Raw genomic sequence first — 516,621 nt, 5'->3', positions numbered from 1 at the left:
TCGCATCAGAATTTGTGTTACACAAAATGTCTCAGAAATACTAACTAAAATATCAGTGCGTATAGAATAGAATTCAGTAAGGTTAAGCTGATATATCTGTATCTGGATAACAAATACTATTATTAATAATAGAATGTACTAAATATTAAAAGCGAATAATACAGAAAAAGTAATTTCGGCTTGGCCTCATTGATGCCCTTAATGAGGCTTACTATACCGCACTTGAAAATTTACTGTAGTTGTAGGCACTGTTACTTCCCCTACCTACAACCTACCGTACCATATGTACCTCTAAATATCATTACATAATTCATTTATTCCGTTAAAAGTTATTGATCTTTAAAAAATTATCAATACAGCACTTACTAATCGAAAATGGTGTGGTGTTTATAAGGATTATAGGGTGCTTGAGTGAAAAATCGTTTCCGAAAGGGTTTGCTCGTTTTCATTCCGAAAGCCTCGATGTTGAAAATTACGAACATAGCAAAAATTAGTATTAGAAATTAGCAAAGGATTTATCTACTAGACACACATACAATCTTATCACCCGGAATTTGTCCCTTTTGACTACAATTTGTTCCGATAAATGCAAGATTCTCTTAATGATACAAAATCTGACTTGAAAAGAGGTGATACTTATTAATGTTATAGTTTATTAATAATGGTTAAAATAGGGAAAAGAACAAGATTGGTTTTTGGAATTTATATACATTGAAAAAGGTGATAAAAAACGAAAATCAATTTTTTCCCAATTAATTATTAGTTTTTGTACGTTTTAGATAAAGTTACAAATATATTAAAAACAAAAAATAATTATAATGGTATAAAATATAATTAATTTAAATATAAAAATATCCAATAAACACATGTAAGCTGTATCTGAATAATCATAGCCAACAGCGGACAATAATTTTAATAAAATACATCAACAAGTTTCAAAAAATCTTAAACTCTTCTTTGAATATCTTGTAGATTATATTTAGGCCTGATTTATCCTATATGGCCAGACTCATGGATGTACCATGTTAAGATGTTATACAAATTCTTGTACAAGCCATCTGCCATTATATTGCAAATTACTATTAAAGATACCTTGATATTCCTTAATTTCTTGTTATTGGACTTGATTCAATTCGGAAGATAAACAACGGTATAATAGTTATGTTAGGGTAAAATAATTAATAGAATTACAAAAGTAAAACTGTTTACAAATAAAATAAATCAAACCAAGTTTATCCACTAACCTAAGCTGAATACTATATTGCGAATGAAAAGTTGTGAATAAATTTGATAATATTATCTGACTGGTTTAATAACCCAACCCTGTGAGAATATTGTAGCTTTCCAGAACGTATTCTAACTAACATTTTTTTTTTGGTTTTTCCTTAGAGACATAACTGATAAAAAAAAGTACTCTGTAAAATATACATAAAATACCAAAACGTGTTGAACACTAACCATTAACCCATTCAACGTTATCAACATATAATACTCACATTATTTATTATTAAATCTGCTACATTGTATATTACATGTATACATTCTACAAATTTATTAATAATTTTCCTAAAATATTATAAAATGGAATTAATTTTATTTCTCTATTTACCCCGTAAGCGAGCAACTTTCTATGCAGCACATTTAATCGAAAAACGTGCGCACACGAAGACTGTCCGCATATAAATGCCATGCTTCAAGGCTGCGAAGTCGATTACAGTGGTTATTCCTCATTACATAAAGTGCTTTTTGTTTTTCCTCCATATCCTATAATTTTTAAGTTCCGCATATTAAAATCCGGCGACTATTCGCATGTAGTTAGAGTAATTTTCTATGCAACTTTGTTCAATGCCGCTGTTATTAGACAAATAGTATTAAATTTAGAGCTGACATTTACCCCGAACGGCTATAATTTAATTTTCATAGAAAACATAAAATGAACAAAGTGTACTTTATTAAATTGCTAAGAAGCGATTCTTCGTTTGATATCATAAACTAGTTCGAGATTATATGTCATTACTTGTATTAAGTCACTGAGTGCGTATTTGTTTAATATTGGAAATTGATCAACTAAGATACGCTAGAATGATTAGGATCAACATCGATATTCCAGTGACGTCATTTCCTGATAATAAACTAAAGATCAACGAACCTCAAACATCGAAGTTACAATATCTCAAAGCTGCGGAAGTATAGAATGATCACCGGAGTGACTCAATAGTAAAAACTCTCAAGGATGACGATATGATTAAATACGATATAGTGAAAAACAAGCTGAGGAAAGCCAGCAAGATTTTAATATAATGAGTGAAATCAGTGACATTAGACAAACAACTGATAAGATTTTAATTAAAGTCTGTTATACTAAATCCATGTTTCATCCATCATGAGAAAATAGGATAAGTGAGTCACACATGACACCTTGTTATTTGTTACACGTGAGCAAATGGACACTCACTCAAATAGCACCTAACTCATGCACACTTTTTGGTGTAAAATTGTAATGAATATTATCTCATGAAGATTCAATTTACGGCTTTTAAAAAAATATCGTGAATTTTTGAGTTTAATTCTCCGTTAAAACAACGTTTAATTAACATGCGAATTTTTTATCCACGTGTCCTAGTGTCCTTTAAATTGTTCATTTCTGTAGACCTTCTGAATGAAATATAAAATATTTATACTGAAATTACAAATTAAAAATGTCAACCCGGGTTAAAACTATAGGTATTTTTATAATCAATAAAAATACTAAGATATAGCATATGCGCATAAAGCTCACTGAGTCTTTAAATAAGTGGTTCCAAAAGAGAAAAAAGTCTTTTTATGTAGTATAAAAACTTACATAATATTGATAGCTGTATTTATGTATATGTATTTAGATGGCATCAATAGCACATAACTTGTAGCGACCGCTACAATACTTTAGGCCACCACAAACACACCCATACACCCATGCTGGATTCTAAAGTTGGCAACACTAGAGGATTGGCACCATGGGGTTCCGGGTATAAAAGACTAGCACGACTGCAGCTCTCCCTCTTTCCTCCATATTATTTCAGTTCCCTAGTACTTCTGTAAAAACTTGACACAACCTAACATGGCGGTCAGAGGGTATAACATTCCAGAACGCTTAATTATTTCTCTCCCTCTTCTCCAATTAAGTACTTGCAAAATGCACATAAGATGTTAAACCGATCAGTAGTCCTTTACGGGTTTACGTCTTCTTCAAGTTCGTCAAACCACAGTTTAAACGAATTAAGTATTCCTAAAGAAAACCTCTCGGACCAATACTGAATATTCTCTGGTTCATCAGAAACTCCCTAATAGGACACCGCTGTACCAATAGTCTGGACATTTAGTCCTTAATTATTTAAAAACACACAATTAATCTTTAAACACCCTGAAAATAAATTTATTCAGGAACGGACCGATTTGCTTGGCCTCCACTAGCATCTGTTTTTCAGTTGCTTTCTCTTATAGTTTTTATAAGAATTGATTACTTTTTTTCTATTAAATCCAAGTGCCGCTGTATCGCACTGAGTATATACCTTTAGATCCTGCTAGACCATCGTACTGTTTAAAGATTATACGGTTACGGATGTCATGTTTGACGCGACAAAATGTCAGCAGTGATCAAAGAATCCGTTGAAATTGCTTATAGTAAAAGTAACAGTAACCTAGTCAAGCTGAAGAACGTATCAATCCATATAACACCCGCTATTCCTGGTTTCAGACCAAAATAAAAAAACCAAAACGTCACTCCATCTTCCTTACTTCTGGAATATTAAAATATTCATCCTAACTAATATGCCCGTACATCCATCCATTGGCCATGTGGAAATTAATATAAAATAAAAAACCAGCATTTCTGTTGGAACCATTCCACAGGATTATAATGAAATGTGTACTGCAAGATAATGTTATATAGAATTTATGAAGATCTGCTGGATGAAAATTATACACGTGATCTCATTCCAAGAATAGCTTAGCAAGATAAATCAACATCATAATTATTGATATGGAGCTAGATATTAATAAAAAATATTTGGAATCTTTTAAGTACAGTTGAAGGAAAAATTCAAAGGCGCAGATTTCAATGGTTTGGAGATATCTGTCGAATGAAAAGTGAACAAATTATTCACAGACTTCTGTGGCGAAATCGACGTTTTGGATAACAACCCCGAAAAACATGGACCAAGATAGAAAGCGATCTGAAAATAGAACGATCTCATTATCCGTGATCAGAACAGCTGTGACCTACTACACAACAATGCTCCAATATCACCGTATTGGATAAGAAGTAGACGCTCCCCTAAGCGCCGGTTATGGATTGATGATAATGATGATGAGATAGAAGATGGTAAGCTCTAACAAATATTTCTAGTAATGGCTCGAAAAAGGTCGTAAGTACGCAGTGTGTGTTACGGTCTGGAAGGAAATCCTGGAAGTCTACCATGAGATATTTATTTCCAACTGCGCAGATGATTGATTTTATCATTGAGACATTGCCGAAAGAATCATATTTCGTTTAATTTGAAAAAACGCATTGAGCTTTTTCCCAGGCCCAACATGTCACCCTCTAGAATATAAAACAGTAAGCTGCAGCATTATTAATTAAAGTGGACAACAACGAAAATAAAATTCAATTATCGGCACTCGTCTGTAACGTCGCCGAACACAAAATTAATCCGATAGAAGGGTCTGCAAACCTCTGGAAACACGTCAAATAAACCGCTGCAATCGAAATCTCATCGTGGCGTTTCTCGGGGGCAATCGCCGCAAGCCGGCCAATAAATACCGGACCGGCCGCTTCTGGCCGATTGCACAAGGTGCGGATCGTCGGCGACAGGACTGCCAACCGTCCGACAACCTAATCTTCTCCGGAGTTCTTCCGCCCGTGCGATAAGATGCAGCCGTGGCTCGACGTGTCGCATTGCAGCCAGCCAGCGCAGCGCTTTTGCTAAATTATTGCGGATAATGGAAAGTGACTTTTCCGGCAAATATAAATAATGACCTCTGTTTTTGGCTTTTCCTTACCCGTTGATCGCCGTTTGCCCATCTTGGAACGAGAGCTGAGTTGTTTATTTCGACGATGCGGCGAATCCCCGACGAGACAGATCTAACTTTTTGTGAAAAATGATAAGGGTTCGGTCGCTGCGTTTTATTTCATACATATGCAGTTTTTCTTGGCAATACTGATGACTGCTTTTCTACATCGACAATTGGAACAACTCGTATATATACATCGAAATGTACGGAAGTAGAAGGAACTTCTTTGGCAAAAGTATTAACAAGATTCCAGTACGTAAACTCTTTCCTGTTGGAACTTTGTCGCTATGCATCTATCGATATACTTCCTTCAGATATTTAAAACTCAGAGAGTTCTAATAAAGAAGTTGGCTTTATTGTTTTATTTTTCTTTTCATGTATATATTCTTGTTAGTAAACAAAATATATAGAACATTCTATCCAACCATTAATCTATACTGATACTTAATATTATACACTTTCATTAAAGGTTCACTTAATGTCCACTTAGACAATCAATTTTAGAATTCTTAATTAATATCAATCAAGTCTAATTTACTCTATTGAGAAGACGGGTAGCTCATGTTGATTTAAAGATAGATAAATAAATTTTATTAAGTGTTTCATGTTGCAGATCGTTTTCACGCCTTAATTTAAAAAAACTGATAAAACACATAATAATCAAAATATTTTCTTTATTTTTTAAAATATAATCACATCTTCCTGGTACCATGATGATACCGAGTCGAAAAACCCATGTTGATTTTACAGCAATCCAATCGTCGATCAATTTTCACATTTCATCAACATTTTTAAACCATGTAGCACATGCGGTGTCGATCTGCACAAATGGTCAGAAGGTACCATCACAAATTAATTAAAAAAAAAAAGGGAGGACTAACATTATTGCTGCTAGTATACATCGTTAACATTTTAGTGTAAATGATGTGGCTCGGTGAATGGAGGTAAAACGAAATGAAACAGTGGTGTTTACATTATGTGACCTTTATTTATTGGTTATATAAAAAAATGTGAAAAATACAATTAGATAAAACGGATGGCAGCGGTGTTACCTGGGGACGAGTCTTGGGCAGTCGATGGTGGCACGTCTAAACCAAACGATGGTTGAGCACTGAATGAATGAAAATAACCTTCAATAACATCCCAGATAAACGTCTCGGGGCTGCCGCTAGCTATTCGTTATCGGGTTCTAGTTGGCGCTGCCGGCACCCCGCCCGTGCTCAACATCTGGGATTATATTTCTGGGTATTTTGTAGACCATTATTCCACGATGTAAAATTCGACATGCCTCAAGGTCGCTACAACATATATCATTGAATTTGTTCAATCATCGATAGAAATCTAGAGTAACAGTTTCATTCATAATACGCTATACCTTGCTAATTCCACCACAGACTATACACAGCAAGATTATATGGTTATGAATATTCCGCTTCGGTATTGATTGTTCTTGCACTTGGGAATGTAGTAGTACATCAACTTATCGTTGCCAGTCACAATGTGTCACAGAAATTGTTTAACAGTTTGTACATTGATACCCATGATGTTGATGCATTTTCATCAACGATCAAAATATATGCAAGCAATAACACAATATGAGGGGAGTAGACAATAATGTACACCAATTATAAAATTACGGTACAAAAGAGATATAAAAATAAGATATTAAAAAATATCAAATATACTATATCTAATATGGTTATATGCATTACAATACTGCATACTGAAAGTTGATTTATAATATATCAAGTTCAAATAAAACCAATTGGAAAATTTTTAGTTTAATTTTTTTTCCTTCAAAATTCGGTACTATTAAGATTTAATATTCTAATAAAATTTCTTTTAGATAAACTGAAATATCAGTATTGAACTATATATCTTGAAAGTTATTTTTATAAATCATAATAGAAATATCATGCTGAATATTATCAATATATATGTCGATTAGTTTAGATATCAAATAGTTACAATACTACATGATGTTTTTTTTTATTTTTTAACGCATGATCAGGTAATATATTAGGATAAACACAAAGCATAAAACATCAAAATATTCCTAAAACCTGACCTACTGTTAATAACTTATTTTTATAGTGGTTTACAGATATAGATATCTTAAGATATATGATTCTAATATATAAATTCTAATAGAGCTTGGAAAATATATTTATAAATTTATTTGTAGACAACGTTTAATATTTATGTTTTATATTTACAGGAGATATACGGATGTTATATTTTTATTTTTAGTACAAAAAAATAGTTACCGCAGCTGGGCTAAGAGCAAACTATTTTATCACTCCCAATTTAAGAGCAGATTGAAATAACTAGATAGATGCTTTACTCAACATACGTTATCTGCTTGTAAATTACTAACGTAACAATAAGCATTCACACAAGCCCAAATAAAATAGTTCAATATCGTCAAACCACTGACAAATCGATCGCCTACAAAATGATTCAAATTAATGCCTTAATTTTTGGAAGTATATTTATCTTGTAGACAAGAAAATAAAATAATTACTTCTACAACAGCCATTCTCTTACAAAGTCAAAATTGCATCTATACATACGCAAAAAGTATAGCAGTATTATTAGAACCATTTATACTTAAATTGTTTTACATAAAGTTTCATGTGGAAGTTTAAAATAAAATTATTTGAAATAAATACTGAGAAACGATAAAAGACTGTGTACATCCGCGGCATTTAAAGGTCAGAAAAAATAAATCTTATTAAAGTAAACCGATATTCCATATGAGATACCATAAGCAAGGGATCAATTTCTTAAGCTTTTTCTCTGGAGAACATCACATAAATCCGCTATAGCTGTTCTTGACTCGATAACGATGATCCAACATATGTTTAGTTTAAGTCGCTTACTTTGACGTTGTATGAGTTTCACTATTTAGTAATAATAAACGTTTTAGAAAATGTTAAAGTTCGACAAAAATTTTAATTTTTTTTCATAGATATTTCAAATGACATATTTACATATATATATATATATATATATATATATATATATATATATATATATATATATATATATATATATATATATATACTCCATCTGATTTCATTCTTTTAAAAATATCGAGCTTTAGCCCTCAAGCTTTCGCAAAGAAGAATTCCATAAATTACATAAAAGATATACGTTGAAATAATACCACCAATATTAATAATAATACCAATTAAGAAGCCACCTGTTGACTACTTTGTGATAGCGCTTTATAATACTAATTCAATAATAATATTAAATAATAACTAATTAATTCATTAGAGTAAAACTTAACACTCTACTATTACAATTTTCTTAAGTCAATTACAGTACAATATTGATTATTTGTGACTCTTATTTCACGCATAATTAAAATAAAGTAACATATTATATATAAGTAGACATAATTAAATATCAATTTAATAATATGGTTATGAAGAAATATATTTGCAACCACCAATCTGATTAAAGAAATGGTATTAAGTATATTTATAATGGACTGTTCAGGCAAGCACTCTATATACCTTAATATTTTTCAATTTCCGAGAGAACTGATTAAGTTCAATAAATATAATGAAAAATAAGTAGAAAAAATGGATCTCGATGAACGAACTTCAATTGGAATTGATACGTTGAGAGAAATCCCGAAGCGCAGTAAATGGACTAGTCGGACATTTGGGATATTCTAACGGAGGTTGGTTAATTTTTCCACTTTTTCATAATATTAGATTGTTGAGCCTCAATAAAAATAATCTATTCCATACTAATGAATTTCTTAGGCATTTTCAAATTACTTTTCAATCTCTCTTATTAGTACGTATGTTTGAAAAGTACCATCTATTCGTCAAAAATACAACTAAAAATTCATTATCATTTGATCTTCCTTAAAAATATAACTACAAATTAATGTTATTTTAAAATTTTATAAATTGTGAAAGTAGGTGTCTTATACGCTTCATAAAGAATTTTTAGCAAAATATTCTCAACTTTGCTCATGTACAGTTTTATCCTCTACACGAGCTTAAGAATAATTGATATTGAAGGTTACAGTTGCACAACTTTAAATTAATTTAATGAGAATATATGCATAATTGATTTGGTTATATCTCCGAAAAAATGGAACGAAGTATAGTACTTTAAGATGTATCAAAATCAGATGCTTTAAATGAAAACACATTAAGAAAAATATTTCATACAATAATGAAACAAACAGTCAGTTATTTAAACCATGACAATCAAAAAAATTAGTGCGACATCCTCGTTGAACCTATACTGAGTTTGATCCAAAGTACCATTTTGAAGTATTCTCTGAAAGATGTCAATGAAGTTCTTGGATAAAACTTTTACTACTGTCCGAATTGATTAATAGATATATATGTAAAAATTTTTAGAAAAACAGAGTAGTTCTGCTTAATAAATTTGTAAAGGAGATTACTTACTGAAGTGATACATGTCATTACGCAATGTAAATCATATTATTGTCTATTGTGCAGATTATTGAATGCTAGGAAAGTACAAAAAATTGAGGATTGAGAAGGTGAACTGAAAGAAAAATATAATGGCACAGGATATATAGAAAATGATTTTAAAATTAACCTGATCGAAGACTAACTGATTTACTTAATGTATCAATTGGCTACGTGAAACGAAAGTATGCTAAATATATGTACAAAATATGAACAACAGAAAAAAGGAACTAAAAATATAAGTTCAGGAAAAAGTAATGCCAGTCAAATTAGGTACGAGACAACTCATCCAGCATGACAATTGCATGCGTCAAGAGAGAAAAGCTAATTACTATGCCTATATAATTATGCCTTATTTACTTTGTATGTTTGTGCTAATTTACGTTAAATTTGCTGATTGATACAATATTTAATCATGTTTAGATCCAATAGAAAGAAATCCATTATTTTTTCAATTTCCTTAATAAATTGTATCTCACACTATATAAATATAACATTTCGTACTAAAAACTTATTTCACAGTTTTGTTAGTGAATGATTCAGTTTTGTTTGAATGCATGTCAAACATGGACACAAGAGAAGCAAAGAGAATATAATATATTTTACATTTTTTCTTTGTTACAGGTTAAAATGCAAATCAGAGGCATGAAAATGTGGATAATGTTTACAGTTATGATAATGTAACAGTCAATCAAGCACAGCTTTTGTTTGATCCATTCCGGCCCAATCATTTCGATATCAAAAATGTAACATACTCTGGAGGGACAAAATAAAAACACCTCAAGGACCGAATATCCTCTTGTGAATTGCTGCTCAATCGTAACAAAATCAACCTATTTCTCATGTCCAGTACGATTTTACCATGCTATTGCTGAGATTAGTATTAGCTGTTGCCGTAAAATGAAACTCTTAATTCCAACCTATATTATCAATATTTACAACGTCTGAAGGAAACAATAGCTCAACTTTGGCCACTAGCAAAAGAATTATGTTTCATAAGGCCACGCCATATATATTAACAGTGACTCGCTAAGTTCTAGAAGCTTAGTTGAGAGGTTCATTTGCACCAACCTTATAGTTTAGGCCTCACATTAAATGATAACTTGTTACTGTTAATAGTGAATTATTTTGCCAGCGGAAAATTTGCATCAAATGCTTGTGAAAAGGGAGAGTCCCGGATTTATTGACAACAGAGCTTCTATGAGAGAGCCATAATTGAATTGCCTTTAAAATGACGACATGTTATCGAACAAAACGGTGTATATTTGACCTAAATAAGATCATTCATGTTAAATAAATCCTTCAATATAATGCAAAAATTAATAATTTCCTGTTATTGCACTTAGTATTTAAAACCATAAAAAGGTCTCTTTCATATAGAACAACGAATCATATTGAATAACAACGTAATCTGTAACGTAGTTATTTATTATATTTAAAAAGTTACCATGAACAACCTCTCAGTTTCATCAACTTTTACTTTCGCTAAATCGTTAACGATATAAACTTCCACATAAACTTAAAAAACATAATCACATAAGCTCATTTCAGCGGCATTTCCCCGCCGGAGAACGACTTTTAAAACTGAATCTAAACTCTCCACTTCGTACCTACGCTCTTTGCAATTATCCGACTTGGCCCCGCGGTCCTCTAATATTTAAAATACAAGGGAGAATATTAAAATAGTTGGCCAATTAGGCGAGTCGCTTAAAAGCAGCTTTCATAAAAATCCCTGGGCGACGACTAAAGGCGATTTTAACGACGAACCTGGTATTGGTAAAAACAGCAAAAAGTTTCTGGTTTGAGACCGGATAATTGTAGGCTCTTGATTACTCCCCATACAAAGCTAAATAATATCCTTTTGTGAACAAAAAAATATGAATTCACAGCTAAAAATAACATAAATGTTCTAGTAGTAATTAAATCACTTCAATTAATATATACTAATGAACTTTTTTTAATCACTATGAAATTAGTTCGACTAGACAATGCCTGTTTCTTTTTTTAGTGATATTGGTATATTGGTGTTATTTTTAATGTATTTTGTGGGGGGTGTTATTTTGTGTGTATATCCACTGATTTTTAACATAGTAGTGGATGCAATTATATGAAAACTTTGAAAACAACGAAGCTACAAACTCCTTGACCGGCTGGCGATAGCGCTATAATTGCTGATACAAACGTTGAGACTTCTAGCATTCTTCATGATATAGTTCACACTGCAGAGCGAAATGGTTTGAGAATTAATAAAGAAAAGGTCAAAATTGTATTTTCATTTGTCAATCTGAACGGGATACAGTGAGAGGAAGAGCAGGAGTTCAAGTATTTGGGATCAGTAATACAGGGGAAAAAAGTGGCATCTACCGCCGAAGTAATAACCGAATCGGCCAAGTTACTGGAGCTTTTGCTTTTCTAAATGAGTATGGCAGAGATAACATTACGATTAAGAGATTAGGAGATTAGTCCGAAATAGCGTTAGAAATAAAGTAAATTGTTTAATATGTAGCAAACAATGCACAGTTGAGGGATAAATTAATAGACGCATGTTACAATGGTTAGGGCATGACTTTAGTTGAGGTGATAGAGTTCTGTGGCGAAACCGATTATTGGATAGAAAAATAGCTCCGACAAAGACATGAGCCTGCATCATAGAAAGCGGCCTTGAAAAATCGAAGATTAATATTGTCCGATACCGACTATCAACAATGGCAAGGTTTAGTGTAGTGTAGTTAGAATAAGTCCTGAGACACCAACAGCAGAATATTGGTTGAGAAGTACCCGCCCCCTTAACTCTCTAAATTAGATTCGTCTGTTATAGAAACAGAATACATGAAAAAATAAACTTCCTATCGCAATTAAAGCCATCTTATATGTATTGATTAAATCTACCAGTTCTTGCGGAGCGCATAGGTATATCAACTGTAGTAAATATACACAACTTTGCAATCCAAAATATGCGCGTTATTATGAACACACTTTGGGTTTAACCTTGTAAACCAACCCAAAGGGTTAAACTTTAAAAAAATTTTTTTTCAGATTTCAAAAACTATTTCTATTTTTAAAACAAATGTCTAGGCTAGAATACCTAAGATATCAGGAAGTAGTAAATAATAATAAATGAGAATCAACTAGGGTCCTTGAAATCGACAAATTCGATATCTTAAATCATCACAATATCTATAAGAATCCCTTGGTACCACCCGATCTGCTGGATGTTAGTGGTCATTACAAATTACTTACATGACTTGACTTTGAACTTTTTATTGAACTCAAATAACATTTTAACAATATTTTATTATAATCTCTCACCAGTTTTTACGGCAATAGTAATAATACCATTTAGAGATGCCGAAAATATATCGATATATCGATATTTTTTTCAAAAAATATTGATATTTTGGCCGATGTTTTTTTGATCGATCAATCGATAAAAATTCTTATATATATTCATTCTTAAACATTTTAAAATTGATACTTAATTTTAAAAGTTTAGTGTATTTTTGCACTTAATTTTAAAGGAATTTTTGTTAATAGTATCAATGATCTCATACCCTCTCATCTCATATTAGCCCTATGTTAATTTTCCTGAATTTTTAGTTATTTTAGGAATAACTTGGCTGAACGTAAAATTTAAAGTTTGATATAATACTCAAAATACAAATTTAGAATATACAGAGTATTGGTAGTTAACCTAAATACTTTCCCAGCAGTATGTGTAATCTTATAGTTTAAGGATATTAATTGATAGTGTTAATAATATCGATTTCGTACCACAAAAAGAGAGTTCTAGGAATAATTTTATTCATAGCATGGAAAAACGTACCGCCAATCTTGACCGACAAGTTGGTCCTCTTAGTGTTGCGATAATCGTGGGTTTGGACCATGCTGTGACATGGTTGCAAATTTATGTTTATGATTATTTATAATTGTGATTGTCCTTAGGGCAAGAGTGCAAACTCCGATAAGAAAAATCATTCCTCATGCTAGTAGCCAGGCTGGGTAAGACCGGATGTCATTTGACACGGTTTCTAAGTTGATCACTCTACAGCCGGTACGCTTAATGCCGAGATCCGTGTTTCGGGGAAAACATTAACCAGTAGATCCAGTTCAGATAAACCCTAGTTTGTAAAAAACAGACTCTAACATATATAAAAAAACTGCATAAAATGATTCTGTCGTGTAATTATTTATACACATCCGATATTATGATGCATATTTAAAAAGCATGTTATTGGTGTTATATACAATATACAATATGTTACTTAACATTACGTAAAAAATATCGACAACTAATTCAACCTTTAAAACATATGTTATCTGAAGAAACTTAAATTTTTATATACGTTTTGAGGTAAACGTTTGGTTATGTCATCAATTTCTATTCTCTCTCATTGTCAGCATCAACCCAGACCCCCGCTCTTTTCCTCCTATCAGTCAGCTTATAAATCGCTTCAAAGGAAGTTCAAAACATCTCGACACAAAATTAATACGCCATACAAGAACCGGGCGGCCTCCTAATCTGACGGCTGTGACGTGAAGAAGACAAAAGGCCGGCAACACTCAGAGCCCCCTTCGCCTGAGGGGGGCCACCGCCTGCTCCAGCTGCAGCAGCTTCGCCGCGTCCGCGTTTTCCGCTGGATCATTATGAGGAACAAAAGACTCGGAGATGATTATGGATGAGACGCGCCCTGCCTGTCGAGTGGGCCGTGTAGACATGAAAGCGGTCGGGCGACGATGGGGTTGGGTCGGGAGAATGGTGTGGGGGCTTTGGGGGGTCGCTGGTAAGTAGTTGAGACACCGACTCGCTTAACCTTAAATAGAAAGATATAGCCGAGAAAAATGCTATATGACTTTATTGACCCGCTTTCTATTACGATATATTTTCCGTACAAAACTACGCAACTACATTTTTTTGAAATTAATTACATCCTACATTAGATATGCTTAGTACATTATTAATTTACAAATTAATTTATTATTACCATTCTGTTGTACTTGCGTCGATACACAAACGAGGCGAATACGGTACTATATATTTCCCAAATTAAAATAAAACTAAACTACTTAAGCTAAAGTTAAGAATACACTTATATACTACAAAAACTGATAATGGCACGCGAAGATGTGGGTTTTTACTGTCATGTACATAGCAGTGGAAAGTTCCGCAATTTTGGAAGATGCTACTTGTTGTAAAAGAAAAGAAGAGTAAGGACTGCAAAATACAGAAAGGTACCATATTTTTGTAAAACAAATCTGTGATGGTGGTCAAAAACCCGTATTGATAGCCAACTGGCTACTTGGGATCATGAAGTAAATTGGAGATGACATGAGGTGAACGTTGTGTATCAAAATTACCTCGAATTGGAAGGTGACCGTAAGAATTGCTATGAGGGAGGTCATAAACCTTTTCTGGCCACAAAAATGGCGATAATGTAGGGCTAGCATTCCTGGGGGTATCCGATGGGGCATTCTACCTGGGATAAAGCTTGCGGTAATCTGTCTCACCGTTGCCGCCCTAGCATCCAGCCTGTTGGAAATTTGAATGTGGCGGAATTTGAAGTACGAGAAATTGGTCATGGTTTTTTTAATTATTGTTTTGCTCCGGATTAAATTAACCGATGAGGCAGGATATTTGACTATTAGATTTTTTAGCGAGCGATTTCCTCGATTGCGGCGTTTCTTGTTACTGGTGGGGCTAGCTGGCTGACTGGTACAAGGATTTGTTGAGATTTCGGTCCGTGACGTTTTGGCAGTGGTCGTTTTACGCACCCTATAAAGTTGGCAGGATGCTGCTTTCTGCAGTTGGAAGACTTGGCTGGCATTTTTTTGTATTTTTTACAAGATCTGGACTCATGGTTACTGGCGTATTTCATGCACTTTTGTGGGGCTCGGCAGTTCCTGGAAGAGTGTCCGTACAGCTGACAGTTCAAGCATTGTGCCGGCAGCCAGGTACCTCTTTGGGACTCAACTGTTTGTCTCAGTTCCAGAGTTACAGCAGGTATTGAATTTTAAATATTTGGTGCTTATCTCAGAGCACTATGACCTGGATGAGTGGGATGGCGATTCTGGCTTTTGTCCGCCCTCTCTTTACGAGAGATATAGGGAATACATTTTCCTGGAATTCTTCTTAACTTGGTCGTCTGTTATCGATTTCGATTCGTTTTGGGTAAAATACCACTCATTTGAATCTTGTCCTCGTCTTGCCAAATTCGATTGTACTGTTTTTCAATATACGCATGAGTACCATACATTTGGTTTTGTCCCGGAGTACTATCGGCAAGATACTTCCGTCCTTATGTTGTGGTTTTGGGTTGGCCTTGGTTGGTGTGTTTGTAGTTTCGGTATTTTGTTGTTTTCCCATGTCCTCCTCGCTACATTAGGAAACGGTAGAGTTTACCTTCCTTTTCCTCTTCTGTGGGGCCTGTAGGAAGTTTTGTGTTTATTGGTTCATTTTATCCCATGTTTGTTTTTTATTTTAAATTTACCTGATTTATTCTTTTAATAATTCGTTTTCTCGGTGAGTTCGTAGTTGCTGGCCTGTATTTTCAGTATCAGTGCGCGTAGCTCCGGAGCATCCTTGTTCTTGTCGTGGAGGGCTTTTATCCTTCCATCCTTCCGTATAACATCAGCATTGAGTTATTTCATTTGAAGTTGTAGTGATTGAATGATTGTTCTTATCGTTGAATTTTCCATTTAGAAAAGGGTCATCTATGATTTTAATAATTATCCCGTGTTAAGGTGGTGTTTGGAGTCGATTGTGCTATTGGGGTATCTTTGTTTTCGGTTTCCATATCAGATTGCGTTTTGGCTTTTCATCTGGTGTGGCTTGATTCGTGACTGATATCAAGCACAAATTACTGCTGAATTAAATTTAAAAAATTAAATAAAATGTTGAATTTTATATTTTATTAATATTATATTCAAGTTTGTAACAAATGAGTAAATTACAAAGTTGTTAGTTGTATTTATAAATAAAGTAGGTAGCATAGATGATTCTTTATTTTTAACAATAATTTTTATTATTTTTAATTATATATTTTCAATTTTAATTTAATTCAGCAGTAATCAGTTCACAATATTTTTGATTAACCTGTCTCTAGGTAACACAAGTAGATTCCATGGATTTCCCATACATGAGCGTGCAACATATGGTTACCCAGCTATTCAATCAAATCATCACGAAAACCGTTGCTATGTCCCTGATTTAGTACCATCTATTGAGAAACTTCTCAACTCAGAGATTATATAAAGAACTTCAATAGCAACCATAATGGCCTGTTTTCATATTCGTTTGGAGTTTAATCTTATGGATGGAATAAATGTAATGAAATGTATTTCAAATCTTAAAAGTTTTTGAATCAATAAACTTAATACAATAATTGCAAATGGAACTATTATTCCTGAAGAAACAATTTGCTGCTGAGTAATAAGCACGAAATTATAGAATAAATAGGTAGACTGGTAAACCAAATACACTCAGACCTAAATGTTAAAAAATATTGCTTGACTGCATTCTTGGATATATATCTGGCTTTTAATAAAGTAGGACACACCGAGCTACACTTTCAACTGCTGAAATATTATCTTATGGTATGCAGTTTATTATACAGTAAGATGATGAACACAGTGAAATGAAACTGAAACTTATATATTCAGGGGTTCCACAAGGCAATTTACTTACATCAAGAAGACTTCAAACACACTTGCGAATATACAATTATACCTGAAGACTTTCCATCATTCATATCAATCCAATGAAGCATATTCAATCCAATGAAATAAAATTACTCTTGTAACATTAATATTGCGCAGAAAAGTGTGCCCACCAATGAATATTAATAGTTGCCAACTACCCTAGGCGGAGGATGCAAATATTTTGGTGTATATCAAGGTATCAGCCTTATTAGATATCATCTAACTTGAAGGAAACACATACTATGGAATTCATCTATGATGTCACTTCTATCAAATCTAATATAGACATCATTTAGACATTAGACATCATCAATATTCAAAATCTATAGCCGATGCTCCATACTACGTTTCTAATGAAGTGATCCTTCTAGAATCCCTAACGAGTGTAACTAAAAGTGTTAGTGTAAAGAACTTCAGAATAGTGTCAATGCATCCCCATACACTTGCCAATCAGCTACATGTGAGTAATAAGAGTATTCATAGACTGAAACATTTACAACGATCCGATCTGATTAATGGGCATATATAGACTTTAGACCAAGAGGATCGCTTATGGGGGTGAGTAAATATTCTTTGTAAGTGCAAGAAAAAATGTGTTCCACACCATCAAATCGTGGATGTTCATTGAATAAGTTGATAACAATATTGTTAAAGAAACCAGCTAATACAGTTTCGATAACTAAAATATTATTTCCTTAACGCCTAAGACCTTATCCTTGATATACTCTATTAATACTATATTATAAAAAAGTTGCCAAAAAATAGTTCGGTGTACTACAGTAAAAAACGATATTTATCTCGTGATAAAATCATCGTAAATTGTCATAAACATCGCTGACGCATATCCTAAACCCGATTCTCATCTATTAAAGTCGTCCAATACGTTTTGCGCACAAACATAGTTCACGCCTGCCATTGTTCCAATTCGCGACTGTTTCGTCGACGATGACGTAATCTGACGCCACGTGACAACAGAAAATTCGTCCGATGCTATCTTTGTTCATTCATTATTTCGACGGAAGTTTCTCGAGATTTTACGTAAGTTGCTAAAGCTGGCAGTTCACGCGCTACGCTAAGTAATTAAATTAAATTAAACAAATATATACCAAAATCTAGATTATTATCAATCAGTCAATTATATAGTTCGTTTAAATCGATTGGTATTAAACGTTGATCATTAAAAATGATAGAAGTTTTTTCAACAGGTTGAACAGGCACCGTTAAAACAATATCGACTTGCCCTTATTAAAACAATATCGACTAACAACCCTATACACTATACAATAGACTAAATGACTTGTATTTTTGAAAAACTATTTTATGACAATTCTTCATATTTATTTTACCCGAAATAAAAGTTATTTCTGCAAATAACAAAAGTAAAAGAAAATTTGATGTTTGAAATACTCTATAAATATTGAACATAAATTTTAAATGCACGCTAAACGCTTCGAATCTGTGTGTGACGTAGTAGTTTTCGCCGCACTGGACATGCAAGGGTACAGGTCTTATTGAAACATTATTATAATAATTATGTGTTATAACTAGATATTCTACTTTGTATCGATGGTATAAGTGAGGGTCCTTACTGTAAATATACATCGACAAAAACTCAAAACAAGTTGTGTATTTTGTTCCAAGGCAGAAAAATGTAATTAAAGTTTACAAGGCGGGAACCAGCCAGTATAGTTTGAATATCGGTAAATTATTCACAACAATAAGATCATTTTAATTTTCTAAATATTTATTATTTTAAACAATTTTTTTTCAAATATTTACAAAATTAAAGTACCTTTAATTATGTCTAGAGCATAATTAACGCAATATCCAAGTAAACTGCAAATACTGTTGATGTTATGCAAACTATATGCTGATATAAACACTGTTGATAACATATAAGGTTATTCCTCATTTGTTTTGTTTATTGTATATATAAGTCCCTAATAATTTTATTCCTTTTTCAATTATCAAATAATATAGAAAAATATATATAATATGATATGACTGATTTCGCCGTATAAGTGTGAAGTATATGTTTCTACAATATTCGAATGCCAACTAGACAGAAGAAAATAGGTTCATAATTGAACTCACTGAACATTCACTGTTCAATATCGAACGACCATATAGTCTCAAAATGCAAAGGAAAATATTAATTAAATCTAAGCCTTCTATAAGTGTCAATGAAATCCCATCATGTTTAGATTACGAAAAATTACCATATATCATAATATCAAATATCTGGTTTCCTATAAAACAAATAGTTCGATGGCCTAGACTTCACCAGGTTAAGGATAAGTGATATATTATGATATATTTGATTGAACAACGTGATTTTATCAAGTTTTTACAGCCTGATATATGGTTATGGCAAACTGAAGTTTCAAACATTACTTGAATACAGACAATAATGTCACTCAGAACCAGAAGAGTCAGAACCCTAATATCACTCAAGTCGAGTAAAGTAAAAGAAGCTAAGCAGAGATCTATTTTAAGAATTCATAGGAGAACTGAATATGTTAAAGCATGTCTAAACACGGATTTTGTAAAGTACGTCATAATTTATTTTCAGTAGATTTGCCGTCGATACAATTTTAATTTATCTTAGCTCTCATAGTGGTGAGTTGTGCTATTATCGGGCCCCATTTATTAATTTTATTGCCAAGTGTTATACTGACTTAATATTCCTCAATACTCTACCACATTCGATGGTTTGCTCTCACTCTGGAATACTCACTCAATTAAGTAAGAGTTCTAGTATTCTTTTTAAAATTATTATTTCAGTTACGGTTACACAGTAGAGTCATTATCGACGAATTGATTGTTGGCAAATTTAAGTTATTTGCTTTCATAAATTCCTGATTAACTTTTTAATTTATCTTTTCCTCTCCTTAGTTGCCCAAAACCAATTTTTTAATTATGACATATAGATATAATATTAAAGTTTAAGTTATTTGCTTTCATAAATTCCTGATTAACTTTTTAATTTATCTTTTCCTCTCCTTAGTTGCCCAAAACCAATTTTTTAATTATGACATATCGAATTGATTGTTGGCAAATTTAAGTTATTTGCTTTCATAAATTCCTGATTAACTTTTTAATTTATCTTTTCCTCTCCTTAGTTGGCCAAAACCAATTTTTTAATTATGACATATAGATATTATAGATAATTAATCCAAATAAAATCGAAGCGCACTAAAAAGTTTAAACGTTAGAATACAGATATGATCGTTACGAAACCGTAATCGACGTTAATGTTTCATAGCGTTTCTGATTGGTGTTTTGACTAAACATGGCGAATTTTGAAATGTTGTGTTTTTATTTCTGTTGTGTTTTTATAATGTTGTTTTTATTTTATTCTTATCAATGTTTTTGTGATTCTTTATTATAGTCATCTAGCCTATTTTTATTCACACGAAAATTATTCGAATATTTTAGGATTAACTATTATTTTTTCAATTGGTTATTTAATATGTGATCCTACCAGTCATTTAAATATGTGCAATGAAGTACAAGAACCAAAAGATATTAAATGCTTTCATATATATTGAATCAATTGGTGAAAATGCTAATAAACAACTGTTGGACAATATAACCTAACTATAACTTCAATGGACTTGACAATTATTTACATGTATATACCGACTTAAATCAGGGAAACGCTCAAAATTCATAACTTTTGTTGTAAAAAATTTATCAAACACTTGTAGAAACTTATGGTAATGTTTCAACGATTTAAACTCAGCGACACGTTGTAACAGTTGTAAAAGATACACTGTTAAAGATTGAATTGAGAAGTTCTGCCGCACTCAACGTACTCACTCGAGAGGGAGCCTTCTGATTACCACTTTTTCATATCGATGTAGCATAAGTTGGTTAGTTGCACCCAATATTAATTTCTGAACAACTGAAGAAATTTATTAATGATTATTGGATCGCTACCACGTCCTTCTTTCTACACGGTATCGACATGTTGAAAAGATGGGAAAAAGTTATAAAAGATGATTGAAAATATTTTTATTAATATATATCAAATCAATTTTTCAAGCAAAAAAAGTATTAGAATATATAAAGACACCTAATTTATTAAAATTCGATCGGATTAAACCAAAAAAACTAGAATAACATTGATATTGATTTATATCACAAATTATATAAAATAATACTTTCTGGATTGATTTTGTAGGTAAAATTTACTTAATAGGAACTTCAAGAAATATTTATTGATTGTTCAACCAATATTCATAATAAAGCAAATTTAAGACTCTACTTTAGTTCGATCATAGCTTTCCATTTTGTTTCTACGTAAATTTGTTTAGGCAAACTGAGGATAGGTCGAGATAGGCAGAGAAAATAACTGGGAGCATAATGGTTTAAAACAGTTTTTCGTAAGAAAATAAACTCATTAAAACTTTTCAAGTGCACAGCACTAAAAGCTTATCTAATATTATACTAGTTCGTTAGTTAAATAAATTGAAAAATGCATATTAGATAGAAACATTTATTTAATTAGTGCATGTATAAAAAATTGTATTGATAAATAATAATTAATTATATTCAAAAGCACATTATGAGTAATCTTTAATGTGATGGCGTAACATACGTTAAACTTTCTATGTTATATAGAGACACGACAATTCGGCGAAAGTAGGTCAGGTTTAGTTTAAAGCGATTATGCGTATATCGTTTATCTGACTAAACATTCTATAACATATTTATATTAACATATGTTTATAGGAACTGTAGTGACCGGTACGACCCTTTAGACCACCACACATTCACCTACACCAAGTTCAAAGGTTGGCAACGCCGGTGCATTGGTACCATGCAGTTCCCGGTTATAAAAGACCACCACGACGACGTCTCGCTCTCAGCATTTTACGCAGACGATACCGCTGTCTTCACAACTGATTACCGTCCCGAAGCTATTCGCAATAGACTCCAAGTACAACTGGACCAAGCGATAGCGTGGTACAAAGTCTGACGGCTACATATCGCCTCCAAATCGATAAAGTCCCTATCCCATGGCTCCAGAAAGTTTCATACTTCGGTCTCCAGTTCGACCGCAGATTCCAATGGTCAGCTCAAATTCAACACACCATTTGCAAAGGAAATGGCGTGTGCAGCCTACTATTTCCACTACTCTGCAGAAAAAGCAAACTTCCAATCCCACGGAGAGCGACGCTGTATAAAATGCTAGTCCGTCCAATCTGCCTCTCGGAGAGACAACTTGAACAACTACAAGTGTTCCCATCCAAAAAAGACTGTGCGTTAATCAAAGTCCCATGGTTTATGCGGAACGTCAATACAAATCTCGAATCAGGCATCCTGTTTGTGAAAGATTTCATAAACATGCTCAGTGTGAGATTCTACATAGGAACCTTGGAAGACGACAACATCTTGATAAAATCCCTACCCGTCCACAAACCCCGGTAGTAAACACACTACAACAGTCCCAGTCGTAATCCAAGGTCTCTGTCGCCCGCAAAACAACCATTTCCCGAACCTGAAGCGATATCAGCCGAAGACCATTTGGTTCTAGCTGGTCAACCTAGTAAACGAAAAAAAAGTCTCGCTGTCTTTTCTTTCTCTACCCCCTTGTAATATTACCACTTTCACAGCTCTACTGTACTTTCTCTACCTAACCTAATATCCTGTCAATTCTCCCGTCGACCACATGTATCGTTTAATATCGCAATAAACAAGTATTTCTTCAATCAGTGTTTTTAGTTCTCGTGCAAATTTCTTCCAAAAATAGTAGTGAGTGTTCGGACAAACAATCGCATCGACAGCTACACCTTCCGACCGACTGACCGGCCAAACAAATATTCCTACAATTGGTGACCCCGACGTCATCAAAGTGCGTAACAGGTAAATCAGCTCAACATAAACCACTCGACGGGTGCTTGACATATGCATGGAAGGATAGCACGAAGAATGGAACCCATCAATATCACATGGTCGACGTTATCCCACGAGACTAGCCTGATAGATTAAAACCACAGAAGCCCATCATGCATAACATCAACACATGAACACCCTTGCATCACGAAACGGGACACATAAGGCACCACACTTATTGGTACACTCAAACAAATCGGAACGCCCCAAGACGAACGACATCCTGCTACAACTTCGATGGCAGCTGATTCCGTAAAACTCCTCGGTCAGGTTGGGATCCCCATCTCATAAGCAGTTCCTAGGCGATTCATTGTGTAATTCAGGATGTACTCCGGAACCTGCACCACATAGAGGTACGTTCGACGGCAGCTCCACTAGGAGGGGAGTGATGTAGCGACCGCTGCAACCCTTCAGGACACCACTCATTCACCTACACCAAGTTCAAAGGTTGGCAACGTCGGTGGATTGGTACCATGCAGTTCTAGGCTATAAAAGACCATGACGACGAAGTCTCGCTCTCTTTTTATTTTCTCCACCCCCTTGTAGCAGTACCACTTCCACAGCGCTACCGTACTTCCTTTACCTAAACTAATATCCTGTCAATTCTCCCGTCGATCACATGTATCGTTTAATATCGCAATAAACAGGTATTTCTTCAATCAGTGGTTTTAGTTCTCTTGCAAATTCCTTCCAAAAATAGTACAATTATTGGAAGAAAGAAACGGTTATTATACAAACAGAAAGGGGAAAAGAATGAGATTGTATATAATATATGCAACATAATATAACGCCATACCATGGCCACAATATCCCCGTTTTATGGACAGGGAGATACTAAATGGGAATTCTGTTTACACCCACCGTACAAACAGTGCCTCTTTCAATTATTGCTTGTTCCGATCGTTTTATATGCTCTGACTAACACTTTTAACAACAATTTTTAAAGATACCCTGAAACGAAGCGACTGTTGTATAGACTGGAAACAATGTGTCGTTTATGCGACGTAGATAAATATGGTAGTTATATATAGTAGGTAGATATATATAGTAGTTAAAAAATAATGTATAGGTTTTTTGTAACATAATCAAAATTACAAATAAAAACCTGTAAAAGCACGAAACTGACTTGTACTGATAACAGAAAGCTCATCATTTCTTACTTAATACATTTATTCAATAAAAATGTATTGAATTTCTACAATTATATATCATTGTTTTATTGACGGTAAATGCCGTCATCGACGCCAGACTAATGTCATTATTAGTTTATGGTAGCGATGAATTAACTTTATTTACATTTAACTGACATTTAACAATTTGCCATTTCAAAAAAAACTATTCTTTATCATATATATCATGGAAATTAAACAACGAATTTATTACAAAAAAGTTATAATATTTATTATTATAACATAAAATATCAAATATCCTTTTAATATCAAAGAAATTTATAAAAGCAACATATTACAGGGGGATTATCAAACTCACATAAATCTACATGAAAAGGAAAAGTTGATTTCCATGTATTAGAGGTGAAATAAAACATTTACGTTTCAGCATGAGGAGGTTCGCTGTTCTACTTGCTTATTTATATGAATTATGAAATGTAGGTTTTGCGTCATATGAAAAGTTCAAATAATGGATAAAATTAAATGATTTATACTAAAAGAATTTACATAATAATACACTTAGATTAGTCGATGAGATCAAAGAAAAAATATCTAACCATGTGATATTGCTAATGGGAATAAATCCGAACATCACGACAGTATAATTAATCAGTTTATTTAAAGTAGTAAAAAACGATATTAAACCCGATTTATATAAAAAATGGATCTAGTACATTAAAAATTAATTCTTTATCATATATATTACACAATACAATTTTTGAGACACTAATACAGAGCCGGTAAATTATTTTTTGAGTGGTTTGTTATAAAACATTGCTAATATTATTAATTCTTATAATATTGTATAAATTTAACACTACAGAAGTACATTGCTATAACAACTTCGGAAAGAAAATAAATAATTCAAAAGTTACCAAATCATTTTGCCACGTTTTGCTTGCATAATAATCAGCTTTCTCTTAATGATGCGTTTGAAGTGAAACAATAAAAAATCTACAAGTACTAGACGACAAGATTCACAAGTGGACTAGAGACTGCAAAATCCAATTTAATAGCTGAAATTTTAATTTTGTGTTTCGGGGAAAATATAAAACTTAATTATTTGAGGGATGCTCTATTCCTCAAGCAGAGTCAACAAAATCGACATGCATCTCTGTGGTAGGTTAAATTGGAAAGATCAGGTTAGACAAGAAGCAAAGCAGGTCAGATATAAAATTAAATAACTGTACTAGTTGATCGAAGCGTACTCCCAACTTGACCTAACTTAGACTTATAAGATGGAAAATATGGTTATCATCAGCACAACCCAGCAATTCAACGTTGCCAAAACATATTTCTTCAATTAATTACCAATGCTTATAGCTATGAGCCAAACCAAGAGCTGCACTGAAATAAAATGTATGGGCGAAATTATCCAAGGCCTCGATTTAAGTAGTAATAAAGAAGCTAACTATATCACACTAACACAACTATTGGACAACGTACAGGAAATCAGAAGTTATAAGTTATAACCGAACCAATCATATCATATCATATGATTAAAATTGATAAAAAACTGAATAAAGAAAACAATGATAAATTCGTAAAATTCGAGTAAATACGAAGTAAAAATATTTTGGAAAGAATGAAATGGCCATCACAATCTCCAGGCCTCTCTCCTATTAAATTAGTATGAAATTAATGAATTAATCAATGCACAATTGTGTAAATACTTACAAACTTTAAGTGAAAGTCACTGGACTCCCAATAGTTGTCAATCTAATAATTGTCACTAATGTTGGTCTACGGTTTGATTAAGATTAGTGTAATTAATCACAACTTATAAGTTTATTGTTGTTGTGATGCAACAGTATATTAATAGGTATAAGTTTAGAGTTAAAAAATATAGATTGTAAGTATAGATAAATTACAAAAAAAATATAATGCATCTAGCTAGTTCTAGATAAACTATGAAAATCTCAATAGCATATTGTATCGCTTTAGCATATTGTAGTGTATTTTGGATGGTCATAATGGTACATAAACAATAATAAATAAGTAACAAAGCGCTGCAGGGCCTCCGAACTTCCGAGGCGCGTAAAACTCACGATTTGTATTGAGATGGGACAAACACAGTTGAATGTGCTTTTGTCCATTGAGAGTAAACAGCGAACGTAGTAGCGTACGTAGTGGTGGAACAACCCAAGTATGTGGTGAAACAACTAAGTTCTTGGCGAATAAAACAAGTTCCTGGTGACATAATCAGTCAAGTGTGAAACGACTGATTATCGGTCGGGACTTCCAGGGCCAGGGAGAGACTCCTTTCCTTTAAGAATTGCCAGTAAGTCGTCGAAACCAAGAATCATAAAGCAGACACAAGAAGATTCTAGTCATAAGGCTTACAAGAAGGTATCAGGAGTCGCCTGTAGGACTAGGAAACGTGCAGTTGACTACTCATTACGTTCACATGGGTATCCAATCAGAGTCTAGACCCAAAGTCGCCCAGAATGGAAAAATCCAGTCACGAGGCTACGCTGTACGGTTACTTTATGTAACTGTTATGACGAAGCTGTACGGTCTATACTACGATGAAGTACTACAGTATTAGTACCACTTGCAGCATTAAAAATAGAAAATCAGTTGAGACGGAGCTTGCAAGGAGGTGTAGAGCCTGTACGACAAGGGAGCGTACAGCGTACCGTTTTCAACAACATACTATTTCGGGACACTAGACTCTCCTCTAAAATCACAGAACGTATGCTCATCTCTCTGTCTTAAACTACTTGTGTTCAACAATTTTCCACCACTTTATGTACACATTCTATATCATCAACATCATTAGATTAGAATATTAGTAATAATACCTAACTAACTAACTTTGTCCTTGCGGTTTAATTAGCGCAAAGAATACAGAAATACACTTGCACTTTTGCGATGCAACGTGTGTTCGTGACCCACGGTTCAACAATTGTCATTTTCTTAATTACCTTATCAGGGACGTCGAAAAAATATCGATATTTCTTCAAAAAAGTATTAATAGTTGTAAAAACGTACTTTTGTTTTAGGGTTTCTGCCCTTGCCTGATTTCATCAATTGAATTTTGCGTGGAAAATATTGTTCGTCGATATATCGATTTTTTTTTAAATACCGAAATCGATAACCGATATTTTTCTTCGCGGTCCACATCTTATGCCTTAATAATTCCACACTCCTGAACGGTACTGTATTTGAATAAGATTGAATCGACAACACAGTTTGGAAAGCAGCGAATCTAACAAGCTATTTCTTTATATTAATTTGAAAGTATAATATAAAATATAATAAGAAAAACTATGCTGAAGCTTGAAAAAAAAAAGAAAAACTATTTATAAAGAGGTAGTTTTATTTGAAACAATAATCACGCAAGTTATTTGGATATATCATATATAGAAATGCACATATTGATTTTAGTCGTTTTCCTCCAGCGCAAAGCAATTTTCTCTTAAATTACCATCCCAATTGACTTCTGGCGCCCCGCCCGGCAATTTCAACCGTGCACAGGACGTGTACTCAATTTCCTCATTAATTTTCCCTGTAGATAATTACTTAATTTCTCCCTAATGGAAAGCTGCAAGTGCCATCCCATACGAGAACCGTCATACTAATAACTAATTGCCGTCATCATTTTCTTTTAATCTGCACGGATAATTTCCTTAAAACGATTAAAGTATTTGGCGGTTGGTGTTGAATTTAACCATTCCCCTACCACCACCACCCCCACCCCAACGCCCGTTTCGCACGAAGACGACGAACATGGATTAATTTTCGTCGCGGCAGTGAGAAAAAAATCCTTATCTCCAGCACGATAAGAAATATGCCTCTCGGGGTAATTTATTTTCAATTATACGGTTTTATTAAAAGATGTCTCTTTTTCATAGTCCGTTTTTATAATTTCATTACTTCCTAACATTGTTTTAATAACGTTTTTAACAATGTATAGTATTACTTAATTAATTCCTGAAAGAAGTAATTCCATAAAACTAATTTATCTACTCTAATTATGAACTAATACGAATATGTAATTATAAAAGCAAATCGGTCACACGATAAATTTAATTATACCGTATAAAAATTGTCTTATATAAATCAAATATGCTAAATGAGGCGTGAGATTCTCAGAAAATTATTTGAGTATAGAGTTTAATCTTCCAGTTCAATCAAGAAGGCATTGAATTACTTGTATTTATTCATATCATATCATATTAATGCTGAAGAGGAAAACATTTAACAGAACAGAACAGAAACATCAAGTTTCAACATGGACTTATTCGTTAGTTTTAACACCTTTTCATTTTTAATTTTTCTTATATCTAAAAAAAATTATTTATGGAATGCGGACATCAACCATGAAACCGTAGTTGGTAGTCTTACAAATGTACTCTATAAAGTAGAAGTTTTTCCTTCCCTCTACAATAATTAACGACAATACTTTAAAGTGTTTGTGTTAAATACTTTGAAAGAGTACCCTATCGAAAGATGCCAATCTGTTACATGGCTGTGATAGCAGTGAAATACGTAGGTTAAATCTAAAAAAAAATTATTTTTGGAATGCAGACATCAACCATGAAACCATAGTTCGTAGTCTTACAAATGTACTATATAAAGTAGAAGTTTTTCTCTTCCCTCTACAATAATTAACGACAATACTTTAAAGTGTTTGTGTTTAGTACTTTGAAAGAGTACCCTACCGAGAGTTGCCAATCAGTTACATTGCTATCATAGCAGTGAAATACGTAGGTTAACCGTTTTACTACATAGCTTTACGTTAACTTTAACTTTACGTAGGTTACGGAGTGGAACTCTTGAAAAAAAAAAGATAATTAATAATTGGATATTGTTCTTTTTCTCATCTGATTAAATAAGATTAGATTTTTAATGTTTTCAATCAGTACCGCCCTTTAATGGAGACTATATAATAATTATTTATTACATCTAATATACATTATGTGAGTTTAAGTTGAATTTACATGGAGTTATTGACATTGAATTTACGCTTATATTTTAATTACAATTACATCTATTTTTATTATCCTTATATAATATAAGTTTATAAAAAGTTAAGTAGGCAATGTTGATTACTATATAACACATAAACTTATAAAACACTAAAACATGATATGACAATAAATAAGTCTTGCTATACTTCTTTTATTTTCCTTTTTTTTTTCTTTTTTTTATTCTTTTCCTCCTTTGAATTCCTTAGTGTGCGAATTCATATAATGAGAAATTAATTGTTTAATAGTTTTATATTCATGCTGAAATATTTATTAGCAGTTTTGTTTACTTTTTTTTGCTAGGGTAAGATTTTTAATTAAAGAAAAATTTAACTTATCAGGGAGAATTCCGATAACGATCTAGTTACTATACCTAAGTTGTGATGCATGCCTTTAAAATAGAGAACATCGCATCTTGATGCAATTATAAGTAGGAAAATGTAATTAATTGCTACAACTGCGAAGATTTCAAATGAAAAGTGCGGAAGATATTGCATCTAAAATTGGTAAGATGAGCTATGTGTAAGACGGAAATGGTACTTTATGAATGCTGGCCAAAAGCAAATTAGCAAACTAATATTTGTGCGATTTTGTGTAAAGATTTGTCAGTATTGGTAAGACAAAATTATGGTAAGACACATCTATTCGCCAGAAACGAACAAACGAACAGTAGTCGAAGTGGTGATTCATCTCCAAATAAAGCAAAGTAGATCGAATCTACCGGAAAGGTATGTTAATTGTTTACTTTGGCAAAGACAGAACAATTACATGCCTATATTGCTTCAAGCCTCTTAACTAGCTCAACCAATTGTATGCCAAAGAAAAGAGGTCGCTTGAAGATCAAATCCTTTATTTCATCAGGATAGCACACCTGTATAGAAAGGTTCATTACTAATGGGATTTCCTGAGAAACTCAGGATACCTTACTCCACAAATATATCCGGATTTGGCGCATGAGCATCTCCTGCGTAGAATAAACCATGGAAAAGAATAAACTATATTGTCTTCCTTTTCTAATTGCGGTATATTCTTTTCGAGTTGGTCGGTACAGTCGATCAAGTTAAAACAACAAAAAAATCTAGAATATTTAGATTTTGTGTTACATTAATAATTATATAGTAATAATCATTAAATTGTTGTGTTATTCTTGGTGGTTGAAGATACATTGGTTTTAAAATATGGAAGAACAAGTGTAAGTGCTACATATTGCACTTTAAATAAATTAAAATTAAATTTTTAAAAGTTATAAAATCCAAACATCAAATTTATTTATAGTGGCAATGTTAGCTGTCAAATTTATAACATATCATTTTCAACAACATCGAATAGGTATCAACATATGCCAAAATTTAGTGATAACAACAACAGAGAAGAAAATGATTCTTGTTGTGTTGGAAGTAGTCAAGTCATTAATGAGGTTTGTCCATCAAGAATAATAGAAAAAATTGTAACAACTGGTAATAATTAAACATTTATTTTAAACATAATATATTTTAGTAATGATTTAAATTTTGTAGGTAAGATATAGGTAGAATTAGTTGAGAATGAAAGTCGAAGAATGTAAAATTCAGAAAATCATAGAAGAAGACATTAGACAGCATTATGCTAATATGTAAGAAGAGTGTACAGTGATACTATGAAGTAATTAAATTTGCTAACAAAAGTAGGCTTGGATCAAATAAACAAAGTGTAAAACTATCAACGACACCCTAATGATCTAATGACAAGGAAAATACAATACATTATTATATAAGAGTATAGTAAACAATTTTTTTTAATTAATGATGTATTGACTAATAATTCTTTCGGCTTAAAAGTACGATAATCCATTCATCTGAAATTCATAGTCTTTCAATATCAAACAGAGAATATTTCTTGCTTGATCTTAGAACGGCCTGGTAATTGATTATTGTTAACACTACCTTTGTGAAATGTGCCTTTTATTCCAAGTCGGATTTTACATTCTTGTCTAGATCTAATTACAACCATGCAGGGAGGATGCGCGCTATAGATGTCTTGGCAGTTAGTAAATGGCGCTAGCACTGCAGCAGCCTCTCCATTGCACAAAATTTTGAAGGTTAATTGTGAATATCAACTTAGGGATGATCTTAGTCATGATTAAAACCAAAGACTGATATTGATCAGAGAACAAAACAAATAATATAATGTTTAATATCGAGTATTTAACATAATATTTGTTGAGAAATTGTACGTCCGGTTCAGTTTTCGTATTTGCTAAACGTTTGGCATTTAAATTTATTCCTGATTTAGACAAAGAAGTGGGCGTTTTCATATCCAACCTTTTACCGCTTCACCCACGGCGTAAACTATTTACACGCATGTGTGGAAATAATTCCGAAAAGCGGCGTCTGAACGTTTCAAACTATTTCGCGAATTTAATGCAAATGAATCCGGTCGACATTTCCATAAAGTCCTATGCGGAGAATTAGGATTTGCTTTTTTTATTATTATTATACCGTTGACGCAATGCTACTATTCAATGTAAGGGAGAAAAATTTTATTCTCGCCAACCTTTCAGTATATTACGCAACAAATCACGTGCACTAGCGCCAAAGCGATAGAAATAAAAATCGGCGGAAGAAGATTTATTGAACGAAGACAAACTGGTCCAGTATTTTTAAAAATACAATGCTTGCTATACAATTGGTTACCCATGTACTTCCACCATTATTTGTAACAAAATATAGCTATTTTGAATTTTTACATCCTACGTATGTAACTAAATGTTGATAAAAACTGCGTGTTGATACATCTCAAATTGCTGCTTATTACTACTCTGACTGAAAATGCCGTAGTCATTAGACAGTCACAGTCAGAAACAGATTGCATCTCTAATAAAGTACATATACTGTTAAATATTAAGTCACTGTTGTTTTTATTGGAAATATTTTTAACCTGCTTTCTGGCTAAAATATCTCAAAAAATGAAAAATAGTATAATCTTGGATTGGTCGAAATAATTAAAAATAGTGAGTAGTTTTTTCAATATAAACAGAATTTAATACAGAAGAAACTGTTAATGTGGAAGGTATCCATAGAAAACTTAGAAATATGCAGCTTTACAAGGGATGTAGAAGTCTCCTTAAACAGTTGGCTAAGATGGGATTTATATGATTTAAAGATAAAACCTAAAGAATACAATGATAAAAGCATATAATAAAATCAAGGAAGACTTGTTATATCAATTTATGTGTTTAAATGAGACATCAATATTTTAAAATGGAACACCAAATAAAAATAGCGTAGAAAACAAAAGTTGGTGGAAAGAGGTGAACGTTAGAATAACATTTGATTAGTTTCTGTTAACCATAATATTTATTCATAATTTATTGTAGAAATGTTATTCTTCATGCAGGAAATCGGAACGGAATAAAAATATTCCTGGCTCAGAGTTAGTATTTTCACAACCAAGATCTATCTGGAAACAAGTGTTCAACTGGAAATTAGCAGCTTAGTTACTGACTTGAATAGTGACATTGAAAGTGACATTGAAAGTGACATTGAATGAATGAAACTTTCCGGATGTTAAAATATGATTCAATGTTTACAGAGTAATGAGAGTGGAAACTTCTAAAGGTGCGGAAATAACTCGACAATATATGCATTGATATACTACAATGTTAAAATGCGTTATATTTCATAATATTCATTATATTATTTAGATTAGAATTTTGTTATGTCAAAGTCAAAATGGCGTCAAAAAAAAGTTCACGGACACATCACATTGAACGGACTATAGAAATACCATAATGTTAAAATAAATTAAATTTGATAATAGTATATTTGTTTGATTGTTTTATTCAGATTAGAATTGCATTTTTTTATATCTCAAAGCCAAAATAAACGTAGAGGTAAAGCGGCAACATTGAGTAAGTTCACTGTTTTATTGAACGGACTATAACTATATTATTTCTAGCTGAAACTAATTTGGTGCACTAAACCATTTGGTGTTTTATAATCAATATATTTTACATGAAATACTTTTAAATATATCTTCGATTGAATAATTTTAGTATAATATTAAAACATCAGATATAATCATAAGACGAACTCTATTATACGTGGCGGAGTTCGTCATCGCCCCACTGCCCATTTTGTTTAGTGCCGTTCACGATTCAAGTGCGAAGTGCTGAATAATAGAGCTCTCCTTATCCGTTTAAGTAAATAACACGGAGGAACTGCTTTTGATCAAAGTGTACCGCCTCGCGTCCTGCTTTTTTGCCTTTTATATGGTTTAAAAGAAACATATTGTCGACTATACGGAAATTTCTTTTTTATGTTTGGAAGAACGTTTTCTTAGTTTGCTCGGCACACAACTCGCAACGATACAACAAAGCAAAGCACACTCTGTTTAAATAGATTTTTCTGAGTTTATTTTTATATACCAAGTTGACTACTGTTAAATATATTTTATACAGTTGATAACGATTTTCATCCATTTCAGCTACTTCTTGTCTGTTAGAAATGAAAAACACATATATGGTTAAAAATAAACTACAAATATTAAAATGGATAGTTTTGAAATCAAACCTTTTATTATGTAAGAAATACTGCGAGTGTGGTATCGGGAACGTGCGATGGAAATGCTGAGGTGTACAAAATAATTTCTTATAATCTAAACAAATAGGAACATACATGTGTAATTCAAATAAATATTACAGAAACATTATTTTTACTCAAAATTCGAGGTTGAACTAGATGGTAGGAGCACAATAAATTATATATATAAAAAAGTTGTATTCACAAATTTCAAAAATTGAACGTGAGAGGTACTTCGAGCAACTCCAATCCGCTCTTTAAAGACATTACATAGCGCAGCCCTGAACTGCAATGCCTTTGCCAAGAATCCACAGATTAGGAGTGTTTGTCCAAGCATCAATGTCCTCTAATTCCAGTATTTAATGGCCATCAAGAGTAACATTAATTCAGTTGCAATGATCTTACAGTTTCAACTGCGATGATTTTGTCCCAGCTTCAGTAAACTATGTTAAGCAATGCTTTGAGATTATTCTTATCCAACGCGAACATGTCTTCTTTTCTTGATAAATTGTTACTTTTATTGACTAGTGAATCGGTTCCAAATAATTGAATGAATTCAAAAAAGAAAAGTTTTATTGTCTCTTCTTAGTCACAAGGCATGATGTCACATTTCTCTTTTGAAGAAAACGGCCAAGGAATTGTATTGTTAGTCACTGAACAGCTCCTAATTCCAAAAGAATTCTGCTTCAGCCTATATTTGATGGCCGCACACCCTGAAGTAAAAACTTGGTTATGAAGAACTAATTTAAGGAGCGCTTTGTGTAACTTCGAAGTTGCCTAGGGACTAACAATATTGTCGAATTGCTTCCATTTTTACAGAAAGGAAGACTTATAAACACTTGTCACTATTTGAAAACAAGCAGTCGATAAAGTTTTATTTGTTTATATTATTTCGATACTTTTTTCCCAAATTACAGTTAAAGACATGTAGCATTCAAGTAAATCGTAAATCGTTCCGAATATCGATGGTACTTGGAATTCCATCTGGCAGTTCGACATTTTAGACCTTTTAATTTTAGGTCGTTGGAATTAAAAAAAAAAAGGTTGGAACGATAATGTAAGTAATAATGTGTATGATTTATCGCCGTTGTAACATAGTTAATATTTCTTCGGTGGTTGAATTTGCCAGATGTGATCAAGTCCTAGGGGCCATAGAAGTTCATTTCTAAAGACGCGATGGTCAAAGTCACTACGTTCTTCGTACTCAGTTTATTGTGCTGCACAAGCTGAGTTTCATCAAATGGTGAATTTGTTCACAGAGTATTCTAATTTTCTCCTTTTAATTATCATTTATTATTTCTTAAATCTTCATTTATTATGTTCTAATTATTATTTTACATTAGCGTTCATTACTCATATTCTATTTATTATTTTCCATTTATTATTCTTAATTTGTTATTTTATACTTATTATTCTCTATTCATTATACTCTACTTATTTATTTATTTATCCATCTATCGTTATATATTTTATTCTACTCTAATTTATTATTTCTTTGAATCGTTATATATTCCCCATAATTCTTAAATTATGGCAAATCAAAGATAGTTTTATGGTTGCAGCTGTAAATATAAATTATAACTATTTCCTAATCCACAAAAACCAACGTCAAAGTGGCTAAGGTTACTAATGCGTAGTTGTGATCTATAGATAAATTGAAGCATACATAAACGCCATCGAATGTGGTTTCTGCTGGCTCTTGGTGGCAGCGTATCTAGCGTGTGGCCTTTGGCTTTCTCCCTTGTACACATTGCACAACCATCATAGCTGGAGCTGGAGAAATGAGTGCACGAGCAACAGTACTGTTCATTTTTTTTTTGAGAATCTAGCTTAATCCTAGCGAGGCGTACTAATTTTAGTGACAGCAGATCCCGCACATTTCTTACCTTGATCTCATTGCACGCCATTATTGTTAGTATTAGGACTTAAGCTAGTACGTCGTACGTTACATCGAGTTTATCATTGCTATCACTTATAGCTATTATCGTTATTATCCACTATATGTTGTTTGCTGGCTATATGTTGTAATTAAGGTTTATTGACAATCTGAAGGATATATAAATGCCACCAAATTGGTTCCCGTCGACTCTTGGTGACGACGTATCTAGCGTGTTTGCCTTCGGCTTTTTCCCTTCTACGCATTTAACGTTCATCATAGTCGGAGTTAGGAGAAGCAAGTGCACAATAGCAACAGAGTTGCTTATTTATTGATTTACATATTTACTTATTTATATGTTGAACATTTTAGCTCTACAATAGCGAGTAGTTCCAACCCTAATGGAAGGCTCTCGTGTGTTCGCTTCCTTTGATCTCATTGCACGTCTATTATTGTTGGTGTTAGGATATAAGCTGGTAAGTCGTGCGTTATTTGCCCTTCGTACCGTGTACACAAGTCATATTTCATCCTAGCATAGTTTATAGTTGCTTTCAGTTACCGTTATTGTCTGTTTTATAATGATTGTCCGTCAATTCTTTACTACCATGAACTAAGATTAATGCTAACCATTCTGGTTATTCCATCAATTTATTGACTGCCATTATCATCGTCTTTTTGAGATTATTAGTACCATCTATTACCAATATTTGTCGATATATTAGTAAAAGTTCTCAACACTAGAGGTTTTAGAATGAAAGAGTGTCTTTTTCATAAAAATATAAACGGAAGTTTTTATTCGCGAAGGATAATAAAATTATTAATAAATATAGAATATAACTATTTTTAATGCTGAAATAATAAAATATTATTGTATTTTTTATTATTATTCATTATAACAATCTAGTGAATTAACACTAGTAAGCTATTTGTTTTCACCCTCATTTACTACGGTTTCAAAATTACAAAATACTTTGGCAAACACTTTGGACTTCACATCCATGTCATTGTTTTAACAGGAACTAAGTTTTACTAATATTATATTGAATCACTAATATGAATTACTGATGATTATTTAAATCTATATAACCTAACGAATCAGAAAGGCAACTCAAATAAAAATCTATAGGACGATTAAATAACAGAAAAGAAAAAAATTATGATAGAGTAGACATTTTCCTTGAAAACGTGATCCACTTATTTTACATTAGAATTTTCTTAAAAAAAACTGATTCGTATGATATGACAGTGTTATAAAAGTTACATATTGTCGTGATACATATTTTTTGCCCTGAGGAATCCCTTTGAAGTCATTAATGTACAAAACTTCAGGTTTTTCTAGGAATTTTTTTTGATGAAATAAAAACAAGCAGGTGTGCTACTGGCATGTATACGAAAACAGAAGTAATAAAAAGACCATTTTTTATTCTACAAAAGTAAAAGTGTTATTTCAAGTGATTATGTCTTTTAATTATATTACTGTACAACCAATTCTTTTTGTATATTTTATCGTATGATAAAAATAATTTACAGTATTAAAAAAATGCTTAAAAAAGATCTACCGTCCAATTATTCCAAAACAAAATTATGTTGCCACAACAGTATGAATATCATATGGCAATAATCAGCAATATATCAAAACTTACACACTAAAATGATAATCGAATGAATGATCTACTTACTAGGACAACTTGTTCCATTTTACAGTTCCGAGGGATTGCTTTTAAGGAAAGTGTAACTAATACGAGAGTCACTATTTATATTTCGGGAATTAGCAACACTGTTGTCATGTGAGTCCATCTGCCGGTACCATCATTTGACATTATTGACGATATACGTACTCAGAACATTTTGTCGCACGCTTGTAGTTGAAAGTTTCGCCTGAACAAAAAACGGAACTGAATCGTGAACATTTTCGTGCGATGATTTTTTACGATTTTCGACGTGGATTATCACAACAAGAGTGCATCAAACAACTTAATTTGACTTTTGGCGATGAAGCTCCATCAAAAACCACCCTGTATCGCTGGTTTAGTGCATTCAATCGTGGTCGTAGTTCGCTGTCCGACGAGTTTCGTGGAGGTCGTCCAAAATTAGCTGTTGTTCCAGAAAACATCGATGCTGTGTGCGAAATGATTAAGCAAGATCGTCATGTCACCTATTTTGAGATTGAGGCATCCTTAAGCATTAGCCCCACCAGCATATATGCGATTTTGGATATGTTCGCGTTGGCTTCCACACAATTTGACAATCGCTAAAAAAAGGCTCATGTCGATTGGTGCAAAGAAATGCTTAAGAAATTCAATCGCGGTGCTTCAAAATACCATTATAAAATCGTGACAGGTGACGAATCATGGATATATTCGTATGACCCCGAAAGTAAGCAGCAGTCGACCCTGTGGATGTTCTAGGATGGGCCAAATCCAACAAAAGTTGTTCGCGCACGAAACACTTCAAAAGAAAATGGTGGTCTGTTTCTTCGAAAAAACTGGTCATATTGCAAAAGTGCCTCTAGAGGATCGTAAAACAGTAAATTCTGATTGGTATACAACCATTTGTTTGCCAGAAGTCTTCGGTGAAATAAGGAATACAACCAAGAGACGCCGGCATGTTCTTCATCATGGCAATGCGAGCTCTCACACATCGCCTTAAACAAGAGACTAATTGAGCACTCAGAACATCGAATTGATGGGTCATCCGCCGTACAGCCCTGATTTGGCACCCAATGACTTCTTTTGTACCCATCCGTGAAGAATAAATTGCGTAATCAAAGATTTTCATCGCCCAAAGAAGCTATTGAAGCGTTCAAAAATCATGTTTTGAAGATACCTCATTCGGAATGGAATAAATACTTTGAAAATTGGTTTAAGCGTATGTAAAAGTGTATCGATCATCGTGGTCAGTACTTTGAAAAACAATAAAAATATATTCGCAGCTTGACTATTTGTTTTGTTTTCCTATTCTCGAAATATAAATAGTATTCCGACCCTCATATAATCCTGGTACTTTGATACATTTTGAATTTGTAGAAAACTAATTTTGTTTATTAAAAAATATAGCACAAAGTGCTGAATTTTTACAATATAATATTTTGTTTATTTATTGACCTAATATAATGTATTATAATTGTTGTTACCACTTAACTGTAATGCACCTGAATCGTTAACCAAGTAGTTTTGAGAATATATAGGCATCAACCGAACTTTTAGTCATCCTTTTAGAATTACCTTTAAATAATGTAAGTAGTGCTGCTCTATTTTAATGAACTAAACCTCAATAAACCTGAACTTAATAGTCTCAAAAAGGACATAGATCATAATTATAGAGAGTGGTATAAAATATATATAGGACTAACATTATCCAAGGCCAACTGATAATCACTGATTGTTAATAGTGGCGAGATTTAGAAAAAAAAACATGCAACACCAACAACAGCGTTTTGACTAAAAAGAAGGCTCTTCTCTGAATGCAGACAATGGATGAGGATGAAGGTATAGTTTTCAATAGTACCCTCTACTTCGCGAGGAAAGTTTAGCATCTTAGCAGTTACTTATAAATGCTTAAAAACTTAAAAATGATTATAATAAAAATATACCTCTACAGTCTACGTTCAGTTTAAAATAGTTGCTGGCTATTTAAATGTCAATTCGTTTTAAAGTTGAAATATCTACAATTCCCTTACCATAGAAACGAACATGCAAATTTAAATAATTGTTTTTGTACTGCTAAATATATATCTCAAAGACAAGGAGTATCCTCCATAACGCTAGTTTTTAAAAAACTATATTTGAAGATCTCTTATTCTTAGATGTCGTTGGAATTGACATATTTTCGATTGACATAAATCGAGATATTTTCCAAAGATATTTTTGCGTTGCTTATTTTCTCACTTTCTAATAGATCGAGCCAAAATGTATTACAGTCTCATTAGTCATTATTACTTGAGCCCTACAGTCTCATAGTCTCATTAGTCTTTTAACCAAATTTTTAATTTTAGATGCAGTTTTACTTTATCGAGTTTAGCTCGTAAGACCTATGGATTATTTAAATAATATTCATTGTACAAAAAATTTATATATTTAACATAGAAAAAATATTTGTAAACACACTTTTCTCGCATGTAAATATCATTAAATTCGAACAATGCTTAGAATCAAACTGTTCCATCACGAAGAATATGTTTTCACAGGTCGCAATTACCGTAGGGTGCGTCAAATCTTATTTCCCTCCGACCATTGCACCGTCGCGCCGCAGGTTTGGGTCCTAATAGAATTTCTGGGGGGTTGCGATTTCCCAAATTAACAGCAATTTCCCAGTTTAAACAAGTGTATGTCGGTCCCCGCGTCTGGTTTGAACGTTGCCACTTTTAATTAGACACCTCTCAATTATTTCATGACGCCTAACATTTATTTATTCTAATCGTATTTATATAAAACGATATGAGAAATAATGATATGCAAACAAAAACAAATTTTCTTCAAATCAAACAACAGAAGTAATTACTGTCGAAAATGCAATTTTGTCCAATTTCTCCATGATTAACTTATGTATACCCTAAATAATTAATGATACTAAATTGAAAACAAACGATCAATATATACGCAAGTAACTAAGATATATGATTTTTAACTCAGATTTTAACACTTTCCTCTCACTTATTAACCTGATTGCTTTCTCATTATTTTCAATTCATTTTAAAGAGATTTACAATATATGGCATACATGGTGTTAACTATATTGGATATGTCTGTTTCTATGAAATAAATTATATTATATTTGGATTGACCTTTTGCCATTACAAGGTAGTTTTTATTATATTTTATTTTGCTCAAATCTAAACAGCATGTTTTCATCTCATCGTCACTCAACTCAGATATCCCATTGTTATGGAAACTAATGATACTGTGTTAATAGATGTTATTCCTTCACCAAATTTATAATTCTTGCTGTATTAATTCGAAAAACTAATAATCAATAGTTGCTAAGTTTAATACGAACATTGAGTATGGAGGAATCAAATAAAACATTGATGATTCGGAATAATCAAATAAAAACGACCTATAACATAGTTATGAAACATAATACCTAAAAAATTAACTAACTATTACTGTGTAATTTTCCTATTATTTTGACATTCCCACATCCATACTAAAGAGATCCCATTTCAGAATGGTTCTTAATAAAAACTAGTGTTGGGAACAATCGACTGAAATCGACTATCGACTGTTTAGTAATTGACTACTTTTTACTATCGACTGTTTCAGTCGTTATTTTTGGTTCGACTGTTTTAACTAGTGTGTTTTCAGTTACTATTTTCGGTCCGACTGATTATAAAACTATCTACTATCGACTGTTTCAGTCGTTTACTTCTAGTTTCTATTTTTGGTTCTACTAGTTCATTCCACTAGTTTTTAACAATGAGGTTGTGTCGTCCTAGGCGCGACCTTGAAAGTAATGCGCCGAATTTATGCTTATATAGATTTATATCTAATATATATGGTTTTATGCTTTTTTGTAGTTTGCTTGTGAATAACTTATATACTGTAAATTAATATAGCAGCATTTTGGAATACTAGTTTTCGAGGGCAAAAAAATTAAATTGTAAATGATAAATAGTAAGATACTTTTGACTGGCATAATAGGTAATACTTTGAGCTGGTATAATAGGTAATACTATATTATATAATTTATAATTATATATAATTTTTTAATAAACTTTCACGACTTTTGTCCAAACCTTTTGTTTATCAAAACTCTTTTCCTAAAATCTTGAAAACTAAAATTAGGTTCCAAAGGTTTCACAAATTGCAATCTATTCCAAAAGAGTTGAAGAAGTTTTTGCAGTAGCAGTTGTTAAATTTCTTTTAAAAATATTAACGGTAAGGAGGTAAATAAAATATTTTATATACTTGTATTAGATACATTTTCTGATAGGAAAACTCCATTTTAATATTCAACAATTTATTTTGATGGCTATTAAGAAGTAAACCACAGTTTTTATTTGTTGACGAATGGACTATCTTAACAGAACGAGTTCAACTTTTAAAGCCCATTGAAATAATGACCGTCGAGTTATCTGGTGAAACATATCCCACGATGTATTTAATTATACCGTTAATAAGAGGACTGCAACATTCCATCAAATCCAGGATTTTAACAAGTGAATGGGGAAAAAAATTACAAAATTGTCTATTAGATGTCATCAATAAAAGCCTGGCAATTTTAGAAATGAACAAGATATGCGGGAAATCCACATTTTTAGATCCTAGATTTAAAAAAGCAGGGTTTGGTGTTGCTAGTAATGCTGAGGCGATACAAAAAATTATCACAAAAGAGGTATCTTCCATTCTAACTTTAAAAAATACAAATATCTTTCTACAACTCGATATTCAAGATACAAGTACTGATCAAGAACGCATTGACATCTGGAAATATTTTGATAAAAAAATGGCTAGAATGAAAGAAGTAATTACTCCAAGTGCTTCAGCAAATTTTACAGATTAAGCAGTATTTGGAAATGCCATTTATTGGGCATTTAGAAAACCCATAAAATGACACTACCTGAATTATATCAGTTACAACATCTGTCCCCACGGAATGAGCTTTTTAAATCTGGGGAAATAATTAACGATCGAAGAAATCGCCTCACGGGAGAAAAGTTGAACATGATAATATTTCTGAACAGTAATTTAAAAATATTTCTGTTCAAAAATAAATAAAACTTTTATTTAAAAAGGGTCTGGTAGTTATTGTACGATCATTTTTAATTATGTCATGGATTAGATTTTTCAATGATTAGGTATACGTTTACATTTTATTTAGTATTTATGGTTATTGAACATCTTTAGTTTTTAGGATTTGTTTAAGTTGTATTTTACTATTTATATTTATTATATTATGTTATTTAAAAATAGCAATTAATATATTAAAACACGATAAAACATTTGTGGTGTTATTATTCCATTCCTTTTTACAAATCCACAGAACATTCATTATAAAAGTAATTCTACTTGAAAATTACATTATTTATTACTTGTTAATAGAATTTAGTATTTTTTCTCCTTTTCTTTTTTAAAGTTGGCAAGGGAATGAATATATATACATTTCTGTCTCGCTTATACTACACTTATAAAAATAAACACATTTAAAATTAACTGCTCCAAGCAATTATCTCCGTCCTTTCCTATCTCACAATTTTACAGACAAGAATTCCTACATCTTCGTGTGACATCACGAATGGAAAAAGCAGTCAAACCCTGCAATTGACTGAAAATAGTAATTACTATTTTCAGTCGCTATTTTTTTGACTATCGATTGTTTCGACTGTTTTGCGACTATCGACTGTTTCGACTTTTTTCAGTCGATAGTTCCCAACGCTAATTAAAACCTATTCAGTTTGCAGGACGGTAAATACAACTAGTTTGTAATAGTGTAATATCCAAGATGAAAATAAGTGTTTTCTCATGTCTTTCTTGTATGTTTAGTGCAAACTATAAAACGGCAACAACATTAAATGTAAACATTTTTTTAATACTCTTAGTATTTCCACAATCTGCTCAGAAAGCAATAAGTATTTGTTATGTTTATTTATATATACATGGCATGTATAAAATCACTTCATTAAGTGATCGCCTGTACGAAATACTATTTTAGTTTATAAATTAGTCTTATTTTAAAGCTTATTCTAAAGTCTATATAGGTCCAATAATCAGTTCGGATGGTGTTAGACGTTTTAATTTACGTACTTCACTGTTACTTCGCACATTTCGATGATTAGCGACTATATTGGGATACACTGACAATCTTTCGAGGTAACAGGTTCGACAAAAGTCGCGCTACTATGCCTACTAGGCCATATGCCATACTTTATGAAAGGCCTGAGATGGGTCTAGGAACGCAGCTGAACAAACAAACCTTTTGGCATTTAAGTCCATATTTATTTTGTTAACAAGTCTATGCACTTGTTCAATTGTTCCGTGCTTAATATGAAACCCAAATTGGTGTTCTGGAATCATCTTTCTTTTTTTATATTATACAATTGAGCCTCTTTATGTACAGTTTCCCAAAAACTATTGAGATTATGGTGATTTCCCTGGTTTGAGAATCATTATTATTTGAAGCACTTTCCAGATGCTAGGAAATAAATTAGTTCGTAATATAGCATTAAGTGAATATTAGTAATTTTTTCGTCATATTTTTAATGGAATCGATTTACACTGAAACGAACTACTAAACAGGAATGCACATTAGCTGAATTTAAAAATATATATGCCGAGTGCAACAAGCCTTTAAAAATGTTTAATTTGCTGTTGTTTATATTATTAACTATCAATTTTCAAATTCTAAATGTACTTTTTATTTGATCGAGTACTTTTATTTAAGCGAGTTTTAAGGTATTCATTTCAATGAATATAAAAAATTAAGATATGTATATTAGGCCTCTAATTCAATTTCTATAATATTTGTGGTGAAATAGTATTTTCATGAAACAAGTGAATGAATTAAAATCAATTATCTTAAAAAATTGTGAACTTGAAAAAGAAAGTGAAAATTGTATAGAATATGAAGTAAGCCAACATCAGTAACCAACATGAACAGATAATTAATGTTCTCACAAAGCTACCACCTTAGATTATTTAGCACCAACTGACGTACACCATTAAATATTGGGATATAAATGGATTGAAGGATTTGTAGCTGAAAAATTATTTATTAAGTAGTAAATTATTCCAACGATCTGCCCATTTACGAAATCCATCACTGAAGTAACTGTCCGAAAAACCAGAAAAATACCCTTAAAGTATTATCTAATTATTTGATGAAAATTATTAAGATCGGATTTTTTTTAAAAGATTTGCGAAGCTTGTCGGGTTAAATCTGGTAGATAAGCTGGACAATATCACATAAATCTACTGATGATAGCTGATGGAAGTTGGTGTCGTTGATCTGTTGAAACCTGGAAAAATAGTTGTTGCGAGAAAACCCTCAACAGACTCAAAGACACGGTAAGTTGATTTGGCTCAAGCAAACCCAGCGACAAAAGTGTTAAAATCACCTGTACGAGGAGTTTTATCATACCCGCCGTATTCGTTCTTTTCTGGCTTGGATCTGGCTTACATGCACTTACAGAGCAACACTGTGCTGATTTCGAAGAAGTTAAAGAATGGTTCGATGAATCGTTTAGGTATTCTTAAACGTATTCATAAATTGTCTAATTGGTTGTGAGATGGACAAAGCGTATATTTTGTGTATATGTATGATATTTTGAATAAATAAATTTCGACAATTAATTGTAAATAATGTGCGTTTCGGAGAAAAAAAGGGGAAAAGAACTAGTGACATTTCTTATTGAACAAATTACCGAACAAATAGTGTTCAGTATATTTTCTCGTATTGTTGATGAAGAACAACAGAAAGCGTTGCGTTGACAACATCGCCTTGGTTACAGTCTGATGCGTTCGGAAGTCATCTCGCCGAAAGTGATTCGATTTCGAAGCGAAACGCACGATGCGCCCACCGGAAAATCACGGTCGGAATCGAATCTCGACGTCGATTTTCTCTCAGCCGCGACCCGGACCGCCTCCGGACTTTAATACTTTCCTTCTTATTAGATTTGAAATTGTTTACGGGTAACGGGAAATGGACCGAAACATCCGATGAACGATTTTCGATTTTTAATTACGCGGTCCTTTCGCTTTTATTGCGTTTCCTTCGTTTGTCCCGACCTTAGCCCGGAGAAAAACTGTCTGGAAAACAGGAATTTTGTCAACTTTAGGAAATAGGGTCCTTATTTATTTGTTCCGCCTCATTTTGACCAGTAAGAGCAGGGACAGGACCTTTACTAATTGATTCTTGTTATTCGTCTATCGAGGCACTTTAACCGATCTTCAATTCCGTCTCTTAATCTTTATTTTCTGATTGATTTAACTGGGTATTCAAGTGGCTTTCTAAAAGTTAGATTCAAATGATATTGTAATAAACTATAATTTATAAATACACTTCAATGGTTATGAGTCGAGATAAACAAAAATAAATGTGAAAAGAAGAAATCTGAAGAAAGGATTTTTGTCAACTTTAGGAAATAGGGTCCTTATTTATTTGTTCCGAATCATTTTGACCAGTAACAGCAGGGACACGATCTTTACTAATTGATTCTTGTTATTCGTCTATCGAGGCACTTTAACCGATCTTCAATTCCGTCTCTTAATCTTTATTTTCTGATTGATTTAACTGGGTATTCAAGTGGCTTTCTAAAAGTTAGATTCAAACTAAAATGTATAAATACGCTTCAATGGTTATGAGTCGAGATAAACAAAAATAAATGTGAAAAGAAGAAAGCTGATGCTAGAAATACAGTGGGAAATTATGTATTAATACATTTGGACAAATATATTAGCTAGTAAAACAAAATTCTATATTAATATAAAATAAATCTTCCCTATAACCAGATTTAAAGCATATCTGAATTCCTGATATAAAACTTCTGTGACAATTCAACATTAAAATTCCTTAAATGTACCCAATGCGAATGTAGTAAATAGTCTTATAATGAAATAAATGTATATGATATAGTCGAAGAGCATAACTAATTCAAATTAATATACTAGATGCTTGTATGTATTTGGTCGGCCATAACTATGGATGAAAATGCACAGTATCAATATAAACAGCTATTGAACAACCTAACCTAACAGTTAGATTTGTGGCGACCGCACGACCCTTTAGGCCACCACGCATTCAGCTACAACAAGTTCAAAGGTTGGCAATGCCGGTGGATTGGTACCATGCAGTTCTAGGCTATAAAAGACCATCACGACGAAGTCTCGCTCTCTTTTTCTTTTCCCCACGCCCCAAAACAGTGCCACTTCCACAGCGCTACCGTAGTTCCTTTCCCTAACCTAATATCCTGTCAATACTCCCGTCGACCACATGTATCAATTATAAGTTGAAATAAACCAGTATTCCTTCAACGAGTGTTTTCAGTTCTCGTGCAAATTCCTTCCAAAAATAGTAGTGAGTGTTGGGACAAACAATCGCATCGACAGCCCCACGTTTCAACCGACCGACTACAATTGCTGACCTCGACGTGATCAAAGTGCCTAACAGGTAAACCAGCTCAATATAAGCCACTCGACAGGTGCTTGACACGTGCATGGAAGGATAGCACGAGGGATGGCACTCATCAACAACACATGGTCCACGACATCCTACGAGACTAGCCTGATGAATGAAAACCACAGAAGCCCATCATGTATAACATCAACACATGAACACCCTTGCATCACGAAACCGGACACGTAAGGCACCACACTTATAGGTACCCTCAGACAAATCGAAACGCCCCAAGACGAACGACGTCCTGCTACAACTTCGATAACAGCTGATCCCGTAAAACTCCTCGTTTAGGTTGGGATTCCCATCTCATCAGCAGTCTCTGAGCGTTTGTTGGCATGATTGCAGGTGCACTCTGGAATCTGCACCACATAGAGGTACGTTCCACAGCAGTTCCACTAGGAGGGGAGCTATGTGCCGACCGCCACGACCGTTTACGCCACCATGCATTCAGCTTCAACGAATGTTTTCAGTTCTCGTGCAAATTCCTTCCAAAAATAGTAGTGAGTGTTCGGACAAACAATCGCATCGACAGCCACACGTTTCGACCGACTGACCTGACGAATAACCACTACAATTGGTGACCTCAACGTGATCAAATTGCCTAACTGGTAAACCAGCTCAATATAAGCCACTGGACAGGTGCTTAACACGTGCATGGAAGGATGGCACTCATCAACGACACATGGTCCACGACATCCTACGAGACTAGCCTGATGAATGAAAACCACAGAAGCCCATCATGTATAACATCAACACATGAACACCCTTGCATCACGAAACGGGACAAGTAAGGCATCACACTTATAGGTACCCTCAGACAAACTAAAACGCCCCAAGACGAACGACGTCCTGCTGCAACTTCTGGCAGCTGATACCGTAAAACTCCTCGCTCAGGTTGGGATCTCAATCTCATCAGCAGTCCCTGGGCGTTTGTTTGCATGATTGCAGGTGCAATCTGGAACCTGCACCACATAGAGGTACGTTCAACGGCAGTTCCACTAGGAGGGGAGCTATGTGCTGACCGCCACGACCGTTTAGGCCACCACGCATTCAGCTACAACAAGTTTAAAGGTTAGGACAAACAATCGCATCGACAGCCACACATTACGAACGATCAACCTGCCCGACGAACGTTCCTACAGATTTAATGGTTTTGACATATCTCTATTAGTATTATTGAGTTATTCAGTCACGGAGGTCTAAAAATTAAATTTTAGGGGTTCATTAATTTTGTTATTTGATGTGAAGAAATCTGCAGGTGATGCTGCACTACCATATCTCATATGTCGGTTTTGGTTTCAACGATTTAAAAGTGAAAATTTTAATGTTAATAACAATTAATAGCTTTAAAAGTTCGAAGACAACGAACAGCAAGACATTTTGGATGAACATCCAGTCCAAACTTTCAAACAGCGTTCCAACAGCTTAACAATTGATGATATAATGAATCAACTCTTTTCAGTCATTTTCATTCAATGGAAAAGATTCAAATGGAGGGAAAATATTTACCGTACGAATTGATTGAAAATGGCATTTCGAACCATTTTACCATTGCACTATCATTAGTTGATACGAAAGAAATATTTTTCTATAGCATATTATGTCTAGCGATGAAAATTGGATCTAGTACGACAATCACAAGTGCAAAATGTCATGGGTTACTTCAGGAGAGCCACCTATATCGACAACGAAACGTAACATTTACAGGTATTGTGTATTACCAATACCAGTTGCTACTACATCAAATGAACAAATTGAACGACGTATCGACAAATTGAATGTCTTCTGTCTGGCTCACGGTTTCGAAACGCACGAAACGCGGAAAACTAGTTGGTATGTAAAAATGGATCATTGATTAAATCGCTGCCATATCAACATTGTACTTTCGACACGGTATCATCATGTTGCTAAAAAGATGGAAAAAAATTGATTAATACATGTTGTACCAATTTCTCTCAGTGAAAAAATGATCAGAATACATGGAAATTAGTATCATAATAAAATGAGGTTGAGAAAGTATCTTTGATAAAATACCAATTTGTTAAACTAAATGAATAAAAACTAAACTAACTTAAAAAAAATTTTGACTTAAAAATTATTTTAAGAACTATCAAACTTGCTGATTGATGACTTTCTCATTGACTGTTTTAAACACTTCAAATCTATGATCGAAAAAGAACATTAAATTACCAAGAACAAGCTCTCTCTCTCAATTTAAAAATTTAACTGCCTTAATATTTTAATAACTCAACGCTTCCAACAAAATAGTATTAAGATTGTGAATTAATTTTGATGGCGTTATATCGTTTTTGGGGGTTCTCTAACTATATTCATGCCAAAGATGCCATATTGACAAGTTTTTTTTCAGCTTCAAATATGTAGAATTATAAATCAGCATAATACAACTTGCGAGTAAGTTAGAAAATAACTACAAAACGCAATAAATTCTATGGCACATACTTATCAAATATCAATGATCTGATGAGTTGCCTTTTTGAAACACTAAATGTACTTAAAATATAGGAAAACAGTAATCTAACTACCACCAGTACAGCGTTTCACGTTAAAGTCCTAAATATATAAAAAAAATCTTCTAAATTAATTCACAGTCCTAATAAATATTTTTTATTCGTTGGTCCTAAACCTTAGTCGCTTGAAGATCTGTTAGGCTTTTGTCAACATAACACTATAAAGCGGAGCCCTTATTTGTTTCGTTCCTTTTTTGAACAACAAAAAAGCTGAGACAATTTTTATTAATTGCTTCTTGTTGTTCACCACTCGAAGCACTCCAGTAAATTTTCCGGAAATTTATTTCGAGTTGTTTTTCTTATTTAAAGATGTTTTAAATTTCACATTCAAATTGTAGGACTTTTCCTAAATTATAGCAGATTTATTGAAAAGTATAATAAATTTTACTTATTTTATTGTATTTCTGTTCTGTTTGTTTCCTATTTCATGGCAAAAAAATTCTGAATAAAATTAAAGCATTGATTACAATTTTACTACATCTATTAGCTAAGAATAGAGTACGACTATATACCGGATGTTTAAAATATTTAGCGAAAAATAATTAATGGATATATACTGCAAAAATAATGTATAATGTCTCAAGCAGTTTAGATAGGAGAATACTGAAATTACTGTTATCATTTAATATTAATATAATATTCACCAGGAACAAAAAATAAAGGAGTACAACCTAACTAAAAATATAGCTAGAAAAGGCACTTTTGGAATAAATCCGAAATAAATAAAATATTGAGATGTTATTGACGTTGATTTTGTCAAAAGGTTTTCATGAAATAAGAAGAATGAAAAAGGGATTATGCATATGCAACACCTTAAACTATAAATATTCGCTAATAAAGTCTCGCTAAATAAAAGTAGAATAAAATAATCTCCTTTAACTGAATTATATTAAGCCTCCCAGTAAGTATGAGCAAATAATGTTTGTAATTCCACATCCTTCAAATGTAAGATAATTATTTCCTTAGTAATTATAATTGCGGTTGATGTCACTGAAAAATGCAGCACTTGATTAGTAATTCGTTCATTAGATAATTGTTTGTTCTGTTTGATCCAAGTCCGTCGCAATTAACGTTGAAAATGTTACATTTCCTCAAGTAGTGCGGTTCATATTACATAATTAATATCTATTTCGTTTTGCTTCATTTATTTCTTGGAAGGGGATAAAAATATACAAATACTAATGGCAAACGAACATAATACAATACTATATAATTATATTACACATAAATAACAGTGGAATTATAATAAAAAAGTAGTTTTTTGAAAGTTTCATTAGAGATATGTACAAAAATTAGTGGGAATTTTTGACGATTTTACATGATATAAATTTTACTAATATTAGGATTTAATTCTTATGTTATATTATGCTAAGGTACTTTTTCGTGCTCATCATAGTAGAGAAGTAAAATCCCCTTTAGTTTGAATGATTAAGGTTATTGCTTCACCGGTAGATCCTAATTTCTTTGTGTTACCTTAAGTACTTCAACTCGTAGTATTCAGTATTTATACAAACAGACCATCCGTCAATTACCAATACGTTGGTATTTTCTTCGTTAACTCTCAGGCCATACGGCACTGCAGAGCAGACAACTGTATCACGAAGTACACTAGTCTCAACATCTGTGTCAGAAAATATATCATAGCAAACATCAGGTTGGAGAAGGAGTTTGTAGCATCATATTAAAGAACATGTTTGCTTTTAAAAACGTTTACTATTCAAAATAATATATTATAATACATTGTAACGTGTACACGAATCAGCCTACAAAAGTCATCTGGCGAAATATCTACAAAAGCCAAATGTCTGCAAAATCCTTCAAAACATTAGTGATATTAATTCCGGGTTATCAACTGCAAAACGTTGTTTTGGCAAGTTGTTTGTTTTGTACTCGTACTTTGTTTTGTAAATATTGACCAAAAAAGCATCCTTATATGAAGCGGGTGACGAATCAAGATCACATTGATTTTAGCTTTTTTAGAGATTAAATTTATGAAATATATAAAAAATTGAGTAATTTCAATATAAAAATAATTATTTTACAATTAATTTTAGAGGAAAGTGTTAGTAGAGCTATTTAGAAATTGACTGTTGAGAAATATAGGATTTAAATGTTAAAATGGTAAATAAAAATAACTCACGAAGAGGTTTAATGGATCTTCCAAACATTGCATTTAAAAATATATATTTTTCAAAGGCATATAATAAAGGAAAACTTATTTTTTAAATTTGTTTATTTAGGTGAGACACAGATGCTTCAAAATTGAACAATGGGTCACCAATGACAAGATAAAAATAGCGTAAAGGAAACAAAAGCTGATAGAAAATGGCAAATGTTAAAATAACATTTGATTAGACTACGTTAGTCATAATATTTATTAATAGTTCATTGCAGATATATTGTTCTTCATGCTGGAAATAGAAATGGTTTTACTTCTGGCGTAGAGTTAGTGTTTTCTTCCAAGTCCAAGGTCAACTGCCATGGAGAAATAAACCATAACATGTCTTTGTTCTGGTTTGAAAATCAACACTTAAAGAACTCGAAGACCATCACCGCCATACTATATTATACTGGTGAATAAGATCCAAACAATGATAAAGGCTATATTTAAGAAACGGCTTGCAATACATAAATTAAATTTTGAAGAAATCATGCTAAAGAGTGTGAACTATTTCAAATTGTTACTTGGTAAATATAAATTAAATGTTTAGTTGGGTTCACTTTTTTAGAAATAGGTCTGAAAAAAGGTACATGATAGATCAGATGGCTGAACAATATAGAAGCATTGTCTACAATAACCCCTTCGGTTTGGACAAACTCCATCAGATACACTAAAGAAGGAAATTACAAATTGTGGAATTGTGAACAAGTGTTAGATAGATTGGAAATTGATAGCTTAGTTATTAACTTGAAGAGCAACTCAGAAAGTAACAGTAACTGAATGAAGTTTTTCGAATGTGATGTGACTGACGCTTACCTGAAGGTAAGTATATAATTAATATAATATAATTGTATAAGAACTATGTTTATAGATGTGTGTGTGTAATAGTTCAGAGAATACATGAGCATTTGGTTATAACATATGTGGAGAGAAGAAGGAAACTAACTATTTTCTATTTTGCAGATATGACAAATTCATTAGTGAGAATACAGTGGTTAAATCTAGTTTTATCAAGAATGTATATAGGTAGTAGCAGACGAAACTAACGAGAAATACAGTGACATACAACTGACTTGACAAGGAAACAAAAACTAAACACAAAAGGTAAATAAAATATTCTATAATGAAAGTAAAATACATTACTTGGGTATATATAAAAAACGCGTCTAGAACTCTATATCATAGGTGTTGTGGAAGAGTTCAATGTAAATATAATAAATCACAACCCTAACCTACAAACTACTGTGACTGTGTACTATAAAGTCAAACTATGTTAAATTGTTTTTGATAACATTATTTTTGTCTCATTATTCTATGCAGATTAGAATTTTGTTATATGTCAAAGTTAAAATGAACTAAAACTCAAAGTTGATGCGCATTGCGAGCTTTTGACGTCATAAATTTAGATGCTGACGTCTGTTCACTATTTTAAACGGTCTATGTTGAAAAGCAGCGGAGAGACGGCATCTACTTGGCAAACACCGGCTCCGATCTCAAATGAATTTGATAAATCTTTTCGCACTCGCATACCGCTAGTGGAAGCGTCGTAAAATGGCTGAAGAATTTTAATAATTTTAGTGGAAGATGTTCGGCCTCCAAAGCTGCCCGAAGTGGAAAGTAGAGTGAAAATCATACAAATCGATTCCATCCAAAAATTTCCTGTTCTTCTTGGCTTTTGTCCTCGCCAGATGTTTAAACACTCACTTGTATGATTGTTTATGGGTTAACGGATTATTTTGCCAGCAGGATTCAAATTCTGTAGATTACAAAAGAAGAACATACATAGAAAACTGTTGCTGTGCTAGATACAATATTAAAATATCAAATGTTACTCTAATAAAAAATGATTAAAAACTAACAAATCGAGACGTTTGTGAATAATTTCTGCTAAATTGTTAACAAAACATTCATCTTCACCTCAAGAGCCCAAGCGAGCCTATAAGTCCTGTCTTTTCATCACGACAATGCATCACGGCTTCGAAGACATTGTTTTTGAATTAACTGAGAATATTAAAAAGAAATTGAACAAATTTGAAGATATTTCCAATCGTATACGAATACAACCGTTTCAAAAAATGCAAAAAACGTTGGCATAAACGCATTTTATATAAAACCAACTTTAAAGAGCTCAACCAACAACTCTCAACAAAATATTCTAAAATATTAAATTGAATCGCATATATAAGGACAAGCAACATTGTAAACTGCTCGATTTCAACTGTAAAATACATTGTAGATACTTCAACTCAACTGACTGGATTACAAACCTTTGATAATACCTCGTATACAACCTATTCATTTATTTTACAATCTGAAATGTATAGCAGTGCATGGTATTCGAAATACGCTGTGCATATTTATCGACAACTTTAAAAGCCATTAAGTCTCGACGGCCTTTCAACATCAATCAATCATGTAGCGTAAAATACATACGCCAAACTTTACCACCGCATGTATCGACGGCGGACGTATGGAATTGGAAGAGACCACCCAAGTCGAACAGTACCGGTAGTCGTTGTGATAGGCTCATTGTGTTTGAGTATCGAACAAAGTGAATTGGTACTAATTTGATGGCCCTTATACAACAAATAAAAAAAACAACTACCAGCAAGGTGGTCTAAGATGTCGTGGATTTTATAGTTTCTAAAAAGAAAAAACTACAATAAATCTCATACTTACGAGGTGAAATAGGTTAAGTGTTGTACGTGACAAGAATATGAAATAAAATACATTTCCTTTATACGTAACGCAGTTCTTTGGTCTAAAAAATGGATTCTAATTGAATACAGAGTGAAAAATAAATAATTTGTTATTACAAAGAATATTAAAAATAGGTCTGTCAAATTTTTAAAACGTAATTAATATTATGAAATTTTCATGATTGTATTTATTATATTTTATTTAACTGATCATTATTAATTATTAAAGAGTAAAATAAGCTGATAAATAAATTTCTAATTATAATTCTATATAAATTTGTCAATATTATCAGGAATATATTATTTATTTTCAGAAATATTACATCTGGAAGTATAGATGCTTATGCCTATTTATGAGTGATCGTTATATTCAGCAGTCTGTTATTTCATTTTGTAGTAACAGTTGTACAAGTTTCTATTGTATTTTAAGTTGATCATAATATTACCAGCTGCGTTAACTTTTGTGACGTTTTCGATAGATGCATAGGTATTAGATATTAAACAGTACTAAAGAGAGTTGGATAGTCTAAGAATTATTAACCTTGACTACGATTAATCATAATTTCTAAATATGAATATATTAGGTGTCTGCCTGTACACTACATCTGATCCCAAAATATGGAGACCAAGATTTTATGATGAGTGTATCGGTGTCGATAATGATAGCTCACATGAACTAACCCCTGACATTTTGCGCTTAGTGCCTCGTAGTAGATACACTTTTCATGACCAGTTAGTTATAAAATATTACAGAAAATTTTTCCTTTCTCACAGGAAAAGCAATAAAGCTGCGATGTTCAAATGTTTCTTAACGACAATACAATACATTAAGGAGGTTTAACAATCAAATCTTATGGTAGGCTTTTTGTCTTCTTTCGGATCTTGCCTATATATAAACGTCTAGAAATAACTGATTCATCAATTACTAAGGTACGTGGAAGCTCTTTAAGTTTGAACTGGCTTTTTGTTCAATAAGTCCAATTAATTATATTCCTTTTGATCTTCCAGACCGACATTTATCACTAAATCGTTGAAAACAAAACCTACAAGTAGCATATGGTCAATCAGCATCATCAACTGATTTAATGAGCTTCGGTAGTAGATTTCTTCAAATCAAATATCTAAAGTAATGAATGTTGAAAATATAAATTAAAACGTTCCGCGATTAGCTGAATATCAGAGTGCATATTCGATGGTACAGACATGTCAAAACTATTGAATTTAATAGTCTATCAAATTAATGATTTGCATTTTCACCAATATATTTCGCTGGTTAAAATATATTCAAGCATATCACATCTGGTTTAGAATATGCAGAGTATACAAAACTTTAGTGCCTTGAAAATTTGTAACTTTGTGAAAGACCATGAATGTCATTCAGACCATTCAGCTTGGCTTTCGGTATTCAGTCTTTTATATATATGGTAAGTAATAGCTGACCCTACAAGCATTGTCCTGTCTAAGTTTAGATCTTGAATATATGAATAATCAGTATAAACAAACATTTGAACAAAGTGTTTATTGTAATGCTTTTTGAGTAACATTACTAGTTTTCCTAAATAAATAATGTTGGTGGTTTTCTATTTTTTTGAACGAATAAATTCACAATAAAGCATTAATTGATGACATGCGCTTGATGCTTTCCAACGAAGGACTGAGAGTTGAGATGCGAAACCCAATACGTTTCCGAGGCATTGACAGAACCCGTCCAAAGAAAAATTCCCGTTTAAACACGCCACGTACAATAATATGTCCAGATACTCTCATGGAGGTAGAAAACGATGGAACTGCAGAATTATTTTTCTTAGGTGTTCCTGATGTACCTAATTGGAAAAACGCTTTTAATATCAATGATTTTAACAACAATTCGATCGCAAAATCGAATTGCACTTGATTCACCAGGTCTTGAATTTGCGTTATAGCAGGGTAGTCAAACAGCTTATTTAGCACTAAAACTACCGTTGAACATGCAAACTAATGAAACTGCAACCTTTCAAGACTATTTTTAACATAGAATTCATAAAAAAGCAATTTCCAGAAACCAACGAATGTAGTGGCTCTGGTGGCTGTATCAATGGCGCCAATTTCAGTTGGCAATAGTAACGACTTGCAGCAAAGTGTAATCGATCACCGCATTATAACAGAATTCAACTGGATAGGGATAAATGCAACATTTATTCATTATTTATTCAACACTTAATGCATTTCTACATGGTTCATTTCTATTCCATCGATTTCGTTTAGCTTGATTTCACACTTCGCTTTGCTTTTTGTTCCTTAATTTGTGGCATTTTGAAGAACTAAATTCAAATATAAATTTACTCACTTAATATTTCTGTATAACTATATATAACACGTGTTACTTTATCAAAACTTACTAAAAATCGATATTAAATTAAAATCTTACTACGCTGAAAAAAATTCGTCCAACAAATTCAAAGCTACAATATTAATAAGTATATTGTTTAATCAATATATGCTGATAGATATAGTTGTTTTTGGTTACATTTGTTAAACTATTACTGTCAAACTATCAAACGAAGTTTTCAAATTTAAATACTTATTAAGTTATTCTAAATATCCAATTGTCTGTACAAGTTAATTTAATTCTTAATTTTTCCCCCTTAAATGAAACTTTCAATGTTAAAAAATATTTTGTTGCTTCAATCGATATGAAAAATGAATACAACTGTTCCTTATTTCTTCTCAATTTTTCTTGAAAATTGAATTAATTAAAAACTACATTAACATTAACTATAATTAACTGAAATTGAAACTGTAATCTATACCAAAAAATAGGATATAATTTAAAAATTTTGGTAATCGTAACGCCAGTATATATAATACAATAATATGAACATGAAATAGCAAATATTTTGTAATTAACTCTGATAATGTAAAATTGTAACCGAAAGGAAAAAAGCAACCTAACGGGAAAAAATCGATACCGATGAATTTCACAAGGAAACAATTCCAATTAAGAACCACCTCAGATCGTAAGATTTATTTCGAAACATTCATTGACATAATGAAAAGCTATTATATAAAACGGTATTGTTTTCTCTCTCAATTACGTCGAAACATTACTTGGGCGATTGATATTAATGGTCGCGTTACGGCCAAATTATCTTTCGGGAAACTGTTCGGTCCGATCGATGGGACCGGGCTCTAAGCCGAGAAGACGGTTGCCATAATTGACCTGCAGGAGTTTTAACTGGAAGTGACGCTGGTCCGGAGGATTGCCGACTGAGATGGGGACGGGATCTTTGGGATAAGTTCAAGATTGAAAGAGAGAGATGCACTCCAAATTAATTAAAGGAACGTACGGTTCGGAAGTTCCGGATTCATCTCAAACCTGTAACCATTACTTACTTGTTGTTAGGGCTGTTTCATAAATAGATTATTAGACAGATAAAAGCTATTCGAAGATGTTAAGAAGTTTATCATTATTACTCAAAATTAATTAAATCATTACTTGATTATATAAATAAATTATCTTGGTATAACGTATAACAATTATTTTGAAAATGTTGGTTTATAAATTAATTTTAAAAGATTAATAACAGGTTGTATTACTGAGTATAACACAGGGGTTGAAAAATCCTGTGCTTAACACATAGGTAGCGCTAGTTTTATTGCATTCGCCGGTTTTTCAGTTAGAACTAACCTTCAAAAGAATGCTGTTAAAATTTCATAATATGCTACTTATAAGTTTGTGAGTTATTGTGCTAAGAGTGACACTACTTTTGTTATTTTCAAAACAATGAATCAAAAACAATTTTATGTATTAATTTTACACTGCTTCTTCGCGGGAAAAAATACCGCTCAAGTGAAGCAATGACTTGAAAAGTATCATAAGGATTCCGCTCTATCATAAACAACAATAAAACGTTGGTTTGCTGACTTCCAACATGGTCGTAAAGACACCGATGATGCAGAACGCAGTGGACGTCTAAATGAGGTGGAAAAGTGAAGTTGCGTAAGTTAACATTGTAAAGATATCAAAAGAATGCGTTGGTTTTATACTGCATGAACATTTGACTATGAGAAAGGTATATTCATAATGGATGCCTCGTTAGCTCACTGTTGGCCAAAAACAAGAACGGGTTGATGATTCTGAGCAGTGTTTGGCCATGTTTAAACGCAACAAACCGACATGTATGCGTCAATATGCGACAATGGATGAAACATCACTGGATCCATCACTTCACTCTGGAATCAAAACGATCGTCATCTGAATAGACAGCAATTGGTGACAGGACTATTTTGAGGCAAAAGATAAATCGTTCTACAAAAGCTATAGTGAAATGTTAGAGCGGCGCTGGAATGACTGTATGGCTTTTGATGGAGATTACGTTGATGAATAAAGCCAATTTTGAACAAAAAAAGCGCTTTCTTTGTTACGCCCGGGACTTTTCCGGCCATGTGTTAAGCACATTAGTAACCGACTTCATGTTACAGCCAACAGACTTTACTTTTCAGTATTTGTCATTTTATTTCAATATATGTCAGTAAGTATGAACAAAAATTTTTTTAGGGCGTTCAAAATGTAATTCGTACCGAATAAATCGCTTTTGCGGAAAGTTTTGCTCCATCGAGTTCAACATATGAATCAACGTTTTAAAAGTGATAATTTTGCCACCTAAGTCGAAGGGCCTTCTGGAAGACTAAAAGAAATGAGAACTAAAAGAAAATGAGGATTCGAAAGCATTACTCGATGAAACCATTAATTGCTATCGCGATCGACTATAATTGTTGCGTTTGAGTCGAAGATAGCGCGAATAACGGCTGAAATACGACCAAAGACACAACAGTGTTATTCTTTAGCATCACAATACTCGACCACATATTACAAAAGTGGCGAAAAAGAGTACATGGAAACATTGAAATGGGAAGTGTTATTTGTTCCGACATATAACTCGTGACCTGTCTGAACAGCAAAAGTGCTCAGTAAAGAAGCTCAGTCAAGTAAGAAAACTACAAGAACCAAACTGAATTTTTTGGTTGGCAGGTGTATAGCAATTTTGAAACTTTGTACATGTTGCTCGGTCAACAAACTGGGTTTACCAACTTTCCTTGTTTTGGGCCTATGGAATAGAAGAGACGAAACATTGGACCCAAAAAAGTTTGCCGCCAAGGTAGCTTGAAATTGGTGAAAGGGACACCTTATAAGCAATATTGGTACTTCCACTTAAAGTTCTTTTATCACTGATACACATAAAGTTGTGATTGTCATGAAGCAACTTGCAAATCAGTTTCCAAATATGGCGATTGCTTCAAATACAAAGTTTTCAGGCCACTCAGAGAAGTAAAAGTGAAGGAAGGTGTTTTCGTTGGACCACATATTTAAACGTCCAGTTCCGGAAGAAACCTGTCGTCAAACAAAAACATAAAGATTATGACACAAAATCTAAATAGCTCTTAGAAATTCCTTTTCCATAAACCTGTATTATTAGTACACATTTTCAATGTAGTAATTTCGATCCTTGTAAATACTAAATTAACTTTAATAACTAAATAATTATAAAGGGTTGTTAGAAAATTCGATATTTTCATGTTTTACAAAGCGATTTTGAAATAAAATGTTATCCGCTAAAAGGTAACTTAATTAAGTAAATCATACTAAACGTAAACCATTGTCATTAATTTCTCTACAGTGAAATTTTCAAAAAACTTCTTCACAACCAGTTCCAGCTCAGCCTGTATGTTTATTGAAATTTTCGGCTAGACAGATTAGTTGTTGTATTATCATTCTTGAATTCATCGAATATCATTCTTAAAACTTCCTGAAGTTGGTTTTAGAGTCATCCATATCTGGGTTTGCTTCGATAGTTGCTTCTGATTTAGACTGATTTAAGCTGAAAAGCAATAACAATAGAGGCTATTTCCTTATCGACGACATAACCGATCCCCGCTTATCGCTGATGACTATGGGACTAGAACAAGGTGAAAAGTCCATCAGTGGTCGGTAAATTAATGGGAATTATTTAAGATCCAATCATGTCTAGTTCCAAAAGAGCAGCGATAGCCATTTAATAATGATAATTTTAAAAGACAGACAGCAATTTATCTTTCTATGTTTCTGTTCAACTCATTAGGCCGATTCCCATAAATTATAAGATCAAACGAAGAAACACTTTAATAATTTGCAATCTGAAACATACATTCTTTAATAAATTCAATATTGATGATTATAAGTTGTGCTGTATTTAGAAACTAAATAAAATATACAATAAAAATAAAGTAACGTTTTTGGACTACTTTAATAATACTACGCAACAGAAATCAATATTCAGTTAGTCTGAAGCTGCATTATCCGAACATAACAATAGATCCAACTTTCTTCCCCAATAAATCTAATTTTCTACCTTGAATGAGAGCCTAGCCCCTTCGAACTAAAAATCAGTTCACGTACCCCGATTATTCCGTGTCTTTATTAACGTACAGAATTGTCACAACAAAACCTAATTTATAATATATTAAATGTTATTCTACCAATAAAAAATGTTAAAGCGTTGTAATTATTAGATTAGTTAATGAAAGAAAAATGTTGAAATTATTCTAGATAAATATACAAAGTCTGACGTAAAAAACACCTGTAAAGAGTCTCAAAGCGCATTAAAACATGGAGGTAATAACAGCTAATAAAATACAATCACGCTATATCAACAAAAAAAACTATAAAATAATATGTAAAAGCAGAAATAAACTTAACCGAACGGAAGTGCAATAAACTTCTTTTATTACCTTGATTACAAACGAAAAACTGTTCTCCTATTGCGTGTTTTTAAAATATACGACTTCATAATGTAAACGATTTTACTAAATAGACATGACAGATAATTATCACATTTGTAATTAAGCAAAAAAATATAATAAAAAAAGTACAGGTCAGTATAACATTAAAGTTAATCAATATTAACATTTAAGTGAAAAATATAGATTTATATAGATTTATAATATTTTTTTCAAAAAAGAAGGCAGGGTCATGAATGTGTACTGAAAACAACTTGCTTTGATTTAGACATTTCAACATGAGAATCATACATCTAAAGCAATCTAAAATCACCACCAAGCCTAGATATAAATCTAAATAACGCTAAGGTATTTTAAAATTATTAAGTACTTATTTAATCAAGCAAATATTAAATTCTACTTGAAATTTAAGACTTAGTAATTTTTGGGGGAAATTAATAATATTTGTTTTATTTAAAACTTTTTCTATATATGACTGATACTGTATATAACCTACAACGTAAATAAATACAAAGGTGTACGTAAAATATATAAGTACATGCAAATAATAACAGGTAATAAACTATAATCACGAAATACCCAAAAAGGAAAGAAACTATAAAATAACATGTAAGAGCAGAAATAAACTTGATAAAATGGAACTGTAATAAAACAACTTTTATGGCCTCTATTACAAAGTATAACTATTCTTGTTTTGCGTGTTAGTGAAATATTTGTATGCACAGGTCTTATAGGTAATACTAAATATATCTAGTTCATATGTTAATACATGTAATTATTGTAAACACTGAAATAATATTCTCTTCGAAAACTTGGTTATACTATTTTTTTAAAAACCGTCTAATTTCATATAATTTTACTTCGCTATTTTCTTTCGACATTAAAAAAACTACATACTCATATTATTACTGTCAACTCTATATTCTTTCATTATAATTTACATTTTACACGAACATTCATCTAAATAAATTTAATACTAGACTAATATAAATTAAGATATATAGTTTTTACTATTTATATACTATACTAATTAGTTGGAGCTCTCCCCTCAACTGAGTAATGTTAAATATTTACATATTGTGATTTCTTCATCTAACAAGCCAACATTCCGTGACTTCAAAAAACTACATATTTCAGACTTATTGATCTTCAGCTAAAATATTCTAAGATTAGCTAGAGGTATCGAAAAGTACTACTTCTTAGGAATATTTGTAGTATAAATATTCTTATGTAACTTCCATAATTTACCATCTACAGGTCTTTGCAGAACATTGAGAAACCAGGATGCGATAACTATTTTCTTTGCAAATCCAATCATTAAGAAGTTAATAAATTGGAGATAAATTCATTGATTCAGAAGTTGTTTTACATTTTACAAGTTATAAAAGTATCTAGAATAATAATTAGGACTTCTTCTTTTTGAGTTATTGTATTGTAGTTATTTAATTTAAAGATATTTCGTCGCTGACTATGATCTGATTAACAAAGAATAGCACGGAGGACTATGAAGAAAATTTAACATAGGGGCTTCATTGCTTTCCAGATAAAAAAAAGTGTTTCTGTTGTGTATGGTGATTTTGACTGGACACCGAAGGATACGCTATTGCAGCTTTAATAGGAAATTCTTCAGTACAGAGTACTGGTCAGAGCTTGTCTGGCACTCGGTCTCGAAATGTTACTGAAAAGTTGTGAAAAAGAAATATGATGGAAATTAATATCAGGTCAATTGAAAAGTCCCCGGCCTGACACATAGTTGGCGCTACTAGAATTAAATCCATACGTTTTTAAGTTAGCTCTAACCCACAAAAGATGCGTGTATAAATTTGAGAGCTGTCGGATCATTAGATTGTGAATTATAGCATTTTGAGTGAAGCAACTTTTGTTATTGTAAAAAAATGGATAAAAAGGAATTTCGCGTGTTGATAAAATATTGCTTTTTGAAGGGAAAAAATACAGTTGAAGCCAAAACTTAAACAAAAGCAGACACTCTAAAGATATCAACTGAATGTGAACATCATATCACAAACGAATACTTGGATATGAGAAAGCTCCGTGTTGATGATTCGGAGCAGTGTTTGAAAATAATCAAGCGTAATAAACCTGAGTCACTTTGCGTCGATATGTGACAATGAATCAAAAACGCAACAGTCGACTGGCAAGGTTTTGGCGTCTGTATTTTGGGATGCGCATGGAATAATTTTCATTGACTATCTTGAAAAAGGGAGGACCATTCACAAAAGGAAAGTGCTGCTTCACTAAGACAATGTACCGTGTCACAAATCAGTTAAACCGATGGCAAATATCCATGAACTGGGCTTCGAATTGCTTCCTCATCCACCGTATTTTCCAGATCTGACCCCCCAGCGAATACTTCCTGTTCTCAGATCTCAAAAGAATGCTCGCCGGGAAGAAATATTCGTCGAGTGAAGAGGTGATCGCCCAAAATGTAGCCTACTTTTAAGCAAAGGACAAATCGTATTACAAAAATAGTATCGAAAAGTTGGAGAGTCGCTATAATCAGTGTATCACACCCTTGAAGGGAATTATGTTGAATAAAAAAAACTAGTTTTGCCAAAAAAATGTGTTTTACTATGGTAGGCCGCGGATTTTTCTTCAATTGACCTGTTACATATTCTACCAATAAATTCTTCAATAAATTCCATTTAAAAGAAGTACTTATAACAATAATAACCACTACATACATAGAACCCTTTTTAGTCATTAAGAATCCGATACACTCTGAAGTACTTGCTAGGATGTCGGCAAGATTTTTCTAAAGGACAAAAATATTGTTTGATAGTTAAAAGCATACTCGCCAAACAAAATGTGCGCGATGACAGTATAGTGCATAAGTTCAAACGCAAACTACCATACGAATTGATTAATAGAGACATAGAGAAAGATTTAATAACCTTTAGAATAAGCTAGAATAGTCTTTAGAATAAGTTAGGAGAGACTTTAAAATAAGTTCAGGACAAAGGACAAAATTCAGCTCAATAAGTACAAAAATATTGTTTGATAGTTAAAAGCATACTTGCTAAACACAATGTGCGCGATGACAGTATAGTGCATAAGTTCAAACGCAAACTACCATACGAATTGATTAATAGAGACATAGAGAAAGATTTAATAACCTTTAGAATAAGCTAGAATAGTCTTTAGAATAAGTTAGGAGAGACTTTAAAATAAGTTAGAATATTATCTAGAATAAGATTTAGATTATAAGTTGTACAGCAGACCACTTACTGAAGTGAGGGTCAATATATCAGGATATTTATATTATATGACGGAAATCATCCTACAAACTATTATATATAATAATACTTATTGCCCACAGGTAGATGTTCTAAGAGACTTTCTAAGAGACTAATAAAAAATAATAAAAAAATGTATCAGCCTTATAATAAAATATAACAATTTAGATTTACTGTCCATATTTGATAAAAAACATAATTTACCAAACTTTCATTCAAATATAAATATTATATAGAACCGAATATCCGCAAAACGTATTAATCACAGTGAAACATGCCGATTCTCCATTATATTAGTGTATCAGAAAGTGTAAGGAACTACGCTATATAAAACAAAGTGCATTTGAAACCGAAATTAACATTTCCACGCACCCGATATTACAATGCCAACAATCCAGGTCTGTTCAGTCTACTAGAAAGCGAACAGTTGCAATTTACGATTGCAAGGACATAAATTGCTTTGATGCTTTGAGGTCTGTTGCTCAAGTGGTTGACATCTACGGGTACGACGATGCCATTGGCCGCATGATTTACGGAAATAAATGTCGGTGTCCGTTCTACTGGTCCTGTCGTTTACAGTGGTTTAAAGTAATAAAAATCGCGTAAAGTAAAAGGGTCAGATCGCCAAATATTTCGCACACGTACACACATATATATATATATATATATATATATATATATATATATATATATATATATATATATATATATACACTTGGATTAATTCACAAGCAAGGCGAGTGCGAGATAAATACACCAATATGTATTGCTCAATTATAAAATTAGAATAACTTAAGTTGTAGTTTACACTAAAAGTATACACTTTATATAAGTTCGTATGGTTTTGCTCGCTTCAATCTCCTGACATCCTGCGCGCTGTCCAGCAGTTGTATTGCTTCCACGTTAGTATGATTTAGTAATCTTCTTTCATGTTTCAAGACGAAATCTTGGATAACTTCGCAAATCCATTTAATTTCCAGGTCATCGTGCAGTTCTTTGACAGCGCTGGATGACCAGTTGATTTGAATTTTTAATGCAGCCGTATATTTACGCCTCATAAGTCCAAATTGGCTTTATGATTGTCTGATAAATCAATCTCTTTAATTTTAGATCAAGTAGAGAGTATCTTCCGACTAACCAGTATAGTTGTTTTATTTTGGTTCTAATGTGTTTTGCTTTTTATCTAACATGATGTCTCCAATTTAATCTACCGTCAATATGGATGCCGAGGTATTTAGCTGATTCTGCTTGAGAAATCGGACATCTATTGAGTGACATAATTAAGTTTTCATTATTTCGCCGCAATGCAAAATTAGCATGAACAGATTTGGAGCTATTAAGTTGAATACTCCAATCTTTCGTCCATTTGTATATTTTGTTGACTGCCACTTGTACTTTTTCTACCGCCCTAGGTCCTTTGCCATAATAATAGTGTGGTCAGCAAAGGTTCCAAGTAATGTTTCTATTGTTGTTTGGATGTCAGCAGTGTAGAGCAGATATAGGAGTGGTCCTAAGACGCTACCTTATGAAACTCCCGCCGAAATAGTTTTAAATGTCGTGAAGCCATTTCATGTGAGACTAAATTTTTTTTCCTAAAAGATATAACTCCAGCAATTGACAATAGTTACCCGGTAACAATTTGCTCACCTTACAGATTAATCCCAAATGCCAAACCTGATCAAAAGCTTGTGAAACATCCAGTAACATTGCAGGGCAGTATTTATTTTCCTCAGACGCTTTTTCAATAGCCGCGGTTACTCTGTGCACTTGATCGATTGATGAGTGGTATTTATGAAAAATAACACCTAATTTAATTTTATCTTTTAAAAAAAGAATACAGATTGGCTTTGCATCGGCAATCGTTCCGCAGTTACTGCAAGCATTGCTTGGCATAGTTTAGTGTAAGTTTATATAAAAGCATCACAGATAACCAAAGCTGAATTGTAGGTACTCAATCCCCCAAATTATGAACTGCTATTTACTAGTGTAACCAAACCCAATAGACGTTGTCATGTTCAAATTATCTTTTATACTGATTGATGTCTAATCATAAAGTTATCAACAACAAAATTTTAATTTCATCCCTGTTCGGATTGCACATAAATACGATGAACAGTCCTAGTCATCTGTATGGACGCCCAAAAATTATGGCGTCCTGACTATTCTTGCAAGTGACGTGGACTGCCAGTATATGGGATGTTGTCGATATTAGTTGTTCCGTCTACGTTATTGACGATAATATCAAGCAAATGTGCGTAGATCAAACTTAATGTATCAACAAAGAATTGATGAAATATTGGCAGCATCGGAGAACGTTATTATCTTGATTGGCACGGATCATTAATTGGTATGCGTAGAAGTACATAGCGCTAACTTTGTTCGTAATTTCTGCGACTGGATAATAAAAATATACACGTAAATAAGATAGAAAGAAATTACTGCACAAAAATATATATATTGTACTTGTCACTGGATTTCTTTGTTTAATATATAAATGATATCTATCTTCTCCTTTCCAAAATATCAGTGGATATCGAAATGCATCGTAAGACTTATGACTGTCTTGGATCATCTTGTATGAGGTTATTTTTGCGTTGTATACGTATACCTCGACGTTTAAATGGGTTGACCGCCATACCGGTTGCAACGTCATTAACAGCTGATATATCGTATTTGCCTAAGTGCTCTTCATATGGGACTCTGTCTGGTATAATTATAAGAATGTTGTTGGTTTGTAATCTATTGAAAACGGTGTTGAATAACTGGACCAATTAGATAAGATTTTGCAAAAACGTCACCAAAGTTGCCACAATTTATCTCTCTGCTATCTACTAGATTTAGTTTTATAGACAGTATGTTGCAAATAAATTTGCAAAAATTTTGGATCTTGATTAAAAATCAAGAACCAATTTGATGGTACACTTGGCCCCAAATCTTGATGATTCAAAACCACCTATCGGGAATAATTGTGACTATGAACCACTCTCGAATTTGCTTAAACACACACTCACACAAAATTTAGTCAAAATGGGTCCAACCGTTTAGGAGTAGTTCTATTACATACATATGCTATATACATATTTTGTTCCATGTCACCCATAAAATAAATTTGAAAAAATTTGGATCTTGATTAAAAATCAAGAACCAATTTGATGGTACACTTGACCCCAAATATTGATGATTCAAAACCACCTATCAGGAATAATTGTGACTATGAACCATCTTAATCACACCTCGAATCCACTTAAACACACGCACAAAATGTAATCAAAATCGGTCCAGCCATTTAGGAGTAGTTCTATTACATACATACGCACAGAATAATTATATAGATAAAGATGTGTATATATCGTCTTAGCTTAATACCTGAAGTAATGCATAAATATTTTGTCCCGCTGTCAGATATCTAAAATAAAAATTAAGTTAATATTATATAAAATAAAATATTTATTCAAAGCGTTTCGTACAAAGTTATGCAATGCAAATCATTAGATAAAGTCCAGAATTTGACATTATAAATCTTTCCTAAAGATCATAGCAATTGTTTTTCGTCCAATTTAAGAGACGTCGCGCAACATTGATCACATGGTAATTTTCGACCATAAAACTGCAACGACTGATACTAGGTCGAGCCATAAATAATTTTCTTTAGTCGTAACAAAGCTGCAAATAACCACTTATTATGCTAATGTTTCAGTCAGAGCCTTTTTAGGATAAACAAGAATCCGTCATTTTTATCATGGTAGTCGCAGGCTATACATAAACATAAAGTACGAAATTTCTCATCTATGAAATAGAGGAAAGTATGTGCTCATCGCCATGAAAGTATAAACACAGTGGAAACGTTGTACGCATATTTTGGCATGGGCGCTTTTTACGAGTAAGAAAATTACCGAAATTTATTGTAAATATTTATTTTGGAAATATTCTGGATTAAATCCGAGGTTTATGTATATTTTAAAAAATTGCTATATATTTGCATATTATTATATTTATTTGGTCCCAGTATTTATGATGTTATGCTAATATAAAAAAACATAGGCATATTGAGTGTTTTATTTAATACTCTTTCTTTATATTTAATAAAATGGATGGAAGCTTGAAAATATGTCATTATAATATTATTATATTATTATTATAACTACGTACATGGTTATAATTCAGGTTAATCTTTATATACGTTACCATATACAGGGGATAGACAAAATAATATGAAAAATATGCAATATAGAGCATCTTGTTGCATGTTACCACCATTGCAAGTATATGCTAATCGCCATGAAAGTATAAACACAGTGGAAACGTTGTGTGCATATTTTTACATGGGCGTTTTTTAGGAGTAAGAAAATTATTAATTACTACTAGTATAAGTTTAAAAATTGATGTATAGTTGTATGTTATTATATTTATTCAGTCCCAGTACTTATGATACTATGGCAATATAAAAAAAATAGGTATATTGAGTGATTTATATAATACTCCACTATGTTTAATAAAATGAATGAAAACTTGAAAATATGTCATTATAATATTATTATATTATTGTTATATTATAATTCAGGTTAATCTTTATATACGTATATGGTATACAGAGGATAGGCAAAATAATATGAAAATCATGAAATATAGGGCGTCTTGTTGCTTGCTTTCGTTTAAATAATGCGATGAGTATATATTACTCAGTGTACATGCCAAGTAAAATGTTTGATTTCTCAGGCTTCGAAACAGGAGCGTCTGTGCTGATATAAGCCGAATTATTTAACATTTCAGTGGCAAGAATATCCACAGTAATAACAGCAGACACAAAACATGGTAAAACATCACCGACGAAGAGAAATAGTGGGCGAAACACAAACCGGTAAAAAGCGACAAGCATTAAAAATGATCTTGTCGAGATAAAAGAAGTACCGCGGCAAAAGTGAAAACAGAACTCAACATTCGCTTGAGTAATACTATTACGACAAAAACGATACGACGAATATCTCGATATCCTCAATGATAAAGTTTTTACTATGAGTAGTATATTGCTTGTCAAAAACTATCATAATCCAAGATGATAATGCGCTTATGCACACAGATAAAAAGGTTCAGCCTCAACATAATTCAACCATCATGAGGATTGTAGAGCAGAGTGTGAGAAGTAGATCTCCAATATCGCTGAAGCAATAGGCGGATGTTTCCGTACGAAAATGATACAACATTCTATTCAAACACATGGTGGCTCAACACCCTATTAATAAATAAATATTGTGTATATGACAGGTGTTATTATTTTATTCATCCACTGGATAGTTCTACGCGTGTGTATATCTCCGAACTCCTTTTAAACAACTGGACTGATTTACTTCTGAAAAAGTATTTCTTCATTTAATTTTTCTTTATAACATCTTTATTAGATACCCTTAGTACAATCTTAATTATGAATTAATGTATCATTTTTACTTGGATTCGATTTTAAATAAATAAAATTTTAAGATCGATAAAAAATACGTTATTGTACACTGAATACTATCATACAACATACTACATAAAGATCTTATCATTAGTAATAGATAGAATCATCTTTTTATTGTCACGAAATTGAAACAAAATTCTACGTTGAATTTTGTCCGTATATTCACAACGTTTGACTAATGTGAAGCAGCGCTATTATGTCGTTATGAACGATGAAAGAAACAAATTGTGGATTCTTTTGTGTTAATTGAAATTACCTTACATTCATGTGGGTTCAGATCGAGGCATGCCGTATCATTACAGCTCGACAATCCTGAATTGTGCTTGATTTCCGGAAAAAGGCAGTTTGATTGAAGAACGCCGCCACGGTCACGTTTTTTTAGCTGATGATAATTATGAGTCTCTGTCGTGGGCATCTCGAATAAAAAAGTGCTGAAGCCGACTGTAATTAAATTACACCCTTATTTCGAAATCAAATAATATATTAGAATAAAAATTACAAAAGAAAGAATGTAATTTATTTAATAATTATATTCCTCTACAAAATCTACGAAAGACAACATAAAGCTTTAAGTCTCAGTTTGTTGAACAATACGTTTATTATGACATGTAAACAACTTTTGAATGACTTACGTAGATGGCGTAATCAAAGCGTGGTACAGTTATATTTATGCTTATTTTTATCTTTTACCGTTATGTTATATATTGTGTATGTTTATGTGAATTCATTAAATTTGCTAATGGTTGGATTATTATCATTGAATTATTTAGATTTGCATTAACAATTCTATAGGTATTATTATATAGGTAATAATTAAATTGTTGGTTTATTCTTGGTGCTTAAACAAATATTGGCTTTAAAAAACAGCTATTTTATTTATAGTGGGAATGTTAACTGCCAAATTTATAACAAATCATCTTCAACAACATCAAATAGGAATCAATAGCCAAAATTTCAGCACGAAATAACTATAGATTTCAAAACGATAATAAGAGGGGGGAGAAGAAAATTATTCTTGTCGTTCATATAAAAAAAATTTAAAGGATATGAGAAAAATAATAAAGGCTGGACATATAAGATATTTCAACATTTTTATAATGTTTATTTACCTCCAAACCCTATTTACCAAAAATTATTTTTTAAAGAAATCAATCTAATCTATCTATCAATAAATGTTTTTCTATATATACATTCTAAAGTAAATGAAGATGAATGTACACATGCGCCATATTCGAAATCTTTTTCTAAATAAACTATGCTCACTAATGTATTCTTCAGGCCTCGCAGATATTTACTGACTTACTGCTGTCATAGGCTATAGTGTGTATTACATTATATTGTATATGTTAATTTACAGTAATATATTGAATAATAGAAATAACATTGTTAACCGATGAGAATATTTTGAAATATAGTCACTGTCAGCTTTATTACCAATGTGTTTAGTTATATTAGTGAAATTTCGTCTACATTAATGTTTATTTTAACCTAAAAAGCTACTTATATTGTTGTGTATTTATTAAAACAAAATGCCCACGTCTTCGAGGACGAACAGGACATATTGATCGACGTAGATACATACAGAATAATACTTGACGGATAATGTAAATTTAAGAGACCACATTGCAAACATACGTGTGAATGAAAGTCGAGAGCAAAACAGTAATCGAGTGGGGCACGTCACTTTCGGATATAACACTGAAATAGGCTATTCGTCACATTCACGGTCGTTATCAGCAATATGGAAAAAATTGCAAAGGCAAACATTGTTAGACATTTAAGTACAAAGATGAATTCACCGATCTTTGCTGCATATTAAGACAATAGCATTCTCTCATGCCGCTAGCTATTTTTCATCAATAGATTGTTGATATATATGAAAATTTAAAGTCAGCGACTACAATACATTAACTTTCAATATAATGATAAAATAATCAAGCGAAAAATCGTTCTGAAGGCTACATAAATTTGTCTAATGCCTATCATCAGTATTTTAGATAGAACAACTGATATCAGCAATATCAGTAGCACATATATTCCTCCATATACTGGTAGTCGGCATCATCAAGACGGTCAAATTTCAAATTCATTCAAGTTAAAAATCCATGAATCACCATCATACAACTTCAAGTGTATTCAAACAAAAAATATATTCGACGTTAAACTTGATTATACATCACTCCGTATGTCGGGTGTGTTAGTATTCATATAAAAGTGCTACCATTAAGTTTTACTCTTTATGAGATATGAGTATACAACCTTTATCGATGTAAATATCAGAACTTCGAAATTATAGATTCAGTAAAACTAGTGGTAGTAATCACTACAAAACTACAACTAAAGTTAACATTTCGTATGAAGTATTTATTTATGTTAGAATTCTTAAAAATAATTGGTCTCTGTATCTTAAAAGAAATTTTTAGGGCAACAATTAAAATTAGTCTAAAATGCTATATATTTCAGCATGACATGTATAAATCGTATCAATATAAGTAGTTATGAACTAAAGAATATACTTGAATATTTCAGGATAAGAATTTTATAATGATTGAACAGCAATCCGTAATATTATATTAAGAATCGATAATTTGTTTGCTAATTTCCACCAGAGACTGCTCTTCAACCACTATTATAATGCAAATTCCCAGTTAGTATATTATTCGAAAATGTCTGTTTCTCACTGATAAATTATCTTCGGCGCACTTTATACCCATTGTTCGTCTTGTATTGTTCGAAACATCAGGCGATTTTCTTACATTGATATGCACTTAAGGTATCGTGTGCAATAATACCATATACACAGGGGAATTGATAAGAGTTTATGTATTTTTTCCACCGATACTGTAAGTTTTTTGTAGGATTTTTACGGGTTTTCATTCAGAGCACCATTATGTGGTTGACATCAAGACCCTTAACTATTAGTCAATTGAAAAAGCTGAAGATGGAAGATGAGGTTACGCAAGACGTTGTCCAGCAAATAACAGTCAACTTAAATGTGAATGAAAATCCAAAAAACATGACTACAGAAACAACATGTTAATATCGGCCCCTTAGATTGTGACATGGCAAAGAAAGAACCCTAGTTGATGAAGTGTGGAAGAGGACACACGTTGCATTACGAAATGAAGTATATGTCTTGTCAGAAGCAATGTCTTGTGAAAATTAATTAACAAAGACGTATTAAATATTTATTTGGGTACTTAAGATTTAGAACATTTATTTTGGAAAAAATCTTAAATGTATTGTAATTAAAGAACACAAAGAACACAGCAACAATCAAAGTCATACTAATGCCGGAAGAACATATAGCTACTCACAAAATGTCGAAATAGTGGCGAAACAATAATTTAGAGCCTTTAGAGAGAAACAGCTTACACTAGAGCAATAAATAATACTATGCAAGGAAAGTGTTGAATATAGAAATTAGCACTCAAGTACCTAAATATTTAATAGTGATTTTTGAAATAATAATAACAAAATAATACCGACATTAACACGAACCACACGTAATACAGTTTTTACAAATAAATGCATAAGAATTGCACAAATACTTATAGAAAAAAAAATTATTCAATATCCCGCTAAACAAAAATAAGAGCACAAAAGGCCTAAAAGCGAAGAATATTTCACACTTGAACTAAGATCAAAGACATTGGTTTATCAGTCATTTATAAAGCCTTTTATGACTTGGGATGCAAATATGGCGTAGCGCTAAAACATTAAATCGATTAGTAATCCGAAGCTGCCAAAATAAAGCTATTCAAATAATTGCCCATGCTTATCCTTACGTAATCAATATCCAATGTAGTGAACTGCACGATGACTTTAAAATTAAATAGATTTACGAAGTTATTCAAAATATACCAATAGAACATGATATAAAGTTACAGCAACGTGGGAGCAATTTTTTTTTGGCCTGGAACCGGGTAGGGTAATCCTGTTACGGATACCTGGTCGGGAAGACCTGCAGGAATAAGCGAGTTGGACTGGTTATGTGGAGACTGCCTCTGGGAGCAAACCAGACACTGAACAACGGGCAAGATATTAGAAGATTGATGCGAACCAAACCACAAGAACTTGTATAGCACGCTTGTAATAGCTTTTAAGTGTTACTCATTAAGTTTAATTTACATATTCTAATTTAAATTTAATTTTAGAAATGCATGCTGGTGTATTTATTCCAGCAGCACTATAAAAATAAATTTATTTTTGATATATTTTAAAGTCTCCCTTTTACCAACGAGGGTTTATCTGGACTGGACCAGTAAGTTGGAAATAAATTAAGCTACTGCTTAGCGGGGGCTTCAAATCACGGTCGTCGGTATTAAGCCTACCAACTGGCCAGTGACCAACTTAGAGATCATCCCAGAAGACATCCGGTCTTATCCACCATGGTTACTGGCGTGACTGCGATGACTATTCACTGGCGGACTTTCCACTGTTGCCTATAAACACATTTATAATCACAATCACAAACATAAAGTACATCCATGCTCCAGCTGAAATCGAACCCGCGACTGTCCCAATAGTAACAGCCTTAACCACTGAGCCACTGAGCCACCAAGCCATATCTAATGTTATGAAAAATGTGGGTGATTCAGATATTCTAGAATTATATTATATAGTAATTTAGTTTTATCATTAACACAGCATAATAAATTACTTAAAAAATACATCTAATAATTAACTTTATGAAAAACTACAGTAAAAATATAAAATATATTTATCTTCGAGTATTTACCTGAAGCAAATAGTCGTTTATACAGTGTATCGCAAACATTTCAATAATAAAACCGTGGTAGTTTGAACGAAAATAAAATAAATATCGAGTAAAGAACTCGACAATGACGCTTCTAGAACGTACGTCTGAAAAAGTGGCTTTATGTGTTCGGTGGCATTTCCATTTGTATTTTTCGAACCGAAAGGATGGCTAGATGCGAAATGGAAAATTTAAATACGAAGGAAAATGCAGGATCAGATCCCATTTATCGGAAGAATGCGGAATGGTTTCTCTTAAAGGTTGCGGATTAGATTAAAGATTTTCTCGGATTAGAAATCTTTCATATTGCTATGATTCGACCTGAATATAATGTTGTTGGGTTGATTGATTCCCGAATCCTTGTACTCAGGAAAAAAATCCAAGGAATCCTTTAAGGGCAATGTTCTACCGTCATTAAAGTAACCGATATTTTTTTCAATTTCATTAAAAACCTTTTATATAAATTAACATACACTATTAAAAAAAAAACTATATATATATATATATATATATATATATATATATATATATATATATATATATATATATATATATATATATATATATATATATATATATATCAAGCAAAATCTAATGAGTTGCCTAAGAGTTTGGCAAAAATCTTCATATGGCAGCTGCTCCAATTACGCGACTTCAGACTAATCTGTTAACTATCTGCCTATAACGCGGAAATACCTTATTTTAACATCTGGAACCATCATCAGTACGTTGTTTCATTAATACACTCATGACCACAAGTTTATATAATTATTCCCTTCAGCTGCAGTTTTTTTTTTGGAACTAAAAGCAACGTAACGAATTGACAAATGATGATGAATTGTCAATAACTATTTTACATGGACATATCAAATTCCCATTGGCCATTATGAGCTCCCGTATTACCTCTGGCGGCACCATCATTTGTAAAACGGCGAATTTGTAAGAAGGGGTACCACCTAATATTCGCAGTACTCGACTACAAATTATTGACAATATAGCAAAAGGAAACTTCTATTTCAACTTCATAAACACAAAAAGAATTAAACAAAATTCTTATTATTCAGCTAAATGCTTTTTTATAACAGAAGACAAAAGTGACAACTATTAAGATCAGGCGTGGTACTTTAAACAATAATGCCGACTAAATCTTATTCTAACTATAAACAAACTCTTAAGTTGTAACAACTTTTATAATTTCTGACATTTTAATTTCTTTACCATTATATTATGCGCGTTTAATGTTAATGAATGCATTACATTTCCCTCATTTAACAAGTTCACGTTATCAATCAATCAATCTATATCAAGACCTATTTTCCTTTCAATAAATTTAATTTAATTACCTGCTTTTTAAAAGCTATAAAATCAGACTGCGGATGAAATATTTCACATCTTGCAATATGATATTTTAATATAACAATTTTATTATATATTTTTTTAGTTAACCTTCGCAGGTTTCACATATTTAACAAATAAGAGTATATGCAGGGAGTGTTAATGTACCACTTTAATAGCAAAAAAGTTGTATTTTTGTTATAGTTTGTATTGTTTATTATGCACTATCAAAAATGACCTGCATATGATAATTCTTTTTAAATTATTGATAGTTGTTTAGATTAAAAGACCATAGGTTTAAATTGACCACCAAAAAATAAACTAAAAACGGTAGTTAAGCAATATTGTAAAAAAGCAATTTTGCTTGGCATATTGTAAGACTCTAATGACAATAAATTGATAACAAGAAATAAATAAATATTAATAATTATTTTGATATTAATACCTATTACTAAAAACTAGAATTTATACATTAGCCATCAAATAACGCTATAAGTGTTGGATATTCTGAAATTTAAGAAGTAGATATAACAAACAGAAGATATCATCATCAAGAATCTATAGTTTCGGAAACAACAGATTTTTTATATAATTAAAATATCATGTAATATAATTACTATATAATTACCAATACCATTAAAATAATATGCTATGAGAAAGTATTATAGTGATTAAAAAAGGTTTAATTTTTTTTTATTATTTAGCTGGATTGATAGGAGTTTAGCTGCCACACATATCGAAATGTCAAAACTACCTACAGCGTCTTTAGTAAAATGACTTCCATTTTCGATTTTTGACACAAGGGATAATATTGGGTGGAGAAATTACATTAAATTGTGTTTGAAAAAATGGTCTTAGTTGGATTGATAAAAGCTGAGCTAATAAGTATATAAATAGTATATTTAGTAAATTCACTTGAATTTTCGATATCTGATACAAGAGGAAATATTGGGCGAGATAATTATGTTAAATTTTGTTTTGAAAATAGTTTTCCATCAACATTCATTTGCTGATGATGTTTTATTATGCAAAGTAAATGCTTGTGTTTGTGATTAGTGTAAATTATTTACAGCAACCAGAGGAAATAGGCGTGAAAGTTGATGAAAGTTATCATCACGCTTAGGAAATCAAGGACTTTGTGCTCAAAAATAGTTGAGTGACTATTAAAAATCATGTTGACGTCGCCAACTTATCAGTTAGGTACGACATTTTAGATTAGTAATACAACTCTTTTGACTAAAAGCATCATAATAATGAACCTTATTGGTGATGACTGACTACCAAACCTCAATAACACGAGAAATGGCTTTATAATTGTGATACCAGAATTTCCGCCCAATCAGCGAATATTGAGGTTCCAAACAAAAGAAACCTCGCTAGTGAACAGTTTCCTTCGATTATAGTGATGTTGTTCCGCCATGAAAAATTATACACAAAGAATATTATTTGAGAACTCTTGGCCTTTTCTCCTTCTCCTATAGCAATTACTTTATTGTCATATTATTAAATTAAAAACCCTTTGAGTATGTCGTTTTTAGTCGACTGAAGATATTATAACCAAATGAAAGACAAATAACCAACAACTTAAACAATAAATTTAGCAATTATGTCAAAAAACGAACAAAACATTGGCACAAATGCAGTGGTATGAAAACGGGATTAATTTATGACACGCTAAATTTGAAGAAACTAATAAACGTTTCCATTAATATCAAAAGCCTACTACATCCTATAATAATAGTATTATTTATGAAAAATGATATTTTTATTTCTACCATGAATATCCCCAAATTGTACACACATATTAGCCGACAAGTAATTGTCCATTTATTTATTTTTGTCGATGTATTAAATACAATTAAATCGGTCGCAACAAATTATTGATTTAAATTTGCCGTGGAATTATTTCATTTATATTTTCCCACTTTCCCAATCGTCCATAAATAAACATTGAACGAATCGAAAACCGTGGTCTGACCGATTCTCCAATTTCGGTGTTTTTCAATTTTTCAGCGTTTTCTGCGGCCAACGAAATCAAAATTAAATAGTGCCTATTATTTACTCGGTCATTTATATCTCGATATATTTTTGGTTGTTGACGGACTGCTTATTTAAAATGCTGTTAATAATTTTAGGCAATTGCACTAATATTAATTAACCTTTTCATCAAAAATAGGCAAATTTATAATAGATATTTAATATTATTTGAACCTAAGCATTTACTAAATATGCAAACTATGGGAAACTTGATGGAATATATGTTTTAATTAATCATATGTTGCATGGCATATTATGTTATCGAAATCATATTATCTAGTGTTGGGAATTATCGACTGAAATTGACTATCGACTGTTTAGTAATTGTTTAGTATTTTTGGTTCGACTGATTTTATTACTTTTTACCAGTGAGTGTTTCCAGTCGCTATTTTAGGTCCGACTGATTTTGTTACTACTTACTATCGATTGCTTCAGTCGTACTTTTAGTTACTATTTTTGGTTCTACTTATTTCATTCGACTGATATTTAGCGTTCTGGCTCTGTCGTCCTAGATGCAACCTTCAAATATGTAATATATGTAGTTTTATTATTTTTTTGGTAGTTTGCTTGTAAGTAACAATATATTGTATATTAATATTATAGCAATTTTGATACTTTTCAAGATTGTTAATGTAATAGGATAAAAATATTAAAATTAGGAATGATAAATAGTAAAATAATTTTACTGTTTTAATAACAATAATAGGTAATATTTCGATTACTCTCTCGATTTTTGTTAAAAAATATTTGCGTTCAATAATAAATAAAGCATTTATATCATTTCATTCTGATCATTTTTAATTATGTCATGGATTTTTTTTCTGACTAGGTATATGTTTAATTTCTATATAGTATTTATAGTTATTATACATCTCTAGCTTTTAGGTTTTGTTTAAGTTCTATTGTATTCTCTATATTTATTATAGTAAAGTATTTAAAAATAGCAATTAACACATTAAAATACAATAAAACATTACAACATACATATAACATAACTCTTAATATAACAAAAACTATATTACCAGTCAGTGATAATTGGATCTAGAATTTCATATACTAGCATGGAAAAATATTTGGGAATGATATTGGGATTCAAACTCAAATGGATAGAGCAAGAAGAAACGAGAAGGACTTTGTTTAAAAGAAAAATAACATTCTTAGAAGCATTGACAACATATATGAAAAAAGAGTATATTCAAACAGCGACGATTAATTAATTAAATGGTTTTCAATAAAAACATCCTAGTGAAATTTAGTGGATAGTAGTGGAACCACTCGACAACAATACACTTATACGAAGGATGAAAAGACATAAGCCTTTTTAACAACACTAAGCACAACACTTAACAACATTAAGCTGTTATTAGCGGATTTAGTCAAGAATTATAATAATTTCAATATGAATGTAGAAAAATGTGTTTCTGACCCCTTGAATAGTAGAATAAATGTTAACATATTTTTACAAATTCCTGTCATCGAACGACAAGCTATCAACATATTATTCCCGAACATCATTTGCAAGTCCTAATGGCTGAGTGGGCGAACAATTTTGGCAGCTAAGAACAAATATGTGTGAACAAAAACTTACATGCCAATCAGAATCAAATCGCTGGTATGTTGCATTAATTCAAATATATTGGCTAATAAAACTAACCAACAAGACAAGAACGCAGCGAGAACTATCTGACTGAAGTCCTTGGATGCGCCTAGTTTATCAGCACACAATTTACAATTGAAGGTTGGTTTGAAATCGTCATGCTTCAAAAACTAAACCAATAAAAATTATATGATGAAACGCGTTTGGTGATGATCAACGTGGTTCACGTGACGATATTCAGAGGAAAATTCAAAGGTGAGAAAATTTAAACGAACTCAATTTCCTAGGTTTTGCATTCGCCATTACGGTTAACTAATTGCAATGTCAATCCTTGAGGGTTTGTTTGTAGTTTGAATCTAGAACATGCATGTTTTATTTTCAGAGTCAATTGTTCGTGGCACATTCACGTGTCGGCATTTATTTATTCTTGTATATCACAAAGTGTATTGAATAGAATCAACCCGAGTGCAACCCATACAGCAAAATACATATATTCAATAAAGCTAAAGTATTGTAGACACGCAATTGAAATAATTAATTTTTGTACTTTTTGATATTTATATATCAAAATTATCAATATTTGATATATATATATATATATATATATATATATATATATATATATATATATATATATCACTACATAGTATAAAACAAAGTCGCCTTTTCTGTCTCTATATCCCTATGTGCGCTTAAATCTTTAAAACTACGCAACGGATTTTGATGCGGTTTTTTTCAATAGATAGAGTGATTCAAGAGGAAGGTTTATATGTATAATACATGCATAATGTACTAAGGCAACATTGCTAATTTTAGAGGTTTCTAACGTGATGTCGTAAATTAACCTATTTTTTTAGGCTTATTTAGCAATTAGCAAAACCGCTGCCTAACCCTACGAGTTAGATCAAATTAATGTACTACAGTATTGTACACCATAAAAAGGTCTACAAGATACCGCGATGATATATGTTTATCTTTTAGAGATAACCCACATTAACCATTTTTATTGTTTACTTTTTACGTGAGAAAATGGCTTATTTACGAAGCTATTTTAAGCAATACGGCATTAATCCTTATCGAATTAAGTACCTTAAATACAGTGTGCAATTAATATAGATCAATATGGTTCCTTACAGCATGTAAATTAAACAAATATTTTCGGAGATATTACAAATTTAAAATTTGCGTTTAAAAATGTGTAATGTAATAAAAATTGTATGAATTTAGATATTCCAAAGATAGCAGGAAATCTTCATAGTAAGTATAGGGGAAGAGGAATTGTTTTACTCCAAATTTAATGCGTGCAGGCCAAGGGCAGTAATGAATGAACCAAAAATACTGGATCGATTTTAATCATGTTTTTATTGACTGACATAGGCATATATATTTTATGCCCGTGCAAAGTCGGAGCGGGCCGCTATGTTTTTATATACAACGTTCATATTTTTTCTGTAGTGTATTTAATTTAGTATCAGCATTGCACCCGTGCGAAGCCGGGGCGGGTCGCTAGTATATATATATATATATATATATATACATATATATATATATATATATATATATATATATATATATATATTTCTTTATATATGTTATTATAATAAAATATTGAACTTTTTTATTCATTTACTACGTTAACAAAATACTAATACTTTATTCAATAGATTCATTGATAGAAAATATTTCATGAAACATAACTTAAATTCATATTGACTGATGTATTTAAATGATTTCAATAATGAAACCTAATAATTAATATCAAACTGAGCCTTAGCGAAATGTGGTTGGGTTTGGTGAGCTTGTTATATTCAAAATAATTTTCTTTATCTTATAACTTACATACATATAACAAATATCAATAAATACAAAAGGGATTTCGCAAAATTGGAATACAAATTTCAAATATCGGCATCTATCGAAGCCTTTTTGACTATACCCAAATAAATATCGGAAGGCGACAGATCCAAAATCGAGGCCGATCTCAATATATCTCCCCCAATTTCGACCTTGTTTCAATATTTGGCCGCTCTTTTTTCAGCGATAATCCCATACGAAACAAAAAAAAACAAAACCGCTGTCTATTATTTACCCGGTTATCTAAATTAGGATTTAATCTTCTGCAGTGACACAAAACCGAGGCCATTTTGAATGTGGCGCACGCGGCCTTTATCGCCGTTCTTCCATTGTTTCACAATTTAGTTTAAAGCTAACTGGATGATGTTTACGGCATCCGAGGCACTAGATAGACCTCACTACATGCACTGATAAACATACACAAAAAATTTACGAAACTGTTATTAAAACTAGCTTTTTTTCCTCGCGCCTCAATAGTCGCGTGACTGGATACGTTGGCTTTTGCGACATGACAGTTAAATTGTCATTCGGATTGGTTGTTCGTTTTTGGTGCTTTCAGTTTCGCTATATACGTGTATGAAAATTAAAAATGCATTGACGCAAGTAGAATTACATTCGTTCCGATCAAACAAGTCACTTATTAATATGAAACGGTATATTTTCGATTCAAAATTACCATTGTGAAATACCTCACTATCCTATAAAAAATATTTAATATAAGTTTCGTTGGATTAAAATAATTTATTATTGAATTTAATGATATTGAAACGATTGAAGAAAAAACGAAATTAGTTTCCATTTAGGAATAATCTTGTGACAATATTGAATTATTTTTTTCTATCAGTGATATCCTTAAATGTAAATAACGATACCGCCTAACTATAGAGATAATAATAAATTAAGAACTAAAAAATGAAACTCTATACATATGGATTATGGAATAATGATAAGGACGAATTACTAGATTCACTAGAATAACTAGTTGTAATATGTATAGTGTTTTTTAAATTGAAAAAAATATATAGATTAGAGACATAACTTTTAGTAATTGTTGTTTTTCGTTCATAATGCTTATTCAAAGAAACCACCTAATGGCGCTTTTGAAATTCAAGTCAGTAAAAAGTCATTGTTTCTTGAAAATGGAAATTCAAGAAAATAATTCGTCATGTTTTGAGTATCTCTCTACTGTCACCAACTAATGCAACTGAAGTAGGCGATTAAAGAAAAGTGGCCAAAAGTGATTATTAGCAAAAGACTCTTTAAACATTGATGGGAGCTGCCTGACTGTTTTTTGAAGTTTATAAATCAGCTTTGAAAAACATGAACAGAAATTACTTTCCACCAACTAAATATTCGTCTAGAAGATAAATCTATGTATTTTTATGGAAAATCACAGAGTTATTCCAAATAAAGGAAATACTGTCCCCAAATAATGAAGTTTCAACATGATAATTCATCAACATAAACTACACGAACTAAGTTATGAAGCAGAGAGTTCGCAAATTGACAGATCAAAATATATTTTAGGGATTTCTAAGAATTAAGTATAATCCTATTTATAGAAAAGGCCACAAGAATATCACAAAAATCATTAACAGAATAATTGAGCAAAGTCTATAATAAGAAAGTTGTTTAACATATGTACTTATTGATCCACATTGAAAATGTTAATTTCTATAATAAACTATAGATTATATTCTTGTTACCCATTCCTTGTTTTCTCATCAACTTAAGAACCCTTTTGCGAGCCATACCTGAAACAAGAAAAAAAAGTATTAGATTATTTCACAAATAAATATTTTTATTTATATTTTGAAATTAGAGTATTTTTAAAAGGACATTTGTTCTATTTATGTATACATGCAGTTTTCAGTCTAAATAGTACCAAAATTGATATTAGCATTAAATACATTTATTAATAATGTTCAGAAGAAATTCACTCATATTAATCTAACAAGATAAAAACTAACAAAACAAAAAGCATAGTTACTATTACCATAATAAATTATCTATAAGACGTCATAAATGAGGTTATTATTGAATACTCACCGACAAGACATAGATTAGTACTTCACCCACCGTAACAATCCTATATGTGTACGTGTTAATTTTAGTTTAATACAGCCAATAATAATCGGTGAAGTTTAATTCATGATTCGAATTTGGCATACCTATCGAGACTGTTTCTAAACTTTTTAGCAAATTTTACTTTTACTGGTTAAAATGTAATCATTATATATTGGATACAGTGATAAGACTGTTGATAAAGGATTTGCTGATTAACTAATTAATTAATTATTATTTGTATTGCTATTAGTAATGAAATAATTATTTCTAGCTAAAATCAATCTAAACAATCACGGGATGATTTTAATTTTATCTTTTTAGTTAATTTCTTTGAACCAAGCATCGAAACTAAAAATTATTTTTAACAAAAAAATTGGACCGACTTAAAAACATAAATATGTACATAATAATCGTGGTAATAAGTAAATAAAAGTTTAAAAAAACCTTATTTAACCTATCTACTACACCTATTTTATATATTCCTATGTACTTACAGCTTAATACCTATCTAAATCCACTTATCTATTTACAATATTATTTTAACTACTACCAACTGATTACTTTGAAGTCAGTGCCAAGAAACAAATTATGTTTGCTTTGTTTGCAATTTAATTTCGTGTATATGTCACGAAATTATATTACTATTTTCGTATTGTTTAGGCTTGGCACGTATTGTGTTAAAAATCTAAATTTCATTATTTTTTACTTTTTAGTAAATTCCTTATTTATTTGAAGCGAAGTCGGTTTCATTTTTTTTGTTAAAACTATTTTATTTTTCTCCTTTTAGTATTAGATATTTACTCAATTAATTACGCAGTTATGTTATTAAGTATCACAATGGATAGTAAAGGTACAGCCCGTATGAGGCAAAATAGGAATAAAGAAACAATGATTGAAAATAAGGAATGTCGCAGGCCCTGGGGTCCGCTACCTAACCTAGGTGATTTGACAAATGTGCCAATCAAACTAGATAAAAATGTTGCTGTCCTGTTGGGAAACGAATCACCATAGAAACAGTTGCCTACAACATTTATACAACGTCTCATATGATATGGTTAGTGCTTAAAAAGCAAACTTTTACTTTTACTTACTGCTTCCGATTTTTCATCACATCAGCCCAACAGTAACATTATATACCAATATCTGATTATATTAGATAAAAAATATGTGAAGATATTGTACGTGCCTTTAAAATTTGAGATTTTCCCTCGATTTCTCCCCCTTCCTCCATCAGATCCTAACTGGGTTCCAATGAGACCACCTCGGAAGTGTACTCTTTCGAATAAAAAAAGAATTTTGAAAATCGATCCATAATTGACGACGCAAACGTTGAACATACATTTACAAATATATACAACAGAAACATAGAACCTCCTCCTTTTTGAAGTCTGTTAAAAGTAGACGTAACGCAAGCTGCCCAAATTATTTGGTAACATAACAATTCTCTGAAACCGGTTGCAAAATGCGAAGAGGAAGATGAAAACCTTTAAATTGATTACCATATTTTCACATTTTCGTCCTTTTACTACCATTTCTATGGATCTATTTGAGAGTGAGTAGATTTTTCCATATCCTTCAAAAACTTGTCCTCTTTCTGGTAATAAATCCAACAGGACACTAGAGATGAATCATATATAATTTAAAAAAATACAATCTAGGGTATACAAGAAGGCCCCCCAAAATTTACTTGGAATACTTATAACGTACTATTAGCAAATTTATATTATGAAAAAAAATTGTTTTAATTCCTTTTTTAGTTATAACCTTCAGAAAATCGAAATAATCACTCAAAATTATTATGTTCTTATGTTCTTTAACTATATAGATTCAAAATATAAAACCAATTATCTTAGTTCTAAAATATAATTTCATTTCAAAATCATCATCATACCAGAGCCAACCCAGAATCTCACCAAAGTTGACTGTCGGTCGCAGTTGTTTTGCCCTCAACTGACCAATGTCAGTCTTCACTTTTTCAATGATCTTGATTCAGGTTTTATTTCAAGCTGTTAAATTGTATCTTCCATGCAAAAGGTGGCTTGTTTCGGGCAGTTTGTGAGGAATTCACTTATTTTTCATTGTAGCAACATGAACCATTGTAATCTACGTCCCCAAATTTGTTCCTCATGTGTATAGTGACTGTTTTATCTTAAATAAATGACTTTATCTCTAATACGATAGAGAAACATGTAATATATGCCTTAAGCATTACCTTTAAAAAACCTCAAGCTTACAGATATTAGACTGTGACAGTGTCTAAGAATCGAAGCCATAGAGTAGATAAGAGTTCGAAAGAGGTAGATTTCAGTATAGATTGTATTATTTTCATTTATTACATAGATCAAAGAATTATCAATATTGGAAGGTATATATCTAACCAAGTACCAAAAAACTGATTTAATAATCAATTATAAAGCCTCTTATGGAGTGTACCAAACCAACTACTAATCCAACGCTGCCAAAACAAAGTTCCTCGATTAATTACCAATGATTATCAGTACATAACAAATGAAGAACTACGCGATGACCTCGAAATCAAATGGATCCAAAATTAAACGTTAAATAAAGCAACTAAAATACAGCAGCGCGGAAAGAATACAACTACTGGACAATGTGCAATGGTTATTCTTAACTTTAGTTTAGGTAGTTTCTTTTAATTTAATTTGAAATATATATATATTTATATACATATATATATATATATATATATATATATATATATATATATATATATATATAACGTATTTATCCAGCACTCCTCTTGCTTGTGTATAATAGTAATAAATTAATTTATAAATTAAGATTGTACTAAGTGGATCTAAAATCTAATAAAAAAAAACTAAAAAATAAATACTTGTATATTATATAATTATATAAATATTATATCTAAACAATTTAAATCATTTTAAATTCAATTTTAAAACAATCAATAGTTCCTCGACATTTTATTTCAATTATCAATCACATCGATGTCCAATCCAAAGAGATCTGACGTGTACGTCATTCTTACTGCGAAAAATAACTTTCCTCAATCACTGCCGTCGCTGCCGCAGGCGTTGCCGCCGTTCATGTCTCGTCTCGACGCCCGATCACCCCTGTCCTAACATGCATCGACTTGCTAGTATATCTAAATAAAATCTCCCAGGAAGCGTATTGAAGCTTCCCCGAAGCACATTACCACCGAGGGCATTCATCAATCACCGGAGCGAGGAGCATTCAGGTCTGGTTGAGACGCGTCCGTCGCTTCTTTCAGTCGGGCCCGAACGGGGGGCTTCTCATTGTTCGATGGCGGTTCGAAGGCATTGTGCACTAAATGGTGCGGTTTAAATTTTATATTCGGAAGGAATGGGCTCCTTTTTACACGGAAATCGTATTAATGTGACTCGGTGGAGTTTCAGCCAATTGAGAGTCGATGACTTTTACCACCTATGTGAATTACACGTTTAATGTTAAAAAACTACCTTTCTGGTACCTATAATTGAAGTTGAAATAACAAATATAAACCATTTTTCTATATAATTTTTATATTTCTACAACGGTAAGTTTATTGTTGATATCACTATGTTCATTATACAAATTTCTGTATTTTCAGGTCCATTGTTTATAAATAAATTTATGAATCTGACTCGCTTTTGAGGAAATTTCTGGTGCGAAATAAATAACAAAAAAGAAATATCACAGATTTTGTCTTGACAGGTTTATACTGATTATTTCAGAGTACTTAAAGAAACACTAAATAAGTAATGAGTTCCTCATAAGGTTTGCCAATCTTGTATTGAATCCTTGTATTTGCGGAAGAAAATATAATATCACAAATTCGATTTTGTTCCTATGGATTGGATGGAGCCGAAGAATCACTTCAATGATGCTTTTGCGTAGTAGACGCTAACGGTTTCAATCTAAGTAACCCTACAAGAAGACATGTGTTTAACTAATTTACTATTTTGCGAATTGGCGGCCACAAAAATAATTTATATATTTGGGAATATACATTTTTCTGTCCTGTCTGTCCTTCTGTTTGTTTTGTTCTTTTTAACATGAAAATGAAAATGAAAAAAAGTAACAATAGTTCAAATCCTTTCACAGTTTTATTTATTTATTGATAGTGTATTTTTCTGTAGTAGAATTTGATGTTATTAGATTTCATTTAACCTAATCTATATTCCTTATTACAATTGAAAGAAATTTTTATTCCTGAAGTATTTCGATTTAGGTATTCCAATGACACCATAAATTTAACATGAATAATATTGCAGAAGTCGAACATTAGAATAAATAACGAAAACATAGGGAATAAATAATGAAAAATGTTATTTTATGGCTGTGATATTTGTTAATTTTGTGCTTTATTTCAATATGGACTACAGTTACAATACTTCAGTATTGAGAGTGCAGTCTATGTATGTTTTTATTATCATGTATATATGTTAGTACTTCTTTAGCCTTTATTTCTCTTCTATAATACGTGCCCCTTCCAACGAAGGTTAACAACGGAGGAAAATAATGGTTAACTCTCCGCGTCTTTTTTCCAAATATATGGCTTTAAAATCATATCCGTAATACTGCTTATTCAATGAAATTCCTAATTTGGTGCATTTGAATGACAACAGTTAGATTTTAGATATAATTATAGCGCAATTCCTTTACTCAATCAAATGTTACAAGGTTATTTTTGTCAGATTTTGCCTTTTATTTTCAAAAGCGAAAAATTAAATGTAGCATTATCAAAAACGATGATGTTGTTTATAGTGTTGATTACTTCTCCCAAAATCAATTTCTCCTATTTAAAATACATGGCTCAGCAGTATAATATAGTTACATTATTGCCTGGAAACGATGTAAAATCAAATAAATGAGCTACAACCTTAATAATCTAATACCCAATACATAGATAGCTGTAATATATAGAAATAGCTGCCTAACAAAGTGTAACATAGACTATGGAAAAAGTAAAACATGTCAACTTAGATAACAACAAATTTTGACCAATCAACCAAGTGCAGATTAAACCCGAACAAGCGTGCTCGAAGAAATAATAGTAGCATAGTAGTTAAAAAACACCGAAGAAAGCATTGGAACATGTTGTTGAACAAAATTATTTACTTCTTTTTTTTCAAAATCCTTTTAAAGAGAAATGTTTAACACGGATAAAAATTTTATATATTTAAATTATTGTGTAGAACTATACAATTGGTTATAAAATATACATATAAATATACCATATAGAGAGATTACTAGTGGTAATGCGGCATTGAATGTTATAAGAAATCGATATAATATCTAAAGATATGCTCTGACGAGTAGTATGTTCATATAAGAAGAGTGTTCATTCTTGAATCCTCGAATCAACAAGTCACCTTATTTCCATAATTGGTAAGTAAATTAAAAGATTTGTCTTAAACCCTACACGTTTCATAACTGAAGCAGTCAATATTAATCCAGGCATATCATAAGGTTGCTCTCTTTCGTCATCAATCAAACTAACTGGATAAAACTTATTTATCTGGAAACGAAATTTATTATGCTGTTATATAAATATATAGCTGTTATTTAAAGTATTCCTTGACATGGCTAAGTTCAGTTCAGGTAAAAGCATTGCAGTTGAGGCACTAAGATGTGGTGGTGTATTAAAAATATTCAAAGTTCAGTGGTCACGAACTATTGGAATTAGGAACAAGCATGGCTACAACAAACAATCCTAGTCAGTGGATTCGTAAATTCACTAAAGGTGGACTGACGTTGGTGTGTTTATATTATTAAAGAGCTTCGTTTACATTAGAATCGAAATGAATCGAGAGTATTGTTTATACTGCAGATTAAACCAAATTGAAGTAGTTTTTAAGTAAATTAAAACTTTTTGTTTTAAACCATACATGTTGCATAACTAATATACACAATACAATTTGGAATAGCAATTTAGTAAAAAGTTAACTAACTATATGCTACAGTTGCAGTTTATCAATTCATTTAGATGCATTATAGCTAATTTTATACTTAAGCGAATTCTCTATTACCATGCCATTTAAATTCAATAATCCACGAGTGTCATAGCCTATTATCAAGCGGCTCAATTACCTCTCATGACAAGACGCAACAATTGAACCATTTACGGAATTTCTAATTAATAATAATTAGACATTATTGTGCCCATGTATATTAGTAGTTCGCCCACGGCGTCGTATAATGTAGCATTGCGATTGTATGTCATTAACTAGAATGACATGATCGTAAATGATTATTGTATGCAAAGAAAGGAGATATTATAACACACTTGAAGCAATATTTAATAAATAAATCTCAATAGCGTGGTTTTATTGGCATAAGCCTCAAAAACAGGAAAAGGTTTATAATTATTTGTAAAATTGAATGGTATAATTAAAATAGGAAAAAAGTATATCTAAAAAATGTCCCATCTCTGGAAAAGGGATCTATTTTTTCTAGCCACCTCTCTTGCAGAATTTGAATTACATGCTGAAATAAAAAAATAATTTTCAGGAGATATTTCCCTTAATCATTAAATTGTCCAAATCAAACGATAGTCCAATGATTTTTTAAATAATATTTATACAATAAAATGGTAATTTGTTTGATAAAGAAATAGACTTATTCCTTAAACCTCACTTTTTACTATCAAACCGTATACCTCATTTTCACATCTAAGTTAAACGTAATTTTCTTGTTGATCACTAAGCAATTTAACAAAACAAATCGGGGTTGATTTGACTAATTTTGGTTTTAAAACATTTATCAATAGATTATCGTTTATAAGTCCAGAGACAGATTATATGGCGAGGAAATATGGAATAATTGTGACAGAAACAACAAGGTGCGTTTGGAAATATAGTGCTATTGTGACTAAAAATGTTGAATAATGATTAAAAGTACCGGCTATTACTGTCTAACTGCGATTGGAATATTTATCAAAAATAGATATGAAATATGTAGTAACTGTTTAAAATAAAGCATACTTTGTAAAGAAATTTCACTTTTTTATTATATATCATATTATATTACAAATTTCCTTCGCAAAAATGTTCTTTATTTTTATTATTTACGATGCCAAAGAGAAGACTTCAAAGTGATCAATTGTCAAAGTCAATTATATCGGCGACGTATAGAATAAATAAAGAAGTGAAAGCTATATGGAAAAATCGGGTGCCACGTTTAAGCTTTTCGGAATCCCCGTTACGCGGCCAAATGTAAATGAAAAATGCAACAGCATTATGTGTATTTCTCTCTTTTTCGGCCTCGGTATTAATGGTTCTAACCTAAGCAGTTAACGGCCCTTTTTAAGTGATATAATTTGTATTGTTTATTTACGTCGTTGTTTTTCGGAAAACCTTAAGGGGATCTCTTATGATCTCCTATGTAGGTCCAGGAAAGTTTGTAAGCATTTTAAAGATGAAGGCTATAGACCAAAATGTGGAAAGCCATGGATGAAATAAGATGTAATTCCTACTAGTAATTTACATAGTAAGTATTTTCTTAAATAATAATGATTTATTGCATTGAAATAATTAAGCAATATTTATTGAGATTCTTTACCTTTACTACAAGACAAGGTACATATGCCCCAATGGCAATATTAAATCACATAAGTTTTTTGAGGCTGATAGATATATAGGAGACCCAGAAAGTATATAATAAGAAACTTATGTTTATTATTAGAGAATGGAGGTTCTAACTTGAAATTTATATGTTCATTTAGGTTGGATGAAAAATAATGGCTTTATCCTTATTGAAATGCAGTGGCAGAAGATATAAACTGTTATCGAAGATATTCTGCTTGCCTTCTAGAAGAACATTAATGCAGATACTGAATAAGGTTCCTTTTTGATGCTGGAGTAGTAACTTCTAATTTTGGTCGTTAGTTCAGAAACTTGACTGTATAGACCGAACTGCAGTTGTCATATTTCTAACAGTTTTAAATATTAGAGAGAAGATAATATCAGTGGATTACGTGTTTTGAGTAGTGGAGATATCTCTGTGAATATATCAATAAAATATATTTTAATATGTTTATATTTTTAATTTCCCGCTAAAATTTTTAACTATATATTTTTAAATTTTTAAAATACCCGCTAAATATTTTTAAATTTCCCCCCGTAACTAACTGTCATACGGCGCATGCGTAAGCGCCCTGACACGGGGATTCCCATCGTAACTTAGAACCAATTTTAACATAGGAGATGCACTTCTAAGTTTCTTTATTCTCTGACGAATAATCTCACGTGCTAACCGCGCTGTTGATTAATGATAGACAAAAAATGGTATTAGTTGTTTGGTATATTGCGTTCGAAAGTCTACTAGAAATTAAAGTCTAAGTGAGCAGAAATGAATTGGACAGCCTTAGAATGAACCGAGTTCGTGCACATAAAACATAACAAGAGCCAGTACGACGCAATCAAATTGAACTATTTGGCAGATGCAGTATTCCTGTCATCCAGGAACGAACAGCATTCCGTTAATATCCGGAAATGGATTTTTGTACTAATAAATACCAGCAAGGGACACCAGAAATTTGAAGAAATTACGCTAGCGTGTTTTAATGTATCCTAGGTTCAACATGCCACCGCTTATTATTCTAGAAATAAAATTGTTTTGATAAAATAATAATAAAAGGTGTGTTTTCACCCGTAAACAAATCAAAACTTACGAACGAATGATTACGAAATGTTTTCACATATTTTTGTTTACATCTAAGACATCTTTGGAGAGAAACATTTTGATAATGTCATTTTCTCTATGTTTTTATGAATGCGTACTTCGAACCTCCCGAATTTAGCGACCGAACGAAGGGTGGGTATTTTCCTACATGTTTTTTTCTCGTTGACGCGTTTCTTCTTCAATTGAAAAATCAGCCGTTCCCCGTCTCGAAAAAGGTAAACTTTATCGCAAATTGCGACAAATAACAAAAGGAATCATAAATAAAACAGCATTTGTCAGCCGACGATTTGTGTATATTATGTAAACAGCGAGCGGGGCGCTTTCTCACCATTCTTTTGTGTCGTTCTGTGCGTTTTTATTTTATTTTCGCTCTTATGCGGGATTCTTTATGCAGCCTACGTTTGCTTGATGCAAAAACACTATAGAAATAAGATCCAGTTCTTCGGTTATAATCATCTTGAACAGCCGTGCTGTTCCGTCTGGTAAAATACAGTGAAAATGCTGGGAAGCCATACATTGAACTGATTAAATAATTGTGGTTAGTATAAATCATGTATATACTATACATTTATCTTATTTTATTGTATACATTATTACACCCATAAATTAATTTTAAAGGATTTATAACAGATGATGTTAGTATGTATTAAATCGTAGCGGGTACAATTTAACCAACTTCACGTTGAAGTCTCACTCGCTTGGAAATACCTAACTAATCGTATTTGCCACAAGTTTTATTTTTTTACCTCAATTTGATAAAAAAAAGGCTAAAGATCTTCGAATGTTGTGTGAAGCTTATGACAATTATGATTTCAGTATGTGAATACTGGTTTCCACGTTTTAAAAGTGGTAATTTTGATACCGACGGTAAAGAATACATTTGAACACGAGAACACGATTAATATGAAAGCATTACTCGATGATTATCCGTGTAAAACGCAAAAAACTACGAAGAATTCTTGAGACTAATACAAGAAACCATTTATAATTACTTGAACGTGTACACGTTGAGAGGCATGTTATGGGTATAGAAATATAATACAGTAGTATTATACTATAGTGTAGTCACTACATAGTATAAAACAAAGTCGCCTTTTCTGTCCCTATATCCCTATGTGCGCTTAAATCTTTAAAACTACGCAACGGATTTTGATGCGGTTTTTTTCAATAGATAGAGTGATTCAAGAGGAAGGTTTATATGTATAATACATGCATAATATACTAAGGCAACATTGCTAATTTTAAAGGTTTCTAACGTGATGTCGTAAATTAACCTAATTTTTTAGGCTTATTTAGCAATTAGTAAAAACGCTGCCTAACCCTACGAGTTAGATCAAATTAATGTACTACAGTATTGTACACCATAAAAAGGTCTACAAAAAAGTCCGCGATGGTATATGTTTATCTTTTAGGGATAACCCACATTAACCATTTTTATTGTTTACTTTTTACGTGAGAAAATGGCTTATTTACGAAGCTATTTTAAGCAATACGGCATTAATCCTTATCGAATTAAGTACCTTAAATACAGTGTGCAATTAATATAGATCAATATGGTTCCTTACAACATGTAAATTAAACAAATATTTTCGGAGATATTACAAATTTAAAATTTGCGTTTAAAAATGTGTAATGTAATAAAAATTGTATGAATTTAGATATTCCAAAGATAGAGTTTTTTATAGATTATAGTTTTACTCCAAATTTAATGAGTGCAGGCCAAGGGCAGTAATGAATGAACCAAAAATACTGGATCGATTTTAATCATGTTTTCATTGAGTGACATAGGCATATATATTTTATGCCCGTGCAAAGTCGGAGCGGGCCGCTATGTTTTTATATACAACGTTCATATTTTTTCTGTAGTGTATTTAATTTAGTATCAGCATTGCACCCGTGCGAAGCCGGGGCGGGTCGCTAGTATTATAATATAGTAAATAGCTGAACAAGTAAAATGATTACATATAGAATCCATTAAGACGCTGTGATTTTTTTGATATTCCCATTTTAATATAGACCAGGATATTTAAGAATATCTTAATATGACAGCTTAAGAAAGGTTGGACCAACCAAGTTAACCAAATAAGACTTTTCATATAAATCGAGATTTCTCAGTTTTCCGACACCAATTGAGATCAGTATAAACTATAATCCACACAATGAATAGTTATGTCAATGCAGAGTTTGCTCCAAAGTTATCGGCTGCTGTGTGTATGTTGCATTTGTTGGTATTGAGGTACTGAACCGACAATCAATACTACAAATTAGTCTGTTAAAAAATATAAAGTATTGAATATACCCATACACATGAAAAGGCTTCTGATGGATGGTTTTGTAAAGATATAGCAAGATAGAAAAATATAATTAAAAATGTGATATAAATATTCAGTCTATATAAATTGATGTTGCAATTCGCACAATAGACTAAAAAACTGATTACCCACCTATTTTATATAAAGAAAAATTAACATTGATTCCCAGTTTCAAAGGAGCTAAATAGAACACAGTGTACTTAATAAACATGATTTAAATTCTTATATACTACCGTTCAAAAGTTTGGGAACAATAAGGCAAAAAAACGACAGATTTAATTTATTATACTGATTATGATTTATTATAATTTTAATGAAACCTCAGACATTCGTTTATTTAATGTTAGTTAAATATGTTCAGTACAAATTAAACAAAGTTGAATACAAATGTCGTAAAATGTTGTTAATTTCATTACATCTTTATACATTCTACTTATCATTTTTATTAACTTATTTAATTAATTCCTTGTTAGTATTCCCACAGCTGTTCTGAGCTCAACGGCCTTTGATTCTTCACTTCTTACGAAGTCTATCTCATACTACTTATATAAAAGTAAAGATCTAGTGATTGTAACGGCCATTTCATTATTTGCAAGGTTTATTCGTTTAATTTTTGCTTTAGTAAACCCTGATAATTTTTATGAATGTTTGGGGTTATTATCCTGTTGAAAAATTTCACCTATTAATAAGGAAATGCATTTTCCTGAAGTATTTTCAAATAGCCTTCATCTTTAATTTTAAGTTTACCGTCAATTTCAATTATATTTTTAAAACATTTCAAAACACATACAGGGGACATTTTTGAAGCCCGTTTGTTTCCTAATTGGCGCACAAAAATACATCCAAAAATTTGATATTTGGACTTTATATAGGATATTATTCCCGTTTTTCTTCGTCCTGTATTGTATTTAGTTATTGTAAATTCGTAATTCGTAAACTAGCGGTATTTTGTGGCACAGTTAAACTTTCCTACTTTGTTGTACATTTTATATGAAACTCCGACTTTTTGAAAATTTGGGACAGATCCTTCTGTAAAAATATGCTGAATATATATATATATATATATATATATATATATATATATATATATATATATATATATATATATATATATATAGACACTGATATATACTATATGTACTGATATATGTATATAGATATATAAATATATATATATGTATATACGTATGCATGTATATATGTATATAAGTATATATGTATATAGAAACTCCTCCTTTTTTAGGTCAGTTAAAAATAAATTAGATGATAATTAATTAAAGAATTGTTTTAATGTTCCATAACCTTAACCATTTCTTGGTAATGTCCAAAAATATGAATAGGCATAGACAGAAATTAATACAATTATATTCTATATATCTGTCCATTAAAAACAACACCATAATTTATTAATTATAAATTTATGAAACGATAAACCGGCCGTATTGAAAATTGGTATTATAACAATTTAGTCTGCTTAGTTTAAATCGCGGAAACTCTCCTGTTAAATTGATTCCAGCCATCTCAATGCGTTTTATATTTAAATCTGTTGCTTGATATTAAAATATTAATATTTCAATAAAACATGCAGTTGAACGTAATCTGATTTTACAGTTTTACAGGAAATACGTGCATTTCATTTTGTTATTAAATTCTGGTGGTTTATATTCGGATACGTTTGTAATATTTTACATACGTTGAAATTATCTCAAATAATTTCAAATAGAGTTTTTGATTGAGTTTTTTCTATTGAAATAGAAAAACTAAATGCTTTTATTACTATAGTGACAATTATAGGAAAAGTATTATAGAAACGGTGTATAAATTTTAATGGATTTTTGCAAAAACCATTGTTTCCAGTAAAAATTTGTTACTGGAGACGTTGTGTTCTTGTGTACTTCATATTCGATTAATTGCAAGAAAAAATGTATTGTGTTGTCATATTAAGTTTCAAATCAATTAATTCAGCGCATTATCATCTTGGAATCCATAACGTGTGATCCAAAATGCTATAGTAAACCACTATAAAAAAACTGTCAGTATTTTCAATTGCACTCATCAGACTATTAAACATGTGTGATATCACTGAAATTCATAGTCCAAACCATATTTTTGCAATAGGATAAGAAAAATAATTAAATTAAGTTTCAGTTTATAAATTTATACAGAAGTTTACATACTGAAGCGATCCTCTATGGGTCATTATATAATGTAAATCACAAAAAACTGATTGACACTAACATTAATTATTATTAAATTAATTGTTCAAATTTAATATTGGAAAATAACACTAATAACAATTACAATATGATACCTGAAAGAGGCAATGTACGGGAAGTAGGACGTAGCATTTAAATATTTCCATTTTTCTGTAAAGATTAGATTCAGAGATTAGCCTCTCGAATTGAGTCAGGATCATGATAGTATGTGGAGGTTTGATCCCTAATGCATAAATTAATACCTTTGAAGGTCACATTCGAATGTGATTTTATAACAAATTCTATCCAAAACAGCATCCATTGATTCACATTTACAATGGTTACGGAACTAAAAACAAAAAATTGCCCACATTACCTAATGAGATGCTGATGGCAACATAGAATTAATCGAAAAATAAAATGATGTAAGAAAAAGCTATTATCCTTATTGCTGAAACTTTACAGGAAATACCGATTCGTTACAAGTATTTATTGATAAAAAATGACACATGGTCCCAACAATCTGTAGATGATAATAGAAAGATAATGGAGCGAAATATTGATTCATATGTCGAGAATAACAATAATAAATTGGCTCATAATAAAATGACATTAGGTGTTGAATTATTATTATGTCCTGTCAGTTATAAAGAAGTCGGTAATACACAAACGTAATTATTTTTGCTAAAAAAATGCTGTGCTTCTCTATTTGATCATAAGCATCTTATTTTGAGAACATGAAATAATTTATTCCAAAAGTTTAGTTAAAAAAAAACCTTAAACGTGTCAAACATTTAAAGGGTATGAAATAACTTTGGTAGGAAAGACGGAACAACGGAATTTTAGAGTGGTGAAAATGGTGGAAAACTGTAAAGTAGAGTAGTTAAAAAACTGTCTGCTATAATCATTCGGAGGTCAAACGTCTAAAAGGATTGGGACGAAACAATTTAAAAAATTAGATCATGTATAGATACAGCTCAACTTTACCTCATGACTGATAAAAGATGAATTACAATAACCTAAGCGTAGAAAGTTTCAAGCATTTTATTAATTCTGGATCATTAATAATTTGAAGTACTCAAAGTAATAAGCAGAATAGGCCAAGCTGCGAGGCTTTTTCTAAGCTTATATAAGTTCATATGTGCGGCAGAGAGAAAGTATTATAATTCTTTCGAACGCTTATTTTCTTCTCCTATTCTTCACCAACTTCCAAATTTTCTGTATGGCTCCAAGACTTGGATACTATTACAGCATGACATATGTAAGCTTGAGGCCTTTCAAATGTTATGTTTAAGGCAAATAAGACCGGATAAGAAATGAGGTAACCCGTTTAAGATGCAACAATCAGTGCCCAGTTGAGGAACAAATACAATGACGCAGATTACAATGGTTTGGACATATTTTTGTTATTAAACCCTACATATTTTACATCTCATGTAGGGAGGCTAAAGTTTTTTTCTTAAATTAGCATTTCATAAAACCATACAAGTACTTTTTGTACATCAAAACTGCCAGAGCATGTATTGTACTATATATTTCCATCAACGAGAGATTAACTACAATAAATATACCTTTATCACATTGCAATATTTTAATTCAGATCCATATTTGCGCGAGGATTCCATTACGCAAAATGTGGGCATTGAATAGAACAATCATTTACTCCGAATGAATTATTGGAAAATTAATCCGAATCGCGAAAATGAAAACGACAATTAAATTTAATGAATTAGGCCTATGGAAAATTAACAAATTCAGTAATGACACAAATTTATTATTAGAAATTCGAGGCTGTGTCCGTAGCTCTCGCATCTAGTTATTAATTGTTCTCTATTACAGGGTGAGAAAATGATTACTCACATATTATCACAAAGAATACTATATATTGTTAGACATTTTCAGTGTGCGCTGTAGTGTAGACTGTCACATTCATATTATGGTGAGTACAGACTTGAACGAAGCGAACGTTCCGGATCTGTGCGAGACCATGCACGAAGATTCGGCATGGTTTTGGCGAAAATATTTTCGTTCGTGATGAGCGAAATCACTTCGTGTCGCGTTCGGTTCATCTCGGAAAGTTTCGGTCCCCAAAAATTGTTTGACGGGTTTCATCGTTTGGTTCGAAGGCGTGTATTATTTTGTTTATAACCATACTTTTCACAATGGCCAAAATAAAATGTCTCGTGAGTAATTTTTCAACGGTACGTGTAGTGTTCTTTTCTAAAAAGCCATGTTTATTGCTAAAATAATATGTACCGTCTAAGCGTTTTTAAAATAGTATGAAATTATTGTAAGTATGGCCGATAACATAAAGAAAGTCATGATAAAGAAGAACATACGAATGATATTGAAATTCAACTGTTTTAAAGATTGTGGTAAGAATATGTCATAAAACTATTATGCTAATACGATTTTGGTATTCCAGTTAAAGATTCCAGAAGTGATTTCAAACATTTACAATTCTGTAATGATTACAAAATAATCGAAAATCACCAGAAGATTTATTCACTCCCAAGAGAAAAGCATATATCTGTGCAAATTTTACTATGAAGTAGACATAATAAAACCTTAAATTAAGAATATTACCTTTATTTGATAGTACAAAATATATAAATGGAGTCATCAGGCAATTCATCTTTCAATGATAGAGACAAGAACTATATAAACAGGTGTGAATTTGTATTTACTGCATGGTGTATGATTATATTCTAGAAATTTTATTGCTAATTATATTGTCACATTTTAAAATGTTTGCATTTTTCTATGAATTAAATAAAATTAGTAGTAATATGACATTCTAATATTTTTCAACTGCTATTTGTAGTATTTGCACAACTTTCATGTATGCTTCGAATAATAATATACTGTAAAATAATACTCCAACAACCCTTGGCAACCTTAATAGTTTTATGTTGGTTAATAATTATTTTATATGAGATTATTATTAAATATTTTTTACCTCACGAAATCCCCCCCGAATGCTCAAGTCCGTACCCACCTTATCTTGTTAATTTTAAGCGTCATTATAATATATAAAAAGTCGAAATTATAGCTATAATTAAATAATCATATACTGTTATTACTATATTAATAGGTACTGGAATTTACTCTGAAATAAAATATTACAAAGGTAATACAACACTACTGCTCCAGTATATTTCTCCAACAACGATACACAAATATCCGTGTTACAATGAATTAAATAATTTTGCGGTTGGCCTCACCCAGTTTCAGACTAGCCCATAGGCATATTAAGCAATTTTTTAGGGCATCACATCTTCGGGGACACAAAAAAAACTGCACAGAGATTATTTGCTAGCACCAATGCCAGTTTATTTGTGAATTGGAAGGTCTAGAGTCGTCGATCGCTTAGAGAATCATCATAGCATTAATTCTGTTAGCATTATAATAGTTTTACTATTCTAATGTGGCAAATGCGAGAGTTCAAAACTAGTAAAAAACTCAACACACAATAAGTCGTATGTCTAAAGTATAACAAGTTAATTGAAAAGCCCCGGCCTGACACATAGATGGCGCCACTAGAATTAAATCCATATGTTTTTTAGTTAGCCCAAGCCCTCAAAAGATGAGTGTATAAATTTGATAGCTGTTGGATCATTAGTTTGTAAATTATAGCATTTTGAGTGAAGCAACTTTTGTTATTGTGAATAAAATGGATAAAAAGGAATTTCGCGTGTTGATAAAATATTGCTTTTTGAAAGGAAATAATGCAGTTGAAACAAAATATTGGCTTGATGCCGAGTTTCTGGACACTGCCCCAGGAAAATCAACCATCAAGGACTGGTATGCTATGTTTAGAGGTGGTGAAATGAGCACCGAAGATGGTGAACGCAGTGAACGCCCAAGAGAGGTTGTTACCGACGAAAACATTTTAAAAAATCCACAAAATGATTTTGAATGACTGAATTGAAGTTGAATGAAATAGCAGAGATTGAAAGATATCAACTGAATATGTACATCATATCATTCACGAATATTTGAGTATGAGAGAGCTCTCTGCAAAGTGGGTGCCGCGCGAGCTCACTTTTGACCAAAAACAACGACAAGTTGATGATTCCGAGCAGTGTTTAAAGATGATCAAGCGTAATAAACCCGAGTTTTTATGTCGATATGTAACAATGCAAAAAACACGGCTTTATTATTTCACTCCGAAGTCCAATCGACAGTCATCCGAGTGGACTGCACACGATCAACGCTCCAAAGCGTGGGAAAACGCAACAGTCGTCTGACAAGGTTACGGCGTCTGTATTTTGGGATGCGCATCGAATAATTTTCATTGACGCCGAAAAACAAGTCAATGTGTGACAAGTCAATGAAAACGATGGCAAAAATCCATGAATTGGACTTCGAATTGCTTCCTCTTCTACCGTATTCTCTAGATCTGGCTCCCAGCGACTATTTCCTGTTCTCAGATCTCAAAACTATGCTCACTGGGACGAAATGTTCGTCGAATGAATAGGTGATCGCCGGGACTGAGGCCTATTTTGAAGCAAAGGACAAATCGTACTACAAAAATAGTATCGAAAAGTTGGGGGGTCGCTATAATCAGTGTATGTCCCTAGAAGGGAATTATGTTGAATAAAAAAAAACTAATTTTGCCAAAAACTGTGTTTTACTGTGGTAGACCTGGGACTTTTCAACTGACCTACATGATGTCTGCTAACCTTCGTAAACCTAACCTCGCAGTCTTAACAACGTAATCTGCAAATGATACGTGTCAAAACTTCCTGACAATGTGGTATTTAGTTTAATAGTTACAATAGCTTTAGTGAAACAACTTTGGAAAACAACAACGCATCGACGATTCAGAAAGCTATTAGAAGCAGTTTAATCAAATCATTATTATAAATATTTTATTTATAATACTTTTGTGACATTTTTATTTCAGTCATCTAGCCTGTTAAACAGAATATACCGTATTAAATCTTATTGCCATTAATTTTGTTACGAAATATTACTTGGATTATATGGATTATTTAACGAACTGAACCTTAAAATTCAGCACCGTTTATTATAATTGCACCATCATTATGAGTTATCAATAATTAATAAGGAACTTTAGGATAAAAGTAAGTTAGTCTCGATGTTTCCGAAATCCAAATTCGAATTAGAAATATCTGTCGAACAAGTGGCTTTAGAGGTAGTAAGCGAAAGAGTTAAGAAAGTTGTACCTTAAATGCCATAAAGTTAAATTTTCCTATAGCATTCCCTCTTAAAGTTGGAAAACTTCCATATTTATTATTTGAAGACAAAACTTTCAGCAGCAGGACGTCTTTTTTCGTAAGTTTTATGGCCGTGGAAAGTTTCCTTCAAGATCAATATATACGGGGAAAAGGATATAAATTCGTAGATCAGTGGGCAAATCCGTATAAATGTTCAATAAAAACAATATACACCCTTCGAGGGAAAACTTATGTGATGTGAAACAGTTTTAAAATAATACGGTATTTCAACATTTATGAAGTTAAGATCGAATGATATATATGTATTCTATTTCTTGATACAGGATTTTTGCCAAGATCTGTAATATATTGATAATTCAAAAGAGGTACAAAAGTATTTGAAGATGTTGCCACAATAGCATAGTAGTATAGGTTTAGTGGATTTAGTAAATACGTATGAACTAAAATGAACCGTGACAAAATGTGTTTTTATATTAAAAGTTTGAAATAATGGTTTGATTAAAAAAAGTTATAAAAAAATATTTTCCGATTATTCTCTTAGATGCGGGAAAATAGATAATTAAGAATCTTCCAATGTTTCATTTGTATTTTATTAAAAGTATGAGCAATCTGATCATCTGATTCACCTTCTTATCCTGAACACCAAGTCCTGCCGATTCTTACTAGTCTGAGAAATTCTCCTCTGAGTATTCCTAAAGACAGTTGACAAAGGTTTCTTAACTATAAAGAATGATTATATATATAATTGCCAAATTGTTCATTCATATAATATTCAATATAATATTTTCTAATAACATTTAAAACATTTGTCGTTTAACAATTTTTCCGTTAATATAATTTTCACATTCATTTTTATATAAGAGAAGTTTCAAAAAACCAAGAAGAAAGAAAAAAAGAAAACCAATAAACCAATTTCAAAGTAGTTAGATCGATATTTTATGACTTTTTGGGTAAAACCAACATTTGCTCACTGCAGAAACAACTTGCAGAACCGAGTGTATGTCTCCTAATTTCTCATAAGGAAAGAACGGTTCACCTATTGATTAATTATGATCACTTTTTTAAATCGTAATTGTCTTTCTGCAGCTTCTTTTTTAGTAACTGGTGTTATCTAAAATGTTCAGCGCTATTGATCGATATTTAGTTTCCTAACAATGTTGCAAGATGAAATATTTCAACTAACAGCTACATTTTTCTTTTTAGAAGTAGAATTGCAAAAATATGATTAAAATAGCCTTCTAAAATATCCATTTTGAAAGCGCAATAACTCTTGATTGAGCTTTAAAATACTATAGCTTTATTGGTTAAGCATTATTTTAACCGCTTTTAAGCCATTTTTAGGAAAAAAAGAATTTACTTTTTTCTCAAGCTTACATGTAATTTTGTTCTTTTTGTTTTAAACATAACAAGATAAAAACTGCTGAATCTTAATTAATTAAAGTAATTGTCAGTAAGCATTAACAGATACCAAATTGATATTTTAAAGTTAAAAGACTCCAACTCCAGCTCCTTTATGGATATCATAACTTAAGAGAAATATAGAATTTTATCGTACTGAACAAGTAAATAAGACCCCACCCATCATTTAAAAAACATTATAAAATGCACAGTATTTTTACACCAGTTCTTGTTGTAACTTCCTACGATTATGTTAGAAAATTTACTTAACTGGTCAATCTTTAGGAGGATCAAGCTCTAATTATTGACATTAGAAATATATAACCAAAGCATATGCCACTAAATTAATATTTTTTTTATAAAAACTTAGTATCTAAAGTATCCCATAGTGCGCGAAAAGAAAACTTGCATGTTTTGAAAAGTTGAATGATCTAATGTTAGAAGGCAACTGTAAAAGCTTTAGATCAAGGCAGCCGGGAGCATTTTCATTTTTGGCCATTAGTCGTTCTAATTTTCGCCAACAACGTCTGTGAAAACAGACAACGTTATTCTAACTGAGTGCCGCCATACAGTGTCGTTATAACGAAGACGTTATTTTAAGAGATAAATTTATACTTTCATAACATCGAGCGGCTAAATGTGTGGACAGCGTTTTTTCGGCCATAAAAACACGAGATTTTCTCTCGCGGCAAAAAGGCAGATTTTCCAAAACGTTTATGAATAAAATCCCAGCAGCTTTCCTACAATGATACCCAGCAAAAACGGCTATGCTATTATCATTAGTTAAAAATATTTCGAAAATTTGAATAATTATACTATAAAATGCAAATTATATGTTAACTTACAGAAAAGTAAACTGACCTAATTATAAAATAATTTTATGTTATTAACCCTCGACTAACTTAGAAGCTTCAGTAGATACTGTTAAAAATTTTTTTTCAATTTAAAAAGTTCATGGCACAGATATTAAAACTAGTATTAACCACCTAGTAATTTTTTCTAGAGTTCTAGACACTGTTCCTCAAGGCCGTATTTAAGATTTCATACACAAACTTAAATAGCATTTAATGGATAAATTAACTATACCAATTTAAAAGGTTTTTGTCTCTTCAATCTCCGAGTATGTCCACTGTTGTTGAATATACTTATTACAAATAGTGTAAGCATTTTTTCTGTAACTCTATTATATTCGTTTTATAGAGCAGCTATGTCCCTAGTTATTTGGAAAAAAGGACGCATTTTTGTGTGACTGAAAAAAGTAATGGCTGAAATATTTACAGTATAAGAGTTTTGTTTATATTACAATCGATTTATAAACAAATTGAACATGTCGCCACTTCTTTCGCATAAAATGAAATGGTTTAAAACTAAATTAAAAGGATTTGTTTATTTTTAAATCTTACACGTTACACAACTTATACATTTATGTCAACGCTCTATTATTAGGTATTATTTATTAGTATATAAATTAGCTTCGTATTTAATTATACTAACTTTGATACATCGATACTATGGACGGTTTGGTTATAATTGCTACTGATTAACAGTAAAAAATATTCAAATAGAATTAAAAACAGGACACAGTCAACCAAAAGTAAATTAATTTTTTTTTTATAAATTATTACCCTTAGTACTTTAACAACCAAAGTCTAACAATACACCTGGCTACATGACTTTTTGTCAGAAACTGGGACACATTCATTTTGATAATAACTAGTGTTGGGAACTATCGACTGAAATAATCGACTATCGACTGTTTAGTAGTTGACTATTTTTACCATCGACTGTTTCAGTCGCTATTTTTGGGCCGACTGATTTTGTTACTATCTACTATCGATACATGTACATGTTTTGGTTCTACTAGTTTCATTCGACTGATTTTTAACGTTATGGCTCTGTTGTCCTAACTGCGACCTTGACAAAAATGTACTCAATTTATGCTTACATAGATTTATATGTAATATATATAGTTTTATTATTTTTTTGGTATTTTGCTTGTAAAGAACAATATATTGTATATTAATATAGCAGCATTTTGGAACGATATTTTTCAAGATTCTTAATGTAATAGGGTAAAAAGATTGTACATCTTTAGATTTTAGGTTTTCTTTAAGTTCTATTGTATTGTCCATATTTGTTATGGTATATTATTTGAAAATAGCAATTAACATGTTAAAATATAAAACATTTGTGGGGTATTATTCCATTCCATAGAAAAATTCCATTCCTTCTTACAGATCCACAGAACATTCAAATATAAAAGTAATTCTACTTTGTTTAAAATGAAATTATTAATTGCATGATTATAATATTCAGTATTTGTTTTTCCTTTTCTTTTTTAAAGTTAGTACGTGAAGGTATATATACATCTCCGTTTCGCTTATACTACCGTTGGAAAATATAAGCACATACAAAACTAACTACTCCAAGCAATTATCCTTTCCTCTCTCACAATTTATACAGGAAATGATTCGTACATCTTCATCTAACATCACAAATTCAATAAAACAGCCGAATCGTGCATTTGACTGAAATATGTAAATCATAGTAATGTAAATAGTTTTTGACTATCGACTGTTTTGCAACTATCGACTGTTTCGACTATTTTCAGTCGATAATTCCCAACGCTAATAATAACGTTTTTTTTTATTAGGACGTGGTGCTCAATCGTGCAGGTGTGATGATTTTGCGTCAAAGCCTGATTAACAAAACAACATCCTCGCTATTATTGACACCCTCCGTATTAATACGAGAGACCGTTTCATCCGACGGGATGGTAGTAAACGTTCTAATTTAATTCATTGGCAGGTTCATTTGAATTTATTAACAAACCTTCTGGTTACATTATAGTAATATGGCATCTCAAAAAAATACAAGTGTGGCTGAAGATATGACGAATTAAAACAAATGCAACAAAATCTACCCATGTAATTTTTAATCGGCATAGAAAAACATGTCCACCAGAGAATATCAATAATTGTCAACTCTCCCAGGATGTTATGTATCTTAGCATGCATCTAGGCCGACGACTAGTTTGGAAGAAGCATATCTTTGCTAAACGAAAACAACTTGGACTCATTTGTAGCTCATCGGGCGCAAATCTCAGTTATCATTATATAACGAGGTATTGCTGTACGAAGCAATAATTAGACATATTTGGTCATATGGAGTCCAACTATGGGGTACTCTTAGCAAGTTCAACATAACCATCCAACAAAGTATATATGCAAAATAAAATGTTGCATTGTCAACGCTATGTACCATGTAATGGAGTGATACAACGGCTCATAAGGACTGTTTACGCTATGTACTTAGAGAGAGTGCTGGCATGCCAATATATTTGCTGGTCAGCTAAACGTCTGACACGATACTGAAGTTAAAACCATCCAATATTATGGATCCATTCTATTATGGATCAATCTATTAATTGACGCATATGGATTTTAGAATGATTTAGAACAAGATTTTTTACATAGGCAATTACTTAACGAATGATTTTTTACATTTCATACAATATTTTTTTTATTATTTAATTAATACATTGTTACTAGTCGTTTCCGTCTACCCTACAATTTGTCTTTATGCTAACCTTAATCTAGGTATATAACTAGGAGGACCCATCGGCCCTAAGTCAGTCTCTGGTGAAATAATGTTTATACATGTCACTGCTGAATTTTCGAATATATGCACCTCCCTACACAACACTATACAAGATCAGATGGTTTGATTCTTTTGAGTCTGTGTCCTGTTCTGGTGGTATCAAACAGTTGCAATATTTCAATATTAGTATGAGAATGGAGTGTTTCCTCATGCCCCCTTGCAATTATCTTGATTTCTTGACTGACTGTGGGTATCTGAAGGTCTTGATGTAGGTAATCAGTTCTATAGTATTTGGGTGCACCCACAATACCTCTCAGGACTTTGTTCTGAAAAATTTGTATTTTATTAATGTTACTCTTTGCAGAAAATCCCCATAATTGAACTCCGTATGTCCATATAGGTTTCAATATTTGCTTATATATTAGCAATTTATTATGTACTGATCATTGTAATTTTCTTCCAATTAGCCAGTATATTTTCCTATATTTCAATTCCAGTTCTTTTCTTTTCTACTTTATATGTTCCTTCCAGCGAAGTCGAGATTCATTCCGAGATATTTAGCGTTGTTGCTATATGGAAGTGCTATAGTGTTATTTAATATTATTGGTGCTTGTACGGTCTGTTTATAGGTGAACTGCACATGTACAGGTTTACTTTCATTAATTCTTATTTTCCAAGCTTGTGTCCAATTATTTATATTGTCACTTGCCTGTTGTAATTTTCGTGAGGCTTCTTCGCAATTGTCTCCGACGGCTATAATCGCAGTATCATCAGCAAATGTAACCATCGTGATATTTTCTACTTGTGGTATATCACAAGTATAAAGTAAATAAAGCATTGGTCCCAATACACTTCCTTGTGGTACACCTGCTTTAGCTTCTTTTAATGTAGAATAAGCTTCTTCTTGCTTGACTCTAAACATTCTGGTTGTAATGTATGATTTTAATAGTTATAATAATAATTCTAAGAAATACCTATTGTCCAGTGGGCATATTGTAGAACCACTAAAGGAATTATTTAAAAAAAACTTAACAGGTTTAATTGTATTCGTGATAGACATTCTGATTCATTAGATAGGTAATATAAAAAATCGATATGAGGCTGGAATATCGAGAAAACCAAGTAAAAATTAATTGTATAGCCTCTGAAAGTTAAACTCAAGCAATTAAAATATGTATGACCAGTATGTATCATTTGATGAAATCAAGGTACATCATGGATTTTGTTGTAAAAAAATAAATTGAAAACTGATTGAATTGAAAACATAATTTTGATAAAATACTTTTTAACACGCCTGAAACAAGAAATCGAACAATGGAATAATGCAGTGACAGCGATGCAGAATTGTCATATTTATAATAAAACTTTCACTGTTCTCCTATTTGCTACCGCCAATAAACGATTGTTGAAAATACTCGAAATAAAAATTTTATATTACTCGAATGTTTCCACGCAGTTGCCAAGAATAAATTGGAAAAGATGTCAGAAAGTTTTATAAGACTGCTTTTGATGGATGGTCGTGTTTTATGGCGTTTTAAGTTTCGCGGCATCATTGCGGTTTTATTATAGTCTAGACTTTTAGTCAAGTGTATATCCTTTTTACCAGTTCTGGCAGTATCTCTTCCAAGTATAATTATCACTTACTTTACAGTAGTTAATATATTATATACTATTAGGTGTTTAAATTTTGTTGTAGCGTTGTACAGAGAACGATGTAGGTAAATAATATAGCAATCATTTATTCCCTCCAGCAATCTATTTGCCATAAAAAGTAATTATAGTACAATTTATTCGAATAATGAACAAATATAAAGAATTTATATTTTATTAAATATGTTGGATTTTGAATCCAATAGTTCTTTTTTCAATATTTTTTATTAAAAAAAAATGCAGTTAAAAGTTAACTTTTAACTAAGTTTAATGGTAAAATGAAGTGAAGTAACTGAATAGACGTCAAAATTAGATAATAAGAATGGGAGTATAGTATATCTAATTATTTTAACAATTTCAACAATATTATTTTACTTTAAAAATTGTTTCTTTATATACATTTTAACTATTTTTAAATGGGATTTAGACCCATACCTATTTACAGATTACATTTGGATTGTGACGGAAGTTTTGTGGCATTAAGAGTACCTTAAGTAATGTGATAAAGTAGCCGGTGTCGTTATTACATTTTTACACATTTAAATGATACGCTATCAAATCAAATATTAATTTAAATATTTACCGAATAGTTTTATCGCTTATTAACAGCCACTATACTGTAGTTGTTAGAATTCTTTCTTAAGAGCCTGCGTTGATTTCACAAGAACTGATTGCATATATATTATATCTCACGGCTGATACAACCCTGATTACAAAGATGGTTGTTGGATTGGCAATCGTTCTGAAGTTACTTGAAGTTGACATTGGATTGGCAATCGTTCTGAAGTTACTTGAAGTATTTCTATGCGTAGTTGAGTTGAGTTCAAGCAGAAGTATAGCTACCCTTAGTCCGTAGATTTCTAGCACAAACATCGCAGATTATACTGTAAGGTGTCATGGTCATCATAGTAAAAGTGTTTGTTGTTTTAAATCCTTCATACCATTATATTATACAACAATATTTGTTCTCAACGTATCTCATGTACGTGCTTTCATAACATGAAACATTCTATCGCAAAAATGTAAGTAGTCATTAGGAAGCAATGTTTCGTTTAAATTAAATAACAATAATCAAAACAATTACTATTAAAGTAAAAACCTTTGTTAGTAAATTATAATTGCCAGTCTTTTGTAGACGTCCTTATCTAAACTTACTAGAGTTATAGACTTAGCTATATCAATTATATTATGAAATTAATTAAAACATCATAAAACATTCATACAGTATTTTCTTAGACCAAGGCGTTCTAGCTTGGATAAACGAAGGACGGCTAATAGCTATTTTTAGATCTAGATTAAAAAAACATAACCTTAGTTTATTGTCCCAGCAGTTTGTAAAATCGTTTGTAAAGTATTTTATAACAAAAAAGTATTTTTCTTATAGGTCTAAAATGATATAACATAGTTCTATTAAAAACTAAAATCTAATAAAATTATTAGAGATTGTTAAAAACATCAACAGGAAAGTGCACTAAATATACCAAAGACCTGTCAGGTAATTTAGTTACACAAGTACTCTCGATTGTAAAACTGGTTAACGTATATTAGAAGGGGTTATGGTTCTGGATGACCTCCTTTACTCTTCGAGAGCGAAGAGCCATCACTTAATATGTCGATCAATAAAGGTACACATAACCAACCTACAAAACATATTCAATTCAATATTATGAGATCAACATAAATTGTATTACTTGGAGAAATCATCACGTTCCTTACCAACCTCTTCCCTGGATAACATATGACCATTTATATGAAGATATTATGGAAATAATGGAAACTCATTAAAGTAAATGCGACACTCATTTTGGTGAGAGATTCTTGATACTCTATTTATTCGAGTAAAATTATGTTCAGCAAAATTATGTTAACTAAAAACAAACTGGTTTGAAGTGCTAAATCTTGAATTTTCTTAAGGCTTACTGAATGAAATCCATATCATGTTTTAGGCCAAGTTTTTCTTTAAACTATATCTACAACAATTTGACATATATTTTGTTAAAAAATGAAACAATACAGATACAGATAATCAATATATACTGACACTGAAATATGAGTACAATATAAAAAGGTAACTTTCAAATAAAAACATGAAGAATTAAATTAAAAAACATAGTTTTCACCCGTTTATATTTTGGTCTAACATGACAGTATAATTAACTACGACAGGAAAATTAAATTATATTAACTGTGCCAACTAAAACAGTGTGTCTAATTTTGCAACTACTTTTCCTCTAAAAAATTTAATACTAAGTTATGATATAACTGTAGCGTCCGTTGCTGGTATATGACCAGTACACGTGCGCGAGACAAATGTGACCCGCATGAGCTTTAATGTCGCCAACAAAACCTTTGAGAATTCCAACTAAAATTGAATTAAACGCTAATTGAAACTAAAGCTGAGCAGTCGCGTTTACCTACACATTCACGAACTGCCACTAGCCGCATTAAGATTTATTACTGCGTGTGCAAATTTGATTAAAATGATCTTTTAAAAGATTATTTTTCCTTTAAAAAGTAAATATTGAAATAGACTGATTGTAAAAGTATTCTATTTCTGTAAACTAAAATTGTTATTTAAAATTAAATTAAAATTATTGTTATTTAAGTGCTGAAATTGGCTGAATTCGGCGTTACGGACTAAATACGTTAACGTTAACTATTACGTTAACTAAATTTTACACTGTCATTTCTGAGTAATAACATCATGTTAGACAAAAAGCATAACACATTAGAAATAGAATAAAACAACTATACTGGTTAGTCGGAAGATACTCTCAACTTGATCTAAAATCAAAGAGGTTGATTTATAAGACAATCATAAAGCCAGTTTAGACCTATGGGGTGCAAATATGGGGTTGCACTAAATCTCAAGTCAACTAGTCATCCAACGCTATCAAAACAAGGTTCTTCGATTGATTACCAATGCTTATGGCTATGTAACCAACGAAGAATGACCTGGAAATCAAATGGATTTGCGAAGTTATCAAAGTTATCGTATTGAAACACGAAAGAAGATTACTAAATCACACTAACATGGAAGCAATACAACTGCTGGACAGCACGCAGGATATCAGAAAATTGAAGCGAACCAAACCAAACGAACTTATAAATATAAATTATATATATAAAGTGTATATCATTAGTGCAAAAAAAATGTTTTTGTGTAATGTATACTATATTTAGTATAATGCTTCTATATCTATATGTTATTGAAAAGTAGATATTAGTAGTATATAACTTAATGTGATTGGACTCGCTTTAATCTTCGTTGGTTACGTAGCAAGTATAAGCATTAGTAATTAATCGAAGAATTTTGTTTCAGTAACTTTGGATTATAAGTTGGTTGGATGATTTAGTGCAACCGTATAAGTCGAAAAGATTTTATAACACACTCCTACATTTTTGATCTTTAATCTTAAGTAATGTTGGGAGTGTCCAACTTCAAGTCCATAGTGTCCATGTTCCGAATAACCTGCTAGGTTCTTTAATTCTGACTCTGAACTGCTTTGCTTTTTGTCTAACGCGATATATGTTGCTAGTTTGACGATTAAAAAATAGAAAAGATTAAAAGGAGAGAAAAGTAAGAAAGTGGAACAAATTTAATGAATCTTAGGTAAACTGTCAATTAAAATAGTTCCTTAAGTTTTTAATAAGTATTTAGTGACATAAGCTGAAATAATTATATCATATTTGGTAATAAAAGTTATATATCATATATTAATTTATTTTATTCACCTTCCAGAAGAAATAAATAAGGAAATGGTATAATATAATAAGGAAGTGCTGAAATTGGCTGAATTCGGCGTTACGGACTAAATACGTTAACGTTAACTATTACGTTAACTAAATTTTACACTGTCATTTCTGAGTAATAACATCATGTTAGACAAGAAGCATAACACATTAGAAATAGAATAAAACAACTATACTGGTTAGTCGGAGGATACTCTCAACTTGATCTAAAATCAAAGAGGTTGATTTATAAGACAATCATAAAGCCAGTTTAGACCTATGGGGTGCAAATATGGGGTTGCACTAAATCTCAAGTCAACTAGTCATTCAACGCTATCAAAACAAGGTTCTTCGATTGATTACCAATGCTTATGGCTATGTAACCAACGAAGAATGACCTGGAAATCAAATGGATTTGCGAAGTTATCAAAGATATCGTATTGAAACACGAAAGAAGATTACTAAATCACACTAACATGGAAGCAATACAACTGCTGGACAGCACGCAGGATATCAGAAAATTGAAGCGAACCAAACCATACGAACTTATAAATATAAGTTATATATATATATATATATATATATATATATATATAAAGTGTATATCATTAGTGCAAAAAAAATGTTTTTTGTGTAATGTATACTACAGCTTCTATATCTATATGTTATTGAAAAGTAGATATTAGTAGTATATAACTTAATGTGATTGGATTCGCTTTAATCTTCGTTGGTTACGTAGCAAGTATAAGCATTAGTAATTAATCGAAGAATTTTGTTTCAGTAACTTTGGATTATAAGTTGGTTGGATGATTTAGTGCAACCGTATAAGTCGAAAAGGTTTTATAACAGACTCCTACATTTTTGATCTTTAATCTTAAGTAATGTTGGGAGTGTCCAACTTCAAGTCCATAGTGTCCATGTTCCGAATAACCTGCTAGGTTCTTTAATTCTGACTCTGAACTGCTTTGCTTTTTGTCTAACGCGATATATGTTGCTAGTTTGACGATTAAAAAATAGAAAAGATTAAAAGGAGAGAAAAGTAAGAAAGTGGAACAAATTTAATGAATCTTAGGTAAACTGTCAATTAAAATTGTTCCTTAAGTTTTTAATAAGTATTTAGTGACATAAGCTGAAATAATTATATCATATTTGGTAATAAAAGTTATATATCATATATTAATTTATTTTATTCACCTTCCAGAAGAAATAAATAAGGAAATGGTATGAAAATCCAAAACGCACATTTGTTTAGGTGTTTTAATAACTGGAATAACAATATATCGTATACTGTATCCTATGCCAGTAGTGAAATTAGACGAATAGAGAGTTAAATTAACAAAATAAACATATATAAATACACATACAATAAGTTGCAAAAATGTAAATTACATATTATCCATATTATTCGGAACAAATAAACTTATTGATAAGCGATAAGGTTAGTAAAATAAATATCTTTGTAGAATAAGGTACACTGACAAACGAAATTAAGTGGTTTTTGACCAAATATACGAATTCGTATTTTTTCAAAAAGAAGACGATACCGCGTCATAAAATTCATCAACACGGGGAAGGTACGAATCTCAAAAGCATGCACTTCAAAAAGAATGGTATTTCATACAAAATGCGTATACCACAACGATTTTAGTATGGCTCTAACTCCTTAAAGGAAATATATGCGAATAAGACAAAACATATAAATATAGTTAGTATTATAGTTATATAATAACTTCAAAAAGTTACGTAGCAAGTATAAGCATTAGTAATTAATCGAAGAATTTTGTTTCAGTAACTTTGGATTATAAGTTGGTTGGATGATTTAGTGCAACCGTATAAGTCGAAAAGGTTTTATAATAGACTCCTACATTTTTGATCTTTAATCTTAAGTAATGTTGGGAGTGTCCAACTTCAAGTCCATAGTGTGCATGTTCCGAATAACCTGCTAAGTTCTTTAATTCTGACTCTGAACTGCTTTGCTTTTTGTCTAACGCGATATATGTTGCTAGTTTGACGATTAAAAAATAGAAAAGATTAAAAGGAGAGAAAAGTAAGAAAGTGGCAAAAATTTAATGAATTGAATGTCTTAGGTTAACTTTCAATTAAAATTGTTCCTTTAATTTTTAATAAGTATTTAGTGACATAAGCTGAAATAATTATATCATATTTGGTAATCAGAGTTATATATAATATATTAATTTAATTTATTCACCTTCCAGAAGAAATAAATAAGGAAATGGTATGAAAATCCAAAACGCACATTTGTTTAGGTGTTTTAATAACTGGAATAACAATATATCGTATACTCTATCCTATGCCAGTAGTGAAATTAGACGAATAGAGAGTTAAATTAACAAAATAAACAATATATAAATACACATACAATAAGTTGCAAAAATATAAATTACATATTTGAAAATGCCAAATTTAGAAAAAAACCTGCTTTTACATCATAAGCGATAAGGTTAGTAAATAAATATCATTGTAGAATAAGTTACACTGACAAACAAAATTAAGTGGTTTTTGGCCAAATATACGAATTCGTATTTTTTTATTCATCATTCATTTAAATTCATCAACAGGGGGAAGGTACGAATCTCAAAAGCATGCACTTCAAAAAGAATGGTATTTCATACAAAATGCGTATACCACAACGATTTGAGTATGGCTCTAACTCCTTAAAGGAAATATATGCGAATAAGACAAAACATATAAATATAGTTAGTATTATAGTTATATAATAACTTCAAAAAAAAATACATTCAGCATTACAATAATTAATATTTGAAGTCATATGGTAATAAAAAGTCATGTATTTCTAATAGCGTGACACATGCAATTTTAAATAACATTTGACTGATACATTACTAATGACGTTAATTCGGTAACTAAATAACCAATCATGTACAGTGTTAATATGTGAAGAATTAGCAACATTCTTTATTGCTTTACTATTATCATGAATAAATATATATATATATATATATATATATATATATATATATATATATATATATATATATATATATATATATATATGTATAGCTGTATTAGTTACATAGATGTATATGTTCTGCATATGTAACATAATATATTAAAAATTAAAAAATTAAAGCTCTCACAACGAAAAAATAACTTCAGGGTAATTATCAATAGCAATCTGGATAATTAACATATGAGTATTGATTATATGACAGTGTATTAATTATACGACAGGATATGCCAATTACTCTAAGTAGTATGATAAATGGAACGAGTTCACTCCCAAAGAAAAGGTGGGAACCACTAAACTAGACACAAGCAGTAAATTAATTGTTGATGGCAGGTTATAATTAATTAAATAATTTAAAAATATTTTTGGGAGATTTAAAATACATGGCGTGCATACTGATCAGATACTATCCAGAGCCCACTAAGCTTAATTTAACTTTAAAGATGGTGAATTGGAAGCTCAAACAGAACAATTATAGTATACCAACACTGGTATACTAATAGATTCTTCTGGGATTAATATATCGGATTAATATATTCAGCTTATACCACTCAGCATTCAGCGTTAAAATCCTATGCGAAGTAAGGGGAATATTTACCAATATGGAAAAATTGGAAAGCTGCCGATGCAATGGAAATCTAATGGAAAAACCTATTTGCAGATTTTTTACTACTACCTTTTTATTGTTTATTAGCAATCATTGAAGAATAGTAAATATACTGTAAAAGAATATTTATAAAAACATAATCTTAGTTATTAGTTTAACAAAAATTAAGAAATTCTATCCAAAATATAAGACATATAAACTAGTTGTTATAGTGATCGAATGGTCGTAGAAATGAAGCACATAAATATTATAATTTAATAAACATATATTTTAACATATCCACGTATAACACGTAACTCATAACTTTTTACGCTTTTTATATAAACATACACTTCTCTTACTTTAATATTATAGCATATACGGTTCTATTTATTTGATTGCTAACATTTACAGGAAATAATAAATTAACATGAAATATAAAACATGTGAATCACATAAATAAATAGTATATATTATAATAGATCAATAGCAGATAAATTTGTAATATCCATCAGTTTTATTTAAATAAAACCTTAAAATATAAATGAAAAATTGATATTGATAATCGATCAATATAGCCCAAGGCCAAAATGCGATGTTATAAATACTATAAAATAATAATTTATATAGCAGGATAGACTTACACAAGTTTTTTACATTCTAAAAAAGAAAATGTTCTTATACAATAATATTTATATTGCAATGCAAAAAGTTAAATAAATAATTCCTGAAGAGATTCTAACATATTTTTTGATATCTGGGATATAATCAGATAATGCAAAATAATCTGAGCCGGCTTGGTAGAGCAGTGGTAAAAGCAATAGGACGGTCCTCCTGCTGTTGCGATAGCCGAGGGTGCGAATCCTGCTGTGGCATGGTCGTAAATTAATGTTTGTGATTGTTTAATATTTGTGATTGTCCTAGGCAAGAGTGTAAAATCCGACAAGGAAAATGATCACGCCAGTAACCAGGCTGAGTAAGACCGGATGTCTTCTGGCATGATTTCTAAGTTGGTCACTCGCCAGTCGGTAGGTTTATTGTCGAGGACCGTGGTTCGGAGCCCACGTTAAATAGTAGGTCCAGTCCAGATAAACCCATAGTTGGTAAAAGGAGACTTTAAAATATGTAAAAAAAGTAATAATAATCTGAGACAATTATTACCAATTTTTCTTATTATAACGCTTAAAAATTTGTGAGAATATTATCTAGTTTACATGCAGTACAATGCACTACAATACAATGCAAGACAGTATCTAATATCAACAATCGCTCTATTCGATTCAATAAGTATGTCAACCACTGCTAAAGTGAGCGATTAGGTACAAGACATCATTTAGAATATAAAAATCGAATTGAAAGGTTTAATAATTATTAAGAGAACCAAGAACGGATTTCTTAAAATAACTATGTTAATTCAAAAATCCAAGAACCAATTTGAAACAGTTTACAAGAAACTGAAAATGTGGAGTTGAATAGTAAATATATTTACAGAATCTTAAATAAAAAATAAAAATAAGTAATCAAAAATCCAATATATAATTCCCCAAATATTGATCTCATCAAAAATCCAATAGTACAATAAAAGTTTACTGACTGATATTAGCATTTATAACGTATTATTTTCTAATGATACTTAATTTATAACCATTTTACCTTACGTGGGAATGTATTTCATACCGGTATCATCCATTAGTCGAATAAAAAGACTGGAACAAGTTGGAAGCTCAAGGAGGTTATACTTGATAATAAATTGCATTTCAATTTATAAACAAGAATTTTATTAAACAACAAGATTTACTAACTAATCTAATCTAATATATAAACAGCCTAATTATGAAATAAAGGATAGTAGTGTTACGTATCTACAAAAATTAGTAACACCTCGGTAACATTTTGTTCCGAACTGTTGCTCGACTAGCAATCAAGAAGAATTTCCAGCGTGAAAGAAAAAAATTCGAACGAAATTCAGGCCTCCGTTGTCGTTTATTGTATGACATTTTACGGGAGCGAGAAAACTGATGGTGAGATTAAATTTTTATGGTAATTTCGCGGCGTTTGAGATAAGAACGTTTTCTCCGGTCCTAATTTAAAAGTCTGAAATTTTAGCGCGCTCTTCAAGACATGAAAAACACCAGTTGACGACAGCAGAAAATACAGCAAAGCAGTCTTAAATATATATTTTTTCTTATTTGACGTACATTTGACAGTTTCTAATCAAGTGAAAGCGGAAAAGTATTTAATGGAAAATTTGGTATAATGACACGAATTGTACAATGATTAAATGATGATTTTATAGGCTCCAACACCAAAATATATATTGTGTCAGAAAGAACTTCAGAAAATCGCGATTTTGAAATAAATAAAATCTTAATGCAATGATCAGAGACCAAATATGATATGAAGTAGTTCTATCTCAGTTATGCTGCCTCAATCTTTGAATCAATATTTAAAGGGTTTTTGCTCAAAACCACTACTTTTGACCTAATCGACTAGTTCTAATTAAACTATTCATATTAAATAGAAAATTGAAAATGAAAATGAAAGAAAATGTTCTACCGAAGTTTTTTCGCATTAAAAAAAATCAACAATTGAATCTTTGTTTTTTTTTTGCTGAATATTTTTTAGCCTAGAAATAATAGTCTTGCAATGTGAACAAATGGCAGGTAAAGAAATTAAATTACCACTACTGTTAGTGGATGTAGTGGATACTGTATACACATCGAACTATTTAATTAGACACACGGTTAATAATAATTCATCATTTTTAAGTTCCCTTCGCAATGGCTTGCTGAATTAGATCTGAACAGCTTAGATGGTAATCAAAATGAAATGAAAAATTAAGTACATAAATTTCTATAGCCAGGGATTTTTTCAGCCTGTAATTAGGTTTCAGTAAAGAAGCATCTAGGTGGAAAATTATAGTTTAGTTTTTTGTGGATTAATTGCAACTATCAAAATTTGAGTTATTTTACTTTTATGCTAGTGGCTCTTGAATATTGTGATGCACATGTGTGGACGATTAAGAACGTAGAAAATTGAAAATTGAAAATTCCCCGGCCTGCCATAGTAAAACACATTTTTTTGGCAAAATTATTTTTTTATTCAACATAATTCCCTTCAAGGGTGATAAACCGATTATAGCGACTTTCCAACTTTTCGATACCATTTTTGTACTTCGATTTATCCTCTGCCTCAAAATAGGACTTAGTTTCGGCGATCACCTCTTCATTCGACAAAAATTTCTTCCCAGCAAGCATTCTTTTGAGATCTGAGGAAATACTCGCTGGGGACCAGATCTGGAGAACACGGTGGATTAAGAAGCAATTCATGGATTTTAACTATCGTTTTCACTGACTTGTGACACTTGTGATTTTCAGCGATTTCGTGCTTCAAACGGTCCAATAACGCTATGTAATAGTCGCTGTTGATGGTCCTTCCTTTTTCAAGATAGTCAATGAAGATTATTTCATACGCATCCCAAAATAAGGACGCCATAACTTTGTCAGCCGACTGTTGCGTTTTCCCATGCTTTGAAGTGGGTTAATCGTGTGCAGTCCACTTGGATGACTGTCGATTGGACTTCGGAGTGAAATGATGCAGCCACGTTTCATCCATTGTCAAATATCGAAGCAAAAACTCGGATTTATTACGCTTAATTATCTTCAAGCACTAGTCCGAATCATCAACTCGTTGTTGTTTTTGGTCAAAAGTGAGCTCACGTGGCACCCACTTCGCACAGAGCTTTCTCATACCCAAATATTCGTGATGATGTACACGTTCAGTTAATATCTTTAGAGTGTCTGCTATTTCATTCTATTTGTATTTCCGTTCATTTAAAATCATTTTTTTCACAACAACAAAAGTTGCTTCACCCAAAATGCTATAATTCACAAACTAATGTTCCGAGAGCTGTCAAATTTATATACGCATTTTTTGAGGGTTAGGGCTAACTAAAAAACCTATGGATTCAATTCTAGTAGCGCCATCTATGTGGTCACATCGGTCATGTAGACATTAAAAAGTATAGAACCGAGGGGGGGGGGAGCCTTTGGAACTCCAGACTTGATGAATATCTTAGATTAAATGTAGTCACCGACTATGACTTAGATTGACCGGGTTCAGGTTTTCAAGTATGAATGTACCAGTTTTACAAGATGCTCAGTAATCTTGTAATTCGAAACCTAAATATCTTGAAAATTGGTTACCCAAGATTGAAAAGTCTTCGCAATTGTTCAATCTGAACTGCCACTGTAAATTACTGACTAGCGTCTATTCTAGTCGAGGAAATATCCTTTTTTTTTGTATTTAAACCAGAATTCAAAAGATGTCAGGAAGATATGAAATAATATTATATCTCAGTGAGCGGCAAACCGTATACTTAAAAAATAAAACAGCAATAAATACAATTTTAAAATAAAATCTTGAATAGAAAAAATCCTCAACTGATCTTAGTATCTAAAGACTAAGATTAATTCACAGTTGAAATACGTTTTCTGTTACTACTTATACTATCTTAAAATTGAGTGAAACAGAAAATACAATCAGCTTTCAACAGATATTTCTTCGAGCATACGTCAAGATTAAAAGAAATACAAATCACCGCAATTACTCAGTGTGATACCAAACACACCCCCGTTGCCGAAACCGTGGTTTTCTCAATGTCAGGAAATGCCACCCCCACACCCCGACCCGACGCAAATGATCCTACATACCGAAATCCCATTAACTCTTTTATGCCTCCCCCTTATTCTGAAAAGAAGTATTTATGGCGGCGCATTTATCTCCTCGGCGAAGTTTACACAATACAGCGCGTAATAGAGCCATTAAAAGATCGTAAAAAGCAGAAATCGAGCCTCAGGATCAAGGACATATCTTTATGCGTTCGGATCAGCTGGGAACAGCCCGCGGCTAGGAGATCGTGTGTCATCGATTGCGCGGTTGCCAATTCAATGCATGGGAATTTATTTTATGTATTATGAATACACATTTAAATGTGTAGTATAAATAAAATACCGGAAATTAGAAAATCGACTCGAGCAGTTCCCATTAAGATTAGAAGATTTCATTCGGTTTGGGCATTTTTAATGGATGTAGTATATTAACCATAAGTTACTAATAAATCTCATTGTAAGAAATAAATTGTTCTACCTGTAAAAATACTTCTAAACATTTTTTTATAAGTAATTAATCAATAAGTAATAGGTTCTTCATTAAGTTTTTGGAGCATTACAACTAAAAATCATGTATCGTGATATCGTATCGTAAGATAATAACGAATGCTTCATGAATTGACTATTTGTATCTATATGTGTCATTCTACTCACTAACAGATAAACAAAAAATATATCCGAATACAGCTTCAAAAAGGGTTAAAACGATTTCAGGTGTCATTTTATCACTATAAATGCAACTTGGCTCCTTTGATTAATTTTTGAAATGGGTTAGTATCTAAAGACTAGCCAATATTGTATAGGCATAAGTATTTTCGGATGTTGATTAAATAACTATTGTCAAAAACGTAGGTTGAAATCGTTTCAATCTCTACTTTATTCTTATAAAAAAAAACTTATAAAAAAAGTACAAATCACTTCTCCAACTGTAAAGTCGATTTTTAATTTTCATTTTCCATTAATGTCCACCAGTAAAAAGTTACTAATATAATAAATTATGCAAACAAAGAGAACTACCAGATTAGGAGTCTCGAAAATCCGAAGTACTGATAAAGAAGGTACTTAATTCTCAAAAGTCACAAAAGTCACTATTTGGCGTTAATTTTAAAATGGTGGTACACAAAAAACAACACTTGAAGCTTGAGATCATTTCCATCTTAGCAAAACGGTGAAATATATTACATTTACTAGAAATAAATATAGACAAATTTATTACGTTCAATAACCACAATCACTTTTTTTGGAGGTATCCACGCCCTTTAGGTTAATTGGTGCTGAGGACACAAACGGTCCATACAAAATGCAGGCAATTTTAGCTAGCAAAATGAATATATAATGTTTTCATCAAATAAAGTAAACAAAAATCGATAATATACTTACATAATTAGGCTAAAAGGAATATTTTCCATGATAAAAACAGATAAATTAAGTTTCTTTCTTAAAAAGCTACCATTAGTTGATTTGAATACTCTACCTAATACCTATAGCAATAAGAAACAGGTAACGAGCAATTTGTCTTTGATCACAACTATCTTAAAATTTAATATTTTCGTTATATAAAAATTATTATTCAGACAAATTGGTCATACACCTGGTATGCGCTCAGAAAATATATTGTTTAGTGAACGTATACCACATGTACCGGAAAGTCATTACCGATTTTTCTAATAGATGTCGCTAGACTTAAGTTTGCAATGTTATGATTTGACACAAAAGTCATATTATACTACTGAAATCAACCTGCAAAGCTATACATGTTATATTTTGAGAAAGTAACACCGTCATAGATTTATATCTCTTTTAAAATGTCAAGCCTCGTGCCTGAAGACGTTCATATGCGGAAGGAATTACGATTCTTATTTAATCAAAAGAAAAAAGCGGCTGAGAGTCATGGTTTGCTGGTGCGGTTACTTTTAATGGTTTAACGGTGCGCATACTTTAACCCTAACAACATATGAGTCGTGGTTTAGAAAATTCAACCTCCAAAATAAAAAACAAAGGCGTCAATTGTGATCCAAGAAACGATTAACGACCAGTTTCGAGCATTAGGGAAAATGCAACGCATGGGAAGATAAATACATTTTCCAAGAAGCCACATAAATTGAATGACAGACAGATACAAAATCATCGTTATCTGTTGTAATCCGGTGAAACAATTAATAATGATCGACACCATCATCAAGAAATGATCAATTTGAACCATGCATTGATAACAAATGTCCAGAATAAGCCCGAAGACGTGGTAAAGTGATTTTACAGCACGATAACGCGCCGTATAATAGAGAAATATCGGCCAAGGAAGGATTGAAAGCATTCAAGAAGGATGAAACATATTATCGCACCCGCCGTACTTTCCAGATCTTTCCTCGTCGGACTATCAACTTTTCGCATCTATGGGACACGCGCTCGTAGCGCAGCACTTCGCTAATTTCGAAAAAGTTAGAAAATGGCTCGATGAATGGTTTTGCTTAAAAGAGATTTTTTGGGATGATATCCATAAATTTTCTGAAAGATCGGCAGTATATAGAGAATGAAATTGCCAGCATTTTGAATATATAAAAGTTTCCGTTTTATTGAAAATTATGTAGCTTTTTCTTAAAAAAAGCCGGTAATGACTTTTCGGTACACCTGGTACATATCTCTCTAATCTAAATTTTCATTTTAATTAACACTTCATATAATCAAAAAAGTTTTTAATGGAAAATCGTATCAAAACATTTAATAAAGATATAAGACTAAAGTATAAATTAATATATTATTTAAAGACATTTATAAAGAATAATCTAATAATAAAGGTGTTTTATGTATCTAAAAATATATAAAATATATTAATAGAGGGTATCGGCAACGTTGTAAGTAACAGAATGCAGTCCGGTGGTATTTTGATGCAGTCGGACAGTCATGGTTGGCTATAAATAATAAAATGTGGGAATGTTGAACATCTGGCAAAGATTATGTAAATTTTTTTTAAGAAGTCTTGTCGCGCGCCTCTCTCTCCTCTTTTTCCTTGTTATTAAAAGACACTTAACTGGTCTTGGCAGCATATGACTTCATTTTAATCATTATGCATGTTTTTGGCTACTGATTGACGAACACGGTGAATTTAAGTTGTTTTTTTTTAGTTTGGGTAATTTTCACACACGTTTGTTTACTATTAAGTTCTCAAAACATTTTAATTTGGAATCCCCAATAAATACCAGTGCGATTAAAAAGTAGTAACAAAAACTTTCACCTAATTCAACACAGGTCGACTTCCACACTAAAAACAAAACGAAACGAAGCTAATATTCATTTCAAAGGCTATAAGAATTATTAAGCAAACATGATCAAGGGATATTTATTTAAAGAAGAGGGGTTTCATTTGAAAATATAAATAATCTATTAGCATTTTATTTCAAAAGCCTTGCTATATTTTGATTACAAGAGTACAGAACTGAACAACACGTGTACTCAAATAGTATAGAACTATTAAAGCTATATTGAAAGATATTGCGGCATCAAAAAATATTCATTCTTAAAATATTCTGTCCTACTGTCAGGGCCTGATCAGAAAAATATAGTTCGAACATCAGAAATTAAACGCTCCAAACAGGCGAAACTATAGCGGTAAAAATCATATCATAACGGTAAAGATCATATCCGAGTACTAAAGAAAAACAGTTGCAAGTAGTAGTTCAACAATATGATTTTGCAACACGACAACGTTGGGAACCTGTGGACCATTACTGCAAAATTTATATTGAAAAATGTTATGGAATACCAGGTACTAGACATTTCATATTTCCATTTTCGCTCGTTCTTGTTGGTACCTTATTTTTAACTTACTAAGTTTTCATATTTATGAAAATAATGGAAAATGATCCCACTCCCAGAACAATAAAAGTTATAGTGATTTTGGACATGAAATATCAATAAATATCTATAAATAATTAATACCAAGAATATAAAAGGAAAATTCGAATTCAAACACCTGAATTTTCCATTAAAACAAGGGACGTTTTTGGTAAGCAACCCCAAAAAATTGACCAACGGCGGTTATTAATTTTTGATTAAGACAACTTGAGCAAGGTATGAAGACTTTTCTTAATTACTTTCAACCACAGAAAAACAAAACTCATTATTGCCACAAGGATTTTAATTGACACTGCTAATTTGTTTGATCTATACACGCGAGGGAACAGTGCCGCCGATAAGCTATGACCCTTCACAATGACTTGCTGATTTGATCTGATCGAAATTTGTTGGCAATAGAAATAAAGTCCAAGATATGTAACTTTTTATAGCCACGGAATGGGAACAGTAGTTTCAACAAAACAACAAAAACCAGTGAGGGAGTACTTGAGTACGGTGAGGGAGTACGGTGGAAAATCATCACTTATTTATTTTGTTGGTTAATTTACAGCTTCTAAAACTTGAGCTATTTATAGTTATATATAAAATTGCTCTTGGAGTTTGGGACATATATTTAGGTATATCAGTTATGTAGATATTAACCACTGGGGAACAACAAATTAGATTAATATACTTGTATGAGATTTTCTAATGATTCTAGGACAATTTTTTAAATTTATTTATCATGTTGTTACTAATGTTACTAGTGTTACTAGTTACTAATGCCGAAATTAAACTAGATGTATATCTAAGAGAGCCCATCGGTGCTATCTTAGTATTTGGTGTTTATGTATTAAAAATGCTGTTTTTCTATTAAATACATTACACTATAAAATATCAAATAGTTTGATTCTGTGACATTATTATCTATGACAGAAAGAATCGCAGTGTAATGAGCAAATGTAACCATCGTGATATTCTCCATTCGTGGCATACCACATGTGTAGAGTAGGTAAAGGATGACGCCAATACATTTCCTTGTGGCACACTTGCTTTATATTCTTTTATTATAGGATAGGCTTCCTCTTCCTGGGCTCTGGCATTCTGGCTGTAATATGAGATTTTAACAGTTCAGTGTATTATTTCGGTAACATTTTCTGTAGCTTACGGATAAAGCCGTTATGCCATACAGTATCAAAAGCTTGTGCGACATCTAAGAATATAGCTGAACATACCTTTTTACCCCATAGGCTTTCTCAGTTACTTCTTTTAGGTTATTCTATAAACTTGGTCAATTGTTGAATGTCTGTTAATAAACCCGAACTGATGTGTTGGTATTAGGTTTTTTCTCTCTATAATTATATATATACACAAAAATATAAAAAATAATGAATTTCTAGAGGTTAACTTAGAACAACCTAAATTAAACCAACGCCTTGATTCACATCATTGTAAATAGTAGAATTAGAGTGTCAGCTGTGAGCAATGACAGAAAATTTAAATTAGTAGCTGTAGGTTAAAATAGTCAGTTTGTGAATAGCTGGTGTACAATAATACAAACAAAACGGCTCCAAAGGCAGTTTAATTACGAGAGCTATCGAAGAGGTAATACAATATCAACAGGAAACTAAAAATTGTTAACACCCCTAGTCGAAAACGAATCACCGACTTTAACTTGGAATGAGTACTTTTCGATATGAATGTATCAGGTTTACAAGCTCACTGGGTGTATTAGATACTAAGATGCCTTGAAAATTAGACCATGGTTTCACAATTTATTGAGATTTAAGAACATCGACCATATTAAGTTTTTGTTATTCTTGCCATGCGGTTTACCTGATCTGCTAACTGCACAGCTATCTGGATTGTTCCGTATAAATTAGTTTCTCAGCGGTTTTTGATAATGGTCCCAAAAGGCTGATTGGATAGTAGTTTGGAGAAGCTGATTTATCTCTCTATTTCATAATAACAGCGATATTGGTCTATTTCTAGAAGGACGAATTGTTTTTCAACCTGACAACAAGGAACAATCGCCACAAGTGTGTGGACTAAATTTGGAACAAACTTTATAAGGCTTACTCGGGTGTCAGATACATATAACTAGAAATTCCAACAAACAATAATCCACATTAAAAATTTAAATTGACAAAAAATCTCACAAGAACATTAATTCATAATCAACATAACTTTTATCTTCCATCCATCTCTATTATTGTCAAACCATTCTAATTAAGAACCCATCATATTGTACAATATACCATCAAGAATAAAACCCATTGAAAGTTCTCGTACAAACAAAACTTTTAATAGGCCCAACATCATAATGCTTACATAAAGTAAAGTGGTTTTTTATAGCGGCGCAAAACTGATCTCGATATTCCCCGAATAAATCTACTTCAATAGTAATGGAGTCTGAGGCTCTCGTCGAAAAACCCAATTTTAAATAAGAAAGAGAAGAAGAAGAAAAAACATTCGAGATCTAGACTATCTCCCGAGATAGACACAATCACACGAATATAACGAGGAACGTCTATATGAATCCGGGGACTAAATAAATCGAAAAGAAAAAGTCGGAAGAGAGGACGGTCGAACGGAGGGAATTGAGAAAACACATCGGGCCAATACGGATTACCCCTAGCTCGTGTCCGATAAACAAGGAAAGTGTCAAGAAAATAACTAACCCATTTTTATGATTGTTCGACAGCTCAAGCTGGCTTATTGTAGGCTGGCGCGCTAGCGGGAACATTTAATATGGACGAGAAAAGGTTGCCCGAAAGCTTTTAGGGAGGGACATTTATTTTTATATATGTGACATTTTTTATACCAATTCCGTTCTAATTAAAAGCGATAATTCAATTAAGACACCTAAATATATTTGAAATATTGTTGAGGGAGTGAAACAATCCTATTGAACAAAGGGTAATATATTTTCACGAAAACAATTTTTCAATATTAATTAACAATAATTAATTATTGTGATAATAATAACATTTGTATGTTTATTTCAGGATTTTTGTGTTCGAACAATATAATAATTAACAGATATTCTTCCTTTTTTAAAATTAAATTATGAGAGAGGCTCTAAAGAAACATGTTGGAATCTTTTCCAGAGCTAGTGGCAGCTTTGTAGTCACGGACTCTTATATAATCCCTGTCGGCAGAGAATTCAATTATTTTATTGTTGCACCATCCAACGAAAGCTGATATTCCTCTGATCATGTAAGATTCATTATATTTCATATATGTGTCACCTTAGAATCTCCTATAATAAGCAGAATATACAGATGACTCTAAATTTTCTGGATAGAGAAGTGTTGCACTTCATTACAAGTTTACAAATTCGAGTCAATTATTAGACCCATGCAAATAGGGACTATTCTTACCGTTATTTGATGCCCCGAACTCATATCTTCAATCGTCGTGTAAGATTGGTTATAATTTCCGAGTTCACGCATGGTGGCAGCACTGCGCTGTTATAACGGCTGTCACCTAACGATGTTGCACTAAACCTCATTTGGAACTTGATTTTGTGCTATGATTCTGTTTTGAAATGTCCATTCAAAGTGTTTTGGTTACGTTTGTGGATGTTATATACTCGCTAAACGTGGAAACATTATAAGAAATGCACTCAAAGATGCATAATTGCAGCACTTTGGTTTTGCTCTAATAAACACTAACAAGCCGTGAGCACCAAAATTGTTTTGTTGATATATGTGTGCAGGAACCAATAGGATCTTCTTCATCAACCAATTTGGTTAAGGAATATTTAATATTTGTCAGACCTGATATTAGAAAACTGATGGCTGATGTAAAGCGTATAAAATGTCTCCTTACAAAAAAACTACTGATGAAGAAACGCAGCATGGACGTCCTTTCAAAATGTTGTTCAAAAGGTTCTCGGTAACCACAAATCACCGAATTACAAACACGTAATCAACAATCTGTTGTGAAAGTGTCACAAGATGGGAGCTCGAATGTCGCTCAAAACAAATGTTCTGCATTCATATTTGGCTTAAACTCAGCGACGAACAAGGACGGCGATACCAACGATTTTGGAAAAAAGGCGTAACGAGATATTACTGTTGGATCCTAATACGTGAGGCAGACCCCGACAGTATAAAAGACTCAGTTCAACCTCTACTGATGGATTTACCTAATATTTCGAAAACTAGAACTAATTTAAAAAACAGGGTGCTCATTTTTGTTCAGCCCTTCAATTTACTTTATAAACTGCATTTAGTTTATCAAGTCCAAAACCGGAGATACTTGTATTATTAGTTGCCAAATAATCTTTTTAAACTTCCATTCCATCTGCTGAGATGTTTGCAATAAAGGAAGCCTTAAAGCTACTTGAAACTAAACGCGGACTATTGACAATTCATTTTTATATTTGCTAGTACTTTGAAAGATTAAAAATGTTTTATTTATATAGTATGTTTTTATTTATAGTAGTCTGGCTACCTCCAGAAAAACTGCGTATTTGTCTATATCTCCTGTGATAAGGACATTTCAGCAAATGACGTGCTGTTAGGAATGGTCTTATCACAAAACAAATAACAGTTCTCATTTATACATTATAAGACAGTCAGTCGTAAGTATACAATAGTATCGTACAGTTTGAGTAATACCTGCTAGAAGAGGATAACAAGCCTTGCTGCTGATTAAAGACTGTAGATAGATTGCTGATTGAAAACTGTTAATATACATTTTTTCCTATTGCCTTCGTCTTGGATCGAATTATGTCTGTCTAGGAGACATTGAGACAATTAGGAGAAGATATAGGTTATCTGAACAATTAAATATACTTTTCATTAACATATTTGTTACATGCATTTTAATATATTATTAAATTGATCTTATTATATTGAATATTTTTTTCTTTAAAAACGTGTAACATACAGATCTTATACTTTAACCTTATAGTCTTCATTTATCTTTTTTACTTTTACATAGATTCCAAAAATGTTAACGCATTGTGGAGACTTTAAATCACTGTATTAATCATATGAATGTTTTTCAAGATCATCTTCACTTTAACAATCGACAATTATGTTATATAAAAGTTATATGTGGTTTTTTTATTTAACATGTTGATGTTTGAGCAATATAACTTGTAAATTACATGAGTATAATAACGATTTTAATATGACAGTTCTAACAGAATAAATTAATATAAAAATATAATTGGGAACGTCAACATTACATGAGGATTTTACTATTTTCATTGAAATATTATGTTAATTTAAAACATTTTTTTGACTGGACGTTTGTATATCAATATATTAGTCGATATAACTTCAAGAATGAAAGCACAGCTTTCGTTGTTACATTTCCAAGTCCATTTCAGTGTTATCACTAAAGATGGAACAGAGGGATTAAACAAAAACTTCCCCTGAGAAATTATAGAATTTAATCTTATTTTAACCACCCTTGTGACTACCTAAAACCTGCGATTTCAAAATTACATACGTTTTAATGATATTACTTTTAATTCTAAGTTTACAAAATGCTAGTTAATTATACAAAACAAATTACTATTTATATTTTTGAATAAGTTTTTATGTACCACTTCAGTTTATTTTACAAAATTTAAGTAAACATTAAGTTGAATAATGTGATGAGAAATAACTCATTGATTGATCATTCGTTATAAAAGAATTGATTTATCAGGTCTTATTTTGACGGTAATCGCTAATACGATGGCTATAGAATAAACTAATAGACTATATATTTAGAAGTATTGTATTAACCATTCTATCAGCCCTCGTATATTTAAGTATAAAGTGTCTCCGACATAAAATTGGACTTAATTCTAAAAACCAGTTTAAATCGATGCGACACTGCATAATTTGTTTTATTAATTATATCTCACCACAACACGTAGTTTGTAATTATATTTTTAGTAACCAGTTTACGACGCTCTATTTTTAGAATATGTATTAATATCGATAGCATGCTTAAAAATTATATAGATTTTTTTAGACTTAATTGGCTATGTTTCAAGGTTAATTTTATGTCAATATAATTTATTGCAAGCAGGTTTCTCATGAGTCAACTTAAATCAAACGTTGATTTTCGAAAAAAATATGTTTTTATACATATTTAAAAACGTATTACTGTTATTATATTGAATAATATTGACTCCCTACGCTTAATAGTTTAACCTTTCTAATAGTTATAACTAAAATTTAACCGTTGATAATTAAACACCTGATTTTACAGGGATTCTTAAATAACTAGTGTCATAATATTTGATGATGATGGTAATTTATTATTTTTAAATCGTTTAATATAAATATAATAGCTATAACATGATGAAGCAATATTATTAGAGTTTACAAAAGACTCATTGTACTCTACATATTCTTTGAAGTAAAAAAAATACTAATATAACTAAATACTAATAATAACTAAAGAAATGTTAAAAGGACAAATTAAATTTCTTGTAGTAAATCATTGGCGATAAAAAATTAAAAATTTTCCTTAAAAAAATATATCCTTCAAAACATGTTCATATACATTTTACTTTAATTTGGGTTTTTACTTACTAATATCTCCTTGAGTAAAGTTAGCAATTAAATTACCTGAAAAGAAAAAAAAACTTATTTAGTATTTTATTACAGCAAACTTAAAAGGTAATAAAGTTGTTTTATTATACCAGTCATTAACACACCATAAATGTTTATCTGATTTTATAGCGATTATCCCTTATTAAGTTAGCGTAGCATCTTCTTGAATATTGTCGAGTTGACGGTTGATTTTATATTATTTTATCTTACGGAAAAACCAACTTGCAAATTTGAATAATTCATATCAGATGTAATCCAACGTCCAAGTATATAAAAATCATTGTAGATTAAAATTTGGTTTCTAAGTAAAATTAAATAACAATAAAAATATAACTACAATTCATATTGACACTTTACAAGCCAATGTAACAACCCTAACAAATTAATATTAGGAGCCTTTAGAAAGCTCCTTTATATTTAGGGCATAAGACCATAGATAAAAAAAGTACTATTGATGCACTGATATGAACTTCATAAAGTCGAATAAAACTTTTCGAAGAATTTATGTTCGATTAATCCACAGATATAATAAGATACATGATATTTTTTAAAATCTGAACCTGAACTGAACTAAACTGAAATCAACATTTTTACGTCAAAACGGTCTAAATATGCAAAGCATTAAAAATCACTCTCGCGCGTCAGATCTCATAGCTTACGTAAAGATTTGCACATGGTTAATTTTATGATAAAACATGATTTCGCCAAACATTACCCATATAAATAATTAACTAACTAATTGTTAATAATATTCATATTTAAACATTTGTGTAATACCTCATTTTGTTTTTTAATTTAAAAACAAATTAGTCTGGGCAAATTTTTCATAGATTTTATTGGACTTGCAAAAGTTATATTCTATAGACAACTATCATACTATTATACATAAATTACATAATCAGATTTACGTAATTCTAGGTCATAAATAGTCCTTTCAATGAAACAGCTAATGCCCATCATAGATGACGTCAAATAAACTGACAAATGCAGTCTGTAAAATTGTAAAATCTGTTTTAAACTCAGGTCGGATTTTCGCTTCTTATTTCTTTTGTCCTTCAAAATATTTTAAAAAATTCTTCAAAACATTGGTAATCATAATTAGAGGTTACAACCCGAAAAACGTTGTAAACCAAAACTAAAGTTAATGCGGCAATATTGTGACGTACTGACATTTAATAATTTGCAATGGCTATTTTATGGGATATACTATAGAGACAAAATATCTAGTTGAAATAAAGGAAGCCAAAAAAATTGCTATCATGAGCCAGTAGTCCTTAGACTTTTTCCGCTAACTTCTTCGTCTAGCAGTATGTATGACGACAAATTATTTTGACAATTTTAAGTATTTACCGAGTGTCGAGCGCAAACAATACAAAACTAATAATATAATTTTATGACATATATAAAAAATTTAATTACCAACAGAACAAATCTTATTGTAACTTAATATAACTATTTAGGTTCGGTACTGATTTTAAAATAGGAAGTTGGTGGTAGTTAAAATAATATTGTAAATAGATAAATAAATAGGTTTAGGTAGGTTTTAAGCCAAATTGTGTATATAGTAGAATATAAAATACGTGTAGTAGATAGGTTAAATAAGGTTTTTGTTTACCTTTATTTAGTTATTACAACGATTATTATGTAAATACTTTATTATTTTAAGTTTCATTATTTTTTAATTTTTAGTGAGTTCCTTATTTATTTTTTGAAGTCGGTTCAATTTTATTGTTAAACATATTTTATGTAAAAAAATGGATTTGAAATAATGTCATTGTAAGTACACGCTAAAACGCCCCGAATTTATTATTATTTCAAGTCCTTAAAGTCAGCGGATATTCGTAAAAGATTCGAATACCAACTAGACAGAAGATAATAAGCGAACCACTGCCGGTCACTCGTGGACGACATATATTCTCAAAATAAAAAGAAAAATGTTAGTATTTAAATCTAAATAGTTAATTTTAATTATATCAATTTCTTGTCCATCAAACAGTTCGATGAGCTATATTCACCAGGTGAAGGCCACATATTTAATTGAACAATGTGATTCTATTCCGTTTTTATAGAGTGCTATGTGTGTTGTGGCACGCAAAAGTTTCGAACACTTCGAACAATATTTACCAATAAACAATGTATGATCCTGAAAGAGATCACTGAAGTCCAGTAAAGTAAAACAAAATAAGCAGAGATATAGTTTAAGAATTCATAGACGGATTTAATATGTTATAGCATGTTTAGGCGCTTAGTTTTTGTAAAGTACTTGAAGAAGTATTATAGTTGTATATGATTATCAGTTTGTAATTATTAAAATAAATTTTAAAATTATAATTCGTGCATTTTATTTACTCAAATGTTACACAGATGAGCGAAAAGTTTAAGAAAATCAAACATGTGTCATCAAATGTATATATTTTAAACTATTTTGTGTTGTAGTTACTCATCGGTAACGTAATATTAAAATTTTGGTAGCTCTGTCAAGTAAATTTCTATCTGTATCTTTTACTCATTTCAATTTTAACCTTTTTAATTAAATTTTCCATCGATACAAGTTTTATTAATGGTACTTTTTAGAGTTACTATTATTTGAGTATTTTCACTCGATTTTCTACAGTTTTATACCACATTTCATGGCCAGTTGTGTCTGTAATACTTATTCACTTCAATTCCAGAAGAGAGCTAGTATTCCTTTTAAAATTATTGTTTCAGTACAGTTACCATCGATGACTGTTATTCTGGTCAATTTTAGGTTGTTTGCCTTCATGAAAACAAGTTAAATTATTTCACACCAAATAGATCTTTTTTTACTATGAAATAAAGTATAAATAATCCAAATAAAATCAAAGGGCGCCAAAAAATTAAAATTTTGAAATGCGGAAATGATGGTTATTAAGTAATGTTAATGTTTCGTGATTGGTGTGATTGGTGTTTGAGCTAATACGGCGAATTTTTACATTTTTGCATTTATTTCTACTAAAATAATGTTCTTATAAATCAATATTTTTTTGATTTATTTCACCGTTCATACATATTTAATGAGAATAAGAAACAGGCAAATTGTCCGAAAATATTCAGTCTACAATCTAACTAGGATCCCAGTTTCTGGAAACATATCTCGCATGTCCATATTTATTGTTATATAACCATTATATAACGTCCATATTGACGTTTCCTAAATTTTGAAATAAACAAACAGCTAACAGGTTTAAAAATCACTATCGCTAGTCCTATCCTCAAGGTATTTTCAAGAGCTTGAAATGTTGCTAAAAAGGGCCCTTGAATGAGGGCCTTGAAAAGGGCCCTGATTGATACCAACAGCTTATATGACAATCGGTCTATTGAGTTTCAACGGTAAAATCGCAACTCCCATAAGAGCTCAAAAATTACAGTAGTTTTATCCTTATATTTAAGCCATATGTAAAATGTAATTATGCCATGTAAATTAGCACCTTTTAGTGGAATTAATATAGGGCAACATTATGGTTGAAGAAAGATTATTATATTATTTAAGGTACTTTATATTATTTAGGTTATTTAGGTTATTTAGGTTATCCACCACAGAACTCATTTAGAATATAATCTCATTTAAATTCAAAAGGTAAATAAACAACGACAGAGTTAAATAATAAACTTAATGATTACTACATTTCATTTCATACTCCGGAATATTAATATAATAGGATAAAAATTAAAACAAATCAGATATAACATCATTCCAAACCAAATATGATTTGGAAAAAACTTAATTGCATTATTCAACATGTTCTTGGTTCGTTAAGCAACAAGTGATTCTTAATATGTGCAAATAACATTTTGCTATCCCCTTAACTTATTCGTAAAGCGTTATTGGCATCTTTTTCGGTTCAGATCTCATTAGAGTATCCTTGGTCCGATTAATCTCAATTCTCCATTTCGGAGAAAAGCTTTGGCGGCGTAACGTAACAAATAACGTCGTTCTGGAGAAAAATCGGATAATGATGAAACATATTATTTACTAATAAATAGCGTATCGATCGGGTCGAACGAAAAAGGAATTTAATATTAGAAGGAGAATCCATCTATATAGGGTTTCTATCGATAAAAGTTTAATTGCGGTCGGATTTATTTTCATCCGAAAAATGTAGCCAGAGATCGGGGTTCAAGATTTTTTAAAGATAATTAAGTTTGGCGGGGATTTTTTGGATTCCTGCCCTACCTGTAAAACGGAACAAAGCCGTATACATTTTGTTTTTCGTTTTATTCTTTACAGCTTTTTAATATAAGATTCTAACATATTACTCTTTTTTCTTCATTATTTAAATAAGTACAAGCAATCCTAGATTTGAAATGCAATGATATAACATAGATAAATATAAAGAAAAATACTGGATGCATGTCGAAAGTCAGTCGTTATGTTTCAAATCTTATTTTTCTAAGGTGTAAACATCAATAAACCAGATGCTGCAGTTTTAATTTTTTTATTTGATTGAATTGATTCAAATTAGTAGTTCAAGTAGAGTATTCGAAAGGCAACAAATTAGGCAAAAATATATAATGAAGAGTGTTTTCGCTTTCATTTTCTCTTTTTGCAAATTTTTTCCGCATTAGAATTTAGAATTAGCTTTATTCTCAAAATAGTGTTTGGAGTGTGAGTGAAAATTAACGATAATTTTGAAATTTCGCAAGTTATATTACGGTTACTATTTATATTTTGAGCGTAACAATGAAAATACACTTTTGCATGTGCCTGAACTAATCTTCTGAACATTTTTTTCAGTGTCAGTGAAAGACTTCAATGATTGAGGTAACTCCAAGATATGGTTTATGAACGTATCCACGATTTCTTCAGTCACCCAAAAACGTTAGCCTTCAATTTATGCTTGATATGCGGAAATAAAAAAGAAATTCGGTTAAAAATTAGAATTGTACGGAGGATGTCACCCCAGTTCGACATTTTGTCTAGTCAAATAAGTGGCTCTTTCAGCAGATGTGTAACAGCTTGAATTGTCGTTATGAGGAACGATCTTCTAGTTTTACACATGTCCAGTTATTTCGAAGAAACAGGTAGTAATTTTCTTCGGGCACGAATTATTTTTATCGGATTTGGCCTGCCTACCCATACAGACACATAATGCGGATTGTTGTTTTATTTGAGGCTCATAAAGAAGATTTGTAACCGATGTAGATGATATACGCATAAGTCACATGACGCCCTTGCAGCATGATTCCGCTCACAGTATGAAAGCTTTCTGGCTCAACAACTAATATTGGACGACCTTCGTGACTTGAGTGAACTGCGGCTACGAATAAATTAGTTATACGACACACACACAGTAGAAATTAATTTAATAATAAAATTATAAGATAACATTAAGGTCCGTTAAAAAGCCAAACTCCTTAGAAACTTGAGAAATAATTTACTAATCAATTACAAGTCAATAAATGAAGAGACCGGAAATATTAAACAATAATTAATAAATTAGATGAAATATCAATTCAAGTTGAGAGACGTTGATTTGATTGTCCCAATTCTGCCATTTTTTCATTCTATTTTTACTGTTAATGAAAGGCGAATAAACCATAATAACCAAACAGAAGAAAAGCTCAGTATGATAAAATAATCAAAATGTGCTATGAAAGATCGGTGTCTGGTGGTGTGTGTTTCATAATAAGGAGGTCAAACTAAAGGAAACTATTAATGAGTGTCGTGACCGACAATAATTCGTTAAACATTGGTCAAAAAAGGCATAAAAGGGCTAAACATTAGACATTAAACAAACACAAAAAGCGAAGTTAGTTTGGAATTGTTTTTGAAGGACAAACATAACTATCTGAAAAAATATGGGAAAAATTTATAGCTTACAAACAATAACATGTTCCTTTAAAAAAAAAGAGCTGCTAGACCTTTTGCTTAAATTCGGTATATATATATATACATATATATATATATATATATATATATATATATATATATATATATATATGTATATATATATATATATATATATATATATATATATATACATATATATATATAAATATATAAATACATTATTATATTATTAAATAAGTTATTATATAAGTAAAGGCATTTAGTATCCTGGGAAACAAGGCATGTTAAAATATATTGCAAAGAAAAGCAGGAAAAAAATTAAGACTGCTTCAAAGGCTTTCAACGTACTATTGCGAACTTATCTGGACGGTGCGATCGATGTTTTGCACTGAGCGTGTAAAATTCGAACGGCAAACCATTTTGTCACGGAATTTTATCGCGAAAATTTAATGTTCCGAAAGCAGAAAGTGCCACTTTTTGACCTGGAAGTTAAGTAATGGCCTTTCTGCATGAACGAAGATTTTCAAATTTTCCTGCGGAGACCTGCCGAGAATCGGGAAAACAGCCGCGAACAAATTTAGACCCGGCCCCCACGATAAATGAACACGCCAAAGAAGAGATTTTTGATGATATTAAGTCGGTCTCGCTTATAAAAATAATAATGAACTTCGCGAAAGTAGCTATGAAACAATGCAAGTTAAATTAAGTCGATTACGTAATACAGAATTTGTCTTACATTTCCTAAACTCTATAATATGTAATTAATAATATATAATAAAGTACATGTTCTTAAAAAATAGAAGACACACGGAAAAAAACATGTATAAAAATTTCTACTAATTTTCCTACTTTTCACGCGTTTGGCAACATCGAAATTCTCCCACAATCAATGTAGTATTATCAATAATCAATGTTTGATCATAAAATCAAAATTCAATTAATTTAGTAAGTAATTATGTGCATCGTTTTAGCACTACAGAGATTTGTGTTTACCATCATGATTATGAAAAAAATAAGAGTTGAAATTAATACAATAAACTCAGTATGACCATTCTGAACAGCTGAATGTGAAAATTCATAAGAAAACTTTTATTTTAAATAAAATATGACAAAAATCGGTTACTTCTGGATGTTCCCATATAATTGATGGCTAGAAAACCGTGACCTCATATGTGATCGTACCCTTAAACATTCATCATTGAATAATATTTTTCTTCTTATTAACAATAAAACATTAACAAACGACTGGCAGATGTTATCTTATGTCGTTATCTTATATAGGAAAACCACACACTACCAGATCCATTACTGCTAGTATTACTTTAGAACAAATACAGTAGAGTATGAGTAAGATAAAATAAGAAGCTACTTTATTTACTACTTTGTTATGTATTCTAAAAATATAAAAGAGAATTGAAAGAGTAGCAGAGAGTAGAAGGGGTAAAGGAATAACATGACAGACGTCTTGAATAGTTGACCTAGTCATAAATGTGCACTTTAATTTCCATTGCTCTAGATTAATGCTTCGAGATTATCTAAAATATTAGCGTGTATTTTAATGAGCGATATCTATCACTGAAAATGCAATTCAATTCAAGAAAAAAAAACAATGTAAACAACTATTAAACTAGCTAATCTAACTGGTAAATTCTATGGTTTTGACATTTCCCTACATAAAATAAGGGTTTTTAAGGATTTTCTACCTAGTATTATTGAGTTATTGAGTTATGAGACACACTAATCAGGAAACGTTCAAAATTACCTTTTCAACATTCATTGATTTTGCCGTTTAAAGAAAATTAATTACAAGACTTATTCGACGGAACCCCATCTCAAATCTTCTAAGAACTACTGCTACCTGATGTGTGATTCTGTAGCGTATTGTAACTGACGATGAGAATCCGCATGAAAATCCCAAATGCAAAAAATTGTTGGTTAATAGCAACAATAGCATTACGCTGTAATATCACAGAATCAAAACTGAAGTAAAAACTTACGAAAGCCTAGCCCTTGATGGAACAATTTACATCAATTAGCGTTGGATAACAACAGAATAAATACCCAAACTAATTTAATTTCGAACTGACCTAGTAGCGGCGTTAAGAGCTCGGTAAATTAAAGGTATAAAAAAGTGTTGATTTATGAGCGAAAAATCTAAGACTTTTTCTTTATATTGCCGGCAAACGGATAACATTTTCTTTAGTAAAAAATGACCGCACCTTAAGAAAACATTTTTTTCCACCGAGACTTTCCACTCCTGTCATTGACGGATCGTTTTCCGCCCGGTTTTCTTGCTGTCTGAAAAAAATCGTTGCCGGGATTAATGGTTAATATTTCGCGGTTAAAAAGGTTCCTTTTTCCCTTTTTATTTGAACTTGATAAGGGAACAAATTGACCGATGTTCCAAGGGGTAGACGATGATAGTCGAAGATTAGATTACTTTTAAGATAGTCTTTTGCGAAGGAGATTTACCATTTAAGGTAAATTGATTGTAACTTACATGAAAAATAGTTATTACATTATTATTTTACGCCTGAACTAAGTTGGATATTATTAGAAAACTATTACGCCAATTCAACTAAATGACTAAATCATCCTTTCGAAGCAAAATCAATTTATTTTTAATGAATACATAACTGTGAGATTTGAATATAAGCAAATTCACATGTAGTGATAGAAAAACCATTAAATTTTGAAAGCGCTTGTACTTGGTGTGAGATTTGCAATGGTAGTGTTATTATTTAAAATTACAATAGCAACATAACGGCATAATATTTAACGCCAAAAGTGAAACAGTTGATTTTTTGCAAATTATAATTATGTATTTATTAATTAAATTTTTAAATTATTTACACAAATTGAAAGAGGCCCGTGGAAAAACGGGTGTTTAAAATGGCGAAGAGAAATTTTATATGTCAAGGTAAAACATTAGTCCAGAATTCCTCATCAATAAATTTGAGGATTAGATACATAGTCACGTGATTAAGTAACCCACTCGTCTAAGTAGACTAAGTAAATAAAAATGACTACTTCTGAGATCTGTTTTTTGCTCATGATTGCAAAATGCTATTACAAACATGTGGTGATGAATATAAGAGTGAAAGACAGTATCGGAAATGGTTAAAATGGCAATTGCATATTGATCACCAGACAAGAGAATAAACCATAGAGAAGAATAAACCTACTTTGTTCCTTTTCTAATGGTGATACAATATTTTCCATTCGATAGGTACAGTCCATCAAGTCAAAACAACAAAAAAATCTAGAATATTTAGATTTTGGGTTTCATTAATAATTCGATAGTAATAATAATTAAATTTTTGTGTTATTCTTAGTGGTTTAACATACATTGGTTTTAAAATATGGAAGAACAAGGGTAAGAACAAAATGTAAGGTTAAATTTTTCAATGTTTTAAAATCCAAACAGCATCAATTTTATTTGTATTGGAAATATTAGCTGCCAAATATACCAAAATTTATTGATAACAAAAATAGAGAAGAAAATGATTCTTGTTGTGTTAGAAGTAGTCAAGTCATTCAGTCAATGAGGTTTGTCCATCAAGAATTGTAGCAAAAATTGTAGTAACTGGTAATAATTAGACATTTATTTTAAACATAATATATTGTTATATAATGATTGAAATTTTATTTTATGGGTAAGAAGTAGCTAGAATTTGTTAACAGTGAAAGTCGAAAAATGGGAAACTCTGGGAAACAGAGAAGATGAAATTAGACAGCATTTTGCTAAGATGTAAGAACAGTGTACGGTGATACTACGTTATGAAATAATTAAATTTGTTAACAAAAGTAGACCTGCATCAAATAAACAAAATATAAAACTATCAACGACACCCTAATGATCTGTAGCTCAATATGCGCATGCGCCGAATAATGAGATATTTGTGGAGTATGTATCCTGGTTTTTCGCACGTCAACAACATATCAAGTATTCCAACATATCAGTGTATGGAGCGACCAATTGTGGCAAGTAAAAGTTGCCCACAATTACAGAATGTGTAATGGTTCTTCGGCAAATAAATATGTACTATTTTTTAATAAAGCAGCGGTTTTCAATTTGTACTCGAATTTATCAACTGTATTCTTAATGCAGTTTTTATTTTTGCTTTTGTTATAAAAATATGTGTCAACTATAATGAACTCAGTAACTTAAGGAAAACATCAGTTGAGCTATTCCTGAAATATGAGTTACAATCAATTAACAATATGCTGCAAGATTGGGCGGAATGGATTGGAATTTGAAAATAATAAACTTAAAATATATATTAAATAAAAAATAATCTATCACAATATTATTTTAACAACTCGCATAATACTTGTACTCTTAGTTTACAAATTAAAATACACTGTATATAATTTATGTTATATCTGAAGAGACTACCACATAACAATAGATCATTCTAAAATATGATTGCAATAACATGATATGTATGTTTGTTCACAAAACGATCAAAAGATGTGTTTGTTCTTTAGCTTTATTGTTTTTTAATCGTTTAAGAGGCGTTTGATACAATGTTGGAATGGTATGTGAGTAAAATTTTCTTGAAAAAAGTACCAGCAATTATATTTTAGTTGAAATATAATTACAAGTCTAAATTTAATACGCCTATGAACCGCTTTTTTATTCTGTTATTCTCAATATCTGATTTGAAGTATATTTAATATCAGTCTGAAAAGATATAAGAATGGTAAAACACTTCTTTACTGAACAAATACAGGGCGAACTTGATATTTTATATCTGGACTACACGCAATGTGGGCTTTAAGGAAGGATATTGACCGACGTGCCAATTGTGAGAGTGTAATTGACAAACACTACTTTAGTGACAGTAAGTGTACTTTGTACTCAAAGTATAACGAGACGTCCATCTACAAAAGACTAAACTTAAATTTATGATAAGTGAAGATTTAAAAATGAGAAATCAAACGGTGTTGATACTTTTAAAATAATTAATTTATATTATTTATAATTGATGATATGAATTGTATATTGATTATGGTGTGTTATTTGGAAATATTAATGCAAACTAGTGATCGTCTTGTGGTCGAAATTCGACCGAATGTATTAAATTAATCATGTTTCTCTCAAAATAGAGTAAACAGTCTAATTTAAACATGATTTGTTACTAAAACTTGTTTTCGCGGTATTTCCAATATAAGAACAGAAATGTATTTTATACATAACATTAATTAAAATAACAAATAAATATTTAAATATACTAACATAAACATATATTAAAATAGGTGCTAACTATCTCAAGAACTAACACCAACCAACATTGTTTTAATTGCATTTAATTAAATATATCCACTTAAATGGACTACTACGTATTACTACGCCACTGAACATTATAACAAAGTATTATAAATAAGATTATTTCCCGAACTGTAACAGCTTAAGAGCATCAAATATAAGTAAACATGATCTTTCTTTATTTTTAAGTTATATATTAAAACAATATCGAACACGATTAGGCAATTTATTTTTTATAATTTGAATTTGTATATTAAAGAAACGTCCATATAGTAAATAATAAAAATAATTAATACAAGATCCAAACAATAAAAATGTCATATAGTCATATATCTTATTGCATTCATCATTAAACACCTTAATATTTATCAATGCTTTAAAATGTTTACAAATGTACTGTTAATAATTCATAATTTCTTCTACTTGTCCTATGTATTCTATCTATGTAAATTGTGTCGTTAGTTTCATTTTGATTTCTGCATATTTTAATTACTTCATATATATATTCAAAAGCAACAAATACACCAAGCTCATAACCCATCCTTACTTTGTCTTCCATGGTTTTCTTTTTGTCTTTTGCTTTCTGCTTTGACTTGTCCCACGTGGGAACTAACAACTGATCAACAAATGAGGAATTAGAATTCTATGAAACTATTTTAGAACTATTAATATTTGATGGAACATCCATTTTAACTCGATGCAATATTCAGTTAGTGCTTTGTTTTGCATTTACTTATGAAAGTTAAAATTAATGAGGAGTTTATACTATCAAAATTTACAGAAAAATGTTAACAGCCTTTCAAATAACCTCTAGTACAATGATATACGATGTCTCCAGAACCATAACACTTGATAACAATCCTTAAGCAAGAGCAATATTTCTTTTTCTCTTTTTTTTTCATGAAATATCAAATGAAATCAAAAGCTGAGGAAAAATTTCGAAAATCTAAATATCTTTATAAGCAAAGAAACCTGAGGGTTATTGTCATTCTTACATATACCCAGATTTTCTTTCCGATAAAGCAGTCATATTAATTTGTTTTTTCTGCAATAAGACTTTACGTGACCATACTATTCTTAATAGTTTTTTATCCAAACTTTCCATAACTTTTTAACGATTCCAATATGGTAATAATCGAAAGTAACACAAAATATGTCCATTTAACACTGCTTAAACGTAAACGAACTCGTTTAACAATGTTTTAACCACTAATTTTCCGTTTTAATATCGTTTCAACAGTAAAATTTAACATATGTCTTCCGTTTCAAAATTGCCTGCTTGCATTATGTGGTACAACATTGCCAGCCATTTTAAAAATTATGCGTCCGTGGTTGATTTACGTACAACAGGACGAATAATCTATGGTACAAGAATTTCAGCTCGCTTTTTTAATTTATTTATTTATAGTCGTGTTATATAGCTATTTCAAACACTCACTTAGTTTAAACTTTTTTAAATAACGTCTAGCCCTAGCGCGATACTAGGACGTTAGTGTCGGCGAGCTAAACTCTTAGCCCGCACAGTTACCCGCAGGGTTTGTTAATATATTTTGTGTCATCGATCTGACGGCTATTTCTGGTTGCTTGATTTGGGCGTTTCTCGATTTATTAGAATATATCTATTAGTAACGCATATTATACAAAAATATTACGCCTAAAAATTCTTCCTCTGTTAAGCCTCTGGGTGGTCCTGTTTTCCTCAAAAAGGGAGGCAAAATGTTCGGTAAGCCGATTAATATATAGATGATGGGTATGAAGCACAAAATATAATAAATAATGACAAAGTTAAAATAGAAATAAGTATATTATTAAATAGGATTTGCACAAAAAATACGGAAATCAACATATGAAAATGTCAAAAGAAAAAAATTGCGTAGGTTACAGGAACGAAAATATTTCCTCCTATAGTTCAATTATAACAATAAATATACCATATTTTATGAAAAAAATAAAATAAAATAAATTGTCGCGTTATCAATGATATCCTGCTACGGTGTTTCCTTGTGATAAATGAAAGCGTTGATAGTGGAAGGAAGGTTTTTGCCCCACTCTCTATATATCTTGGAAGTTTCTTCAAGCGATTATTTTTTAAATTACTTAGACATTTTTAATTAGAAGTCTCACGATCATTTTTTCTCTACCAATTTTTTTCAACTTATTCCAGGTCAATTTTTAATATATTTTACACAAATATGTGTAATTTTAAACCTCTTACTCTACCAAATTAATTAGTTTTAATGCTGAGTATGCATTTTGATATTATAATGTATTGCAACGATAAAATTAATTTATTTCATATTCGTTCAGGGATAGCGTCTATTTATCAATCAATACGCTGCTATTGGTGCCTCAAAACTAAATATTCCACACTAAATCCCGCTAGCCTCCTCTTCTTCAGATCGCTTTCTTTTCAGATGACCTTGCCTCATGTATACTGTGCTCACTGTGTCTTCCATCAAACTTCCAACAAATCGCTTTCACAACAGAAATCTGTAAGAAATTTGCTCACGTTTCATTGGTCAGAGATGTTCAAACTATTGTAATCTGCGTCTCTGGATTTGTTCCTCAAATAGGTACTGGCTGCCGATTCTCAAAAAAATTATTTAATTCCTAGCCAGATTTTAATGAAAAACGTAAAGAATTTAACTTAAGCATTTAATTTGAAAGGTCTCAAGCTTGCCGATGTTAGACTGCAATAGTGTGGAAGTCTCGAATGGTAAGAATGGTATACAAAATACGCTTTCAAAAGAGACATACTTTATCTGCATTATAATATTTCCTCTCCTATGCACACATCATCTTAGAAAAGCAAAAACATCCGCAGATTGACCGATTCGATTTACTATTACTATTTAGTAGATACCACTTTCTCCTGTCCTAGAAATCTCAAGTACTTGAACTCCTGTACTTGGACTGGAACTGGATCCCATTGATATTTACAGTAGCAAGCTATCCGTAATTTGTCAATACATTAACTTTGCAATGTGAACTACATCATAAAGAATGCTAAAGCCTCAACGTTGTCTACTACATTTTATCAACAGCGAACATCATATCGGTCGAGAACTTTGTAGCGCCATATTGAACGTCATGTTTGTTTTTAAAATTTTCGAATAAATACAGCCACTAATAAATTTAAGTAGAGTGTAGAGATGACACGTTAACTAACACCGGCTAGGAACTCAAATGAATTCTACTCATTCATGACTCACTCATTTCGCACTCAATCCCATTAAATAGATATCACAAGCTGCCTCAAGAAGATTAATCATTTTTAGGAGAACATGTTCAGCTTTTAAAGCTGCTCAAAGTGAGAACCACAGTATACTGTCGAAAGCAGAGCAAAAATACGTTTCTTCATAAACTGCCGAATATTATATTTATCTCAAAATATTACCTATACAACCGCATCCGGTAATCTTGTGGCTTGTTGCTTCGGAAGCTCTCTGTGTATGTATGTATAAATGTATTTAAAACATTGAATTAAAAGAATAAGAAGAAGATTATGATATGAGAGTCCATCAAAAACTTGATAGCTATAATAAAAATGTATAATAATATAATTTAATATATGAAATATATGAAAATTTTATGTGTGTTGATAATTTCCGTAACATCTTCAATCTCAATAAACATATAATTCATTTTACTTCTCAAAATAATGTAAAAATCACAAACTTAACACCGGTTGGTAATAAAAATGACATAAATTACATAGGGGATAGACAAATTATTATGAACATCACACAATATTCTTATTATATTGCAGTAAATTATGCGATTTATTCTGCGTCGCTTAAAATAAGCGATCGGTGAAATGTATTTTCTTTTAATGATTGACATTCCACGAGCAACTTTAATCATATCAGAATGCACAAAACAGAGTAAAATATCATCGGCGAAAAAGAATATTTGATGAAACGAAATAATAACGAAACGATATTTGTAAAGTTGACTGATAGAAAACATTAAGAAATTAGCACGGCAAAAATGACAGCAGAACGCAACGCTCAATTGAGTAATATTGATTCCATAAAAAAACTATGGTGGGTACTCAACAATGCCTACATTCTTTGAATGGCTGCAATTGCAAATCCAACGCTACCTTACGAAAGATGTGATGCAATGATTCTAAAACATTGGATGTTGGAAGAATATGCTATGGTATCTTTTACAAATTTTCCTACAAAAGGTCGGGTTTATGCATGAAGCAACCCAAAACAATCCTACGACCCGATGCCTGCTTCCTACAGTCAAGCATGAAGGAGGATTCGTTATGGTTTAAGTGGAAATATCGTGGTATTCAGATATTTCCCTCATTGGTATCACTAACGGAATTACTGTAAATTAATATTTCAACATCCTCAATGATTAAATTTTTACTATGACTCATATGGCTGCTAAACACTGATAAATTTTAAGGTGCGATAATGCGCCTATACATACAGCAAAAAAGTTTGTGTTTTCTTCAGATTCTATATAATCAAACATATTTCATGGCCAGCACAGCCGCTAAAAGTCGACGTAATTGAACTGTTATGGAGAGTTTTAAAGTAGAATGAGAAGAATATTTCCATCTCCAACATCATTGAAGCAATTGGCGGATGTTTTGGTACAAGGATAAGACAACATCTTACTTTGTCCATGTCTTATAGGTGATATCTCCTTGGGATTTAAATATAAGTTTTTGGTTTTATTAATAAATGAAAACTTCCATAGAATAAGTAATATGTAATAATAGAGTACGTTCACATTTAATATAAAAATAACAAATAAGATATATAATTTTATATAAAAATGACCAATATTAACTAACACGGAATTATTTAGTTAGTCGACTCTGACATATATTTTATTAAAATCGTTACGGTCGCATGTATTTTCGCGAAATATTAAAACATTAATTCAATACAGAAATAAAACATACGTAGATTTTAAATATAAATTAATCAACTGCATATGCTTTACCGCTGTTATAAATATTGTTATCGCGTCGTCGAATCAAAAATCATCTGGTATAACGAATTCGCAGAATGAAATTTAGCGCTAAATGGAATAAAAGTGGATCGAAATAAAAATGACGGCGTTTTAATTCATTATTGACAAACGCAACATATTTATCGTAATTACGTACAATATGTTATTCGTGTTTGCTAAAATCGCTTTGGCAGAATGAAAACTCATTATAATAAACCGTTCAAAAAAGATGGGAAATTGTGGTAAATGTATATTAGTTTTTGTACTGGCTCTAATCAAAAAATAAGCTTAGATTATTAACATATATTCTAATGAAATTGCGAATATTTTAGTGCAAACATATCTTAATTATTTATCACTTGCTCTTGACCAAATTGTGTTAATGATAAAAACAAATTAATGATTGACAAGATTGCATTTAACTTAAAGGTTCCTTGAAAATAGCAGATTAATTTTCAACATAATATTATAATATTTATTTAGTCCCTATTCATCTTATTAAATGAGAAAATTGGGTATTAAACTTTCAAACAACAGTATTATGCAGTATTATTAAATTTATAAAAAAATATATATAAATATGTTACTTTTATGACAATAAATATTATTATTGAGTGCACAGGAAATATCTGAAAATATACAGATATTTACCAAGTATACGATTTCTCTTCACTGACTTATTTACTTGATAACATTTCATTATCATAGCATATCATATAATTAGAAAATGTTTATTATGTTAATTATATATGTCTGGTATGAATACAGCAAGACCTATGGCCATGAATATTCCGCTTTGGTGTGGATATTGATGACTCTGTTGGAGTAAACCATGACTTTTGCGCTTGAAGTTGTCGTAGTAGATCCACTTTTAATCGCTAGTCACGATGAGCTACAGGAAACTCTTCTTTCACGATGCTTCACAATTCGCTGCAGATATTTTTTACTACCTTTTCAGTCAACTCGTGTGGTAGCAATTTAATCTCCTTTTGAATATGTTCCATGGCATATAAACGTCTATAAACAGCTCACCAACCGCAAGCTGTCTGAAAGTTATCTGAGAGTTTGAGCTGGGTCACCCAACAAGTGTTACAATTTGATGGTTTCCAACTTGAACTCTAAACCAAGTTTCTAATAAAATATTTAATAGACTTCGGCAACTGGTTTCTTCAAATTAAACAAACCGTAACGTAATGAAGTGAAAAATGCACTTTTGAGCTTTCGATAATTGGCACCTGTATACATCGAATAACATTAAAAGAGAAACTTTATTTTCACCAATAGATATCGTTGATTAAACTACATCTAAGCACATAAAAAACTAAATATCGGTTGTATTTAGTTATTAAAAATTAATTAAGTTACAGACATTCAGAATCATAAAATCACAAATTTAATTGAAAAGTTATTAATAGCGTTTTAACAGGATAGGCTAAAAATGTTTCTGCTAAAAAATATAAAGTAGGTGCCAATTTTGAAAATATTAAAAATTACATTTAATTAAAAAAAATTTTAGTAGAACTTTTATGAAACGTTGGATTACTTATCTAATATTAGATATAAATATATCGATATTTTAAAAAGATATTGATACCCTAAGAGTATGAAAAAATTAGTAAAAAATCATAAATTAATTACAAGAAGATTCGAAGAAGAAATGGTGGGTTCAAGTCAGATTATAATTTACTGAGTCCTCTAGAGATAAGTGATAATAATATAACTAAAGAGCAAACAAAAATTAGAACAAAACCAGTCATTCTGAAAAAAAAACAACCAACAAGGGACATGTTTTACACAATGAATAAGAATGATATGGGTACAACTAAGGAGTCACTGTTAATTGTGAGTAAAATTATTATATAGAAGTTAATAAAAGTCTATTATTAGCTATTTTACAAATAAAACTTACTCTGTAAAGTGTACGTTAGCTAAATTAATTTGGCGTTACGCTATGATAGTGCGCTGAAATCTGAATTCAATTCAAGAGATCTGAATTTAAGCTTAATTATATCCAATAATAGCAATTTTATGCCTTAATTTCCCAATAATGTCTCAACTTGCTTATTTTGGAGAAATACATATAGTCTAATCAAAGTTTTTTTGTATATACGTCATCAAGATGTATAATGTATTGCCTGCCGCAATTTGTAAATTCATTTTAGAATCAGACAACATTTTCCTTCTCATTTTATTCTAGTTAAAAAGAGACGCTATGCTGTCTGACTAGTTCGAACACGTAAACGAATGAGCCTGTCTAAGTCGTCCGGTTGTCACACGTATGCAAATTCTTGAAAGCAATAGTGATAAAAGGTTATAACTCTAAATGATAAAATATTGTGGTTGTATAATTAACTGTAGCTTTTAGATGTACTATAATATTAAAATAAAATATATTTGATAAAATTTTTATTCAATTATTTTATTTAGATTAAAATTTTGTTGTATGCCAATGTCAAATTGAACTAAAACTCAGAGTTAATGAAACAACAATGCGACGGTTTGACGTCACAAATTTAGATGACCTATGTACAAAATAACTTTGAACATACTATACTGATGTATTAATCCCACACTGGTCTTGCTTGTGAACTGAGTAGTAATAATTTATGACTGAAGGTTATGCTGAGCATATAAAAATATTGTTTATTAAAAGAAAAACTAAACCACCAAATCACTGAAATAGGAATGAAAGTTACAGTAAATTATTAAAATAAGTTGGAAAATATCTAATAAATTTAACACAAATCCGGAATTTAACATTATTAGTAGAATGTTTGAGTTTCACTTTGCATAAGCGAATTTTTATAGAAACGACGCTGTAAAGAGTGCATAAAATTTAATATCCTTAATAATCTTTCCCCGGACACAATGCAAACTTATCGAGGGTGTCATGTGCAACGGCAAATATGTGCGCTGTGGGCCTCGTTTGCAGCGCCCGGATTAACTGAGGTTGCTTTCCTTTACGGACGTGTAAAAATTGTCGCCATTACGAGCAAAATCGTATAAGAAAAATAATCTTTTACTCGGTACTCAAAATCATAAATTTAATATTTTGCAAATAATTATTTTGGTAGTTTATTTAATTACCAGTCAATGTTAAACAAGTAATTAAATTAAATTACAATTACAAAGACGTGTATTGATAATATATAAGATAATTTTTACGCATCCAGGGTATATTTACTTATGTTGTAGCAAACAGTAATCGATAATAAAACTGTTATAAGCAAAAATGCTGTACCGAGAACTAGTTTTCAAAGCGCAATAAAATTTTATACTCATTGACAATTGATTATTGGTTAGTAGAAGTCAGTAGTTTATAGAAGCTATCTCTAATTGTTATATCTAATTATTGATAATTTGGCGCTACAATTCATACTGCTAAACTAGAACGAGTCTATAATGAAAGCAATTGTGATATATAAAAGCGTAGACATAGTTCACACAAAACTCAAACATATATAGAATAAGAATTTACCATATTTAGGTCTTAATTCGCTTAACATCGGCGCTCAGTACTATTTAACGAACAAAGTTCTGACAAAAAAGTAAGAAAAAGCATTCTTATTTGTTTTTAACTTTATATAAATTGGAGATGGCGGTTTTAATTAATGATGGGAATACGCAGCAGGGATAAAATTATTTTAGTGTTCATACACGTTCATAATTTACTCACACCTCAAAAAGTAAGTTACAACAATCATAAAATTCAGTTAAATCAATAAGTTTGAGGAAACCTCAGTTAAAATACCCTCAATTAAACAAAACTATAGTTGATGGTAATGATATCCAAAACTAGCAGCAAATCAATTTTATGTAATACTAGCTGACCAAAGCTTTCTCAATCGATACTGCCTCAATCGATAAATAAAAGACCTAATAATCCGTAATTAATAAAAAAATGTTCGGTATAAATGAATTTTTATTATTATTTTCGATTAATTACATACCATGTTTCATATTTAAAAAACAGAGTTTTCCTGAAATACTGGCTATTTATAAAGTTTCAATTAAATATTTACAGACACACACAGTTATGATACAGTTTGTTAATCAATTTAAAGCTTTCTGATTGTATTTTCCCTTTATGATTGTTGCCTCAATGACGTTATTCATAATATTTTTCACAGCCAGTCTTGCTCCATGGCACAGTCGAGGTTGATTAATGTTACGCAGCATGATGACAACTGATCCTACTTTTAACTTCAAATTGTGAAGTGGTAATCCAGACAGTTCTAGTGAATTTAAAAACTCCGTGGGATAGTTGACTAAGTCGTCTTGGTTCATAACGGTGTCAAGTGATTTGAAGGACACCAATTGTCACATAAGAAAATTCTGAATGGACGCATTGAGATCCTCGACAATCTCGAATCCTCGACTTTTTTCCTCCTGACCATTTTCTAAATGGACTGCCCAATGAACTACTGTAGGGTGTCTTTCATGGATCGCAAATGAAAAGATACGCCAAATTGCTTCATTGCTCCTTACATAGCGACCCATCTGGTACTGTGATAATTCGTCATTTGCATTGGTTACATCGAAGACGGCCATATCGCTACCTTTGCTAACATATTTACATATCTACTTTATCGACTTCACAGAGTTACAATATTCCATATTAATGTTAGTATCAAAAGCTTTGGATAACATAGGAGAGTATGGCATGAGCCAACGATTATCTACCGATGAGCTACTGATCTCCGACGATACAAAGGGTATCCATTATTTCCCGTTATTCAATCAAGCAATCAAGTCTCTTGGGTATCGCTTGGAATACTTACCGTCAACCATACAGGCTGAATTGTGGATGAAAACTCCGCAAGGTCCATGTATCGTGTGTTTGCTGTATAACTACTGCATGCAATTTTGGGTCAACTGCGGGAAAGTGGGCATAAAATTGTCCTGTATAATATGTGTAGCGCAAAATGATGTCATCTGGAAACAGCTGTTGTATTTCTGAATGTTGGCCAAGAAGTGCTTAGAATCATTTCCAATCCCAGAAACTAAAAAGCATAAAGGATCTGGTGGTAGGAATAATTGTGACAATTTTACTTTGCCTCCAGCACAACATAATGCAGTAGATTCACCACTGTATTTTAACGCCTCGCAATATTTACAAATTATCGACATTTCCCCAATTGTTACCGATTTGTCGGCACAATAATCTATTCCCGCATCATAGTGGAATGCAGCTCGTTCCAGGATCACAGAAGCACTGTGACTGCGGAATCGCTCAATTTCATTATCTCGTGCTCGCTGTTGTTGTGTTTGATGTATACGAAATCATTGCATTCTAAGCCTATCTACATCATTGTTACTCTTTAAGAAACGAAATTCTGATATAGAAATACGACTATTTTCTTGATCTGTCTCTCTCTGGTCATTAGTGCGGTTAGCACGTGAGGTAGCTCTTCGCACATTTGATTGACTGCGACAACCTAAGTCAGGTCATCTTTTCTTCGGCATCGTAAATTATAATTAACCAACGTGAGAAAAGTTCTCCCACTTAGCAGTAAAGTGTCACTATCGCAAAAAATCAACAAAAAAAAAGAGCATATAATTTGAAATGTCACTATCATAAAGGACCTCCGAAGTTAAGAAAGTTCTCACGCACACAGATTGTCGGATTCGATCCTCGAGATCAAAGAAAAAACAAAATTGTTGTTTTTATTTAATTTCGAGCATTTTCATATTTATTCACATTTTAAACCGTCCCTGGAATTCCACAAATAATTCAAGACCAAAATTATCCAAATCGGTCTAGCCGAGACTAACGAACAACGATTCATTTATATATATAGATATCAAATAAGGATGAAAATAAATAATCATACAAATTAATGAATTATGTTAAAAGCTACTATGGGAACCCATACTAACCGAAAACTGGTTTGAGTAATCATTCAACAACAAAGTTCATGAATTTTGATTTTATATATCACTTGTGCAAATAATGTCACATAATTCATAAAATTGGACATCACGAAAACGTGAAACCCTACAGCTAAAGTCAGTACATCCAGATATTTCTCTAGGATTAGTAGCCAATTATGCATTTTCAAAGTTTTGAAAATGTATTCTCTTTGTTGCTTTTTAACACTTATAAAATATAAAATTAAATATATACTTTCAGATCAAGATATACCTATGGCAATTTTTATTTTGACAAATACTAGTCAAAAACTATGGCCAACTTCTGTGCACATAACTATAACTTATTAATACTTAACATTCTGATGTACTGTAAAAAGTATTTGGATTTCAAAATATTAAATAAAAATATTGGAACAAGAAAAAGTTTATTCGATGATCAGTCTAGATTAGCACTGCATAATAAAATCAAACGAGTAAAATGAAGTAATAAATACACCAACACCAAATTAATAATAAAAAGCCAATATATTAAGTCTAGTAAAAATAAATCCATTATTTTTCCAATAGAGGGCTTTAATAGATTGTATATCGTGTTGTAAAAGTTCGATCCATTTACACTAGATGGCATTAGAAACCTGATATATCCTACTAAAAACTTTATTTTACACTTTTGTGAATGGATGATACATTCACGTCAAAAATGGATGACATCGAAGAAAAAATACCCTTTATGCGTATTATTATTGTGCTAGTATACTATATACAATAATATAGCTTTTCTTCAATAAACAAGAAAACGCAAGGTAGGTGACTAAAAATGTGAATGGTGTTTATGGATCTGATACTGTAAAAACTATTCAAGAGCAATCTTGGTTTCATCGATTCTATTCAGGTAATGTCGAAGTTAAAGATGCGCCACACTATAGAAGACCAATTATCGAATATATATATATATATATATATATATATATATATATATATATATAGAATGATCAAAAGGTCCGAGTCTGACCAGCATAGAAGTACTGTTTTTATTACCCTGGAGATAAAGCTTGACCAAAAACCACTTGGAACCATTTGAAAAAGACTGGATACAAAAAATGGTATATGTAACACACTAGTTAAACTAAAAAAACGTCATGGACTGAATTCCTGTAATGGAATTATCTGTCAACAAAAAAATGAAATAAAATTCTGAAAAGGATGATGACTTGCGATGAAAAGCACATACTTATCATACTGGTCGAACTACGGTGAACTGCCGCAAATAACGGGTCACTAGAACTGTCATGAGACTCTTCATTGAAACAAGGCTAAGCTACTCACATCGATAGGGACTTACCTGAAGGTTCACGAGTTTTACTTTTAGGTTCTTAAGCATCCGTTTTATAGTACGAATCTAGCTCCAAGCGATTACCAACTATTCCTGTCCATGGAGACCTGTTTTGCTGATGAAAGATTTGTTTCAAGAGGTCTTTCAAAATTGACCATCCCAATTTTTTGACAACAAATAAAAATGCTTCTGTGAAAGAATAAAAATGAAACTATTTTCAAAATACTGCCACAAATTATCCATACACATATTTCTATCTAAATCAGATTATTCTTTTTTTTTACTCTTTGTGATTCCATAATCTGCCCTATAGGCAATAAGTATTTCTTATGTCTAAATTATATTTATATGGCATGAAGTGATTTTCTACTTCTTTAAGCGATCTTCTGTATAAAATATTATCTTAATTAATTAGTCTTATTCTAAAGCTTATTCTAAAGCTTATATATGCCCAGTAATCAGAACAGGTGGTGTTAAACGTTTTAGTTTACGCACTTCACTATCACGTCGCATATTTAGCAGATTAGCGAGTACATCGGGATGCACTGATACTCTTTCGAAGTACTTCACACAAACACGTTGAATTACACTCGTTATAGGTTCCAGAGGAATATCGCGTTGTATCACTTTATTTGAAATATAGTACGGAGTATCAACAATGGCACGCAACAATTTATTTTTGAACCGTTGAATAATTATTATATTATATATTAGATTTGTTAGCGGTACCCCATAGTTGGATTCCATACGACCTAATAGACTTGAGTATAGACTCATACAGCAACACCTTGTTATCTAATAATAATTTGGATTTGCGCCCGATGAGCCAATACATTTCATATAATTTCAGTCGAAGTTGTTTTCGTTTATAGAGTATGTGCTTCTTCCAGGTTAGGCGTCGATCTAAGTGCATACCAAGATATTTAACTTGCTCTGCTTGGGGGAGTTGATGATGATTGGTATTCACTGGTGGACATGTTCTTCTACCTGCGTAGAGTTTACCCTGCGGTAAACGTTACATGGGTGGATTTTGTTTCATTGGCTTTAATGCGCTATGTCTTCAACCATAATTGTATTTGATCCAGGTGGGTTTCTAGGTTTATTGATGCTGTGAGCGGATCTTTATGGGATGCCAAGATTGCTGTGTCGTCTGCGTATGTTCCCACAGTAGTTATTTTTGTGGTGGGCAGATCGGCCGTATACAGAAGATACAGTACTGGATCCAGTACACTACCTTGCCGAACTCCTGAATATATGGGATTTAATTCGGTATGTTCATCGCCTTGATTTACAATAAAATGTCTTTCAGTGAGATACGATTTTAGTAACTGATAGTCCGGATGAGGGAGAAGTTTCTTTAGTTTAACCTGCAAGCCCGTATGCTATACTTTGTCAAATGCCTGAGATATATCTAGAAAAGCAGCCGCACAATAACTTGGCATTTAGGTCAGTGTTTATTTTGTTTACAAGTCTGTGCACTTGTTCTATAGTCCCATGCTTATTGCAAAACCTAAACTGATATTCTGGAGTAATTTTTCTTTTTCTATTATATAGTTTAGATTCTTGATGTATAGTTTCTCGAAAACTTTCGAGATTATCGGTAATAAACTTATAGGCCGGTAGGAGGTCACATCATGAGATTATTCTAAGTATGTCGAACAAATCCTTCAATTTCATTCGGAAATAAAGATTTGTTTTTATTACAGCTATTATTACAAAACAGCATTTAAATATATTGACTTCTCTTTACATTATATCTGTACATTTCAAAAAATTGCATGAATTCAACATTGAGATAAATTAAAAACTAAAAGGATTTACAGTGAGATTTCAAATCCCAGTGATTATAGTAATCCGATTGTTTTTACAACTGCTTATCCGATTTTCATTATTATATTATGAATGTTTATAAACACCCAGATACTTTACTTCAGCAAACACCCTTTCAACTAAAGCATACCTAATTATTCCTTTCCACGAAAAACTTTGATCTCCATCTCCCCAGAGCCATTAAGCACAAATCTTCTCCCTATCTAGAGGTTTCAGAAATTCAATATGCCTTAAACAATAAAGTAGCTTTGATTCCGAAGCGTTCATTCTCAAAGAAGAAATTCACATTTAAAACTCCATATTAAGCAGAAGGTCAAACGTTCTCGATAGCTTTGAACGGCGAGTTAATACTTTTATCGCTTTCAGAGCTTTCAGATCGTCGTTAATAAAGCCTGAATTGGGCTGTTGCTTTGCCTTTGATTTATTTGTCAATGTTCATTTTGTACGATTTTTCGTTGAATATCCCTATTTATCGGATTTCAGTTGAATTTAAATAAAAACTATTTGATTTTCAAATAAAAATAATACGTGTATTAGGGTTACAAAAGGATATTGTGTTATTGTTATTTAATATTTAGGTTATATCAATAACATACGTTTAGAGCATTGGGCAATAAAAAATTGAACAATTGATGTAAATAGAAAAGTGATGAATATCAAAACTAGGGAAATGAACAATAAATTACCTTAATACTTCGCATTTTTACGAATAAATGTCGCTATTCAAAAAAAGCATTTAGAGGCCGCTACAACCCTTTAGGCCACCACTATTACATCTACATTAAATTCAAAAGTTGATAACGCTGGTGGATTGGTACCATGCGGTTTCCGGCTATAAAAGACCATCACGACGAGGTCCCTCTCTTTTTTCTACCCCCTTCCGTACTTACATCACCTAACCTAATATCCTGTTCATCTTGCCGTCAAACACATGTAGTATTGAGCATATGAAATAAAGAAGTTTTTATTCAGTCGGTGTTTTCTGTTCCCGTGCGAATTCCTTCCCCAAAAATAGTAGTGAGTGTTTCGATAAACGACCGTGTAGACAGCTACAAATTCCGACCGACAAAAGGAACACTCCTACAGGCATAACCACCGCTACGGATCCTTAGACCACCACACATTGGGCAAGGCTGGTAATGCACAATTAGTATCGTGCGGCATGCTGGGTATAAAAAACCAACTCGACTACTTCTCTCACACACTCTCTCTCTATCCTTTCATTTAATTGCTTTATCATTTTTACAACATCCTAGACCTGATATAATTATACTGTGCATCCTGCCGTCGACCCCGTTTAAGGCATATTATTAATTAACTCATGCGGTAGTCGTTTTGTTTCTTTTGGATCGTTCCAATCGCATGTAAATGTCAGAAAGTTATTTGACAGTTCCATCTAATAAGTCTTGCTATTCATTGACTTCAAACTTTTTTGTTATACTAAACCTTTCAAAAAAATCGTATCGAAATTTATATCGTTGAAACCTAAACCGATAATTGGGACAACAATGACCGAGCAGCATTATCATAAGTATCTAAAGTGCTAAATAAACTGATGAAGCAGGTTCAAACAAAGGGGCAAAAGTAATGATCGTCGAAAATGTAAGTATTTGATGGGTTTCGGCAGAACAATCCTTCAAATCAAATAAATGTAATGAATGTTATAAATAGAAAAGTGATGAACGTCAAAACTACTATTCAAAGGTTAGGTAAGGTTAGCAATGCACGGTTAGTAGTACCAAAAGACTGGTGTGACTACGTTTCTCTCTCTCTCTCTCTCTTCTCTCATTGCACACAATTCCCATAAAATTTAATTTGAAATAAATAGTAGTAAATTTAGCAATTAGGTAAAAACTACAACAAACGAATATTTCTACAATTGGCGAGCAGCCGATGTGATTGAAGTGCCCAACAAATCAACAAAGCTGTACAAGATCTACGGGCTAGACATGAACATAGAAAGAACGCATGTGGTACACATACGACACAGTCGATGTTTCCACTAGATTAGCATAACAGAAGAAGCCAACAGCAACTCAAACAAATGTACGAACATCATATGAATACTCTTCCACTCTTGCAAGTACCCAAATCAGAAAGATCCAAAATGAACAACGCCCTGTTATTCTCCAAATGAAAGATGACAGAGATCCTGGAACACTCCTCACATTGGATCCTATTGAAAATATTGGAGGTTTGATCGTCATCCTCGAAGATGTCCCTGGCTTATTGATTATGGAGTTGCAAGAGTTCTCAAAACGTTTACACCCACAACAATGGACTTCACGGTATCAAAGTGATCAGTTGGTAGTAGTTAAAATAATATTGTAAATAAGTAAATAGATTTAGATAGGTATTAAGGTAAATTGTACATATAGTAAAATATAAAACACGTCTAGTAGATAGGTTAAATAAGTTTTTTGTTTATCTTTATTTAGTTATTACATCGATTATTATGTACATATTTTATTTTAAAACGTTTTTTATTTGTGTTAAAAATCTAAGTTTGATTATTTTTTACTTTTTAGTTAGTTCCTTATTTATTTTTTGAAGCCGGTTCAATTTTTTTGTTAAAAATATTTTATTTTTCTCTTTTTAGTATTAGATATATACTCTATAAAATGCGGAGTTATTTTATCAATTATTATAATGGATAGAACAAATAGAAGCCCGTATGAGGAAAAATGGGAATATAGAAACAATGATTGAAAATAAGGAACGTTTCAGGCTCTTGGTCCCGCTACCTAGTCTAGGTGAGAAATGTTCCAATGAATCTAGAACAAAGAAAGTTGCTGCCTTGTTGGGTATCGAATCCGCGACGTCTGCGATTGTTATCACAATATTCTAACCATTACACCATAGAAACAGTGGCCTACAATGTTTCTACGGCGTTCCATTGTTAGTAATTAAAAAGCAAAACTGACTTTACACTGAACTACTACTTTCGATTTTTCGTCACGTCATTTCAACAATAACTTTATACACCAATATGTGATTATTTTATATAAAAAATATGTGAAAATATTGTACATATCTTTGAAATTTGAGGTTTCGCCTCGATTTTCCCCCCTTCCCTTATCAGATCCTAACTTGGTTCCAATGGGTCCACCTCGGAAATGCACTTTTTCGTGAATTTTGGAAATCGGTCCGTAATTGACGGAGAAATCGGCGAACATACATTAAAAAAATATACAGCCGAATATAGAACGTCTTCCTTTTTTGAAGTCGGTTAAAAATTACAAGTTCATGTTTTAAACTGGATTAAACTTTCATATCGAAAACGTCTATTACATAAATACATCAATTATCTTATATCGTATTGCATTTCAAAATAAATGTAATTCTAGTAGTATAAAATTGATAAGGAAGGTTTGTTCAATTACTATCTCTAACACATATATGACTGTTTTTTGTTGCAAAATTATTGATATATATTGGAGGTTGGATCCTCATCCTCGTAGATGTCCCTGGGTCATTGATTATATGGTTGCAATGTTTCTCAAGAATGTTTACTCCCACAATGGCACATTCCGTAGTTGCACTACCTATTTAGCAGCCATATATACACTCACAAAGGACTCTAAGGTTAGTAATGGATGAGAATTAGCATCAAACGATTTTAAATTATCCTATTATGTGGATCACGTGTAACACAAATTTTAAATAGACAAATTCAATAGCAAAATTCATCTTACAAAAGCATCTAATATTTTTACACCCAAAAAAATTTAGTACACTCTTAAATTATAGAATGAATTAATAATATAAAATCAAAATTGTTGTCAGTTATACTTTACTAAACATATGTATTAAACCGAAAATAAAATATAAGACAACATTTATTAAACTTGGAGCCTAAAAAGTAATTCTACGAGTACAGCATATTTTGTTACACCACAGTTCTATATAAAGCCTCCATAAATCACATATAATCAAAGTAAAAGTAGAAACGGGACAAATTAGATTGCAGACCATAAAATACAGAAATAACTCTTAAAGGGTGATAGACCTATTAGCATTGTTTTAAATAGTAAAGCGTAGTCATAACCACGCAATATGAAAATAATCGCATACTCAATTACACTTTTATAGGGAAAGCAAAGACCTAAGAAATGCATACGTTTACAGACCAGCCAGGAAAAAAATAAATATAGTAGCTTTCTGCATAGTTTTAGGAACACGCACAATATTCATTTAATCTAGGTTTCGATAAGGATCGAGGTTGGAAATTATTAGAATTTTTCCCACAATTTGTACCTGTAATGATATAATATATATGTATTAAATGTGTTCTAGGGATCTCGATCTAGATGATCTACGATATGACCCGTAGTTATTGATGAAAACAACACGAAACATGTGCGCATTTTCACTGAAAAGTTTTCTTCGATAGAATTGCTTTTATAGTATATATATATATATATATATATATATATATATATATATATATATATATATATATATATATATATATATATATATATGTATATATATACATATACAAAATACTATTTTAATTAATTACTGTTATTTTAAGTCTACGTCGTCTACGTATGTCGCCACAGTGGCTATTTTTGTTGTAGGTAGGATCAGCTGTGTACAGAAGATATAGTACTGGAATCAATATACTACCTCGCGGAACTCCTGAATATATCGCATATAATTCGATATGTTCATTACCTTATTTTGCTGTAAAATGACGATCCCTGAGGTAAGATTTTAATAGCTCATAATCCGGACGAGGGAGATGTTTCTTTAATATAACTTGCAATCCCGTATACCATACTTTATCAAAGGCCTGAGATATGCCTAGGGACGCAGCTGAACAATATCTTTTGGCGTTTAAGTCCAGTTAAGTGTATTTTGTTAAAAAGCCTATGCACTTGTTCAACTGCTCCATGCTTATTGCGAAACCCAAAGTGGTATTCTGGAATGATTTTTCTTTTTCTACTATACAATGGAGCCTCTTATGTACAGCTTCTCAAAAACTTTTGAGATTATCAGTAATAAACTTATAGGCTGGTAGGAGGTGACATCTTCTGGTCCATCTTCCATAGAAAACATGGTTTGAGAATCATTATTATTTGAGATACTTTCCAGATGTTAGATGTACGATATTACACCTGGTCAATACTAGGTTCTTGCATAATTATTTTTTCTCTCATCTCTCATATCACATTAAAAAGGAACTTATCGGGAAAAGTATTAACTTTAACAATATATGTTAATACAAATATTTTCAATATTCAATCATTTTATACAACTTTTTATCAACATAGAGATACTGAGTTGAAATAATAATGTTGATTGGTAACGATTCGATAATCGATCCATTCGCGCACTCCTTCAGCGTTCAAGCCCCCTACACTGATGTAAAGAAATTATAATCAGAAGGCTCATGGTGACGTATGCCGCTTGGTGCAGCAAAACTTCTTATTCAAACTGCAACAGTGTATCCTTCATAACTGTTCACATATGGACATAGTCATGCACTGTATACTCTGTAACTATACATCCTTCAATTTGGGTAATTGACGTAGTATGCAGCTACAGATTTATTAGGTTTTAACACCTCCTAACTTACTATGCCTTGCTTATCTTATGCCTATGGAATATTCGGCTTCAGTCAACGTCTCTGGACTTGTCCCTGACCTAACTCATGACTTTGTACGCCTGGAATTGTCGCGTCGTATTACAGTATTAATTACCTATTATAGTATTAATTTACTTTTCACCGTTAATCATAATATACCACTGAAAACTCTTCTTTCTGTCCTTTTTGATCTTTTAACCGCGTGTTAAACCTTTCAAATCGTTAAAATCGAAACCGACAATTGGGGCATTGGACAGAACAGCATTACCATAAGTTTCTAAAAGTATGTATGGGCTTAACCAGCAGATTTCTTCAAATCATACAACAAAAGTGATGAGTGGTCGAAAATCCAGTAGTGAACATTCTGTTATTAGCGTCTGTATACACTCATTAGCTCAATAATAATATATATTTGTCTTATACAGGATTATTCGATTTGGTTGTTCAATCATTTTTACAATGACACCAATAGATATGGCTGATCAAAATACATGCAAACAAGTAATATAGGGAGTAAAATATAGGAGAAATAGGTAATTTTTATTATAGAATACTCAAATATTTTTAAAAAAAACTAGATAAATCAATTAATTTTGAGAGTGTTAATGAAGTCATGGAAAATATAACAATAAAAATAGGTAACAACCACAAATATTACTAGTTATAGTGATATATTACTAGTTGTACTGATATATATATATATATATATATATATAGTTTGAAAAAGGTGACTAGCTAAAATACAACCACAATAGGAACATTTATTAGACATATCCTTGTCTCGTGTCATTGCATTATTTTATTATAAAATTACAGGTTCATGTTTTAAACTGGATTGGACTTTGATATCGAACACGTTTATTGCATAAATACATCACTTATCTTTTAACTATCCGTATTACATTTCGAAATAACAGTAATTCTAGTAGTATAAAATTGGATAGGAAGGTTTGTTAAATTACTATCTCTAACAAATATATGTTTTTTGTTGTACAATTATTTTGTATATTGTTGTTAAAATTAAATAAAGTCCGAGATATACCTTTCAATTTTATAATAAACTGGAAAATTAATTTTTTTAATTTCCAACCAATTTTATGGCAAAATATTATTAATTCTTTTTAATAGTTTGTACATTACCCATAATATTTTATGTTACGAAGATATTTGTCCCTTTATAAATTATAAGAAAAACATACTTGATACAGCTAGAGTGTTTACAATCATTTAAATATAGTTCCCCAATAAAAATATTATTTAAACCACGGTAACGGTTGTTGACATATTGAATTAACACAAGATAGGTAATAACAATCAGAATCTTGTTACCTACCACTACGGACACTATACTGAACTTCAACTAAAATATTTTTAGCTTCCGAGGATATCAATACAAATTTTAAGGCATTGAATTGCAAAAATAGTATTATAAATGAATTTCGTATTAACATCGCTTTTCGATATGAAGAAACCACTGAACTAACTTGTTGTCAAATTAATTATTTTTTACATAAAATCTAGTCTATTCTAAAGGCATCTCTAGTTTAATTTCTTACGATAGTCATAATTAATTAAACATAGAAATTTCAAACTATATCTTGACATTCTGTCAAATATCATAACTATATAACAACATTCAGTTTATTCCATATTCTTTTTTATTTTCATTTAAGCCACTACGACTAGAGAAAAACTTTATTCTTTATTCCACAAATATAAAAGTAAAATGTACAAAAAAAAACTAAGGATTCCAGAATAAAAATTAAAACTGTCCGTTTTAAACCTTTCCATTTTAAAATTCTAATGGATGAAGAACTAACTAAATTATACTAGACGCCTAACTGTGGACCTGATTAAGTTATTCCACCATGAATTCAATCTGCTCATCAGTCTTCGAATAAATTTTTCATAATTTCGTTGCGATTCAAAATTGTTTGAGGTCCGAGTTAACACGATTCGAAACGTTAATTCTTGGTCATGCTTTGCGTCTCATCTTCTCGCTTGCACGTAAAATTTTATAATACGAAATATCAGGCGGAGCGTGAAAACGATATCTAGCGCCTGCACTGCATTCTAATCGGTACTACTTTGCTGCTGACAAATACTGCTAATAAAAGTTTCCTTTGGAAGTTTAAAACTTCGATATGCCCATAGGAAACTGGGTTAAACTGCTAAGCACAACAGAAGGACCATGAACGACTGAATGTATTACTTCGAAAATGCATAAACGGATTAAATTGGATTGAAAATACTCGAACTGCATCCTGGAATAACAATTGACAGAACCTAATTCCGTGAATAGAAGAGAACTTGCCTGAAATATTACGTTACATGAACAGTTTATCTCAACGAAAACTAGCGTTATTTTGAAAACAAATTTTGATATATGTAAATCATTCGTTGAATTCAATAATATTATTAAGTAGGGTTTATCTACCATTGTTGCTAGCAATAAGCTGATGTTGATATAAGCCGTTGTATTGATAACAAAATTATAGTGATAAAACAGCAAAAAAATTAAATATACTTTAAAAATCAATATATTTTTTGCACACAAGAATCACAACGCAACGTCTTCTAAAGCCTGAACGTTTATTTTAAGTTGCTTCAACGTGTTATTAGCATTGTGTTATTAGCGTGTTATTATATGACTTTTGTTAAGTAAACTTCAAACTAATGGGATAAACAATATATGAACCTTTGAACAAAAGTCCTTGAACACCCTGAGTATTGTTTCGTATATATCGGTATTTTAGCCATTCTTCGCTTCTTCTCCCTCTGGAAGCCCTATTAACGATGTATGTTAATACAATACTTAAAATAAACTACGAGGTTTCATTACAATTAATAACAGATGATCCTTTAAGCAAAACCACCTGCAGCCCCACCCTCATCAACTGATGATGTCTTTTAAAATGAAAAAACGATAGAAACAAGCTAGATTCAAAAATATAAGGTGAGCAGCTTGGTGTACTCATTGCTGAGCAGAATAAACAAACTTCGTATCTCAATTCAATGTTTTTTACATTTTATATGAAATGTTAATCAGATGCGTGGTTGTCTACGGGTGAAATATCTACTTTAAGTTTCTGTCACCTTCTCAAGTGAAACGAATTCAAGTCTTCCAAACCAAGCTCCTGCCAGAGGCAAGCCATTCCAGTAAGGACCCAGCCTTACTTTTTTCCATATCCGCTTGGTTAATTCATCTGTCGCTAGATAAACAGCTAGATTGGAAAATAGACATCCAGCTCGCTGCGGTAAATAAGTAAGTACATGACACATAATGAAAAATAAAACTTAATTACTGTGTTTTCTCATAAACACACTTACTGGAACGTTCGATTACAGTTATTCTATTGCAAAACACAAATGTATTAAAAATAAATGTGTTAAAATAATTTACTACAGTATTATTTAAACGATATTTATTATATTTAATATGGACATATAAAGAACACAGGGCACAATCAACATTATTGAATGTCTATTACCAGCATTAACTTAAGTTATTTTAAAATTATGTGATAATGAATGTATTACACATTCATTTAGCTGGTAGTGTTGTGTATAAATTTATATTTACCATTTTCCGTTCAGCCACAAATTGGAAAAACCCAATAATAAACCAAATTATTCAAATGAACGTAAAAAACATACTTTATTGCACTGTTGCTTTAGTGCCTAACTAAACACAATCCATTAACAATAAAACCGATTGATTTCATATTGAAACGAACAAACAACGTACATTTCGCAATAATTTTAAATGCGTAATAGTTTATTTGTTACAAACAAAGTAGTTTTTGGGGTTAATCATTTTTTCATAACACGTAATTATTTTTATTTCGTATAACACCCCTGAACAAATACGCACTTTTTTATTAAAAATGTACTGTTGTATTTTAATGGCAACATAACTGTAGTAATAACGTGGAAAATACTCCCAACTAGAGCTAAGATCAAACATTTTTATTTATCAAACAATAATAAAGCTTATTAGGATCTATGGTGTGCAATTATGAGGCTACATTACGATAAAAATGGACTAATATTCCATGGTAGCCAAAACAAAGTTCGCCAACACTTATAGCTACGTAACCAGCTAAGTTTTCTAAGATTTCGCCGTAAAACATGAAAAAAACACAAATTCTATATTATCAAAATAAAAATTCCAAAGCCTGTTTATTTGAAAACAACTAAACTTTAATGTTAATGTTACTCCATGTGTTACTTATTGTAATCAAACCATAATTCACCTAACTAAGATAACCAAAGCTTTTGAACTAGGCTAGTATGAATTAAAAATGATCAGGAATTGGTGGACTAAAAAAAAATTAAAAACTTAGTATTATACAAAAGCAATATAAATTACTGTATTTAAAATTTTTATTATTGCAGAACATTTTCAAAGGAATTGAACATCAAGCTCAAGCTCATGAGACTCAAGCATCAAACTGACTCCACCATTATATTCCTAAAACCAAATAAGTATGTTATGGTTTAAAAGTCAATGAAACAGTTGAGAGTAGGTGATCAATAGTTTTGAGGTTGTAATATCTATTAAACAAAATAACATAATACTGAATTTCGATAGGTTTAATATTTATTTACATAAAACGTATAACAATTTTCCATTTAGTATTATTGAGTCATTTAGTATATACCAACGATAATCATGCATTCGACATACAGTGTTTTTATTGTTTGATTTGAGGAAATCTACTGTAGAAGCCCATCAAAGACTTTTAGAAACGCATGATCTTCATTTCAAGGATTTAATGAAACAAAAGTGATGAACTTTGATCTCAATATGAAAAAGAGGTCTGTAGGACCAAAAAAGTCTGAAGAAAATGAATTGGGAGACTTATTGGACTAGCAGCTGGTGTTAAAGAGTGGTTTTACCACGACAATCCCAAGCGCAAACAATATGGGTTAGTCCGGGAGAATTAACCCCATCGACATAGTCCATATTCACAGCCTTAAAGTATTGGTATACATATAATGGGTTCAGCAAGATTTAGTGAGTGAATTTAAACCAATTGAACAGCATATTGTTGAAAAAAATATGGACAATAGCGAGTAAGAGGCAAAAAGATCTCATCTTGCATGACGCTCTCAATCTCATACTCGAAAAATGTTGAAAGATACACTGTTGTAGCTCGAATAGGAAGTTCCGTCACACCCAACCAACCCAATCGCCTTGTTATTACCACTTTTTCAGATCGATGCAGCATGACAAAGAAGTACAAAAATGGATCAGTGACTGGATGGCTGCAAACAAACATGGTTTTTTTGTTCAACGTTTAAATATGGTAAATATTTATATTCAAATATATTGTACCAATTTTTTACAATAAATGTATTTTTAAAATTAAAAAATTATCTTTTTATAAAAATCAGAATTTTTTCAGATCAGAATATCAAACATCTAATAGAGCATTAATTAATAATTACCTCCCTATTCCCACATTTACCTTCTCCTGATTTTTCATGTGGAAACATATAATAACAAACTTTCCGAGTCTCACTTGAAACATTAAAATAATCAAGATAGTGAATAGCAGGTGTTTGAACGACAAAGTGTACTGTAAGTTTCTTTAGGGATATTAAGCTTAATACAATATTATAACATTGCATTTAATACCTACTTAAAATTACATTAGATGTATATATTATATACATTAGCAAGTCGGTGATTTCGAAAGGAAATGTCGAAATAAATATTAGCTTGATAGAGACGTCCATGTACGTCCCCACTAATCCATGAAAAAGCCCATGCAAAAGCCCCATTATGGGACGTAAAAGGATAAATGTCCGTAAAAAGGCAATTTAAAATTCCGGAACCGATTCAGACGAAAGATTAAACAGAACACATACATCAACCCTTTTATCTCTTTCCGTGCATGTGCGCCGTCCGCCAGCAACTATTTTATTAAATTCCCCGACAACACAAATCCGCAAACTTTTCTCTCTGTTTACATTCTTTCGGCTCGTGTATACGATTTTCGTCGTCAAAACAGAAAAGAATTTAAAATAAACATGCCTAATATGTTCGCTCATATTATATTTGTCCCTTGAGCACCGTTTCTGTCTTCGTTTAAATGTAAGTCAACATTCCCACGACGTTTCCTCGAAGACGTTTATTTCCTGCAGTTTATTTAAATTGTGACATAATTTAGAGCTGTCCGACGTCGTTGCTTGTGAGCAGCAGGACATTTTTTAGACTTGATATACACGTATACGACTCTAAACTTTGATATCGACTACTGTCTCTGCAACGTTACTAGTAAAATGTAGATTTTGAATGTTTGCAAATTACATTTTGCATCTAATTGTTTATATATATTTGAACTTTATATTTATGCTTGCTATTTAAGAAAATCTTTAATATTTTTGTAATATAGACACACAATTGGGCAATCATTAGTATAAGCAATTCTAAACATAAATTTACAGCGATGCCCCAGCAGGATTGGAACGACCTGAAGAAGAATGGTCCCGTTGCCTTGACCACCGTAATAATAGTTTGTTTAAATGTAAAAACGATACAACAGTATGAGATTCCTTTCCAAATGATACTATTCTAGTCCAGACATGATTTTAAAAATAAAAATTGATAAACTCAAGGGAATCGCTTATGAGCTAGCTCCTTCACAAGTACAGAAAGGCTTGTTGCTTGCATTTCATGCCTATGTCTATGTCTACTGACCCAAATGTGGAGGAGCATAAGCTTCCCCAAGATAAAAGTCTTAATTGCAATTTATGTAGTAAGTAGTTTATTATTTAACATGTATTGAAATTAAAAGAAGTTCTTCAATACACATTCGAGAATTATAAATAAGAGCAAGTATAATATATTATTCAAAGAAAGTAAATTGAAGGGTCTTAAAACTGAAAACTATAGCATATGTTTCTCCACAGATAATTTTTAAACAAACCAATATATGCCTTCTTATTCAGGCAAACAGAAACCAGGTAGTATACCAAAAACTTCAAGAAGCAAGAGTCTATGTAATAATATCGCAAGCTAGATTATTATTCCTATTTTATACCAGGAACCTATTTTAATTTATCAGTAAATTATATAATATTATAATTACTTTATTTATTACAAAAATTATGCATAAATAAGATTCTTTATCATATTTTGTGAAGAAATACCATTATATTTTAAAACAACTGATTGCCCGGAGAATCTTCAACATAAAATTGTAACAAAAAACTTAAGTGTTGTTTGTTTTGGTGGATAAAAATATCAACAAAAATAAAAAAAAATGCATCACTAAATCTGATATAAATGGATAGGGTTCAGTTCCATATTTGCAAGTAATATATAACAAAGAAAAAAAGGTTCAGTTATAGAAATGCAAAATTGTTCACCTGTTATTTATTAAACTTAATATTTTTACCCAATAAGAAATAAACTTTCTATTTTATTAATATATTTTGAAAATGTCAGTATGTAATACTACAAAATAAATAATTGTTACCAAATTAAAAACATAACTATGTTCGCCATAAATATTTTACATTTGGAAGGCACTGCGGTTGTTAAGGCGCAAAACTTGACGTGACGAGTTATAAAATGGGAAAGGGATTAAAACAGAAAAACTATTAATTTATCTTAAGATCCCATTTATTTAAAGAAAGAAAAGGCGGCTTGTTGAGCTTGTATATAACATTTATAGTATGTATTTTTATTTTGTACACAAGTCACAGAAATGGTTCAGAAAACAACATTAATGACAGACCTGTATTATGTATAGCAACTACCATCATTTAGGCCAAACATGTCAAATTATCATGTCATTTTATTTTCAACTTTTATAATAAGTTACGACTTACATACTTATAATTTAATAGGTTTAGTATTAAATATTGAATATGAACTTTAGAATGAGTACACTAAAAAAGTAAAAAAAGTCTTTTAAAACAAAAAAAGACTTTTAAAACAACGTAACTGATTTGTGATGTTAACCAAGCATTTGGCTGAGGTTAACGAACGCCAGGCCTAACTGCTAACGAAACAGAACGTACAATAGTGGATCAACAATTCCCCTAGTGGGTACAAGAGCCTTAAAGCTAAGTAAGGTCGTGATTGTAAGCGATTACATGAAATTTCTCGATAATGTAATAATATACTATATAATGCTTTTTTAATTTGACAACTATAAAAATATAATATATAAAACGATAGATTAATCTATCCAAAAATGATACCGCAAAGACATCTTTGAATACTGCAGCACTGTTCACATTTTTTGTCCTTAAAATGTCTTTATAATTTCTAATGTTTACGTAACTAAATTATAAATTATTTGTTACAAATACGATAAATGTACAGGTTACTGTAACGTTTAATTATGTATATTGTGGATTAACTCAGAATTATATAGTTATATCATGGAATAGAGACAATGTGCACTTTAGGAAAAGACTCAAAACATTTTAAAACTCAACAACTAGAGCAAAAAATGGCAAGCATATATTTCAAATTTTTCATGTAATAAATACCATATTAACTCCAACATAACACAATATAACATAAGTTTGAGGATACGGGGGTGGAAGCTTCCAAAATATGGGTTTAATAAACCTGAGCCGGTGTCTTCTTGACTTTCTGAAGCTAAGGTTTCCTTAAACCTGAACTTCAGAATAAGCTACTTCAGATAAGGTGACGAATATCCAGATCTGAAACACGTCTATGCAGGTGTACCGTGTATATTAGTACATGTATAGTATAAATAGCTGTCAATAGCATTACTGAGTGGACTAAGAAATTGCGAATAAAATTGAATGTTACCAGCTCTATACATGTGTTTTTTACCTTCAATAGATTAGACTACCTGCTAGTTATAATTGGTTTTAGAGTAACTCTGCATGTGAACATAGGTTGGACATTACACTAGATGTTAAGCTTAAGTGGAAAGAGCATGTTAAAAAGAAACGAACAAACCTTTGTATTAGACTCGAAAAAAATGTTGAGGTTTCTTGTTAGCCACAATCCTAATTAATACTCCATAATAAACTTTTAATATAAAAGCAAATCTTGAAGCTATTTGTGGATATACTGTGTGTTATTATGGAGTTGCACAAAGAAATATACTATTATCATAATCCAAAGTTATCAAAACAAAGTTCTCCACAGCATTGCTAACGCCCATGGTACATCAGAAAAGGGTACGATCGGATGGTAAGAGTATCAATAATCAGCGAAGAAATGAAAAAGTTGTGAAAAAGCATCAAGAAAGATCAAGCACTAATATAGTTATAGTGTGAAAATTGTGTCGTATTTTAAAACAATCTGGAGTGCACCAGTGGGATGACATCCATTAATTGTTAATTAAGTTTAGGTCTTAACTCTGGACTTTAAAAACAATATAAAGGAAAAATTACTAGATATTTGTACTTAATAACTAGTTTTAAAAATTGTTTTAAATTTCATATTTTTAATTCAATCCAATTTTAGTACAACTAAATCCTGTATGAGGTTTGTCTTTATAAAATGTTTATATCACATTGTGTATCAAATATTTTTATATATTTAAATTTTTAACCAAGATCACAGATCCTGAAAAGCCCTAGAATCTGATGGGTGAATACTAAATATAAATAAATAAATATTTTTCTCGAAATTATGTTTTCAAATTGGAGCACTTAAGAGCTCATTCAATTTTTATTGATCACATACAAATTTAACTCGTCATATAAAATATATCTGAAAAGACCTGGAGTGTTTAAGATTGATAAATTATTAGATTTGCTGTAACAACATTCAGTCTGCAGCGATTTATATTTTAAATAAAGTTAATTTAAATGAACAAAAAAATTACTTTTATTCTAGATGATATACAAAAATAGATGTCCAGATAGGGATTTGGTTAGTGCGGTAGTAGGTAAAAATCCTCATTGTCGTTTGGTATCACCATTCAACAGGTAGCCTTTCCAAACAAAATAGTGTTGTAAAGTTAATTAAGAGTTTTTGTGTTTTAAAACCCTTCAAAGTCAAATGCTTCAGAAGTCTTGGCGGATGAAACTTGTCGAATAGAAATGATTATTAAACATTCTCCATCACAACAATGCAAGCGCTGACAAATCGAATCGAAGAATAAAATGTTTGACCCATCAAAATAACGAATTAATCGTTTGTGCACCGTACAGTCCTGATTTGACATCTAATGATTTTTTATTCCCGCGCCCGTTGATGTGGACAAAACGCCGAAATCGGGGTGGAGAAACTACTACAAAAATTGGTTTCTACTCATGAAAAAGTGTATTGATTCAAAAGTGTCATGGAGAATATTTTGAAAAACAATAAATTATCAAATAATTTCGATCGGCAATATTTGTTCTTTCATTGTTAGGACATGAATATAAATAGCAATCCTCGTATCTAACTCAGCCATAACTAAGGAAACATAAAATTTAAAATAAAATTGTCTGTACAAGATATTAATTGCAATATTACAATAATTTCCTAAAACACTTTTCTAATTTTATTTCTCAAAACTTGGAAAAAAAATTAAGGAAAGTAAATCAGTATATATGTAACTCACGTATAATCAGACCGCACGAGCACCTATAATAAAAATTAATAATATCATTCCATATAGCAACAACGCTAAGTATCTCGGAATAAATCTTAGTTAAAGGGAGTTAAAATATAGGAAAATGTATTGGTTAATTGAAAGGAATTCATAATAATCAGTGCATAACAAATTGCCATTACACGAGCAAGTATTGAAATCAATCAATCTAAAGTATTGAAATTGAAAAAAATCCTGAGAAGTATTGCAGGTGCGCCGTGAGGCCGTGAGACTACAGGACTGATTACTTACCCCAAGACTTTCAGATGCAGACTGTCGCAAAGGAAATCAAGAGAATTGCAAGAAGATATGAGGACAGGTCCGATTCTCATGTCAATATCAAAGTAATACAACTCTTGAATAATACCAGAACAGGAGACACTCAAAAGAAACAAACCATTTGATTTAATGTAGTGAAGTGCCTTTAATATAATAATGATGATGGGTCCTTCTAGATATATACATAGGTTTAAGTTATTGTAAAGACAATTTGCAGGTTAGTTGGTAACGACTAGTAACACTATAATAAACAATTGTATTTTTATTAATAAATAGATTTAGTATACTATCAGTACCGAAAGAAAAATAAAAATGAAAAAAGTTCGATAAACTACTGTACAATTAACCAAATACCCCCACAAACTAATTGAAAGATGTGATTATTATCCGGGAACTAAATTAAATTATCAATAGCCCGGGTGCTATTTTTATTTTTAACCGTGAAAATGTTTTCCCGCTAGAATAAGGTTGTTCCACGCTGATTTAATGGTTTTCTAATGGGCTTTATCGACCGTCACATAGATAAACATTATGATATCGAACTCCTATAACGACGCCTGGTCAACTGAACCAACAGCTCCCCTTTTATTTGTGGGATAAACGAATTCCAGTGGTGGAGATAGACATTCTGTTTATGTTTACCGTTCCGGGTCAATTATATTCAATTAGGATATTAGCATGGCTTAACATTAAAATGTTTACTCGTAAACGATTCGTTTCATTAACAACTATTTACCATTGCTTAATTAATTTTTATCTTTGCTCGTTAAATTGAAAGAACCGACTGTTGTACAGGAAAGAACTATTTATATTTTGAGGTTGGCTATATTAAATGCTGTTATATGGCATCAACGCTTTTATTGAAAACTTGGCTTATTGAACATAACCCCCTTCAGAAAATTTTCAAGTTTGAGCCTAATTCTTGTGTAAAAAATTACAATAGTTCGTTAACATTTTCGTGAGATTAGTTTTCATAACATCAGATGTGGATTATCAAAACAACCGTCTACAGACAGACTAAATGCCCTTATACGGTGTTAAAACACCTACTGCAATAGTAAATTTGACATTATAGACTATAATTTATAATAGAATATGAAGTTAAGCAAAATTTATGTTATTTGCTTGAAAATTGTTTCAGAGAAAAATACAGTTAACTCATTAATCATCGATCGACTCAACTATATCTACAAATTTGCCTTCAGTTTTGACAAACTTCCATTATTTAGCATCATGAAACAGTATTAAAATAGCCGTCATTAATTCACCGAAAATAGAATCCAAAATTAATTGTGACAAAAACACATTGATGTAATACAAAAACTAATAATACAAAGATTTCCATGAAGTGTAATATGAGGTTGAGACAAAGTCAAGTTAGCAAAGAAGAAAAAAATTATCGTGTCGATTGCTGTAAACAAATAAACTACAATGCAATTGCTGCAAAAACGTACATCGCCTCAAACTCATTCCATAGCTACAAACATTTACACGCGGGCTTCATTTTCACGGCCGTGTAAGATAGTCAGATGAATTTGCAGACACCTACTATTATGGGGTTATGGCGTATCAAAAGTACTATTTCCTCTCCTGTGGTCTATACATCAAACAAGATAGCAGTCTCAATGAAAATCCTTATGTATCAGATAAGACTGTGTTTCATTTATCTATATCATTCACAAGGTATGTTGGAAATAGAGATGCTCAAAAATAAAATCATATATAGATCATGTAAAAGGATACATCGGGAAACATGAGTGCAAATTAATCCTTGAGTTCAAAAAAAGTTGAAAAAAAAATCCTACAGCAATAATATAAGTATACATACTTTTGAACTTTATCAACCAAAAGCTGTTCTTAAGGTAAATTAGGGGTCTGAATCAAAATCAGTTTTTAGAAATTAGTTCTAGTTTTCGAAATATTTAATAAATTCATTGTTTTACTATTCTTAACCATTATTGGTTATTCATTAAACTAAAAAGTATAAATTAGATATTAAGAGAGGTTGAACTGAATCTTTTATAATATTTGGGATTTGTTTCACGCATTAGGGTGTATTCACCATCAGTAAACCCTCATCATACCTTCATCCCAAAATCCTTGGTATAGCCTTTCGATTTTCGCTATATTTTGGTGTAGCAACTTTCCTTGCTCGTCGTTCATTTCGTTCAAGTTATATGGGAAAAAATCAAGAATGTCAATATAGAAAAATTTTCGGACATTCAAGCTCCAATCTTGTGATAATTTTGAAACAAACACTTTGAAATGGTGCACATGCTGCTGCTTGGTCGGCCATTAAACATTATGTAAACTTTGCGTCATCCATCAAATAACTCAGTTCATTCAGAAATTAAATGCCCCTCTTCCATAACGGTGATGAAGACGGAGACTTTAAGGCATTTTTTAAACTTCTACCGAGACAAACTAGCATGGATATTGATCAACGCCCGACGTCAAGATATTTATGTTGTGCTGTTTTATTTTCAATTTATGCCGACGACATTCATCGAGCAAAAGTAGTAAACGTTTCTATAGAGAATGGAAAGTATCCATATTCATCAAGTGATATTCTGCACGTGTTATAAAACAGTTTCGATACTCATGCAAATGCAAATATGCATCTTTGAGTGAATTTGTCATGATTTTTCCACCTTTATCGAGAACATCAGATAACGCTAAGCATAATTCTCATCTGCTCAGGTCCAAAAGTTGTCCCGAATTTGTAAACTTGTGTAATAGTTATTTCAATTCGTTCCCGTTTTGCATCTTCCATCACATGCAACAATATAACGATCAGTAATTAAGAAAGATATTCAATGCTTTCCCAAGTTATCTTGTCCAGAAATCAATAAACGCCTGTGGCACATCCTTTGAATTCACTGCCACAATACCACATCTTACTGATTCATTGTACACTGCAACAAAAGAATATTGTACATAGTAGTCAACAATAACTTAAACATAAAACGATTTTCGATAGAAGAAATCATCATTGTGTTCAAATATGTTGAAAACACGAAGGTAGGCTCCATTCAATGTATTATGAGTAGTGGAAAAATAGAGATATCTGCCTAGTAAACTGTCTATCATGATGAGATATCTAATGTCAGTTAATTAATGCATGTTAAACAGTGTGCTATTATCAAATGCCAATTATTGCCTGTAATGCAATAATTAATGTAATAAATGTAATACATCCAATTATTGCCTTCTAAATACAAATACTAAGAGCCAATACCATTTAAACTTTAACACGAAGTTATTCGGAATAATTACGAGAAATCACGAAGAGATGTTTTACAAACTTCGAAATATTAACGTGTTTCTATTTTTAGACCATTAAAACTCCATGTAACAGCTAAAGACTATCAAACCTCTTGAACACACGAAATGCGTTTACAGGTAATCAATTAAGCATACATGATATGCTAAACACGCCTGGTAATCTTAGAATCAGATAATGTAATTATTTATTAATTCAAATAATGCATATTTACGTAAATTTTAATAACTCAAAAAAATATCAACTGTAACATAAACTTTAGACAGTTTAATCAATTTAATCAAACTTATTTGATAACCGCATATTTTTTAGGATAGGATAAAGCATACATTTTCAATCCTTTCTCATTATGGTATAAAATTATCAATCTCTTTGGTGTTATTTTTAGTTTTTAACAATGAACATGTTTTCTCAATGGAGCATAGATATTTTACGCTGATTTAATGGTCTTCTAATGGGCTTTATCGATCATTGTGAAGATAAACATTATAATAACCAGCTCCTATAACCCACTATGGACAACTGAAGCAGTAGCGAGCTCCCTCTTTGTTTTCGGAACATATGAATTCCATTGGCGGAGATCGAATTGGACTATATTAATTTTATTTTATTATTATTTATTAATACCTGAAAAGCGAATAAGTTCTTTTCCGAAATGGAGTTGCCAAGAACATAAGATTAGATCAGAATAAAAAAACTTACTAGTGAAAAACTGATAACAAAATACTAATAATAATTCATGCATTACTATTCACAAAACATTGAATTGACAAAAACATCTAAAATTACAATTACCACTTTTCGGATTATTCAAATTCCCCATAAGACTGCCTATTTTCGAACTAAAATATTATAACATCTCATTTAAATATATTATAATGACTTTATGAAAATATTTAAGAAAAAGTACTATAACAACTGAGTAATATAAAGGTTAATGGTTTGAAAATTTCCATAAAAACAAATGTAACAAATACAAAAACAAGGTTATATGTATAAAAATGGTGTTAATGGTGTTTATGTTGTACGGTTAGCCAATATTTTCATAATAACAAACGCTACTTCATGGAAACATGTTATTTCGCAAATATAAAAACCGTTATAAATAGCAGTTATATTTTTCCTGGAACATTTTTGAAACTTCTTACACATTTCACATTTCCTGTCATCTATCAGATTTTGTGTGTATGTGTTTTTTAATGGGCCTCAGCTGAATAAATATATTCTGCAATTCTGACTATCTAAATAAGTGATTTATTTTTAAAATTAAAAGTATGCTTATAATTAATCAAAACTATAGCAATCTTACAAAATAAATCTGCACATTTTTGTAGGAACTACGTGAAAAATTAATCACTTTGTAATTTTTTATTCAAATCGGTTAATATCATATAACATATTTTATTATCTATTTATTTATTTACCATCTTCGCTAATTCTGATGTTTCTTTTCAAAAACAAAGGGCGAAAATAAGTTGCATGAGCAGCATTTTTTTCTAATTTTAAAGCTTTATTCGGAACACTTTGTAAAATGTGTTTTATTCAAGCTATTGTCAATGAATTGCTATAATTTTTACCCATATTTTAGAAGATAATCGGATCAATGAAAGAATCCTTAAAAAGACAAGGTATTTATAGTCTTTTGAGGTAATCTACAAATTGACCCAATGTTTTCCTTCTTCCTAAAATAAGAAGATGTGATGCTTGGCTATGAAAAACAGGTAGCTGTAGTAAGATTTTCCCTTTAAACTTTTATATGCGAATATTCTCAATATTTAAACCTATTTCGGCTAGATTTCCACAGGGTAGTGCCTTGGGACTACTCCTATATCTGTTCTATAGTACTGATATCCCAACAACAAAAGAAACAGTATTTGGAACACAGGACACAGAGCAATACTACCTAAGGTTGTAGAAAAAGTACAAGTAGCGGTCTACAAGATATATAAATGGACTTGAAACAAGATAAAACAGCTTAATAGATCCAATTCTGTCTATGTTAATTTTGTGTTGTCCCGAAAAGACAAAAACCTAATTATATCACTTGATGGATGCCCGATTCCTCAAGCAGAATCAGCTAAATACGTTGAAATACATCTCGATAGAGGGTTAAATTGGAAACATCAGGTTAGACAAAAACCAGAGCAGATGACACTCAAAGTCCAGCAACTGTACTGGTTAGTCGGAAGATACTCTCAACTTGACATAAAATCAAAGAGATTAGTTTATCAGTCAATCATAAAGCGAATTGGAACCTATGGGGTTAAAATAGGGAGTTGCAATAAGACATAAAACAAACTAATAATCCAACACACCCAAAACAAAGTTATAAGATTAACTACCATTGCTTATCGCTATGTAACAAACGAAGAGCTGCACGATGACTTTGATCACTGCATATTTGATCCAATTGAGTTGATAAGGGTTACTGCAAAGAATTATTACAAGAGACCTTCAGGTCGAGAAGGGTATTCAAATCAGAACTGATTAGATTTATGGAAAGAAGCATTGTCGAGAATAACACCTTCGGTTTGGATGAGCTCGATCACACACACTGAAGAAGAAATTGACAAATAGTGGAACAGTGAGCAAGTTTTTAATAGATTGGAAATACAGTGACAGTGATTGAATAAAACTTTATGAATGTTGGTTCATGATTGAATGCTGAAAATTACCAAGAAAGAATGATGAAAGAGGAAACAACTAAAGGTCAGTATATAATCAGTATAGTTTAACTGTAGGATAGACTGTGTAGAGACTGTGTATTATAGAGAGTGAAAGTTTTATGTGCATGTGTGTTATTGTTCAGAATACACATAAGCCTTTGGTTAAAATTTATGAGGAAAGAAATAATACTTTTTTGCAGATATGGTAAATGCATTAAGAAGAATGCACTGATTAAATCTAGTTTTATCAAGAAAGATTTGTACAGGTAGTAACAGAACAAACTCAGGAGAAAGAAAGTAATATCAGAATGACTTTACAAGGAAACATTAAAAAGAAGAAAAAACATAGAAGAAAACAAGAACTAAGCGTAAAGTACCTAAGTAAAATACATTACTTAGATATATAATTGTTAATTAGGTGATTAGGCCTTCGGGGGATAGGACTACGTAAAAAAAACGCGCTTTGACCTCATGGGTGGTCTGGCAAAGAGTTAAATGTAAATATAATAAAACAACTCTAACCTATAAATTATTGTAGTTGTATAATTAATTTTAAGTTCTTCGATAATATATGCATTAGATGTACTATAATGTTAAAATAAATTACATTAGATAACATTTTAAGTTAATTATTTTATTTAAACTAGAATTTTGTTATATGTCAAACTTAAAATGTACTAAAATTCAGAGTTGATGCCGAAACATTGACATTAATTCAGATGACGTGGGTTCACTGCTGTTTTGAAGAGACTATGTATAGTACCTATAGTGATATGAAAGTTAAAAGTCACTTAATATTACAGAATCTGTTGAACAGCTATGATATAATAACAATATAACAGTAAATATAATATAATGTAATAATAGACGATTATATTTATGTTTATTTCATATCCAAGCCCCCATATTCTACGCCACTGATTGCATCCTGATGTGTCATAATCATAGATTTTCCCCTTCTGATTTATGCACGGAACGCCCCACAAAATTTATCTTTCAACGTAGTAGGTATTTGGCATATAAAACCGTTTCTATGATTTATCAAATTAATACGTTAAAAATGTTACGAACATTATTTAGTAAATTATATAGTGTGAAAATAATTGTCGCTCAGTCATAAAACGGAATTATTTAGGAAAAATGCAGCGAAGGGTTTAGTTGCGCTAAAAGATATTAAAAAGTTGTAAAACTTGAAGACGCAATTTGTGGTTAAGTTCAGCTTCATTATAAATTTTATATTAGGACATAAAATAATGCGATCCATACAATATAAACTTGCAAAACTTTCCAGGCCGTGCGTTAATTCAACAATGGATATTAATTTGATTAAATCTTAAAACGCTTACGATTACCATACAGTAAAATTAATTCGTGCAAAGTTTTTTTAAACGGTAATAAAAGATACAAGGATGCTCCAGAAAAATACCGTTTTACGGTTTGAAATATATTTTGTTATTGAATATAATCTTCATGAATATCCATAAATCTGTTTCAGTGATTTTCTTGTTTATGAATTATTGAAGTATAAATCTATAATACTGTAGAAAAACGCTTCCGCAGATACGATTGTTCCTTCATTCAATGGAAACTATTCACGAATTTTTGGAACGACAACCGCATTGTCAAATCTGAATGTATATAAACATTAATGAATGGAAATACATACTGATGTATAAATCCCGCACTCGCTTTGCTTGTGTATAATGTAAGTATAATAGATGAGTAGTAATAAATTAATTTGTAAATTAAGATTTTATTAAGCATATCTAACGTAAGATGTAATTAACTAAAAGTTAATTCAATTATATTTGTATTTATTCTTAAGTTTAAAAAAGTTATTTCAGAATTCAAGAATATACCTCATTTGGATCCTAAAAAAGTTGAAATAATAGATTCACAAGTGTTCCCATCCCATTCCAAATTCCTCACATAGTTAAACGATAAAATAATTCTAACATAACATAATTCTAATATTTTTGAAGTCACACTAATATATTGTTGTCGCGCTACTAATGAATCAGGCATGGAATATATACGTCCTTCTGATATTCAAACATTTCGGAATAAAATTTTTGTGCCTAGTATAGCATAGCAACTTCTACATTTCCTTCAGTATTTCATGAACTTATGAACTTTTTCCTGTATTTTAATCACAAGTTCTGATGTCATATAGACTTGTCTGGTCATATTTAAATTAAACCTCCCATTGTTCTATTATAGTATTTAATGAATTTGTTTTAGTGTCACACCTTACAAAAATAAAAAATAGGCCCTTTAATTTTGAGGAATCCTATAAAATTCATAGATCTGTAACATACTCATAAAAAAAACGTCAAAACTTCATTTATTTTTCAATAATAAAATGTATTGAGTAACATATATCATCTTAAAGTCGAAAAATAATAAATTCAAAAAAATCACCATTATCACTTCCATACAAATAGGTTAAATTATTTCAAAAATATGAGGCGACTTAACTGATTTCAAACTACAAAGACAGCAAACTATATTTTGGAATTATAAAACTGCTAATTATATTAAACAATTTTAATAATGAAATACCGTCAGAGGCTAGTTTTTATCGATATATTGTCTGCCGACTATCTCTTGCTAATAATGTTAATGTTGAAACAATCTAGCAAAATATACTAAACAAATATAGCTCCTAGCACTATGAATTAATTTTGAGAATTTTATAGTAGCTAACATATCCTGTACCATATTCCATCAGACGTTGTCAGACCATTGTTAAACTTTGTCGATAATCTCTATATTTGTACCGTCTTGCTTAAAATAACATAGGTTTTCCTAATATTGATGACATCTTACTTTACTTATTAAATCCAAAAAATCGACCGATGAGGGTAATTGAGACATGTATTCATAAAATCATAAGAAATATGATCGTAGATGATCAGCCAGACCGTCGTATAAATCATTCACATTTTGAAAATCTAACATGCGTCGTAGCTTAAATGTCACGTAGTTCAATTAGTTGTATATAGTTAGTTTTGAGAAGTATTTATTCAATTAATATGTTAATTGCTTTGAGTTTTTTGATTACATCTAATTGAAGTTCAATTGTGGGTAACCAAGGATCTTAACATCTCAATTGAAAAGTCCCCGATCTGACACATAGATGGCGCTACTGGACTAAATAAATATTTTTATTAGTTAGCCCTAACACTCAAAAGATGGGTATATAAATTTGATAGCTGTCGGATCATTAGTTTGTAAATTATAAGATTTTGAGTGAAGCAACTTTTGTTATTGTGAAAAAAATGGATAAAAAGGAATTTCGCATGTTGATAAAATATTGCTTTTTGAAGGGAATAAATACAGTTGAAGCAAAAACTTGGCTTGATGCAGAGTTTCCGGACACTGCGCCAAGAAAATCAATCATCAAGGATTGGTATGCTCAGTCTAGACGCGCTGAAATGAGCACCGAAGACGTTGAACGCAGTGGACGGCCAAAAGAGTTTGTTACCGACGAAAACATTTCAAAAATCCACAAAATGATCTTGAATGAGCGTAAGTTGAAATTGAGTGAAATAGCAGACACTCTGAAAGATATCAACTGAACGTGTACATCATATCAATCACGAATATTGGGGTATGAGAAAGTTCTGTGCAAAGTGGGTGCGAGCTCACTTTTGACCAAAAACAACGACGAGTTGATGATTCGGAGCAGTGTTTGAAGATGATCAAGATTTTTTGCATCGATATGTGACCATGGATGAAACACGGCTCCATAATTTCACTCCAAAGTCCAATCGACAGTCATCCGAGTGGACTGCACACGATGAACCCGCTCCAAAGCGTGATAAAACGCAACAGTCGGCTGGCAATAATGATCGCAATCGGCCACTATGATCAGTGTATCATCCTTGAAGGGAATTATGTTGAATAAAAAAACTAATTGATTTTATTAAGTAACAACGCTGAATTACATATTCACAGATCCTTGAAAACCCTCAAATTAGTCAATCTTATAACTTAGTTTATGACATCATTGTTGTATTAACTATTAGTATAGCAGTAAAAAAGCAATTAAATAATATCACATTTACAACAACTTCTGCATGCAATAGGCCGAATCTCTACAAATGTATTCAAATCACATCAGAATTTTCTAACTAACTTCACGTTAAGCAGCAATCAAAGATTTTATACGCATAGAACCTTTCAAGTAAAAAGTGTGGCGTTTCCAATAAGACCGATATCCTAATACGATCCATGTAATTAGTGTAGCAGAATCGAACAGGTTCCGCATAAACCACTAAGATTAATGATAGTGCACGTTCTTTGCGAATAGAGATACGCAGAGCTGCCGTAAGTATAGACGCGTGTTCTGTAACAATAATGACAAGGGAAATTTTTGCTCGGATGGGCATGGAACAGATAAGATAATGTAATTTATTGCGGTGCATACGAAATGGAAGTCAGTTTCCTTTTGTTGTAAAAAAGTGTTACGTTTTTGCATACGTGCCGTACGGCGAAGTGTACGACGTCGACGATCAGAAAGAACGCTTTGTTCTCCTCGATACGATGTGAACATTTCATAGTTTATTAAGGTATCGTTTACACGCTTCGTCAAATTTCCTTGCGAAATGATTTCCTAACAAGTTACGTAAAAGTTCAAGCGCATCTATAAATTTTCCTTCTTGTTTTCTTTGAATATATTTATGAAATCCCAGAAAAACGCGTCGTTACAACGGTGATTTGTAACAGTTCTTTCAATTATATAATGCTGTATGTATATATAATGTACCTGTTGAGTTATTGTTTAAATCACAAAATTACAGCGAATTAAAACAATGTACGATAGCTGATATACTATTATATTCAAAACATGTGCGAATATGTTTTAGAAAACTTTAGACGATTTTTTCAAAATTAAAATGACTGAAATTTGATAAGTAAATTCCTTGACTAGACTATTATTTGGACTAAAGCAAAATGAACAACAGTAGCTAATTCGAAGTAACTGCAAAAAACTTAGGACATCATCGAACACAATACAATTTCTCTAGAAACCTCATTACGGCTTCTTCACGTTACTGATTAAGAATAACGAGATTGAGTTACCTTGAAATACTTTGGAAACTATAGTTTTTATTATTACATTATATAACATAAGTAATAACTAACATTACGTAACATAACCAATGATAAACATATATTTACAAAGAAATTCAAATTGAAAAAATAGGTAACAAACTACTCAAATACAAATGTAAATGCTTTTTTTTGTTTGTCATATTTTAGTGTTATGTTATTGTTAGTTATTTTTCACGTTAGTCGATTATCAAAGCGTAATATTTAGTAAAGCTTAATAAGTAGTATAACGAGAGTTGGGATATATATATATAAATATATATATATATATATATATATATATATATATATATATATATATACATATATATATATATACTAGTATTTTTAAATAAGAAGTATATTTGAGCTATTACCTTGCCACGCACGTATATTAATGAAAATAATCGCGAATGTACGGTACAACCTTTATTTAAACTTTTAATTTAATTTATCAAGTATGAAAATGTAACTAATATGCTGGAAATAACTACTCTAAATATGTTATTAATGTATATTAGAATAATTTCTTTCCATGGAAAACCAAGGAAGATTTGGTTCTAGATTTCATTTAAAAATAATTGTAAGACGAGAAGATGTTAACCAAAAGCAGTAGATGAGATATGGTCATTTTGTAGTTTGATAAATAACTTACAAGTAAATACATTATTATAATCGTAAACACATAGTTCATATATATTACTTTAGTCAGTACATTACTACATAGTATATAGTAAATGCATTATTATATTCCAAAATATACATTTGAAACTACTTGCTTAATAATCGTTAGTCTCTCTCCACCCGATCATGCCTTGAAAAACTTAGATGATGTCAGATATTAGCTGACTTATTATATGCACTTTTATGCAAAATAAATGTTCAATATATTTTAATGAATATTAGTTATTAAAAACAATCTGCCGCTGGCAAGTACGTTGTACTCTTTCGTTATGGTAATATTTACTTAACGCTTTAAGTCATTAGACTTTTATTCTCCTCCGAAACGCTCTTTGCAAACTCCATATGGTAAAACGCCAGAACATCATGTTTAAACAAACATCTCAAGACATTACCGGCATCTCTGAACATTCACCAGCGAGTCGTTCAATTTGCACAGGCACTAAACTTACAAGAATTAGTATGCCCGACGACATCAGTTGGTTTCTTTTGCGCAAACCATAATTTTTCAATTTTATAGCCATATTAACACCAACAGATTTACAACTGTTTATTTACATTCAAATAAATAGAATATTGAATCGGGGCTAATTAGTAATTTTATTTGCAATGTTCAAATAATAAAGACGCGATAAAATTCTAGTGAAAGATAAATACTATTAACTTTATTGAATAAATATCACAATTGTGCTTAAAACGATTGGAATCACTGCTAAATTGATATTTTATTAACAGAAAGGCGGTGATTGGTTTTATTATATCATTAAAGATACAAGTGGTGCCATCAATATTAATTCATCTGTTCTGTGAATATCATGGTTTCGTTATTCATGGGGACTTTATAATTAGGTATAATTTTTTTATGGTTGCACCGACTGTAGCAAAATTTAGTGAGAAATATTCAAAATCCTAAGGCACCAACAACAGCGTATTAGTTGAAAAGTAGATACGCTCCCTGAGCTATATATTTTATATTTATATATTTTCAATTATAATGATCATGGAGACTATATTGAAATGCATCGACATACATATGTTCGGACAACGATTCGAGAACGATTCCAAATTAATCAGCATATATTTCTAAACTTTTTTTATAGATTTTGTAAACTGCAATAATTTCCAATTATGGAAATTGTTAAATGTTCACATTATGTCATATAACATAATTCAGTTTCAGTTTACATAGCATATTAATTCCCAATTTCTTTCGATTTATTTTCTTTTTCTTCGTCAAAAATTACGATTTAATTACTACGAACTACTTTTAAAATAAAAGTTATAAATAATAACTCTCTTATTTATGGCATAATCAAAAGATAATCTTAAAAAGATACCTCTATGTAATAGCAGAATTAAGATGATATTCACCAACAAGTCCAGTTCAGAATTCAAATGTTTTTAAACCTATATATTAATCAGTCATAATTGGGATAATAATTAATTTTGAAAACCTATTCTATAATATTATATTTACTATTACTTACTATTTCTTAAAAATATATTTCAGTATAAAAAAGTTTATTTAAATTTTAATTTTTTATTTAATTATAAAAAATAGCATTGAGTAGAAAATCAATTGCACGTAATTGCCAAAGCAATTAACTAAAATACAATACAGATACAATGATCAAACGATAAAACGGCTCAAAAATTGTCGAAGTTTGCAAAAAAAAAATTTCCCGATTTTCAAAAAGGTATTAGAAACGATATGTTATTAACAAAACAATATATTGTCCAGATTAACGATTTCTATTTTTTCAGTAAATTTCTACAAAATATTTTTTAAATAACGACGTATCGTTTTTTTCTCGGCTTCTGATATCGCGGTGGTATATATCAGAGCATATTGTTTGGTAATTCACTCTGTTAGGCGCTCTACTTATCAGAATATGTAAAATATTGAAAACTGTTGATTACTGCCATCATCCGTATTGACTTATACTGTCGGACAGAATATTGCCAATGTTACCGTATCCATTACATCATGCTCACAATATATAAATCTTCTCAATTTATTATGCACAATAGATATAGTCAATTCAAAACAGCAGTGACACAAGTGCCAATATATGTCTGTATAAAGTTGTAAATTCCTTTAACAGTCAGACAGTATTATCCTTGTAATTTTATTCTATTTAAAAAGAGATAGAATGCTCTTAAAGAAGTTCGAACATGTAACGGAATGAGCCTGCAAAAGTTAGCACGGTCACTAAAATATCTCAAAAAAATAAAAAACAATATAACCTTAAATTCACCAAAAAGAAACCGTGATTATGCGAGACAGGTGATGAATCAAGATCAGATTGATGTTTCAGGGATCAAATATACAAAATGTATAAAAGCAGTAAGTAGATTTTTGAATCAAAACATAATTTAATACAATTATTTCAGAGAAAATTGTTAGCCTGGAAAGTATTTATACAAAGCCATTTATATAGCTATTTGAGGGACGTAGAATATCCGTTCATACATTGTTGGGTAATATAGGATTTAAGTGGTGTAAAGATAACCCACGAAGAGGTTTAATGGAACTTCCAGAGATTGCTTTTTAAAGGAATACAAATTTTAAAAACAACAAAATCAAGGAAGAATTATTACATCAATTTATATATTTAAATAAGACATAAATATTTCAGAATGGTACATTGGGTCGCTCGTGGCAAGATGATAATAAATATAGTGTAAAAACAACAGATGTTGATGGAAAAAGGTAAACGTTGGAATAACTATCGATTAGGTTTTGTTAGTCATAATATTTATTAATAATTCATTACAGACATATAGTGCACAATCAGTGTTTTCCTCTAAGTCCAAGGGTAACTACCATGGAGAAATGAGCCATAACTTGTTTTTGCAGTAGTTTGAAATTCAGCTTTTAAAGAACTTGGAAGAACCATCGGTTATTGTTATATACAATGCACTATATCGATCGGGTCTTACCACTACATACAAAAACGCGCCTAGAATCTTGAAAACCAAGAAAAAAGTTCATTGCATATATAATAAAACAACTCTAACCTATAAATTATTGTCGCTGTAATCAATTAAGACCTACATAATTCGGAATGAGATATTTTAATTGAGTTCATTCATCTATGACACTAAGTGCCGCATAAAATAGTTGTCGTCGTAGAGAAGAAAAGTATATCATAGCGTTGATTATGACTTATAAAACGTGAAAAGGTACAAAACACAAAAACTATTATTTTAGTTTTAAAACTATTTCATTTTATGGAATATAGAGGCAACTTGTTGAACGATAATAAAAACGACACTAAGGTTTTTTATATATTACAAAAGAGGTAAACAGACACTCGTTGCATCATTCAATTATAACACAAATACCAACACACGGCCACGTTTCCTCGAGTACAGTGTAGTCCGTAATCAATAACATAACAGTTTTTCGATATAACATATGCCCATCAAAAATAAAATACTTAAAATAATTCAGTATAAAAGGGAAATAAGTTTTTCTCAGCCAATTAAAAACTTGGCGAAAATATTAATGAATTAATAAGTTACATATTATAATACGTTTAACTTTGCTTTAAGTACTATTTATATCCCTAAATAAATATTAAGATTGCATTAAAAGTTAAAAAAACAACTTCGAAAATAAAGAAGTGTTAATTTAGATACATTTAATCGTATTATCTGATTAAATACAAAGTGAGAAGGAGAGGTTGCCATCTGTTGGTTAAATTGGAAATTCTTAAGTTAATGTGTCAGGTCAGGCTACAAAATAAAACGAAATACTCCACATCATTGTCATATCATCACGCTACCTGAATGTAAATTTCACTTTGCAAAAATTAACTTTACCATAAACAAATAATAAAAAGTTTGTGGAAAACACCTCACCGGTCCCTAACTGAAACAAAACGACCATATTTGGCACGGGGTCAAAAAAAGGTCAAAAAAAAGTTTCAATCTGTTCCCGTGATGACACGATAAATTTTTATAGTACGTCCTTATAGTTAACCTGTTGTGTGTAATTTCGTTGAATAAATAAATGACTTATGGACCAGGCCGAATCTCTTCGAACTTTTATTAAAGTGTTTATTGTTTCTCGAAGCTTTTATTTTCCTTCACGGTTTATGGAAACAAGAACTTTTACAGTCGATTCCGACAGTCGGTTTATTTTCCCCCCTCGGTTTTACAGCTCAAGCAGAAAAAAAATATTTTAAGGATTTGTTCAAAATTTATTGCGTTCGACGAAGATTTATAAACGGTGCCGGTTTTCGGGTGATGCCGTAAAAGAAAAAAACGTTCACATGAATAATTTTTTTTATTTTTTAGTATTTTATAAATATACCATAACCTACCCAATACTATAACTGTTAGGTTAATCTATAATTTATAGAAACAAGGGATTACATAAAACGGGAAACATTTAAAATAACAATAACTTTCATTTTACTTTAAGAACTATTTTAGTTAATTCATGGAAAGAAGAGAGAATTTGTTGAACGGCAATATAAACCTACACTGCAGACCAAATTACACTAAACCCTGATCTCTAAACGTCTCACTCGTTCCACCACTCGGTTTTAAAACAAATATATTTCTTCGAATACAGTGTTCAATTAATATTAAGACATCCAATTTCAAAATTTGAGTGGTCAGCGTATGCATAAACTAGCACATAATAAACATAAACAAAAAGATTGTAATAGATATTTAATAACAATAAAATTGTTTATAGAAATTATTATTATACAAGTAAAACCTTATACAAAGATTCCAAAACAATGTATCGCGAGGTATTGTTGATAAAGGATTATACCCAAAAGCATAAACAGAGGCCCCACATCACATCAATGTTGAGGTCCTCCATCTCCTAGATAATGATGGCTTAGACAGAAGATTAAAGAGAGTAAAACCATTTTATCTAGTTCAATGAAGTTATAAGTAAAAATTAGTGCACATTATAAATAGTGACATAGATGCTAAACCTAACGTGTTTATCGCACCATAAGTATTTTGTAAAACCGTAGCCAATTCAATTAAAAACAAATAGGTTTTTTATATTAAGTTAGTAAAAGGATAACTTAACCTTTTACCAACGAGGGTTTATCTGGACTGGACCTACAGTTTATGGTGGGCTCCGAACCACGGTCCTCGACATTAAACCTACCGACTGGCAAGTGACCAAATTGAACTCATCTTAATAGAGAACATATATAACATATAATAGAGGACATCCGGTCTTACCCTCGTACTCGGATTTTGCACTCTTGCCTAAGGACAATCACAAACATAAATTTACGACCATGCCACAGCAGGATTCGTACCCGCGACCGGTTGCCTTACCACTGCGCCAACCACGCCGGCAAATAGCTTATTAGTGTTCATTTATTAGATTGCTAGAATAAAAACTATCAGTTGCTTGATAAATTAATAGAAATCACAATATTTTTGTAGCCTATTGAAAGCATATTAAACTTTCTATGGGGTGTTTTATGTTTTCGATATTTGTTGTCATAATTCATATGAGATCATCTTAATCAGAGATAAGAGAATATTTTAAAGATAAGAGAGAAATATCTGAAAGAGGAACAATGGGAACATTTAAAAGAATAAACAGAACCAAATGGTAATTTAACCAAAGATGTTTAAATCATTTTAATGTGTGGATCTAATATTTCTAAATATATGTTGTTCAGTTTAGAATTACTAATGATTCGTACCCTAATCATCCTAGAGAAAACAAAATAAAGATATATGGATGTTACAGTTTTGTCTATTCAGTACCATTAATGTTAAATTTACCAATATATAACACAAACATTAAGCATAAAAATTGAAAGTTCAGTTAAAGACAGATCTATTACTATATATTTTTTTATATTTTAAAGTCTCCTTATTTCCAGGATATTTAAAATCTGACATTCATCTACTTTATTATTGACACTTACACCTCTAGTAGAGTAGTTTCGAAGTTCAAACACGTTTCCCTCTCCCTATAGTCCCTGAGCCTGTGGCTTATATTTGAACTTCAGTTAAAAATATTGAGTATATGTAAAAGTTATATTTTTTTATTAAAAACTATGCCTTGTAAGCGTAGAGTATCCTGTACACTACATAAATTTAGAAAAATGAAACTTTTTTTTATATTTTCAAGGCTTTAAGAATATGCCTTTATGAAGGTTTTCCAAAATTTAAATTATTTTTGGAGATCCACAGAGAGGTTCTAGTAATAAATCATATCGCGTCATTAATACAGATATAGATCCGAAAATAATTTAAACTTATAAAAATTCCCTTAAGGGCATTTTCTTAAACGATTATTAAACATAATATGAAAAAGTTGATTTTTTGAAATTACTAGACTAAAAAACTCTAAATCTATGTTATCTCTCAGGTAGTTAATGAATATTATCTTATAATTCTTGTGGTTCGTGTTTAGAAACGTATCAAGCTAATTTCTGATTCCTTTAAAAGAATGTTCTTACTCTTTAAACAGTATTGATAAGAATAAGCAATAAGTAGCCAAAACGGCCTATGTAAATAGTCCAACATGAGTTTGTTTGCTATTTTATAGTTAATGTTTCATTAAATGTAATTATTTGCTAGCAGTTGCGTTCCCAAGTAGTGTTTTCGCGACTCCATTTTAACCGCTCATGATACAACACATTCTGAGAACAATTTATTAGATAAGCATTTAGCGAAGAAAAGCACCTACTATTAATTTACACACCTGATCTACATACTAGGTTAATAAATTCTTGGAGCACTGTGTACTCGTCAACAGAAAAATTAAAAATTCTACGCAATTTTAATTACGTTTTTCTAATTTCGTTTTTCATAAGAACACAACCAAAATTTCATGATTCAATTAAAATTAATTAATCCAAAACAATACTACCCTCTCAATTCTTACTACCTAATTAAAATACTAATATTGCTATGGATGAGATTGATCTACCACAATGATCCTGAACAAGAACAAGCGGCTAATGAACATTTTGAACTGAGTTCTTCGTATCTGAAGCCAAATCGTCTTCAGAAATTAGCAAGGAAAGTGTTTTTAGATTTAGTCGAAAGGCATTACAAAAGAAGAAAATAATTTCACAGTATGGCGCAACTACTCATACAGCTCATACGCAGAAACGTATATCTAACATTAATGAAAACAATTTTAATCAAACGAAGAAGTAATCTCGACCGTAGTCAAGTGATTGTATCCATAAATTGCAGGGATGCTGAAACGCTGTGTGAAAAAACAGTGGTGTTTACATTATGTGACCGTTATTTATTGGCTATATAAAAAAATGTGAAAAATACAATTAGATAAAACGGATGGCAGCGGTGTTACGAGGAGACGAGGCTTGGGCATTCGATGGTGGCACGTCTAAATCAAACGATAGTTGAGCACTGACATCCAAATACCCTTCAATAACATCCCAGGTACACGTCTCGGGTTTGCCGCCAGCTATTCGTTATCGGGTTCTAGTTGGCGCTGCTGGCACCCCGCCCGTGTTCAACATCTGGGATTATATTTCTGGGTATTTTGTAGACCGTTATTCCACGATGTAAAATTCGACATGCCTCAAGGTCGCTACATATACATATATATTGTAAACATATGTATTATATACATATATTATACACATACCCTATATTACTTAATAATTAATACTATTAATGTGGACTATAGAAATGATGTATCCGACAATGTTATACAGGAGAATAATAAAACGAGAAATTAAAACAAATACGGATTCATGATATCACACATGCACACATACAAGTTTGCTAACGCCGCTTTAGATTAGCTCTCCCCTTGTGTAAATATGTCTGATTTTACGTCTAGTATGTTAGAGCATTGTCTTTGATCGCTATTTGTCTTGCGAATATTCAAACCAGCATGAGATTGTGACCTTTCAACCTCTAAATTTTATAATTCAATTGTGCAGTTAACATTTAACGAGATTCGTACAAGCTCCGTAATATGGTCGGCTATAAAGATTTCAATAATATATGGTAACGTCTAAAACGTTACTTTCTATAACTTTATATCAAAGGCGTTATATAAAAGCAAAAACTATTTTAAAAAATGTGACTCTTCTATAGTTGTAATAAACTATGGTATTGGAAAAACGTAAAAAAGTATATTGAAAATGTTGAAACAACGAAACATCACAAAAAACTAATAATAGGAAGATACTAATAATGCCTTCATATTTCAACTTTTATGCAACTAGTTCTTACTGCTTACAGGTGATTATAGGGCAGAATCCAACGTATCAAACCCTTTGGAACAGATCACAGAAGAAAATCATGAAGCTAAGGAAGCAGTGAACATCAATTGCTCATGAAAAAGGGGTTATTTATTAATCACTGAAAAATACTTTTAAAACCTTCTTCGACTTAATTTTACTTAAGCTCTGTGATATTCGCAATCAACTCAAAACATTGTTCAACTGGTTTCTGACATTTGGTAATAGCCAATAGGTAGACGAATACGTAGTTATTTAAATTTTTGATGAGAAAGTTTTAGTACCGCGAGGAAAAAAAGCGTCGTTAAGTAAATTTAAAATAAAATATCTATCGGTCCATAACATTGCTTATTGCAAATTTAACCCGGGGAAAGGATTAGTAGTTCATGTAGAACTGTAGTTCATCGGAGGGCTTTCTCTAACTTCCTTAAACAATTATAGCTTCATGATCAATTCGAACCTTTGGATAGCCAAGAAAACATTTTTAAAATTAAACCCAATGATTTTTATTCTTTGATTTGACTGAATCACATTGGTAGCGCTCATTTTGTCCATATTTGGCTAGAAAGTTAGAAACAAAATTTAATATTGTTATAAGAGAAAATATACTTGCATCGTCTTGGGTTTTAATAAGCAAGAGAGGGGCATATTAAATATATGCAATAAAATAACTAACAAATAAATATAATTAATCCTTAACATTTAAACTACTAGAGTAGATAGGTCTACAGGGGAGTACATAACAAATATTATCAAAATCTAAGACATATTGAATAAAATATGGCTCGAATACATACAGAGAAGTTAAAATTAACGTTAATCTACTTTAACAATCAGCTTATTGTAATTGTAAGTCCATATATTATAAGCTATTGTATGTATATGAAAATACAAGTAAGGTTTATTAAGACTATTTTATGTTAAATGTAAAACTCCTACATAAGACAGGTTGTAGATTTTAGAAGATATGTTATACAAACGAACAACTAATAATAGAGTAGTTTAATAAAAATAGAGTGATTTTGCCATTTAAGAAACCCATCACTCAAACACACACAGGCAGGTCATACATTTCTTTTTTATAAAATTAAGACATTTACTACAGAAAAGAGTAGTTTATTAAAATATTTCTGCTGTAATATTGCTTTTTTTTTACCCCTCATATCACATTTTTTTCTTCAATCTATATTTTAAGAATCTAGAGTCGAATATGACAGCGTGAGATAAAATAAAGCAAATTTTATCATAAAATAATATTTGATTGTATTATACGAAGTTGACATATATGAATCTAGACATTTTCTTTCCCACTAATTTTATCAAAGCTCTGATAAGCACCCTTAAAGTATTATTAAAATTCCTATCTTAAAGGATTTTGAAATCCTAAGTTCTTCATAAAATACTTTTGAAATTAGGCGAAATATATGATATTAAAATAAAGATGTAATGTTTAATTTGCCAGCTATGTAATAAGTAATATTCAATCCCTATTCGGCATTTGAGAAATATGTTAGATTCATAATTAATCGATAAGTAAGGTAAGATAAGAACATCAATTTCCCATGATAATAACAAAACGATGCAAAAACAGTTTCTCTTCAAGCACATAACAAATTTTGGAATACAAAAAATTCCCATTCAATGACTCTCAACTTCGAGCTATGTGTTACGAAATATCCTTACTTCTCAATTATTTCAATATATTGTAAACCTCCAGAAGAAGTTTGCGGGTTAACGCTTAATAACTATTTTTATGGTCTCTACGAACACAATCTTTGAAAATACTCTCCAGTAAGCTTCTCAACTAAGGCAATATTGCTCTTGATAGTAAAAAAGCTTACAGAATATTCATGAAATTTGGTTACTATTAATATTCCCATGATAATAACAAAACGATGCAAAAACAGTTTCTCTTCAGGCATGTAACAAATTCTGGAATACAAAAAATTCCCATTCAATGACTCTCAACTTCGAGCTATGTGTTACGAAATATCCTTACTTCTCAATTATTTCAATATATTGTAAACCTCCAGAAGAAGTTTGCGGGTTAACGCTTAAAAACTATTTTTATGGTCTCTACGAACTCAATCTTTAAAAATACTCTCCAGAAAGTTAATGAGTAATCTTCAACCCTTATTCGGCATTTGAGAAATGTGTAAGCTTCTCAACTAAGGCAATATTGCTCTTGATAGTACAAAAGCTTACACAATATTCATGAAATTTGGTTACTATTAATGGTTATTTCATTATCAAAAACTACCAAAGTGAATGAATTAAGGATTGACACAATATTTTTTGTAAATTGTAATACGCTTACCATTGAAAACATCAGACCATGCTCAGAAAATAGAGCTGACCCTCGCATTAAAGGAAAACAAGTTGGAAAATCGTATTGAAAACCGTTGGCAAGCTAAATATATTCCCGTTTTAATACTCGAATACAGAAAAAAAACATTGAAACCATCGACCGCGCAAAACTTAATTGTAAACCATGGCAAAACGTGGCCCGTTAATATTTTACACCGCAGTCAGTTTTTCCCACTTAAATGTTTATTTTAGCGTGTGCGGAATAATGCATTATTCCAAAACTAAAACGGAGGTTTTACACAAAACATCTGGTTATTTATAAATTCCGAGATAAATGGGTTATAAAGGGTATCACGAAATGATATTATTAAATATTTGACCGAGGCGAGAGGTCCGCGGAACGCCTAATGTTTGTTTACGTTCCTATTCCAAAATGGGACCACATAATTAATCTGAGTTCGGTTTCAAAACAAAACAAACTTTTACCTCTTTCATCAACCTTTATAAGTTCAACTGCAATAATAAGTTTAATTGTTGTTTCTCGTTATAATATACGAACCATTAACACTGTAAAGAGTAAACTTTTGTCAACAGGAATGTGAATTTATTTTAAAGGATTTTTGTACTTTAAATTTTTTATATTATGAAAAATTGCTTTTTCATTATTACAAATCACTAGTCACTACTACTTTTTCTTACGATTCTGGTAAAATAAACCTAAATTAATGAATTGATTATTAAGACAAAATGGATAAAATTTAATATAAAGACTTATATGGACGTTACAGTAAAACACAAAGCATTTGTAAATGTATTTCATGTTTCTTATTATTTAGATACAAAATTCCTGCGCTAAAACTTTCTTTACCATTATTACAATTATTATTTTTGTTATTAACAACGCCAAGGAGAAGACGACCTAAGTTATATATCGAATGTGCGACAAGTTTAGTGGTATTATTATTAGTTGATTCCAAATAACGTATTTAAGCAAAACGCATATTGTATAAGATAATTTCATGACCACTTTCAAGATATTATACCATAAAAGTTTTTTAGTAACATTCAAACATGTATCAGAAATAAGTTTATAAGTAACAAAATAACTTACTAAGAGCGCTTTACCACTATCAGATGCAGATCATCAATTCTTAGACATAAATTTTATGGGCAATCCGGATACGGAAATAGATAGCCATTGTACACACAATCCAACAGTGAACGTAACTATGGCCCATGAACACCAAATGTGTCTTCATCAGAACAAAAATTTAGTCGAAATGTTCAAGTTAGCATGGGATTGAATTCCATCCGACAATCATAAGACCTAACGAAGCACCAGCTGGTGAGGCCGCAAAAAGGTTTCATTCACCGACAATCGACGAGGTGGTTATTGTTAAAGAGAAAATCTGTAAAATAATTGTAGGTCATGCAAAATTCACCGGGTCATATAGATGTATATATTATATATTAGGACTAGATGTACTCAGAATGCCTTGAAATGCCACGTAAAGCAAAAAAGCTTTTAATAGCTTAAAGGCACCTAACAAAGCATGTTGAATCGTATAATAAAATAGTAAATTATAAGTAATTTGTTATTTCACATACATTAGCATAATTTTGTAAACAATTATAACTCATATTCTGGGACGAGATTAATATCTCGGACACTAAAATTGAATTTTCATTATGTGGTGATGTGTTGTACTACTAATTTCTATAGTATTGTAGCGACCTTGAGCATGTCGAATTTTACATCGTGGAATAACGGTCTACAAAATACCCAGAAATATAATCCCAGATGTTGAACACGGGCGGGGTGCCAAGTGGAACCCGACAACGAATAGCTGGCGGCAACCCCGAGACGTTTATCTGGGATATTATTGAAGGGTATTTCGGTCATTCAGTGCTCAACCCTCGTTTGGTTAAGACGTGCCACCATCGACTGTCCAAGCCTCGTCTTCAGGTAACTCCGCTGCCATCCGTTTCATTATTTGTATTTTTTATATTGTTTTTATATTGCCAATAAATAACGGTCACATTATGTAAACACCACTGTTTCATTTCGATTTACCTCCATTCACCGAGCCACATCATTTTACCCTAAAGTGGTGACCCCGACGTGATCTTTCGCAAAATTGGGTTTGGACTCGTGAATGGAGGGTACGTAGAAAATGGTGTATTTTACGTGACCGTTATATATTTTTTTTGTTTCAAAATTTTAAATATTTTTAATTCGATTCGTTTTCAATTTTACCTTCAAGGTTCACTTTCATTTTATTCCGATTAATTTCATTATTTCCAATTAATTTTTTAAAATTTGTTTTTTGTCAAAATTTTTATTTCACAATCTTTTGGAATATTTTTACATCACTGCTTAATCATCAGCGTCTCGGCTAAACATTTCTTTCGGCGCTATGTTTAAATCATAATGTCTTCCTTCGCTCGCCGTCTCCGTCATAATGGCAGATATTTTGATTTAAAAGGCTTTGGGCAGCTTCGGTCGGATACCGTCGTTATTTGTTTTTTCTGAATTAACCTAACGTATGTGACTACGAATTAGTCACAGAGCAGCTCCAGAAGCTAGGTACCGATTGCAGTCACCGTAGACTCGTTATGTCTTCGCCGAAGTACCAGAATTGCTAACGTCTCGTCGTCGAAGAAAATAAGCTACCACGTCGTCGAACAGTCGATCCTCCCACAGCGTCGATTACGGGAGCCTTGTCTGAAGAATAGCTTGTTTTCAACGTCGTCGATGGACCACATTCAAGTGCCAAAGCGACGATGATGCAACGGTATCTGTAGGACCGGAAGATATCAACAGCCGTACCAGATCGCAACCGTACCAACCACAACCGTTTCAAACTATCATATTCTTCAAAGCCCATTTTACACAGCACATTTTGTTTGGTATATATTTTTTTGTATTGATATTTTTTTTTCAAACATTTTTGTATTTTTGTTACTTGAAATAATTTTATGTAAAATTCTGGCAGGGGAGTATTGTAGCGACCTTGAGCATGTCGAATTTTACATCGTGGAATAACGGTCTACAAAATACCCAGAAATATAATCCCAGATGTTGAACACGGGCGGGGTGCCAAGTGGAACCCGACAACGAATAGCTGGCGGCAACCCCGAGACGTTTATCTGGGATATTATTGAAGGGTATTTCGGTCATTCAGTGCTCAACCCTCGTTTGGTTAAGACGTGCCACCATCGACTGTCCAAGCCTCGTCTTCAGGTAACTCCGCTGCCATCCGTTTCATTATTTGTATTTTTTATATTGTTTTTATATTGCCAATAAATAACGGTCACATTATGTAAACACCACTGTTTCATTTCGATTTACCTCCATTCACCGAGCCACATCATTTTACCCTAAAGTATTACACATGTTCGACTTATTGTCCTAAGTTATTTGAGGTTAGCTCTTCGATTGTTGAATTAACAGAATTATTTTGACAAACACTTTTTTGACATTAAATTTAATATTTTTTACTAATTTAAATAATAAAAAGTGGAGGACACAATAACTATTAAATCGTATTCCATACAGCGACTACTGATATTAGATATTGAATTGCATCTTAACATCATTTTAATATTCCAATTTCTTCCTCCCACATGCATATCCACTGATTCACGATATTAGTGACATCCGTGACATTTTTCTTAGAAAGGGAACTGATAGACGCTTAAATATACATTGTTTTAATCATTATTAAAAAATATATAGAATATTACATACAATTTTTACACACCCACAACCGTTCAAAAATATTGGAACGTTTTCTTACAAAATATTATACGGTCGCCTCCCATGTTAGAATATTGATTTGCTTCTGTATATACCAGACAGAAACATAAACAATAATGTGTATCTTACTAATTTCAAATAACAAGTTATACAGCCAAACACTTTATTACTTTACACAATATTAAAACACATGTCGACTACACATGTTTTATTTAATTTAATTTTCATCCCATCCGCCTCAAATATGAACTGTCTAATTACTTTTTAATTATGTCAACTTGTTTAGCTAAAATAGCATTGTTATTTATATAGATATTCGTGTCTTCATGGTCGTGCGAAGCAACAACCTACCAAAGCTTCACCACAATCAGTATACAAACCACGGTTTGACTTACTAATATGACTGCGATAATCCTTCTTGTCGGACTCTTGTCTAGGACAATCATAAACACTAAACAATCACAAACATAATATTGTTTTGTACTTTATTGTAAACCTATGTGAAAATAGAAAGTATAAAAGCTTCTAGTACTTTATAGTGTATATTTTAAGTAATCTACTATAAATTACTTGTACTAATGTACATTTTAAATAAGATATTGACTGACTATATCAGAAGGAAGACTGTTTAATGAAAATGTGGTAATAGAAAACGTCAAACCTTAAGTTACAAGAAACAAAAAAGTTAAACATGCAAATACTATTATTTACTAAATATTCTATGGGATTAAAAATGTTTTATCCTCAAAAATATTATTTCACTTTTCACCGCTGACTATACTAAAACTCATATCATTTCTCACCTAAAGAGGAGCACAAACAAAGAAAAAGACAAAGTGCAAATATGTATGTTTTTCTAAACCTTCTAGCTTTTACAGTTTTTTATTCAAGTAACCATTTGGGGAAAAGGTTTGCGTAAGAAAGAAAAACATGAACTACATTTCTTCTTGAGCGTAAAACAAAAAACTAAAAAGTTGAATCTTGAAAAGTCATAACTGCAGAGAGATGACGACTTGGAAAAAATATATAGGGAAAAATTTTCAATAAATTTATGTATTTGCTGGATGTACACAAAAAGTGTCGCTGTCTTTTCTTTTGTTCAAAATATGGCTTGTTGACCACATTAATGAATAGCAATTAGCATTGCAAGCTAAAATTGTTCCCGATCTTATCATAATTTTTATAGTAGCTACAATTACAGAAGTGTATAAGCATTTTCATCGCGAAAATGTACTGTTTCAGGTCTCCTAATTTGACAATTTTTTTGCCCAATAATTGTTTTAATTTAGTTTTCACAATTTGTTGTAGTTTTTTCAATTAGCTTCAATTTTCACATCTCATAACACAGCGGATCTTTTGATCAGACCAGTGACGTTAATATTAATCTTCGCTGGCTTGGTGGCGTATTGGTAAAGGCGACGAGACAGTCCTCCTACTGTTGCGATAGCCGCGGGTTCGAATCCTGCTGGGGCATGATTGTAAATGTATGTTTGCGATTGTTTAATATTTGGAATTATCCTAAGCAAGAGTGTAAAATCCGACAAGGAAAATGATCCCAGTCACGCCAGTAGCTAGGCTGGGTAAGACCGGATGTCTTCTGGGATGATTTTTAAAGTTGGTCACTCGCCAGTTGGTAGGCTTAATGCCAAAGACCGTGGTTCGGAGCCCATGCTAAACTGTACTCCACTCCTGTCTGTGTCCATTCCAGATAAACCACTAGTTGGTAATAGGAGACTTTAAAATTTATAAAAAAATTAATCTTCACTATAAATTACTGATATAGTAGGCTTAACATACAAGTTCTTTATTTTCTATATATTATATTTCTTTATATTCTAAATTTATACCATTATCGTAGTATGTACATTTCTCATGACCAGCAAAATTAATATTAATTACACCAGTTAAAATAATATTGTAAATAGATAAATAGGTTTAGGGAGGTATTAGGCTAAACTGTGTGTTTTTTTTTTAATTTTTTGTTAATTTTCATTTAATTATTACATTTATTATGTACATATTTTATTTTGAAATATTTTGTTTGTGTAAATCTAAGTTTGATTATTTTTTACTTTTTAGTGAGTTCGTTATTTATTTTTTGAAGTCTCTTCAATTTTTTGTAAAAATATTTTATTTTTCTCCTTTTAGTGTTAGATATTTACTCAATAATTTACGTAGTTATTTTGTTAAGTATTACAATGGGTAGGCCAAGTTAAGCTGCAGTCCGTATGAGGAAAAATAGGAATAAGGAAACAATGATTGAAAATAAGAAACGCTTCAGGTCCCGGGGTCCGCTACCTAGTCTAAGTGATTTGACAAATGTTCTAACTAAATTAGAACAACAAAAAGCCGTTATTGCCTCCGTTTGGAATCGGACCCGTGACCTCCGCGTAAGAGCTGAATCCTCTAACCATTACACCATATAAGCAAATGCCTGTAATAATTCTACGACTTCTCGAATCATATGGATAGTATTTAAAAAGCCCACTGAATGGCTTTTACACTGAACTACTTCCGATTTCCCGTCAGTTCCGCCATGAGTTCAGCAATAATATTACACCCAAATATCTGATCTTACATAAAAAAATATGTGAAAACTGTACATGTTTTTGAAATTTGAGGGTTTTCCTCGATTTTCCCCCTTTCCGCCCAGCAGATCTTGAATTGGTTCCAATGGGACCACCTCGGAAGTGCACTATTTTGAATAAAAAAAGAATTTTGAAAATCGGTCCATAATGAACGGAGAAAACATATTAAAAAATATACAACCGAACATAAAACCTCCTCCTTTTTTGAAGTTGCTTAAAAGGCATTGCTGCCACTGCGAACACCAAGTGGTGAAACAGTGGAACTCGTTAATGAAATACGAAGTCTAATATTTTGGTACTTTTGAAATGGATCTTGTATCGTATAGAGAATCTTATATCTAATAAAACATATATATTAATGATTTATTATGCATATTTTATCAACAATTCGAACGTTAATATGAATATTAACATTATAATGGACTGCAGAAATATATTGTCCTGGAATTCTGTATATTACTTTAATTTTAAATGTGTATTAAATTGACCAATACGTTACCAAATTCACCAATTACTGGAAACGTTTGCATCGGTTTTCCGTAGGGTTTACTTCACTCACCTGTAATAAAATAATATATATTATTAATTTACTTAAATTATAAAACATCAGATATTTAATTTATGAAAGAAAAATATACAAAGCATTTTCGACGTCCTTGCTTAAATATACACAGACAATTTATTGTATAATCTGTTTGCAAATGTTAATTTGTTTTTCAGTCATCTGTTTCGAACATTTTTTATAGCTTGGAGTTCATCAAAACGCATATAAATGTCGCAGACACATCCTAAATGTTTATAAACAAAAATAACACACACACACACGTTTGTCTATGCCATCCCGATGAACAATTTTAATATTTTATGCGATATTTCGTTCGGTTTTTGATCCTAATAAAATTTACAGTTTTCGTGTTTTTGACAATAATGTTTTCAGTTTTTGATATGCGGATATACTGAATAGTTACTGCTGTTAATAGAGTATATAATATCGAAATTAATCCCAAAATATTTCACCATATGAAATATTTTAAAATGAAATGTCATATTATATATGTTTCGTATATAATATGACGTGCTATATTTTGTAATTACATTTTCAAATATATTTTTGATAAATTATTACTATATATTAATATTATTCAGAAATATATGGTATATTTAATTTATCATGATATCAAAATAGACTAAAATTATTATTTTAATATAACGAATTCTAAAAACATCTTGTTAAAAAACATGCAATAGGAAAATTGTAATTTTTTACTGGTTCACAGTACTTTTTCCCCGTAGTTTAATTTTCCAAATGAATTATTCCTGTAAATAATTATTTACAAATTCAAAATGTCTAAAATAAATGTTAATTTGAATACATTTATTACACAAGTTTACGTAGATGAGAACGATTCTTAACGTTATTTAATGTCCTGATCTCAGATCTGCAATCGGCATGTCAAGATTGGTTCTAGTTTTCGAGTTCACGCATGGTGGCAGCACTGGGCTCTTGTAACCGCTGTGAACTAACGATAATGCATTAAATGTTATTTGGACCTTGTTTCGTGCTGTGATTGTGCTTTGGAACGTGGAAAAATGTAGACACGACGTTGTAAAGTCGATTCAAAGTATTTTTGTTATGTTTGTGAATATTACATGTTCGGTAACCGTGGAAAAAACATGCACTCGATACATAATTGCAATACTTTGATTTTTCTCTAGTAAACACTGAAAAGTTTCGTAAGTGTTGCAGAACAAAGCTGTACAAGTTATAACTTGGTGAAAATTAAAAAGCATTTCATTTTTTGTACCAACGTTATGAAAAGAAGAGAAAAATCCTGTTGATTGCTACTTTGACTGTCGTCGGTATAAAGGGAAAAAATAGCACTGTGTACGGACAAAATATCGTAAGAAATCTTCGTAACCGACGGGCCCCGAAAGCGGTTTCATTATGGAAGAAAATTATTTAATTTTGCAAAGTGAACTGAATGATTTGATTGGAGATTTGAATTTATCGAAACAAAAAACAGAGTGGATTGCACCACGGTCGCAGAAAATGCCAACAACCAAACCTAAATCGAAACAACCCTAAAACACAACTCACTATATACAGTAATAGAAATAACGAAATTTTACCGTTCTTAATTCTGTATTATATAAAAAGTCTATTGTGATGAATTTATGTACCGTATGTTGATACATACAATATGTTGTATAAATGAATGTATTTATTTTTCACAAATAGTTTTAAATACTAATTTAAAGGCTCTACTTCACATTGAATATAAAAGAGACATCTATTCTGATTGCCCCCACAGTACAGACTAAGGAATGCTACGATAGAATGCGTTTGATTTTGACCAAACAATTTTTAAAGTTTTAGAAATAATTTGTTAATTTAATCTCGAAGCGTTGATTTGAAAAATTGATTTACATATTGGTTACAGGTCATATGGTTGATTACGGGTCTACTAATTGGGATTCAATCTGCGTTCATGAAATATTACTGTTTTTTATGTTTGTTGGACAGCTATGCAGTAGATCATCATTATGTGAGAAAGGTGTGACCGAGTTGTACCCATTATTGACCAAAGTTTACAAAATATTTAACGCCTGATGAAGCAGCAGTATGGGCATCGCTTCAAAGTTTTGTTCACAACTTTCTTGGTAACCCCAAATCATCAGATTACAAGCACATGCACTAGTTAAAAAAAGGCAGAATCCTCTTTGATGCGTAGGAAAATGTAAATGAAAAAGTTTTTAAAATTCGATTTGTAGTGATACTGGTCGAACCGGTTGTCAAACTATGTGATTTTACAGTATGATAACGCTCGGTCTCATTTTGAAAAATACACTAGGCATTGATCTTTCCAATTATTATTTGTTCAAATCAATTGAGTTTTGTATATCGTAAAAAACGTATTAGTGGACAAAAATAACTTTTATTTAGTAAAATATAACAAAAAAATATAGCAATACGCCATGATAAGTTGAACGCCACTCGATATTCAGTGCTGTTGCATAGGCATGTTGGAAGCGGTAAAAAAAATCAGTTCCGGCTCTGTCGTCTTAGCCGCGACTTTGACAAAAATGTACCCAATTTATGCTTACATAGATTTATACGTAATATATATAGTTTTATGATTTTTTTTGTAGTTTTCTTGTAAATAACAATATATTGTATATTAATATAGCAGCATTTTGGAACGATAGTTTTCAAGATTGTTAAGAAAATTTATAGGAAAGGGTTCGTACAACTTCATCTGACATCACCAATTGAACAAACAGTCGAGCGGAAATAGTAATTACTAGTTTCTTGACTATCGACTGTTTCCACTATTTTGCAACTATAGACTGTTTCGACTATTTTCAGTCGATAGTTCCCTACGCTAATATGCACCAAAACGAAAATGTATAATATTTATATTGTAGCGACCTTGAGCATGTCGAATTTTACATCGTGGAATAACGGTCTACAAAATATCCAGAAATATAATCCCAGATGTTGAACACGGGCGGGGTGCCAACTGGAACCCGACAACGAATAGCTGGCGGCAACCCCGAGACGTTTATCTGGGATATTATTGAAGAGTATTTCGGTCATTCAGTGCTCAACCCTCGTTTGGTTTAGACATTCCACCATCGACTGCCCAAGCCTCGTCTTCAGGTAACTCCGCTGCCATCCGTTTTATTATTTGTATTTTCACATTTTTTTTATATTGCCAATAAATAACGGTCATATTATGTAAACATAACTGTTTTATTTCGTTTTACCTCCATTCACCGAGCCACATCATTTTACCCTAAAATATACTTATAAAGGTGTTCATAAGGTACCAGCGTGCAAGTATTGAAGCTTAAAATAAATTAAGCAAAGTAACTATGTTAAATGCCTGTCTAATATTCCATGAGAATCCATATTTTATCCTGACAGTTAGTAATTCATAAATAAAAACAATTTTACAATGTTCTCCGCTTTATCTGCAATACATATTAACACGCAATCCAACATGATATTCATTTATTCCATTACATTCTTACTGCTGCACCGAAAATAAATACTAAATACACCTCCCAAGCACATTACGTAGATATAATAATACCAGCGTATTTTAAAAGCATTCGTACAACATTAAAATTAATGGCAAACATTTTCATCTGTCTCGCGTTATGTTGAACGTTTTGTCACCGTTTAAAAAATTCCATTAAGCGAAAGCCTCAGCGGTGCGGATCACTTTTATATAGCTTATTTTCACCGAGAAAACTGTTAATATGAAAAAGCTACGTGACCTACACCTTCAATAAATAACGATATAATTATTTTAAAAGTAGTACTGAATGTATTTCGTAAAAGAAGTAAAAATACGAGTTTTGTTATATAAATAATAAAATTTTGTTTTAGTGAACTTTCTCTTTATTTTGTTTGTTTTGATAAGGACCCAGATCTAGTTTCGGTATTCTCTTGAAGAAGAAATCGTTATTTTTTATTACTAGACATATCGATTAGTATTCTAATTTAGTAATTCTTAAATTTTCTTAAAACAGGAATAGGAAATAATAATTAGTCTTAAAAACATTAACAAACCGACAAGTACATGCATAGCCTTATAGGCCTCTCTCGCATCTATATGCCATACCCAAATTATTTGTGAAACTCATGTTTAAAAGTGTTAAACTACATATAAATATACTAAATTTCTAGTTGGAATAACCACTCAACAATCGACCAAGTGCACTCTTCTATCTATTACTCTTGTACTGCACTGTCGTTATTCAAACAACAAAAGAAACAATGCAATAGTTGAAAACAATACAATCATTATAGCAAAATATACATCTGTGGAAAACTATACATTACAGCTATCTAAAGATGTATCAATAGGCTGAAGACTGGAAAATATAACCTAATACTTCGAAAACAAAAACAAAAATCTAATTATATCCTTTGGAGAAGGTTTAATTCCTCAAGCAGAACTAATGAAACACAGGCATACCTCTCCATGATAGATTAAAATGAAATAATAGACAAAAAGCTGGCCACACAGTCAAAATTTTACAACTGTACTGCTCTGCCTGGCGATTATCGTAGCTTGATCTAAAATTAAATATACTAGTTTGTCAGTTATTGGTTTGTACGTATGATGTTGCTCTAAGTAACTAAACCGCCTTAGTGTAATCCAAAGCTGTCAAAACAAAATTCTTGCTTAATTAAAAATACTTATCACAACGCAACCAACGAAGAACTGCACAATCTTGAAGTTACACAAAATTTCACCAAAAATATTAAATAATATGGAACTACTGAACGACGTGCTGAAAATCACATTATTGAAGCGAACCAAACTAGACGAACTTCAATTCGCCCAATTTAATTTTAATTTAGTAAGAAAATACTAATGTATTTCAATCGCATTCGTCTTACTCATGTATCGATATAAATGAAAAGCAGTAAAAATTGATCAAAAAGTGATCGAAAAAAAGCTTTTAAAATAGAGAAAATTTATTTCTCAACAGATGAATGGCAATTACATACAGATATAAGACGACAACAATAAGATATTTCTGTACTTGGATTCTCTTACCCCACACCGTCCTACTACTTGTGACCATCAATGTATTAATACAACTTTATTATTTATTTGCGCATATAAAACTGATTGAAAAATATAATGCTTTCATTAATTTTGAATTCTAAACTTTACTGACGGTTTTTTTGTTTTTCTTTGATAGTTAAACCCTCTATAATAATCTGACATATCTACTACTAGTACTAAAAGAGTATATTATAATCAGTATAGTACACAAATCAAAATAACATACCAGCAATTACTAGAAAATTAGTTAAAAAATTCAGCTTGTTATTTTATTTTCAAACTCATTATGCACAAGCCGATAATGTATCATCTTCATTTGTGACAATTTGTCTAAGGCTGTAGAGAAAGTAGCCGTCAACAAGATCTACAAATGCACTAGAGACTGGAAAATACAGCTTAATAGCTCCAAATCGGCGAATGCCCGATTCTTCAAGCAGAATCAGCTAAATACTTCGGAATATATCTAGATGGTAAGTTAAATCGGAAACATCATGTTAGACAAAAAGCAAAGTAGATTAGATTCAAAGTCAAGCAATTGTACTGGTTAGTCGGAAGATACTCTAAACTTGACCTAAAATCAAAAAGATTGCTTTATCTGTCAATCATAAAGCTAGTTTGGACTTAATAGGGTTGCACTTAAACATCAAAGCAACTAGTAATCTAACGCACACAAAACAGAGTTTTACGATTCATTACAAATGCTTATCGCTACGTAACCAACGAAGAGCATGATGACCTCGGAATCAAATGGATACGCGATAGTGATCCATTTCTCAAGATTTTCACCTTAAAATATGAAATAAAATTGCTAAATCTCAGCAAAGTGGAAGCAATTCAGCTACTGGACAATACACAGGAAATCAGAAGATTGAAGCGTACCAAACTATATGAACTTGTTTAGTGTATAAGTTTATTCTTAACTTTAGTTTAAGTAGATTAGTATTATTTTAATTTTGGAAGTACATACTGATGTATTAATCCCGTACTAGCTTGGCTTGTGTATTAATGGAGGTACGACAGAACACTAGTAATAAATAAATTTGTAATGAATAATGTAATTAATAAAAAAATATTTACGATGCTCCAGTAACCAAAAATTAGAATCCAAAAGCAAAAATAAAATTATCTATATATAAAACTATTATTCTTAGGCAGTAAATATAATCTGTACAAATCTGTACAAAAATAAGTAGATATGAATGACGATAAAATCCGAAAGAAAGTTACATTAACATTATAACAATCAACATTTTATTAAAGAAGAATTATTAATAAGACTAAACTGGCGAAAGTAAACTAAACTAGTTGACCAACAAATTTAATTGTTATGGACCTAATTTATTCTTTCAGCAGTAATAAAAATGCATATTATATAATCATTTGTAGTTCTATTAAAACGAAAATATAAATTAGTTCCAAAATCTACTAATTTATACAAACAACATAACCTCATATATCATCAAGAAACAAACAGTTATTAAACAAATTAAATAGTTGATGCTAGTTGATATTTTCTGTTGCATGCGAAATCTAGTTAAAAATAATAAATGTTTTAGTTAGTTCAAATATATGTAATTAGTTCAAATAATAAAAAAATATGCCCCTATCTCACCATCTGTTTTATTTACCAAATATATTTAACTTAAACTAAACCCAATCATTATATCATCATTGTTAAAAAAATAATTATAATGTTTCAACTGCTATACACACGTAAACCATAACTTCCCATCACTGAACCGGGGAATCATCAATCACACGTTAACAGACCAACGGATAGAAAACTTTTACGAAAAAAAATATACCAATGACATTTCCTTACACATAAAAAACGCCCAAAGTGCGAATTTATCTTTTCAATTATAAACCACCAGCGGCACGGATGTTTTAGCGCAATGGAAGAGATACGATTGTTTGCACGAAAAGTGAAGCCGAAAAAAACCTCCGAAACTTTTTAATGAAAAAAGTTAACAGCCCAAAAATAGATTAATGCTATCTGTTATTGTTACCACGAAAATACCAAGTGACGTAATTAGATATAAATTAGATATAAAGACGAAAAGTTTGCGGCCTGATACAGATTAGTTATTGGATAACATTATTAATGCTTTTGTGCGTGTGTGGATTAAATACTGAAGAATAGGCACATTTTTATTTGACACAGAAATAGATTGAACTTGAACTACAAATCTACTAGGTTAGATGTATAAAAATAAAATGAAAAACACTACAATATAATCTTCCCAAACTTTGATTCATGTTCAAAATTATTTTAGAAAACATATAATTTTTTAAATTTTAGTAGTTTGAATCAGAATGTATTTACAAAATGATACAGTCTTGAATTTATTTTTCATATATAAATAGACAAAGGGTTGTATACATGGAATAGTCTTTTTGCATCAATCTCATAAAAGGAAATCTAATTTTGATCACAGAAAATATACAGTAATTCATCATACTTCTTAATTTTCTGCCCCAGCTTTGTTTCACTAGTTGCCTCCTTCTTGGCTTTTACAGCAAATGTTTCTATACTTCATTTTCATTACAGCCACAATCCTCTCAATCGTCTTGATCTCATTGAGCACAATGATTTGTAAAATTTTCCTGAAGAGAGTTTTCCTCATGCCGTCTCATTTTCCGCCCTTTGATTATATCAAGGCTTTTGAATATTCCCACCTTTAGTTGCAGTATGTCAACACCTAGCATCAACTGCGTTTCCGGTCCATCTTTTCCTTTCTTTTTTAAGCGATAAAAAAAAAGAAGGAGGTTTTATGTTCAGCTGTATATTTCTTTTAATATATGGTCACCGATTTCTCTGTCAATTATAAACCGAGATTCAAAATAATTATTTTATTCGAAAGAGTGCACTTTCTAGGTGGTCCCATTGGAACCATGTCAGGATCTGATTAGTTTAACTATTAGCTTAATACCTACCTAAACCTATTTATCTATTTACAGCCAACTGATCAGTTTGAAGCTACTAACTTCAAAGTGATCAGTTGGCAGTAGTTGAAATAATATTGAAAACAGATAAATAGGTTTAGTTAGGTATTAAGCTAAATTGTGTGTATATAGTATAATATAAAATACGTGTAGTAGTTAGGTTAAATAAGGTTTCTGTTTATTTTTATTTAGTTATTACAACGATTAATATGTAAATATCATATTTTGTGTTTTTTTTTGTGTTAAAAATCTAAGTTTGATTATTTTTTACTTCTTAGTGAGTTCCTTATTTATTTTTTGAAGTCGGTCCAACCTTTTTTTTTTAATATTTTATTCCATTATATTATTTTCCTCGTCAACTATCTCTGGTTCCGAGATCTGGTCAATTTTTTTCGACTCTCGACTCCATTGTAGTTGCTTAGCTATTATTGTTAGCATAATTTTTGCTGCTTCTTTTTAATGTTGCCTAAGTCAACGTCATCCAATTTAGGCAGAAAGAACTCGTTTATCATATCGTAATACAGAGCACAAATAAACATTAATATGTTTCCGAATAAATAAAGTCGGCCCAAAATTCGCATCAGTGGCATGTCGAGGATATATTTGATTTTCAACAGAACATTTTTATGAACATAACATTTTTATCTAAATCCCAAATAAGACAACATCGATGACTAACAAAGCCATCAGGGTGAAAATAAGTTACAATGTATAATATGTAAATATTGAGATTCAGCTGGTTACAGTATACATTGTGAAGAACTTATTGAAATTTACAATGTGTCAGTGTTACCAATTGATGCTTTGACTTGTTTTTGACTTTCACCAACAACTTTACGCACAAATTGTGAAATGTATTTCTAGACTGAGTTGTCCAATTTTCCAGCATCTTCGCAAATACACTATTTGAATGAATATATTATGCATTCGATCAGTCTTGGATTCTTTTTCTTGCGTAATCTAATTCATCAGCTGATAATTTTCTTACTGATATAGGATTGAGCGTAATTTTAAAATGGCATCGGTTTTGGGGAACCTAAATTGCGATAAAATTTCTTCTCATTGTTCTTGAGTATCTCTTTAAGCATACGGATCGGATTAACGACTTGTAGTACAGGACTTTGTTAACCGAATATAATTTTCTATCTCTGAAGATGACTAGGTAAATAACAGGTTAATTGAAAAGTCCCCGGCTTGACACATAGATGGTGCTACTAGAATTAAATCCATATGTGTTCTAGTTAGGCCTAACCCTCAAAAGATGCGTGTATAAAATTGACAGCTGTCGGATCATTAGTTTGTGAATTATAGCATTTTGGGTGAAGCAACTTTTGTTATTGTAAAATTATATTGCTTTTTGAAAGGAAAAAATACAGTTGCAGCAAAAACTTGGCTTGATGCCGAGTTTCCGGATACTGCCCCAGGAAAATCAAGACGGTGAACGCAGTGGCGCCCAAAAGAGGTTGTTACCGATATTAAAAAAATACACAAAATGATTTTGAATGACAGTAAATTGACATTAAATAATATAGCAGCCACTTAAGATATCAACTGAACGTGTACATCATATCATTCACGAATATTTGGGTATGAGAAAGCTCTATGTAAAGTGGGTGCCTCGCGAGCTCACTTTTAATCAAAAACAACGACGAGTTGATGATTTGAAGCAATATTTGAAGATGATCAAGCGTAGTAAATCTGAGTGTTTGCGTCGATATGTGACAATGTATGAAACATAGCTCCATCATTTCACTCCGAAGTCCAATCGACGGTCATCCGAGTGGACTGCATACGACGAACCCGCTCCAAGGCGTGGGAAAACGCAACAGTCGGCTGACAAGGTTATGGCCTCTGTATTTTGGGATATGCATGGAATAATTTTCATTGACTACCTTGAAAAAGGAAGGACCATCAACAGCGACTATTATATAGCGTTATTGGACCGTTTGAAGGGCGAAACCACCGAAAAACGGCCGCATTTGAAGAAAAAGAAAGTGCTGCTTCAGCAAGACAATGTACCATGTCAAAAATCCCTGAATAGGGCTTCGAGTTGCTTCCTCATCCACCGTATTCTCCAGATCTGGCCCTCAGAGAATATTTTGTGTTCTCAGATCTCAAAAGAATGCTCGCTGGGAAGAAATATTCATCGAATGAAGAGGTGATCGCTGAAACTGAGGCCTATTTTGAGGCAAAGGACAAATCGTACTATAAAAATGGTATCGAAAAGTTAGAAAGTTGCTATAATCGGTTTATCACCCTTGAAGGGAATTATGTTGAATAAAAAATAATAATTTTGCAAAAAAAATGTGTTTTATTATGGTAGGTCGAGGACTTTTCAATTGACCTGTTAGGCCTTGACAAATAGCTGTTTAATTTGTATGGATCATATAAACGGTCTACGGTCCATACAGAAGCCGTGTTATGTGGTCTTTTGTCGAGCTTTTTCGATTCTTAACCACTTGAGCAAATGAATTTGCGAGGATGTGCAGATCCTCCCAAGTTTTAACGTTAAGTTTTAAATATTGCAAAATTACCTTATTATTCATGTATTTGCATGACAGCCAACTTAATTTTAATACTCGGTAACATTGTATCAGTGGCAATCAATAACCATTTCCCATTATGCTTTCGTTCGATTTGAGTAACAGGCAATGAACTAAAGGGAAAAGTTTCAAACTATATTCAGATTTACCGACGATGCTGATGCATTGGCGGGTTAGCCGGAATCTATTTTACGCTTAGGATTATTATAAATATCCATTCTGGCCGTAATAAGATATCCGCCGACGCCTTTCGGTTTTCGCTTCTTCAGCATCCAATATCCTTGCCCTATATATCAAATAGGAACACATATTAACAAATAATTTTATTTATCTGTCAATCACTAACTAAAGTGATTAAACTGCTACCACTGAAGATGCTATTATAGTTTTGCCAATTGAGAAAAATTAAATAAATGATCAAACTTATATAGAATTAACACGACTCAAATTTGCAAATATCCTTTAATTGATGTACATTTAAAAAGTAAACTTAGAAATAAATAATGGTCTTCAAGAATAAACTCAAGAATATATATTTAGAAAACAAACTAATTCTATATGAACAGATCATATAAGATATAAGGGTGATGACGAAATCAAAAATTGTGTGTGAAATGAACAGAATCATCCATATGCCTAAATATAATAATGAGGTAATAAATGCACCTCGACTAATAAAAAACAACATCCTACACAAATATTTAAAATGATATGCATACTCATAAGATCCAAAATTGTTAATATGGAAACAATTACTACTTTTTCAATAAATAATGGTTAAAACTGAACGGGTTAAATTTAACTATCAGTAAATTGTAAAACAATTTTTTTTAACCGTTTCGGGCTTAAAAAAGAAAACAATAAAAATATTAATTAATTACATCCTTTAAGAGTAAATCCTTATTTAATTAGATGCTAGGTATGGCAATTAATAAAATAAAATAAAATATTGCAACACTAAAGAAAAATCACTACTGTAACCACATATACACTTAACACGGCAGCCTTATCATTACACGAATATCCAATAACTTCATCAAAGATCCTCCAAATGCACCTCAATAAGATAAAAACATAGGGAATCAAATCTCTACTACCTATGTAAACAACTACTCATGTACATTTTACTACTACTAACTTTTACTCTGCATAGAACCATAGATTCTTGAACCACTAGCAGGGTCATGTTTCAGTTTAGAACTATGTCGAATTTTAAATTTTAAAAATAATGCTTTTGATTTCCAAGACAGGAAAACTATAACATCATATAAACATCATTGTATTAAATTATAATTTGAAATTAACTGACTACTAATACCACTAATGAATCCTTAACATAAAGCAATTTAATTTTCAGTTATGGGATTTCCAGCTGTCTTTACATTTACCCTTTAGTGACTATAGCGTAGAGCTTCGTCATTTCAAAGCCTTTAATCTTCTCAGGTCGATAATTACTTGCCGAAAAAAAAATGAACAAATAGTTACCGTCAAATATATCCATCCATTAAGATAATGCGGCAACGAACGAGGCTAAACGAAAAAAGGGCGAAAATTAAATTTTCCCCGTAAAAAGATGTAAAAACTTTATCAGAAACTGCATTAAATCTCGAAATGAAATTAATAGGCTGAGCGTCGGGTAATCTCTCAGGAATTCAGTGCGATAAAATTTATTTTCCACCGCCATTTTTCTTGTTTGATGAATTTTTCGTAGCTCGGATCTGTGTTTTTTTTGCCGGCCTCGAAAATTAATGTCCGTTTAGGATAACAATATCCTGGCTTCAATATAACAAAATTCTCGGGCTAATTATACTTAATCACGTTAGGGTATTAAGGTTTCTATGTAACGGGTTTTTTGTCTAATAAAAATGCAAAACGTTATTTTAATAAAATCAGAATTTTCTGTTCCTTCAACAACTAATTCAATATTCTACAATAACTAGTGATAGCCCTGTGGTTGAAACTCGACCATAATTTATTAAGTTAATCATGTTTATCTCATAATAGAGTAAAGGGAATAATTTAAAAATTATATATTAGTAATTAACCTATATATGTTACTAACTAAATACCTATTTTCACAGTATTTTAGAGTAAGATCAGAAATGTATTTAATATATAACATTAATTAAAATAATAAATGTGTGTATATTAAAACATATTAGAACAACTATCTCAAAAATTAATCCTTTTTAAATGGCACTTAATTGAATCTTATTTCTATTCAATAATCAACAAAGTATTGATGGGCTTAAATTACTAACCACTGAACATTGTAGACAAAGTATCATAAGTAACATTATTGTCAGAACTGTAACAGCTTCAGAGCATCAAATATAAGTATACATTTTACTTTACGTTTATGCTGCAAACACAAATATGGAATAATAAATAAATAGTCCCATATTTTTAACATTAATCGTAAAATACCTTAATATTTATCAATGCTTTTAAATGTTTACAAATTTACTATTAATAATTTTTCCATTTTTTCCTATGTCTTCCATCTAGGCAAATTATAGTTTCATTTTCATGCATTTTCTCGATATTTCTCAGGCCTTCGACAAGGTGTGATACACTGGACTGCATGTTAAATTGAAAAACCCTTTTCCCCTTACGCACTTTCAATTGCTGAAATCGTACCTCTCAGATACACATTTTATTGTCAAACAGGGTGACGAATCCACTGACCTACAGCCCATATATTTGGATATTCCGCAGGAGAGTGTTCTCGGCCCATTGTTATATCTTATGTATACAGGTGACCTACCGACCTCACGAAACACTACTGTTGCAACAAATGCTGACAATACATCACCCTTTGCAGAAGAACATGTATCTCAGTAAAATTGAATAATCATGAACTTCCGCAAGCAGGCAGCGTTAAATATCCGGCAATACATTTTGATCGACGTCTGACTTGGAAAAAGCATATAGTGACAAAACGCAAACAGCTTGGGCTTAAACTAAACCAAGTATATTGGCTGATAGGGCGTAAATCTAAATTATCATTAGATAACAAGGTTTTGCTGTATAAGTCAATACTTAAGCCCATCTGGACATATGGTATTGAACTTTGGGGTACTACTAGCAAATCTAACATAGATATCCTCCAGAGGTTCCAGAATAAAGTCTTGTGAGTCATCGTCGATGCCCCATATTACGTGTTCGACAAACTGATTCAACGCGATATCCACACAGAACCCATAACGAGTGTGATTTGAAGTGCTCTGAAAGACTATTAGTGCATCCAAATGCATTCGCCAAACAGTTAAATGTGCGCGATGACAGTGAAGTGCGTAGGCTCAAACGCAAACTATGATACGAACTGGTTAATAGACACATAGAGTAAAATTTAATAATTTCTAGAATAAGTTAGAATAGTCATCAGAATAAGTTAGGATATACTTTAAAATAAGTTAGAATAGTATCTATAATAAGCCTTAGATTATAAGGTGTACAGCAGATCACTTACTGAAGTGATCTTCTACATGTTAGGATGGTTATATAATATAACGGAAATCAAACAATAATACTTATTGCCCACGGGCAGATTGTTGACGTTCCAAGAGATTAATAAAAACATTTATGCATGAATCATTTTGCTGCATTCAACTGCTGTATATTTTCAATATTTCATATATGTATTCATATAGCTTCTATCTTTAACCCATTCTTTTCACCTAAAGTATATATTGTAAAAACAATAAGTACACCAGGCTAAGTAAAATAATAATACCTTAATCTAAATTTTTAAATAAAATTGTATCGTTCTTTGCTTATTTATTTCGATTGTTTCTTATTCGTTGATTTTTTGATTATTTCTTTGCTTCGATCTCACCCTTGTAAACAGCCTATTATTAATTTGCCTTATATTTTATTTTATTCTTTCTTATTCGTAGTTTTAGTCATTTCTTATTCATACTTGCCAAAACTCTTTAATAGTTCCACCAATACGAGAGTAACCGAGAGTAACACAAAATCTTAAATAACTCTGCTTATAATTAAATAAATTCGTTTAGTAATGTTTTAACATGCGTACTTTCCGTTTTAATATCGTTTCAAGCGTTTTTTACTTTTTCCAGGATGACCAGCTAGAACCAAATAGCCTTGTTCTGATGTTGCTTCGGGTTCAGGATAGAAAGGTTTCGCGGGCGACAGAGGCCCTGGGTTACGACTAGGATTATCAGACGACAGTAAAAAACCTATACATCCATGCCCATATAAGTTTCGATTGGCTAGAACGCATTTGTTCTAATCTAGCCTGATAGTTTTCACAACTACGCGTCCTTTTCTATATACGCCTTATTATTTACCACAGTTGTGGTTAGAAGTCACTTTTAGGTTAATTTTGTATTTACATTTTGTTGAGGTAATATAATTATTTCATAGGTAAAATTACTATGAATTATTAGTAAAATATTATCATTCTATAACACTAATTTTGTAGATTGCTAGGAACAAAGGGTATATTTTTATGTTAAATAATATGGAACTGAAGGTTATAGTAAGGTAAGAATCAAATATGGTCATGTTTGTATACGTTTTCTGTCTATTTGTAATTTTACTTATATCTTTCTGATTCCACAGATACTTTAAAACATATTTCGAATCAATACAAATATGGCAATAGAATCTTTGAACAATGTATTAAAAATAAATACACTTAGAAGGAATGCTAGGGCGCCAGTTGAAAAATTATTACATTCGTTAGATGATCTGGTAGATTTGATAATTTGGAACAGGATTTTGAACGTTGAAAGACCAAACGCTAGTATCCATCAGGATCATATAATTGTTAATACATACAGTTCAACATAATTCAGGAAATTTGAAGTTAAACATTACATCAAAATATACTATGTAAATATCAATTAAATCTGCGAGAATAGTTGTAATACTTTGTATTGTAGAGTGTGTAAGATTTGTGGGTATATATATATGTGTAGCTGTCCAGAATATACGATAAAGAATACTCTGTGCAAGCATGTACACTTAATATTATATATGAGAAGATAATGGGCACCAACTTTTAGCAGATAATGTAGTTAGTGCTCGGGGAGAGAAGACACTGATTAAATTGCAAGACAAGAAATTAGAAAAATCATATTAAAGAAACACACAGTGAGAAGCAGAAGAACCAAATAAGGAAAATGGCATGGATAACAAAATAGACAATATATCTATAGATTCGAAATCAGCCAATCAAGAATCACAAATCGAAATTATTAATAACATATAGGTGGTGCTTAAGAGATTTTAACAAAAAAGCAATTCGAAAGGAACATATAAGATAAGTTATTTTGATTCAAATATTTGTTTTGATATTTTATTTATATAGTTTGTGTGTATTCCTGGATGCATGATTTGGATGTATTTAGTTTTATTGGAATTTGTTTATTTTAGTGCATGTTACTCAAAAATATAAGGCTTGAAATTTCTTCCTCGATGTAGGCTTTAACCTTGCCATATTTCATGTCTCCAGATGTCCCCATTTTACTCAAAAAGGAAGGAGAAATTTTCAATAAGCGAATTAATATATAGAGATATTAAAAAACTAGAGAAATTCAACATATATTAGTGAATCAAAAAATATATTTTTATAATATATTTTATTTTAAAATATTTTTCAACAAAATAGCAAAATACGAGATATATCTAAAGTCAAGGGCATTGGAAGATTCAGGGGGCAGTAAAGGTAAAATATAGAATTTTAAAAACAAAAATATATCAATATATTCGCCACCTCCAACATCGTTTAGCATCCGGCACTGTGCATTGACCTAATTTGCTTTGGTTACTGCTCAAATTATCATAGCAGATTGCAGTATTTTATCATGATATTTTATAAAATAAATTATCAATCTCACTCTAAACACATGTATTAATAGATTTTTATAAATCCATTATCTTTTAAAAAATAGCACCAGATTTATTTTCTAACAACATTTAAAAACCTTCGTAAAATCACATGATGAATGTCTCAAACAATGAAGAAAGTTCTTCATAAAGCAAAAACTCAAAACAAGTATTAACAATTGAGACTCTTGTTGGAGGAGCTTTTGCTTTTCTAAGATGGTGAACTTGGGAGTGTGGAACAATTTGTCGGTATGGTTCCGAGACTTGGACACTGTTACAGTCTGATATCTGTAAACTTGAGATCTTTCAAATGTTTGATGATGTGTGGTGTTTAAGACTAATTGTACATGTTTCTCCCTGAAATCGTATCAGAAATAAAGTTATTCGTTATTTTGTTGGATATGCCTTTCTAATGCAAAGTGAACCATTTTCTGACAAATTTCTGAGGCGAATGGAAGATTTAGCGAAAAAGACATTAACCAATATCATAGAAAGCGATCTGTAAAATAGAAAACAAACATTGTCCAAGGCCAGGTCAGCTAACAAACGTTTGATCGTCAACTGTGCCGACATTTAGTGAAGAATATGGTCCTGTGGTACCAATAGCAGCGTATTGATTGAGAAGTAGACCCAAGGGCGGGCTATGGATTCATAATGATGACAATGGTGATAAACAGTTAAAATGTATTTAATTTAAAAATAGTACGGAACACTATTTTTATACTTACCAACTTATGTTAATAAATGTAAAAAAGTTATCAATTCCTAATATTGTACATTGAAATAATTCACGAAATAATTTCATTATATATCATCAATTCTTATTCATATATTCGTACTCATCTTACTTTTTAAATAGTTTTCAATTTCCTTTTTCGTTCATTAAGTTTTTTGTTTTAAAATTAACCAGTCAAATTTGCTATTTCAAACTTAAAAAGAAAAGACGTAGTACAAACCAAAACTTAATATAAAATATTTGATTATAACCAATTACATAAAAGAAAATCAAAAAAGAAAAGGAAATTAAACAATTCCCTTTAAAATTTGTTTATCTACTTATTGATTGAATTGTTACATATGATCAAAATCATGAAAATTATATACAGCATACAAAATTCCATACCAATCACATAGACCATTCTTTCAGAAATCTGTTTTAGCAACATTGATGCAATTGGCTTAAACATGTCTCGTAGCTAAAAAAATAAAAATAACGTTAGGTGGGAGAAACTGACGACTCTATGAAAACCTCATTCTTTGTTTCAATTTCAGCTTCAGTTTAATATCTTTCATGAAGATATTTGAGATTTATTTACAGAGTCTTGACAAAAAACTATAGCGTAGACATGAAAAACATGAATTACTTTTAAAATAATTCTAAACACATGCCATAACACATTTGAAATATTAAAACATTAAAAATGAAATTTTGTTTCGATATTTACAATTTCATTTATATTTTTGTGTTCTTGATAAGAAGCGTCACATTCACCCCAACCGGCAATACAGTATAGGCAATAAAAACGACCCTCGTTATTAACGGTCATATTTTTATTTACGTGATTAGTTTTTACGACCAACGAGTCCCCGCTTAAATCATTTATTTCCCCGCGAATTTTAAAATTATGTCTTTAATAATAAAGGTGTATTTAGGGCGATTACCTGCATATGCGGATATTTTGTTAGGTTATTTTTTATATTTATAACGCAACATATCTTGCAACAGTACATTTTTATCGATTGTATGTATCAGTTTTGATATGTAATATAGGAATGTAAACAAGCTCTTTCTTTAAGCTTTATATAAATATTAAAAATGAAACTATATGGAGTAACAAAAATCGTATGACTGGCTAGAGGAGAGCAGGTGCACTTAAATAAAATTTAATTATTTTTACATAAATTTTAAAGTCTCTTTTTACCAACTATAGGTTTATCTGGACTGGTTTTCAATATTTTAGAGAGTATTCTTAGACTGCAAAAATTGTTAGGATTGAAAGTTCAAAAACTGAACTCAAAATAATCAATGATATAAATGGATATTTATTATGTTACTCAAATTTATTAATATACTTTTTTCTTCAGTAAATCACTTTAAATACGGTCTAATATACTCTAAATGTATCTCGTATGCCTGGAATGTCATGTAGTCTATGTGTCCATGCTTATTCCAAACATGTAGCATATTGTTGGTAAAAGCTTCAGTTCATTCATTACGTATTCTTATGAAATCTACGTGCTTACACATATTTTTTAACATAACCACTACGTTATTACACTAACATTGATATATATATATACACTTGTACCATAATTCAGAAGAAAGCAGAAGGGAAAAGAAATATACAAAAAAATTAAAACACGTAAGAACGGGAGAAAATAAATGAAAATCTAACAAAGCATTTTGAAATTGAAAGAGCTGACCGAACATGAAAAGAACTTAAAGAATACTAAACACCATAAAGAAAAAGCTGAAAACTTACTGTCAAGTAAAGTTAAAGTTAATGTTAAGATAACTAAACAATTAATAAGGAGCGAAATTAAATATGATTGCAGTATATCAGTTTGTGTTATTCAATAAACAAGAAACTGCAGAACAAGTATATAGACTGGCAAAGCAAGTAAATAAAGATCTAAATGTTAAAATATATTTCTCAACTGCATTCGTGTATATATAAAAGGTAATATACTAGATCAATATTGTACCTGTTGTATACTACTGATACACTAACCGCAAAAATAACTAACCGCAACTATGGTAACTTACGGAGACAGCACAACAACTTTAGCATCTCAAAAGATATTTTGGTATGCATCTAGTCCCACGCTTAACTTGAGGAAGGTACATACTATTCTTGCTAAATCAAAACAACTTTGAATTATAACAAACCAAAGGAAATAAATAGATTAGCAAGGCCAAATCGAATTTATTCTTCGATAACAAGATTTTTATGTCAGAGTTAATAATTATCCACCTGGACCCGTTTAACCCTACGACGTCCAAATGTCGGATACTGCAAGTTTAATATAACCATCGTAAATTAATTCCAAATAAATAAGTGTGCGCATTACGTGTCTAATGAACTGTTAGAGGCGGTTATCTATCTAAAACCAATAGCCTGAAGTACATCCTAACATGCTTACTATACAGACGTTTGTAAAAATTACTAACTCTACTGAATACATATCAATTTTATTAAGTTCACCACCGTTTACCTATACAAACTACATATTAAATTAAAAAATATGGTTCCGCCCGGGATCGAACCGGGGACCTTCTGCGTGTGAAGCAGACGTGATAACCACTACACTACGAAACCATCTGTTAAAAATTAAACTGAAACGGTTTCGTACAGAACAAGTCGCAATTATTTTTATTTTAAAATTTAAAATTAACTTTTTTATAAATTAATGAACTATTTGGTTGACTATAAATTGACGTTAAAGAGCTTTACTGGCTCCAAACTCCAAAAAAGTGATATTTTTTCTAAGTACAGTGAACATGCTAAATGTACACATATACGACTATTCGTAAATAATTACATTCCTAGAACTTCTATAAAATTATTTCAATAATTGTTGCTTTATTCCACATAAAACAATATAATATTATTTAGTGAAAACAATTTTCTAACTTCAGATCGACTGTTTGACAACAGTTGTAATCAATGCCTGCATCTAATTAGAACCAAAATTATTTCAAGAGTACACCGAAAAAATTAGTTAGCTTTTGTTTATTTCAACACTGCTATTACTTTGATTTTGAATACAATGTGATCCAAAAACTCAAGTGAAACTTCCTATCTTTAGAGATTTAATGATTTAAATTTCATTCTGAAGCTGCAATATTTTCTATATAATTAAAAAATAAGTATAGCGCTGTGATTGTTAAAAAGGGGCTAAATCCCCACCTACGGATAACAGATCAATCATTCTGCTTAGTTCCAATCCAATTGTAAGCTTAAATAATAAAAAGATTTGGACCAGTCGAGAGCAATTCACTACGGTCTCAAGAAGTTGAGGATTCATGAAAGTAGAATCACAAGACTGCTAAGAGTAGTAAAATCGCAACAATAACAACAATAGATCTACAGTTACAGTTTCATTCGGTTTCAGACGCTCGTAATATACTACACTGATCACACTATATGCACATGGACACCATGGCTCTATGGCCATAAATGTTCCGTTTCGATGTCGATGTGGATGGCTCTCCTTGCTTGGTAAGTAATAAAACCACGATATTGGAACAGTTCTAATGTTGAAAGTGCATGAAAGCACCTAATATAAAACATTTTTCATCCTGATTTCAGGCCAAACCCTAAAGTTTAAACGTCCAAATCATAAATAAATTACGTTGAATATGAACTTTAGTTTGATAAATTTTTCAGTAGTGGTATTAAGTGCGGTAGTGTCGTCGACCTCACATATTATTGCTCGACGAACATTTTTTTATAACTTCAGTTTAATGTATTTTGTCCAATATTTTTTGAAATAGATTAGAAATGAAATGTAGTTTGAAAGAGGATTTAAATAAATCGAATCCCTTTTCATGGTTTTTTTATATCCAGTTGTTCTGCAAGATTATAATAATAGTTTGTGTTCATTGTTTGGCAGTTTGAAAGTAGTCCTTTAATAAAATTCCTAATATATTTCAAAAAATGTATGCTGCCAAAACATATATGAGGCAATTTACAATTCTATAATCGATCAAAAACAACATGACCAACCAAAAAAATAGAATTCCTCATCAAATACAAAACTAATTAAACAAACTCAATATATATGTAGAAAATGTAAAGAAAACATAACAATATCACTAACACAATCTAAACGATAATATCCAAACTAAGTGAACCTGAACAATCTCCCTTGCGTGAAATAGAAATAAACAGGTGACGATTGTAGTTACATATCGTTATCGCAGTTAACAGCCAGCAATCGTCATGATGGCCCATAATTATTACCTTCCACCATCTAGTCAATACTTGTCAGCAAGTGTCCGTGGGTCGAACTAGCTTTCACATGTCCAGCAGCGATAACGTCGCGAACAGACCGTCATCTGTTCCGTGACATTTGCTCCTAATTAACTACCATTAGCGGCACGCGCTATTGATAAACTGGTCTTACATCCTATTACACGATAAAGCTTTACGTAAGCTGTATTACCACTATGGCAATGACAGGATATTGTTCCTAATAAGAATCGATTCAACATTGGGTGGTTCTGAAAAAGTTAAAATTTACAGTAACAGGCATCAAACTGCTGCAAAAATATTTTAATATAAAATTATTGACAAAAAACTCGCTACGCTCCCTTGAGAATGAGTATGGTACTAAATCCTATGAAAGTAAATAAATGTATTCTAACAAACATATGTATACATTTACTTTTGAAATTAATTTTATTAAAACCTCACAATAACAAATTACCATAATTTATTGTGAAAATATCTTCCATATTTGATCTAACAACTGAAAAAATATTACAAGACCTATCAGAAAAGTGCTTCAAGTTAATAATATTTATATTTAAAGCCAAGTTATGGCTAAAGTATTTCCCTAGCACTTAGAAAGTGGCTCATTTATGATATCCAAGGGTTTCGAGAAACTATACATCTAAACGTTCAAAGTAATTACAGAAGAAAGAACTATTATTCCAGAGCATCAATTTGGTTTCCATAACAAACACGGAACAAGAAAATAAGTTCACAGACAGTTTTGGTCAATCAAATAATTAAAAACTTAAACGATAAAAAATATTGCTCGGCAGCATTCCTCGATATATCTCAAACTTTTGATAAGGTGTGGCACAATAGACCTCAAGTTAAATTGAAAAATCTTCTGCCCCAAATACCTACTAAAGTAATATAAAGCCACAGGGCAATATCTCTAGTATACGGCTTATATAACAGCCTTAAACACCACTATGGCACCGAATACTCACTATATGGCGGCTTTATCTTCTTACTAGGATCAGTATCAGCTCAATATCAGCTACAAGGAAGCTCCAATTTCATCTCAACAAAATTGATTTGTTGTTGAAAACATGGTGAATCAAAGGGAATGAGACAAAATCAAATGTTAAATGTCTAGGAATGCATATCGATCGACACTTAATTTAGAAATAACATGCACTAATAAAGCGTCAACAATTCAGGCTTATACTGAATCAGATCTATTGGCTCATACGGCGTAAATCCCAATTATCTTTGGATAATAAGATATTGCTGTATAAGTCAATTCTTAGCGCCATATGGATGAGGCAAGGTCTCGAATCGGTAATCGAACTGTGGGTACTACTAGCAAATCATAGCCATCCTTCAGAGATTCCAGAATAAAGTGCTATGTGCCATCGTTGACGCCCCATATTATGCCAGTCACAACCTAATTCAGCGCAGTATGCCCTTGGAAACCATAACGGTGTGGCCGAAAGTTGCAATGTAAAGTACTGAAAGTACCGTAAAATGTATCTGAATGCACTAGCCAAGCAATTAAATGTGCACGATTTCAATGAAGTGCACGTGCTAAAACGTTTACTACCAACGGACCCTTCAACCGACATATCGAAAAGTTTTAGAGTAACACGGATTAGTAATGAATTTAAATATAGTATGATCTTCTACATGTCATTGTATAACAATCAAATACTTAAGATTATCTCCAATCGTAATTAGTAAGTGATCTCCCGTGTAAAGTCCTTACACTTTGAACATAGAGAAATAGAAATTTAACTTATAGGAAATTTTGAGGAAATATTTCGCGACGTCCAAGATCTAGATGTCGCTACTTTTAATTTATTACGTGCTTTAATCACTATGCTAAAAGCCACGACGGGATCTGATTGACTCACTTCGTTTCTATGGTGCGTTTATTTTTTATATATTTTAGGCGTCATTTTCAGTATGCCTGACGTAAGGAATAATGCGCTTAGATTTTTATAACGTTTAGACATAAAGTTATTAGTTCATTAGTATATATAAGTCCGTAGTACAACAAGTTAAGTGAAATCTAGGAAGTGTTGTGCACACGAATGCACAGATAGTAAAGTATGTTAATGCAGAATCGTTTTACTTGAAAGAAGTAGTTGGCTGTCTTTAAAAAAATGGTTGATATATTTAAAATCCCAAACTGACTGGATTAAGTATCAAAGACATTTATTATCGTTACGGCATGTTTTATTGTAAGTTGGGGTAAGATTATTCATATTAATAAACATATAAATACTTAATTTTTAATTTTAAAAATTAATCCACCTTCGAAATAAGCTATACAAACGGCAATATACTTTTATTTTTGGATCAATTATTTGACAGTTCAACAATCACTGAAATAGTAGCTACTGAATGTAAATCTTTTAAGAGAGGATTAACCGAAGTTGATAGAAAATGATACACTAGGAATTTTGGTGCAAAGCAAAGCAAGCAAATCAGGACTTAAATAGTGCTTATTGCCCAAGTAAGAACATTTGTTAAAGTATCATCAATTAAAATTTTATTATATACTTTAAACCCCCTCATTGTATTAGAGAAAAAAAATGTGTAATTATCCAAATAAATATATTGGCTTAGGATTACTTAACCAGGATAGTTTGAAATATTTTTGGATCTATTAGAGCTTCTGCATACAGGAATATACATATTTCGTGTTTGAGAAATCATTTAAAGTGCTCATCATCAGTACTTTCAATATAAACGGGGAATGTATTACCAGGAGTTGAGAAATTAGAACTTGACTCTATACCTTGAATTCCAGATGTTCCTATACGAACAAACGAGGCAAGGCAATATCGCTTGCCCCAGAGAATTATTTTAATATACTGTCAATAGGTCTTTTAGTTATATGTTTTACTGTATCCCTTGGTACTGCCACGTCGATAGTGTATATAACATATTTTTTGTTAAATATCTTCAGAAAATCTAAATTTAAAACCTTTTAATTGTGCACTACCTAATGATGTTCCAGGCAGAATATTAAAAATAATAATGTACACCTTATAATTTTGCATAAAAGAGGTAAACAGAATATTAATAATAAAAGACTCATAGTTTGCTTTCAGTCGAAGAAAATAAAAATACAGAACTCTTAATACATCGTATTAAATTGTTGCACTAAAGAGATATGAAAAAACGAAAAGACAGAAGAGATAATTTTGATTTGTTCCAAAGTTCACCAAAGTTATTTGTTTATATATATATATATATATATATATATATATATATATATATATATATATATATATATATATATATATATATATTATATATATATATATATATATATATATATATATATATATATATATATATATATATATATATATATATATATATATATATATATATATATATATATATATATATATATATATATATATATATATATATATATATATATATATATATATATATATATTATATTTATTTCATTTATTGAATATTAGTTAATAAATTTATTTGAGAAATGTTCCTTTTTTATTTAAATCTTAGTGGTAAATTATGTCAGAGCTGTCACGTGCCAAACTTATCAAAGAACCAATCGAACGTTTTTATTACAGGTGCCTATAATGGAGATTTAAATTAACCAATCAAATTACTTGAATGTCCGATATAGCCCCATCTGGATGTTGGGTAAAGCAAAATTTTTCTCCAAAGACCCCTATTGAGTTTTCTCTCTATTACTCTATTCAACAACTTCATCTAACAACGTGCTTCTTTCCACTTAAATAAGAGATTTAATAATTATTAATATTATTACTTTAATATTTATTAATTGTTACTATTTAAAGGGAGAGAAAATTACAACCATGCGAATGTACATTAAAATGAAATTTTACTATTTATTCATTATTATATAACTAGATTAACTATTAAGTAGTTAATTTGAGTAACTGTGACAAAATTACAACAAAAATTAGTAAGTAAGAGAACCAATTTTTATAACCTTTTACTGACTACTTAACCTAAATAAGCAGAAAACTTTGCTCAAGGTATATTCGAGTATTAATTGATATAAAACTAAACAAATTGTTGTTGGTAAAATTACATCTACGTTCATTAACATATAACACAGGTAGTTTAATCCACCGGAAATAAAATAATATTATTATGGCTTAAGGTGCCTAGCCATTAAAGGTAAATCGAAGTCGCTCAAAGTACCACTAACCTCTGATAATTGGTATTTAAGTACTATAAGTACTATAAGTTCTAACACGATAAGACCGCATTTACGACTTAATTTACACAAAGACTGCATTTACGTTAAAATTGGAACGGCAGTAAATCAACAGTCCTGACAACTCTTGACTATTTTCGTTTATCAGAAGAACTGCATTCGAATTAAAGTCAAACAAAAATGAGAGAATCAACATTTACATACTTATGTGGATATAAAATATTAATTCTTATACAAAATTAACTAGTATGCAATAACCCTATTATAAAATATATTATTAATTGCATTATTTATTAGATATACACATTGCATTATAAATTTTAAAATTTATTTTCTATTGCATACACTCTCATGGTCATGGTGAATACATATACTCTAGTATTTCTAAAATTTATAATGATTTATAACCTTAATACAGTAACTCAACTCAATGTATGTCTTATTATTTCCTGTATTAAGTACAGAAAGTAATTTTTACTAAACCTTCAGTTCTATAGAATAATCAAAAAAGAGAAATGCCACCCCTCTTTCTAAGTCTGTGGATTTAAAATTCTATATTCAACTTTTGATTCACAAAAAGGCTCTGTGGTTCCGCCCGGGATCGAACTGGGGACCTTCTGCGTGTAAAGCAGACGTGATAACCGCTACACTACGGAACCTCTTTTGTTCAAATCGAATATATCGTTTCGTGGATTAAAAGTAATTAACTTTAATCTTGATGTGATAGTTCCATGATTTGTACTCCAATAATATCTAATGACAACGGTCAACAAATAGTTAAATAATGTGCATATTCAATATGATTCATCAATGTTGATAACAAAATAACTCAAGACCCAAAAAAAAATCAAATAATTTTTTTGGCCATTTTATTTTCGTATGACTAGTTAAACCAATAGAAACTTACCTTCAAGTACAATATCTAATTATTTCCATTTAAAACCTTATAGCATTAAATGAAAAAAAAGCTTAATGCAATTATTAAATCTTATCATTAAATGAATGGAAAGATCTATTTTATTCAGAACTAAGGATTTATGGAAAAAAAATTGGTTCCGCCCGGGATCGAACCGGGGACCTTCTGCGTGTAAAGCAGACGTGATAACCGCTACACTACGGAACCTGTTACCGATTTATTTTCGTTCTTGTTTTGCAGAGTGATGTCAACCTAGTTTAAAAGTAATTTATAATATACTCTCATCTGATAGCAGTTTTATGTTCTTTTAAATCTTTTCTCCCAGCAAATATTTTTAAAATATTGGGTGTTGATCGACTACTATAGTTTCCGTATGTCATTTATGTGTTACTTTCCTATTTTTAAGCAGTCAACCAACTCAGCGGCCATCATCAGGAAGCATCATCAAAAGTTTCCTCGGTATTCGATGGCGAAAACTAGCCATCTGTAGTGCATCTGAACAATAGAGAAAATATAAAATTGCTTCTATTTCTAAAGATACAATATATTATCAAATACGGTTTAGCTCTTAAATAAATAAAGACGGATTATTAATTCCCTAATATTGTTTCTAGTAAACAATTTACACCAGTTTAACAGTAGTTTAATAACTACTATTATATTATTTAATATATGTAAATAGCTAATCGAAAAAGAAGTGTTAGTTACTTAACTTTGTATAAACAGAAATCGCGCTGAAGTTATATATTAATTGATATAAAACTGTATAAGTTATATCTAATAATATTACATATATACATTCATTAATATATAGGTAGTTTAAAGCATAGGCAACCGGAAATAGGATCATAAGATACATAGCTCTCAAAGATTAATTGAACTCTCAACCATTGATATTTGGAAAACCGGAGTTCACGAAAACTAGTTTAACATGTGTATTACAACTGTCTTAAACGCTACAGCTTGCGTTTAAGACAGTTTTAAGGTGAAATGACACTCTCAATGAGTTTCCGTAAATCACAAGTATATATTTAAACGTAAATTAAATGATATATATTACTTATTTATATAATATATATGTTTTATATCCATACACCCTTTGTTAATGATTCTGTTCATATGGTAATTTGAATGTACCTTAATATAGATTGAAGAAAAGAAATTACCTCAATTTACAAGGTTATCTAGCCTATCTTAAATCTCTTCCGCCCAATCATGTTGTCCCTATAACGATCAGAAACTATCAGGAACACTGCCGATTTGACAGACGCTAAATTAAGATTCTCTCAAATCTTTAAGCACATCTAATCCATGTTACAATACAATAAAAGTGAAATGGTAGCATCCTTCTGATTCAACAAGTCATCACTTCTATTTAATCTTCTCTTATAATATTGATTCTATCGTAATAATATGTATATATAGAAAGTTATAAAGCCCGCAAATTTATAGCGTGGTCCTTTCCCTTTCAAATATTGCCCTACTTTATGGAAATTACCCGAAGAATGGTCATTTTTTGTATATGAGTTTTGTCGGCATAGAAGAGGGCTCTACAGCAAAATAATTCTTGTAAACGCTACCATCACAAAATATTATAACGTCAAGATGTAACTCAGTATTTAATATCAACTATCGCTATATTATATTCAATTGTTGTTATATCTTTACACACATTACATTATCTAGAACTGAACTATCTATCTGAAATCTAAAGAAAGCCTCTCAGAAAAATAATTTGTTCAATTTAACAATCGAAAAATAAGTCTCAAATAATTTACAAAAGAAGGTGAAAATGCCTAATTGAATAGTATAGAATTTGAATAATACGTAACGTATTGAAAAATACTGAACATGCAATCTTTAAAAATAACAACATCTCAAAAATCCCATTATCCAAAAAAGATTTATCAATACACCAACAAAATGACTGAAGAATAAATTAAATTAAACCAGTAATTAAAATTAATTCACTTCAGTATTCTCCTGCGCGTTGTCCATTAGCTGTATTGCCTCCACGTTGCTGTGGTTTGGTAGCTCTATTTCATGTTTCAAGGCGATGTCATAGTGCAGTTATTCGTTCGTTACATGGCGATAATTAATCAATGAACTTTGTTTTGGCAGCGTTGGATTATTAGTCGGTTTTAAGTTTTAGTGGAACCCCATATTTGCACCTCATAATTCCATTTGGGCAAGTTGGGAGTATCTTCTGATTAACCACTAGAATGATTTCCTTTTAAGCTTAACCTGCTTTTGATTTTATTTACCATGATGTGTCTAATTTAGACTACCATATTTTTATATTTGTTTTAGTTCTTACAATACCCCATGAATAATTAATAGATAGATATGACTAATATAAATTCAATATAACTTAACAGATTATACAACAAAACAATTTTAACACGGGATTGCGATACATACCAGATACATTTATAATATATAATGTACTTTTAATGTCACAAATATTACAAGCAACGCATAACAAACAAAATAATAAATACGCAATGTTTTTAGAAGATCATAAGACTTGTTTCAAAGTAACAAGATCTTAAATCGTTGAAACTGTTGAAAAACAAAAGAAAAGTCGATATGTCTCTTGAACAAATTGTAACTAAAGAGAGAATAAATGTTGAATTACTATACTATTATCATGTATTTTCTATTTTTATGTATATACTGAATTTTTTTATTTTACAACAGGTTTCGTAGTGTAGTGGTTATCACGTCTGCTTCACACGCAGAAGGCCCCCGGTTCGATCCCGGGCGCAACCAATATCTCATTTTGTTAATATTTAATGATATTTAAAATTATTAACCCATTAGACTGTTTTATTTATATATATATAACATTTAAATAACATTCTAATATCTATATGTTTATATATCACTATATTTTAACTACATCATATACATGATCTAATATGTCGATAATTATGTTTTATGCGAAGTAACTTTCTGTTTTCTGTTTTTGAATGAAAATAAATAATAATAATGCATTCAAACTAAAGGACCAGATTTACAAAAATTCTTAGTATTTTGTCTTAATTTAGGAGATCGGCAATAAAACCTCCACGAAACCTCCATCTAATCCACGATGAAAAAACGGGACATGCAATTAATATATTTCAGGTGTAGTTTGAACTGATAGAACATACTACAAGTAGTTTATTAGGAGTAAAATAATGAAAGTGGATCGATTCTTATGTTTGAGACAATATGATCTTTAAATTATAACAGTTTCCGTGGTGTAACAGTTATTACGTCTACTTTACACGCAGAAGGTTCCCAGTTCGATTCTGGACGGAACCAATTAGTTTTTATTAATTAAACTTTAATATATAAGAACATTTAATAATTACTATATTACGAATGTCTGCTTTTTCTTTAAGTTTTCTACATCATGAAGCTAATGTACTGTAATATTGCTAAATATTTTAAATGAATTTTTTGGTTTAATTTTGAATAAAAATGTTCTGCATATATTGTGTAAAATGATAATTAAAAAATAATTATTACATTTCATGCTATATTCACGTCTACTTTACATGCCAAATAACTGACCGGGGTGATTTTTTTTGTCAACATTTTACTCGATAATAACAGTTTTAATCCACGCTTTAATGTGAAAAATGGTGTATATTATATTTCAAAGTATTGTTCGTCGCTGGCCACTCCTGTTTCCCATCTTGCTGGTATGTCTGTACTTTCTTGTACAAAAAGGATACGTCTTTTAAGGTTATACAGAATTGTAATAATTGTAACTCCGAACAGAAAAAATGAAAATGGAAAATAACATAACACATATATAACACAACAGAAGAGACGGCGTCTACTAAGCGTTTGCCCTTAGTCTCGTTTGTAGTAGGCATCTAACCGGTCTAGATGGAGATATATCTAGTAACATGGTTACTTCACAAGAACTGTGAGAATTGAGCTGAACTATTTCGAGGAGATTGTTCCATAAGTTTTGTGTTCGATAAGAATAAATTAGGTTTGCCGTTTTATGTTACTTCACAAGAACTGTGAGAATTCAGCTGAACTATTTCGAGTAGATTGCTCCATAGGTTTTGTGTTCGATAAGAATAAATTAGGTTTACCGTTTTATGTTTCAATTAATTGTTTATCGATTCATTCGATATTAGTATCGATATCAGTCATCGATTCATTTTGAAAAATTTAATAGAAGCTCCATGCAGTGGAAATAGTAGCGATTACTGAAGTCCTATATTTCAGAAAGCATACGCTAAAAATTTTGTTCATCCTTTAATAGCCAGAACTGAAGCTTGGACCCATTGATTCTGAATTAAAACAAAAATCTGTGAAATTAGTATAAAAAATCGGTCAAAGCCAGTCCCATATACACAACGCACAAAAAATAAATAAAATCAGTGAATTTTACGAATTGTTAAAAAAGCAACCCTATTTACTATATCTGATTCCCTCTTAAACTTTGGGAAAAACTATTTTTTTGGAACAAATAGGTAATAGTCATAGAAAAATACTCAGGTATAGAATCCATACATTAGAAGATAAGTAGAATAAATATTAGATATTGATATACATTTTGATCCGTGTTATCTATTAATGAAAATGCGAAGTATCAATGTAAACTATCTAATCTTGTCAAATTCGATGGTTTAAATATTTCTCCAAATAAAATAATAGCCGGTGTTACAACACGAGGTAAAAATACCACCTCAAACCATTTAATCGTCACTTTATCATTGCTTTTCAGTAAAAATGAGCTTTCTATGATTTAGCGTATTATCCATTATTTAGTATTAGCACATTGTGACTGAGAATGAAAAGTGAATATATTACGATAATCCCAAGTACAAAAATGTATACCGCATCCAGCGTATTCATTAGGCATAGCGGTCTGTGCAACCTGTTTTGGTTTGCGTAGGAATTCAATATACTGAAGATCTGCTTAAAGGGATTGATTGGGATGCCAAACCAACACGTTCTTTCAATACGGTATCGTCATGTTATCGGAGATATAGGCAAAAGTTGTAGAAAACTATGGAAATTATTTCTTTATTAATACGTATTGTGCTAATTGTTCTAACTGAATATCTTTTTAAAGTGAAAAAATTATCACAGAACTTATAAGCAACTAATGAAACGCATTTCTAAGATATTTCGATATATATTCGAAATTATAAAATTGTGTTTTCCTTATTGAAACTTATCAAGAAAATAGAAACACTCTATATACATGATTTGGATATATTTGTAAATAAACCAACTGAATAGTGAAGAAACACTCAAGGACTTAAGGATTTAATACAAAGAATTGCAATTGCAACTAAAGCTTAAACTTGAAAATATGGTTAGAATTGAGAAAACAGGACACGAAGAATGTACTTCGTGAATGTACTAAGTCGTCGTGAATGAAAATTATAAATATTTATTCCAAATAAGGTCAGCTATAGATCGAGAAAGTAACATAAAAAAAATTCACAATAGGTTCCGTAGTGTAGCGGTTATCACGTCTGCTTTACACGCAGAAGGTCCCCGGTTCGATCCCGGGCGGAACCAATTTTTTTAACTAATTAATAATTTTTAAAATTGAATTTCAACATCGTTGATCTGCCAATATTTTTATCCGATATCCTATATAATATATCTAACAAGATAATTAACATGATTGAAATAATGTTGAAACTTCTTATAAAGTAAAGCTATCAAAGTCATATGATCACCACTTAACGTCTCATACAACGAAAATTCAAACTCAATGGTTCAACCATTGTCTTTTTTATGAATTCGGGCCGGCTATCTGGCGCGAAATTATACCGAAAGAAATATGAAAACTGATTTTGTAGCGAACGACCCTCGTTCGATCTCGGTGGAGCAGTTAAACTTTTTGATGAGTTTTAGGCAGTATGAAGCAAAACGAAATTAAAATCCATTCTCTTTGTTAAGCTAATAATCACCTAATTTAAGAATGATATCAAGGCAGGAACGGTTTCATTCACAACCCTTCCCTAGCAATTTGCATTAAAATTATAATCAATGTTGAGAATAAAGAAAATAATCTAGCTAAAATAGGAAAAAGAAAAACAATGACGTTATTCATGTGGGCTGGGAAATAACAAGTGAAATAGTCTATAGACAGATCATCTAATAAAAGACCCATGAATATAATATTTATATAATCTACCATTTTTTTACATTTTGTTGCACCCATTTTACTATAAATGGTTTACTTAGTGGATATTTCTAACATTGACTCTAAATTACAGTCAACGTGCTTGCCGTTAAATTTACCAGAATACTGAATAACTAAACCAGGATTACTAAATAACTAAATTAAGCTTTTTCCAGATATTTATTAATTTCACAAGGTGACTTTCGGTCATAATAAAGGCAAATTTAACCTGATTGTTTATATAAGCAGCACGTTGACAAAATTATAATTTTAAACAATATCACTAACGAATGTTAACTGCAAACCAATCTTAATGAAATGCGCATCTTGACTTTAAACCAATTACCATACATTTAGGCCATATTTTCACATGGTCTGAAATATTATGACCCCATATTTTAGGTTATCCATAAAATGTTTTTCCACTCAATTATTTTAAAAAGAGACTAACAAATGTGTCTCAATAAAGTTGTGTTCTCACAATGTCAAGCCCCATAATGTAGACAAACAATTTTAGACTTTTTTCCAATTTTACCTTTTCTGCTAGTTTCAGACGAGTGGGTGTCTGTGAAGAAAAAGGAAAATGTTAGTAAAATGTAAAAGACGACCGGAAAAGAACCGCTTCTAACTATTTGTCTAGTTGAGGTGTTTCGTTAACAGCCGAACAGCGTGGCACTCATGTACGTCCATGAATAAGGCCTTTAAATTTACGAGAACGTTTACGTGTACGCTACATTTTACTAAAGGTTAACTTGCCCCGAGTCTCCGATGTATTAAAGTGTCAAGTTCGTCGCCTTTCTGAAATATATTTTCTCTACCAGCAGCCTTGGAAACGGAGAAGCGGACCCACCCGATGGGATGGTAAGGCACCAGCTGAAACATTGCCGGTAGTAGGGTGCCATCCCCGAGCGTTTATAATAAAATTAACGTAACCGAATTCAAATTAAAGCGTGTCCTAATTTTGAAAAACAGCTAAAATTCACTAAATATGTGTTAAGAAAATAGAATTAGAAATAATGGTAAATATAATAAGAATAAAAAATGTTATAAACTCAAACTATCACAATCTCTTTCAATCTTTCAATTCAAATTATAAGGGTCTATATAATTATTGGGAATAGAAATATTGGTACAAGTCTACAGAAATTTTATTTTAAATATGTTCAAGAATCAATAGCTATTGACAATATTGCAATACTGATTACGATCACTCCCTTCATACTTTTGAAGCCTTCACATAACTGTTTTAGGAATACCACCAGAATTAGATTTAACAACGGTATCAATTTCTTCTTCTAACTTGAATCTTTTTGAAACAACAAATCTCAGATTTATTGTTTGAAAGGAGAATATTTTGTAACTGAATTTTTTTAAATACATTCTTATCACTGTCCCACTAGAGCGATCCAGTTTTTAACATAACATTTAGCGATAATTGTTTCCTCTTTTTATAATTTTACTTAATGCTATGCTTTCAAAAACTACTACACACCTTCTTTATAGTTCTTTTCGTTATCTTTATGTGTCTATGTTATCTTCTGCCAAAAAACACATTCTGTTTTTTGTAAATCTGTCAGATGATGTATCAATTGTGTAATTCATTGAAACTAATATTTTGTTAGCAGCAGTTAAAAAACAATATGTTGTTTAATTAGGTTATTTAGATTTTTCTATGCTAAGAAAAAATAACTTAATCCACGTAAATACATGAATATTGTTTAATATAAAATAAGAGGAATATATAGGCAGCATTACAGAAAAATAATACGTCTGTAACCATTTTAGAAAGTAACAGCATTAATTAGTTGTATTTTTTACTAACTTCGTTAAAACGGAATTAAGTTTTAGACATAAGAAAAAATAGCAAATCAGTAAACGTCATTATATTTAGACATACAAAAGGATATCAGTAAGTAAAAACGCTTCTATCAGCGAAGTCTACTTTCATCTATATAGCATCAAGCGTATGAATAAGGCAAAATATCGAGAAAAAAACCTCAAACAGAATAAAAAGCAAACCATCAAATTATATCGAATCTGGTCGAAAGTCGACGCACACGACAGACAACAATGATACATTATTTATTTTTCATATCCATTTTCCTGAAAAAGTTACGAGCCCGAGAAGAGAGAAAAAATGATACGGTTCACGAAATGGCATTTGGCCCGTTCGCGCAAAATTAGATCGAGTCCACGATACATCGCAGGAATCACCGTTTGCCACCTACGTGCGAGATGCGGCGTCGAGAGCACCGCCACCACGACACGGCGTGGGTGCCCCCGGGCGCTCTTCTGCACGGCGTGCGTTTCCTGCGGTCGACGGTCATCGCGGGGAAGCAGTGCCGATGCCAGCGGCCCAGCAGGAGTACGGAGGAACGCGGCTGGCAACTCTCTATTGATTTTTGCGGCCCGCTAAGGGCCGGAGTATAATCCAAGCTTGAGGGCGGGAACCGTACGCACGACGTAAATCCGTAAAACCCATTAAATTAAACATTGGTGTCTGGTATTCGATGGGTATTTCGCTGTTGCGCTTGGTTAAAGTCGTGACGGGAAAAGCAAATATATGAAGAACAAATCATTTAATTTCTATTATTTTTGGATACAGTATAAATAGATTTCCTGAAATATCTCTAAGAGTTAAAGTTACTAATCAATTATTTAAAACAATGGAAAATTCATAATAAGAATTAAATAGTCTTAAGCAGCCCAATTATTTAAAACAGCAATGGCGAATTAATGTTATATATTTCAACCCACTATCCTACTTGAGAAAAAGATGTATATATACATTATGAGAGACCAACTATCTTGTAACATAATTTTATAGATTTCAAGATTATTTTAATACAGTACAAACTATGACACAAGAAAACAGTTAAAATTGAAAGAGGTAATGTTTTCGTATAGTCCTTTCAATAAAACGGCTAATTCACGTCATCAATGTCGTCGAATGTATTGCCAAATTCAATTTGTAAAGACATAAAATTCGTTTTAAAATAAGGGCGGAATTTTCCTTCTGATTTTACTAATTCGCATTACTCTAGTAAAAAAAAAGATAGAATGAAGTCTGATGCGTCCGAACATGTAACCGAATAGATATGTAAAATTCGATGTCTGTTGGTACTAATCGATACCGTTGTCATATGTATGCAAAATTCTTCAGAATATTAATGGTAATACTCGTAATCAGAGGTTATAAACGCTTTTTTGCGCTTGTTTTGATAAAATTTGTGATACTTCTAATTAAAAATGTCAAAGCCATTAAATAGTATGAGTCAGGAACCGATTGCGTCTTTAATCAGTTACTTCGAAGAAGAACATAGGTAGGAGGGGTGGGGGGATCTCTTGCCAGTAAAATTCACCAGAGGCAAGTATCCCAGTTTTATTGGAAGTATTCTTTAGCGTATTGGAGCACTTAATATTAATATAAGCATAGAGGGTGAGTGAATACAAAGAGCGGCACAAAACAAAGCTGGTGACGAATCAAGATCAGTTTGATGTTAGCTCTATGTGACGTTAAATTTATGAAATGCATAAAAACAGTATTTTTTTAGTAATTTTTTCCAGATAAATATTATTTAACAAAATTATTTCACAGAAAACTGTTAGTCTGTGAAGTATCTTTATAAAACTTAGGGGTTACAATATAAAGCTCTTTGAGCGCATACCTTAGTAAGTCAAGTCAGTCATCCTTTTATAACATGTTAATTGAAAAGTCCTCGGTCTACCATAGTAAAACACATTTTTTCGCAAATTTGTTTTTTTATTCAACATAATTCCCTTCAAGGTTGATACACTGATTATAGCGACCCACCAACTTTTCGATGCCATTTTTGTAGTGCCAGAGTTTCGTGATCATCTCTTCATTCGACGAAAATTTCTTCCCAGCGAGCATTCTTTAAGATCTGATAAAAGGAAATAGTCGCCGGGAGCCAGATCTGGAGAATACGGTGGATATATGCGGTGGAATACATGGATTCTTGACACGGTGCATTGCCTTGGTGAAGTAGCACTTTGTTTTTCATCAAATGCGGCCGTTTTTCGGCAATTTCGTCCTTCAAACCGTTCAATCAACGCTATGTAATAGTTTCTGTTGATGGTCCTTCCTTTTTAAAGGTAGTCAATGAAAATTATTCCATTCCCATCCCAAAATACAGACGCCTTGCCAGCCGACTGTTGCGTTTTCCCACGCTTTGAAGCGGATTCATCGTGTGCAGTCCACGCAGATGAATGTCGATTGGACTTCGGAGTGAAATGATGGAGTTACGTTTCATCCATTGCCACAGATCGACGCAAAAACTTGGGTTTAATAGACTTCATCATCTTCAAACACTGCTCCGAATCATCAACTCGTCGTTACTTTTGGTTAAAAATGGGCTCGCGCGGCACCCACTTTACACAGAGCTTTCTCACACCCAAATATCCGTGAATGATATAATGTACACGTTCAGTTGATATCTTTAGAGTGTCTGTTATTTCATTTCAATTCACTGAAATTCTTCAATTTCAATTTACGGACATTGAAAATCATTTTGTAGATTTTTAATTGTTTTCGTCGGTAATAACCTCTTTTGGGCGTCCACTGCGTTCACCGCCTCCGGTGCTTATTTAACCACGTCTAAACTTAGCATACCAATCCTTGATGGTTGATTTTCCTGGGGCAGTGTCCAGAAACTCGGCATCAAGCCAAGTTTTTACTTCAACTGTATTTTTCACTTCAAAAAGCAATATTTTATCAACATTCGTTTTTATCCATTTTTTTCAAAATAACAACAGTTGCTCAAGTTGCAAAAGTGTCTCTCAAAATGCTATAATTCACAAACTAATGATCCGACAGCTGTCAAATTTATACACGCACCTTTTGAGGGTTAGAGCTAACTAAAAAACATATGGATTTAATTCTATTAGCCCATCTATGTGCCAGTTCGGGGAATTTTCAATTGACCTGTTACATTATTAGGAAATATTGGATTTACCATCCATCGTTTGGTTTAGGCGTGCCACCATCCACTGCCCAAGCCTCGTTACCAGGTAACACCGCTGCCATCCGTTTTATCTATTTTGTATTTTCTATATTTTTTTTATCTTGCCAATAAATAACGGTCACATAATGTAAACACCACTATATCATTTTGTTTTACCTCCATTCACCGAGCCATATCAATATCGCTATTTTTAATATTACTTGTCTTAAACAATATATATATTTCTCATTACACAGAAAAAGATTCAACCTGATGATATTATTTAATCTAATACAAATGCTTTAAAATTATAAATTAATATATAATATAATAACTAAATTATAATAAACTGAAAGTTATTTAAAATTTAATAAGCATTTTAGAAAATTATTATGATATTATCGTACGTAATATATATTTTATGTAAAATCTAACATTTTGAATGAAAGAAAGACATTATGTTACTGGTAAAAGTAAAAGTTGTCGGTCAATATTATTCTATTATAAATAAAACGAGGTTAAATGTATGATACTAATACGCGATAAATATTGTATGAAATGTAAATTATCGCTTTCTATTTCTAGATATTTTCAGTAAAAGCTAAATATATAAAAATCAATGGTTCCGTAGTGTAGTGGTTATCACGTCTGCTTTACACGCAGAAGGTCCCCGGTTCGATCCCGGGCGGAACCACATTACTTTTAAATAATTAAATAACTTCATTTTGGCATTGAGGCTATTGAATATCGATATCAAATTAAATTGCAGACACAAGTCAATTATTAGTGACGACTACAAGAACCGAGTATAAATATTCGACACCATCAATATTTAATAATTTAAAGAAGTGTGCCAAAAATAAGTACATTTTCATAAAAAATTATTGTAGAAAGTTATGAGAACTTTTAAATGAAACATGGAAATAAACCAATTCAGATTAAAATAGTATACAAATGAACAAAAAATAAATGTTATATAAATATGCGTTTCCTTCACATTTACTTAACTGTTGCATTAAATATATTTTACCAACTAAAATATAAAGAGATCAAGATTATCTGCCTGTCTAAGGGCTAGAGAATTCTTACCTAAACTTACTGAAAATATAGATACTTTTTTATTAGAAAGATATAGGCTTTTAGTTTTATTTTAATTTGCACACATTTCATTTTATTTCGTTTTTATCATTTTCGTTCTTAATCTAACCTTACTCCCTATAGTAACAATATTCCTATATTAATTAACATTGCTGTTCTTTTCTGTTAAATACACTTCACTACTGTATACAAGATAAAATAATTTGAACACTTTGAGTATATCGCCGCTCGAGTGCTGCAATACTACATCCACAAGAGTGCAATACAACAGCTTATTATTTATTATTATGTCCAGATAGTTGATGTGTTCTTCTAACTAAACAATATATTTTATTAAATTCCAAATCCGGTTCATTGATTTTCGTTTTAATGTGATCCCATTACCTTTACGTACTGTATGTTTAACCTATTTATGAATTGATGAACATTCTAATGCAATGGGGAGATTCAAAATAAAAATAATTCAGTATATTTTATTTTCAATAGAATATGATCATTAATAAGGATTATTGAATTAATAAAAACATAAATAAGATGCAGGAAAAAATAAGTACTCTAAAATTGATTCTGTGCAGTGAACATATAAAATTTATTGTTCTACTTTTATTATGTAAAATGTAGCAGAGTAAATGATTTATATCAATCTATAAATAAAACTGTTTAAAAAAACTTTCAAAGCTTCAGCTATCCAGTGTCACTGATACTATGAGATTAAATAATTTTTCTATACGGCTATATTTCTAAAAGGCATATAAAACTTGTGCCCACGTATTTTGTTTAAAATCAACATCAACACTTCTGTCTGAATCCAATAAATTGTATAAAAAATGAATATAATAAATAGTAACAATTTAACAATTTCAACATAAAATATATTCAATAGAGTTATTGAAAAGAAACCAAGAAGCTTAAATTTAAAGAAATAGTTTAAGTTACTAAGAAGTAACTTTGTGAAAATACTTCATGATTTAAAAATGTTCGAATAATGACCGCGTTGTGCAGATTGTATTAAACCGACTGGGGGTGTGACAATGCCCAGGATAGTCCAGAAATTTGCCTGTGGCGGAGCACGCACTTGCTGTTGCTCCTTCGTAGCTACCCAGACATGCAAATTTTCCAGGAATCCAAATTTTCCTATTTGAATATCAACGAAAAGGAAAATTACGCCATTCCATTAGCCTGCCTCAATTTCGTTTTCTTGGTAAAGCAGGAAAACCTAAGTTAAATTAGGCCAATTATTGTTGGAAATATCTCAACGTACGTAATACGCTCGATTTTGAAATATAACCGGCCATTACGTAATAACCATCCAATTAACAGTCTTTACAGCAATTGACCAATTTTATATCGTTGACTTAATATTATGCATATATAATACTTATCTTTTAATTTCTAACAAATGTAATTTTTCTGCGTTAATTGAACGCATCGTTATGAAATACTATAACATATATGATATATAATAAATATGGCATATATTACATCAAAAAATCACCGGTAATATGTAAAGTAGTCTTAACGTATACATGAAGTTAATATTTAAATTGAAAATATCAAAAACACGAGTTTTGTTACGTCAATATGTCATTTAAATTACTACCATTACTAAAATAATTGATAATCAATGAGAATAAATCATAAAAGAGAAAATCTTATATCTAAAAATATATAATAAATATTTGATTTGATAAAAAATTATGATTTGAAATTATGTCTAGAATTAAATAAAATTAATGAATAATGAATATTTTATATTATTTTAACTATTTTATTATTAAAAGTGAAATATTATTCAGTTTATTAGAAGTCTCTAATAAACATACAACGATCGGTTCCGTAGTGTAGCGGTTATCACGTCTGCTTTACACGCAGAAGGTCCCCGGTTCGATCCCGGGCGGAACCACACTTTTTTTATTTAATTTAAAATAATTTTAATACGAATGATAAACTAATTATAATTATATTTTACTATTATAATAGTATAATTGTATAATATAAAAATAATTTAACACAGTTATATTAAACTAATAATATTTTAATTTCTTTAGATGTTACATTCTTTGTTGTATCGAAGTCATAGATATTCAATAATTTTAAAATAACTCAGTCAAAACTAGAAAATAATTTAGTCTAAAACCTACCTCTTGTCACCCTAGACTAACAGAAAAACGAATTGGTTGCAATAAGTAAAAACATTTTCTAGCATGATCATCACACATTAATTACCGTTTTCTCCAATATCTCTAATATCTCAATTTGTCATTTTTTACTTTATTATTGCTATAGATTGCTATGTATTAGTACACGAAACATATTTAGTACTGAAGATTCGACTGGGACTATGTTAGAATGAAATTGAAGCCTATGAGTTCCCTGAAATCCGCATAGACAATACATTCATTGAATTAATTAAGTGAATTCTTAGTATCCCAAGCAAAAATATTGAAATTGAATTTCAAGGTAAGTTCATAAGTGAATCGTTAAATTATTATTAACGATTAAAAAAATTATATTACCAGTAACTATTTTTGGCAAAATTAATTAAACCAAAAAAAAGCATGAACAATTGAAGGAGTAACGATCTAAAAGAACTGTTTAATACTCTCAAGAAGTAAAATGATTTATCTACAGATACCAGCGGTAAAACCCAATCAGGACGTTCGTTATAAAAGTTCCTTCTTTGGAAAGCTACCCATTTTTTGTCGATCCTTGAAGCAATCCAAAATAATGCTTTAAGTTTGACCATTGGAGTAAAAATCTAATTGATATTAATCTTCAATGGCTGTATTAAAGTATAAAAGCGTTGTATGTTAGGTAGCCTAATCATAACTAAACATAGGCCTGGTATCACAAACGATTTTTGTCAAGTATCAGTTAGGGTCATTAGATCAGCTGATGGAGTGGGGTTTAGTGGGTAGCCCAGAAGCAGTCTCCACATAACCAGTCCAACTCTGCTTATTCCTGCGGGTCTTCCCGAACCGCAAAAACCCAAAAAAAAACAGACACTAACCGTCCCAAATTCACTGAAGTGGTGGATAATATGGATATTAATGCATAAGATCTTTAGATTTGCACATATGCCGATTCGTTGAGCTCCATACGGTCAAGAACGCTTGCCTTAAACATTCTCATCTGTATTTATATTTACAATAAGCTCATCAGTTACGTATTCATATAAAGATGAGAATAGATACTTAGGGAGATAACTTCGAATGGTAGCGAATTCCCTTCCGACCCGTATTTCAAAATCAAATTCTCCATCAACTAACCTAAACTAAATTATCTGATTCAACTGAAGTGGGACTTGCCGGAAAATACTAGGCTATGGCCTATTAACCGATATATTTTATCTCATTAATAATGTCCCCTAATATACATAAACAGGTTGTAGACACAAACTTGTTAACAGCTTTATGGTTAGCTATTGGCAGTTCTCATATTATTATCTAATGGTGGGTTATAACCATTCTCTAACTAATGGAATCTGGAACTGTTTGACATGTGATTTGTCCGGCTACACGAAGCCTCTCTCTATGAAATTAAACCTGCGAGTTAATCTGTTTTTATATTTATAAATTCCGCATATTATTTAATATATTATTTACTAATTTATTGTTACTCTATCTGTATTTGTTTAGCCACTTTATGAATACTTTGTTACCACTTAATCATCAATACGAAAATATATGCATGTCCTTTTATTTATTTGATCGTTTTTGATTCTGCTTTTTAGAACAAATTTGCGCTCTAACACTAGAGAAGAAACACTAAAAAAGAACAAGGAAGGTGGGTCTTTAGCCAAAAAAGGGAGGTACAGTACCGATAGAGTCATGGGGTTCCTGATGTTGACTCAATTCTTATTGGACTGGGATTCCATGAGATTGATCCATAAATTTATTGATCCATAATCAATAATCACTAAACATCAGTCGCTCGAGCAAACCACTAATTATTAATTCAGTTTTATTTACAAACAGCACCTGACGACTTTCAATTCGCACATCAGAATTCAAGTGGTAATTGTAAAAGTATAAAGTGTTAAAAAAGAAATGTCGAAAATGAAGAAAGAAAAGAAGATAAGAGGCTGAACAATAAATCAATTAATGTTTATAAGAAATAACTGAGGATTACAAGAAGATTTCTTGATGGAATCAGACCCCATTAATTTCGCTAAATTCTGACCAGTTGTTCAGGATTTCATTTCACACTTATAACAATTTCGGGCGATGCAAAATTATAGTCTCTAGGATTGAAAAACTGTAAATACTACTTGTTCATACTTTTAAAGTTTAGAGATTTTTAATTAAAACCGGCTGAGAAGTCTCTGATTTTAATTATTATGCTTTTATTAATGAACTTAATAGAATATCTTTTTATTTTAAATTGACACTTTTATGCCAAAGTTTCAAGCAGTTTGCAAAATTTGATTAAAAAACCTAACACTTCAACATCGTAATTAAAATAAAAAAATTATTTAAATTAAAATGCATGTAAAAATAGTTCAGTTGTCAAGAGAAACAATTGGTTGAATTGATATTATAGATAAATTATCTCCTAAATTAATAAATATAAGGCAAATTAACATTTTTAAGTTATTCTAGATATAAAGTTAGTCATTCTAAAGATATTCTTATCGTATAAAAATATATTCTGCTGAATAATTTTTGTTTTTATTTTCAATAAAAGATATTTAATTTTAAAGATATTTCTATCAAATCGATATTGATATCTTTATTATTACTATGGGATGTCATTAAGAAATACAACAAAAATAATTTACCATTATCAATTACAAATAAATAATATATCATCAATATATCATCATCAATATTTTAGTTCACAGTCATTTTATTTTAATATTCAGATATTAGTTAAAGATTTGCATTAAACACCGCTAAAGCAAATTATTTCAGATAAATATTACTACTACAAATTAAATACTATGGTTTGAAACTCATCAGTAAATAATATGACATTTCACACCGAAATAATTCAACCATTCCGATTAAATGAACTAATAAAGTCACGATTTATTTCGACAACATTATGAGATAATTTGTAGCTTATCGATTACGTGATTGAGGGTGATCAGGAGCTATTATGTAAATAAAACTAAATGAAAGATTAATGGTTTATGATGTTTATTGATTATTGATATGGATCAAAATTCCAGGGAATCCCAACCCAATAAGAATTGATTCAAACTTGAAGTAACTCAAAGAATTGATTGGTCCTCGTTAAACCACTACAATTCTTCGCCTTCAGACTGAGACTCTTCAGACTCTTCATGGCGAAGACTTCAAGACTTCGCCATGAAGAAAAAGCACAAGGTCTGCGCGGTCTTTTTAGACCTAACAAAAGCCTGTGACAAAGTTTGGCACAATGACCTAATACACAAAGCCATCGAAGCAGGTTTACTCGAAGACGTGATAATTTTACTGCGTTCCTTTTTGTCGGATAGATCCTTTCAAGTAAAGATCGGTACTACACTCTCCATTCCTAAATCAGTCAAAGCAGTAGTCCCCCAAGGGTCCCCATTAGTCCCAGCATTATTCAACCTCTTCATGTCAGACATCCAAATACATCCAAATGAAGAAAGATGTTGAAAACGTCCAATACGTGGATGACACAGCTTTCTTCACCAGTTCCCGTTCTGTAGATGCCGCTCAGAGAAAATTTCAAATTCAATTAAATGCCACAGTCCACTGGTTAAATTTCTGGAGGTTGCAAATCAACCCCAAAAAACCCAGGGCATTTCACAATCAGAGAGACATCCGCGCCTACCAGCTGAGAGTGGAAAAAGTCTCAATCCCGTGGCAACAAAAAGCCACATATCTCGGCCTCATCTTTGACCGTAGATTCCTATAGTCATCACAGATAAATAAAGCAATCTCCAAAGGCTACGGTGTCACCATAATGCTTAACCCTCTCATCTGTCCCGTCATGTTATATGGATCTAACACTTAACAATTAAACATGTGTGTGGTATTATTCCATTCCATAGAAAAATTCCATTCCTTTTTGCTGATCCACAGAACATTTAAATATAACAATAATTCTACTTAGTTTAAAATTAAATCATAACCTGCATATAATGTATTATTATTTTAATAGCATTCAGTAATTATTTTTTTCCTTTTCTTTTTTAAAGTTAGTTCGTTAAGGAATTTATACATCTTCGTCCCGCTTATACTACCGTTGAAAAAATATAATCACATATAAAATGAACTGCCCCAGGCAATTATTTGCGCCATTTCCTCTCTCACCATTTATACAGGAAAGGATTCATACATCTTCGTCAGACATCACGAATTGAAGAAAAAACAGTCGAACCGTGCATTTTTTTACTATCGACTTACGACTGTTTTGCGACTCTCGACTGTTTCGACTATTTTCAGTCGATAGTTCTCAACGCTACTGCTAGCCATTGCTTTAAGGGATGGTTGCGCACATATATGTAGCAAAATTATTATTATCTTAGGGGTCCAGATGTTGATAGCATTTTACAGTTAATCTAGAGAGAAATACCTAAACTAAATCCAAATTTTAATCGAAAACCATAGTGTTAGAAGAAATCTACTGGAACAGTGTACGTACCCATTCGTAAATGTTACAATAAAGACTAATATCCAGTTCTTTCGAACGTTCATTTTGCCTATTCTTTTTTATGACTCCGAAACTTAGACACTTCAAGAAACTTAATCACAATCTGACATACGACATTCGAATCTTTGAAAAATGATACTTCAATTTTATAGTAAATTCTACCTTGCGCCATTGTCGTCAAGTGCCAGCTATGAATTCAAAAAGACCTCATTACTAGGCAACCTCCAAAAGTATAAACAGAAGTTAGAAGATCAAAGATAATAACCTTGTCACTGGATAATAACAATATGGGTCGTCCTATATTACATAAAATTACTCCTCAAATTTTCTAATCATATTCTAACAATTAGATAGAAAAAAACTAATACAAACACACCAGTTTGGGTTTATTAACAAGCACTCAACAATTGACCAGGTCGACAGAATAACAGATGTTATTGAAAAAGCCTACGAAAGTCAAAAAGTATACTCAGCTATATTCTTAGATGTAGCACAAGCCTTCGATAAGGTTTGGCACGAAGGCCTTGTTCATAAACTACAGAAAATGTTACCAAAACAACACACCGAACTGTTAAAATCATACATTATAACCAGAATGTTTAGAGTCAAACAAGAAGAAGCTTACTCTAAAATAAAAGAAGCTAAAGCAGGTGTACAACAAGGCACTGCACTGGGACCAACGCTTTATCTACTCTACACTTGTGATATACCACAAATGGAAAATATTACGATGGCTACATTTACTGATGATACTGCAATTTAGCTGTCGGAGACAATAGTGAAGAAGCCTCACAAAAATTACAACAGACAAGTGACAATATAAATAATTGGACACAAGCTTGGAAAATAAGAATTGATGAAAGTAAATCTGTACATGTGCAGTTCACCTATAAACAGACCGTACAAGCACCAATAATATGAAATAACACTATCATTCCATATAGTAACAACGCTAAATATCTCGGAATGAATCTCGATGCAAAACTTCGCTGGAAGGAACATATAAAGAAGAAAAGAAAAGAACTGGAATTGAAATATAAGCAAATGTACTGGCTAACTGGAAGAAAATCACAATTATCAGTACATAATAAATTGCTATTATATAAGCAAATATTGAAACTTATATGGACATACGGAGTTCAATTATGGGGATGTTCTGCAAAAAGTTACATAAATAAAATACAAATTTTTCAGAACAAAGTCCTGAGAGGTATTGTGGGTGCACCCAAATACTATAGGACTGATTACCTACATCGAGACCTTCAGATACCCAGAGTCAGTCAAGAAATCAAGAGAATTGCAAGGGGGCATGAGGAAAGACTCCATTCTCACACGAATAATTGAAATAGAATAATGAACTATTGGATACAACCAGAACAGGACACAGACTCAAAAGAATCAAACCATCTGATCTTGTGTAGTGTTGTGTAGTGAGGTACATATATTAAAAAATTCAGCAGTGACATGAATTAACATTATTTCACCAGAGACTGAGTTAGGGCCGATGGGTCCTCCTAATTATATACCTAGATTTTAGTTATCATAAAGACAAATTGTAAGTTAGACAGAAACGACTAGTAACAATGTATTAATTAAATAATAAAAAAAAATTATAACAATTCCATTCGATATTGTACATTTTATACATATTTTCCAAACAAAATTCAATATGTCAATATGAATAACAGATACGTTTCGTAAAATTAAAAATCTCTAACAATTCACATGCCACATGCGAGCACAATATTATACCAAGAAAAAAAACGTTTTCCCTTCATTCTACGCCTCGTCTCCAGCCCCGTACCCTTCGTCATCAGACAAAATGTAATCCGCGAATAAAAAATACACATTTCCTGCAGGCGTTTCGACTTCCATTCCCGTCCTGAATAGGACAAATTACGGATCGCTTGCAGATCCTCGTATCTCTGTCGCGCATATGAAAAGCTCTGTAATTCGAAGATGACGAAATCGCGAGGAGACTCGACGATAAATAATAATAGGAATCAGAGGTCGGTGCAGTAGGAAGATAGCGGGACTACGGTGGGCGTTCGCCTTAGTCGAGTTCACTTCTGAATGTTTATATCCTAATTTGCACGTTATTCGTTATTTACGTCTGGTGTGCGATGATGCTGTCGTCAACTAATTGATAATTTGATGAATATAACAATGAATGATGAATATCTAATATATAAAATTTTCGTGTCACACATATTTGGTAGGTCTGAGAATCGGTCGTAGTCTATATTTTGTACCCGTAAATGATACGGATGGTCCACCAGCTCAAACATTTATTTTTTATTTCTTGAACAATTTTTTTAAATTTTATCATGTAGCATTGAAAAATAGATACAACCCTAAATTTTCACCCTTCTGCCACCAACCCCTATTTTTTAATAGCGATATTAATAATTTAATAATGTTTAACTTTGGTCGATAACTGATCAATTATCACTTGATCAGAATTAAAAATAACGACGAAACTATTTGGCGCCACTTTGTTACGCCTTTTAGGTGATTTTGGACAAACACTTGCCGTCATTCCACGTTCAACGTACCCTGATGAGGTCAACGCCTGCTTAAAATCATCGCCACTGTGGTGTAATGTTGAAAAGTACAACTGAAAGTAAATATGCGCGATCAAATGATTCAAAATCCATCCGCAGCAAAATTTTGAAAACAACTGTTAGATATCGGCGATGGAAAAGTTACCATAGATGAAAATGGATGCATCAAATTACCGACCGATTTCTGCATAATCTTTAATTCGCAAGATGCTCTAATTGACCAGATATTTCCATAAAATATACATCTCAAGATACAAGAGTTATTGCCAAGGTACTTGGTGTCATACAAATCTATTGATACAGTTTGTGATGCCTCCGAAGCTGTGATTTATGGCATGCCACCGTATAATTTACAACTGAATGTTGGATCTCTGGTTATATTGCTTCGTAATTTGAATCCACCATGGCTATGCAAAACCACGCGATTGGTCATTAAAATTTAATGAAAAAATTGTGAAAGCCATCATTTTAAAAAGCAAGTTCCGCGGTGAAAATATATTACTGCCACGAATGTCTATTATATCCACAAATGTGCCAATTCAATTTAAACGTCTTCAATTTCCAATTATATTGACATTTGCAATAACTATCGATAAGTCTCAAGGCCCCGTGTTTTTCACATGGACAATTATACGTGGCATGCTCTCGAGTACGCAAGCCATACAATTTGTGTTAGCAATAGATAGGATAACAAAAAATATTGCACATTCTATTGCATTAAGGGATTGATATTGTTTTTAATGACATTGATATAATTAGTGATATCATAGTCACCCAGTCTCACATCCACACATCCCAGTCACGTCAGTAACCAGGCTGGGTAAGACCGGATGTCTTCTGGGATGATTTCTAAGTTGGTCACTCGCCAGTCTATGAGGACCGTGGTTCGGAGCCCACTTTAAACTCTCGGTCCAGTCCAGATAAACCCTCAATTAGTTAAAGGAGACTTTAAAATATGTATATAAAAATAAATAAATAAAATTCCTCCCAAATAATAAGCTTTGAATAAAAAAAAAGGGGGAAACATAGGGCACTGATGTAAAATCAGTAATATCTGAAGGTTATGTATTGATTGATATCTAATCCTACGATATGACGTTTTAAATTAGACAATTATTCACAATATATTACTTAATAAACTGTGTGTATTTTTTTCGGACATAAAAGGTTTATTTATAAATCCAATTTAGTAATGTTTTAATGATTTTTCGAACAGTCTAACACTACTCGCACTGTGATATCTCGAATGTTTCAGAGGATTGAAAAACTGTTTCTGACTAAAAATAGCTTCGAAATTACCCCTTATAATTTAGAAACACTTGAACGAGATTTTGACCTTATAGAACCTGAGGGCGTTAGATGTAATAGTCCTGCAATACCTCTAGATTTTTGCTTTTGTACGAGTTAATGATTTAAGACGTTAGGTGAAATGGACGTTTGAGCCACGGAATGATAAATCTACTCATCATCAACTACGGATTGTGCGAAAGTTAGTAAAGCATTTAGTACATTTACTATGGAGTAATTATACACAATATAAGTATAGGTATAAAGGGTATGGATGGTGGTTAAGATTATCAACTCGTGATGTAAATACAATACAACCCTGAACCTGATCTTAATTCAATAATTTCTATTAATTTTTTATTTTTCATTAAATTGATTAAAACATTACAATATATATATATATATATATATATATATATATATATATATATATATATATATTATATTCCTAATATTACGGAAATATAGCATAAATTATCAAAATTATCCATCGATAACCAAACAGGATGCTTAAATAATAATTAATAAGTTATCATTTTTATAAATTAACTATCAAATTTTTTTTACCCAAAAAATAATTTAAGTTTAGTGATATTTTAGTCTTAATATATACAGTATATACATTTTACCTCTTTGCCATACTACTTTAGTTTAATTTATTATACATCTAATTAATTTAATTGAATACATTTCAATTTTCTTTATTATTCAATAAAATTAAATAGTAAATAATCACCAATATTCTTAATTCAACCAGATTCGAATTCTAATATACAAAACATTTTTGAATCTAAATTTACATCTCCACTAACAACGTTATATAAACCAAAATTCTCATCAGGAAATATTTTGGAGGCTTTTGCACATTTCGCTTACTTTAATTAACGAGCTTTGACAAAACGTTAAGCTTCTTTTGAAAAAGGGGCTTAAAAACTCCAAGAACAATTTTATAAAATAAGACTTTATTTTTGTTCAATTAGTTAAGCCTTTTAGTAGCAACTTCATCACCTAATCACAAACCACTGTAAGGAATTTTAATATTAGCACATAGAGATAAGATATTTTGACCATTCCATTAACGCACATCTGAATATGAAATATATTTTTGATTATTGATTGTAATTATATTATTAGCTATTATAGGAACAAAATACTTCAATTTACTTTTTTAATTTTTTTAATGCAGTGTAGTAGCAAAGGGAAGACGTTTGGACAAGATATATAGTATTGTAGGGAAATGATACATCACTTCTTGCAATAATATAAAATAATTTATATATTTACTAGAACATCATCAAGACTTCGAAATTATGATTCTTAATATTGGCGGACGGTGAATAAATAAACAAGACGTTCAAAGTGTTTAAAATGATCTCTTAAAATGTTTATGGTCTAGTTTTATATAAGTTGTTACAAACAATTTGCCTAAAAGTGCTCATAACTTAAAATATTTTGCATAAATATGAAATCATCGGAAATATGAAACTTTATAGATGTATAAATGATGAATAGAATTGTCGTCAGTCAGAGAAGAAGCCATTTCATCAATTCTTCCCAGTGTGCACAATAAGCATGTATATGAGACTTGATTTGGGTCGGTAACTAAAAACCCGCTACAAAACCCCTCTATCAGGCAATGGTTCATTCTGTGTACTATACGATTGTCTACTATGTTTACTGATAATGTGCACTAACGATGTAAGTAAGATTTTGATCTCCCAGATCCACAATTATCCAGAATCAACGAAACTTTCGGCATCATTAACTCTAACTTAAAGGTTTAATCACTTTCTATTCTTTTTTCATAATATTATGTTCGATATATAAATACATTTCTGGATTTAAGCAGATTTCAGTAAAAGACAAAACCACCAATAATATATATGAGGTCAATTCACGATCGAAACCATTATTGCGGTTTCCTAATACTATTCGACATTTTTGAACTGAAACTAATGGAAGAAACAACCAACAACCCTCATATTTTTGAAATATAAGGTATGGTTTAAGAAAATGTAAGCTGCATGTTTACTACATTGTTCTACTTAAATGGAACGTTCAATTGTGCTTACTGAGTATAGTTCTTTCTTATTATTACTCAATATATGACGAGAAAAATCACATCCTATCTGACAGCTTCTCAGATTCGTGTACCGTCTCAGAAGTGGAACAATGTGCTCGAATAGAGAAGATATCAGAGTAAGGTCTAATTTAAATGGTGTTTGGCTAGCCGGAAGGCAAAGGCTCTAAATACAAAATAAAAAAGCATACAAACCAGTTATCTTGTAATAATATTAAATAATTTACATATTTGGTCTTAGCAATAGTTCAAAATGCGGAACTACACATTTAAAATGAAACAAATAATCCACCAAGAAGTAAAAGTAAAGGCCCAATATCAAACTGTCAGATATACGGGCACTCCACAATTAACTGCAACACATCATGAATATGTGTAAAATGCGCAAATATTCTCGACTCCAGAAACTGTGCAAAATACAGATGTGGAATACATCTAAAATGTTATAATTACAGTGAACCGCATACCGTTAAAGCCATGGGCTGTGATTCAAAATGACTACAACACAATCAAGTTCAACCTAATCTGAAGCCTCAATAACAGTAGACCTCTAGTCGATGAAGGGGGCAGATTCTCAGGCAGTAATCAAATGCTGAAAGGCAGCTAGAAATAATGGCTAACCATTCAATATTTTCAAAAAAAGTGAAATTTCCTTCTTTTAAAATGAAAATTTCAAAAATTCAAAAAAAAACTTTTACTCCCAATGAGAAAGAAGAATATATTATTCCGATTGGTAGTTAGGAAATTTCTTCATGCTTTACTTACCACTCTCCAGAAATTCCAACGAAAAAACCCTAAGCCTTCATACGGCTTGGCTATCGCAAAACCAGTTTAAACATTAAACTGCGCAGTGTAGGATTGAACTCTCATTTGGCATAATTCCAAAATACAAAATGTAATCTTATTATTAGACAATAATGTTAAATGTAAAAAAGGCCACATATGACAAGAAAATAGCTATTTTTAAATTTCTGTTATAAATGACCTATGTCATGACCTAATGCTGCTACGTAACCAACGAAGAGCTACACGATGACCTCGAAATCGAATGAATATATAAAATGATCCATGATTTCACCTTAAAACATGAAATAAGGTTGCTAATCACAGCAACGTGGAAGCAATACAGTTACTGGACAACACGCAGGAAATCAGAAGATTGAAGCAAACCAAACCACACGAGCTTGTTTAGTGTATAAGTGCATTATTACCTTTAGGTTAAATAGTTTAGTTTTATTTTAATTTAATACATGCTGTTGTATTAACCTCGAATTCGCCTTATTTGTCTATTAATGCAATTACGACAGAGCAGTAGTAATATATTAATTCGTATATTTAGATTGTACTTAGCATATCTAATGTAAGATGTAATTTTTAAAAAACAATATAACCGAAAGTTACACGGGCTTTTAAGTCGATATTTAACTTTTTTTTTAATTTCAAATCAGTTTCATTTTCATTATAAATATCTTTATATATTATATATATTTTAGGGTAAATGATGTGGCTCGGTGAATGGAGATAAAACGAAATGAAACAGTGGTGTTTACATTATGTGACCGTTATATATTGGCTATATAAAAAAATGTGAAAAATACAATTAGATAAAACAGATGGCAGCGGTGTTACCTGGAGACGAGGCTTGGGCAGTCGATGGTGGCACGTCTAAACCAAACGATGGTTGAGCACTGAATGAATCGAAATACCCTCCAATAACATCCCAGATAAACGTCTCGGGGTTGCCGCCAGTTATTCGGTATCGGGTTCTAGTTGGTGCTGCTGGCACCCCGCCCGTGTTCAACATCTGGGATTATATTTCTGGGTATTTTGTAGACCGTTATTCCACGATGTAAAATTCGACATGCCTCAAGGTCGCTACAATATTAATTGGAATTATTTGAATGTGTAGCACATTTGTCTGCCATGTTTCATGTTGAATATTAAATAGTCCTCCGCAAAGATCATATTTTAATTATATTACATCGCATGAGCTACAACAATAACCACACAAATCTGTTATGGTCAAAATGCATTTTATACAAAATATCTTTCTCTTCAAACCGTGAAGCCGGCAGAACATGCTAGAAAAGATTTTCAATGACTTTTCGGACAGTTGGCGGGTAACCGACCGAAATAAATTAAGTGCATGGACTGAGACACGAGATTTTAACTTGTCGTCACTAGACATAATAATTTTCGGCTTAAGTTATTTTAAATGTGACATATTTATGGTGAATGGGCAGTGCTGTCGTTAATACGTGTACTTACAACAAAACGGATGAGAAACGCGGACGTTTATTATGAGCACCGAACTTGTTCCTAACATCTGCAATCATTACCTGGAAATTTAAACGTTTTACGATGCGTCTAAGTTCATAAACTAGCATGAAAAGTATTATAGAAATTAGATTCAACAATTCTGTTTTGATTCTAAATAACAGCTTTATACTAATAAACTTTAATATTTTGACTCAGATGTTTTAAGATAAAAAATACGTATTAATACCAGAATGGCCTTGATTATAACTCATGCGACGTGAAATTGTATGTTTTGTGTTCATTAATTTTTATAGTTTTAATAATTTTTCTTTGCATAAACTATAGATGAATTTTCGGTAGGTTGTTCTAAATGTTTAATACATATATTGTATAACATATCGCTCTCTTCTAACAATGGTATTGTTAGGTGTGTATACGATATAAATGATATTTCTAATAATGTGTCACGAATCCAAGTTGTCCAGTTTTCAAGGACTTTGCTCCATACAATCTTGAGGTTAAAAGATAGGGTTAGGTTGACCTCAGGGACCTTGGTCTATTATGGCCTATTGATACAGACTTACTACTTCGGAATATGTCATAAGAAAATTCTAGCGAAAGCTAATCGCATCTTGGTACATATTTGATACGCTCGAATCTTTCATGCAGAATGTTCATCGTACTGTGACACGTAGTGTCTTCCATCTGCAACAAACAGTGGATGATTACCTGGAGAGACTCGTGGAGAGTAGCGTCATTTCACACGTGCTTTTATCACTTGGACGTGCTGCTCCATCGTGTTACTCGTCACGGTTGTTTGTCATGAAGAACTGAATAATACACAATACTAATTTTTTAATAACAATAAATGTTTTTTTTCTTTTTCTTAAAATGCGGCCGTTTTCGGAGATTTTGTCCTTAAAACGGTCCAATAACGCTATGTAATAGTCGCTGTTGACGGTCCTTCCTTTTTCAAGGTAGTCAATGAAAATTATTCCATGTGCATCTCAACCTTGCCAGCCGACTGTTGCGTTTTCCCACGCTTTGAGGGGGGTTCAATGTGTGCAGTCTACTTGGATCACTGTCGATTGGAGTTCGGAGTGAAATGATGGAGCCATGTTTCATCCATTGTCAATCACATATCGACGCAAAAACCCTAATTTTTGCGTCGATATGTGATTACTATAATTCACAAACTAGTAATCCGACAGCTGTCAAATTTATAGAGGCATCTTTTGAGGGTTAGTGCTAACTAAAAAACATACGGTTTTAATTCTAGTAGCGCCATCTATGTGTCGGACCGGTGACCTTTCAATTGACCTGTTATGTCTGCTGAAATATACTAGAATACTTATGGTGACCATAAGTCATCAAAGGCCATTTGTACAAAAAATATACAGACACTGATTTAGAGGCATCAAAAAAAAATTAATATAAAGGGCTTCCTGAAAATCTGTGAGACTCTATATGAATCTGTAAAATCATTCGAAGGTAATAGAAGCTTCAAACCTTGAAACAATAAGAACTAATCCAAAAACAAGGAAGTCGAATACTATAATATGTCGACAGATGTTAAACTGTTTTTAAAGAGTAAACAATTTTTTCAGTTGCAAAATATAAAAAGGTTTTGTATTGGATTTATAGAAATAGAATGCTTAGTTTTTGATATTTTAGAGTCTCCTTTTTATCAACTACGGTTCTTGGCATTAAGCCTACCAATTGGTAAGTGACCAACTTAAAAATCATCCCGGAATACAACCAGCCACCCTTACCCAGCCTGTTTACTGACGAGACTAGAATTATTGGACAATAACAATATTAAACAATAATTTACAACTATACCCCAGCAGGATTCGAACTCCCGACTATCGCAACAGTAGCAGGACGTTTAAAGTTATATTTTAAAAGAAACACTAGACACAGCTACTTATTACAAATAATGAGTCTATGCCAATCACTGAAGTGAAACTTGTTATATAAGCAGAAACACTACAAAGCTATGTTGCAACAAGAGAATACCCGGTCATATGCTCAACATAAGTGAGTCAAGAGCACAATATAATATTAATAATAATATAATAAGAACAAGATGTTTAATTTAAAGTTAACCTTAACCTTGCTTTATATAGGACATAAGGAGACAAAAGTAGTATAATAATCTTAATGCAATATACATTGAAAACTACTGATTTATATTTTTATGGCTGAGTTTATTGATAGTGTCCATAACATATACGAATTAATAATAATAACATTAAAAAATTATTAAATTCTCCTGAAAATAACTTACTAACTCTTTTAAGATTACCAAATAGTGCCAATATTCATCTTTAACACTAAAACATCTTTATCTTAACTTAACTTTACTTTAATATGTATTTATGAATGATAGTAAATGATTTATAACTAGTAAATAAAATTCGATAAAATCGAAATACTTATCTTTATAGAACGCCGAGTCATGAATGAAATGAAATCAGTCACCATAAATGTGAATGAAGTATATCATATAATAATAGCAATAATAATTTTAATATAAGTATATGACCTACTAAAATATTTACAGAAATATTTTGAATGGCCAAAAATTTAACTTTTAAACGATAATTAATATCCTAAAAAATCAATGCTATACTTTATTTGCAATATGGGGATGATTTGGACCCTTATATAATAAGTGGGATCACCTACATATGTCGGAATCAAAACAGATATGCCTTGAATAGACAGGAAAAACTGAAAGTCCCAAACTAGAAAAACAGTCAACCGAAAAAATTAAAGCTTTCATTTTTAGAACACACATGTAATATTATTAATATATTGCTTTAAAGAGACATATTTATGTATGCCCTCATCAATATTACGTTCGATCAATGGAATATTGATAATATTATATAAATTAATGTTAGAGTATTCATTATATGCGTCAAATCCGACCGAAATAATTTACTCGCAAATATAAATCTAGATAAAAGGGTCTAGCGAAAATCTTGTTCTATCTTAAACGCTATAAAATTAAGCTATATTAATGTGTATTTAGGACAAGAGTAACTTTTCGTACAAGTAAGCAGAGAAATATTGGAAACAATTTGTTCATTTTTTTATCCATTCATTCATTCATCATTTTTGCATCTTTATTAATGATTAATTGAGGAAAGTAATCGGATTAATATATTAACAATGATATTGTATCTCTATGTAATTACATAATTACATCGAAACTATTACACCGAATACAAATTCGGTATGAAACATTAAGAAAAGAATGATTTCATTAAAATACTTACTCAGCTTATATATCCCCAAAATAGTTTATTTAGAACTACTGTGAACTTATTGACAATATTTCTTACCTGAAAAAAAAAAGAGGAAAAATCAAAATTATTTTGAGGTTATAAAAATGGTTAAATAATATCAATTTAAATAATTTAAAATAAAAATTAACATGATTTAAAACATAATAGAAAACCTGATTTATTGAGCTTTTTATGAGCATTTATCAAAATAATATCTAGCAGTCGTTATGCTACTAAAAGTGGTTATGCTACCTTAAGACTTACTTAGCTAAAGATAAACAGTAGATACCTTCAATGAATTTAGAGCGTTTTAAAATTTACTCAATATTTGAATTAAATAAAAAAATATACGAACATTATTAAAATTACTAAAATTACTTATAGGTGTAGCGACCTTGAGGCATGTCGAATTTTACATAATGGAATAACGGTCTACAAAATAGAAATATAATCCCAGATGTTGAACACAGGCGGGTGCCAGCAGCGCCAACTAGAACCCGATAACGAATAGCTGGCAACCCCGAGACGTTTATCTGGGATGTTATTGAAGGGTATTTCCAATCATTGAGTAACCGACCATCGTTTGGTTTAGATGTGGCACCATCGACTGCCCAAGCCTCGTCTCCAGGTAACACCACTGCCATCCGTTTTATCTATTTTGTATTTTCCACATTTTTTATATTGGCAATAAATAACGGTCACCACTGTTTCATTTCGTTTTAAATCCATTCACCGAGCCATATCATTTACCCTAAATAGGTATATTACTAAAATTACACTTAAAGAATGAAGAATTGGGTTATGTATGGCCTAGTACATGCCAAATTTTTTGGTTGGAACCGGATAGGGGAATTCTGGTACGGATACCTGATCGCGGAGACACCGTTAAAAGGCACGAAGGACATGGCTTCGTGTGCCGAAATTGTCTGTTATTGTCTAAATATGAATCTCTAATCGAAATACGAATTCATGAAGCCGGCTTAGTAGCTGCAGTGTGTAATGCGCCAGGACAGTTTCTCTACAGCTGCGACAGTCACGTGTTCGCATACCACAACATAAAAAAAGTTTACGTCTGCAATTGTTTCTAAATGGGATTGTTCATACACAAGAGTATAAAATCCGACAAGAAAAATTGTCCCAACAACGGCTGTAACCGGGTAGGGTCACAAGAGTCTCTAAATTTGATCACTCGCCAGTCGATCAAGTCATACTAAATTGCATAATGTAATACAAATTTTGTCCCAATAAAATAAGGCCCGATACTGACACCAACAAACTCATATTCTATGGATTCTATGGATAAATCTTAAATGAAAAACATCAAGGTGAAAATGAGCTTCATGATGATTTTGCTCCATAAATCAACATCAATCTTTGTTGATGTTCTTTGTTGTGTTTGATGAAATTGGAAGTCTGGAATTGGAAAATGAAGTCTCCGTTTGCCGACTAGAGTTTATCTGGACTCAATCTACTGCATAACGTAGACTCTGAACCATGATTATCGGCATTAAACCTATCAATTGACCAGCGACCAACTTAGTGACCATCCTAAAGGACATCAGAACTTACACAGTTTGGTTACTGGATTTGCTATTCCTTATTGGATTTTGCACTGTTGCCTAAAGACATTAACAATTACAATCGCAAATATAAAGTCATAAAGCCCTGCAACTACCTAGTTGGTTAGTAAGAAATTCACCCAAAAATAATTACGACGTAAGAATAAAAATTAACTAAACCAAAAAATGCGAAGCAAATTAGTTTTGAAACTGTTATGCGAATAATGTTACAAATAATAGTTTGCGAATATTTGAAGCTTTCATGCATGTAGCCAGCTAGTCCCCGCTTGCTATAATATATCTAAATACTCGTACATAGTTAATAATAATATAGCCTAATAAATAACTGATTGCAATTTTAATATTTAACATAATGTTACACAAAAAACACAGCAGATTAGACTTAAAGTCAAGCAACTGTACTGCTTGGTCGGAAGATACTCTCAACTTGACCTAAAATTAAAGATATTGGTTTATCAGTCTCATATATCAGTATCAGTATAAAGACAATTTGGACCCATGGGGTGCGAATATGAGGTTACACTAAAACAGCAAACCAACTAGTAATCCAACGCATCCAAAACAAAATTATAGGAATAATTACCAATGCTTATCGCTACGTAACCAACGAAGTGCTGCATAATGACCTCGAAATCAAATGGATTTACGAAATGATCCAAGATTTCGACTTGAGACATGAAATAAGATTGCTAAATCACAGCAACGTGTAAGCAATACAGCTACTGGACAACACACAGGAAATCAGATGATTGAAGCCAACCAAACCACTTGTATAGTATATAAGTGAATAACTTCGCTTAAGTAGTTCAGTTCAATTTTAATTTAGGAAATAGTTATTGATGTATTAATCCCGTACTACCTTGCCTGTCTATTTATATATAGTAAAATGTAATTAATAAAAATAATAATATTTATCTCGTGAATTTATTAGGTTTAATTTTAAATATAAAATTTAAAAATTCTTTTTAACTTTTATAAAGTTTTTAAAGAATTTTTAAAAAGACAATATCAATAAGAAAACTTAGACCTATCTAGACATAAATTATACTAATACAAAATTCTTATTATTAACAACACGACTCGTTTGTCAAATTAATAAGCCAAATTAAGTTATGAAGTAATACACAATAAATAATTTAAAAATAGTTTAAACTAGTCCAAACAACCTTGTTTACATTAATTAAATAGAGATGTCGTTTGTCTACTCAGCGAATGAGTATAACATTACAGTAGTCGGAACAGGTTGTTTGTTTTAACGTTAAGTTTATGTTATTGCACTATTTATAGTGTAAGGGATAGTTTTACTTAATTCTCCATTATATATGCATAGAACTGAGACTGTTTAATTAACAAAGGCTTGGACATTATTAACTTTAGGACCTCAACTGTTTCTAAAGTTATTAAAGCTTTATTGCACACCAAATAAATCTAACAGCACAATATCAGACGCCGCTGTATTCGCAAGCTGCAGCAAATTTTCCTCTATGCTGCTTGGTAAGCTGCTAGATAACACGTATTAACAATTAACAGTTTAATAGAGTTCTAAATTTACATAGCATATACCTAATGACAAGTAGTTAACTTATTACTTATAACTTTTATTTAATCGCAATTTATAGGCAAATGTTCTAGAGAAAGTATCAAGTTAATCACTGATGAAATTAACTAATGAAAACTAAAGAGTGATGTGTATCCGCTACGAAGGTTTCTGTTTATATTCCTGGGCTAATAATGAAAAAAATATATTAATGATTGAAATTGAATTTATTATTTGGGCTGATTTTCTTCGGCGAACAGCCTTTGTTGGATTTGGTTTCCATTGGAAGATCCATATAGTCGACCACTATTTTATTTCAGGTTGAAAGCTTATATCCATTAGATCTACTCATTCATCATCTGTATAGATATTATATACAGCCTCTTAATATACCTTGAAAGTATTGTTTTAACATTACCCTCTATCAGTGGACACGAGCCATTTTTTTGGAGCATATATCAGATTATGCAGAATCTAAGCCAAGTGGAGGATGGTGCTTTATTACCATGTAAAGAATTAAATTCATCGATAGACTTGTCTTGATAATCCACGTTTTTTTAAATATAATCGCACGAAAATGGCTATCAGTGATTTTTTTCTAGTTATTGTAAACTACACAAAACGTCATACGATACTTTTAGTGCTGTCAATGCCAGAAATATCATGAACAAACCTTATATTTATTATTAACCTTTATTAACCTATTGTAGCGAATTGAGGCATGTCGAATTTTACATCGTGGAATAACGGTCTAGAAAATACCCAGAAATATAATCCCAGATGTTGAACACGGGCGGGGTGCCAATTGGAACCCGACACCGAATAGCTGGCGGCAACCCCGAGACGTTTATCTGGGATATTACTGAAGGGTATTTCGGTCATTCAGTGCTCAACCCTCGTTTGGTTAAGACGTGCGACCATCGACTGCCCAAGCCTCGTCAACAGGTAACTCCGCTGCCATCCTTTTTATCTTTGTATTTTTCTCATTTTTTATATTGTCAATAAATAACGGTCACATCATGTAAACACCACTGTTTTATTTCGATTTACCTCCATTCACCGAGCCACATCATTTTTACCCTAAAGTGGTGACCCCGACGTGATCTTTCGCAAAATTGGGTTTGGACTCGTGAATGGAGGGTACGTAGAAAATGGTGTATTTTACGTGACCGTTATATATTTTTTTTGTTTCAAAATTTTAAATATTTTTAATTCGATTCGTTTTCAATTTTACCTTCAAGGTTCATATTCATTTTATTCCGATTAATTTCATTATGTCCAATTCATTTTTTTAAATTTTTTTTTGTCAAAATTTTTATTTCACAATCTTTTGGAATATTTTTACGTTACTGCTTAATCATCAGCGTCTCGGCTAAACATTTCTTTCGGCGCTATGTTTAAATCATAATGTCTTCCTTCGCTCGCCGTCTCCGTCATAATGGCAGATATTTTGATTTAAAAGGCTTTGGGCAGCTTCGGTCGGATACCGTCGTTATTTGTTTTTTCTGAATTAACCTAACGTTTGTGACTACGGATTAGTCACAGAGCAGCTCCAGAAGCTAGGTACCGATTGCAGTCACCGTAGACTCGTTATGTCTTCGCCGAAGTACCAGAATTGCTAACGTCTCGTCGTCGAAGAAAATAAGCTACCACGTCGTCGAACAGTCGATCCTCCCACAGCGTCGATTACGGGAGCCCTGTCTGAAGAATAGCTTGTTTTCAACGTCGTCGATGGACCACATTCAAGTGCCAAAGCAACGATGATGCAACGGTATCTGTAGGACCGGAAGATATCAACAGCCGTACCAGATCGCAACCGTACCAACCACAACCGTTTCGAACTATCATATTTTTTCAAAGCCCAATTTACACAGCACATTTTGTTTGGTATATGTTTTTTTTTGTATTTGATATTTTTTGCAAACATTTTTGAATTTTTGTTGAAGTAATTTTATGTAAAATTCTGGCAGGGGAGTATTGTAGCGAATTGAGGCATGTCGAATTTTACATCGTGGAATAACGGTCTAGAAAATACCCAGAAATATAATCCCAGATGTTGAACACGGGCGGGGTGCCAATTGGAACCCGACACCGAATAGCTGGCGGCAACCCCGAGACGTTTATCTGGGATATTACTGAAGGGTATTTCGGTCATTCAGTGCTCAACCCTCGTTTGGTTAAGACGTGCCACCATCGACTGCCCAAGCCTCGTCAACAGGTAACTCCGCTGACATCCTTTTTATCTTTGTATTTTTCTCATTTTTTATATTGTCAATAAATAACGGTCACATCATGTAAACACCACTGTTTTATTTCGATTTACCTCCATTCACCGAGCCACATCATTTTTACCCTAAACTATATTTGTAAAAAATTGTCATTCGTGGATTATAATATAAACTATTATTATAATCCTTTGGATCAAGTGGATACAGAAAACCTAGTTCACAGAAGAAAAAAAAATGTTCATGAAGGTAAATAATTCAAACAACTATTATTGACAAAATCAATTCAATATATAGTTTATTTGGCGATTTTAATTTTCTCTGATTTTTTACTCTTCATGCACCTCAAAAAGTTAATGAAGAAGAAGTAATTTCTGGAACCTTCTGTATGATAAAGCATTTAAAACAGTGTGGAAATGGATGCTTTATGGATGGCTAAACGACTAATCGATCTTCAAAATTATATAAATCCTACAGTTGTAATTGTGTTAAAAAATATTCACAAATTTTAGAAAAATGGATGCAAGAAGAATGGAAGCGATTCCAACCGATTTGCCAATTACTGAAACAATTTGAAACTATCCTAAAAAGAGAGATGGAAAACAAGCTGTAGATTGTTATACTACTCTTAAACGATTTAAAATCAGTGTCTGAATTATTTCAAAAAATAATTTCGGTTTTTTTTTGTAATTTGAGTGATAAACTTTTGGTATGCACACTCACAGATCCAAAATTTTAAAAGTTGCCTTTCTCTGAAGTTCGTTTAACTAATAATATCCAAAGTGACGAAATCCATAAATTGAAAGATCATTAAAATTGATATATAGCAACAAAAGTAAATAATGTGGGAAAATAATGTCATTTTTACTATTTAAGTTTGTTTTTATATTTTCCGAGATTCAATTCCGGGAATTTATTCAACATTGCAATATTTGAAATAATCAATTTAACAGCACTCCGCAATAATATTTTGTACATAATCCAATAAAGACGATGAAACTGAACAGAAACAGCTCAAAGGGATATTTGTCTAATAAAACCTTGAAAAGAAAAACAATTGTAAATCAAAGCCTATCGATATATTAGCTCTTGTCGCATCCCAAAAGGAAGAGAATTCATTATAGGTGCTACCGCCCAATCAACCTATTTATTTAGGCCTCCAATGTCAACAACTAAAAGCATTAAAGCACTAAATTGCGAGAAAATTAGACACAGCCAGAATTAATCAGTCGAAAGGACGTTGACGTTCATGGCAAAAACATCAAATTATACATATTCTTGAGAGGACAAGAAAAATTGATTGGACCCAGCAGGGGATTTATGTTTATCAGTCAGTTCGAATTCGCATATAAACAAAAAATAAAAATGTCCTTACATTTACCATTAAAATTCCAACAAAATTATGATGCAGTCACTAATCATTATTATAAAATATAACATCGAGTCTAATTCTGATATTTTCTATACATTTCAGTTCGATGGACAGCTTTAAAGGAGGACTAGGAGACCAACACGCACAGACAGATTCTATCAAGTTAGAGATAAGCGATATTTTAATTTCTGGTGATTTTATTGCCCATTTAAACAAAATATAAAATACAAGAATAGAGATACTAGTAAAAAGTTGATAGAGTATTTAAAACAGTGTGGTAATGGATGGTTAAACGACTAATTGATCTTCAAAATTATATAAAACTTAAAGTTGTACTTGTGTTAAAAATAGATTTACAAATTTTAGAAGAATGGATGCAAGAAGAATGGAAGCGATTCCAACAGATTTGCCAATTACTGAAACAATTTGAAACTATCCTAAAAAGAGAGGTGGAAAACATGGTGTAGATAGTTATACTACTATTAAACGATTTAAAATCAGTGCCTGGATTATTTTAAAAAATAATCTCGGTTTTTTTGTAAATTGAGTGATAATCTTTCAGTATGGCAATTTTCAGTTTTCTGCAAGAGTATGGACATTCACAGATCCAAAATTTTAAAAGTTGCCTTTCTTTGAAGGTCGTTTAACAAACAGTATAAATCAAAAAGTAAAAATTATAGCAGAATAGCAAGATATACAGAACAACAATCAAGGAAAAGTTAAATTCGAATAAAAATATCGTTAAAAATTCTAACGCAAATAGACCTGTCTAGTCACCATCTCCATTAATGTACCATCAGTTATCTTCAAACTGCATATAAAATTGTCTAAACAGCTCTCAAATTACAAGCGAATTCTTCAAGAGATTAAGGATGATAGAGCTGTCAGAAAGTCTACATAATATAATCAGTATCAAAGTTTCTAGCAATGTAATTTTTAAAAATTGTAAAAGGTCTTCTGCCATTAGTGAAATTACAGGCTCCAATTCTGAAACCAATCAATAAGTTTAAGTCTAAAAAAATTATGTAAATTAGTTTATAACCAGTAACGTATACATATGTGTGTTATTTGCAAATAAACAGGCATTTATAAGAATAATTTGCTTGACCAGTTTCATTAAGAAACGAGAAAGCAGAGAACAAGAAAAATTGGTTTTGCCACTTTTACTTCAAAAGGTCCTAGTTTTTGAAATAGAATATCATGAATATAAGGTTTCCAATGACGTATGCGATGGGGAATTAAAAGTTCAACGTGGCTGAAAACTTGCTGCTTAAACTTAAATTGAATATAAAGTTTCTAACTTAAAGGAATATTTTTCTGCAAGAGATATTCATTTAAAAAGTTTTACTGTGATATTTGCTAAAATATAATATTTTAAACTTTAAGACTTTTATTTCACTTTCGTTGATATTATACAGCTTATCATATAGTGTACAAAATTGTAAATCGCAGATTTATAAAATGATATTTTTACAAAAATTAAGTCAGTACAAAACTAAATTATATCGTTCTAAAAGGTAATTTTATATTTGTTATTGAAGCTAATTATGGTAAAAGTTAATGTCAAATTCTATACACATATATGATCTACGTAAAGTTACTTTATTAATAATGCAAATTTAATAAACCTAAAAATGCACAATTTACCTTTTTAATTGCTTTGCGATAAGCTAGTATTCATATTGCGACATATATCTTTTATAATTGATAAAATAATATACTTACCGTAATAGGATAATAGTGAAGAAAAAAATGACAATATTCAATCCCTGTAGAATATCCACAACTGAATCAAGCCTAGTTAGAGATTAGCAGTCCTTAAGCATTTAGACATCTCTGTATATAGAATAACATATCATATAGAACACTTTGGCAGAAATATGCGTACCATCGATTCTTCGCTAATAATGGAACAAAAATACGATGCTTCTCATAAACAAGACAAATGTCACTTCGGTTTATTCATCGTTGTTCACACTCTGTTCGTGATTGAAAACAAGAGTCTAAAGAAATGTGTGAAGTCGATACTTTGACTTAGAAATGAATTAGCATCTCGAATTTCATAAAAATGTATACTACTATTTTACAAAATGGCTCAGATTACCACCAAATTGCAACCTTTTAAACCAATTTGATGTAAAAGGCAAAACTGGTGTACAAACAAACAAAATCACTATAATATCGTAGCTGACAGAATTTAAAAAATCACGAAAATATAATAATAAACATACGAATCCTGCAAATTTCTGACTATTATAATATCTTTCTATAAATGTATGAGAGGAAAGAATTTGCATGAAAGGAAAAGAACAATAGCAGAAGCGGAAGCTATCATATAGTTCAATGGTGGTGTTCATAATACAAGTTCACCATAACTGGTGTTTGACTAATAAGAAATTATAAACCATAAAATAGGTTTTTATTCAATGACCAAATTTATTAACAGCGGGATAATACTTATCATAAGGATTGTTTTTTATATTTCGGGATCTAAACAAAAATTAACAGGTCAATTGAACAGTCCCCGGCCTGACACATAGAAGGCGCTACTAAAATTAAATTCATAAGTTTTTTAGTTAACCCTAAACCTCAAAAGATGCGTGTATAAATTTGACAGCTGTCAGATCATTAATTTGTCAATTATAGCATTTTGAGTGAAGCAATTTTGTTATTATGAAAAAAATTGATAAAAAGGAATTTCGCGTGTTGATAAAATAATTGTTTTTTGAAGAGAAAAAAATACAGTTGAAGCAAAAACTTGGCTTGATGTCGAGTGTCCGGACACTGCTCCAGGAAAATCAACCAACAAGGATTGTTATGCTAAGTTTAGACGTGGTGAAATAAGCACCAAAGACGGTGAACGCAGAGGACGCCTAAAACAGGTTTTTACCGACGAAAACACTTAAAAATCCGCAAAATAAAGTTGAATGACCGTAAATTGAAATTTAATGAAATAGCAGACACTCTAAAGATATCAACTGAACGTGTACATCATATCATTCACGAATATTTGTGTATGAGAGAGTTCTGTGTAAAGTGGGTACCGCGAGGGCTCACTTTTCACCAAAAACAACGACGAGTTGATTATTCGGAACAGTGTTCGAAGATGATCAAGCGTAATAAACCCGAGTTTTTGCGTCGATATGTGACAATGGATGAAACATGACTCCATCATTTCACGCCGACGTCCAATCGACAGTTATCCGAGTGGACTGCATACAATGAACCCGCTCCAAAGCGTGGGAAAACGCAACAGTCGAATGACAAGGTTATGGCGTCTGTATTTTGGGATGCGCATGAAATCATTTTCATTGACTATCTTGAAAAATGATGGACCTTCAACAGTGTACATAACCTTATTGGACCTTTTGAATGAGGAAATCGCCGAAAAACGGCCGCATTTGAAGAAAAAAAAGTGCTGCGTCACGAAGACAATGCACCGTGTCAAAAATCCATGAATTGGGCTTCGAACTGCTTCCTCATCCATCGTATTCTCCAGTTCTGGCCCCCATGCGAATGAAGAGGTGATTGCCGAAACTGAGGCCTATTTTGAAACAAAAGAGAAATCCTACTACAAAAATGGTATCAAAAACTTGGATTGTCGCTATAATCAGTGTATCACCCTTGAAGGGAATTATGTTGTATAAAAAAACTAATTTTGACAAAAAGAGTGTTTTACTATGGTAGGCCGGGGACTTTTCGATTGCCCTGTTAATTAACAAACGGTTTTACTTTTATATTAGAATATTATCCTTGCAGATTAAAAGGCCGTTTTATGTATTTGAATATATTTTTGAAATAATTTTGTGACTGAGATAAAGGTTTCAATGTTTGAATATAACAGTCATCACTTTAGATGTCCAAAAATGAATTATTCTCAATATACGTCAATAGTGATGAATCAGAACTACACAGCAGTTAAAAGCATAGTTTTCTTTATTTCTTGTTGAAACTAATGTTTCATCCGAGCAAGTTATCCACAAATAACCAAAAAAATATTAATTATTGGATGAGATGTAGTGCGTCAATGTAATGAGAATTTTGTAATAACAAGGGATTCCATTCCATTCCTTAATTAGTGATACTTATCTACTTCTTATGTATTCTATATTTATATTCAGGTATAATAAATTCATTAATCCCCAATTGTAATGATTAAACATACAAAATATGTAATTATGTCACCACTAAAGAAGAATTTAACAGGGTAAATTAAAATGACAGAATAATTTGAACAGAAAATAATTTTAAAAATCACGAGATTCTAGAAATATGACATCTGAAGATTATTTTACTTTAGAATTCACTACAAAATATAACTGATAAAAATCTAATTGATGTAATATGTTATAAATAAATTAGCTGCATATTGGGACTAGAGCAACTAACAAATACAATTAATTCATATGACACAGTTCAGATTTGATTTGTTTTAATAGCTTAACTACGATAATTTACAACTGTTAATAGACGTCCAGTCATTTTGCGTCAGACTATTAACGAAATTAGCGAATCTTACGCAAAACTGATACGCCTCGGGCCAGATGATCGCCGTTCTCTTCGACGACCGAACGCCATGTTTAGATTTTCGTTCGATATACTATCGATGCGACTGACTGATCACGCTGCATCCAGGCCGAATCGAACGGACGAACTTAAAACCGACTTAAAAGACGCGCACAAGTGCAGCAGATCGGTAATTTATACTCAACGCAGTTCTATTTCATTAAGTAAATAATTAGCGATGCTATAAATAGAAACATTAACACAAACGCCTGTGCAGTGGTTTCGAACTGGAACAAATCGAGACAAAAGTGAATGTCGACCTTCACTTGGCCATATAATATTAGCACATATAATGCAAATATTTACAGAGAACATCCAGACTATGCACACAATTTCTATATAATTTACTCATCGAATGCATAATGATAACATTCTATAACTATTACAGATTTTAATCGTTTAGATATATTAGGTCTAAACCATTATAAAATATTAGCCCATAAGACTTAGTTTTAAAGGAGTTACAACAGATGGTGTTAATATGTAATAAATCGCTTTATAACCAACTTCATGTTGAAGACTTCTGAAATACTTCTCTTTTCAATATGTGTAACTTCGTCTAGGTATGAACAAACAATTTTTTCAATGTATTGAAAATGTCAAAATTTGTATAAAGTAAATCGTACTTGCGGGAAGTTTTACTTTTTTACTTCAGATTTAAGACAAACGCCGCTGAAGATCATGGAATGCTGTGTGAAGCTTATGGCAACCATACTCCATCGATATCAACATGCCAATAACGGATTCGACGTTTTGAAAGTGGTGATTTTGACTTCGAAGACAAAGAGCATTGCAGACAGCAAAACAAGTAGATCCATTACTAATCCATACCGAAAAAATCATGGGTACTACCTGGTCATTCGTCACCATCAACAGCAAAACCGAATATCCATAACTTTAAGCTACTGCTCAATATTTGGTGGGATTAGCTTGTTATGATATATTACAAAGTGATAAAACCCAATAACACCATCAATGGGGATCTCTATCGTCTATCAATGGACAATACCTTGAATAAACTACATAGTGCTGATTTTTCACAATAAAATATCAAACTAAAAAAACATTTAAAACTAATCTATAGATCGATACATTTTAGTACTTTGGGAATACTATATTGAATAATAAATACACTACTATTATAATTTATTATTCAATACAATATTCCTAATTTTTAATACACTTACAAAGTCAATACAACTATAACTAATAATACAAATATAATAACATACCAATACACTAATAAAGTCTTCATTAACACATGCATTAATATGTATGAAAAACCAAGTCAATATGAGAGAAATTTAACCAATAAATTTAACTATGCCTAAAGACCAATCAAAATGTGTAAAAGTGTGTAAAAAATGTGTAAAAGTGAACAACTAAATAATGTAATAGTATACTGAAATTAATGAAATTTAACAGTTTTAACAATTAACTTAAGTTTTTACGGTATCCTGTCTTATCAAACGATATAATTTTTCTATATATACACTTATATATCTATATATTATATATAACTATATATACCACGAATACCTCGCGAATTGCTTTAACAACTTGTTAACATTTAAAGAAACTTAATTGTTGGATACCACACTAGGTTGCTCAATAACTTTACACCACTTATTCGTTCGTAAGACACCGCAAAGCGTATGCAGAGTGCGAGTTTATTCCATTAATAATGGAACAGAAACATAATCCAATGTGACTTGAAAAAAAATTAAAAGCAATAAATGTTAAATTTCATCCATCATAATAAATCCAAAAATTATTTTATAGAAAAATATATTCATTAAATGAAGAGATTGGAAGGTTTCTTAGAATAAGTCCATTGAAGTTGAAACTTCATTTTCATAAACTTATTTAGTGTCTTAATATATTACTAAGAGTGAACGAAGTAAAATGTTTAAATAGTATTTATTTTGCTAATAATTACTTTTATTTATGAACATATAAAAACAATAAAGTTTGTCGCACATACACTTGCTGCGAACCACTGGTCGTTTAAACCCAATGGAACACTGAAACACTATTTATCAATTAAAGTCTATTAAGACGGTAAAATTGCGCGGCCCCTATAAAAGTTATTTGTTATTATTAGCTGCTTTTGATGCCGGCATAAAGTCCAAAGTAGACCGGTCAGAAAAATTAGGAATAATTAATCGAATTTCGCGAACGTTGTCCATTTTAGATTATCAAAGAGAACGAGATTTATCTGACAGCGTTTGATCATAATTAACAATCGGTATTGGGCTAAAAATACTTTAGCAAGTTAAATGTGAGCTAACTTGATAAACAATGATAACATTTTTGTGATAATTATGTAAATTGACCTAAATAATAACCATTTAAATTTAATCAGAACATATTATGTAATACGATGCAATTAATCTTAGTGTTTCAAAAATTAACTCATTAATTGTTTTCGGAAGTTTGGATTTTTAGTAAGGAGTAGCATTTATATCTGACTGTGACATTTGGATGTGATAAGTAAAGTGTTCAAATAATAAGAGTTTCATATATATTAAAATAGGATTGGGACGGCAGTGCTTGGTTAAATAAGTCGACATTTCTTTCAGTGTTGATTTAAATCATGCGTTTCATAAATGGCATAGTCGGTAAGATTTCAAGTAGATTATAAAGCTGTTCTCTTTTGTTATCATTAAATTAACTGAAATCAATTTACTTACTCGAAATTATTCGACTTTATTTTACTTAATTATTCGAAGCATGCTTTGACATACTTAAGTGGAGTTAAGACACAAAAGTATCGCTGTTCAGGCTGTAAGGCTGTCCCAAAGTTGCTCAAAGTCCTTTAGCTATGAACTATTAGAGTTAGCATCCATACTTTGAAGAACAACCCTAGTCCACTGTTATTGAAGTTGCTGTGAGCTAACATAATTTACAAATTTGGGCCACTACTAATGAAAGCTGTACTCTTTTAACTACATCCTGTACACTAATACCTCGTTATCGGCAAGAGTTACGTTCTGTTAAGATAGCGGCTGTGAAACTGCATTTGACAAGGGAAATAAATCTCTATATATATGTAAGTAAATAAAAACATTATTTTCAGATATAGCAACTAAAATGCTGATAAAAATGTTTTATCAGCATTTTATATATTAAATTTCATGTGTCATTTATATATTAAATTTCATATTCATTAAATGTCATGTGTCATTAAATATTACTTCTTAAGCAACCAAGATATTGTTTAAACAAACTAGGAATGCTAATGGGCGTAAATTGACTGATATTTTAGTATCCAATATCTGATCTATGGTAGAAAACAAGTTTTATTATTGAAGAACTTAATATTTTGAGAAATAAAGGAAAATAACTACATCTATTTTCAAACTGAACAATCGGATTTGAGATTACGCAAATCACATGGAGTGAGTGACTGAGTGTGAATAATGATGTGAAGTTGCTGAGTCTTTATATAAATTATTAGACTATTTAGACTTGAATCGTTATAGTTGATAACAATAAATCAAAAATAAGCTGAAAATTCTCCGATTTTATAACGAAGACATTACAAACATATTTTAAACCACCGTAAATTGAGATAATAATATACTTATATAATTAACGTAATAATTAAACATTATTTTATTTGAAAGCAATTACTTACTGCTTTATGCTACTTACAATTTTATACGAAAATATTTCGATTTAAGAGTAAAAATATATATTGAACGATTATCATGTTTGTTTAGAGAAGGATATTATAATCAAAACAGCAGCAGTCAGTTCAGTAGCAAAATAAATAGGTTAAAGACACCCAAACCAACAAACAACAGTCGGACAGTTATAATATCTGTATAGTGTCATGTACATGAACAAGACATGAATTATGTTAATATTAAATAGCATTAATGACATCAAAACAACACGTTACAGTATTTTGATTACAAAATTGTAAAGATTGAATTACCGGTACTCATTGGTCTTAAAAATTCGTCCAAACAAAACAGTTTGAGAAAGTAACAGAAACAGTTTTTTTTTTAGTTTAAGTAAAGGAAAGTAAGGAAATGGATTGCAATGAAGTAGAAGTGTGAATAAATTTAAATAAAGAATTAATAGTTATTATAATACTTTGTAATCGCATTAATTAATCTGGAGAGAGTATCTACATCTACCAATACGCTGCTCTTTTTTTAGAGCTATTTGTTGCATTTTCCATTTAAAAGCTCGATTACCCCACAAAAATATGTGAGAACAAATCCATTGCGCTTGGAACTGCCATAGTAGAGTCGTTAGTTCCCATTGACACTAAAAACACCACATTTAAGTCGTTGAAAACAATACCAACAATTGAGATAGGATAAAGCAGCATCACAATGATTCTCTGAAAGTGTTTGACGGGCTTCCGCAGCAGATTTCTTCAAGTAGAAGCGAATAACAATAGTACTGAATGCCGAAAATACAATTTTGAGTGTTCCATGATTAGCGTCTCTCTACACTCAATGATTCTAAATGAATAACTCTTATTTTATATAGAAAGTTGTCAAAATCGTCGAATTTAACAGTTAGGATAAGTTGTTTCACAGTTATTTCTATTGGCACTTTGCATTACCACCTATAGATAACGCTGGTCATAATACATGCAAGCACCCAATAGAAAAACATTTTATAAATAAAGCCGCACTTTTAAGTACACTAACTGCTAAATACAACATTCACCTTATATTCCGTACATTGTGGCAGTTTTGTCTGATTTTTAACAGCCTTACTAAAATTTCCAACCACCATGTTTAAATATAATTTATTTTACGACTATTTCTGCAAGTTGATATAACGTTTGAAATTTTGAACGCCAATCGTAAATTAAAACGTGAAATGAAACATGTTCCATTTATATTTCACTTCTAATTATAGTCTATACGTGTGATATACAGAATGTGCAATATGCATAAACGAATTGAAAGTATAATAAATATATTTTCTATTACCAATATTTACGTTAACCGCTGATTTATGATAACATAACCTCTCTCTTACCGTATAACTGGTAATATCTAATCTTATAATAAATAGCTCTCATATGGACATTATAATTGTCATTAATAATTCTTGTATAATGTTTCAATTATTGTTAATTTACTAATGACACCATCAACTGACTGAATATAATATGGTATGATTTATATGTTACACTTTGATTTGTTTAAATGTTAAACTGAACTATATAATAAACAGTAATACAAATTCATGAACAGTTTAATTTTCTCTGTATATTTCTCAGATATTTATATAGTAGTAGAAAGCTCCAGAAAGACTAAACTTTGCTCAGATCATTCGACCTGTAATAAGAATCAATAAAATTTTTAAATTTTGTAATTCTTTCTTTTTCTACATAATAATGTTGAATCATGTGATAATGAACACAACAATATATATATATATATATATATATATATATATATATATATATATAATATGTTTAAAATAATAATTAACTCATGTCATCACGATGTCGAATGTATTGCCTATCACAATTTGTAAACATGCTTTAAAATCAGACAATATCTTTCTTCTCATTTTCTTCTAGTTAAAAAGAGATATACTGCTGTCTGATAAGTTCGAACATGTATACGAAACAGGCTACAAAACTGCCTGGTTGTCAAACCTAAAAAATTCTTCAAATAATTAGTGATTATAATTACAAGTTATAAACCGGCAAATATCTTGGTGCTTTGACTGGTTTACTAGATTTCAAATCGCTGTTTATTATTACTCTAATCTAATGTTGTGTGCAACATTGCGACGTTTTGACGTTATAAATTTAGATGACGTGAGTTGTTTTATTGAACGGACTATATGTTACATAGCGCGGTTGTTCGACACGTCCTTGGTGAAAAAAAAAACAGAGCTATTATAACTATTAGTGAGATATATAACTGCCTGCAGTATTGCTTCAACAAGTTAACACTCATTTTCATTAAAATATAACAGTTTTTAGTTAGCAAATTACAAGTTTTGAATTTAAAAAGAAAATAAGTTTAGGTTTCTTTTAATACCTACACGTTTGATAATCTATTTCTATTACTACTTTTTCTGTCTTTACGTATATTATGTTTTCATACAGGGAAAGATTCTACTGCAAAAGAAGCATTTCTTTATTCTGTTAAGAAATTGTTTCGATAAATGATAGTGAATTAGAAGAGGCGCATTCGTTGGGTAGCAATGGTTAGTTAAAACGTTTTGTTCGAAAATGTAAAATATTGCAGTGTATACATAAAAATGCGATCGATCCCAAGCTTTAGAACAGAAATTTTCTTTACCACTTTGTTCGTACCTTTCTAAAATTCTGTACCCTTCTGAAGCTCTATAAAAATCTGGAAATATGTCGAATTTGTTCTTCCAAGTGTTACTTTAATTAACATACACAAACACTGTTACAATCTTTTAGTCTCGCTGCTCATTGCTGGCTAGTTTCATGCTGCTGCACTCACTCTACTGCCATAAATAAATATTCATAATTGTTGTTAGTTGAATGCAAATTTTGAAGTTACAATTTCTGACATTGTTTGGAAGCATCTTACTTTAAAACAGGACAATGACAAGATAAAACACGATGCATTATAAAAGTATATTCTTAATTTTCCCAATTTTCTACAATATTCCGATAGAGTATCAGATGTGTGTGTGTAAAGATACTGTGAGATATATTTAAAAACTACGTTGTGAGTACTGATAAATCCTACTATGTTAAAAGGTTTGTCGAAAAGTTTTTCTTTCCGGGCTCTAAATTGTGATTTTATTATATATATATATATATATATATATATATATATATATATATATATATATATATATATATATACGGGCAAGTACTTCACTAAACTGTACTAAAAATCAAGGGACAAAATGTGAGTCTGCTAAGAATATTAATAGTTTCTAGTATTAAATAATTTAGAGCTTATAAGATAGAGCTTATTAATACAGTTTTGAAGCCGCTTTTCATTCAAATTTCAAAACTAACCGCCCTATATCAAAATGAATTTGTTCAGTTGACCAACACAAAACGGTCTAGATATTATATGTCACTAAGTACACATTTAAGATGTAATTTTCTATTAACAATAAAATCTATCAAAATATAAATGAATGTTTTTCCTAAAACATTCTGGTGAGAAAAATAAATGACTACTTTAAGCATATAAAAACTATTATGGCTGAATAATTTAAATTTATTACAATTGTCATACACTCAAACTAGAAAACCAAAAAAAAACCGAAATGTTTGAGCTGTTTGCACTTTCCATTTATAAGGTAGCAATAAAAATCATAACCAATGACTTCCATTAGCGTAACCGTCATTAGTCCCACGAGGCAAACATACACTTTAACGCAATCCCCCTTTTCTTAACAAGATAATTTACCTCGCCAAATATATACGTTACAGGTAAATCCGGTGCGGCATAGTAAACATGTTAAAGAAAAGAGGCGTTTACAGCCGATTTTAAACCAAAATTCTCCGGTGCCTCCTGATAAGCCGACACTATATGCGTGCGAGTGTACATACACACAACATGATAAAACTCTTCTCGTAGCGTTATCAACTTGACGCTTTCGGCAAATACAAACAGTGGGTCATAAACCACGACGCAAGGAAATAATTTCCTATCTTATGGTATGCGTACACCGTATGGCAAAATACAATGGATCCATTAAGGCATCAATTACAATCTATAGAAAGTAGACGATAAGATTAGTGGAAACATAATGCGACAGAAAATGTATTTGGTGGCCTATGTATAAATGGTATCCGGGAGGAAGAAACATTATATTATAAATAATATATTGTTACTGTAATATAATATAGTATCCAAAAATGTTTTTCTTATAAAGGTACCATGTAGCAAACAATATACTGCCTTAACTATAATACATGATTTACACGTTAAGAATTATTGATTTAGCTTTTACACCATCAATTTATCATACATTCATTCATTAAAAAATTATACAGTAATTAATGGGGATATGATGATAATAATCATTACTAATACATTATTTTTATATCAATAGTCAAAAAGTATTCAGTCGATAAGAAAAACATGATTTTATACTTACTTACATCTACTATTAAAAATTCTAATTCCACCCCTGCTAATTTCTATTCAATTGATTGTTTTTAGTTTTCTACACATCACCTTTTTTTTAATATGAAAACAGCAGAAGTCAGAAAAAAAAACTGAGACTAACATCTTAGGAATTCAGTGACGCAATAATACCGTTTATCCTCGTTTTTATTTAAATATTACTTCAAATATAGTATTTGTTATATATAATGTACATTTATTAAATATACTATTATAATATTATTCTGGTAAATATATTTAACATTTAATGAAATGTGCCTAAAAAGTGGAAAATAAAAGCACAGTCGGTGAAGAGATCATAAGATTGTTCGCTTTTAACTCAATCAATTATTTTCAATAACTTTCAAAAAAAGAATGATATGACGCTAATAAGAGAATGACATTGGATTAAATAAACTAAAACATAAACTAGTCTAATTAGGACAAATTTAGACTTTAGAAAACACACCTAGCCAGTGAACGCAAGTATGTAAAGCCACCAAAAGCGAACTGAATTTCCTGTGATCTAACATAGTCTACTAGAATTTAAACAAAAGCTTGAAGTTCAGGATGTATGGTCACCAATTGTAGTATTTTTAGTTTCTCATCTGTAACTTACGGAAATTTGGAGTCACCAAAATCTGAGGAAGCATTCCATATAGGAATAATATGGACATTTGACTAGAAAGAGCGCTCTTCAGAAGATCACCAAAGGCACACTGGCAGACGAACGTATAGGCGATACTCCCAAATAATTTTACAATACCTATAACCTGTCAGGTATGGCAACGACTATATACATCCCTTTGGTCTTTTCCTTATAATGTCGTTTCTATATATACATACACATATACTACATATAACAATGTTGCTACCATATAAATTAAACCCGACTAGAGCCGAAAGCTATTAATATTAAAATAATTAATAAATTATGGGTTTCTTCTGAAGATTAATACATTTCTAATAGCATTAGTATAATAGAATTTAGATTGTTTTGAAACTCAAATCTAGACAACTAAATTTCAAATAGGTAATATGTAGAAATAAAAACGACATAGTTACGAATAAAAAACGAGGCAATGGGAAATACAATTGTTTATTGTTAATCGACGGAAGTCGTTAGAAAGGAGAGGACAATAAAAATTGCTTCGCAGTGTACAGGCACGGTAAAAATAAATGCATTGTTTATCTAGTTACATAAGCAAATATAATTAAAGGGTTATCTAGAGAAGCGAATGCACTATTAAATAATAGACTTTTTTAAACTGTAACTAACATTTCGACATACACATTGTGCTCGGTCTTATAAATATTTTAAAAAATTGGTATCGCTATTTTTATCTATCTCTTCTGGGAATCAGTTCATTGCATTATATAAGAGTGATTTTTCAGTGAAAATCAGTAAAATCTACAGTTCTATGAATTTAATTATAAATATCTTAAAATTAAAGATGCACTTTTATGTTTGCTTCTATTATAGAAATATTAAATATAGAAATATTATATAAAAATATTAAATTCTCTGGAATTTAATATCTTGGAAGATCTCAAATTTACAGATGTCAGACTGTAACGGTGTCCAAGTGTCGGAGCCATACGCATTCCATAAAGCATTCCAGACATGCCATCTTAGAGAAGTAAACAGTCTTGCAGCTTGGCCGATTCTTATTATTTTTGAAATACTACTTTTGAAAAGTACCGACACATTAGTTGCCATTAATTCCCAAACCATACAGCTCCCCAATGCGAATTACATCAACTATATATGCAGAATTATATAAACTATATGAAGAACTATGGAAGCCCAGTAATCTGTATCACTGACTATAGCGCCATTATCATCAGAACGCCATATATGTTTTTTTTTAGAATCATTTATTTGGTGAACACCGGGTTTTGTTAAAATACAGCTAGTTTTTTATATTCGCAGATCACATAACGTTTCATACGAAAACTTTGAAAATTGCTGAACTTTTTCACTAAGCACAATTTATGTGAATAATTTTTGCCCGATCTCTAGGCGCTAAGAACTTTTAAAGCACTAAATTGCCTAACGAAAGAGTAAGAAAAAATATTAATTGCTTAGGAAGATTTAGGAAGATTAAAAATAACAGCAAGTTTACATTATTAAATAATAGAATTCGGAAAACTTAAAAATTAAAAAATAATTTTTATAGAGAGGAATTCCGTTAATAACGACCCTGTTGACATTGTAAGATTACAAAAATTATCTAATATAAATATTTGCAAACATGGAACCAAATATTTTAAAAAGTAAATCTTAATTTCCCTTAAAGAAATAACTTTACATGTAGACATAACCAAAGTTGAAAATAAAAGTAAACGTTCATTTTCCTTTACGTTTTTATACATCCGATATAAAATGTCATACATGTTTAGATGTATATGGCATTATAGATCTTTGACTTTTTATGTTGAGAAAAACTTATCTAATATAAACACTTGTAAACGTCGGATCCTTATAAAAGCCAACAGTGATAAATGTGTTAAAACTGTAATCGCCTATCCTACGATACTTAATCCGCTTTTCTGAAATGGAAGTGGAAGTTGAATCGAAGTTAAATTATATAACTGAGCCGGAGGTTAGTTTATCGAATTTTGCATTCAATGTTATGCTGTCTAAAAAATAATACTAAAATTAGCTCAGAAATAGTATGTAAATGAGCACTTATACGGCAAATGAATGAAATATTTTAAAAAGTAAGTTTAAAAATGAGTGTATGTTTTATACTTTCGAAAAACACATATTAAGAACAAATTCTCTTTCGCAAATAAATTAAATATTAAATTACACCAAGCTATACTTTTAAATGTTTTAATAACTAAGACTTGAGAGAGCACCTTCGTCTTTGGGATGATGATGATATGTTTGCAGGAAATAAAGGTTTACAGAAAAAAAAACGCTTTTATCAACATTAAAATTCGTATCAAAACATCCAAGTGAAGCGCGAAAACAGTTTGGATAATAATTATGAATCCTAAAATATAAGATGTGGTTCTGTATAAATGCCGATAAAACTATCAAACTATAAAAAAACAGAAATTGTCAACGTTCGCACAGAACAAAATGTCCCTTGAATCCTAAAGTTGTTGAAAACATATCGACGTATCTATAAAACCGTTATAAATATATTTATTTGCTCTTGCCTTGCTTATCGGTAATGTAAATTTTTAAATTTTTAAAATAATAATACACGAATATATCGATATGATTTACTGCATTCCTATAGCATCTGTTGCTTCTAAAAACTGATGTATTGCAAGTCATGGATAACACTCGAGCAGGACATAGATTCAAAACAATCAAAGAACTACAGCAATTAAGTAAGATTCGATGGGTCCTCCTATATATACAGAGGATATATAAGATAACATGGGTACCATGCAATATAGTACATATTATGGCATGTTAAAACGAGGGTTCAAACAAGAGAGCTGTGAAATATGTGATCTCTCGTGCGTTGTTTTAACGTTTCATGGGTGACAGTATTGACGGTGATGACAACATACACAAAACGTGGTAAAACATCATTGGTGAAGAAGAATAATAGGTGAAAACAAATGTTAACTGACAGAGAGCCGAAGCGACGACGAACATTAAAAGGGATTGTAGCCGGAAACTCAACACTTTTTCACAAACATTTTCAACATTATTTTTACAAAAAAGGTACGACGGAAGCTCCTCAAAGCTAACATTCATGGAAGGACACGATTGCGAAACCTTTTATAAGGAAAGCCAACGCCAAACTGCGAAAGAAAGAAAAAAACTATATCATGAGAAAATGCCCATTCACACGCCAAAATGTTTAAATCATAATAACATGTTCCTTCCCTGGTTAGCTCAATCACTAGACCTCAACATAATTGAACCTTTATGAAAACAAACATATCCTTCATAGATCAAAAAATAAAATACTTCCAAGCATTATTACTGAGCAGTAAAATAATTCAGATAAAGAAATTCGCGACTATGATTGAGACTAAACTTTCAGAAAAAAAAATATCAGGAATTTATGAGTCGTCATTACCCCAACTATTATTAGACAATAAAACGACCAATAAAAACATATTCAACACTAAATACAGATGTTCTAATAAATAATTTATTAATTTGTCGAATGAATATTCCAATGAATGTCGATCAATAACAATTACTTTAAATGTATTCGTCTACCAGTATAAAATGATCGTGATAAATGACGGTTTTACATTGGATTGGCGTTAAAAATTTAAATTTTTATTTGTAAGTTGTCTCCATTTGAATAACAGTGACAGGGAGAAAAATTGGCTACTGAACCGTACATTACTTCGACGCTAATTAACATAAGATAAAATGTTCATTACCATTTTATGCCGAAAATAGATTACATTGTAGTACATGAGATACCATATATTGAGTTGGGGAAGAAGTAGTTTCAGTTTTCTCTAATAAATGCTTTTAAAAGACTACTAATTATTTAACGAAGCTATACTATAGCACGTTTGAAGAGAAATAATCCATCGAAAGGTAGTGGCATTTATTTTCTCAGTCAAAAGTTATAGCGCTTTGAAAATGGAAATATCAGAAAGTCATTTTCGTCGAATCATCAAAAATTACGTGGTATTTATGTTGACGATGAATGTTTAAGTGCTGCAGTAGTCCTGACGTTGAAGAAGTTGATGCAATTCTTAAAATTATCAGGATTTACTGACATACTTCGTTTTATACATAATTCGACATCGGTATAAAGCTAAGCATCAAAAACAAGACAGTTTTGAACGATGTACATAAGATTGTATACCAAAAGAAGCTTGTTATTTCGACTCTACATGAGTTAGCGGTGACATAGGCATTGACGCCAAAGAAGATGATAAATGCTGGTGGTGGAATTGGAGAGAAAATGTTTATAAATAGCTCGAACTTTGTTAAACCATTAATTTGACATTCTACAGCCAACAAATAATTCGATTAAAGCTGACTGAGCAAGAAATAATCACAATTTGTTAAAGGAAAGACTTTCTTTTCCATTACGACAATGCTAAACCATACACATATTTATAACTCAATTATTATTATAAAATTGACGTTACTGACTCGTTACGAACTTGTTATTTGTTTCTACAGTGACTTAAAACTAGGTGCTTATCTAGGAAGGCCAATTGGGCCTTCCTTAGTATCTAATATTATAAAATTTACTAGCATTTTCAGTGTTTTACCATTTAGTAGATACTTCACTATAAAACTACACAAGATCACATCACGGTTTGGTTCTCTTAAGCTTGTATTCCAGTTTAGTGTTGTCCAAGAATTCCACCACTTCGGTTTTAACATGGATATGGATGAAGTCTCTTCTCATGTTTTGTTGAGAATATTTTAATTTCCTCTTGTTGAAATTCGAAGGTCTCGGTATATTATTTTCTATAGTATTTTTGGGTGCATACAAAAGACTTGTCAGGGCTGTATTCTGAAATACTTATATTTTATTGATAGTACTTCTCACAAAACATCTTCATAACTGAGTTCCACATATCCATAGGTCAATTTAGGTTTTAGTCTCTGCCTGTATAGCAGCAACTTATTATATAACGATAATTTAGATATTATTCAAAATTACCGATACATTTATTCAAGTTATTTTCGTCTTGATATGCTTGTAGTAAAAATGTATGGAGATTAACTAGGAAATTTTGAAATCGTATAGCCGGCACCTAATGGTGTAAACTTGCGTCAAAAGAGACGTGCGAAAATAATTTGGTTCAATTTTACTGTGACAGAATTATGATTTTACTACAAAAGTTGAAAAAGGTTATCGATATATGAATATATACTCTTTGAAAAGCCAAACTCAATTTATTATTATATTAGGAATAATATATATTATATTAGGAATAAGATATATTATATTAGGAATATGTAGAACTAACCAAAAATTTAGCAAAAAGTAGTATATTAATTATTACAAAACGTTAATACTTATAGCGATAAGCTATTTGAAAATTTACTATCTATAAATCAGTGTTAATGGTCTTGTTACAGTTGGTGTAAAATAAGTAAAGATAAAGATAAAGCTAGTTTACACTTAGTAATAGCGATAAATTGCTCGCTCCAGTTATAGGATATTGTTTACTTTTTAGAAATAAGTGATTAATATAAATTATGCAACACTATTTAAACAGGCGTTGATGGCTTGTAAATATTAAAAAACTACATTATATTATTTAAGTTATTATTAATGAAAAATATTAATAACTATTATTACTAATATTATAAATGAACTAATCTTAACCACTTCATTCAACAAGCGCTATAAAAAAATCAAGCAAGACACAGCAATCTACATTGTATGCAGTATTTAAAAACGTGCTTTCAAAATACTATCATAAAAATATTAAATATTATACGAATACATTGTAAACTAAATGTTTATATTACTAAATTTTCAAAATCTTAAGTAAATATGAATTAATAATATTAATTAAAGTAATTAATATAAAAATAGTAGCTAGTAAAATAGTTGTTTATATAATTTAATTAATTACACATATTAATTATAGTTAGTAATTAATATATTAATAATAGTAATTATTATTAATAATATTTTTATATATATATGAAGGTGATTCACATGTTGTTCTGACAAGTAAATAATACGTCATCTTGATAATTATCATTCAACTTTCTTAGATATAGGATTTCATTATAAAAAAGTATAAAAGTAGCAGTAATACAATATAATTTGGATATCTATTAACGAGAGCGCCATATAAATATTAGTCGAGTTATTCCAGTCGAAACTCATTCTGGACTAAAAACATCATATTAGGAGTCCAATTCTTGTCATTTGCTGGAAGTTTATTTCATATGAATATCTGCAGTTGAGACTCAACAAATGCTCTCACATATGTATAATGCTTATTTTTACTTTCAAAGAATGAATGTTTAAATTTAATTCATTAAATTTAAAGCTAAAGTCGTACAAAATTATCATGGTAATTTGTTGTAGATTGAAATTAAGAACGAGAAAGACAAATATTTCCAATACTACAAGAGAAACAATGATAAAAACAGTGATTTTACAACACAACAATGCTCTATACCATGTTGCTGGTGTTAAAAACATACTTAGAGGAGTTAATATAAGAAAACTAAAAGAACTCGAACTTTTATAATAAAAAATCAACTCAACTAAATGATCATCATGATGTAAAAAGATTCAGAAGCTCAGCTAATACTGGGAAGTCAAAATTAGGAAAACTCTTAGATTCTTAGATTTAATTAAGTACTTTTTTCCAAATACGTTACGAGACTTCTTTGAATAATTTTTAAACACAAAGTTCTACAATGTTAAAAATATATTTTTAAAATAAAATCAAAACGAGTTATTCGTTTTTTTTAATTTACTTCATTCTCTACTGTAAATCTCTTTCTCTTTCTGGGACAGTCTTTAAAATATTTTCGATTCGATTTAAATACCCAATTAACTCGAAATTATGTTTTCGAATGGTTTTTCTTAAATTTGGGGTATAGAGTAAAATTAAAAGCATGAGTGAGTACACATATTATCAACGAATAAACAAGGTAATTGGCGTATTCCAACACCTAAGATGTATAGCTTCATGAAAACGTTGTTGCTGAAAGTTTACGCTGGGATAAAAATGATAATGAACTAGACCACAATTTTTAATTTTTTGACCACAATAATATACTTGCTTATACTTTAGATTTAATAGAGTTTTGTATTTAAATAAGATATCTCGCATTACTTTAAAAATACTATAAAATAACGTATGTGAAAATAAATTAAACAGCATAACACATGTACCAAAAATAAAAGATCTAGTGACGATACCAACACCAGCACGAAATGTACGTAATTCCTTCAAACAAGTTAATTTTCCCACTTTTAAAATATCTCTGTCTATTATGATGAAACTAACGTCAAGTAAGTCATGTTAAAAATGTTAAATACACCGACATAAAGAGAAATTCATACTAAAAACAAACAAAATATTCTGCAACCTACTTCATTCAGTTCCCACTGCCGCATTGTCCGTATATTGTTACACATACTTTTTGCAAATTAATTTTACAGCATCACCCACATATTACGTGTGATTTGTTGTTATTAATGCAACAATAGAACTGTTATATGCACCGGCATAATTTATTTTGCGTTTCCTTTCGCATGTAGGACGAAAAGGAAAAAAACGACGCTCGCTTGTTGTTCATGTCAGAGTTTTTCAAACAAAATACAGAAACTTGACACTAACTTCTTTAAATTTAGCCTCGTGTTTTAGTTCAACAAAAATAACAAAATAGAATACTCAGACAAAACTAGAATGTACTATTTCAAATAAATTTTGTTTTGTTTTGTTTGGCTACATAAGTAAATAGCTACTACATACTAATACAAAGTTTTATTACCCAACATTGAACGTTAGGTATGTTCAAATGTATTTCAAACAAAAAAAACAATATACTTAAATTTGAAAATACTGTCCACAGTTTTCTATGAAATTGGATCATCACTCAGGTAATACAGGACTGCCATAAAAAAAGGGCAATGAGGAATGAACAGTATATGAATAGGTTGCATTGTAAAACCTCTGTACCAATAAATTATAATGAATTAATTTACTTTAATATCGCATAATCTCAGATGTCATCTCAGAACATAATGAAGAAATGGACACTGGAAGCTCCCGGCATCTTGGAAAGACGCACATATAGCGGCTATTGCCAAAAAAGGAGCAAAATCATCTCCATTTGACTACAGACCCATCAGATTTTTTAGTGCCATTCCGAGGCTTGCCGAGAGGGCAATAATCTACGCTCTCAACTCTTTCACAAAGCAACAACATCATTCCTGATGAACAATTCGGTTTTCGCGCTCACTACTCATCCGTTCATTAGGATACCCGTCTGGCCGCACACATCACGCTCTTGACCAACGTAAAAGGCTTGGAGCAGTCCTTCTGGACCTAACCAAAGTCTTCGACAAGGTCTGGCACGACGGTATGATCGCAAAATGCGTGCTGTTAGGGCTCCCAGAAGACCTAACCGCTCTCATCAAGTCTTATCTATAGGACAGATCTTTCCAGGTCAAAATTACGAAAACACTTTCCAATCGAAAATAAATCGATGCTGGCGTACGTTAAGGTTTCCCGCTGGCCCCAGATTTATTTAACCTCTTTATTTCAGATCTGCCGACAAAAGATCACATTGACGTCGCGTTTTACGCTGACGACAATGCTTTCACAACGGCCGCCAGGTCCGAACTTACAATTCGTGAACGTTTACAGAAGCAGCTCGATCATGCGGTGAAGTGATTCAAATTCTGGAGGTTGCAAATCAACCTCTTGAAAACACAGGCGATCATTTTCCATAAGAAGCGTTAAGCACTGCGCGTCTAGCAACTTAACATCAACACCGCAATAATTCCATGGCTGGATAACGTCACGTACCTAGGTCTCCATTTGGACCGACGGTGCGGTTGGCATTCCCAAATCTAGAAAGCAATCCACAAATGTTCGGGCTGCAAACCTGCTATCTTCTCTGATCTGCCCTTCTAGTATACTTCCCATTTCCCTCAAAAGCTTATTTTACAAGATGTTCGATCCGTACTCCTTTACGGATCTAATGTCTACTTCAAGTTTGTTACATCCAACCAGGTCAAACGGCTTCAAGTTTTCCAAAATAAACTCCTCAGGAGAATCTAAAACACTCCATGGTTTGTCAGAAGTAATCAACTTCATAGGGAAACTGACACTCCAGAAATCAAGCACTTCATATCTCAATCATTCCACAAACAACAACTCAGTTCATTCGGTTTTTCTGAAAATGCGCTTGTTCGCGATCTGGTGGAGGTGTCCACTGGAGGTGTTCGCGACATGCTGGGAGCTTAGCACCGCGTCACCGCTAACCTCCCCTCCTTTTCCAGGCTGAAACGACCTCGTCCGTCGCTGCAGTCATAACTTTTGCCCCCATATGACAGTATCCAGTCGTGTGTTAACTCAAGTTTGTAAATCAGTAGATCATCGCCGGGTCCTCGTGCCCAATAACGGCTGCCCGATCACCGGGTGCCATATCCCCAAATTTAATGCAGTAGCAGTAGCGATCCACAGAGGTAAACTGTGAGGCGCTTTCGGTTTAGTGTTTTGGTGAGTCCAGAGGTTTTGGTGGTCCATAACTCAGTCCAACTTGTCACTCCAGAGCAAGTCTCCGCGACCAGGTATGCGTCATGCACTCCACCGCCTAGTTTTAGGCCAGAACAAAAAAAACACTGGAAGCTCTGAACAAAAAAAAAACAGATGAATAGATATTGTTTGATATAACACAAAAACTTCTAATTTAGGCAGAAATGCGGAATTGGTTCAGCAGCTGTTGAAGGCGTTGAATGCCGATGTTTGCAGTGACATAAAACATTCACATGAGACATAAATTTCAAATTAACGATAGCTTATCCAAAGAAGTTTTGAACAAACGTCTTTAAGATGTTTAATATATTACCCGTCGTAATTTGTAAATTCGTTTTAGAATCAGACAATATGTTCTTTCTCATTTTGAACTAGCCTGCCTAAGTTGTCAAACGTACGCTAAATTCTTCAAAACAATAGCGATAAGAGATTATAAACCGCCAAACGTTGTTTTAATGCTTTGCTTGTTTTGATAAATTTCCAATCGCTGCTTATCATTACTCTGATTGAAAATTCCGAAGCCAGACAGAACAGATTGCGCATCTAATCAGGCCCCGTCATATCAATAAAATTCGTTAGAAAGGTAAGCATTGTTAGTGTTAAATATACATTTTTGCGATTTTTATTCAAAATATTTTTAGCGTGTTGCAACTGCGCTGAATATTAATATGGACAGGGCAACTGAAATATCTCAAAAAATGAAAATAAAATCATAAAATCATCAAAAAAAAAATATAATCTTGAATTCACCGAAAAAAAAATCGTCCTCATACGAATCAAAATCATCTTGATGTTAACTCTATTAGATATTAAATATATGATAAATATAAAAACAGTGAGTAATTGTTCAATTCATAATTTTTTCAACATAATTTAGAACAATTATTTCAAAGGAAACTGTTAGTTTTAAAAGTATCGAACAAACGGAACTAATGGAACTTCCGGACATTCCTTTTAAAAGTATACAATTTTTAAAAGTATATAATAAAATCAAGGAAGATTTATTATTTCAATATATGTATTTAGATCTAGAATGGGATCAAATGGTTACTCATGGCAAGATGATAATAAAAATAGTGTTATGACAACAAAAGTTGATAGGAAAAAGTAAACGTTGGAATAACAATTGGTTAGGTTTTATTAGTCATACTATTTATTAATAATTGCAGATATATTTTACTTCATGCTGGAAGCAGGAATAGTTAACAATGAATGATGAACTGACACATTGAACAAGAGTTGTCAAGTGATGAAATTGAGAACAAATGTTAGATAGATCAGAAATTAACAATGAGAGTGGAAAAAATTAAAGGTGAGTATATAATTAATATATGTGTATTGTTATTGTTAATGTTATTATAGAGTGTAAAAGATTTATGTGCACAGATATGTACGTAAATGGTTCAGAATATACATGAGAATTTGGTTAAAATATGCCAGGAGAGAAATAATAGTAACTGTTTTGCAGATATGGCAAATGCATTAAGGAGAATACAATGATTAAATCTAGTTTAAACAAGAAAGATGTATGCAGGTATTAACAGAACAAACAAAGAGGAAATAAAGTGATATCAGAATGTCTTTACAAAGAAAAACTTTGCCGAAGGACACAAGAACTAAGCGTAAAAGTTAAATATGCTCGCCAGTGGAAGTATAATATATTACTTGGATATGCCATGGTTAATTAAGTGGCCTACAGTAGATATAACTACATAGAAAACGCGCTTCGAACTCAACTCATAACAGGTCAATTGAAAAGTCCTCAGTCTGACACATAGATGGCGCTACTAGAATTAAATCCATATGTTTATTAGTTAGCCATAACCCTGAAAAAATGCATGTATAAATTTGATAACTGTAGGATCATTAGCTTATGAATTATAGAATTTTGAGTGAAGCAACTTTTGTTAATGTGAAAAAAAATGGATAAAAAGGAATTTTGTGTGTTGATAAAAATATTTCTTTTTGAAGGGAAATAATAAAATTGAAACAAAAACTTAGCTTGATGCCGAGTTTCCGAACACTGCCCAGGAAAATCAACCATCAAGGATTGGTATGTTAAGTTTAGATGTGGTAAAATGAGCACCGAAGACGGTGAACGCAGTGGACGCCCAAAAGAGGTTGTTACCGACGAAAACATTTAAAAATCCACAAAATGATTTTGGATGACCTTAAATTTAAATTTAGTGAAATAACAGACACCCTAAAGATATTAACTGAACGTGTACATCATATCATTCACGAATATTTGGGTATGAGAAAGCTCTGTGTAAATTGGGTGCCGCGCGAGCTCATTTTTGACCAAAAATAACGACGAGTTAATGATTCGGAGCAGTGTTTAAAGATAATCAAGCGTAATAAACCCGAGTTTTTGCATCGATATGTGACAATGGATGAAACATGGCTTCATCATTTCCCTCTGAAGTCCAATCGACAGTTATTCGTAGAGTGGTGAATCCACTCCAAAACGTTGGAAAACGCGTGGATGCGCATGGAATAATTTTCATTGACTACCTTGAAAAAGGAAGGACCATCAACAGCGACTATTACAAAGCGTTATTGGACAGCTTGGAGGACGAAACTGTTGAAAAACGGGCGCTTTTGAAGAAAAAGAAAGTGCTGCTTCACCAAAACAATGACCGTGTGACAGTCAGAAGTCAGTGAAAACAATGACAAAAATCCATGAATTGGGCTTCAAATTGCTTCCTCATCCACCGTATTCTACAGATCTGCCCCCCAGTGACTATTTGCTGTTCTCAGATCTCAAAAGAATGCTCGCTGGGAAGAAATTTTCATCGAATGAAGAGGTGATCGTCGAAACTAAGGCCTATTTTGAAAGCAAAGGGCAAATCGTACTACAAAAATGGTATAGAAAAGTTGGAGGGTTGCTATAGTCAGTGTATCACCTTTGAACGGAATTGTGTTGAATAAGAAAACTAATTTTGCCAAAAAAGTGTGTGTTTTACTATGGTAGGCCGGGGACTTTTCAATTGACCTGTTAGGTGGCATAGAAAAGAGTTAAATGTAAATATAATCAAACACAACCCTAATCTACAAACTATTATAACTGTGTACTTCGTTCAGACATTAGCCCAAACTATATAATTTTCTGACCAAAATATCAAATTGATGGCTGTACAGTCCAGACTAGGTATCTAGAAAATGTTTTATTCCCGAATATTAAATATAAATTACGTGGCCGACGATTTTCGACATCCGAGGAAACGGAATGATTCATTCAAAGTACGTAATTTGAATTAACATCATTCAGAATTGAAAAAGGATTGCAAAAATTGATTCCAATAAGTAGAAAAGTGCTTTAATCTCCACGAAGAGTACATTAACGTATATTAAATTACCATCATCTGTATTTGTTTTTTTTTTTAAGAAGAAGACCAGAAATATAAATACCAACTAGTTAGTAGTTTGTTGGTACGGCTGTATTATTCAGATTGTTATAAATAACATAATAAATCAGAAAATTAAAAAAGAACGATCTATATATTCTCAATTTCAAAACATATTATTATAGGTAAGACGAAAACATGCCGAATTATTTTATTATAATAATATTGTTTCTATGTAATAGTTAAGTTTTTTGTAAGTTAAGTTGTGTTAAGTTAAGTTAAAATTACTCAAATACGCCCCCCACACATTCACCTAATAACTAAATTTAAGGTTGGAAAAAATAATCAATTAATTTAATATTATAGATTACGCCGAAGAGTTTTACAGAAGTCCCATTAATAATAATTGACGATGATATGATAAAGTTATTCAGTCCTAACTAGATTTGACTAGTTGCCATAATCTCAATTTAAAGTTTCAGAAATTACTAACTTGTTAACAGTCTCAAATAATTTCAGAAAACTCGTTTTGAAATTAATTTTTACTATATTTGGCGTTAATTGCCTAGTAATAGGATGTATATTTATTTACTACTTATTTTCTAAATATGTAGAAAATGGTATGTTAATGTATAATAAAATGTAGTGTTTTAAAGTTAATAAGGCTTGTTATCTATATGAATTTTAATGACGTTACCTGTTTCGAATTTTAGTGATTGAATCTGTTGACTCTTTATATTTTAAAACTCTCCTACTTCTTATTTTTATTATTTCTGATCTATATGTTCTTTCGTCTATGGTTTGAAAACAGTTCAGATACCTTCGACATAATTAGATAAAGGATTAAGAAATGTTTTGAAGAAACAAATAGTGTTTAAAAAATATAGAATAAAATCTAGCATAATATGTAGAATTAATCATAATGAATAAAGTTCACAAACAGTTAATTTATTATTTGCTAACGCTAAAGAGCACATAAAAAACAAGTTGGTCATTCGAATTAATACATTTCTATATACTTAAATATTTGGTTAACCGATATCGCCGATATAGTTTATTGTATGATCTCTAAATTAACAATTACTGAAATTAATTTGTAGAGCACTTTACACAAAACGTTATACGAAATACAGATCTTTGTTAGTTCATTTAACAATATTGTTAGATTAAATAAATTCAAATCTCAGATTAAGTAACAATGATTAATACCTTGTCACTTAAGCCGGACCTTGTGTCAAATAAAGTGACTGGCGAAATTAAACACAAATAGTGAAGTAAAGCGCTATTTAACATTAAAACTTATGCTTAAAATCATGGTTTCCTTACGAATGGTGAGCTGTTTTTTCATTTGTAATTTTGGTTGATCACCGTTAATGAAAATCAAATCTAATATAGCATTCTCAAGTATCTATTAAAGGCATCTATTAAACACAGCACATCATCAGCATCAACGACAATAAAATATGTATAGTTGATAGAATATAAATGTATGAAATACTATGAGCTACTAAACCATATGAAACTATAACTGACAATTACTACTGACTACAGTTTATGCCAGATTTCGGGCATTTTTCAGATGCTACTCCTTTTCACTATCACATCCTCCAATCAATGGTACTTGTCTTGCTAAGACAATTACAATTATGAAGCAAATGTAAAAAACGAAGGTTCACGATTTGTCTAAAAATATGGTAAAAATAATAATAGCTAACAACAGATAATAGTTTTAATAATATCAATAAATCAATTTCAATTAATTCAATAAATCAATTTTAAATGAATTGTTTTTTGTTAAAAAAAAACATCACGAAGTTATTCCTGCACGAAAAATATATTTTTTAAAAATAGTTTTAAACAAAAAATAAATATAACATAAGACTCAATCCTATTCTCAAAAAAACTATAAATATGAAAAGTAATAACGCATATTTTAAGCTATCTTTGCCATATGTTTTACTATAATTTCTAAAAAAAAAAAACTAAGCCCAGACCCTTCTGAAATTGATACCATAAAGATGCGATATAACAACTTTCAGCTTGATATTTTAACATAACATGTAGCTAAACGATTTTTTAACTATAACTATAACTATCTAATATTTTTAGTTTTTATACATTTGATGTCAAACTCTTTATAATTAATATGCTAATAATTAATAATAAAGGCCAAGGTATCAATTATTCTACTATATAATAAAAACTCTAAGAAAGTTGTAAACTATCCCTCCATTATAAGTTTATATTTTTATATCCGATTGTAAAGAATGGCATAGTTTACCTTGATTAAAATAAAAAAATTAAAAATACGAAATTAAGAGAAAGTAAATTACACATGATAAAATGGAGAGAAATATCGAAGTTTCTTTAGCGAGATACTATTTAAAACAGAAAAATAAGTCTTTTCAATGAATTAACACCAAGATAAATTAGATAACCAGAAACAACGTATTTGAAAAAAAGTAACGACTGCAAAATTATGCTTTGTAGGAAAGAGAATAAACGGTCAAACAGTTAATCGTTCAGCACCAGAAGCTTATGTCAACTATTACTATATTATTAACTAAAGTTTGTGGTTGGAACAGGATATCAGGATATTATTATTTCCAGTAACCTTTAAATTTCCTATTCAGCTCTGAAATAAAAGTCCGAAAGGATAAAATGTCAAAATACGCTTCCACGCAAATATTTTTTGAGACCATATTTTTTGCTACCAGAAATCAACTGAAAATAAATGCAGCTTATAGGCGAATATTGCGAACAATTCATAATTCACTGATTTTCGCGATTTTATTCAATTTAAGTAATTCAACTCTTATCATAAACGTATCCAAATATTTATCAACTTATCAACGTATCCATTATTGAGTATGGATATATCCTATGCCTTGATAATGTATGATTAGTTTTTCAGTTCAGAGTCAAATCTTAGGCTGCTCCGAAGTCTTCATTTATACATTATGTCCTCACAACGCCTATGCCTAGTTAAAATTTTTAGATTGTTGTGTTTGTTCTAAATATTTTGTTCAGCAGTTTCAATTATATTAGTATTTGATTAACTTTCTATTATTTAAATTAAAAGCACATACTTTTATCTTAGGGGAATTTGGTTTTAACTGTAATTTATAAAAATACATACATTCGTAGTATTTAAATCCTCAATGAGTATTTTTTCACAATCTTCCAAACGGATAATCTGATATTCAACTGCAATCAAGCTTTTGTTAGAAGTCATATAGGTTGCACATATAAAAAAAGTAGAAAATGATTTTTCACCATGGCAACGCTTATTCACATGTTTAAACACTAGTGCTAGAATCGCTGAATCAGATAGACTTATCAAAACCAGCATATTCATCAGATATTTCTGAATTGTAGCAAGGATATCATACATCATAGAAAAGGGAGAAAATAGTGTCAAATTATAGACAGTATTTTAAATTTTTATGACTTATTTTAAATAAATTAAATAAGTAAATATATAATAAATAAATAAATATTAACATTCAAAATAACATCGAAACTGTTTTGATACAACTTCTTATTACATTTTTTCTTTGCAGTAATATAGCACAAGAATTAACTAAATAAACTAATTTGATGGAACAATAAATACGTAATTTACTATCAATATGTGTTATTAAGCTTAATGCTCAGTAAACACAGATACCTCAAAATTGTTTATATACTAGTATTGAGTTTACTCCCTCCATTACAATGTCCAATTAATAGGTAATTTGAACATATTGTACAGAACTTACTGCGTAAACGTAATCCTTAAAATAACGTCATTCAATTCGGCGATAACGAAACCATTGCAGTAAAATTGAAATCGTAAATAAATAGAAACGAACGTGAGAGGGCAACGTAAATAGAAGGTGCATTATTCGATTACGAATCGAACGAACTGTCACCGTCCCGCATTAAGAAGAAATGTTCATTTTCAAGTAAAACGAAATCGCTAGCCTTAGTTAACACTTATTTAAATTCTAGACGTTTAGCGTACTTTTATCCTTCGGGAGATCTTGGCGCCTTATACTTTACAGCCCAACGGTCAACATATCTCTTATTTTTAAATCATGATAAGGTACAAATCATGATTCAAATACAAAATTCGTTACAATCGGAATTTTCAAATATATTTCCGTACATTTATATTACAGAACAAAATTAGGGACATATTAGGAAATATTAATTAAATAAAAATATTCGAGGATGTTTTGTATGTTTTGTTGTTTTTAATTGAAATAATTAGTACTGCTTCTCAATTTGTTACCTTACCCCATATATATGTACAATTAGTAAGTAATGATTTTTAATATATTCTCTAAAGCTCTGTACTATTCAAATTCATTTAATTGAACCAATATGCTTCAATTTTCGTACAAAATTTGGACATCGCTACGGATACGATACTTGTATAGAGGTCCTCACCCTTTAAAAAAGGTGAAGAATTCCACACTTAATATACACTCAAGCCATTGCAACTTATATTTTGCGTCAATATTTAAATTGGATACATGTGTAAGATAGTCCAAAAGATGTTGTTATGATTTTAGCCAAGAATCTGATCTGAAATATTTTGAAATTAATTAAGAATATAAAAAATTTCATACTTATCATATACAGTTCCATTTAACAAAGAGCATTAAGGTATCTGAAGACGCTTAGACTAAATACGCTACAACAGAACGAATAGGAAAGCTTTAACGATAAACTCAGCCTTACTGAAAGGAAAATTTTGTTCAAAATGATATTACATAATATGCTAAAGCCGCTATCATTTAACTGGAAGCTGATCCTCTCATTCACATCAGTGGCTGAATTACTGCGAATCAATATGTTGACATCCTCAATGATGAAGTTCTTACTATGACTAGCATATTGAATCCAAACACTGCAATATTCCAATGGGATCATACGCAGAGCTAAAATATCTCCAATCTTCTGATGAATAAATATAATTCGGAAAAATTTCTATATTCATATAAATAAAATACATGTATTTTATACCTCATTTATTCGAAGAAAAAAACAGAAAAAGAATAATATAAACAGTGAGAGAGAGAGAGAGAGAGGACAACAAAAGCCACCGATCTCCTAATTCTAAAATTACATCGCTCTCTTATATTTAGAATCCACCAGCGTCAAAGCAAAAGACTACCACGTGATGTTTTCCTTACTAATGTGCTGTCTGCGGAGAAACGCAACGTTCGATCCGTCAAATATTATTTGTAACTTCGAACTACGCAACTTAATCTTCGCTATTTTTTCCATACGTTTTGATTTCGTTCGCGGTTGAACGTCCTCCTGGTTATATAGATATAAATAGAAAGAGTAAGTTGAGATGTGCTATTACTAAAGTAAATCGAAAATATTATACATTCGAATGGAAATAGTTATTTTTGAAATATATTTTTTTGTTATTTATTATTACAGGCATTTTAAACCTTTTCATATAGTGAGAATAAATAAATTTAGCTAAGCAAGAAAGCCAAAATTAGGGAACAGAAGATAACTGCATAGATAACCTGATACGCGACGCTGACGCTATACTACGAGTTGTATCAAACTATCAGATCTTTTTATAATCCAAAATTGTCTAAACAAATGTTTTTGATTTCCAATGCTTATTTGTATGCAATCAATTATCTGCACCTTGAAATTAAATGGACCTACGAAATTTATTGGATATAGTTTGTCATAAAATATGAAACACTATTGAATCATATGACCATAATTAGCGGTCAACAAAATCTACAAATGGACTAGAGACTGGAAAATACAGCTTAATAGCTCCAAATCTGTCCATGTTAATTTTGCTTGCCGACGAAATGACAAAAAACTAATAACTACCTCAGAATGTATCTCGATGGTAGATTAAACTGGAAACACCATGTTAGACCAAAAGCGGAGCAGATTAGGCTCAAAGTCAAGCAACTGTACTGATTAGCCATTTGACCTAAAATCAAAGAGATTGATTATCCGTCAGTCATAAAGCCAATTTGGACCTATGGGGTGTAAATATGCAAATAAACCAACTAGTAATACAACGCACCCAAAACAAAGTTCTAGGATTAACTACCAATGCTTATCGCTAAGTAACCAACCAAGAGATGACCTCGAAATCAAATGGATACAGGATTGTCCCTTAATACATGAAATAATTTTACTAAGGTACAGCAACGTAGAAGCAATACACCTACTGGACAACACGCAGGGAATCAGAAAATTGAAGTGAACCAAACCACATGAAATTGTTTAGTGTGTGTGTATTCTTAACTTTAGCTTAAGTAGATTAGTTTATTTTAATTTACGAAATACATACTGATGCATTAATCCCGTACTCGCCTTGCTTGTGTATTAAAGCAACTAAAACATAACAGTAGTAAGTAGTAAAAAATTAATTTGTAAATTAAGAGTGTACTAAGCATATTTAATGTAAAATGTAATTATTTTAAAAAAATATGACCATAGTACTAACAAGAAGATCGACATAACACAAAGCACATGAAATTATTTTAAAAAAATATGACCATAGTACTAACAAGAAGATCGATATAACACAAAGCACATGAAACTATTTTAAAAAAATATGACCATAGTACTAACAAGAAGATCGACATAACACAAACCACATGAAATTATTTTAAAAAAATATGACCATAGTACTAACAAGAAGATCGACATAACACAAACCACATGAAATTATTTTAAAAAAATATGACCATAGTACTAACAAGAAGATCGACATAACACAAACCACATGAAATTATTTTAAAAAAATATGACCATAGTACTAACAAGAAGATCGACATAACACAAATCACATGAAATTATTTTTAAAAAAATATGACCATAGTACTAACAAGAAGATCGACATAACACAAACCACATGATCGAGCACATTTTTAAAGCTAGTTCAGCTTAATTTAATTATAATTTTGGAAACTAAATATTGATGTATTCAACCCGAATTCTGATTTCCAAGTTGAAATCCACAGTAGTAATAATTTGTATTTGACAATGTACTAAGCACACTTACTAAGAAGTGCATAAAAGTGAAACGTGCGTTCAAAAGCGGTCGAGATGCGGTAGAAAATTTTCCTCGTTTTGGTCAACCATCATATCTTCAAATTGAAGTTAATATCGTTAAAGGGAAGGAAATGGTAACTGAAAGACAAATTCATTCAATAGCAGATTTATCAAAACACAACATTTCTGTTTGAGGTCACGACAACTAACCATCTCCCAAGACTATACTCGCGAATTTCTGGTCAAAAACTCAACAAACGTCATTGAGCAACTACCGTATAACCTAATATGGCTCTATAGGAATTGATAAGAGATATAAAGGAGATTTCAAGGAGAACTGGTGTCGATGACTGAAAATGCAATGTAAATTTTATCTCAGAAGGAACCTATTTTGAAGACAATGCAATAAAATTGAACATATTAGAAATATTTTGAGTTTTATTAACTAATTCCTGGTACCTCTTTGACACAATTTAAATTTGAACAAGTAAAATAGAAAGGATTAATATCTGCAATACGGCGCTCATAGTATAGCATAGCATATACTCAGCATAAAAATTACAAAATTACGGATCTTCCTTAGATAAATTAACTTAATATCATAAAAAATATTTTCCATCATTTTCTGCAACATAATCATATATCGATCTGAATATATGATAATCAGAAGGTGCTGGCCTGGAGAATTGGGTACGGCACAAGTTTGTCGAAGGTTGAGCTACAACTCTTGCAACCTGAACTTGCAACTCCCAACATCAGAACTCTTGTAACATGTTGCCAAGCTTTGTCAGGCAAAAGGATGACTTTGCATCTGTTAATCGCTACTAACGTTAATGTCAACGTCTTTTTGAAACAATATACAACAACTGTTACATAACATCGCGCAACAACCTTAACCTCGATCGTCGTAATAAAACAGTTTCAACCGATGTCAGCAGGTCGTAATACACTACATCTTGTTGATTCTACGACATCCACATTTCACACCAATCAAAAAGGAAACGACTCCAAAAGGAATTTTCAGTCGTGTTCGTGTGGTATCCATTTTGTCTCCTCTTTTGGATCTTTCTAATAATGTCTTGAAACAGTTGATGCTTCAACTTCTAAGCTAACTGAAGGTTCATTGAGACTTTGATAGTTTTCCAAGTCTTGCATTTCATTATTTAAAAGAAAATGTTTATCCTTCATCCAAATCAAGACTAATAAATCGTTGAAACTAAAAAACCAATAATTGGGAGATGAATGAATGATCACCATCCTCATAAAATTCCTAAAAGTGCTTCATGGGTTTTGGCAGCCGATTTCTTCAGATCAAACAACAAAAGTGAGGAATGTCGAAAATAACTATTTGATGGTTCCACGATTGCCGCCTGTTTACACTGAATAACTCAATAATCTTAAATGGAAAACTGTTAATTTATGAAGAGATATATCAAAACAATCGAATTTAACAGTTGTCTACTTTAACATTCGTATTTTCACCAATAGATACTGCTAATCGTAATATATCCAAGCAGCTAATACATATCTGGTAAATTATAATGACTAAATTTTAAGTTTACTAATGCTACTTGTTTGCAGATGGGTTACCACTGAAAACTCTATACGTATTATTTTTGGTAAAGTTTATTTATTGGAATAGAATGAAAAATTATTTGTTATATAAGTTGCATTGAAATAATAAAATGTTGACAAGAATTAGATTTTATTTCAATAATAAGGAATGGAGAATGAGATAATAAAAAAACGAATAACTACTAATAACTAGATACATTATGTTTAAACAACAATATGGCTATTTTGGATGAACGCTTAGAAAACTAGAGAGAAACAAAAATATACATATACGAGACAATCAAGAAGAACAAACAAAAATGTATATTTAATATGTACAAAATTTAGATATTAAGGGACAGGAACTGTATGGTTTTCGTCGTAAACAAAAGACGATCGACCAATTCGCCTACGTGCAGTAAAGCTCATCTTATATAAGCGGATACAAAGAAAAATGATTTAGGCGTTTTCACACTTAATATTTTCTTTCAATCAGATTAATATTTTTTTAATTCGAAATATCTTATTCGAACGAAAGCTATTTATCACCTAATGAAAAACGATGATTAACGGTGGCTTTTCACGCCAGCCAATTGTAATCGGTTAAACCTTCAGATTCTTCTAAAAATATATGGGATATTAATTGGACCATATGTCCGTTTGAAATAAAATAAACCACCAAATAGGCGTCATGAATCCAGGACATATTTATGTTAGAATAAAGTTTTGATATAGTGATATTTAAAAACCAATAATAATGTAAAATAACAGATGATAAAAATCCTTAAATAATCTATAATTCTAATATAGCTGTATATAATTCTGGATTATTTTAGTACGTAAAATATAAATTTGGTACAAGAAAGACGCGATGAATGTATTATTTAAATGTGATTCAATCCTTGCGGCACTAAGGAGAACTTTAATGATGACAACAAAAATCTACTACCCCTATAGCAAGCAAATTGTTAGTTCGGAGAGTTCTTGGCTAGTGGTGAAAGTGGCGCAGTAGATAGTATTATTTAGAAACTACTACTAGATTAACTTTATTCTTGTTCCAATTATCAAATAATGGAAACTTTTGGGTAATATCATGTGATCGGTTTGGATTTGTAGAGATACATAAGGTCAACGTATGTTACGACTGGATTTGAATAACAAACATAAGGAAACATGCTTCTAAGATAACCAAAGCCATCATATATTCTCAAAAAAAAACGATTATATATTATATACTCATAAACAAATATGTTGAAATACAAGCCATTAAAAAGTGGCAACCAAGTACCATCTTGGTTAGATTACAAATTATAAGAAACAAATATTATCAAATATCTGATTTCTTGTACATAAAATAGTTCGATAATTTATACTTTACCTGGCTAAGGGTAAATGGTACATGTTTCGTTTAATTATGTGATTTTATTAAGTTTTTACAATCTGGTTGGTATGTGTGTTTTATGGCAGAAGTTTCAAACATTTGGAACAGTAATTACATATAGATAGATATGAAAATAAGTGTAATTCATTAATTACTTAATGAATGTTTGTAATTGAAGAGTATTATTAAAACGAACCTTCTTTTCTGCATTTTATTTACTCAAATATTATAGGGTATATTAGTAAAACAATACACTTCTTTTCTACCGCATCTACTAAAAGTTTTCAAAAAATATCGATCATCAAGTGTACATAATTTAAATATTTTTTCCGTTATAGGCGATGCACACATGCGCCTATTTTAATCAGAAAAAAATGTGTTTAATTTAACAACAGCGACAACTCAACTTGTGTTTTATCATGTGATTATTATAAATTTGCGAACTAAAAACAGGAGTTGATAAAAATATGTACTATCAATTTTATATATGGATTATGCTGAACTAGGAAGGATAAAATCCTTGAGGTGTACGACAGATTATTGGTTCTCAAATTAGGAATGGAAATATATACTGAATTAACTGTGACGTGTGATGATTTATAAATAAGCAGCAATATATTGTACCCTATAAATATTATTTTATTTGGACCACCAAGTAAAGCATAAAATATATTTTAGCTTGAACAGTTCAAATATGGTCCTAGTGCAAAATTAATTCATGAAAACAACATAATTAGTGTATATTATTAAAAAATTGCACAACAGCCTCTCGAAAAATAAAAGGGAAATATTGCAAACTTCATCCGTCCAACTATCACTACCTCACCTAATTAACTGTATTCGCTGATCATTACAGTAAGGAGCTTTGAAAGTTTAATAGATTTCCAACAAAAATGATTATAACTTTTTAAAACATCTTAGGGTAGCTTTACCTGCTATTTAGGAATTAATCAAGGACTTCTACAAGATTATACGTATGGAAGAAATGGAATGGATTACGATTGAGAATTTTGTAAAAGCATTTTTATACATTATTGTGTACGGCTTCTAGACTTGGATGCAGCCACAGTTTAACTCGATTTATTTTTTAAAGCGAAGTTTAAGAGAAATTATACCTGTTTCTTTACGTTCTGATAAGACTTTGTCATAAAGGCGACACCAACTGCAGTGTATTGGCTCAAAAGTACATGATACGCCCTACGGCTAAAAAAATGTTTTTGTATGAGAATCATCGTCATCAAATCTTTCAGAACGTTTTCGGTACAATTTTCAATATTTAGTGATGTTAAACAAATTTTACTGTAAATTAACAATTATTGGCCATTTTAAAAATTATGTTATTCAAAATACTTTGACAAGAAACAAACTTTAAAAATAAATTATATTTAAGATGGTCATAAACAATTTCAAAAATATATTTAAAATGGAATATTCAAAATAAAGTTATAGATGCAAGGCCAAATCTCCAAGTAATCTTATGAAAATGGCGCTGAAACATTACAATTTTCAATTACTTTCAACATATAAAGTTATTCAATTTTTATTGTATATAACATCGTATTTTGAAATAGATTTCTGTATAAAACATGTTTCTGATTTTAAAACCAAATTTATACCGAGATTGACGTCACAAATATGTTAGCCGACTGTTATTTGTAGATTCCCACTGAAATAAATGCAGTATATATATGGTACAGATTGTATGAAGAAAGGTGAATATTATAGAACGTAGAAAATTCTTATATTCAAGATTAAAAGTATATTTAAAATAAACATATTGTCACGGTATTTTATTGTTTTTAAATAATCGAATACAATTAGATAGTTTTAGAACAGTAAATGGCTAGTTTACTAAGTTATGTAACATCTCATAGAGCTTATTACAATCTGCGTGAACTCAATAAGATGTTGTCTTTAATGAAAAGTGCTTGAGAGTGAGTAACCGCTATCGCCTTTCAAAGAAAACTCAATGAAAGAACAACAAGAATTCTTGACTCAGCTCAAGAGTCACCCAAACAGCTACTCATTTTAAAGTTTACTAATATATTGATCAAACACCACCTACGTCAATGTATGAACATGAATCTTTCACTGATTACCCGAAAACAAATTATGGAAATCAAAACAAAGCCGACGACTATTCAGTTATAGATGCAAGGTCAAACCTCCAAGTAATCTTATGAAAATGGCGCTGAAACATTACAATTTTCAATTATTTTCAACATATAAAGATATTCAATTTTTACTGTATGTAACATCGTATTTTGAAATAGATTTTTGTATAAAACATGTTTCTGATTTTAAAACCAAATTTATACCGAGATTGACGTCACAAATAAGTTAGCCGACTGTTATTTTCAGATTCCCACTGAAATAAATGCAGTATATATATGGTACAGATTGTATGAAGAAAGGTGAATACAAATATTATAGAACGTAGAAAATTCCTATATTCAAGTTTAAAAGGATATTTAAAATAAACATATTGTCACCGTATTTTATTGTTTTGAAATGATCAAATACACTGTTTTAGAACAGTAAATGACTAGTTTACTAAGTTATATAACATCACATAGAGCTTACTACTACTACAGTATGCGTGAACTCAATAAGATTTTGTCTTTAATGAAAAGTGCTTGAGAATGAGTAACCGCAATCGTTGAAAGAAAACTCAATGAAAGAACATCAAGAATTCTTGACTCAGCTCAAGAGTCACCCAAAAAGCTACTCATTTTAAAGTTTACTAATATATTGATCAAACACCACCTACGTCAATGTATAAACTGAACCTTTCACTGATTATCCGGAAACACTCTGGAAATCAGCCAATCATTCATATTTTACCAGAGTTGATGCATGAACACAGAAAACAATGGACAAAATTCAGAATATTAAGATTGTTGTCTAATTTTTATATAAAATAAACTTACTGAACAACTAATCAAGTCATACATCTATAGTGATATATCTCCACAGTTAATAATAGTGGTTTTAAAATACACTTTAAATAGGTTAGATTAATCACGTCGGCTTAAGCGAAGACTTGATAAATTGATCTGAGGCTGCTAAATATTTATGTTGGTGCATTAATAAAATAAACGTGCAGCGCCGAATCCAAACATCTGATACAGAAATGCCAACTGCATTGTTGCAAAAAATCATTCACTCAATCAATGCAGTTTTCCGACGGCTCAAATTTATATCCAGAAACAAACAAGCTACCCAGATCCAAATCCCTATCCTTTGCATCCTTCCAATTTAGTTACAGTGAAAAATTAAACAATATGGGTGTATCCACTTTACAAAATAAAACATAGATAGTATGTGGCAGCAGTCCAAATAATACACGGAATGAGAAATATTTTATTTTCCGTCTGGAACATTTTTAACTCTCCTGGATGATTAATGAATTAAAGCAGCACCATTTGAAACAGACCGACTTGCACAAATGAAAGAACTAAATTAAATTGTCAATTGATTGGTATTCTCTTTTCTATTACTACACCTGCATTATAATTAGTTGTACACACTGTCAGTCTATTTTACAATATAATTTATTTAATTATGAAATCTTAATTTTTAACTTAATATAAAATAATACATTTTGATTCCTTTTATTTAACTTTTTTTTAATTGACACAACACGATTCAAATAATATGGTCTTAAAATGTAGTGAAAAAAAAAAAGAAGCGAAAATGAGACTGACAAAACAAGGCAAATATATGTACAGTAATAACTTACTAAAAAGTTTTTTATCCTTCATCTTTGATTTATTCTGATGAATTATTTGTTACCAAAAAGTGTTAATACGCCTTCTGTATATACATTTCTAACACTTCTTCTTCTAGGTATCTAAAAAAATATTTGCATCAAATTTAATGAAATACGTAATTATAATTACTCAACTTTTACGTTGACATCTAATAGTCCACATTGTATTTCATTTTTCAGAAATAATAACCCCTACAGAATATTCATCATTAATTTCTTCTACATTGGCAAATTGTTAACATCGCTTGTCTGAATATGACACCATTTGATAATGAAGATTTTCCCACAGCATTGTGCAATTATTTTCAACTGCTTTATACATTTCAGGATTCTAGCTATTCTTTAGATTGAAAAACTCACTTTGAGGACATCGTTTGGATTTTTGAGACTTGTTATTCGAGCTTGCAATGTACAATTTACTAGTTGGAATCAGTTCTATGATAGGAAACCCAAAGAATGGGCCAAGAGCGTTACTAATTGTGTGTGCACAATGACTCAGGAATACCATCAAAATCCTTCTAAATTACAAATCAGTATACTGTTGCACAGTAGCAAAGTGGAAATTGAATGAATTAACGTATTATTGATGTTGGAAAGTCATTCTATGAAATTTTCGCTGATTGAGTTTGTGAATTCAGAGAATAATGCCCTGCCATTTCTCCATGTATTTGGTTGTTTCTACCACGTGACATTCACGATAATCCTCAATATCTTACTTTATAATACCTGCGGTTTGTTTTATCTTATTAGGTCTGAGGAATCGAGTCCATATTTGCAAACCATATAGAAAAACATAACGTAGCATATCTTAATACTTAAAGTTTTTAATTGATACTGGCAGATTACTTGATCTACATAGCAGAGGACGATATGACCAGCATAGACAGCGGTCGAAATGAAGTCCGAGGTATGTAATTTTTTGTAGCCACAGAATAGGAACCTTCTCAATAAGTAAATTAGTTTCAGTAAATGAGATGTCATTTGGAACAAATTAAAATAGAATCCAGGTTTTAAAGACGAAGATCGAACTCAATAACTGTCAAACAACAGACTCACAACTGTGACAAAAATTTGTATACAAGAGTAATTATTTTGAATGAAGTGAAATATATTTTAAACAATACATAAGATGTTTACGTTTAATTTGAAATATTGTTTTCATCGAAGAAGTGTTATTGAATCGAACATGTGATTGAATGCTGCCACATCACAAAATTATTTTCCACTAATCGAAACGATTATATGATTTTTCCTTATTGTAACAGGTTAATTGAAAAATCCCCGGCCTGACACATAGATGGTACTACTAGAACTAAATCCATATGTTTTTTAGTTTCCGGACACTGCCCCATGAAAATCAACCATCAAGGATTATTATGCTAAATAATCTAGTTTAGACGTGGTGAAATGAGCACCTAAGACGGTGAACGCAGTGGACGTTAAAAGAAGTTGTTACCGACGAAAACATTTAAGAAATCCACAAAATGATTTTGAATGACCGTAAATTGAAATTTAATGAAATAGCAGATACTCTGAAAAAATCAACAGAACGTGTACATCATATCATTCACGAATATATGGGTATGAGAAAGCTCTGTGCAAAGTGCCGCGCGAGCTCACTTTTGACCAAAAACAACGACGAGTTGATGATTTGGAGTAGTTTATGACGATGATCAAGCGTAACAAACACGAGTTTTTAGATATGTGACAATGGATGAAACATGGCTCCATCATTTCACTCTGAAGTCCAATCGACAGTCATCCGAGTGGGCTGCACACGATGAACCCGCTCCAAAGTGTGGGCAAAAACACCTGTCGACTGACAAGGTTATGGCGTCTGTATTTTGGGATGCCCATGGAATAATTTTCATTGACTACCTTGAAAAACGAAGGACCATCAACAGCAACTATTATATAGCGTTATTGAACCTTTTGAAGGATGAAATCGCCGCAAAATGCCCACATTTGAAGAAAAAGAAAGTGCTGCTTCACCAAGACAATGCACCGTGTGTGTCAGTGAAAACGATGGCAAAAATCCATAAATTGGGCTTCGAATCGCTTTCTCATCCACCGTATTCTCCAGATCTGGCTCCCAGCGACTATTTCCTGTTCTTAGATCTCAAAAGAATGCTCGCTGGGAAGCAATTTTCGTCGAATGAAGAGGTCATCTCCGAAACTGAGGCATATTTTGAAGCAAAGAACAAATCCTACTATAAAAATGGTATCGAAAAGTTGGAGGGTCGCTATAATCAGTGTATCACCCTTGAAGGGAATTATGTTGAATAAAAAAAAAATTTTGCCAAAAAAAAGTGTTTTACTATGGTAAGCTGGGGACTCAATTGACCTGTTACAAAACATGCTTTTTCCTTAGGTATTCATTTTCTATTTATTTCTTCGTAGAAGACGTTTCAATCTATCTACTCATAGAAAATATATTTCTGCTTCTAAACCTTGAAATTGTCAAGTGCCTCAAGCATATTGGCTCAAATTTCCTTCAACTATGTGAAATATATACTCAATAAATTAAAAAGAACTGCTTGGATCTCCCGATAACCTTAGAATATAACAAAATATGCAATTACAATTTATTTGTTAGACGGGAAGTACATAAATGTAATATAATTCCAATGTAATATTCTAATGAAACTGAAACGTTACGGGAGTTTGACAGACGCTATGAAAGTACTGGAACTTGTATATGACAGTTACGATAATGGCTTATATATTATAACAAACATAAACAAATCTGCAACGCCACTAAAAACGATAGTCCATATATGGTGATTTTACTTAACAATAGATTTATGATAAATTATAGTTATACTTGCGCACATGTTGCCAAGTATTTTATTTTAAATAGAATTACACTTCATAATCATCAATTGAATAAATCGAAACTACGATGCAGAAAGCATGAAACGAAGTTATTATGATCTTCTAGAAGATATCATAACAGATCTACGAAACACGCCAAAAATAATACAAGCACTAATTAGAGCTAGACACTTAAGGCATATTACTTATATTTCTCAATATAAATAAAAAATTCTAATGTAGTAACAAACTATAGATAAAGAAATCACGAATAGTATTACTGTACCCAATTTATAATATGAATATATACAGATATTAAGACAAATTTGAAATAATATTATCAGGAAAATAAGTATTTTTTAAATATCACTGTATAAAATAGTTATAGTTAAATATTTGCCACATTTAGTTTTTCGAAAGTAATTGCAAAGCTGAGCTTAATTTAAAATTTAATAATAATAGCTTAATTTAAAATTACTACACTAATTATAATGGCGTAAAACGCTGATTCGATTTAATCACTTTATACCAGCTAAAAAGTACATGCATCATATTGGATAACGACAAAAAGCTACCATTGTTCTTTTCTACCACATAATAACATGTAAGCGGTTTTTGTTACAACAAACGCTTACGTTTATTGCAACAGGCCAGACCACTCCTTCGCTTAATTTACTCATTCGGTAGTAATATTTTATAATGGCTTGGAAGGTTTTCAACACGAATTTTATGATGCCCCTTAATGTGACATCATAAAATATATCCAGTTAAGAATAAATAGAACTTTAATTGTTTTAGAAGAGACACAAATACCACAAATCATTTATGGGTGAAAGTTATCATGTACCTAATAATTTCTTGAATGTAACAATGTGTAAGAAATACTTTTATTTTTTGGTAAATAAGATACAAATATTCAACAAATATTATAATGGTCACTATCTTGATAATATACAAGGTGTTACAGCGGTTATTACAATAACAATCGTCTATAAACTACATCAACAAAATACTCTTTATACACGTTCAAATTATTCATCTTAATCAAACAAAACCGTCTCGCAGTGCACTTGTCAATAATTCGTCCTATTTCTTTAACAGCATCCAACCAACATAAACAAATTCACAAAACTGTCATTTCACTATGCGCAATTTGGTCGGTTAACAAACAATCGATATTTTATTTTAATAGAATTTTCCTTTAAAATAGCACGTAGAATAGATCAACCACGACACAACAAATCTCAGTCTCATTACATTTTTCTTAACATGAAATATCAACTGGAACAATGATCACAAACTCCACAAATAGAAAGTATAGCTCCTTCTCCGGCTTTTCGTAAAACATCAAACGGGAGAGTCAGCACAGGTTAGAATCAATAGATATCTTAACATCTTTCTTTAGAAACTCAATCCGAACACAAATTAAACGAAAAAGAAGATCACACGTTGTTCCAATAACAAGCAGTATCGGCTCTTCTCCACGCCCAACGTCTCGTGATTTTCCAGGAAGCATTATGGGTACTAAGATTTTTCATGATTAAACTTGTGCAACAACTAGACAGTGTGGGTCTCTCCAATATGCAAAACTTCAGTAACCACCAAGTCACACGTCTCGGTTCAAACAACAAGCAAACAGTATCGGTCTCGGTTATTATTTTTCCTAGCTTAAACGCCTTGCGACCTTTGCCAATATCTCCATGACCTTAGGACATTAACATCTTCAACCTTACTGGTAATCCAATTTTTAGGTTCGTCCACTAACGCGTTCACGTCAACTATAACATCTTTCGTCTTGATGTTTCAGTTCATCTCCGTCACCAAACTTTACTTCCATTCGCCTTTCTTAATTCTCCTTCAGATCTTTGTATCAATTATTATATGACTCTGTAGCTTCAATATTCATCATCTGAATAAATAACAAATATCACTTTCCTGTTCTTATGGTAAAGTCATTTTCGTTTAACTGATACAGTTTCATAATTCGATTTATAAATTCGATGCAACATATTATTAAATCATTTGAACAATGTTCTTTCTAACAAATCGTCTCACAATACTTGTACAATATCTTTGCTATTTTGTGGTTATATCGTCGATTTTGTTCATTATATTATCGAACACAAACATAATTCTGTAACTCTGGTTTCACTGCTTGTCAAATTCACTGTATTCGCCATATCTTCGTAAAGTTTTTGCGGTAAAGACACCTCCATAATCGTCGTAATTAACACTATCATAGTCATCTTTCTTGAACAGCTGCTTCTTTTAGGGCTTACTGAATAATCGCACAACTATCCTGAGCATATTTTGAGTATAATCCCACTTCTGATTTGTAAGAAATACTTTTATTTCTTGGTAAATAAAATACAAATACTCAACAAACATTATAATGGTCACTATCTTGATAATATACAAAATGTTACAACGGTGACTACAATAACAATCGTCTATCAACTACGTCAGTAAGATACTGTTTATACATGTTCAACTTATTCATCTTCATCAAACAAAACCGCCTCGCAGTGCACTTGTCAAGAATTCGTCCTATTTCTTACAAATGACAGGTAATTGATGATAAAAATCAATAAATAAACAAATCCTCAATCATTGCAAAATCAATAGAGAAGATATTTGGTAAAATGAAGGATAGGAAAATATTTGCGAGTTACTGTTGTAGAAGTTAATGAAATGTTTGTGAAAATATTAATTGTACCTGATCGCTTATTATCGTGATAATCCTTGATTCATAAATTCCTGACAAATCAAACTATTTGTAGTTGTTGCTGATCCTTGAATCACATGTGGCAACCTTGAGATATATCAAATTTTATATCTCCCAATAGCGGTCTATAAAATACCTAAAAGTATTATGTAAGTCGTTAAAATCGTTGGAAATATTAGAAACGAAAACCTGACAACCCCGTGGCATTGGTCTCGAATACCGTTTAACTATTCTTAGTACAACTGATCATCGTTCAATACAGACATGCCATGAATGATTATCCAAGCGTTAATAATCGCTTGCTCAATATGATAGCAACGCAAAATTGAATATGTTTTAATATTATTGTGATATTACCCGATTAATTTATTTATTGAGGTTTCAAACTAACTATTATAAAAACTTTGTGTAAATAAAATAATTAAAAATTTACTAGTAATATCATTATATACGCAGACGCCAAATGGAAGCTTCTAACAACTTTAAGATTCGCGAAATTTACATTATTTCGTTTCACTTTATTATATCCGTAAGTGTATTTATTGGCTTCTGTATACTTGTACATATATTAATATGAAGTAAGTTTCGTCTAAGATCAAATTTACGATCAACTAGAGTTATATTTATCTTTTAATTTAAAGGAAAATTATCGAATTTTAGTAAAATGTTAAAGTAAAAATATTCCATCGATAATAACGTAAAAATATGATGATTTCGATGCTATGCTATAGGCTATAAGTAAAAAATAAACATACTGTGTATCATAATATTTAAATTTAGGTATAACACATCAGCTGATAATTAATATTCAATTGAAAAAAAACACCGTTATACATGGAAAGATAGTAGAAGTTCACTTCACAACATAACAGCTTTAAATTCCCCCTGAAATCATCCTGAAATGCTCAAATGTAGGTTAATTCCAGAAATTTGTTATGAACGGGTAATGAGGTTTAACAATATTAGGTTTACAAAAAAACTGATACAATTTTTTGAGCAAATGTTTTTTAATTATTTCTTACAGTTTACTAAGGAACTACACATTACAATCGATATTATTCCATTCAAAATGCATCTTCCATCTTCTTTATATTTAATTATTTATCAATTTATCATTTATTAGTCCAATCTGATATATATTGATTCAAAAGAAGAATCCGAAAGCTCCTGAAGCTCTAAGCAATGTTGATGGTACTAATCCACGCAATGGTTATTAATAGTGTTTAAATATTAAAATAACTAAACATTCCTTAATACTTACTGAATCATAGTCATTAAGCCGATACATCAAATTTTTTGCTGTGTTGATTGTACTGTTTATTTTTGTATTTACCTGAAAATAAAAAAATATGTCAAAATACATTAATCATTAAATGGCTATACATACAGCACAATATATATGTTAAAATGAATAATATAAACGCATTCATTAGCATTTTCCACTAATACTGATTATAATCAAAAGGACGTTGAGTTTAATACCATTAAATGCTATAAGTATTTTCTATGAATTATAATGTTGTTTGTTTTTTTCTTTTCGATAACCTGACGTACTACAGCTGCCTCTAATTGTAATCAATTACTAATAATGCGGGTGATTTTAATAGAACTTAACAGTAATTTAAATATTAGCAATTCGATGACATTATTAAAGGTTACTTAATAACCTATAAAGTTCAATTATCACGTCACTGATAAATAATATTTGTATTAAATTCAATACATGGCTCATTGGGCGCAAATCCAAGTTATCATTAGATAACAAGGTATTGCTATATGAGTCTATACTCAAGCCCATTTGGACATATGGAATTCAACTATGGGGTACCGCTAGCAAATCTAATATATCATTCAACGGTTCCAAAATAAGGTGTTGCGTGCCATTGTTGATGCTCCGTACTATATTTCAAATAAAGTGATACAACGCGATACTCCTCTAGAACCTATAACGAGTATAATTCAACGTGTTTGTGTGAAGTACTTCGAAAGAGTGTCAGTGCATCCCAATGTACTCGCTAATCAGCTAAATATGCGACGTGATAGTGAAGTGCGTAGACTAAAACGTTTAACACCACTTGATCTGATTACTGGACATATGTAGACTTTAGAATAAGACTAATTAATTAAGATAATAATTTATACAGAAGATTGCTTAATGAAGTGATTTTCTACATGCCATGTATATATAATATAGATAGAAGAAATACTTATTGCCAATAGGGCAGATTGTGGACTCACGAAGAGTAATAAAAAAAAATTCAATACAATTTCAGAATGCTACCATTTCCTCTTAATTGCATTATTGAGATGTTAAGTTAATTTCAAGTTTGGATTGTTCCAATGTTTTTATATAAATGATGTATAAATAATTAACTTATAGTAAACATTTTCTTAATCCTTGTGATTTATATCATCTAGAATATTATAAACATCACAATCTTTCATTCGTGATCTTTGGAAATGTGAACTTATGTTTTAATTCATCTCAACCGTGTTTTTTCTTTCATGAATTTTTTCATCAAATTGCTTCAAAAGGTTACAGCAATAATCAGAGTTCAAAAAAAGAACACCGATTATGGACAAGTTTGCATTGAGACCGTAAAACTAGGTTCATATTGATAACTGGTAAATCCAATTCTCATCCATAGTGATGAAACAGAGCAAAATCATTTTTATCCAAAGAACAAATGTGTTTTGTTCCATTGTTAACAAAGGCAGCACCAACTATGCGCACAGTATTTGAGACATAAAACTTCAGTTAAAGATCATCAGTCGCTGTAACGAATGAAATGCCTAAAAGGTTTCTACTAAAATTCTATATTCGATGTACATTACCGAATTCTGAGCAACAATTCAACCCATATAGCCGAAATGAATTTAATCCTTGTATTGTCACATTCAATCACTCTATTGTTTAGCATTATTAAAACATACTGATGTGTACATAATAATAAAAAAACACCGTAATATAATTTTGATTACATTCTTATGAAAGATGAAATGTTAATATGGTTTCGAATGTTTTGTTCTACTGTTAACGAACTGATGGTGTTTTGCAATTCCACCATTTATCGAAGAATTGGGTACATTATAAGACCCAATGTAAATATTGTCCTGCAGTTCTCTACTATGTCAGTGAAATATTCCATCCCACTTAAGTCACGATTGAAAAAAATAGTATTCATATGTTGGAATTAAATTAGAAATAAACCAATTTCATTTATTATATTATGTTACTGTTAATTTTCGAATATTAAAATACTATTAAATCAACGATTAAATATATTTGGTATCATTATTCCATTCCTTCTTTCATACTGTCACTTTCCAATCTTAAATTATTTAAAGTGAACCGATCTGTATAGCATAGAGAATCAAACAATTATATCGGTCCTTTCGTCTCAAAATTAGTACGGGAAGAAATTCATACATCTCCGTCTATTATCATGAATAGAAAAACATCGGACGCGTTCATTTGACTACTTATAAATTATTATTATAAATAATTACTGGAATAGTAATTATACTATTTCCAGTCGCTAGTTTTATTACTATCGACTAGTTCGACTGTTTTGGGACTATCGACTGTTTCGACTATTTTCAGTTGATAATCCCCAATGCTACTAAAAGTTCATCCATAAAGCTATGAGGTTAGTAGGTGAAGTTTTTTTTATAACAACAACCTGATAGGAAGACTTTTTTTGGACCTTTCCAGGACCTTTGACACAGTGTGCCATTATGGTTTAATTTTCAAGATATTAAAGTTTGATATTCTCAGTAACTTCGTAATTCATATTTGGAAATTTATAAATTTCGAGCCAAAGTCGGTGAATCATTTTCGTCTAGCAGACTCAGTCTAGAAAACCACATAATTCTTTACTAGCCCTGGCACTGTTTAATATCTACATGACTGATATATCTAAAGCCGTTATAATATTTATACACTCACGCTCGTCCAAAGACGTACGTCTTAAACCCCTAGATCAACTAAATAGTTGTATTCACACTCAAAGCAGAGAGCACTGTTATGTCTCCTGTCTAAATCGAATAAACTACCAGTTTCAATAAAAATTATTGTATAAGAAGCTATGATATGTTCCGTCTTTCTATATGGTGGCGCAAATATGTCTTGATGTTAAGGTTTTTTTTATTATTTAAATATTACATTGTTACTAGTCGTTTCCATCTAACCTACAATGTTGTCTTTATGATAACTTAAATCTAGGTATATAACTAGGAAGACCCATCAGCCGTATCTCAGTCTCTGGTGAAATAATGCTTATACATATCACTGCTGTATTTTTTAATATATGCACCTCACTACACAACACTACACAAAATCAGATGGTTTGACTATTTTGAATCTGTGTCCTGTTCTGGTGGTATCCAAAAGCTGCAATATTTCAATATTATCATGAGAATGGAGTCTTTCCTCATGCCCCCTTGCAATTCTCCTAATTTCTTGACTAACTGTGGGTATCTGAAGGTCTCGATGTAGGTAATCAGTCCTATAGTAATTGAGTGCGCCCACAATAGCTCTTAGGACTTTGTTCTGAAGAATTTGTATTTTATTTGTGTTACTCTTTGCAGAACATCCCCATAATTGAACTCCGTATTCCGTATATAGGTTTCAGTATTTGCCTATATAATAGCAATTTATTATGTACTGATAATTGCGATTTTCTTCCAATTAGCAAGTACATTTTCCTATATTTCAAATGTTAAATGGTTTAATGGTTAAATGGTTGAATGGTTCTGAATATCCCAGGGAAAATAGAAATAATGGTGCATCATAATAAGAACTGTGAACAACTAAAATGTGTATTGTCATATAAAAAATAACTGTTTTTAATAAATATCCTAGAATTATTAAAAATAGCATCCAAAGAATACTGAATCATAATTTACGACAAAGACAAATGTAATAATACTTTCTGGGAACAAGAATGCAGTTCAAAATCGATGGTAATTGCTTGGGGAAGCCAAATTGATAAGTATCAACTAAATGAATATATATATTTAACGGAGGTCAGTTTACTGTGGTCCGGGCTACGGAACAAACTAAACTTAAACACAAACAATAGGTAATTGTTCCGTTAAGAGCAGAGAAGGCGATCTGAACTTACTAACTGCGTGCTTAAAAGTTTCTGTAAGAAAGTTTTAAGTTGTGGTCGAGAGAGGTTTCGATACAGCGTCGGGACTCGCAGTACAGCAGAATTTAATTTATAGCAAAAGCTGCTACTGCTGCTGTTACTGCTTTTAAGTACCTCGACGTGTATACAAAGTAGAATACAACGGTTTTTTTCAGGCGTCGAGAATTTATTAAGCTTTCGCGGTTGAAGTATGGTAATGAATAGCTTGTCAAACTTAAAGTTGCACAGAGATATATTGCCCCCAATATATTGAAAAATCAAAGCAACTTTCGAAGAAATCCCGTCTTAAATTATTTACCAACTTGCTATAATAAATCTGCTAATGAAAGCACTTCTAAGTAATTCCTTAAATCAAAAAGATTAGAAAAAAATCAATTAAGACATAAATCGTAAATTGTTCGCAGGGCGTGAAATGTCGCTGTATGATGGTCAATATGTTTGAAATGTTGTTACGAATGTTTTTAATTTATGTTAGTGAATGAACTAGACTGGATAAGATAGTATGTCTTCTGCGATTGGTTTAACATCGAAGACGACAGTTCGGATGCTCGGATATTAAGTAGTAGATCTAGTCCAGAAAATACATAGTTGATAAAAGAGACAAACACTTGGGATGTCTTCTACTGCTTGAAGCCCAATGAATCGCCTAACGGAAAAAATCTGTGTAACCTTAGAATAAAATGAAAACAAAGGAAAGGACTATCAACGAATTCATTTAAATTATCATTAATTCATTCACTGAAAAATCAGCCAAATATCTTTACAAATAAGTACGTTTTTGATGTATATTCTTTTTCCAACAACAACTGATCTAAAACCATATATATCATGCAAATGTCTTGCTGAACTAATACCTGCACCTAATACTAATAAAGCTGCAGGGGCTATTGTTTCTCTAAAATGGTGTAAGCGAAAGAGATAAAATATTATAATCAATACTAAAATCCATCTCTTTCGAACTTTTATCTTGTTAATCCTTATATATGACTCCGAAATTTGGACACTGTTACAGTCTAACATATGCAAGCTTATATTATAACACCCTGTATTATGGAATATTTGTTTTTTATATAATTTTCAATTTCACTATATTTAGTTAAACTTCATTACACATAGTAAGGTGTTAATTGCCTCATAATGACATTTTACTTAAGTTAAATGAACCTTGTAATGACCAATATTCTTTATATTGATATTGGTAAAGCAAATCTTAATTTATTGGAAAATTACAAAGCTATTTGGTTATTACTGGAAATAAGATTGTGTGAGAAATTTATTTTTGAAAGCCTTTGAATTATTTCGAGGCTGGTAAAAAAAAACAAAAAGCATATCTTGATATTCTAAAAACTGTTTAACTTGCTTTCACTGTTGATTTAAATATTTTTACTAATTTGAACATATGGCCAGTTGAGTCTCGGTCTAAGATTTCCTTTAATATAGAAGACCAATATATACTCAATACTAGAATCATAAATCATAGATGCTTGTAGGTATTTTGATGAGCGATATCTATTGGTGAGAACACCAAGTATCAACATAATACCGCTGTTAACCAATCAAGCTTATCTGTTAAATTGGATAATTTTGATATTTCTGTACATAAAATAACAGTTGACTATTTAGTATCATTGAGTTTTACATCCAGCGTGCTGTCCAAACAAAGCGCAATCAAATCCTTGGTCAGATCGATGCTGGCGGAATGGCTTGATTGGCGCACGGTTTCGAAATACTGAAGAAATAACATAGTATGACAACATCGTGGTATTGTCAAGAAAGGTAGAAAGTATTTTAATTAATATATGTATTGCACCAATTTCTAAGTTTAAGTTTAAGTTTAACTTAAAGTTAAAGTTTAAGTTAAAAAAATTAAATTTAAAAGAGTTAGCAGAATATACACAAGGCGCCTAATAATATATTTCAGAGCTTTTTTTGCTAATTTCCATAAATAGAAATTTATTAATGGAAACATAACAATAAATATTATGTTTAGCAATAATGAATTATATCAAAAACATAATATGTATATTTTGTGACCAATTTAATGGCAAAGTTATTGTCAGTATAGTTGTTACATACAAGTTCATAAATGTCAATATATACTAATTTGTAACAAACACTAAAATTAAATACAAAGCAATAAAATATATAGAGAATCATAAACTCAAACATAGTTTATTTATCACATCTGAGGAGTGTTATTCTTTCTTAACGATAACATGTTTTTAAAAGCGTCAATATAGACGAGGCTTTACGAAGAGCTTGCGTGAAACTTATAACGTGTTCAGCGAGAAGCTTAGCAAGCGCATTACGCTACATTATTTCATAAGGAAATAGGCGAATTTCTTGGAAACTTCGATGGTTATATTGCTGTTGCGGTTTTAGTTAGAATTTCAGATTTATTCTAGTATATGGTCGTCGTTAAACTGTTCTATGAACGAAGGCGCTAGCGCATAACTATTGTATAAATATGAACTTCATGTACTAATGAAATTTCTAGTATAACAAACAATATATATCACTGATACGGCATAACTATTATGTAGGTATGAATTTACATGTCTTCTGTAACGATTTAAAATATTCGTACAATATATGTTAATAATAAATAATTTTTTAACTTTCTCAGATTTTCACACTCAATCTAATCGTAGCGATAGATTCTCGTCAGTTAATAAGTAACATCAAGCTCGGAGCGGTATAACCTGACATTACGTCTAAAGTAATCATCATCTAAATTAGTAATTATTATCATGTTTGTTTGTTTTATTAAATAAATATCTAAAACCAATTACATCCTTACGGTTTGGCTTCCGTCAATAAGAGAGAACATACTTGTACTTTTTAATACATCGTATATTCATCTCCTACACTTACCAATATAAAAAGTCACAAGTGTTGAGGATGATTCTGAAAGCTCCATAGTCTGTCAGAAACAAACAATACATGGACGATCAGGGGTTCCAACTACCGAAAAGTTCGCAAAAGAGACTTCTGGCATCAATAATAGTAATACATTCCCACTCTACTAAGCAACAGTTGCAACAGTTAACCAACGGTAATTAAGGAAGATCATTATAGCTCTTCCAAATTACCTTATCCAGAAAATAATAAACCCGATTGTCCCATCCTTTCGGTTCACTACGATAATCCCGTCTTTAACTGATAAATTGCACACAGTAAAACGAAACAGGACTCACAAAAACTATTTTTAGTTAAATATTTTGACGAATAAATCAGTCGTTAAATATTCAACCTATCACATCAATTGTTGTTAATAGATCTATATTGTTTCTTGATAATACTAATACTTAAACGATATGTGTCAGAATTGCAATTCAGCTATTAGTTACAACAACTTAAACAATACTTTTATTATTTTCAGAATAATAATTAAAACGAACTTTGTGTTCATTGTTAATAGAAACATGCTTATGAAGATTAACAAATTCCTTGATAAGCGTTATGAGAATTGTGCATTGGTATGTTCAATTTCAAGGCGGTGTAAGAAACACCGATGATGCTCAGTACTCTAGTCACCGAAAATTAGAAAAGAACATAACATAGTGAACAAATAGTTTCAGACTTCAAAACGAAGTTGTATGAGAAAATTGACATTGTTAAATAAAGAAGAGTATCTACAATGTTATAAGGAAATCTAGTTTACGCTTGCTTACACTAGACCAAAAAAAATGTTTTAGGAGATTGTTTGGAGCTGTTTAATAAAATGAACAAGATTTGTTAGTTTCAGTACTATAACTGAAGCAGAAATCAATCGTCAACTGCATGGAGCCAGTGAAAATCACATAAAGTAATCAAAAAGAAACCATTCGTTGTATACTGGTACGCCTCTGATAATTCCATCAAACCCGTAAGGTGATGTTCCCGTAAGTGTTTGTTTTCAAGTAGTGGCAAGTGCTTCTATTTTAAGCTTTCGTTTAAATTAAAATATGAATAGAGACGTAATCCACGTTTTATTTTTGAAATTGGTTTAGTGAAATAAAAGGGTACTTCTTTATATAAATCAAAACGGGCGCAGAATTATAAGGCTGCTCCCATTTTAATTTATTCAGTTAAACGGAATTGAACAAATTCATCACTTAACATTTTTTACAGTTTACTGGAGTTCGGATAGAAGCTTGCAGTTCAAAGTTTGCGGTGCCCAAAGACAGAATAAAGTAAATCCGTTGCTCACAGTTGCGCTAATGAAATTTAGAAAAGAGATCGAAGCTTTGAAAAGCATTTCTAGTCCATGGTTCCCTGAAATCCAATTCTAGTTTACTGGAAATTAAATATCACAGCATCACAATTTAACGGCTACGGCTAGAGCTACCAAAGTCGTACTGCAGTTACTGAAATTATACCTAATAAACCCCCAGTGGGCTATTGCAATTGAAGAGCTTCTAATTGGAAGCAAGTTTGCGAAAAGAACTCTTAACCTAGTCCACTGGAATTGAAGTAGCAGTTTATATCACATTTTAAAATCTAATCTAATGAGTCTAATTTAAAAATATACATTTTTTTAATTAGACCCTATATTTGTGCAATGATATTATTGCATTTCTATGAAGATAATATTTTTCGAATACCGTTTATTATAGAAATAGTTGTTTTTACAAATAGTTTTCAATATTTTTATCTTTACTTACAGCTTATTACTCATAATCCGTTTCTAATTATCCCATAATTATATTTTGCTTGGGTTAAATTAACGTTGTAATAAAGAATATTCCTCATATTGACTTATTTGGTTATTCGTGAAAATAAAATTGGGTGCGAAGTTTATCGTGAAAAATCTATAGAATTCGTGCCCTCTTGTAAAAAAAAACAAAAACTAAGCTTTCTATCCATAATTCGAGAATTAAAGACGTCATTTTGTACCATATAAAGTTATATTACATGCAAACGAATTTATTAATATAATTTTAGTCAGAATTACAATCAGAATAATATGAGAATTTTATTATAATATAGTATTATCTTTCGCCTTACAAAACGTTTCTTTTTTACAAGTAAGAAATTAATTCGTAGGTAAAAAAATTCAACATTACAACCAAATTAATTTAGTTGGTTTGAGAACTGCACGTGATCAAATTTTATATAAATCAACTAAGAAGAATATTACATATTGCGCAGATTGTTCAATGCTACGACTTTGAAACAAAAATGTTTGTGATTAATTTGGCTTAATAAACTTAATAAAATAAAATTGTAACAAAACAAAAACCTCCCATTTCCAACAAATGTTTGAATACATGATATACTGTATCATATCCTTTAAGTTAATTAATAAACTATAGTCAACCCAAAGAAGTTGGGCCACTAGGTTACAAAACAAATAAAAATCTTATTATTAATTTTAAAAAATGATAGGGAATAATGTCATTTATATGTCAAAAAATATGAGACCTCATATATTTCGACAAAAAAAAAATATAAACGCGTTATCTTAGTAATACGCGGAATAAGCGATGGACTGGGTGAACCTCTGCATTTTGAAAAGCTAAAAAATAATTTGATATTGTATCCCGGAGCCCACGCCAGCCAGTAACACATGGTGCCCTCGTACCCGAATCGAATTTTTAATTAATTTCAACAGTAGATCAAGGGCGAGATAAATTGAGCACTATTAAGCACGTGTTTTCCATATTTTAAAGCCACCCGCTAAACTGAAATAAACGTTTAGTCGAATTGATGGTTTTCGGTTTACAATCTGGAATGCATGTGTTGATACCGCGTGCACACCATTATTTTGGTGCAAAAAAAAAGTGACGACCCCTGTCACAAAACTGTTTTTGTCGATTCTGACTAATGACAAATGAGTATCATCGATCTTATATCCAGAACGCATTTATTAACTCGCACGGTAAATTTAAATGACTTGTTATCTTTAATTTATCTATAAATTTTAAAAAAATCGTTAAAAAGGAATTATTAATATTCAATATTAAAAATTCCTATAAGCTATATATTTCCTATAAGAAAAAGAAAACAAAATTACTGAATACTATTAACATGCTATTAATAATTTCATTTCAAACGAAGTAGAATTACTTTTATATCTGAATGTTCCGTGGATCTGTAAAAAGGAATGGAATTTTTCTATGGAATTGAATAATACCCCACAAAAGTTTTATCGTATTTTAATATAATAATTGCTATTTTCACATAATATACTATAATAAATATAGACAAACAATAGAACTTAAACAAAACATATACCTAATCATAGAAAAAAAACTAATTCATAACATACTTTAAAATGATCGCACAATAACTACTAGACCTTTTTAAATAATGTAAATGATTTATTTATTATTGAACGGAAATATTTTTTAACAAAAATCGAGAGAGTAATCGAAATATTACCTATTATTGCGACAAAAACAGTCAAAAGTATTTTACTATTCATCATTCACAATTTTAATCTTTTTACGCTATTACATTAACAATCTTGAAAAATATCGTTCCAAAATGCTGTTATATTAATTTACAATATATTGTTATTTAGCAAAGCAAGCTACCAAACAAATCATAAAACTATATATATATATATATATATATATATATATATATATATATATATATATATATATATATATATATATATATATATTGCATATAAATCTATGTAAGCATAAATTGGGTCAAGGTTGCGGCTAGGACGACACAGCTAGAACGTTAAAAATCAGTCGAATGAAACTAGTAGGACCAACAATAGTAACTAAAAGTACACGAATGAAACAATCGATAGTAAATAGTAATACAATGAGTCGGACCGAAAATAGCAACTAAAAACAGTCGACTGAAACAGTCACTGGTAAAAAGTAGTAAAATCAGTCGAACAAAAAGTAGCGACTGAAACAGTAGATAGTATGAAGTAGTCAATTACAAAACAATCGATAGTCGATTTTAGTCGATAGTTCCGAACACTAATTTTAACTTTTAACAATATTATTAACTATTTTAAATAAATAATCTGTTAATAATTTCAGTGTTAATAAGACATATTCAGGATAATTGTCAGTAATCTTTAGAAATTTATCTCGCAGTAAATTGTGAATATCATCCACAATATAATTACGTGAAAAAGCCGTCAAAAATATAGATAAATAATTATCACGTCAATTAATCAAACAAAATAAAAAATACGTTATACAATATCGAATATTTTAATTAACATTCATAAATTCATTAAATGATTGAATATTTAAAAGCGAATAAAAGTATTATAACAACTTCAGACGGATCCTTTAATGGCAAAACCTAAAAAACGAACCTAAAACGGACTAAACAAACAAATAGCTAAAAAGCTCATTCATTTTAAAGAAAACTACATAAGCTGGGTAGAATTAAAATTATGACCAATGGAAACAAGTATGGCATAGACTTTCTCAAGCATATACGAAAGAACCAAAGTATCCAAGAGTAGAAAATATAACAGTGAAATGGTTCATATTTTAAAAAAATTCGGATTCCGTGGGAATTATTAATTTCGACCGTCTAAAACAAATCCAGCAGGTTACGATTTACCTGTATTCTGTCATGTCAAGATCAAATAAACGACAACTCTCAATTAAGATTATTTCTGTATCAGCCTATGATGTGTTTTATTTTTCTATATGGTTTGCAAACATAGTCTCAATTCCTTAACCCAACTAAGAATAATTTGAAAAAGTGTTCAAAAACAAAATATAGAAAAGGCAGGTCATGAACGGCAAAGTAACAGGAAAATTAGAAAAGTCCCCGGCCTGACACATAGATGGCACTACTAGAATTAAATTCATATATTTCTTAGCTAGCCCTAACCCTCAAAAGTAGCGTGTATAAATTTGGGAGCTGTCGGATCATTAGTTTGTGAATTATACCATTTTGAGTGAAGAATCTTTTGTTATTGAGAAAAGAAAAGGATCAAAAGGAATTTCGCATGTTGATAAAATATTGCTTTTTGAAGGGAAAAACTGCAGTTGCAGCAAAAACTTGCCTTGATGTCGAGTTTCCGGACACTGCCCCAGGAAAATCAACCATCAAGGATTGCTACTCTAAGTTTAGACTTGGTGAAATGAGATCCTTTAAAAATAAAACAGACACTCTAAAGATATCAACTGAACGTGTACATCATATCATTCACGAACATTTGGGTATGAGAAAGCTCTGTGCAAAGTGGGTGCCGAGCGAGCTCACTTTTGACCAAAAACAACGACGAGTTGATGATTCGGAGCAGTGTTTGAAGATGATCAAGCGTAATAAACCCGAGTTTTTGCGTCTATATGTGACAATGGATGAAACATGGCTCCATCATTTCACTCCGAAGTCCAATCGACAATCATCTGAGTGGACTGCACACGATGAACCCCCTCCAAAGCGTGGGAAAACGCAACAGTCTGCTGGCAAGTTTATAGCATATGTATTTTGGGATGCGCATGGAATAATTTTCATTACCTTGAAAAAGGAAGGACCATCAACAGCGACTATTACATAGCATTTTGAATCGTTTGAAGGACTAAATCACCGAAAAACGGCCGCATTTGGAGAAAAAAATAGTGCTGCTTCACCAAGATAATGTACCGCGTCACAAGTCAGTGAAAACGATGGCAAAAATCCATGAATTGGGCTTCGAATTGCTTCCTCATCCACCGTATTCGCCAGATCTGACCCCCGACGACTATTTCCTGTTTTCAGCACTCAAAAGAATGTTCGCTGGGAAGAAATGTTCGGCGAATGAAGAGGTGATCGCCGAAACTGAGGTCTATTTTGAAGCAAAGGACAAAAAGTACTACAAAAATGGTATCGAAAAGTTGGAGGGTCGCTATAATCAGTGTATCCCCTTGAAGGGAATTATGCTGAATAAAAAAAAATTCGCCATAAAAATGTGTTTTACTATTGAATGCCGGGGACTTTTCAATTGACTTGTTATATCGAGAAACGGGAGTGCCATTAGCCTTTTGGGTTTCCTACCATAATCCATTCCCACAGGTAAATTGCACTCTGCAAGTCCGAATTTTAAAACAAAATACCTTGATATTCTAAGGAATTTGGAAAGAAAATTGATAATTCAAAAAATAAAGATTTTACAAGCGATTAGAATATTAAATTATATTTTAATTGTCATTTTATATCTAACACTAATTACTCTAGACACTTTTTTATTTTGAATATTATTGAAATGAATATTACATAAAAATAGAATTGTATTCCGGGTTTTTCATCCACCTTAAGTTCTCAGAAAAACCTTTAATGTTTTTACATCGCTTCGACAAAATTTCATCTGACATCTTCAGGTCTTATTTGTCCTTCTGGCTCGTGGTTTTCGTAGTAGCAGCTGAGAACTACAACACCCGCAGAACCATTAAAATTAACATATATATATATATATATATATATATATATATATATATATATATATATATATATATATATATATATTTAATAGTAGTTTCAATCAAAATTATGTATAAACCAAATCGATTTATGTAAATTGACCTATCAAAGATATCTGTAATTTTTCTTCCCTAGAAATAACAATGACATGATCATTGACTTCTCAACGACCGCACTGCATCATTATGGTTCGGTGAAAAAGGGGACCTATGAGAAACCACCGCTTACAGGGTAGAATGTAATTTGAATATGTCAGTATTGTTCCCATGCGAAAACTAATGGTTTTTTGTATAGTGTGTTTTAATTCATTTAAAACGTCCCACAAGAAAATACCGAAAAATTTGTCATTGACAAACGCTATAATTAAAATAGTTTCTGCCATTATTATTTAAAACTCAATTTTTAATCTGTAAATAATACTAATAGTTTTCTTTTGTTTTAACAATAACAAATTATTATTCTACATATGTTGATTAGCATGTGAAACCTATTAACGGGAATCTAAATCTAAACCAAATTAAAGTAAAAATGACAAAATTAAATAGCAGCATATTAGTGTCTGATCTTAAAGCTAGCAATATTTAGTTATAATTCAAAATTTATCCTTAGTTCAGATATCTTATTTTACTAAATATTATATAGAATATTAATAGTTCTATAAGAATGACTAAATTAATATAAAAACACCATTTAATTTTTAATAAAAATTTAGTTTTAATAATTTTTAGTTAAAATCAAATGAAAAAAATCAAAACTTAAAATCGGTTTAAATAATTGTCACATGAGCTACTAAATAGCCTCTTAAAATATATTAAAAATAACATATTGTATCGCTAAATACTCCCATTTTTGTCTAATCGTATTCTATCTATTTACCGTATTACAATGCTGAAAGCCTCACAACTTCTTCGGTATGTATTTAAACCATTATTCATTGAAGAGTAGGTTAAATTTCACCAAAAAAATATAATTGCAATAATTTAATTCGTATTAAACCTTCAAATTATCATAATTATGACATCAATACCGTTTCATGTAAATTTCCAATAGTTCTGTAAATAAGTATATTCGTAAGTGTGAAAAAATAAGTTGTTATATAATGATAAATACTTCAAAGTTAATTAATAAAGGATTTGTTAGAAGTACAGATTGAAAACGCTGTTGTTTTTCAAATGTAAATATTGCTTTATAAAGAAAAATATAAATGAAGGTTCTTTTCAGCCAGATCGTATGCAATTGACCGGAATAAATGATAATTCAAAGAGGCAATGTCTAGAGAATACGAAGGATAGGATAAAACTTGTAAAATGTATTAAAAATATAAAGAAAATAAATACCGTAAAATGAGACCTGAGTAAAATGAGACCTGAGTTAAATGAATTGAATATTAGAGCTAAAATTGGTACTGATAATAAAATGCGCAAGAATACATAGAACACATCATGAGATATTTATATGAGCACAAAAATTCTATAATATAATTAAGTAATGAATTCTATATTAAAACAAGACCCAAGATTCAAGCACAAACTTAAGTTAATAATATAATAACCAAACCAAAGGCAACAGGACGGTCCTCCTAGTGTTGCGATAGGCGCGGTTTCGAATCCTGCTGGGGCATGGCTGTACATTTATGCTTCTGATTGTTTAATATGTGTGATTGTAATAGACAAAAGTGTAAAATCCGACAAGGAAAATGATCCTAGTCACACCAGTAACCAGGCTGGGTAAAACCGGATGTCTTCTAGGATAACTTCTAAGTTGGTCACTCGCCAGTCGGTAGACTTAATGCCGATGACCATGGTTCGGAGCCTACGTTAAATAGTAGGTCCAGCCCAGATAAACCCATAGTTGGCAAAAGGAGACTTTAAACTATGTAAAAAAAAACAATAACCAAAACCTGGATTTTTATAATATATTATTTTTATCGAATAACATCTGTTCTGATCTTTCTTCTGCATAAAAATATAGTGATAAGGCTATATACATATCAGCAAATTATATATTATAATATCTTCCTAAAATCCGTTATGACGGGATACTGCAAATGATCGATTTAGATCCCCGACAAACTTCACAAACAACTTCGCTGACCGAGCTATGCGATACTTTGCAGAAAGTTGTAACGTGAACCCCAGCCCTACGCGGTGAGTGGTGTCAAATAAGATGATGTATTAACACGAAAGAGCCACATTAGTAGTGGTTTTTTGGTCCCCTTTTTAGGCCTGTGACTTTAAATGGCAAAAAACGACCAAAGATAGTTGCACACAACTAGACGATTAACATGTTTAAGCTATTAGGTATTATTTGAACATTTAACTATAATCTATCTTCATAGAATATTAGGAATATACTGATAACTGTACAAGTTTTATCATCAACATTTAACATCAATTTAACTGAAATATTTTTAACCATAGAAATATTATATGATGTAGAGATATATTTTCCGTCGAAAATCTTCTGTCAATTTGTTAACTGTACTTAATTATTAGATAATTTTTTTACAGTTATTTTTTCCTTTATACTCCCACTGAATGATTTCAGCTTTGATGTTGGCGTCTCGGGTCCTTTATCCATAAACTTTCTTACGATTAGTAACAGATCAATTGAAAAGTCCCTGACCTACCATAGTAAGACACATTTTTTTGGCAAAATTAGTTTTTTTAATTTAACATAATTCCCTTCAAGGGTGATACACTGACTATAGCGACCCTCCAACTTTTCGATACCATTTTTGTAGTACGATTTGTCCTTTGCTTCAAAATAGGCCTCAGTCTAGGCCTTCAACACCTTTTCAATCGACGAAAATTTCTTCCCAGCGAGCATTCTTTTGAGATCTGAGAACAGGAAATAGTTCCTGAGGGCCAGATCTGGAGACAACGGTGGATGAGGAAGCAATTCGAAGCCCAATTCATGGATTTTTACCATCGTTTTCACTGATATGTGACATGGTGCATTGTCCTGGTGAAGCAGCACTTTCTTTTTCTTCAAATGCGGCCGTTTTTCGGAGATTTCGCCCTTCAAACCGTCCAATAACTTTATGTAATAGTCGCTGTTTATGGTCCTTCGTTTTTCAAGGTAGTCAATGAAAATTATTCCATGCGCATCCCAAAATATAGACGCCATAACCTTGCAAACCGACTGTTGCGTTTTCCCACGCTTTGGGGCGGATTCATCGTGTGCAGTCCACTCGGATGACTGTCGATTGAACTTCGAAGTGAAATGAGGGAGCCATGTTTCATCCATTGTCACATATCGATACAAAAACTGGGGGTTTATTACGCTTGACCATTTTCAAATACTGCTCCGAACCATCAACTCGTCGTTGTTTTTGGTCAAAAGTGAACCCGCACGGCACCCACTTTGCACAGAACTTTCTCATACCCAAATATTCGTGAATGATATGATGTACACATTCCAGTCGATATCTTGTGAGTGTCTGCTATTTCATTAAATTTCAATTTACGGTCACTCAAAATCATTTTGTGGAATTTTTTAATGTTTTCGTCGGTAGCAACCTCTTTTGGGCGTCCACTGCGTTCACCGTCTTCCAATCCTTGATGGTTGATTTTCCTGGAGTAGTGTCCGGAAACTCGGCATCAAGCCAAGTTTTTGCTTCAACTGTATTTTTCCCTTTCAAAAAGCAATATTTTATCAAAACGCGAAATTCCTTTTTATCCATGTTTTTTCACAATAACAAAAGTTACTTCACCCAAAATGCGATAATTCACAAACTAATGATCCGACAGCTGTCCAATTTATACACGCATCTTTTGAGGACTAGGGCTAACTAAAAACATATGGATTTAATTCTAGAAGCGCCATCTATATGACCGGCCGGGGACTTTTTGCTGCAGGTTATTAAATGATCAACATTTTATAATGATTACAAAAGATAGTTCTTCTGATACGGAGTTTTTCTTAAATATAAAAAAATGACAGCAATGATCGATATTACTTGTTATATAAATAGCAAATATTACAATTTTTAATATATATATACATTTCATATAGTAATAACACAAAAACATGAACATATATATACAGCAATACACTATGAGAGTTCAATAACTCTCCGCTTTTTGTCCCCTTTGTATTCCTTATCTGATTCCAGATCATCAATGTTTGAAAAATGAATAATAATGTATACGCAAGTCACAGTTATTCAATCAGATAGGATAATGATGATCAAGGAAAACGGAAATCTTTGGACGAACAAAACAAGTTTCATATTTAACCAGAAGGGGATATACGTTTTACTATGTATTATTATATAATAACAATTCTTTTCAGTTAGGAAGGTATCGAATTAAGATCTTATAATTTGCAGAATTGCTTCTGTCTGATAATGGTAAACATAATTCATTAATAAAAATATATTGATTACCACGTTTTGGAACTGATTATGACGTTTAAAGATGAGTAATTGAAAACACAAACCATCTATTGGCTGCAACTAATGCTCCTGAACTATACTGGGGTATTGAATAAGAAACGGCAACTGTACAAGTAGAAATTGGACACAGTAGTATGGAGGAGGAGTATAACGTAACGTAAATTGATCCAGTTCACCATATACTCACTAACAATCACTGCTATTTTTATCAAGAAATATATTCAATATATCGGTATAATTAACTGGGAAATACTCTATGGTCTATCAGTATGAAATATACCCATTCGCATTATGTGTTGGCATGACAATTTGATTTGATAAAGGTTTATACTTCTTCTAAAAAGGCGTACCAATCGTTTGCTTTCAGTTAATAAATGGTTATGATGCAACTCTCGTAAAATACATATAGATATAACAGAAAAATCAAGAGAAGTTAGAAAGCTAGCATAGAAGAAATTATAAACACTTAAGATGATATCAGCACAAATACGAAAACATTTTACTTCATGTAGTTCAGTCAATTACTCGGCCACAGCTGATAGTGAAAAAATAACAGATGTTTGTAACAACTCCAATGAAGCGAAACTTATTTTACGGTCAATAATAGCCAATTTGAAAAGAAAGCAATCCGATATTGACCATCGCGGTGGCCATTTTAGACAATATCTGTAACTAGTTATTTCTTCATGATTCAGTCCACGGTAAAGACTAACTTAAAGTTATATTTTCCGTATTTCGTTTTCTCAATCGTACGTTTTATAACCTTACGATAACTGATTATATCTTTCATTATTTACATACATTTTCTATTCAATTACAGAGTAGGTATTAATAGTTACGGTGGGTTTCATATGTCAAATACACTGAAAACCATGAAGTATGACCATGAAGTCATGCTTCAGGAGTTTTCAGACATAACTATTAATACGTACAACTGTCATAATTAAAGTCACTATTTTTTTAATGACGGCTATACATAAATTTGTAAAAAAAATATAATTATTATTTGATTTCTCTAAGACATTATGTGTATTTATTTTTACTGTTTTATAGTTTTCTTTTTATTTAACAAATAAGGTTTATCTGCACTAATATTAGTGGACTTTAACGTAGGTTTAAAAATACGAATTATTCTTTGACAGTTTTTAAATGTTTACCTATAAACAATCACAAACTTAAATTACACAGGTGAAAAATCTAAGAGTTGTTTAGGTTTTGTAACATAATCCTTATGTTTTTGGGTATGCTGAATCCGAAATAGTCCACTTTTGTCATACGACCCTTTTATGGATAATTTGAGTAAATATATTAAATCAGTTATTACATTAAAATAAAAGAGAAATATGGATTGAGAGATGTTATTGTATTTACAAACCATTAACAAAACATATTTTTTTAAATCAAATACACGTTCACTAGGGTACATTAAAAACTTGTCTATTTCCTAGCAAAAGCTCCTCTTTGCATATTTTCGCTTGTAGGAAGAATCTGGAAAGTCTCTCAGAAACATTCAACATATAATTCAAAGGCTCCATTTTCCTTTGTATCTTTTCTCCATCTCTTTAATGTCCTGGAGAAACAGTTCAGCTTAGTCTTCACTTACATCTCCCAAATTTTCCAGAAAGTAGCCGAGGTGGGAATGAAGGCAATCTATAGCTTTTAGAACTCTTTTAACAATTTGTTTATAGTTAAGATCTTTATGATTACTTAAAAATATCTCTATGACTTCCTTAAAGAACTATATATAGAGGTACCAATGATTCTTGGAGGACGTTGTTTTCGCCAACTTTAAGGTCCGTTTACGACCCTCTCGTCTTGGTGCAGCTCCTTATTTGATATCCCATAGAAAAAAAGCCAGGGAATTTGGTAAAGCACAACTTGTTGTCCAAGCAACATGCACAAAAATTTGAAATCGCTTGTTGTTGAAAGTTATTGTAGGTTTATCTAAGATGTTCTGAACACACTTACAGTAATTGAGGTATAAAAACCGTCGTTGTACAGCAGAACTGCTTAAGGCTTCTTTTTAATGAATCGTGGAAAAAACCGGACGAAAAAGACATAACGTCCTGGTGTATTTTTGTTGTCGGCATACTAAAATGCGCAGAAATTCTTTGAAAATACTCAAACAGCTTCTTTGTTGCAGACCCATCTTATTTGACAAAATGGCATCAAGATCTAATTTACAAGGCATTAAAGTTACCTAGTAAAATCAGGCAATGTTGCATTACGTTTTTCTACAGAGTTCGCGTGTATGGTCTCATTTTCTCAAACTGACGAAGATCAATATATACAAGTGTTGATGGTATGCTCTATGGTATATCAAAAATATCCAGATACATCTAGAAACAGGGGTGTTATCAGTATCTCAGTTTATACTCATCGGACCATCGACTTCATCGAAGGAACTTCGCATATCAACGATAGATTAATTGGATCATTTTTCTTTTATACTAATTAGCAATTAAGAAGGTCTTCATGCCTTTGCCAACTTATCTTCTCCAGAAGTTAATAAATACCTTTGAAACCGCAAATCAAACAAGACTTAACATTTAATGATACTCCATTACTAAAAATCACAAAATAAAAAATATAGTGTTACGAAATAAAATATATTTTATTATCCGAGATATGTAACAACATTCATAAGTTCAATAATTCTAGACTATAAAATGTCAAAATAAATTATTATTTTTTAAACAAAATACTGTAAATTATATATTTATATGTTTTACATAATTACTATATATATATATATATATATATATATATATATATATATATATATATATATATATATATATATATATATGTATATATATAGTACATACAAATGGTTTCAAGTTTTAAGGAAGTTTAAGGGGTATGTATGAAATATTTATACTGATTGTTTCTTAATTTAAAAAAGCGTCCAAATCGTTCCTAATTCATGAATTATGGTGTATATCATATACCATGTTATATGGCCATTTCATGACAACCTAACGAGAAGTAATAACTCAATTCGAATGTGCGAAGCCTTTACACGCGAATATATTCGCCATTTTAGTTAAAGATTCACCAATTTTAATATAGGACAAACGCTTTTCTGTTACACAAGACTAAATAGCTATATTCACTAATCAGCCTCTGGCAGAATTGCTATTTCAAAAACAATAAAAAGATTAACAAAATTCGGTAGCAAACATAGTTCTATTATTAAGGGCGTAAAATATTTCTTTAGTTTTGTGAAACTTTGTAATCGTTATTTATCGGAATTCAACCCACAACGTACGAACCCAAAGGCAAGCTATAGGTTAAATTGATTGGGCGATTGTAGCAAAACGTTAGGCCTGGTATTGTGTGAATGTAAAGTTTGACACAAACAGATGACTAAGTTTTGTGGTATTGTTTCGAGCACGCTTGACTTAACTTCATAAACAAAACGACCGATACGAACAAACTGGCAGCTGTTGATCATCTGACACCTCGTAATTTAATTTAAGAGTTAATCTGAAACAAGATTAGAGATAGGAAACTAATTACAGATTTAGGCGATTAATACAATACACATTTTTGGGACTTCAAAGTGATCAGTTGGTAGTACTTAAAATAATATTGTAAATAGATAAATAGGTTTAGGTAGATATTAAGCTAAATTGTGCGTATATAGTAGAATATAAAATACATGTAGTAGATAAGTTAAACAAAGTTTTTGATTATTTTTATTTAGTTATTACAACGATTATGTACATATTTTATTTTAAAATGTTTCTCTTTGTGTTTAAAATCTAAGTTAATAATTATTTTTTAAATTTTAGTTAGTTAGAGTTCCTTATTTATGTTTTGAAGTCGGTTCAATTTTTTTGTTAAAAATATTTTATTGTTCTCTATTTATTAATATTACAATGGGTAGGCCAAGTAAAGGTGCAACCCGTATGAGGAAAAATAAGAATATAGAAACAATGATTGAAAATAAGGAGCATTTCAGGCCCCCGGGTCTGCTACCTCGCCTAGGTAATTTGACAAATGTTCTAACTAAACAACAACAAAAAGTGATTATCCCCGCCGGAAATCGAACCCGCAACTTCCATTTGGGAGCTAAACGCCTTAACCATATTACACCATAGAAGCAGTTGTCTGCAATAATTCTACGAGGTCTTATATGATATAGTTAGTGCTTAAACTGAACGACTTCCGACTTTCCATCACATCAGCTCAGCAATAATATAATCCACAAATATCTGATTATTTTAGAAAAAAATATGTGTTTCCCTCGATCTGTTTCTGTTGTTTCTCTCGAAGAGGCATACTAAACCTGACAAAACTTCTGTAAAAAAATAGAAACTTCCCGACAGCACCGGGTATAAGAAATCTGCTATCAAAGCTAATCAAAAACATTAAGAAACTAAGAAGATAATTTTATGTTAGTAACAAAGAATGATCTAGAGGACCAAAACAATTCGAACAAACACACAAAACAGTTTAGTTGATAAATAAAGTGTTTCTAGACGTCTAATTACCATAGATAATATACAAAAGGAGAGAAATGGTTACCACATGATTTGGCGGAAAATGTCATTCGCGCCATTTCAATAATACAATGTTAGCAATTAATTATAACTGTGTAATGTATAATATTCTTTATTATCTGAATAATGAATCAACCTTAGCTCAATTCTTATAACATCAAGAATATTAAAAAAAATTTAATTCAACAATAGACATTATGTTTATAACAAAAATCACTATCATAATATCAAAAGAAAAAGTCTGGAATTTATATCCCAACTCTTAGTAAATCTGTCGATCTACTTTAAATTTTTTCTATAAATAAATTAGAAAACTTAGTAAAGTCAATTTTCTGACCTAGTTCTGTAGGCATATCGATGTCGTATGGAGCATAATTTTGCATCATACATAAGCTGCCATTGATTTCTAATATTTAGACAATCTTAAGTGAATGTATGCTTCCGTATTTTGCATATAATTTTAATAAACATCTTAATAAACAGAAATGTACATGCAACATTTTGCCTATATAATGACATTTATTACATATAAAGTAAGATGTTTATATTAATTAAGGTATATATGAAAAAATAATAAGAGCATTAAATATTATACCATGGTATATGACTAATATACCATAGAGTATATATGAAATTAAAAATAAGGTCTATACATACATGACCTAAAAAAAAGGATCAATTAATAGTTAAAACGCCAGTAAATGAAAGATTTATTATTAAACGACAAACTATTTTACAAAGACAAGAGAACGCCATTAGTATGTTTGTTATAGTAACAATATTTAAACCAAACTTTACTTTCAGTTTGTTTATGTTTGCTCTTAGGGAACTAAACAATTGACAAAAATTTAATTTATGATGCAATCTGGTTTATATATACTATTGTTAGGAATAATAGTAGATTTCCCGTCTACTAATTAACTCAAAAATATTACCAAAATTACGATACATTGCGACACCGTTATTTATATTCTTGTAATAAATATAGTATATTTTAAAACATATACTAGGTTAAATGTCAAGATCACGACAATTGTAACAGCTTATTTTTCTCTTTATTATTTTATATTAACTTGTTAATAAACAATACACTATATAATAAAATATAGTTTGAGATCCTATTTGCTTAATACTATTAAAAGACCTACAATAGAATAAAATTATATAATAAGAACGAGAAAAATTAATATTAAAAGATCACTTTTGATATGAAAAGATATTATTTAAGGTTTATTTTCTATGTTTAACACATTCTGCCAATTTGTATTACATCTATATTAATCATATTATAACAGTAATCACTTTTTTGATTTTGGTAAATTAATTACACCGAACTAAAATTATACCGCATGACGCTGGAGACCTGAACGAGTTATTAAGAAATGGTGATATGAACTTAATGGACATCAAAATCAAGTGATTTATCATAATTTAACTTTTTTCTACGAGTTCTATAAAATATAAGTGTAAAATTTTTTATCAAACGAGCAAGATTTTGCAAAAGCGTCCTCGCGAATGAGTTATGAAATATATCGTATCGCGACAAAACCTTAGCACATTACAGATTTTACACTTCAACTCATAATAAAAATAAATATTTAGCTTTTAGAGTTTATTGTTTAATTAACTAAATATTATAAAGACATAGCTGTTATTTAAATATAGCTATTTTACGCGGAGCCTATAAGTAAACAAAAGGTTTGTCGCTCGAACAACAAAATAAAACTATAACACACTTAGATAAAAAAAATTAATTCTTATTTCAGTAACCTCTTCATCTATTTTTCTATTTCTATTTTATTTCTTCATCTATTTTTCATTCATGGTTGTTCAATATTATAAAATAGTTTAATATTTGAGTACACAGCACGTGCCAGCCTACCCTTAATTTGATTATTGTGTTCTCAAAAATAGTCTTTAATGAGTTTCGCATTATGAACAGCAGTTTATGTTCCATCTTTATTCATCTGTTCGTCGATTAAGTTAAGATTACTTACACTATTATTATCCCAGAAATAAATATTATAGCTGTATTTTCTCCAAAACCTATATCAGTGCAACACACAATACTTACTATCCCCCCCCCCCTGAAGTCAGCGATTACAGGAAATTTTGCAATCACTGCCCAAGAAAAAGTCGAGTTCGTCGCCGATACCTACGAAGCTCAGATGAAGTGCCTCCTTACCGCAGAAAACACCAAGCCTAGCAAAAGCCTAAACAAACATCCATCTCTCCATCATCATACGCTCTAACCAACGTAAAAAGCTTGGGGCCTAACTTGGGCCCTTGGACCTAACCAAAGCTTTTGACAAGGTCTGGCACGACGGTTTGATCGCAAAATGCGTGCGGTTAGGCCACCCAGAAGACCTAACGGATCTCATCAAGTCCTATTTATGGAACAGATCTTTCCAGGTTAAGATCAAGAAAACTTTCCCGTCGAAAGCAAATCGGCGCTGGCGTACCTCAAGGTTCCCCGCTGGTCCCAGACTTATTTAACCTCTTTATTTTAGATCTGCCGAGAAAAGAATACATTGACGTCGCGTTTTACGCTGACGACACTGCTTTCTTCACGGCCTCCTGCCTCGAGGTTACCATTCAAGAATGATTACAGAAGCAGCTCTATCGTGCGGTCAAGTGGCTCAAATGCTGAAGGTTGCAAATCAACCCCCTGAAAACCCTGGCCATTATTTTCCATAAGAAGCGTTGCGCATTGTGCGTCTCGCAACTTAAAATCGACACCGCAACAATTCCATGGCTGGATAACGTAACGTACCTAAGTCTCCACTTTAACCGACGCATTCCCAAATAAAGAAACCAATCCAGAAAGGTTCAGGGATTTTTCTATCTTCTCTGATCTACCCCTCAGACTTCCCATCTCCATCAAATGCTTATTTTACAAGATGTTAATTCGGTTCGTACTCCTCTACGGATCTAATGTCTACTTCAAGTTTGTTACACCCAACCAGGTGAAACGGCTACAAGTTTTCCAAAATAAACTCCTCATGAAAATCTTAACCGCTTCATGGTTTATCAGAAATAAACAAATTCACAGGAAACCGACACTACAGAAAACAAGCAAGTTCTTCTGAAAACGCGCTTGTTCGCGAGCTGGTCGACATGCTGGGAGCTTAACACCGCGTCACCGTTAACTTCCCCTTTTTCCAGGCTGAAACGACCTCACCCCTCGCTGCCGTCATAACTTTTGCCTCCATACGACATTATCCAGTCGTCTGCTAACTCAAGTTTTCGAATCTATAGTTAGATTCACAATCTGTATTTTCGCCTGGTCCTCGTTTCCAGTAACGGCTTCCCGGTTAGCGGGTACCATATCTTCAAACTTAATGCAGTAGCAGTAGCGATCCACAGGGGTCAACTGTGAGGCGGTTTCGGTTTAGTGTATTGGTAAGCCTAGAGGCAGTCCCACATAACCCGGTCCAACTTATCACTCCAGGGCAAGTCTTCGTGATCAGGTATATATCATGCATCATGCCTCGTATTAGGCGAGAACAAAAAAACTTCCTACAGCCAACTGCTTGCGACTGAAAATTATCTGATCTTTCCCTAAATATCTATAAATATTACTATCAAAATTTACTTTTATTGAAAGTTGAAATGAAGAATATGTAGTGTAAAATTTTCTCGAGGAGGGTAAATACAATTTTAACCCAACAATAATCATTAAATGTATAAATTTAACACATAATTGAACACATTGAAACAGTGAACACATAGGAACTGCTAAATTAAAAGTAAGACTAACCAACTATAGGTGTCTGTTGAGTCCTTATTTTCCCTCTTTGCCACTTTTTTATCACACAAATTTATATAATAAATTTTGTAGTTCATAGCATTGATAACCTTAACCTGTGTAGTAATTATATACAAATATATTTTTACTCAATATATTATTTTCTATTCCTACAGACTGATTTGGCCGTTATTCACAGAGACTATTTAACTAACACTGTCCTATAATGAAAATGTTTTTGACTCAATGAAATCCTATTATGATGTACATTCATCTGCTAATTTCAAAAATCGCCATAAACAATATCGAACAATATATTTTCTATATTTTGAATTTTCATTTATTTCGAAACAGGCACCTCTATTTTTTGATATTGGCATACCTGTTAATTAGCAAAATAAAAATAATCTAGCTGTTTGAAAAATACCGATACTATTGCTATAACGGTGAATGCCAACATCTTAGTTTGAAAGGTTTCAAATAATTTGTTACATAAACATACTTAGGAAGTATATAGCATGAAAATAGAAAATAAAGACAACGTGGAAACAAAGAAGAGCTCAATAAATATGTGACATAATTAACGTGATCCTGATTTTAATAGTTGATAAACAACCACAAATTGAGCCAATCGGAGTCGAGCAATATCATTCGAGATTTTGATTAGCCACAGGAGAAGATAGAATCTCTAGGGTTATTGTTATAATGGAATCTTCTAGAAAATTATTTTAAGGACTTTCACAAGAGAAAAGGCAAAAGACAGCGATCGCATGTGTCACAAATAGATCCTTTCTAGATCCAACCACCTATAAAACCCCTGATAGGAGTTTGAACAATTTATAATGTAAATGTTATTAAAAAAAACAACCAAAATCTAAAAATTGTTAGCATATGGATTTAATATTTACCGGTTTTTGCGAAAAATGTTCATACTAAATAATACTTTTTTTCCTTGTCATACCCATTTTCCCTAACCTAAAATTAGTAAGTAATTAAGTATATATTACGACCCAACTATGTCTGAATTTCATCAAAAATACAGAGTAAATTAAAACCTCTAAAAAGTATCACCTTTGATAACGAGAAATAAAACGGTTAAGCTTAAAGTGTAATATCCAGGATAAGGTTGAATTTACGGTATCCTCTTCAGCATCTGACGTCAATAATCTTGACGTTCCACCACTGAAACCTGACGTAATGCCTTTTAATCTAACCTACGGGACTTAAACCGAAATTGGACCTCTGCAAGACCTAAAATCCTCTCGCAGAAATGTCGACGCAATATCTCTCTCCCGTTAAACGTTATTGGAACAGGACGAGACGGTTGAGGAGTCGTAATAAAAGGGTTAAGACGGGACTTAACCTGTTGCAACTTTAATATCGCGCAGTGCCTAAGCAAATAAGGGGGTAGTCTTGGTCCGTATCATGTAGAATTTGGCCGCACTTACTGCATGGAATCACTACTATGTAGCATATAATTTACTATCTGTGTCAAGCCAAAGCGTAGATAGTTTCATAATGTTCACAGGGTATCATGTAACAACAATGCCACTATGACATAAATTTAAATTTGTTTTCAATTATTCAATAAGATACATTATATTTTGCATAAACTAAAGTTGTATATCAAATAAAAAAATGAAATGTAATCCTATTTTCTTTACGCTTTTGATATTTAAAATACTGACCCCGACGTGATCTCTTGCAAAATTGGGTTTGGACTCGTGAATGGAGGGTACGTGCAACATGGTGTATTTTACGTGGCCGTTATATTTTTTGTTTCAACATTTTCAATATTTTTAATACGATTCTTTTTCGATTTTACTTTTGTTCTTTTAAATATTTGTTCCTCATTAAATTTTAATTTAGTGCTGGAACAATGAACCTTAAATTTCATTTCATATTTTTTAATTCTATTGTCCAAATTTTATTTTTCACAATCTTTTGAACTCTTAGAGATTTTGTCATAACTATTTAATCATTAGCGTCTCGACTAAACATTTCTTTCGGCACTATGTTTAAATCATAATGTCTGCCCTCGCTCGCCGTCTCCGTCATATTGGCAGACATTTTGATTTGAAAGGCTTCGGGCAGCTTCAGTCGGATACCGTCGTTATTTGTTTTTTCTCTATTACCGTAACGTATGTGACTACGGATTAGTCACAGAGCAGCTCCAGAAGCTAGGTACCGATTGCAGTCACCGAAGACTTGTCATGTCTTCGCCGAGGTACCAGAATTGCCAACGTCTCCTCGTCGAATAATATGAGCTACCACGTTGTCGAACAATCGATCCTCCCACAGCGTCGATTACGGGAGCCCTGTCCAAAAAATAGCTTGTTTTCAACGTCGTCGATGGACCACATTCAAGTGCCAAAGCGACGATGAAGGAACGGTATCTGTAGGACCGAAAGATATCAACAGCCGTACCAGATCGCAACCGTCCCAACAACAACCATTTTGATTTATCATATGTTTCAAAGCCCTTTTCATACAGCACATTTTGTTTGGTATATCAGTATTTAGTATTTGATTTTTTTTTTCATACATTTTTGTATTTTTATTTGTTTAAAAAATTGTAAGTAAAATTCTGGCAGAGGAGTATTGTAGAGACCTTGAGGCATGTCGAATTTTACAAAGTGGAATAACGGTCTACAAAATGCCCAGAAATATAATCCCAGATGTTGAACACGGGCGGGGTACCAGCAGTGCCAACTAGAACCCGATAACGAATAGCTGGCAACCCCGAGACGTTTATCCGGGATGTTATTGAAGGTTATTTCCAATCATTCAGTATCTGACCACCGTTCGGTTTAGACGTGCCACTATTGACTGTCCAAGCATCGGCACCAGGTAACACCTCTGCCATCCATTTTATCTATTTTTTATTTTCCACATTTTTATATTACTTCAATAAATAACGGTGACATAATGTAAACACCACTGTTTCATTTCGTTTTACCTCCATTCACCGAGCCATATAAAATTACCCCTTAAAGACCATTACAGTAGCAGAGAAATAAGTCAACTTTTGTGCCATATGTCTATTATACAAAGAGTTCCATTGCTATCGAGAAAATTCTTTAAAAATAATAATGTACACAATTCTTCATTGGTATCGTCAAATAATAAAATTGAAAAAGGTTATATATTTCAACTATCCACGATAACATAATAACGTCCAGCATTCCAATTTATTTGTTGAAAATAATTATCTATCCACCCAGTGAATGCATTAAAATGATCCAGCGAAGAATATAATGTTTTGAACATGGCTCCGAAACAAACGCTCCTATGATATCCCCTACTAATTAAGCCTATTATATTTTATGATCGCATCGACCCAATTTGCCTTCAAACCTATTATAACAATATAATATACACACTGTATCGAGTGGCATTTGGGTCAAAATTGCTATTGTCAGGCTGTTGTCACTTTTCTTTAGTATATGAACTAAAGTGTCTCTACTAATATCCTATCTCTTGCTTTATAGCATAATATACTTCAGTATAATAACTTATGGTCATAATTCCAATGTGTTTACAAATTTATTTTTAAATAGTAAAATATTTTTCAAATAATAGATCAATTATAATATTTAAATAAATTATGAAATGTGATAAGGTTTAACATACAACTTCTAATTTACGTTAACCCATTCATTCCCGTATATAAAAATTGTGAAATATTATGGTATTTTGTTATCACTTTAAAATAATTGAAATAACATTATAATTGCGATCTCCACCAAAGATAATGTTGCGCTGGTGCAACGTTGGGAGTTTCCTGGTAGAAAAATAAGAAATTTTTGATATGCTTTTTTCGATCACATGCTTTTATTTGCTCAGAATGTACAAAATTGTTGATTATATGAAAAAACTCACCAAAGTTTATGGCATCACTCATAAAATTTCGAAAAACCCTCTGTGCGAAGGTGAACCTAGCATTTCTTGCATATATAGATCGTCTAGCTTCAGCAAATTTTGCATTTTCTTCAATGCGGATTATAATATGATCAATTCAATCCTCCCTAACTGCTCCTGGAACAAGGTTGGTGCTTTTTCTCTGAAGTTGGTGGTTTCCCTCCAGTTCAGATTCTTCATCAGTTTTCAATACACTTAATGCAATTTGGGATCTGAAATCGATTTAACTAATAGTAGAACCTGTTGCCAGTCGGTACATTTTCCAGACATTGCTAATATCGCTGTCAATTCCATTGGCGAAAAATGGCCAGCATCCTTTTTGCCTCTAATACTGATTCTATAGATTGCAATGGCATTGTCGTGCAAATCTACACCTTCCATACCTTGGTTGTACTGGCGGATAACATTTGCTACGTTGTGCTTCTTTTACTTCTGGTTGTATCTATTTACATTCATTATTGACTTAAGGGTACCAAAGTTGTTAACGACTGTTATAACAGAATTGTTATGCCACCTAATTCTCTCACTGTACTAGCTCCAAAGATATTCATTTCAAACAACAAAGTAAGAAGGTAACGACTCGTGAAGAAGTTATTAAAAAATATGGTATGATTTTGAGGATCATGAACAACTTTCAATAAATTTGTTGCAATCCTTTCACCTAACCTCAGGTTTTCTAGGGTTCTGTGAAGCTCCACAATGTACTTATTACGGAGATTCGATCCCTCAAAGATGACACAACCCCAGATATAATTCTTACAAAGCTTTTAGACTACAGAACACTTTGTTAGCACCAAAGATACGATTCAAGTTCTTATATTTATGTATATATATATAAGAATATATATATATATATATATATATATATATATATATATATATATTGATATTTGAAATAAATTATTGAAAAATATTGAAAAATATTGTGGGAAGAAATGGGTTAAAATACCATTTTAATTTAAGACAAGAACAGACGACTTGTTGAACGGGGACACAAAATGATATTAATGGTTTTTAACTATTATAAAACAAACCAAACTTTTATTTTGACGTCTTACTCGTTACACCATTCAGTCTAAATAAGTGGATGTACGTAGACTTTGTCCCATCTGGACAAATCATAGTTGTAACAAAATTATTCTTGAGTATCGCCTGTAGCTTAGTCCGCCAGTATAACTTAAACGACTTTCGAAATGGCACTGTTTCTTTTCAGATATCCTTGGTATCCCTATATGGAATGGTTTCTCAAAATTTGGTGACTCCAAATTGCAATAGTCTATAGAAGAGATACTAAACTACTACAATCAGCCTTGGCTAGCCGTTCACCTTGAACTTCAAGCTTCCGCTTCAAATTCTAGTAGACTATGTTAGTTCGTAGCAACTTCAGACCACCTTTGATTACACCCTGAACTAATATGTTTGTATCGATAATTCACGGACTAGAGGCGTCTTTCAAAACTTGAATATTTTACTAATTGGAATATTTTATAGCCATCTCTGGTGACCTTACAGCATCAGCTACGATATTATTGCCCAAATTCCACCTAACTACATCAAGAAATGTTTGTGTTTTCTTTTATTAATAATTAATTAGACTCTAGTATTAATTGAATGAATTCAAGAGATCATAATACTTTATCATCACCCCGGAATCCTTACCACTGCTTCAGTCGTAAATGAAATGTGAAAAGGTTTAAATACAAAAACCTATAATTTATTTTAAAATACTAATTTTATTTTATGAAAAGATGAGTCGACTTAATGAACGGCGATACAAAATGCTATTGATGGTTTTTATCTACTATAAAACAAATCAAGCCCCTGTATCGACGTCTATTATATCGATATATCACTAGTACACCATTTAGTCTTAACACGTCGTTCCGTTTCACATTTCATAGCCAATGCCGTAACAGTCGCGCGATATAACCTATCCACCAGAATCTAGAACTTTTATTTAATATTATTCTATTAGTGCTATAAACTCTTGCAGAGGTGTGATTCCTAAAATTCTACTTAAAACTATTATAACAAAGAATTGCCCACCGGGCCATCACCTGGATATTTTTGTCTAGATTTATTACTATGAGAAAAAGAGGTCATTGATTTTAAAAAAATACAGATTTGTTGATATGTCGGAAAATATACCGATATTTTCTAGATTCCGAAGAATAAAACGATCATTGATTTGAGAAAAATTGGAATTTGTTGCAGAACAAATACGATAAAATAATAACGATCGGAGTTAAAGAAAACCAAATTACTTATATATATTTTTTTATTTCAAAATTTCCTTTTTACCAACTAGGATTTATCCGGTAGATATCACCCCAGAAGCCATCCGGTCTTATCCAGCCTGATTACTGACGCGACTGGGACAATCAAAGTTATAAACAATCACAAACATAAATTTAGAACGCCAACCAAGCCTGTTATATACCTTTTGTGGTACTTTCTTAAAACTCCAACTAAATATTTAAAATAGGAAGAAACAAAATTGTAGATATTTAAGAAATTGACCCAACCCATTCGAATATAAAAATTCCTAATTTTCCGATTTCTATAACAAAGTCTGTATCTGTCTCAAGACGTCTGCGATATTTAAACGCCCCCTATGGATTTTTTAAAATCATTATATCAATTTAATGCGGACTTTCTTCATCTCGATAATATTATTCTTGCCTTACATCATTACGGGAAGGCTCTGACATTTAAATCGCATTATATACCTTTCGGCCCTTTTGAAGAAGCGTCGAATTCAAATGAAAACGCCCCTCAATCGAAAATATTGGTTTAGTTTGCTGCCATAATTTTTCGAACCCCTTTAATTTCCATATTTCATATTCAATTTGCGTATTTCTTGGGCGAATTTAAGCAGCATGCACGCGAGTGGATAGATAACGACGATAACGTATATTGAATTATGTCAGACGGTCTACAATCAATGTATCGCAAACCAAGAGTAACTGTTTGAATTAATAAACACTCAATAAAAATAGACCATTGTATTAATGGAGGATGACTAAAGAACACTCTAAGGTCAGTTTTATGGTTCACATAAACATTTAAAGTTTAATTCCATCAATTTCTGCAAAATAGATTGTGTGACGTTAAAATGCTTCTATTTATTTTTGTAAGCACATGCAGTGTTGTTTCCAACGCAAATTCAAGTTACATTTTCGTTATAAATAGTAGAATTATTCTATTTCATTTTGTTGAGACGTGAGTATTTTTTTAGAAAATATCTCGTGACTTAGATTAATGAATGCGACCAAAATAAATTCTTATACACAAACCTAATTGAGGAGTTTTTTCTTTCTTCTGCGTCATGACAATCTATTGTAGAACAATAAGCTACTTACTGTGCTGTCTAACTTCTTATATCTTTTGTTTTATTTATTATTATGAATGAACTTATATCGGGAGACGTAGCTCCCATCTCACTGTGGGAATCTAACGCTAAGACTGAGGATGCCACATTTCATTAAACTCGTGCGCTAGTGCCAAATCATTTATGTGTTGTACGTGTTCCTTGGTCCTTCGTGCCTTACTCTGAAATATTTCTAAAGTTTCGATATTGCTACTCTTTCCTATGATCCATAGTTAAATGCAGTATGTCCAAATTAGTTTAATGGTGATTTTGTATAGCATTATTTTGATCTCATTATTTAAGTCACAATGGCAACCTATTAACCAATGAACACTACAAAGTTTGCTGTCAGTTGTCTACTAATTCGGAAGGGAGGTAAATGCACATCATCAAACAATTGAATTTGAACAAAAGTTGTTACAAATATAATTTTTTCAACATAAAGAATACTTAGTAGAGCTACCCAAACCTAAACAATCTAAGACAACTCCTAGTATATTATATAATACATCAATGTGGAAATATACACTAGGAATTCTTGTTTGTTCTCGTTCTTGTTTGTTGTTGACATACGAGATGGAAACCTCTGCTCAGTTAGTGTTAAATCATTCAGAAAAGGCTTATGTCAACAGAAGTTATAAACTATACTAGACAAATCAGCAGAAAAAGCCTTCATTTCACAAATAAGTAATTAGAAGCAAAAAGTTTATGCATATAAAAGATAAAACTTACGTATCAAGAGAACTAATAAAATTATAATTGTCAATTATATTTAATAAACAAATAAACTGAATTAATATTTGGAAGATGCAAAGAGTTTCGCAATTTGTGTTTATGACTGCATGCATTAATAATACGTTAATAAAATAACTATAATTTTGAAAAATATATACGCCTATTAACTAATACAAAATACAAAAATATATTACAACACGACCCGGTGAACTTTTAACTATTGCCTGATCTGATGATGATGTTTCAGATGGAATATTATATAATATTGCCATATATATGGCTACTATCTATAATATATTACATATTATTTTAAATATTATGACTAAATCGTTGTTCTGGCAAAGAAACTGCTTTAAAGTAGCACAAATAATTATGCTCAAAAAACCTGACAAACCCGCAGAACAAGTCCAATCTTACAGACCTATTTCGCTACTACCTGCAATATTAAAGCTATTTGAGAAACTGATATTTAAACGTGTTAATTAAAAATTTGGTAACAATACCAGATTTCCAGTTTGGTTTTCGAAATCACCATTCAAAAATTGCTCAAGTGCCCAGAGTAACTGTGGCTATTGAAAAGAAACACTGCCCTGCAATATTCCTGGATGTCTCACAAGCTTTTGATCAGGTTTGGCATTTGGGATTAATCTGTAAGATGAGCAAATTGATACCGCGTAACTATTGTCAATTGCTGGAGTATAGCACGAAATGGCGTTCTAGTTATTTAAAAATATCCCGGCTGGAGTTCCACAAGGTAGCGCTTAGGACCTGTCCTGTATCTACTCTACACTGCTGACATTCCAACAACAAAAGAAACACTTCTTGGAACCTTTGCTGACGACACAATTGTTATGGCAGAAGATATATCTCTGCCTAGGGCAATAGAAAAAGTGCAAGTGGCAGTCAACAAAATCTACAAATGCGACGTAAACTTGCTTCTACTGATACTCTAACATTCAAAGGTTATAGTTTATAGTTTAACTAGTTTAACGTGAGCTTCGAACCACGGTCCTCGGTATTAGGCCTACCGATTGGCGAGTGAAAAACTTATAAACCATCCAAGAATACATCCGGCCTTACACGGCCTGGTTACTGGCGTGACTGGGATCATTTTCCTTGTCGGATTTTACACTCTTGCGCCTAGGATAATCACATACATAAATTTACGACCATGCCCCAGCAGGATTCGAACCGGCCACTATAGCAGCAGTAGGTGGACCATCATGTCGCCTTTACCACTGCACTACCAAGCCAATTAAAATAAATGTATTCTTAATTGGTTAGAAAAAATCATAAAATGGCCCGATATACACCGTCCTACACCTATTTCCACCCTGAATTGAATTTGAAGACCTAAGTCAGGTCGTCTTCTCCTTGGATTTGTTAATAATAAAAGTAAAGAAGGTTCTCGCGAACTAAAATTGGTAAACAAACACTGCCCTTGCTTTCTTCTTGATATTGCAGTGAGCAGACTGTATTCATTGCAAAAAAATTTAAATGGGGATATAACTAACTTGGAAGAGGCTAAGCAAGTTACTGACATTAACTTGTGTGGAGTATACTAAATGCTATTCGAAAATATACAAGAGCAATGAGAATATATAGAATATTATGGGAACTGGATATATTTGATTAAACATAAATTTAACCGGAAATGTAAGAAATATTTTCATACATTATTTCTTACTTCATGTATGTTAGATATATTTACCTATTTATTATTTAAAAGAGACCACCGTCTTATAATTACAGAAACAAATATAACAAGTTCGTTAGCATTTTGTAAACTTTCATTGTATTAGTTGATTTTTGAGATGATACGAATATTTAAGAAGCCGGCTTGGTAGTTGTAGTAGTTAAGGCGATAGGACGATCCTTCTATTGCTGCGATACCTGCAAGTTCGCAAGTTCGGCGGCGCATGGTTGTGAATTTGTGTTTGTTTACAAAAGTAGAACTGACTAGTGAAAAACGTATAAGGCTAACCAACAAGCCAAACCAATTAAATATTTGAGAGTGATTATGATGATAAAACACAGCCTTGCGAATATCAATATATCAACCACTAACCTATGATTTCTTTTAAATTAAAAAACAACTAAAACCAGCCAAGGGCCAGGAATGTGAATTGTCACTAATTAATTAACTTAACATTAATTTAATACAAGTAAAAAATACAATGTCTCGAATATCACAATTTAGAACATTTAATTCAATAAACCTCAAGTCGCGTATATACCATAGTTTGTGAAGCGCAAATAATTGTTCAGTTATTCGAGTTAGCTTCTTTAGCCAGTTTCATAATTGATTTAGTCAACTAATGCAAAAGTTCCTCGTTTCCCCTTATTAAAGACGCGAATAATACCGAAGACATTCCGAACAATATTCAATAATAAACGAAAGGCGATAGTTTTAAAACTATTTCTAATATAATTCATATGTAAGGAAATGTAAACGTAAATGTAAAAAAGTTTTAGCTAGTTATGCTAAATTGAAGTTATTCTTAAATGTACGTTCCAACAAGATATTTATTTGTATAATAAGAAAACGAAATGTTATTTTTACCTTCAGTTCAGTTCCAACCTTCGTAGGGTGAAGACGTATTTTCAATACGGTCCAAGCTATAAAAAGATACCTTTCTTTAAAAAAACCCAGTATTTTATTACGGTTATTTAATTGAGTGTTAAAAACGCATAACAGATGCGGCTATCCGTCTCTCAGTGGACCTAAAGTGTAGTGAATACGTGTTTACGTGACCAGACAAAAGGACTGCATCTCATTTTTATTAGTGTTTAAAATAATTTCATCTTATTTTACAACAGTCCTTTTGAAATTCATTTATATTATTTATAGTAAAAAAAACTAGTGCTAAAATAACGTAAGTGAAAAATGAAGTGCGTGAAATAAACAACGTATTTATTTTATTTTTTTTATCCTCTGGAAGTAAATTAAATAAAATATTAAAAATTAAAAAATGGCAAACAATAGCGATTCAACCAAATCACCTGCACACTTTGATATAAGATTAGAACAAACAGCAATAACGCAAACTCCACCATCAGAATGGACTACAGTCGTTAACAAAAAACGATTGAGAAGTCCAGAAGAAGAAATCGCGAGGAAACAGACAAGAATCAGTGACTATTGGTTGCAGAAACCGATAGAGACAAAAAACAGTTTTAGCAACCTGTCGGAAGAAATTGAAGAGAACATACAACCAAGCCCTGAAAAAGTTGTTCCCAAACCACCACCAATAACAGTCTATAAGGTAGGAATAATAAAAAACATCCATGATTTATTAAAAACCATTACTACGAACTATACAATTAAAACAGTGAGCTATGAAACAATTAAAATCCAATTGTTCGAAGCGGATCACTTTAAAGTTCTTATAAAAGAATTAGATGAAAGAAACACCCAATACCATACATTCAGGCCAAAATCCGAGAGAACATTTAAATTCGTACTAAAAGGATTACATCACGGGACGGACTTTAACACCATCAAGGTAGCACTAGCTGAAAAAGGCCACGAGGTCGTAAATATTCACAATATACGACATCACACGACAAAAAAACCTCTGCCTATGTTTTATATAGACATAAAACCTAATGGAAACAATAAGGCGGTGTATGAAATCACCAAATTGGAAAATAATATTATTAAATACGAACGACCACATACAAAAAGAATTATACCACAATGCACAAGGTGTCAAGCGCACGGGCACACAAAGACTTACTGTCGCAAATCATATAGATGCGTAAAATGTGCAGGAGAACATAAGACAGGAGATTGTACTCGTAAAGTTCGCGATGAAAAAGTGAAATGTGTCAACTGTAACGGAAATCATCCAGCGAACTACAAGGGTTGCGCAGTTCACAAGCAACTACAGCAGAAACTCTATCCTGCCTTAAGGGAAAAAAGGCATCAACAAAAACAATCCACTACTACCAATTTACCACTACCCACCAGAACAAGTCAACCAGACATAACTTATGCCCAAATAGTTGAAAATGGTTCAGCACAAAAACGAGAGACAATATCTCAACCTACTGAAACTAGCAACATCTCAAGATTGGAAAATATGATGGCCAAACTAATGGATCAAATGAGTACGATGCTTGGTCTACTCACAACCGTCGTAAGCAAACTTGCCTAATGCCTGAAACCAATAGCTACAAAATCGCCGTCTGGAATGCCAATGGGCTCCAACAACATGCCAGGGAACTAAAAATGTTCGTAATTGAACAAAATATTGACGTTATGATGGTTTCCGAAACACACTTTACGGACAAAAATTATTTGAAAGTTCCTAAATATAAGCTTTATCATACAAATCACCCTGATGATAAAGCACATGGAGGTACAGCCATAATAATTCGAGATGATATAAAGCATTTCGAAAAAGAAAAATTCCGCAAAGACTACCTGCAAGCCACCAGTATAACCATAGAGGAAGCCCATGGACCATTAACAATTTCTGCGATTTATTGCCCACCCAAACATAACAACAAGGCAGAACAATTTCAAGAATTCTTCCGTACGCTAGGTAATAGATTTATAGCAGGAGGAGATTATAATGCAAAACATTTAATGTGGGGCTCAAGAATAATAACCTCAAAAGGTAGAGAACTGCTCAAAGCCATAAGGATAGATAACTTACAACATATCTCTACTGGTGAACCAACATATTGGCCTTCAGACAGAAATAAAAAACCAGATACAATAGATTTCTGTATTACAAAAAATATTGATCCAAAAAAGTGTCATGCAGAATCATGTTTCGACCTGTCTTCTGATCATTCACCAATAATAGTAACAATTTCTTCAAAAATTACCATCAAAGATAAACCCCCTTCTCTGTGCAATAATAGAACTAACTGGCCCTCATTTAGAGAAAACTTAGACCAAAATATCTCTCTAAACTTACCGTTACAAACTGAAATGGATATAGAAATAGCAGCAATAAATCTTACAAAAAATATACAGGAGGCAGCATATTCCGCGACTCCCAACATTGAAACATTTCCAAGAAAAAATACACATATATCATGTACAATACAGAAAAAGATAGCAGAAAAAAGAAAGTTACGACGAAATTGGCAACAGCAAAGGACTGAAGAGAATAAAAGAAAATTTAATAGGGCCATAAAAGAGCTGAGAGATCTAATCCAAATCGAACAGAACCAAGGCATTCAAGAATACCTAGAAAACTTGACATCAACTGAGGCTACAGACTATTCGTTGTGGAAAGCAACAAAAAAGCTTAGGAGATCCCAGCAGCATAACCCACCTATTAAAACAAGCGAAAATAATTGGGCGAGAAGCAATAAAGAGAAGGCCGACATTTTCTCAAAACACTTAAAAAATGTTTTTAAACCTTTCCAGTCTCAGCTACATAAAGATGACGAAAATAAAATTACTAGCTTTCTAGATTCGCCATTTCAAATGGATTTACCGCACGAGAAATTAACGGTCAAAAAAGTTAAACATACAATAATGAGAGAGATTAATATTAAAAAAGCTCCTGGTTATGACTTAATTACTGGCAAAATTTTAAAAGAACTATCAGAAAAGGCTATAAAACTATTAACATATATATTTAATGCTATGCTACGAATTAATTACTTCCCTAGTATCTGGAAAGTAGCTAAAATATTAATGATACTTAAACCAGGAAAAATACCAGAAGATGTGACCTCCTACCGACCTATAAGTTTATTACCAATAATCTCGAAAGTTTTCGAGAAGTTATACATAAAAAAACTAAACTATATAACAGAAAAAAGAAAAATTATTCCAGAACATCAGTTTGGCTTTCGCAATAAGCATGGGACTATAGAACAAGTGCATAGACTTGTAAACCAAATAAACGCTGACCTAAATGCCAAAAGATATTGTTCGGCTGCTTTCCTAGACATATCTCAGGCTTTTGACAAAGTATGGCATACGGGCTTGCAGGTTAAACTAAAGAAACTTCTCCCTCATCCGGACTATCAGCTACTAAAATCGTATCTCACTGACAGACATTTTATTGTAAATCAAGGCGATGAACATACCGAATTAAATCCCATATATTCAGGAGTTCCGCAAGGTAGTGTACTGGGTCCAGTACTGTATCTTCTGTATACGGCTGATCTGCCCACCACAAAAATAACTACTGTGGCAACATATGCAGACGATACAGCAATCTTAGCATCCCATGAAGATCCAGTCACAGCATCAATAAACCTACAAACCCACCTGGAGCAAATCCAATTATGGTTGAAGACATGGCGCATTAAAGCCAATGAATCAAAATCCACGCATATAACGTTTACCCTGCGTAGAAGAACATGTCCACCAGTAAATATCAATCATCGCCAACTCCCCCAAGCAGACCATGTTAAATATCTTGGTATGCATTTAGATCGACGCCTAACCTGGAAGAAGCACATACTCTCTAAACGGAAACAACTAGGACTAAAATTATATCAAATGTATTGGCTCATTGGGCGCAAATCCAAGTTATCATTAGATAACAAGGTATTGCTGTATGAGTCTATACTCAAGCCCATTTGGACATATGGAATTCAACTATGGGGTACCGCTAGCAAATCCAATATATCCATCATTCAACGGTTCCAAAATAAGGTGTTGCGTGCCATTGTTGATGCTCCGTACTATATTTCAAATAAAGTGATACAACGCGATATTCCTCTAGAACCTATAACGAGTGTAATCCAACGTGTTTGTGTGAAGTACTTCGAAAGAGTGTCAGTGCATCCCAATGTACTCGCTAATCAGCTAAATATGCGACGTGATAGTGAAGTGCGTAGACTAAAACGTTTAACACCATCTGATCTGATTACTGGACATATGTAGAGTTTAGAATAAGCATTAGAATAAGACTAATTAATTAAGATAATATTTTATACAGAAGATTGCTTAATGAAGTGATTTTCTACATGCCATGTATATATAATATAAACAGAAGAAATACTTATTGCCAATAGGGCAGATTGTGGACTCACGAAGAGTAATAATAAAAAAAAAAAAAAAAAAAAAAAAAAATTTTTACCTTCGAACAGTGATGAAAGACATTTGGAAATAATCAACTAAGTCATCAAACTAAAAAAATATGTATAGCCTCAATCAATACCCTAATACACTTTGTATTAAAAGAAACAAATACTTGTAATCATATTTGAGCATACTGGTTTCAATTAAGCAAGGTAATAAGTCACAACAAGAGTTACTTTTATATGACTATAATTGACATTGTATAACTATTACTAATGACTCAGCTGCAATTAAAAAGACTAATAGTGTAACAAAATTATATGCAAAATCTCTTCCAACTTGAAACATGTTCAAAATGTACTTATTTAGTACTGGAAATTAATAAGAGGAACTAACCGAAATAAAATGTCAAGTACATACATGAATTCTGTTTTGGTAATTCAATCTGTTTAAAATGAAGATTTGTTCCAACATTTATTATTAGATATTTTGCAGTTAAAAAATATTAGAAGAATATACCTAATATACCTTCTAAGTATCTTGTAGTATTATAATAAATGACCAGAAAGACCGCGAATCAAATTAATGAATGTGAATTGCTTCCTTGAAAAACATTTCCCAAGTTTAGAAAACGGTGAAAGTTTGACGCTGCCAAGTAAGGGGAATTTAAAGGAGCAAATCGTACCAAAAATATCTCAGTTTTCCCATCACCAATGCAATGGTGCATTGTCCTGGTGAAAGGTCAATAAACTCAATTACATCCAACTGACTTAATGTTTTTGAAGAACCATCGGCTTCGAACTACTGTTTCAGCTGATACTTATTTTAGATGTTAAGGTCTATCAATAATGGCCTAATATTGATCCATACTGATTTTATTGAGCTTTTTGGTGCCCACACAGCTCTATCTGCCCCACTCAATGTTATTCGCTTATCGCCCAACATGATATTACCCATGCTTATTAGGTTTCTGATGCGGTTGCTCTTTTTTAACGGTTTTCATAGAAGAAGCTAAGTCGCTGTAAACTTCGATACGTACTAATGACACGTGCACATAGACGGAAACATAAATGTTTGCTTATTAAAACGCTATCTCTGTATCAGATCGAAATCTTTTCGCCTTATTAAAAGTCAAATAAAATTAGCGTCAATAAACAACTCTTTTCCAAATGATTTCAAACAGCCATATAGATTTTTAATAACACATACTGTTCAAGTACTGAAATGACTTTAAATCAATAAGCAACAATATAATATTTAAAGATGAATGTTGATGCACATAATGATCAATAATATATAATGACACACCAGAATAAACACTAAATCATACACGATCATATATACCATAACTATACACTATATTGTATAATTAATTTTACTTTCTTCTGTAACATACGTTATAAAGCGATTACTGAAAATTATAAAGTGAAAAAGCTAAATATCAAGAATATAAATAAAGATAACTATACATGCAAATTAGGTTTGATAAAGAGATAAAGCTAAACAAACTTATGGGTTGAATCCAAGAAATAAAATACTACAAAACAATCTATAATATGCCATTAAAAATGGTAGTTTAAAGTTTTAACAGGCTCAAAAATATCTGTATAATATTTACAGTCCTTATATATATTTAAACATATTTCTAGATCTACAAGCAAGTAAGGGATCGCATATAGGCATAGAGACACACCTATATTAACCTTAAAAATGGTTATGTTGAAATCAGAAGTTAATTCATATACAACACAATATAAGTGTTAAACCGATCTGGTAACCGAAGACCATTTTAGGCGACAGGATGATCCTCCTACTGCTGTTCTGGGTTGGAATCCCGCCAGGGCATGGTTGTAAATATATGTTTATAAATGTTTCTAATTGGAATTATCCTTAGGCATGAGCGCTAAAATTTGACAAGGAAAATCAGTCTCAGCCACGTCAGTAAACTGGCCGAATAATATCATTTTCTGGGATGGTGAGGACTGTGGTTCAGGGCCCATGTTAAGAAGGTCTAGTTAATTAAACATTTATTTGGTAAAAAAGGTGCTTTGAAAAATAAGAAAATATTTAACAGAATATCAAAAAAGTCAGATCACAAATTATATTATAAGAAATGTACACCGATATGATGTCAAAAATCGAATGAAAAATGAATTCGAACAAAATGCAAAAATCAAGATTTGTTTGTAAATATTTACAGAAACCCATCAACTGGTGAAAAAGTATTAACTTACTTAGTTTTTTTCTTCTAAAAAAGCAAATGAGTATTAAAGATAAACGTGAAATAAAGTCCTAAATCATGACTAACACATTCGTCAGTCGAAATGTGTCCTAGACTTTATTGTCAGAAATTGTTAATAAACGAAAATGCCCTAGAAATGTATATAATTTCAATAAAGGTGTCCAGAATCTGCTCGAATATTCGGGTTTTAGATCTATAAATATTCACATCATGTTATAAGTATGCAATGAAGCAGGCATTAGAAATAATTAAGTCTATCAAGTATTACAAAGTAAGTCCATTAGAAGAGCCTTATTATAAGTTAGCCTTATTAAACAGGCCGTCCACACGACCAAAGTACGAAATCGACAAATAAATAACCAACTTTATTTTTAGACTTAGTTTTTTTATCAGTTAATCAGTTAATATACAAACAGATTTGGTGTAATTCTGTTCCAAGCTCTAGAAAGATACCTTTCTTTAAAAAACACAGTATTTTATTACGGTTATTTAATTGAGTGTTAAGAACGCATAACAGATGCGGCTATCCTTCTCTCAGTGGAACTAAAGTGTAGTGAATATGTGTTTGCGTGACCAGACAAAAAGACTGCATTTCATTTTTATTAGTGTTTTAAAATTATTTTCACTTATTTTACAAAAGTCCTTTTGAAATTCATTTATAGAATTTTGGTCAAAAACTAGTGCAAAAAATAATACTTGAGTGAAAAATGAAGTGCGTGAAAGAAACAATGTATTTATTTTTTTTATATTTGGAAGTAAATAAAATAAAATATTAACAATCCAAAAATGGCAAACCATAGGGATTCAACCAAACATGCACACTATGATATAAGATTAGAACAATCAGCAATAACGCAAACCCCACAAACAGAATGGACTACAGTCATTAACAAAAAACGATCGTGAAGCCCAGAAGAAGAAATCACCAGGAAACAAACAAGAGTCAGTACTATTGGTTACAGAAACCAATAGAGACAAAAAAACAGCTTTAGCAACCTGTCGGAAGAAATTGAAGAGAATGTACAACCAAGCCCTGAAAAAGTTGTTCCCAAACCACCACCAATAACAGTCTATAAGGTAGGAATAATAAAACACATCCATGACCTATTGAAAAACATTATTATGAACTACACAATTAAAACAGTGAGCTATAAAAGAGCAGCAATAAAAGAATGAGCAATAAAAATACAATTGTTCAAAGCGGAGCACTTTAAAGTTCTAGTAAAAGAATTAGATGAAAGAAACACTCAATACCATACATTCAGGCCAAAATCCGAGAGAACATTTAAATTCGTGTTATACGTCGCAGGACGGACTTTAACACCATCAAGGTAGTATTAGCTGAAAAAGGCCACGAGGTCGTAAATGTTCACAATATACGACATCGCACGACAAAAAAACCTCTGCCTATGTTCTATATTGATTTAAAACCTAATGGAAATAATAAGGCGGTGTATGAAATCACCAAATTGGAAAATAGTATTATTAAATGCGAACCACCACATACAAAAATAATTATACCACAATGCACGAGGTGTCAAGTGCACGGACATGCAAGAGACTTACTGTCGCAAATCATATAGATGCGTAAAATGTGCAGGAGAACACAAAATAGGAGATTGTACTCGTAAAGTTCGCGATGAAAAAGTGAAATGTGCTAACTGTAACGGAAATCATCCAACGAACTACAAGGGTTGCGCAGTTCAGAAGCAATTACAGCCGAAATTCTATCCCGCCTTAAGAGAAAAAAGGCATCAACAGCAACAAAAACAATCCACACCTAGCAGTCTACCCACCAGACCCAGTCAACCAGACATAACTTATGCCCAAATGGTTGAAAGTGGTTCACCACAAAATCGAGAAACCACATCACAACCTACTGAAACAAGCAGCAACATTTCTAGAATAGAAAACATGATGGCCAAACTAATGGATCAAATGAGTACGATGCTTGGTCTACTCACAACCGTCGTCCGCAAACTTGCCTAATGCCTGAAACCATTATCTACAAAATCGCCGTCTGGAATGCCAATGGGCTCCAACAACACGCCAAGGAACTAAAAATGTTCGTAACTGAACAAAATATTGACGGTATGATGGTTTCCGAAACACATTTTACGGACAAACATGATTTCAAAATAATATAAACTTTATCGTACAAATCACCCTGGTGATAAAGCACATGGAGATACAGCCATAATCATTTCCACAAAGACTACCTGCAAGCCACCAGTATAACCATAAAGGAAGTCCATGGACCATTAACAAGGTCTACGATTTATTGCCCACCCAAACATAACAACAAGGCAGAACACTTTCAAGAATTCTTCAGTACGCTAGGTAATAAATTTACAGCTGGAGGAGATTACAAAGCAAAACATTTAATGTAGGGTTCAAGAATAATAACCTCAAAAGGTAGAGAACTACTAAAAGCAATAAAGACAGATAATTTACAACATATCTCTACTGGTGAACCAACATATTGGCCTTCAGACAGAAATAAAAAAACAGATACTATAGATTTCTGTATTACAAAAAATATGGATACAAAAAAGTGTCATGCAGAATCATGTTTCGATCTGTCTTCTGATCATTCACCAATAATAGTAACAATTTCTTCAAAAATTACCATCAAAAATAAACTCCCTTCTCTATGCAATAATAGAACTAACTGGCCCTCATTTAGAGAAAACTTAGACCGAAACATCTATCTAAACTTACCGGTATAAACTGAAATAGAAATAGAAATAGCAGCAATAAACCTTACAAAAAATATACAGGAGGCAGCATATTCCGCGACTCCCAACAGTGAGACATTTCCAAGAGAAAATACACATACATCATGTACAATACAGAAAAAGATAGCAGAAAAGAGGAAGTTACGACGGAATTGGCAACAGCAAAGGGCTGAAGAGAATAAAAGAAAATTTAATAGGGCAATCCAAGGCATTCAAGAATACCTTCAAACGGACTTACCGCACGAGAAATTAACGGTCAAAAAAGTTAAACAAACAATAATGAGAGAGATTAATATTTAAAAAGCTCCTGGTTATGACTTAATTACTGGTAAAATTTTAAAACAACTTTCAGAAAAGGGTATAAAACTATTAACATTTATATTTAATGCTATGCTACGAATTAATTACCTGCCTAGTATCTGGAAAGTAGATACAATATTAATGATTCTTAAACCAGGAAAAATACCAGAAGATGTGACCTCCTACCGACCTATAAGTTTATTACCGATAATCTTGAAAGTTTTCCAGAAATTATACATAAAGAAGCTAAACTATATAATAGAAAAAAGAAAAATTACTCTAGAACATCAGTTTGGCTTTCGCAATAAGCATGAAACTATAGAACAAGTGCATAGACTTCAAAATAAGGTGTTGCGTGCCATTGTTGATGCTCCCTACTATATTTCAAATAAAGTGAGACAACGCGATATTCCTCTAGAATCTATAACGAGTGTAATTCGACGTGTTTGTGTGAAATACTTCGAAAGAGTCTCAGTGCATCCCAACGTACTCGCTAATCAGCTAAATATGCGACGTGATAGTGAAGTGCGTAGACTAAAACCACCACCTGATCTGATTCCTAGGCATATGTAGACTTTAGAATGAGCTTTAGAATAAGATGAATTAATTAAGATAATATTTTATACAGAAGATTGCGTGATGAAGTGATTTTCTACATGCCATGTATATATAATATAGACATAAGAAATACTTATTGCCAATAGGGCAGATTGGGGTATAACGAAGAGTAATAAAATAATATAAAAAAAGATTTGTGTAATTAAGAGAAATTATTCATTCATTTTTATAATATAATAAGCCAATAAATAATTTAGTTTATGTCACATAAAATGAATCGTTATTAAATGAAATGGCCAAATATGGAAAATTATATTCCTAAGCACATTACAGCGCTAAAGACTGTCTCAAGGAGATGATATTATTGGAATAAAATAAAATGTTGAATTAATCAATTATCGATAATTTTCATCGAGTACTGTTGGTTTTGGAAAACATTTGTATAATGACCGTATTTTAATATATTCCGTATTAATTTAATGAAAATACACCGATCTTAAACAAGCCCTCCTTCGGTTTCTGTATTTTTAATCTACAATCGGAAAGTATTTAATGTGATTTGAATATCAAAGGCTTTCTGTAATAGAATAAAAGAAAAATAATATTATCGAACAGATTGTGGCTTCGCAAAATAGGAATGGCTGAGAATAAAATCGATTGAAATTCGATATTTCCAAGGTAAGGCAGGGGAATAAATATTATCTAAATAGAAACCCGGGCGGAGTAAGATGGCTTTCTTTCTATTTTCGTTTATTTATATCTATTAATTCAATTTTTAAAATGCCAGGCTTGGTAGCTGCAATGGTTTAGGAAACACAACGGTCCTCTTACAACTGCTATAGCCAACCGCGTCTTCGAATAACACAGAGCATGGAGATACAATGCTGGCTGATGCGTTCGAACATGTAACCGAATCAGCCTGCAAAAGTCGTCTGGTTGTCAAACGTCTGCAAAATTATTCAAAATATCAACTCGCTGCCTATTATTACTCTAATTGACAATGTCGAAGCCATTAGTCTGGCTCAGAAACCCAGTTCTGGTTGTATTCACCGAAAATAAATCGCCCTTGTGTGAAATGTATAAAAACAGTGTGTGGTTTTTTTTTCAATATAAACATAATTTAATACAATTATTTCAGAGGAAACTGTTAGCCTAGAAAGTTTCCATAAAAAAACTTAGAGATATACTCTTTGAGGGATGTAGAACATCCCTTCTTACGGTGTTGGGAAATATAGGATTTAAATTGTGTAAAGATAACCCACAAAGAGGTCTAATGGAACTTCCATATATTGCTTTTAAAAGAATACAAATTTTAAAAGCATATAATAAAATTAAGCAAAATGTATTATTTGATTTTGTGTATCTAGACAAAACATGAATATTTTAAAATGAAACATTGGTCCACTCTTGGCAAGATGGCAATAAAAATAGTGCAAATACAAGAGAAGTTAATGGAAGAGGGTTAAAGTTAGAATTTAATTAATTTTATTAGATTTTGTTAGTAATAATTGTTTTTCAAGTTGAAATGGCTTCCAAGTTATTAATTAAGTTTTTAAAGACAACATGTTAAACAGTGAACGGTTTCGTGAATGAAACTAAGAGCAATTTCTTGGTAAACATAAATGAAATGTTTACTTACTGTTTACTCTAGATCTGGTAGATGAACAATATTGTCACATTGTTATGAATTCATCCCTATCACCATATATGGAATACGATCGCATTAATATGGAGTGTTGCAAATAATTACCGCAATAGACATGCAGGTACTGATTGACATATAAGCAAGAACCGTTTGGATATGTGAAGACATCAGACACACAGAAGAGGAAATTGCTAAATGACAAATCATGACAAGTGTTAGATAGATTGATAATTAACTAATTAGAAATTATTTGATTCTAGTAGTGACTCAGAAAGTGACAGTGACTGAATGAACCTTAGGAATGTGGAATTATGATCCACTGCTGACAATTATCAAAACAGGGTGATGAGCATGGAAACAACTATAGGTGAGTATATAGTTAATATAGGATAACTCTAGCAAAATCATATTGTAGAGTGTGAATGATTTATGTATATATGTGTATATATATGTATATATATATGTGTAATTATTTAGAATATACATGAGCATTTGGTTAGAAAATATGAGGAGAGAATTAATACTAACTGTTTTGCAGATAGGGCAAATATATTAGAGAAAATGCAGTTATTAAATCTAATTTTACCAAGAAAGATGTACACAGGTACTATCAAAAATTAACTAAGGAGAAATATAGTGATATCAAAATAACTTGACAAGGAAACACTGCAACGAAGGAAACAAAAACGTAAAAAAGTAAATATGCTCTCGGATATTGTTAATTAGATGGATAAGACCACCAGGAGACAGCACTATATAAAAAAACGCGCTTAGAACCATACCTAATAGGTGAGGTGGGAAAAAGCTCAATGTATGTAGAAGACAACCCTAACGAACAAACTATAATGACTGTAGAATTAATTGCAGTTTAAGTCCTTCGATAACATTATTTTTATTTTATTATTCTATTTAAGTTAGAATTTTGCTACATGTCAAAGGCAAAATGAACTAAAACTCAAAGTTGATGCGGCAACATTGCGACGTTTTGAATCATACATTTAGATGGCGTAAGTTCACTGTATTAGTGAACGGGTTATATATTTCTAATTGTAATTTTAAATTCTGTTAAGCAACAGTATAACCTTCGCAGTCACGGAAATTCGGAGCCCACTTTGAGCAGTAGGCAAAGTCCAAATAAACACTGGTAGGTAAAAAGAACGCTTTCAAATATATTAAAATTATTTCATTGATTTAAATTTTTTTCATTTTTATAAATTTTACTTATATCACTCTGTTTCCACTACATGTATTACAGTAATGGCCTACTTTTTATGAAAGCAACGTAACGTTTTAAGTAGTTAAAAGGTTTCCAAGCGCTTTGACATTTTACAATTTAAAAAAATACAATTACTACATGTCGGGAATTTCGCCGATTTTTTTAAACGGTACACAAATGGTATTTTAAATTGTACGTTCGCAGTTTGACTCTTTTTGTTGAATAACAAGGTTTGGGCTTTAAATTGGAGACGATTCCATATCAGTTTAAACGTTTATGCACAAAAGCTAGTAAAAAACAAATGTACCGTTAATAATGATTATTGAGCGTTTGTGCCGATAAAAAGCCAATGGTAGAGATATCTGAAGCGAAACAGAATATCGTTATGTCTCTTTCTATATTTTCAAAATCCATATATCGATATATCAGGACTTTTAATATATATATATATATATATATATATATATATATATATATATATATATATATATATATATATATATATTAAATATCGGGAAAATATCGATATTATCTTATGATGCTGCAATGAGCAAAAAGATAACAAATTCGTAAAATATATCGATCTGTTCGAAAAATATCGAAATATCGATAAACCGAAATATAAAATGTCGGCCAAAAATAATGATTTAGCGATATTTTTTAGTAACCCCTACGTGCACCACATATTACAATGAAGACTAAAATCTGACCATTTCTAAAAGTTATTTTAAGAGTCCTTCTATACGACTCTGATATATGGGCAGTGTTATAGTTAAACATTTGTAAGCTTGAAACCTTTGAAATGTGATAAAAGAAATTATATATGTTTCTTTCGGAGATCATATTATAAATGAAGTAACTCAATTAAAGTGCAACAATCAGTGCTCAATTGAAGAACAAAGCCAGAGACGCAGATTGCATTTGGATGGACATGAATCAAAATCATGAGTAATCTGAAAAAGCTGACGCAATTGTACGACGCAACATAAAAGACGAAAGAGTGAAAAAAATTTTAAAATTTGTATTAAATGTCGCGTGTAGCAGAAAATCCAATATTTCAGCTTATTAAATCATATTATATTAATACATAAATATATTATATATAATAAAACGTAATGTAAAATAAATTGTTACATATAAAACTCATTATTGTCAGTTATTATAAATATACAGTGGCCAAAGTATATACGAAAAAAAAATAATGAAGAATATGTGTTATTTTTATAAAACAACAATGCGCCCGTACACATAGCCAAAAAGATTTAGTCTTAGTTTCAGGAGCATCAGAATATCATCTTCATATCTTCACTGGCAAGCACAATCGCCGGACCCCTATATAATTTAGATCAGAAAATGAGGTGTAGATTTCCTTCTCCAACGTTATTAAAGAAATTGGCGGATGTTTTGGTATAATAATTTAACAGCATCCCACTAGAAACTATTCAGACACTAGTGAGTGAAGAATTACAGATGTTTTAAAAGCAAGTTGGTAGCTCAAATCTTATCAATAAATATATATTTTGTATATGTCAGATGTTGATATTATTTTGTTAATTTTCTGTAGTATTTCATTATAGCTTAATAATGAATTATTCAACAATATAATATAAACGAACCATTTTTTGGCAGTGACACTGCTAAACAAGCGATAATTAGACCAAATCCTTATATCGTTGAATTATTTAAAGTAACTTTATTTCATTAACTCCTTGAACATATATTAACATATATAGGAAAAGGAAAATTTTCATAAGACATAGAAGTTACATAATAAAATTATCTAAAATACTTAAAATGATTTTGGATTAGTAGTTTCTAATATGCTATTTCTTATATGCATATTTATTTTGTCATAATAAATTTCTTTTAGTTTCTCTATTTAACTAAAATACAGTGTTACTTCTTTTAAATAACGAAGGTCAACAAAAACCAGAAATTCCCGTCTTCAACTAGGATTTTGAAATTATTGCGTTAATAGAACATTTTGAAATTTAATAAATAAATAAATTGTGTGCAAAAATATTAAAACACTAACAGAAGTACACATGAAGTTTTAAAACACTGTTTATATAATCCAATTATAGCCGAAATACTATTTTATCTAAATTAATTAATATTAATAAACGCTCACACTGACAAAATACCGAATTAATTAATAAATAACCTACTTTATTTTTAGCGATACTTTCTCATATGAATTGAAACACAGACAAATTCGTGTAATTAAGACGTTACCAATTAACCCATTCAGTTTTATAATACTTAAATAAACTAATTAATCATTTATTTTATGACCACATAAAATGAACGGTTAGTAAATGAAATATCCAAACATGGTAAATTAACTGACTAAGCTCATTTATCACAGGAAATAAATAAACTCTTGAGTATTATTAAGGGTAAATTGACTTCATTCAAGTATAAAAATTTCAGGAATATTTGCAAGCGATATTCATTATTCTTGCATTTACTCTGATAATTCAAAAAATATTAAATGAAATACGAACAAAAATGAGAATACTTTTCCTATCCAATACAGTATTTTATTTTAACATAGCCTTCAAGAAATTTCACCTAACTTCCCTACCCTTTTTATTGTGAGATTCATTGATTCTACATCTTATGGTGAGTTATTATTCCAATTGCCTTTGTACCAAGCTCGTGAAATATTCGTTGCTGATCGTTTTCGACTTATTCGAATTTACAAAAAAACAGGTAAATATTTATTAGCATAAATATGCATTATAATATGAGCATAAGTTAATTTTATTGTTGTTATTGCTATGGGATTGTTAAACATGAAGCAAAAAGTTGCAAAAATGTATGACATAATTCTGAATTCTTAATATAAATAGCTTGATGAAAATTATGAATGGAACACTATTTATTGCTGCAAATTTAGACTTAGAGAAGGAAATCATAATGAATAACAGAATGTTTTTAAGTCTTACAACCCTAACCTGTAATGTGCTTTAGACTAGGAGAATTTCTCCAAATATCTCTCTTCTTCAAATAGACTCCTCCCAAATATTAAAGTAATGATTCTTAATACTATTGGAATGTTCAACATAGAGAAAAATAGTACAATCATGAATAGAATCAAAAAAGTTGATATTTACGAGAAATTCAGTTTCAACAATAAGTAACGACCTATAGGGCCAAAAACATTTTTTTATTATTTAATTATTACATTATTACTAGTCGTTTCCGACTAAACTACAATTTCTCTTTATGATAACTTAAATCTAGGTATATAACTAGGAGGACCCATTGGCCTTATCTTAGTCTCTGGTGAAATAATGTTTATACATGTCACTGCTGTATTTTTATTATATGCACCTTATTACATAACACTGCACAAGATCAGATAGTTGGATTCTTTTGAGTCTGTGTCCTGCACTGGTGGTTTCCAAAAGTTGCAATACTTCAATATTCTCATGAGAATGGAGTCTTTCCTCATGATCACTTGCAATTCTCTTGATTTCTTGGCTGACTGTGCGTATCTGAAGGTATCGATGTAGGTAGTCAGTCCTGTAGTATTTGGGTGCGCCCACAATACTTTTCAGGAATTTGTTCTGAAAAATTTATATTTTGTTTATATTAATCTTTGCAGAACATCCCCATAACTGAACTCGGTATGCTCATATAAGTTTCAATATTTGCTTATATAATAGAAATTTATTATGTACTGTTAATTGTATCTAATACTATAATACTATTAATAGTTAATGCAATCTAATAATTGTACTGTTAATTGTAATCCAATTAGTCAATACATTTTCCCATATTTCAATTCCAGTACCTTTCTTTTCTTCTTTATATGTTCCTTCCAACGAATTTTTCATTCCAAGATATTTAGCGTTGTTGTAACATGGAATGATAGTATTATTTAATGTTATTGGTGTTTGTACGGTCTGATTATAGTTGAACTGTACATGCACAGATTTACTTTCGTTAATTTTTATTTTACAAGCTTGTGTCCAATTATTTATATTGTCACTTTGGCTTGTTATAATATTCATGTGGCTTCTTCACTATTGTCTCCGACAGCTGTAATCGCAGTATCATCAGCAAATGTAGCCATCATAATATACTCCATCTGTGATATATAACAAGTGTAGAGTAGATAAAACATTGGTCCCAGTACATTTCCTTGTGGTACACCTGCTTTAGCTTCTTTTATTGTAGAGTATGCTCCTTCTTGTTTAACTCTAAACAATCTGCCTGTAATGTATGATTTTAGTAGTTCGGTGTGTTGTGTTGGCAACATTTTCTGTAGTTTATCAACAAGGCGTTCATGCCAAACCTTATCGAAGGCTTTTGCTACATCTAAGAATATGGCTGAGAATACGTTTTACTTCCGTAGGCTTTTTCAATAACATCTATTATTCTGTGGGCCTGGTAAATTGTTGAATGCTTGTTAATAAACCCAAACTGGTGTATTGGTATTAGGTTTTTTCTCTCTATAATCGGTTTTATTCTTTTAAATAGAAGCTTTTCAAAAACCTTAGATATTACTGGCAGCAGTGCTGTAGGTCTATAGGCTTTAATTTAGTTTGGTGACTTTCCAGGTTTTGGGATCATTATAATTTCCGCGATCTTCCAAATGCCTGGGATATGCTTTAATCTAAATGCTCTATTGATCAAGTTGATGAGTTTTATAATTCCCTTTCTTGGTAACTTTTGCAGTAATTCTCCTGTTATTAAATCAGAGCCTGGTGATTTCCTGGGATTAATATCAGTTTAATAACATTGGTTAGGCGTGACTATTTCAATCATTGAATTTTCAACTTCTATGTCGGGCACATTATATTCAATACTAGTTTCGTTGGGTTTGAAAGTTTTTTCTAGATATTCAGCAAATGCTTCTGCTTTTTGGTGATTGTCACGTGCCCAATTCCCAAATAGGTCTATTATAGGTGGGCTGTGTAGACATGAGCGCTTTAGATATTTTGTGGCTTTCCAGAGTGAATAATCAGTTTCTTTATCATCTGTTAATTTCTCAGATAGTCATTTATGGATTTGTTTCCGGTATTTCCCTTTTCAATCTTTGGGTTATATTGCTTAAAGTATTTTTATTTTCAGATGTTCCGTTTTGTTGCTTTCATTTCGTAATTTTCGTTTTTCAGCTACCACTTCCTTCACTTTTTTGATAATTAATTCCTTTAACTGTACGCTTAATTTCTGGAGTATTATTCCAAGCAGCTTGTTGAATATCTACTACGAATTTTTCTGCTTCAAAATTTAATTGTTCAGTTGTCTTGAGGGGTATATTTAGTTGAATGCGTTTATTCAATTCTTCAGCAAATCCTTCCCAGTTTGTTCTCCTGTTTGTTAACGTTGGGTTGCTTTCTTCTCTTATTATATTTTCGCTCAACGTCAGAATCACTGGCGTTGGTATTAAATGGATCGAAATGGCGTGTATCTGAACTTAGCTCAAAATTTTCTTCGACTTTTATATCGTTATTAATAAACATAACATTTCTTACTATGAAGAACTCTAACAGGTTTGACGTTTTCTCTTGATCAGTCAACCAATAAGTTGGTTTTTCAGTTGACATATTATTTTAGCAGCTGCTTTATGCAGTTCATTACCTTTAGTTGTTGTCATTCTGGATCCCTATTTTGTATTTTTTGCATTGAAATCACCTCTAACTATAATTTTTTCTCCCAGGTTGCTTAGGATAATCAAGTAATTTTCCTTTTTTGATTGTATCTTGGAGGACAATAAATTTCGGCTATTGTAACCTTGTATCTGCTTGATTTAACAGCTACTGCTGTTACCTGATTTTCTGCTGTACTGAGCCCGGGTTTCTGATGGTGGCAAATGTTCTTTTTTATTATTATTTCACTTCCTACTCTTGCGCTGTTAGATGGATGTATGGTATGATAAAATTTATATCATCTAAATTTTAAATTTAAAGGATTCTTTTGTCAAATGGGTTTCTGATATTAGGCAAACATCTATTTTTGCATATCTAGGAATACTTGTAGGGTAGCGTGATGTTGCTGGATTCCATTATCATTCCAAATTGCTATTCGAATATCTTTATTCGTTATTTTTGGTTCTTCGAACTACAGGCCTAATATTTTTCAATTCTAGTTTTTCAGTTCTTTCGGGAAAATGTTCAATATTTTTTCCTGTCTGTCCAGCTTTGCTATTAGTTTAAATAACAATTCGTTGGTGGTTGCTTCATCTTCCTTTGTGTCTCTTTGGTTATTTTGACTGATACTTTGGGCATGTCATTTCATCATTAACTTGTTATATATTTTCGTTTGTTTCTTTTGAACCATTGTTTCTTGAGGTTTAACATGAGCTATTTTATTTCCCCTGTCTTGTAGTGTTATGGCAACTACACATACTCTATAACTTGTCAGATGTGCTTCATTACAGTTTACACCTTTCGCCTTAGCTTCTTTGGGTTTTCTACACTCTGTGGTGATATGATTACCTAGATATTTTACACATCTATGTGTGTCCATGCAATTGGTATCTTTTGTATTGCGGTATTAAGTTCGATTTTTTAAGAGGTTCGATTTTTATTTCGACGCCTAAAATCCTTTTAACACCAAAAATTGTTTTTGTGTCCGTATCATGTTCAAAGGTTAACATAAATAGGAGTAATGGTTCTTGTGCACTGAAATTTCTCCTTTCTTTTTCTAATTCTAACTTCTTTATTTTATTCATTGCTTTGTTTTATTTTTAACCGTTATCCAGCCTTCTTATTTCAGCAAATTTTCTTTATCTGTTTCATATGTTAGAATTGGACTGCTTTTGTTGGCTTGGTGGTTTATCGTTGTGTTGTCCTTATTCTCACAGCTTTGTTTATCTAATTGCAGCTGCAAGGTGTTTATTTGTTTTTGCATATTGGCTAATGCAATTTCAAGGCTCTCCCGCGCCCAATTTTTGTTCATCCACGCACTATAAAGTACCTGTTCGTTCTGGGTTCTAGTTGTGTTCTCTAGATTTCAAACTACAATATGTGATACTTTGCCTGATGTCGATATATCCATTTTATCTGATTTTTGTGTTGTGTTTTCAAATTATCCTAGGCTGCATTTGAGGTCCAGTTGTTGAGTTTTCGACCCTTAACGTTTTATGACATTTTGCATTTATTTTCTACTGTACTGATGTTTTTTTCCAATCACACTTTTCTTTTTATTTTAAATCCAGTCTTTAAACTGTTATTGTTAGAGTTTTTTTAACGCCGCATTTTTGACACAGTTGTTGCACTTTTGCTTCATTTCACTTACTATATGAAAGCCAAACGTCGACTTTAAATACAAATAATACAAAAATATATGCGCATATATATTCACATAATCTTATAAAAAAGATCAACACCTACTTCATCAGTCGTTCTGTATAATTAACCGTGGTTCTTACCTAAAAATAGAAAGAAAAAAAAACACAACAACATATTAGAGATAATTGAATTTTTGATCCAATTTAAATTAACACATAGATAGAGGTTATTGTACGTTTCTACGAATGTGTGTATGTGTGTGCCAGTAAATCCAGCGAACGGTAAAGGCTTCGAATAAATTGGCTTCGACGAAATCTACACTGCGCCGTATTCGTGCGGTAGCACAAAGCGTGGAAAATCCGGTCGCATTGTATTTCTACCTTGTCGAATACACGTCCTGACATGACGGACGTCCAATCAGAAACGCATCGTCGTTTACGGCTCGATCGAAGTGGAACTCCGTAAAGAACAATCTTATTTAGTTTCCTTGTACTGTCGGCCATCGAAGCAATCGGAAACAAGATATGAAAATACGAGGAACGTGCGAAACATAGATGAAGTTGATTTACCTTTGACGGTTTTCCGTTCGAGACGTTTTAAAACTCTCTTTGATGATTCAGAAGTGTATTTTCGTTTTAAATGTTTTCGAAACTGCTCTGTTTTATATTGTTATAATAGCATAACTAGTGTATATATGTTGGTTATATATTTATTATTTGTAATAGCATCCTTACTATTTATAATTATTCTGTCCATGTATATATAAATGAACTACTCCTAAAGGGTTGGACCAATTTTAATGGAATATTTTGCGTGAGTTTTTGGGGATAGTTTAGTGACAGAGAGACATTTTCATTCTAACCGCCTACATTTACGCGAAATTTTGTCTACATTCCCGTTAATATTAACTTTAAATGTTACTTATATTCATTTGTGTATTTATTAAAACAAAATATCATGTTTCCGAGGATAAACGGGAAATATTGGTTCACCTACACATAGTGGATAAATAGTCCATAACTATCGGTTAAATAGATCTACCAAAGAACTCTTGAGGAATAATGTAAATTTAAGAGGCCAGGATACACACGTTTAGATGAAAATAGTCACCGTTTCGTATTCGAATATGACGCCGAAACAAACTAATCGTCATATACACAATACGTCATGGAAATATGGACAAAAATGCAAATACTCATGAATTTAAATACAAAGGTAAATCAGTTAGTATTTGTTGCTTCTCAGGAAAGTTTTCCACATTTCAATCCAAATTTGTTTCTACGTAAAATTCTTAAATTAAATTCTTGATTTCTAAGTAACATTATTTGGAGCAAGAAAAATCGTTCAGAATGAAGATTGTGGTAATTTTGAATCGATATTCAAGATTCAGGGCCAAGTACACCATAAAATTGATTCTTTGTTTTCAATGCCTGATGCCGATCCAAAAAGACACGTCTATACCAAATAGGGCAGAAGAAGGAGACAAAAATTGTGGCAACTTTGGAGCCATTTTTATTTAACATATGGAGAGCACTCTTCCTACAGTGCAATGTACCAACTGTTCAATATCCATTGATGTTCTAAAACGATGAAGACGGATATCGTTTAAACATTAAAAAAAGGAATGGGCACAGAAATTAACAAGAAAGTTAGCGCTATGAACTTATCATGTCAGTTATTTCATCAACACCTTTTTAATATGGATGCAAAATTGAAAGTAAGAGATTACGGTACATCAAGATTAATCAAGCAAAACTTCGTTCCCAGGACTACATACATTTGCCTGATAATCATCAGTAACGTAGATGGGACAACAGATATCGACAACATCGGTACCGCATATATTCTTCCATCATATACTTGCAACGCCATATGCAAGAATATATTTCTTGAGACGCAATGGCTTTTGGAAATGCATACGGTCGATCAGATCCGTTCATCACACTTACGTGCAATCCAATGTGGGATGAAGGTGATACATCAATGCATAGCAATGATAATATTGCATGTATGTTAAAAAAAATTGCAATTCTGTTGAATGGTTTTTAAATTTTCGAATTTAAAACTTTTGAGTATAAATGCTTTACAAGTCCGTTATAAATAGAGTATATACCGAGTATATACGTCGAGTATATAAATCTCATTAATTATTCAATATCAACAAACTTTAGTCATACAGATCAGCGCTCAAAATTGCATTTTTGTCATTAATTACTTTTGTTGTTTGATTTGAATAATTTTTTTGTTAAAATTCATCAAACACTTTTAGAATCTTATTGTGACACTGCTTCCTCGTTTCCCAACTGTCCGATTTTTCAACGATGTAAAAATGTTGATATTGATGTTAATGACAAAGGATGGTTCGGAAAACCAAAAATGTTCGAAGAGAGTAAATTATTATACGAAAACCCAGCTCAAATTCTCAACAACCTTTAATACTATAGAAAATATAAGGGAAAATGGCTATCACACGAATTAACTGAAAATATAATTTCGAACCGTTTCAATATCACATTGATTTACAGTTTCAAAATTGTATTGCCTTCCAAAAAAAAACAAGGTTTTTTGTGAAATATTACAATTTGCGATGAAGACTGAATCTGTTAGAACAAACGCACAAAGGCGCTTAGTCCAGGAGATTTCGATAAAATTAAGTCAAGTAACTGAAATTTTAACAATGTAATTAATTTAATTTGATTTATGTCATTTACAAATACTTATTATAATTATATAAGGGAACTTGATCTTTCAAATAGTTATCAATTTCTGTAAAACCATTTCTATAACAAATAACTAATATAACTTAAATAAATAACGAAATAGCTTGATATAGAAATCATCTGGATTATTCAAATCTTCTTATCGACAGCATAAATCAACATTATACAGTTATTACAATAATATCATCATTCGATATAAAATAATTAATTTCTCTTGATATTTGGTTGATTTGAATGTATATTTAATTTATTTATATTGTTATTAAAACTATTTAAATGTTATTTATTAAATAAATAATACAATAGATCAAAATTTTCTCCTCGTTATAAAATCAAAACTCATATTATATAATATGAAAACATCAATGTCAAAAATTTACATATCAAATACCGCCGTTTATTTATCATCGCATCTAAAACAAAACAAACCTGACGAACTATGTAATTGAAATGAATGATATTCGTTAACTAATCATAACAATCTTGGTTACCCTAGTTATTAGATAGGAGACAAGATAGAAAACGATAATTCCTCTTCGTATGGTGACAAAGCAAAGCGTGACGAGCAACATACAAAACGGTAGACCATTACTTGCAAAATTATATTCGATTAGCAGAAGCTAGTAAAAAAACTGGTCCCATAGTTCCATGACGCCCATAAAATACGAGTGTTCTAACATGAAATAATAATATTAACAAATTAGACTCGAAAATGTATCCTTAATTTTATAACTATTAATTTAATTTTTGATATTTTATTTAAAATTTGATAATTAATAATTTTGGAAATTAAATTTATTTCTTATTCAATTATTACTTACAAGATTAGTTTTACATATATCTTGAAAAAATGTAGTATTATTTAAGGATGTAAATCATAAGCAATTAAATTAAATATTCTCTAGAAACTTACATATATTCAGAAACACGTCACTAAGTGATTTAAGTGAAGAAATTAGAAGTTTTATAAATGACAAAAAGTTAATTAAAAATGTTCTGTTTATTATTGTGTTCCCAAAGCTAAAATTATTTTTTGGATGGAGGACTTTTGACTTTTCAACGTCATGAAGACTTAACAATCATGCGTTAATAAGACTGTAAGTGTCGAGTCTTCCTTTAGTATAGTACTTTAGTATTTTAGCTATCGACTAAAAAGTTCCAGTTATTAAAAAGTTAGTAAAGTTAACATATCTCATTACAACAAAACTTCAGGGCAGATCCAGCACTTCGTGCACTTCAGGGTAGATCCAACAGCAGGTTAATTTACATCTGATGACCTGATTTATCGCATTAATATTTAATACTTCCTCAACAAAATGCCTCCCATTGCCCTCTATTCTCCTCACTCAGCATTATATTTTTAATAATTTCCATCTGTTATTCATCTTTAATATTTGATTCCCATCTATCTTGCCTATTTATCTTATTATTTTATATCACTGCTTCCATATTTTAATTAGTTTTTTACTTTTTCTTACAATCTGTTCTCCCAAATTATTCCTATTATTTCTGCCTTCTTCTGTAGTACACAGGTATTACGTCGTTTTGTAAAAAACGGTACGTTTATGTCAGATTGCGATGAATGAAGTGTTTACATAATAAGGATTTCATTTATATGCAATAGGATTGGGAAAGCAGTATTGTCGATCGTATTTCGAGTATAAATAAGTCGGCATTTTTTCTTTTTGTTAAAATATTATAGATTTCAAGTAAAGTAAAAATTATTATTTATCAACCATACGTCCTACATAACTTATATAACGCGTTTGTCTATAATAATATCCTACACGCTGATCTAATTATCATTGAACATCGTCTCTACATTGAGAATATACAATTTTACTAAATCTTATATTTAATAGCTCTGTCATACTAACGTACTAATACCAATGCACTAGTAATGTTATGAAAGAAATTATTATAAAGCCGTACTATCCGGTTTCATAGAAAATATTTACATAAAAATATGTTCTTAAGAAGATTTTTCAAAATTCAAATGCATTTGATATGCTTTTCACTCACTTACTGAACGGATTTATTTAAAATTCGGAGAAACCACTATGTATACATTCTTCTATCGAACTGAAAAAACAAACGACTTATTTCACCAAATTACGACTGTTTGAAGTCTCACACCAAACATTAAGAAAATCGTAAAATAATTTATAATTTCGTTTGTAGATACCGCGTCACTAAAACTGCTATATTCTCGAAAATAATTTAAATTTTGAAAAATCCTAATACGGGCTAAGTTTTGAGAATATAAAAAATCGATTTTTGATTTCTCCCAAAGCGGTAGAAAAGAAAATCACACGTTTTGATGTTGTAGTTTTTAATTATTTGTAGGTGGCAAGTGCTTGTCTATAACTTAACTTGAACTTTAACATATATATTATTGAACTTATTATTTTTAGTATTAATACTGAATATTGTAACTTCACACCTTTGGTATTACTGACAGTCCTCAAACACATACAATAATTTATTCGAGTGATATAGCTAATGTATTACCGACCTGTAGTAATAGATATATATTATGAAATATGTTTAAAATAACAAAAAAAATATAGTAAGGTACTTTAAAAAAATATTTCAGTTTACTTTAAAAAAAGAAGTGGGGATTTGAACGGCGATACAAAACGATACTGAAGGTTGAAATCTATTCTAACATAAACCAAACCCTTATATCCAAATGTGTAACTCGTATGACTTTAATAAGGTATTACGAGTAAGACTTAAAATAAATACTTGTTTTTTCGCATACACAGTCTTCGTGTTAATCACGCGATATATATAGTACTAATTACATTACACACTATTTTTTCCTGAAGATATTCTACAGCAGATTTGTCAAGTTTGAAGCTGATTCAAAAAATAAACTGCAAATGGAATGTGTTTTTCTGCCTACGCACACTTCAAGTATTAACTAACACCTTAACAACAGGAACATGCCGATATTTATTTAAATAGCATCAATGAATACAACAAGCGAACATTCACTATTCTATTTATAATCGACAGACGTCGTAAATAACCCTTGGTCCACATAATTATAAACAGTTCGATAGTACTTGATTGTTTTATTTCTGTTTCATAAACCAGATCTATGTTTTCATTTGAAACAACCATAATATACGTTCACTTTTAAGTACTTTATAGATAACTGCCATATACAGTTTATTTATATCAGGTAGAAACCAGAAGTTACAACCGGCACAGTTTCAGTTTTTAAAGTTTGCTTGTTTAAGCTTCTAAATTATTTTACGTTTGGTCGTTTATTTAATCAATATAGCGATACAATTTGTTGTCTATAGCCCCTGTAATTACCATTTGTCATAAAATAGGTTCAATATGTAGCATATCAAATTTACTTTGTGCCATTATATAGATGTAATTTAATAATAATACTCTATTATCCTCCATCTGCATTATTAATGTTCTGTATACATTTTTATTTACTCTAGCCGATTATATGTTGAAATATTTACTACTATCCTATAAATAGTTGGAATCAATGGCAATAAAAACACGTCAACTTATTTAATAAATATTTGCAACCCATGTTCAAGTTCCATAAGAGAAAATAATTTGTGGGTAATTTAGAAATAATTGGGAACTTAACTAAACCGGAACTTAACTAAAGCAGGTCAACTGGAAGATAAGAAAAGGTCCAAGCAGCCCGGTAATAAGAAAATGCTATAGCGTCCATCATATCAGATATTCGTTTTGGTTTCGAGTGTATGCACTGACCCTCACATTGGGCAACGTTGGAAGCTGAACATGTAGCCCTAAAAGTAATCAAACTTCTTCAGGTGTCTTCCGATGGTTCAATCAGATGTGTGCCAAGTATTTGCCAAGAAGATATCGTCTCCCTGTTACTTTTTAATGTAGCGAATACAATTATGCCAACAGTTTTTAAAAACATTGCATTATGCATTATGATTCTACAAATTCCTTGACTGATCTGATATTCGCTGATAATAGCGCTGTATTCGCTGATAGAGACGTCGGGGCTTTTAATATTCTTCTTGATATAAGTCGCACTGCAGAACTATATAGCTTGAGAATTAAGGAATACATTTTAATAACTGATGGATAGACTGGTATTGTAAATGCCAACGGGATCCAGTCAAAGTAAGTGCAGAAGCGTAAGTATTTGGTATCGTAATGTCGCAAAAAAAAAGGGGCAACTACCACCGAAGTAATAAACCGAATCGGCCAAGCTACTAGTGTTTGATCCCCAAAGATGATACGTGTGGAAGAGAGGAAATATTACAAGACTAATCTTGCCAATCTTTTTAACATATATGTCTCTGAACTGTAAAAACTCTTACAGTCTGACATCTCTATGTCCTTGAAATGCGATGCCTAAATTCTACATGTCTCTCTCCGAGATCATATCAGAAATAAGGTCACTCGTTTGGGATGCGACAATCACTGAACAAGTGAACAACAAATTCAGAGAGGATTCAAGTCCTGAAATACTAACAACGATAATTGCCAACAACGGCAAATTAGTTCAGAAGTAAAAGCGACGGCTATGGATTAATAATAATAATGATAATCAGATGTGAGAAAAAATCAATTCCAATGAACATTCAAAAAACGAATGCTAAAGCATTATCTGACATCTCAATTTAGAACTGAAGAGAGCGAAACAATTTCCATTGCTTCAAGAAAAATGGTTTTACATAGTATGGTAAAACAGTACATGGAAAAATCAATATGTGAGTTTGAGTTCTAAATTATGCAGTAATTTAGCAACGAATTGTCGATTATGTACTTGAAATCTTTGGTATCGATTTTCGCTATCTTAGTGTAGCCGCTCCCCTTACTTGTCGCTCGTGTCGCCCACGTTTTGTGGAAAAAATCAATATGTGAGTTCGAGTTCTAAATATGTGGTGATATAGAACAACGAATTGCCGATTATGTGCTTGTAATCTGGTAATTTGTGGTTACCAAGAAAGTTGTGAACAACACTAGAACTGACTTCGACACTGATGGTACATCGGGATATTTAAATGTGCTATTTTTTGTATTGGCTATACATACATACTATACATAATATATATATATATATATATATATATATATATATATATATATATATATATATATATATATATATATATATATATATATATATATATAGCAAAAATAAAACTCATCTATATGATTTTTGGTTCTCTTCTCTAACGTTGCCACAAAAAATTAAATGTATAGATTTTCATCACCACTTGTACAATAAATTTCTGGTGCCCACGGCTGGTCAGTGTTTACCAGAGTAAAACTAAAGTACTGCAAATACGCATCTTTCAGTGCGTTTGTCGTGATTTTCCCACGTTTACCGAGCATATAACTTCTATAATAATACTTTGCAACGTTGTTTCTGCATTTTCACAAGTACCGAAGCACAATCACACTATGAAATCAACAGCCGTTATAGGAGCGCAGTGTTGCCACTATGTACAAACTCGAATTACTAGAACCAATCTTGATACCTGGATTGAAGATAAGTTTAGGGCATGAAATAACTTTAATAATTATAATTATTGTCGTTTTTTTTTTGTTCTGGCCTAAAAACGGAAAAGGCGGTGGAATGCATGACGCATACCTGGTCATGGAGACTTGCCCTGGAGTGACAAGTTGGACCGGGTTATGTGGGACTGCCTCTGGGCTTACCAATACACTAAACCGAAACCGCCTCACAGTTGACCCCTGTGGATCACTACTGCTACTGCATTAAATTTGGGGATATGGCACCCGCTGATCGGGCAGCCGTTATTGGGCACGAGGGCCCGGCGATTCTATTGATTCGCGAACCTGAGTTAACACACAACTGGGTACTGTTGTATGGGGGCAAAAGTTATGACTGTAGCGACGGATGAAGTCGTTTCAGCCTGGAAAAGGGGGAGAGCTTAGCGGTGACGTGGTGCTAAGCTCCCAGCATGTCGACCAGCTCGCGAACAAGCGCGTTTTCAGAAGAACTTGAGCTGAGTTGTTGTTTGTGGAATGATTGAGATATGAAGTGCTTGATTTCTGGAGTGTCAGTTTCCCTATGAATTTGATTATTTCTGACAAACCATGGAGCGTTTAATATTCTCCTGAGGAGCTTATTTTGGAAAACTTGAAGCCGTTTGATCTCCGTAGAGGAGTACGGACCGAATTAACATCTTGTAAAATAAGCATTTGATGGAGATGGGAAGTCTGCTAGAAGGGCAGATCAGAGAAGATAGCAGGTTTGCTATCCCCGAACCTTTTTGGATTGCTTTCTGGATTTGGGAATGCCAACCGAACCGCCGGTCGAAGTGAAGACCTAGGTACGTGACGTTATCCAGCCATGGAATTATTGCGGTGTCGATCTTAAGTTGCGAGACGCGCAGTGCGTAACGCTTCTTGTGGAAAATGAAAAATTATTGTCGTCTACTCGGGCCCAAAAGTTGTCCCGCATTTATAAACTTGTTAGGTATAGTATTGACTGAAATTAGATACAGTATTGACAAATATATGGTGATCCGAGAAATTATTAGATATAATCCAGTAGATGAATACAATCACGTGGTGCAATAACTAAGAAATTACAACATTACCAAATACAAAACAAATTTATTTAAATTGCTTTCTAATAGATGTAATAATTTAAAACATGTTAATCGCGTAGTGTTACACGGCGTACATTTAATTAAGCACAATCTGTTTATAGTTTTTCAGAAATGTATTCTATAGCAGTTCTCTTTCAGCGTATGCCTTAAATAACCGCTCGTATACACGTAAAGTGGAAACACTTGGGAATGATCTACTGCTGCTTTATTTCGATTCCGTGATTCGTACTTTACCTTTGCCGGCGCACGGGCCATTGGATGTGCTCTATTTTACCAACAATCGATATTTTGTTTTCAGTTAGCACCGCCGTACAAATTAAATTACTGAGAATATGTTGGCTCTGCCCTGGTTTGTTTTACCCATTTGGAGAGCTGTCGGTTTCGGCGTTGAAAGTAAACAAGCCGCCGTTAATTTTTAATAGATTTTAACAGTATTAGCGAAAGCGAACGAACTCGACATCAAATACAGACACTATGTTCTTGCTCTCTAAAATTTATACAGAACTGGTACTGTTCCGAATAAATTCCCACGCATTTAAAAAATTAGACTTTATATAAATTATTTATTAGGCTTATAAATTAGCGTTAAAGAATTTTAAGCGCTGCTTAGATAGGTCTCGACTCATATGCCGGAACAAGTAATAATCAGAAGGAGCAAGGTCTGGAGAATACGGAGGGTAGCATTTCCTGTTACAATATTTCCTGGTAAGTTTTCACCGGTTATGCAACATGTGCTTAACCGTTGTCATGCTGAAGAATAAAATTGTTGCATCTTTGCTCGTATTCCGACATTTTTTCACGTAGTGCTCAGCTCAGATGCATCAGTTGTAGGCAATTAATTCCTATTGAAGGTCTCATTAGGTTTTAGTTTTAATTTTGCCGTTGAAGCAGAACTTCACACATAACCAAACATTTTTCAAACGTTCTTTATTTTCACAGTTCCGCAATATTAGTACTCAGCTGATTGTTTATCACGGTCTGATTTTCGTACAAGGCACAAGATTTTCTTGTTATATTTTAAAATTTTAATTTTAAAGGAAATTGTTAAAGATTTTGTGAAAACAATCAATATGAAAAAGGCATGAAGTTACGTTCTAATAAGTAGCCAACTACTTAAACAGCAGCCCAGAAAAGGTATAACAAAAAGGTATTATTTAAATAGCAATATGTGCCTATGCAGTGAAAGATTATGTCGAAAATATTATGATCACTAAACCAAATTAATAAATTCATATTCATAGAATCATTCATAATACCAACCATGTTCAAACTATTTAAAAAAATTGATTTTCTATCGATGGAGACAAATTAAATTAAAGTTGTATGATTTTTTTCACTTCCTCAATAAATGACAACAACAAAAATTGTTACAAATTATTGTACAGAGCTCGCATTAATATAAATAAATTGATTTAATATGTAAATAGATTTACATTTACAGCACTAATAGTATTATTTCGAAAAAAAATGCGTATCATTCAAATCGCCAGTCATTCATAGCTTTCATTCACATGTTTATTATACGACCCTTACGACCTCTCCCATGTATTGTTATTCAAACATGGAAATACTAAGTCCGTATTTTCATGTAATATAAATAATATTACACTCACTAAATTATAAGCTTCTGTACTTGGGAGACCATTGTCATGATATATCGTACTAAAATCTAGCTTTAACATTAAAGTGCCAGAGCACAGATTTTCATATATATAAAAGTAATAATTAATATAACACAATTATATAAGAGACGAACTATGAAAAATTATATAACTAAGATTAATAGGAAAATAATTAAAAAAAAACAACTGAGGAATCGATTTCGATAAAAAGAAACATCTTTACAATTTGCATCTAAAAGAATAACCAACTTAATTCACTTCAGTTCAACCAATCAGACAATTCGGGGCAAATTTGAGGATTTATAAAATACGAAAAAGATTCAAAGAATACAGAACAAGAGGGAATAATTTAAAAGTAAAATATAAAGTGACGTACACAACGAACATTGAATCTGATTTTTAATTGTTGAATATGTCAATATTACCTTTCATGGGTACACCGCCTAAGATTGCTGTTGCATTACTAAGATTATACTACAGCCTATTTATAATCAACAATATTGAAAAATTATATTTTTTGTAACGAACAACCAACATCGATCAGTTAACGTTAACATTTTAATTTCATTTAACTCTCGCTATATGAATTTGAACTTAAAAGCAGCGTTTGAATAGACCTTACAGGTTTCCAATTCGGGTCTTCCCACATAATATCCTGCTAGTATCGTATCTTTACTATAAAACGAGTTATTTCATAGCACATGCCTAAATGTTCAAAATATTGCATGTCTACCAGAACTGAATCTACCAGAATGTATTCATTCAACTAACGAATTTCATAATAATATAAATAATATCAAGGTCAACAAAGGTAGATAAGTGTTCAAAATCATCAAACCACAAACTATTATAATTAGGAAACATCCAAACTTTGATATGACTTTAGCATATGACTCATGTATCTACAATTAATGAATATCACTAGAGAAAAAAAATTGATAAAAATAATCTGAGCTGATATTACATGGTGCAATGAATAATGCTAAGTGAAACATATACCTGTTTTGTGATAAGAATGATATATTTTGGACTTGTATATAAGTTTATATCTTCATTATTGCACTGCATTAAAGTGACAGTCAGCAGTTCGTAATTCCATCATACATCGTCTATATGGATTCTTATTTCGGTTGTCGTTTGTAATCCCATTTCAATAATAAATTTACTTGTCGGAAAAAGCAACTAATTAACGCACAAATGATTTTAACTATCACTTATTATAAATAAAAAAGACATAATTAACACACAACAATTGCTAAATAATATTATATCAATAATGTCAATACATGATGTAAAATTATATGAATTGTAATATAAACACATATTTTACGTGTCTAAGAAAATAATAGACGTATTAAACCAGCAAAGCAAAAATAAATAGGTAGGAAAAATAATAGGTGGTCAAGCTATAGCATACCATATTTTTATTGATAAATAATTAGAATATTACACAACCGATAACAAACTATTATTTCTAAATATGGTGTTATTGGTATCACCAATTATGTATCATTGTAATAGCGATTATCCCGATTCGTAGAAAAATATATTTTTATATAATATTGAAGACTGCAATTATAATTTAAATTGTAGGTAACTTTAAGTAACCTACAAGTATCTTAACAATGCATAACAATTTATTTTTAATAATACATAGGTATTGCTATAAAAGGAAAGTCTCTAAATTAAACACATACCTAAACAAAATAACATAAATAGTGTAGGACAATATAATCTAGGACTCAGGATTAATAGGACAAACTAAATCATCTAATCATGTTGATGAAATGATTGAATATTAAAGTGATTTGAGAATTATCCCACATCTTTAACAAATACATTTCCTCAATTGTAACAAACCTAATAAAAGACAATTTTATTTAAACGCAGCTGATTGAATATAAATGACAATTACAACTACATATTACAATATATTACCAAAGTATACCTATATGAATTATTACTTCTAGCAATTTGCATGACAAATAATTAAAAAGTAAATAAATAAATCATATAAAGATAAAAGAAAATATGCCTCTAACCACAAAACGAATACCACAAATAGACGAGCTTCGTTTCATCGTAATTAGCAATATTTCTATGCTTGCAAACAAATAATACAGTTTTCGTTAATATCGCTTTTTGTTTATAGATATGAAAAATTTCTAAACAACACTGTAGACGTGTAAATAGAATCTGCGTAAATATTCTTCTTCACGCATTTGTATTTGCAATAACGGCAAACGCCGTCAGCTATTTTGCTAAATACAATGGTAATGCACCGTTGTGTTGATATTGTAAAAACTGCGCGTGGTTACCAAGCAACGAGCGAAGAAATATAAAAAGGTTTATCTTTTAAATACAAATCAGTAATCATATATTCATGGAAATAGTCACCATAATTACTACCAAAAGACTGTTTCCCAATATAACAAAAACATTATGTACCCAAAAATAATTAAAAAAAAAACTGGCAACAAAAATAAAATTCAGAAAATACTAGAATAATAAAAATCCGTAAGAAAAATAACGAAAAATAAAGCTAAATTAAATAACTGGCCTAAACAGCTAACACGCAAAAATTCATTATAATTCATTAATTTTTTTTATGATTTAGTTTCCTTTTCACCAACGAGGGTTTATCTGGACTGGATTTACAGTTTAACGTGGGCACCGAACCACGGTCCTCGGCATTAAGCCTACCGACTGGCGAGTGACCAACTTAGAAATCATCACACAAGACATCCGGTTTTACCCAGCCTGGTTACTGGCGCGACTGTGATCTTTGTCGGATTTTGCACTCTTGCCTAGAACAATCAGAAATTTTAAACGATTCGAACCCGCGGCTATCGCAACAGTAGGAGGACCGTCCTATCGCCTTTACCACTGCGCCGCCAAGCCGGCAAATGTTCGTTTTAACAATATCCATATACACATTTTCTTAATATTTACTGAGAATATCATAAACCTAAATAAAAATATTAGAACTGTAATTCTTATAACTTCTGACCAGTTGTTTGTTCAAATTATACGCGCACATATGTACGACTCGAACAAACGCATCTGACGGCTCACCGATTTTTTTTGCCTCATCCCACTTATATTCAGACTATTGGAATTGCTTGGTAAGATTTGTCTCTGTGTATTTAAATCTGGGCAGAATTGCTTCCTTTCCATCGGCAAATGTAGTATGTATGAGCGTTAAGTCATTTAAAATAGAATAATTATTTTCGTCTATTCCATCGAACCCATACCAACAAATGCGCGCTTTTGAATGACTTTCTTTTTGCTGATTTTCTTGCTCTTTGGAGTAGTCATTGGATATTATCTAAATGCTTATAAGAACTAGGCAATGAAATTCTAATGTTATGTTATGTGATAAATATACGCCACAAGAACGCGTAAAAAGAGTGACAATATTTATCGAAAATAATCGCTCCATTATTGCCACTCAGTCAAAAATATTCTAATCGTCCAGTGCCTTACAAAATCACAATTTATCGTTTACATGCGAATTTTTGACAATACGGTAGACAACAGACAGACCTCGTTCTGGAAGACAACGGACGTCTCATAATGCTTAAAATGTGGCTCAGGTGCGCTATAGTATTGCAGAGTCTCCAGAAATATAAATTCGGAAAGGTGGTTCGCAGTTACATATTCCTGCATGCAGTTAATTTTGAAAACTGATTTAAAAATTTTCCCGTACAAAATTCAATTAGTCCAAAACTTGCTACCGAATGATACTGATCAACGCTTTGAACACAGTAACAATCCTAAGGCTGTCTGGTGAAACTGAAGATTTTTCGTCTAAATTGTGTAATAATGAGCGATGAAGTCCATTTTCTTCTCAGTGGTCACGTCAATAAATAGAACAGTCGGTTTTTCAGCCTCAATTAATTAATGAAACATCATCGCATCCACTAAAAACAACTGTATGGTGAGTTATTCATGCTGGAAACATCATTGGTCCCTATTTTTTTGAAAATGAGCAATGTGTTGCAATTACTGTTACTACTGAACGGTACCAAGACATGATTCGAAATGTTCTTGTGACTGAAATGGAAGATCAAGGACTAGAGGACATGTGGTTTCATCAAGACGCACACAGCTTGTTCAACAATTCAATTATTGAGTGACGTTTTTCCATTAAGACTAATTTCGCGAGGCGGTGATTTAGCATGGCCAGCCAGATCTCCAGATTTTTTATGAGGTATTTTAAAATCAAAAGTTTATGTGAATAAACCCCAAACGATTGAGCATTTTAAAGACAATATTCGTCACAAAAATGATGAAATTCAGCATCAGATGTTGCAGGATGCCATGAAAAATGCCTAAAAAAGCCGACATAATTTTTCAATCATAACAAAAAAACAATGTAAAGGTCAAGTAAACTTTTTATGAAAACCAAATTTACTTGTCTTTTCTTTGAGCAAAGTTATAGGCAATCAAAATGGTAGCGTTGTATATTATATACCTATTATACAGTTCACATGCCCAATCTTGTTAGATACATATCAGTGTACTATATACTTTGTTCTGCGATGGTTGTTTTAAGTGATCGAAGAAAGGTGTAATCTCTCAGATGTTTAACGTTTCACGAGTGATCAATGACATTGACATGAGTGACAGTAATGACAGCATGCACAAAACATTGTAAAACATCATTGGCGAAAAGAAATAGTGAGCGAAACCTACAGATGAATAACTAATAAAGACCGGCGACTATTAAAAAGGATTGTAGCCAGACAACACAAAACTACAGCAGAAGTCAACACTCACTTGAGTAACACTGTTTCGAGAAAAATATTACGGTGGGAGCTCCACAAAGTTAATATCCATGGAAGGGTTGCGATTGCGAAAATCATTTATTAACGAAAGTCAGTTCGGTCCCGACCTTTATAGAGTCAAAACGTGTTTTTTCATTCCCGAAAACGAGTCTCCGTAAATATCAAATAAAAATACATTTATATATTTTTTACGGTTTTTACGGTCAACATCGGTTAACGGTTTCAAAGAACTCCCAGGTACGGGATACGGTGAAACGGCCAACCCAAAGTGAAGGAAATACGTGCTCTCAAACAAAAGACAAATTCAGATTAATATTGCAGGAACAAATCAGTTTAAAAGTAAGACTTAAAACTATAGATGATCTTGAGCAACAAGCCAAACATATAATTGAACAAATTCGGTCAGCTGCAAAAGATGCAACCCCAATAGCAAGAGAGAAATCAGAATATGAAGTACTTTACCCTCTCGAAATTAGAGAAATGATAAAAGAAAGGCGAAAAGCTAGAAGAGTATGGCACAGAACCAGAAATGCTGCAGATAAAACTACTTTTAATAGAATTAGTAATCAGACGAATCAAAAGATCAAAGAATATAAACAGAATTGCTTTCAAAAGTATGTAAGTGAATTAAGCCCACAAGCAGACAAAGATTATTCGCTATGGAAAGCAACTCGAAGATTTAAAAGACCAATTATTCGAGTACCGCCAATTAAAAATGATCGAAAAAAAATCGAAGCTAACATATTTCGACCTAATGATATAGAATTTACCATGGATACATCTCCTGTTTATCAACCCAATGTATATCTAAATCTAATTTCTCCACTGGAAGTTGCCACTGAAATTGATAACCTCTATCCTAAAAAGGCACCTGGTATAGATAGCATTTTACCTGGATTATTGAAAGAACTGTCACGAAAAGCAATCATCATGTTGACATATATATTTAATGCCTGTTTAAGGCTGAAGCATGTCCCGGAATGCTTTAAAGTGGCACAAATAATTATGGTCAAAAACCTGACAAACCTGCAGAACAAGTCGAATCTTACAGACCTATTTCGCTACTACCTGCAATATCAAAGCTATTTGAGAAACTGATATTTAACGTGTTAAACATTTGGTAACAATACCAGATTTCCAGTTTGGTTTTCGACATCACCATTCGTAACTGCGGCTATTAAAAGAGCGTTTGAGGAAAAGAAATACTGCCCCGCAATATTCCTGGATGTCTCACTAGCTTTTCATCGGGTTTGGCATTTGAGATTAATCTGTAAGATGAGCAAATGGTTATCGCGTAACTATTGTCAATTGCTGGAGTCATATTTATTCGAAAGAAAATTTAGAGTATCGCACGAAATGGCGTTTTCGACATTTAAAAATATCTCGGCTGGAGTTCCACAAGGTAGCGTCTTAGGACCTCTCCTGTATCTGCTCTACATTGCTGACATTCCAACAACAAAAGAAACACTTCTTAGAACCTCTGCTGACGACACAATTATTATGGCAAAAGATATATCTCTGCCTAGGGCAATAGAAAAAGTGTAAGTAGCAGTTAACAAAATCTACAAATGGACGAAATATTGGAAAATTCGACTTAATAGTTCCAAACATGTCCACGTTAATTTTGCATTGAGGCGAAATAATAAAAACTTAATTATATCACTCAATGGATGCCCGATTCCTCAAGAAGAATCAGCTGAATGCCTTGGAATCCATCTTGACGGTAGATTAAATTGGAAACATTACGTTAGACAAAAAGCAAAACACATTAGAACCAAAATAAAACAACTATACTGGTTAGTCGGAAGGTAATCTCAACTTGATCTAAAATCAAAAAATTTGAACCTATGGGGTGGAAATATGCGGTTGCACTAAAAATTCAAATCAACTAGTCATACAACGCTGTCAAAACAAGGTTCTTCGATTCATTACCAATGCCTATCGCTATGTAACTAATGAAGAACTGCACGATGACCTGGAAATCAAATGGATTTGCGAAGTTATCCAAGATTTCGAACACGAAACACGAAAGAAGATTACTAAATCATACTAACGTGGAAGCAATACAACTGCTGGACAGCGCGCAAGATGTCAGTAGATTGAAACGAACAAAACCATACGAACTTATATAAAGTGTATATATTTAGTGTAAACTATAGCTATAAGTTAATAATTAATAAATAATTATAATTTTATAATTGAGGAATACATACTGATGTATTTTCTCACACTCGTCTTGCTTGTTAATTAATCCAAGTACATAGGAAAATAGTAGTAAATTAATTGTAAATTAAGATTGTACTAAGCGAATCTAATAAAGATGTTATAAAGAAAATCAACGCCAAGCTGCGAAAGAAGTGATGAAACAATCATAAGATCTGCGCACCGGATAACTGGAAAAGTCTGGTATAATCAGATAAATCATCATTTACATTGTTTATGTTTATAAAGGGTTGCATATACGTTCAGCTGGTGAGATCATTCACATTTTAGTTAAGTTCTATGACTAGCATATTGCTGTCACACTGTATATGCACACAGCCAAACAGGTCCTCTCTTGTTTTGAAAAGCATCAGAATACCATCAACCTAGCTCTTAAACTCCTAAACCTCTCTTAAATCAACCATTCTCTAGCACAATCGGCATACCTCAACATAACAGACCCGTTATAGGGTTTCAGAGCAGATAGTGAAGACTAGATTTCCATCTCCAACATCATTGAAGCAATTGTTTTGGAATAACGATAGGACATCTTTTTAATAAATAGATATTATGTATGTCAGGTATTCATCTGTTGTTATATATGATTGTTATATATATATCGGTTATGCCTAACAATGATACCATGAATTCCGATTTCCTAGACTCAAACAAAATTTCAAAATTACTCTAATTGTGATCACTCTAAGCTTTACAAATAAAAATAGATAAAAAAGAAAAGTGTAATTATTAGGTACTCATAGACACTGACTTTTTTTCTAAATAACCTAATGTAATAACATAATTTACCGTATATATCTCCTTCAGCAACGCTATTTTCACCGCAACATTTTAATAAAAGACCTGTCGAGAAGATTTATCATTCACCGATGGTTTTATAAATTATATATTAATTTCACTTTCCGATTATAACCTATTCAGGGTTTAACAAATTGGAAACGAGGTTGTGACGACGTTAAACCAACAAAAATTTGTTTACCTTCAATTTATACCCGGTGGAACGTTGTCGATGTATTAGTGCCTCAAATAACGGCGTGATTTTTAATGGAAGTTTCGTTTAAAAAGCCAAAAAACACGAGGTTATATTTTATAATGAATTACCGCTAGTAAACGTATTTAATAGGAGACATTAATGTGATGTACGGTGCATTTATATAATGAAGTGGACCGTGAAAATATCGCCCACATACTTTGCCAATTATTGCCATTAATTTATGAAAAAATCATATATTCGTAATTCCAAAGATCTTACCAAATTATAACTGACAGTAAACAAATTTTATGTCACATATAATGTATTTTTGATACATGAATATGTCCAACGAAATATTGGAACTCTGAATAAGTTATGATGGCATTTACACGGACGCCATGTAAAATTTCAATATATCTCGATATATTGAAAACATTTATCACGAACCTTTATAGTTAGCATTCTAATGGACACTACAGCCTATTGTGACACTATTGACACTACTATAAATATATTAGATATTTGTATGAATTTGATTACTGATAATATATATATATATATATATTTGACATTTCTCAAAATAACAGTTTTCCATTTAGTATAACTCAGTTCATTGATCATAGAATAAAGAAACTTAGAAGCGTATCTCCTATGTTAACATTGGTTCTAAGTTACGCTCGGAATCCCCGTGTGAGGGCGCTTACGCATGCGCCGTATGACAGTTAGTTATGGCGGGAAATTTAAAAATGTTTAGCAGGAATTTTAAAAATTTTAATTTTACTGGGAAAATAAAAAAAATAATATATTTATATATATTTTATTGATATATTACAATTACATAAATCTTCCTTGACCATAAAGACATTAATATAATCACAGAGATATCTCCACTACCCAAAATACGTAATCCACTGATATTATCTTCTCCCTAATATTTAAAGCAAACATTAAAATAAGATAATATAACTATTAACAGTTCTGTTGTATTATTTTTTTAGAATCAACTAAATTAACAACCTACCTAAATTGAGGTACATTTTATCAAATATGACAAATGCAGTTCGACCAATACAGTCAAGTTTCAGCAGCAAAAAGGAACCTTATTCAGTATCTGCATTAATGTTCTTCTAGAAGGCAAGCAGAATATCTTTGATAACAGTTTATATTATTTGCCATTGCATTTCAATAAGGAAAAAGCCATTAGTTTTCCATCAAACCTGAAACGAAACTGATGGAAGAGAGAAAACTGACAGGCTGAGGCTGAGTTATATAAATGAACATATAAATTTCAAGTTAGAACCTCCATTCTCTAATAATAAACATAAGTTTCTTATTATATACTTACTTCTGGGTCTTGTTAAAGTAGAAGAATCTCCTATATATCTATCAGCCTCAAAAAACGTATGTGATTTAATATTGCCATTGGGAGCATATGTTCCTTGTCTTGTAGTAAAGGTAAATAATCTCAATAAATATTGCTTAATTATTTCAATGCAATAAATCATTATTATTTAACAAAATACTTATCATTTATCTTGTTTACATCTTGTTTCAGCCATGGCTTTCACATTTTGGTCTATAGTCTTCATCTTTAAAATGATAAACTTTCCTGGACTTACATAGGAGATCACAAGAGATCCCCTTAAGGTTTTCTTTTCACTACACTAATAAATTAAAATGCACAGAATAATCTAAAGTAATTTTCAAATATATATAAAAACACATACCGAAAAACTTGACGTAAATAAACAATACAAATTATATCACTTAAAAATGGCCGTTAACTGCTTAGGTTAGAACCATTAATACCGAGGCCGAACGAGAGAGACACACACATATAGCTGTTGCATTTTTCATTTACATTTGGCCGCGTAACGGAGATTCCGAAAAGCTTAAACGTGGGGCCCGATTATCCATATAACTTTCATTTCTCAATTTCTTTATTCTATGTTCATTGCTGTTGTTGATTGATTTAAAGAAATCTGCTGCCGAAACAATTCAAACACTTTCAGAAACTTATGATTATGCTACTGCCCCATACTCTAATTATCGATTTTGGTGTTAATGCTAAGTCAAAACCTTATTAATCAATAAATACTATGTGGTGGTCATCTTATTTTGTACATCCCCGGTTCATTCAAAAATATTTTTTCAAGAAAATCTCTAAAAGCTTACTCTTAATGTTATTTTTTATATAGGGTGCCAATTTACTATAATTCCTTAAATATCGATTTACAAAATACGCAACTGATACAACATTCTCATCCAAAAAATTTAAAAGATTGTAACCTCATGTGGACTTATACCATAAGATTGAACTGGAGGGGATATTAATTGTAGAAGAAAGACGTCGAACCGAATCCTCTCACGCATAGACAGCTGTTTCAATGACAGAGAATCCAACATACTTACTGACTGTGAAAAATGCATTACGACTAGGGTCTGACCTTAAAATATAGTAGGGTAAACTTAGTCGTGTATTAATACTCTTGATGAAGCCACATAGTGATGGTTTAAAGTTGCTAGTTTATATTTTATAAATTTGTTTAACATCAATTAATTGAAATCGATATCTGAGCTGAGTTATAAGTAGAAAAAATCATCGATATGTACGCAAAAAACGCATCGAAGTGATTTTCAAGTACGAAATCACTAAATCACATCTTTCAAAATCCGTTAAAACCTAATCGATATATTTAGATCGATATAATTATTATAATTGTACTTTATTAACAACAATCCGTTAAATATTAAACATATTAAATAGGAATCTAATATAATATGTTTAGTCTTACAGTGTAAATAATAATTCACATAATTAAATAGTTATAGAAATAGCAATAGTAACCAGAATATGATTCTTTTTTTAAGCATTATTTTGTTCTTCTTGACATATCGATATGAATACACAATTGTTAATGCGCTTATAATATTTTTAGATTCTAATAGACATAACTTTATAATAAACTATAAAATATTAAATCCATTATGTAATTTATTTTTAATTTAGTGGACTGACTGAACAATGCTGAAAAATACTAAATTATACTCGTTGTAATTGACATTATTAAATTTTCTCTCTAAACCGTTATTTACATATAAACACTAGCAATTTACCAGTACCACTACGATATCCACAATAGCAATTCATTATATGCAACCTTATATCGATTATGATGCAGCAGTTGTTTCCCTGTATTTGATTTCGATTACATTAAAATCATCATTTGTCACAACACTAAACTAAATTATCTGGTATTTTAACGATGGAAACAATGTAAATTTGTTTTTCTATATTGTTCCCCTTGTATATTATTATTATTATTATAAAGCAGCTCTTTTTTGACATGAATATTGATTGAATATTCAGAAATAGACAACCACTCAGAATCCCGAAGGTAAAAGGTAAAATATATATATGTATTATTAATGGGCGAATAAGTAGAAAATACTTACTTAAGTTCAAAACACTCACTTTATTATGAATGCCAAATCGTTCTACAGACATCCATTGTAAGACTCTTACCTGAAAAAAAAAGAAATATATTAAGTAAAACTTAATTGTAAAATTATTTAAAAGAATGTATTAATTAATTTTGATATTATTTTATAGAACTTCATCCATTTAGCCAAAGACATATCAATAAATAGAACAGGAAGCTTAAAATACAACATTTAAACACTAATGTGCTCATAGGGGGCTGCGTGTTCTTGTCGGTTCATCCTTTACTGACATAATCATACCCAATGTAATAATGGACTCCGATCACCGCTAGATTACTCTGATGGTGGGAGACTCCCGGATGATAGAAACCCCCTATGGAAAACAAACCCGAAAAACCGACTGGAAACTATTTCAAGAGATCCTACTGAAACAGGTCCAATCCCCAAAATAAACAATCGCGAACAAATCGAGGAAGCAATTACCAAGCTCACAAACAAGCAACGGTCATAATGCCACCTCCGCAAAGCAATTACAACACAGCATTGCCGCCTAATATCAGGAATTAATTCCCATAAGAACAGACTCCACAGAAGAGCTCATTTAACCTTACACCCTGACGTTAAAAGGGAGGCCAACGAGGCGTCCAGTCAAGTCCGTGAGACAGTCAAAGTCTGGAGAGAGGAAAAGTGGGACTCACTTCTCTTCAATCAAAGACTTGATGCGCCCGCAGACATCTGGAGAATCTCGAAAAGGCTGGCGAGGAAAGTCAAAAAAGACATTCCCCCCCCTGAAATCTGAAGAGTCAGGTAACTTCGCAGTCTCAGACAGCGAAAACAGCCGAGCTACTAGCCGAATCGTTCGAAAAACAAATCGAATGCCTACCTTTTAAAAAAGGAAGTGGTCCCACTCGAAACAAAAAAATCATCAGAGAGGCCAACAATCTAGGGAAAATAGCGCATCTTATCAACAGCAATCTTAAACCAAAAAAGGCACCTGGATACTATGATATTTCAGTATTCCAACTCAACAAGCTCCCACACAAGCAGCTCTCGGAATTAACCAGCACCATAAATTCCATCATGCGGCTGCAATACTTTCCAAAAACTTGGAAACATGCACACATAGTCGTGATTACGAAAAAAGAGCAGATTCTTCGCCTTCAGACTACAGGCCCATCCGCCTGCTTAGTTCAATGTCCAAGATTGCTGAAAGAGCGATCCTTTTTACACTCAACCGGTTCACTGAGCAGAACCATATCATATCAGATGAACAACACGGCTTCAGAGCCAAACATACATGTGCACATCAGACCACTAGATTGGCCGCAGAAATTCACTTCGCCATGAAGAAAAAGCACAAGCTCTGCGCAGTCTTTTTAGACCTAACAAAAGCATTTGACAAAGTTTGACACGACGGCCTAATACACAAAGCCATCGAAGCAGGTTTACCCGACGACCAGATAATTTTACTGTGTTCCTTTTTATTGGATAGATCCTTTCAAGTAAAGATCGGTAATACACGCTCCAGTCCTAAATCAGTCAAAGCAGGAGTCCCTCAAGGTTCCCCATTAGTCCCAGCATTATTCAACCTCTTCATGTCAGACATCCCAATTAACAAAGATGTGGAAACCGCCCAATACGCGCATGACACAGCTTTCTTCACCAGTTCCCGTTCTGTAGATGCCGCTCAGAGAAAATTTCAAATTCAATTAAATGTCATAGTTGAATGGTTAAATTTCTGGAGGTTGCATATCAACCCCCAAAAAACTCAGGCCATAATCTTTCGCAATCAGAGAGACATCCACGCCTATCAACTGAGGATGGAAAAAGTCTCAATCCCGTGGCGACAAAAAGCCACATATCTCGGCCTCATCTTTGACCGTAGATTCCTATGGTCAACACAGATAAATAAAGCAATCTCCAAAGGCTACGGTGTCGCCAAAGTGCTTGACCATCTTATCTGTAGAAGAAGAAAATTATCTCCGATGATTAAAGTTTTGCTTTACAAGCTGCTTATCAGACCCGTCATGTTATATGGATCTAACACTTGGTATCGGTTTATCAGGCCGTAACTAGTGGAAAAGCTTCAGGTAATGCAAAATAAACTTCTCAGGCAAACTCTGAACGCGCCATGGTTTGTCAGAAATACCCAAATTTATCGGGAAACTGACACATCAGAAATAAGGCAGTTCGTTTTCTCCTTATACAAGAATTTCCCACATCAGATCCCTGTCAGAGGCGTTCCCAATCAGGTAACCCCAAAGACTGTCCCTCAAAAGCGATTCTTTATGCCAAATGTTCTCATAACCCAAAATAAAGCGCCTTAACGGGCAATCCTTTCTTATAAATTGAGTTAACATCGGCAAGGAAACTTTTTCAGCTGGTAGATCAGGCCCAAAAAAATACCATACCCCTAACAATATGTTATTAACATAAATCATCAATAACCTTCTTGAATGACCTGATTGAATATTATTTTTACAAATCATATTTGTTATATTACAATTTACAGTTCTCAAATCTCTCATTTTAATTCAGATTCTAATGTGGACTAAACGATTTCTGTTGATCCCAACATTAAAATTATACGGCCATATTTTCCATCTCGATAAATTAAGGTAAAAGATCTGCCAATAAACATATGCTATATTTTCAATATAATTGTTTATATCTAGCATAATGAAATACTTAACTATTTATATTCCAATTAGCAATAGCATCTTTGTTAAGCAACGCACATTTTGGACAGATAACATCGGGTTTTTTAAACATCTGGTTTGAAATACAAACAAACCTTCCTGTGCTTCTGTAGGAGCTCAAAGAAATTATGTAACTTTGCCTTTGTTTACCTTTAAAAACCATTTCTGGACTAGAGCAAGATCATTTGGAAAATAGTGCGCGCCATTTTAACCTTCAAAACACAACACTTTTATTTTAAACCAATCCTTTGTACCGTAAATGCTATAAAAGTGGCGTTATAATAACAAATTTAATTGAAAAAAACAAGAAAATCAGAAAAAAATAACTATAGATATCTCATAAAATTTCAGAACAAATCTGTCAGTTCTTTTTATACCTCCAGCCCTTTGGCAGATCTGAAACGCACCCAGAACATGGCCACAAGGTCTCCCATTTAACTTCCCATTGAAGAACAAAAAAATGTTTTACCACTGTACTACAGAAGACACATTTTTTACTCAAAGTATTCGTATATAATAACAGTGCTTCATTTATAGATGTTATATCGCGCTATTAACACAGTATTGATTATTTGGGAAAAAAGTGTGACAATTGATGCGATGAGTGAAGTATATAGAATTAAGGGTATCGTTTATATTAAAACAGGAAGAATCGAATCGACAACGATCGTTTGCACAGTATAAGTCGGCACTTAAAATGAAATAGTTTTAAAGTAAATTAAACATTTTTGTTTTAAACCCTGTGGTTCAGATGCATGTTTGATTGGCAATAGTTAATAAGCAAAAGTATTCTGTAGGCATGTTTTGAAAAACAATCCTAGTCCGTAGATGACTGTCACACAAGTATCATAATTAAGGGCTTAACTGAAGTTGTTATAAACTAATCTTTAGTTTCCTGGAGTTTAAGAATTAAGTCGGCAATATCGCTCCCGCCACTCACTCACTCAGTCGTCACTTCAATCTGTAAAATTTAAAAGTATTTATTTGCCGGCTTGATTGGCACAGTAGTAAAGGCGAGAGGACGGTCCTTCAACTGTTGCCATAGTCGCGGGTTCGAATCCTGTTGGGGCATAGTCGTAAATTTATATTTGTGATTGTTTAACATTTGTTATTATCCTTAGGAAAGAGTGCAAAATCGGACAAGGAAAATGATCCCAGTCACGCCACCAACCAGGCTGATAGGCTTAATGCCGAGGACCGTGGTTCGGAGCCCACGTTAAATTGTATGTCCAGTCCAGATAAACCCTCGTTGGTAGAAAGGAGACTTTAAAATGTATAAAAAAAAGTATTTGTTCTAAACCCTACATGTTGTATAACTTCGAATCCAATTAGTGACCAGAATATCTCATTAGAGTACCCAAAACATATCTCACAGAATAAATAAAGTGAATGAAGTCATTAATATTCGAAAAAATATCCCAAAAAAGTGATTTCCGTCATAATTAGGCCTTTTCATCTCCGAATAGGGGAAACGGACAAGAACTCTCTATACTTATATGCGCGATAATCAAATTAAAATCACAGTGCAGCAAATGGCAATTAATGCAATACCAGGACGTGTGTAGAGTACTGAACGGTCGAACCGAACATACAATTTCGTCGTGATTAAAGCCCGAATCACAACAATTACGGCATTGTTTGGTGCCTTCCTTGGTCGAGCAATGAAGCGGACTTCCTGAGAAAAACAATGTAATGGATAGTTTTTATTTAAAAATAAAAGCAGTCGAGAACGTCGAAACAGAGAGATATATCCGTCTCGCTTTATTTCCCTCATTTAGTTGACAGGCTGCGTTGAAATAGAAGGTTTTCGAACGGCTGGACGGGGCATATTATTTTAAATCATCATATTTGTTTTGGCTCGTTCATTGGAACAGCTTTTGTACTTCAGGTTGTATTTCAGTGACAGATAGTGGAAAATATCGATCAACGTAAAAATCACATAATTAAAAATAAATTTGTGTTGTATAAATTATCATTCGTTTTCAAAGGTAGTAAAATGTTATTTTCAGTTGTTCCTTCGATCTTGTAATGATCAAACATTACATAACGCAGCAGATAATATATTTCAACAAGTTCAATAAACAAGACTACCCGGAATTAACTATTATCACAAATAAATAAATGTTTTGTAGCGACCTTGAGGCATGTCGAATTTTACATAGTGGAATAACGGTCTACAAAATACCCAGAAATATAATCCCAGATGTTGAACACGGGCGGGGTGCCAGCAGCGCCACCTAGAACCCGATAACGAATAGCTGGCAACCCCGAGACGGTTATCTGGGATGTTATTGAAGGGTATTTCGATTGATTCAATACTCGACCATCGTTTGGTTTAGACGTGCCACCATCGACTGCCCAAGCCTCGTCAACAGGTAACTCCGCTGCCATCCGTTTTATCATTTGTATTTTTATATTTTATATTACTTCAATAAATAACAGTCACATAATGTAAACACCACTGTTTCATTTCGTTTTACCTCCATTCCCGAGCTATATAATTTACCCTAAAGTTTTCAGCTGCATAGCTATCATTATATCTATTTACGTTATTTAATTCCCACCAATTTTCTATACATAAATACCCACACAAGGTCTCACCAATTGATGGCTTAGAGCTCTAGGTTTTATTTTTTTTTAGTAAGAAAACCTATATAAATATTATATTTCCTTGTAGAGCACAATCGATAGTTTTTCCTGGGGTTTCTTTAACATGACTAAAACCATATTTTCACATGAGCAGCAACAAAATAAACTCTTCGAGTCCTGCTGGGGAATGGATGTAGGTTTGTGATTGGCCAGTTGGTAGACTCAATGAAGAGAACCGCAGTTCGGAGCCCATATTAAACAGTACGTCCAGTCTAAATAAACCCTAGGTGGTAAAGAGAAAACTTTTAATTTAGTAGAAAACTATTTTATTTTTAAGGTGTTATTTTATTTTTTACTAAAAAGGCATTTATTAAGAAAAATTGAGTACACATATATTCATCCATCAGTTTTTATAATTTTTTCACATCTATATGGCAACATTGATCATCCAATAGTCGATAATATGAGACTATTTAATGTTCGTATACCTATTCACATGAAACTCTTGGCAAGTATGTGTTAAAGGTTGCGAATTGATGGGATCTTATGGCAAAGCTTAAGGAAAGATACGGTACAGGTAGGTTAAGAATGATATAACAAGGCAAGATAAAGTTATAGGCCACAATTTTATTGAATTGGCTAATTATTTATAGTATCTGTTATTACTATAAAAAATTATTACCTTTCAATTTAATGATATAATTATTGATACGTTACGGCATTATTTCTAAGGCGTTTAGCATTTTTAGTTAAAGAAAGAGATGTTTTAAAAATGCAGACACTTTCAGAATTGTCTTCGAATGTCTGAATCATTTTTCTAAAAATGTTTAATAAATGTAGTCTGCAATTATTAAAACTTTATACACCACGTACTACTGTTAGCACATTATTAATAAAATTTTAGATAAAATAAGCAGATTATTACTAAAAGCATATTACAAAATAAAGTTTTTTAAAAATTATTTAATTAATATATTGTTACTAGTCGTTTCCACCTAACCTACAATTTGTCTTTATGCTAACTTAAATCTAGGTATATAACTAGGAGGACCCATTAGCCCTATCTCAGTCACTACACAACACTACACAAGATCAGATGGTTTGATTCTTTCGAGTCTGTGTCCTGTTCTGGTGGTATCCAAAAGCTGCAATATTTCAAAATTCTCATGAGAATGGAGTCTTTCCTCATGCCCCCTTGCAATTCTCTTGATTTCTTGACTGACTGTGGGTATCTGAAGGTCTCGATGTAGGTAATCAGTCCTATAGTATTTGGGTGCACCCACAATACCTCTCAGGACTTTGTTCTGAAAATTTTTTATTTTGTTTATGTTACTCTTTGCAGAACATCCCCATAATTGAACTCCGTATGCCCATATAGATTTCAATATTTGCTTATATAATAGCAATTTATTATGTACTGATAATTGTGATTTTCATCCAATTAGCCAGTACATTTTCCTATATTTCAATTCCAGTCCTTTTCTTTTCTTCTTTATATGTTCCTTCCAGCAGAGTTTTGCATTGAGAATCATTCCGAGATATTTAGCGTTGTATTATATGGAATGATAGTGTTATTTAATGTTATTGGTGCTTGTATGGTCTGTTTAGAGGTGAACTGCACATGTACAGATTTACTTTCATTAATTCTTATTTTCCAAGCTTGTGTCCAATTATTTATATTGTCACTTGCTTGTTGTAATTTTCGTGAGGCTTCTTCACTATTGTCTCCCACAGCTATAATCGCAGTATCATCAGCAAATGTAGCCATCGTGATATTTTCTATTTGTGGTATATCAAAAGTGTAAAGTAGATAAAGCATTGGTTCCAGTACACTTCGGTGGTACATCTGCTTTAGCTTCTTTTATTGTAGAGTAAGCTTCTTCTTGTTTGACTCTAAACATTCTGGTTATAATATATGATTTTAATAGTTCGGTGTGCTGTTTTGGTAGCATTTTCTGTAGTTTATGAACAAGGTCTTCACGCCAAACCTTATCGAAGGCTTGTGCTACATCTAAGAATATAGCTGAGCATACTTTTTGACTTTCGTAGGCTTTTTCAATAACATCTGTTATTCTGTGGACCTGGCCAATTGTTAAGTGCTTGTTAATAAACCCAAACTGATGTGTTGGTATTAGGTTTTTTCTCTCTATGATCGGTTTTATTCTTTTCAACAGGAGTTTTTCAAAAACCTTAGATATCGCTGGCAGCGGTGATATAGGTCTATAGGATTTTATTTCGTTTGGTGACTTCCCAGGTTTTAGGATCATTATAATTTCCGCCATCTTCCAAATGTCTGGAACATGTTTTAATCTAAATGCTGTATTGATCAAGTTGGTGAGTTTTATAATTCCCTTTCTTGGTAGTTTTTGCAGTAATTCTCCTGTTAACATAATAAAGTGTTCAATACAAACGTTTTACTTCCACAATACATGCAACTGTTAAACAAATAACAAAATTAAAAAAGTACGTGATTTCTTTTGAAATAAAAAAATCACTTAGTTTATTTAAAAATTAAAAAAATCAAAGTCAAAATTATTTTATATTTCATTATAGTGATTTAATCAGAATAACTTATTAGGCGATTGCAATGATTAGATGTAATAATTTTAACAAATTTAGCAGTTTAGTTTAGGTGATCAGAATGAAAATAAAAAAACAAGTTTTTAGTTTATAGTTATTGATATGAAATTCAATTTAGACCCTATTATCCACGAATTCTGGTTCTACTAACAAAAATGTGGTACGCCCTTTAGTAAACACTATGCTGCATATTAAATTACTATGTTATAAGTTTACTTATTATTATTTCCGTAAAGCTAAAGTTAGATATAATTAAATACTAATTATTAAATAATAAGTCTACCGCTTTCCTATGCATCAACAATAACTGTAAAGCAATTATTTATTGCACGAGTATTATCTTATAGATTACATTTAAATGGAAAAAGTCAGAAAATATTAGAATCGCAAAAACAAAGATTACCGAGAAGTTAATTAGGTTAAAAATATTTTAACAACTTAAAAACAATCTAAATAGCAGGCATACTTCTGCTTTCTGATTACGACTTATTTGTTCCTTCGTTCGGTTCTATATTTACTCCACTTGATTAGCTATACAGCTTTTGAAATAATTTCGAGTACATAATAAACTTTGGTAATCAAGTTTTCCTATTGACGGGAAAACGTTTAATTTAATTCGGCACATCGGAAACGATAATTGCCGGGAAAATAAATACGAGAAGCCGAAAGAACGGAAAAGTTCGGTCGGTGGGAGGGGCCACGTATTGTTTCGAGAGATTATGGCGCTGTTTGCGAGATTTGTTGGAGGGCGATGTCGGGGGGAAATATTATATTTTATCGAAATACTACTGCGACTTCGCTTGTCGCCGGAGTCATTTTCGACGAAGATCGGTATTTTACTGATCTTTATAGCTGGAAAAGTCAAGTTCAGCGCATTGCCGGAACGAATGTGTGCATCGAAATGCCAATTCGGCAAGAACCTTATAGTCTCGGCTCAATGGCGCCGATAAAATTCTAAATTTAATTATAATAGCAGTACATGTGTTTTAAGGAGTTTCTATAAAATCTCAACTGTGCAATATATAAAAGATAATCATCAGCAATAATACCGTATTGTCATACTATATTAAAGTCCTCGCCATATCTTAACCGCGGTCTTTTCAGGTTTACAGCACCTAAGAAATGATTAAGTCTCTTGCTTTGATGTAACGTCTCAGATGATTTTATGGAGCCAATGTTTATTTACAAATCATTAAGTCCTTGCCCTTGAAAACTAAAAATAAGGATTTTCTGATCGTATTTTGGAGAGACAATTCTAATGCTTAGGTTACGATGACACACAGGTTTACTAACAGTTTTATGTCTAGTGTTAAACAGTATTTGGCCTCGAAGTCACTATCCTTCAAGGTACTTCTGCTTATTGACAACGCGCCCGGATATCGGGAGACCTTAAATTTAATCGACCCCAATGTGCAAATATAATTTTTACCTCCCAACACTTCGCTTCAGCAGCATTTCAACGACGTTATCGCACTTTTAGTCGTATCTTACAATGCAGGCAAGCAGATCCCTTATTGACGGTTACCGAAAGTGGAAAAAAGTTTAATATTGCTAATTGCATGACATGACTGAAGTCCACCAACTATATATATGCTGGAAAAACCTATGGCCGGAAATTGTTATCGATATTTCAGCAATGCCGGACAAAGTAGCCGAAGTCACTAACATATCACAAGTTATGTATCAAATACATGGAGAAGGTTTTGAAGATATTCAGTCTTGACACAGATAACAGATCTTGAAGAAGTTTTGGAAAATGGGGAAGAAGTTATAGATATATCGTATGTTTATTGAGGAACTAATTGAGGACAATCAAAATGGCATCATGACGAAATGTTTGCAATTTATATTATTATTCATACTAGATGAATAGAGATATCAAAACTGATATTTTGCGTCCGCAAAAAGCAATAATTTACTGTCTGCAATAATTTACTGCTATAGCTATTAGGTCTATAGCTTAATACTTAAACTATGGGCCTAATAACAGGTCAATTGAAAAGTCCCCGGCTTACCATAGTAAAACACATTTTTTGGCAAAATTAGTTCTTTTTTATTCAACATAATTCCCTTCAAGAGTGATACACTGATTATAGCGACCCTCTAATTTTTTTATACCATTTTTGTAGCACGATTTGTCCTTTGCTTCAAAATAGGCCTCAGTTTCGTCGATTACATCTTCATTCGACGAAAAGTTCTTCCTATCGAGTATTATTTTGAGATTTGAGAACAGGAAATAGTCGCTGGGTGCCAGATCTGGAGAATACGGTGGATGAGGAATCAATTTAAAGCCCAATTCATGGATTTTTGCCATCGTTTTCACTGACTTGTAACACAGTGTATTGTCTTGGTGAAGCGGCACTTTCTTTTTCTTCAAATGCGGCCGTTTTTCGACGATTTCGTCCTTCAAACGATCCAATAACGCTATATAATAGTCACTGTTGATGGTTCTTCCTTTTTCAAGGTAGTCAATGAAAATTATTCCATACGCATCCTAAAATACAATCGCCATAACCTTGCCAGCCGACTGTTGCGTTTTCCCACGCTTTGGAGTAGGCTCATCGTGTGCAGTTCACTCTGTTGACTGTCGATTGGACTTCGGAGTGAAATTATGGAGCCATGTTTCATCCATTGTCAGATATCGACGCAAAAACTCGGGTTTATTACGCTTGATCATCTTCAAACACTGTTCCGGATCATCAACTCGTCATTGTTTTTGGTCAAAAGTGAGCTCGTGCGGCACCCACTTTGCACTGAGCTTTCTCATACCCAAATATTCTCGAATGATATGATGTACACGTTCAGTTGATATCTTTAGAGTGCCTGCTATTTCATTCAATTCAATTTGCAGTCATTCAAAATCATTTTGTGGATTTTTTAAATGTTTTCGTCGGTAACAACCTCTTTTGGGCGTCCACTGCGTTCACCGTCTTCAGTTCTCCTTTTACCACGTCTAAACTTAGCATACCAATCCTTGATGGTTGATTTTCCTGTGGCAGTGTCCGCAAACTCAGTAATAAGCCAAGTGTTTGCTTCAACTGTATTTTTTTCCCTTCAAAAAGCAATATTTTATCAAGACGCGCAATTCCTCTTTATCCATTTTTTTCACAATAACAAAAGTTGCTTCACTCAAATACTATAATTCACAAACTAATGATCCGACAGCTGTCAAATTTATATGTCAAAAGATGCGTGTATCTTTTGAGGGTTAGGGCTAACTGAAAAACATATGGATTTAATTCTAGTAGCGCCATCTATATGTCAGGCCGGGGACTTTTCAATTGACTTTTAAAACATTTTTATTATTAAACATAAGAACAGACATTTATATTTTAATAAACAAATAAGTCAATTTGTCAGTTGAAAATCAAACAATAACTAACATACAACGTCTTTGACATGAAATGATAAAAGCATATATATCCAAAAGCATCAAAACCCAAAACAGATCATTCATGAATCATCCAAAGAATATGGTCGTTTACAGAACTTATAGATTTATATATAATTATACAATGTGGGGCAAAAGTTCAGCTACCATTGATTTCAGCTGAGCGGCAATAATAGAACGATTATTTTCAATAAATATTGTCACTATTTCTGCTCGTTCGTGTGGCCTATAATTATTCATAATAGAATTAGGACGTCTACACCCACACAATGGTTAAAGCGAAACTGAGCTACACGTCACATAAGCAAGATGGCGCAATCAAAATGGTAGCGGGACCTTTGCTCCACCTTAGTGTCAAATCAAAATGGTAGCGGGACTTTTGGCGGGATTTTAAAGAAAAATCATTATTTTGTATTAATTTCGAAGCTGTCTTCATTGGCTGAATTTCCAAGATATATAGCGTAATATTTTGAGGCCTAAAATGGAAAAAATGAATCTGATATGAACTACTGGCTATGCAGAACATATAACAATGGAATATAAAAACGTTTGTGTACCATTAATAAATTAATAAACAATAAATTTTAATATTTTTAAAAATATAATTATTTTTTAATATACATACCAGGTATTATTAACTTTTACTGTGAATAAACATAAAACAACAATACTTTAACCCAATCAACTTTTTTTTTACTTTACCATAATGAAATTTTATTTTATGCTTAAACTTCTAGGGCAAAAAGAATTACTTAAAATGTTCGGTCTTTTTGTCTTCATATATGTATTTTCTAATACAGACAGTCATATTTATAAAAATACTATATAAATATATAAAAAATATAATCAGAAATATTTTAGAAATTTTATTTAGTGATACTAACCTAGAGTTTATTTACCCAGAAAAAATATATTGTGAAAAACATAAAATATATAATAAAAATACGATGGAAAAAATCATAAACATTACTCTAGAACTTTTTATTCTTTTGATATACCTTGATGGTGATATTGTTAAATAACATTTACGTAATTAACTCAGGCTATATATAAAATAAACTATACAAAGGCTAACTGTTAATTATTAATTATTTCAATCTTCATCAGTGTTATCACGCATTTTCAGAAATTCCACATAGTTAATGTGTTAAAAATGGCTGTAACTGTCTTCTATATAGGTTACTGCAAGCAAAAAATACATGGTTTGCTTTAATTAAAATAAGAATTAAAAAATACTATCTGGTATTATACCAAATATTTAAGTCGTGTATTTGAAATATAAAATGCGAAATACAGTATTTAACAATTTTTATATAAAATTCAAAATGCAGTAGATGCAATATAAATAGAATATAAATAATCCGTCCCAGCCTATTAATCTGTAAAACAAGAATTTTCTTCAAAACCACTACATTTTTAAATGTATTGTCGGACGAACAGCTTATTTTAGTAGAACAAATAAAATCTGCTAAAGAAAGCAATCTTTCTACAGGTCCTCATGAACAAACTTGTGTTATATTGTATGAACATATTTTCTTATTTTTGAATAGTGTTCAAGAATGGCCAGCTCATGGATTTTATCGCTTAGGAAACTGATTAACTCTAACTCCATTTTCGATGTACGTAGTTTTAACCACTGCCATGTTGGCAAATACCAGAAAATCATCATCTTGTACAGGTGTTACCCCTGTTACTACAGGCATTATTTTTTATGTATTTTCTTTAATTTGACTCTAAGGCATGGAATGCAAGATTTTGAATTATTTGTTTCTCTATGTTATGATAATGCCAATATGAATTTATTTTCCACATTACAAACATTATCAAATCTTCTTTCACTTCCTTTAGTTGTGATTCAACAGTAAAATGTCTTATCTGTCTTAAACTGTTTTATTGCCATAATGCAGCCGACCTAATCAGGTTTTTATAAATATTAAAGTTGACAGAAGTTTGACATAGTAACAATTGTTGCTCGGAGGGTCATCTAAAGCTATAGCAATTGATTTCAATACTCCAATGAATTTCTCCAAATTCCAGTTATATGGCCGAGACAGTATTAGTATTACCCAACTTAATTTTAATCTTCAATTTTCATTTTGATTTACATAAACTACAATATGGAATCGTAAAGGAAGTGCCATCTTATGAGACAAGTATAAGTTAACTGATGTCCAAGAACGTCTTTTATGACTGCATCGAATTTGGTCTGAAAGATACATATATTTATCTTCAAATATATTTTTGAGCCATAAGTATTTGAAATACTAACAATAAATTTTCTCAACGGTAGGTATTTGAACTACCAATGACAAATCATATTTTTAAAAAGTACTTGAATTAAAAATACCAAACGTGTATTTGTATTTAACTTACATATCTTAATCACAAATAATTTGATCAGTAGCCCAACCCTAAATACAGCTACTGGACAACGCTTAGGAAACCAGAACCAAACCACATGAACCTCTATGGTGCATAAGTGTCACACATTTGGGAGATATATACTGACGTACCATCCCCCAAATTCATTTTAACTCATGATTATACCAGAATATCTAGTAGTATAAGATATAATTTAAAAAAAAACCTCAAAATGCATAGTGAAACCAAATACCCATAACAAGAACAAATAATCATATTGATTGTAAATGTCTTGAAAAACAACAAACTAAAGGAATAAATTGACATTTACTAAAAGAAACATTTTTTTATAAGTTAAACCGATGAATTTTCAGCCGATATATATCAAGTTCAACAAAACCAAACGTATTCTCGCTCAGTAACATTTTCTCGTTTCTTTTTCTTTTCTCTGTTTATTTTTCCAACATTATCGCTCCCGATGTGTTTACAAGCCGGAGCCGCTAATTAAATAAACACCATTTCTGACGAGGTGAATCCATAAAAAATGACAATAAAGCCGTGTAGGTAGGCGACTGTTGGACCGAACATAGGAACGGATTAATTCCGAGGTCGTTAGCATACTTTTAACGACTTTTTGCCTCGGTGACGATCAGAATATTGATATATTATGCAACAGGTGACGCAGAAACGAAAGAAGACTAATCGTGAATGGAAAAATGATATAGCTGGGTCAAAATGTCCATTAACGGTAATTTATATTCTTCTAATTCTGCACGATTGAGTTTTCTTTATTCTGATACCAGGCTTCTTTTATAAATTTAATTAAACCGAATTGTAGATGCTGATAATGGCTAAATAGTTTAAATTATATTGAGAAAAGGAGATATTGAGATATCATTAGCGTTGGGAATCATAAAGTGATAATAGGCGATAGTCAAAAAAAGTAGTCAATTGAAAATAGTAATATACGCTTCGACAGTTTTTCGATTGGTGATAACAACAAAATACTCGTTATTATGTGGCGATAACAAACAGAGATGTGCGAATTTCTTCTCGTTTTAATTTTGACAGAAGAAAGGACCGAGATAATTGCTAGAGTCTCAATGATGTATAGATTAGATTAATTTAAATAATTTTAAACTGACTTTAATTGATTTAGTTTGAAAAAAAGGTACATAAAAATTATTCCAAATATGTTTCATCGTATTTAGTATTTGGAAAGTAACAATGACATTAATTGGTTTATACTATTTCATTCCAACGTGTGCTTACGAGTGTTTATTTTTTCAACCGTGCACATAAGCGAGACAGAGCATGGCTTTCCAAACTTTCTTTGGGAAAAAAAAGGAAATAGATAATTGCTAGATTATATTATATTCAAAAGAATAGTTTCATTTTGAATTACCTCAAATTATTATCATATTTTATCTCTGAAATCTTCGTATTTCACAATTAACCTTTATCAACTATTGAAGCACGGCACCCTTTTTAAATAAAATAATGATTTTATTTAACGTTAGTCAGCGATATTTTAAAACTATTATTCGTTGAAGCTCCAATAAAAGAGATTTTAATATTTGAACAAACATCGGGCGACTTAGGAAACCAAAAAAACAATCAATAAACCTAATCCGGCCTAATAGTTGACAAAATAATATAAAAATAATCAAAAGATCTTACTAACTAAAATATAAATTTACCCTATTACATTAATACCGCTATACTAATTACACATTGCAATTTCCAATCAAATTACAAACAAAACATAAAACTATATATTTACAAATAAGCATAAATTCAACATATTATTTTCAAGGTCGCGGCTAGAACGGCAAAACTAGAACTTTAATATCTTGTCGAATTAAAATAAAATAGTCGAAAGTAGTCGACTGTAACAATCAATAGTAAAAATTAGTCAAACTAGTCACGATTGAAACTAGTCAGATCGAAAATATCGACAGAAAATAGTCGATAGTAAAAAGCAGTCAATTACTAAACTGTTGTTAGTCGTTTTCAGTCAATAATTCCAGCTAGATATAATGTATGCCGTAAGACTGCATTCAGAAGTTTAAATATTTAATGACTTTGATATTAAAACAGTTTATTTACGGGATTTTAGCTCAATATATATCACAGTGACTCTTCCTGACAGAATCAAGCGTAAGTAGCATATAATGTTTAGCATAAAATAAAATATTTTTAGCAAAAATATTGAACCGACTTCAAAAAATAAATAAGGAAATCACCAAAAATTAAAAAATAATAAAACTTACAGTTTTAACACAAAAAAAACATTTTAAAATAAAATATCTATATAATAATCGTTGTAATAACTAAATTAAAAATAAACAAAAACCTTATTTAGCCTATCTACTACACGTATTTTATATTCTACTATATACACACAATTAAGCTTAATACCTAAGAAGTTAATGAGTCATCTGCTAACAGGTCAATTGAAAGTCCCCGGCCTGATGCATAGATGGCACTACTAGAATTAAATCCATATGTCTTTTAGTTAACTCTCAAAAGATGCGTGTATAAATTTGACAGCTGTCGGATCAATAGTTTGTGAATTATAACATTCTGAGTGAAGCAACTGTTGTTATTGTGAAAAAATGGAGTTTCCGGGCATTGCCCCAGGAAAATCAACCATCAAGGATTGGTATGCTAAGTTTAGACATGGTGAAATGAGCACCGAAGACGGTGAACGCAGTGGACGCCCAAAAGAGGTTGTTACCGACGAAAACATTTAAAAAATCCACAAAATGATTTTGAATAACGGTAAATTGAAATTGAATGAAATAGCAGCCACTTTAAAGATATCAACTGAACGTGTACATCATATCATTCACGAATATTTGGGTATGAGAAAGCTCTGTGCAAAGTGGGTGCCGCACGAGCTCACTTTTGACCAAAATTAATGACGACTTGATGATCCGGAGCAGTGTTTGAAGATAATCAAGCCGATGTCGATCAATCGACAGTCATCCGTGTGGACTACACACGACGAAAAGCGTGGGAAAACACTCGACTGGCAAGGTTATGGCGTCTGTATTTTGGGATCGAATGGCACATGGAATAATTTTCATTGACTGCTTTAAAAAAGGAAGGACCATCAACAGCAACTATTACATAGCGTTATTGGACCGTTTGAAGGACAAAATCGCCGAAAACGGCCGCATTTGAAGAAAAAGAAAGTGCTGCTTCACCAAGACAATGCACCGTGTCACAAGTCAGTGAAAACGATGGCAAAAACCCATGAATTGGGCTTCGAATTGCTTCCTCATCCACCGTATTCTCTAGATCTGGCCCCCAGCGACGCGACTATTTCCTGTTCTCAGATATCAAAAGATTGTTCGCTGGGAAGAAATTTTCGCCGAATGAAGAGGTGATCGCCGAAATTGAGGCCTATTTTGAAGCAAAGGACAAATCGTACTACAAAAATGGCATCGAAAAGTTGGAAGGTCACTATTATTAGTGTAGCACCCTTGAATGGAATTATGCTGAATAAAAAAAAATAATTTTGCAAAAAATATGGTAGGCCGGGGACTTTTCAATTGACCTGTTACTTCAACCATACTCCAACCATAAAAACACATTACTACATTGATTTAGTTTCCTATTTTCTATTAACAACATATTTGTTGCAATTATATTAATACTAAATAACTAATACAACATAATATAATTTATAATTTATTTTTAAAACTTAGTAAAGTTATAATTAATGCAGTCATAGCGAAACACTTAGAAAGCAGGGTATTTTAAATAAATGAAAACAGACAGGTTTACATAAATACATAAATATATAACAACATAATATTTGCTGTGTCATCATGTATTTACTGTAACCTACTAAATAGAGTTAGAAGTGACAATTTTAATGTGGAAGACGAAAAACATATCTGAACAAATATACACCTAAATATATTAAAATAAGTATTATCCGAAAAGGCAAAGAATAAACGGAAGAAGTAAAATTGATATAAGCACGAAAAACATCCATAGAATGTTCTAAAAAACCAATTATAGTATTTTGTAAAACGAAGGAAATTTTTAAAATGGTTGAGAAAAAATCAGTCTCAATTACATCGCAGAGTACGCTAAGAATTTTCCTTGTATTTACGTTCGGTTATAGGTCATACTACACACAAATGTTTAAGTTTAATAAAGAAATTGATATTTTCTTTGGTTGCAAAATTCACTATTTGATAAAAATACGAAAGAAGTGTGAAAGGCGTCATAACGAGATGTGAGAACGAGGAACTTTAGAGATAATCGGGTTTTACGGAGCAACAACAGGATTGTAACTACCAAGCTACCAAGCGAATAAAATATATTTTTTATAATATATAACGAAAAATATTTTATTTAAAACGAAAATAAGAACAACTATTTAACCATAACTCTATCTGTCAATATTATACATAGTAATGTTATATACGAAAATTTTTAAATATTTGCAAGTTCTAATTAAGCTAGAATAAAATTACCCTGACATTTTCAACTTGTCGTCATACGCTAGACACAACGTAGAAAATAATACGCAGAAATAGATTTTCACACATGGGAGTTAAATTGCCACGTAATTAGTGTTAAAATCTGATTTAATAAAATTTAAGTGAGCTGACACCAAAACAAAATCTAGTTAAATATAAAACGAGACATGAGACAAGGACACGTCTAAAATATCCAACAATTACAAAAATAGCTTCACATGATACTTCAATCCTTGATTCAATCGCTTAATTAACTGAGAGTGACGCTGCTTTTTTGTGTCGCCAATGTTTATTATTTTATAACTTTATATTAATAATAATAATTATTATTATAAAGTCGAAAATTGTTAATTATTACGTGTGTATAAATAGCAGTATTTTTAATATATTTATTTTAAAATATATTTTGGCAACTAGGGTTTTTCTAAACAAATCAAAACAATGCTTAATGTGAGCTCCGAACCATGGTCTTCGACATTAACTTAGTACCCAGCAATGACCCAGCCTGGTTGCTGGTGAGGTTGTGAAGTTTTTTCGTTGTCGAATTTTGCCCTGTGGTTTAAAGACAATCACAATTACAAATAATCACAAAGCTACATTTACATTCACGTCCCGGGTGGATTCGAACCCATGATGAGCAACGCTTTATCATCAGACTTGGCAACTTCGTCATCAAGACCATTGCGGTTATCAGCCGGCACATAGTAGTAGTTTTTTTATCGCGATTACTGAGAAGAATCTAACTATTTAATTTAATAACAGCGAATATGGAATAAACAAAAATAATTATAGAACTCGATCTTATAGTAGTTTCAACTATGCATTGCGACGTTAGCAAACGGATAATTCAGAATATGTTATATGCAGCTCTGCAGTTACATTAATTACTTGCTAATAGTGCAAGTATTGATCTGTACAAGTATTGTATATGTCGTCAAGCAGATGAAGTTTACAATAGGAATATTACAGACAGATCGTCTCAATGTATAGAGTTAGAAACTTATATATTATAAATATATATGAGTTTCACGTAACAATCGATATAAAATATATGTGAAAGGGTGTACAAAACAAAAACTATTAGTTTACATCAAAATTCTATTTTACTCAAAACAGAAAGAAGAGGCGACTTGTTGAAAAGCGATACAAAACGACACTGAGTGATTTTCTCCATAAGAAAATAGACCCAGCTGCATCTCTTGTTCAATATTCAGGTAGTTTTAAAACAAATGGTCGCAATAATGAGAGTTATAACCAGCATTACATAACACATATTCGATATTTTAAAATATGTTAAAATATTAAAAATAGGTATCAACAATACTCAATAATATAGACCATGGTCTAGAGCTTGGTCTATATCGACTCCTAAGTCTGTACTCTGATGCAGCTTCTGAGGATACCTTATAGCACGCCTCCACAATCCGATCTGAATTAATTTTGGTCCATTGTGGTCGATTTTAGCCTTAACATTAGCAAGGTCAAATGATCCTTTATATTTCTCTTAAGCTATTTAATGCAGTTTCACTTTGAATTATCTGATATTAAACTTCTACCAACCATATTGGTACTATTGTAATCTGTGGACAAAATTCCTTTTGGATAAAAAAAACCGACACTTGTTGACCGATATATGAAGACGAATTGGCTTCTGAGTCAAAGAGTAGCGTTCATACAACTCTTTAGATTCCTGTTTTGATTTAAGATTATGATCGTAAACAGAAATTTTATATATGGTGTGAAAACATATATAAAAACTTTTTCAGTTGCAATCGAATGCGTTTTCTTTCATTATAAGCAAATTCGGTACCTATTGTGTGTTTTTTGTAGCTTTTGAAATCCAAAACATCACTTAGAATATTGTTGCCTATATGCTACCTATGTTTCCAACAATCAACCCATCAACCTTCCAAAACCAAATCTCCATGATGTTGCTATTTTGGGCATCCGTTACGTGGACCCTCTTGAAGGCTTGTGCGACCATTTTTAAGAAACCAGTTCACTTACAAATAATTGTTTTTGAAAGAGTAGCTTCATTTAATACATTTACCACTTCGTCAAAAATGTCCAGCCATTAGAATTGTTTTACAAAAAAACTAATTATAACGGAAATTAAATTAAAAAATTGAAATGAAATACTGATTATATTCTTATCAAAACTTAAATGTTAAAACTGTATTAAATCTGTAGTTGTGCTATTAACGACTAGAATGTGTTCCAAAAATGTATTGAAGAACGTGGTGCAAATATGATCGAATCTTTATAATATCCACTTTTATATTTCGTCAATTACAAACAGTTCTATTCATTTATTGTTCATTTATATACCAGAATGGGCAGTCGACAAGATCCACAAATGGATTAGAAGCTAAAAAATACAATTTAATAGATCAAAGACTAACCATGTCAATTTTATGTTGTACTGATTGTGTGGTGAGGGATGATGAATTCCTCAAACAGAAACAACAAAATACCTCGTCACCTATGTCGACAGTAGTCTAGTAGAACTGGAAATTAGAAATATTACATTATGTTATACTGATTAGCCGGCCAATAACTAGACCTAAGATTAAAGAAACTGATTGAACAGTCCACAATAAAGCTTATTTAAAGTTATGGGGCACAATAAACCGACTAGTAATATAACACTGCCAAAACAAAATTATATGGTAAATTGATAACGTTTATTGATCGTAACCGATGAAGAAGTCCACGATGACCTCAAAATCAAATGGAACCACAAAATTATTATGCTTACCCACAAAATTTTGCAAGACTTCGTCGAAAGACATAAAAGAAGGCTATGCCAACGTAGAAGAAATACAGTTATTGTATGCAGAAGAAATGCAATCGTTGAGAAACACGCAGGAAACCAACGAACGAACTAGCTCACACGGAATTGTATAAGATATATAAATAGTATTATTAACTTTAGCTTAAGTTCAAATTTAATTCTACAAATACTGACAAAATTTCTAATGACAAAAGTTTGAAAAAGTTAAACTAATGTATAATTAAGATTAGTCTAAGCGACAGATCTAATAATATCTAGACCCTTAGTTTCTCATATAATCACAAAAGATTCGGTTTTTAAGGACCGTACATTAAACAGAATACTTCATGTAAAATGAGTTTTATGAAATAAGAATCAGTTTTGTGAATATCAGAATTTGGCATTTTAAAGTCTGATTTAGTCAAATAAGAAGAATTTTCATTATGATCGAATTTATCGAAGTGCAAAACTGTTCATAATTCTTTTTGAAAAGAATGGGCTGGGCCTTGGCAAATGATTCACCTCTTCTAGTAGTGTGGTCAGTTAAGGATTTGAAATTATCCATTAATTTTGGACTTTACTGTTAAATCTTTTTAGTTACGAAAACATAATATATATATATATATATATATATATATATATATATATATATATATATATATATATATATGTATATATATATATATATATATACATAATATATATATATATATATATATATAACATAACATATATATATATATAAATAAATAAATATATATATATATATATATATATATATATATATATATATATATATATATATATATATATCACTTCATATCCTATTTTCAATTTAGATATTCCTGTCTGCTAATAACCTAAAATATAAAAAAAAATTAAATTTTGATGCAGTAGTTATCATGGCTAAGATAGTAACTAGTCTGAATATGAACACACCGATATGTTCAAAAAGTAACGATAATGTTGGCCAATAACTAACTATAGTTCAGAATCAGTTAATTTGTCTATGCAAACAAGAAATATCTAATAGACGGACATGCTTTAAATATATTTTTGGAAAAATAATATCTGCATTCAAGTACGTATAATAATTAAATGTAATAAAGCATAAATATCTTAATTTTCCCCTTAAAATCCCTTTACACCATCCTTGTATAATATATGGAACATGTGCATTCCAATTATGATACTGCCCAATACACACACACACACACACACACACATATATATATATATACATATATATATATATATATATATATATATATATATATATATATATATATATATATATATATATATAATTTCAAACTTCAGAGACTTAATTGGTGAATTACTCTAAAAGTTGCAAGACTCTTGGATAAGCGATCTTTCCGAAGGATAAGTTTAAAACCTTGAGAGCTTGCAAAAGATGAAGGCAGACGTTGACCCAAAGTGAAAAAAAAACCATCTTTAACTATGTTCTTCTACAGTTAGGAATGCAACAAAGAAAACGCGTTTTTTTTTGTTCAAAATTGACTTTATTCATAAACGTAATTTTCAACAAAAGCCACACAATAATCCCAGCGCCGCTCTAACTTTTCAATACCACTTTTGTAGAACGAGTTATCGTTTGCATCAAAATAGGCCTGTGACCAGTTGCTGTTCACTCGAATGGTTTTGATTATGGAGTGAAGTGATGGATCCATGTTTCATACATTGTCACATAACGATGATTCTCATAAACAAATGCTCATGCAATATAAAACTAACACGTTATTTTGATATCTTTACGATGTTAGCTAACTCAGGCAATTTCATTTTTCGATCACTCAAAACGATATTGTGGATTTTTTTTATGTTTTCTGGTGTCATCTCGTTTCGATGTCCACTGCGTTCGGCATCATCGGTACCTCTACGACCACATTTAAAGTCAGCAAACCAACGTTTTATTGTTGCTTCTTGTGGAGCGGAGTCCTTATAACACCTTTCGAGCAGTTGCATTGCTTGAACGGTATTATTTCCCACCAAGAAGTAGTATAAAATTAGAACCCGAAATAGTTTTTGATTCATTGTTTCAAAATTAGCGAAAGTAGTGTCACTCTTAGCACAGTAACTCACAAACTTATGGGTAGAATATCATGAAATTTTACCATATTTCTTCTGTAGGTTAGTACTAATTGAAAAGCGTTGAATGCGATAAAACTAACGCCGTCAATGTATTAGGCTCGCAACTTTTCAGTCCATATGTTGAATATGGATATGTTTTAAGATTAACAGTAAACTGATTATTGATACTTAAATATGATAGTTAATTATCACTTTGCTGGTGCAAGACATTTAGTGAATTTTGAATCAATATATAAATGTCTGCATATTTTCTGCAAATCTCTCAAATCTATAATGTATATATTATAATGCCTTATTTTATTATAGGAAGAGCCGTGACTATCTCATTATTCAAATCGTACAGTCGATCGAATATCACGACGAATTCCGTGACATAAATCTTATCCGACCGTCTCTGGCCGAATCGCTTGCTTGAAAAGTAAACGCGGAACTTAATAATGGAAACGCAGACTTGTCAGCGCTCCAATGGGAAGCGAATTGATTGCATGTAGATTTGAGGTTTCAGGTGAATGCTGAGGTTATTGCAGCTGGATTTAGTTGTAACCGTAACCCCACGCAGATTGGAATTTATTCGACAAATGTGGATTGGGCAGTATCATAATTGGAATGCACATGTTCCATATATTATACAAGGATGGTGTAAAGGGATTTTAAGGGGAAAATTAAGATATTTATGCTTTATTACATTTAATTCTCATACGTACTTGAATGCAGATATTATTTTTCCTAAAATAGATTTAAAGCATGTCCGTCCATTAGATATTTCTTGTTTGCATAGACAAATTAACTGATTCTGAACTATAGTTAGTTATTGGCCAACATTATCTTTACTTTTTGAACATATCGGTTTGCTCCTAATCAGACTAGTTACTATCTTAGCTATGATAACTACTGCATCAAAATTTACATTTTTTTTACATTTTAGGTTATTAGCAGTCAGGAATATCTAAATTGAAAATAGAATTTGAAAACAGTCTAGCGTTGGGAACTTTGGACTGAAATTTACTAGCGACTGTGTAGTAATTGACTACTTTTTACTATCGACTATTTCAGTCGTGTACTTTTAGTTACTATTTTTGGTTCTACTAGTTTAATTCGACTGATTCTTAACATTCTGGATGTGTTGCCCTAGCCGCGACCTTGACAAAAATGTGTCAAATTTAAGAGCTATTTTTCACGATTATTAATGCAATAGGAGAAAAAGATTAAAATTGAGATTGGTAAATAGTAAAATACGTTTGACTGTTCTTATGGCAATAATAGGTAATATATTTTTTGATTGACTTTTTCATTTCGGTCTAATATCTCGATCCTTGTTCAAGTCTTTTGATCATCAAAATTTTTTTCCTAAAATCTTGAAAACTAAATTTAGATTCGAAAGGTTCCAGAAATTGCATCGATTCGAAACGATTTGAAGAAGTTTTTACAGTAGAAGTTAAATTTCGTAAAAATATTAACTATAAAGAGATGATAAACTATATTGAATATTTGTACTAAATATTTTTAATAAATTTATTTTCTGATAGGAAAATTCTTCTTTAATAGTCAACAATTTGACTTGTCTATTAGAAAATACAAGAAAATAATGATGGCCGCGAAACTTTTGGTTAAGATTTATCAGCAGGTAAGACAGAGAAATCTTTTTTACAATCTATTTTAATTATTTTATAACTTTTCAGTAGAACGATGCAATCAGCGAAACATTCCATGGTTTGATAATATTTTGAAAGAGAATCCTCAACTTCTCTTATCTGCAATTAAATGCCATCAATAAAAGATAATCCTTTTGAATCCTTGATTTGGTATTACAAATAATGCTGAAGCGATACGAGAAATTATCACAAAAGAGATATTTTCCATTCTAACTTCAAAAAATACAAATACTGTACTACAATTCGACATTTTGATAAAAACTGACTAGAATGAAAGAAATAATTACACCAAGTACTACAACAACTTTACAAATTAAGCAGTATTTCAAAATGTGGCCAAATTATTAACAATCGAAAGAATCGCATCACGATAGACAAGCCGAACATGATTATTATAATTTTGAATAGTGATTAAAAAATATTTCCGTTCAATAATAAATGAAACATTTATTTTATTTAAAAAGGCTCTGTAATTATTATGAGACCATTTTTACTTATGTCATGGACTTTTTTTTCTATGATAGGTATATGGTTAGTTTTTATTTCTAACATATTTAATACCATATAATTTATAACATCTTCGTCTGACATCACGAATGGAAATAAACTGTCGAACCATGCATTTGACTGAAAATAGTAATTACTATTTTCAGTCGCTAGTTTTTTGACTATCGACTGTTTCGACTGTTTTCAGTCGATAGTTCCCAAGGCTACCAATAACCAATAAAAATTTTCTGCTTAAATTCCCTAGATTGTGTTAATTTACACAATTCAATCCATTAATAAGGACATTGAGCAATTCTTGGATACAGTGGTAAGCAATTGCCAATCCTACATCTGTCTTTTTTTCTTGCTAATATGTTCTTGATAAGTAAATTCCGGTTAATTGAATGAATTTAAAAGAGGACAATCTAAATATATCATCGGAATCCGAAACATTATTTTATATTAACGAAAAGAAGTGACCACTTGTTGGAGACTGTACAGACAATTAAACGGAAATATATTGGAAAACAACAATTCAACCTCAGTTGATTTGTTCGTATACTTTCGATATATTTACGATAATAATGTATAACTATTACCGTTGATGTTTGCATTCGATATGGATACATGGAAGCTATTGTTCGTCACCTATTTATTGATTTATTGAAATTGCACTTTCGTGCCGCTATCACTTCGATTCGCCACTCCACAAAAGTAAACGTGAAACTTAATAATCCAAACGTACGGTGTTGTCGGCATGCCAACGGGAAGTGAATTGATTGCATGTAGATTCGAGATTTCAGGTGAATCCTGAAATTATTGCAGCAGGATTTAGTTCCAGCTGTCAGTAGCGGTGCCCCTTCGGAATCGAGGGAATAGTCCAAATAGGAATTTATTCGATAGTCATGACCAGTAGTGCTAGACTGAACTGTTAAATCGAAATTTATCTAATCGAATGACCGACCAGCGGTTCAATCAACGTTAATAATATTTAAATACGGGATCATCATTTTCAAATGGATTTGATATTAACAGGTATATTACCAGTAATTTAAGCATATGTGACGTGTCATACGTGACATATTAGCCGGTTATACCTGACTTACAGAGAAAAGTCATGGAAATCACTAAATAAATTATAAAATCAGCGATATCTATAAGTCTTAAATATGAAATAACTGTTAAACAACCTATCCTAAAAGTTTAAATTGTATAGTTTTAATATTCCCATACAAAAAATAAAAGTTTTCCATTTAGTTTACGAGTAGTAGATCGGTTAAATATGGTTTTTGTTTATTTTTATTTAGTTATTACAACGATTATTATGTACATATTTTATTTTAAAAGTTTTTTTGTGTTAAAAATCTAAGTTTGATTATTTTTTAATTCTTAGTGAGATTACTTTTTTATTATTTTATTTTTTTAAGTCGGTTCAATTTTTTTATTAAAAATATTTTATTTTTCTCTTTTTAGTCTTAGATATTTGCTAAATAAATTACGCAGTTAGTTTATTAAGTATTACAATGAGTAGGCCAAGTAAAAGTGCAGTTCGTATGAGGGAATATAGAAATAAAGAATAGGTTTGATAAATGGTCTAGTCAAACTAGAACAAGAAAAAACCATTGCCCCTGCCGGGAATCGAACCTGCGCGTTTCATTTGAACGCTCTAGCCACTACACCATAGAAGCAGCTGAAGCAAACTGAACGGTTTCTGTACTGAATGACTTTCAGTTTTCCATTACATAGTTCAGCAATAACCTTATACCCAAATATCCGATTATTTTAGATAAAAAATATTGGAAAAATTTGAGATCCTGACTTGCATCTCTGGAATTGAGCCACTTAGAAAGTGTCACTCTTTCGAACAAAAAAAGAATTTTGAAAATCGGTCCACAATTGATGAAGAAATCGGCGAACATACATTTAAAGAAAATATACAGTCGAACATAGAACCTGCTCCTTTTTTGAAGTCGGTTAAAAATAACGAGCTTTATAATGTTTTATTGATTTTATTTATTTACAAAGGAATAAAAATGCTTCTTAACTAATTAATTATATAATATACGAATCGGGAATAATTCCTTAAGTAATACAATAAAACACTACAAGTTGTGAAGAGGTTTAAAAAACTAAAACTATTAATTTATTTTAAAAACTGTTTCCTTCAAATTTATAAACAAAAAATTAAAATATTTAAGCAAAAGTTCAATACCATAGTTCAATACAAAGCGACACTAATGGTTTTTATCATCATTTATAATCACAGATAGCTCTTGTACATGGCCGCGATAGCTAGAGGTGTAACGGTTCCAATATATAACACATATGCTTATATAATATAATACACAGGTTTTTTTTTGACTACATGAATGGTGAACTAGTGAGACGGGTTGGTCTGTTTTCTAATAGACCTGCAGTGTCATTTCTGTTTAGAACCCTTTTACATTTTAGAACTGATATGTAAATAGTATCAAAAAATATCCGTTTTAGAAAAAAATTATGAACAGTCGTGAAAAATAATAAATTTGCACTATCTGACTTGCTTGATTAAGCTACAAAATTCCTTTTATTCCCATATAGTTCACAAATTCTAGATAAGATAACACTAATCAAATAAAGTTCAATAAACGTATTTCAATTCTCCTGAACTCTATACAGTCGTTCGTATGTTGTGGAAGGCTTGAGTACACTTCCTTATGCATTTCAAAAACAAACAGATTTTTGAGTCTAGTTTTCTGAAACTAATGTAATACTGCTACCAAAGGCGCATTCCAAAGTATATGCATTGTTTGCAAATAAAACGCACCATTTTTAAAACCCAAAACTTCAGTTAAAATATTACCGCATAGTGGCTAGTCATCTTCCTGAAGTTTCCACTAAATATCTCTAGGTCAATCGGTGATATTCCCAATCAGTGCTGATGCAGTTTTTGGGTGTCCATCAAGTGAATCGTCCTCAAGACTTACATGATCAAGTTTGAACAAAGCAACCCACTTACAACCCATTATATTTGAAGGAGCAAATTCACCTATCACATTTTGTGTAGGAACTTTCGTAGTGTCTCTTGCAAAGAATTCAATTGTTAAAAATGGAATGAAAGGTCAAAATTAAAACCATTGTATCGAAAAATACGCATTGAAATTAAATTTTCGTTATGCTCTCATGAAAGATGGTACTCATCGAATTTATTGAACAACTTGGTATATGTTTCATAAATATAGCCATAGTGTAGTAATGTTAAACCAATTAATACTTAACGATAATTAAATATAGTTACAAATAAAATATTAAATATTTCAGCTGTAATTTAATGGTAATTTAATAGAACATTCAAACTAAAATATATTTGTCACAATTTTTTTTTAGTTATATCTTACATAAATATGCTTATTAAAAGTTTAATTCACAAATTAATTTATTACTACTGTTCTGTTGTACTTGCGTTAATATTCAAGCAAGTACGGGATTAATACATCAGTATATATTTTCCAACACAATTAAATACATGAATCGAAAATATTATCATATTAACAAATAATACTAAACAGTCACTTATTTATTGTTATAAAACATTATTTTATAAAATAACGAATAAATTAACGGGGAGGGGAAACGAGTAAATGTTAAAGGCTTTATAAAATTTATAAATACAGCAAACAATTTAATCAGTCAGTCCCTTAGATATATTGCTGGAGTAAATAAAATTAATGATACCTTAAAAATCAAGGATTGTCGTCGCTTTAGCGATCTTCTTACCCAGCGAAACAATTGAAAAAGCTTAAAATCCCCACGGAAAAAGATAGATAGTCCTTCCTGCGTCATTGTGATTTTTTAAGCGCAGTTTGCATCGTTCAACCACAGCGAAGGCTTTTTTATTTAAAAATCAGTAATATTGACTCAGTTCAGACTTTTCATTTAAATTGTTTCTTGCAGAATTGTTTTTAACAATGACAAATATTCTTTGTAAGTGGAACATATTAAATAAGATATCGAATATAAAAGTTGAAAATATGACCTATCGTTATACGCAACTTTTTCATTCTTCCTAGCAACTTTTAAATGTATTAGCAAAACGGCAAATATTTGGAATCTCCAAAATACGACAACGATTTCCGGTGATAATTTCGTTCAATTTGAACAGCTCATCAGCGTCTTCAAGTTTTTAGTACGGGAGCTGGTGAAAACTATTTTTCTATAGATGAATATTATGAAAATGTAGGCTGATAATTTTGTCCACCCTGAGGACATCACATTTTTGGCAGCACAGGGTATTAATTTATTATATAAATATTAATTGTTTGTTTGAATTCTATACACGGTCCTGCGCCATAAACGAGACACCAAGTCAACATAAATGAACGAAGAAAGTGAATCCTGAACAGTCCACTTTCAGCATAAAATATAAAGAAAAAAGAATGGGAAGTTAAATAGGAGAAATTGTCACACTGTGCGTCTTAATTACCAGAACGCCGGAGATATAAGAGCAAGAAGAGCAAAGCAAGAATTTGTTCAATCTATTTCATCGTTCCTACTTTTGTCTATAATTTTATGGAAGTTTATTATTATGACATCACTTTTGAAGCATTTATGGTAAAAACTAAAATAACACAAATTTGTAGTTCAGGATGTGAAGGTTTAACCAGAGTACATTCTTTTCTTGGATGCAAGTATCCTGCTTCCCTGAAATGGGTATTAAGAGTAAACAATGACTCAACTCTCTTATCGCTTTCTATAAACTCGTCTTCTATGTGTCTTTATTACATGATTTTTAGTGCATTCATCAGAACACATATGTTTTTTAGCAATAGCTCCTTATTTAGATAAATATGGACATTTTATTCTAATTGCGAAGATAAATATAACTATGGCGGAAACAGATTATTAAAATATTATTAGCAACACAAAACAAAACAGCTTCACTTTTTAATATTTTAAACTTACTACATAGTTAGATAACACATGATGACACAGATGTCAACTGTCAAATTGCTATCACTAGCAGGTACTAACCGGGACATTGGGATCGATATTAAACTGGACGCTTTTAACCAACCAGATTAAAGCTAGTGTACAACCAACGGTTAATTCTCTGTCTTAACATACTAACAAATAACCACAACTAGGATATTTTATATTACATTATACACATTTAGAAGTTAAAATAGATTTCCAATAAATTAAACTAAAAAATAATTAAAAGCCTACACTTTTCATAAATTGTATGCCTACCATTAAAATTGTAAATAGTCCTAATGAAGCGATCTCTTGAATACTCTACGAATACATTCAAGATCGCAATAATTAGATGCCACTAAGATATGTATACTGTCAATTTATACCAACCCAACAAATTCCTAAGAGCAAAATATATTATATTTAATTATTTTATTACATATCAACTTTCTGTTCTACTTGTAGAATGTACACATTTAAATTCAACAAATTTTGTCCAAATACTCGCATTATTTGCGTATTTTCTTAGAACTAAAATGCAAATTGTTCCACAAAACAATGACTAACCATAGCTTAAATTGTAGTCGACTCCTCTAATAGATTTTACAAACTCATAATATATTTGAAATTTAACATAAATGTAACATGTAATATTATAAGAAAATAGAAATTAGAATTATAGAAAAATATAAATATACGTATTAACAATTAATACTTACTAGGAAACAAATCTGAATCAACTGAAAAGTACTAGCAATAAGAATTAGTATAATTAATATTTTCAAACCAAATACTTTAAAGAACAATAAGAAAATCGTTCGGCCCTGCAATTGACATGCTAAGTTTTAAGTTGACAAAAAAGTTTTCAACAAATTAATAGTAGACATCACAAAACTGTATACATTAGACAATCTACCGTAGTTACCGAATATGTAACTCCTCAGTGATTATTTTTATTGAGAAGCTTCAAAACTAGTTCAAAGGAAAGATGGTTGATACAAATGAGGCAGTGCAAAATTATTTGTGTGGCAAATGTGTTATATATTTCTTCAAATAAAAACTAATCTGATTTATAGATTACAGATTACAACAAAATTAAGGTTGAAACTAATAAAGGTTATACGTAAATAAGAAAATAGCAAGATATAAAAAACATGAAGTTTTATGAATTATTTCACATCTGCAGGTCAAATATACTGTAGAAACAAATAAAGTTAATGCCAACTTAAAATCAACGACCGTCACGTAACGACTTTTTGTGCGCTCTGAAACAATTGCAAAAAATAAAAAAATTAAAACCGCTCTGCAAAAAATAGATAGACAGTTCTTCCTATGCAGTTTTGACTTTTTTAAACCAGTTTGAATTGTTCAATAACAATAGAGACGTTTTTAAAAAACCCACCCAGCATCCACTCAATTCAAATTTTCTACCTAGATTGTTCGTATAAAACAAGTGAATAATTCATCAAAAATAGTTCTCTGACAGAGGAAAAATATTTTCGTTGATAAATACATTTTTTACTTCGGAAAAAGATATAGAATAGAAATAAAGTAAATTTCTTACTACGTTCTTATCTGTATTTAAATAAATGATATCGAGGGTTATGGATAAATCACTAAAACTCCAATTATTTATTGAAATATACATTATACATTTATACGTATGCCATTTTTTAGTACTTGAAATAACCTTCAATTTACTTCGCAAATTTGCTTTTACAGCTTAAAGTAGAAAACAATATATACATGAAAATCATAGAAGACAAACTAAAGAATGAGTAAGGGCGAGATTGAATACTAAAATAAATAAGCAAAGAACAATGCAATTTTATTTAAAAATTTAGGTAACAAGTTATTATTTTAATCAGCCTAATGTATTTGCTGTTTTTGTATTATATATTTAAACTGACAAATATATATAAAAGATTTTGTTGGTTCGGTCACAGTTTTTACTCTCTTCTGAAGTACTTCTCTGATACATTCAGGTTCGCTTTGGTCGTCCTCTGTTTTTCGTCTTCTCCGTCCTTGCCTTCCACATTATTACCTCTACTCCATGCGCTATAAGTGTCTCACTGAGTTGTTTTTATTCTTTTATTTTTCCTTGAAGTAGTTCCTTTCTGTTGCGCGTGACTTATTTTATCTTTCTTTGACAATACCTACGTCAGGCAACCGAATGTTGGGGTTGGGCTGGAAATTGGAATGTAAACTTCCACTTTAGTTTTGATTGATATTTCATTTTTATTAACGAATTTGTTATTTATAGTAAAGTTACAAATTTATGTTTTTTTTCTATTATGGCATTCATTTTTATCTCCTAGCCGATAATTTTAGATCTATATACCTAAATACCTAAATGCATTTATTTGTTTTATCTTTACATACTCAATTTGGATATTTATTACTTCTGGCTCCTCATCACTATAATTGTCGTTTTGCTCCATATTCATTATCTTTCAATATTCTCTTAATATCAGATTAGATCTGTTTAATATTTTTGGTAGATGTCTTGGCATACACAACACGCCAATTGAAAAGTCCCCGGCCTACCATACTAAAACACATTTTTTTAAGGCAAAAGTGTAAAAAGTTCAAGATACGCGTTGGAGTACAAAAGGAGGCCAATTGAAAAGTCCTCGGCCTACCGTAGTAAAACACATTTTTTTGGCAAAATTAGTTTTTTTTTATTCAATATAATTCCCTTGGACGGTAATACACTTATTATAGCGATCCTCCAACTTTTCGTTATCATTTTTGTAGTACGATTTGTCCTTTGGTTCAAAATAGGCCTCAGTTTCGGAGATCACCTCTTCATACGACAAAAATTTCTTCCCAGCGAGCATTCTTTTGAAATCTGAAAACAGGAAATGGTCGCTAGGGGCCAGATCTGGAGAATACGGTGGATGAGGAAGCAACTCGAAGCCCAATTCATTGATTTTTGACATCTTTTTCTTCAAATGCGACCGTTTTTCAGCGATTTCATCCTTCAAACGGTCCAATAACGCTATGTAATAGCTGCTGTTGATGGTCCTTCCTTTTTCAAGGTAGTCAATGAAAATTATTCCATGTGCCATTCTATCCCAAAATACAGACGCCATAACCTTGCCAGCCGACTGTTGCATTTTTCCACGCTTTGGAGCGGATTCATCGTGTGCAATCCACTCGGATGATTGTCGATTGGACCTCGGAGTGAAATGATGGAGCCATGTTTCATCCATTGTCACATATCGACGCAAAAACTCGGGTTTATTACACTTGATCATCTTCAAACACTGCTCCGAATCATCAACTCGTCGTTATTTTTGGTCAAAAGTGAGCTCGCGAGGCACCCATTTTACATAGGGCTTCCCCATACCCAAATATTCGTCAACGATATGATGTACACGTTCAGTTGATATCTTTAGAGTATCTGCTATTTCATTCAATTTCAATTTGCGGTCATTCAAAATCATTTTGTGGATTTTTTTAATGTTTTCGTCGGTAACAACTTCTTTTGGGCGTCCACTGCATTCACCGTCTTCGGTACTCATTTCACCACGTTTAAACTTAGCATACCAATCCTTGATGGTTGATTTTCCTGGGGCAGTGTCGGGAAACTCGACATCAAGCCAAGTTTTTACTTCAACTGAATTGTTTCCCTTCAAAATGCAATATTTTATCAGCACGCGAAATTCTTTTTTATCCATTTTTTTCACAATAACAATGACATAAGTTGCTTCACTCAATATTCTATAATTCACAATCCTACAGCTGTCAAATTTATACTCGCATCTTTTGAGAGTTAAGGCTAACTAAAATCTATGTGTCAGGCCGGTGAATTTTCAATTGACCTGTTATATCAAGTCTGTGAGATGTCTGTATTCTAATATAAACCCTAAGTACATTCTAATAAGTGTTTCTCTTCTTACTCTGTTAAATCCCATTTTCAAATCAATAAAAGTTAGGTATACCCTTTTTGGGTTGAGCTTTTTCTACAAATTGATTTTTACTAAATGTATGAACTTGTTACTTCTTCTCCTTCGAAATCGACTCAGTGGTTGTGTTAGTGACCTATCTACTATCGATTTTAGACGATTTCCCATAATTCGCTCATATATCTACACATAATATACAGTAATTATTCATAATTATTCAATTTAATACACCTATTTGATAACAATATACAAGCAAAGAAGACAATTAAAATAGTATGTTTTAATTACCTTATTTGTATTTTAAATATTTTTACATTGTATATATTTTCACTGATTTTTTATCAAAATTCCGTTATTGATCAATTATAAATGAAGCAAAGCTTCTCTGATATACTTCAGTTGATGAAATTTTATGATGCTAAACGTTTGTAGCAAAATAAAGCTTCCAATCCCTAATGTCGATCGAAAATATTCATTGATATTACTTACTCATTATCATCACTTACACTTACATCCACATACTGTACATTTGCTCCAGAGACAATCGAAAGCACCGATTTGGTATTATACATATAGTAAAATGTAAATATTATATTATATATAATAAGCATCTAAATTATGGTGTTTATTCAAAACTCTAATTAATTAGTAGATCGATGTTCCAAATTCTAATTTAACACTAAAAAATAAATAAAAATTGCTTACTAATTATCATCACTTACACTTATATCGACATACTGTACATTTGCTCTACAGACAATCTAAAGCACCTATTTGGTATTATACATATAGTAAAATGTAAATATTATATTATATATAATAAGCATCTAAATTATGGTGTTTATTCAAAACTCTAATTAATTAATTTCAATGTTCCAAATTCTAATGTAACAATAAAAAATAAATAAGAACTACTTACTAATTATCATCACTTACAGTTGTATCGACATACTGTACATTTGCTCTACAGACAATCTAAAGCACCTATTTGGTATTATACATATAATAAAATGTAAATATTATATTATATATAATAAGCATCTAAATTATGGTGTTTATTCAAAACTCTTATTAATTAGTTTCAATATGTCAAATTCTAATGTAACTATAACAAATAAATAAAAATTACTTACTCATTATCATCAGTTACACTTACATCGGCATACTTGTACATTTGCTCTACAGACAATCTAAAGCACCTATTTGGTATTATACATATAATAAAATGTAAATATTATATTATATATAATTATATTAAAACATTCATAAGTATAAAGCACAAAAAGAATCTATACAATATCAAATAATTGTTTTACATAAACGTATATTGATAAATTTTTAATTTCAAAACTATTTCAGTCAAGCGTTCAATGAAGTGTGCTCAAATCCATATTTCATCTACCAAAACCGATAAAAGATGATAAAACTTCGATGCGTCATAATTTCTTATATAAATATTTGACGTAACATGAAAGTGAAATATTTTTATTTTTGACTACCTAATATTTCATATTAACAAGTATTGTAAACAAAAATTATGTACGGTTTTCTTAAATATGTTAACTTATCTAACAAATTCAAGAACTCAATGAAACCAAGATAATCGAATTTACCAATTTTATTTTTATTTTATTTACAAAAAACCTAATGGTTGCTGGGATATGTTTCTGAGATATATGCGTTGTTTATGCGTACAGATAGGTAACTAATAAAATCTGTATAGACCAAGTTTTTGCTTTAAACCCTAATATGAATATATATGATATCTAAATCTATAGTACCAATAAACTCAACATGCACATGAATATTATTTACATGATTTTGTGGAGCACTGTTAAAACTAAATGGTATTAAAAATAGACCAAAAACGGCAAAATGAGAGCAAAAAAAAACGAAAAAAGTATTGACATAAATAAAAGGTTCGAAATATAGCTACCTAATATAGCACTAATAAAAGTGAACAACACATTATAAAATAGCATACACAAAATATTCATTATGATCTGAAGCATTTTCTTCTATACTCTGAACCCACAGAAGTTAAATTAAACATAAACAAATAAGTTTCCACTTTCACTACCTTCAGATTAATTTATTAAAATAAAAACTATTGATAGGAATTCATTTGATTCATATCTATATACCAGCAATTAACAATGTTATATATAATGGGGAAAGCACATACGGTACAAAGTTTCTTTGTACATACGCCATCAAGATGCTTAATGCATTGCCTGCCGCTATTTGCAAATTCGTTTTAGAAGTAGACAATATTTTCCTTCTCATTTTATTCTAGATAAAAAGAGACAGTATTATCTGATTAGTTCGAACACGTAAACGAATGAGTATGTCAAAATCGTCCGGTCAGACGTATGCAAAATTTTTGAAAGCAATAGTGATAAGAGGATAAAAATCTAACCTATAAACTATTGTGATTGTACAATAACTGTAGTTTGTAGGTATAACTGTAGTTTCTAAATGTACTATAATGTTAAAATAAATTATATTTGATAACAATTTTGTTAAATTATTTTATTTAGATTAGAATTTTGTTGTATGCCAAAGCCAAAATGAACTAAAACTCATAGTTGATGCGGCAACATTGCGACGTTTTGACGTCATAAATGTAGATGACCTAGGTATAAAATAACTTTGAATAGACTATATTTACATTTTAAGAGCATTAATTATATAACTAAAAGATACAATTTTATATAGAGGGAAAGATAATTTACTATAGAGTTTCATTAACCAGAGCAAAATCTAAATTGAAAGTTTCCCTTTTATCGACAATCAGATTTTTCACCACTATTAACACTGTGATAAAGTCATGCAACCTTTATAGTATAATTTTTTTTTATTTCAGTTCGATTTATAAAACATATTTGTATTATTTATCATTGTTTATTAAAAGGACAAAATGGAATGAACATTTAAAACGTACATTGACGCTGGATTCTTTCCAACACATAATCCATAACATTTTAATAACATTTTATTTATTTATTGATTTATTTCGATATATTATACCATACTCGAGTACCTGATCAGACCTAAGATTATTTTTTACAGAATATCGAAGAATCAAGAAGAAACAATGAGGAAAATATTCTCAATTCTTCATCAAGGCAACGCAGAGGCACATGCTGGTTTATCATTTATAAAAGGACCATATTAGGTGCTTGCTAATATATGTCTTGGTTATTAGTGAAAATGCAAGTGTATCAATATAACTAACTGTTAAACAAATCCAAAGTTTAAATTCAATGTTTTTAACATTTCTCTACAAACTACACACTTTTTATTTAGTATTTTAGGGTAAATTGATATGGCTCGGTGATCGGTGAGGTAAAACGAAATGAAACAGTGGTGTTTACATTATGTGACCGTTATTTATTGAAGTAATATAAAAATGTGGAAAATACAAAATAGATAAAACGGATGGCAGCGGTGTTACCTGGTGACGAGGCTTGGGCAGACAATGGTGGCGCGTCTAAACCAAACGATGGTCGGTTACTGAATGATCAAAATACCCTTCAATAACATCCCAGATAAACGTCTAGGGGTTGCCAGTTATTCGCTATCGTGTTTTAGTTGGCGCTGCTGGCACCCCGCCCGTGTTCAACATCTGAGATTATATTTCTGGGTTATTCCATGATTCGACATGCCCCAATATCGCTACAGTATTATTGAAATTTTAATCATAAAAAGCTGAAAATTGCTTATTTTATTGCTATCAAGACATTCACTGCAATTATTTTCAAACACTCTTGGATTATATAGGAACATATAATCCATCCATCATATAATAATTTTCGGCTTTAGTTTCAAAATTTAAAAGTTGAAATTTTGATGTCAAAGACAAAGGACGGTCGGGAGAAGCAAAAAAAAGACGATAAATTGCAAGACTTATTAGCGATAAATCAACTGTTTCCAGATGTTTATATGCGATGGAAAACATCCAAAAAGATGAAAAACGACTGCCACGCAAATTGACTGCAAATGCTATTTCGAACCTTTCAATATCGCGGTTTCATTACATACCAAGCGAAAAAAGAAGAGTTTCTGTGGCACATTACTACTGACAATAAAAATTTAATCTACTGGGACAATATCAAATGCAAGAAATCAAAGATTAGTTGAAGAAAATCATCTACACCCACATCGAAACAGAATATTCATGGCCACAAGGTTTTACTTCGTTTATGGTTAACATCGTTCTTTCATCACAGCATCGTTACGTTGCCAGAATTATAGGAAATATTGTAAAACATGATTATAAATATTTTGAAATAAGTTGATTATAATAATATATAATGTACATACATTTTATCAATAAAATTGTATATTTAAAGTGAAAAAATTATCGGCATACGATGCAATCATCTAATTAGAAAATATCCTTAACAATAGAAAACTTATAAAAAATGGGGTAAGTACCGATAAGTCATGTACTTTAATGACCCTAATATTTCAGTGTGTGTATATTTACTGGTAATTTTGTAGTTACACTAAATTTACATAAACTGCATAAACGACAGATTATGTTAATATGACCAATTTTCTAATTTGAAAATAATAAACTATGAATTACAAGTGCATTTAAGTACTAAAAATAATCTAAAAAACTTGCAATTAACCGGTGTAATGCAAGCGGTTGCAGAAAAATTTAATTGCTATTTTACATAATTTAACATAAGATTTGTAATAAAATTATTGTAATATAAATAAATAGACACCTGTTCAGGACAATAATTATTAAAAGCCAAATTGCACAATACACTTTCATTAATCCAATCTATGTTTTTATGCTTTATGAGTAATACAGCAAACAAAGTAAACAACTAAGAGTGGAATATGGCCTCCATTCATTATTACTGTTCATAATCATAAAAATACGAACTGGTTTACTCATTCAGAAATCATATCTGGGCCAACACAATCGTTCCTTGATTAATATCACTATCGATTACGGGTTTCAATAAACCATTCAGCGTATCGGCGCAAAAAAATGGAATATCGTAATTTATTCTCACAGACATTAACAATAAATTACATAATCGCTTGATAAAACCGCAAACATAAGTTTCTTTTCTTACGCAGCGATAAAATTGCAATTGTTATAGTTTAATTTCAATTGTAAAAAACTTGTTTCATTTTTAGGATCATTTTAGAGAATTCTGCAATTTATTATTGTGCATTTATATTAAATAGTTATTATTTATATTTATAGCTATAATTCAAAAGATGTTTTATTACCATAAATATGACTTCTTAACATATGTCTTTGATGTATGATTTTGGTTAATTAAATTTTACTTAATCATATATTACTATTGTTCAAATGAAAATATCTTTAGAAAGATATTTATCAATAAAATTATTTTTTATTAATTAGTAAAAAATGCTTTTCAAGAAATTTACAAATTACATAATCATGAGATATATTCATCAGCTCTCATCGACTAGTATGCCAACTGTAGAGCATAATATAGCTAGAATACTGTCATGACTATGTTAATGATGTTTGACACAGCTAATATTCTGAAAATACCAAATTAATATTACAATTTTATTTTACATCAAATATCTCTAGATAACAAAATATTGCTGTAAATCAATACTTCTCACGGAATACAGATATAGTGATACAGTGAAAGGTACAGCGTCATGTTCCTCTAGAACCCATAACCCATTCAGTTGAGTGTCAGTACAACCCAATATATTTACCAATCAGCAAAATGCTAGTGTTAACAGATTAATCTGATTAATGGCTTTTAGAATAAGATATTTTATGCAAAAAATCATATAGTGAAGTGGTGTCCATGGGGCAGATCATTGATCACTAAGTCTAATAAAAAATGTTACACAAAACTTAAAATGTCTCTTTTTTACAATGTACTAAAGCCATCGTTTAAAAAATGTGAAGGTTGTTTAGTCTTATTTAAGTAAAGGAAATATCATAAGACAAAGATTCACCTCAACATATTGTAATTTAAAAAGAAGTTAATGGCTAAGTGGAGAAAAATGGGAACATGGCTAAAAACACAATAAGCTGTACTTCGAAAGCAATGAAAAATCAACTACTTATGCACGAATATAATGAAAATATTCAAATAATATCGCTAAATATTACACAATATTTTTGAAATATCAATGCATTGATATAAGCAATTATATAAAGTTATACGTCATGAATATAATACTTATCATAAGAAATAATTATTGTCCATTGAGCAGATTATTGACCATTAAGAGTAATACAAAATATTGCACAAAACTCAAAATGATTTCCAAAAAAAGACATTAATTAAGAAATGTTATTAGTACCTCAGACAAAGCTTGTTTAACTCAATTTCGCCCTTCGAAAAACTCAGACAGATATTTCACTAAAAATTTGGATAAATCTAAAAGAATTTTAAAAATAGTAAACGTCATATTTCACTAATTAAATTTAAAATATTTTGTAGCGACCTTGAGGCATGTCGAATTTTACATCGTGGAATAACGGTCAACAAAGTACCCAGAAATATAATCCCAGATGTTGAACACGGGCGGGGTGCCAGCAGCGCCAACTAGAACACTATAACGAATAACTGGCAACCCCGAGACGTTTATCTGGGATGTTATTGAAGGGTATTTCGATCATTCAGTAACGGACCATCGTTTGGTTTAGACGTGCCACCATCGACTGCCCAAGCTTCGTCTCCAGGTAACACCGCCGCCATCCGTTTTTTTCCTTTACACACCACTGTTTCATTTCGTTTTACCTCCATTCACCGAAACCCTAAAGTTTTAATAGTATTCCTTAAATGAACATAAAATAATTAACTAGCCAGCAGATGTATTAAATATTTCAGAATGTGTAAAAATAAAAATTTGAAAAAAGCGTCTTGACTCAGTCAAATCGTAGTGGTCAAAATATGACTTCAGGATGGTGGTCAGATATTTCTCTCTAAGACTCTAAGATTGACGAATATGTCATATGTAAACATTTTGTACAGCAGGAAAGTTCTTTTAAATAATATATGGAAGTTAATAATATATTGGACACCACTAAAGACACTTAATTTCACTTAAAATTGCACTGTCTAAACTATTCTCAAATTAGATATCTAATTAATATTAAATAATTTTTCAATAGTGAGAAATATATTAATAAAACAACAAATCGGCTCATTGGTGATAAGCAGTAGTTATAATGATGAAACGTCCTGACTAACTGTGACAACAGATTTGTCAGAATAACAACAAATTGGCCTTTATTAAATCAAGAAATGACGAAATGAAACACACTAATTGAAGATAATTTAATTTAATTTAACTACAATTTGAGGTATTATACCATGAAACCCTTGTTTATTTATAAAAATGAGTTGCATTTTGTTTTATTTTGCTGTTAAATATAATGAATAAACATAAATATGTTTTATGCAATTTCAGAAGGAATGAGTTTTTACAGCTTTGGTTTTAACTTTTTTTATTTACATATTATAAAACAAATTAACAAAACATCGAGTACAAAAATGCATATTAAAATATGCATAATAATATAGCAAGCCATGTTCAACAAAAGTAATACTCATACTAAAAGATAAATATTTACTTTCTTGGGTATTATCTCTGCTTCTGCATTAAATTTGTCACAGATTCAAACTAAATCTATTATCCAAAACTCCAACTACAATTTTCTCCCACTAACGGTCAACAGCTTATTTTAGAAGCGACTACTGATATGCCAAAAGTTCCAAAACTGAAATTAATAACAAAGTGATTCAAACTTGAAATCTAAAATATTAAATACTTTGTCTTTTTAATAACTTTAATATCATGATGAAGAATAATATCATAGAAGTAAAAAGTGGAGGTTGAAAAGTTAATGTTGTAAGGAAATACACTTTTTTGTCCCAACATTTCTGATATTTGTCTACAAAATCTAGGCATGCAGTGCCTTGTGTAATGGTAATAATATTTTCTTTACATTCCCACATACTGATAAATATGTATGTGAACTAGATTTGTAATAAAAATGTAAAATATATTTATATGTAAAATACAGCAACATACGAAATACGTGTTTAGTTCACATGCGTTATTGCGTTATGTCTAAGGAGCAGGAAAGATTAAAATCCTAAAAAAAAGAAGGTTAATAAATACTTATTTCATTAATACATGGACTTCCATTACTAACCTTCGAGAAAAGCTATTAAGATTTCATGATATTATACTCATAAGTTTGTAAGTTATTGGGCTAAGAGTGACACTACTTTTGTTATTTTCAAAGCAATGGATCAATAACAATTTCGTGATTAATTTTAAACTGCTTCTTGATGGGAAAAAATATCGTTCAAGCGAAGCAATAGCTTGAAAAGTGTTTTAAGGACTCCGCTCCATCAGAAACAACAATAAAACGTTGGCTTGCTGACTACCAACGTAGTCGTAGAGACACCGATGATGCAGAACGTAATGGACAAACGAGGTGTGAACACCAGAAAACATAAAAAAATATCACAAAATTGTTTTGAATGATCGAAAAGTGAAGTTGCGTGAGTTAGCTTACACCGCAAATATATAAAAGGAACTTGTTGGATTTGAATGAGCATTTAACTATGAGAAAGCTCTTTTCAAAATGTGTGCCGCGTTTGCTCACTGTTGACCAAAAACAAGAACGTGTTGATGATTCTGAGCAGTGTTTATCCATGTTTAAATGTAACAAACTGGAATTCTTATATATATAACATATGACAAACAAACGCGTCGATATATGACAATGGATGAAACATGGATATATCACTTTACTCGGGAATCAAAACGATCCTCATCTGAGTTGAAAGCAACTGCTGACGGGCCTATTTTGAGGCAAAAGATAAATCGTTCTACAAAAATGGTATTGAAATGATAGAGCGACGCCGGAATGATTGTGTAGCCGTTGGTGGAGATTACCTGGAGGAATAAAGCCAATTTTGAACAAAAAAACGCGTTTTCCTTATTACGCCCGGGACTTTTTAGCCCTTGTGTTATGTGTGCACAATTGTTTTTCAGTTTTCTCGACTAAAATTTATCAGTTACAGTAAAAAGATTAACAGTCCTATATTGTTGTAAGTTAAAAAAAAATATTGTCAAGTCACAATATTGTTAGTGCTTGTGATCAAAGAGGTCGGTTTTATAAAATAATCGGTAGTTGATATATAAATCCAAATACTGACGACATTCCGAGTTCTCGATGCATTTATGTCTGATCTAGTATGATGATTTAGAATCATCCACATGGAAACACCTGATTGAATACATTCTAACCATTATTTACTTTAAAAGGGCATTTATTTATACTTTTGGCAATACTTCAAAACCGTGTGCCATAAAGCATCGACCATGTAATAAGTAAAAGGCGTTATGTCTAGTGAGTACGCTGGATGGCATTGAACTTCCCACTGAGCATGAGTTCCCATGCAAGAGGATGACTTTTCGTCTGTTACTCACTATTACTGAAGTTCTCGCAATAACAATATGTCAATCAATGTCAATTTATTCAATAGATGTTGGTAGATATCTGCAGTACTAATTTCATTCGGTTTCGATAGCGCTATGCCATCAATATGACCTTTCATTGTCAAAATGGCTGACACTTCTAACTTAAAAAAAAGTTACTAAATCACAGCAACGTGGAAGCAATATAGCTATTGGACGACGCGCAGGAGCTCTAAGGATTGAAGAGAACTAAATGACATAAACTTGTATAGTGTATAAACGTTATTCTAAATTTTAATTTAGGTAGTCTAAACTAAGCATATCTAATGTAAGATGGTAATAACACTAAAAAATTAAAACATTATTATTCAAAATTTGTTCCTCTTTAAAAAATAATCCTTAAAAATATAATTCCTAAATCCGCTATATTTTATAAACGTTACGTTACTATCTATCATAAAACAAACATCACATAAAGCTATATATTTATATTGCATGTAACAGTTCACTTGAAAAGTGCCCGGCCTACTATAGTAAAACACATTTTTTTGGCTAAATTAGTTTTTTTATTCAACATAATTCCCTTCAAGGGTGATAAACTGATTATAGCGATCCTCCAACTTTTCGATACCATTTTTGTAGTACGTATGTCCTTTGCTTCAAAATAGGCCTCAGTTTCGCCGATCACCTCTTCATTCGACGAAAATTTCTTCCGAGCGAGCATTCTTTTGAGATCTGAGGCCAGGAAATAGTCGCCGGGGGTCAAATCTGAAGAATACGGTGGATAAGGAAGCAATTTGAAGCCCAATTCATAGATTTTTTCCATCATTTTCACAGACTTGTACACGGTGCATTATCTTGGTGAAGCAGCACTTTCTTTTTCTTCAAAGGCGGCCGTTTTTCGGAGATTTCGTACTTTAAACGGTCCAATAACGCTATGTAACAGTCGCTGTTGATGGTCCTTCCCTTTCCAAGGGAGTCAATGAAAATTATTCCATGCGTATCCCAAAATACAGACGCCAAAACCTTGCCAGCCTGTTTTCTCACGCTTTGGAGCGGGTTTATCGTATGCAATCCACTCGGAAGTCGATTAGACTTCGGAGTGAAATTGTGGAACCATGTTTCATCTATTGTCACATATCAACGCAGAAACTCGGGTTAATTACGCTTGATCATCTTCAAACACTGCTGCGAATCATCAACTCGTCGTTGTTTTTGGTCAAAAGTAAGCTCGTGCGGTACTCACTTTCACTCAGCACAGAGCTTTCTCATATCCAAATTTTCGTGGATGATATGATGTACACGTTCAGTTGATATCTTTAGAGCGTCTGCTATTTCATTCATTTTCAATTTACCGTGATTCAAACTCATTTTGTGGATTTTTTAATGTTTTCGTCGGTAACAACCTCTTTTGGGCGTCCACTGCGTTCACCGTCTTCGGTGTTCATTTCACCACGTCTAAAACTTAGCATACCAATCCTTGATAGTTAATTTTCCTGGGGCAGTGTCCAGAAATTCGGCATCAAGCCAAGTTTTTGCTTTAATTGTATTTTTTCCCTTCAAAAAGCAATATTTTATCAACACACGAATTTCCCTTTTATCCATTTTTTCCACAATAACAAAAGTTGCTTCACTCAAAATGCTAAAATTCACAAACTAATGATCCGACAGCTGTTAAATTTATATACGTATCCTTTGAGGATTAGGGCTAACTAAAAAATATATGGATTTAATTCTAGTAGCGCCATATATGTGTTAGGCCGGGGACTTTTCAATTGACCTGTTGTATTAATAAGGTTACAGGTGAGACTTCAAAGCAAGAACGCCAAAAACTACTAAATATAAAAATAGTATTGGCTATTCATTCGAATGTAAAACGATAGTAACAACATCAAATACTAAATATTCGATTTTATTCGATGTTTCGCAACGTTAAACCAACTTGAAGTTCTTTCCGCAACCACAAGGGCATAACTGAAATTATTCCTCCTGCCATATTACCACCAGTATATAATGCCTTGGCAAAAATGGACATCACCAAACTGATATGATTTTCCACGCTTAAATATGCTTTGTATACGTCAATGTAAAACTTCTAATGCTAACTTAATAAGAGTAAAATAAGAGTATTGCATTTTCCTCTAAAACACCATATCTGGGCTTTATATATCATTTACGATATAATATAAATCCTGTCAAAAATATATAAAGAAAATATTGCCAAAGAAGCCCCAGAATTCAATAAAACCACGTTTTTAAACAAGCTGTCACTATATTATATCTTAAATAACATTAGTTCATCAAAAGTTGTGAGTGACTATTTTTAGTATTTATGACCGACATATATTTTAGGAACACTTGGAGTGAAGGAATGCTGAATGGAAAAACTAAAAAAAAACAATTTTAAACTTATAACATCGTTTTTACTTGCTTCAACGATCGTGATTTATTATCCAATTCCGATAAGACAGCTACTGTAATTTCGCTATTTATTCCCCTCTCCAGTCGCGCATTATCACCCATATTAGTACGCAAGTGTAGTTTTCTTTCATAAAGCGGAATCTTTATTACTACAATTATTTTCGCGTTAAACGCGCAAACATTTATAATAGGTCAATTTGGGACTATAAAATTATCGAGTAAAGAATTGCTGTGACGAACTTTATTCAATTATTTGATAATTATTCACCGCAGAGAAAATTACCTCTCTGTGTAATATGTTAAACAGCGAGTGTAGACGTCTTAATTAATAGGAAATGGGGAAAGTGGCGAAACACACGATAAACTCTTTAAAGTTATATTTAAATACTCATACATAAACATATAATTTAAACCTTATAAACTACGCAATATGTTTACTAATTTATTAGAGATATTATATTATATCTAAGTCCCCTATTTGTATTACTTTTATTTATCATCGTCATAAACCTTTTGCCGACGCTTGCACAAAGTGCTTTTAAATATTTATTATTCATATTTCAAGTACCACCACCGTTCTAGCTTCGAATGATTTTTCACTCTGTTGGGTTAACCCATGACTCGTTGGGCTTGGCATTGTAGTAGTAAAAAATAAGTAGATTAAATTTTCATAACCAATCACAATATGTCAGAGAAAACTTCTCTTGCCTAGCCAAAAACATAAAGTTCGAAATTTAGACCAATAAGCCTTATAATTTTGTAAATGACATCAAAACTAACATTTTTAAATCAATGAGACCAGAACGGACAAATGAATATAGCAACATAGGACAGAGCAACATAAGCTTCTAATTTTTTTTTTAACCCAAACAACAAAAGTAATATCGAAAATGTAATTTTGATCACTCCGAAACTGCTAACTTATATATAAAAATATCATAACCAACGAATGTAACATTTAAGTCAAATTGCTTAAAAGTGAATTGGTTAGTAACAGTAATAGATATCGCTAATTAAAATATCGAGAAGCCCCTAATATTTTCCACCCAAAACTACATTTTCTACTGCTATTTTCAATACAAAACACTGAGAAAAAGTTGTTCATTCGACGACGATTGCTAGAATCTTCCATACATATATTATTGATTTGGTATATAAAAGCAATATTTATTGTCGCATTTAATCTAACAATTACATTTCAAATATGATTTTAGAGAGAAATAATAAACTGCGGTAGTAATATATCGTTATAATATAATTGCTTTATATATATATATATATATATATATAATATATATATATATATATATATATATACTAACTATTTTTTACATGGTTGGATCCATAATTATGTTAAAATGCAGTGGAGAGACATTTCTGTTCAAGTGCCTATTATAATGCAACATAACATAGAGAAGTTCCTAATTCTAAAACATCTTTCTATTAATTCCATCTCTAAACAATCTTAAATAATTCTTACTTGGGAATGGAAAGGCTACTCAATCAAACTAATATAATAAACTAACAAACCAAAATAGTAATACGCATCTGATATTATCAAATACAAAAAAGTAAATAATGGGTAATGGAATATACTAATCTATTATCTACATTGATATTAGAATGTTAGGTGCAGCTTTCAGGATATTTTGTAGTAAATCCATTTAACATCACTAAACATACGACCACATGTCACGGTCGAAAAAGAAACGAAAGAGCAAAAAGGACGGATGGTATATGGTCTTTCAATCCCACTGAGTCCAAATATTATTTAATATATTTTTTGTTATTCACTTGACTGGCTTCTTGATGTACAAATTGAGAAAAAAATGTCAAATCAAAATCAAAATTGTTATTAAATTAAATAATTATTATTTAAATAATTAAATAAAATTATTATTGTCAAAATTATTTGTAATAATCAATTTCATTATCGTCGAAAAGCATATTTTAGAATTTTGAGAGACAAACAGACATCTTTCCAATGACTATTATTTTAAAATATATTTTGAAGTAACTTTATATATTGTACTTTTAAAAATTAAATAAAAGATAACTATACTTTAAAAACTACACAGGTTTAAAAATAATCAATTGAAATAAAAAAATTGTAAAAGGACGTTATTAAAAAAACTGTCTTAGTCCATTAAATGGTTTTACAATATTTTAAAATATCTAATTAGAAAAGTGGAAATATCCCTGGCCTTCCCTGCCCTAATATTAATCTTAATTTGAACTTGTAAAAGTGTGCATAATAAAACGAGCGGTGTTGAAATAAAATTGATATTTACATCGTACAGCTAATATTTAACATTTAATATAGATAATTTGAACTATTATGGTTACAACGCAAATATTAATATACAAATTGGTCTATATTTCTATATAAATATGACTAATAGTATACCATATATAACTTTACTTTTAGTAATATGGCATTTGTACAGTTTAGGAACACAAAACATAAAAAGTTCATGTGTCGTCCACATCCGTTGTTAGAAAGTCACAGTATTTTTACCTTATTAAGGAAATTTTGCAATGATACCTGTCAACAGATAAAATATAGATACTACTACACACGGGAAAGCATAGATAGACTAATTAGATGAATTCAATTAAATCAGTTAAAATAAATATTTGTTTTTTAAACAGCACACTAATGTTAAAAAAAGATATATTCTAATATAAATTATTATATATTATATTACAATTTTTTGATTATATATTAACCCTCTCAAAAAAAAAATAACGCGTTGAGTGGAGAAGTTAAGACTACAATCAATCAATCAATAAATCAAACACAAATTTATTAAACATCCTATTAAATTCGAACTAGATCTTTCTGAATTTATTTACATCAAATTGCGTTCATTATTTTTCAAACATAACAATAAAGAAAGCTACCACTAAACGACGAACCATAACATTCAGCATATTTTATTATATTTTCAGAAATTGGAGCATTTTAACCTATGCCAACGTTAATACAAACTCACGTGTATCAAAATAAAACGCACTGACGTGTACAGGAACAACGTTGGGTGACATGAAATTTATGAAAACGGGGTTCCACAGTGACTAAATGGCGCTATTATATTTAGAGTTCAGCTCGAATACTATTTTCATTTCAGTGTGCCGGCTTGAAACTATATTGTGCGCATTATTTATTGATAGATTAAATCTATCACGCTTTAAAAACGATTAAGAACTATGGTTGGCAGTTAGGCTTAAACATTTCTATTTAGATTAATAAAATCGTCTATTACAGGATTCTTGCCAATTTGCAAGATCTTTTTCATTCTTTAAAACGTTAAATGTCGGTTTATTCATAATAGAGGAAGATATCTTATCTGAAGAATATAAAATTAAAATTGTTTTTTTATTACTCTAGTGGTTGAAGAATTTGCCCAGTTGGTAATAAGTATTTCGTACAATAACTATTATATATTATTCAATCACCTATTTCCTGTGTAAAATATTTAACTCAAAAACTTATTCCAAAATCTACATATATTGATCAATCAGATCTGCTGGTTGCAAATGTAACAGTTCAATTGAAAAACAGCCAACTGTTGCGTTTTCCCACACTTTGGAGTGGGTTCATCGTGTGGAGTCCACTTGGATGACTGTCGATTGGACGTCGGATTGAAATGATGGAGCCATGTTTCATCCACTGTCACATATTGACGCAAAAACTCGAGTTTAATACGCTTGATCATCTTCAAACACTGCTCCGAATCATCAACGCGTCGTGGTTTTTGGTCAAAAGTGAGCTCGCGCGGGACCCACTTTGCAAAGGGCTTACTCATACCCAAATATTAGTGAATAATATGATGTACAGGTTCAGTTAATATCTTTAGAGTGTCTGCTATTTCATTCAATTCAATTTGCAGTCATTCAAGATAATTTTGTGGATTTTTTAAATGTTTTCGTCGGTAACAACCTCTTTTGGGCGTCCACTGCGTTCTTCAGTGCTCATTTCACCACGTGTAAACTTAGCATACCAATCCTTGATAGTTGATATTTCTGGGGCAGTGTCCGGGAACTCGGCATCAAGCCAAGCTTTTGCTTCAACTGTATGTTTTTCCTTCAAAAAGCAATATTTGATCAATACGCGAAATTCCTTGTTATCCATTTTTTTTCTAAAAATAAAATGCTATAAGTTACAAACTAATGATCCGACAGCTGTCAAATCTATACAAGCATCTTTCGAGAGTTAGTGCCAACTGAAAAACATATGGATTTAATTCTAGTAGTGTCATCTATGTGTCAGGCCTGGGACTTTTCAATTGATCTGTTATTAGTCTAGACACCTCACTGACATTCCAGTAACCACGCCATATAAAATTCCGTTCCTTTTCTGTCATTAACGGAAACAGTTGTTGACATGAAACAACGCATTTAAACGTATCTAAGAACTAATGGTAGCTAATATCCATTTTTTAGCCAATTTAAAAACTTAATCTATGGGAATAAGTAGACAAGTACTTAATGTGTTTGAGAACAATATTCTTCTCACAGTTGCCCCAATTCCAGGCTATTTATATTCGACGAGGATTGATTTAAAATCTGGAACCACCACTGTCCGTTCACTATCTGTATTATCAATGTATGCAGTTTAGCTACATTTTTTTAATATTAAAACCAAAAAGTAGAAACCATTACATATGTTAATTATATTTAAACAGAAATTAGTATTAATATGTTTGGCGGAAGTAATTATGATACCAGAACCTGGTAGACAGCCTAATGATGTTAAATCGTATAGACCTATTTATATAGTTACAATTGTATCCAAGCTTTTCACGAAAATATTACACAAGAAAATGAGACCAATAATAAAACAAAACAACCTAATTCCGGCGTACTAATTTGAATTCTGATGAAAACATTCAACAATCGACCAGGTCCACAGAATAACGCATATCGTTGAGTGCTATATGGGAGAAAAACAAATATATTTTACAGTTTTCCTAGACGTAACATAAGCCGTCGATAAAGTTTGACACAGGGCTTGATATATAAAATAAATAAAATGCTGCCAAAAAATATTTAGATATATTAACATCACATTTTTTCCAATACGCTCTTCATAATTAAAAAAGAAGAATATTCTGAAATAAAATAAATACAAGCAGTAATGTCACAAGGCAGCGTCCTGGAGCCTATCCTCTATCTGCTTTATACCAATGACATACCAAAACTCGAAGGAATTATGATAGCTACATTTGCGGATGATACAGCACAGTTAGTGGTGGGTGAAAACAAAAAAACATCCATAAAGAAATAGAGTAATGGCAATAAACTAATAGACTCGACCAAACAATGGAGAATAAAAATAAAAATATGTTCCTATTAATTTTACCAATAAAAAACTAAACAACCCACCAGTCTTGAAATTGAATTATGTTATCGTACCATATTTAAATAGTACTAAATATTTAGGTATGACAATAGATCTCAAATCAAAAAAGGAGCATCTCAAAAAAAATTTTGCCGAACTCAAAATAAAATATAAACAGCTATACTGGCTCCATAGGAAGAACAAGATACTGATCTACAATCAGGTATTCAAACCAATATGGTTATGAGATATAGAACCTGGGATAGTAATGTAAATAAAATTCATGTATTCCAGAATAAGATATTGCGTAACGCAGTGGACGCACCTTGCTATGTACACAATGAAGAATTAAATCGTGACCTGAAAATTCCTACAGTCAAGAAAGAATTCAAAAGATTCAGCCTCAGCTACTGCATATACTCTGTTCGCAGACTGAAGAGGACTAAACCCTGAGAACTTGATAGTGCATGAGCGAAGGGGTGTAAGCTGCAAGAACGGAACTATAAATGTCCCTGTATAGACTATAGACTGTACAGTGAAAATAATAATTTATCTTAAAATTTACCTTTTTATATCTCAGAAGACTTATCTTGCTTTAACAACATACGAGAAACCAAATAGCAATCAGATAAATAGGAAAATAATATGGTTAGTTATAAAAATCTATAGCCACTTATTAGATATATTTCTTATCGAGATAAGGCAAAACTTTCTCTTCCATATAAATTTTCGCGTACTTGCAAAAAGCGTTAAAAAATTTAAAGCTCAAACCAACAACTCAAAAACAAAGAAGAATCATTTTATAAAAAAAAATAATGCCATATTGAGGACCACTTGTATTTCTTTTCAAAGAAACTATCGTCTATAGATTGTTATTTACTCTTAAACCTTCATACTAAACAACCAGAATCGAACTTTTAAACAATATATCTGATATCAAAAGTCATTATATTTTAAAAATACAGTGCTTGAATAGCTGAGCTTTTAATCATCATAAACGTCAGTTCAATTACTGATTGGCATCGAATTTATCCACGCCGTTAACATTAATGCAATAGCTGCATCCTCAGATGATCATAAAATGTACAGCATGTACTATAGCAGTTTAATTGCCGTAATTATGACTTGTAACTCACTGCGACAAATATGGCATTCCTCGAAAGAAGGTAATTCTCAATTTATCAGATACCAATTTACTAGCACAAGATACAAGATACTTTTAAAGCAAAAATAACAACAATAACAAATTATTAAAAATAACAATAAAATGTGGTTCTTAGTTATGATTATTATTCTAGTGGTTTTCTATTAGTTTCTATTGCTTTTTTTCTTAAAATAACGTAAGATATATATCAAATCAAAAATAAATAAATAAATAGTAATAAATAAAGTCTAAAAGGCGTTCTCTACAACTAGAAAGTGATATCTATAAAGTCATTTATTCTAGATGTTAATTACCTTTATAAGTTTATTACTGTTATTAAGTTACAAGAAATGTAACTTAATGAACATTTAAATGGAAACAAAATTAATAAATAAATAATATGAACTGACCGCAATAATAATAAGAAAATTTAATATTTGGACAGATTGCTATATTTTTATCAATCTTACCCAACACTTGGAAATTAATTAATACATTTTGATTATATGTAAACAACAATATAAAGATGTGATGATAATAATTAGGTATTTCCAGATGAAACATAGTATGCATAAATTACATTAAGTTTGGCGAATGTAACCTGTTAACTGGCAAGGTACAAGTTATAAACCCAATTAAAAAAAACTATATAAAAATAACCAATTAGCATATAATCAACAATACTAAATTATTAGACCATAAAACCATAACTGATTATAAATTATCATATTATAAATCGACTTTATTTATAAAGTTTTTGAATACATATTATAAAAATAATACAAAAGTTGAATGCTGTCTTAAATTTCAAACTGTCATAAATTGTACATTCTAATAAGAAAAGTTAAAACTAACATAAAACATCCATTTATATTATACTTACATTACCTATAATTATAATTTTACCTAATTTTTTAAATACATTATAATTTTATTATGTCAAACTATGTTACAGATGTTCTATAAAAATATGCTCATCTTTTAGGATTTATCAGCCTGAAATAGCAATAAGTTACCTCACTGATAGTTACCATTTCCACATTTAGAAACAACTATTAAAGTATTTCAACTTGTAAATTGCAACTACCGCGTAAAAACCCACTGCACAGAGTTATTGAAAAACTACAAATGGCTGTCAACAAGATCCTAGGACAAGGACTAGGACAAATCATTAAGGACCATTGTTTAAAAAATATAGTTTAATAGATAGATATCTGTTTATGTCAATTTTGCCTTGACAAACAGAACTTGAGGGATGCTCAATTATTCAAGTCCAAACAGCGACATTCGTTGGCATCTATCTCGGTGATAGAATGAATTGGAAACAACACCATAATACCTATACCTATTCGGATTTATACTGAACGCTGCCAAAACAAATTTCTTCTATTTATAGAAGGATACCAAGTGACAAGATTGTGTAACTAATACCACTGGACAACGCGCAAAAAATAAGAATATTATAGGAAACCAAACCACGTGAACTTGTATAAAGTGCACAGATGTTACTATAATATTATCTTTAGCTTAAGTTAGGCTAAGTATAATCCAAAACGTATTGCTTAAATAATTTAATAACTAAAAAAGTAGATATTGTTAAAATGTTGTCTACAGAAAAAGAAGTGTCCACTAAGGTACTGTACGCTGATTATAGTCTTTGAGAACACTCAAAGCAACTTCAATATCGAGAAATTCAGGGAATATACCGGATTATAAGGGAAGATACTAAACTAATTATTCAATTACCTAATATATGTACAAAAATGGATATTAAACTTAAAAACTGTAGTATAAGATGAACTTGAAAAATGCAGAGTGAAAAATGAGAACAAGAATGATTACAGCGCGAGTAACCCGGCCGAATACCTTCTGGGATGACTGAATTCCTATTGATTACTCGCCAGTCGACAGACCTCAGGGTTTGCAAAACATTAATATACCACAACGTATTGCTGTGGCGTAACGTAGGTGTCAGCCACACGCGGTGGAAGATAATTTTGCCGCCCTCTTATTTAGGTATTTTAAATTAAGAAACCATAATATACAGTAACTCTAAAGAACTTTTCAACAGTAACAATTATTATGTATTGTACTAAAACTTTATTAGCCTACTTTTTTAAGAGCAAAGTATTTTAATGCGCTAACAATATATATAGCTTCTCACACCTCTTGTTCTGTTAATGCTTATAGTTAAAAATAATGTTGATTAATTTCAATTTCTTGATAAGAAAAACTTCCACAGCCGGCACCACTTATAGCAATTGTGAAGAATATCCAGAATATTATTATAATTTTGGGTAGAGGATCTATCAGCTTAAATTTCACAATGAATTTTAATAACTCACGTGAGTCCGCATTAATTCATTTATTTTCGTTTCTTGTAACTTCAATGAAAGTCTGCAGTCGAAGTCGTTCAAGCTTTGTCAAGTCAAAAGTCCTGTTCGTCAAGTTCGAGATTATGTTTAATTTACGGAGAAGAAAACAGCTTCTATCTCAACTAATTTTCACAAGACATGTTAACATCTCTGGCTCCGTCATAAAAAATGTTCCTTCTTGTTATGCGCCTCTGAGGTTCCATGGAAAATTTTTGGTTTACGCTACATTTCCCATTCGTCTCGTTTCTCTCTTAGTACTATCTGCAAAGCATTTATTTTCTCCACGCAGCCTTATGTCAAGTCTCTTTGTAAATAACATGTTAATTGAAAAGTCCCCCGCGTGACACATAGATGGCGCTACTAGAATTATAACCATATATTTTTAAGTTAGCCCTAACCCTCAAAAGATGCGTGTATAAATTCGACAGCTGTCGGATCATCAGTTTATAAATTATAGCATTTTGAGTGAAGCAACTTTTGTTATTGTGAAAAAAAATGGATAAAAAGGAATTTGGCAGAAGTTGAAGCAAAAACTTGGCTTGATGCCGAGTTTCCGAACACTGCCCCAGGAAAATCAACCATCAAGAATTGGTATGCTAAGTTTAGCCGTGGTGAAACGAACACCGAAGATGGTGAACGCAGTGGACGCCGAAAAGCGGTTGTAACCGATAAAAACATTGAAAAATCCACAAAATGATCTTGAATGACCGTAAATTGAAACTGAATGAAATAGTAGCCACTCTAAAGATATCAACTGAACATGTACATCATATTATTCACGAATATTTGGGTATAAGAAAGCTCTGTGCAAAGTGGGTCCCGCGCGAGCTCACTTTTGACCAAAAACAATGACGAGTTGATGATTCGGAGCAGTGTTTGAAGATGATCAAGCGTAATAAACCCAAGTTTTTGCGCCAATATGTGACAATGGCTCCATCATTTCAATCCGACGTCCAATCGACAGTCACCCGAGTGGACTGCACACGATCAACCCGCTCCAAAGCGTGGGAAAACGCAACAGTCGACTGGCAAAGTTATGGCGTCTGTATTTTGGGATACGCATGGAATAATTTTCATTGACTACCTTGAAAAAGGAAGGACCATCAACGGCGAATATTACATAGCATTATTGGACCGTTTGACTTCATCCAGACAATGCACTGTATCACAAGTCATTGAAAACGATGGCGAAAATCCATACTACCGTACCGTATTCTCTAGATCTGGCCAAAAGCGACTATTTCACGTTCTCAGATCTTAACAGAATGCTCGCTGGGAAGAAATTTTCGTCGAATGCAGAGGTGATTGCCGAAACAGAGGCCTATTTTGAAACAAAGGACAAATCGTACTACAAAAATGGTATCGAAAAGTTGGAGGGTCGCTATAATCAATGTATCACCCTTGAAGAGAATTATGTTGAATAAAAAAAAACTAATTTTGCCAAAAAATGTGTTTTAGTATGGTAGGCCGGGGACATTTAAATTGACCTGTTATGTTTATTTATCATTCGCTTCAGATAGCACCGCCTGCTAGAGGGCCTGGTGACAAAGTAAGGAAAATGGCTACATCGTAATTAGCACGGTTCATGCATGTAAGTTTTCACACAGCCTCTTGTATTAGCCTCTGGAATTTCTCTCTTAGCGTTTAGTTAGCGTTCTCTCTCGCTTGGCGTTTTTTATCTTTTTATTATGATGGCGAACTTTATTTTCGAATACTGTAATAAATTCGTTTTGGATTTCCAGCAACAAATACGTCGTTTAAAGAAAAAGGATTAACCGATCTCAGAATAAATAGGGAAAGATTCCACCCTCATTTCTATTGGTCAAAATCGCGTCAAAATTTGATGAAATTGTTCAAAAATTTAAAATATATCATTATTTATAGTAAAATTTTGCGGACCCTAAAAGTACCGCTCAGGGTCAAATACCCTGTTGCCCGCCCACTACACTATGCCTCTGATGGGTAATGAGTAAGTCCCGATAAGTCACTAAAATTCCAAAGGTGAACGTGATGAAAATCCATGTACGAACAAAACTCCCCTGAAAATAAATTGGCGTTTATTTATAACGCATATTTATTTTAATACGAAAGGTTCATTATTTATAGGGAAAATGTTATAAAAATGTTAAAGTAGATACCACTTGAAAGGAACTAAAGAAAAAAAGTTTTATTTCAACAGTAACCTTGAGGCAATTTCCTTTATTAATTAACTCGGCCGCTAATTTAAAATACTAACGAAGCTGGACATTTTCTGATAAGCCATATTAATTACGTAAATAATTGATCATCGCTAATTATCTATGATCCATTAATCGCGATTAGATCGAGTATCTAGAAATAGTAGCGATATCGCGGCCAAAATGCAACGGACTGTTTTCCATGGCCGAATTCAACTGTTAAAATGTCATTAGAGTCGATTGTCTTCAATTATGCAACACTCCAGATAGGAATTATTCAAGGATTAATTTATTTGAACTGGCGTATGACGCAGAGAATTGATTTTCGCATCGATTGTGGACAATGTCGCGGTTGACGGCATCTCTCTTTATTGATTCATTATAAACACATATCGAGAGACAGGAGGCATGTCGCGCACGATTAAAAGCAGACCAGACGTTTTTTTATTTTTAATTTAACACCAGCGAAACAGTATCATTTCGGTCCATTTGACAACAAACTAGCAGCCAAAATCATCGTTCGTATACATCCGTTGTAATCAACTTAAAAAAAGGAGGAGGTTTTATGTTCGACCGTATATTTTTTTAATTGTGGACCGATTTTCAACATTCTTTTTTTATTCGAAAGAATCCATTTCCCAGGTGGTCCCATTGCAACCAAGTCAGGATCTTATGATGAAATCTGGGGAATTCTAGAGAAACTCTCAAATTTCAAAGACACGTACAAAGTTTGCACATATATTTTTATTTAAATAATAAGATATTTGTGTATAATGTTATTGTTGCCCAAACAATACAAAAATAATAATATAATTTTGTGTCATATACACCAAATTAAATTACGAATAAACCAAATCTAATTTTTTGCTCGTACCGACTGCAAAGTGATCAGTTGGTAGTAGTTAAAACAATATTGTAAATAGATAAATAGATTTAGGTAGGTATAAAGCTAAATTGTGTGTGTAAAGTAGAATGTAAAATACGTGAAGTAGATTGGTTAAATAAAGTTTTTGTATTATTATGATTATGAATGATTATTATGTACATATTTTATTTTAAAAATTTTTTGTGCTAAAAATCTAAGTTTGATTATTTTTTACCTTTCAGCGAGTTCCTTATTAATTTTTGAAGTCGGTTCAATTTTTCTGTTAAAAATATTTTTTCTATCGTTATATCCTTTATTTATTTAATTATTCCATTAATTTAACGCTGATTTAACTAATTCATTACCAAGAAAAAATTGCTAATAATCCCAAAATTAAAACCGAAATTAATATAACTTTTTCTGTCAGTTTTATTAATGCCCAATATTAACGTCTTCTGCTACGGCCTATTATAATATGATCTTAATATAATAATGCTAGAAACATTTTCACTGTCTTTTGCATTTAACATAATAGAATTAATAAGTCTAAATAGACGCTAATCATGAAATGTTTAAAATTGCTTTTTCATCACTCATTACGTTCGTTGTTTATAGTTATAGTAATAATGCTATTTCATATCTAAATTATATATTTTGGTATTTTGGACAAAATACGGAGTCGAAGACCGAAAAAATTGTTAAAAAATTGAGGAACCATTTCAAAATCGAGGTTTCTTTGCTTTCCAAGCAAAAAAGATGAGTCTCTATGGCGTGTTATATCTGAAGATGAAAAAATAATCTACTATAACAATCCGAAAAGCAAAAAAACTATGGGTTAGTGCAGGAGAAACAAACACGTCCACAACAAAGCAAAATATTAATAGCCATAAAATCTATGGATATATTGAGATTAATTCAATAAAACTTGTTACTGCAGATGCCTACGTCAACTGAACAAATTGAAAAAAATCATCATCAATAGTGAGCAGCACATACAGTCATACTCTTCGTGCGATGACTGAAAACATTTTTATTAATATACATTACAACAATACACATACAAGATATAAATTATACATTACACCACCTAATACATTTTTTATTACATACTTCTTTGTAAGACCGGCCCGTCGTCTTAACCACTGCGCCACCAAGTTGGTAACTATATACTATATATATACCTATATAATATTTTTGTGTGTTATATCACTGATTTATTTTGCCTACACAGTTGCCAACTTATCTCTACCCAATACATATTTCTAAATTTATCCAATTTTTTATTCCATATAATAATGTCTTTATGTAAACACATAATCACATAGTAATTACAATATAAGTTATATATTAGCATATTCTATGAAATAAATTCATGATATAAACATTCTAAAAGCATTATAAAATTTTTCAAATAACATAACATTAAGTAAATATTTATGCTTATTCAGGATGTCCATTTGGCATTTGTATTGTTTCAAATAAACAAAAATTATTTTAAAATAAATAAAAGGTTATTAAAAACAAAAATACGTTATATAAATATAACCGGGCATACATATAGCCTATAGATTGTTTTCAACGGAATCTTAATGACATTAAGCAGTTTAAGAAATGACAATAACATAACAATTTACGAAACTGGTTGACTTAACTATGAACTAAACAAATTTGATAAATACTTAACTAATTTCCTGTATGAGTATCTAAGTATTAAGATCGTTAATAACAAGTTACCAAAATATGGCATCTCATTTTAACAAATCAAATCGTACATTATTTGACCTAGTTCTACAGCTGAATCTTGACATCAATGTTTTACAGTTCATAAAGCTTAGTATGATTTTCCTTGCTGCGATCGATTATACAACCGATGCGATGATATTCTGCTAATGACACCTCTCATAATGGCATTAATCAAAACCTCCAGACACTTTTCTTCACTAAAATGGCGGAAATTCTAGTACATTAACCAAAGCAAAACTGATCACTCTCGAATGAAATTTCGACATCGATATCTCTAATCCATAGGAACAGACATCTATGATTAGTTGACGGTGCAAGAGGTTCTAATCCATGCTTCCGAAAATGTTCTATGGTTCGAGCAAAGACATAACAGATATAGACTTCTAGATTAGGCATTATACCTATAAGAAAGGAGGTCAGGAAGTCAGGTAATTTAAGAAACATTTGCCACAAACCACAAGTGTTTTGGTATGAAATGATGAGATGTGAAACTATGTAAATGTATTGTTGTCGATACTTCAAGTATAAGGATAAGACCATAACCAGAAAAGTTATAAAAAGTTCTCTTCCCAGTTAATTTATGGTCTCTTTAAAAAATCCAATGCAATTTCGATGTGGACCAGAGCGACTGGACTGGAAAGTTTTTTAATTGATCCTTCGGGAGTAAGCCAATGAACCTCTCATAGTTCCGTTGATACTATCTCTCAAAACTACAGCGATATTATAAAGCATTTTGAGTAATAAAATGAGTAGGGTTTAAAAACAAAAATGTTATTTTATTTTAAAACTACATTATGGAATGAAATGGCGACCTATTGGGCCGCCATCACAAACGACACTGCCGGCTGGATGATATTCTAATTAAACTATTAACATAACCAAACCCTTATATCTGGACATCTCATTCATTGTATCTTCCCGTCAAACATATACACTGTCGATAAGCAAATGGAACAACCAAGGTCCTATCAATCGGGTGATATAACATATATGTAGCCTGGTTATTAGCGATTACTAAATCTCAGATTCTACACTCTCAACCATAAATAAATATAAACATGAAGGCAAAATGCCTTTATAGTGATGTTTGTGATCACTACCCACTAAAATACCGAAATTATTTTAATTAGTTTTAAACAAATCTTTCAATCAACCAAATCATGAATTTAAACTATCAAAATTAACTTCATTAAATCAATATCAATTATCAATAGCGTACATTTAAAAACATATTTAGTTTACACTCTGTTGGATACCAATATTTTAACCTATTAACACTTTTTAATATATACTAAAATATTGCACAAGAAAATTATTTATACGCCTCAACATTTTATCGAAAGCATTAGTTTTATAGCATTTTATAAAGCAGAAGTTATTTTTAATAATAAAATAGTTGCTATTAATATATTTTCAAATCAGAATAAAAATATAGTTTAGCCGGCTTGGCTGGCGCAGTGGTAAAGGCGACAGGACGCCTACTGTTGCGATAGTCGCGGGTTCGAATCCTGCTGGGGCATGGTCGGAAATGTATGTTTGTGATTGTTTAAAATTTGTGAATGTTCTAGGAAAGAGTGTAAAATCCGACAAGGAAAATGATCCCACGTCACGCCAGTAAACAGGCTGGGTAAGACCGGATGTCTTCTGGGATGATTTCTAAGTTGGTCACTCGCCAGTTGGTAGGCTTAATGCCGAGGAACGTGGTTCGGAGCCCACGTTAAACTATAGGTCCAGTCTAGATAAACCCTCGTTAGTAAAAAGAGACCATAAATATAAATAAAAAATATAGTTTAAAATAATAGTCAGGTATATAAAGTTTATTTAATAATAATAAACTTGCATTAGCAAAACAGATTAGCTGGCATAACAATTAACCAAAGTATATATCCATATAAGAAAATAACACATAAATCCGAAAAGTATTAAAAGATTAATTTTACTACTTTAATTCATATTTAGACAATTATGTAGTAATTGTTCCGAATAAGGAAATGAATATGGAATAAATAAAACAGTGCCCATCCTTTAATTGGACTTTAATTCAACAAAATGGTTGCCACTATTTGAAAATAATAGTCAGGTTACAAAGCACGAAGAAATTAATGCATAATATTTGTTTAACCTTAATTAATACATACTTTATTTTATATTATTTAATTGATTAATAGCAAGTATAACAATTAACCAAAGTATATATTTATATAACCAAAAAATTATCCAAACTGGAAAATCATTAAGAGCATATTAATAACATAAAACTAGTACTTTAATTTATATTTGACAACTGTCTAATAATTTTTCCATATAAGGAAATGCAAATGGCAATTATTTAGTTTTATAATTATGACAACAAAATGAAATGATTAATTATTTCAAGCTATATTTAGGATGCATAAATAAGATTTGATTATATTTTATATTTATTTTAATTTATTGCATAATTAAAAAATAATATATAATATATAGTATTATATTTATAAAATATCAAGACTTTTTATTTAATAAGTTGATTTATAGAAAACAATATAACAAAAAGGATTAAAATTTAAAAATATATGATACAAAATACTATCAATAACATATGTTGCATAAAAAATAAACATATCATTCGTAGAGTAGATGAAACAATGAAACTTTAATGACCTAGGAATTAGAAATAGTTTGGCCAAACTGCAATATAATTACCTTAACCAATTAATTTGTTCGTGTCTGTTTCTAAGACCTAATATTTTAAGCTGTTAACATTTTCCAAATTCCATTTAAATCTTACGAAAAAAGGTATTTAAGTTTAAGTTATTTATACAGCTGAAATATTTTATTAAGTTTTGGTTTTATAGCGTTTGAAGTTATTTTTATGCATAAAGCGTTTACTATTAATATCAGTCTGTTTCACACGAGGGTTTCGCTTCAAATTTTAGCATTTTAGAATAAGAGTTAATTGTTTATTAAAATCGCTTTATTTATTTCAAAATATTCCTTAAGTTGAACTTGAAAACTCATTTTGGTTGTAAAGGCTGCAATTATAAATGTATTGCAACAAAATTGAGTATCAAAAAATATACATAACTAAGTAAATAAAGTAGTAAATTCAAATTTAAGCTTTGTCCGATTAGATTGTCGAAATGGAAAATAATCTATCTTAAAATGGTGAAATATTATTTATTAATATCGAATATATATTGATTTCACTACTCCAATATGGTAGTCCCAATAAGTAGACCATGAATATTTATTGGAATAACTATTATATATTATATTATATTATTCAAATATTTAATTCTATTATAGATGCCGAACAACTAAAATTAGTAAGCAATAACATATTTAGTTAATTATTTTAATCAACGAAAAGTACACTATATAAAATTTGACTTTTCATTGCAGTAATCCATAATTCTATATTTCTTTTTAATTATACATTTATTATCTTTATATCAATAATAATTAGGTGCAGAAATAAATATCTTAGGTTTAACAAAAAAAGAAGCTACCAGCTAAGTATATAAGATTGGATTATAACATTAAAAAAAAATGTATACAAATTACTCTTCTTCCGCTCTCTTATTCAAAGTTACAAAAACACCATAAAAATTGATATGTACATCCCATATATAACTTCAAATAACTATCCATTTGATTGTATTATTATAATTACGAAGATTGCTATTTATGTTTGTGGTCTAATAATGAAAGAAATAAATATAGATGATGGAGATTGAATTTAAATATAGATGATGGAGATTAAATTTAATATTTTTTAAAATATTCTTAGTAAAATTCAATGCACTTTTCCAATCCATCCCACCTATCCAATTCCATTACAATTGAGGTAAGTCCGAAACAAATATTTGGAACGCAACAACATCATCAGAAATTAAGACGGACAGAAAATCAGTTATTTATTTTGGTGAGTCGAAATTTTTATTTTTCCAGACATTTATTCTTCCTCGCTCCATTCCAATCATCATTGTGTACCACGATTGATCTTTTTAATGAATTTAAGTCGCATCAACCTCTTGAATTTTTTGGTAACTGGACCAACACTGAACTGGACCTAACGTGAGCTCAGAACCACGATCCTATTGTGCAAAACGTTGCGTATTGTTGCAATCTCTTTATTTTGTAGTATCTTATTCATTTATTTAGTATCATATAACTATCGGAATAAATTTAAATAACAAAATTGTTTTATGCTAGCATATACTTAATTCTGACACAATGCTACACCTGAACGTTTAATTTTTTTTAAATATCTAATAAGTAAGTATATAATCTAATAAATATTTAGTATAATTAGTAAATAAAAACATAGAAATGATAACTTAAATATAAAGTTATGTGTTACCGCCTTTTAACATTATTATAACCTATATTTTTTTAGATACAACATACAATTAAATAAATATACATAAAAAACTTAACGATATCAAATTTTAAGACAAATGAAACTATTGATGCCTACAAAGCATCTTCTAGAAAATGTGTGTAGGAATAGATAAATCCAAATATTTCGCACCCAAGCATTTATTTCAAAAAATAATTTACCTCATAGATAAAGATTTTTATGTTATATTTTAGAGTATCCTTTTAACAAGGAGGGTTCAGCTGAACTGGACCTACTGTGTTACCGGCTGGCAAGTGACCACCTTGGAGAAAATCTCAGAAGGCATCCAGTCTTACCTAGCCTGGTTACTGGCGTGATTGGGATTATAATCCTTATCGGATTTTGCACTCTTGTCTAAGGACAATCACAAATGTTAAACAATCACAAACATAAATATACGACCACGCCCCAGCAAGATTCGAACCCGCGACTATCGCAACAGTAAGACGACCGTCCTGTCGCCTTTACCACTGCATCAATCAAGCACGCCCGATTGAATTCGTTATGCCAGTTTTTACGGTGCTGTAGGATAACCCAGAATACCTTGATAACCCACGCCTAATATTATGAAAAACAATTCGACAAAAAGTTTAGTGTTTTAGAGTTAATTTCATTTTTAGTCCGAGAAGAATATTTCAAGTTATGTTACTATACAACACGAACTCAAATTACAATATGCTCTGAAGATGGCTATGTTCAACAATGCCAAAATTCTAATGAAAACGCCAACAGAAATATAAGTGGAAACCTTCCTAAACAACTGCCAAACAAAACATAAAACACCTATCCATCCAGAGGTAATCAATATATACATAATGAATGAATGCACATTTTTATTGTTAATATAGCATATTAAAACAATATCATAAAAATTTATTAACAAATGCGCATGTTAAATTGTGGTATCAATTATAGTAAGAAGATATTTCAATTATTTTTATTACACACATAACTACATTAATTTAACATACCATAACACCTAGATATGTTAGGTGAGAAAAAATAATACTTAACCGTGTTTTGGAATACCAGAATTGTTGAAATAACTCTATATTAAACTCTTACATAACGCTTGAATTATTTTCGATGTTTCAAACAATTAATATTACACAATAATTTGAATTTTTAATATTTAATATAACAGAAAGGGCATTCAACAAGTTTAAAGCAATGTTAGAAATCGATTAAATAATAGTAAAGATATACTAAAGAAAAAAAAACAAAAATATTATCAAACCGAATATTTCAACAATCGAAATACTCTAGTTAATATAGGTAATTGCAATTAGTTATTATATTAAACGATTATATTCAAACGATTTAAACCAACAGCTAGAAAAATAATTTAAAACACTATTTGATCCACTTATATGGCAGTGGAATGGCAACTATAAGTGGAATAATAGAGTGGTAAACCCCAAGACAGTTTATAGTAGTTACATACGACTGCAAAACCACCAAATAAATTATAAACAGAAACCACATAGTTATTAAAAATAAGCGGTTGCAAACTAAATTTTTTTCTACACTATAATTATTACATTAAAAATTAAACACACATTAAAAATAATTACATTATTTTCCCATATTTTTGTCATTACAGCAATATTCTTAACGAAAAAAGTAAGTATTATAAATTGTGAAATTTCTTGCACCAATTTCAAACACGTTCCCTTTTTTTAAAATATATTTTAAAGTCTCATTTTACCAAGAGGGGTTTATCTGGATTGGACCTACAGTTTAACATGGGCTCCGAACCACGGTCCTCAGCATTAAGCCTACCGACTGGAGTGTGACCAACTTTAGAAATGATCCCAGGAGACATCCGGTCTTACCCAGCCTGGTTACTGGCGTAACTGGAATAATTTTCCTTGCCGGATTTTACACTCTTGCCTAGGAACATTCACAAATTTTAAACAATCACAAACATAAATTTACGACCATGCCCCAGCAGGATTCGAACCGGCGGCTATCTCAACAGTAACTGCTCCCTTATAATTTACTTATCGTATGTAAGTTTAACTCACTGAAATGGTCTTTATTGAAAAGGCAATCGATAAGTATAATTTAAACTTTTAAGGTATGTAGCGCATTAGCTAAACATGCTAGACCAAAAAATTCTAGGATCGAATCACGTTGGTATCTTAGAGGTCAAAAAATGTTTAATACCATTTCGATACCATTTTCAATACCATTTTGTAGTACGAATTGCTTCAAAATAAGCTTCAATTTCGACGATCACCTCTTCATTCGACGAAAATTTCTTCCGAGCGACCATTCTTTTAAGATCTGAGAACAGGAAATAGTCGCTGGGGGCCATATCTGGAGAATACGGTGGATGATGAAGCCGTTCGAATTCATGGATTTTTGACAGGGTGCATTGTCTTGGTAAAGCAACACTTTCTTTTTATTCAAATGGGACCGTTTTAGTGCGATTTCGTCCTTGAAACGGTCCAATAATGCTATATAATTGTCAATGAGAATTTTTCCATGCGCATCCCAAAATACAGTCGCCATAACCTTGTCAGCCAACTATTACTTTTTCTCACGCTTTGGAGCGGGTTCATCTTGTTCAGTCCACTCGGATGATTGTCGATTGGACTTCGGACTGAAATGAGAGAGCCATGTTTTATCCATAGTCATATATCGACGCAAAAACTCGAGTTTATTACGCTTGATCGTCTTCAAACACTACTCCGAATCATCAACTCGTCGTTATGTTTGGTCAAAAGTGAGCTCGCGCGGCACCCACTTTGCACAGAGCTTTCCCATACCTAAATATTCATAAATGATATGATGTACACGTTCAGTTGATATCTTTAGAGTATCATAGAGTGTGATATAAAGTCAATGTGGATGGTTCTCCTGGATTCACTCATTATGTATTGTACTTTCCATCGCCAGTCATAATTCGGTATAAAAAAACTCTGCCCTGCAAGCAATAACGCCACGATGTTGAAACAACTCTCTCAATTCTCCTACCAATCATGCTAGGCACTCTCCCACACTTTGGACCTTTCTCATCACATGTTAACATCTTGATGGATCAACTGCTAATAGATTTGAAAGTTTTTTGAGAATTTGGATTGAGTTTTCGTCCAACAAATCTTGCAGGTCCTTATCAATCACCACTTTTAAGTAGTTAAAACCAGCAATTGCGATATGACAGAACGGCATCACCAGAAGTTAAAAATATTTAAGTGATTTCAGTTACTCATATTATCGTCTGAGCACACTGAATGACTCAATAATAGATAAAGAGAAACTAGTTATATAGAGAAATGTTAAAATTATCGAATTTAATAATTAGGTTAGTTTTGAAACAACATTTATTCTTGCATTTAAAGAACTATTAAATAACCTAAGTTAATTTAACTATTAAATTCGCATTTTACCACTAGATACCGTTGATCAAAATGCATGCAAGGACCTAATATCATATCATATCATAGTATAATGCATTGTCTGTAGTATTAAGTTTCATTATTTTACAAGCAAACCTCGTATTATCCATAGACAAAGCTAAATATAGCTTTACATGCATCTCAATTAAGATTTATGTTAAACTGTTCCATTCATATGTAGTACCAAGAGACTTCGAAATTATTATTAATCTTTTTAATTGTTAAAGCTAATTTTACGATCATTTGCTTTCATAGAATTACTGGACGATATTTTAATAGTTCTGGTCTGCTATATTTAAACCATCTGTTCTATAAAATTAGTCGATACACTCATGTTTTCCCAATCAATTTACGATCATAACCGTAATATTTTATCTCATAAACAAAATTGTGAAATGATCTTGTCTACAATTATGACATCTTCCATTATTTAAACGGGTTTCATTAAATATAGACCAGAACCTAAACAAATTTATTCAATGAAATTAGTTACCGTGATGATATCATTGTTTAAAACAGCAGCAAAAATACTAGAACTAATATGTATCATTCTCAAATCTTCGCCAACAACTGGTGATACTGATGTATAAAAGCTGTGTCTCTGAATAAATCAGCTGAATCATTAGTTTAACAATAAAAGTAAATGATAAACATTATTTTCATTAACACCTCTTTCGATGGTATTACAAAGTGTAAAAAATGGTATCGTTCAAGATTCATTCACTTAGACATTAAAAACAAATTAAGGAATGTTATAAGTAATACGTAGATGGTAGCATAGTGATAATAATTAGAAGTTATAACCCGCAAACGTTAAGCAATATCATGATGTTGACAGGGCAACATCGCGACATGCGGCCATCATAAATGTTTATAACATGCATTGGCTATTTTATTGAACGGTCTGTCAACTAACTATTAAATTCAAAATTGTTCAAAGTAGACGTGCCTCGGTATTTTTTAACCCACAAAATTGAAAATCAAAATTGAAGTGCAGTATTAATTTCTTATTTTTGAGGTATAGTATCAAAACAAATTCATGAACGATTGCTAATATATAAATACTCTCATATACAAAAATGAGTTGCTGAATTTAAACGCGCTTTTTTATAGAGAATTCACGCAAAGTATGTTTAAAAAGCGCCAGTACCAAACGCAGAAAAAATACAACATATAGCTTTGAACGATCATTGATTAATTAAGAAAAGCATTAGTACAGGGCGTAAGCTGTATTAAATTTATTTGCAAAATAAATTACATTGAGGTTTTTGCTTCGAAATTCATTATGTACTAACCGTATACTGACGTCACATGATACTGACAAGCTCTTTGTTGTGAATTTAAACCATCAAATAGAAAAAAGCTATTTTTCTCTGAAAATCTTGCGGAATCCTGCGGGGATGGTACATTTTTAGGATATAATGAACATATTAGAATATTAGAAAATATTTTTTATAAAGTAAGTCATTATTAATTGTGCAGAAAATTGTATTATACTAAAGTTTGCCCTAAAATAAAAAAGCTACACTTTATATACCTAGTTAATGGCATCTGTGTAATTATTTTATATTTGTGCAACAGAGCACATCAATTTCAAAATATCGGGTTTCTTTTCCTAGCAGAAAACAGGAATACTGTTTTTTATTTATGTATGGACCACACACCCAATCATTGAACATTCAAATCATTTGAACCATTTAATATAAATAGTATTTGAGATATGAGATGTTTTAAGGTAACTCACATAATCATGCTTAAAAACCTGAGAAACCAGCAGAAAAAGTCAGTTCTTATAAGTCCATCCCGCTGCTCCCTGCAATATCCAAATTATTTGAGGAGTTGCATATTAAACGTGTTAAACAAACTATAAAAATACCAGATTTCAAGTTTCAATTAAAGAACACTACTGATTAGTCGGAAGATACCTCTAACTCATAATTAAACGACAGCAAAACAAAATTCCTCAATTAATTGCCAATGCTTATCGCTACGTAACCGAAGAACTACACGATAAGCTCGAAATCAAATTGGTTTCCGAATTAATGCAAGATTGCACCTTAAAATATGAAATACGGTTGCACTAAACCACAATATCATAGAAGCAATACAGCTACTGAACAACACGCAGAAAACCGGTAAATTGAAGCGAACCAAACCACAAGTAGAATGTAACAGATCAATTGAAAAGTCCCCAGTCTAACACATAGATGGCGATACTAGAATTAAATCCATATGTTTTTTAGTTAGCCTTAACCCTCAAAAGATACGTAAGATGCATTGAAAAAGGAAGGGCCATCAACAGCGATTATTTACATAGCGTTATTGGACCGTTTGAAGGACAAAATCGTCAAAAAACAGCCGCTTTTGAAGAAAAAGAAAGTTCTGCTTAACCCAGACAATGCACCGTGTCACAAGTCAGTGAAAACGGTAGCAAAAATCCATGAATTGGGCTTCGAATTACTTCCTCGTCCACCGTATTCTCGAGATCTGGCCCCCAACGACTATTTCCCGTTCATTTCAAAAGAATCTCGCTGGGAAAAAATTTTCGTCGAATAAAGAGGTGATCGCCGAAACTGGCATCGAAAAATGATACAGAAAAGTTGGAGGGTCGCTATAATCAGTGTATCACCCTTGAAGGGAATTATGTTGAATTAAAAAAACTAATTTTGCCAAAAAAATTTGTTTTACTATGGTAGGCCGGGGACTTTTCAATTGACCTGTTATAAGACTTTAATCTTAAATTTAGACTAACTTTAACTAATTAACTTTAACTTAAGTTGTTTAATTTAATTTTAATTTCGGAAATATATACTGATAGAGTTATCCCACATTCGTCCTGCTTGTATACTGATAAAAGTAAAACTGAACAATACTAATAAATTAAAATTATAAATTAAGATTGTACTAAGTATATCCAATGTGATATGTTATTAATTTTAAAAAATTGACCAATTTGGAAACTCGAACAAATTCAAAATGTTTTCGTCCTCGTTAAGAGACAACGAGGTAGATTGCCTAATAACGGGTCTACCACCCCTAAAGCGTAGAACATATGGTCATGCTAGTCCACAGTCATGATTATGAATTAAAATAAGAAGTTAAAACATTGCGTGAAACCGGTATTACGGCTTAGGCACGAGTTATGAGTTATCAAATAGTTGGGCCACATCCAAGGATACAACTGAGCATATTTTTTTCTTCCAGACTATTTCCTTCCACATCCGTTATACGACTGCTAAATAAAATAGTTTAAAATCTGACTATATTTATCGTTAACAATTAAGAAGTAATTATATTCAAATTGTATTAAATCGCATCTACAAAGGATTAGAGCCTACATCGAAAAAAAATCTAAATAAAATACTGGCAAGTAGATATCAAGTATATTTACAAAAATACAAAAAGTATAAATGGGAAATTAAGTCCCCTACCTTGAACTCAATATGAGGTTAATACATTAACGTCAGTCACAACAGCTACAACGCATTCTTAATATAAAACAACATGAAATAGACAGATCGATATAAATAAAAATAAATCGCTGAATATCTTCAAATATTTTTTAAATTCATTGAGAATAAAACTACGCCCGCTTTACTGAATGAAATTACACAATCAATGAGGTATTGTTTTGAACATGGAGCAATTAAAAAAATGTATGTGGTAAATGGTGACTCACGGTTAATTATGGTTATTAATTCACTGTTTGCCTTAAATTCTAAAAATATATTAATGCATATCGATATTATCGTTTACATAATAACCTTACGGACGATACAATTATTATACTGTTCAGTTTTTTTGTTAATTTTGAATAATAAGCTGTCACGGTATTGTTTTCCAGTCACATTTGCAAAGCTATTTTATGCAAAGATTGATGAATTCGTTGGTTTTCAAATAATTGAAATAAAATATTAGGCGATAAAAATGTAAATCAAGATAAACAGCACCAATTTTTGTTATTTTGAAAATATTGAATATATGTTTTATAGCTAACTACGAATTGACAAATTCATAATATGAGGGTGGTTCAAATATGATCGAGACAAATACTCTGACAGGTTTATTTAATATTGAAAAAAACTACAAAAATGTACAGTTTTTCTAGGTATTTCCCCACACTGCGGTAACAATTTCGGTCAGTTTTAGTACCTCATAACACACTACATTTTTTTAGTCCCAAAGCAAGACTTTATAGACTTTATATGAATATTCTACCTTGGTGTCAATGTGGATAGTTCTCCTGAATTACAAATCCACAGATTCTCTCCTCCTTCTCCCAGATTCCATACTAGTTACGCATTTTGACCATCTTTCCGGAAGTTTTTTGGTACGCACCAACTCCTCTACCTCGTCGTCGGTGTTGAATCTTTGACCTCCGAGGGCTTCTTTGAGTGGCCCAAACATGTGATAGTTGCAGAATGCACCTCAGTTTCGAGCGATAAGCGGATTTCACGTGTGCTTTCAGAAGGTACGTTGGGTTCCAGAACACCGTACACAGAAACTTATCAGCGGACCTAGTTGTCTTCGCTTTTACTGGCGCCCCTTCCTCCTTCTTCCTCCACTCTTTAGACTACATCTTGCTTTCGGGACTGTAATAGTGTACCCATGTCACGCCTGTAGTAAAGATTCGCGTTTTTTAAACCGTCTCACTCCGCCTCGTATCGCGCCAGCAACCGGCGACAAACTTTCAACCGCGTAAATTTTTGCTCGAAGTTCAACAGTTTAGGAACCCATTGCGCCGTTATTTTGCAATATTTAAGGTATTCGTGGATGATAGACTCTACACTACCAATACTAACTCTGAGTTCAGTCGAAATGTCTCGAACATTCGTCCTACGGTCCTTCAAAATGAGTTGTTCTACGCGGCGAATGTTGTCTGGTATGACGCTGATTAGTGGTCGACGATCCTGTGGCCCATTCTCGACGGTTTCGCGGATATCATTGAATGCTTTGGCCCATTTAAACACGGCAGCCCTACTCTGGCACTCACTACCAAACTGATTTCGCAAACGCAGAAAAATTTCCGTCATTTTAACGCCTTCCCACACTAAAAATCGAATAAAAATACTTTGCGCTACGGCGGTCGACACTTGACGTTCACTCATGGTCGTAGCAAGCGACGAAAACTATGCCACGCTGTTCAAAAGGGACCCAACTATGACATACTTAAGCCACGACCTTCAAAACATACCATCCACAGCGTTTGTCTCATCATATTTGAACCACTCTCGTATAATTATGTCAACTATTAATACTTGGTGCAGCATCCGCAACAATATAACAATGGAATAAAAATATATCCATATGAGCTAAAAAATTATTAAATACGTTATTTGTGTCACTTAATGGGTATACATCCATTTATAAATCAAAATAAGAGGATCATTAATAAGATGAAGTGCTATGAATCAAACTCTTGTGCTCTAATCCAAAACTCCTGTTTACAAAACAGCTAAGAAAGCTTTTTTTGAGATGTCAAAGGCTTGTTGTGTGTATTACTTCGAGTAAAACAATATATTCAGATTATTATTTTATCCTAATGGATAATTTGGACCAAAACGTCAAATATAATAATATTATTTACTACAGATTAGCGTATCTATCTTTTATAGAGAAATTCAAAGATATGTACAATATTTAACAAAAAACATATCGATATCCCGTAGAAATTCAAATAAAGACATGACTATTATCTTATATTTGATTAAAGACACATTTTTGAAAAAAAAAACAATTTTTTTAAAATTATTAAATATGTTATTTGTGTCAAATGCGATGTTTTATATTTTATGTTAAGTACGTATATGCGATTCCCAATGTTTCTCTCAGGGATCGTGTAGAATTAATGCAACAGTCGCATATATAGTTAACAAACAGATCCAAAGATTCAGGTTATAGTGATTTATATGAATTGAAGTTCGTTGAATGAAGAGTTTCCGAATCCCTTATAACTTTGTAGCTAAATCAATGTTCTGAATTAAAAATTACTAATGTTAATTTATTAAATTATTGAGAACGTTCTTTAAGATTAACAGTTTCTGAAATCAGAATTACTGCGGCTGATTAGAAACATCAATGATATACTATCTAAATCTACATTAAGTGAAACAGAACTGAGATAAGAAAACAAGAAATAAAGGACTTAATAAGTATGCTGTACCTTAAGAATGTATCTTATAATATATATTATTAATTAATATAAAAAATGAAAAGTGTATTGTACATTTATATTTAACTTTAAATATACATAAAAACTAAATATGTTTAAAGAACGATTATAAAAAGACTATCAATAAAATACTAATTACGCACAGAAAAAGACTAATTGCAAAAATTGCTTGTTATGTTTCAATTACAATTTAACTTGCAACATATGAAATTTCCCGAAACCAACCCAATTACGCAATACTCGTCATTTGTTGTTTATTTACGACCCAATGCAAAACGATACTAACGAAAATGACTCAAGTTTAATTACGTTCTAGTCGACATACCCACTAAATTACAACGTTCATTTAAAACATATTGATATCTGTTTAAAATATTCTAATAAATTTTGAAGTTTACATTAATATTTTTAATAATATCAAAAATCAGTTAATTTAGCCCGATGCCGCTGAAAATATTTAGATTAATCAGTACAAATGTTTGGTCTTTAACCTCTCTGTTATTTACAAATATTTTGATAGGTTACGTATTGTTAAAATCGCGTTCAGATTTAGTATTTGTGTATATGCTTATGTTTATTTCCTATATTCTATATAATTTCCAACAACGTGACTTATATATAACTGTAATTAATTTTGATTACTTAAATTTTTGTATAAATTTTCTGTTTTATAAAATAAAATTTGATTTTTCTTAAAACTACAACTAATTCATATTTCGCAAGATCAATAGCTAATTGAAAGCTTCGTGGTTTCCCGATTACGGGTGTCTTTCTTCAACCCGAAGTAGCAATATCCGCGGAGATCATCAGCTGAAAGGGGTTTCCAGTAAATGAAAGTCCAAACAAACCCATCTGTTCGGATATATATAATGATTTTACCTCCTGAGGACAAGAAAAAGAAACAGGCGTGTATTCATATGGAAGAATGGTTTATTTGTAGTCACATACTGACATAAGAAATTCAAACAGTAATCCAATCAACATTATCGCCTAAAGTTGTGAAGGTTCTCACCCAATCAACAATAGTAAACATACTGAGCACAAATTGATAACACATAAGAAGACATTATAAACTTTAATTTAAAAAAACTTTTAACAACTAATATGTATGATTCCTAAACAATTAAAATATAACAACCAAAATGATAGTAATCTGATATATTTAAATTACTCACTCTTAATCTAATACATAATAATCTTGATTGACAGTAATAATAGACTATACTAGTATTTCCAATACAATAAAAGGAATTACATAATTTCAATACATTCCTTTCTGTATATAGTAATACATTTGAAATACATATGCACAATTAAATGCATTAAATTATGTACCATCAGGATATTAACATCAAATTAACTACCGCATATCCAGTGTTATTTACATAATCCGACTTACATGCATATTCTTAATAATCAGATCTAGAATCAACCACACGATATCAACGCCGCTATACATATTCTTAAAATTTATATCTATGTTAGTTACATATTAGAAAAATGCCTTTGTTATAAATTATATATTATATAATATTAATGATATTAAATATTTAACAAAATATTGTTATAAAAAATAAATAGTAGTTATAGTCTCAAGCATCTCTATTATTCCTTTATAGAAAGCGATAGTAAATAAAAACGTAAAATATACTAATAGTATTTACTACAGATTAGCGTACCTGTTTTTTATAAAGAAATTCAAAAATATGTACAACATTTAACAAAAAACATATCAATATCTCGTAGATATTCAAATAAGGACATAACTATTATCTTATATTTGATTAAAGAAAATTTTTTTAAAGTAGTAAGTCTTTATTTTAGAACTGTTTGAACATTAATCATCTTTAGGGGCAGTATCAAAACCTGAAGACTCTAGGAAAAGAACGACAAACAGAAATAACTAATCAAAATCAATATATTCACAAAATGAATTTCTATTTTTATATGCAACTGCAACCATTACTAATTTATAAACTCAATAAATCACCATAAAACTAAACGGTATTTAACTGTTAAAAATATGTTACTAATAAACTATGAACTATAAAATTTACATAATTTAACACTAAACTTTGGTCTAATATCATTTTGAAAAAAATTATATATTAAATATACTTTTAATATTATTTGTTTATTATTTATTTTTATATTATTATATTATTTATTTTGTCATATTTTAATAAAAAATATCAATAACAAAATATCAAATTAAAAAAAAATTATATTTTAAAGAAGTAGGCACCAAAATAGCCTTTTAAAAATATCTCAATGTGTTCACATTCGTAAATATTTTACCGCCTGAATGCCATCATAGCTTACTTCAAAATTGTAAATTAATAGTCGTTTTTGCAAAAATACATAATTGGGTGTATCATTTTAGTAAGATGCAATTTGGCAATAATTAATCTACGTTTGTATAAAACAAAATATGCTGCACTATAGAAGAACAATCATACAATTGGGTTTTAATTAGAACAATTGGAATTAAAACCCACAAGTTTCTTTGAAAATTTAATAGTAATGCTTGAGTGGGTTTAGTGAATCACAAACCGAGTGTTCCACCCAATATGATACGAACATCATGATTGTACCATTTCTGCTGTTTATATGACGATACCATGCAAGTTGTATACATTATTTACTATACTAGTATTTTTCAATACTATCATATTACTTTGAAATAATAAATAAATGAATACTAAAGAAACTATATATTACATAAGATGTAACATGTTACTTATTCTAAAAAATCTTAATTACAACAAACACAAATGAATTTATATACAATATCACTTTATGTGAAAAATAAAACCTAATTGTGAAAACATCATCACCCATCACATAAATGAAAAATGAATTAATTATCACTAATTCAGTCAATGTGCTCCTAAATTAATGCAGAATAGTTTTAAATTATTATAGTTAAAATTAAATTTTTTTATCATTGTTAAAGTAATGTGATGTAATTTGATACGATAATGTTCATTTCTAAGAAGAACTCACTAGATGGTAACTGACTAAAACATTGTAAAAAAAATACTGTAGAGATTAATAAGAGCAAAATAAATGTACATTCATTGTAAAACAAGTATCTTTTAGTACTTCATATAAATTATATAATACAAATTAAAAAAACATTAAATAAACATAAAATTGTATAACAGATTCTAAGTATTATGTATAAAATATTATATATTTTACTTAAATGCAGTCCTTAAAGACGATTTGTAATAAATGAAGATACTAATAAATATAGTCGACATTATGTTATAAAGCATACTAATTTTCTAAAATTAAATCCGAAATCCGAATAAAGCAATACTTTATGGTTGTGGAAAAATTTTATCCACATCAATATGCGAATAATGTTTTATAATATTGCCGACTAACCCACAATTTGCGTCTGCAATGATTTAAAACTAGGCACTTATTTATCTAGGAGGACGAAGTGGTAGTAACAGAAAAACATTTGCATATTTATTTGCGTATTAATTAGCACTTTACTCTGCATTTCCTACGTCATACTTCAAGTACACTTCACTATACGAATCTGTTTCGTCCTCTTGAATCTGTACTTCACTGTTAACCAAGAGTTACAGTATTTCAACGTTAATATGATAGAGTCTTTTTCTTTTTGAATTTCTTGATTATTGGGATGGATTCCTGTAGCATTTTAGTGCCTATCTTAAAGAATTCTATTATATTTATATTGCTTCTCCACATAACTATATTTCATGAAATTCTTTTTTTAATGAATATCTATTTCGACGTTTACATCAAGCTTCGGTAAATTTCACACGACAAAAATAAATATCTAAACACATTTAACAAATGATGAAATATGTATTCATTGAAAAACAAATTATTTTATATTAAATTGTAACAGATGAAAAAAAAATGAACAATCCTAACTACTATCAAATTATTTAAAGCTGAATTTAATTTTAAGTGTAATAATATAATATTTTGAATATTAGTGTGAATAATAATATCATCTAAAATGACAAATAAGCACTGTGAATCACAAAACATTGTACACATTGTTAAAATATAATAACTCATAAACTCTGTACAACATAAACAATAATTATAATAATCAAAATTAATTAGTCTAGCTGTTGGCGAACCATAGTGATAAAAATTGTAAATTTATTCACATTGAACAACTAAATAATATAGATTATTTTAAAATGAATATAAATGGAAAAGTTAAATATTTTTCAAAGATCCCAAGAGTAATTATTTTTAATTACATCAGTAATAAAACGGTTTTTAATATCACAGATCTAACAAAGACAAAACAATTAAATAGTATTTTTTAACGAAACTGATGTAGCTACGAACTATGAACTTCAGATAGTTTAAGAATTTGACATGACCTTTATGTCGATACTTTTTAATGAAAAAGAGCGATAAGCCAAACCTAAAAATATTATCATGCCCAGCTTCTAACCATTAAAAATGTCTATTCACTGCATTTTATAATAAACAAGGGCATCTTCTTTTGAAAATAAACCCATTATTCCTATTCAAGCTATAGTTAGTAAATATTTTTATAAAGTTTTGAAAACATCAATCCTAAAATTTAAATTAAAAACCCATACAGATACCACTTTGAAGCTTCTGCCTTAAGTTTTCGTCAAAGCATATATATTAGTATAATTATATCCTTGACATAGACTTACATTTGTTGGTAATATTCAGAAATACACTGTAATTTCACCTACCAAAATTGATTTTATTTCATTTGTCTGCAACCAATAGTGCGCACGTTTTTCAATAAGGGAAAACGGAAGTATAAATGTACGTTCACTCATCCATAACACATTATCAAGCATCATTTATAAAGAGAAAAATCAGTGAGGCAATAAAAACGATTTATTTCAATGTGTAAACCAATAATTTAACTGGAACTCGATTTATATTAAAATAACTTTTTTTTTAGTTTTTAGGGATAGTAGCTTTGTATATATCAAAAGTCTCCACAAATATGACTTAATTTTGATAAATAAAAACTCTCAATATTCTATACAAATCCTATTCAGTAAGATTTTTTCTGTATTTTTAGTGTATACATTAATTTTAAGAGTTTTATTGTATAATTCATCATTATATTAGAGTATACTAGAGCATTAACTCTCCTAATGCAGATTAAAATATATATTTAGCGTTACGGGAACAGCTATGATAGTGAGAAATTGACTTCCCCGTATCTCTTTTAGGTAAACAACCTTCCTAAGGTGTTTAAAATGCCGAAATGTGTACCAAAAAAACTAGTTTTTTTAAAAAGCAGTCAAAAACTACTGTTGAAACACAAAGAACGCATAATGTTTAACATTTATAGGAACTATGTTATATAGGAACCAACTATACCATAATCCACAAATATATTTTTGACATAACATTTGATCAACAACACCTCAATGAGCCTGACTTATGTACGTTATGATTATCAACACAATTTAACCTGTTAAATGTGTTGTATGTATTCTGGTAATTTTTTCACTCTAAATGGACATTTGTTACTTTTTTAAATTTATTTTGATTATAATGTCAAAACATTTTCCTCTTCTTGAACCTTACCGTATCAAAAGAATGATGTTGGTTTAGCACTGATCCACTTCTTCAGCATTTTGAAACAGTGTGCCAACCAGGCTATACTATATCCATCTAAAAGTACGTTCAACGTGGAATAACTTCCAATTTTAACTACAACAATGATATCCAGAAGATATTTGCAGTAATAGTTTCAGTTAATTTGAGCAGCCAGCAGTATACTAGGATTTACTGATACCATCATATGCACAGCAAGACTATATAGCCATGAATATTCCGCTTCGATGTTGATATGCATGGCAGTTAGGTAGTACGTCCACTTTTCTCCGTAATCACCATACAACAAAAACTCTTCTTTTTCGCCTACCAAGTAAGGAAACTGTTGTGTTAAAACAGCTCAAAATCACATTTTTAGTAAATTCACATTATAACAATTCTCTCTTTTATTCGACCTTTCCCATCACCTGTACACGGGCGAAAACAATTAATTCGTCAACTTTTAAGATGTCTGTAAGGCTTTCGTTCAATAAGAGTACATAATTTAAAACTGTGGAAAACTTGAAAAGTGATCTAGGTAGACTAACAATACATCTTATGACTATGCCAAAAAATTTGATAATTTCAAAGATGTGTGGTATGCTGAATTAGGCGATTCAAATGATACTAGCCAACAGAAAACGATACTTTTATATCTGCTTAAATATTAATTCGTGTAAGAATAGATGCAAATTTAATCAATAACCTAAGAGTATTATTAGAATGAAGCACTAATCAATATATTTATTATTATTCAGAAATATATAGCTTATATTTAGTTTATTTTTTAAATATACTTTATAATTTTATTAAAACAAAATAATGATAAATTTAAAAAACTTATTTTGAGAAATAAGTATACTATTATTTTGATATTCACATTTTTTAAGATGATTTTTAAATTACCGTACAATAATTTTAGAAGCTATAATGTTTTAGATTTGGATACAATTCATTAAAAATTAAAAACTATAATTTACTTCATCTTAATACAAATTGAAAACGTTTTACAAACGAACTAGTATATTGTCATACCACGTAAATAATTATAAAAAATTAATTACATTTAGCGAGTAAATTATACATGTATTTGTATTTTAGTCTCACCAACCTGTGGATTTTTTAGTGTCTGTAAACATTTATCTTTAGTTGATAAATAAAATAATATATTTCAGTAGAATATAAATGGTTCAATAATTTAGTTTCGTACTGAATTTTCATACATAATTTTGAATATTATAGCGATAATATTATAGGTTACAATAATATTTGTGCGTCATTTAATCGTCTTTTAGAACGATAAAATTATTTTAATTCAATAAAAATTCAATTCGCTGAAATAATATGTAAAAAACTTTAGGAATATTTTTTACTAGAAGCACCACAAGGAATTGACCAGATTGTTGAGTTAATAAACGAAAATATTTTCTAAATTTTCTTACAGGTCGACTGAGTTCTTTAAGATACAAAAAGAATATAGTTCGTAGATTATCTGCAGACTGACAAAAAAATGAACATAGATAATTACTGTGCCTTTCTGAATTTTGAAAATTTTTAAATATTCTTTCAAAAATCATCCAATCTGATCCCAGTTATTAGGTGCTCGCATGCAGCTAAAAACGCATCTAAAATTGTAACCATATCCCCTTGAAATTCAACTGTGTACACTATGTATATTAAATGAAAAGAAACGCGGCTCTGGAACTTGAGATCCTTCAAGAAAACAACTAGAGTGATATGGAGGTATTAAATATAAACTATTTTTAAAATAATAAATCTGTTCTTCTAGCATACGTCCTAACTAACCTATATTTTGTTACAATTAATTAGATTTGGTTCGAGACTCAAAGACGAAAATGTCACTAATGTTGGTTTGAAAATTGATCAGTTGGTAGTAGTTAATTGTAAATAGAGAAATAGGTTTAGGTAAGTATTAAGCTAAATTGTGTGTATATAGTAGAATATAAAATGCGTGTAGTAGACAGGTTAAATAAGTTTTTTGTTTATTTTTATTTAGCTATTACAACGATTATTATGTACATATTTTATTTTGAAACGTTTTTTTTAGGTTAAAAATCTAAGTTTGATTATTTTTTACTTTTTAGTGACTTCCTTGTTTATTTTTTGAAGTCGGTTCAATTTTTTAGTTAAAAATATTAATAAAATACATTTTATGATTTACTGAAAAAAAAACCTTTAAAACTTTAAAAATGCATAAGCCCGATATTATAAAAAGACAATTTTGTATTCAGCCGCGCACAACACGATCGTGCAACATCACATCTTAAAGAAAAACTAATTAGTGACGGTAAAAATAAATTAGTACCGAAATAGCAGCGACTTGTGTACAAGCGAAAAGCAGTTTTTTACTATCTCACCGTCCACTATTAACACCGAATGAAATAATGTGTGCGTGCTAACAGCATTCACGTTATAATTCCGAGAAACAAACAACGCATCGTTTGAAACAACAAATACGGACGGATGGACGGACGAACATTTGCAAAATGGTTTTGTTCGGAAATGTTCAATTAATCGAGATGAAAATCGTCCCGTTAACGGTCATCACGAAAAATTTTACACGGAGAGCATCGCAGTACGAGAACAGAACGGCGGCTCCTGATTATCAATGTTCTAAAAATACGATAACGCTAATGTTACTTACATTAAGCAAGGTTACGCAATATTGTTGATGTTTAGCAAATACGGAATGAGATTCTATCGATGAATACCGAAAAGTAACGGCAGTCTCAAGCAAAAAGTAATATTACAATTTAATTTTAGTTCATGGCGCTTCGTAAATGTTAAAATAATTTATTATCCTGTATTTATATAGTGAATTAAAACACACAAACAGAATAATTATCTTCAATATATTTTGGATGTAATAAAATATAATGTAATAATGCTCAGTATTTTATTTATTATTGAAATGGGTGTTATTACCTCTTACCTGTAAAATTCGTTACGAGAGGTAAGCATTTTTACTGTTAAATATTAAGTTTCTGCGGTTTTTATTAAAAATATTTTAACGTATTGCAGCTACACTAAATATTAGTATGGACATGGTCACTGAAATTTCTCAAAAAATGTAAAATATAATCTTGAATTCACCGAAAAGAGACCGTCATTATACGAAAAGGGTGACGAATCAAGATCACCTTGACGTATGTCTATTAGAGACCAAATATATGAAATGTATAAAAACAGTGAGTATTTCATTATCTAGTCATAAAGTCCCTAACTATAAACAAATTATCACAAGAATGCTAAAAGGTTAAGGTTGCCTAATGAACCCACAAGCAAAATTGTACAAACAAGAGCCTACATAGAAAAAATAAAATGTATTAGTGAATGCTAGTGAACATAGATTAAATGTTTAAAAATATATCGTTAATTACCTCCTATTTTCTAGATTAACTTCAAATAGACGTGGTTTAGAGAAGAAAAATTAATTCTATCAAAATCAGTATCATCATTGCGTCTAGCGGCATAAGTAAGTTTCCTGCAAGTGACATTCGTAATTTCATTGCTCAAAAAATATATTATTTGTTTGAATTTGTGGAAGTTCCTCGTTGGATATTAAAACTAAAACAAACGGATTTGAAGTTTCAAAAACAATTTAGAGATAGAGGTAAACGAAATTATTGCATTGTATATTGCATTTTGGGGAAGGTTTTGGAATGCTGGCATTAGTACTTCAAAATGATAACAGTAACAATATTAACATAGTTGCGAAAAGTGTCACATATTTAATTCCTTAAATTCTGTAACGTTGTTATGAACTAGTTTAAAATTGATTAGGCAGCATTCAACTACGATTTGATATATTACATAGAGATGCCAAACCACAAACTGGCATAATGCAAAATTACACATATTGAATAATAACAATTGTCTTAAGACAAGATTTCATGGCTTATCAAAAATAAAGAAGTAAATAAAAATAAATAATTAGAATCATGTTACCGTTTTATATCCCATGTTATTAATGGGACAATAATGGACAGCAACACTTACAATAACTTATCAACAAATAAACACAAAAAGATATATAAACTACTTTTTTAGTAATGCGTAATGGATATTTTTGACGTCGAAATATTGCAATTTTGCCGCATTAACTCTGTTTTAGTTCAGTTTGATTTTGACATACAAAAAAATTCTAATATAAATAAAATAATTGAACAAAAATGTTATCAAATATAATTTATTTAAACATTATAGCACATCTAAAAACTGCACTTAATTATACAGCCACAATAATCTACAGGTAAGAATTAAAAAAAGTAAAGAAATACGCTAAATTATTCAAAATTTTAGTTATAATTACTACAGGTCATAAACCAGCCAACATTACTGCACTAATATTTAAATGCAGAAAACAATAGATATTCAGGGTCACAAATTGATTGTAGCTTTAATAGGTTATTTCGAAAAGGAACGAGATAATGGAGGCCCCCTTTTACCTATAATTTCCGTTAAGTCCCTACAATTTTATTCGAAATGTTTTTTAGCGGGTTGCTGATAGGCTAAACATTACTGTGAGTACTGTGAATAACATCACTTACAAAATGAATAATACGTTAGATTCACCCAAAAAAAAATCGTCTACATACAAAGTGGGTGACGTATCCTGACTATCTTGCTATTGGCTCTATTCGAGACCAAATATACGAAATGTATAAGAACAGTAAGTACACAAACTATTCTATCGATATAAACATAATTTAATAAAATTATTTTAGAGAAAATTGTCTGACTGAAAAGTATACATAAAAGAATTAGGGACATGCAGCTTCAGTTTCTTCGTCAATGTTTCAGACAGATTAGAAATTAACAGTTTAGTGATTGAATTGGACAACGAGTGGGAAAGTGAAAGTAACTGAATGAAACTCTCAGGATATGTGATAATGTTGTGCAATGCTAGAAATTCCTGAGACAGAGTGATGAGAGTGGAAACAACTAAAGGTATGCACATAACTAATTGAATATAACTGTAGAAAATGGCATTGTATGGCGTGAAAGATTTGTGTACACAAATATGATTGTAATTGTTCAAAATTAAACCTGAGCATTAGGTTACAACGTATGAGGAGAGAATAAATACTAACTGCTTTGTAAATATGGTAAATGCATTAGACATAATTCACTGATTAATTTTATGAAGAATGATGTGCACAGATAATAGCAGAAGAAATAAAATATACAGTGATACCAAGGTGACTTGACAAGTAAACACACCATTAAAGGAAACAAGAACAAAACGAAAAAGGTAAATATACTCTTGAATGAAAGTAAGATACGTTTATCAGATATACAATTATTAATTAGATGGATTAGGCCTCCAGGGGGATACCACTACATAAAAAACACGCCTAGAAACTCTACCTCATGGATGGTGTGGAAAAGAGTCAAATGTAAACAAAACATTTGAATAGACTATATAAAATAATATTTAATCGTTTCATAAAGCCATATGTTTATGGAAACCAACGGAAATATATGTTTCCACTAAAAAATTCGACAAGTTAGGTCTAGTTAGCATGTTAGCATGACCATCAATGTCAAGCATATAATTAAATATAGCGACCCTCACCATTTATAATATCGTCTCAATTGGCAAAGGCAGATCATTAGTATATTAGTTTTAATATATATATATATATATATATATATATATATATATATATATATATATATATATATGCAAAACATTGCGTATTGTTGCAATTTTTTTATTTTGTAGTATGTTATTCATTTGTTTAATATCATATGATTATCAGAATAAATTTAAATAACAAAATAGATTTTTTTTATGTTAGCATATACTTAATTCTGACACAATGTTACACCTGAAAGTTTAAAATTAAATTTGAATATCTAATAAGACATATAACCTAATAAATATTTAGTATATTTAGTAAATGAAAACCTAGAAATAGGAACTTAAATATAGAGTTATGTGTTACCGTTTTTTAACATTATTTTTATAGATATATCAACATACAATTAAATATATATGTGCATAAAAAAACATAACTATAATATTTAAAAAAAATTTATTAAAACAATTGAAACTATTGATGCCTACAAGCATCTTCTAGAAAATGTGTGTAGGAATAGATGATTCTTAATATTTGACAACCCAAGAATTAATTGCAAAAAAGATTTTCGTCATAGATAAAAAATTTCGTTTGTTATATTTTAGAGTATTATATTTACAAACCATGGTTTATCTGGACTTGAATTACTGTTTAACGTGGGCTCCGAACCACGGTCGTCGGCATTAAGCATAGCCACTGGCGTGCGACCAACTTGGAGATCATTCCAGAATACATCCGGTCCTACCCAGCCTGGTTACTGGCGTTCCCTTGTCGGATTTTGCACCCTTGCCATCATAATAAGTTTAATCACAAATGTTAAACAATCTCAAACATAAAGTTACGACCATGTCCCAGCAGGATTCGAACCCGCAACTATAGAAACAGTAGGTCGACCGTCCTGTCCCCTTTATCACTGCACCAACCAGGCCGGCATCGATAAAGATTATTATTACAGCAAAGTGATATATTACTATTGGATACAAATTTAGCGAATATTCATAACATATAGTTTACATCGTTTTATATCCAATATGTGTATAAATTGTATAACGGTAAACCCATCTTTCTTTCAGCCAAAAAAACATATCATAAAAATATTTTTGTGCTAAAATTATAAACAACAGTGTAAATAATTATTTAAACAATCAATATTACATGTTTGATATGTTTAACATTTGCAATTTTATTACAATTATAATTTAGAATATGGCTGTGTTTTTTAAAATAATCTAAGATTAGAAAGTATTTTCTAAATATATTTCTAATAAAGTGACATTTATAGCTTAAACTTTCCGTCATTGATATGTTACATAGACGATAATGAGCCATTATCTATCTGTATTAAACATCTACTATAGCTATATCACTCTACAATAGTTTCAAATTGTTTGACTTGTATTCGAAATAATAACCTCAGGCAAGCAATTCACCTCACAAACACGACTGTTAAACCTCATACTATTTCTTAGAGTTCAACCTTTCTCGGATTTACGAGTTCCCATATCCACACGTATTCAAATAATAGATCTAACAAATAACAAACTGTCACTTAACAACAGGACTGATATATTAGTTTACAAATTATAATTTGTTCAAATTACGCCTGTCGTATTTTTTATAAGAAATCCTTAATTGTTTTAATGTGACATGCAATAAATATCTATTAAAACTACGATACCATTTAAATATGAATAATTTATTTATAACTAAAATAATAATCACTAATAGTGTAGTACAAAGTTCAGATGTATGATAATAATAATAATGCATATTAATACAACACGGAATTATAAAAGAATGTATTTCGAATATTAGTCTCTATTCCTTCTTATAAAAAATATTAAATGAATGTTGTTCATCTTATTGGTCTAAAAATAATGGCTGAAATCAAACAGTGACAGAACAGAACAATGAATAGAACAATGACTTAATATTTGTTCATGGTTAATTGATTACAAAATATCATCCAAAATACACAGACTATTGTCGTAACTAAATCTAAGAAACTTAAATTAAATTCACCGAATATAAGATCTCTGATCTGCAATAAACGAATAATGATTTTTATACGGTAATTAACTTTGTTCACAGATAAAGTTTAACTGATTGAATATTTAAAAGGATTTATTAAAGTTTGGTTCTAATATTATGCCTTGGACAAACAATATCTATGAAAATAGAAAATTTATCCCCTCATGTTAAACTTCATATTAACTAAAAACCAGTTTTAATAATTATTTAATTATAATGCTTCAAAAAGTATCTATTATTATCTATCAATTAATATGTGGTTTGGCTAATTTTTATTTTAAAATATTTGAAGTAGTCCAGGAAAAGTTCAGATGGCGAGAAAATTGTTAGGTAAATAGTAAAAACAACAATTTTGTTTTCTCATACATAGTGTCACTATTAGTATTATCAATACTTCCATTTTCACAAAGGATATACATTTTTACTGGTTGTCAAATATTTATAGATGCCTTCGAAAGTCTATTTTACGCTTAAGAATATTAACACTAATTAAAACTACCGGCCACTATTACCAAACCGCAATTAGAATATATAATGTATTAAAAGTTGAAGATAATTTCTCGACAATGAAAGTTTAAAATTTAATCGATTTATATTTCATACAAATATTGATACATTGATTCGATAACTTGAACATCAAGTGAAAAATAATGACATATATGACAAATATGATATAACTATGTGCTAACGACAATTTCGAATCGTTTTCTTATTGAGGTCTAGTAAACATTTACAAAGAATAGAGTACAAATACGTGTAAAAATAAGTGTTTATGGTAAAGCGTAATTTATAAACGTATTTCAAAATTTGTATTATTTAACCACAACTTCAGTGCGCGACAACATTACATTTATTATTAACAATGCCAAGGAGAAGACGACCTGATTTAGGTCGCCGAAATCAATCAAATCAAATGTGCGTTACCTCACATACTAACCGCGCACTGATGACCAGCGAGAAATAGAAAATGATAATAGTTGTATTGGTATGTCACTGAGTGACCGACTTGGAATGCAGTGAATAGGCTTAGTATGCTACTAATTCGGTCATATCAAACATGTCATAATGAAATTGAGCGATTCCGCAGACGCGGTGGTCAATTAGAGAAATCATAATCGTGTGTCAATACTGTAAGACATTAAAATACAGCAGTGAATCTACTGGGTTATGTTGTGCAGTTGGAAAAGTAACATTAATACTGTAGGAATGTTCTTCTGGTCGGTCGGTCGGTCGGAATGTGTGGCTGTCGATGCGATTGCTTGTCCGAACACTCACTACTATTTTGGGGAAGGAATTCGCACAAGAACTGAAAACACTGGTTGAATAAATATTTGTTTATTTCGACTTATTTGATACATGTGGTCGACGGGAGAATGGACAGGATATTAGGTTAAGGTAAAGGAAGTACGGTAGCGCTGTGGAAATGGTACTGTTACAAGGGGATAGATAAAAGAAAAAGAAAACGAGACGTTTTTTGTTCTTAATCCAGGATTACCAGCTAGAACCAAATGGTATTTTGCTGATGCCGCTTCGGGTTCGGGATGTGAGTGTTTTGGGGACAGAGACCCTGGGTTACGACTGGGATTGTCGTATTTGGTTTACTACCGAGGTTTGTGGATGGGTAGGAATTTAATCAAGGTGTTGCCGTATTGTAAGGCGCCTATGGACAACTTACACTGGGCATGTTCGTGAAATTCTTCACAAACGGGATACCTGATTCTAGGTAAGAAAGCGAGACGTCGTCGTGGTGGTCTTTTACAGCCGGGAACCGCATGGTGCCAATCCACCGGTGTTACCAACCTTTGACTTGCTGTAGGTGAATGCGTGGACTACAATTGGTCCCACCATCAGATCCATTACGCTTATTAGTTCATGTGATAGGAAATGCTTCTAACCAACGCTTGCATTCCAATATTCAAAAATATTATAGTTTCCAAATGACATCGTCTGACGCAACGCATATTGTACCGGAAAAATCCATGCCCACAAATTTGTATCAGAAATAAGTTAACAAAAACAAAACAATGTCAATGTAAATAGATATAAGAACATATTTAGTAGCAGCGTTGTCACCACCACCAGCTGCAGAATATCAATTCTTACAAATTTATTTTATGAACAATTCGGATACGAATATTGAATTGATAGGCATTGTCTTCACAATTTAACAGTGAATTGAACTATTGTCCAAGAACTATAAACGTTTCTTCATCAGAACAACGCTTAGGTCAACATTTTCAAGATTAACAGACAAAATATAATCATCGGACATAACAAAACACCTGCCGGTAAGCACGCGAGGAGGTTTAATTTACCAACAAAATAGATATAGGCAATACGAAGTTATAGTTCATAGTTTAGACAGTGCTATATACACTTTATTATAATATATTTAGGACAGTGTGTTAATTGGTACAAATTAGTAAGTAGTATTAATTGTTATGTGAACATTTTTACTGTGAAAACTAGGTAATGCCCAACGGGTCTCGTAGTTAATTAGTATTCGACAATGAATAATAACAATTTATTAATAAATTACAAAATATATTTTATAACCAACCAGAATCTCGACTAGAAGCATAGCAAAGGTTAAAAATATATTTTGTCTCTTGCAGCTCTACACATACATCGCTCATTTATTAAAGTTATACCCATCACACCCTCTCTTGCTGATTACATCATCGAACGAGGTCTTACAACAGCATCTCCAAGAAATATAGGATATTGAAAGACAAAATGGTTTTAGATTCAATGTCATTTTAACCTTTCACAAAATTCTTAATGTTATGAGCTACCTTAAGTCTTCAGTACATTCACATGTGCCCGTATATGCTCTTGTGAACAACTATTAGATGTTATTGAAATAATGCTCACCGAATGAGTTTCTCGAATTTCTTATAGGTCGAAAGATAGCATTATAAACACTATTTGATTTAGAAAATTCATCATTTATTTTAAGTAACATTACTTTGACTTTATTAAAATTAAAGAAACAACTATATGCATCACAATCAAGTAAATAAGAGGTTTCGCTAAACTACTTAAAAACTATTAATATTCAGTAACTATATTAACCAATAAACTTTATTATTCACAAAAAACATACACGTATCGCTAACAGTTTAAGATATCTGCTTCCCTGTTTTGTATTCAATATAGATATACCAATTAGAGTTAAACTAATATTATATTTATAGGTATTATTAACAATATAATGATGCAATATATATTTATTTAAAGCAATGTTTGGTAGTATGGTGAAATAAATTTAATGTTTGCTAATACCAAAGCTTAACCATAAAGGATGATATTCTCCTGATGCAATTCCACATTGAAAGTGGTCATATTTATGGTTAAAATAAACATGATGGTCATAATAAAAAAAAGATATATATTTTCCATTGGCGTCACAATAAATAACTTTTCATATAAAACCTAAAAAAAACCTGATTCGAAAGAACTTTTACTGAATAATAAAAAATCTTGTTTGAAGTGATCTTTACAAGTTATTGCTTGGTACATGTGCGACTAAGTATACTGCTGAAATGTATTGGAGTTTTGTAGTCAGACTGATAGAACACTTAGGCGTTCTTGTACTCGACAACATCTGCGCTTTCTCCATTTCGACAAAAAGCCAAGCTTGATGGCTTACCACCCGAGACTGTTTTAGACCTTTATATAATATTCATTATTCGTTCTATAATCAACAGAACTGTGGATAATTAAGTAAACTATTATGCTAATAAGTTTTGGTATTCTTATTATTAATTATGTATTATAAAGTAACATATTAAATTTGTCAATGATTTGTTGACGATTCAAATATTTTTTACCAGCACATTTGATCGGATCAATCATGATACTTAATTCACAAATATACATATAATAATAAAAGACCCGTTGATTTTAATAAAATTGATGGATTTAAAAACACAACGAAACGACCTATTCATATTCAGTTACTCAAGAACTTCATTCGTTTGCAAATTATTACTTCATTGAAACGATCAACATATTTCAGTGCGTATTTTCTCAATTATGGTTAAATATATTCCTTTAAAATAATTAATAAGAGAAACGAGGAAAAGTACATTTTTGGAATATAATTTCTTCTCCTTGGAATTTTAGGTGCTCTCAAAAGTCCTTCTAAAAAAAGAAGAAAACACAATACATATTATTTGCTCCAATTATCAGCTGGAGTTCCGCAGGATACCGTCTTGCGGTCAGTTCTGTACTGATATATACTGCTGATATCCCAACAACAAAAGAAACACTACATGGAACATTTACCGACGACACAGTCATTATAGTAAAAGACATATTTCTACATAGAACTTAATTATAAAAAAAAGCTTAAAAGTACATACATATCTTGTTGACTGAATGAACAAGATATGCAAATACAGATACAGATACAGATGTGGCGACCGCCACGACACTTTAGGCCACCACGAATTCACCAACAGCAAGTACAAAGGTTGGCAACGCCGGTAGATTGGTACCATGCAGTTCCAGGCGATAAAAGACCATCATGACGACGTCTCGCTCTTTTTTCTTTTCTCCACCCCCTTCTAACAGTACCACTTCCACAGCGCTACCGTACTTCCTTTACCTAACCTAATATCCTGTCAATTCTCCCGTCGACTACATGTATCATTTAACATTGAAATAAACAGTATTTCTTCAACCAGTGTTTTCAGTTCTCGTGCAAATTCCTTCCAAAAATAGTAGTGAGTGTTCTGACAAATAATCGCAGCTGCAGCCACACACTTCGACCGACTGACCGACCCGAAGAACATACCTACAATTGGTGACCCCGGCGTGATCAAAGTGCCCAACAGTTAAATCAACTCAACATAAGCCACTTGACAGGTGCTTGACACGTGCATGGAATGATAGCACGAGGAACGGAACCCATCAACATCACATGGTCGACGACATCCCACGAGACTAGCCTGAGGGACGAAAACCACAGAAGCCCATCAGGTATCTCATCAACACATGAACACCCTCGCATTACGAGACAGGACACGTAACATACTTATGGGTACCCTCAAACAAAGCCAAACGCCCCAGCGACGTCCTGCTACAACTTCGATGCCAGCTGATCCCGTAAAACTCCTCGCTCAGGTTGGGATCCCCATCCCATCAGCAGTCCCCGGGCGTTTGTTTGCGTGATTGCGGGTGCACTCCGGAACCTGCACGACATAGAGATACGTTCTACGGCAGTTCCACTAGGAGGGGAGTTATGGGGCGACCGCCACGACCCTCTAGGCCACCACGAATTCACCACCAGCAAGTACAAAGGTTGGCAACGCCGGTGGATTGGGACCATGCAGTTCCAGGCAATAAAAGACCATCACGACGACGTCTCGTTCTCTTTTCTTTTCTCCATCCCCTTGTAATAGTACCACTTCCACAGCGCTACCGTACTTCCTCTACCTAACCTGATATCCTGTCAATTCTCCCGTCGACCACATGTATAATTTAATATTAAAATAAACAAAGATTAACAATAAAAATAACAAAGATTAGTTTGTTATTCTAAAAACTATTTTCTGTCTATTGATCAGGTCGGATGGTAGTAAACGTTTTAAAATACGCGTTTCACTGGTGTCGCGCACATTTAATTGTTGGCGAGTGCTTTCGGAGTACTTTACACTGGAACTTGGGATCATACTTGCTTTGATTCCTAGAGGGATCTCGCGCTGAATTGGATTGTTACTGGCATACTATGGGGTGTCAACGATGGCACGTGGCACTTTATTTTGGTAGATTTGCTAGAAGTACCCCACATTTCGATACCATAAGTCCATATGGCCTAAGAATTGTATACAGCAATATCTTATTATCGAAAGATAATTTGGATTTAGGCCCTATGAGCCAATGCATCACATTCAGTTTATCATATCGTCATCATATGTTGCGAGAGAAGTAGTCGGTGAGTCAGCTGTTTATAGGAGATATAACAATGGGTTAGGGACGCCGCCCTGCGGAATACCTGAATATATTCGATGTAGTTTAGTGTATTCATCACCCTCTTTTGCAATAAAATGTCTGTCTGCGAGATATGACTTTAGTAGTTGAAAATGTTTATGGGGCAGAACATTTTTCACTTTAACTTATCGAGGAATGTAGTTTTTTTCGTTTAAATGTTTATTTATTTGATTGACCAATCTGTGAATTTGCTCTATCGCTCCGTGTTTATTACTGACACCAAATTGATGCTGTAGAATAATATTTCTTTCTTGATGTACAGTTTCCCGAAAATCTTGGATATCACAGGTAACAGGTTTATAGGACGATAGGAGGAAACGTCTTCTGACTTTTTCCCTGGTTTGAAAGTCATAATGTTTGGGCCGCTTTTCTTTCTAAGTGCTAGTGAAGTAAGACGATATTAAAAATAATGTGTAATAATGTCCTTTTCTGACAGTTCTTGTAAAATTCTTCCAGTTGTTAGGTAACATCTGGGATATTTTCTTGGTATTAATATCATTCATTATTAAATTTAAAAAATAACCGTTATTTTGCCCTCTTCCATTAATATCAATATTGTTAGAGTTTACCTGATTATAATTTTTTAAGTTTATTCGTAGTTGATTGAGAGTAGCCCTTTCGCCTTTTGATCGGCGCACAATACGTTTATTAGATCTGAAAAATCTGAAATTTGGACCAATCTTCTCAATGAACAGTTCGTTGTCATGATTATTATGTACATTTTTACATGAAACCCCATTTTTTTCTGTAATTCGAAGCATAGAATATCATTTCCGGCTCAAACTGCAGATAGCACTCCACCATTTAAGATAAATCTGTTTCCTTTTTACCATTTTATGCACTTATGAACTGTTTACATGAACGTCACAAAGTACAATGAACTCCAAATTAATAGTTTTTAAAATTGTAAATCCATATTAAAAGAATATGCTATATATAAAATAATAGCAATGACTAAAACCGCCAATTCTAAGAATTCAACAATTTGTGATTACTTTTTGACTTAACACATGCACTGAAAAGTTCCGGGCTTAATAAAGAAAATGCATTTTTTTTAAACTTGGCTTTAATCATAAACGAAATCTTCATAAACAGCCACGCACTTGTTCCAGCGTCGCTCTAATATTTCGCTTTTGTAGAACAATTTATTTTTTGCATCAAAATAGGTCTATCACTAGTTGCTCAGATGATGATCGTTTTGATTCCGGAGTGAAGTTATGGATCCATGTTTCATTCAATGTCACATATCGACAGAAAAATTCCGGTTTTCTTATAAAAACACTGCTCAGAATCATCAACACGTTCTTATTTTTGGTCAACAGTGAACAAACGCGGCATCCACTTTGAACAGAGCTTTCTCATAGTCAAATGCCTATACAATATAAAACCAACACGTTCTTTTAATTCAACTTTTCACTCTTCGATCGTTTAAAATGATTTTGTGGATTTTTTCTATGTTTTCTGGTGTTACCACCTCATTTGGACGTCCACTGTGTTCTGCATATTAAAACGCGTATTTTAAAACGTTTACTACCATCCGACCTGATCAATAGACAGAAAATAGTTTTTAGAATAACAAAGATTAGTAATTAAATTATATATATCCTATTATACTTTATTATATATATACAATATATTATATTATATATATCATATTATATATATTATATATATATATTATATATATATATATATATATATATATATATATATATATATATATAATAATAATAATTATAATAAAGTATAATACTAGTTTATAAGTTTGCCTAGGAGATCACTTATTGAAGTCTTCTACATGTTACTGTATAATATAAACCTCATAAAATACTTATGGCCCATTGGGCAGATGGAGGATGCTAAGAAACTAATAAAAAAATGTAATTTATATAAATGTTTAGAACATTTACTGGACATACCTGGCATATTTCGTTTTTCTAGCATCTACTCTCAATCAACTATAAATTAAATTAAAAAATTATAAACAAGTAAACTCAAACAATATTAATATTAATATACACAGAGAGAAGTAGAAATGACAAATTATTGGATGAAATATTATGGTTGTAATCTATTTTCATATTCAATTTTATCCCACATTCAGTAACATAACGAAGCATATTTTATTATGTTCTTATTTGACTTACTATTATCTAATAATACAACAAAAAGTAATATAAGATAACTCAGCTTGGCATAATTTATATAAAATAATAATTTTATATAACATTATATATATATATATATATATATATATATATATATATATATATATATGAAGTCACATTTTATCTTTCAAAAGGCTATAAATCCCCTGCTTTGAGTCGTGTTGCTATCGTTCGTCTTCGGCGCTCCATCACTTTTTACAGTTAAATCGATAAATGATTTTCTTGGCCCCGTGCGATCGAGTCATGTATAGCGGGGGAAGTGTTGCCAACCTACAACAAAATCTTAACCAGTCTCTAATCCAAAAATTCAATATATCAAAAAAAAAACATAATAATTTCGTTTCAAATAAAATTTGATATAATAAAAATTTACTAACCTCATTTTCTTATACTTCAAAATAAATATACAAAGCCCGTCAAATAAAACAGTCAATGCACATCATCAAAAGTTATGACATCAGAACGTTTGATAGAACAATAATTTATATAAAGGTTTACAGGTTTGTAATTTCTAAATAGTCACCATTGATTTAAAAAAAAAATGCAGGCATTATAGTTCACTAGTACCAACCCAAATCGAATTTTATATGCTCATTCTATCTCTTTTTAACTAAAATAAAATGAAAAGGAAAAATCCACTCCAGCTTTAAAACCAATTTTAAATTTTTATAAACTGAATTTGGCAATGTATTCGAGTTCATATATAACGTCCATTGGCTGTTTAATTGAACATTTTATAGTTTCCAAATGCCTACTTATATTAACGTACTGGCATACAAATGCTAATTAAATAAAATATAAAAAAATAAATTTATAATTATTATAAATTAACAACTATAAATTTAACATTGTATTAACTCAACAACACCCCAAGTTCGAAGAATTTAAGAGAAATATTCCTCCAGAAATATTCAAAGTCGCTCCCTATTGATGATTTATGGAACCAATGAGTACTGCATGAAAATATTGGGTATCCGAGGCAAACACAGCACTATCAGTACACTACAAATTGCAAGTCTCAAGCAAGTTCATGTTGAGCACACTGTTAATAGGCTGGATCTGTTTGATCCCTATTCTCCTAAGACTTCACCATTATTAAATATAAACACAATTTATATATTATGTAATATGATGAAAATAAAAATATATTAATGGGTAATACCACAATAGCTTATGTAGTAAATAAGTATTAGAATAGTGTATATTCTAACAGCGACAAAAATATAGCTAACGAATACGGAGGCGATTTATAAAAACCAAATATTCATGAATAATTGAATATCAATGTGGAAACAAGGTCAAAAAATATACCAAAGCCGTGTTTATTCGTCCAAGGTTTTGTCTGTTACTGTACATAAAATAGAATGACATGGAATAAAAACTTGTTATATGGACGCAATCATATCCATGTTGACACTGCGAGTCTAGCTCAAGTAGTGCATTCGGTTCCAAGAGATCCTGCTCTATCCCAGAAAAGGATTTTAACAGTAAACAATGATAAATTTAAAAGAACCTCACCTCTTATGGGTTAAAACAGCAATGTTCTTTCCATTCCAGACCGGATGAAAGTGAAAGAACCACATGCAATTCCTAATTATAATTTAAACAGTCTTTAAGTATGCTCGATGTAAATAACTAAATTAAAATACATAACATGTGTTCATGCTGATACTAAATTAAATACACTACAGAAAAAATATGAACGTTGTATATAAAAACATAGCGGCCCGCTCCGACTTTGCACGGGCATAAAATATATATGCGTATGTCACTCAATGAAAACATGATTAAAATCGATCCAGTGTTTTTGGTTCATTCATTACTGCCCTTGGCCTGCACGCATTAAATTTGGAGTAAAACAATTCCTCTTCCCCTATACTTACTATGAAGATTTCCTGCTATCTTTGGAATATCTAAATTCATACAATTTTTATTACATTACACATTTTTAAACGCAAATTTTAAATTTGTAATATCTCCGAAAATATTTGTTTAATTTACATGCTGTAAGGAACCATATTGATCTATATTAATTGCACACTGTATTTAAGGTACTTAATTCGATAAGGATTAATGCTGTAATGCTTAAAATAGCTTCGTAAATAAGCCATTTTCTCACGTAAAAAAGTAAACAATAAAAATGGTTAATGTGAGTTATCCCTAAAAGATAAACATATACCATCGCGGACTTTTTTGTAGACCTTTTTATGGTGTACAATACTGTAGTACATTAATTTGATCTAACTCGTAGGGTTAGGCAGCGTTTTTGCAAATTGCTAAATAAGCCTAAAAAAATAGGTTAATTTACGACATCACGTTAGAAACCTCTAAAATTAGCAATGTTGCCTTAGTATATTATGCATGTATTATACATATAAACCTTCCTCTTGAATCACTCTATCTATTGAAAAAAACCGCATCAAAATCCGTTGCGTAGTTTTAAAGATTTAAGCGCACATAGGGATATAGGGACAGAAAAGGCGACTTTGTTTTATACTAGGTAGTGATTTAAGGAAGTAAATTAAAAATTTAACAATCGGATAATATTACACTTTAATGTGACTTCACTTACATATCTCTTTACTACTCTGCTATTATTACTCTCACTGACCTGCTTGTGCGTACAAATACAACAGAACAATAGTAATAAATTATGTGTAAATTAAGATTGTACTAAACATATCTACCGAAAGATATATTTAAAAAATATATGAGGAAATTCCAATATTTTTAATAAAGTTAAGTGTTTACTTTGGTGAAAGTCGGAAGTGGAATGTTGAGTTGGCTATGATACACTCCTTATATTTAATGTTTTAAAGAACATAAATTTCAATATATTCCCAATAAGAATGATAGTGGATACAAAAACGTAATAAAAAATTTGTGAGCAAATATGAGTATTTTTAATACAATTAAGTGCTAATTTCTAAACTCGGAAAACTTGTAAATGAGATCTCATCATACAGACCAAGATCTTTGTTACCGGACATAGCAAAACTTTTTAAAATAATACTTCTGAAAGGACTTAAACATATTATTAAAGAAAAATGCATAATTCCTCTGAATCCGTTTGGTTTTAGAGAAAAACACGCAACAGTGGACCCAAGTGGATAGACTTCCTGATTAATTGGAAAAACCACTAGAAGAAAGAAAGATATGTTCATCGGGAACTTGACCATAAGCTTACACAACTTCCGTCCGAAATTCCAATTTGCTATTAAAATATTATGTTAATGAAAGAATGTTTCGCATTAGATACAAAGATCAATATTCAGAATTAAGATCAAAAAAGGCTGATGTACAATAAGGCAGTATTATGAGTCCATTGCGGTATCTCCTATACTCCTATAATATACCAGTAACAGAACAATCTACAATAGGTACGTCTGTGGATAATACATGTGTACTGGCAGTTGGCAACACGGAACAAGAGGCTAATGAAAAACTCCAAGAGGCTATAATTGAAGCCAATGCATGGACAAAAAGTTAGCGTATTAGACTTAATGTACGTAAAACAGTGCATGCAAATTTTACCAATAAATACACTGTTCAAATGCCAATGATTATTAACAACCATATTATTCCATATGCAAACACAGGTAAGTACCTAGACATAAACCCAGATGCGAAGTTACGATCGAAAAGACACATTAAGAAGACATGAGAAGAGATAAATCTCAAATATAGACAATTACATTACTATTATGTAGACACTCTGAACTATCAATTCGAAATAAGTTGATGATATTACAGATATTACAGATATACAGATTAACAGATACTAAAGCCTGTGTGAACATATGGCATACAACTTTGGGGCTGTGCCTGTGCAAGCAATATAGAAGTCATATAAATATTTCGGAACAAGGTACTAAGGGGTATTGTCAATGCCTCTTGGTATGTAAGAAACAGCGACCTACACAAAGACCTGGGAGTGAAGATAGTGGCAGACGAGATAAGAAATCTTGTAAAGAAGCGCTACGACTACGGCTTAATAACCATGAGAACGTGTTAAGAAGAAGCAATCCAGCTGATAGACCAACGTGGAATAGTGAGAAGACTAGAAGTGAGAGCTAGTGTAGTACAGTGGGTAAAAGCAGAGCACAGTGCGTGATGTAACCAAGACTGAACAAAACTCTTACTCTAGATTAGTTGTAATTAAAAATGGATAATAATAAAAAATTAAGTGTTTGTTAAGGTGGAAGTCATTATAACAACATGTATTGTCATATTAATGTTGAAATTGGATATATTTCAATATTGTTGAGTGAAGGGGATCTGTTTTATGTATGTTATATTTAATGTCTTAAAGAATACAAATTTCAGTATATTTAAAATTATATTTTTGGACTAAGGATTTATTTTCATATATGTTAACATTATAATTGTTAGGTTAGATACTGTTTTTGATAAACTTATATTTAAATAACATTGTTTTATTAAAGTCCTTTTTAGGTGTCGTTATATTGTATTACTGCTTATAAACTATACTAAAACAAAGTTAAAAATATGATATAGTAAATACACCTCGAACACATTTTTGTCAGAACAATCATATATCAGACAATTACAGATACACTTTTAGCACTTGAATAATGTGCGCAAATAACAATTAAATTATTAATTATTTAAAAATGTATATGCTTGACGGTAAAATAAACAAAATAATTCCACCAGTATTTGAACAACTTGCCATTGTCATTATAATTATATTTTAATATAGAGTAAATTCAATGAATAACAAAATATAGAAATAGAAATACTTTTGCCAGTATATGCTTGAAAAACGAATTCAATTTTGCAGTCCACGCTATTATATTTAAATTCAATACCAATTTAATAAAAAATTGTAATCATAACATAATACCATAATAACGAGAAAGCTTCCTGTCGCATTAATTAAAATAAAATATATAATATTATGCCCAGATATTAAAACATTAATTAAATTGCGATGCCAATGGGAAATAAATCGAAAATAAGATAATTAATTTCAATTGATAAATGTGGCTTTAACTTGGAGAACACCCATAGCTAGTTATAATTAATAAAATGGACAAGAGGAAGTGGAAGCGTTAGATAGAGTAATTATATTTTTAAATGAATATAAAAAAATTCTAACCGGTAATAATTTTAAAAACATTTATATTTGTTAAACAATACCTTTAAAATTGAAATTGTTAAAAAAAAATTATATATTCCTAATTTTATTGAATAACAATATTTTGTTATCACTTTTTAAGTTTTTGTTGAATGAACCAAGATATGTAAAAATAACGGATTTGGTCGATTGATGTTCATAACTGGGATGTTTTATAAAATGAAGAAACTAAAATTGCAGCTATGAATGAACTAGTGAATCGTACTTTCTTTCTATTTTGGGTTTCTGAAATATGTTTTCTTGGCGATTAAACAAAAGATGAAATTATTATACAATTATTGATTAAATAAAGAATGATTTAATGCTCTCATAAGTTTGAAATGCAACAACTCGGGATATTACTTGAATTTAATGAGAAATTAATGTCAGAAACAAAATAGATACGACAAGTTTAATATCGCTAGGAATGGTTCAGAAAGCAGAATATTGGCTGCGATACCAGTGAAGCTGAGAAGAGTCTTTTTATGTCTGAACTGTTGTCAAACGTTTAAAGTTATTTTAAATTACATTGTAATTATTAACATAATTACAACATAATCTGAAAAGAGTAAAAACTAGGGTAATACTATTCGAAGCTTCTACAGTACATATTATAAAATCAACACAGAACTATTTTTGTCGATTACACAAGGACGCTTAAATGTAATACAAAAAGGTGTCAACCCCATGGGCATATAAAAACTTACTGTTGTAAATTATATAAATGCGTAAAATGCGCAGGAGAGCATCTAACGATAGATTGTACTCGCAAAGTTCATGACGAATAGATTGTACTCGCAAAGTTCATGACGATAAAGTCAAATACGTTAACTGCAATGGCACTCATCCAGCGAACTACAAGGTTTGAATTGTTCACTAGCAACTTGAACAAAAGCTATATCACACATTAATGGAAAAAAGGTAACAAAAACTATTCATACCTACCGGTCCATCCAACACATCAAGACAACCAGATATAACAAATGCACAAATGATAATAGCCCAACTCAAAATCCAGAAACCACACCACAACTTGGCTTGGAAAGCATGATGACTAAACTAATGGAACAACTGAGTATGATGCTTAATAGCTGAAAAAGTAAAGTACAAAATCGCCGTCTGGAATACCTGACTCAATGGAATGGAATGACCTCCAATAACATGCCAGAAAACTAAACATGTTCCTAATTGAACATAATATTGACACTTTGATGGTTTCCGAGACGCATTTCAGATAAAAACTATCTGAAAATACCTAAATATAAACTTTATCATACAAAACACCCCGATAAAAAATCATTCGAGAAGATATAAAATATTTCGAAAGAGAAAAATTCAACAAAGATTACCTGCAAACAACCAGCATAACTTAGAAGCTCATGGACCAATAACAATGTCTGCGATTTACTGCCCACCTAAACATAATAACAAATCAGAATATTTCCGAGCCTTCTTTAGTTCGCTAGGTAATAGGTTTATTGCCGGAGGAGATTACAATGTCAAACGTCTAATGTGGAGACAATAACCTCGAAAGGTAGGGAGCTACTGAAAGCGATGAAAACAGATAACTTACAACATATCTCTACTGGAGAACCAACATATCGGCCATCAGACAGAAATAAAAAACCTGATACTATAGACTTCTGTATCACAAAAAATATTGATACAAAAATGTGTCGTCCAGAATCATGTTTCGACCCTCCTTGTGATTACTCACCAATAATAGTAACAGTTTCTTCAAAAATTATATTCAAAGAAAAACCTCCTTCTCGGTGTAATAATAGAACTGACTGGCAGCTATTTAGATAAAAAAATAGACAGAAACATCTCTTTATATCTACCATTATAAACCGAAAAGAAAGAAAAAGCAGCAATGAATATTACAAAAAATATACAGAAAGCAGCATATTTCGTGACTCCCAACAGTGCAACGGAACGAAACGGCAACGCCGTCAAAGTGATCAGTTAGTAGTAGTTAAAATAATATTGTAAATAAATAAATAAATAGGTTTAGGTAGGTATTAAGCTAAATTGTGTTTATATTAGAATATAAAATGCATATAGTAGATAGGTTAAATAAGGTTTTTGATTATTTTCGTTTAGTTATTATAACGACTATTATGTACATATTTTATTTCAAAATGTTTTATTTTTGTTAAAAATCTAAGTTTTATTATTTTTTAATTTTTATAAAATAATAAAGAAACAATGATTGAAAAAAAGGAGCGCATCAGGCCCCGGGATCCTCTAGGTGATTTGACAAATGTTCTAACTAAACAATAACAAACAGTTATTGTCCGCGCAGGGAATCGAACCCGTGACCTCCTTTGGAAGCTAAACGCTTTAAGCATTACACCATAGAAGCAGTTGTTTACAATATTTCTGGTCTTACATGCTATAGTTAGTGCTTAAAAAGCAAACTGAATGGTTTTTGTACTGAACGCCCTCCGATTTTCCGTCTCATCAGCTCAGCAATAAAATTATACACAAATATCTGATTAATTTAGATAAAAAATATGTGAAAACTTTGTACGTGCCTTTGACATTTGAGTGTTTCCCTCGATTGTACCCCCTTCCCCCCAACAGATCATGACTTGGTGGGGGAAAGGGGGTAAAAAGAAGGTGGTCCCAATGGACCACCTCGGAAGTGGACTCTTAGCATAATTCGCTTGTTACCATAGTCCATCATCAAAACAAAAAGTATGCCAAAACATTTGTAGATAAAATAATAACAATAATAATAATAATAATAATAAATAATCTGAAAAGGCACAAGTACAATCAATAAACAGCAAATATAAAATAATTAAACACATACATGTTATATCACGCGACTGTTAACAGGTCTAATTACGAAAACCGAGTATTCGAAGACAAAGCAGCGTACTTATTAGGCTGAGTGGTGGTGATGTTTAAGACTTCTAGAATGAATCTAGTGTAGGCAGTTTGGTTTACGTTCGCATATATTTAAATCATAAGTGTTGTTTTGTACCGCCGTTCAACAAGTCACCTCTCTTTTTTGTAACGAAATGGTACTTTAAAGTAAATTACTAGTTTCTATGTTCTAAACCCTTCACATTTCATAACTGACGCTTTGTCGCCACGCGAGCTTTAAATTCATTCAATTAACCAGAATCAAATTAATCTCCAAACATAGAAGACAGGTTGACCTTGAAATGGCAACCGTTTGATAGCTCCTGAAAGTATTCCTTGGTGTAGTTAAATGGAATTTGAGTAAAAGTATCGCTACTGAAGCTGTGAGCTCACAAATGGCGAATTATGCTTATAAACTATTCCAATTAAGAAACAGCCTTGAAAATATTATTTTATGAATTTCCAGCCCAAGCATTACAGTTCAGGGCCACCAAAGACGCACTGAAGTTGCTCTGAATTGCACTGTTGAGGGTGAACGGCCACCAAAAGTGGATTAGGACTCAGTTTCTCAGTCGTAGACTATAGAAATCTGGAGTCACCAAAGTTGGAAAACCATTCCATATAGAGAAACTTATTAGGAGGCTTTCACAATAGAGCGATTGTCATCTTGGCCCATTAGAGAAATGTGAGAAATGGGTGTCATATCAGTAGTCTATTTAATTTTTTTTTGGTAGGTTATAATTTGTTGATACTCTCAAGATGTATTTAGAATGTCATAATTCAACCGGGATGGTAACATATCATCAATTCCTCTATATTTAGAAAATTTGAGACATTTTGTTCTGTCAAGAAGTTTCAAGGATTTATACACCCTATTACCAAAAGTTACAGGGAGAAAGAGTTTTCAATAAATTAGAAGAAAGGTACACATCGAGATCAAATCAAAGTTTGAATGAATTAATAAACGATATTGTAGTTTTTAAGGCATTTTTTCGATAATGAAGATGTAAGGAATTAATTAATCTACGGTGAATTGTTGCGCCAGTCTCAATGAGGGACTGAAAGTCGTCAGTTTAGATTTCTCGGAAACTTGGATGTTCTGAAAGAATCTAAAGAAAAAGTCTGGTTAACTTTTTATATAGAATGTACATATACAATATATTCAAAAAATTAAGAATTGGGAACTTCAAAGTGGTTCGATCAACCATAACAATTACAAAACTGCGAAGTATCAATACAATCAACTATTATGTCCGATGATTTAGTTTTATTTAGTATTATTCAATTTGTGGCGACCGCCACGACCCTTTAGGCCACCACCAATTCACCATCAACAACTACAAAGGTTGGCAAGGCCGGTGGATTGGTACCATGCAGTTCTGGAGTATAAAAGGCCATCACGACGACGTCTCGCTCTCTTTTCTTATCACCGTCCCCCTGTAACAGTACCACTTCCACAGCGCTACCGTACTTCCTTCACCTTAACCTAATATCCTGTCCATTCTCCCATCGACCACATGTATCAATCGTAAGTTAGAATAAACAACTTTGATTCAACCAGTGTTTTTAGTTCCCGTGCAAATTCCTTCCAAAAATAGTAGTGAGTGTTCTGATAGATAACCGCAGCGGCAGCCACACGTTTCGACCGACCGACCGACCCGACGAACATTGCTACAATTGGTGACCCCGACGTGATCAAAGTGCCTAACAGGTAAATCAACTCAACATAAGCCACTCGACAGGTGCTTGACACGTGCATGGAAGGATAGCACGAGGAACGGAACTCATCAACATCATGTGGTCGACGACATCCCTCGAGACTAGCCTGATGGACGAAAACCACAGAAGCCCGTCATGTATACCAGCAACACATGAGCACCCTCGCATCACGAAACGGGACACGTAACACATTTACAGGTACCCTCAAACAAAGCTAAACGCCTCAAGACGAACGACGTCCTGCTACAACTCCGATGGCAGCTGATCCCGTAAAACTCCTCGCTCAGGTTGGGATCCCCATCTCATCAGCAGTCCCCGGGCGTTTGTTTGCGTGATCACGGGTGCATTCCCGAACTTGCACCACATATAGGTACGTTCCACGGCTGTTCCACTAGGAGGGGAGTTATGTGGCGACCGCCACGACCCTTTAGGCCACCACCAATTCACCATCAACAACTACAAAGGTTGGCAAGGCCGGTGGATTGGTACCATGCAGTTCTGGAGTATAAAAGGCCATCACGACGACGTCTCGCTCTCTTTTCTTATCACCGTCCCCCTGTAACAGTACCACTTCCACAGCGCTACCGTACTTCCTTCACCTTAACCTAATATCCTGTCCATTCTCCCATCGACCACATGTATCAATCGTAAGTTAGAATAAACAACTTTGATTCAAGCAGTGTTTTTAGTTCCCGTGCAAATTCCTTCCAAAAATAGTAGTGAGTGTTCTGATAGATAACCGCAGCGGCAGCCACAAATTATTTAATTCATTTTGATATATTTATAATAATATATATAAAAAAGTCTTAAAAGACCATGTTCAAAACCAATGAATTGCAAGGTTTATTGGTCGAAAACCCATCTGAAACTCTAAAAGTGAATTCAGACAGCTTAACAGCTGATAAATCTACTACTTCCAAGTATTTACATGAAATGAATTTCACACACTACTCACGAATTGCCTGAAAGTGACTGAAGCTTGACTAATATACATTTTTCTCAATAAATCCTGAAAGTGAGAGTATATACAAAAGGCTAATATAATAAACAAGGTATAAATCAAACCAAGGGACTTGCCCAGAGAAGTGAATTAATACTCACTATATATGGATATGAAAGCAGTCCAATAGATAATGGAATTAAATCTCTATATATCGGATCGTTACACTTCGCTGATGAAGCGAAAATATTAGTATATTTTATAAATGCCTGGTACTGAAGACACTCCTTATTATCTCCACCCAAACCCATAGAAAATTTAGTGGAAAAGTATTTGCGAAACTAGGTGTGGCAAAAATATGTTTAAGAGTAAGAAGTTAGTTCTAAAAGATAAAAAAGAGGAGTGTCCTAAAGCAGGAACTCACGGAGTAACCCAACCTCAATCCAGTGAAAATGACAAGTTTTTTTTGAAGTTAAGAGAAAGATGAGAATAAGTATTAGCTAGCGATGTACAATGCTTATAATATTAAATTAATTAAATTAAAAAAAAAACACTTTTTCAATTACTGATGGGTAATACAGCGTCGAATAAATACATTCAGTGTTATAATCAAATATAATGTAGGTTCTCACATGCATCTGGGCTTAAATTTTGCATTCAAAATTAAACGTCGTAAACTAGCACAGTGAGAATAAATGTCTCGCCGTAATCGGTCATTAACGTTTACACTACAGATTAATATTACTAAAACTAAAGAAATGGCGAAATAAGGCAAGATTTGTGGAATACTTGTTGATTTTGCAACATAACAACGCACCATCTCACAAAATTATCAGTGTCAACAAATTTCTGATCAAAAAATTTAACAAATACCTGATATGATCTGATACTGATATGGTTCGAACCTATTTCCTTCTGTTTCCAATAGTCAAATCGTAGTTTCAATAGAAAACTCAAAATCCATTTCAAACGATTATTTGGAATTTTTGATGGATAAATGTTGTATGATAAATAATAAACATCTCGCATTTTACTGGTCAATTTCCAGTACTTTTCTGATAGAATATACAAGGTACAGAAAATATTAGAGGCTTCTTTGGGACCAGTGGGGAAATATTATTGATTACTTTTAAGTACTTTTATTTAAAATTACTGATTATTAGGCCTTATTCTAACATCGCAACTAACTGTAATAAATTAACATTATAAAAGGAACTATCTTTATTTGATAGCATATATAACTTACAAATCAATGCTCTAGTGTATATATTTATATGAATCATATATTAGAATTTAGGTATATAATTTCATCCGTTGTAAATAATATAGACATTAAAGGTAAAAATTAAATAGTATAAGCGTAATATCTGCAATTGTGTTTTTCCTGAGTGATGGTCACAGTCCAATCACAGACAAGGTCAACAACAAATAAAGGTTTTGTTTAAAATGCGGTAAGTTTTACCTCCCGCAACGTTGAAACTTATACTATTAAATTACCGAAACATTGCATGATTTCAATACAATAATTTAAAGAAATATAAACAATACCAATCTGTTGGAAATATACATATCTTTTTGTTATAAACAAAATCAAAATCAGTGTTGATAACTTTTGAGTCGAATATAGCCCTTTCGATTATCCTTCCAAAAATCAAATTTTAGAGTGGTTGAAGACTACAAAAACATTGATATGAATACCAACTTTTTATTTGGATATGCAAGAAGAATTACTTTCAAGGAAATGATAACCCCTTTGCGCTTAATTAAATTAATAGATTAAAAACATCAGCGATAATGTTTTACATCCCTGGGCATGGATTTATCTATGATTTCTTGACGTGGTCGTCTCATTACCCATGACAAAAATAAAAACAATATTGCTCAAACAAGTGAATCTTATAAGAAATAACAGAGAATATTGACATCTAGTGACTGAGTAAAATGTACAACTCAAAGCAAGAAAATGTTTGCACAAATATATTAATCTATATGCAGAATATTGTGGCAAATAATAAAAATAATTGGTAAACAATAATTTCTAATTTCATTTCAAAATATAGGAGGCAATCCTCGTATTATTACTTTACTAAATCTTACGTTCTTATGATCTTTCCTGCAATATAGTTTAGATGAAAACATTGTGTCTAATATTAGTGAGTACCATAAAAATAAAATGAATAATATAATATTATTATTAAATTTTAACGTATATAAATGCAACAAAAAATATATTTCATTAAACATTTTTTATACAAAATTGTATTAAATAATTAAATTCTAAATTAGTTCATTCAAATTATACAAAACGTTTCAACAACTGCAAACCGTAGTCTGCAGTTTTTTAAATTTATTTCGAAGTAATCGGAGTAATTAATCCACGTTTTTAACATCATTTATCAAAACATATCAATTCCAATTTAACACAAAATACAAGACTGTAATAAAAAAAATAAGCAAATATAATTCTTGCAGGTTCTTTTAAGCATATTTTAGATATATCAAACAGATATTAATTTTTTTAAACTAATTTATTCGTAAATAAATGAATTCAACATTTATTCATTAGTTTATTTAGTTTGTTATTCAAATTGTTTTGAGAGCGTTGATTTGTTGTTTGTATCAATTTAAACGGTCATATATATATTGGTTGGGTACTTTGGGACTATCATTATATAAATTATTTTATTTATATTAATAATTTAACTTATTGATCGAATATTTTATTACCAACCAATTTAACACATTAGAATTGCTTCGAAAACATAAAAATATGTTTGTACGACATTGTCACAGAATATAAAGTAAGTATAAGTATAAAGTATAATCAAGTTTTAATACAAAGAGAGAGTATTCATGTTTGCTAAGAATATTATAAAAAGAGTTGTTTGGAAACATTTGCACCGACTGCGTCTCTTCTCAACTATCAATAATTTTTGACTAACTTCATAACTCTATACACGGATATACCACATTATACCAGAGACAAAAAAATGGTCTAAAACAAAAAAATATTATAATTTATTAAAACATTACTTGAGTTTAGAATTACTAGTTTTTATTACAATTAATAAGTTACCTAATTTAATAGGTTAATTAATAATTAGTTAGTTAATTTAGGATTTTACTTACAATTAATTAAATGAAAACTAAATAAAGAGCAATTACAAAAACTAAAAAAAAAATCCAGTTAGTTTTATAAGATTCTATCTATACCTATCGATAATAGTTTTAGTAATTTCTTTTCATCCTTATCTTAGTATTTGAAAATATATTCTATTTGAACAATAATATCGTTACAGTTTGTTTTATGTAACTAAGAGTGGGTCGATTTTGTCTATCGTGCGTCAAACGAGAGCATTAAACACTCAAGATTGAAGTTAATTGGTATTAGTCACAACGACTTTTATTGTAGCACTCACTGAATTTTTCGTGCCAATTTATAATGTCATCTTTGGACTTACATTACGCCAACATGAAAATTTTGGTGCAGAGAAAATATATTTCACTCCAATTTAATATAAGATACTGTAACATCCAGACAAAATGTTCCACACTTATGATATTAAAAGCATGACCATTTAATTTAATAGCTTTGAAAACCGTTCAGTGTAAAAATAATCGATAAATCTGGGGTTAAACCACCAGAAAGTCGAGATAAGACGGTTGATAAAAAATGATTATATTTGATTAATGTATTTGGTGATTATGTACATATAATATTTGAACAAAATCTAGCACTACAAATATTAAAAGTCAAGCTCAAATTCGTCGTAAAAGTTGTAGTAATGTGTTACTAACATTACCATATAATTAAATAATTAATAATAATAAAGCAATATCAACCGGCATGAACTCACAATATCAAGCAGTATAATCTGCGTGATGTTAAAACTTAATAAAATAATTAATTTATATATATATATATATATATATATATATATATATATAAAAATTCGACAAAGCTCGAAACAAAACACCCTAAAAAAGTTACAAATATCCGCAACAATAATCGCACGAAATCATTCAGGATAGATTTCGAAAACAAATCAACAGGTAGATAGAGTCAACAAATGTCAAACTTTTCGCATTTACAATAAACCAAACTATCAAAAGTATTAACATACAATTAAGTTTAATACTAGAATATATTGCAAATAATGAAACGAACGATATATACACATAAAACAATACGGTTAATTAAATATGTACTCAAAAACGAGAACTGCTTAGCTCTATAATTATACCCAGAAATAAAAGATTATTTATATATATCTTATTGAAAAACTAATTTTAACCATAATAAAATATATACTTGTAATGTTATATTACACTGTAATGAAATATGACCAATAATAATTTATTAATAATAACTAAGAAGCACCTAATTTTTAGAAAATCATTTTATTAAAATATTTAAATGATATAAGAAGTTCTACATAACCTTACTTAAATGTACGTTATCCACATGTGAACATGAAAAAGCATTTCCAAAACAATATCAACAGGTAGGCCAGGTCAAATGTCAACTAAATTCCCCGTATTTAGTCATAAATAGCTATACGGTAACAGCGTTATATGGGAAAAGTTTGTTAAATAATGAATAGTCACAGTTAAGGCGGCCCATATCGCATCACTGAAAATGCAAATAAAATATTTTTAGGCTATAAATAAATTTTAAATGAGTCAAAAACAATTTCATTTCCTACAGTACGAACGTTTTATTGCTTTTAAAATACCATTAAATATAACTCTTAGGAATATTTAAGATACTAATAAAAATAAATGGCGAGTACAAATACTACAGGGTTTCTAAAATCTATCTATAGAGTATGGCAAAAGATAATTCGAAAATTTGCAGAATGAGTGTTCTACTAAATTTGATATTCGTTTGTTTTTTTTTTTTGTTCGATATTCGACTTAGGTGTTACTTATTTAAATAATTACTACTCAGGTAGAAAATCCGAAAATAGAGACCATAAATTACCGCAACATCTGAAAAACTTAAGCAAATATATAAAATATTCCTAATTCAAACATCTTAGATAACAGCTAAATCCTATGTAAACAAATGGCAAAATGTGAGGTTGTTTCTTTCCCCCTGCCCCGCCGATATATATGACGTCAGAATAGGTAAACTAACCTCGAAAATGTTTGTTTTGATACGGTTATAGTGATAATAGATTCTAGTTTCAATAATTAATAGAAATATTGAAACTATATCATGTAATTGTTCCCTCTTGTTTAATAAATACCATATTGTTAGTTAAATAGTGATGTCGCATTTAGTTAACCCTTAAGAAACCCTTAAGATTTGTACTTACCATATATGTTGTTAAGTTTTTTTTTTATTTAAGACATGGTGGCATAAACTAATTAGGCATAACGAATTTATTCCTGTACAGAAAGTTGAGGAACATCACCAGCTGATAGGCATATGTCACTCGCGTTTTCGCGCTCTACGATATCGGTGGCGTCACCTAGTGAAGCCGGTATCAATTGTTGACCGCCCCCGGGGCAGGAATGGTGCGCAGCAGGATTGCGCGGAAAATTTTCGAATTTTCAAAAGTTGCCGACTGGCACATGTCACGCGATAATAAAATTGCTACCGATCAGAGGTCGCCGGGTCCACGTGCACCAAACGATTAACCACAACATTACGCGATCCTGCTTCGATCCACTGTAGACTCCCCAGTTCGCGTCGGTGGACTGTTCCTGTTTTGTAGCCGGCAGTATTGTTTTTTTTAAACCTGTCGTCGATCTGAAATACCGGCAGCATCCTTACCTGGACTAGTCTGCCAACTGAGACCTCCGATAAACATTTTCCTGCAACAGAAAAGAAAGAGCGTGACGTTAGAGCCGAGTGCGGGGGCGGGGCGAGAGCACGTGTGCGGCCACCGGCGGTGGCAGCGGTCGACACTCACCCGGGGTCGTTGGGCACTTCGGCGGGAGATCCGCCGGCGACAAGATCCTGATTTTGGCCTTCCATGACACTGAGCGATAACTGCTGAACTACGACTACACTAAAAGGTAAACAGAGACCGGGTAACGCTGTCGGCCCGATCGCGTGCTGTGCTCCGCTATCAACACGGTACTGGCGGCGACGGCGGTCGCGCGCGTTCGGGCGCCTCCGGGGGTGAGGGGCGCAGGCGCGCGCCTCGCCTCGGCGCCCGGCATCGCCGCCGTGATTGGGGCGAGCCTTGCAGTGCGGTGTTGTGACGCAACGGCGCCCAGCGGCGCCCGATGCACGCGCCTCACTCTTGCAACGATTTGTTGCGGTCGCGTTCCTGACAAAAACCGAATGCCGGCTTCACAAATCACTGCAAACCATAACAACAGGAAAAGTTCCATGAAACCGGGGCTCATCGGCTTTTTCGGACGCTCAAAAACAAATTCGACAACTTCATTGATGGAAAATTAAATTAGTCTCTACATAAGATATGTGAATTAATTTTGAAGGATTTTTTTGTAAGTTTTATTTGACTGTTTGCTATTCTGCAAGATCATATAACATTATCGTATAAGATGTTCGAACAATGTCATGTTCCAAATACAGATTTCCGAGTTCCAGGTATACTGCCAAAAAAAAATTCTTCTCAATATATGTTATTTTGAATTAATTCAATTAAATGGAATAAACTTACTTGACAAGGAAGGAGTGCCAGCTTCGGAAATTACTGCGAATTATAACAAGAGAAGTTTTATGAAACCAGCGCTCATAGGATTTTCTAGGTGAATTAAAAACATATTCGTTAACTTCATTGATACAAAATTTGATTTGCTTTATATAAAAATTACCAGTTAATTTTGAATTTTTTTCAAAATTCATTATTTTATTACGGAAAAACATTTTTTATTAGGTTTAGATTTGCAAATATTTTTTTAACCGAATTTTCCTGTTTTTAGAATTCACCTATTTTTAACCGACTTCCAAAAAAGAGGAGTTTCTATGTTTCCGCTGTATATATATATATATATATATATATATATATATATATATATATATATATATATATATATATATATATATATATATATATATATATATATAGTAATGTATGTTAAATACGTTAAATATTGTAATTAGATAAATAGGTTTAGGTAACATTGGTATTAAGCTAAATTGTTTGTATATAGTAGAATATAAAATACGTGTAGTAGTTACGTTAAATACATACCATATTATATGTACATATTTTATTTTAAAATGTTTTTTTGTGTTAAAAATCTAAGTTTGATTCTTTTTTAATTTTTAGTGAGTTCCTTGTTTATTTTTTGAAATCGGTTAAATTTTTTTGCTAAAAATATTTTATTAAAATTTTCCTTTTATGTTGGGTAAACGTTGGGTTAACGTTTCACACTGGGACTTTTATTGCTATTATTGTGACTTATAGTTATAATTGTTATATTTTCAGATATCATAAAAGTTACCAAAGCTAAAATAAAGGATTATTTAATATTTTTTGTGAATCCATGTCCAAAATAAAGATATGTAACCTATGTTCCCTTCTCAAAATATATTTACTTTTGAATCCATTAAATTAACCGGAATCAACTTACTTATCAAGAAAATAATATCGACTTCACAAATCAATCCAAACCATAACAACAGGAAAAGATTTTTAAAACTCATCGGCTTTTTCGGGCGCACAAAAACATATTCGACATTGTTAGGAAATTTTACTCGTTTCTATATAAGAATTGTGAATTAATTTTGAAGATTTTTTAAGTTCTATAATATATGATGAAACATTTTAACGTTTACGTCTAAGAATAATGTTTCTATCATTTACTATTCTGCCAGAATATGAATAACATTACACCACACATACTATCACAAGAAATTATTCTCAATATATATTCTTTTGAATTAATTCATTTAAATAGAATCAACTTACTTATCAAGGAAAAAATACCAGCTTAGCAATTCACTGCAAACTATAACAACAGGAAAAGTTTTATAAAACCGGTGATCATCGGAAGCAAAAACAAATTCGACAATTTCATTTATAGAAAATTTAATTCGTTTCTATATATTCGTTTTTTGGACATTCGATATTTTATTACAAAAAGCATGTTGTAGGGATGAAAATACATGAATGTATTATAATTAAATAAAACGTTTAATGGTTAAAGGTAGCTTTCAGATTTTCTCAATTTATTTATAAATATAAGATAAAATAAAAAAGTTCTATTTTATAGGTATATGTATGTGACTTTAGTATTTGTTTTTATTATTAATTGCATCTAACATTGGATATACTTAGTAGAATAGTAATTTATAAATTAATTTATTATTACAGTTCTGTTATACTTGTATCGACACAAGCAAAGTGATTACGAAATTAATGCATCAGCATGTATTTACAAAATTAAAATAGAACTAAACTACTTTAGTTAAGAATAATACTTATACACTATACAAGATCGTGTGGTTCGGTCCGCTTCAAACTTCTGATTTCCTGTGTGTTGTCCAGTGGCTCTTTTGATTCCATAATACTGCGATTCAGTAACAATATTTTAGGTTTCAAGGCAAAATCATGGATAATTTCGTAAACCCATTAGATTTCGAGTTCATTATGCAGCTCTTCGTTTAGTTACGTAACCAACGTATACCTTTGTTTTAGCAGCGTTAGCTTTCTAGTTTGTTTGATGTTTTAGTGCAACCCTATATTTATACCCCATAGGTCCAAATTGTCTTTAATTGACTGATAAACCAATCTCTTTGATTTTAGATCAGGTAGAAAGTATACTCCGACTAATCAGTACAGTTGTTTGATTTAAATATCCATCTCAAGTTTTTCGTAATTATTTTGTTAGATATTTTAGGATTATCCTTGTATATATATTACTTTATTTATATTAACAACTAAACTTATTGGAATTACTTATAAAACATTAAGATATATTTAACAAAAAATGTTTCACAGAATCTCAAGATTTCAGGATCAACATCATCGAAGTCAGTCAAGTGTGGCTTCACAATGTTAAATTGCAATTACACTTACTGCCAAAAGAAAGGTTTATTTTTAAAGAAAATATTTCCTTGTAAATACATTTTTCAATTAAAGAACAACCAGTATATGTTATATCTTTCTCTTCTCTTCACAATATATGTTTTTGAATTCATGCAAATAATCGCGATCGACTTCCTTATCTGCAACAACTTCATTTAAACAAATTAATTTAAAAAAGTGCTCTTGGCTCAACATTGCTCGAACGCATTCTATCATGGCATGTCCATTTATATTATTTTTTCAGCTAATAGCTGTAAATTTAGGTAGTTGCTTTTATAATATCTGAAAATGTAGCAAATGTCTGAAATCTTACCTCTACATAAAATATAAAGGCAAAATGTTTAAAAAAAAAATATTTTCAAACTTAAACGTTAAAAAACGTTTTTCACAATATAATATAGAATTACATAGATAACAAGAAACCCTCAAAATTAATTCACAATTCTTATATAAAAACAAATCACATTTTGTATCAGTGTTTCGTAGTCTTTGAATTTGCTTTTAATTCACCTAAAAATACCGATAAACGCTGATTCAATAAAATATCTCCTGTTATGGTTTCCAGCAATTTGCGAACCTAGTATTCTTTTCTTGATAGGTAATTTGATTCCATTTAATATTAATTAAATTAAATTATTAATTAAATTTAATGAATTCAATAGAGCATAGAATGACTCTATTTTTGTGTGTTTGAAAAAGCCGATAAGCGCTAATTTTATAATCCTTTTCATGTTGTTAAGTTTACAGTGATATGTAAAGTATTGATAAGTAAAAACAACATATACTGAGATGCGATATGTGATCATTTTTCATCAAAAAAAAATTTCGAACTTTAAAAGTATTGGCAAATCAATAAATGTCCAATAAACTAAAATCATCATATAATTGAATCAAAATATGATAAAATAAATCAGAATTTTTTATACATTTTTATAAATCATTCCTTTATTTTTTATACGAGCTTTGTCACACTCTGTAACCCGTATAGACAAAACAGGTGATATTGCACGTAATGTTCCTAATAAAAGTGAGTGAAACCTTTCAATAAAATAGTTTCAGGGATATTTCTATGCCACCTGTAACTAATTGAAAGTAACTAGAAACAAACAGTTGATTAACACAACAAGGCACTTAGTCATATCTCCCAGAACTAGACTAATTGCAAAATCTGTTTATTTTTCCTTTATCTTAATCTACGATTACAGTAATTACCATGTTTTAACTGGGTTTATTTCGATACACGCGCTATTTGAATTTTTCGAAAGCAATCAGTAAGAGATTATTATTTTCTACTTAATTAGCAAAGCTAATTTCTACACCAGTATTATCAGATGAAAAGTGTATTATTTTCCTTTCCATATAAATTGGAGCTTACTATTATCAGTAATATACGCTTAAAGATCAATTTCATTATATTTCTAAATATCTATTTTAATAACTATTACTAACATGAATTTTAGTATATCAACTATTTGCTACAAACCTATTTAAAAACTTAAAAATAATTTCAAGTCTAGAATAAACTTATTCTTCATGAATTGAACATTATTTCACCAGTACGAACGTTATTTTTTTGTTTTCTGGTGTACTGTTTTATAGGTATCTCTATCCTATGACTGACAATAGTATAAATGATCTAGTATCGCTTTACTGGCACATAATCGAACGGGATGACACACTGCCTTAGTTTAAGACCATGTTACTAATCCAATCTTTTTTTTAATTTTCTGTTTCAATACGAAGAAATCAGGTTCTAGGGATCATAAAAAAATATCCTCAAATGTTTGTATAGTGAATGATTTCAATCTTCATAGGTAGTCTTTCAAATTATTTTGTTTATAAACAGTTTAAATAGCAAGAATAAGACGGGAATACAGGACAAAAAGTAATCGGAATATCTTAGCTTCCAGGTCAAGAGTTAACGATTCTGAAATTATATTGTGTTTTTCATATATTCTTGGAGCTTCTGCTCAACAATCAAGCCGAATATTAATGACCGCTATTAAGGACATTGAAATAGAAAATGACTCTTCATTTGCCATATTCTTTAAACGTTGGATAACCAGTATTAACCAAGTAGTCGTACCTATCCGAAAGGGTCCGAGCCAATAAGACGCTGAATTTTGGTAAAACGTTAAGTTTTGGTGAACATTAAGTCGTAAACCTATTGATACAAAGAAGAATTATACTTGTAAGTCTTATAGTTATATATAAATCCGCAACAAACTACACAGGCTACAGATTTTTCATTTCAACTCTTAATTAAAATACGTTTTTATCTTTTAGCTTTTTATAGAGAGGCAGTTTACTTATATGTTTTTGAAAACTATAACACAGTTAGGTCTTGCCGTAAGTATTACTATCATGGTTTAAGAAAATATTAGATGATTTTAGGTCGCAGACAGTTGATCGGAGGAACTGTTAAGAATTAAGTTATACTAATTTGATCGGCAAACAGTTAGCCAAATAGAGAATATAAATTTCCGATCACAATTATATTTCTTAGCAAGAATTTGCTGTTGTTCATACTGCGAAACTTGTCAAATCTTGAAGTGATATTTAGTGGATTTTAGATAAAATTGTTGGGGTAGGCACGTGCTCTATATTCAAATGGAAAACAATTTAACAATATTGGGCAACAAAAAATGCTGTGGAAAGATGAGTGCAAAAATTATATTTATTTTAATCTTATTGTTTTAAAGGCCTATATGGAAAGCTGCCGGAGAGACTCATTGAAGTTGTAAACATTCAATTTTATGTTTATTTACATCATTAACATTATGTTTACTTGAGCAGTAGAATCTAAAAGATAAAAATTAGTATCGCAAAATCAGTAAAGTATCGCTGTCCATGCTGTAAGGTCATGAAACGTGGATTGAAAGAAAAAGATGGTATTGAAATGAGAGAATTGATTGAGATAGAAAAGATTTTAAAAAATGGTAATGACAATGACCATGATAGTCAAGTAATATGAATACCGTACAATATAGTACCTACATCAGCGGAGAAGAATCAAAATCCAACGTTAATAGACAGAGACTAACGAAGTTTAAAAAGGAATGTGGTAATATTGTTTCGAAAAAAACAGTACGGCAGGAGCTCCATAAATCTGACATGTATTGAAGTGCTGCGATTATGAAACCTTTTCTAACGCTAATCTGCGAGAAAAATGATGTAGTGGTCATAAAATCTGGACACTTGATTGGAAAAATATGGTATGATGAATCGTCTTTACATTGTTTTCTACAAATGGGTGGGTTAATGCCTCCTCCTTAATTACCTCCTTTTTAACATGGGTTGGGTAGGTAGGAATTAAGCCTATCAACCATAGAAAAAATACACGGTTTTGAAAAATTTCACGGTATAGGCGACCTTGGAGAAATGTTTTGTTTAGTTCAATCAACTGTAGCGCTGCAATCGTAAATTGTGATAGGCTAGTTTAAATTCCTGGTGCCGCCACTAACATGAACTGTGATTGGTTGATCAAATTGTGTGAAATCAGCATTTCCTATGGACGTCAATTTTTATGTTTGTTGTTTGTAGGTTATGGTTTTTGTTTAGATCACGAAATTTTCGTTTTACGTTGTGCATATTTTCTGTTTTACATTAATTATTATGGAGTAATAATATAAAAATTGATGACAATGCGTCAATGTAGTAAAAGATGTAGTGTACCGGGGTAAAATTCTACTACGGAAATTAGACATCGTTTCCCAAAGAATGATCTCGCTTCTTTCCAAAAATGGGTTGATCAAGTAAATAGTAGTAAGTTACCTGGATAAACCACAATGCAAATATATCAACGTCATGGTGTTTGTTATGGACATTTTAGTGAAAAATTTAGAATTATCCTTCCTTCACGAACAGGTATTAGGATAAATGCATATCCATCATTGGTTTTATCAGGTACATATAAAATAATGTATCTACTACATGTCTGTTTATATATTGATTGTTTACAGAAAATCAAAACCTTATGAAGATGTTAGTAGTAATAAAATTCAATTAATCTACCAAGTTGTTCGTATGCTGTCAGTGTGATGTCTCTACATAAAGAAGTCTTACAAGAAGGTAATAATTAATATAACTAGATAATTAGTAATAGTAAATGCTACTCTTAATTGTAAAATATCCCTAAAATATTTGCAATACTTTAACTTTTTAGAACAATCAGTGTTCAATCATTTTATAGTAGAGGAATTATATATTTAAATTTGATTGCCTTGTTAAGAAAATATTTGTTATGATGCCATCAATTAAAAATTTAATTGCTACTTTTAGGGGATTTATTACCTTAAAGAAATCCATTTTGTCTAAATTTACAAATAACTACATTTGTTTAACAAATCTTAACCAAGATTGCTTAAAGAATTTTGTTGGATCTATTAGAGGTCATGGAGGTAGAAACAGCATCCTTCCCCTAGTATGTTCGAGAAATTTTTAAAAGGGCTCATCACTTCAATTTTTTTACATCATTCCCCCGGAGAAAATTGTGAAGAAGATGAACATGTTAGATAACTTATATTATTTTTTAACGGGAGTTCTAGTACCACTTGAGGTTGTTAAATCACCACTTGAATCTATATTTTCAGTTCCAGAGAATTTTGCTCTGAGGAAAACAAGAGTCTAATATTGTATTTTAGTCTTATTTCAGGCTATTTAACAAAACTTCTGAAAAAGAGATAAGATGCAATATTTATCTATATTCTATATTAAGTAGTTCCATAGATTAAATACTCTAAAATCTAAATATCTTAAAAAAACACATACATTTTTAGTGTTTCAACTGTCCAATCCATTATGATTTTCAAGACCAAATTTTAAGTTATTATGAGGTGTGATTGTATTTTTGGTTTAATGAAGTTAATGCAATATCAACAGGGAACGATTTAAGGTTTACCTTCAATATATTAAGATAAGTTAGAACTCTAATAGATCCCATAAAATTGATGGCACTAAACATATATGGGAAGGCGTTATAGAAGAATTATAGATATTTTAATATTGCCTAGAATAGAGTTCATAATTGTTTTTTGTTTGCTTTTTGTTTATATATATTTATATTATTTACACTTATGTATATTTGTATAGGATTTTATTTTAATAAATTAATTTTAAAATTTAAATTTGATTTTTATTTAAATATTATTGGCCAATAAATGTGACGTCACAAAATAATCGGGCGAAATGGCAGACCACTCAAAGCAAAGTATTTTCCTTACAGGTTTCTTCAAATAACCAAATAATATATAATAATATACCAAATAATATAATAAATAATAAAGAGTCAAATGAACGGTTCGACTGTTTTTTCCATTCGTGATGTCAGACGAAGTGTACGAGTTCTTGTCTGTATAAAATGTGAGATAGGAAAGGACGGAGATAAATGCTTGTAGCAGTTAATTTTAAATGTCTTTATATTCTCCAATGGCACTATAAGCGAGACAGAGATGTATATATATATTTATTCACGTGATAACTTTTAAAAAAATGGAAAACAAAATTACTAATTTCGTAATTTCTATTACCATGTAATAAATAAAATAAATTTAAAGGAAGTAGGATTACTTTTATGCTGAATGTTCTGTGGATGTGTAAAGAAGAAAGGAATAATAACACCACAAATGTTTTATCGTGTTTTAATATATTAATTGCTATTTTTAAATAACAGCATAATAAATATAAATAGTTCAATACAACTTAAATAAACCCTAAAAACTACAGATTTTCCATAACCATAACTACTAAATAAAATGTAAACGTATACCTAATCATTAAAAAATCTTATCCATGATGAACCTAAAAATAATCGTATAATAACTACAACACCCTTTTTAAATAAAAGTTTTATTTACTTTTGAACGGAAATATTTTTAAATTACTGTGTATTATCATGTTCAACTTTTCTCCCGTGAGGCTATTTCTTCTATCTTTAATTATTTGCCCAGATTTTGAAAAACTCGTTCCCAGGGGACAGATGTTGCGGGTATAAAGGAATAATTTATGTGTAACTGATATAATTCAGGTAGTTTCATTTTATGGGTTCGCCAAAAATCCAATGTGTTTTCTAAACGCCTAATAAATGAAATTTCCAAATACTGCTAAATCTGTAAAGTTGCTGCAGTACTTGGAGTAATTACAACTTTCATTCTACCCATTTTTTTATTAAAATATCTCCAAATGTCAAGACATTCTTGGTCAGTAGTTTTGTCTTGAATTTAGAGTTGTGGAACTATATTTGTCTTTTTTGAAGTTAGAATGGAAGATACCTCTTTTGTGATAACTTTTTGTATCGCCACAGCATTATTTGCAATACCAAATCCTTTTTTTTAATCTAGGATCTAAAAATGTGGATTTCCTGCACATCGTATTCATTTATAAAATTGCCAGTATTTTATTGATGACATCTAATAGCCAATTTTGTCATTTTTTCTCCATCCACTTAAAATCCTGGATTTGATGGAATGTTGCAGTCCTCTTATTAACCGTATATTTAAAAACATCGTTGGAATATCTCTCTCCAGATAACTTGGTGGTCATTATTTCAATGGGCTTTAAAAGTTGAAAAAATCCTGTTAAGATAGTCCATTCGTTAACAAATAAAAACTGTGATGCTCTTCTTAATAGCCTACCAAATAAATTGTTGAATATTATAGTAGAATTTTCCTATCAGAAAATGTATTTATTACAAATATTTAATATACTTTATTCACCTCTTTACGGTTACTATTTTTAAAAGAAATTTAACAACTGCTTATGTAAAAAAAATTTCAAATTTTTTGGATCTATGCAATTTCTGAAACCTTTGGAACCTAATTTTGGTTTTCAAGATTTTAGGAAAAAAGTTTCGACAAACAAGAGGCTTGGACAAAAATCGTGAAAGTTTATCAAAAAATATTACCTATTATACCAGTCCAAAATATTACCTACTATGCCAGTCAAAAGTATCTTACTATTTATCACAATTTTATTTTTTTGTCCTCGAAAACTAGCGTTCCAGAATGCTGCTATATTAATTTACAATATATAGTTATTCACAAGCAAACTACAAAAAAACATAAAACCACATATATCACATATAAATCCATATAAGCATAAATTCGGTGCATTACTTTCAAGGTCGCAGCTAGAACGAAAGGCCAGAGCGTTAAAAATCGATCGGATAATAGTAACTAAAAGTAAACGACTGAAACAGTCGATAGTAAATAGTAATAAAATCAGTCGGATCGAAAATAGCGACTGAAATAGTCGATAGTAAAAAGTAGTCAGTTACTGAACAGTCGATAGTCGATTTCAGTCGATTGTTCCCAACACTAATTACAACCATGTCCCGCCAGAATTCGAATCCACGACTATCGTAGCACTACTGCTGCGACCATTCGTCTTGACCACTACGACTATCAAGCCGGCGTTTTATTTTAATATGTAAATCCCATCCCTCACCGATAAAGTGAGAAAATTTGTAAACATCTCACAACCAGATTGAGAACAAAAAATTGAAATTATTTACATACGGCGATAGGATAAAAACGCTATACAGACATTTATCGAGTTATTCAAGCGGAACGTCACGCATTATGAGTATATTCTCGATCACATGACTGATGTCGTGAATTTTGTAATCTCATCCAATTAAAAGATGTTGTAACACCATCCGGTACCATTTAAAAACTTGGGTATTTTCATTTATTTCGTATTTCTTTTATTCAGTTCTCGTATACTTTAATTAAATAATTAATCAAAATAATCCGTAACATTAAAATTAAATAATTTTTTTTTAATACTGTAAAACAGGAACAACAATATTTTACTACTTTCAAAAATACGTATTAATAGTATTCCAATTTAGGATTAACAATATATTTTTGTTGTTATATAAGTCTACTTTAGGGTTTATCTGGATTGGACCGACTGCTTAACATGGGTTGCGAACCATGGTCTTTGACGACTGACGATTAACCAACATGGATGAGATGTTATTTCCTTGTTGAATGTTTAGTTATTATCTAGACACATATGCATGTGTGAATAAGTCAATTAAGATTAATATTAAATTCATTAATGAAAAATAGTATTTCAACTAATAATTATTAAAATCGTTCACAGTGACTTAAACTGTTATTCATATAATTTTCAGACAGATGACAACAGAACTATCTATAAATTCTAAAACAAATATCTTTTAGTATCGTATGTACCACTGACCGCCAGTTTACCTTTATTGATCTTCTAATTGTCGCTATGTGGAATAATTTGCCAAGTTTTCTCCTCCAAATTCCAATAGTCCAATAAGTAGAAGTAGTTCGTAGGTTTCAAGTAACTGCAGAACGAATGCCAATCCAACCTTTCTTAATCTTTCTTAATGAGTAATTTGATTGCAGTTAATTTAATTAATTTATATCAGAACAGCCTTAGGATATCCCCAGAATCCTACCGACTGCGCCATCTATGAAATGTGAAGAGTTTAAAAGAACAAAAACCAAAGTATAAACCAAACTCCTATGTCTAGAAGTTTCACTAATCCCATCTTTCATTCTGATCTAAACACACTTACCCCGTTACCCTGGCCGTATCAGTCCAGCGGTATAACATATATGTAAGGTAATAATTTACGTTTATTTAAAGTAAATTATATTCACTAATTTTATCTCAATAAGGAGATAATCAAATACATTGTTTTTCGTACAACCCAAAGTTATAAAAGATGCTGTAGATAACACAACATTTTCTTCTTTCAATCAGCAAAAAATCTTTTCGCCAAACAATTATAAGCATCAACTTCAGTATATTTTATAACACTTTATCAAATATGTTGAATTTTGCACCTATTAAATTGTTTTTGTGAGGAGTTACACTTTTACTTTACACTATTTTTACATGACTCATATTTTAGCAGAAATAATGTCATTTTAGTGAATAATGATGGGTTAAATGTCATTAATCACAAACAAATATCAAAATATCTAATTGTGATCAGTAGAGATTACTAATAGAAATTAAATACTAATTATAATTTATTAAAAGCTCTAAAAAAATGATTTCATGTGTTATTTCGTTTTTACTTTGAAACATTTTCAATTATTGAAATGATTTTAAATATATGACTATTTATTATTTAGCTAGCTTGGTAGCGGCAGTGACCAATGGCTACAAAACGGTCTCTCTACTGCTGCAACAATGGCATGATTGTAGGCCCAAAATAAGTAATAAAACTGTTATTACTCATGTTTACGATTGTAAGTCCAGCGAACTATCTACGAAATCAACATAATTGTCATATCAAGCAACGTTCTGCTTTATCAAGATACCTTATTTCTATTTTAATTTTAAGACAAAATTATAAAACAAAGAAAGTTTGTCTCATCACATGGTATCTGCCAATTAAATCGAAAATCGAAATAAGGGGTCGCGAAAAGTAGCATCATCTTTTAAGTTACATTAATTAATTTGGTAATTAAATAAGTTTTTCTCTAGTAAGTTCGACTAGAATAACACGATTTAATGGTTTAAATCATAATATAATATTTTATTCTCCAATCAAATATTTGTGGTGTCTAAGGCTGTGGAAAAAGTACAAGTAGCGGTCAAGATCTGCAAATGAACTAGGGGCTGGAAAATACAACTTAATAACTCCAAATCTGTCGATGTTAATTACGTTGCGGCGAAATGACAAAAACCTAATGATTTCACTTGACGGGTGCCCGATTCCTTAAGCAGAATCAGCTAGATACCTCGGAGTATATTTCGATTGTAGATTAAATTGGAAATATCATTTTAGACAAAAGGCAGAGCAGATTAGATTAAAAGTCAAGCAATTATACACGGCAATCAATTATAAAGCCAATTTGGACCTATGAGATGAATGCTACGTGAACAACGCTGCACGATGACCTCGAAATCAAATGGATACACGGAGTGATCCAAGATATCGCCTTAAAACATGAATTAAGATTGCTAAATCACAGCGACGTAGAAGCAATACAGTTACTGGACAACAAGCAGAAAATCACAAGATTGAAGCGCGCCAAACCACACGAACTTGTTTAGTGTATAAGTGTATTCTTAAATTTAGCTTAAGTAGATAAGTTTTATTTTAATTTAGAAAAGACAACAGAACAGTATAGTAAAAAGTGTACTAAACATCTCTAACGTAAGATATAATTAATAAAAAAATATATTCGTGAAATTAAATACACTACCAATTCCAAGAGCCAAAAGTCAGTTAAATAAAATTAGCCAGTAGAGTTGTAGTTGTAATATTTTTATATAGGTGATAAATGGCATTTTCTTCGGCAAATCAGTTTTTTTCTCGAAAAATTACTATTTATATTATTTTAAAAATTACTATATCAATATAAGTGTATTAATGTCATATTGTGTAAGGTTGGGCAATATTTAAATTACTTATTTAACTTACAATTAGTGTTTCAAGTGGCTGATGCTGAGGTATTTTGTAGTTAGTATTTATGGATATAAATACTTATGGATTCAACATACGGATTTTGCAAAAAATAACACCCTATAGCTTTCGTAAACAAAATGACGATCGCTAAATATGTTAATCTTTAAAGTTCGCAACACTGCAACTGCACTGTTGGTCAAATTGTCAAGTATCTTCTCAACTTGCGTTAAATGTAAAGCTACCATCAAAAATATTTAAAGATTTGATAAACTTTTTAAACCGAAAAATGGAGCCATGTTGACGCCTCCCTAGTTACAAAAACAAAGAAACAAAAAACAGAAAAGATAAAAATAATTCTTGCAAGTTAAATTCTTGCTGGGAAGAAATAATGCCTTGGATTAACAGGAGTATCAATACTAGTAAAGAAGATGGTTTTATAGTTTTTACGGACATTATAGAATATTTTTAACACAAAAGTTGAGTCCACTTTAAAAAATAAATAAGAAACTCACTAAAAATTAAAAATTAACTTAAATTTTTAACACAAAAAAATATTTTAAAATAAAATATGTACATAATAATCGTTGTAATAACCAAATAAGAATAAACAAACAACTTATTTGACCTATCTATTTTTGTAGTAGTTTAGCATCCTTAAACACCATCCAAATATAAAAAGTGTCCGTGACAA

General features: G+C 31.3%; 1 protein-coding gene, 2 long non-coding RNA genes and 7 other non-coding genes across 11 annotated transcripts; 6 read left to right on the top strand and 4 right to left on the bottom strand.

Annotated features, from left to right (window-relative positions):
* Positions 1-18,125: 18,125 nt before the first annotated feature.
* Positions 18,126-23,683, top strand: LOC143191242 (uncharacterized). Its single transcript, XR_013004455.1, has 3 exons — positions 18,126-18,248; positions 21,948-22,779; positions 23,622-23,683. It is a non-coding gene; the product is annotated as an uncharacterized LOC143191242 (long non-coding RNA).
* A 59,226-nt stretch (positions 23,684-82,909) lies between these two features.
* Positions 82,910-502,877, bottom strand: LOC143190836 (uncharacterized). The gene is made up of 4 exons (XM_076395402.1): positions 502,840-502,877; positions 502,436-502,798; positions 502,297-502,337; positions 82,910-82,989 (listed from the first exon to the last, which is right to left on the bottom strand). Exons 1-4 carry the CDS (start codon positions 502,875-502,877, stop codon positions 82,910-82,912), a joined length of 522 nt encoding a protein of 173 aa, XP_076251517.1.
* On the bottom strand, positions 221,052-221,124 carry TRNAV-CAC (transfer RNA valine (anticodon CAC)). Its single transcript has one exon. It is a non-coding gene; the product is annotated as a tRNA-Val (tRNA).
* Positions 227,565-227,637, bottom strand: TRNAV-UAC (transfer RNA valine (anticodon UAC)). The gene has a single exon. It is a non-coding gene; the product is annotated as a tRNA-Val (tRNA).
* On the bottom strand, positions 228,029-228,101 carry TRNAV-UAC (transfer RNA valine (anticodon UAC)). The gene has a single exon. It is a non-coding gene; the product is annotated as a tRNA-Val (tRNA).
* On the top strand, positions 230,594-230,666 carry TRNAV-CAC (transfer RNA valine (anticodon CAC)). Its single transcript has one exon. It is a non-coding gene; the product is annotated as a tRNA-Val (tRNA).
* On the top strand, positions 233,363-233,435 carry TRNAV-UAC (transfer RNA valine (anticodon UAC)). Its single transcript has one exon. It is a non-coding gene; the product is annotated as a tRNA-Val (tRNA).
* Positions 239,634-239,706, top strand: TRNAV-UAC (transfer RNA valine (anticodon UAC)). Its single transcript has one exon. It is a non-coding gene; the product is annotated as a tRNA-Val (tRNA).
* Positions 241,941-242,013, top strand: TRNAV-UAC (transfer RNA valine (anticodon UAC)). Its single transcript has one exon. It is a non-coding gene; the product is annotated as a tRNA-Val (tRNA).
* Positions 502,878-508,953: 6,076 nt separating the features above from the next.
* On the top strand, positions 508,954-510,654 carry LOC143191234 (uncharacterized). Of its 2 annotated transcripts, none has more exons than XR_013004451.1 (3): positions 508,954-509,434; positions 509,491-509,599; positions 510,307-510,654. It is a non-coding gene; the product is annotated as an uncharacterized LOC143191234 (long non-coding RNA). The 2 variants fall into 2 exon arrangements; XR_013004450.1 differs by lacking the exon at positions 510,307-510,654 and adding an exon at positions 509,920-510,204 and having other exon boundaries at positions 508,957-509,434.
* Positions 510,655-516,621: the final 5,967 nt, after the last annotated feature.

Source organism: Rhynchophorus ferrugineus, unplaced genomic scaffold, assembly GCF_030347505.1.
Source record: "Rhynchophorus ferrugineus isolate W39M unplaced genomic scaffold, kcgeb_rfMv2 rfM2, whole genome shotgun sequence".
Lineage (NCBI taxonomy): Eukaryota > Metazoa > Arthropoda > Insecta > Coleoptera > Curculionidae > Rhynchophorus > Rhynchophorus ferrugineus.
Note: the sequence above shows the minus strand (reverse complement) of the source record. Positions and strands in the feature narration are given on the sequence as shown.

Coding starts and splice junctions, on each gene's coding strand:
- LOC143190836 (XM_076395402.1), bottom strand. CDS start 502,877: ATGAGCCCCGGTTTCATGGAACTTTTCCTGTTGTTATG. Junction 502,799..502,839: donor GAACTTTTCCTGTTGTTATG/GTTTGCAGTGAT, acceptor GGTTTTTGTCAG/GAACGCGACCGCAACAAATC. Junction 502,338..502,435: donor GAAGTGCCCAACGACCCCGG/GTGAGTGTCGAC, acceptor TTTCTGTTGCAG/GAAAATGTTTATCGGAGGTC.